General features: G+C 45.3%; 1 protein-coding gene across 1 annotated transcript; it reads left to right on the top strand.

Moving 5' to 3' along the window:
- The first annotated feature begins 173940 nt into the window (after positions 1-173940).
- Positions 173941-513147, top strand: GMPR (guanosine monophosphate reductase). The gene is made up of 9 exons (XM_069218779.1): positions 173941-174559; positions 292801-292920; positions 339177-339260; positions 361012-361185; positions 392507-392588; positions 420154-420260; positions 423655-423697; positions 495363-495522; positions 512221-513147. Exons 1-9 carry the CDS (start codon positions 174473-174475, stop codon positions 512399-512401), a joined length of 1038 nt encoding a protein of 345 aa, XP_069074880.1. The 5' UTR covers positions 173941-174472; the 3' UTR covers positions 512402-513147.
- The last annotated feature ends 63569 nt before the right edge of the window (positions 513148-576716 follow it).

The raw sequence follows: 576716 nt of genomic DNA, 5'->3' as shown, positions 1-576716 counted from the left end.
CACCGATAAAAGAAAAGGGTAAAGAAAGTTTGAACGAAGGAGGAAGGCCGAAAGTGAAAGAGAAAAGAAAGGGAGTGACTGTTGTGGAACAATCGTCAAGTGAAGAAAAGGACTTGGCGAAGGAGGAGAGTACCAGAGAAGCAAAATTGAAAAGGAAAAGGATACCAAACAAGAGGTATTCCGGTCCTGAATGGGCATATGCAGTCAATGATGATTGGACTGATGAGTTTGTATCTCTAAGCATCGAGAACGAAGAAGAAGGAGAGATACAAATAGAAAAGAAAAGTTTCATAGACTCTGTTGATTGAAACGGAAGTAAATGGCATTGCCTGCTGCAATCTAACGTGAGATAAACAACCAGCTGAGACATTGCTAAAACCGAATTGAGACAGATGCTGCTAACCGAAAAGTGACTGGCCTTTTGAAGAAAACGGTGTGAACATTGTGCTCGTTCAGCTTTGTAACTGAATTGCTAAGTAGCTTCATTTATAGGTGCTTCTAGCTCTCTGATTCTATACAGATCATGCCTGGGTACGCTATGCAAAACAATAGAAAGAAGTATTGTAAATACGTGTGTATAGGTTTAGTACTAACATGTGTACTAATAATAATGGCAATTGTGTTTGGAATGCATGGGAAAGGTGAGAATGAGACTATTACTGCTTCTACTATTGTTCCTGTTACTGTCACTGAACTAACACCATTGAAAAGACTAGCAATGGATGAGAGGCTCTTGCATGATAAGAAAGAGCTTTCGTATAACGTTTTCTATCGCTTACTAACAGAGTATGTTGAGACTATCGATGCGAAAGATTGTTATGTGTGTACCCAGATACCGACATCAGTAAAGGAAGGGGTGACTTATCACCACATGCCTCTTACATATGGGATTACATGTAGTTTAGTAATGTCTAGGTTTTATGGTCAATCTAACATACAGTATTTTTTCTCAAATTATGATGTTACCTTTGCTTATGTTCCTATAATAGCTCAGCTAAGCGAGACTGCAAAATATTGGGATTACAAAATTATGAGGGATTTTTTCGAGCCAATGCAACCTTTTGAAACGGCTCATGCTCATAGGGAGAACCTTACATGCTCCGTCTCTGCTGTAGAAATAAGTTTTTTAGATCGCACAGATGATAGAAGGGCTCAAATGAAGGCGAAATTAGAAAAAGAACTGCATAAGAGGACTTCAGTAGATAATTATGATTTTGCTGCTATAAAGACACAAGGGAAAATAGCTTTAGATGCTTGGCATGTAAGGAAGTTTTGTATATATCGAGGTGAATCTTACTATGACAATATTTTTGTAGGAGCGAGTGAATGCAAACATACGTTTATTTTTAAGGCCAAATGGACATTCATGATGGACGGACTTGACCCTGTCATTCCAGGGGTGTATTACATTTGTGGGCATAATGCCTATTATCGTCTTCCAAAGGGATGGTGGGGAAGATGTTATTTGGGTATAGTGTTTCCGAAGGTTTATCAACTGGATGACATATCGATGATTAAAAAGACACCTGGATCACACCGTATCCAGAAAAGAGAGACCGCAGCTGCTGTGGTAGGTGATATATTTGGAGCCATGATTCCTTCATTGGGAGTTGTGCTGAATTCCATCAAAATAAGGAAGTTGTCTACTATAGTGGATAACATGCTGACAAAGTTTTCAGGTGCTATAATCCTGATGGATGCTGAACTTGCAGCGGAAAGAGCTATGACTCTTCAAAATAGGCTTGCTTTAGACATTCTTTTAGCAAAGGATGGAGGCGTTTGCAAAATGATTGGTGCACGTCACTGCTGCACCTACATACCGGATAATAGTGTGAAAATTAAAACTATGCTTGCTAATCTAACAAAAGAAAGTGCAGATTTGAAGGAACTGAAAGAACCAGGAGTGTGGGAGAAGGTTGGAAAGGGACTTGCTTCAGTGGGAAATTGGATTGGGGGAATTTGGAATGGAATATTATTGAAAATAATAGAAGGGATATTAATAGTGATAATTTGTGTATTTGGAATTTGGGGAATAAAAAGGGGAATAATAATGATTATGGAGAGAATTAAAAGAAGAAAGGAGGAGAAAATAATGAAAAGAATGGCAGAAGAATACAAAGAGCAAACTAGGGGAACTAAAAGGAAAAGGGAGCTGACAGAATTTTAATGAGATAAAATTTGTGGGCTAAATTTGTGTGATGACAAGTAGTCATCAGAGGAGGGATTGATGAAGCAGAAAATGAAGGTTTTGATTTTAATGCATAAACGTAGTGCCGAAATAATCATGTGTGACATTAACCGAATTAATAAAGATTGTACGGGGACAAAATGTGCCCTCAGAGTAGTTTGCCATCATTTATACGCGTGCTTTATATAACGTGGTGTATTAGAAATGCACTAATTCGACATAATCATAAACGTGTGCTACGATTTTGCTTATTTGAAATACCTTAGCTTAGCATTACTTTAGCGGAGGCTTTGGCCTAGTTGCCTGGTCTCACGGTTTAAACGTTCGTATTTTTCCACTGTGCTATTAAACGTGTATTTCTGCTTGAAGCTGTACTTTTCCACAGAGACTGCTCGCATGCTTATCTTAAAGTTGGTGCCAGCATGGCATATTTTCTCTTAAATTCAAGGTCGGCTTGCAGGTGCGGACAATGGAGCCTCTGAGAGTAAGCTAATCGAGAAACAATGTTGCAAATTGCGTACCCATCTCCAAGGATAATGTATGCTTAAGTAAAAGCTTGAGAACTGTCGTTTTTGATTGGTCAATTTGAAGCTAACCTATGAACCCACCAATGGAGACCCTACAGGACTTGAACTGTTGCCTATAAAACCCAGGTGCACGAGAGGGAAGCTCTCTCTATCTTCGGACATCCTGCCATTTTTGATTTCGTAGCTACTATGACCCATTTTGCTGCAACGCCATTTTGAGAGACTTTGATGCTTTCTCTAGTCGAGAGAAAGAGACTTTAATGATTCTTGCCCTAGAGACTTTAACTTTGATTTGTCCCTTTGCATGAAGTAGTAGCCTTAACTTGCCGCCGTGAGGCAATTGCCCCGTTCACCCCTGCCCCTTTGTCCCGTCCCATGCTGATCGAGAAACGGTACCTGTGAGACGAAGACTTCATTGATTGCTGATTGGAATTGGTAAATATGAAAAGGAAATTGTAAAATTGCATTGTGTTTCCTTTAGGTAACCAACTGCTGATTTTTGATAAGGGCCCTAGCTAGGAGTTTTCTAAATTGATGTTGCCAAATTGTTTGCATGAAGCCCCACATGCGGATGCTAATTTGAGGTTAGACGAGGATTCCATATGTCACACGATGCAATTGGAGATCTTGTTATGCTGACTAGATGTACGCAATTAGCCCATTACAGATTATCGTATTAGTGCTTTGCATTGCCACTATCGAATGTCTTGTGATTCAAATGCTACATAGATTACACTTGTTTCGACGATATGGACAGCTATTAATGTTCATTTATGTTTATCATTTGGTGTTGAGACACATTTATATTGTGCTAGCTTTGTTAATATAGGGAAATAAATTCACTAACTTTGCAATAAACTGGTGTGGTTATTCCTGGCTGAAAGGTCAGGGTTCGCCGAAATGTATTCTGGATTAATTGTTAAGTGTTATGTTGTTCAAGGTGTTGCTTACGTTCGTTATTGATTACCGATAAGGTGATTGATCAATTAAGGGTACAGAGAGTTCCCACTTAGCCAAAAGATTCATCGACCTAAAGAGCATCCGAACGCAGGTAAATTGTTACCACGTTCCGCTCTATCAGGGACAGTGCTTGGTCCTTCCTCTATGTCGGATCGCCTCCTGACGTCACGGCCAATCCGGATCGAGGATGGTCGTGACGTCGGGGGGCGGCGCGAGGGGGAAAGGAGCGGAGCGCGAAGACGCGACCGGGTCGTGTTCTTGCCGGCTCCTCGTGGGCCTTATTGTTTGTGGCATGAAGAATAAAGAATGATTCAAACGCAACGCGGCTGCTTCGCATCCTTCATTCTTGCCACTACAGTGTGTCAGAAATACATAGCTTAGTACTCAATTTAAAAAATGTTCCTGAAAGCGAAATATCAATAATAATAAAAATACAATAAATGTACTATGCACTTCAAAATCGTATTGTATTATGCTGCGAGATCTTCAAATTCTTCCTTCCTGCATCAGTCACCCCCTTTGTAGTGTCACGCCAGTGACGTAACTGGTTGTGGGCACTACCATCTGAAAAGTGTGTAATTAAGGGGCAGCTAGTCAGTCTCATCCTTTTGTACATTGCGCAATGTTATGGACCTGAGTTACGCGGGGTAAAGTTATAAAACAAAGGCGGCCAGCAGGCGGAGTCAAGATGGGACTCACGACTGGAGCAAGAAGGTTGACGTAAGTGAACAACAATCTACCGTGTCCGGTGTGTTAATTGAGTACCCCCAGCCCCCGGGATTAGGCGACAACATTACACCCCTTATTCATTTTTGTCATTTAAGCTGGGCATGTCCCTCAAAACATATATTTCTTGCTAAGGGAGACTCACCAGCCAAAGCCTTCACACTGCAATATACCGTTAACTCCAAAACCCTTCAGTCCAAGAACACCTATTTGTATATTATCAAAGGCCAACTTTAGTCTATGAAATCTTAATATAACTCTACGCTCAGTAGGAAGATATTTATTCAGCATTTCTTATGGGATAACAATTGTTTTTGACAATGCCTAACTAAATTGCGTTCGGTTTTAGTTTTGCGGGTGATGTGAGTAAATACATAACCATGGAGCACACTGCCATCTAGTGAACCTTTAAAGAAATTAGCCATAGCATAGTTAACGTTCTGTAATTGAATACTTCCCAACCACTAACTGTAGCGTCGGTATAACCCGGTGATAGTAAAATGTTCTAAAATAGAATATACCCAAACTGACAAAAGATAAGACAATAAAATAAAAATTACAAACAGTATTTAAATCCTCCCAACACCGTAAGGTACTTTCAAATGACAAAATCCTGAGAATATCTCAGCAGAGTCTTTTTCACAAGGCCCCGAGTAAAGGCGAAGCATTCTGTTTTGTTAACAGTCCGCTATGCCCACCTTTGAACTACATTGAAAACAAACATTTGCAATGCAACGGGTCTCGCGTTTGCTCGAGTTGAAGCTATTAGCGTTGTAAACTCCTAACCTGACTTTTCGTGCCACATAAACTGAAAAGTAAAGCAGTTTCTCTTAAGCTAGCAGACGGCCGCCATAAGCGCAAAGCAAACACACAAAAAGAAACAGAAGTTTGCTCACAGCGAAACGTATTTGCAAAAGTGCAATTATCCATGTAACAGGGTCGATGTCATGCAAAGTGCTCTACTACTGCCCAGCGATATTGCAATGCCTATGAAGAGAAAAAGTAGTGCAGAAACCATATGGAAAACATGGAGCCTCGTATGTTTTCAGTAGTTGGCCAGTGTGCTCGAGGCAGCCTAAACAACGGAAAAAGGCATGACGTATGCATGCCTTTCACTAATTATATCAAGCTAATTTTAAAAGGCAAGCCAACGAACAAAGCAAACTGATGGGCTTGACATGGGCTTAGTTAAGAGCCCACAGATAGATTACAACAGGGACAGAGCGCTTTGCGCTCGATCCTAAAAAACTGAGGAAGAAAGAGGGGAATCTGTGCACCCACATACAACATATGTGTGTGTGAAAAAAAGAAGACATTAATCCTTAATTTTCACATAAAAGGTTTTCGACTATGCACCTTTTACATAGCATTTAGTGTGGGAATATATATGTTTCCATGAAAGAGCCAGAAGTGTGGCTGCGGAAAGGCAAGTTGTATTTACACCCTGAAAAATAGTTTCCGAGTACAGAAAAAAAGGTTTTACATGTAAATGCACTTTTCATTCACACTGTTGCCTGTAGTGTCCTTCTGGACACATTCTAGTGTTTCCTCCAGCCACTCTGCTGCGGGCTGGCTTCCACACTCAACCCACACTCATCCATCACAGGGGTCACCAGTCAGGTGACCCTGCTAATAAAAAGGCCGAGCGCACATGCCCTGGGCCAGTTGTACGAAGCATAACCATGTGTCTGTGTTATGCATTTAGCAGCATAAGGACCTAGGGCCTCCAAAACTACAGACCTCAGATTTACTTACCTTTGATACATTGCAACACAGCAAGGCAACTTGGTGTACTACATTGAATGAAAGGAGGAGAGCAGAAATGCACCATGGGGCATATTTACTATTGTTCCTCACAAGGCAGCGCAGCAAGGGAACCTGCTGCACTGCGTTGCATGAAAGGAAGACAGCAGAAATGCAACATATCTACTAAGATATTGTGCATTTCGGCTCCCTTTTAGCACTGCACACTGTGTGCTGCCTAACGCGAGCGCAGGTGGCCTTCCACCATAGTACAAGGGTGCCTGCGGTATAGGCAGGATTGTTTTTGTGCAGAAAGAAATATCCTGCACAAAACAATCCAAGGAGACAGTTTTCTAATTTATTAGTGAGACTGTGGTTGATTTCTTGTCACGATGCAGAGGCAAAATAGAAAGAGGAAATAACAAGGAGAAAAAAAAGGTTTTTTCTCCTTGTTACATCATCATCTGACAGGCATACCAATTTGACGCAATCCGTTTCATTGTGTGAAGCACAGTAGCAGCTCGAGGGCTGCAGAAGGGGTGGGCGGGGAGGTACGGCTGGGGAGATGAGAGGGATTAAACATTTAATTTAATTTAAGAAAAACACTTACCTCCTCCGCTGCTCCTCTTTTCCTCGACACGCCTCTGCAGGCACAGGCTCCCAGCCTGCTTTGCACAAATCCTGACGCTGCTCAGAGCAGCGTCAAGATTGACTGGGAGTACCCAGCCAGGGCGGTCCCAGGCAGACTTGGAGCCTGTGCAGGCTCTCCGGCTGGAGAGAGCCTACAGTGCACGTGTGTTTGGCCAGCCCAAGACGGCTGGCCAAACACACATGAGCTGTGAAGGGGGAGTGCTGGACACTCCCCCTCAATGCATGTCCCCCGTGGCCCTGCCCCTTTTAAAAAAAACAATGTATTCTTTTTTTCTTTAAAAGGTTTTGCAGCTGCTGGTGGGGGGGCAATACTCCTCTGCCAAAACGGAGGAGCCGCCCTGGAGATGCAAGGGCAAAGCAAAGGCATAGTAAATTTGGGTCCATATCTACTAAGATATGAATTGCTTCTGCTCTCTCATTGCCCTGACACACTTTAAGCAGCCTGGTGCCAACACAGGCACCCTTGTGCATTGATACAAGGGTGATTGCATTACAGCCAAGATTGTTTTTGTGCAGAAATCAAAACCTTCCTGCACAAAGTCAATCCTTAGAGACATATTCCTCTTTCTATGTGTGCTGTAGAATGCAGCATACTTGAAAAGAGGAAGTAATGAGGAAAAGTGAAGATATTTCTCCTCAGTAGGCCTCTCTTGGGTACATTCACCAATTTGGCAAAATCCCATTTTACTACCTTTAATAAATCTGTAATTGTGTAAAATTCCATGGGTGAATGCATGGGAACGTCCATGCATTAAGGAATGGAATGTCTGCCACAATGAAATATAATACAACACAACACAAGCCACTGAGGTGTATTACATTTCTTTACAAAGTCACACAAGGCAGCTCAAATGGGCCATTGCACAGCTTTGTAATTTCCACTTGAGGACTTGCGTTATCTTGCAACAACATGTTTCACACAAGGATAAAGCAAGTCCTTATTGAATCTGGTCCTATATGTATTGCCAAGGTTCATTTGGGCATATTGTTTTTTTGTTTTGTTTCCCCTACAAATATGACGGTTTCCTTCACTGTTACTTCTCCTAGACCAGACGTGTGAAAAGGGTTGAAATAATTACACAATAGTTGCACTGTAAATACTACAGGAAAGAGCTTGCCTGTCTCTCTAAAAGTAGTTGACTAGATGGCAGTGTCTCTCTTCTTTTCAAAGTTATAAACATTCATCTCTCAATGCAAAACTTGAAATTAACATTGCCAAAGCAGCCAGCCTTTTTGCCAATTCGTGTTTTGTCATAGTTTTTCAAAATCTTTAATCCCTTGTACTGAAGGAAACGACTTTATGTGTGGATGTATTCCACTTCGAAGGCGGATTGTCATAATACAATGGGAAGTGGGCTGATGGATTGCCCTTTGATGCATGCTTGAGTGGGTGGAAGAAAAATGTGAACAACACAATCACAAACTAATGGATAAAGCCTCACTGAAAAACTCTTTAAGTAACTGTGTTACCTACACTTTAAGTAAAATCTTTGGCTAACAGACCTTAAAAGACGGTCTGTATGGTATTGGCTGCCAGCCTTTAGGCATTGAAAGAAAAGGAAATGAAGGAAAAAGGTGGAAAAAAGGGAAACATTAAAGAATGGGAGGAAGGCATGAAAAGGGGAAGGAATAAAAACAAAAAGTAAGGAAGTTAGCCAGACAGACAAAGAAGAAAGAAAGACAGAAAAGACTGGGCGAAAGGTAGGATGGAAAACAGTGAAGGAAGAAAGTAAAAAAAAGGAAGGAAGTCAGGAACAATGGAAGAAAGAAAGAAGGGAAGAAGGGAAGAAGGAAAGAACTGAGGACAGAAAGAAGGAAAAAAGAGGCGAAGAAGGCAACAAAAAAGAATGACGCAAAGGGCAAAGGAAAGCCAACAAAAAGAAACAGAGAAGGAAAGAAAAAAGTAAAGAGGGGCAAACAAGAAAGAAAAAAAGAAAGCAAAAAGAAACAGATGGAAAGAAGGAAAAAGATGCAAGAAATATTTCAAAAAAGAAAGAAGAAAAGAAAGAAAAAGAATACAAAAACAAAGAGAGAAGGCAAGAAGAAAAGAAAAAAGGTAAGGACGGAGGAAGGAAGGAAAAGGAAGGAAAGAAGGCAAAAAATGAAGGTAAGAAAGAAAGAGAAGGAAAGACATAAATGAAAGGAAGGGAAGTGAAAAGGAAAAAATTGAAAGAATGCAAAAAAGAAAGAAGGAAAGAATGTAAAAGGGAAGAAGGAAAGAAAGAAGGCAACTAAGAAAGATAGAAAGAAGGCAAACACTAAGAAGAAAAGAAGGCAAACAAGAAAGAAAAAAGGAAAGAATGCAAAAGGAGAGAAGGCAAAAAAAGAAAAGAGAAAAGGAATGAAATAGGCAAGGAAGAAAGAAGGATAGAAAGAAGGTTAAAAAGGGGAAGAAAGAAGACAAATGGAAGGAAGCAAAGAAGGAAAGAAGTAAGGCAAAAAAGAAAGAAATAAGGAAACAAGGCAAAACAGAAGGAAGGTAAGCAAAAAGGAAAGAAGGCAAGAAAGAAAGAAAGAACAAAGGAATGAATGAAAGAAAGATGGTAAGAAAAAATAAAGGAAGAGAAAAGAAAGAAAGTAAGAAGTCAAGTAAGAAAGAAAGAGAAAGAATGAAAAAGAAAGAACACAAAAAGAAAGAAGGAAAGATACAAGGAAGGAAGGCAAAAAGAAAGAAGGAAATAAAGTATGCAGCAATGGAAAGAATCAAGGAAAGAAAGATCACAAGGAAGGAAAGAAAAAAGGAAAGAAGGCAAAACAGACAGAAGGAGAGAAAAATGCAGAAAAGAAAGAAGGAAAAGGAAGAAGTACGGAAGGACAAAATAAAGGAAAGACAGAAAGAAAGAGAAGGAAAGAAAGAAAATGAAAAGAAGGAAGAAAAGAGGGTTCATAATAAAAAATATTGGAACCAAGGGGCCTATTTACAAGGGAAGTGGTGCACGGCAGCACTGCGCTGCGCCACATGGAAAGGGCAGGGATCCACCATATCTACAAGATATAGCACATTCCTCTCCTCTATCCCTGCGCTGGTGAACAATGGGGTGCTAGCGCCGAAGCAGGCAGCCTTGCACCATAGTGCAAGGATGCCTGCGTCACACACAATATTGTTTGTGGGCAGGAAGGGACACCTTCATGCACAATAAAAGTCCATGGAGATTTTTTCCTTTATTGCAACCACTGAAAGAAGAAAAACAAGAAGAAATACAAATATTTCTCCTCATTATGCCACCCCCCCCCCCCCAAACACCCCCCAGGGAGGCATAAGATTTTGAAGCATTTCCATGTTCACAGATTCTTGTAAATCTGGGAATGTGCTGAAATCCATAGATGTTGCATGGGAAAACCCACTGCAACACCCATGGAACACCCTCCAACGCAGAGTGAGGCAACACAACAGCTTGTGTTGTGTTGCCTTTTTCCATATCTACAAGCCCAAGAAAAGTCATGCAAAGTGACTTTGTTTGGGCTTGTAGATATGAGTCTGAACTATGTACCGCCAGTGCGTCATGAAAAGTGATGCGGCACAAGCCACTTGTAAACATGCCCCTAAAACCCAAATTACACCACCTCCATTTAAATGAAAGTGTACTGCACATTAAATACTATGAAGTTTGATTTTCTTTCTAATCAAAGTTTATTAAAGAACCAATGGCGAAACAGAGTCCAGGAACACATTATGTCATGCTCTGAAATAACAGCAGTCTGATACACAAAGGCCACTTCCACAGGAATTTACAAGAGCATTGGCAGGAGGCAAGAACTGATAAAGTTAGAATGTGCCAAGTGTTCACATGAAGAGTTGGCAGAAATCATCCTGATTTCAGATGCAACATTCAGAGCCATATGAATAGCACACCTCCACTGAACCACAAAGGAGGCCGTAATGCACGGATAGACTGCTGCAGTTTGGTTGCAATGAACCCAGGAGATGGCTAATTAAAGTTATAATATGGCGACTGGGGTCACAGTGTTTGGAGTATCAGCAGGCGTTATAATGTAGTGATATGAACCAAGCAGTAAAATTGTATTAGAAAACAAATCGCACCATCCAGTGGGCCAAAAAACAGGTCTCTTGCAATTATCAACTGTCCACAGTTTCTTTGCGGAGCATACGTTTAGTGGTAGCTGGTGTCTAACAGACTGCATTACTCGCATTTTTAACATGTTTTGGAGGACGTCGTGAACATCCTACCACATCACCCCAGCAAGGCAATTTACCAGAGGTAAACCAGGGCTCAATGCCCAACTAGGAAAGCATAACCACTGTACCATAGCCAATCACCTTCACGTCACAGGTGACAGCTCTATACGTATGTGACATTTGTACCACCAACTTACAATGAACACATTTACAGGAATGTAAAACATACACATTCCATCAGTAACCAAGCCATGTGTGATAGCAATGCTTCACATGTTACAGCCTGGCTCTCAGGCAATATACACAATTCTTACAATTTTAGTCAGAGTACTGTCAATCAACAGCATAAAAATAGTGCGTATGGACAAAGCCTGCTTGTACGTATGTATTATACATATGTGCACATTAAGGGCACTATTAAGCTCTTTAGCGTACGCCATATATAGTAATTTGTAATGGAATTCACTTCAAAATGTAACTCACAAACTTTCGGCCAGAGATCTTTGCCTCTCCTGTCTTTTCTGTATGAAGATCTCTATCCTGGTAGCGGAGATCTCATTACATGTAAGTACATGATTTTGTTGTAAATCTTGGAGCGACAGGGGAGAGTGGTCAGAAAATGGGGAATAATGACTACAAAATGAGTGAGGTTTAGGGAAATATAAGGAGGGTCCTATGGAAGGTCAAACTAATACAAAACACATACCCACAAAATAGTAAGACAGTTTCTATTCACAAAATAGACTCTACTACAGCTCTATTACAGACAAAACAGGCTTAAATATACTCCTGTCAAACCTTTAAGTAAGTCAAGCATCACATATAGCCAGTCATTGGTACTACAATACAGTCTCATAGAAATCATTGGAGCCAGGGAAAGACTGCCAATGCATAGGGAAAAATAGGAAAACAAGTTAAAACAATGAAATGTTTTTATTTTTTATCTTAGTAAATTTCTAACATTTAAATATAATTATTTATGATAAGTGTACTTTGTATTGAACTTTAAAAATAAATATTACAACAAGGTTCTCACAGCTTGTAACAGCCCTATTAATATACGGGCGGGAGGTAGTGAGTAGTCATCCCCCCACCCCCATTGCAAGTGAAATACATTGTAACTGCAACCAATCATATACAGGCTGAAGGAACACTTAGAAAATTAGCTTACACACTATGGAGGTCATTACGAGTTTGGCAGTACCAGGACTGCCATGTCGGCGGTATCAGTCGTACCCTCAACGGGATAGTGTAGAAGACCACCAAATTAGGACCATGGCGGTCTTCCCAACAGAATATAGGCAAACTACCGCCAGTACTGCCAGTGCGGTCATGCCGCCTCGGATGGTGGCTGCCACCTTCAGGCCAGTGGACACCATGTTCCGCCGGGCATATTACGAGGCTGCACAAAGCCAAGGTTTCTGCCGCGGTCACACCACCAAGAAAACCCTGGCAGAAACAAACTCTATAAAGGGGAACACTGATGTTCTGGAACACATAGCTGTCTGGAGCCTCCATGGAACCCAAACTAGAAGTCCTTCCATTGCTCCTGGTCGCATAATGACTCCGGAACCAGTGACAGCCACAAAGACAACAACCGGGAGTACACACACCTACCTGACACAGTAGGGAAAACCCAAAGTACACATGCACACATAACATACACATCCGGGACGGCTTGCAACAGCAACACACATATGTAACTACACACCCACACACACACACACACCTATATACATACAGGCACACCCATGCTACATACACACAACCTCATATTATTCACACCCCGGGCAACACATACGTGAAATAGAAATACCAACCAGCAGACATACAGCACCAGCACAATCTAACACAACAATACACAACAGCACTGATTCACACAACAACACCACTATCGCAACTACACAAACATTTCGGCACGCAATTTCATTACACACCTCAACATGACACTACATACATACAACAGGTAACAACACCTGACACCCAATACACACAATCAAACACCCATAAATGAAGCATTTGACATACCACGCTTACATAATGCACAACGCATCTGACATATCCATCACTACACACACGGATGCATACACAACAACCACACAAGGGCACACAACACCTCCATTACTCATGTCAACATAAACAAAACACAATTTATCTACATACATGCATGTACCAAACACAAACATATCCTATACACAATCCACTGCCATCACAGTAGGACAAATGGTAGGGACACACCCATACATGCATCCCAGACCCAACAACTAGCACAACCAACACACACATCACACACACACAAACCAATGCTGCCAAATACAAAACAGCCATGCGGAAAGAAAGAAAGGACAAGTATGTTACCATCGAAATAAGGGGACAGGCAGGCACCTCAGGGCTTGGGGGGTGAGGGTGAGTTGGGCTTGGGTTTGGGAGGGGGGTCTTTGGGCTTGGGCTTGGGCTTGAGAGGGGTCGACTTCTTGCAAGGGGAGGGGCATGGGTACTAGCAGGGGGGCAGGGGAGGACTTGGAGGTGGAAGGGCTGGTCTTGGTGAGGGACACAGACCATTTGTGGGCATCACGGGGTGGGAGAGGAGTAAGGAACAGGAAAAGCACTGAGAGAACATACTTCTTAGACACACAGGGCAGTCATGGCAAAAAGGTTTGAGAGTGGAGGTGGAGGGAGTGGTTGTAGGATGTGTTGGTGTGGATGTCTTGGGTGCAAGTGCATGCGATGAATGCTTGTGGGTGCTGGGTGTCTGTTGGGTGGGTGAGTGTGGGCTTTTATATGTCTTGGGAGGAGGGAGGAGGTGTTGGGAGATGCCATGCTGGATTGGTGACTCTCTGTTGGGGTAATGTCTGCAGGTATGGTAGATGTGCTGCATGGTGGCTGCGGATGTGGTGACTGTGGTGGATGTTTACAGATCTGCTACTGTACTGGCTGTGGGAAAGATAGGAGTTGTGGCTGGGTCAGTGAATGTTGGTGTTGTGGCTGCAGGTGTGTCTTGTGTAGTGTCTGTGAAGGAGGGGGTGGTGGGGGAGTCTGTGCACGTAGTGGATGTTGGTGTGTCTGCAGGTGGGTGTTGTTTGTGTGCATGCCGGTGGTGTTCCTTGCGGTGCTTGTGTTTGTCAGTGGCACCCATGGCTGTTTAGGTGGATTCATGCTTGAGTGCTTTGGCCTGGGTTTGTTAAGAGGGGTTCGGGATTAAGAAGAGGTAGGTGGAGGGGGGACGGTAGACAAAGAGTGACTGGCTGCTGTCAGGGTGGAGGCCAGAGCCTGAACGGATCTCTGTAAGCCAGCCAGTGCACCGTGAATGCCCTCCAGGAATGCATTGCTCTGCTGGACATGAGATGCCAGTTCCTGGAAGGGCTTCACAATGGTCGAATGACCCAGAGGGATTGACCTCAGGAGGTCAATAGCCTCCTCACTGAGGGCAGCAGGGCTGACTGGGGCAGGGATGCCTGCGGCAAAGGAGACACCCACACTACTGGGTGAGTGGGCATGGGCAACTGGGTGGGGAGCTACAGGGAGGGCCACAGTAGTAAGGGGGTGGTGGACAATGATGGTGCTGGGGTGGTCCGTCACCTCCAGAGAGTGTCCACTGGAGGAGGATTCTGAAGATGATGTGGATGATCCGGTCTCCCCTGTGGCACTTACCTCGCCCTCCTTGCCACTGGATCCCTCGCTGATGCTGGTAGCAGCACTCCAGGTCCCGTGGCCTGCAGCATCCCACTCACCTGTGCCCCTTCTCCTTTGCCTGCCAATGCTGATGCACACAACTAGAGAGAGAGAGGAAAGGAGAGAGATAGGGAGAGAGAAGGTTAACATATACCTCACATATGCACATGTAAACATGCACATCTGTAACAATACATATCCTGGCTAGGCTATCTCAGGTGCCAGTATACACTTCCTACATCATGTCACAACAAGTCACCACTACCCACCCCTTTATGCCAACCCTCACACCTACATGTACATCCAGGTAAGTCTACATGACAGGAGTCATCCACATGATCACCACCATAGCCATGTCTGCATGGACACCATGCCCTGGAAGAAGTACACAGGTCTCCCTGAATTCACATCATACCTCTCCATACTTCTGTCACCCATTGGAAGAGCAGCTGAATTAACCAGACGCATCAAGAAAGTACAGTTACAACAGCTGATCAGTCCATGTCCGTGAATATTACTCCACTCACACACCACACAACATCTGCCTGTCACATTACATGGCTGACACAACATTCTGTACGCTATGTTGCACTGTAATTGCTAGGGAATTGGCATACATAGCAGTAACATTACATATGGTCAATGACAAGATCTGCCTAGTCACTTACCACCACTAGTACTATCCCATTGGGTTCAAGGTTTCACCCTCACAAATCTAGCACTTAGAAATGCATCATGATTGCAATCAGACCAAATCAAAGGTCCATTTCAAACTAGCCTACTTGAACAACCTTCACATACCCAATAGATAGCAGATTACCAATATATGGGGATACAACTATGAAGCCATTAGTCCAGTCCATTACAAGCCATATCTGCGGTGGAACTGTAATGGCTGCCTCACATGGAGTCAACACCATACCCAGTACCTGATTTATATAGGCTCAGTGATAAAATATGAGTTACACAGTTGCATATACAGGTGTGCTATACAGATGGGAGTGGACTGACACCTTAGAGCCACAAATGCCCAAATGCAGATGGATGGAGCAGGTCATACTCAATGGGTAGGGTGATACACAAGCTCACATCCATAGTAAAGGCAGGATGGAGTCACACATGTGTCAGTGTGATTAGACCATCTCTATAATGGAGACAAGGAGAATTCTGGATATGGGAGATGTACATCCAGTGACAGCAAACCATCAAAACACATCTACAACTAATACTCAGGCCATTGGTTACTACCCATTCCCCCCAAGTATCTATAGATGTTGCATTGGCTATATTGTAACATAATCTACAGTGAGGCAGCTAATTTCATACAACCTGAGCCATGTCCCAGGATACAGTCACTACTCACCCTTTATGGCTGCTGTGTTGCCCTCAAATGCCCATCCACCTCAGGGTAGGCCACTGCCAAAATGTTGGCCATTCGGGGGATCAGGTTCTGACGGGCACCACTCCCTCATTAGGAGGACATCCCCAGCTGGGCCTCTACGGTCTTCCGGGTCCAGCGTCTCAGGTCCTCCCACCGCTTGCGACAATGGGTGCTCCTACCCCTAGGCTCCGCACTTCCCCGGTGATGGCATGCCAGATCCCTTTCTTTTGATGGGCGTTCACCTGCATGGATGACACAAGCAAAAGGAGAAAGTCATGTACACTGGCACCATACTAACAGGAGTGGCATATACACATCTGACACACCAAGTGCCCACACATACTTATCATCTCAGCTCACATGCCCTCATTTGATGCCCTGTGCATGCATCCATACTCCCTCACCAGTACACTTAACCCATTCACATCATACGCTCCCCTATCACACATGACTATGGCATTGGGCTCACCTGCTCCTCTGGTGCCCCATATACCTTTTCATACTGTGGAAGGACACCTTACACAACTTCTCCAGCTCTTCTGGGGTGAAGGCTGGGCCCTTATCACCTGCAGGAGGTGGCATGAGGGCCCTCAGAGACAGTACACAGCAGCTCAGGCCGTGGAGGTCTTGCTAGCAACAGTGTCAGGAGTCAAGTGAGCAAGGCTGCAGAAAATGGCAGTCACGGCCGCCACGTACAGGACCATCACTGCCGCTGGTCCTCGCCATTGGCCCCAATCCCCCATAGGCAGCAATGTTAACCAATGACAGGTTGCACGGTGGTTGCGACTGCCTACTGCCATGACGACATATGCCAGCTGACTTACATCAGTTCCATCTATCCAGTGCTGCAGCACAGGTGGCTTCCATTTTGTGCACATATCATGCATTGATGTGCCAATATAAGTGCGCCATACACATATTCAGCCAAATTGGGGAGTAACCCTATGTTGTGCCATCACGGTAGTGGTAACACATGTGACACGCATGACAAAGTAAATTTGATTGCCAGTATATCTGTTGATGAGCTTGCTTAGATACTCGTGGTACATAGGTGGTGGCACGATATTGGTATTTCCCATTACTTTTGCAATGATGAGTGCAGGACAGCTCAGACTGGCCATATGGTACATTACACATGTGATATGTGTACTATAGGACTTACAGGTTCTCCAAAGTGCTTCTGCATGCCCTTTATAGTATATGTCAGCAGTGCTACGCATATCCTACAGTGTTAGGTGTATGCTATTTTGACATGTTCTGCTTACATATGTCAAGTGCATTTCTCAATGTACATTCTATCCTCTCTACCTAGATATCCTGCATGAGAAGATTGAGACAGCCGCCAGTGTACCATCCACAAGTTGACCTTGCAACCATGGAGGACAGGCATACCATCCAGACCTATTGTATGAATCGTTAGACTATCATGGATCTATGAACACAGTTGGAGCCTGATCTCTTATCAGCCATACACAATCCCTATGCCATCCCTCCCACAGTATAAGTGCTGTCACTACTACACTTTCTTGCCACAGGCTCCTTTCAGAATACACTGAGCTTGACAGTAGGGGTGTCACAGCCAATAGTCAGTCTTGTGTTGAAGGATGTACTGTGTGCATTGTTGAAGCACCTGAACTACTACATCAGGTTCCCTCAACGTGCAGATTTGAACTATGTGACGGCAGACTTTTAAGATATGGAACACATCCCTCGTGTGATAGGGGCCATTGACGGCTTCCATATAGCCCTGGTCCCTTCTAGTGCCAATGAACAGGTGTATGGAGCAGGAAGAACCACCTCTCCATTAACGTTCAGCTGGAGTGTCTGGCAGACCAGTAACTCTCACAGGTCACAGCCAAGTTTCCTGAATCTGTGCATGACTTCTTCATTTTGAGGAACAGCAATGTCCCACACATGATGGCACGACTACTTGGTATGTATGCATTTGAAGCTAGTTCATTGTTATGGCACCTGTCATCACATTCTTCTCTGTCGCTGTACATGCCATGTCACTGGTCCTACATTTTTTCACACAGATGGCTCTTGATATCCTAACCTTCCCTAGCTGTTGACACCAGTGAGGTACCCTGCCACAGTTGGCGAAGTCCGTATCAATGAGGCCGACAGGAGGATGAGGCGTGTAATCAGAAGAACATTTGGCCTCCTGAAGTCCAGATTCAGGTGCCCCGACTTATCTGGAGGCGTCCTCCTTTACTCACCCCAAAAGGCATGCCAGATAATAGTAACCTGCTGCATGCTCCACACTCTAGCCCTGAGACGTCAGATACAATTGCTAGCTGATGAGGGTGAGGCAGCTGGACCAGTGGCTGGTAATGCTGACATGGCTAGTGATGAGGAGGCAGAGAGGAAGGTGCAGCTGACTTTAGGACTGAGCTCATTAATCAGTACTTCCAATGACATACAGGTATGGTGATTGTGGGTTAGCAAGTGTTGTATCCTCACATGATTTGCTGACAACAGTCCTCTTTAGTTGACTCATCAGTGGGGTCTAATGTGGTCCTATCCCTTTGTGTGTGTTGTGAGAGAAGACTGAATGTTAGGTGCACCGTGAAGGTGTCTCAAATCTAACAAGTGTACCCACTGAAGTTTCCTAGATTCATATCTCCAATGTACAGACCAGTATTGAGCAATGTTTGCTGCATTTTCTTGTGCTCATGTCATTCCACCCGCTGACTGTAGTAATGAAATATGTGCCTGTGCTGCCTATGGCATGAGGCATTCATAGTCACTAGCCATTGCTGAATGATTTGAGATTTGAGGGTTGGAAATGACAGATGGCAGCTACAGTGATTTATGATGAATATTCTGTGACTGGTGTATATGTAATCTCTGAGGTTTCCTGGTTAGAAGGTATTCTACACTGGGCACTACATCTATGTGCTGCATATGTGCTTTGTGTGGCTCCATGCCTTCCATCCTGATAGTACTCTCTGTCATTGTCTTTTGCAGGTTGGAATACTGACTATACTCTTGTGTGGCCCAGGATTTTGGACTGTCTGACATGCGTCCTGGGACATATCTGTTGTACTGCGTCTCCTGCTGAGGATGCCTCTCTCTGCTGTCCAATACACTGCGTGTTGGATGTAGGGATACACAGCAATATCACATTTGGCAATCATGACTTTTGTTGCTGTTGTAACGAAGATACATATACCGTAGCTGTGTTCCATTGGTGTTTATTGTGCATATATTGAATTTGTGTCAAAAATATATGGTGTATAAATTGTCCAAGAGGTGATGAGTGAAGTCATGGTACATGGAATCATGAGAGTAGGTGGTACAGTTATTGGTTGCACATGTCCAGTGTCCAATGGCCAATGGGAAGATGGAGTTATGTTATTGAACAGTCAACAGGGTGTCTCAGTGGCACTCAAGGGAGATAAATCAGGTGAGGGTCACTTCCTGAGAGTGGGTGTGGTCTTGGCAACTTCTCCAGCCAGATGTCTCAATGGACGTCCATGTTTGCGGGGGAGAGGTTCTTCAGCTACAGCGGGAGGGGTGTCTGAGGGCTGTGGTTTCCCTGGCAGGGCCTCCATTTCACTAGCTACTGCTGATGTGGATGGGTCTGATGTTATGTTGCTAGCAGAAGGAGCCTGCTGGTCAATGAAGGAAGCACGCAGGGTGATGTTCATATCCCTCAGCCCCCTTGCAATGGTGGCCCTGGTGGTTTTCCCCCAACATGGTTATTATCTGGCCCATCCTGTCCTGGTATTGCTGATATGCTCCCAGGACTTGGGAGATGGTTTTCTGATCAGGAGAGTCCCTTGGGGGCCCCATTCTCTAGCCTACAGCTTCCCTCCCAAGAGCTTTGCCCCCATGTCCCTGTTCCCCTGGCATGGTGTGCCCACTCCCAGTGTTAGCAGGACCTTCATTGTCTGGGGTGTGAGGGGTTGACTCAGTTCCCTGTACTTTGGGGCACATAATTGTTAAATCTGTCCTTGGGACACCGGTTTGGGATCGAAGGGTTAGGTGTGATGTTAAAGCCACAGGGTTGGGGGTGATTGATGTGGGGAGGGTGAGGAAGGGAGTTGTAGACTGACCAGGTGTCCCAGATAAGCCAGGTAGTTTGTCAGTGTCCATACATCAAGGCATGTTGTCCTCACTGGGGCCTTTTCATGAGGTGGGCTGGCAGTCTCTAGTATCCCTCCCATGGTGGCACTGCAGGGGTACCTGTGGATGGAGTGAGAGAGGGAGTTACATATTGAAGATGTGTTTGGTTATCTTTTTATCATATGTATACAGTGGCCTGACATGATTCTCAGCAATGACAATGACAGATGCTGCACAACATTCCATTGGTGGTAGATAGTGGTCTGTGACATGTGTGCCATAGTCTATTTAGGTTGGTGTCATTCAGGTTTAGTACCTCTGGCTGTGTGGATGGTTACTGGTCCTGACTGATAGTTCATATGACTGTTCAGCACAGTTAGCTAGTGACTATTCAGGCTTGGTAGTTGTGAGTGGAAAACAGCTGGAGATAGAAGCATGGTGTCCCAGTTGGAGGAGGGTATAGGAGTATGAAAGGTTAATTATCCTGTCTGTGCATGTTGTGCATGTGCAAGGAATCTGCCATCTTACATTCCATACCTTGGGGGGGGTCACTTTCTGGGTTGTGGATCCTGATTAGTGGCCAATTGGATTAGTCACAGTGCTGTAGCTGTGGTAGCTGTGTTTAGCCTTGTTTGGCATTGTGTTGTGCCGTTGTATTGTTGTCATTGCCCTGTAGTGGTCCTCGGTCGTACCATATATTTGGTATAGCTAGTCCAATAGTCAAACAAGCAAGGGATGTAATGTAATGTGAACATTTCAGGTATTAACGTAGATGGGCTTGTGCATTGTGTGAGCTGTAGTTTTAGTATTAGCCAATGCCATCTGTGCCTTTGGCAAGGGCAGTGTGGGCAGTTGGGGTGGGTGGAGGTGTGGCATGCAGGAGAGGGGCATTAGGTGGATAGGTGGGATGTGTAGTGAGACATACAGTACATTGGGTGGTGAGGAAGCATGCAGAACACAATAGGTGTGTGACAAGGGAGTTGTGTGCACTTACCAGAGTCCAGTCTACCAGGTATTCTAGTCAGGCCCTCAGGATGCAGTATGTTGAAGACCTTCTCCAAAGATGTGAACAGTGGGGGAGGAGGTGGGGGCCCACCGCCAGTCTTGTGCACGGCGATCTGGTGTTGTGATGCCATGGAATGCACCTTTCCCTGTAGGTCGTTCCACCTCTTCCTGTTGTCCTTCCTTGTGCGTGTATGGCTACCTACAGAGTTGACCCTGTCGACTTTTCTGTGCCACAACCCATTTTCCTGTTATCGAGCTTTGCTGGACCTGTGCTCCAACAGTTGTGGCTGTACCCTGACAATTTCATCCACCATGACCCTCAACTCTTTGTCTGTGAACCATGGGTGCTTTTGTGGGGACATGGTAGTGGTTGTGTTGTGGGTGGGTGGATGTGTGTGTAAGGGTCCAGAGTAGGGTGTTTGATGGGTTGTGGGTGGTGCGTAGTGGGTGATGGATGCTTGTTGTGTGTGTGTGTGTGCTTGTTATGTGTGTTTTGTGTTGGTAGTGCAATCATGTTGTGTGTACTGGATGAGATGTGTATCTATGCCTGTGGTGTAATGGTGCTATATGCATGTAATTGCCTGCTCTCTGTGTATGTGTAACTCAATTTTGTAGCAAAGGATTGTGAGTTGTGTGGGGGTGTGTTATATAGTGCAGTGAGTAGGTGTGTCTGGTGTGTGTATGGATGTCATATTCAATGTCCAATGTGGTGTTGTGTTCTGACAGTGGTGTGTTCTGAGGGCAGCGGTTCGCACTGCCAAAGGTTTTCTGCAGTGATAGAACCACTGTGGTGATTTATGGCTTGTGATCTGGGGGTGAGATTGTGTCGGCGTGGCGGTGCTGGTGGTGGTACTGCCTCTTTTCCGCCCTCCTGTTTCCTTGTGGTGTTAGATTTGTGGCTGTTTTTTGGCGGTCTTCACTGTGTGAGTCCTAATATGGCGGCCGTATTACCACCAACATGGTGGTCGTTTGGCTGCCGCCACCGTGGTGATCTTCCCTTAAAGACCGCCAAAGTCGTAATGAGGCCCTATGTCTTTGAACATCTTTGTAGCTTTGCCAGCCATGTTCAGGAAAAAATATTTTAGGAAGAGAGATGTTTTACTGGCAAATCATCAACATCTTTGGTATATTTAGAGAATCAGTTCAAATTCAAATTTCAAATTCAAAAAACTTTATTCAGTCCAGCGGAAACTAGGTCATAAAAGTGCAATATAATATATTACAGTAGAATGATATCAAAAAATGTTAAAACAATACAAATAGTTAAAAATATTGCAATTAAAACAACATAAATCTTTGTCAGCTCCAAATTTCAGCAATCATAATGATTGAAATAGTTTAATATCTAAAAGTGATGGCTCAAGGCCCTCCTACACCAGTAAACACTTTAACAAAACAACAAGTACAAGGAGAAGAGGAAAAAAACTCAAATAAATAGGCCAACTATCAAAATAAACGTGGTCTTATCACATGGAGTCATACTCAGAAGTGTTCCAGATTTGAATCACAAATCTGAAATAAGTATAAATTGTTTGTATTATTTTATTAGATGCTAGACGCTGAAGGGAATAAAGTGCCAGTGTGCAATGTCATATGGAATGTTTATTTAACAGGGCTTTGAAAGTGCAAGATCTAGGTTTGGAATAAAAACTACAGAAGAACATTATGGCCCTCATTACAACATTGGCGGTAAATCCCGCTTACCGCCGTGCAGAAGACCACCAACACACAGACCCACAGCTCGGAATCCACCAAAATCTAGACACCCACACAAGTCCGCCTCACCAAAGGTCAGTGATAAACTGGCGATACCAAAACCTCCACCGTCATGCCAACAGGAATACGCCCACACTATCACGACCCACGAATCCACGCGGCGGTCTTTCAACCGCGGTATTCCATTGGCAGTACACACCGCCGCGCTCAAAATACACACACATTTACAAAACACTACGACATTGGACAAATCAAAATACACACACCTGATACACATACACACACCCCTCCCACACACCCAATACAATATAAAACACACACCCACATTACCCACAAACCCTTACAATGAAAAATGTGGAAGAAGCAGAGAGACAGAAAAGCAAAGACCACACCAGCATACAGAGGCACACAACACCATCACTCATAAACATCCACGCACAAAACACCACACACCCCTAAACATCACCCCACACATCACAACACACACTACCTCACACATCACCCACACCACTCCATGGCACCGCAAAGACACCCCAGGTTTTCTGAGGAGGAGCTCAGGGTCATGGTGGAGGAAATCATCCGGGTAGAGCCACAGCTATTCGGATCACAGGTGCAGCACACCTCCATAGCTAGGAAGATGGAGCTCTGGCGCAGAATCGTGGACAGGGTCAACGCAGTGGGACAGCACCCAAGAACACGGTATGATATCAGGAAGAGGTGGCACGACCTACGGGGGAAGGTGCGTTCCATGGTCTCAAGACACCACATTGCAGTTCAGAGGACTGGCGGCGGACCCCCACCTCCTCCCCCACAACTAACAACATGGGAGGAGCAGGTCTTGGCTATACTGCATCCTGAGGGCCTCGCAGGAGTAGCTGGAGGAATGGACTCTGGTAAGTCAAATCTTTAACTACCATATACCCCACCCTACCTGCATGCCATCACATACCCCCACTCTCACCCTCACCCCATCACCCCAACTCCTCACATATGTCCCAACATCACAAACCACACATCCTAACACCAAGCCCTGCATGCAACAACAGAGCATGGACACCTATCACCAATGCATGTCCACTACACATACCCACACAGATCCCCAAACCAAATATCACACAAGGTCCTACACAAGAATGTAAGTATTGGGGTACAGGGTCACCCACCCATTGCACACCATGGCACACACAGATGCAATAATCATGCCTTTACACCCCTGCAGGACCCCTACCCAACGTCACAGGACAGGAGCTTCCAGGAATGTCCACTCCCCCACAGAAGAGGCCCACAGTGATGACTCCGGACAGTTGGTTCCCCTGACACAGTCACAGGCCACCACAGAGCCTCCCCTTCAGGACACACCACTACAGCACCCACCCAGCGGGCCCATACCTCTGTCCCCAAGACACGTCAAGCAGCAGTGTGTCCACCACTACAGGGACCCCAGGCAAACCACCACCCCAAGAACAGCAGGGACCTGGGGGCAGTGGGCACACGGTTCAGGGGACAGAGGCCCAGGAAAACCGGGGAACTGGGAGGTCTGCTGTGCGACAGGGGGAGGACAGGCCCAGGGAACCCACTCTCCACAAGGCCCTCTCCAACATCATGGGAGCATACCATCATTCCCAGGAGACGATGGCAACGGTACTGGCCAAGTTTCAGGAGACCCAGCGGCTGCAGGAGGAACAGTATTTGGGGTTCAGGGAGGAACTCAAGTCCATTAACACCACCCTGGGCACCATTGTAGAGGTGCTGAAGGACCTTGTGAACACCAGTAGGGACACTGTGGCACAACAAGGGGACCCTGACACTAGCCTGGACGATGAACTGCCCACCACCTCCGCTGGCGCTAGTGGACAGGAGGTACCGCCACCGGACCACGACACCAGCACCCCACCCCCTGCAGATGGAGAACCACCCTGCAAACGGTCCCTGAGATCCAGGACAAAGGCAGAGAACACTGCCAAGACCCCCGCCAAGAAATGAGACCACCCTGAATGTCATCCTTCTGTCCCACTTTGTCACCTTGTCCATCCTTAGACTGCCCTAGCTTCACTTCCTATGTCCCTTTGGACAATGCACATGTGAGACAAATAGACTGGACTCTGCCATGGACATTCCTCCACCATCACCCCTGCCCATTTTACAACCCCCTCCACTATTTTGCACTTAAATAAACACCCTTGAATCACAAAACAAGCTGGAGTCAGTCTGTCATTTCACAATTGTGTATTTGCAATAACAGAGGAAAAACCCAATGTCCATTCTAATGTCTACATACCTATGTCACACAGCTCTAGTCCATGAGGTAACATAGCAGAGGTCACACAGTGGGACCCACATCTGTAAAATTGAAAAGCAAAGTGACAAATCAGGGTCCATACACTGGGTGAAAGTGACAGACAGATGATAGGTCTAACAATTTTATCAGATGTAGGAGGCAGTGATGACTTCTTACCTGTGTCTCACTGGAAGTATTGCTGGAACACGGTGTTTCTGTTGTCAATGTCCTCTTCTTCTGCCTCATCTTCTTCACTGTCCACAGGTTCCACAGCTGCCACAAGACCTCCTTCTGGACCATCCTCCTGCAGAAAAGGCACCTGTCGTCTCAAAGCCAAGTTGTGCAGCATACAGCAGGCCACGATGATCTGGCACAACTTCTTTGGTGAGTAGTATAGGGAACCACCTGTCATATGGAGGCACATGAACCTGGCCTTCAGGAGGCCGAAGGTTCTTTGAATAATCCTCCTGGTTCGCCCATGTGCCTCATTGTAGCGTTCCTCTGCCCTTGTCCTGGGATTTCTCACTGGAGTCAGTAGCCATGACAGGTTGGGGTACCCAGAGTCACCTGCAAATGTCGAGGAACAACTGTTAGACACACACTAACCCTTAGGGACAACCCCAGACCCACACAACTATTCACAGGGTATAGGGTCCTTGTCCTCACCTAATAGCCACACACGGTGCCTCTGGAGTCGCCCCATCACATAAGGGATGCTGCTATTCCGCAGAATATAAGCGTCATGCACTGAGCCAGGAAACTTGCCGTTCACATGGGAGATGTACTGGTCAGCCAAACACACTATCTGCACATTCATAGAATGGTAGCTCTTCTGGTTTCTATACACCTGTTCACTCCTGCGGGGGGTACCAAGGCCACATGTGTACCATCAATGGCACCTATGATGTTGGGGATATGTCCCAGGGCATAGAAGTCACCTTTCAATGTAGGCAAATCCTCCACCTGAGGGAACACGATGTAGCTGCACATGTGTTTCAGCAGGGTAGACAACACTCTGGACAACACGTTGGAGAACATAGGCTGGGACATCCCTGATGCAAAGGCCACTGTTGTTTGAAAAGACCCACTTGCCAGGAAATGGAGTACTGACAGGACCTGCACTAGAGGGGGGATTCCTGTGGGATGGCGGATAGCTGACATCAGGTCTGGCTCCAACTGGGCACACAGTTCCTGGATTGTGGCACGATCTAGTCTGTAGGTGAATATTACATGTCGCTCTTCCATTGTCAACAGGTCCACCAGTGGTCTGTACACCGGAGGATGCCACCATCTCCTCACCTGCCCCAGCGGACGTGCCCTATGAACGAGAACAGCGAGCAGAGTCAGCCAACACTGAGGTAGGAAAAAAACAGTAGTATTGCACACATTTGTCAAAACGCTATGTGCCTGTCTCTGTGTATAAGCAAGGCCTATATATGTGTGACGCATTAAAAAATAATGCCATGTGGCCACCTGAAATGGCGGCTCCCTGACCTGTAATGTGGGACAAGGGGATATGAGGTAACTGCGCTGGCGTTGTACACCGTCGTGGTAGGCGGTCGAAGACCACGGCGCAATCCTGCATTGGTTAACATTGGGCCCTGTGGGTCCCAGGAGCCAATGACGATGTACGCCGGTGGTGACGGTATGCACCGCCGCAGACGTGACCGCCATTTTCTCTCTGTTCACTTACTTGATACCTGATCTTCGACAGGAGAGGACCTACACTGCAAGTGCTGCTATGACCTCAGTCATATGTCACATGAAGGCTCATGTGTCTGGGGAAAGGGCCCCTGCCTTCACATCGGAGGAGTTAGATAAACTAGTGGATGGGGTCCTTCCCCAGTACACGCTACTCTATGGTCCTCCAGACAAACAGGTGAGTACACTGTGAGCATGCTATATGGGCAATGCCTGTTTGGAGTGGTGTGGATGGAAAATACGGGGGGAGATGAGGCCTGCATGATCGGACGGTGAGTGTATGTGCGTCAGGGCAAGGGTGGGAACGTGGGACAATGACTGTGATGGTCCGGACGGTTAAAGTGTTACATTTTCCCCTGTACTATTCCTGTAGGTCAGCGCCCACCAGAAGAAGGATATTTGGCGTGCCATCGCCAAGGACGTCCGGACCCTGGGCGTCCACCAAAGACAGAGCACCAATTGCCGTAAAAGATGGGAGGACCTTCGCCGCTGGAGCAAGAAGACAGCGGAGGCCCAGCTGGGGATGGCCTCCCAACGTGGGAAGGGTGCCCGTCGCACCATGACCCCCATGATGTTCCGGATCCTGGCGGTGGCGTATCCGGAGTTGGAGGGGCGCTTGAGGGCATCATAGCAGCCACAAGGGGGAGAGTACACTCACATTCAGCTGACTCTGCACGCATTGGAGGTGTCTGGGTGGGGGAGCTGGGCAGTGGGTTCCCCTAGGCTAGGGCGAGCTTTGTAGGCAAGGACTCTCTGTGAGGCAGGCTAAGTGGCACCCATCCCCACCATTGGTAAGAGCCATCTACACCTAGTCAGGCTCCTGTGACTTCCATGTGTGCAGCAATCGGGCATAGGCCATGGTCCCCATGTCCCTGTGATTAATTAGGGAGCTCTAAGTGCATGGCGTAGTGCAGAGGGCTACTGTGTCTGTAGTGTCCGCCGACGGTAGCAGTATTGTATGCACTGAACATGTCTTTCTTCTTTCTCCCCCCCACTTTTTGTGGTCTCCCTGTTATTGTGTGCATTAGCATCATCAGGCAGAGGAGCTGTGCCACCAGAGCAGGAGGGAGCTGCATCCCACATGGCCCTGGAGGGCGAGACAACAGAGTCTGAAGTCACCAGTGGGACGGAGGGCGAGGGGAGCTCCACAGCGAGGACAGGAGCTGAGACCAGCGACACCGACTCCTCCTCTGATGGGAGCTCCCTTGCGGTGGTGGGCCCCTCTGTGCCCACCGCATCTACAGGTACAGCCGCCACCCCCCTACCAGCACAGCCCTCCCAGCAGCCCCTAAGCATGTGTCCGGTGGACGCTCACCCAGGAGGGTGGGCATCTCCTTCGCCCCAGGCACCTCAGGCCCTGCCCCAGTCAGCCCTGCTGCCCTCAGTGATGAGGCTATTGACATCCTGAGATCCCTCACTGTTGGGCAGTCGACCATTCTGAATACCATCCAGGGTTTAGAGAGGCAGTTGCAACAGACAAATGCATACCTGGAGGGCATTCATTCTGGCCAGGCAGCCCAACAGCTAGCATTTCAGGCTCTGATCTCTGCACTGATGGTACCCATTGTCCATGTGTCCAACCTTCCCCCTCCTACTTCCTCCAACCAGACCTAATCCCCAGTACATCTGCCTATCCCAAGCACACACCTCAACACACAAGGGTGGCTCTGGCAAACATAAGCACCACACATCCCACAAGCACACACACAAGCTTCATACCCATGTACACATACCAACATCCACTGCCTCCACTGTGTCCCCCTCTTCCATGTCTCCCTCCTCCCTCCCTGTCACGTCTCCACTCACACCTGCATGCACTACATCTTCAGCCACTACCTCCATCACCAGCACGCCCATCACCACACACCGCTCAGGTGCACTCACCACCCCCACTACCATTCACACATCCCCTGTGTCCTCTCCCAGTGTGTCTGTGAGCCCTCCTCCCAAACTACACAAACGCAGTCACACACCCACCCAACAGCCATCCACCTCACGACAGCCTCCAGTCCATGCACCTTCACCCAAAGTCAGCATCGAACACCTCCTACAACCACTTCCTCTTCCTCCACTCCCAAACCCCCTCCATCTACCCGTCCCAGTATGTCAAAAAGCTTTTCCTCTCAAATGTTGACCTCTTCTCTACACCTCCCCCCGTCTGTCCCCTAGGGCCCGCCTTTCCAGGTCCCAACCCAGCACCTCAACCACCACATCACCGGGGTACAGTGGTGCCAGCAATATCCGGATTCTGGAGTGCGCCAAGCAACAGGGCTGCCAGTGTCCCAAGGAGCGGGTCTAAGGACATTCCCCCACCTACAAAACAGAAGAAGTTGCCCACATCCCAGAGGGAGAAGGCCAAAACACCTGCCACCAAGGACTCAGCCAAGACAATAGTTGGGAGTGGCAAGACAGCTGCGCCAACATCCAAGTTGGGGAAGGGCCTGGAAAAGAAAGGCAAGTCAACGTCACCGCCACCTGCATGGCGGACAAGACCGCCACCGGTATCGCCACATGCACCGCCACCACGTACACTGCCGCCAGAACACAGATACTGAGCCCTTCAACAGCACCGCAGTCAGTGAGCCCGCCACCAGCACAGTGGTAATTCGTACAAGGCTGGTGGTCAGTTCCAGGGGCCAGGGCAGCTTCGATGTTGCCCCACCGTCAGTGGAGTGTCACATCAACTACCTCAGTCCTTGGCAGGATGAAGCACTCTGGGCACAAAGCCCCCTCCGCAACCAGTGGAGAAAGGCATCCACTACCTCAGTCCTTGGCAGGATGAAGCACTCTGGGCACAAAGCCCCCTCCAGAACCAGTGGAGAGATACATCCACTAACTCAGTCCTTGGCAGGATGAAGCACTCTGGGCACAAAGCCCCCTCCAGAACCAGTGGAGAAAGGCATCCTTTACCTCAGTCCTTGGCAGGATGAAGCACTCTGGGCACAAAGCCCCCTCCAGAACCAGTGGAGAGACACATCCACTACCTCAGTCCTTGGCAGGATGAAGCACTCTGGGCACAAAGCCCCCTCCAGAACCAGTGGAGAAAGGCATCCACTACCTCAGTCCTTGGCAGGATGAAGCACTCTGGGCACAAAGCCCCCTCCAGAACCAGTGGAGAAAGGCACCCACTACCTCAGTCCTTGGCAGGATTAAGCACTCTGGGCACAAAGCCCCCTCCAGAACCAGTGGAGAAAGGCATCCACCTGAGAGACCATGGCTTTGCACTCCCCAGGATATAGCAGTGGGCAAACCACCCACTGGAGAGACTTGAGAGACTGTTGCTTTGCACTCCCCAGGATAAAGCAGTGGGCAAACCACCCACTGGAGAGACTTGAGATACTGTGGCTTTGCACTCCCCAGGATTAAGCAGTGGGCATACCACCCACTGGAGAGACTTGAGAGACTGTGGCTTTGCACTCCCCAGGATAAAGAAGTGGGCAAACCACCCATTGGAGAGACTTGAGAGACTGTGGCTTTGCACTCCCCAGGATACATCAATGGGCATGGAGCCCCCTTGTGGAGCTGGCGTCGTGCACTCATCCGGCTGAGGTGCCCCCCTTCCCATTCCCCTGAGGTGCCTGTTTTATTTCGATCTGATGCCCCTGCAGTGTTCTCTCCATTTCGATCGGGTATCGAGTGTGGGCCTCGCCCATGCATTTTGGGCCCAGTGGTCCACGGACTATATAGGTGCAGTACCTGGACTTGAATTCTTGGTGTACATATTTGTTTATAATGTATATACATTTTGGACTAACGGATGTTTATTGATTACAATGGTTACAATCATTTCCTTTAGTCATTGCGTTCTTCCAGGGGAGGTTGGGTGGTGTAACTGTAATGTTTCAGCATGTATTGGTGTGTGTGTTGTTGTGGGTGAGGGTGGGGGTGGGGGTGTTGCGTGTTGCGTGTGTGTGTCACTCTCTTTTCCCTCCCCTGTGTTGTAGGTGCAGTACTCAACGTGGTCGTCGTCGCCGTCGGTCGTGCTCCTGGTAGAGGAGCAGGAAGACTATCGCAGGGAGTATTTGGAGTTCAGGCTCCATGGCGTCCTGATTCCTCGTGGGCTGTGTAGAGGTGGGTGTTTTCCCTTCCAAGTCCTGTTTCTGCCGTGTTTTTGTTTGTGTTGAATCCGCCCAGGAAAAGGTGGCGGATTGGCCTGTCATAATAGTGTGGGTGGTACATTGTCTTCCGCCTGTCTGTTGGTGGTGACCGCCATGCTGTTTGTTTGTACCGCTGTGGCGGTCGGAGTGTTAAAGTGGCTGTCTATGTAGGCGGTTACCGCCATGGTCATAGTTCAATTTTTTTTCCCGTTGGCCTGTTGGCGGTTTTACCGCCGCTTTACCACCAACCGCAAGGGTTGTAATGAGGGTCTATACCTAATAAATTCATGCTCAAATTCTGCCATCAGAGTACTCAAGTTCTCAGTGTTTGAGATATAATCAATAGTAGAGGTGGGATTGATACCCATAAAGGTTGGGGCTAGATCAGCTAATAAAACCTCTACCTTGTTTACCATCACAAGATTGAATGTAACAAATAGTTGTTTAAGACATTTCCATATTCATTATGTCTAAAGTACACCAAAGTCTCCTCCTTGCTGTCTACCAGCCAACACACAAGTTTTGCCAACCTAGGACAATGGTGGCCATTAAAATCCCCTACTCAAAACATCCTCAGGGGTTTAAGGTGATTGTTACATATAGTATGGATAATCAAATCTAAAGCTATCACCAATTATTAACCTTTCTCGTCAAAACACAGTGACTGTAATAATTGATAATAAGCATGTCCCAGTCTTTCGATAAATAACATATCAAGAGATAAAAAATACTGAGTGATTATAAAACTTGTCCACCTCCCCAGGCAGAGTATTTACAATGAAGGTGGGGAATCCCCCCATTGCCCAGCCTGCAGTTTAGGGGCAGGCCGATGTGTAATAAGTGCTGTACCCATCAATGTAACTTGCCTCAACCTCCCAAGTTTCTTGAAGATAAATGACAAGGTATCTCGCAATTATCTCCAGCCAGTCAGGCAATCCCAACTTTTTCCTCAAACCTGTTTTATCTCACGATAAGAACTTAACTGAGTCGGGTTATCAATAGGCAGGCTGTTAATGGCCTTATTGCATTTAGCTGGTATATAAGTCACCAGATGCCCCAGTGACTGTTGGATATTATCAGGGAGAGACAGGGAGCTACTAGTATTGACTTTCCTACTCACAGTCAATGATTTAACATCTAACTCCCTCTGGTATGCTTGAGTTATCTCAATGGTTAGCATAGGTGTAACTAAAAGGGCAGGCTGTGATGGACTAACAATGCGCTGTCCACTAAGAGTTAACAGTCAATCCAGCTCATTCAAATCGCTCAAACAACCGTAACAATTGCCCCTCCTCCTGTCGCTAATAGGTTGTGAGCTCACAGTTTCTATCCTTCTAGGTGGAACATCGTGCCCAAAGTAGGGACCCTCAATATTTTGAGAAGTGGGCTGGCTGTTTGTCAACTAAAATACCCAGCCTTGGTGGTCTATAAAAAACGCCGGGGCAATAGGTTATTGACTTTGATGTAAGTTTACTAGCAGAACAAGCCCAAATAGCCCTTTTGGCATATAGAGGGTCACAAAGATTCATCACAATACAGTCCCCCGTGATAGCCCTTCCACTTTTGCCCACCCAGTTAACTCGCCTTAACCTGACCATAATTTAACATAGGATGTTCGTCAGGCCTGTTGTGGAACCAATCCACTGAACACATTTGTTCTTAAGTTCACTTAACGATTCTAGTTTATTTTCTATGAGGGGGGGTTCCCCTGCCATCAAAACCACATAAGGAGCAGATTCAGGTGGAAGGTCTAAATTAATCAAGGTGGGGTTATTGAAGGCTTCTGGGTAGTGTAACCGGGGAGGAGAATAGCCAAGTCAGAAAAAGTCTGGTCTTCGGCCACCCTTCGAAGTGCCATATCTTCTTCTGATACAATTGGGTGAGCTAGAGGCCCTGCCACATTGTTCCCCTCTCTTTGCATAGTAACAACAGTATCCCCCTCCCCTGGGGCTGCCTCTGTACTAGATGTACAGGCCCCCTCTTCACCAGTTGACCTAAAACTCCTTGACATGACTCCACAAGTGTCTCTATGGATGAGAGTCTAACAGTAATTGTGGTGAGAAGTGTAACCATCCACTGTTCCACCCCCACAAAAAGTTCCTGGCACTTCTTTATAGCCATACTCCCCAGGGCATACAAATCAAACTTAGCAGTAAGCCAGGAAATATTAGAAGCACCTCCCCCTTGATTTCGATTTCTTTTTGGGGGGGTGGCCCAAGTCCTGGATAGGCGAGGTCAAGTTGGCTTGCTCAATGTAACCCATCTTATTTAGTTGTTTCACGCTGGAAGCCTTAGCCTCCTGGGGGCCCTCCACTACTAGAGCCCCTTTCAATGTCCAAAGAATCTGATAAGCATTGGACCAGCATTCTGGCAGGTTTCATGGTTGCCTCCAGCTTGGCATCAATGTTGCTAATCTCTTTGTTCAATGCTCCCATAGAACCGAATTGTTCTAGTGAGCCAATACCCCCTACATCACATGTTGTATGTTTTCTTTTGCCCACAGTCACTCGAGGATTGATTCCACAAACAGGCTTTAAAGTTATTATTACCCAATTTTGTCAGTGTTAGACACTTACAGGCTATTACTATCACCTTCGCCGCCTTTGCGCCTTGTAGGTTTTCCGTACTCATTGTTCTGATGCAGTGCAGCCAAAACCTGGTCAGGTAACATACTGGATACATCTTGTAGGATATCAAACGTGTGAGCACAGACCAAGGGGAGTGGCCCTGCCCTGCCTCTTCCTGGCACTGATTGGCACAGGACGGGCATAAGTTTTTACCCAGGTGCATCCCTCGCAGCGGGTGAAGTGAATGCAATTTATAGTGCAGAGCAACCACGGATGTCAGTGATCTCACAGGCCTCCTCCTCTGGCCCCAAGGAATGCTGGTGCAGGTAGTCCCAGAGCGCTGCAAAGCGGGTCCCAGACTGGGACCTCCTAGCACTAAACATACACTAGTCACTATTGTCCACTGCACCAACCAGGGTCAATTATGAGGCTCTCTGATTATAGACACAGAACTCTGCAGTGCATTAAGTAAAAGAGGTTTTTTAATGTATGATAGTGCTTTCCCTCTGATTTTATATGTGGTTATCTGAAGGTGAAAGACCAAAAAAACCTACAGAATATTATATTTTTAGTCACGCCTTTGACCCTGCCCTCACTCACCCCGCCCCTATTTGCAGGCAGCATCACAGATCCCATGCATTTTTTTGATGCATTTCATCCGCCCCATTATGCTCAGGATCACAGTTTCCATTCTTTAGGTCGAGCCTAGGCAGCACGCATGCGCTGCCTCTCGACATGTTGTAATCTAGTTCTGTGGGCTTTCACCATGCCCATCTTACGCCTATGACTTTCATTCGTTGCTTGGCCTGCCTTTCAAAATTCTCTTGATTTTGCAGGCAAATGTTTCACATCTGTCCCTCCTTGAGGCTGCTTTGTTACCTCCTTGGAGACTGACCCTGTCACATGGATTATTGCACCATACACTATAGTCTGGGCCCACTACTTTTTTCTTTTGCCTCTCTAATTCGTGCTCTGTATCCGAATGTTGTTTCTTCTTCTTCCATGTTTTTGGGCATGCCGCATTTTCTTTGTACTGTCTGAGTCCAAAGGCTGCAAGCTGGAGAGGATTTTTTTTTTTTTTTTTTTACTTTTTGGGAAGTTTCATACAGTGCAAACCTCAACCAGAGGAGTGCTTTATATGAGTCCTACTTACATACATAAAGTGTCATATAGCGCAAAATCGATCGGAGGAGCGCTTTACATGAGTACCACTTACATACAAGTTTAGCAGTTGAAAAAAATACAAACTGGCACATTATAAACAGAAAAAACACAGAAATCCTCCATGGTGCTTTTCAGGCACAGTGGGAGAGCCGACACTACAATATCCATAGCATTCGGGAAACTCACCCCATAATGCTTTGCAGGGTCTTTCTTTTACAAAACATTTTGGCCCATTTTGGTGGTCCTACGACAGTGGGATTATCACCAAACCATTCAGTATGGCACGCTCTTTCTGTCTAGGTCATCTCTCGGTCCCAACATTAGGTTGGGGGGACCCAAAATAGTAACCTCTCCCACCATTCAGTGTCTTTTTAAGCTCTCTTGTGGTTGGAACTTTTGTTTTACAGCTGGGAAAAGTTTGTGTTTTAAGGGCCTTGCTTATAATATTGTTGCAGTAGGCCTGTTGGCCTGAAAATGTGCAAAGCACTACATCCTCTAGGGGCTAAATATAGGGTTGCACTGCATTACTTTTTGCCATTCTCTTTCATGTGATTATGCCCTGTAGGGGCTGACTATATGGTTACATGACCATGTTTTTCCCAATGCTATTTTTATTGTGGTGTTCTCTAGGGGCTGATCTGACCATTACAGTATAGTCAAGATACTACAATATTCGCATCATTCGGAATTCTTCCCATAATGCTTTGCAGGGTATTCCTTTTACAAAACATTTTTGTCCATAACCCACTGTGTGGTGGTCCTAGGACAATGGAACCACCATCAAAACATTCAGCATGATGCACTGCTCCTGTCTATGTCATCTCTGGGTTGCCACACTAGGTTAGGGGGACCCCAAAATATTAACCCCTCCCACCACTCCGTGTCTTTTTAAGCTCTCTCATTGCTGGAACCTTTGTTTCACAGCTGTGAATAGTTTGTGTTTTAAGGGCATTGTTTGTAATATTATTCTACTAGACCTGAAAATGTGTAATGCACTATGCCATCTAGGGGCTAAAGATAAGGTAACATTGCATTACATTCTGCCATTCTCTTTTCGGGTGGCTATGCTCTCTAGGGGATGGCTATCCCATAACTCATCTTGTGGTGTTTCTAGGACAATGGGGCCACCATTAAAATTGTTCTCATCCCCGGGTGGCTCCTTCCAGGATGGTTCCTTCTAGGAACTGCTTGAGGGGTTTCTCATGATATTTCCAGTCCAAATCTAAGCGATCTTCTTCCTTTCCTACTTGTCCTTTTTTGAAGCCTCAGCGTCCTCCTGCTCCCAAGACTGAGAGGCGATCCTGACTATGCCCCCCTTCCGGGTGCCTGGCTGCTTTTCTTCCTACTTGGTGAAATCATGTTTCGGATGCTTGGGTACTGCAAGCCCTCTCCAAAGGGTAATCCCTCAACTTCAAATCCCTTCCTCCTCAAACTGGGCCAGTGGAGTCCCTCTCCAATCCCTCAGACCTCCTTCCTCTTCCCAGGAGATTGCAGACTTGGTCAGCAAGAGAGCTGTGGCTCCTGTCCTGAGGAGCAGTGAGGGAAAGGATTTTACTCTCTGGTCTTTCTGGTCCCGAAGCCTGTGGGGAAGGTCCGGCTCATTTTCAATCTAAAGCTTCTGAACATGTTCCTATGGAAGCCTTGGTTCAAAATGGAGACTTTCCAGCGCATTATCCCTCTTGTTCGCCCAGGAGAATGGCTTGCCTCCCTGGAGTTAAGGGACACCTATCTTCACATTCCAATTGCTTATTCCCATCAGACGTTTCTCCGCTTTTGTGTGAATGGCATCCATTGGTAGTTTTGGGTCCTTTCTTTCAGTTTGGCCACTTCCTCCAGGGTGTTCACTAAAGTGATGGCCCCCCTGGTGGCTTATCTTCATGGTCTTGCTGTCATGATTCATCCATATCTGGATGTTTGGCTCCTGCATCATCCTCTCCTGCCAGTGCTCCAATCGCAGATTGTGCTTTTGTGCAAGACTCTGAAGGATTTTGGCCTGCTGGTGAATTGGGAGAAATCACATCTGATGCTGTCTCAAGATCTGCAGTTTATCGGGGCTCGTTTCCAGACGGATGTGGGCGTGGTCACTCTTCCTTTGTACCAGGCACAGACATTGCAAGACCTACTCTGGGTGCTAGGTCAGATGTCTGTGGCAACAGCTTGAGAATGGCTGCGATTTCAAGGTTACATGGTATGCAGACTTTGGCCCATATTTATACTTGGTTTGGGCTGAATTAGCGTCATTTTTTTACGTTAATTCAGTGCAAACCTAACTCCATATTTATACTTTGGCGCTAGACATGTCTAGCGCCAAAGTTATGGAGTTTACCTTATTTTCTGGACTTGGAAACCTACTTCGATCAATGAGATGCAAGGTAGGTGTTCCCATGCAGAAAATGCCGATTTGGCCTTAGTGCCATAATTATCCCTTGTGCTAGAATCTAGCATGGGGGGATGGGGGCCTTAAATAATGGGGCTAAGCTTGCTTAGCGCCATTATTTAACGCCAGGGTCAGGGCAGGTGTTAGGGGACCTGTGGGCCTTTTTCCACAGTCTGAGACCATGGAAAGAGCCTATAGGTGCCCTTCCCTGGTCCCAGGGACACCCTCACTCACCCCCACCCACACTAGGAACACACCTAAGGATGGGGGATCTAATTTCAGATACGTAGAGGTACGCATGGGTAAGTATTTTTTTTTCAAAGTGCCATACGGGGGCCTAACTTGGGCCTCCCTACATGGCACTGGGCACAATGGCCCAGTGCCATGTAGGGGCCATAAGTCCCCTGGGCATGGCCATTGGGCAGGGGGGCATGACTCCTGTCTTAACTGAGAAAGGAGTCATGTCCATGGGGTTCTAATGTCAGAAAATGATGCTAGTCTGGGAAGAAGCATTTATGTTGCCTCTGCCCGTACTAGCGTCATCCTTTGACGCTAAACCTTCGGTTCCCCCTACGCCTCTCCTACCCGGTTAGCGTCCTTTTCTATGACGCAAGCCGGGCCTTACCACCGGCTAGCGTCATACCATAAATATGACACCCGGCCAGTGTCTTGGTATGACACTAGCGCAGTTATGGGCCTTTGTTTTTTGTTCGCCTTCTTTTGCACAACTGTCTGGTGTGGTGTCTTGACCTTTTCTATTTTTATTTTCTTCCAGGCATTCTGTGTATTTGTTTGGCCTCGTCTGCACCTGGGTCCTCTGGTATGGCATCTGCTCTCTCATTGGACCCTGCATCTTCACTCCCTGGACTCTCTGGTCCCTGTGTCTCCTCACATTTTTACGCTTGCTCCAGTGGTGGCTCGATCCTGCCAATTTGGCCAGGGGCTTCCCTCTTGCTGTTCCCCCTCCACAGGTCATTACTACCAATGCCAGCAGTCAGGGTTTGGGGCCTTCTTTCGGCAATCTGTCCATTCTGGGAAGGTGGTCTCCTCAGGAGAGTAGGTTCTTTTCGAATTTGAGGGAACTGAAAGCAATTTTTGTGGCTCTGTTGCATTTTTCTCTCTTCCTCCACAATCAAGTGGTCCTCGTGAGGACAGACAATACTGTTGCAAAGTCCTACATCAACTGGCAGTCAGGCAAGGGGTCTTGCTGTCTGGCCTCTCTGACATTTCAGATAGGGTGTTGGGCAGAATCTCATCTCCTCTCTCTGTCGGCAACATACATTCGCGGGAAGGACAATATGCAAGTAGACAGACTGAGCTGGGTTTTTCCTTCTTCCCTCAACTTCTGCCTGGCTCCTTGCATTTTAGCCCAGCTGGGTCCCCTGGTGGACCTGTTTGCCTCAACAGAAAATGCACTCCTTCACTGCTTCGTTTCCAGGTCCCACGAACGAAGCTGTTGGGGGGCGGATGCTCTGTACCTACACTGGCCTCCTGTTCTTCTGTACGCCTTCCCCCCATTTCCTCGTCTACCCAAACTCCCGGCCCGCCTTCAGAGGAAGCCAACTTTTCTTGTCCTGGTCGCTCCATTTTGGCCTTGGATGGGTTGGTTTCCTCTGTTGAAGTTGATGGCTGCTGTACTGGAATGGATCCTTCCATTCCATCCGTGTCCCTTCAGGACGCCCATTCTTCCACCTGCCACTTGTCGCGGATCCTTCTGTCAGTTTGAATCTTGAAAGGAGGGGTTTGATGTTACAGGTTTTTTTCTCTCTGGTGGCAACCTCCATTAGACACTCTTGCAAGGGTTCCACTAGGAAGGTTTATGCTCATCATTGGTCTTCGTTTGTTCAGTGGTGCATGGTTAGATCTTGAGATCCTGCTTCTTTCCCAGCTACTAAGGTGTTCCAGTTTCTGCAAAATGGGTTCCAGAAGGGTCTGGCTGTCTCTACTTTGAGGGTCTAATGGGCTGCTATTAGGGCTCTTCGTTCCCCTTTTGGCATACTTAAATTGCTTGCTTTGGGGGTGTCATCTTCTTAAGGCTTTTTCCTTTGATGAAACCTCCCGTTCGCTCACTGGAGCCTGCCTGGGATTTAACCTCAGTGCTTCGGGCCCGTCAGTCTGCTCCCTTTGAACTACTGGATACAGTATGCTTGAAATATCTTTCTTTGAAGGTGTTCTTTTTGGTGGCCATCACTTCTGCCCGTAAATTGGGAGAACTTGGCTCTTTGTCTATCAGACCCCACTCTTTGCAGATTTTTGCTGACAGACTTGTTCTTAGATTGGGTCCTTGCTTTCTTCCCAAAGTTACTACTTCCTTTCACCATTGCCAGAAGATAACCTTGCCCTCTTTTTTTCCCAGAGCCTGCTACTCCTGAGGAGGAGGCCTTACATACCTTGGATGTGGTGAGAGCAGTGTCCATTTATCTGTCACCAATGCATGATTTTCATCTTTGTGAGCACCTTACTGTGAACTTTGGTGTCTTTCGACATAGACTGAAAGCTTCTACACCCACTTTGAGTCGTTGGATTCGTTCCTGGATCTCCCTGGCTTATGATTCGCAACATGTCAGTCTCCCAGGTGGTGTCCAGGGGCGTTCAATGAGAGGCATGGCTGCTTCCTGGGCTTAGGCTAAGGGCATTTCAATTCTTGATATTTGCCAGGCGGCTACGCGAGCCACGCCCTCTAATTTTATTTCACATTACAGGTTGGATGTGCCTGATTCTATGGACTTCGGGTTCACGTATCCTGGCTGCTGTTGTTCAGTGATTGACTGGGTCTCCTATCTGTGGTTCTTCTGGTTTGCAATAAATGTGTTCTGCATTATCCAGAGTTTCACAGATTCTTTTTGTGGGGAGTCCGGTTGTTCTGACTTTGCTTTGGTATATCCTCATGTAAGTAAGCATTGGGACGAGGAATAGGGTTGAGTAGGTAATGAATTCATTACTTACGGGTAATTCTCATTACTCCAAATATCCTGTTTCTTGTAGTATTACGTATGTTCTGCCCCCATTCCTTCCCAGATCATAACCTGACTCCTTTGGTTCTTTCGCTTTGGGACATAGAGGTCGTTTTCTGGCTCCTTGCCCTTTATTACCACATTGATACAGGGTGATTGGAGGTTAGGAAGGGGTGGGGGGGGAGGAGGATTTAGGTGGAACTTTCTGATTGGTTCTGGCTAGGGCACGTGGGTCTGTTTAGAGGTGAAACACCTCATGTACGTAAGTATTGGTACAAGAAACAGGGTATTCAGAATAATGAGAATTACTTGTAAGTAATTAATTTATTATCATCATTGCTCTGGCAGAGCACACGGAGCATCACCACAATAAGTGTTCCATGAAGCAGGCTTTACCACCACTTAGGAAGCTGTATAATTTAAGGCTACATTAATCAGGGTGGCTCTACTACACCGGTTGTTTTGTTGTTGCACCGGAATGCGGTCATGGTTTTGTTCAATTTAGTTTAAAATGTGGGTGCCCTTGAAAGTTCTGCTGTTAGCAGCCGACATGCATCAGGAATCAAAGCATGTAAGCAGCATTCAGCTCTGATGATTCAAGCACTGATGAGGCCAATAGGTCTGGCTTTTCCTATGAATTAAAGTACTTTTTTCATTTATAAGCACGTTTGTGCATGCTAATGGGTGCAAACAAGAATGAGCCAATGGATAGATGAATGGATTTATGATGAGTTCATGGATTATGGATGAAAGGAAAGAGTGAGTAAAGTCATCCGTTCATGTATTGACTCACTCATGAATGAATTAGTGAGTAAGTGCATGCGTAGGTACCAGATGAATGAATGGTTGCATCACTGACTGGATTAGTATGTTAAATTGATGAAAGAGTGCATGGGTGGATGAATACTTATGCATTCAACTTCCTGTCAGTCAGTCAAGTATAACATTATTCCATCAAACAACACAGTCATCCATCTGTTCTTCCTTCCATGTACATCCCCACACCACGCAACTAAGCATCCATTAATCCACCCACTTTCATATGTTGGTTACATCATCCTTTTATTCACTCACACACATTAATCGATTGATTATCCATGCATTACTTATTCACTTGTGTGGTGTGTACATTGATGCACTTAGTGTGTGTAATTGTGTGTTCGCCTGCATGTGTGCTGGATATGATTATTTTTGCAGAGGTATGAGATACTTGTATGTAAATGGGTATCTGTTTGTTTGTCGCCCTATGTGTGTGTGTCAGCATTCTTGTAGGTGTGGTTTGTGTATCCCTGGGTGCCAGTCTGTGCATATATGTGTGTATGCCTTTTCGTCAGAGTGCAATATTTCCTTTGAATAGGATGATCTATGTATGCATGGAGGCCTGTATGTGGTTTGCTCCACCATTAGAGAGGCGCCATGGCTTTCTGTGCTCCTTCGTCGGGATCTCACTAGAATAGTGGCAAAATAGAAGATACCGTTCCTGAGCAGACGCGTATTCCTGTTCCAATGCAATGGCCGTATGCCATTGAACATGAAAAACTCCATAGGTTATGATTGACAGTTGCAATAAAAATGCTAATTAATGTGATCTTATCTCTGTTTGAATTCTGCTTACAATAGCTGAGGAGGACTGACGTTTTGTCCCTAGCTCTGTATGGATTGTACATGCTTTTAGGGAAAAAAAACAAGGCGCTTATTTACAAGTGACTTGCACCTCTGATGCGCTTCAGGCGGCAGGCCATACAAGGCCAGGCAAAGCCCCTTTATGTGGCTTTTCATGGCCTTATACATAGGGAGTAAGGAAACACAGCACAATTCGCTGCATTGCCTTACTTTGCATCAGGGAGGTGTTTTCCATGGGTGTTGCGTGGGTGTTCCCAAACAACAACCATGGATTTTGACATATTCCCAGATTTACAAGGTTTTGTAAACCTGCATATGCATCAAAAGCCTACGCCATCCCAGGGGTGGCATATGGGTGGTGCAACGAAGAGAAATATCTTTATTTCTCCCTGTTTTTCCATCTTTCTATATGTGCTGCATTTTGCTGCTTTACACTACTCCACTCTACGCCACTCCACTTTACTCCACACCACCGTACTCTTCTCCACTCAGCACCACTCCACTTTGCTATACTCCACTCTTCTCTACTCTACGCTACTCCACTTTCCCCACTCCTCTGTTCTACTGTTCTCCACTACACTCTGCAGTACTCCAGTTCACTCCACTCAGCTCCTCTCCATTCCATTCCACTTGACTCCACTCCACTCCACTTCCTTTCACTCTACTCCATTCTACTCCACTGTACACCACTTCACTCCACTCCACAACACTCCACTCTTTCTATGACTCTACTTTAGGCCACTCTACTGCATTTTGTAGAGCGTTTTAGAATGGAGTACAATGTAGAGTGGTGTAGTGTGGATTGTAGTAGAGTGGAGTGCTGTAGAGTGGACTGTAATAGATTGGAGTGCCGTAGAGGAGACTAGAGTGGCATAGAGTGTCATAGACTAGAGTGGAGTGGAGTGTTGTAGAGTGAAGTGAAGTAGGGTGGAGTGGTGTAGAGTGGCATTGAGTAGGGCGGCAGGGAGTAGAGTGGAGTGATGTAGAGTGATGTATAGTGGAGGGGTGCACAGCAGAGGGGAATGCAATGGAGTAGAGTGTCATAGAGTAGAGTGGCATAGTATGTTGTAGAGAGGGGTGGCATAGAGTGACATAGAATGGAGTGGTGTAGAGTCCAACAACAGAGTAGAGTGGAGTAGTATATTGTATAGTGGAGTGGAGTAGAGTGGAGTGAAGTAGAGAGGAGAAAACTGGCTTGAAATGGCATAGAAGGAGTTGTGCACAGTGGAGTAGAGTGGAGTGGCATAGATTGCAGTAGAGTGTCGTAGAGTGGAGGGCTGTAGACTGGAGAAGAGAGACATGGAGTGGAGTGGCATGGAGTGGAGTAGGGTGTTTTATAGAGGAGCAGAGTGGCGTATCATAGAGTGGAAAGCTGTAGAGTGTCGAAGAGTGGAGGGCTGTAGTGCTGTAGAATGGCGTAGAGTAGAGTCAGAGAGTGGATGGAGTGCCATGGAGAGGAGTAGAGTGGCATAGAGTGGCGTAGGGTGGAATGGTATTGAGGCACGTAGAGTGAAGTGGTATAGATTGGCATAGAGTGCAGTAGAGTGGAATAGAGTAGTGTGTCATAGAGTGGAGTGGCAAAGAGTGGATTGGTGGGGAATGGACTGGTGTAGAGGGTTGTAGCGTGTTGTGGCATAGAGTGGAGTGGTGTAGAGTGAAGTGAAGTGACAGAGTGGAGTGGCATAGAGTGGTGTGGCAAGGAGTGACATGGAATGGCTTAGAGAGGAGTGGCATAGAGTGTAGTGGCCTAGAGTGGAGTATGGGTGGTGTGGTAGTGAACTGGCAATATATACAACACATTTTCAATTGAAATGACCATTACATTTGACCATATACACAATTTTACTGATAAAACTATATAGCACAAAACTGATAATATGTGGAAATGGCATTACCTAGTGTATTGATTTGTTTTGATCATATTAAAATATTTGCTTCCAGCGCACTTCAGAATTACAAACATGTGCTTCTTTTGTGCTTTCCTAATTCTTTGAAATATTTGTACAAATCATATGTAGACATTTACATTTCGTTGTGTGCTAGAAAAAAAACCTTCCTTTTCACACACACTGATTGCCAGCTAAATCCTCTCACTTTGACACCAACCTCCCTAAGAAGACAGAGCCTTACATTTGACCTCTGTCTGAATGCACAGCAAATGTTACACTGTAAGTACAAAATGTATAGGGGTGTTTACAGTAAGGGAACACAAATGAAAGAATACAATAAATAGGCCACGCACCAAGGGAGGGACTAACTCAAAATGGACAGCTTAAAACAAATGAAGGCAGCAAATGGAAAGCAAGCGAGTGTGGTTTAAAAATCACAAAGCAAATGGTAAGGAGTGGGCAGAATGCACTCTCTGGGAAGCTTTCAGAAGGTTCCCAAGAAGAATCATTGACCTAAAAAGTGATGGCTGGAGTGCTTGGAATAATCACAGCCACTTTAGATTGCTTGAACACATCGAATCTATCACTTTTTGTCTACTATGCAACTCTAAACAGAGACTGGTCAAATGAAAATCAGTCTTGGTCCTGCTCCAGTTGGAACAGTCCATTCAGAACTGTCACACCAGCTGCCCTCTAGACAGGAACACTAGCAACCTTAGACCAGTATCGACTTACTAATGACTTGTCAGTGGGTACAGTTTGAGTTTGGGGCACAGTGAACATGGGGCCCGCATCTAGGCATACCCATTTCAATTAGGGCACCTATTACAACAACAACAAAGAGATGGATACATTGATAGATATAATCTCAGCCACTCGCAAACACTCAGGTCGTATCCCAGTCCATCATTTCTTTGCCCATATGCTACTCTAGACAGAGACTGGTAACATGCAAACTAGTCTTTGTCCTTCCGCAATAGCAACAGTCCAACCTTATCTATCAGACCAGACCCCCTCCAGACAGGAACACAAGGAACTCCAGACCAGTTTCAACATACTTAGGTGCCATCATTGATGTATTGCCTAAGTCCAATAACACAGTGAGCAAAGGACCCGTGTTTGGGCATACCTGTCATGGTTAGGTAACTACTACAACAATCACAAAGTGATGAATGAAATCCATCTCTGCCATTGGCAAATGCTTGGGCTGCATCTCATTCCATCAACATTGGCCACTATTCCTCTCTAGTCCGAGACAGGTTTCACAGAAATCCGTCTAGGTCCTGCTCCAACAGGAACAGTCCTACTTGCTATGTCAAATAAGGTCGCCCATCCCGGTATCAGGATAGAGCTCCTAGGAATCGCATGTCAGGAACTGGAACTGACATTATTTAGCTCGTCGTTCGTAGGTCATTAAACCTACCCGCCTGACAGCGTCCCCGATAGCAATCGAACGACGAGCTAAATAATGTCAGTTCCAGTTTCTGACATGCGATTCCTAGGAGCTCTATCCTGATACCAGGGATGGGCTACCTTATTTGACATAGCAAGTAGATAAAAGTAAGTGACTGTTTTTGTATTCCTTTCCCTAGTAGGGTCCACATTAATTTATTTTCGGAGAAGTTGTAAAAATTTTTGGTCCTGATGAAGTGTCAATGGATCCAGCTGGACCACCAGACGTGAAACATGTAGACCTGATGACTAGAGGCACCATAATTGGTTTAATCCTCATGTGTAATTGTTGAGAGTACGTGAGCATTATCACTCACCCATTGACTCTCACTCTGTTTTTAATTTTGGTCTCCATCTTATTAGCACTGATTAAATCTATGATTAACATTATTTGATCGATAACCAATTTTATTATTTCATTCTCTCCATTGTTGCTCGGGTACTTGAATTTAGGTACTCCATCTATATGATCTGATTCCATCTGCTACTATTAGAGCAATACGGTTAAGAGCCCCCTCGGGGAGCCCGTTAGGCATTGCAGTACCGGCCTAACGAGGAGCTTTCCCAATGATGAAGCCAGTCATCCAGTTTGATGCTTGAGGGTTCTCGCTCCTGTTGAATTAGGTCTCCCCTTTTTCTTCTTGATTGGAACAGTGTACCCCTTTTTCTTTAGAATTCATGTTGACTGGGAGCCAGTGTAGGTCTCTGAGGTGGGAGGAGATGTGGCTGAGTCTGAGGATATCCAGGATGAGTCTGGCTGCTGCATTCTGGATTCTTTGTAGTATTGATTGTAGTTTCTTGGTGATGCCAGCAAAGAGTGCATTGCCGTAGTCCAGTTTGCTAGTGATGAGTGCCTGGGTGACTCTCTTCCTCTTGCCGGAGGGGATCCACTTGAAGATCTTTGGAAGAAGTCGGAGGGTTGTGGTAGCATGGCCACAAGACGGCACTGACTTGGCGGGTCATGGATAGGGAGGAGTCCAGGATGATACCCTGATTGCCTGCATGGTCTGTGGGAGCGGGGACATTTTCCAGTGCAGTAGGCCACCAGGCAGAAGTGGTGGAGCCAATTAAAAGGATCTCCGCCTTCTCCGACTTGAGTTTGAGGCAGCTGGCTTCCATCCAGACGGCGACTGCTCTCATCCCATTGTGAAAATTTCTCTTGTCCTTTACAGGGTCATCAAACAAGGAGAGGATCAGTTGGGTATTGTTGGCTTAGGAGATTATGTTTAGCCCATATTGTTTGATGATCTTGGCTAGTGCGGCCATGTAGATGTTAAAATGCGTTGGGCTGAGTGATGATCTTTGGGGCAATCCGCAGCATGTGTCTTTGGGTTTCTAACATGAACGCTTGTAGTCTGACAATCTGTGTCCTACAGGTGAGGAAGAATCTGTTCCATTCAGAGCTTCATCTCAGATGTTGACGTTGTGGAGTCTGGTGCAGAGGGTAGAGTGGGAGATGGTGTCGAGGAGGATGAGTGTGACTGTGCCTCTGAGGTCTAGAATGGCGCATATGTCGTCTGTGGCTGCTAGGAGTGCTGTTTCAGTGTTGTGGTTGCTCCTGAATCCGGATTGGGATGGGTCTAGGATTTGGTGTGTCTTGAGGAATTCAGTGAGTTGCTGGTTGATGGCCTTTTCCATTACATTGGCTGGGAAAGGGAGAAGAGAGATGGGTCTGTCATTTTTCAGGTCCCTTGGGTCGGCATTGGGTTTCTTGAGTAGAGGGTTGATCTCGGTGAGCTTCCAGTCTGATGGGAAGGTGGCGGTCTCGAAGGATCGGTTGATAGTTCAGCAGAGCTCGGTTGCTATGGTGGTGCTGGCAGGCTGAAGATGTGATGAGGGCACAGATTCCAAGGGTGCTCCTGAGTGGATGGAGTTCATGACTCTTTGGATGTCCTCTTTGGTGATGGGGGTCCAAGAGTTCAAGATCTGGTATGGTGCTGGGTCCTCGCTGGTATTTGTGGGCGGTGCGGGATGGCTTTGGTTCTTGAAGCCTTCGTAAATGTCTTGGACTTTTTGGTGGAAAAAGATGGCGAGGTTGTCGTAGAGGTCTTGAGAGGGAGAGATGGATGAGGAGTTTGTGAACTCTTTGAAGATGACGAAGAGCTCTTTGCTGTTGTGTGCGCTGGTACAGCACCAGCTAATCACCAGTGTCTGAGAATAATTTGAACATTCCAACAACACTTTTATGAATTTGGCAGTGCAATGCCTTATGTGCGATGGGTATGTCCAGGTCTGGGTCTTGTGCTTACTAAACAAACAGTCAATTCAGGCTATTTGCCTTTTGATTTTCTACACATTTTACATTGGTAAATTGGTACTGGTAACACCTGTATGATTTGCACATGATTTTTAATCATGTTCCTGGCACAACAAGAAGTTTGAAATAGGAGTACTTCCTGTTGGAAATGGCCCTCTCTAGAGGGTCACCCCAAACGGTTTGTCTCTCTTCCTCCATTTTTGCTGGACCTATTTGTGTTGGCCTTAGGACTCTGAGCACTTTGCCACGCTTAACCAGTGCTAAAGTGCATGTGCTCACTCTTTAAAGCATAGTAATATTGGCTTATCCACAAATGGCATATTTAATTTACGTGCAAGTCCCTTGTAGAGTGGTATACCATATACCCAGAGCTTGTAAATTGAATGCTACTAGTGGGCCTGCAACATTGATTGTGCCACCAACTTAAGTAGTCCTTCAAAGATGTTTCAGTCCTGCCTTTGAGGAGCCTGTGTGTGCAGTTTAAACTGCCATGTTGACTTGGCATTTAAAACCCCTTGCCATAAACTCCCCCTTTCCTACATATGAGTCTCACCCAAGTTAGGTCCTAAGTAACCCATAGTGCAGGGTGTGGTGTAATTAAAAGGTAGGGCATGTACTTTTAGTTTTTATATGTCCTAGTAGTAAAAAAACCTCTCAAATTCGTGTTCACTACTGTGAGGCCTACCTTTTTCATAGGATAACATTGGGGATTCCTTGTTATATTCATTAAACTGTAATTCCTGATTGAGAGGAGTTAGATATATTGGCCCTCATTACAACCCTGGCGGTAAATCTCACTTACCGCCGTGCAGAAGACCGCCAACACACCGCTGCGGTGGCAGAATTCCGCTACAGCTATTACAACCCACAGCTTGGAATCTGCCAAAATCCAGACACCCACACAAGTCCGCCACACCAAAGGTCAGTGATAAACTGGCAATAACAAAACCGACACCGTCACGCCAACAGGAATACGCCCACACTATCACGACCCACTAATCCACGCGGCAGTCTTTCAACCGCGGTAATCCATTGGCGGTACACACCGCCGCGCTCAAAATACACACACATTTACAAAACACATCCACATTGGACAAATCAAAATACACACACCTGATACACATACACACACCACTCCCACACACCCAATCCAATATAAAAAACACACCCACATCACCCACAAACCCTTACGACCAGAATTGCGACAGAAGGCCAGAGAGAGACACCACCACAAACAACACTAGCATCCACAGGCACACAACATCGTCACTCACACAACATCCACGCACCTCAGACAACACACACAAACACTTTCCCTCACACATCACAACCGACACCACCTCACACATCACCCACACCACATCATGGCACCTCAACGACACCCCAGGTTCTCTGAGGAGGAGCTCAAGGGCATGGTGGAGGAAATCGTCTGGGTAGAGCCACAGCTGTTCAGATCGCAAGTGCAGCACACCTCCATTGCAAGGAAGATGGAGCTATGGCGCAGAATCGTCGACAGGGTCAACGCAGTGGGACAGCATCCAAGAACACGGGATGACATCAGGAAGAGGTAGAACGACCTACGGAGGAAGGTGCGTTCCGTGGTCTCCAAACACCAGATTGTTGTACAGAGGACTGGCGGTGGACCCCCACAACTAACAACATGGGAGGAGCAGGTCTTGGCAATACTGCATCCTGAGGGCCTCGCAGGAGTAGCAGGAGGAAGGGACTCTGGTAAGTCAACTCTTAACTATTATATCCCCCACCATACCTGCATGCCATCACATACCCCCGCCCTCACCCCATCACTCCAAGACCTCACATATGTCCCCCTATCACAACCCACACATCCCAACACCAAGCCCTGCATGCAACACCAAAGCATGGACACCCATCACCAAAGCATGTCCACTACAGATACCCACAGAGACCCCAAACCAAATGCACACAAGGACCTAGACAAGAATGCAAGCACTGGAGTACAGGGTCACTTACCCATTGCACACAATGGCACACAAATATGCAATGAGCATGCCTTTACACCCCTGCAGGACCCCTACCCAACATCACCGGACAGGAGGTTCCAGACATGTCCAGTCCCCCCACAGAAGAGGCCCACATTGATGACAGAAGCTCTGCACAACTGGATCAAGATGACCAGCCCGGCCCATCTGGGACCTCGGGACAGTCGGTTCCCCTGACACTGTCACAAGCCACCACAGAGCCTCCCCCCTCAGGAAACACCAGCACAGCACCCACCCAGGGGGCCCATCCCTCTGTCCCCAGGACATGTCAGTCAGCAGTGTGTCCACCACTACAGGGAACCCAGGCAAACCCACCAAACCAAGATAATCAGGGACCTGGGGGCAGTGGCAGTGGGCACACGGTTCAGGGGATAGAGGCACAGGATAACAGGGGAACTGGAAGGACTGTTGTGCGACAGGGGAGGACAGGCCCAGGGAACCCACTCTCCACGAGGCCCTCTCCTACATCATGGGAGCGTACCATCATTCCCAGGAGACGATGGCAACGGTACTGGCCAACTTTTAGGAGACCCAGCGTCTGCAGGAGGAACACTATCTGGGGATCAGGGAGGAACACAAGTCCATCAACACCACCCTGGTCACCATTGTAGGGGTGCTGCAGGACCTTGTCAACACTAGGAGGGACTCTATGGCCCAACAAGGGGCCCCTGACACTAGCCTGAATGATGAACAGCCCACCACCTCCGCCGGCGCTAGTGGACAGGAGGCACCACCACAGGACCACGACACCAGCACCCCACCCCCTGCAGATGGAGAGCCACCCCGCAAACGATCCCTGAGATCCAGGAACAAGACAGAGAACATTGCCAAGACCCCCGACATGAAATGTCATCCTTCTGTGCCACTTTGTCACCCTGTCCATCCTTCAACTGCCCTTGCTCTACTTCCGATGCCCCTTTGGACAATGCACCTGTGAAACAAATAGACTGGACTCTGCCATGGACATTCCTCCACCATCACCCCTGACCATTTCACAACCCCGTCCACTTATTTGTACAAAAATAAACACACATCAATCACAAAACAATCTGGAGTCAGTCTGTGTTTTCGCAAATCTGTAATTGCAATAATTATGGAATATAGCAATGTCAATTTAAATGATAACATACTGATGCAACACAGCTCTAGTCCATGAGGTAATATAGCAGAGGTCACAAAGTGGGACCCACATCTGTTAAATGGAAAGGCAAAGTGACAAGTCAGGGTCCATACACTGGGTGAAAATGACTGACTTATGATAGGTCAAACAATAGTATGAGATGTGGTGAGGCAGTGATATTCTCTTACCTGTGTCTCACTGGAAGTATTGCTGGATAACGTTGTTTCTGTTGTCGACATCCTCTTCTTCAGCCTCTTCTTCTTCACTGTCCACAGGCTCCACATCTGCCACAAGACCTCCAGTTGGACCATCCTCCTGCACAAAAGGCACTTGTCATCGCAAAGCCAGGTTCTGCAGCATACAGCAGGCCACGATGATCTTGCACACCTTCTTTGGTGAGTAGTAGAGAGAACCACCTGTCATATGTAGGCACCGGAACCTGGCCTTCAGGAGGCCGAAGGTTCTTTCTATAATCCTCCTAGTTTGCTCATGTGCCTCATTGTAGCGTTCCTCTGCCCTGGTCCTGGGATTTCTCACTGGGGTCAGTAGCCATGACAGGTTGGGGTAACCAGAGTCAACTGAAAATACTGAGGGACAACTGTTAAACACACACTAACCCGTAGGGACAACCCCAGACCCAGACAACTATTCACAGGGTATAGGGTCCTTGTCCTCACCTATTAGCCACACACAGTACCTCTGGACTTGCCCCATCACATAAGGGATGCTGCTATTCCTCAGAATGTAAGCGTCATGCACTGAGCCAGGAAACTTGTCATTCACATGGGAGATGTACAGGTCGACCAAACACACCATCTGCACATTCATCGAATGGTAGCTCTTCCGGTTTCTGTACACCTGTTCACTCCTGCGGGGGTTACCAAGGCCACATGTGTACCATCAATGGCACCTATGATGTTGGGGATATGTCCCAGGACATAGAAGTCACCTTTCACTGTAGGCAAATCCTCCACCTGAGGGAAAACGATGTAGCTGCGCATGTGTTTCAGCAGGGCAGACAACACTCTGGACAACACGTTAGAGAACATTGGCTGGGACATCCCTGAAGCAATGGCCACTGTGGTTTGAAAAGGCCCACTTGCCAGGAAATGGAGTACTGACAGGACCTGCACTAGAGGGGGGATCCCTGTGGGATGGTAGATAGCTGACATCAGGTCTTGCTCCAACTGGGCACAAAGTTCATGGATTGTTGCACGATCAAGTCTGTAGGTGACTATTACGTGTCTCTCTTCCATTGTTTACAGGTCCACCAGCGGTGCCCTATGGACGAGAACAGTGAGCAGAGAGTCAGCCAACACTGAGGTATTACAAAATGTCATTTGCACACATTTATTAATCCCCAATGTGCCTGTTACTGTGTGTATGCAAGGCCTAGATAGGTGTGACACAGTTATAATTAATGCCATGTGGCCCCCAAGGGGATATAATGTAACTGCGCTGGCGTTCAACACCGTGGCGGTAGGCGGTCGAAGACCGCAGCGCTATCCTGCGTTGATTAACATGGGGCCCTTTGGGTCCCAGGAGCCAATGACAATGTACGCCTGACCATCGACAGGAGAGGACCTACACTGCAAGTGCTGCTGTGACCTGCGCCTGGAAGCGACGATGGCTCATGTGTCTGGGGAAAGGGCCCCTGCCTTCACTTCGGAGGAGTTGGAGAAGTTAGGCCCTCATTCTGACCTTGGCGGTCGGCGGAGAGGCGGCGGTCGGACCGCGAACAGACCGGCGGTCAGAAAAATGGCATTCTGACCGCGGCGGTCACCGCCGCGATCGCCCGCCACTTCCCCACTCCGACCGCCACGGCGGTCATGACCGCCGGGCTGGAGTTTGCGCACTCCGGCCCGGCGGTCGTCCCAAGACCGCCAACGGTATCATGACCCTGCCTACCGCCGCGGTTTCTTGCGGTCGGGAACCGCCATGCGAACCATGGCGGTAAGCACTATCGGGGCCAGGGAATTCCTTCCCTGGCACTGATAGGGGTCTCCCCCACCCCCCACTACCCACCCGAGTCCTCCCCCCACACCCTCCACCCCCCTGCCACCCCCCAGAGGTGGTACGAACCCCCTCCCCACCCCCACCCCGACATGCACATACATGCACCCCGACATGCACACACCCCCAACATGCACATATACACACCCCCTACACACACATACACAACGGGGACACATACCCGCACACATACATGCAGACATGCGCACCTGCCGAACAGCACACATTACCCATAGACACAGCAGCACCCCCCGCCCGCATACACGCACTCACACACCCCCTCTACACACTCACACGCACACCCCCACACACGCCCACATCACACAACACCCCCCCTCCCCTCACGGACGGTCAACTTACCTTGTGCGTTGGTCCTCCGGGAGGCGACGGGAGCCATGGGGAGGTGACCGCCAACAGAACACCGCCAACAGAAGACCGCCACACAGATATGTGGGTCGTAATTCTGTGGGCGGTGTTCTGCTGGCGTGGCGGTGGAGGTTGACCAGTCTCCACTTTTCCACCGACCGCCAGTGTGGCTGCTTGCGGTTTCCCGGCGGAACGCTCCCAGCGGTCGGAATGCGCACAGCGGCATACCGCCGCGGTCGACGGTCTTCACCGCGGCGGTAACTCGGCGGTCTCGCGAAAAGACCGCCAAGGTCAGAATGAGGGCCTTAGTGTGTCGCGTGGGCTCTCATTATTCTAAATGAGACTACTGGATTTCTAGGTAGCAGGATCTATAACGGTGTGGGGGACTGAGTCTGACCCACGTGTAAAGAACTCTGTCACCCTCAATCCGGTGTTTGCTCCGGCTAACTAGCAGTGCCTCATTTCTCCCACGTGGAAGGAATGATTGGGCAGCCGAGCGCATGACATCTTTGGAACTTCTCAGGGAAGTCGTGGTTGCTCAGATCCAAACCAACTCTCTTATTTCCAATATGATCTCATATACAAATGACAAAGACAGTATAAGTTTTATATTATGCTTTAATAAAACGACTGTATTTTAGATATTAAGGCGTGAGCCGCAATAACCAGAACGATACAACACAGTAGGATTGAAATAGTCACCAGGAGAGTAAAACATAAGAACAAAGCTATCATATTGTCTAACAGTTTCTACTCTCCCTCTGCTTGTTCTATTTAGAGCACAGCATGTTAAGCTTCTAGCTTGCCTACTAGAATCACTGTGGAGACATCAGCCTTCCTACCTGAGCAAAGACCTGTGATCTTGGTTCAGCATCTGCAACGAGGCAGTCAGCGTCTAGTTTTGGTTCCCTGGTCGGAATCTCCCTCTTGCGTGTATTGGGACAAGGAAGTGATTTTATAACTAACATGTCATCGTGATCACAAAATGTCCCTACGCAGGAATGCCAAGTCTAAACTCTTACCACGTCTATCGGCAATGTACCAGACTGTATCCTTGACTGAAGCACAGAGTAAATATGTTATGGAGAACTCCAGTGCTGAAGTAGGCAAAACAGTGTGATATGAATAAAAAAACAACACCGTAGAACTGGCTATTTGAAAAATAACAGTACGAAGCCTAATAAAAAGCCTGTAGAGCAAAGTGCACAGAGGCTCTAAGCTGTCAGCAAATGAATAAAATATATTCAGGGCAAAGTGCACAAAGGCCTAAAGCCTGAAGCTAAAGCGCAATGAATACATAAAACTAACCACACTACAAGTGGATGGGGTCCTCCCCCAGTACACGCTACTCTACGGTCCTCCAGACAAACAGGTGAGTACACTGTGAACATGCTGCATGGGCAAGCTTGTTTGGAGTGTTGTGGCTGGAAGATACATGGGGGGAGGGGGGACTGAGGCCTGCTTTGTGCGGACGGTGAGTGCATGTGCGTCAGGGCAAGGGTGGGAACGTGGGCCAATGAGTATGACAGTCCGGACAGGTAAAGATTATCCTTTTCCCCTGTACTATTCCTCTAGGTCAGCGCCCACCAGAAGAAGGATATTTGGCGTGCCATCGCCAAGGACGTCCGGACCCTGGGGGTCCACCACAGACGGAGCACACACTGCAGGAAAAGATGGGAGGACATTCTCCGCTGGAGCAAGAAGACGGCAGAGGCCCAGCTGGGGATGGCCTCCCAACGTGGGAGGGGTGCCTGCCGCACCATGACTCCCCTGATGTTCCTGATCCTGGCGGTGGTGTATCCGGAGTTGGATGGGCACTTGAGGGCATCACAGCAGCCACAAGGGGGTAAGTACAGTCACAATCATCTGACTCTGCGCGCAGTACGAGGTGACTGGTTAGGGGAGGTGGGCAGTGGGTTCCCCTAGGCTAGGGCGAGCTTGGTAGGCACGGTCCCTTGTGAGGCAGGCTCAGTGGCACCCCAACCCCACTAGTGGTTAGTGCCATCTACACCTAGTCAGGCTCCTGTGACTTCCATGTGTGCAGCAATCGGGCATAGGCCTTGTATTCCATTGCCCTGTGAATAATCTAGGTACTATAAGTGCATGGCGTAGTGCAGAGGTCTGCTGTGTCTGTATTGTCCACCAACGGTAGTGGTGTTGGATGCACTGAACATGTCTTTCTTCTGTCTCCCCCCCTTTTTGTGGTCTCCCTGTTCTTGTGTGCAATAGCATCATCAGGCGGAGGAGCAGTGACACCAGAGCAGGAGGGAGCTGCATCCCAATTGGCCCTGGAGGGTGAAACAACGGAGTCTGAAGCCACCAGTGGGACAGAGGGCGAGGGGAGCTCCACGGCGGGGACAGGAACAGTGACTCCTCCTCTGATGGGAGCTCCCTGGCGGTGGCGGGCACCTCTGTGCCCACCGCATCAACAGGTACAGCCGCCACTCCCCCTACCAGCACCTCCCTCCCAGCAGCCCCTCAGCGTGTGTCCTGTGCCCACTCACCCAGGAGGGTGGGCATCTCCTTCGCCCCAGGCACCTCAGGCCCTGCCCCAGTCAGCCCTGCTGCCCTCAGTGAGGAGGCTATTGACCTCCTGAGATCCCTCACTGTTGGGCAGTCTACCATTCTGAATGCCATCCAGGGTGTTGAGAGGCATTTGCAACAAACAAATGCATACTTGGAGGGCATTCATTCTGGCCAGGCAGCCCAACAGAGAGCATTTCAGGCTGTGGCCTCAGCACTGATGGCAGCCATTGTCCCTGTGTCTACCCTCCTCCCTCCAACCTCCTCCACCCAGACCCAATCACCTGTACCACAGCCTATCCCAAGCACACCATCAGACGAGCATGCACACACAACAACACACAAGGGTGGCTCAGGCAAACATAAGCACCACACATGCCACAGGCACTCACACAAGCATCATACCCATGCAGACATACCAACATCCACTTCCTCCACTGTGTCCCCCTCCTCCACGTCTCCCTCCTCCCTCCCAGTCTCGTCTACACTCACACCTGCATGCACTACATCTTCAGCCACTACCTCCATCACCAGCACGCCCATCACCACACACCGCTCACATGCACTCACCACCCCCACTACCATTCACACATCCCCAGTGTCCTCTACCAGTGTGTCAGTAAGACCTCCTCCCAAAGTACACAAACGCAGGCACACACCCACCCAACAGCCATCCACCTCAGAACAGCCTCCAGCCCATGCACCATCACCCAAATCCAGCAGACATAGACTTCCTACAACCACTACCTCTTCCTCCACTCCCAAACCCCCTCCATCTGCCAGTGTGTCTAAAAAACTTTTCCTGGCTAATATTGACCTCTTCCCTACACCTCCCCCACCCCCGTCCGTCCCCTAGGGCCAGGCTTTCATAGTCCCAACCCAGCACCTCAGCCACCACATCCCCAGGTACAGTGGTGCCAGCAACTGTGGGCTATTGGAGTGCGCCAACCATCAGGGCTGCCAGTGTGCCACGGAGCGAGGGCAAGGACATTCCGCCACCTGCAAAACTAAAAAAGTTGCCCACATCCCGGAGGGAGAAGCAGAAAACACCTGGCACCAAGGGCTCAGGGAAAACTAAAGGCGATAGTGGCAAGACAGCTGCGCCACCATCCAGGGTGGGGAAGGGCCAGAAAGTCAAGTGCAGGTCAGGAGAGGGCATGGTGGCACCGACTGAGGGACCAGTGTCACACCTTCTGTCCACGTCAACGCCAACCTGTACGGCGGAGAAGACCGCCACCTGCACCGTCACCTGCACCGCTGCCACAGAGCCCGCAGCCAGCACCCCCCACCACTGAGCCCGCAGCCAGCACTGCTGCCACAGAGCCCGCCACCAGCACCGCTGCCACAGAGCCCGCCGTCAGCACCGCTTCCACTGACACCGCTGCAAGCACCGCCAGCGGCCCCGCGACATCCTGAGCCAGTGGCACCACTGCAGACATGGCTGCCATCCCCCAGTGGTCATTCGTCCGATGAAGCACTCTGGGCACCAAGCCCCCTCCAGAACTCCAGAACCAGTGGAGAAAGGTATCCACTACCTCAGTCCTTGGCAGGATGAAGCACTCTGGGCACCAAGCCCCCTCCAGAACCAGTGGAGAAAGTCATCCACTACCTCAGTCCTTGGCAGGATGAAGCACTCTGGGCACAAAGCCCCCTCCAGAACCAGTGGAGAAAGGCATCCACTTGTGATACTGTGGCTTGGCACTCCCCAGGATGCAGCAGTGGGCAAACCACCCACTGGAGAGACTTGAGAGACTGTGGCTTTGCACTCCACAGGATGCAGCAATGGGCAAACCACCCACTGGAGAGACTTGAGAGACTGTGGCTTTGTACTCCCCAGGATGCAGCAATGGGCAAACCACCCACTGGAAAGACTTGAGAGACTGTGGCTTTCCACTCTCCAGGATACATCATGGGGCAGTGGCATTGTGTGTTCTTCAGGCTGAGGTGCCTCCCCTCCCCCTCCCCCTGAGGTGCCTGTTTATTTTCCATCTGATGCCCCTCCAATGTTCTCTCCATTTGGAGTCAGGTATCGAGTGTGGGCCTTGCCCATGCATTTTGGGCACAGTGGTCCACGGACAATGATTTGTGCACTATCCGGACTTGTGTAGTTGGTGTACATAATTGTATATACTGTATTTATAGTTTTGACTACAGGATTTTTATTGATTACAATCGTTCAACTCAATTCCTTTTGTCCTTGCGTTATTGAAGGGGATGTGGGGGGGGGGTGCACATGTAATGTTGCAGCATGTATTTGTGTGTCTGGTGTTGTGGGTGAGGGTGGGGGTGGGGGTGTTGCGTGTGTGTCACTCCCCTGCGTTGTAGGTGCAGTACTCACCGTGGTCGTCACCGCCGTCTCTGGATAGAGGAGCAGGAAGACGATCGCCGGAAGGATCTGCAGTTCTGGCTCCATGGCGTCCTGGTTCCTCGTGGGGTTTGGAGAGGTGAGTGATTTCCCCTTCTGTGTACTGTTTCCGCCGTGTTTTTGATGGCATTGGTTCCGCCCTGGAAAAGGTGGCGGATTGGCATCTTGTGATAGGGTGGGTGGTACATTGTCTTCCGCCTGTCTGTTGGCGGTTACCACCGTGCTGTTTGTTTGTACTGCTGTGGCGGTCGGAGTGTTAAAGTGGCTGTCTATGTTGGCGGTTTCCGCCGTGGTCGTAATTCCATTTTTTTTCTGCCGACCTGTTGGCAGAGTTACCGCCGCCTTAACACCGACCGCCAGGGTTGTAATGAGGGCCATTATGTTTAGTACCTATGGAATTGTAATGATAAAAAATCTTGAATGGTAAAGTCAGATTCTGAAATATTGAGAATGCCACTTTTAGAAAGTTTACATTTTCCTCCTCTTACCCCTGTGTGCCTGCCGGCTGTCTCCAATACACATCTGGTGCGGGGTGACAGCCGGGCATTGTATATTCTCTCTAGATTGCCACACACAAAGGGAGCTTAGGGGTGTTTGGTGGACTGACCATATCCTGATGGTCCGTCCTGGGCGCGAGGGGAGGGAGGAGCTGGCCACAGGCACAAACACCTGACTAACTGTGCCCTGTACACAGACAAAGGGTTTAACAACCCTCTATTGACACTCCATCCAGCTTAGAGCCAGGGCACGGGAGGTAGTGAATTCCTTGCACTTCGAAGTCATTGTCTAGAAGCTTCTCCCTTCTACAAGATCCCGGGCATCAAAGTATATATACTAGACCACAGACACCACCACTTCAATTCACTACTGGACCTGAGGAAGGACTCTCACAGGACAGCCTGCTGCTGTGACCTGTTGTGCACTCTCCAAGACTGTTGATGTTTCTGGAAGAACTGCCTTGCTGCCTGGAACCTGCTTTTAACCCTCAAAGGCTCTGCTGTTGATCCCTACAACTACATCTGCACACAGGACTTCCAGAAGTGACTCCAGGGGCTAGTTAGTTGGCCTCCTGTTCAGAGCCACAAGGACATAAAAGGCTCTCACCATCTTGAACCCGCACTTGGACTCAGCCTGAGTGAGTCCTGAACCCCCAAGAGGTCTCCATACACTCCAGCACCCTTGGTTATGGTGCTAAATGTGGTCAGATGTCCGCAGTTGGCATTTTTATCTATATGGGTGCTAATTTCAAACTTAAACTTTAAAAATTCATAACTCTGGTTCTGTTTTGGTGTCAAATAATTTATTAGAATTTACACTATTTTTCTAAATTGGTTTGGGATTTTGTGGTGTTGTATTTTCACATTATTACTATTTGTGTGCTGCATAAATACATTACACGTTGCCTCTAAGTTAAGCCTGACTGATTTTTGTGCCAGGCTACCCAGGGTTAAGCACAGGTTAATTTACTGACTTTTGTGGTTCACTCTGCAAGTGATTGTGGCTGTTGCTTGACCAAGGCTCTCACCCCAGTGAACCAACAACCTAATTTCTCAAACTTCCTGAGTCATAATCATGGTCTAAGGATTAGGGGGGCCGAGTTTGTGTTAATGTACACGTTAAGAGGAGAGTCAAATTATTGCAGCAATAAAACACATGCAAGGTCATAGATAATTCTGTAAACTGAGGGCCACATTTAAAAGAAAATGATAGTGCGCTGTGCTGCGCCAAATTTGGCAGCGTTGTGCACCATCATTTTAAAAACACAGGAATGCGCTTTATTTTCTTGAATACGGCGCACCCCTGTGTTTCCCCCTGCACTGGCGCTAAATTTGCTGCAGTGCACCAATGCAGTAACCCTTGCACCATAGTTCAAGGATGGCTGCATTGAGGGAGAGATTATTTTTGCAAAATGCAGCACACATAGAAAGAGCAAAAAACTCATTGTTGCGCTCTGCTAATGCCACCCCTGGGGTGGTGTTAGATTTTGATGCTGCCTCAGGTTTACGAAAACTCGTAAATCTGAGGCAGCATCAAAATTCAATGGGTGTCGCTGTGGCACGCACCCAGCAACACCCACTGCACGTCCCTTCGACGCAAAGTGCTGTATGTGAAGAGATCCGTATTTACAAGGTGGATTAAAGCCACCTTGTAAACATGGTGCAGGGCATAGCACCACTGGAGTGTCACGAAAAGTGACATTCCGGTGGCGCTGGGTGCTCTTAAATGTGCCCCATAGTATTTAAAATGGTATGCATTACAAAATCATAGAGTCAATAACAGTGTGAATGCACTAATATTGTGAAAAGCCATTGTCAGGGAACCAACTAACTTTAGAGCTCAGTTGATTTCAGGAGTTTGCAGACTATTCTGAAGAATTGGCAGAGGAAACTAATAAAATTTGAAACTACTAGAACGGAATGTAAAAGAGGTACACCTAAAAAACAATGACAGGCTAACCGTATGGTCCCATTGGGGTATCCTTGTGATTTCTGTCACATATAGGCTTGTCAATAAAAAGAAACAGTAGGATGTTCTTTGGTGCCTTGAAACAATTTTCATTCCAAATACAACTTTAGGTACGAGTGACAAACCAGAAAGCAATAACGTGCACAGAGTTGGAACCCTGGCCCTAGGTATTATGAGTGTCTGTCTTAGAAGAAATTGTTCATAGTTATGGGATACCAATGACTCGAACTAGGGGGCCTAATTTCGAGCTTGTTTGAGCCGCTCTTGCACCACACAGTGTGGTGCAAGAGCGATGCAAACCTTAAATCAGATTTATGAAGCTATACAAGGTAAGTGGCTCAATAAATCTGGAGGAAGGCAACGGAGCGCAAATCGCTGCTTTGCCTTACTCGGTCCTGGGAATATGTTCCATTGGCATTGCATAGGTGTTCCCACTCAACACCCATGGTTTTTGACACATGCCCATTTTTATCAGAATTGGTAAACCTGGCAATGCACCAAAAAGATAAGATATGCCCTCCCAGGATGGGCGCAACGAGGAGAAATATCTTTATTTCTTCTTGTTACTTCCTCTTTCTATTTGTGGTGCATTCTGCAGCAAACACAGAAATAGGAATATGCCTCTCAGGATTGTTTTTGTGCAGGAAGGCATCCCTTCCTGCACAAAAGCAATCCTGCAATCAACGCAGACACCCTTGAACCATGGTGCAAGGGTGCCTGTATTGGCGCGAGGCTGCCAAAAGGGCGCCAACACAGAGAAAAAGGCAGAAATTCGCCATATTGCCTTAAATACAGTGCATTCCTGCCCGGTCCCTATCACACATTGCTGCGCAGCAAGGTAACTTGGTGCTCTGCGCTGCATGACTTTTTCATACATAGGCCCATAGGTGTTTAAAAGTGAGCCTGCTGTTTTGTGAATTGATAAGAGATTGAGTTCATCCTTTGCATTCTGTCTCGGTCTGAGGGCGGGTGCTTAAAGGCAAGAGATGTTTTGCCCCTTGGTCATATAGTGAGGATTGGTAGACCCTATTTTCATACTTTTATTGACGTTGAATTTGTTACTGCGCTTTTTTCCATTTTAGCATCATACTATCCGCTGCTTAGAAGGGTGCATCCAAATTCTGTCCTGATGAAGACCCTGGTTTAATTACCCTATGGGGTCGAAACGTTGACGGTCATATGTGGTTGCAGTTGGTGTAACTTAGATAAATATATGATCCCATTAGATTCAGTTTATGCATCGAGTCTCCTTTTTTCAATCTGTTTGTCGTTTCTTGAGCATCACTCAGTTGCACTTTGCCATTTCACGCGTTACTTTTTGGAGCATCAAAAGTGTACATGTTTGACTTTATATATATGAACGATTGTAAACATTGACGATTTTCTGTTGTGTGTGTGGTTTAGCTGTATTTTACTGTTGAGTAGCACTATTCAGGCTCTCACTGATGCTTAAAATGTGTATTTCCAAATGAACCATTGTCTAATTACACTGCTTGCAATTCGCAGGTTCTTCGGAGTACATGTTGGTTTCTGCTAGTACTCCTGATGTTCGGTAGTAAGTTTAATCGTTTGTGAACGTTATCTCCAAACAGATGTAGTAATGTGGACCGGTCTACTTCGTCATCCTCTTTTTTGTTAGACTTCAAGTAGTTTTCCAAACAGGCAATCACGTCTCCATTTAGGGCCTAGAGCGGTATGCTCACTAGACTCGTCAAGCTGTTTGACCCGAGGCTGATCTGCCTTTGTTTGCGCTTTTGTGGTTTACTCTTGTGAGTGCTGTGCATAAAAAGACTTTTCTGTGGCACAGCCTTTCCTTTATAATTGTTGTCATTTGCGCATGCCCCGGGTTTCTGATATTTCTTGGCCGCACATGCTTTTGGAAATCACTCAATCAAGCCTCATTTCTGGCCTTTGTCTGAAAAGTTGAAAAGAAAATAATGCAAAGAAAAATATTTAAATCGTAATTATGAAACGATAATTATGTAGGACTGGTCCTTTAAAAAGGTACAGCTGAGATGATCATTAGAAATCACGCCAACACCTCTTGGCGTTACCTCTTGCCAGTAAGACTATTGATTCTTAAAATAGAGCTCATTCCAGGCGGCAGCAGTTTATCTAAGGTAAGTGCTGCCTGTCAGTCTGGTTTCACTTAGAAATAAATAATCAAGCTGAACGGTATTCAAATTACAAGCAATTTGGAATGCATACTTGACAGCAGAATGTGCGCTGATTATTGCGAACTGAAGTAAAGGTGTGATGAAGGCTGTCATGATATGCTAAATGAGCACTGAGATTTTTCCCCCCAAATTTTTTGCTGAGACTTTAAGGGGTTTTATATGTTGTGTGTTTCTTTTAACTGCTGCACCTCAATAGTGCAAGGGGTCGTCACAGTGGAAAGGTGGCTACAAGCAATGATTTCTGCACATTATTATCATGGTGGGCTTCTATTAACAAACTCAGATTTAGGTTTGGGCATGCACTGATCCACCTTTTTCAACTTTCTGGTTCCGGAGATGTTGCGTTTGCCCTTTTGAAATTCCACCCAGGGCATGAAAGCTGCTAGCCCTGGGCTCCATTTTCCAACCTGTTGTGGGACTTAGAGCTAAGTATGAGTTGGTGTAGGCCCGGGGAGCTCTCCTCTGCTTGGCCTGGTGAAGGAGCTCTGAATCGGCCCCAGGTCAAATCTCTGGTTGGCTCTGAGTGGGAGTAGGAGGGTGGGGAGACAGGTGGTCTGATGTCAATGGTGGTGTAAATCCAAAGCCCTGGGGTCCATCCCTGGCCTGCCATGACACAAAGTGCATGGGACGGGGCTCAGCAGGTATTGGAAGGACTTCCCTTCTGGGCCATGTTAAGAGGCTCCATTCTCCGGTCCGCCATGTCACAAAGTACCTCAGACAGGGCCCAGCAGGTAGTGGAAGGGCTCCTCTGCTTGGTCAATTTAAGATCCTCTAATTGCATCAGGGTCAGAGCTTAGCTGTCCTAGGTGTGAAAGCCTCCACCCCTCTGACCCATACTCCACCAACTATAACACTTAGAGCCCATGAAGGAGGCCACAGACCCAGAGAGAGAGCCACCTGCTTGGCTTGGTTTAGAAGCTCTGTTTGGACCCGAGACAGAGATTCATTTGGCACTTGGTGGAAGTCGTGGATCTAGGGTTCCATTACCCAGCCTGCAGTTTTGAAAAGTGCCAGGGATGGGGTCTGCAGGCCCAAGGAGATCAACCCTGCTTGGCCAGGCTAAGAAGTTTTAACTGGGCTGTGGATAAGAGCTCTGGCTGTCCCGGGGGTGGGCTCCTTTCTCTAGCCAACCATGTTGCAAAGTACCCTGGACAGGGTTCTGTGTGCACCAGGTTTTCTGTCCTGCTTTACCAAAGTGAAATGGTGCATCTGGGATCCAGGTCAGAGATCCATGAGGCTGCCAAACAGGGATACATGAGGCTGCCAAACAGCCCAGTGCCTAATGCCAAGCTTGGGCTCTGAGAATCCAGCCTGTGGAGTTCCCCCACAGTGGACTGGCCACTCAAGGGGGAGGAAAACCTTTTTTCTAGGGCATATTGCAACTAGATGGCCACCCTTCAAGCCTGGTCATCTGGTCGCTCTGAGCCCAGACTTCTCCTCATGCATGCCATAGAAACATAGGAAAACATCCTGTGTCCATATGGCTGGGCTGCACAGGAAGTACTAAAGTGGGCTCATTTGGCACTTCAACCCCAGCCAGGGCTCCAGGAGGTTGGATGTTATCACTAAAATGGCTCAGTCCTTCACTTGGTGTGCACAGATTAAAAGGAAGGCAGATGGACTTCCTTTGGATTAGTAGGGACAAGATACTAAGGAATAGTTTGCTGTCCGGTTGTTCTCCCCACATGCAGGGTGGGGCATGCTCTATAGCTGGATGACCAGATGGGTAGAGCAAGCACCAACGGGTTTTTTTTCACCCCCATCAGACAAATCTAACATTTTCCTTCTCACAGCTGCAGTCACGTGGTCCTCTGGACCATTTCCTGTCTTCAGTCCTGCATTCTCAAGTCATCCCTGACCTGCCCCTAACACTACCAGCTTATCAATGCCTGTACCAACAGCCCCTAAAGCTTTTATTTGTCTTTTGCCTACCTGGCCCCCTGTCTGACCCGATGTGTCTGCACACTCCCTGTTCCAAGGGTCACACCAGACCCTTCCTCCTCATCTACATAGTCCACAAAATATTAATCATCCTGTACCCACTACCACACCCCTACCTTCTTAACTGACCTTAGGTTCCACACATCCCACCCACTCACCTACATCTCAATTCCTTGTGCATCGATCCTACAGTCCTGCTCATGCCCTAGAGAAACTTTGGCCAACCCGTCATGATGTGATTCTTTCCTCTGGGACAGCCAGACCTCACAAACTTCTCATGCCATCTTGACTCCTTCCCACTCACCCTTTCATTCCACCCACTGTGTCCCTTACAATGCCACCTTGCTTTAAAACCCTGTTACGAGTTCCCCCCTCAGTCTCCACATGCTGTCTCAGCATCTCTCCATGCAGAGCCTTACGCAGCTTCTGCATCCATGCTCCAGGTACCACACTCACATCCAGCATTCATGTTCACTCCACCTCATGTACCTCATTCTAATTACTATGAATGACATGGAAATACATTGCAAGCCTCCACAAACCTCCACCCCTCAAAACATACCTAACACTGTCATCATACCAGCTGTATGCGTCTCACTTCAGGGCTCGTAGATGATATTTGCCACAGGCCCCTACATTACACAGGTTTATAACTGCCAGCCACACAGCACAACCCAATCTGTCTTAATGGTGCCAGGGCTGTAGCCTACACCCTTGCTGCTATGGCCTACCATTCCTGGCCAGTTGCTTTCTTTTCCCATTGTATCCCTGAGTGTGTGCAAGCACTGCTGCTGAAAAGTGATCTCCTCATAAGCCTCCCTCAGCTCCTCTATCTTTGTCTCTGATGCCATGCGGTCAGCATGACTGGGCTCCTTAACAATGTCCAATTGTCACTCACCTCCTCCAACAAATAGGTTGATATGCCACCAGTCCAGCAACCTAACAATTCAAAATAGCACTAATACAGCTACCCTTAACTATACCTTGCTTGAATTCTCAAACAAAGCCTAATATGGCCATATAAGACAATAACCCTCTGGGTGTGTGAGGAAAGGCAGAGAAGGGAAGTTTTCCCCTGTTCACTCCAGCTATATTCTCACCTACACTTTTCCCCTTGTCTCCATTGTCCAATTGCTCCCTCATTTTTGTTCACTGCCCCACTCACCTGAACAGTCCAAGGTAAGAACGCAGTTACATCACCTCCCCATAAATTAGAATACACATGAGAATGGTGCCAAATTTTTAGGATTGTGCCTGCCAGTCTCGGTGTACTGAGACGGCAGCCATTTTCCGACCTCTTCAGAAGCACACTTAGGGACGCCATCTTGAGGAGGTCAGTGGTCTAGCCGTCTGATTCTCCTGTTCTATGAGGACTTAAAAACCTTCAATGCTGCAGCCGCGCAGCGGACGCGTGCAGCAGGCGCGCCACATGCGCGCCAAAGGCAAGCCTGTCTGTACCCGTCTGTGTCAGACCGGGTCCAGGGGCCAGCAACTATGGTCATCTTAACATAGGTAGGCTTACATATGATGCTGAATTTCTCCATTCACTTACATTTAATATAGGAGCCAAAGGTAATTAACAAATGGTTGCCCAGGAAGTTACCTGGCCCTATAGTAGAGTGATAGACCCCTCCAACCTCAGATACAGAACATACCTGTATCACATAAACGCAACATAGCTTGTTTCTCCTGGCAAATTGTAGATCTTTAACTGCCCACAAACTGGATTTCAATCTTCTATTTAATGAATTAACACCTACAGCCCTGTTCCTAACGGAAACATGGCTCCATAAGGGCTCAGCTCCTGATATTTCCCTGGCTTTACCTAATAAATACTCAATCATAAGGCATGACAGAGTCTCTGGGAAAGGAGGGGGCATTGTCAAGGATTTATTTAAGGTCATCACCCATCCACTTAAGTTATTAGATTGTGAGTATGTATTTTTCCTTCTCTTTAAAACCTCAATATAGTTTCTCCGGGCCTTAGTGTATCGCCCCCTGGCTCTTCATTTCATTTTCTTCAAGCCTTTCCAGAGCAAATGGCAAACTTAATTTGTAACAAGCCTAATCTCACAATTCTTGGCGATTTTAATATTCACGCAGGGAATTTAGAGAATGCAGCTGCTTAGAGACTTCTGTTAGATATGGAGGCCTTAGGTCTCACACAACTGATCAGGAGCCCTACACACATCAAGGGTCATACCATTGACTTAGTTTTCAGCAATACAGCCGACTTAACTGCCCTGCCCCCACCCCCTTAGCCTGGTCCGATCATTATCTCATATCTCTCTCTCCCTTCCCCTTCTAGTATTGAAAACAGCCTCCCAAAGCATTATCCAACCTTATAGGCGCTGGCATATGCTTAAGACTAAAGAATGGATTGACATCTTAGAGAGTTCAAAACCCACACTGAATGGGAATATGGCTACATCTTTAGACTCATTTAATAATTGGATTAGCAAAAGCTTAGACACAGTCCTTCCATATACGTTAAGGCCGAGTGGACATAAGAAAAAAGTGCCCCCTGGTTCTCCAAACATCTTAGCCTAATAGAGAGGGAATGTAGGTGGCTGGAGCGAAAATGGAGAAAATCATATGAGGCTTCCTCTAAAGATGAGTATAGGAAGGCTATCAGAAGGTTTCATGCTGAAATTGAAGCAGCCCAAAGCGCATATTATGGAGATAAAATCGAACAGAGCTCTAACTCCCCGAAGGAAATCTTTCTCCTGTTAAAATAATTTACCTCTCCTCAGGCACACACAGAACCTGTAGAAGCCTTGCATAAACATAGTAATGACTTAGCTGGATCTTTTCAGGAAAAAATTGCAGAGATCTATTCAACCTTTCCAATAGATACCCATAGTCCCCAAGCGGAAGATGTTCCAAGGGTGCAGCAAGGTTTACATACATTCCTCCCCTCTCTCCTTAAGGGGTCTCTATATTATTGACCACCCTTAAATCAGGGTCTCCCCAGGATCCAGCCTGCCTTCAATTTTAGGACAAGGGGCTTCATTAATAGTCCCTGTGGTAACTGAGCTGCTGAACATATCACTATCAGTCTGCACCATTCCTCCACAATGGAAACATGCAATTGTGAAGCTGTTGCTTAAGAAGCAGAGCCTGGATCCACTTATCCCTGGCAACTATAGACCAATTTCTATGCTGCCAGCCCTTGCCAAAGTACTTGAAAAATATGTCAATACCCAATTTTCTAGTTCTAGTTTTGTCTCAGATGGGCTTTAGACCATTACATAGTACGGAATCTGCATTAATCGCATTCTCTGAAGAAGTCAGGAAACGTGTAGATCAGGGCTTGGTCTCGGCAATCGTGCATCTCGATCTTAGAGCCACCTTTGACACGGTGGAGCACAATATTTTACTCCAGAGAATGAGGGAAAATGGAGTCTCAAGCAATGAGTTGGTTTGCCTCATTCTTGGTAGCAAGATCATTTCAAGATTTGGCCCGTTCCTTTTATTCGAGCTGTTTTAAGAGTAAGTGGGAGGTGCCGCAGGGCTCCTCTTTGAGACCTACGTTATTTAATATCTATATTGCCCCTCTGGCAAAAGTAGTGGAGCCCTATGGACTCTCTCTAGTGTCATATGCAGATGACACCCAGCTTGTGGTATCCTTTTCTACCGATCAGAACTCAACCAATTCTCGGCTCATTCCTTGTCTACAGGCAATCTCCAAATGGATATCCAGCTGTAGACTTAAGTTGAACGGAGAAAAGACAGAGGTTATGTTTCTGGGTCACCAGGCAAAACCAAACTTAATCTCCCCAGTATTACAGCCATTAGAAGATTTTCCACTGCCCAAGGAAAGCATTAAGAGTCTGGGAGTATGGTATGATCCATCGTTGACCATGGATCATCAAGCGAAAAAAAATATCCTCCTCCTGTTTTGGCATACTCAGACTTCTTGGAAAGATTTGCAAAATACTTCCCTTCATTGCAAAGAGGCTCATCATACAGGCCTTAATAATCTCTCGGCTGGATTATGGGAATGCCCTGTATCTTGGTGCCCCCAAATATGTTATGAAGAAATTGCAGGTGGTGCAGAACACTGCTCTTCGCCTTCTCTTCAATCTACCCAGGCATGAATTGGCCAGATCAGCTTTATCAATGTTGCACTGGCTTCGTTTAGAGCAACAGATAAAATTAAAATCTTTATGTTACATTCATAGAGCTCTATATGACAAAGGCCCACCAATATTGCGAACCCTGTCTTCTTTTTACAAACCTACCAGACATCTTAGATCATCCTCCACGGCCCTAGCTGTGATTCCCCCAATAAAAAAGGCCAAATGGGGAGGAAGATCAATATTGTGTCTTGGAGCTAGACTGTGGAATTCATTACCACTGAATCTACGTCAAACCAGCCATGAACTGTCGTTACGGCGGCTATTAAAAACTTGGTTATTTTAGTTTGTGTCCCAAAGCCATATATTCAAATGTTTTTCTGTATAGCGCTGGGAGTCCTTCGGGTAGCTATGTGCTCTATAAATTTACATAACATAACATAACATAACATAACATATCACCTACATAGCCTTGTGCTGATTGTTTGGAGATCTTTTGTTTTCTGTTATTGGGCTTAGTATCGTCCATGACTTACCATTGGTTGGCTTCATAGTTACTCTCATTCGCTAGCTTACAAGTGGTGAGCTGCCGTAGGCTTCCTTCCTCTTCACATGCTTGTCCCTCCACTGGAGCATGAACATATTATCTGTGACCTCCGACTGCTCATATTGTAAGCACAACTTTTTTCTTTTTGTATTCAAGCACTCTACTATAGTTTGTCTTTTTGAGCAGGCTCCCTCATGTTTTTCGATCATCTCCACTGCCCATCTTCTTTCAACCTCCTACCCTCCCTCTGTGTTGTCCAGGTTGCTTTCCATCCTCCCACTCCATTATTGTCCATGCCTCTTGCCCCGCCCTTTATTCTTCCTTCTGTTGTTCTCTGTGCTCCTTGCCTCAATCCACCCTCCCTACTTCCATTGTTGCAGGTGTTGCATTTCACACCCACCAGTCCAACCTCTGTTATTCTTGTTGCCACTCTGCTTACTATAACAAAAAAGTGCTAATGTGAGGTCACCACTGGCTTAGTCATAGCAACTTCTGTGTTGCCTCCAACACCACCAAGAAAAACCTACTAGCAATAAAAAAGGCGCTTTGAAGTGGCAAGCGCTGGAAGCATCATAGAACTTTTTTTTTACTTTCAGACATGCTGCACAGAAATAGTCCTAGGGAACGTTCTGATGACTAAACTATTTACTATTTAATTTTAATTTAAAAGGGGCTTCAATAATAGTCCCTGTGGTAACTGAGCTGCTGAACATGTTACTATCAGTCTGCACCGTTCCTCCACAATGGAAATATTATACAGCAATTCTCTCTATATGCATGTGTGTATGTGATGTTTCTATAGTGCAGACCTAGATGAAAGGCAGCAGAGTGCTCTACATGATATATGGTCTCTACCCAAGGGGTGTCAGTGTGGTATATAGGCCTGGGTCTGAGGATACTCGTGTGTACATATAACCATTTGGAAAAATATTCATTTATTACAACAATGATCATTTGAGCAAGAAAGGTGCATGAAGAGGTAAGTAGAAGGAATGTAAATGGGAGAAAAAAGGTGAAGAAAGGATGGAAAAACAGGGAATATTCAGATTGGAGGTTATTCAAGGGGAGTAATTAAGCATCCGAGTGATGTTTTTTCAACTATTGACTATCAACAATTGACAGCGATAGTAGCCTTGCATCAGTTGCAATATCTGCAAATATTGACTTATCTGATGGCTAGTATTCCAGATTATGCACCGGTGCACTAATTTTCTTCTCTAGACATTGAAAACATATTTGACACTCTGGGATGAGGCTACCTGTATGCAGTATAAGATGCTATGAGACTTGGGGATGAAAATGTCACCTGTATACGATAATAGTCCTCCGCGTCTCCTTCATTATTTTATCAGTATACCAGTAATCCTAATACAAACATTCTTTAAAGACTTAGGTGGTCATTACAGTCCTGGCGGTCAGTGTTAAAGCGGCGGTAAAACCGCCAACAGGCCGGCGGTAAAAAAAATGGAATTACGAACGTGGCGGAAACCGCCAACATAGACAGCCACTTTAACACTCCGACCGCCACAGCGGTACAAACAAACACCGCAGCGGTAACCGCCAACAGACAGATGGAGTACAATGTACCGCCCACAGAATTACGACCCACCAATCTGCCACCTTTTCCGGGGCAGATTCACCGTGAACAAAAACACGGCGGAAACAGGACTTCGAAGGGAATACGCTTACCTCTACACACCTCACGAGGAACCAGGACGCCATGGAACCGGAGCTCCAAATTCTGCCAGCCTTTATCTTCCTGCTCCTCTACCAGGAGCACGAATGCCGGCGGCGAAAACCACGGTGAGTACTGCACCTACAACACAGGGGAGGGGGAGGGAAAAAACAGTGACACATACACGCAACACGCAAAACGCCCACCCTCACCCACTACAACACACACACAAGTACATGTTGATACATCACAGTTACACCCCAACCCCCCCGGAAGAATGCAAGGACAAAAGGAAATGAGTCGAATGATTGTAATATATTCAAAGACAGTAATAAAACATATTTACATATATACACATTTACACTATGAACAATTATATACACCAAGAACACAAGTCCAAGGGATTCCACCATCATAGTCCGTGGATCACTGGGCCCAAAAGGCATGGGCGAGGCCCACACTCAATACCCGATCAAAACGGAGAGAACACTGCAGGGGCATCAGATAGAAATAAAACAGGCACCTCAGGGGGAAGGGAAGAGGGGGCACCTCAGCCGGTTGAGTGCACGACACCAGATCCACGAGGGGGCTCCATGCCCATTGATGTATCCTGGGGAGTGCAAAGCCACAGTCTCACAAGTCTCTACAGTGGGTGATTTGACCGCTGTTCAATCCTGGGGAGTGCAAAGCCACAGTCTCTCAAGTCTGTACAGTGGGTGGTTTGCCCACTGTTCAATCCTGGGGAGTGCAAAGCCACAGTCTCTCAAGTCTCTACAGTGGGTGGTTTGCCCACTGTTCAATACTGGGGAGCGCAAAGCCACAGTCTCTCAAGTCTCTACAGTGGGTGGTTTGCCCACTGTTCAATCCTGGGGAGTGCAAAGCCACAGTCTCTCAAGTGGATAACAGTCTCCACTGGTTCTGGAGGGGGCCTTGTGCCCAGAGTGCTTCATCCTGCCAAGGACAGAGGTAGTTGATGTATCTCTCCACTGGTTCTGAAGGGGGCCTTGTGCCCAGAGTGCTTCATCCTGCCAAGGACAGAAGCAGTGGATGTAACACTCCACCGGTTCTGGAGGGGGCCTTGTGTCCAGAGTGCTTCAACCTGCCCGTGGTGGTAGCATCGGAATCATTTGCGCTGACTGGCCTGCAGGGCTGCTGGCCGCGGTGTCCTGGGCAGTGGTGCTTGTGGCGGTGTCCTTGGCAGCGCTGCTTGTGGCGGCGGTGTCCTGGGCATCAGTGCTTGTGGCGGTGTCCGTGGCAGCGCTGCCTGTGGCGGCGGTGTCCTGGGCAGCAGTGCTTGTGGCGGTGTCCCTGGCAGTGCTGCTTGTGGCGGCGGTGTCCTTTGGCAGCGGTGTCCTTGGCAGCGCTGCTTGTGGCGGCGGTGTCCTGGGCAGCGGTTCAGCTGCTCGCGGTCTTGTTCTGCCCTGCGGGGCTGCTGGGGGTGGTGTCCTGGGCAGCGGTTCAGCTGCTGGCGGTCTTGTTCTGCCCTGTGGGGCTGCTGGCGGCGGTGTCCTGGGCAGCGGTTCAGCTGATGGCGGTCCTGTCAGTGGCTGCGGGGCTGCTGCTGGCGGTCGCTTCCTGGGTAGCGGGCTGCTGGCAGTCCTGTCTGTGGCAGCGGGGCTGCTGCTGGTGGTCGCTTCCTGGGCAGCGGGGCTGCTGGCGGTCCTGTCTGTGGCAGAGGGGCTGCTGCTGGCGGTCGCTTCCTGGTCAGCAGGGCTGCTGGCGGTCCTGTCTTTGGCAGCGGGGCTGCTGCTGGCGGTCACTTCCTGGGCACCGGTGCTGCTGGCTGTCCTGTCTGTGGCTGCGGGGCTGCTGCTGGCGGTCACTTCCTGGGCAGCGGGGCTGCTGGCGGTTCTCTCTGTGGCAGCGGGGCTGCTGCTGGCGGTCGCTTCCTGGGCAGCGGGGCTGCTGGCGGTCTTGTCCACCGTGCTGATCTTCCCAGACTTGCCACTTTTCCTGTGCCCATTTCCCCCCTTGGATAGTGTCGCAGCTGTCTCCGCACTCCCAACTGGACCCCTGGGAGCGGGTTTGGTGGCTGGTTTCTTTCCCCTCTCCCGCCGGGCACTGTCCAACTTTTTATGCTTGATAGGTGGGGGACTGCCTGTGCTCTGGCTCCTTGCCACACTGCCTGCCCTGCTGCCTGGTGCACTCCATAATCCGATGACTACTGGCACCACTGGTCCTGCCAATGCTGTGGCTGAGGTGCTAGTTTGGGACCTGGAGAGTCGGGCCCTAGGAGACTGACGGGGTGGGGAAGGTGAGGGAAAGAGGTCAAGGCTGGACAGGAAAAGTTTCTTACGAACACTGGGACGGGTAGCTGGAGGGGGTTTGGGAGTGGAGGAAGAGGTAGTGGTTGTAGGCAGTGTACGTTTGGTGATTTTGAGTGAAGGTGCATGGGCTGGAGGCTGTCGTGAGGTGGATGGCTGTTGGGTGGGTGTGTGGCTGCGTTTGTGTACCTTGGGAGATGGCCTCACAGACACACTGGGAGAGGACACAGGGGATGTGTGAATGGTAGTGGGGGTGGTGAGTGCACTTGAGCGGGGTGTGGTGGTGGGTGTGCTGGTGATAGATGTAGTGGCTGAGGATGTAGTGCATGCAGGTGTGAGTGGAGACGAGACAGAGAGGGAGGAGGGAGACGAGGAGGAGGGGGACCCAGTGGAGGCAGTAGATGTTGGTGTGTCTGCATGTGTGTGATGCTTGCGTGAGTACCTGTGGGATGTGTGGTGCTTATGTTTGCCAGAGCTTCCCTTGTGTGTTGAGGTGTGTGCATGCTGGTCTGATGGTATGCTTGGGATAGGCTGAGGTGCAGGGGTGTGGGTCTGGGTGGAGGAAGTTGGAGGGGGGAGGCTAGAGACAGGGACAATGGCTGCCATCAGTGCTGAGGCCAGAGTCTGAAAAGCTCGCTGAAGGGCTGCCTGACCAGAGTGAATGCCCTCCAGGAATGCATTGGTTTGTTGCAACTGCCTCTCTACACCCTGGATGGCATTCAAAATGGTAGACTGCCCAACAGTGAGGGACCTGAGGAGGTCAATGGCCTCCTCACTGAGGGCAGCAGGGGTGACAGGGGCAAAGGCCTGAGGTGCCTGGGGCAAAGGTACTGCCCACCCTCCTGGGTGAGCGGGCACGGGGCAAAGGCTGAGGGGCTGCTGGGAGGGCAGTGATGGTAGGGGGGGGTGGCGGCTGTACCTGTAGATGCGGGGGGCACAGATGGGGGCGCCACCGCAAGGGAGGTCCCATCAGAAGAGGAGTCCGTCTCGCTGGTGTCAGCTCCTGTCCCCGCTGTGGAGCTCCCCTCGCCCTCCGGCCCAGTTGTGAATTCGGAGTCCGTAGTCTCGCCCTCCAGGGCCATGTGGGATGCAGCTCCCTCCTGCTCCGGTGCCACTGCTCCTCCACCTGATGATGCTAATGCACACAAGTACAGGGAGACCACAAAAAGGGGGGGGACAGAAGAAAGACATGGTCAGTGCATGCAATACCGCTACCGTTGGCGGACACGACAGACACAGAAGCCCCCTGCACTACGCTGCGCACTTGGGGTCCACTATTCAATCCCTGGGACATGGCTTACAAGGCTATGGCCGATTTCTGCACACATGGATGTCACAGGAGCCTGACTAAGTGTAGTTGGCACTGTACACAGGTTGGATGCCACAAGGCCTGCCTGAAGTAGGGAACTTAACTACCAAACTCGCCCTGGCCTAGGGGAACCCACAGCCCAACTCCCCCACCCAGACACCTAAAATGCGAGCTGAATCAGCAGAATGAGAGTGTACTCACCCCCTTGTGTCTGCTGTGATGATCTCAAGCGCCCATCCAACTCCGGATAGGCCACCGCCAGGATCCTGAACATCAGGGGGGTCATGGTGCGACGGGCACCCCTCCCACATTGGGAGGCTATCCCCAGCTGGGCCTCGGCCATCTTTTTGCTGCAGCGGCGAATGTCCTCCCATCTTTTCTGGCAGTGGGTGCTCCGTCTGTGGTAGAGCCCCAGGATCCGGAAACCTTGGCGATCGCACGCCAGATGTCCTTCTTCTGGTGGGCGTTGACCTACAGGAATTGTACAGGAGAAAAGAGAAGTAATTACCAACTGCACCGTCACAGTCATTGGCCTGCATCCCTACCCTTGCCATGACACACATGCACTCACCGTCGTTTCATGCACGCCTCATTCTCACCCCCCCTATCTTTCATCCACCCCACTCCACACAGGCATTGCCCATACAGCATGCTCACAGTTTACTTACCTGTTAGTCTGGAGGACCGTAGAGTATTGTGTACTGGGGGAGGACCCCATTCACGAGTTTCTCCAACTCCCCCGAAGTGAAGGCAGGGGCCCTTTCCCCAGACACACGAGCCATTGTCTCTTCCAGACTGAGGTCACAGCAGCACTTGCAGTGTAGGTCTTCTCCTGTCGAAGATCAGGTATCGAGTGATTAAACAGAGAGAAAATGGCGGTCACGTCCGCGGTGGTGCGTACCGTCACCGCCGGCGTACATCGTCATTGGCTCCTGGGACCCATAGGGCCCAATGTTAACCAATGCAGAATTGCGCCGCGGTCTTCGACCGCCGACCGCAACATTGTACAACGCCAGCGCAGTTACCTCATATCCCGCCTGTCCCACTTTACAGGTCAGGCAGCCACCATTTCAGGGGCCCACATGGCATTATTTTTGACTGCGTCACACAAACCTAGGCCTTGCCTAACCACTCATACAGGCAAATTTAGATTTATGAATATTTTCAGAGTAAGCTGTGTTTACGTACCTCAGAGTTGGTTGACTCTCTGCACGCTGTTCTCCTCCATAGACACCGTCCGCTGGGGCATGTGAGGAGATGGCGGCATCCTCTGGTGTACAGACCGCTGGTGGACCTATCGACAATGGAGGAAAGACATGTGATCATCACCTACAGGCTTGATCGTGCCACAATCCAGGAACTGTGTGCCCAGTTGGAGCCAGACCTGATGTCAGCTATCCGCCATCCCACAGGAATCCCCCCTCAAGTGCAGGTGCTGTCAGTACTCCATTTCCTAGCAAGTGGGTCTTTTCAAACAACAGTGGCCATAGCATCAGGGATGTCCCAGCCCATGCTTTCCAACGTGTTGTCCAGAGTGTTGCCTGCCCTGCTGAAACATATGCGGAGCTACATCGTTTTCCCTCAGGTGGAGGATTTGCCTACAGTGAAAGGTGACTTCTATGCCCTGGGACATATCCCCAACATCATAGGTGCCATTGATGGGACACGTGTGGCCTTGGTACCCCCACGCAGGAGTGAACAGGTGTACAGAAACCGGAAGAGTTACCATTCGATTAATGTGCAGATGGTGTGTTTGGCAGACCAGTACATCTCCCATGTTAATGCCAAATTCCCTGGCTCAGTGCATGACGCTTACATCCTGCGGAATAGCAGCATCCCTTATGTGATAGGGCAACTCCGGAGGCACCGGTTGTGGCTATTAGGTGAGCACCTGGACCCAAATCAGTGGGAATAGTTGTGTGGGTCTGTGGATGTTCCTATGAGTCAGTGTGTGTCTAACAGTTGTCCCTCACCATTTGCAGGTGACTCTGGTTACCCCAACCTGTCATGGCTACTGACCCAAGTGAGGAATCCCAGGACAAGGGCAGAGGAACGCTACAATGAGGCCCATGGGCGAACTAGGAGGATTATAGAGCGGACCTTCGGCCTCCTGAAGGCCAGATTCCGGTGCCTCCATATGACAGGTGGTTCCTTATTCTACTCACCAAAGAAGGTGTGCCAGATCATCGTGGCCTGCTGTATGCTTTACAACCTGGCTTTGCGACGGCAGGTGCCTTTTCTGCAGGATGATGGTCCAGATGGAGGCAGCTGTGGACCCTGTGGACAGTGAAGATGAGGAAGCAGAAGAAGAGGACATTGACAACAGAAACACGATGATCATGCAATACTTCCAGTGAGACACAGGTAAGAAGACAACACTGCCTGCTACATCTGATTTTAATCCACTACCTCTACTGAGGTGTCACTTTCCCTTACGTTTTCACAGATGTGGGTCCCACTGTGTGACATCTGCTTTGTTTCCTCATGGACTAGAGCTGTGTGACATAGGTATGTTGACATTACATTTGAAAGAGCATTTTGCCACTGTAATTGCTAATACACTATTTCGAAATCACAGACATACTCCTGATTGTTTTGTGCTTTAAGGGTGTTTGTTTAAGTGCTCAATGTTGGAGTGGGTTGTAAAATTGTGAGGGGTGATGGTGGAGGATTGACCATGGCAGGGTCCAGTCTATGAGTCTCACATGTGCATTGTCCAAAGGGGCATAGGAAGTGGAGCTGGGGCAGTTTAAGGATGGACAGGGTGACAAGGTGGGACAAAAGGATGACAATCAGGGTGGTCTCATTTCTTGGCGGGGGTCTTGGCATTATTCTCTGTCTTTGTCCTGGATCTCAGGGACCGCTTGCGGGTGGCTCTCCATCTGCAGGGGATGGGGTGCTGGTGTGGTGGTCCTGTGGCAGTGCCTCCTGTCCACTAGCGCCGGCGGAGGTGGGGGGCAGTTCATCATCCAGGCTAGTGTCGGGGGCCCCTTGTTGTGCCACAGTTTCCCTCCTGGTGTTGACAAGTTCCTTCAGCACCCCTACAATGGTGCCCAGGAGGGAATTGATGGATCTGAGTTCCTCCGCTGAAGCCCAAATACGGTTCCTCCTGCAGCCGCTGGGTCTCCTGAAACTTGGCCAGTACCGTTGCCATCGTCTCCTGGGAATGGTGGTAGGCTTCAATAATGTTGTATAGGGCCTCGTGGAGAGTGGGTTCCCTGGGCCTATCCTCCCCCTGTCGCACAGCAGCCCTCCCAGTTCCCCTGTGTTCCTGGACCTCTGTCCCCTAGACCGTGTGCCCATTACCACTGGCCCCAGGTCCCTGGTGTTGTTGGGGTGGTGGGTTATCCTGGGTTCCCTGTAGTGGTGGACACACTGCTGCTTGACGTGTCCTGGGGACAGAGGTATGGGCCCGCTGGGTGGGTGCTGTGCTGGTGTTTTCAGAGGGGCAAGCTCTGTAGTGGCCTTGTCAGTGTGAGTGGAACCAACTGTCCTGAGGTCCCAGATGGGCCGGGCTGGTCATCTAGATCCAGTTGGATAGAGCTGCTGTCATCACTGTGGGCCTCTTCTGTGGGTAGAGTAGACATGTCTGGACCCTCCTGTCCGGTGACGCTGGGTAGGGGTCCTGCAGGGGTGTAAAGGCATGATTATTGCATCTGTATGTGCCATGGTGTGCAATGTGTGGGTGACCGTGTACCCCAGTGCTTGCATTCCTATGTAGGACCTTGTGTGATGATGGTATAGGGGGGTGTATGGGTATGTGCAGTGGCCATGCATTGGTGATGGGTGTCCATGCTTTGGTGTTGCATGCAAGGCTTGGTGTTGGGATGGGTGGTTTGTGATATTGGGACATGTGTGAGGAGTAAGAGTGATAGGGTGTGAGGATGAGGGTGGGGGTATGTGATGGCATGCAGGTAGGGTGGGGGATGTAATAGTTAAGATTTGACTTACCAGAGTCCATTCCTCCAGCTACTCCTGCGAGGCCCTCAGGATGCAGAATAGCCAAGACCTGCTCCTCCCATGTTGTTAGTTGTGGGGGAGGAGGTGGGGGTCCGCCGCCAGTCCTCTGTACCGCGATGTGGTGTCTTGAGACCACGGAACGCATCTTCCCCCGAAGGTCGTTCCACTTCATCCCTATTTCTTGGGTGCTGTCCCACTGCGTTGACCCTGAACATGATTCTTCGCCATAGCTCCATCTTCCTAGCTATGGAGGTGTGCTGCACCTGTGATCCGAATAGCTGTGGCTCTACCCGGATGATTTCCTCCACCATGACCCTGAGCTCCTCCTCAGAGAACCTGGGGTGTCTTTGCTGTGCCATGGGGTGGTGTGGGTGATGTGTGGGGTGGTGTGTGTTGTGATGTGAGGGGTGATTTTAGAGGTGTGTTGTGTGGATGCTATGTAGGTGATGGTGTTGAGTGCCTGTGGATGCTCGTTTGTAGATGGCGGTGTCTCTCTGTGGCCTTCAGTCGCAATTGTGGTCGTAAGGGTTTGTGGGTGATGTGGGTGTGTGTTTTATATTGTATTGGGTGTGTGGGAGTGGTGTGTGTATGTGTATCAGGTGTGTGTATTTCGAATTGTCCAATGTGGATGTGTTTTGTATATGTGTGTGTATTTTGAGTGTGGCAGTGTGTACCGCCAATGGAATACCGCGGTTGAAAGACCACGCGTGGATTCGTGGGTCGTGATAGTGTGGGCGTATTCCTGTTGGCGTGATGGTGGAGGATTTGTTATTGCCAGTTTATCACTGACCTTTGGTGTGGCAGACTTGTGTGGGTGTCTAGATTTTGGCAGATTCCGGCCTTTAGGTCATAATGACCGTGGTGGAATTCCGCAGCCGCGGCGGTGTGTTGGCGGTGTTCCGCACGGCGGTATGCGGCTTTTACCGCCAAAGTTGTAATGATCCCCTTATTCTCCTTCTTAACTGACTTGATGTAGATTGCGAAGGAGGGATGAGAGAACAAGCTTTGGCTGTCATATGGAGGGAGTGATAGGAGAGTTAGACTAGGAACTATTTTACTTGGCTACACAACTTTAGTGGTCTGTACAAACAGATAGCCAATGTCAATCCTGAAGCAGCATGTGGAGTTCACCAAGTGGGAGACCTACACAACTCAGGCACCATACACAGCTTTGCTTTTTGGACAAATATTCACTACCCTGTAGGCCAGGTTTTAACTTAAGGATCTCATAGAGACAACCTGCTTAATGTGGAGGTGTGAGGTGATTAAAGCTATTTGGTGGTACAAACCTTTTAAATATTAAGGCACAGCTGGAAAATAATCCACATTTACCAGCTCTGTTTGCCTCTGGGGCCAACGTAGAGGACATTTGTGCTGGACGGGAAACAGATTTTACTATGGGCATTACACCCTGAGACTGCCACAGGACAGTGACCTTTATCACACATTTTTCCCAAATGCAAACTTTAAACCTATTCACTTTAATGTTTAGGTTTCACCTCCAGACAGCTTAGCTGTCTGTATCATTGGTTGGCTTTCTTTTCAATCTTATTTGCTTGCTTCTAATTTGATTACTTTTGTTCCTTCACTTGGGTTTGTTCCTCTGGAGAATAGCTTCTTTAGCATTCTTTTGTTTGGATAGCTTGTACACTTTCATATCTTTCAGGAAAATAATTTTCTCCTTTTCGTTTACACTTCATGATAATGCATTTGCTTTCTTGCTTTGTCCTGTGTGCTGCTTCCCTCTTTCACGCCTCCTCCATGCCTTCTGTGTCACTCTCCCACTACCAACTCCTCAACTCACCAATTGGTTTCCCTGCAGTTACTCATCCCACTTGGCTTTTTTTTTTTTTTTAAATAATGCCTCCTCCATTGCTTCTACCCAGTAAGTGGAATCTTTTAGTTGCTCACCCAACCCCTGGATCCAGGGGTTGGGTGAGCATCTCCCACACAGCATCTAAGTGAATCCCACACATACACCATAGCTTGAAAGGGTGAAATTTGTTGGTGAGGTAATACTAATACCTCCAACAACTGTCCATAACATGTCAAATTATGCAGGACAAATCTAGCAAGGGAAACACTTGGTTTAAGGGTAGATTTGAAAGGACAACATTACACAAATTGAGACAACAGCACTACACATCTTGTCTCCTTATAAAATGAACAGAAATAAGGAAATGAGGGCTACAAACAAGGCATGGTCAGTATAAATACAATCAAAAACTTGCATTGGGTTAGAGAAACATGACAATTGGTGACGGGTATGACTAACCGAGCAATTACACTAAAAATAAATCAGACATACAAACAGAATGAATTGCCAAAACGCTATTCACACAGAAAATCTTCTAAATTCTTAGAAAGTCTAACCTTTCTCTTTGAACTCCTACACATAAATGCTTGACTATCAATGGGCACATTGCAGGTGGAGGAACTGGCAGCAGATGATAGTCAATCCCCACACTCAAGTTCAGTGGTATCGTACATGGCATTCTGGTCTGTTTCTCTGATCAGAACACTGGAACAAGGTACACCTAGGGCAAAAGAAAAAGAACCTTCTACCTCTGGCTCAGAGAAATAGAGGTTGATGTTAGAATCTTGAATCACAGATGACAAAAGGTGTTCATGCTCCAGACACATCCCATCCTTGAGCAAGCTAATTTGATCTTCATCATCCAAAACATTTTCAGGGTACAGAATACTTGTCACTAATTTTAGGAGGATCTCAGAAGACAGCTCACTTTCAATGCCAGCACTTTCATTCAAACAGGTAGAGTTCCTCATAACTTTCACAATTATGCAAGTTTCATAGACCCACTCTCTCCATTGAACACCTTTCCTGTTTTATCCACACCAATCCACTGTTTCACTACCAATTTTTGAAGTTTCTTCCCAAGTTGATTGGTTTAGTAGTCCTTGTATCCCTCGTACATTCTTGTATTTGACCCCTCACTACATCAGTGGAGCATTTACCATACTTTTGAGTCCCTTAACCACCATGAGTTACACTTGGACCTTGGTTTGCCACCTCTCACGATTTGAAATGAACAAAAACCAGTAGCTTTGACCATTCTGCAAGCCCCCACAGTCCTTATAATTTGCTGCTCCCAGTCATAAATATTTCTCTTGGCTAACTGGATAGCACCCTTCAACACTCTATTGCAGTATTCCACTATACCGTTACCACTAGGATTAGGATTCTGTGCATGATCCCTACATTACTCATTCACATCTTTCTCTCAATAAAGGTAAACTGTATTCTGTTGTCATGCAGTAAATATGCAAGGACACCACCCCTTTGAAGAACTTCCTCCAAATACAATAATACAGTATCACCATCTACTTCATCCACAATATGGCCATCAGGATAAAACATCTATCTGAAGGATTAAATATTTAGGTGGCACTCCAATAGGTCCCTCGCTGTCAATGGCATCAAACTCCCATGCAACATTCAGCTATTTTTAAGGAGGTCTTCAAGGACTTGCCAAAATCATCACAACCAAAACTTACTCCATTTCACTTCCCATGCCAGGTCACCTGTAAACACGTTTGATACGTCTCTTGGTTTTGACATTACTGAGATGACCCTCAAAGCACTGGGATATGACTTTATGTCTTAGCAATTCCAGTGACCGAATCCTATCTCTTCTAATGAATGCCATATTCAAGCAAGGTATTCAGACTTAAATGCTCTGTCTTTCTGCCATCCATGTAACATATATTTTCTAAACCTAGGTCCCTCTTCCACCGTTTAACCAAGAACTCCTTCTAGAAGGCACACAATATGGAATCACAAACAAGTGCCACATGACATTTCTCATGTTTCTCCTCTTCATTTTCCATAGTAGTGGTGAGCATTACTGACTTGAAGTCTATCACATTTTTGTCCAGGTAAGTATCATACCATGTATACAAAATCTGATTAATAATCAAACCATTAGGAGAGAACCATTCATCACACCACCCATGGTCAGATCTCTAGTAATAGGTCATGGTCACACCTCACAATAAACTAATTTTCTGAAATGAACAGCATGAAATGCTCAGGAGCCCATATGCAGCCTAGAGCTTTGTGCTCTATCACAGTACACATTTCTTAAGTAGGAGATAAGGTTCTGGAAGCAAAAGAGACCACAACATCCTTTACTGTATAATCATGTTGGGTCAAAACAGCACACATACCTTTAAAAATAGCATCCTTTGTGACAATACTATTATATTGGTGGCATATTTACGAATCTTTCATGCAAGGCAGGGCAGCAAGCAAAGTTGCTGTGCTGCATGAAAATGCTCATATTTACCAAGCTATGGAACATTTCTGCTCCCTTCTTGTGCTGGTTCACTGTGTGCTGCCTAGGACCAATGCAGGCACCTTTGCATAATAGTGCAAGGGTGCCTGAGTTACGGGCAGGATTGCTTTTGTGCAGGAAGTGACACCTTTATGCACAAAAGCAACTTTTAGACGCGTTTTCCTTTTTCTGTGTGTGATGCGGAATGCATCATGCATACAAAGAGCAAGTAACACTAAAGATAATTTCAGCTCATTCTTCCTCACTGTGGAAGGTGTAACATTTTTACGCATTCCCAGGTTTACTAGCTCTAGTAAATCTGGGAATGTACTGAAACCCATTGGTGGATACATGGGAGCCTCCATGCTCCAGTCATGGAATGCCTCCCAGCTTAAATGTAATGTAACGCAGCACAAGCAGCAGCAGTGTTGTGTTACATTTCTTTAAAAAGGCAAGTACTGCAGTGCAAATCATCCCTTGCGGAGCTTTGTAAATATTCCTGAAGCTGTTGTGTTGTCCAGTGGCATAACAAAACTTAATCCCCCCCAGCAAAGTACATAGAGGGGCCCGCCTCTGGACTTACCTAGGAGATCTCAGGCCTGGGTACTCTGCCGAGCGGGGCCCCTGGAGCTCGGGGGCCCCCAGCCACGTGAGGGTTGCAGGGCCTTTGTTACCCCACTGAGTTGTCCTTGCAGCACTTTGCATGTCTCAAAGAGAACACAAAGGCTTGATAAACCTGGGCCTGGGTTTCATATTCTTGCAATCCAGGTGTATTATATACAGCACTCTTTCTTGCTTCTAAAATCTCTTGACCTTCCGCAATCACCAAAAGTTTAGATTTTAACTTCAACAATTGCCCAATACGGTAAGTTTGTTTGTGAAGTTACAAACTAACTTGCCAAAACATTCCACCATGTTCACAAAGGTTTTAATGTCCTCTTTGCCTTTGGGAGCAGAAGCTTGAGTGGGTGCCTTCAGTAGCTTTGCCTTAGGGCTTATGCCAGCCCCAGTAACCTTACTTCACAAGTATGTTACGCTCTCCTCTGCCAATTTAAATATGAATACTCCACAGTCAACCCATAATTAAAATGTCATCCTCGACAAATATGGCTACCTTCTTTTTCCCCAAAATATTACTTATGAGCCAGTCTCTGATAAAACAGTATTACCAAGGCCAAAGGGCATCATGGACGTCAATTCGCCAAATTGCTAGGGGTAGCAGAAGTGACATCATATACCTTTTGACGTTGATGATGTCACAGGAAGTGATATCATATGACCAGGAAGTGATATCATATAACCTTTGACTTTAAATCTTCCTAGAAACTGATGTAACATGGTCTTAATCCCGATAACATCACAATAATTAAAACCAATGAAGTTCCATATTAATTGCATGATTTATTTAACACAAGCAAATATCTATTTTTCAATATCATCTATGAGGTGTGAATATAAAATGCTATGAGAATAGTTACCTGAATTGTAGTAAGCAAGCAAAGTGAGTATGATGTCTTCTAGTGGAGACTGGAGGGAGGCGGTTTCTCTCCTGTGGCATTACATACAATATGCCAGTGCTAGAATTTTGCTAATACTAATCAAATGCCATGTACTGTGGGGGGCCCTTATGTAAAAAAATATGTCTAGTATGCTGAGGACCGCATTTTGTCGTGGATGGCCCCCTGACATATGCCACATTGTCCTCCCATATGCCAAGAATTTCCTCCAGGGCGCCAGAGTCAGCAAATTGCCACAGGTGTCAATTATGCCGAGAATTTTCTCCAGTATGTCAGCGCTGACATTTTTCTGTGGGTGCCCTATGCCAGAATTGACTAGTAGCACAGCCAGCACTAGCATTTTGTCGTGGGTATAACATATGTAAGTATTGCCTCCAGTATGCCAGTGACAGCATTTTAACAATGATGTTTGTATAAGCCAAGAAGCATGCCAGGTTCAACTTCAGACTTGCCAGCATTACACATTCTCACTTATGCTTACTTACATTCACTTACACTCACTCAATGTCTTGCTCACTCATTAGCAGTCACTTGCACTCCTTTATTTTCACTCTGTGTCTTGCATCACTCTTGCCCTGACTCACTCATTCACATTCTCTCAATCATTCTTTCTCACTTATATTTACTCTCCCTCACACACACACACATAGTCCCACATACAAATGTAAATACTCACACATAAACACACTCTCGCAGACAAATTCACTCTCACCCACATGTCACACAACCAACATTTAAACAATTTTATTTTTCTTACCTTAAACACCAGTGAAGGTCAGCTCCAGGTCCAGCTGCTCCTCTTTTTAAGGCACTAATAGTGAATAATACACTATTATCCACTATTAGTGTAATAAAAATGATAAGTAAACAGGTTTGGAGTCAGACCCTGGATATAAGAGAAACTCCTGTGCTCTTGGCAGTGAATTTGCCACCTCTGAGGTCAGTGGTCGCAAAGGCAGTGACAGGGGTTGCAAGGAGCAAGCTAGTAGTCAGAGCTGCAATCCCTGGCAACCCTTAAAGGACACCCAGGAAGGGCATTCTATCAAACTGAAACAATTAAAAGGGCTGATGAAAAAAAAACATTCTGTTAATTTTGGGTTATGGTAAACTGTTGATTAACATACTGTTATTTAATTTACTAAGGTCTACAGAAGGCCTGATCCTTACATTGGCCAAGGGTGCTACAACGAGAGGGGCCAACAAATCTGAGGACTCAATTGTCTCGATAATAATGTCTGCCTCTACCAACCTTTACATTCTATTGGAAGCTTCTCCATTGATCAGGATAGGAATATATCTAGCCTTATGGACTTTTGGGCAGGCAGTTTCCTTCACACAATTTTGTGTTCAAAGCCTTGCAACTTGCCCGATTTGCCATTGAACACATCAGCAAATGCAACTGTCATGGCATTTGCCATAGTCTAATCTTCCTCATCAACAAAAACCTGCTCCGGGGTGGGCGGGTGTCATCGAGAATGGACGCGTCCTGCTAGAGCTCTCCAGTCCGTGGGACCCTGGGCATTCATAATAGAGTGACCTCCTGACAGGGAGGCACATACTGGACAGGGCTGTAAAAAATGTCAGGACAAAGGGTAAAAATTCAGGCCATGCCACACTACGTTATCAGTGCATGTATTTACTATTTTCTATATAGCACTATTTATTCACTATGGTCTTTTTTGTGATTGCCTCCTAGTATGCTAGCTTCAGGTGTCCCATTACATCCTTGTTCAGTATTAAATGAATGCCCTTCAGCACTATGTGTCAAGGCCATCACCCGTACCCAAATCTGCTCAGTCTTTCGTGGAGAAAAAGCAACAGCAAAATTCTGATTATGTTTCTAAACATGTTAAAACCCCTGGTAAACAGTTGGGAAACATTACGGTAAGTAACCTTATGCTAGTTCAAACAAGCTGAACAAAAACATCTGGCTCACCTCAGCCTCCAGTGGACTTTAAACTTTAAACAAATTAATGAGGCAGAGCAGATGGTGTGGGCGACAGTCTCACACCTAATGGATGTTAGGTACCTACAACTTGTATGTAGTCTCACAGCACTACAGTGTACATCCAGGACTCTACATTTATCTCAGAACTGGGAGCCCAGATTACCGATCAAAGAGATTAAAAGAGGAGGATGAAATCGAGATCAGAGGGGCGATCCAAAGAAATTTTTCAAAGGGTTGTTACTAAGAACTGGATAAATAAGGAAGAGAAGAACAAGGTGGGACAATACCTAAAATCAGAAAAGATGGGTCCAACAAGAGTATCAGAGGGTATTGCATACCTAGGGAGTAGTCTTAACAGACAGAGGAGAAAGAGAATAGGCACCGTCAAGTGGTTGATCATGCAGCGCCCACTCACCATGGCAAACTCTTCAGGTGCAATGGTCCGCTGTTCGTGCTTGTGAAGGGTGAGTAGGGGCCAGATCCCTTGCAAGGTTGTACTAGGCAATTGCCCACTCTGCCCAAGTCTTAAAACGGTTTTTCAAATGATTAAAAGAAAAAACAGTGATCTGGCCCATCCCTAAGTGTCAGAGTACACAGCATTTCTTCAAAATATTTGGGATGTAAATTGCACAAACAAAATTTAAGAACATGAGAAATATTTTAAAAAGTAAATAGTGTTTTTTGAACATATGGAACTGTATATACAATTAGACCTCAGATTGAACTGGGAACCAGTTATCTTTCGATATCTAGAGATTTATATCTACTATTCCAACACTGATCCGCACAATGGACATCTGGGCAGAGCAACATGGTCCCAGTTTACTTTTTGGTCTCCTCTTCTTCTTTCAGTAATGGACCACATGGCACTAATGAAGATGGTGTGCTACCTGTTTATTGTATTACTCTGCAAACCTTACCCCACTCATCTCTCATTCCTTCTTAAGACATGCCACACATCAAATGTGGTCGTTGGGGCACCATCGAATAGCTCTTCCCACTCTAAAGCAACCTGTGACTGCGTTTGGATTAGGCTTTATGGACTTAGAATGTTATTATTTAGCTGCACAACTTCAACAAGAGACTTGCTGGCTATCTTGCAGCCCCCCTGCTTGATATGGGATTTATCCATAAAAACTTTAAGGAGAGTTTACTACACTACTCATGGTTTCCTACTGACCATTCTACGGAATACCCTCTGGGGTTATCCTGCCCAGCTTTCTTTTGTCTTGCTAGAACCTATAAACTCACTGACTCAAAGAAACCCTACTCTCCTGCACCACCTCTGCTAGGCCTTCCCACTCCCATAGGATGGCTGCTCTCAGGGCAACTCCATCATTGGCATGCTGCTGGTGTCTCAAAATTGGGGAATTTGTTTGTGGAAGATGAGCTACTAGATTTCCAAACCCTAGTGGCAGACACCCATCTTCACCTGGGTCAACTTATTACTTACAAACACCTTAAACAATAACGTGACAATCTTGCTGGATGTTGGGGGTAGGAAAGATTTTTTTTCTATCAAGTTGACAACATTTAGATGAACTATGCAAGGATTTCAGAATATATCAAAATTAGGAACACAAATGAAGCACATTTTTATCAATTCTGAACTGTGCTGGAAACAAATACATTAATATGATTAACACAAATCATTACACTGGATGATGCAATTTCCACACATCATCGTCTGTGCTGAAAATATGGACTGCCCTTTTTTTTTAACTCTTGTGGGTGCTCACAGGTACACCAGATCACCTCTAGATAAGTAAACACTTCTGACTTTATGTGTCCTGGCAAAAGGTTCCTAAGTTTGAAGTTGAATGGCTGCTACTGGCAGGAACAAAAGACATATTCCCATATTTTCGACGGCTCAACTCTTTAATCCAATAAGGACAAATGGAACACCTAGCAAAACTCTTGTATGAAAACACAAATGGGTACACTCCACTGCTGCTATGTGGTGTTACTAAATAAGATCAAACCTTTCATTTAACCCCTTTGGTGCCGTGGACGAGCTGGTCTCGTTCTCGGCTGCAGCGCTGCTGTGCTGAAGGCAAGACCAGCTTGTCCTGCACCTGGCCCACGGGGGGAAGCACTACCGCTCCCCCCATGGGCCACCCACCCACAACCCTGGTCAGGGATGGCAGGGGAAGCACTTACCCTGCCACCCATTACCCACCCCGTCGGCGATTTGACGTCATCAGATGCTGCTGAGGATGCTCTGGAAGCCATTTGGTTCCAACGCGGCGAACGGAGAGGATGCAAACTGGTGAGTCCTTCTCCTGGGGGAAGGTTTTTTTGGGGGGAAAACAGACACAGGGGGAAAGGAATGAGTTTTTCCTTTCTCCCTGTGCCTGTTTTGAATGGAGTCCTGCTCCACGATCGCGGACGAGGCCCGCGATCGTGGCGCAGGAATCCATCCACTAGACAACAGGGATGTTTTTCTCTTTATATTGAGGAGTGACCCCTTAGGCAAGGGTAATAATCGTTTAGTGTTTCGCCCCCCCACCCCCGGAGGCTAGATTGGCTGTTTTTTCAACCGATCTGCCCCTGGGGGGGCAGTCAAAACCTGCTAGGCACCAGGGGTTCGTAAAAATGTATGTTTAGGGCAGCAACCCCTTAGGCAAGTGTCTCTGCCCTGAGGGCAATATATTTTTCAATGTTTTGCCCCTCCCATTTTTTCAGCCGATCCGGCCCCCGGTGGGGTCGAAACTGACTAGGCACCAGGGATTGATGTGTGTGTGTGTTTTTTGTTGGTTGGGGGGAGCCCTTGGGCAAGGGTCGCCCCCCTGAAGGGGGCACATGACTGGTGTCCATTTCTACCCCCATTGGGGGCAGATCAGCCCATTATTTTCAGGCCCATCTGCCCCCCAGGGGGGGCAGAATCCACTAAGGCACCAGGGACTGTTTTTGTTTCTGTTTTTTTTGTGTGGGGGGGCAGCCCCTGGGCAAGGGTCGTCCCCAAAGGCAGAACATAATTGTTGGCCATTATTTTTAGGCTCATCAGCCCCAAGGGGGGCAGAAACCACTAGACACCAGGGAAAATGTCTAAATGTTTGGTGGCGGGGTGTTTGTCAACTGGCGAAGTATTTGCATTTGTGATTATAACGGTTTATTTCTCCTTTTTGTTCTAGTTCAAAGCTTTTGCCTCTGTTCCTGTGACTCCTTGTGGTTTTGGCAGTGCTTGACCTGCAGTTTGCGTAGTTGCATGTTTTGGGTAAGAAAAAGCTATTTACTTCAAATGAGTATTGTTGCCATGCATGAATGGTGTACTGAATGCTGGATTGTGTGTTAAAATGTCACTAGATTTGTGCACAATTTTTTGTGTGATATCTTTGGTGATTGCTGTGTCTGTGCAGAGTAGTTCTGGTGAGTCTAGCTTTTTCAGCCAAGTGTGTGGTATCATTTTTGAGTACATAACTCTTTGTGATAAAGCCACATTTTATTTCTTATTTTACACAGTGCTGGTTGTTGGTTGCGCACTTGTCAAGTTACTTTTCATAGGAAGGATCATGGCTAGCTGCAGGGTGACTGCTCAGCAGGTTGTTGGTATGCTTTTTGAGTCATCTTCTGACCATGATTATGAGACTGAATCTGCATCTGAGGCAGAGGAGGAAGTGCCAGATTCTGTCACATGAAGTGCCTGGTGTAGAGGAGGACACTAATGTGCCAATCGTGCAGCAGCCTGGGGCAGAAAGGCTTCCCTTTGGAAGACCTGACCTCTGGGTTGCCCCAAGCATGGAGGAGTCAGAGTTGCCTGGCTTTACTGGTCTCTCAGGGTGTAGAGTGAATACGGAAAACTTTTTGCCTATTAATTTCTTTCAGTTGTTTACAGATGATGTACTTTTGAAAGAGATTGTAGAGCAGAATAATTTGTATGCTGAACAGTACTCGAGGGACAATAGTGCTAGACTTTGGCCACACTCTAGAGCTACCCAATAGATTTCCACAAATCTGGAAGAGTTGAAAAAGTTCTTGGGTTTAACTTTTTTGATGGGGTTGATAAGGAAGCCATCCCTGTCTTTGCATTGGTTTATTAGTCCCTTGATGGCAACAGCTATATTTCCTGCAACCATGAGTCGTAATTAGTATATGCTTCTTCTTCGGATGCTGCATTTTGTGGATAATGCTTTAGCCTTGCACGAGATCACCCTGATTCTGATTGTCTTTTTAAGATTAGGCCTGTCCTTGATCATTTTGTAGATCATTTTTCATAGGTCCATCTTCCAGGGAAAGAAATAGCTTTGGACGAGTCTTTGGTCCTGTTTAAGGACCGTTTGTTTTTTTAGGCAGTACATTCCTAGCAAGAGGGCACTGTATGGAATTAAGATGTATATGCTAACTGAGAGTAGTACAGGATATGCTTATAATTTCCGAGTCTACACTGGTAGGGATTCCAGAAATGCCCCCGTCCCCCCCCACCCCCGGCTGGCTGCCCACTTTTGGAGTTGGTGAGAAAATTGTGTGGGAACTTGGTAGATGACTGTTTAAGAAAGGTCACCATTTGTACCTAGATGACTCCAACACTGGAGTGCAATTGCTCAGGGAATTGTTCAAAGTGGACACTATTGCTTGTGGCACAACCCGCTCTAACTGGAAAGGCTATCCAAGGGAGCTTGTCTGTAAATAACTTGAGAGGGGACAGTGCAGTGCCTTGCGTAATGATGAGCTACTAACTCTGACATTTGCAGACAGGAGCGATGTGTACATGCTGACTACCATCCATGATGAGCATACTTCCCCTGTGACTGTTTGGGGTCAGGTTGCCGAATTGTGCAAACCTGTGTGCATTTTAGATTATAATAAGCACATTTGTGGTATAGAGTTGACCAGAGGTTGGAACCTTGCACTGCTGTTCATAAGGCTTACGTTTAGTATAAAAAGTTGTCTGTACACCTCTTCCATTTAGCATCTTTTATTGCTTTTATTGTGTTCAAGGATTGTTCCCCTGAGTCAAAGATGGCATTTTTTAAATTTCAGGAGTCAGTGATGGAGGATGTGGCTAGATTGAAAGCAGTGGTGGAGGATGTGGCTAGATTGAAAGATCACCACTTTCCTGATCACATTCCTCCCACTCCCCAAAAAAACTTCCCCACTAAGAAATGTAGAGTCTGTGCTCAAAGAGGCATCAGGAGGGAGACTCATATGTACCTCCACAAGTGTCCTTCTAAGCCTGGGCTGTGGTTGGCTGGCTGTTTCAGAAGTTACCATAACCAAAAGAATTATTGGGAACTACTGTGAGCGTAATCTGCCTGTTCTGTATTGTTTTATATTTTCTGTTTAGTTTCACAGTTGGCATTACTGTCCTGTATTTAGTTACAGCTTTTGTGTTTGTAGTTTTGTACTTACTTATCATTAGTTAGTGTTGTGCGTGGAGTGGTGCTTGGATGGCGGTATGTGTGGAGTGGAGCTTGGCTGGCGGTGTGCGTGGAGTGAGGCGTGGCTGGCGGTTTGAGTACAGTGGTGCTTGGCTGGCGGTGTGCGTGCAGTGGCGCATGGCTTGTAGTGTGCGTGGAGTTGCATGCAGCTGGCTATGTAAATAGTGACTTGCTGTTGGCCACAACAACACACTGCTATCCAAATACCAGTCCACAGACTCCGTCAGCTGTTGTGATTGCTGTGTCAGGCATGTGGGCATCTGACAGTGATGGGCCCTTGAATGCCGCTGTCTGTTGATGTGAGTGTTCAAATGATCTGGGCCCACGGCTGGCTGCGTGAATGGTCTTGAGCATGTCACGTATGAAAGGTGTGTGAATGGACTGTAAAGCGGTTGGTGCCTTGATGTGGCTTTACAGCTCATGAGCTGTGAGTCATTGGTTCAGTTTTTTGGGCCTCTCAGTTACACATTAGTACATTACGTAAAGTTTTATCGGTTTTCAAAGCACATGGGATTACCTTAAGGTGTGATAAGTGTAAAATTTGACAGGTGAAATTGATTATTCAGGGCATAAAGTAACTTCAGAAGGTATTAAACCTATTAGCAGTCTTATTAAAGCGATTAAAGAGGCACCTGTTCCAAAAGATAAGGATTCTCTTAGGTCCTTTTTAGGACTTAGCGAATATTATTCACGATTTGTAAAAGGTTACTGCTTTTGCAGTTCAACTCCTTAGAGCCCTACTTAAAAAAAGTGCAACATTCATTTGGAACACAGAAGAGTTAGAAGCATTCAACAGAATTAAAGAAATGATAATTTCAGCACCGGCATTGACACCTTTTAGTGCTGGAGAACAATGTTTACTTACGGTTGATGCTAGCCAAATAGGTCTTGGTGCAGTATTAGCTCAATAGATTCATGGAAAGGAAGTTACTGTAGGGTTTTCTTCTAGATGTTTAAAGGGTTCAGAGTGCAATTACAGTACCATTGAGAAAGAAACTCTTGCTTGTGTTTGGGCTGTGGAGAAATTTAAAACGTTTTTGTGGGGTGATAGATTCACTTTATACACTGATCACAAACCTCTAGTATATCTTCTCAATGGTACTGGGGCTGGTAAAGCTTCTATACGTCTTGTGAGGTTGTTATCACGATTACAGGAATTTAATTTTGATGTTAAGCACATTTCAGGGATAGAAAATGTACGTGCTGACTGTTTGTCAAGAATACCAATTCCAGACAATGATGAAAAAGAATATGTTGAAGAAGTTGAAAGTGTTATAGCTATGGTAGAATATTTAGCAGAAAGTAATAGCAGTGTGTCGTACAAAAAGTGGGTGGAAGCTCATAACGAAGATAAAATATTACAAGAAGTGATACAATGCCTAAATGTTGGATGGCCCAAGGACAAAAACTTAAGCAAGAAGTTAGAAAATATTCTCAAGTTTCACACGAGTTGTACGTCATGAAAGGAGTACTCATGCGTAATGATAAGTGCATTCCTCAATATAAAATCAGAAACATTTTAATTGAGTTGGCTCATAAAGGTCATTTAGGGGTTAATAGTACTGCTAAATACTTGAAACAGTTTTACTGGTGGCCAGGTTTAGATTCTCAGGTAGCTGAATGCATAAGTTCCTGTACTACATGCCTGCTTTCAGATAAGCATTGGAGAACTTCGGAAACACCTCTTAATGTGGTACCAATGCCAGAAGCTGTATGGGACAAAGTGGCACTTGATTTTGCCGGTCCGTTTGAATGTTTAAACTTGAAAAAGAGGTACATGATTGTACTGGTAGATTACTTTACTAAATGGGTGTGTATGGATTTTGTACCAGATCCAACCACTGACAATGTGATTAGATTCTTAAAGAAGATATTTGGGATTGAGGGTCCACCAAAAATTCTGGTCACGGATAATGGCACACATTTTACATCTAAGAGTATGAAACTTTTTGTAGAATCTTTAGACAGTAAGCATTTTCAAGTGGCTCTATATTCACCATCCTCAAATGTTTTAGTAGAAAGAGTTAATAGAGTTCTGAAAGAAGGTGTTCAAACTGCAGTAGCTAATAATTTTGATGTAGAAAGTTTTGTCAGGCAAAAATTATGGAACTATCCTACAACTCCACATGCCACCACAGGGGTTTCAACACTTGAACTGATCCGGTGCAGAACCCCTAAGATGCTAGTGAATCCTGATTGGGTACAGGTGTTGAGAATGCCAAAAACAAACACTAAAAAAAATTAATGTAATCTTGGATAGAGTTGTCAAATCTCAAAGTAAAACAAAAGCATATTTTGATCAGAAATTTAAGGTGTAGGATGTAATCTATAATATGGGGGATTGGGGTTTAATTAAAAAAACATATAGAGTTAAAAAAGGAGATTCAAAATGTATGGGTCCTGCACAAATTGTGAAGGTATCTAAAAGTTCAGTGTTTCTTTTTGATAAAGGCTGGTGGAGTAAAAGGGATTTAATAAAATTGACGGATTTACAAGCAGGAAAAATTCTTCAAGTTAAAAAAAAATATGATAACTATATGTGGATTACTGATTCTGCTTTTCATGATGTAGTAAGGCATGATGAGGATGGTATTGCTAGTCAAACTTCTTCAGTTGTTTCTTTTCTTCCAGAGTCATCTGTAAATGAGGAAACTACAGATGAAGACTCTACTGTTTTTTACACAAACTCACATTTGAATTTAGATACTTGTACTAGACATGTTAGTCCTAGGTTTGACAGTACCTTCAAAATGTAAAGACTTTTATTTGTATTAAGTGCTTTGTTATATAGGAACCTGTGCATAAGAATATTAATTTTTGTTGTTCAAAAAGGGGAAGGTGTGTTATGTGCTGAATGTATTCATGGGTGCGTGCTATGACAAGCTTTAATGGGCGCGTGCTATCACAAGCTCATGGGTACATTAGAATGTTTTTATGTACGGGATTCTGAGCAATGGATCAAGAGCACAGTTGCTCTGAGGGTGTCTGTAAGGAAATGCCTCCTTGGCATGGTTGCCCCCTGACTTTTTGCCTTTGCTGATGCTATGTTTACAATTGAAAGTGTGCTGAGGCCTGCTAACCAGGCCCCAGCACCAGTGTTCTTTCCCTAACCTGTACTTTTGTATCCACAATTGGCAGACCCTGGCATCCAGATAAGTCCCTTGTAACTGGTACTTCTAGTACCAAGGGCCCTGATGCCAAGGAAGGTCTCTAAGGGCTGCAGCATGTCTTATGCCACCCTGGAGACCTCTCACTCAGCACAGACACACTGCTTGCCAGCTTGTGTGTGCTAGTGAGGACAAAACGAGTAGGTCGACATGGCACTCCCCTCAGGGTGCCATGCCAGCCTCTCACTGCCTATGCAGTATAGGTAAGACACCCCTCTAGCAGGCCTTACAGCCCTAAGGCAGGGTGCACTATACCATAGGTGAGGGTACCACTGCATGAGCACTGTACCCCTACAGTGTCTAAGCAAAACCTTAGACATTGTAAGTGCAGGGTAGCCATAAGAGTATATGGTCTGGGAGTCTGTCGAACACGAACTCCACAGCACCATAATGGCTACACTGAAAACTGGGAAGTTTGGTATCAAACTTCTCAGCACAATAAATGCACACTGATGCCAGTGTACATTTTATTGCAAAATACACCCCAGAGGGCACCTTAGAGGTGCCCCCTGAAACTTAACCGACTGTCTGTGTAGGCTGACTAGTTCCAGCAGCCTGCCACACTAGAGACATGTTGCTGGCCCCATGGGGAGAGTGCCTTTGTCACTCTGAGGCCAGTAACAAAGCCTGCACTGGGTGGAGATGCTAACACCTCCCCCAGGCAGGAGCTGTAACACCTGGCGGTGAGCCTCAAAGGCTCACCCCTTTGTCACAGCCCAGCAGGGCACTCCAGCTTAGTGGAGTTGCCCGCCCCCTCCGGCCACGGCCCCCACTTTTGGCGGCAAGGCTGGAGGGAACAAAGAAAGCAACAAGGAGGAGTCACTGGCCAGTCAGGACAGCCCCTAAGGTGTCCTGAGCTGAGGTGACTCTAACTTTTAGAAATCCTCCATCTTGCAGATGGAGGATTCCCCCAATAGGGTTAGGATTGTGACCCCCTCCCCTTGGGAGGAGGCACAAAGAGGGTGTACCCACCCTCAGGGCTAGTAGCCATTGGCTACTAACCCCCCAGACCTAAACACGCCCTTAAATTTAGTATTTAAGGGCTACCCTGAACCCTAGAAAATTAGATTCCTGCAACAACAAGAAGAAGGACTGCCCAGCTGAAAACCCCTGCAGAGGAAGACCAGAAGACAACAACTGCCTTGGCTCCAGAAACTCACCGGCCTGTCTCCTGCCTTCCAAAGAACTCTGCTCCAACGACGCCTTCCAAAGGGACCAGCGACCTCTGAATCCTCTGAGGACTGCCCTGCTTCGACGACGACAAGAAACTCCCGAGGACAGCGGACCTGCTCCAAAAAGACTGCAACTTTGTTTCAAGGAGCAGCTTTAAAGACCCCTGCAACTCCCCGCAAGAAGCGTGAGACTTGCAACACTGCACCCGGCGACCCCGACTCGGCTGGTGGAGAATCAACACCTCAGGGAGGACCCCCGGACTACTCTACGACTGTGAGTACCAAAACCTGTCCCCCCTGAGCCCCCACAGCGCCGCCTGCAGAGGGAATCCCGAGGCTTCCCCTGACCGCGACTCTCTGAAACCTAAGTCCCGACGCCTGGAAAAGACCCTGCACCCGCAGCCCCCAGGACCTGAAGGACCGGACTTTCACTGCAGAAGTGACCCCCAGGAGTCCCTCTCCCTTGTCCAAGTGGAGGTTTCCCCGAGGAAGCCCCCCCTTGCCTGCCTGCAGCGCTAAAGAGATCCCTTGATCTCTCATTGACTAACATTGCGAACCCGACGCTTGTTTCTACACTGCACCCGGCTGCCCCCACGCTGCTGAGGGTGAAATTTCTGTGTGGGCTTGTGTCCCCCCCGGTGCCCTACAAAACCCCCCTGGTCTGCCCTCCGAAGACGCGGGTACTTACCTGCAAGCAGACCGGAACCGGGGCACCCCCTTCTCTCCATTCTAGCCTATGCGTTTTGGGCACCACTTTGAACTCTGCACCTGACCGGCCCTGAGCTGCTGGTGTGATAACTTTGGGGTTGCTCTGAACCCCCAACGGTGGGCTACCTTGGACCAAGAACTGAACCCTGTAAGTGTCTTACTTACCTGGTAAAACTAACAAAAACTTACCTCCCCCAGGAACTGTGAAAATTGCACTGTGTCCACTTTTAAAGTAGCTATTTGTGAATAACTTGAAAAGTATACATGCAATTGAAATGATTCAAAGTTCCTAATGTACTTACCTGCAATACCTTTCAAACAAGATATTACATGTTAAATTTGAACCTGTGGTTCTTAAAATAAACTAAGAAAATATATTTTTCTATAACAAAACCTATTGGCTGGATTTGTCTCTGAGTGTGTGTACCTCATTTATTGTCTATGTGTATGTACAACAAATGCTTAACACTACTCCTTGGATAAGCCTACTGCTCGACCACACTACCACAAAATAGAGCATTAGTATTATCTATTTTTACCACTATTTTACCTCTAAGGGGAACCCTTGGACTCTGTGCATGCTATTCCTTACTTTGAAATAGCACATACAGAGCCAACTTCCTACATTGGTGGATCAGCGGTGGGGTACAAGACTTTGCATTTGCTGGACTACTCAGCCAATACCTGATCACACGACAAATTCCAAAATTGTCATTTAGAAATTGATTTTTGCAATTTGAAAAGTTTTCTAAATTCTTAAAAGACCTGCTAGGGCCTTGTGTTAGATCCTGTTTAGCATTTCTTTTAGAGTTTAAAAGTTTGTAAAAGTTTGAAATTAGATTCTAGAACCAGTTTTAGATTCTTAAAAAGCATTCCAACTTTTAGAAGCAAAATGTCTAGCACAGATGTGACTGTGGTGGAACTCGACACCACACCTTACCTCCATCTACAGATGAGAGAGCTAAGGTCACTCTGTAAACTAAAGAAAATAACCATAGGCCCCAAACCTACCAAAATACAGCTCCAGGAGCTTTTGGCAGAGTTTGAAATGGCCAACCCCTCTGAGGGTGGCAACTCAGAGGAAGAGGATAGTGAATTGGAGGAAGATTCCCCCCTACCAGTCCTATGTAGGGAGGACAGGGCCTCTCAAGCCCTGACTCCAAAAATACTAGTCAGAGATGCTGGCTCCCTCACAGGAGGGACCAGCACCTCTGAAATCACTGAGGATAACTCCAGTGAAGAGGACATCCAGTTAGCCAGGATGGCCAAAAGATTGGCTTTGGAAAGACAGATCCTAGCCATAGAGAGGGAAAGACAAGAGATGGGCCTAGGACCCATCAATGGTGGCAGCAACATAAATAGGGTCAGAGATTCTCCTGACATGTTGAAAATCCCTAAAGGGATTGTAACTAAATATGAAGATGGTGATGACATCACCAAATGGTTCACAGCTTTTGAGAGGGCTTGTGTAACCAGAAAAGTGAACAAATCTCACTGGGGTGCTCTCCTTTGGGAAATGTTCACAGGAAAGTGTAGGGATAGACTCCTCACACTCTCTGGAAAAGATGCAGAATCTTATGACCTCATGAAGGGTACCCTGATTGAGGGCTTTGGATTCTCCACTGAGGAGTATAGGATTAGATTCAGGGGGGCTCAAAAATCCTCGAGCCAGACCTGGGTTGACTTTGTAGACTACTCAGTAAAAACACTAGATGGTTGGATTCAAGGCAGTGGTGTAAGTAATTATGATGGGCTGTACAATTTATTTGTGAAAGAACACCTGTTAAGTAATTGTTTCAATGATAAACTGCATCAGCATCTGGTAGACCTAGGACCAATTTCTCCCCAAGAATTGGGAAAGAAGGCGGACCATTGGGTCAAGACTAGGGTGTCCAAAACGTCCACAGGGGGTGACCAAAAGAAAGGGGTCACAAAACCTCCCCAGGGGAAAGGTGGTGAGACAGCCAAAAATAAAAATAGTCAAGAGTCTTCTACAGGCCCCCAAAAACCTGCACAGGAGGGTGGGCCCAGAGCCTCTTCACAAAACAATCCTGGGTACAAGGGTAAAAACTTTGATCCCAAAAAGGCCTGGTGTCGAAACTGTAGTCAGTCTGGACACCAAACTGGAGACAAGGCCTGTCCCAAGAAAAGTTCCACTCCAAACTCCAATCCAGGTAACACTGGAATGGCTAGTCTCCAAGTGGGATCAACAGTGTGCCCAGAGCAAATCAGGGTCCACACTGAAGCTACTCTAGTCTCTGAGGGTGGGGTGGATTTAGCCACACTAGCTGCCTGGCCTCCTAACATGCAAAAATACAGGCAGCAGCTCTTTATTAATGGGACAAGTGTAGAGGGCCTGAGGGATACAGGTGCCAGTGTCACCATGGTGACAGAGAAACTGGTTTCCCCTGGCCAATACCTGACTGGAAAAACGTATACAGTCACCAATGCTGACAATCAAACTAAAGCACATCCCATGGCAATGGTAACTTTAGAATGGGGAGGGGTCAATGGCCTGAAACAGGTGGTGGTCTCCTCAAACATCCCAGTAGACTGTCTGCTTGGAAATGACCTGGAGTCCTCAGCATGGGCTGAGGTAGAACTAAAAACCCATGCAGCCATGCTGGGTATCCCTGAACTGGTGTGTGTAAAAACAAGAGCACAGTGCAAGGCACAGGGTGAAAAAGTAGAGCTGGAGTCTGGAAAAATGGCCCAGCCTACCAAGAGAAAAGGAAAGTCAGTTGGGAAACCAACTGCAACACAGTCAGAAAAAGAGAACCTCTCTTCTCAGGAAGAAGTTCTGCCCTCTGAGGGAACTGAGCCTTTGGAGCTTGAACCTTATCAGGTTGAGCTCTTAGGCCCAGGGGGACCCTCAAGGGAGGAGCTGTGTAAGGGACAAGAAACCTGTCCCTCTCTTGAAGGCCTTAGGCAGCAAGCTGCTGAAGAGTCCAAGGGCAAGAAAAATGGAACACATAGGGTCTATTGGGAAGATGGACTCCTGTACACTGAGGCCAGAGACCCCAAACCTGGTGCCACTAGGAGAGTGGTAGTGCCTCAGTCGTTCAGAGAGTTTATTCTGACCTTAGCCCATGATATTCCCCTTGCTGGGCATTTGGGACAAACCAAGACGTGGGAGAGGTTAGTCAACCACTTCTACTGGCCCAATATGTCCCAGAAGGTTAAGGAGTTTTGCCTCTCCTGCCCCACCTGTCAATCCAGTGGTAAGACAGGTGGGCACCCAAAGGCCCCCCTCATTCCACTTCCAGTGGTGGGGGTCCCCTTTGAAAGAGTGGGTGTGGACATAGTTGGTCCACTGGAACCTCCCACAGCCTCAGGAAATATGTACATCCTAGTAGTAGTGGATCATGCTACTAGGTATCCTGAAGCTATTCCCCTTAGGTCGACTACTGCCCCTGCAGTAGCCAAGGCCCTCATTGGTATCTTTACCAGAGTGGGTTTCCCTAAGGAGGTGGTGTCTGACAGAGGTACCAACTTCATGTCAGCATACCTAAAACACATGTGGAATGAGTGTGGGGTGACTTACAAATTCACTACACCATACCATCCACAAACTAATGGCTTAGTTGAGAGATTCAACAAGACATTAAAAGGCATGATCATGGGGCTCCCAGAAAAACTCAAAAGGAGATGGGATGTCCTCTTGCCATGTCTGCTTTTTGCTTACAGAGAGGTGCCACAGAAGGGAGTAGGATTCTCACCCTTTGAACTTCTGTTTGGTCACCCTGTAAGGGGACCACTTGCTCTTGTTAAAGAAGGCTGGGAGAGACCTCTTCATGAGCCTAAACAAGACATAGTGGACTATGTACTTGGCCTTCGCTCTAGAATGGCAGAGTACATGGAAAAGGCAACCAAAAACCTTGAGGCCAGCCAACAGCTCCAGAAGTTTTGGTATGACCAAAAGGCTGCACTGGTTGAGTTCCAACCAGGGCAGAAAGTCTGGGTTCTGGAGCCTGTGGCTCCCAGGGCACTCCAGGACAAATGGAGTGGCCCTTACCCAGTGCTAGAAAGGAAGAGTCAGGTCACCTACCTGGTGGACCTGGGCACAAGCAGGAGCCCCAAGAGGGTGATCCATGTGAACCGCCTTAAGCTCTTCCATGACAGGGCTGATGTGAATCTGTTGATGGTAACAGATGAGGATCAGGAGGCAGAGAGTGAACCTCTCCCTGATCTTCTGTCATCAGACCCAAAAGATGGCTCAGTAGATGGAGTGATCTACTCAGACACCCTCTCTGGCCAACAGCAAGCTGATTGTAGGAGAGTCCTACAACAGTTTCCTGAACTCTTCTCCTTAACCCCTGGTCAGACACACCTGTGTACCCATGATGTGGACACAGGAGACAGCATGCCTGTCAAAAACAAAATTTTTAGACAGTCTGACCATGTTAAGGAAAGCATCAAGGTGGAAGTCCACAAGATGCTGGAATTGGGAGTGATTGAGCGCTCTGACAGCCCCTGGGCTAGCCCAGTGGTCTTAGTCCCCAAACCTCACACCAAAGATGGAAAGAAAGAGAAGAGGTTTTGTGTGGACTACAGAGGGCTCAATTCTGTCACCAAGACAGATGCTAATCCAATTCCTAGAGCTGATGAGCTCATAGATAAATTAGGTGCTGCCAAATTCTTAAGTACCTTTGACTTGACAGCAGGGTACTGGCAAATAAAAATGGCACCTGGAGCAAAAGAGAAAACAGCATTCTCCACACCTGATGGGCATTATCAGTTTACTGTTATGCCCTTTGGTTTAAAGAATGCCCCTGCCACCTTCCAAAGGTTGGTGAATCAAGTCCTTGCTGGCTTGGAGTCCTTTAGCACAGCTTATCTTGATGATATTGCTGTCTTTAGCTCCACCTGGCGGGATCACCTGGTCCACCTGAAGAAGGTTTTGAAGGCTCTGCAATCTGCAGGCCTCTCTATCAAGGCATCCAAATGCCAGATAGGGCAGGGAACTGTGGTTTACTTGGGCCACCTTGTAGGTGGAGGCCAAGTCCAGCCACTCCAACCCAAGATCCAGACTATTCTGGACTGGGTAGCTCCAAAAACCCAGACTCAAGTCAGGGCATTCCTTGGCTTGACTGGGTATTACAGGAGGTTTGTGAAGGGATATGGATCCATTGTGACAGCCCTCACTGAACTCACCTCCAAGAAAATGACCAAGAAAGTGAACTGGACTGTGGAATGCCAACAGGCCTTTGACACCCTGAAACAAGCAATGTGCTCAGCACCAGTTCTAAAAGCTCCAGATTATTCTAAGCAGTTCATTGTGCAGACAGATGCCTCTGAACATGGGATAGGGGCAGTTTTGTCCCAAACAAATGATGATGGCCTTGACCAGCCTGTTGCTTTCATTAGCAGGAGGTTACTCCCCAGGGAGCAGCGTTGGAGTGCCATTGAGAGGGAGGCCTTTGCTGTGGTTTGGTCCCTGAAGAAGCTGAGACCATACCTCTTTGGGACTCACTTCCTAGTTCAAACTGACCACAGACCTCTCAAATGGCTGATGCAAATGAAAGGTGAAAATCCTAAACTGTTGAGGTGGTCCATCTCCCTACAGGGAATGGACTTTATAGTGGAACACAGACCTGGGACTGCCCATGCCAATGCAGATGGCCTTTCCAGGTTCTTCCACTTAGAAAAGGAAGACTCTCTTGGGAAAGGTTAGTCTCATCCTCTTTCGTTTGGGGGGGGGGTTGTGTAAGGAAATGCCTCCTTGGCATGGTTGCCCCCTGACTTTTTGCCTTTGCTGATGCTATGTTTACAATTGAAAGTGTGCTGAGGCCTGCTAACCAGGCCCCAGCACCAGTGTTCTTTCCCTAACCTGTACTTTTGTATCCACAATTGGCAGACCCTGGCATCCAGATAAGTCCCTTGTAACTGGTACTTCTAGTACCAAGGGCCCTGATGCCAAGGAAGGTCTCTAAGGGCTGCAGCATGTCTTATGCCACCCTGGAGACCTCTCACTCAGCACAGACACACTGCTTGCCAGCTTGTGTGTGCTAGTGAGGACAAAACGAGTAAGTCGACATGGCACTCCCCTCAGGGTGCCATGCCAGCCTCTCACTGCCTATGCAGTATAGGTAAGACACCCCTCTAGCAGGCCTTACAGCCCTAAGGCAGGGTGCACTATACCATAGGTGAGGGTACCACTGCATGAGCACTGTACCCCTACAGTGTCTAAGCAAAACCTTAGACATTGTAAGTGCAGGGTAGCCATAAGAGTATATGGTCTGGGAGTCTGTCGAACACGAACTCCACAGCACCATAATGGCTACACTGAAAACTGGGAAGTTTGGTATCAAACTTCTCAGCACAATAAATGCACACTGATGCCAGTGTACATTTTATTGCAAAATACACCCCAGAGTGCACCTTAGAGGTGCCCCCTGAAACTTAACCGACTGTCTGTGTAGGCTGACTAGTTCCAGCAGCCTGCCACACTAGAGACATGTTGCTGGCCCCATGGGGAGAGTGCCTTTGTCACTCTGAGGCCAGTAACAAAGCCTGCACTGGGTGGAGATGCTAACACCTCCCCCAGGCAGGAGCTGTAACACCTGGCGGTGAGCCTCAAAGGCTCACCCCTTTGTCACAGCCCAGCAGGGCACTCCAGCTTAGTGGAGTTGCCCGCCCCCTCCGGCCACGGCCCCCACTTTTGGCGGCAAGGCTGGAGGGAACAAAGAAAGCAACAAGGAGGAGTCACTGGCCAGTCAGGACAGCCCCTAAGGTGTCCTGAGCTGAGGTGACTCTAACTTTTAGAAATCCTCCATCTTGCAGATGGAGGATTCCCCCAATAGGGTTAGGATTGTGACCCCCTCCCCTTGGGAGGAGGCACAAAGAGGGTGTACCCACCCTCAGGGCTAGTAGCCATTGGCTACTAACCCCCCAGACCTAAACACGCCCTTAAATTTAGTATTTAAGGGCTACCCTGAACCCTAGAAAATTAGATTCCTGCAACAACAAGAAGAAGGACTGCCCAGCTGAAAACCCCTGCAGAGGAAGACCAGAAGACAACAACTGCCTTGGCTCCAGAAACTCACCGGCCTGTCTCCTGCCTTCCAAAGAACTCTGCTCCAACGACGCCTTCCAAAGGGACCAGCGACCTCTGAATCCTCTGAGGACTGCCCTGCTTCGACGACGACAAGAAACTCCCGAGGACAGCGGACCTGCTCCAAAAAGACTGCAACTTTGTTTCAAGGAGCAGCTTTAAAGACCCCTGCAACTCCCCGCAAGAAGCGTGAGACTTGCAACACTGCACCCGGCGACCCCGACTCGGCTGGTGGAGAATCAACACCTCAGGGAGGACCCCCGGACTACTCTACGACTGTGAGTACCAAAACCTGTCCCCCCTGAGCCCCCACAGCGCCGCCTGCAGAGGGAATCCCGAGGCTTCCCCTGACCGCGACTCTCTGAAACCTAAGTCCCGACGCCTGGAAAAGACCCTGCACCCGCAGCCCCCAGGACCTGAAGGACCGGACTTTCACTGCAGAAGTGACCCCCAGGAGTCCCTCTCCCTTGTCCAAGTGGAGGTTTCCCCGAGGAAGCCCCCCCTTGCCTGCCTGCAGCGCTAAAGAGATCCCTTGATCTCTCATTGACTAACATTGCGAACCCGACGCTTGTTTCTACACTGCACCCGGCCGCCCCCGCGCTGCTGAGGGTGAAATTTCTGTGTGGGCTTGTGTCCCCCCCGGTGCCCTACAAAACCCCCCTGGTCTGCCCTCCGAAGACGCGGGTACTTACCTGCAAGCAGACCGGAACCGGGGCACCCCCTTCTCTCCATTCTAGCCTATGCGTTTTGGGCACCACTTTGAACTCTGCACCTGACCGGCCCTGAGCTGCTGGTGTGATAACTTTGGGGTTGCTCTGAACCCCCAACGGTGGGCTACCTTGGACCAAGAACTGAACCCTGTAAGTGTCTTACTTACCTGGTAAAACTAACAAAAACTTACCTCCCCCAGGAACTGTGAAAATTGCACTGTGTCCACTTTTAAAGTAGCTATTTGTGAATAACTTGAAAAGTATACATGCAATTGAAATGATTCAAAGTTCCTAATGTACTTACCTGCAATACCTTTCAAACAAGATATTACATGTTAAATGTGAACCTGTGGTTCTTAAAATAAACTAAGAAAAGATATTTTTCTATAACAAAACCTATTGGCTGGATTTGTCTCTGAGTGTGTGTACCTCATTTATTGTCTATGTGTATGTACAACAAATGCTTAACACTACTCCTTGGATAAGCCTACTGCTCGACCACACTACCACAAAATAGAGCATTAGTATTATCTATTTTTACCACTATTTTACCTCTAAGGGGAACCCTTGGACTCTGTGCATGCTATTCCTTACTTTGAAATAGCACATACAGAGCCAACTTCCTACAGTGTCACTTAAGGAGATGTGTCTGATGGGCTCTGTTACTTGGAATAGAATAAATACTTCGTGAACATATCCACCGTTTCGGAATCATACTTTACAAGGAGGCACAAAATGTCACAGATTTCAGCTGTCAGAAATTCGTGATCAGTCGATGTGTGTCTCTTATGCATCTCAACAAGGTCTGAAAGTACAATCTTAATACCATGTCAGGTATTACTTTGTGTAGCTCGTTCTACACGTAGAAGTGCGAGATCGGTCCCACTTCACCCCATAAGAGCGTAGCTGGGGGGCATGAGCAGATCGATCATACAGGATCATAGCAGTGTAGCATCACAAGTAGGGTGGCGGAGGGGCAGTGATCCCCGCAATAGGCTGCCAGCGTATTGGGACCTCCCACAGATTGCCATGAAACAGCAGCAACTCATAAATCAATTGTAGCGTAACATAGGTAGAGCAGAGAGCATTAATTGGTCGGAAGTATATTGGTACATCAAGCGGAGCTGCTTTAGTGGCAATGCAGAGGCCACCGGGGGCACTGCCATCAATGCACAGTGAAAGTGGCCTCCCAAACCCAGCAGCGCCCCAAGCCCCTGTGCTATTTCAGCAGAGCGGTCTCCAACCTCACTCACTGCATACCACGGCAGCCACACTTGTCTTCACTTGAGCTCGAAGTAGGTACGCAAGGGATGGGTGTCAGAGCTGTGATCTCATTCAGGCCCGACCACCGCACTCTTGGTAGCGCCACGACTTACCTCCACAAATACACGATCTCGCAGCTTGTAATGTAGGTCTCTTGGTGATCTGCTGCACAGCTCGAAGAAAAAACCTCAGGGCAATAGGTCCCTCCTGCATTTCGTTTGGGACAGAGACCGTCAGCAGAGCCCACCTCAGGTGACGCCGAGCTCCGGTCGCAAAGCACCTGGCATTTTAGGACAATCTCCAGTCACTCAATCCCACAATATTTCTCTACGATTTCGCAATTATCTGTGCTGCAGGTCCCTGCAACTTTCGGCGTGTCTATTGAGATCAGCAGGCAACCGTCTGTTACGAGCAATGTGCTCAAGATGCTGGCAATTATGTCGGATTTCACCCCCAGACCGCAGGAGCCTCACTAATGTGCAGCCATCTTGCGCACAGCCTCTCTGGTGCCCCTTTTGTTACTGAGTTTACAATCAAACACATTAAAGTGGCACTTTACTCTCCCTCAACAAATGGTCTTGTGTAGCACATGAACGCATTTTTGAAAGAAGGTGTGCAAAATGCATTGGTGATGGGCCATGATGCGAAAAGTTCCTTAACCCCTTCGCTGCCAGGCCTTTTCCCCCTCCTCTGCCGAGCCTTTTTTGGGCTATTTTGGGTAGTTCGCGCTTAGGCCCTCATAACTTTTTGTTCACACAAGCTATCCATGCCAAATTTGTGTCCCTTTTTTCCAACATCCAAGGGATTCTAAAGGCACCTAGAGTTTGTGGGCTCCCCTGGTGGAGACCAATAAATTAGCCAAAATACATCTAAAATTTGGTTTTTTTGGAAAACTGGGAAAAGAAGGCTGCAGAAGAAAGCATGTGCAAGGGTTTGCAGTGCTAAAATCACCATCCTCCCAGCTTTCAGGAACAGGCAGACTTGAATCAGAAAACTACATTTTTCAACACGATTTTGACATTTTACTGGGTCATACCCCATTTTTACTATTTTTTTGTGCTTTCAGCCTCCTTCCAGTTAGTGACAGAAATGGGTGTGAAACCAATGGTGGACCCGGACAGATAAGCATTTCTGCAAAGTAGACAAAATTCTGAGCTCAGCAAGGGGTAAGATCCTGCAAGGTTTTCCTACAGAAAATAACAGCTGAAATAAAAAAAAAAATTGAAATTGAGGTGAAAAAAACTGGCATTTCTGTCCACGTTTTACGCTGTAACGTTTTTCTGCTATGTCAGATTTTCAAAAGCAATATACCGTTAAGTCTGCTGGACTCTTCTGGTTGCAAGGTTATTTACGGCTTGTAGGATCATCAAGAACCCTAGGTACCCAAAGCCAATAAATGAGCTGCACCTTGCAATGGGTTTTCATTGTATACTGGGTATACAGAAATTCATTTTGTAAAATATAAAGAGTCAAAAATAGGTATCAAGGAAGCCTTTGCATTTCCGAAATCTGCACCAGATAAGTTGTTGAGAAGCAGTGGTTATTTGCACATCTCTGAATTCAGGGGTCCCCACACCAGCATATAAATTACAGGACATTTCTCAAATACACATCTTTCTTAGACACTGCCTTACACTTGGAAGGAATAAATGTAGAGAAAGACAAGGGGAAATAACACTTTGTTCTTCTATTCTGTGTTCCTCCAAGTCTCCTGATAAAAATGTTACCTCACTTGTGCGACAGGAAACCCAACATGGACACATCACATTTTTACATTGAAATCTGACGTTTTTTTTGGAAAGTGCCTAACTGTGGATTTTGGCCTCTAGCTCAGCTGGCAACTAGGAAAACCTAGCAAACCTATACACTTTTTAAAACTAGATACCTAGAGGAATCCAGAATGGGGTGACTTGTGTGCTCTCACCAGGTTCTCGTACCCTGAACCATTAGCAAACCTAAAGATTTGTCAAACAAACACTTTTTCCTCACATTTCAGTGCTGCAAAGTTCTGCAATCTGAGAGGAGCCACAAACTTCCTTCCAGCCAGCATTTCCCCAAGTCTCCTGATAAAATGGTACCTCACTTGTGTGGGTAGGGCTGGTGCCTGTGACAGGAAATGCCCCAAAACACAACATGGGCAAATCACATTTTCCCAAAGAAAACGTACCTGTTATTGCAAAGCGTATAGCTGTGGATTTTGGCCTCTAGCTCAGCCAGCACCAGGGAAACCTACAAACATTTTTTGTAAACTAGACACCTAGAGGAATCCAGAATGGGGTGACTTGTGGAGCTCTCATCAGGTTCTGGCACCCAGAATCCTTTGCAAACCACTGGGTGGTAGGAAATTTGTGCCGGCGCAGTGATCCTACAAAGAAAAGTGAGGAAAATTTGATTTTTTTGTTGCTAAATTTTAGGTTTGCAAGGGATTCTGGGTAAGAAAATGTTGGGGGATCCACGCAAGCCACACCACCCTGGACTCCACCAGGTGTCTAGTTTTGAAAACTGTCTGGGTTTGGAAGGTTTTCCTAGAAGACCGCCGCATACGCGACCAAAAACGCAGGTGCCCCCCCTGCAAAAACAGGTAGTTCTGTGAAAAGTCATTTTGATGTGTCCATGTCCTTCTGTGATGTTCCAAACATTCAAGTTGTGAAAAGAAACGCCCTTAGGTTATGTTAAAAAGACCTCTCACCCACCAAAACAGTGGATATGGTCACAAAGTATTTATTTTATTCCAAGTAACTGAGCCCATCAGACACATCTCCTTAAGTGACACCCTCAGAGTAACTGTCCTCTTAATCCGTTGCTCAGAATCCTGTACATAGAAACATTTGAATGTACCAATGAGCTCGTGATAGCACGTGTCCATGAATACATTCAGCACATAACACTCCTGGAGTGCAATATATGGTGCTACTACCATGGGCAAAACTAATGGCAGGCATTCCAAACTCCAGTTTGATTCACGGCGCCCTGCAAAGCTGCCTAACGACGATGCTGGCTCACCTGAAACTGCAGAGCAACTATCAGACAGTTCACAGGATGATATGGAAATGAAGGCATTTCTAGTGGCCACGAAACACAACCTGACATCTATAGACACTAAAAAGGACACCATGTGCACAAGACTTGACTCCATGGCACACAAGCTGGAGGGCCTCGATAGGCAAATTCAGGAGGCGGAACAAAGGCTCTCTAATGTAGAAGACATTGTGATTTAACGTGGTGAACAACATTTGAATATGGAAAAAGTACTGAAAATATTAGCAGCTTAAACAAAGATTTGGATTCGCACTCGTTCCGTAATAACCTGTGTATCCTGGGGGTGCCTGAGACAATCAACACAGGAAGGACGGAGGAATATGTGGAGAGGCTACTCATCACATTATTTGGTGCAGACTCTTTCTTTAAAGTGCTTATCGTGGAGAGGGCTCATAGATCTCTCATGATTTGACCGCCACCGGGCACCCCTGCATGCCCGATTATAGCCCGGTCCCTGAACTATAAAGATCGCAACACAGCCCTTAGACTAGCTAGAAAGCAGATGACTCTGACATTTGGTGGTAACACTGTGTCTATTTACCCCAATTTTACTATATCAGTTCAAGAGGCCTGGAAAAAATGTCTTGCTGTCATGCAGAGGCTGTGCCAAGCGGCAGTCTCCTACACAATGCTACATCCAGCCATATTGAAGATTACTTATAAGGGGAAGGTCCATATATTTGGGAAACCCGCAACAGACACAAGACTTCATGCAGAAGAATACTATTGGTCAGCCGAGAAAGGACTCTAGAGTGGCTCCGTCCAAATCCAACTCTCCAACATCTGACGTTGAGTAACACTAAGGGGGTTATTACAACTTTGGAGGAGGTGTTAATCCGTCCCAAAAGTGACGGTAAAGTGACAAATATACCACCAGCCGTATTACGAGTCCATTATATCCTATGGAACTCGTAATACGGCTGGTGGTATATCCGTCACATTTGGGACGGATTAACACCTCCTCCAAAGTTGTAATAACCCCCTAAATCTCTATTGTCATGGATGGTCACAGCCATAATCTGCTGCATTGAGCTGCCACCTTGAACGTTTCCCTTTGGAATTTCCATATAGAGTTATTTGCTTTACGATTGTAATGCTTTGCTTTACTCAAACTCCAAATCTTTGAAAATGCTGATGTTATTGCATTACCCCCAGACACCCTTGTACCATCGAGGAGGAAAACGCCTGGCTCCTGGGGCGACCCCGACAGATTAACCCTACTATACCTGTTCCCTCAGTTGATGTGAGGTTGTTGTATGGGAAAGTTCATTCTTTGTGGGAGGGTCTGTCAATTGCCACCAGTGTGGGAGGTGGGAGAATTTTGGGGCTACTTTTCTGTTATGCTCTTTCCAATACGAGGTGCCATGGTCACAATGGGATACAGGAGCTCTAATGATACACTGCCTTATCATCTATAATGCAAACTATTCACCTCATGATCGGCCAGGGAAACCACCACCACCCTGAATCGTGTGCGCTCACCACCCAGGTAACATGCGATGCCTGATATAGAATGTACAGGGAGTGGGTGACCCGCATAATCGTAGACACATACTGGCTTATTTGGATAGACATGATAGTCACATCGCATTATTACAAGAGAAACACTGCAGGAGTGACATTTGCTGCTAAGTGGGCCACCTTCAGCAAGTACTCCACCTATTCTTAATATACGATTGGGACAATCACAATAGTATGCAGAGGAGTGCCTTTTCAGTCACAGGGATCTCTTAATGATGACCAAGGACACTACACTCTCTTATGGGGCAGGCTCGGTTCCCACACCCTTGTTATAGGCAATTGTTGTAGCCCAAACACAGACAACCATGTCTTTTTTGATAGGTTATAGGGTTGGATTGGGGATATTGGCCCAAACCTTATACTTTGGGGCGGAGACTTCAATCTAGCACTGAATGCCAAGATTGATAGATTGGGTCATGTCCACACCTCACACAGTGTAGCCACCAGACATGTTACTGATATCATGGAGGGGAACTATTTGATTGATCCTTGGTGACAGGCCAATCACACTACCCGGGAGGGGACATAGTACACAGGAGTACGTAATGGCTGGTCTCAAATAGAATATTGGCTTATTTCCGGAGGGATGTGCCCTTGGGTACCTGAAGTGCAACCTGGCAAGAACGTATACAGATCACTCACCCATTCTACTGATACTGCACTTACCGGCCAAAGCTGGGTCTTTGAATACCTGGTGACATACCCCTACAATACTCCTAGACACATCCTTTAGGGATAAATTGAAAAAAAAATTGCAGACTTCCTATGCAGAAATGTTGACTTGGTTCCCTCAGTCGGCAGTGTATGGGAAGCACTAAAAGGCACAATAAGAGGAATATGTATTGCAAAGAGCTGCGGAGTGCAACTTGCTGTACAACCCAACCTGTACAACATGCAGGCATAACTTAAATTACCTGAACACCTTCAGAGCACCCTTGCTGACCCCATAACACTGACGGCCATTAGGGAAACTCTAGGAACTCTTGGAATATCAGGAAGTTGCTGAGAGAGAATGCCTATACCGTGGCAAATATGCCACAGCTCGTGCCTATGGAGAAGGGAAAAGGAAGGGTCACACCCTAGGCAAACTGATGCACAAGTCATTGGCAGCCAATGCAATCTTAGAAGTGAAGATGCCAGTGAGCCATATCTGTAGAGAGACAGTAGATATCTTGCATACCTTTGCACAATTTTATGAGAGCCTTTATGACTCTCGCAGGAAGATGTAAGTAGACTTCACTAGGGGCCAGATGTATCAAGGTTTTTTGCATTTGCAAACGGTGCAAATGCCCGTTTGCGAATGCAAAAAGGCAGTTCAGAATGTATGAAAGACATTCTGAACGCAATTTTAAGGAATCGCAAAAATAGCGATTCCTTAAAATTGTGACCCTGTTTAGAGAGTCGCAAATTGCGACTCTCTAAATAAGAAATCGCAAATAAGGATTCCTTATTTGCAATTTCTTAGCACATGTATGAAGCCATTCCTAAATGCGATTTGGGCATTTAGGAATCGCTATTTACCACCAGGTTGAACCTGGTGGTAACCATGTGCAAAATTTAAAAATGCATTTAAAATGCATTTTTAAAATGTACATGTAAAGCACACATGCCCTTTTGGCATGTGTGCACCTTACATGTCCCAAAAAAGTGTTTGGGGTGCAGCAGAGGGGGCCTTAGGCCCCCAGCACCCTGGAGTTTTGCATTTCCAAAATTGTGATTTCTGGTTAAGAAATCGCAATTTTGGAAATGCTAAATATTCGCAGATATGGGCCAACAGGTCCATATGTGCGAATGGGGACAGATTCTCTATTTGCGATTTGGTAATAGCATTTGCGATTGTTTAGAAATCGCTATTACTGAATCGCAAAAATCATACATAACTTTTTGCATTTCTGAAATAGCGATTTCTTAAAAATCGCTATTTGAGAATCGCAAATCGGTTGTATGATACATCTGGCCCTAGATTCCTAAATGAGGTAGTACTAGGCTGGATCAGTGACACACAGCATGCATTTTTAGCTGAGGCCTTTATGAAGGATAAGATCTGTGAAGCAATCAGGGTTTGATGGCCTTCCAGCAGACTTTTATAGAATGTATGTCAAGTTATTGATACCTATTTTGAAACAGGTCTATCAGGAATCAAAGGAAGTAGGCTCACTGCCCCCCAATATGTGCAAAGCTATGATCCTGGCCCTCCTCAAACCTAGCAAACCTTCTGATAAATATGATTTGTATCGATTTTTATGTCCCTAATTGCAACATTAAGATATTGGCTAAAATTCTTGCCAAGCGCCTCTCAGTGCTCTTACCATTTCTGGTGCAGCCCGATCAATCTGGATTCAAAACGGGGAGATCGACTTCTTCTAACCTAAGAACTTTGTTCGCAGTGATGCAAGATATAGATCCAGCTCATGCTGCGGTGCATATCTTTTTAGGTGCCACCAAAGCCTTTGACTCCCTTCAATGGGATTTTTTAATGGCAGTGCTGCATTGTATGGGGCTCCCTGAAAACGTTTTAGCCTGGCTAGCCCTCTTACACTCATAGTCCACAGCGAGAGTGTGAATAAATGGCTTGGTCTCTGATCCAATATAAATATCTACGGGCACTAGGCAGGTACGCCCGATGTTGCCGCTTCTTTTTATGTTGGCAGTTGAGCATCTGGCTGCCAAACTATGGCAACAACACCGTGGTTTTGCTATCTGCTACCCTTGGAGGCACCTTTTTGTGTAACTATATGCTGACAATATTACTTTATACCTGAAAGATCCACAGACCAGCTTGAACAGGATACTACGAGAGTTTGTGTATTTTGGGAAATTGTCTGGTATACAGATAAATTGGAGGAGATCCCACATTTTCCAGTTGACACCCAGCATGCAACCCCTTCACTCCAGACTATCCGCTGCAGCGGTGCTTTACTGATTTTAAATATTTAGGGGTGGTGATTGCTCTCAGTAAGGAGGAAACGCTGAGGGACTATTACGGCACAGCACTCTCAACTATCACTGATAACATTACCAGATGGATGGCCTTATCTTTGTCTTTGGCAGGCTGCATTGGGTTTATGAAAATGATCATACTCCCTAAACTTTTATATCTCTTTTTTAAACATACCATACCCATCCAGTCGTTCCTGTTATTTCCGTCCTTCTACTGAGATAACCCGACTGACATGGGTGGGTAAACAACTTCCTTTACATTGGGATATTCTTACCCTCCCCTTTCCTCAAGGTGAGTTTGAGGTATCAAATTTAGAATTATATTATTATGTGCACAGGCCCACTACGCCATTCGTTGGTACAAACCCACCCCATATTTGTCCACATCTGGCTGTGGATGAGGGTTACATCAGCCTGTGGCCACCGACATCTTATTTAGGTGCTGCCCTGCAATTTTCAGATTCAATGGACTCTACAGTGGCGTGCCCCACTGTGGCATGGCGTAACCTGGCGCTTTACTGTACTCTCCACGTGTCCTGCTTCCATACCACCCTCTGTTACCTTTAACACATGAAGCAGCTTGTCGGATGCTTCTCAGACGACTTGACTACCCCTGCCGGAGTGATCTGTATGTAGATGGTCTGTTTAAAAGGAAAGAATAATTATTTGCGGGAATGGTGCCATCCCCATTAGATGCATTTACATACGTCATGATTAGACACAATGTAAAGGCGGCAACGCCTGCCTTTCCCACAGATCCACAGATACTGAACACCTTGCATACACTACTTCAGGTGAAGATGCCACAGCGCCTAGTTTCCACCCTGTACTACACTATACAATTGGAGGTGGCCTCTGGAGAAACCATGCATGGACAAATTGGCAAACAGAAGTAGCTTCAGACTTGGCGGACGGCATCTGGGTCGTGTGCTGTACGCATACTAGGAAAGTTGCTTTCAGTAGTCCCCTCCACATCATGCACTATTAATTTGTCCACAGAGTCTATTACACTCTGCATAGACTATAAAGATATGGGCGGCACACAGCTGACAAATGTCAACGCTGCAGCATGGAGGGTGCTGACTTCTTACATTTAGCACGGGACCAGGGCTCTTTTCGAGTGTATTGGTATGAGATAGAGAGTGAGCTGTAAGATATGATGGATTCCACCCTCACACTCACCCCCAATAGCTTTATTATGATACACACAACAAATTGAACCCTGCTATAGGAAATTTGTGGAATTGGCATTATTGCTTGCAAAGCGTAGAATTGCTTGCCGATAGGGAAGGGGGAGAGCACCCAAATACAAAGTCTGGCTAACTGACCTCATTTATTGTAATGACCAGCTGACCTTCTATGCAGTATCTTTACCTCTCGGCTCTAGACCCAAAGATATATGGGAACTGCTGCGCTTCTAATTGCTGACTCACCTGGATGCTCTCCCAGTTATGGAGCCCACAGGACATTAAATAGTGAACTGACTAGGTGAGGTCATTTTATATCAGCAAGATGTCGAGTGAACGAAAGGCGTTGGGAGCTATCCTCTATATGTGCACTCAGGAAATAACGAGGCATAGTGGTGAGCCATTATTGGAAAATAGCTGTGATACTCTACTAAGGTGTATTGATTGATAATTCTCATTTGTGCTTTATGATTGATATCCATGTTGGGATGTACGCAATGAGGGACAGGCTGGTTGGTGAACTGATGAACTATGTAATGTGCATTCTGTGCACTGTGACCAATTGATAAGTAACATCTCCTTATTTTCTGATTGTGGCCCCTTCGGGCTAGTGGTTCTAAAGTTATTGAAATTTTATAAATAAAATAATTTTAAAAAACAACTCGATAACAAAATTCTTCATACGACTGGTCGTGAAATGAGTTCCATTATCAGTGTCAATTTCCTTGTGGGCCCTTCAGTAGCAAAAACTTCTTGTAAAAGCTTTGTTAAGGGAATCCATGTTTGGAATTGTTGTGAACTCAAAATAGACCCATTTAGAAAAATAGTCCACAAGTACCATCATGTAGCTTTGTGACATTGGTAACAATTCAAAGGTCTCGCAAAGTCTGTCACCTCGTGCCAAGGTTCTTCAGGGTATGGCATGGTGTAAAGAGGAAACTCATGCAACCTCCAGTGTTTGTCTGACATCAAACACGTGGTACAATCCCCAACAAATTTGCTAACTTGGAATCCATGGATGGCCACCAATATAATTGTTTAAGAGCTTTACTAATTCTGCTGATACCCAAGTGGCCTTTGTGTGCCTCTTCAATAAGAACATTTCTCAGTGATGCAGGTGGCACAGAGACTTCAACATGCAACAACACACCATCAACTAAAGAAAGATCCTCAGATACTTGCACAAAAAGGCCTTAAAGAGGCTCAACATTCCTTTCATTGGGCCAACCATTCTTTACGTACAAATAAACAGTTAACAGTGTAGGATCCTTACTCACAGCTTCCAACCAATTCTTATGTGTAATGGTACCAGAATCCCCCAGCTTGTAATATACTAATGTACCCACATACTCATCCTCACCAGCATTGTTGTCAACCTCATCAGATACAGGTAGATAGACAGTCTGCCTGTACATTCCTCCCACCAGGAATATATTTTAAAGTGAAGTGAAACTCTTGCAACTTGGAAAGCAACCTAACAAGGCATGCAGGTTTTTCCCGAGCCATTACTATCAAGCAAATGCAACAATGGTTTGTGGTCTTTATGCACATCGAAATGAGTGCCCCAAATGGAACATTTAAACCTTTCAACAGCCCACGATCAAGCCAATGTCTCACGTTCAATTGTGTTATATTGTGATCCAGCAGAGGTGAAAGCATGTAAGGCAAAGGCAATAGTGTGCTCCTTGTCCTAGGCTAATTGGGAAAACACAGCTCCTAAACCAATCTGACTGGCATCCACAATAACTGCACTTTTTCTGCCAGCCACAAAGGGGGATAGCGCAGGACCTGAGATAACCCGTTTCTTAACAGCTTGAAAAGCCTGCTGAACATTATCTGCCCAAATGTATTTAACTCTTTTCTTCAGGAGATTTCTCAAAGGTTGCACCACAAACGCGTAACCTTTAACAACACATGAGTAATATTCACTTACATCCAGGAAAGACTGAAGCGTGTTTTTGTCCCTGGGTGACTGAGCTTCCTCGATGGCTTTGATAGGTGAAAACTTTGGCAAAATCCCACTGGGACAAATGGCAGGCCCCTGATAATCAAAATTCTGTGCAAGTCAGTTTTCAGTGTGCAGTGTGATGCCAAATTCCTTAAACTTTGCAAAAACTGTGAACAAAATTTTGTTATGCTCAGACAGGATCTTTGCAAAGATGAGGACATCATCTTAGAAGGCCTGCACACGTAAAACACCCACCAAAATGGTATCCATTAACAATTGAAAGACGCTGGCCACAGCGGTTAATCCAAACGGTAATCTTGTAAATTTAAAAGTACCAAAAGGGGTAACAAAAGTCATGAGCATAGAGAAATGAACTTTGTCTCACCAATGTTAGCTAACAAGTCTTGAATTTTGGGCTGTGGATGGCACTCTACCACAATGTTTTTGCTCAAACTCGGACGAAGCTGCATTTTTGATGATGCCATCCTTAACCATCTTTTCAAGTAGAATTTTCAACTCACCTCTTACACTCAAAGGTACCAGCCGCACTTGTGAGCAATCAGCAAAGTATTTTTTTACTTAATGGAATGCATGTAGTTCTTCACACATCCAACAGTGGTCTTGAAACTTTTAGGGAAAACTTTGACAATCTCTTCTGAAAATGGCTGCCCAATAACCAGAACCAAAGACACAGGTGAGGGCATTCATTGTGTTCAATCAAATGATCCAATCAATCTCCCGCAACAGAACTAGGGGCAATCTCAAAGAAGGCATGCCAAAGATATGGTTGAATATTGGCATGATGACATGATGTTCACTTTTGTGGCCTGCATGAGCTTGATGAATGCCCTCACCTGGAAAGAGTCACCCAATGGTGGTCATTGGGAGGAAAAAACATACTGCTAAGACAAGGTCCGTATAGGGTCAAATCGCGTTCATCACTGAACACTTAATGACAGCCTTGACTATACACCGCACTGATGCCTTTGTCACCTGATTGCCTTTCAAGTTGTTAAACAAATGAGAAGAAACGACCCAGAGCTAGCACCTATGGGAATATCGGCCATGGAATCCCTTGTGGCTTGGATGTGGCTTATGGCTGGGTAATAGAATTCAGAGACTTACCAGATGAAGACTGCTTACAGCCATTGCCCTCCTTTGTATTATACTTCATCAAACCTGTATACATGCACCTTCCCTTAAGCCCTCATTTAGACAAATTTGGGACTCTTGAAACCAGACAATCTAAAGACAGACACATTCTGTCCAACATCCTCGCTGTCCATGATTTGCTAGAACCCTGGTGCTCCCATCCGTGAGAAAGGATTTACGTCTTGCGTACATGCCACCCGATCATGCATAGACTTTTTTCTACTGCCCGCAGGCCTGTATTTTAGTGATGGGCTCCATAATTCCTAATGGCACATCAGACCATGATCTAATTTATATGGACTTGGATCTCAGCCTTATGAAACCTCCCATGGCAGGCGGTGCATCAGTTCTGCTCAATACAGGGACTCTAATTATAAAAAAACACCTATGTATCTATTTGTGACAATACCTGCTGGATAATGCGGACACAGTTCCCTCCACTCAATTACTATGGGCAATGGGGAAGGCTTGCCTTAGGCGTAACCTGATGAGGGGCTCAGCAATCTTTATTTAAGAGGTGAAGGAGACAGACACAGATTAACCACCCTCACACAGCAGTTGACTTGGCCACAGGCATATCACATGGCGCTGAGTTCCACTCACCACAGAGAACTCTTTCAGGTCATTTATGACTTAGTTTCGCTCTACACAACACAGGCAGAAGTAGCATTCCTCTGGTGAAAGTAACATTGGTGAAAAGGTGGGAATAATGTCGGCAGCACAACTGAAATAAATCACCTCGAATTGCACTATCCCCACTTTTAGAAATATGCACAATGTGCTCTTCATTGATCCTCTTAAAATCCTAGGGAATTACCTGACTTTTACGAAGACTTATGGTCGTTGGATTCAACTGATACTTCATTGGATGAACTAGAGTACATGGGACAGGACAATGGCTGATGCTCACAAGAGATCAGGCTACTACATTTGGGGGTGATATTAGTGACAAGGAAGGAACAAGCTATTGAAACCATAGCTGCTGCTAAGGCAGTGGGTGGGGACAGAGTCCCAGAGGAGTTCTACAAAGTCACTAAACCACTCATTGTGCCACTACTGGGAAAGTTATTCCTAGAAATATTAACTGATGTTACTCTCTTGCCTGAAATTAGCAGGGACAGTATCTCAAAGATACTTAAGCCCGGCAGGGATCCACTTTACGATGCCAACTAAGGATGATTTCCTTCCATCCTGACCACATGACTCAAAATGTATATCCCGCTCGTGATACATCCCTCCCGGGTAGTGTTTTTACCCAGGCTCTCATTGATGAACCACTTGAGAGCACTCTCCCCATTAGTGTAGCAGGGATGAAAAACTCTCATGTCCTTTAATGCCGAAAAGGCTTTCAACCAGGTGGAATGACCATTCTTCTTTAGAGTAATTGTTGATTATATAGTTCCAGCACTGCTTCTGTGACCTTTGTGTGCTTCTCGTCCTCCTTCTTTATCATAAATGAGGGAACGAGGCAGGGCTGCCTGCTCTCCCTTTTGTTGTTCCTACTAGCATCTGAACCCCTACCTGTGACCATATCTGACAAACCAGCTATCAGGGATATAGAAATGGTGACTGGTGAACAGAAAGCATTTTATTATGTGAACAACTTATTGGTGACCTTCTCCGACCCACCAAAATCTATACCAACTCTGATGAAAGTGGTTGATTCCTTCTCTACATTCTCTTGCTATAAATAAATTGTTCCAAATGCAAAGCAATGCCAATGACACCTGTCATGACAAACATATCCCTGCAAGCCTCACCATTCTCCTCACAAACCAGTCACCTTAAATACCTTAGCAACTATTTAAATAAGGGCCAGTGGATGATGAGAGAAATAACCTTACCCACATTATCAAGAAAGTTAAAATAGAATTTGTCACATTGTCCAAACTGCAACTGTCTCAAAGGGACAAGGTTCAGGCCACAAAAGTGAACATCATGCCAAGATTCAATCATATCTTTGGCATGTTCCCTCTGAGATTGCCTGCAGTTATGTTGTGGGAGATTTATCTGATCATTTGAAACTTCAAATAGAGAGAACGCAAACCATGTCTCAAGGTCTCCAAGCTCTATCCCAAAACTACAACAGAAGAACTGTGCCACCTATATGTTGGATCCTACTGGTTGGCACTCCAATTGCCACATGCTGTTAGTTGCAGAAGACCAACAGAAAAACTCCCTAGAGGGCACCTATGGAAATATGTATACTATACATCGGGGGAATCTCACGGTCTTTTATACAGGTCATCCAATCCCACCCAAACGTTAACCCTATTTTATATTCTTCTCGATTTACCTGGCAATGGACTCACACACTGCTTTGGTCATTGGGCACCATCCACTTACATGTCCTCATTTGACAGCAAATTAATCTTCTTCGACTCCCTAACACATAAATATGGGCTTCCATCCACACTACAATGGGATATAGTCAGCTTACTCACAGTCTACGGAAAACTCAGGGCACCCCACTTTGCACATCAGAAGCCGCCCATTACTGCAATATATTGTAACATGGATGGACTGCACAGGGACTGTATCAGGACTCTACACTACATTAACAAACATCTTTACTCACAGACGACTGCTCTCAGTCTTTACCGATGGTGGGAAGACAGGTTAGGTTTTTCTATTTACAATGGTGTCTGGCTCACTATTTCGAGTATCATGATAAAACATTGAGAGAAGCCAGACTGAAATTTAATTATTTTAAGATCTTCCATCAATAGCATTGGACTCCAGCAATGCTCCACGGGGCATATATGCAAGCCGATTTTAGGTGTTCATGATGCTCTGCCTCATACTGTGACATCATGCACATCTTATGGGATTGTATGACCCTTTTACAATGGTGTCATTAAAAACATTTCTATCTCCTATTTTTCCCTCTTGTGGAATTTATCTATATATATTTTTTAACTTTTGGGCCTAATATATATGATGTACTTTTCTTTTAAGAGGCTAAGAATTGGTTGAATTTATTTTTTTCAATATATTTAAAAAAGTACCCTTTTCACTTGCGCCATTGCACAGGTAGTTCATCAGCTACATCGAAGAATTCCCTGGGGGAGTTATTTGTGATGGCCTAAGTTGCCAGTATGACATTAGAGTGAATTTGTCCAAGGTCCTCTCTTCACCTTACACAACAAGGATTTGCCTTTGGCCCCAGCTTCACTACTCATAGAGAAAAAATGTGAAGAAAGCAGACTCTGCCCAAATAAATTGTGTAACAGCAAGCTGGGCAATGGTATTACAAATGAGGGTCCAGTGAGTCTCATCATTATAGCAATATTACGGAAAATTCCCCAAACAATGACAGAACAATATCCAGTTGGTTTTAGGTGTGCTGTACAATAAATGGAAAATACTTTGCCTCCCACAAAAGTTTTAACAACCTTCAAGATTCCTGTTTTTTCCAGCAATATCCCATACAGCGGGACTCGCTTCTATTCCAGTACACAAAGGTGATTCAGGGTGTCTCTTTGCTCGGTAAACACTTGCAGATTGATGCACCATGACTTAAACTCACCTCCACACTGACCTGTGACTCAATATGTAATCACATCTCAGTGAGCATTGTTGGAACCCTAGTTTTGTGCCGTACTCTCAATAGTTGTGAAGAGGCAGTGCATTCAAATGCGATGTTAGTCACAATTGTCAAAGACAACACAGTCTTCTACTTCTCAGTAAATTTCAGGAGCCTTCTGGTATCATTATGAAGCATTTAATGCAAAGCAATGATAATTAGAAACATCCAGTAACAAAGTTCCAACTCCAAGAAGCTCTCTCGATTATTCTAATGATTACATTGGTATGCACTGTCAATGGAATACAAGTGATCATTACACAGTCAATCAGTGGCAATTCTGCACCACTGTTTTGCATGACAAGTATTAATGTAACAAGTGCTCTCCATTTGCTGAACACAAGTTATATTGATTGTCACTGGTGCACGGAGAATGAGGCAGTTTCCATATTCATGGCAACAAACCATCCTTTTCACAACAGGGTAACATTTTGGATATTATGGTGGTGTCATCTAATTGACCAAGTTTCAGCAATGCCCACCTAACCCCATGTCCCAAGTCACTGCTTTCTGTTAAATCACAAGCACCCCTTCCTTAATTTCACAGGAACGTTGTTCTAGTACCAACCTCAACTTCTGCTCAACCTTGCATAATGCTATCTCGCAAGCATGTGAAGATACTGTTTGGATTCTTCCTTAAACCACATCCTCTCCCTTTGCATGTTCTACTGCTCTGCTGCTCTAACTGAAACTGCAAAGGAAACACTGCATGCAGTTATGTAATTCTCTTCTTCCACATCCCCCTCTTTGATCCCTTGGAAAGGATCACTCATTAAGAATCCAAATTAATCACTGCATCCTTCGCCTTTTGTTCTGTTCTTTCTTTCTACAGGATCCTTGTGTGACACCTGCAGTCTTGTGACATACATGCAGCTTCTGGACTGGAGACAGCGATGTATGAAGCTCGGAATGCTTGCACCACTCAGTGCGGTAACAGCTGAAGTAAGTATGCTCAATTTGCTCTTTAAGTAAATTCACTTACTGCCTTCATGGGTCCGTAATCCAGTGATGTCCTTGGGGTACTTCTTTATACAATAGAAGGCATAATTGGTACAAGTTGAGTACAACATGCAGTAGCCCTTCACCCCATTGTGTTGAACCAAGGGGGTGAAGTCGCTAATTAAGCTTGTCACAATTTCAAGGTCCCACTCTCAACATTTAGGAAACCAAATAATCAACACAAACAGCCGGCTTCTGAGTGTCTGCAGCAGGACTTTCAGGATGCTGGTTTGGAGTATCACCTAAGTGAAAATGGAATGGTTTCCATATACTCATCCACCTACACATTCCTCTCACTGAGTTAAGGATCTACTTTAGAGATCTCTCTGTAACCCTTATTTCACTCAAGCCTTAGTTGTACACATTCTGTGAGCACTGAAAGCTTGCACTACTCTGCCCTGCTGAATCTGTTCTGCAGGGAGGCAAAGATTGCAGTGGCTGCAATCTGTGAGAAAGGGAAGCTTGCTTTGCTACTTATGTGCTGAACTGTTCTGTGAGGAGTCAAACTTGCACTGCTGGTTCCCCATTCTATGTGTCAGAACATTCAGAAAGCTAATACTGCAGGCTCCCCAGCTCTACCTGTCCTCTGAAGAAGGGAATCTTAAATAGTTTCTGCCCATGATGTACCTGCTCTATAAAGAAGTGGTGCTTCCAATGCTTTTGCACCATCTTGTGACAAAGGATACAAAGATGCACTTAAAGAATATGTCTTAAGTGCCAGTGCATGTTTCTTAATATTTGATATGAGACACAAAGGCCCTTAGTATGAACACGGCGGTCCCTACCACGCCGCCGGCGGTGGCAGTAAAAAACCGCCAACAGAGTAGCGGTCCGGACTGCCAAATAATGAACCAATCGAAACACAGGCATCCAGAAAACCACCCACCGCCAGTAGAGGAGTGCCACCGCCGACGGCAGAGACCGCCCCCATGCCGACGGAAAGGCCTAACCTGCCCATCAAATAATGAACCACTAGTCCGCCACCAGTTCCAGGGCGGGAACCACCACCATGCAAGTCCAGGCGGAAATTAACCAAATCTAAAGAAACACTCACTGGAGGCCCACACAACGTGCCGAAGAAGACATGGATAGAGAGCTGCAGATCATGCCAGCCCTGCTCCTTGCCGTATACCTCCACGACCGAGACTACCGACGAAGACGATGGTAAGTACTGCAACCTACGACACAAGGGAGGAAAGGGCACAGTTACATACCCACCCACTCCACCCACCCAGCAACGCCCCCAACCCTTCACAGAAGCACAACCCATACACCCCACAGCAAGAGGGACTTACCCGACACAAGGCAAATCCAACTTGACCATAGTACATGCAAATGCCCCACACCCACAAACAATTAAACGAAACACCAGGGTTCACCAGTGTGCCGCCAAAACACAGGCCACACATAAATATTTATTACAGCTCACAGAGTCAACTATTTCCAACAAGGCCAATGGTCAGTCCGTATCGTAAGAAGTCCCATGGGCCACAACCAATGTTCCCTGTAAGGTGTGCGCGCGGGCACGCGCACCCTTTCTTCCCAACCGCGCAGGCCCCTTTGTGAAGCGCGCACGTTTTTGCAACGTCACGTCGCTGCCTGCATCATGCGGGAGAGAGGAAGTCAGCGCTGCATTTAAATAATGGAAGCAGCGCGAAAACGGGGTCACTCTTCGCAGCCGAGCAGGACGAAAAACAACAGTGCAGCCATCCAAGGACAGATCACTGCACAAAGGGAGCACCAGATATAAGCAGGTATGTGTATTTGCATTCGTGGTCGCCCTGGCAGTAAAGGTGCCCAGCAGAAACTTGGTATAGGACACTTTCCCACCCTCGTTCTTTCACACATGCCCTCCTCTCTTGCCGCTTTCTTAAGCCGCGGTTGAACCACTGCCAATATAACAGGGAGAGGTGAAATGTCAGTAGATTAACTCTCCTGACTTGAAAAGGGCCGGATTTGCAAAAGCTTCTGTACAACAAGAAAGACGTTTTCCTTGCTTTCCTGTAAAATTCCCCAGACAAACATTCCAAACACGGCTCTCAAGCGTGTAAAAAGTAAAAAGATGTGTTTTAACAAAAACGATGCACTGAAGTCGATTTTGCCGTGGCCTCATTGACTTGTACAGGGTAGCAATGTAAACACTTGGGAATTGGGGTAAATACAATTAACCGAAAAAATGAGGTGTTTCCACGGTTTCTTCCTCTCAAGACAGATTTCTTTTTATTACAAATGTGTTTTTATTTGCAAGCATTGGAAAAAATAAGTATATTCTCAGTTGTAAACAAATTGATTCACATTGATCTTCTTCGTCTTAAAACTGGCTATACCATCATAATCACAATTTTTTAGAGAAGCCCCTTGAGCCTTAGAGACAACACCTAAATATTATTCAGATACGTGTTCATGAAGATGGTTCAGTGCCTTGTGCTTAAAATAAAGTGTATCTTTGCAGCAGCCCGGACTTGGTAAAATCATTAATTATATAATTAATATTTTGTTTTGAAAAAGGCAAGCATTTAAAATAATCTTTACTTTGCGCTCCAGTGCAAGAGGTGCTAAGGTGTGCATTTTCTGCCATCTTCAGCCCAGCCTCTAGTCTTGACTCATCAGATTTACCCATGGAATGGTCCCCAGATTCTATGAACTTTTTCATTCAGGCCTGCCTCCTCACGGTCGATGGCTAATAAATTGCCAACTTGTTCAAATTCCAAGAGCGTGTTTTCACTTTTTGGGCTATTTGTGACAGCCTCATATCCTCCCGACCCTTAATCCTTGGCCCCGTCTTCATTGCAGAAGCAATACATTGTAAAATGGCTAACACATTATTATCCCAATGTTTTCCCAAGCTGAAGGACACTTTAACATCCTTCGTTTTTCACTGCGTTCTGACAATAGTACTTTTAGACAGCATTTGTTTCCATGATGACTATATAATGCAGTCTGGAGTGAAGAAGTTTCCCTGGAAAGATGTTACGAGTAGAAAATAATCAAATCGAAGGTGTGCATTTTCCCGAAATGTCCCATAAAAGCTATTAGTCGATATCGCCAACATGCTTGTCTTCCAAAAAATACAAATGAGACCTATTCGCAATGAAAATTTCAGGTGTCCTGTGATTCTTATATACGGCAGTGGCGGCCAGCAGCTTTAGGAGGGAGGGGGGCGGGCGGGGCACACACACACACTCATTCTTTCACGCACAGACACTCATGCACGCACCCACATCCATTAACAACACTCATACCATTCAAAGATGCACGCACGCACCAAACATTCATTTTAAAACATCACACACACTCATTCTTTCACACACGCATGCACGCCCATCCATTAACAACATTCATACCATTCAAACACGAACGCACGCACCAAACATTCAATTTGAAACATAACACACAGACACATACACACACTTACCTTCGGCCTCCAGGTCCCAGGAGGGTTGGGACTGCTGCCTTCCCTTGGCTGACCTTAGGTCAGCCAATGAGGGAAGGCAGCAGTCCCAGCCTCGTCAGCTTAAACTGAAGCGCCCAGGGAGAGTGTCAATAGGTGACGCTTTCCTCGTCACCCAGGGCAGGGTCTCGAGGCACCTTTGCTGGGATGAGGAGATCACGCTCATAGGAGCTGTGATCTCCTCAGCTCAAGTAGCCAGGAGTCTGCGCAAATCGCGCATGTCTGCTCCTGGCTGCCTGACCTGAACATGAAGAGTGTCTGTCAGGCTGACCTTTGTTCAGCCTGACAGACACTCTTCATGGGGTGCAAAGGTCGGTGGGGCGTTGCCCCTCCGCCCTAAAGGACGGGCCGCCACTGATATACGGTAAATGTGGACTTGTGCTTTCTACACCAGGTCTTACACAAATAACTTTTTCCAGAAGGAAGCCATTTACATACCATGTATTTAGACACCTGAATATCATATGGGAAGGAGTTATAGAAATGGTTATTTGGAGACTTTCAGAAATCAGTTTTTTTGTTTGTTAAAATAAGTATAGATTGCATAGGCTCGTAAAGCATAATGTTCACGTGAAAGCACACTGCAAATTAATATTTTCCTCATATGAATTAGGCGTAGCCAGGGCGTTGATGCAAAATGCATTGTCATTAGGTAACGAAGGCCACTACAACATCATAACACCCACACAGAAAGCTGTAAAGCACCCATAATTATGTTTATCAAATGTTCGAACTGCGTGTTCAATAAAAGGGAGCAATAGCTGACATCTCAATTAGAAAATAAATTCTTGGTGCAGTGGATGATAACATTCAGCCTGGTTTTGGAGATGGATTCAATAAGTAAGTATTAGCAATATTTAAATGTACTGGTTGTTTAAAAGTTTACTTACATATTTGTTGGTCAGTCTAAAAACAAGTGGGTTTTTATATTTGAACTTGACAAACAGCCCTAAATGTAATAATATTAACATTTGCAGGAACACAACATTAAACACTCAGGCCAAGGCTTGCTAATGTTTCATGCAATGCAGTGCAGCATCCACATTTGCTGTGTTGTGCAAAGGCAAAGACACAATGAAGCTCCATATCTACAAAGAACGTTTATCTGCTCATATTTCTGCACAGATTTCCCCTTCTTTGCTCCTACTTCAAAAAAACCTTCGCTTTTTTGTTTGGAAAATCCTGCTATCTTAGTAGATCATGATTTGCATCTAACCTATTGGTGTTAATGGTAATCTGCCTCAGTATCATCTCAGTAAGTACTCCCTTGACAAACAGCAAAACAAAATGTTTTTTTTCTGTTATGAAAAGTTCACCGTGAATTCATCTATAAGCAGATCATTACTGACTTTCACCTATGACAACCTGTCAGGCAAACAGGTCCATCAGTGCTCATTCACTATGCTTTTACATGACACATTTTAAAACTGGCTCTCAAAACATGGCTCATTCACCTAAGCAACAATTTATCCTAGCTCCATAATGTCAAAATCAGGTGACAAGAAGTCCATATCTAACATCCTCTTGGTGCATCCAGCAACCCTAATCGTGGTTATAGATCGAATTTTCTATGCACCTAACATAGACGCATGGCTAACAACTGTACAACATACATAACTCCCATCCCCATGTTTATAATTCCTGGTGGGAGTACAATTGCTTCTCTCCCACTAAATGCCTCACTCTTACCATATTACTTAAACAATGGAAAAGTAATGATCAAATTAACCAACCTAATCAACCAGATTCTTCCGCCTTAGTGATGAGAGCTCCCAGGGGGCTGGGTAGCTCTCCCCACTCTCAGCTGGGGGAGGGGGGAGACACATGTTAGACCTGACAGCCTTAGGGTGGTCATCCCACAACATTTTGCCTGCCTCCCTCCACTTTTTTGACACTGTTTTTGCTGGTTTTAGTACTCTGTGCACAGTACCACTGCTAACCAGTGCTAAAGTTCATATGCTCTCTTCCTTAATCAGAGTATCTTTGGTTCATTCCCAATTCTCATATTTTATTTACCTATAAGTCCCTAGTGAAGTGCACTACATGTGCCCAGGGCCTGTAAATTAAAAAAGTAAAAGGCAGGACTCTGCTTGCACCGAATTAGCGTGTTTCTTTTTACACTAATTTGTCACAAACTGAACCCCACAGCACACTTTAATAAATCCTCTAACTTTGTAGTCAGAGCAGAAAAGTAACCATTAATCTCCAGGATAAAATAAGCAGCAAATTGTAAGAAGACATAAGCTGGCACTGGACTTCTGTCGTTGAACCCACAGCAAATGTGACAAGACAATAACAAGACTTAAAGGCACCGTAATTGCTCATTCACTGTCTAAATGAACAGTACACTTTTTTTTGTCAGCTTGCCAGAACGAGCCAGTAGGCCTAAAAATGGCTCACCCTTATAAATCCGATCAGTCTTAGCAAGTGGCCGAGCAGATAACTTGAGGCCTGTAAAGGCTGAATCATCGAATGTCTAACTCGTGATGTAGGTTTCCAAACGGATAATGATATGGAACTAGAGTTCATCTAAGCTGAAAGCCCAGGTAGCTACTCAATTGCTCTGGAACTGTCATGCATAATGTTTTTGTAACTCCTATAACCTATGCTAAATATCTTATTTCCAATTACAGCCGGTCAACATTTGGATTTGAACGGCCAGGCGTGAGTACCAAGGAAGACCAGGTAATTCTGTAGACGTTCCAGGTGGGATTAAGGGACTCTACATAAATCACGTTCCTGATCCACACCTTTGCTTTTATTACAGGTTTGTTGGACCGAGCAAGTTATAGATTTGAATGGACCGACATGTGTAGAAGCATAAGGACCAGGTAATTATTTGGTAGGTGCCCCATCTTCGTCACCTGGCACATTATAATATGACAACATGCTGTAACCAACTGTTAACCATCTTTTCTTTTGCTGCAGGCATCTCAGACAGTACTGGTCATAGATGAGGACGGGCAGACCGGAGTAGCAGCAGAAAGAGCAGGTTTTTATTTGCTAGTTTTTCCTTATGGTGCAACTGAGACATTGAAATATTCAGGTGCTTTAATCATTTTTTCCTCTTGTACAGGCATCTTAGACCCTGCTACACACATTTGAACAGTAACACGTGAGTAGAAGCAGAAAGACAAGGTAATAATGTAGCAGATTTTCATTGTGGTGCACCTAGTACAGTGGAATATGACAACCTACTTTAACCACCTTGCCCACCTTTTCTTCTGTTGCAGGCATCTCCGACAGCACTACTCATATATTAAAAAAAGGTGCATGTGAGTAGAAGCAGAAAAACAAGGTAATTATTTGGTAGATTTCACTTGTGATGCACCTAGTACATTATAAAATTACAACCTTCTTCAACCCTTTTTTTTTTCTTTTGCAGGCTTCTTAGACAGTGCTATCATTGGTTAGGAAAGGCAGACGTGACTACAAGCAGAAAGACCAGGTAATTATTTAGTAGTTTTTCCTTGTAGTACATCTGAAATACTAAACACAAGCATGTGCTGCAACCATTTTGTTTTCTATTGCAGAGATCTTAGACAGTGTTACATATACAGGCAGGTGTGAGATCAAATAGAAAGGCCCAGGTAATTAGTCGCTACATTTTCCAAGAGATAGCTCAGTCTTGTCTGGAAGATTGCATTCAATAGCATAAAAAACAACTTTAAATAATGTTCCTCACTTTAAATAATGTCCCTCTTTTTTTTGCAGGCTTTGCAGCACAGTAGGCTCAGACTGATTGCCACCAAAATGTTCAAGCGCAAAGCTGTGACTTCTGCAGAGAGCAGTGCTTCACCACAAAGGAAGAAATGCTGTCGTGTGTTCAAAGAAGAATGGCTGAAAGAAATTGTGGAGACTGAGACACAAAAGTCGGGGATCATGGTTTACGTACAACTGGGAGAGCTATTTCTATACAATCCAGAAGTAGGCCTGATTTGCAAAGTATGTGCAGAAGCAAAGATCGCAGGGGACTTTTCTACTGGGAAGAAATGGAGTGATGGCTGGAAGCTGGACTACTTGAAACGCCATCTATGTAGCAAAGTTCATGAATCTGCTTTGGTGACACTGAGAAATAAAAGTGCTACTGCCAGGCTGGGTTTTGGAGTGCGCACCATGCTAACAGAAACCGCCAGCGACAGAGCAAACAGACTAGAAGTGGTTGAACGGCAAAGATCCCTGCCTGAGGAGATAAAGATTCTCATCAACAATGTGTTGCTATCAGTCAAAATGAACACGTCAATGTTATCTGTTCAAGACATCCATGACCACGTCGCATTGTATGTGAAGATACCAGACAGCTGGAGGAGCAAGAACTATGCCTTAGAGTTTTTGGAGGCCATCACCAGCTTGATACGCTCTGACTTCATGGCAAAACTTTGCAGTGCTCGGTATCACACATTGATAATTGATGAGAGCACAGATATTTCAGTTACAAAAATGCTCATCCTCTACTTCAAGGTCCGATCTGTAACATCAACAGAGCACCAAACAGTGTATGGGGGAATTGGTACTCTGAGTGCATGCAATGCGGAGGCTATCAATATAGCTGTAAAAGACTTCTACACTGCCAATAAACTGGATCTTATGAACATGGTCATGTTCATATCAGATGGTGCATCAGTGATGTTGGGAAAGAACAATGGTGTTTCTACCCGCCTCAAACAAACCATTCCCAATCTAGTTGAGCAGCACTGTGTTGCGCAGAGAAGAATTGGGAGTTGATGATGCCTGGAAAAAAGTGCTGATGATCAGGGAAATGGAGACATTACTGAGGACTGTCTACACTGTGTTCTCCCGCTCACCATTAAGTCCAAACTGGATGAAAATGCTTTGGTCACTGAATGTGAAGCGGTCTCCTTTTGGCCACTCAATGAGGTGCGGTGGCTTTCAAGGCATTTTTCTGTTGGTGCCCTCTTGTGTAATTACGAGGATGCTCTCAAATACTTTGATCATGAAAGAATTGAGGAGAATGACCCAATTGCTAAATATTGCTACAAAAAACTATCTGACTCAAACTACCACATTTCCTTTGCAATACTAAATGACATTCTGGGTGAACTTGCATCTTTGTGCATGTTGTTTCAGAAAAGCTCTTTGACCACCGTTGAAAATGTACAGTATGCAAGAGCAAAAATTACCCAAATAAAGGAACAGTACTTGGGCGACACTGTCTTTTGGAGCAACACCGTAAGAGATCTGATGGCTTTGTGCAGAAAGGACCGAGAGTATGATAGTGAGCCGATGTTATCTTTCATTAAACTTCTTCGTGAGCACATGGAAAGAAGGTTCCCAGAACAGGGGCGGTTGGTGTTCAAGGGCTAAGGGGCTGCCCCACTAGCCTTTTTTGGCCTCTCTAGTGAAGCATGTATTTAATTACATGATGAAAGTAAAACATTTTCTGCACAACATTTTCCGAGTGAAAGTTGTGCACTTTGAAAAGCCCCACTGTGCCTGCGTCAGTATGTGGCTGAAAGCTGCACAGTAGGGCTGACAGGGCTTGCCCATGCAAAGCCCTTACGTTTTCTCAGAACGCAGTGACGTCCCTGGCTTATCTCCTCCTCCACCAGAAGCCCTGATAGTAAACAGCCTGGAGCGTTTTTTGTTCAGCCCGGGTTTCTGAAAACTTCATGTCACTCCGATATTATTCTCCACCCTTTCCTATTTACTCAAATGGTGGGGTGTGATTAGAAGGGTCTACGTACCAGAGGTCACATTTTATTAAAAGAATGTGGCATTGCGCAAAGAAAATCCCCTTTTCCTGCATTACAAGCAGTCTGTGGCAGAGAAATGGAATAAATACAATAAATAACTCCATCCAGGGCTCTCTGGGAGACAGGAGTGTGACCTGAAGAACTCAAGTCATAAATATGCCAAAGACAATCCTGCACAGAAGTAAGTTGGAGCTCTATCTTTTTTACAGACAATAAGAAAAAAATCTGTTCTCTAAGCTCTCCTCTCCTTTCACTGCCTCTGTAGGTAATTTCGTCTCTCAAAGGCAGTAATGGTTCCAGTAATTTATCATGGCTAGTTATTGTTTTATTTCTTCTGCAGACTAATGACGTGATATGTCATATTAAACATGTAATCTGCAGCTCAAATAAACGTGTACCTTTTATCACTGAAACTGCTGGATACTGGATGGATGAGGCTATGTGTGTTCGTTTGAATGTGTTTGCAGGGCTTGACAGAGTGGCTGAGAAAATTTGGGTGTCTGTGTATGAGAGTTGTGTGAATGGCAGTGGATGACAATGTGGATGAGTAAATTGGTAGGTGACCAAAGGCAGTGGGTGAGTAGATGAATGGAAATACGTGGGTAGTGAGGCTCTCTCACAAGGTGCAATTCCATCTTGTATTTGTGCCCCACCACTGCTTTCAGTCACCAGCCACCACTGTCCCAGAAGATGAATTGAAGGAATGGACAAGCTTTGATTTCCATACAGTAACAACACAATCACAGTTTGATTTTGGGACTGTGAATGTACAAAGACTTGTTGAAAAGTATAATAAGGTCTTGGTCCTGGGCGATGTTGTTCGTCAGTACAGAGATTATAAGTATGTGGTGGCAGCGCATATAAAAAACTGATTGTTTAGGACCTTTCAAGACATGGTGAATTGCACTCTGAGGAATGCTGCACAGTATAGTGTTGTATCTCATCTTGTTGATGTCTGTGCACCTTTCCAGGCTTCAAGTGCAGACTGCGAATGAGGATTCAGCCTCATGAACTCAATCTATTCCAAATTCAGAAACAGACTAGAGGAGAGTCACCTAGATATGCTGATGAGGACAAAGGCGTATCTCTCAAATGGGAAAGTTGACTTAAACCGAGTTTATCAGCACTGGAAGAATGGCAAGGACCGGCGAGAAAAACAAACATGTCACACATCTGATGGTGGCACCTGAATTGTCTAAAGCATGATGCGGCTCCTCCTACAGTCCATGTGTGGGTGGGGTAGGAACATTTCTCAGCCTGTATCTTGGCAGGGGCATCATGGCATTTATCAGCAGTGTGTTCATCAAATTGTAAATGTTAACTAATTATACAACTGGCTGTATTTGATGTGCAGGGCCCTCTCCAGTACTCTGAGAGTATTCATTAAAGTTTCATAATGTTTCAACCTCCTGATTTCTGTTTTCTCTAACTGGGGTGTAGGTGGCACTTAACAGGTCATGTCCTTGGGGTGTGCAACCAGGTCACAAAACTGCCTTAATGCCCTATTACATGGAGCAATGTTTATACAAATATCCCTTTTTTGCTTTAGTGGTATGGAGAGGCAAATGCCAAAGATCTTGGTAGTTATGCGCTGCATTCGCGTGAATGGTTAATTTCTTGGCGTACGTATCCTTGGCTGCAGCGCACAGAGACCTCACACTGCTGCACCCAGTGGGAAAAAATTAGAGGGAACATTGGCCACAACGGCCCCAACCTGACTCCCAAAAGTGCACTGTACTCCACCTAATGGGCAACAATGGGGCATCCAGGCACATCACGGAACGGGGGCAATCGGTGATGGGGATTTGCAATGGTGGTGGGGCTTGGACTTGCGCTTGGAAGGAGGAGGGGGTGTGGGTTTGGCTTTGGAAGGTGGGGGGGTTTCGAGGGGGTGGAGCCAGATGGACTTTGCTCTGCGCTGGGCTTCTTCTTCTCTGGGGAAGGGGCACAGGAATGTGAAGGGCAGACAGGTGTGGCCTGTGAAGTGGAAGGAGTGGAAAGGGCAAGGAGGTGTGCACGCTTAGGGACAAGACGGGGTGGGCCAGTGGGTTGGAAGAGGTCAGCACGGGAGAGGAAATGTTTTTTCGGAGCAATTGGGGTGGCCCTAGATGAGGGCGTGGGAGTGGAGGCAGAGGGTGTGGATGTATGTGGTGTAGGGGTGCGTGTAGTGGGTGCAGGTGACTGGACAGTATGCTGAGGTGTGGTGGATGTGTGATGGGTGGGTGTCTTTGTGCGTTTGTGTGTTTTTTGAGGAGGAGGGTGGACACAGTGGGAGAAGACAGGCTGCCAATGTGGATGTATGTTGTGTGGGTGTCTACAAGTCTGGTGAGTGTGCTGCATGTGTCAACTACAGTAGTTGTGATGAGTGCAGGTGTGGTGTCTGGGGTGCATGTATGGATGTCTGCTATTGTGGTGACAGCAGTAAGAAGAGCAGCAACAGTGACTGAAGGTGCAGTGCATGAGGGTGTGCATGTAGAGGGGACAGGCAGGGAGGCGGAAGAGGTGGGCAACTGGGGGAAGAGGATGTTGCAGTGTGTGCATGTGTATGTTGGCTGTCTGAATGCTTGTGGTGGGAGGTGTGGTGCTTGTGTTTAGAAGTGTGTTTCTTGTGTGTTGAGGTGCATGACTGCGTGTCAGATTGTGTGCTTTGGACGCGTGAAGGAAGTGGGATCCTGGAAGGAGTAGAGGAGGTTGTAGTGGGGACGGAATGACCAGGGAAACTGGCTGCCATCCAAGAGGAGGCCATAGCCTGAAAAGATCTCTGTAGGCCAGACACGGCACCATATGCCATCCAGATAGGCATTGGTCTGCTGCATCTCTGATGCTAGCCCCTGGATGGCATTGACGATGGTTGTCTGCCCTACAGAAATGGTTCTCAGGAGGTCAATAGCCTCCTCTGTGAGGGCAGCAGGGCTGACTGGGGCATGGGAGGAGGTGCCTGGGGCGTAGGAGACGCCCACCTTTCTGGGTGAGTGGGAACGGGCAACTCAGTGGGAGCACAAGGGAGGGCGGTGATGGAATGGGGGTGGCGGAAGATGTCACTGTAGTGGTGTGGCCACTAGGGTCCGCCGGGGAGCCCCCATCGGAGGAGGTATCAGTGTCACTACCTCCAGTGGTAGTTGCCTCCCCCGTGGTACTCCCCTCACCCTCCAACCCACTGGTCCCCTTGGCGTCGGATGACTCTGCCTCTGAGGATCCGTGGGCCGCTGCTCCCCCACTTGCCGGTGCCTCAGCTCCCTCGCCAGATGTTGCTGATGTACAAAAACAACACAAAAGAACAGGGATGGGGAGACAAAACAGGAGAGACACTTGTAAATAGCTGATTGGAGGTACATAGTGGCCAGACATACACCCACCCAGAAGACACCCCCAACAGGCAGCACCGTTCACTATGCCCATGGCCATGCCCCTGACTACTGACCAGAACCCTGCTCTACACCCATCCCCTGAACTACCTAAGGACCCGACATGTAAGAGACCTGCCCAAGACACCCCTACACTCTACGGGGGCCATCATGTAGATGGACAACAGTCAGAGTCTCTGCCTCTAAGCAGCATGAACCCTAATGCACACACAGACATCCATCAAGGCTTAAGATTGTGACATGAGTACTCACCCCCTTGTGACTGCTGTGCAGCCTTCAAGCGCCGATCCAGGTCTGGGTACGCCACTGCCAGAATACATAGCTTAGGGCAGTCAGTGCCCGACGGGCACTCCTTCCACGTTGGGAGGACTTCTCCAGCTGGGCCTCACAGATTTTCTGCGCCCAGCGCCGCAGGTCCTCACACCTCTTCCTGCAGTGGGTGCTCCGTCGGTTATAGACCCCCAGCATCCGCACGTCCTTGGCGATGGCATGCCAAAGTGCCCTCTTCTGGTGGGCGCTGACCTAAAACGGTGACACAGAAATGGAACACAGAGGTCAGGCACTTGCAAAATAGGTACAGCTGGCTATTCGTCCACTATGGGACGGACAGTTCTGTCAGACTTACAGGACATACGCACGCAGAATGCCATGAACCATGGCCCATGCAGGCTCAGAGGTGCACACATATGTCCGTACAACACCATCCATTACACTGAAACAGTGCACGACAAACCCTGACTCACCTGTACCTCTGGCAGTCCGTAGAGCTTGGGGTACAGGGGCAGGACCCCATTCACTAGTCTTTCCAGTTCCTCCTGGGTGAAGGCCGGGGCCCTTTCCCCTGCAACACGAGCCACTTCCATGACCAGACGCAGGACACAGCAGTACACACAGTGGAGTACCTGTTCGCACGAGATCAGGGAGTCAAGTGAAGTATAGATGACGAATTTGCATATGTACCACGGCAGTGTGCACCGTCACCGCCGGCGGCGATCATGATATGCCAGGATTCCCCACTGGCATCCATGTTAACCAATGACGGTGCGAATGGCGGTAAACACCGCCTTATGCTGTTACAACAACCGCTAGCGGTATGAGGTAACTTCCACAACGACAGTCCTGGATTACAGGGGGCAGACATTTTGGCATTAACTATGCATCTTTAAATAATAATTGAGCACAATGCAGGCCCTATTTTCCACATCAAGCATCTATGCATGTGACCATTTAAAAACAACACACATGACAAACACTGCTCCCAGTGTAGATGAAGATCTGTCAAGAACATGTTTCTGTTGAGTCCCTACAATCAAGTATGCAGTGCACAATTGCCGACCCTTGTGGCGAGGAAGGGCACCATCGGTGTACAGACCACTTGTGGATATGCGGACCATGATGAAGCGTCAGATCATAATCAATTACAGACTCACCGGTGCAACAATACTTGAACTTTGTGCATAACTGGATCCTGCACTAACTCCAGGAAATCGTAATCAGCATGCCATCCCTACTGAAGTGCAGGTGCTCTCCGCACTCCATTTCCTGGCCACAGGCTCATTACAAGTGACAGTGGGCATGGGTGCTGGATTTTCACAGCCAATGTTCAGCATGATACTGACAAGATTTCTAAATGCATTTGACCGACACCTGCAGTCCTATGTGAGGTTTCCCCAAAGTACTGACCTCCGTGCCATCAAGTCAGACTTCTATGCGTTTGCAAACATTCCCCATGGGATCAGTGCCATAGATGGCACCCACATTCCGATCATACCCACCCCCAAGATTCAGTGAACAGGTGTACAGAAACAGAAAGAACTTTCATTCCACGAACATCCAATTGGTATGTACTGCAGACCAGTACATCTCACATGAGAATGCCATGTTCCCAGGTTCAGTCCATGATTCCTTTGTGCTGAGGAACAGTAGCGTGCCACACAAGATGGAACATCTAGAAGAGGACAGAGGGTGGATCATAGGTAAGTGTTTCTGTCACTAACTGACACCTAGCAGACAGCCAGGCTGTCTGACTCAGAAACTTGACAATGACTACTCTGTATTGCACCTTTTTCTAGATGATTCTGGCCATCCAAACTTGCGTTGGCTCCTGACACCAGTGAGGAATCCTAGGACGGATGCAGAGAGGAATTACAATGAGGCCCATGGACATACTAGGGCCCATGGACGTAATAGAGCGAACAATAGGTCTCCTGAAGGTTAGATTTCGTTGTCTACACATCTCTGGGGGTTCCCTGGGTTATGGGTCTGAAAAGGTGTGTAGAAAAGTGGTGACCTGCTGCATGCTGCACAACGTGGCAGTGAGAAATTCTATCCCCCTCTTGGAGGTGGAGGGTGATGTATGTCCTGACCAGCTACCTAAGAGAGGTGAGGAGAGTGATGGTGATGGTGAGGAAGGGGAAGATGTCAATTCCAGGACCCAACTGATACAACTCTACTTCCAGTAACTATGTGGGACTAAGGGCTGACATTGGGGTTTGTGACACATACTGTCAGTGTGGTTTGTCATCTAGGGGGGTTTTGAATCTTCTATGTGAAACTGGGTCCAGGTCTGCATGGTACTGAATACAATTTAGTGCATTTAGTCTGGAGCCACATTTAGTCACACAGGAGTCCTTTCAATGTACGCATTGCCAATAAAGGGGTTAACATCCATTTGCATCCATACTTCACTTTGTCCACATTTTATGATGGGGACAGTGTTACAGGTGTGATACGTGTTTCATTGGTGGAAGGGAGTGAATAGTGCAATTTACAGTGATGGCAAGTGGTCATGGGTGGTTGTCCTCAAGGCAGCCTTGTTGGTAGTATTGATGGGTCAATCACTGCTTCCATTAGTTCATAATGCCTCTTCGCACTGTGTGGTGGTTGACTGAGTGGGATGGTTGCTGTGCAGATTGTTGCAGAGTTACTTCTTGAAGGGGGCCTTGTTTTTTGCAGGGGCTTCAGTACCATATCTTGGCCTGAGGGTCCATTTGGGCACCTGCTGTTGACCCTGAGGGGATGACATGGATGGCCCTTGGGTTTCCTCTGAGGGCAGTACCTGGGATGTTGCTGATGATGGTGTAATTGTCCGGTCTGTGTCCGATGCTGTAGTGGGGGCCTCCTGTCCTGTGTGGTTCTCAGACTGGGTTTGTACCAGCTGCAGCAGTGCTCCTGCTGTGCTGGCCATAGTGGCATTGTGCTGTTTCCACTGCTCCATGGCCTGTTGGTGGTGTTCCTGCTGCATCCTCTGACTGTGCTCCAGGGCGGATACTATCTATGCCAACCTGTCATGGGTATGCTGGTAGGCCCCCAGTACCTTAGAAATCACATCCTGGGCTGCTGCATCCATCCTGTGCCCCCCCGGCCCACTGAGGCCCTAGCACTTGCCCTAGCCCCTTGTACCTGTGTCCCCTGCACAGGTCTGGCGGTACCACTTGTACTGGGGCCCTCGCCTTCTTGCAGGTTGGGAGGGGGAGACTGTGGCCTCTATACCTGTGTTCCACCTGTCTGTGGCCTGGATATACTGGTGTGGGGACGCTTGCCCTGGGCTGCTGTTCTTGACTGGGTGGTAGGGGTGTCAGTGGTATCCTGGGTGGGGCTGCTGCATGGTGACAGTCCTGGACTGTGTGAGGGGCCTGCCTGCTAATCTTTGTCCAGGGATCCTTCCCCAGTGTCCTGTTAGGTGCCTCTGTCTCTATGGGGGGCACTGGCACTCCTTGTCCCGTCCGTGAGGGTGGCATGGGTGGTGGTGCCTGTTGGGGGACATAGACATGCCTGTTACATATGCATGAATGGTTGGGGTGCACAGGACCGGGCTATTTTGTGCTGGTGTAACTTTCTGTGGCCACCCAGGGTGCCTTTGTGAGGTTTTCACTGCATTTTGCTTAGGGTGTGGAGTTGCATTGGTGGGGTGTAGTTCCATTGTGAATCCTTGCAGGGGTAGGTGGCTGTGCACAGGGGGAGGGATGTGGGCCTGTTAGTGGGTTTGTGGTCATGCAGGGGGGGTGGATTCAGTGGCTGTTGCCTGGGTGTGGTGTGTCCTGGTGGGTGTCGGTGGGTTGGGGTGGTGCATGCATTACAGGTTTGGTGTATATGGGGTAAATGTAGACGACCTACCCGAATCCATTCCTCCAGAGAGTCCAGTGAGTCTATCAGGGTGCAAGATGGCCAGTACCTTTTCCTCCAAGTCGGTGTATTCAGGTGGTGTTGGTGGCGGTCCTCCCCCAGTCTTCTGGACTGCAATGTGGTGCCTGGATGCCATGGCCCTGACCTTCTCCCGCAAGTCGTTCCAGCTCTTGCGGATGTCGTCCCTGGTGCGTGGATGGTGTCCCACTGCATTGACCCTGTTGACAATGGTCTGCCATAGCTCCATCTTCCTTGCGAGGGCTGTATGGTGCACCTGAGCCCCGAATATTTGTGGCTCAACCTTCAGGATCTCATCCACCATGGTCCTTAGCTCCCTTTCTGTAAAGCGTGGATGTTTGGGGGGTGACATGTGAGTGTGGTGAATGGTGTCGGGGCTGGAAACGCGGTGAGGGTGCTCTTCTGTGGGTCGGTGTGCGTCTTGTGTATAGGGGCGTTCGGTGTCTGCTTCTGGTGCTCTCTGTCTTCTTTGGGCTGGTTTCATTGCAAAGGATTGTGGGGTGTGTCTATGAGTGTTTTATGGGGTTATGGATGTGTGTCAGGTGTGTGTGTTTCAAGCTTATCCAATGTGTGCACTTCTTGCTGTTAAGTCCACTTGCCGTCCGTGGCGGTCAGCACCGCCAATGGTCGTCCGGCCTCCGCTGTCTGCCAAGGTGATTTGTGCATCATTATTTGGAGGGCGGGATATGGGTGTGCTCAGCGGTGGTGGGGTGGAAGGTCCAGCATTTCCGCCGACAAGGTCATGGCGGTGACTGGTGGTCTGGTGATATTTGGCGGGTTGGGATTTTGGATCATTATATGGTTTCTATTCACCGCCAAAGGTGGTCTTCTGTTCACTGCTGCCACGGCGGTCGGCAGAGTTTACCGCCGTTTTCATAATGACCGCCCAAATCTCATAGTCATGAGAAAGACCCTACAGGGACAATATTTGTGTGCCGCAACCTGTAGATTGAAATAGTGCAGCACTTGGTCCTCCTGTTTCAATTTGTGATACAGAAACACTCAGGGCCATGTTTATACTTTTTGACGCAAAACTGCGCTGATGCAGTTTTGCGTCAAAAATATTTACGCCGGCTAACGCCATTTCTTAGCACTGCTCGGGCATCAAATTTATACTTTGATATACAGCGGCGCAAACCACTGGTGTGAGTCATTTGTTTTACTCAAACCAATGCGTCACATCGTAAAGAAAAACAACGTTAACGTGGCAAAAATGACTTTGGTCCAGTTGACGACGTCGCAAACCGGATACGCGCCTTTTTTTGCCACAATTAGGTCAAAAATCGGTGCAAACACTGCAAAATGTGCAAAGGAGAGCCAAAATGGATCCCAGAAGCTTTGAGAGACCCCAGGAAGATGACAACCGACCAGGAACCAGCCAGGAGGACCCACACAAGACCCAGGAGAGGGAGAAGAAGAAAAGGAAGTGTTGTTTCAGTGCAGAGGAGCAGGAAATACTGGGGAAAGAGGTGACGGAAAACCAGCACCAACTTTGTGTCACCTCTAAATTGCCAATTGGGCGGAGAGTGGCAATTTGGCAACAAATTGTGGACAAGATAAACAGTGTGGCTGAAGTACGGAGAACAGTCATCGAGTGCAAGAAACACTGGCATGACTGCAAGCACAGGACCAAGGAAAAGATGGCCAGGAACAGGAAGGCAGCACTGCAGACTGGAGGTGGGAGTCCAGCACTGCAGGAGGCCCTGGACCACATGGAGGAGATGGTGGCAGCCGTCATCCCTGAGGAGATCGTCCCAGGGATTCAAGGACAGGACAGCGCAGACTACCAGGAGACAACACAGATGCAGGGTAAGTCGCATGGGGAACAAAAATGGCCATTTGTAAACGGTAAACGGGGGGATCTACCTACTACACAATGCATGGAAGTCATGATATTCAGGGAGTGGAATGGGCAAAGGGGCACCACACAGGGGCATGGGCTGTTCAGAGGAAACCTGGGGCACAATACTACACTACATCAACAACATTTGCATTGGGGTATGCTGCCATGCCAAGGATGATGGAAAGGTAAAGCTAGTCCAGGAGGGCAGGATACAACGTAAAACTGGCCTGCTGTCACATGACAGCTGGTATTGTCGCTACATGAGCTAGGGCTCAATTAACAGTCTCAGGCCATATCTGCAAGTGAAATTTAGCATTGACAACAGTTGCCACTACCACCCCTGCTGTGTGTGCAGGTCAAGTAGCTAATGGCAGTTACGTGCCCATGGATCAAACACACCCAAATTAGAGGGTTCAGGATGACAGCGTTATCAAGCCCCTGAAATCAATCAAAATGTGCCAAACCAGTCAAATGTGATTGTCCATAGTCTCTACAAACATCAGCCATTGTCATAAACATTATGAGGTACACAGCAGTAATGTTATACCCATGCTGCATATGTCAGGGTCCACCCTGTGACTGGGTCACAATAGCTGCAATGACACCATGCAACATCCCAACTGTTATACTGCTCAGACAACAGCATTGAGGGGGAGGACATATGTAACTGGCTAGTGAAATACACCCGCACAGTCAGAAGAGGAAATAGAACACTGCTAGGACCATCAGTGCAATCCAATGTAGCACACATTCCCCAACATCAACATTACACACTACCAATGCTGACATCTGTAGTGTGCCATGCTAATGCTATACATAGTATATGCTAGGTCTCAGCAACATATAACTGGATGTGAAATATCTGAGACTGGGGCAGTTCCACATTGTTAAGTGTGATGGAAGTGCCATCAGAAGACCCACAGTCAGTGCAAGATCACAACATGAGAATGGAAGTAGATGGAGGGTTGAGTAGGACAAGAAGGTGGCAACATACAATTTGGCCAGAACCTACACCTAGAGGATATGACGCTGACATTGCCCCAAACTGCCCACACTACATGTGACATGCAGATGGGGCATAGACCTGGGAGAATGCTAATATTATTGACAGGAACAATGAACAGGAACCAATATCACAATGTGCAACTAATAGGAAGTCAGGCACGTCACATTACAAGTGCCACAACACAGACACACTAATTGTACTATATCTCATTGCAGAGGACGATGGCTCTCCTGGGGATATGCCTGTCCTGGACTTCCCTGATGACATGGATGACGAGCTGACAAACATCAGCCAGCAGCCCCTCCAAGATGTCCTCGGAACCCTCTAGACCCCACCTTCAGTCGCAAGGAGGAGCACAGATACAGCAGCCACCACAGACGACCCACCCACCACCCCAATAATACGACCTGCCAGCTCCAACCCAGCTGAGGACTCTGACGACACTGGCACCAGCTTTGAGAGGACTGTAGTTGGAGTACAGCGGGAGCTGGCAAAGGAGGTGCGAGTGGGGATGGAAAATATGGCAGCCAGCCTAGAGGGGGTGCGTTTGTGCATGATGTCAACTGCAGAACAGGCAGCAGCCATGCAAGGGCGAACATCAATCTTGCAAGAACTTCAACAAAGTGTGAAGGAAATCAGCACAGCAGTAAGGAAGTTGACACAACACCTCCAACAACAAACCTTTCAATGCATACACAAATGCAATATTGACCCCCTCAGGGCTGACCTGGCTGCCTACCACAGTGATGTAGCTGCTATCCTTAAGAACCAGCAGCTCCTCCTTGCTGAAGTACTGCCCTTAATAGCCCCACAGTTGGCAGCTACCGGGATTTCTGACTCCACGTCTTAAAACACTGAAGTGTGTGTTGCCCCTTCAAACCCACCACCACCAAGGGCAGAGGAGACGACACACACATCAGAAGATGATGACTATGTAAAATAGCACTACAGCACTTTAAAATAAGTAGCACTTACACAACCACTTTGTCTCCGTGTAATGTGACACATCAAATGTGAGGGAGATTAGTGATGTTTGCCTCATGTCAATGCCCATAAAATGTCAATACAACTGGCCTGAAAGAATGTGGGCTGATAACTATGCACTGTGGTCTGGATTGTACCATCATTAACCTGATGGTTAATTCTGAGGTAAATAGAAACTATACAGTATAATGCTGTGTTGGACAGAATAAGTCTTCTTCAAGGGATGTCCAAGCAGAAAAATATTGTCTTCTAATTTTTCTTCCAGACAATCTTTACGTATGTGACATTTGACTCAAATTTTTCCTCACACACACCATACAGCAGGAATGGATGTGTATGAGTGTACGTACAAATAAGTAACCTGGCTGTAAAATGTAACAAATGATAGGTGTGAGTTATGTATACTATACTACATGAGATTATACCACCACTCACCTTATCAGGGTTCACATGAACATCAGGCTGCAGGCAGACGTAACACAGTGTCCTCAATACCAAATCTGGTCTCAAAGTATGTCAGATTGAAAACATACATCCAAACTTAACAACACATTGGGATCCATAGTAACCTTGAGTGGTGGGTGCAATGGATGGCAGATGCATAGAGAAGTAGCTTTGGTGTAGCTGCCAATGTGACAGCTCAATTTGGATTTGGATGCAGGATGGAACACACATGTAAATACTAAATTGACACTGTTCACCCATGCCAAGGCCCTGATCCCCAAGCATATGACACATACTGTAAAGGAGTACCTAAATATTTATTTAACAGTAAAAAATGATACTAAAACTAGGGAAAACACTTTAACTAACCTAACCTATCCTAACTACACATTACCCACAACTGGCCCTAACTACCCTAACCTAAGCTTACTTGTAATCACATTTAACCAAACACTCTAAACATCAACCCTCCCACCCTTATATGAAGGGACACATGGAGGTCAACATATACTAACCTAAACACATACTATCTTATACTAAACAAATGTACATGTTTTTGTATTTTTTTTAAATATTTTTTTTATTTATTTTTGTTGTTTTTATTCAATACACAAAAACCCCAACATCATCCCCCACCCACCCACACACATAAAAAATAAACATGTAAAAATATCATACCCCCACCCACCAACCTACTACTACTAACTAAACTAACAGCCTATACTAACCTAACACTAAGCCCCCTAAACCCACTAATTAAAAGAACCAGGAAAGAGGAGGGAGGGGAGGGAATCATGGGTGAGGGTATCAGATTTCCAAGTTCACCCTCCGCAGGGTCTTCTTAATGGCACGCACCCACTTATTTATTTGCGACACCTCCTGCTGCAGCCTGTCCAGTCTGCGCAACATCCATTGCATGTCACGTTACATAGCACAAAAATCACCAGTGTCAATGACTGTAGCAGGGGTGGTCTGAGTGCCAGTTGTTGACGGTTGTCCAGTTGGTGGTGCCATGCTTGGAGGGGGAGGTGCAGGTGCTGCTATCAGTGGTCCTGGAGCTGAGGAAGTTGATGGTCCTGCAGTGGTGGCTGGCATCCTTGGTGCCACCTGGGTCGTAGTGGTGGTGCTGGTGGTGGCGGCTGTTATGGACACAGAAGGGCCCCCTTAGGCAAATGCCCTCCACACCCCTGAGGCTCATTCAGGGCGATAACGCTGTGCCATGTGGCGGAACCCAGACTCCACATCCGGAATGTGGCGGTAACGCATCGTCTGCCATTGAAATTCACGGATCTGGCTGGCATCCATATTGGCTGCTGTTAAAAAAGATAAAGCCAAACATTAGGTACTTCATTGTGTGATACAGTTACTGATGAGAATCAGACAATACATCTAATGTAACTGAAACAGGATATATCACCATACAGATCACAGATTCTCCCTGAGGCAGTACATGCCAATGCAGCCTCCACATGTCCTATCTAACAGCACAGCAATGCTCTGAAAGATGTGTACCAACTTAAATGATCTAAGCATCATTGTTCAGCAATCAGTCACGTAACAAATGCTGCAAGTCCTCCACCTGTGACAGGCCAACTAATGACTATCTTCTGGATGACAATCAAGGGCCACAAGATCTGTGATTTGTAAATTGATTTGCCAGGATGGTATGCAGTTGCTAATCAAGAGTGGGTATCCTAGGTTTGGACATGTGATTTACAAATTTACATGTCTGTGTACTAAACTTGGATCATCACACCTAGGTACACGTTTCATAACCCTAAGCCTGTGCCTCAGGGGGGATGGACAAGCAACACATACTTTCAAACATCAAGGACACCCAGGAAGCTTTTGACACCTGTACATGGGTTTAGGCAGTCCACCACAGGTAAGGAGGGTGTCCAACTAGGATAGACACAAACCTTGGAGAATCCCATCCACATTTATATTTGTAATTGCAGACAATTGTCAACATCATTTGATACCACTAATACCTGTCCTACAACAAGCAGATAGATGCAAGCACACATCTGGGCATGAGCTACATGCACACCTATGACATTGTACTCAAGTGCCACATACACGTTGCACAACATGTGGAGCTACATGCTGCTAGGAAGTCAAACATACAGTCGAACATGTTCATTAGTGAACAGGGAGGCTCAAGTCTGTGGGTAAGACTATTCTGTGAGATTCAGAGTCTGACTTGCTGACTAAATCATGAATATGGCCCTCTGCTAAATTTTCTTTACAAACAATTTAACAACAAATGTCACCCTATTCACATGGCCATGCCTACAGGGCTGCCCTACAATCCCAAAATGTAACTATACGATACTGATTGTCCAACTCAAATATGGAAAAAAAGTGAAACTACAGTCAAGTTACATATCAGATCATGTGCCAGCACGTCATACCTTGCTATGTGTCCAACACACAGGAGTCAATCACACAACAGCTGCAAACACAACACAGAGCAGAAACATCAACACTTACTGGATATGTCTGGGTCTGCAAATCGAGCCACTTCGCCAATTGTGTAAGGGGCAGTAAAGCATGGAAGGGTGAAATGTGCTCAATGTCTGTGCACTGTACAACACTTTCAAATAAAATTACTGTGTGTGACATTATATCAGAAAGTCCAGCCTCTCAGGCATGATGATACTCCAACATATATAGCACTGCAAACATGTATAGACCCTTTCACTCCAGTGAGTGATACACACACATCTGCACACATGCAGTGGCCCTAACTATCATGTGTTGACAAACATGATCCATCAATTGGTTGCAGACTCATTTATGGAGTGTACTCCTTTCATCATTTGTAGTAATGAGAGACATGCAAAGCCACATTCCTGGAACACTGCGATACCAGTCACTCAGGTATTGTGGCTTATGCATCAAGGGACAATCAGTTACTGTGTGATGCTCATGACGGTTGATTGAAGGTCATGATTTATTATGCTATCTATGGTCCCTTAAATGTAGGGCCTGTGTTGTGTGTAGGTTACATATGCTACATTAACAGTGTACCCTGAGCCACATATGCCCCCTATGACACCATAATGGCAGGGATCCTGTGCGTTACTTGGTGACAATTTGAGGCAAGACATGGATTGGCCATTTTTAATATTTTAATACAACAAAGAAATATAAGCTGACATTGTATATTGGGGTCATCCATGACAGAATGCATGGGCACAGGTGTAGTCTTTGCACCTGAAATGTGTCACTCATTGCCCTGTGTACCCATAATGGGTTTTGGAAATCACAGTTAGCCACATTCATCATCTTACATTTGCCAAGTTGGGAGATCACCGGGTATACAGCAAACTGACACTGTATCATTATTGAAACATGGTTTAGCAAATGTACCACTGTGTCAATCATGATGATGTAGGTTTCAATTTGTATGTACCTTTGGAATGGCAGCAGTCACAGTCTTCTGATCTTAGCATACACCCATGTCTGTTATAGCCTCCATACTGGGAAGTTAGTTATTGTACATATGCTGCACTAGATCAGCAGGGGTGTGCCAAACGTAAACTAGCAAAGTATTAGGGAACTTTATATGTATGGTGGAATTGGTCAGGGGTCTCTCGCATGACATCATGCAGGTAATACGTTGTGACCATGCATTCCCCAACGTCAGTTCCAGCTATTGTGCCCAAGACCAATTTAAAACACACAGGTACAATGAACAGAGGGCCAGGGATAGTTGTTATCCCTCAATTTGTATCATTTGCTTCATGTTATATGCAATAGCTATGGAAAATAGCACCAAACATTTAGATATGAACCAGTGTGCATTACTTTGGCATCCATTCCTAATTTAATTACAGCACAACCAAGTCAAACTATCAGCCTAAGATATTACCAGAGGTTAGAAAGAAATTGGTCCGTATGGGCCAGAATACAGTTCAGACATGTATTCAAAATAATTGGGGAACACATTAATTCTTTGAATTAGCTTGTGAAAAACATCTCTTTCCTGGTACACTCACAGACCATGGAAACAACATATGTTTGAGCCGCATTAGCATCATCTAGTGACGTGAAGGCAGCACTAATTTAAAAGATCCAGTTGTGTTTTGTAAGTTAGTGCAACTGTTGCATCAACAAATGATGGTAATGTGTAGCAATTATTGCATAAGTCACGGCCACTGTATGTTTAACTTGCAATCCACATGTCCAAACACATTGCCTGCAGCATATCAACAAATCTGCTACTGTCACTACAGAGCATTTAAATGTGCACATTACTCTGAATTGTACTCACCAACAGGGCCACCAATCACAATACCCAGGTGGTCCAGCAGGTCTTGCTCTCTGGCAACTGGTCAGCCCAGCGGTGGTTTAGTTTGTGGTCCTTGCGCGGTGTGTTGAAGATGTGATGCAGATGGTACAACACCTTTGACCACTGGAGCCTCCTTGCATCTGTGTGATACCCCTGTATCACCCTGCCACCTGTTTCGATCATCAAGGGGAGGAAGTGGCACACCAGCCAAATGAATGCCCCCAGCTCCTCCTCACCCATTCTCCCCAGACGTGGCCTAACCAACATGACAGAAATAATAGGAAAAATAAAGGGTACAGATGATAATAAAGGGAAAGGAGGGAGGAAAATGAAATAAAAGTAACCCTAAAACAGCCCAACTATCCCCAAACTAACAATACCCACAACAGACTCCCAACAGTACAAAGACAAAATTAGACACCAAATATGACAAATAAACACTTACAATGAACAACTGAGACAATTACAAATAACACAGATGACAAATAGGATGGCACACAGGAGACAAAAGCACAATTGGGAAAGACAAAACTCTAAGCACAGCCACACAGTCTAGACAAAATCACAGACTGCAAAGTGAAAGTGAAAGTACACCCACTGTACCAATTCTGTGAACAGGATATCCTATTACATCACTTCCTGCCTCAGATACGGTGCATTTTTATTATGATGCCTCAAAATATTATGACCCTTACAGTCTATGCGTCAATTTGTTTTTACGCAAATGCTTAAAAATTACCCTGCATCCATAGTTCAAAATATTTAGCATTGGTAACCAATTTCATGGGGTACAGTGTAGGAATTGCCGCTCAGGGCCAATGGATGTTCCATGGCTGTGAGTGTCATTTTTCTACTCATATGTGGTGATTTTTTATGCACATGCGTCTTTTATGACGCGGATGCACCAAAATGTATGTCTTTTACTGGGTTTGGGTCATTTCTCACATTTTTATAGTACATGACAGCTGTAACTATACAGAGATAGGCTGTTTGCACCTGCATTGTGCATTCCAGTGTGTTTGGGCACATGTGGCAGATCACACTACTGCGGACCATGATCCTCTAGTTGTTGTACCGGATTAGCACTCTTCACTGACGCAAGAGATACCCAAACTTTTGGAATACAAATTAGTATTACCCAGTTTGAGCAGGTTGTGTGTCAATAGAGGATAGCAAGGCTATGCAACTTAATACATTAACTCATTGCCTGTGTGTCAATGTCTGTGAATTGGCTATTTCAATTTTAGTTGGCCCTCTGTGTGAACATCACAAGATGTGTTTTCATAAATGTGCTTGTATGCATGTGTTGTAAATGTGGATAACCATCAGATGCTATTCAGTGTGGAAGTGAGTCAGCAAATGTGTTTGTCATACACGTAGCAACTAATGCTGTATGAACTTCCCTTACTTTTGGGACAAAAGCATCTCCCATGACAAACTATGCACAGGATAGATAGAGGACGGTTGAAAATGGCAATGTTACAAGACTAAGCCATCACATGTACTGGAATGTTGGATACCACTTCCTGGTCAATTGTTTGTATACTACCCATGAGTCAGGCATTTGAAAATGCTATGTATGTACAGTGTTTGTGACACAGAGTCCCAAAACCAATCCAAATATGTAATGTCACTCCACAGTTTGAGTCATATAAATGACCTATGTTTCTCTTGTGGCAGTGGAGGACCAGCAGACCAAGCAGCATGTGTTCACATATTTCCAGTGGTTAATTGCACAAAGGTGTCCAGTTCAAGTGTGTGGCCATGTGTACCCTGTGTCATTATTGGGCTCCATGTTGTCACAGTTACGTGCAGGTCTAGTCATGAGTCTGTAGAGCCATTCCCTGCATTAACAGAGTATCCTTCAAAGCAGAACTAAATGAAAGCCAAAGAGGAATCGAAAACACACATGGGGATAGTCCAGCTATGGCACTGCAGAAGTTTTATGAGACTGACAGCAGGGCAACCTTGGTGTGCTCACAAAGTTTATGGATCAGTAAATTAAAACCGTCAGGTTTCATTACAACATTTGTACACAGGGTGGCCTCTAAAATTCCTACTGCAACCAGGAACATCAGTGCCTCTGTGCTGATTAATCTCACAGCTAGTCATCACGCAAGCACCATCATTCGGTTGCAGCCAATGTGAATCTGTGTGTGGACCGTCAGGGCACAAACATGTTTTGTCCTTTCATGCACATTAGCAAACATTGTTTGTTGTGCTGGGGGCACCATACCCATGCATACAGCCATAGTACACTGTCACTGTTTGTCACTCATGCATACATGAAACCCAGACAAGGGATGGGCCGGGATTAGGCTATTTGAAGGCATGTTCCAGACCATGATACGATAATTAAACTGATTACGCTCTACAATCTATTTGAGGATTCATCGTAGACCTACCAGACACAATACCCCAGGACGAAAGTGAGGGCATGGAAAGCAACTATGAGACAAATGTTGCCACAGGGAACCTTTATGGTAACACAAAGACAGGAACCAATCAGGCTAATAGGATGGAGGCTCTGTCAGGAACTGACATGAACAAGGCAAATACACAGTGAGCAGACTGTGACTGGGAAAAGCTAGAACAACACTGTGGAAAATGAAAACTGTATTTGTGCTGTGGGCTGCAACGTTACATAATCACCCAAAGCCTGTGTTACAGAAGTGATTTATACGGCAATGCACAACAAGGACATACATAAAATGGCAGCTTCTAAGCTGTTCCAGGCAGCAGCAAGGGCAGTGCAGGTTCAAATGGCTGGTCTGCATGGAAGTGCTCACAGGTGTGTGCAGCTTCAGTCTCGCACAAGTCCTGTAGGTGAGAATCAAGTTCAAAGGGCCAACAGTACCTTTCACATGGGAAGCAATGGACAAGTGAGTCCAGGTCCTACAGACTACCAGGCAGTGCATTATCGGACCTGACGTCCATGCAGACAGATGAACTATGACTATGGCATGCCATACTAAAGAGGGAAGCACACTGGAGTCAGAATGTGAGTCTGAGTGTGTGTAGATGAAGGATTATCAGGGTACAAATAGTCCATTTCCAGGTCCCCCTATAGAAGGGTGGGGAGAGACTGAAAACATGGCAGGACTTATAACCTGGGATTGCATGCGCAGGGCATGTCTTGTGAGCAATGCTTGTCATACCTGGGGCACTCATGCTATCCATTTGCAGCTTACATGGACTTCTTGTCACACATACTCCTTGCAAAGATAGCTGATGTCACACTTACTGTTGTCAAGGGACTGGTCCTACATTCCTGTTACCAATGCAATAGCACATCCACTGTCTCATGTATGAAGCAGTTTTTTATCTTATGATTGATGGTGTCTTAGTTGTGTGCCATATGCTGCAATGAACCATGCTGCCAACATGGATGTGTGCCGTAGCTGTGGTCCTCTGATATTGACCTTCAAATGTGAAATGGACAGGATATATGTCATTTACACTGTGTGTGAAGTTGGGTGTACATTCATACCCATCAAATGTGATGTGGCTTTTTCAGTATCCTAATCTGTATATCTGCAATGCTCCACAAGGCTAAACTCTGATTTTGAATCCTAGGGATCATGTGATGCATAAGTAATTACCCAGACCATGATTTAGTAATTAGATGAGGTGTTTAATGACATATGGTAAGACAGTGGTGATGGTGAGTAGAGTTAAAAGAAGTTTTGTACAATGTGTTGTCTCCGACGCAATCCTGCAGCAGTATTTGGATGGTCCCCCTCATGTTGATGGACAACATCTTCCTCTTCCTCTTCTTCAGGCATTTGTGGATCTGATTCATAGAGGGGAATGTTCCTCCTTACACAAATGTTGTGCAGGATGGCACAGGTCAAACAGATCTTGCACACCATTTCAAGGTAGTATAGGTGGCTCTCTCCGATGATGTCGAGGCACCTGAATCTTGACTTCAGTACGCCAAAGGTCCTCTCTACTATGGTGCGTGTCCTCCGATGTGCCTCATTATAGGCACTCTCTGATGCTGTGCTTGGGTTTGCAAATGGGGTCATGATCCATGTCTGGATCCCATACCCCTGATCAGCTGAAAGAGAAAATGAGTGAAAAATTGTGATGGAGCTTGCACCATGATTATCACTTTGCATGGCAGTTGTTCTCTTGTGTTGTCTGTGACTCATCTGTGTTTGTGTTATTGTGTGGAATCCTAGGCTTCTAGGATGTACCATCAGCATTGAGATGTTTCATTATCTGTACTGGTGTTTGGCTGATTGACCGGATGTCAACTGTATTTTTGTAGACTTGCAGTACATTGTGTACTCTCATGCATTATGTCATGTGAAAGAGGTGTCTATGGGTCTTAACTGGGGGTGACATGATATTTCTATACACAGAATCAATTCCACAGTGGTGGTAACACAGTTGCATCTATATGGCCTGGACATCCCATCCAATTTAACATATGCAATAGAATTTGTTAAACATCAGTGAGGCCCTTAGATTTGGCTAAGTGACAATGTACAACACATCTCCATAAGTTGGTAACACTGACATGTTGACAATGCACAAATATCCCATGTGTGACAAGTTCTATGCAGACCGATTTATCTGCCCTCACCGAGTTGACTCCTGTTCAAACGTGTACCTATACTACTGAACCTGGTCCAGTTAAGCTGGCTAACTTGGTTATAGGGTTGAAGGTTTAAGTGTCACAAGGTCCATGTGCCTGTACATCTGTTGTGTATATGTGTAATTGTCTCAAACCGTATGTGTAGGAAAGTGCCCTTTGCAATATTGTCACATCAATGTGTGTTCTTAGCACAGTCCACTTGCTTATTGGTAGTGGCCAATTTCAGACCAGGAGTGATGTGAGATGTTGGTACAGCCTCAATGATTCCATGTCCCATTCATTGGAGTCATCATAATCATGCTATGTGTGTCATGGTGTTAAACCTGCAGCAAAACACATTGCATACCCCTTACACAGTACATATTGTTTGGAAGGGTGTGTGATTGAGTGTTAATGATGTGATATTTTAAGATTAATCATCCAAGTTGTACTGGCAGTTAAGGGCATGTCATTGTCACTGTGTGGTTTTAAATTGTTCCCTTGTGTCTGTGGACTGGCATCTGTTGTTATTTGCATCTGTCATTTGTCCCTAGGTGTGTATCCCATTTGGTGAGGATATCAAACATGACTAGCAGTGTCACAACCTCAGTGTCTTCCTGGGCACGTGTCAATGTAGTGGTGTATGTGTTGTGTGTCTCACAGGGTTGCTGTGCTGTGTGTATATAACTGGGTTTCTGTACTTACCAACAAGTAGGCCATTTCCATATCGTCCATCCTGGAAGTGTTGATTGATGGTGCAGTGGCGGAAGATGAATGAATCATGTACACTCCCAGGATACTTTGCCACGATGTTGGTGATCAAACCCCGGTGATCGACAGTGGCCTGCACATTGATGGAGTGTTTGTGCTTCCTGTTGCGGTATAGATGCTCGGTTGCAGGAGGTGGCACAATCCGTACATGTGTGCAGTCAATGGCACCAAGCACGTGTGGGAAGCCATTGATTTGGTAGAAGCCCTGTTTGGTCTCCTGCTGCTTCTGCTGTGTGTTGGGGAAGCTGATGTGGCGGGGTGTGAGGGAGATGATGGCATCCAATACCTTGGGTAGGAAGGCAGAGAATGAGGGCTGTGAGATCCCGGCAACCAGGGCACAAGTGGTTTGAAATGAGCCACTTGCCAACATGTGGAGGACAGCTAGCAGCTTGGTCTCTGGTGGAATGATGTGGGGTGTCTGAAAGCTGGGTGCCAACTGTGGCTCAATGTGGCGCAGCAGCTGCTGAATGGCTTGCCAGTTGAGTCTGTACCTCTGGATGATGTCATGTTGCCTGAGTCCCAGAAGGGTTGTCCTGGTCCTGAATAACCTCTCCTGCCTTCTGCATTCCCTTTGGGGTCCCTGCTGATGTGGTGGAAGCTGCTGGTGTTGGTCCTGTGCTCTGCGTCTTCGTGCATGCTGGATGAATAGCACCTCCATGTCTTTATTTTGGAGCTCTGCTGTTGCTTCTGTGTGTTTTCCTTAAGTACTGGTGTGTTTGCCCCATTTTAACGCCTGCCATGACGCAGGAGTTATTTTTTTACGCAAATTGGGCTGTGCGCCATTTTCCCGCCTCCGCCTCCCAGCCGTGCAGGATTTTTGCGCAGTAGGATAAATATGGCGCACGGGTGTTTAAGTCATTTTTTGGACGGGAACGCCTACCTTGCATGTCATTAACGCAAGGCGATTTCACGCATCCAGAAAATGACACACACAGTGGAATCTTGGCGTTCGCGGGCTCGGGCGTCAAAATTTAAATATGGTGTAAGGTTTGTGCCCAATTTGCGTCAAAATGTTTGATGCAAATTCAGAGCAGGCAGGGTATAAATATGCCCCTAAATCCATTTTAGTTCACCCATCCAGAAATTTAAACTATGTTTGTAATTTCACTCTAACCAGAGAACCATTAAGTATAAGATTGCACAACCAGTAAACAGTGTACTCTTGGATGCTTCTCGATGTTATATGGGCAGCCAACTGATAAAGCATACATCATTAGGTCAGTGAGGGTTTTAGCGCCATAAGAGTTTTATCTGCTTCTTCCAGGACGTTTGTGCTTCTGGTATGTTTATCAAAAAAAGACTTGTTTAACAGAACAATGCAAGCAAAAGCAGCTCGACCTGTCTGAAGAGACACCGAGAAAGTCAAAACAATGTCCTGGCACCACTTTTCCTGACACCATTCTGGGCCTAGAGGTTAGTCTGACCAGTGTTAGCACGTCAGACCTTAATAAGTAGAGGTACAATGGAAACGCGAATAGGTCGATGAACCTTTTGACTCGCTTAGAGGTTTTCCCACAATATATCTCCTACGTGCAGATCAATAATCAATAATCATCAATAACATTAGTAATCAATAGGAGTCAGCAATTGTCACACACCATGACCTTGCAGTCATGAATAACCACACCTTTATGTAAAAGTTTGAATATTTATTTCCCTATATTAACAATGTTAGTGTAACGAAAGTCAATCTCAAAATCAATTGATAAATATAGAGAAACAACACTGGCTTACCGAAACGGCGAAAGAATCACAATCTAATCAAAGCTTGAGCTACTACACATTCCAAAGTTACAGTGCAAATGAATAACAGGATTAACTGCACAAACAATATTACATACATTTAGTTTCAGCAAAGAAAAGACATCCTAATTTGTTCAAGAATCGCATGTTCACACTTTGTTAAATAAAACTAAAACTTCAAATATACATTTCTACTAGTACATGGTTCACATGTCGATGATTGGCTCCTCTTGTCCCACTCCCGTCATTCGGCTTGTCAGGTAACAATATTGTTGCAGCTGATTCTCCAGTCAGTATGGTCTTTGTTTTCTCCTGGGAAAGTTAGACTCACACACATTACATTAAACACTGTTGAATTAGCTAGTACAGCATCTTCTAGCAAGCAGTTCTCATGAGAAAAGATTTCAGTTACAAGCACTTCGTCAGCACAGTGGAAAATCACTATTTAATTCTCTAGACACACATTTTATTAAGCTAAGAAATACAGCTTGACATGAGGCCGTGCAACTAGGCTAAGAACTCCGCTAAGTTAAGGCCTACAATTAATAAGCTAATACATAATGCATAACCTTTAATATTATATATTACTACATTAATCAAACATAAACTCAACATTTCATATTAATAAGCCATTAGTAAGTACAGTTCATGAACATTGGCGGCCACTCACGTAGTCGCACCTTCAAATGCGTGCATTATTTTTCCCTACGTTATTTTATTTTCTACGCAAATTCAACACTCAAAATACATGAATGATCAATAATAATTTAATTAAAAGCTCAGCGTTAACAGTCCCTCTTCTGATGACTAAATCTGTCATCACACTAAACCTTCTCTAACAAATTTTTGCTTCTGCTAAAATTCTGCCATCTCTATCCCTTCAGATTTTCGTTTCTTTTTCAAATTTTCCCTAAACAAATTTTCCTGTTTCTTTTCTTCTCTCCTCTGATTATTTGTCTTTTTCAATTTGATCCTTTTACACAATTTATACATTCCCCATTTTCCAATTAAGCAAATCACAATAATTAATATCCCTTGTATTATTTTCAATAATATCCCTTTCCCAATGTTGCAGAGCCAATTTCCCACTGAAGCAAATCCTTTGCCGACTTTCTCCCAAATACATGGTTCCTTCAATTCTGTCAAATCATCACTCTCATTAGTCAGATTAGTAAGTAAGCTTCTAATTTCTTTACTATTATCAGGAATAAATGAACTTTTGTTAATGACGATACCAGGACCATACTTGACAACTGCGAGACTACAGCCCTCATCCTCCTGGACCTCTCGGCCGCGTTCGACACCGTCTACCACCACACCCTATGCACACGCCTCAACGACGCAGGGATCCGCGACAGAGCCCTGGACTGGATCACCTCCTTCCTCACCGGCAGAACTCAGAGAGTCCGCCTCCCTCCATTCCGCTCTGAAGTCACCAAAATCATCTGCAGCGTACCCCAGGGATCGTCTCTCAGCTAACCCTCTTCAACATCCACATGGCGCCGCTCGCAAACATCGCCTGATCCCACAACCTCAACATCATCTCATACGCCAATAATACCCAGCTGATCCACTTCCTCACCAAGATCCCCACCACCACCAAAACCAGCCTTCACGAAGAAATGAAGACCATCGCCGAATGGATGAACAACAGCTGCCTGAAACTGAATTCTGACAAAACTGAGGTCATCATCCTCGCCTCCACCCCCTCTGCTTGGGACGACTCCTGGTGGCCTGCCACACTGGGAACCGCACAGACACCCACCGACACTCACGCAACCTGGGATTCATCCTGGACTCATCACTATCAATGACCCAGCAAATCAACGCGTCTCTTCCTCCTGCTTCAACACCCTCTGCATGCTTTGGAAGATCTACAAATGGATCCCCACTGAAATCAGAAGGACGGTCACCCAAGCCCCTGTAAGCAACAAACTGGACTATGGCAACGCCCTCTACGCAGGAACCACGCCCAAGCTCCAGAAAAGACTGCAACGCATACAGAACACCTCTGCAAGCCTCATCCTGGACATCCCCCGCCACAGCCAAATCACAGCCCTACCTGAGAGACCTGCACTGGCTCCCCGCTAACAAGAGAATCACTTTCAAACTCCTCACCCAGGATCACAAGGCACTACACAACACCCGACCAGAATACCTCAACAGACGGCTCTCCTTCTACACCCTGACCCACCAGCTTCACTCTGCTTACCTTGCCCTTGCCACCGTCCCAACATCCAAAGAACGACCGCCAGTGGCACATCGTTCTCCCACCTCGCCGTCAAGACTTGGAATATTCTTTCCACCCACCTGCGACAGACACAGGACCTACATACCTTCAGGAGACACCTCAAGACCTGGCTGTTCGATCAGTAGCAGCCCCCCCAACAGCACCTTGAGACCCTCACGGGTGAGTAGTGCGCTTTACAAATGCTTTGATTGATTGATTGAACAGCAATGCCTGGAATTAAGCATTTTGCAAACGCCGCCATCCTTTGCTAAAATAATGTCTAACGCAAGGAGTTTCTGAAGAGTCATAGCTCTTTCAGCTGCTAATTCAGTATCTATCAGGAGTATGGCTCCTGAAAAATTATCCACAATAGTAGACAACTTTCAAATCTTAATCGAATTCAGAACAACTCCTACTGAAGGTATCATTGCTCCAAATATATCACCCACTATACCAGAAGAAGACTCTTTCCTTTCTCTAATGTGATGCAATTCAGTCATTTTCAGAAATTTCTTTAAGTCGTCTAGTTGAAATATCTTTGGGAAAACTATCCCCAAGTAAAATGTGCCATACCATCTTCTTGGAAGACAGTAATAAGCATTAGGCCCACAGATGTAATATATGCCAGGATTTGCTGGATCCTGACCACATAAATGTCCATTTACTCCGAAACAAAAGCACATGTCTACATTCACTTGTTCCCACAAATAAAGTGTCAGTGCGAGATTTAGGCCTATATACATAAAGCTTCCCTATGTGTTGCTCATCTAAAGCTACTTTCCCTTGTGTTTGGATTGCACTATAAGCATAATCATTTGTGTAGGTCCTTTTCTCTAAATCTTTTCTAGTTTCTCCTTCAATGCCTTTCTCCTATCATCTGTGTGATCTAAAAAGCTCTTCTCTAAAGTGGTAAGCAAGCTTGTCAGATTGTTACGGTGTGCATAAGCTGTGCAAAAAGTTAATGTAGGCTCAAAGAAACCTCTAACTAATACTATGTCATTATCCTTAGCTACTCTACTCAGATACCTAATTATAGGGACAAACGGAAACACCACATTGTGGTTGGAGTAGAAATACTGAATGTACTCCTGGTTATAGAATCTTGTTAGTAACAGACTACAACTTATCCCATAAGTAAGAGGCAAACCATGATAGGTAACTCCTTCTTCGACTGCTGAAGGAATCTGCGTACACGCAAAACAATTCTTCGCATCCATCGTCTCAACATACTCCCTCAATAAACAATAGAAGACATTAGAATAAAATTACCCTTGGGAATTATCTACATGCAGATACTTCTCATCTAACCTAAACTTCTCTATTGCTGTTAATGCAGTAGTTGTCTCTAAAGCAGAAGTATGGTTGGCTTTACTCTTGTCAAGAACAGTCATACCCACAACCAATATCACGAACAATATCACACATACAATTGCCAAACCAATAATCATGTATTTACAGCAACTGTTTTTCCTACTCTGCTAGCTAATGTTGCTCATGATTTGTAAAGAATCAGAAAGCAGAAGAGAAAATTTAGAAACTATACAGAAAAAATCTAAAAAAAAAATATTCAATCTTCTTTAAGCAGTTATTTACAGCTTTCAGTCTCACTTCCAGGATTCTTTTCCTCAAAAATCGGTCAGCTTGTCAAAAATCGGTTTAGCAGCTTGTCAAATCAGGTTTCAAGAAGGTCAAATCAGGTTATCAATAGTCTTTTCCAGTTACTTTCAACAGTCTCTTTTCTCTTTGTACTTTTTCTCAATTTGTCTCAACAGTTCAGTTCATTAGTTTCCTTCAAGTGGCAAAATATTGACCTGGAATGTGTCGATCAAAACAAAAAGACAAACAATCTTTCTGCCATTCACTTGTAGAGGCATACACCCATTCAGGCCCTGCGTACCTTCGACTTGCTAGCCTCTTTCTTTTCGACTTTCGATCTCCATTCAATTGTCCTTCACTCAGAGCTTCTCTGCTTGTTGTATCGACTTCTTCCTCGATTGTTGTCTTGAGGTTTACTTCCTTTCTCTTTGCTTGTGATTCCGGCCGCTTATCTCCTTTCAGTGGACCCTTTGTCAATGCTCCTTTCAGTGTTGAACTTGAAACTTCTTCTTGCTCTGCAGGATTTTCTCTTGACGGACCTGCAACTGGGTCAGAATGAGTCAGATCACATTGGCTTTGATCTGCCTCAACTCCTTTCCCCTCGGGGTCTGGCGTTTGCTCTGTTTGTCTCTCAAATTGGTCTACTTCTGGGAAAGCCCTCCTCTGACTAGGTCTTCTCCTTCACCTCTCACAGGAGTGACTGAACCGTCCTCAATGTGCTCAGATCTGGTCTCAGTTCCTCTTTCTTCCCCTTCTGGTTCTGAGACTTGTTTGGTCATTGTTGGCACTCTCAACAACTCTTCTTTATCATCCAAAGGACATGCCACCTTTTTTGTGTGGCTGGTGTGGATCTAGTTCGCAACTCCAGTGCACTTCACAGCTGTGCTAGTAACCAGAACTATCTGAAACAAGCCTTTCCAGCGAGGCTCCAAACACATCTTCCGCACGTGTTTCAGGACCACAACCCAGTCACCGGCTCTCAGGTTGTGCCCTGGGTCATGGATTGGTGGCAGTGTGGTGGCTTCCACCTGCTGAGAGAAAGAGCAAACCACATCAGCCAGACCTTTGCAGCAGTCCATCACCATATCATCTGTGATGCTCATAAGTGCATTTGCAAACACCGCTGGCAACCTCATAGCTCGGCCCATGAGGATTTCGTGCAGTGACAATTCTGTCTTCCTGTCGGGTTTGTTTCTCATTGTCATCAGAACTAAAGGCAGTGCGTCAGGCCATTTCAGATTTGTGGATGCACACATCTTTGCCACTCTTGATTTCAAAGTACCATTCATCTGTTCCAATAGTCCTGATGCTTCAGGGGGGTAACTACAATGCAACTTCTGCTCAATGTTCAAGAGTATACACAGTAATTTAATTACTTCATTGTTGAAGTGACTTCCTCTATCTGATTCTAAAGAGATCAGAAACCCAAAACGTGGTATCAGTTTCCTAAGCAGGAATTTAGCTACTGTGAGGCTGTCATTTCTTGGTGTAGAGTACGCCTCGATCCAGTGACTAAAGATGCAGACAATCACCAACAAGTATCTCAAACCTCCACACACAGGAATCTCAATAAAGTTCAACTGCATTCTGCGGAATGGACCTCCTGCTCTACCAATGTGGCTCAAGTTAACCACTGTCCCTTTTCCCGCATTCATTTGCTGGCAAATGACGCAACAAAAAACTGCTTCAGCCATTTGTCTAAACTTTGGATTGAACCAATTATGCTTCAACAAATGAATCATGGCGTCCCTCCCAATATGTGGTTGACCATGATAATACCTAGCCATTTGTGACAACAGACTATTTGGCAAAACTAATTGACCCTCTTCTGAAACCCACAATTCATGCTGTCTCTGTACACATTTCATTTTTCTCCATGATCGTTTTTCCTGCCTGTCGACACTATTCTGCAATGTTTTCAACTCTTCCAATGTATCTATCACATGTAATGCAAAACTTGGACATGTTTCATCTTCTTCAGGTAACAATTCCCAATTATCTTTGAACGATATACAGTTCATTGCACAAAACCTTGCTACTTGATCCACATATCCATTTCCCATTGGCACAAAATCTTGCTATTTCAGATGTGCACTGCATTTCATCACAGCAACCTTTTCAGGCATTTGGATAGCTTGCAACAATACTTTAATTCCCTCACCATTTCTCACTGGTGAACCATAAGAGGTCATAAAACCTCTCTGTGACCACAACTGACCAAAATCATGGACTATTCCAAATCCATACGGGCTATCTGTATAGATGGTAGCTTTTAGCTGGGCAGAAACATAGCACACTCTAGTAAGGGCTACCAGTTCCGCTACTTATGCAGAATATACTAATATACTCCTTGATGCCAAGACACTTCCAGGATACCAGCAATAGTGCATACAGCATACCCTGCTCTCAGTGTCCTTGAGATCTCCGGCAAAGAGCCCCCCTACGGGGGGTGCCCGTCAGACATTGCAGCGCCGGTCTGACGAGGAGCACGTCCGATGATGAAGCATGACACCCAACAGGGTGTGTGAGGACTCTCGCTCCTAAAAATTAGGACTCCCGAGGGTTCACCCTGTCTTTCTTTCTTTTTTTTGGAACAGTGTATTTCATTATAAAGTAACTTCCATTGGAGGGTATACACTGGACCATTAATCCTCCGAATCCCCCTTTCTTCTTGAACTATCTCTTTTCCTGTCAGATCCCACACTTTCTCTTTAACCGTTCCCTGTAAATCAGAAAGAAGCTCCCGTCACTGTGAACACTGGAAAGAAATTGATCAGGGGGTACTCCTCATTTATTGTTTCATACTCTGTCTCTGAAGTTGGGTCATCTTCATCATCACTGTTCGTCTGTATCTCGATTCCATCATTTCATCAAGTAATCGAGCACCTGGTTTTGCACAGCAAGTCTCTTCCCAGTAGGGATACCGGACTTGAATCACAGACTACGAATTTGTGCAATCCTTTAAAGTTGCCAATTTTATCCTGAACTGGTTCTGTAATTGGGTTGGTCAAATACTAATTCGCCACTCCTACAATCTGGACTGTCTTTCCTCAAAGGGGCAAATTTGGAACTTCTGCACTTCTTACTGTAGAGCGTGTAGCTCCTGTGTTGACCAAGAATTAAACTCTGTGACTCATGACTTTTCCCCCTCACATAGGGACCGTTCTGATCTACTTCCAAAGAAGCTGCAAGCACACATTCCTCCTCATCCAAACTCTCACTCACCCAATCATTGTTTATTCCAATCTCACTGTGTAATGGGAATAGGTGTACTGTGTTATTACATTGGTTGGACCTCTGAACTGTGACCTGTTGAGGAAGCATCACCTGCAGCTGTTTCATTGTAGCTTGAGGTATTTGGATTTGCTGTCTAGGTGCCATGGGAACCTGCTGTTGCATTGGCTGCAACTGTGTCATTGTACATGTGGCATTTGCACCTGTTGCATAGATTGAAAATCTTGCATTTGATTTGCATTATTTTGAAAATTCCGATTATGACCTCTCATTCTCGGTCCTCTCATGTTTTGAAACAAATTGATGTAATTAGTTTGCTGAACAACACCTTCCCGCACCATCATCGAACACTCCTGTTTCCAATGTCTGACCGCTCCACAAGCGTGGCAAGGTAACAACTTCTTCATTCCCTGCACACCATTTGGAACCACCACAGTACCCACGTCTGGACCATGGTTTACATTACCTCTGCGACCTCTACCTCATCTGATTTCGAAATACCATGTTTCCCTGCTGCTGCTGTTGCTGTGGAAAGTTTCCCTGCATCCCTGTTTGTGCAGCTTTAATCTGCATCACCATTGCCTTTTCCTTCAACTTTCTCTGCTGCAATTCAATCTCATCACTACAGTACTTAGTCATCAATCGGCTTTGCTTGCCAGCAAATCAAATGACTCTTAATCATCTGGCTAATTTCAGGTCTCAATCCTTCCACGAACCTGGACGCAAAATGAATCATGTCTTTTGGCTCAATTATTTCTGTACCACTGTAATGCTTGAAAGCCTGCAACAGTCTCTCATAGTACGCGTGTATCGACTCCTTTGCTTCCTGAGCTGTCCTGTCTATTCTCTGCCAGTCAATGTTTTTAGGTGACATTCTCGTCTTCAAAAATTCAATCATCTTGTAATAATATTGCATTACTTCAAGAGACAGCGCACCTGTAACTTGATCTCTCTCTGGTTCTTTTGTCGGCCAGTCTATACTCCTTTTACATTCAATCCACAAATCAGCTGGAACTACTATCTCTAAAAGAGTGTTTAAGTCTCCCCGAAGGCATTTGGCAAGTTTCACAAACCTGTCTCTTTGTTGATACCATTCCACTGGCCTCTCTCTCAACCTGGGATAATCATTTGTAAAGGATAAAATGTTACTGCTGCTCCAAGGGACATGTACAAAATTCCCTCCCGGAATCTCTCTCATTGGCAAAATTTTCACCAGATCCTTGCCCTGCTGCACATTGGCAGTCATCTCTGCAGAATCCCTTTTCCTTTTATCTCTTTTCTTTGCCCATCTGCCTCCCCATTTGTCTAATGCTCCCCATGTCTGGACACTTTGGAGTAACTCCCTACAATGTGCCTTTATCCCTGCAGATCTCATGTGCTCAAAGTCTTTTGCATCAAAATCTAACCTATAACTCCTTTTCAAAAGTTTTGTTTTCTCTATCTCTATGCTGTATTTTTCTGCCACGTCTGCTAACCGTTGGTGCACGTTGCTCACGTCCCTTGTTATTTTCAGGTACAGATATCTCAATTCTGCTTCTGTGTAGGACTCTAACCTGTTCACACCCATAGTTCCCTCAATGAGCTCACCCGCTTCCATTCCTAGTCTTGTGTAGTTCAAGTACCCCTCTCCCTTAGGAGCACTCTGTGGGGTATTCAGTTTATTCAACCGTTCAGTCAATTGCTGGGCAGTTAAACCTTGCAACAAAATGTTATTAGCCTGGGCATGTGGCACTTGTTGCACAACTGTATTCGGGGACTGTGGTGTCAGTAATTCAAGGCTCTGACTAACGTTCAACCCTATCACAGTATCCGGAGAAACTCCGAATGGACTAATGTCTAGCAATGATCTCGATCCGTCGAAGATCTGTCCTACAGGAGAGACTACTCGGATATTCTCGTTAAGTCCTCCCCTCTTTGAATTCTGACTTAGGAATCCCTGTCCATCTGCACTGGGTTTCTCTTGTACAAACAAAGGTACAAATGGACCTATGGTAACAGGTACAGATACAGCATCTGGGCTTGGTCTAATATTCAAGTTCTGTGGTTGCGTAATTCCCACATTCTGGTTTATCAGTACAGAAATATCTGACTGAGTCCCTATTATCGGAGTGTACTTCGGCACTGTTTGTGACTGCACTGGAGGCAGTAAAGGTGGAGTTGGCTCCATCTGAACCAATGCCGGTTTTGGGAAAACCTATTAGATTTGTGGCAGTTTCCACAATAGGTACATCAGGGTAAATTATTGGGACACTGAACGGTGCACCTAATTCAGTGCTACCCGAGTAATAGGTGCATTAAGACTGCTATGCATCGGGCTCTGTGTCGTAGTCGGATTAACCTGTATTGGACTCATTGTTGCGTTAACCTGAGTCGGAGCTGTGGGGTTCATACTAGTGCTCGGACCACTCTCTTGTGCTGCATATGGTGGTGGACGATTTCTCAATAACTGCAAAAAAACTCATCATCGTCTGACTCTTCCTCATATGTCAATGGTCCCTTGGACTCCTGTGGCCTTCGCTCCCTACTCTCAGGAGGGCTCCTGTTTGTTTTCCTGGGAGCTTTCCTTCCTTCTCTCTCACTGTCCTGTGTAATCACAGGAAACAACTTAAATACCTGTAAAGTTTTGTTTCTCCAAAGCCTTGGGTCATGACTCTACCTTGCCTCTGCTAGTGTCTTTTCTGCCTTTCTCATTCTCTTCTCAAATTTCTGTTGCTGTTGCTGTCTGGCTACTAATTCCCAGATTGCCAATGCCTCCAACTGTGCTGGTCTTGGAGGGGGTTTCAGATAATACAGCACCCTCCTCAGATTCTCAAAACTTCACAAATTAAATGTTACATTGCAGGAAACGCTAAACTCTCATCTTTCTCTGTCACCTTGCACCATTGCTTTAACCAAACACATGGCGCGATACTCTTTTCTTCGATTACTATGTCAGCTGGTGAACCTTCTAGGGGTGCAATATCCCTTATACTCGTTGTAATGTATGTATCTCCCCTTAAAGCACTCTTTAATGCTTTGAAAAAATGTCAGCTTTTCGACCTTTATGTTATTCAAAAATCAAATCAGGAAGTGACTTTTACTCCCAGAATTCTCTTCAACCACCTTCTCAACCAATTGCGCTTCACGGACGGCTGCCAACCTGTGCGCAACCCTTCTCACTAACCAACCTATCCCAGCGCGGCTCCAACTCACACGTACTGTGGCTGACAAAGTCTTGCGGCTTGTCCTCCTAAACTCAGATTCACCCAAAACCAATGCACATTATTGCGAGCACTAAACAAAATCAAAACCAATTTGTCCATTTACTACAGGTAAGGTATCCCAATCTCTTCAGAAACTTTACTGATTTTTTACAGACGGCTTTCGGTCTAGCAACTACTCCTTCTTTCTTGGTTTCCCTGATTCGTAAACAGAATTCAACCCCCAAATTTCACTCTCAACTGATCAATGGGTCTGTCCTGGTGCACATAGGACTCGCCAGATCTCAGTCGAAAAATGCTTTCACTCACTTTGACTCACACTTTGACTTGTCGACCATGCCCAATTGGCCTATTAAACCTGACAAATTACAACAAAAAACAAGTGTCTCATACACTTTTCAATATATGCCGGAGTCTTAGACCACGCAGGGTCCGTATACCAACAACCATGTGGACAATTTTTTAGCAAAAACCACCACACACATGTGAAGTTCAACGACTTCCCTACTTTCACACTTCGGAGTACACACACTCCTTCTACAACATAATTTGGAGTATGCAAACTCCCTAAACCCTCACAAATGTCACAATTCACCTGCAATTTGCATAAGCTATGCAAGTACAAAACCTACTCCATTCACACTGTCACTAGAATGCCAAGAACATCCTCAGACAACCATTGGCAAGCTCCAAGATTCTGGGAAAGTAATTTCAAGTACTTAGGGGCACATCCTCTCTCCAATTTGCATCATTGAAAAAAATAAATCCAAATCTCAGTGATGATAAGCTTTTGAAAGACAAATCTGTACCGGACTCTTAAGGAGACAAACCATCAGTCTGCTAACACATCTGTTAGCATGTCAGACCTTAATAAGTAAATTTACAAGGGAGACGCAAATAGGTCAATGAACCTTTTGACTCGCATCAAGGTTTTACCACCATATATCCTGTACATGCAGATCAATAATGAATAACCATCAATAACATTAGTAATCAATAGGAGTCAGCAATTGTCACACACCATGACCTTGCAGTCATGAATACCCACACCTTTTTGTAAAAGTTAGAATATTTATTTCCCAATATTAACAATGCTACTGTAACATAAGTCAATCGCAAAATCAATTGATAAACATAGAGAAACAACACTGGCTGACCGAAAAAGTGAAAGAATTGCAATCTAATCAAAGCTTGAGCTACTATACATTCAAAGTTACAGTGCAAATTAATAACAAGATTAACTATGCAAACAATATTACATACATTTAGTTTCAGTAAAGAAAAGACATCAACTGTTAGTATATGTAGCGAAATTCATCAGTGAGAACCCTAACTAACATCAGATTAGAATAGCATGTTTGGACATCATGCAAAACAATTTAGTCAACACAAATTTGGAAAAAACACTAACTATGGCTCTATCAAAATAGCGGTTGGTACCCAGAAACGAAAGCGAATAGACATAGCAAACAATATCATAGTCAATATACCTATCCTCAGTTTGGATCAGCAAGCTATGACAGTCTTCGTCATCAGGACATCAGTTCGGTCAGCTAGACATCAGGATTCAGCATCAAAGTTCAGAAAAAGCAAAGTCTCTTTAAGCAATAAAGTTAAGCATGTCTCTTCTTAAGACGGTCAAGAAATAATGGCAGTATATCCTCTATGTGCAGTCTGGCTAAGTTAGATTTCCTAAAACTACTTCCCACATCCTAATTGGTTCATGAATCGCACGCTCGCACTTTGTCAGATAAAACTAAAACTATAAATCTACATTTCTACTTGTACATGCTTCACGTGTCGATGATTTGCTCCTCTTGTCCCGCTACAGTCATTCGGCTTGTCAGGTAAAAATATTATTGCAGCTTATACTCCAGTCAGTATTGTCTTTGTCTTCTCCTGGGAAAGTTAGCCTCACACACATTACATTAAACATTGTTGCATTAGCTGGTACATCATCTTCTAGCAAGCAGTTCTCATGAGAAAAGATTTCAGCTATGAGCATTTGGTCAGCACAGTAGAAAATCACAATTTAATTCTCTAGACAGTCATTTTATTAAACTCCTAAGAAATGCAGCTTGATATGAGGCCGTGCAACTAGGCCAAGACCTCCGCTAAGTTATGCCTACAATTAATAAGCTAATACATAATGCATAACCTTTAATATGACATATAACATAAGCTCAACGTTTCATATTAATAACCCATTAATAAGTACACTTCATTAACATTGGCGGCCACTCAGGTAGTCTCACCTTCAAATGCGTGCATTATTTTTCTCTACATTATTTCATTTTCTACCCAAATTCAACACTCAAAATCATGAATAATCATTAATAATGTCATTAAAAACTCACCGTGAACACCATGGGCATAGGAAGTGTGGGGGACGCAGGGGATATGTCCCCCCAGATGTTGGAGTGGGGGGGACACAGGAGACAAGGGTGGCGGGGACGAGGGGACAGAAGAATTTTCCCTTCTCTTCTGTAATTAGCAGGGCCATTAGCACATGAAAGCGCTACCTATACTGGCCCTGCACTTGACCTGTGACCTGCCTCCAGGACACTTGCCTTCCTCCCTTTTGTTGTGCTGCAGCACACAAGGGATTATTTCTCACCTTGCCTCCACAGCTGCCTGCAGTCTGCACTTCTGAGAACAAAGGGAGATGAGAGGCCCTTTGTTGATTGCTGTCTGCATCCCGTCCCTCCTGAGCCCTACCCTTCCCTTCCCTTGAAAATCGAACCCTGAAGACAGCAGCAAGATTTGGGAAGATAAGGAGGTTTGGGTAATTAAATAAAGCATTGCCAAGTAACTCCCTTTCTTTTTAAATACAGTGCTGTGTTGCAGAGTATCTCCCTTTCTAAAAACAGTATTGTTGTGTTACTGTGAGATATGAGAAGGGCAGGCTTTAGCGTGCTAGTGGCACCCTGTGCGCTGATGTTTGTTAGGGCCCCCCTTTCTGTCGCCTCTCTCTCACTCTCTTCTCTCCTCTGTCTCCAGCTTGCCTGCCCCAGTGCTAATTATTGTCCCCTAAGTTGACATTCTGCCCCCCCAACATTTCGGTACCCTGTCTCTCCCTCTGCCTTCCTGGTATTTGTGAAAGCCCGCTCTAAAGGCCAAGGGCTGTCTGTAAATCTAATTTCCTGCCAATGGCCTGTGGATGCGAAGCCCGCACTGTGGCAGCTCACAGGCTTTAGAGGACTTCACAGGCTGTGGTGGAACAGAGTCTGGCACTGCTGGATAGACGGCGGAGAAACTAGCACACAGCATGGGTCCCAGGAAGAACCAGATGGCCTGCGACATGAACAGGGCTAGGTAAGGCAGCAGGGCCGGCTGTAGGGCGATGCAACCAGTGCTACTGCACTGGGTGCTGACTTAGGATGGGGGTGCTGTGTTTGCAAGTATATTGTTACTTTAAAAGCACCTGCTGGGTGTTCCTTGCCACCAACAGTTTTCAGGCAACAATAAAAATCTCAAGATAATTCCTGTGATAAATGGCCTTCCTGGAGAGAGATTGAAGATTTGTCTAGTCAGAGTTTTGACTCATCATAACGTACAGGGTTACTATGCCTGCTACAAAGAACGTCTACATGCAGATCACAAAGTGTATATAATGTGAATAGGTCAGTGGGTTACTGCTTTTTGTCAGATGCAGGAAAGTACCCTCTTTTTGGCATGGTTACCCCACTTTTTGCCTGTTGTCGGTATGTTTTGACTGTGTTGACTAGGATCTTGTTAACCAGGACCCCAGTGCTCTCTCCCATTAAATTTGGTTGCTTGGACCACATACACCCCACATTTGGCGTACTGGTGCCTCTTATATGTCCCTAGAATATGGTATTCAGGTACCCAGGGCATTGGGGGATCCGGGGTTCCCCATGGGCTGCAGCATGTATTATGTATTATGCGACCCATAGGAGCCCATGTAAACTGTGTCTGCAGGCCTGCCATTGCAGCCTGCGTGAAAAGGTGCTTGCACCCTTTCACTTCAGGTTACTGCACCAGGTCACTGTAAGTCACCCCTATGGTAGGCCCTCCTAGCCCAGAAGGCAGGGTGAAAGTACCTGTGTGTGAGGGCACCTCTGCAGGAGCAGAGGTGCCCCCATGAACTCCAGCTCCATTTTCCTGGACCTCGTGAGTGCGGGGACGCCATTTTACGCGTGTACTGGACATAGGTCACCACCTATGTCCAGCTACACAATGGCAACTCCGAACCCGGGCATTTTTGGTAACAAACATGTCAGAATCATACCCCAATCCTATTGTCAGTATTGATTGTATGATTCCATGCACTTTCTAGGGTTTTCCGGGCAGCCCAAGCTGCTGCCACCCCTCAGACAGATTTCTGCCCTCCTTCTTCAGCTTGAGCAGCTCATGCCCAGGAAGGCAGAACAAAGGATTTCCTTTGGAAGAGGGAGGTAACACCCTCTCCCTTTGGAAATAGGTGTTACAAGGGTTGGGAGGGGTAGCCTCGCCTAGCTACTGGTATGCTCTGAAGGGCACATTTGGTGCCGTCCTTGCTTAAACCAGTCTGTACCAGTTCAGGGACCTCAGCCCCTACTCTGGTGCGAAACTGGACAATGGAAATGGGCGTAACCACTCCCCTGTCCATCACCACCCCAGGGGTGGTGCCTGGAGCTCCTCCAGCTGGTCACTTAATTCTGCCATCTTGAATCCAAGGTGGGCAGAGGCCTCTGTGAGCATCTGAGTGGCCAGGTCAGGCAGGTGACGTCACAGCCCCCTCCTAGGCGGTCACCCTGCTAGGTGACCAATCCCCCTTTCTGGGCTAATTAGGGTTTCCCTCTCGGGTGGGCCCTCAGATTCAATGTGCAAGATTCCAGCAGGACTCCTCTGCAACGTTTACTTTGACTTCTGGCCACTGGAACTGCAACTGGACTTCAAAGGAACCACTGGAACTGCAACTGGACTTCAAAGGAACCTACAATCTGCAGCTCCAGCAACGACTTTGCCCTGCAACATTGTATCTCCGGCTCCTTCCACCAACTGCAACATTTGCCCGGCTGTGCTTCCTCTGAGGGCAGCAAGTCTTCAGTCTGCATGAGAAGAAAGAAGGAAAATTCCTTGGAGTGAAGGAGTCACTTACCAGCATCTGCAGGCACAAACTGCAACAACGACCGGCTGCGTGGATCTCCTCTCCTCCTGAGCTGCGTGGATCCTGCATCAGGGGTGGTAGTCTGGAGTGGTCTCCTTGGTCGTCTCTATCAGCTGTCCAACTTTGGATTAGGTAGGTCCTTGCTTTCCCATGCAGGACAGTACCCCCATGCACTGCGTCTCTTGCAGCTACCAAGGCCTGTTGTTATCTCCTCCAAGGAATCTTCAGGCTCCATGTATCCCCAGCCCCCAGCACTCTTCTCTGTGAAGCACAGCCCTCAATGTGCTTCGCCTGCGACGTGGGACCTCTCTTCAGGTGTGCTGCGTGGGCCTCTCTGCAGCTCCTGGGCTCCTTGCCTGTAGGTCTTCTGTGGGGGCTGCCTCTCCTTCTCCAGACTCTCTGCCTTGCTGAGGGTCACCTGGGACTCCCCTCCATGGGGTGAGTCCCCCTGGACCTTGCTGGTTCCCGGCAGCTCCACTTTTGTCCTACTGCGACATTTGCCTTTGCCAAGGCTTGCTGGTGGGTTTTCCACACCACAGACTGACTGCAATTCTTCATCCGGCGTGGGACGTCGACTGCATCACCTAGGAACTCTTCATCTGCTCTAGTGCTGCATTGCTGACCGTCTTCGTCTCCCCGTCGACCAACTCCTGCATCCACAGATGGGTGGGTAGTGGCTCATGCCACGACCGGACACTCCTACGTAAACTGGATTTGGTCCCCTTCTTTTCCAGGTCTTTCTCTTCCAGGATCCACCTCTAATTTTGTGCAGTCTTGCCTACGTTTTGCAATACCCTTCTCTGAAATCCTTTTGGTGGGTGGGTTTGTCGGAAAACGTTCTTCAATGCAATTATGTATATATATATAATATCTTGTAAGAGATTATTTTGCTAGAAGTGTAAATATCACTTCTCTTTTCTCCTGTTCGCTGGGGGGCATTCTGGTACTTACCTTTGGGGTTTCCTAGTTCCTGCAGCTCCCCCCTACTGATTCCACTTCCTTGTGTGGGGACCCGGCTTTCGCATTCCACTTTTTAAGTATATGGTCTGGTCCCCTCTAGGCCTTCAGTATTGCCTATTGCTTTTCACTGTTTTCTATACCTTTTTATGCAAATTTCTGATTGCTACTGTACATATAATAGTGTGCTACTTACATCCTATTGGAGTATTGCTTATCTAGTGTTTTAGTGTTTGTGTCACTGTAATAAGGAACCTTTATTTTTGTAATGCGTGTTTCTTTCATGTCTGTAAGTGCTTTGTGACTACAGTGGTATTGCATGATCTTTGCATGTGTCCTAGATAAGTCTTGGCTGCTCATCGACAGCTACAGACACTGTCTACACTACACTAACAAGGGGATGCTTGGACCTGGTATAAGGTGATAATACGATAGGTAGTCACCACACACCAGGCCAGCTTCCTACATCAGAGAGCTCCTTTTTTGTCCCCTGCAGTTTATAAATTAAAACTGAATATGGAACAGTGAGCAATGAATTCATCAAAGAGCTGCATGCAAACATCAAGGTATAGATTAGAGCGTTATGATTTCCCCCCACTTTTTCATTAACTTAATGTTGCAAAACAAGTTATTTGAGCGCATATCAATTCTTATTATTAAAGAGAGCCCCCAAACATGGTGTTATGTTTTAAATTCTGAGTTTGTGCTTCTCCAGATAAAGCACACTTAAACTATACCTGCTACCGGTATGGATGACCTATGACACCTACACCTTGTAGTCCTCTGTCTTATGTAAAATTTCATATACACTGATTTACACATATATGATGATTGTCTCTGCGCAATGTCTGTGTGATGTAAAGTGCTTTGACACCCTAGACTGGTATGAGGGCTGAATGATGGAACAACACATTTATATATCATGCATGCCTTAACAATGCGGTCTCAACAACGACCGTGTCGTTACTACTCATGCCTTTACAACAAATTTCGCTGTAAAAGAATGTTTGATAAAGGAACATGCGTGGTAAATTCTCCCCGCCCTGCCCCCTTACACCTGATACCATACTCCACCATGCCCAATCACTTAAAACTGCCCCTGCCCTGAGCCCTAAACCTCCCCCCCCCCACTCTGAGCCCTAAAACCTACCCTGAACTGCCCTAAAAACTACCTTGATGCCCCTGCCCCCCTGAACCCTAAAATCTACCCCGCTCTGTCCTAAATACTAAATGACCCCCACCCTGTACCCTAAAACCTACCCCACCCTGTCCTAAAAACTACCCCAACCCTACCCTGTCCTAAAATTGACCCCAACCTCCCACCCTAAACCCAGCCACAGCCCTACTTACCTCTCTCTCCTCTGCTTCTTCCTGTTCCACCCGGACAGCTAGACCGCTCTCTATGCTGTAACCACGCATATGCGTTGTAAAGACATGTGTGATAAAGGCATCCATGCTAGCCCCGTATTTGTGGAATTTTCAGCGTGGACAATGCATTGCATTGCATTGATTGCGTTGTAAGGGATATTTCCCGGTATGAATGATGCTATAAAACTAATGAAATGCATCTGAGAGAGAGTGGTGATGGATAGTAGTGAGGGAATCCGTGGCGGAGGTGGTCACTGGGGGGCACCAACAAACAATGTCGCACAGGGCGCAACCAGCACTAAGGCCGGCCCTGTCAGACAGCACAGCAGTTCACAGGAAGGCGGCAGCACAGAGACTGCCACTTGACAGTCAGACAAGGACCTAACAGCAATCATACGCCTTGCTGGCCTCACAGGCAGGCATGGTGCCAGAGACTGACACAGCCTGACTAGAAAGAAAGCTCCCAACAGGCAGCACAGTGCATGGCAGGCAGCACAGGAATCGACAGGAAGAACTGCGCCCAGCAGGCAGTGCAGGCCTCTTAGGACTTCACACAGGCGAACAGCAGCACAGAGCTTGTCGCTGCCTAATAGGCAGCCAAGGGCCCAGCAGACAGGAAATTGCAGGCCCCACAGGACTCAACTGGAAGCGACCGCCTCCCCCCATCACCCCCCACCCCCTACGGCAACCCTTCTGGGTGCAAACTTTGTGCAGGTGGCCAACCTCAAGGTTGTCGCTGTCCCCCCCAGAAATGTTGTGTCTCCTATGCCCCTGGTTAACACCAGACATGCCCTGAACAGGTGCAGCACGTGTTTCCGGTGCTGCCTCGCGAGAGAAGGCCCACAGTGATAAATGCCACACCTCAGGCTCTTCGCCTGGAAACACTAAAGCTCACACTAACAGCTTTAGGAATCGAATATGGACTAACAAAATCAAGCAGGTAACTTGCAACTGACTGAAGATTTTAAAATATCGTGAGAGTGATATACAGTTGAAAATCATCTAAATACGGATCTCTTGAAGATGTTAAAATGAACTTTCTATGTGTAAACTAGAACATAGTATCTCAAACACCAACTGTAAAATAGCTTCTTGGGCTAAGTGCCCCCTGCAGACGTCTGAGCGGTACATCCAGTTCTTTATTCTGATGTCAATTAAAGCACCTTTTTGTTTAAGCATAAAGCCAGCAAGCAGTGTGCTGAGCACTGCCCAGAGGCCTGCAGGTCTCGGGTTAGAGCGATGCTGAACAGTTTTAATCCGGCCGCCTTGCCTTTCATTTTTCCAAGGTTGATGAAATAAAGTACTCTTGAATTACGTAACAGTATCAGTTGTTAACGCATAAAACGTAAAATAGGGCCAGATGTAGGAACGGATTTGACCCATTCTGTGTCTATGGGAATAAGCTTTCGCACATATGGCCCATAGGGCCAGATGTAGCAAGAAAACATTTTGCGAGTTGCAAATTGCGAGTACTAGCGACTCGCAATTTGCAACTCGCAATATGTAATGCAGAAAGGTGTCTCAGACACCTTCTGCGACTCGCTATGGGGTCGCAAAGACCCACCTCATGAATATTCATGAGGTGGGTCACAGTTTGCGACCCCATAGCGAGTCTAGGCACTCACAGGGATGGTGGCCTGCTGGAGACCACCATGTCCGTGACTGCTTTTTGAATAAAGCAGTTTTTTTTTTCTTTTTGCAGCCCGTTTTCCTTAAAGGAAAACGAGCTGCATAAAGAAAAAATTGCGAAACCATTTGGTTTCGTTTTTTTCAGAGTAGGCAGTGGTCCATAGGACGACTGCCTGCTCTGAAAAAATATTTTTATTGGCATTCACAAAGGGGAAGGGGTCCCATGGGGACGCCTTCCCTTTTGCGAATGAGTTACCATCCACTTCAAGTGGATGGTAACTGCGAGTTGGTTTGCGACCGCATTCGCAGTCCCAAAGCAACTCTGCATGGGAACACCCCTTCCTATTTGCGAGTCGCAGCCTCAAATTGCGAGTCGGTACCGACTCGCAATTTGCAGTTGTGCATCGCGTTTGGCCTTTTGCGCCTCGCAAACTGCGTTTTTCGCAGTTTGCGAGGTGCAAAAGGCTTGCTACATCTGGCCAATAGTTCGGTAGTCTGAGCACCCACTAGGCCTGCAGGACACAACCTGGGAGCACGACTTTGCTGTCTGAGACTTTTATCTCCCAAGCTGTTTCAAGAAATGGTACCGTTGAGGAGGACAACAGTTTTCACGCAACTAGAGGTATCCACTTGTAGTGTGCTCTTCATATATAATAAACATTATTAGATGGATGAAGTGACCTCTATAAATGTTAATTATAAAGCGATCGTTGGGACTTTGTTGTTGTATAACGCTGTAATGTTCAGCTGCCGTGCACGTGGTGGAAAGCACCACATAGTAGTTCACCAGTACCCCACCCTTCTGGATGGGAAGCAGTCGATCATCGCACTGCAGTGCCTTGGCTCTGGCACAGGGAACTGCGGCGGGAGCTCCTGGTCCGGCTCATTAGCATACACGTCCACGCAGGCGCAGAGCACAGGGGAGGGCAGCGGTGCGCAGCACGGGAGGACCCAGGGCTGCTTCTGCAGCCGCTACCGCGGGACCGTGAAGAGGCGCAGACTAAAAACAGCCCTCTCCTAATAAAGCGATGGGGCTTGCACTCTCGAGTCCCCCTCCCCGGGCGCTATAAATACCCGCGCGGCGGAAAAGGAAGGCTTTGGCTGTCGCATATCTGGATCCTAATACGCGCCAGCCAAAGTAGAAGAGAGGAAAGGGGACAGGAAAAAAAGAAAAAGAAGGATTAAAAAAAGAAATAAGAAAAGAAAAAAAGAAAATAAAACATAGACGTGTAGAGGGGCTTATACGTCTAACAAAATGCCGCGAGTGGACGCAGACCTCAAACTGGACTTTAAAGATGTGCTCTTCCGGCCCAAAAGAAGCAGTCTTAGAAGCAGATCGGAGGTGAGCGCTTTCATTCTTACACTTATTTTCTGTTTTACGAACCCAGTTCAACTGGAAATTATTATTAAGTAGAGTGATTATACCGAGCTTTTATTATAGCGCTTCACAAATTTCAGAAGACGGTGCAAAAACGTAATCAGTTGTGACGTAGACTTGTGTTTGTTTTGATTTATGTGACGGGACCTAAGCGGCGGTGGTGGATGCGAGAGGGGGGTAGTGCGATATTCAGGCTGTTTCTTTTGTACATTTGTCAAGAAGCCACTGTGCCCTGAGGTTGACGATAAAGGTCCCCCAAAGCGCGGTCTTTTACATGTTGCTGTGTCAACCATCAAGGAAACATTGCTGACTAGGAACAGGTGCATCGGAGGAAACAAGTTGCTGAAGGTACGCTAACCAGCACTTAGCCTCGAGTTTTTTGCCTAATGTTTCCCCTCAAATTGCATGTAAAATACAATATATTGCAAAAAGGAACGCACTTCTAAATAATTTACTGAATATATTCAGCGACATAACACGGAAACGTGATTTTTCTATAATTCTTTGTGCAGGCTCCTATTGTGCACTTTGTAAACTGACAAACAAAAGAACTGTACCGATTTTTGAGCATGAAGAGGATGAAAGGATAAAACAACTCTAGTCGGTTTTCAGCCAGTGAGCTGTAGAGTATATACTCTGGTTGTGCAGGGTGAGCATTGACCTCCTGAGCTATATATCCAGCTTTGTTGTATCGAAGAGGGGTGGCCTCTTGTAGCCTCTGCGCGGAAAAGGTTTCCAACAACCTGGGGGTCCTCATTTGCCTGTCGCTTTCCAAGTCACCAGACTGGGCTAGGCACCTATTGTTTTAAGTAATGAGAGCCTCGGGCTAAGCCCAAACTGTGAAAAAAAACGTAGGGCATAGGAGTCGGGGTGGCCCTCTTATGTTCGAGTAATATCAGGGCCCTAAATACATTTTTCATGGGGGGCATTATACCACTGACAGCTCTATATGTGCCTTACGATGACCTCTCTGTGACCCCCCTCCCTCTGATGTCCGAGTCCAGACTGGATGACCTTGACGTACAGCGTGAGCCAGGGCTGCAGAATGTTCTCCGTGGAGTAAGTTTCCTCAGTCCACATCTCTTACTCTCGCCAGCGGGATTTATAACAAACGCGTCCTGTGGGAACCCAGGGCTGGGAACATGATTGTTGTCCCACCACCACTTTCAAAAATATTTGACATCTGAACTAAAAGAACTGAACCGAGGACTGCTTACACGAAGAGATAACTGGATTTGGCTGCGGCGAATGACTAAAACTCTGAAATTACAGTCATCGAAAGGCCAGATGTTGGGATGCAAAGGCCTAAGTAACTGTAAAGGGAAGGAGGATAATGAAAGCCTCGGGGACCTGCTCTTAAAAAATTAGAGAGTTGCCAACTAGTCCCACGTTTTCAAAGTCACTGGCAACCGGTCCATTTTAGAACTGGCCTGTAGATAGCTTTTTGTGCCACATAATTTGGCTTTTCTTGCCAAATTATTTAGCCAGCCCTGCCTCATAATTTGCAAACTCTGCAGGCCTTCCTCATGCTAACACAAAAAAACTATAATACTGCATTTAATTAATACGCTTTAATAAAACAAATGTAATATGCAACTTATAAGTTCAGCATTAATAATATCTCATTAATATGAGCAATACATTTCATTTCAACAAAAAGCTTTGTCAATGCATTTCATCAAATGCAACAGAGAACTGCATTTTCTCATTTATACACCCATTTTTAAACTCATTAACCACTCATTAATCCTTTAAAATTCAATATTGTTACTATATGCACTCAGGGCCATATTTATACTTTTCGACGCACAACTGCGCCAACGCAGTTGTGCGTCAAAAAATCTAACGCCGGCTAACGCCATTCTGAAGCGCCATGCGGGCGCCGTATTTATTCAATGATGTTAGCCGGCGTTAGCCGGCGGAGCTGCCTGGTGTGCGTGAAAAAAAATGACGTACACCAGGCAGCGCCGGCGTAGGGGAATATGGAGCTTGGGCGCCAAAAAATGGGGCAAGTCAGGCTGAGGCAAAATTTTCACCTCAACCCGATTTGCCCCATTTTTTTTAACTCCCAACCCCCACTGAAATGACTCCTGTCTTAGCAAAGACAGGAGTCATGCCCCCTTGCCCAATGGCCATGCCCAGGGGACTTCTGTCCCCTGGGCATGGTCCTTGGGCATAGTGGCATGTAGGGGGGCACAAATCAGGCCCCCCTATGCCACAATAAAAAATAAAAAAATTACTTACCTGAACTTACCTTATGTTCCCTGGGATGGGTCCCTCCATCCTTAGGCGTCCTCCTGGGGTGGGCAAGGGTGACAGGGGGGGTCCCTGGGGGCATGGGAGGGCACCTCTGGGCTCCTTCCGAGCCCACAGGTCCCTTAAAGCCTGCCCTGACCAGGCGCTAAAAAACAGCGCAAAAGCGGCTGGACGTCATTTTTTTTGACCCTCCCACTCCCGGGCGTGATTTTTGCCCGGGAGTGTAAATACGGCGCACATGCCTCGGAGTCAATTTTTTAGACGGGAACGCCTACCTTGCATATCATTAACGCAAAGTAGGTGTCCACGCTAAAAAGTGACACAAACTTCATGGACTTTGGAGCTAGGTGCGTCTAACGCCGAGTATAAATATGGAGTTAGTTTTGCGTCGAATTTGCGTAAAAAAAAACGACGCAAATCCGGCACAAACGGAGTATAAATATGCCCCTCAGTTCAAAGTCTAAATTATACTTTAACTTCACTTTTATCCTGCTAACATGTAATTAAATGCAAATACCACCTAAGTCGTGCTCTGAAATTCAAGCAAATGCACATTTAAAATGCATGTCAGTGCAGCCTCTACATTAAGTTGTTAATCATAAAATGGAAACTGTCACATTTTGATGACTTTTGTGACAGAAAGGACAGCAGAAAATGTAAAGCTCTATCACTACCGGTGCCTAGTGGCAGTCGTGTGCACAGCGCTAGGTAGTGGTGCAAATGGTGGTGAGTAGGTTAAGGCATCTGTGAGCAGCTCTCTCAAATCTATTCATGTCTTGTGTCACAATGCAATGCCAAGTCCCGTCACTGCGTTGGATGCAGCAGAAGGCACACAGGTGAAACTATTCTGTGGACCGAAAAATTTGTGTTGTGGCAACACTCCAGCAAACCAGCATCAGTGAGTTTGGGTGGGTATCTTGACTTAGTATACCCTTTCTCTCTGCTTGGCCTTTCGTTCCATGTAGGCCTTGTAGCCGCGTATTTCACTGATCTCCTGCTACGTCACAAAAGCATACATTCTCATGCACCAATTGGAAATGCAAATTAATTACTACAATGACTATATTGCATTCGAAAGTGATAATTTGTGCTTTAGAAACCTGTATTTAAAAGATGATCTATGAAATACACAACTGCAAGTTACAAGGTGCAATGACAAGCAAGAAAGAGAGGAGGGACTATTAAAACCAGTAAAAAAGCCTGATAGTAATTGATGGTTTGTTGAAGTGTGGCTATTCAGTTCCTTATTTCATAGGGTTTTGTGGGTGTGCGCTGGGGAGGGAAAACAGCATCATGCATGCTATGCATTGAATCGAATCAAAATGTCAGACAGCGTTTTGCTTCCCAGTTGGCTAGCTAGCTACAATTACTATAATGTTTTAGGACATGAGAGACTGTGCTATTGAAACCTGAAATTGTGTTATGGGAGATGAGCTATCCGCAGCTGGAAGCTGACACAACCGCAAGAACCACAGTGATTGAATTAGGAAGTCAGCAGACAAGGGCAATTAAAGCCAAGATGCTCACCGAATGGTCACTGAAGTTGGCTTCTTTGAGAGCACCTACAAGACATGTTTCTTATTAAAAATTATTTTCTAGCCAACTTACCAACTGATTAAAAGCAGGCAGAAAAATTATTTTCTGGGCATTTTCCATTCTGGTTTTAGGACAGGTCACAGTAGTGAATCAGCAATATCTGTCAAACAGTTGATGAAGCCCAACTCCGCTTTCTCATCTTATTGGATGTAACCTTAAAATTCAGTACCGTAGATACTCAGATTCTACTGGACACTATGAAAACTAAATTGGGGCATATTTACAAAAAAGTGGCACTTCGGTCCTGATGTGCCACTTTTTTGATGTCTATCGACATCATGTTTGGGCCGTATTTACAAAACGGCGCACCATGGCTGTCTATAGGACAATAACGCCAAAACTTTTGGCGCCTTTGTGGCACTTTGCTGCATTAGCATCAAAAATGTTGACGCTAATTCAGCGAATCACAGGGAAGCCCATTGATTAAAATGGGTGCGTCATTTTAACACCTCTGAGCGGGTGTTAAAAATGATGGAAAAATGGTGCAGTGAATTGTAAATGTTTTGGGCCTCCTAGCGTCGGAACGCCCCCCTTGCATACATTAAGCCTGGTGCAGGCATAATGTGGTGCAAGGGTTTACTAAGAGGTGCAATGCGAGCATTGCTCCATTTTGTAAATACAACGCAGGAGAAAGGCCTCTTTGACGCTGCCTTAGAGTAAAAAAAAATGATGCTAGGGTGGTGCAAGGTTGTGCTAGGGCCTTGTTAATATACTCCATTGTATGTGAAGGGAACCATCTTGAAATGGTTTCACTCTTATCTCTAAGAACCCCCACCGTTCCCCCTCTGTTCAGAAGTGGCAACTCCTATGCTGGCCCCATCCTCATCCTGTGTCTTTATGTTGAACCTGTGCATGTACTTCTTGAAGATCTTGAAAGCTTGTTGCATCAATATGCACAACAAATAGTTTTTTTCCTCAAAACCAACCCTCCTGAACCCATCTCCAACATAAAAACCTCTTTTCACAGGAGACGTGAATGGAGCAACACCATCTAAAATGCAGTGCTTTTAGGGCTGATTTCCCTTTTCTTATCCCAGCAATCAAACTGCTTGGACTTCAATCCTTAAAACCAGCTAGAAGATGTATTTTCCATACTGGCTGCCATTGCTAAAACCACATGTTTCCTATTGAAAGCTCATGAGGCACGCCTCAGCTATGGCTAAATTTGCCAGATTCAGTCTTCATAAGCTCAGAAAGTTAAAACATATCTGTTTTAATTTATACAGTTCATATAACATAGTAGTAGTGAATTAATAGGGCCACAATATATGGTGTATAAGTTAAAATGTGATGATTTGGTATATCCCTTTTTTAATTTCCTAACCCTTATTCATGGTTCGTTCCCTCCTCCCACAACCACCCTACCAATGGATTGTCTGGGCGTCTGGCTTAGAATGTTGAGAGTAGAACTGTCATGTGGTAGTGAGGTGACATGGAGGTGTTATGTGATGGAATAAACTTATTATACCAGAAGCCACAGTCTTCCTCTTCTTAATTATAACACTGGAGGCAAGGATAGGATCCAGCTGTGCAGGAGGCAGCGTAACACTTCTACCCCGGTGATTATTGGTCACTCATGAGTTCTTGGAGAACTGCTACAAAAAAGAGGTACACCTGACAGACTGGACTAGAGAGGACCTGGCACTAGATTTATTGTTATAAGGTCAGTGACTTCTCATGAAATTTTATGTGCAAGGCTTCATCACGAAATGTTACCTTAATTCAAGAATTACCACGAAAGGAACTAAGCGCCTACTGTGAGGAGGAGCTACAAACCATCTGTGTAAGCGCACATCGTTGAACTTAAAATAACATTATAGACACTTCGTAAACCAAGCGATCACTACCAGAAAATACATGTTGTCAGTTCTCCTGATTGATTTAGATCTGGTTTGTCGCCCTAGCATACTGTGCGGACTAGCAAAAGATATAGGCACCATTTTCGAGACAAGTAAACACATTGGGAACCTGCTCATTATCAAGCATAGTATTGGAACTGTGTGGCATACTCTATAAAAGGAAATAGAATAAAGGAATAAAGAGAGAAGAACAATATATACAAAAGAGAGGCTACTCTTCATACTGCTGTCTTCACCGGTGTCCGCATTGCCTCTTGTACTGAGGGGCACAGTTTCCACCGGATAGTGCTTCATTTTAAAGACTGTCACATCGCTGACAGGCACAGCATAAACAGAGTGGATGGCACGATAGAGCCTTTCGTTACTGTGAAACTTTTTCGGGGGTGGGCTGTCAGTCTGACAGGCACAGCTTTCGAAGAGTAAACAAATTATTTTGGGGCCGTTACGTCGCTGACAGGCACAGTGAGTGCTGAACTGACAGTGCAATCGATCCTTCACTGTGCGGAATCCTTCGGAGCCTGTCACGCTGACAGGCACATCTTTCGGCGAGTAAACCTCTCATTTTGGAGCCATAGCCAGTGGCGTAGCGTGGGTTGTCAGCACCCGGGGCAAGGCAAGTAATTTGCGCCCCCTAACCCGGGGCAAGGCAAGTAATTTGCGCCCCCTAACCCGTGGATTTAGGGCCAGATGTTCCAAAGGATTTTACCCATTCTGTGTCTATGGGAAAATGCTTTAGTACATATGGCCCTTAGTCTCTTCCAAGATGTTGCGCCCAGTGCGGCCGGCCCCCCCTGCACCCCCCACGCTACGCCATTGGCCATAGCATCACGTACAGGCAAGGTGTGTGCTGAACTGGCTGCGCAATCGAGCCTTTCAGAGGAGCCACGTCATACCTTCTGTCTTCACAGGTGTCGGCATTGCCCTTTGTACTGAGGGGCACAGCTTTCATCGGCTAGTGCTTCATTTTAAAGTCTGAATCCTATTTAGTGGCTATCAGGGGAGAAACGTTTTCACCTTTTTAGGAAACAACATATACTGTTACATAACCTAGGAGAGCAAGGAAAGAAAATATGTGAAAACTTGGGAGAACCTACAATAAGTAATGAAGAATTAGACATGCCCCAAATAACTTAAAAAAAACTAGAGGAGCATTTTTGTAGTAAAGTTAATGTAGTACTAGAAAGACACGCATTTTTTTGCAGAGTCCAGGACAAAAATGAAAAAGTAGCTAGTTATATCGCAGTACTCGGGGTACTTGCTAATACATGTGATTTTGGATCATTGAGTGATTCATTGATTTGCGACCAGTTAGTGAGGTGTACGAATAGTTACTCACCCTGAATCCGTACCTAAAAGAAGCTATAGACATAGCTAAAGGCATTGAACACATGCATAAAGGAAATAAAGCTACCTAACCACAATGAGGAAGTGCATGTGTTACAGGATAGCATCGGAAATAATTTAATGTACTAGAAATTAATTAATTAGTATCTGAATTAAGGCTATGACTAATTGATAAGGCTCACCTTCTGACCGGTTTCCTGAAAATAGACTCACCCAACTAATAGCTGTTTTTACACTGCTGCTGGTTTCTCAAAAAGTCTAAAAATGGGACCACATCACTCTGCTCCTTCCTACCACACATGACTCCTGATAGAGGCACACTGCTCACTAAGAACTACCTTCCTTAGCCAAAGTTCTGAGCTTCAGAACCCCCAAGTACCTTATAGAAGCTGTCCATGTCTGTCGGCTCTTGCACCATGTTCTGCAAAGATATTAGATTTCTCTCCACATTTTGGGAATTTCAGTCTTCTCGGTTCCTTTTCCACTAATGCTCCCAGAGTCTGTAACACCCTCACTCTTCATATCAGGAATGCTCCAGTGGGAAACATCTGCACTTAACTCTTTTGTCTCACAAATAGTGTGAACCATTTCAGAGCGAGTCCTTACTGTCTCTTTTCTAACTCTTGGACATGCCCGGTCTCCTGACACTGCCCTCTTTCTTGACCCCTTCCTCACCTTGTACATATTAACATCGTATTTGCCTTTCTAATGTTCTTACGAAAAGATTGGAAAACCATGTGCCCATCGATGAAGCATATCTGAAACCATATCCAGTCATGAGACAAGGAGGTCCCCACCAGAGCCTGGGGTGGGGGAGAGAAGAAGCAGACGTAACAGTAGTGGCTAATAGTAAACACTTGTGTTGGATTACCATATAGGAGACCAGGCACGTGTTGACTGGGGCTAGCATTCTGGCATTCATGCAAGTTCTGGGTGCCTTTTCTTATCTGTCGTATTGTGGGGACTCTGAGACCACGTGGATGGGATGCAAGCTGATTAGCTGGACTGTAGACACTACTTGATGGGGAAAGGCAAGAAGTTAAGGGAACTAAACACAATACAGTGCAGGACAGAGTAGGGATTGTATGAGAGAGACAAAGTTCCACCAGAAGTAGAAAACATATCAGAGAGGGCCTTCGTGACATAGGAATAGGTTTAGCGCCGTACCTTTGCCTGTGGCCGTTTCATCCTAAAACGGAGACGCAGCAAACTGCTAAACTGCCAAAGAAGTGGCAATAAAAACAATAAATGGCCTGCATTTTTTATCCTGGAAAGGTGGCAACCATAGATTGTGGTACCAACTATGTGTACCCTACAAATATTCAAGCTATTTCCCATTTGGGGCAAAGCTTTAAATAAACGTGTTTTTGTGTGGAGCCAAGGCTGCCTGGAAAAAGGCGAGTAGCTGCCCCGTCCAGGTCTGTTCAGTGTGCCACTGGAAGGAGAGAGCGTGAACAGGTTCCGCCCGGCGTGCCCCGCTCTTGAAAGAACGGCTGGTGCGCGGCTGGAAAGGCAGCCAAGGTTAAGGAACACCCCGCCGTCATTGGACTGCACCAGAAGAAAAGAAATAAGGGAGGGACGGGACACCGGGCGGCCGACAGTTTGGCATTTGATCGTCGCTTAGCAACCCCTCGGGCGGGAGAAAGGCGCTGACTTAGGCTCTTATTGCCTGCTCTCCTTTCCAGTGTTCTGGGCGAACTTTCCAACACCTCGGCAGCGGCCGCAGTGCGGGCTTTAACGAGGTGGCAGGCAGAGGAGCAGGGCACGGAGAGAACTTTACAGAAACAGGGAGAGTGTGGGACCAGACCAAGACGGGGAGAGCGAGAGTGGCTGATACAGTCAGAGAAAGACTGAAGGGAGTGGCAGGTAGAGAGGGACAAGGGCGAGCGAAAGACAAAAACATAAAAACATACACAGAGTCAGAGAGAGCCGGTGAGAAACAAAAAAGAGGGAGAGTGAAGAGTGTTGAACGAGAAAGAGCGAGCGCAACAGCAGATTTTTTGACCCCGTCTCCTTGAGAATGCAGCAGAAACACATCCTTTATATGCAGCTAGGTGGCGAAACTGGGCGTGCGTGTACAAGGACTGAAAGATTTTCACTTCACTGAATGATACCACGTTTAACATTTTAAATGTGAGATACATTTACAGTCTACAGAGCCAGGCTAATGCTGCTCCTGTTAGCAAATGAATGTATGTATATTTTGTTCTATGCGCAAAGCAAGCCACAATGCATCAGTGCGCTGTACGTGGTCAGAGGCAAGCTTAAAGTCAGCAAGTCATAGGGGGAGTTGAGTTTTGACCTCAAAGTACTGGACTATGGCTGCAGTGCTTAGGGGAGGGCTGCTCCTGGGCCTGGCAGTGCTGGATCATGGGTGCAGGCCCCATGGGGTTGGGTCCACTGGCATGGTGCAAACAAGGACAGTGCCCACCCCCCAACCCCCACAAACTGTCCACTGGCTTCACACTAAAATACAGCATCATTTGGATACATTGGACACATAACGCCCCTGGGGCCAGGTGGCACTGCATCTGCTGCTTTGTTTATAGCTAAACCTTTGTAAGGGACTCTTTACAGCCATACCCAGTACTGCGAGGCCCAACAGAAGATGTGAGACCAGGTGAGGCATGCCTCTCCTGGACCTTAGAGTGACGGCTCTGGGTCTTGCAGCACCCCTCAAAAATCCTACCATGGCCTGCTGTTGTGTGATGTCAGAGACCGAAGGATGCAGAGCCATAGGAGCAGTGTAGCAAGAGATCATTGTTAATGGGATGTATGAGGTTGGAGCGAGGCCCTGTGCAGATGCCTCTCGCTGAAGACTAGCACTGGTCCTGACCACATGCTTTGCACGCTGGAATAGAGAACCATCGGTTACATGTTACCCAGTGGTTGACGTTTCTATGAACACAGACAAGGATGTACCAAGGACTAAATGGAGACTTAGTGGCTCAGACATAGGGGACGACAGGACATGAATCAGGGCACCAATATGGGCAGGGTGATAAGAGGGCAAAGAGACATGGAATTAGGGAGATATGATGAGGCTTGAGTACAGAGAGAGACACTGAAGCGTTGAGAGACAAGCTCTTGAGACATGGGTGGAGTTAAACAGGGGCAGGGCGACACAAATACAGAGACATTGGTTGGGGAGAGACAGGTACGGGGTGACATACGTTATAATACTACAGCCAGTGATTTAAATGGGCAGGTACTCTCTGGTATTGGGTACCTGCACTTCTTTAAGCACTGGTGCAATACATTTAACAGGGAGTACCAGTACTTCTCGTGAGCAAACAGGTGCTCTAAAAAGAGAGCGCATGCACCTCTTTATTTCCATTTAAAGCACTGACTACAGCCACTGGGGTATGGGCAAACCTAGGGTAGGGAGGCACGGAGTACATTGATGATAGGGAAAAGGATACACAGAGAACAAGATCCTGAACAATCTGACAGACACAGGCTTTGTGGAAGGTCACAAGTCCCAACAAACCTACCCTAACTCCAAGAAACCTACTAAACAGAAGATCTACAATAAATTAGTGTACTGTTTAGTCACATTTAGAGTGTTGCAAGCTTACCACAGGAAAAGCCCATATCCCACAATTGTTATTCTCAACGATCAATTGAGTAGGATGATAGCTTGTAAGACCAGGGACACCCTAAGGATTTGTGTGGCCCTGTTCAATGTATATTTTGGAGTCAACTGTTTCAGTCAATCAATCAATCAGAGATTTGCAAAGCACGGCCAATCACACATAGGGTCTTAAGGCGCTGTTTGTGGGTGGGATGCTCAGTCGATGAGCCAGGTCTTGAGGTCCTTCCTGAACTGCTTCAGTGATGCGGGCTGCCTGAGCTTGAGAGGTAGCGTGTTCCATGTCCGGGCTGCTAGGTAAGAGAAGGATCTTGCTCCTGCTGTGCTTTTCCTGATCTTGGGGATGGCTGCAAGGGCCAGCTGGGAAGAATGGAGATGTCTGTTGGGTACGTATAAGGCGAGGCAGTGGTTGAGGTATACTGGTCCTATGTTGTGCAGTTCCTTGTAGGTGTGGATCAGGAGTTTGTATGTTATGCGCTTGTTGACTGGGAGCCAGAGTAGGTCTCTGAGGTTGGAGGAGATGTGGCTGTATCGGGGGATGTCCAGGATAAGTCTGGCTGCTGCATTCTGGATTCTTTATAGTCTTGATTAAAGTTTCTTGGTGATGCAGGCATAGAGTGCATTGCGGTAGTCCAGTTTGCTAGTGAGGAGTGCATGGGTGACTGTCCTCCTCTTGTCGTAGGGAATCCCCTTGAAAATCTTCCGCACGAGTCAGAGGGTGTGAAAGCATGATGAAGAGAGGGCGTTAACTTGGCGGGTCATGGATAGAGAGGACTCTAGGATGATGCACAGGTTGTGTGCGTGGTCGGTGGGGGTATTTCCCAGTGTGGTGGGCCACCAGGAGTTATTCCAGGTGACAGGGGTGGAGCCGATTACAAGGATCTCTGTCTTATCTGAGTTGAGTTTGATGCAGCTGGCTTCCATCCAGGCGGTGACTGCTCTCATCCTGTTGTGGAAATTCCTCTTGGCCTTTGCAGAGTCCTCGGACAGGGAGAGGATCAGTTGGGTATTGTCGGCATAGAAGACTGTGTTTTGCCCATGTTGTTTGATGATCTTGGCAAGTGAGGCCATGTAGATGTTGAAGAGTGTCCGGCTGAGTGAAGATCCTTGGGGCACTCCGCAGCATGACTTTGGGTTCTAATGTGAACCATGGTAGTCTGACACTCTGTGTTCTTCTGGTGAGGAAGGACCTGATCCAATCCAGTGCTTTATCTTGGATGCAGGCATCGTGTATTCTGGAACAGAGGGTGGAGTGGGAGACGGTGTCACATGCAGCAGAGAGGTCGAGGAGGATGAGTGCGGCCGTGCTTCCGTGGTCTAGTATGATGCGTATAGCGTCGGTGGCTGCTAGGAGTGCGGTTTCAGTGCTGTGGCTGCTTCTGAATCCGGATTGGAATGGGTCTAGGATTTGGTGTGTTTTGAGGAATTCGGTGAGTTGCTGATTGATGGCCTTCTCCGTTACCTTGGCTGGAAAAGGGAGCAGAGAGATGGGACTGTTGTTTTCAGCTCCCTTGGGTCGGCTGTGGGTTTCTTGAGCAGCAGGTTGATCTTGGCGTGCTTCCAGTCTGATGGGAAGGGGTTGGCCTCAAAGGATCAGTTGATAGTTCGGCAGAGCTCCAGTGCTAGGGTGGCGCTGGCAAGGTTGAAGGTAAGATGAAGGCACGGATCCGAGAGTGCTCCTGAGTGGATGGAGTTCATGAGTCTTTAAGTGTTCTCTTTGGTGATAGCGTCCAGGAGTTCAGGATCTGGTGAGGTGCTGGGCCAGTGGTGGTGAGCGATGCAGGCGTGTTTTGGTTCTTGAAACCTTCGTAACTGTTCTGGATTTTTTCGGTGAAAGAAGGTGCCAAGATCATTGCAGAGGTTTTTGAGTGAGGGTCGGATGAGGTGTCTGTCCCGGGGTTTGTGAACTCTTTGACAATGGCTTCTGTAACTTTGCCCCAGCATCTGTTGAGGGGGTGGGGGGCATAGTGGCATGCAGTGTTCTTTGTAAAGGTAAAGTGGATGCACTTGTGGTTGGTCCAGTGGTGTTCAGAGTTGTGAGAGATGATGATATTGTTCCCTGCTGAGAAAACAGGATCGAGAATGTATCCAGCTCTGTGAATGGGGACGTTGACAAGTTATTTGAGGCCTAGTGTTGTGAGGTTGTCCAGGAGGTGTGTGGTGTTCGGGTCATCGAGAGTATCAAGGTGGAAGTTGAGATCGCTGAGTAGGATGCAGTTGGAGGAGATGAGCGCTTGGGGGGGGGAAGAGGTCTGCAATGTCTTCTCAGAATTGGGGCGGGGTCCAGGTGGCCTGTAGGTGAGGATGCCACGGAGGGAGGCGTTGGGGTTGGTCTGTATCTGGGAGTGTAGCTGTTCATGGGTTGACTGAGACTGTGACTCGTTGGTGGTTGTCAGGTGGAGGTAGGTCTTCTGATCCATGTCTCGGTGAAGAAGGCTGTCGAGTCGAGGAGGTCCCAGACATCTACCACATGCTTGATGAAGGAGCGTGTGTTGAGGAGTATGCACTTGAGGTGGTCATCCGTGCTTGGTGCGGGTTCATGAGGTGGTCCTTGGAGGGTGCAGGAGCAAGCACAGCATGAAAAAGATTAATGAGTGTTCCTGGGGTTTGCTAGGTGGCAGGCTGGGGATCTTCCCGGGATGAGGGCGCGTAGAGTGCTGGTGTCGAACCAGCGGATGAGGCGAGAACCAGGGTCCGTGGCACTTGGCGCGGTCCAGGCGCAGATGGGCTCCTTTGGATCACTAGAGGCGCACCCGCTGCACCCCTCTGCTGCCCGGCCACACAGCAGCCGCCATTTAGAAGGGAGGGTGGGTCCGGTCAGTTGGGAGGTGGGAGGAAGGGAATAATGCTTCGCGGGGAGGGGGACGGGGCCGCAGAGGCAGCATCGGCACTGGGAAAACGTGGGACAGTGTAGGGAGAAAAACTAAAGACAAGAGGGACAAAAAAGGAATACAAGACAGACAATGAGTATAGAAGTAAAATACAGAAGTAAAGGCAGAAGTAAAAGGCAAGAGTAAAGAGAGACAGAAGATGCTTACTTGCAGATGACCACTAGGCCATCAGGGATGAGGCTCAGGCAGGAGCCTGCGGGTGGAGGTGGGCCTCGAACTGAGAGTCAGGCAGGCTCTCAGTTCACTCAAGGCAGAGGCAGCAGCAACAGGTGGAGCTGCACAGGGGAGGGCAGCAGACTCTGGAGTCGCCGTTACACTGTTTGTAACATCTGTAACATCTGTTACACTGTTTGTAACATCTTTACAATTACTACCCCCTTTCGGCTCATTCAAGCCCTCATAATGCCAAACAGCATTTAAGCCCTTGTGATACAGAACAACTTTGCATTATATGTTAGATCTTCAGAAATGGGGGTACCCAAAAACAGCCGAAAGCTTGAGCTGCCTGGCATCCACTGACTAAAAAGTAATAAATAAAAGCTGTGACAAGCAATGATAAAGCAATTTTTTTTCATTTGGATCTAGATTTCTTTTATTCGCAAAAACATTTATGTGAATTCAGTGACTAACCATGCTAACAGTGACTTGTTAGATATTTCGTTGACTAGCACATAATATTAAAATAAGACAAACACACATTGCTTGAAACTGTAGCTTGAGCTGTCAAATATTTCTGCTCACAAAATCATCCCCCTTCACTACTGATATTATTGCTGCAGCAATGAAAATCTAAGCATTGCTCTGAGGAGTGTGGCCATTCCAATGGTAAAAATTCAATCACTTCCCTCTAGTTTCTCTTCCCAGGTCTTGCCCCTTTCTCCTCCTTATGTGTGTGCACTTTTCTGGCTAGACAGTTACCTGTAGCCTTGATGAGTGAAAGAAAGGGGATGGGGCAGGCTAGAGGAAATGGGACAAAGGCATAAACAGAACAGTATAGCAAGAGAGGTGAAATAGAGGGAGAAGGGAGTAGCGATAGAGATGATGTAGAAAGGTTTATGAGGTAGGAAGATATCTAAAGTAAAAAGGGAAAGTTGAGGTAGCCAGAAAGGAAGACAAAGAGAGCTAGAAAGAGGAAGGTTTGAGAAGGTGTCAGGGAGGTAGAGGGAGAGAGCTAGAGATAGGGAGAAGAAAATGTAGGTTGGGGCAGAGGAGTGCAGTACTCCAAGAACTGAGATAGAGAGATATGTATAGTAGAAAAAAGTGAATCACAGAGAGAGGTAAACCCAGAAAAAGAGATAGATAGTGGAAAAATAAAGAGATGCAAGGTGGAGAGAGAGCAAAATGTCAAGAGGAAAAATGGGGTTACATAAGAAAAAGTACAGAGAAGAGTGAAGGATGGAAATAGGAATATGGTGTAGAGCAAAAAAAGAGGTTGAGAGACATACGTGAAATAGAGAAAGAAAGGTGGAATCTTTACACAGGTAGAGATTTCTGAGAGGAAGAGATGGTGAGGAATAGAGAGCAATAAAGAAAGAAGTTAAGAGAGATTGTTGAGATGGAGGTCCAGAGAGATATATGTTTGTGTGTGTGTCTTTCTGAGAAAGAGAGAGAGAGAGAGAGAGAGACAGAGAGCAAGAGAAATCGAGAGAGATAAATTGATGTTAGAGTAAATGGTGTAGAGGTTGAGAAATAGATCTAGCCAGATAGGAGTAAGATACTTAGAGATGTGAAGAACATGGGACAGAGGTAAATCGAGAGAAAGAGGAGGTAAAAAGGTGAGGTAGTAAACTAATGGTGAGCTAAATTGAGAGGTAAGGTAGCAAGAGATAGAGACAGAAAGAGATTAGTGTGATAAAAAGAGGTAAAATAGTGAGGGAGAGGTGCGGTAGAGAGAGAAATGACGTGGCGAGATGAGGGATAGTGGTGAGGTAGAGAAAGGCCTGAAAGAGAGATAGAGAGAGGTAAGGTAGTAGAGACATTAATAGAGGGATGGAGAGGTACAGTAAACATAACAATGAGGTTGTGTGATAAGTGAAGTAGATGGAGGAAAAAATACAAGGTGGTCAAATGGAAAAAGAGCAATGAGGAACAGAAACGAGGATGAGTTAGAAGGACCGGAGGTAGAGAGAGAGGATCGAGAGTGATAGATGCAGTCCAGGCACCGAGAGTGATAGAGGGGCAAGGTCATGAGAGTGAGGTTGAAGGAGATGAAGGTGAGTGAGGTATATTGGGTATATTGAGAGAGAGAGAGAGAGAGCTTGGACTCATAGAGATGTAGAGATAGAGATAGGGGTAAGGTACAGGAGGTGATGTAAAGTTAGGTGAGAGAATTCACACAGAAAGATATTTTCTCTTTAACTGTCACAACTGCCTAACAGTGTGGGAGTGAAGGCTAAAGCATACTTTTCCAGTAAGAAGTCCTATCTCTAGACACTTCTTAAACATTCCACACATTGTATGTGTGGTGTGTAATACACATGCAATGTGTGAAATGTTTTGAGAAATGAAAACACTTTTGAGGTTAGCACCTGGTTCATGGAGGATGTAGTTTGTTATGCAAAGCCCAGTCTTGCAATCTTAGTAAATCAGGCTTTGATTTAAAAACTATGGGTGCTTGCACTAATCTGCCCGAGTTACAACCAAGTAATGCCCCCTTGAACTAAAGTGGTTCAAAGCAGGGGAAGGAGCTATTTTGCTGAGGAAAATACAGCTTTCCAGTGTAAAGCACTGGTTGCACTGGAAAGTAAATACCCTTGCAAGAGTTTGCACTACTTAGCATTAATTTACATTGTTTTCCCCTGGCGGACACTATTAGTAAAGCTGGCTTTTAGTTTCTACTAAGGATGTTCAGCTGTAAAAGTTGAAAACAAATCTGTTTTTTATGAGTAAAACTATTATGGCAGGGATTACAACAACTTCATTTAATTTACAAGGGATCCCCTTGGAAAGTGGGAACCATAGGCAGTTGCCCATTTTGCCCATACCTTAAAACATTTTTGTGTCAGACTCTTCTTCCCTTCCAATTGTGAAGCCCCCCCATTACTAAAGCGCACACCAGCAGAATATAATGTAATGTAATATAATTCTGAAAATCCCAGCCCATGAAAGAGGCAATTCAGTTTGCAAATGATACACCTTGCAAACTTCCCAGGTACCTAGACTATGTGACTCAACTGTCACAACCACACTCTTGGTGACGGTCGGACCCCAGCAACTGTGGCGGTCCGACCACCACATTACGACTCTAGTGGTCCAACCTGCCAGGCTCTGAACTCAGCGCCACCTGGCTGATTACAACTCACCTTACCGTCAGCCTTTCTATAGTTGTCACCCTGCCATGGAAAGGCTGGCGGTAAGGGTGTGCCGGGGGCTATGTGGGCCCCGCACTGCCCATGCCCAGGTCATGGGCAAGGCAGGGCCCCCGCCCAGTACTGTCAGAATGCGCACTATCTGCTTTGCAGACACTGCGCATTTTGAGACGCTGACAGTGCGCATTCTGAAGGTCCCCCTCAGAGGCCCCCTGAGTGACGGCTTTGGACTTGGCTCCGTGTGGAGCCAAGTCCAATGCTGCTGCCCAGTTTCCATTGGGCTGACCGGCAGGAACCTCCTAATACGGACCCCAGTGGAAACATTATAATGGTCCAGGTGGGGAGACCGCCAGCACTAGGGCGGTCTCCTCACCACGAGTCTGGCAGTCGGGTTTTCTGACTGCCTGACTTATAATCATGTCCTAAGTCCTCATTAATTTACTGTTACATTAACACCTATAATTTCAGACAAAGCCGTTACTATCTTTTCTCAATATTGTACAGGAAGCATAACGTACATGTGCCCTTTGATTGCTGTTGCATCAAAGGATGTGACATGGCACAACGATCAGCCCCTGAAATATGGCCCTTCCATTTTTTGGAATATCTAAGACTGTTGCATGTTAATAAACAGCGATAGGCAACAGGCAAAATATGCAGCTAATAACCTTAACAAAAGCTTAAGGCAAGCTTACTTTTAAAATGTTAGCAGAATAGCCGCCCAGTGAAGGAGCCACTGTCACACAACAAACTGAAAACCCTTGTTACGAATAGCTGTCTATCTCAGGCGTGTATGCTCAGCAAAGCTGGAATGCACTTAAAACCTCAATAGATGAGTTTATTTTTGCTGTGATGGAGAATGAGTGTCACTGTTTGAACAGTGCAAGTGGGGGGTGTAAAGCCTCTCTCTGCATAGCCCCACCCCTTCTCCAAGGCCTCACCCCTTCTCACTGTGTGATCACACACTGAAAATTATTCTAAGGTATGCAGGTCGGAAGTGTTGTAAGGTAGCTGAGGAATTTGAATGAGAATGTAGTTGGAAACCATACTTTGACAACTTCAAGACTTGGGAGATATGATCCTATGGTCCTCAGAGCTACAGGTGCTCCAAATGGGCATACCCATTACACTTGCAGTGATTTTCCACCCTCAAAGCAAACTTTGCATCGATTTCTGCAGGTGTTGCAGTGAGTTTCGACCCATGAGGATTTTCTGGAAGAGGTGAAGTTTTTGTTGGCCCTGAGACTTCAGAATCAGGAGGCAAGCTGAATCCAACTCCTTGGGGAGCACTTCAGGAGGAAGGCATAGTCCTTCCAGCAGAGTCAAAGGCCAGCAGGGCAGCAGTCTTTCTCAGCAAAGCAGTCCAGATGAGTCGTTTGGGCAGCCAGGCAATTCCTCTGAAAGAGTCTTGCAGGGTTAAATGTGAGTTCATTCGAAGACAATCATGTATTAATAACATCTAATTCCTACAAACAAAATATTCGACTCTGGAAGCGATTCATAGACAACATCTTGATTATCTAGAGAGGCTCCACAGTCATAGTAACAGAATTTTTAAGTTGGCTGAATATTCAAGACCAATTTTTGAAATTCATGTGCACTATTCATATTTTGACATTGAACTTTCTAGATGTCACTATTTTTGCAGATGAGATGACATTGAAAACTAAAACGTTTTACAAACTTATAGCAAAGAACAGTTTGTTGGTATTTAACAGTTTCCATCCACCTTCCCTGAGAGAAAATTTGCCTTATAGTAAATTCTTAAGGATTCTTTGGAATGGCAGCAACATAGAAGATCTTAAGATCATGGTGAAGGAACTTATCGCCAAACCGAAGGAGAGAAATTACCCAACAAGCATTGTGGATGGACAAGTGCCGAAAATATGCAAGATACCAGCATCAAGAATGTCTCCTAGAACCATCATTGAGGAACACAGGTGAAAACATACTCACATGTGTTACCACGTATTGTGCAGCCTCACACCATGTCAAAAAGATAATAAATAAACACTGGAGCATTGTAACATCAGGAAATTTAAAATGGCCAAAACCAAGATTTACTTTCAAAAGAAGTAAGAACCTATGGGATCATTTGGTACACACACACCAAAGAGAGCACATAGGGAAACAACCGCAGTTCTGTCTAATTGGGGCCTGCAACCCATGATTGGTCACTATCCATGTGGCTCATGCAGTGTTTGCTACTTAACGAAAGTCAGCAAAACTATCAGGTTGGCTGAGAATCTGGAATGAATATTGAGGAAACACACCGATTGTAATTCCACACATGCAATATTCATGATTACATGCACATGCCAACAAAAATACATTGGTATGAGGAGTAGAAAAATAAAAGTGTGCATAGGGGAGCATCACAGCAATATTAGATGACATAAATGCACAACAAAAATGAGCAGTCATTATATGGCAGCAAAACACACGGAGCAAGAGATGGAGTGGATTGTAATTGAAATGCTAGAAGGACAGTGTAGACCAAGTTCTGTTTCAGAAAGAACAGTGGTGGGTATACCGATTGAGGACCTTTGACGAAGGTCCCAATGACCACATCCTATGGCTTTCATTTGTCCAATGATACACATACACGAGACGGGCCAGATTGACAAGAGCAGCTCTCTAGGACCCCACAGTGATACTGTAAGCCTTCCTTAGCGATCTTACTAGTTCAGTTATTTCAGCAACACTCTTGTAGTGATCACCTAGACCCGAGTCTTTTATCAGAGAACAGCCCAAGAACACAATTTTTTTTTCTTCTGAGTAGGGAGCACTTCCTCAGACTGGTACGTCAGAAATGTTATATACAATGACTTTAAAATCATATTTAGTCTCAAGAATGTTAAAGTATCAGCATTTACAATATGAAATATTAAATTTGACACATTAGTTTTAAGCTTAGGAAAATATAGAATCAGGGGTGTGGAATTTAATAAAATATCTTCTTATCCATGGGACAGGTTGCTTGGTAAATCTCCTTGTCCTGTGAAAAAATCTACTTGTTCCTTTGGTGCCATGTACTGCGGCAACAAATTATGACAGCAATCTCATTATCTAAGAGCTCTGAGAATAGCGTCTTTGATTATGCCAGGACAACTACTATAGTAGGGCTTGAATACTTGCAATTTCAATCCCTACTATAGCAATTTCCTTATTTTGCCACCTTACCCCAGATCTACATAATGGGCCTGGAGGAAGCAGTAAGCAACAGTTCTAGGGCTGGAATGCCTTTGAGTCTGCAAACCTACTAACTTGCATGTTTTACAGATTTTCACCAGCTCTTCTCTAATCTTTTGCCATGAGAAAGGTTGGAAATTGACTCCTGATAGCAGCAGAAGTAGTTCTTCCAGGGTTGGGAAAAAAGTGGTTGGAGGGAAAGTGAACTTGTAAACGCTCAACAGATTTTCACATGAGTAAATCTACACATGCATATTTGCTCGTGCTAAAATACAGTTCACAAATATTTTCTAGGAGTACGATTTTCTGGTCTACTTCTGTAAGTTCTTATGAATTCATGAAAGCCACTAATTCAAAGACATATATCATAGGTGCATTTTTGTTACTTAAAGAATTGGGTCCCTAATTAGGTCTGGCGTTAATAAAGACATTTTGTTTTTATTAAACTTCTATTTCTCTCTCTATCTTTGGATGACTTTGAGTGATCACATTCTGGTCTTCCACAAGGAGCATATTGGCACACAAAGTAGTTCTGTTCAGTGCCAGGAACTACTGTGGCAATCAGTGGCATAACAAAACTGGAAGCCTCCCCCCTGCAAAGATAATGGAGGCCCCCAGGGCAGGTGCTATGCTGAGGGGGGCTTCGGGCCTTTGTTATGCCACTGACTGCAGTGTGTGGTTTTTGAGACTAAAAACTATTTTTTATTTTTGCCAGTGTTTGTTACAATGGCGAGGACCTGGCAACTCAGACAACAATAAAGTGTTACAAAAGCCATGTCAAAACAAGACACACATTGACAAAACCAAAAGACTCACAAAAAAATAGCAGATCGGTTGGCTGTGCAAGTGCTTGTTTATTTTCATGCTTCCTATAATCTTGTTGAAAATGGTTACACTTGTTTTCTATTAGGGATATTTTTTTGAAATACTAGCATTTTACTAAATGACGCTTCAAAGAAATAGCACCTAAAAATTCATAGTAGCGAAATGTTTTTTTACTACTTGCATTTTTCCTGACCAGTTTATTTTGAAAGCAAAGAATCATCCCTCTTGGTTACAAGCTTCTGCAAACATTTGCATCTAATCAGAGAGCATTCTGGGAGCATTATACTTATCCTCGTATTGTAAAACCTTTCAAACGTGTGTACACTTTTTTTTTTTTTACTGGAACCACTGTCAGTAGTGCATCCTGACTTTAAAAAGTTTATTTACAGTGCTCTCTCTAATAATGAAGGCTTTTTATTAATGAAACATAAATGCAAGTTTGAACAGCATTGACATAAGAGCACACATAATACCTCAACAACAGACAGTTCCCTTACCTGTAAATTGTTAGCCAAAGGGTTTGTGCTGCAGGGGGATGGGCTTGCTTGTCCCAAGGACAAAATAAACATGAAAACTTGTTTCCCTTGACCCCAAACAATATGTCCTAGATGTCAGGCAATACAAATTCCACATCCCTGAATATACTGCTGAAGTTTAAGAACCAGCCTTTTTCAAGAGTCTGTTGTCACTGTTTTTCTTTTTCTAAGCCAACATGTGGAAAACTCAACTCTATTTTGACAACATCTGGCTAGTTTTCATTAGGATATCTAGGCCACTTTCCCAATGCTGAGTGATCAGATGGGAAGTCCTTTTTCACTGTCTGACATTCCCCAATAGAGCTGCAGGATGCTTGTTGTCATTTTGCAAACATTTGGCTGTTTTTCTTTTGTTCGGCTAAATGTGTCTGTACACACCTGAAAGTGTACTTAAGATAATTTTTAGTCTCAAGAATGTTAAAGCATCAGCACTTATGATATGAAATATTAATGTTGAACACATTTGTTCAAGCTTAGGAAAATTCAGATGTTGATTATATTGTTGAAGCTTAAGAACCAGTCTTGTTTAAGAGTCTGTTGTCACTGATTTTTATTTTCAAAGCAGACATGTAGAACACTAAACACTATTTTGACAACATTTGGCTAGTTTTCATTAGGATGTATAGGCCACTTTTCCAATGCTGAGTGCTCGGACAGGAAGTCCCTTTTCACTGTCTGACATTTCCCAATAGAGCTGCAGGAAGCTTATCATTGTTGTGCAAACATTAGGCTGTTTTTCTTTTGTTTGGCTAAATATACCTGTACACACCAGCTTTGCATTTTTTACTAATTGGTTCAAGCTGTCTGTATTTAAGCACATCCACCTTTGCCATCCTTCTCACTTGGATCGGGACGGCATTACAGATCTTGGAAAGACTTTGATCGCTTCATCAAAAGTAAGCCTTCTCCTTACATCTGGACTTTTTTAAGGCTTCATTTTAAGTCCAGACATCTATCTTGACATATAACTATTTTGTGTATATATATGTATATTTCTACAGATAGAGGCTTTTTCCTGTGGTGGGATAGAGGGAGAGCTCTCATTGAGCTATTTGAACCTTGAGTTCTTCTTTTTTGTATATCTTTTTTGTATATAGTTTCTCTGTCTATATTTTCCATTTTGACTGCTGCAGATCATCATCAGATTGCTTAGTTTATCTGTGGACTACTTAATTAAGTTGACATCCTAACTGTCACTTATTCCTAGAAAAAGCTTTTTTTTGTTGATTACGTCAAAAAATGAACATAAAAAATGGGCAATGACACCATTTTGTCACCTAGAACTAAGTTATGTTGTTTTTAAAGCTCTCAAAATGTAGCTTTCACGGAGTGGGAAAGGGGGATTTATGAGAATATAATTAATAATATTGATTTTTCTTTCCTCCTTGTCTGTTGATTATTTCAGATTCCCCTCCATGCTCCCAATGTTGCAGCACTAGTTTAACCACAAATTATAACTATATTTGGTGATTATGTAAATGTTGCAGGTAATCTAATCAACAATAGGTCTTGATGAAAGCCATGGACCCTGAGTGGCCGTGTCAGGCTCAAACACGTCAACCTTAATTTTAGTTGTTCAGGATTCATTGCTGATCCTCACAACTTCCCCTGTTTTTAATCTTACCCTTATCCTTTTTATGGACAGTAATAAATAGGAATTTAATATATGAAGTAAATTTAACTCACATTCTTTCACTGACCTTCTCACTGAGATATCCTTCAGTTCATTTGGATAACGGGATACTGGAGTAAATGGAGACCCTGTGATGATGCTACCCAAGAAATCACCCCACAGTGGTAATATTCACAGTTGAAGGTAGACTACCTGGTTGATGGTCTGTTAAAAAAGATCTCAGAGGGCCTGGAATTATATGGTATGAAGGTTCACTTCTTTGGTTATTAGTGTGGGTCCAGTAGTGTCTAATTTGGTGTGGTCAGAGACCCAGTTTATCTACCCAAAAATTTATTTGAAGTGGGGGAAACTTCAAAGAGTGGTTTTGAAGTGCAGAAGTTCCCCTTTCAGCCCAGTCCTGTCTGCCAGGATCCCTGTGGGGGGTTATCAGTCCTTTGTGTGAGGGCAGGTCACTGGCCTCTGAAATATAAGTATGAGCCCCTCCATCCTTCCTGCCTAGGAAGACCCATTCAGTATGCACATTAATGCAGATGTGACTGAATGTCTTGTGTTTATGGCTGTCTGGGTGGAATGCACAAGGGGAGGTGTCAACCAGCACAGACCAGATGTGGAATGGAGACAGGCTGTAAGGCACAGATGGCAGTAAGTGCAGAGAAATGCCTACTTTCAAGAAGTGACATTTCTAAAATAGCAATATTAAATCCAACATTACCAGTAATCAGGATTTTCTATTACCATTCTGGCAATACTAAACATGACAGGGCCACTCCTTCTGGATCAGAATCTACCACTCAAAGGTATATGGGGGCAGTTCTAAAGCTAGTCTATGAGAGGAGCAGGCCTCACAGTAGTGGAAAACAAATTAATGTGTTTTTCACTACCAGGACAAGTAAAACACATAAGAACATGTCCTGCCTTTTACCTACATCGCGCCATGCCCTATGGGTTACCTGGGGCCTACCTTAGGGGTGATTGATATGTAGAAAAAGTGGAGTTTAAGGCTTGGCAGGTAATTGTAAATGCCAAGTCGAAGTGGGAGTGAAACTGCAGACACAGGCCTTGCAATGGCAGGCCTGAAGCAAGGTTAAAGGGATACCTATTTGCGTGGCACAATCAGTGCTGCAGGCCCACTAGTAGCATTTAATTTACAGGCCATGGGCACATATAGTCCACTTTACTAGGGACGTGCAGGTAAATTAAATATGCCAATTAGGTAGGAACCAATGTTATCAGGTTTAGGGGAGGGAGCATATGCACTTTAGCACAGGATAGTAGTGGTAAAGTGCACAGAGTCCTAAAACCATCAGAAAAATGGAGGGAGGAAGGCAAAATGTTGGGGATGACCACCCTAAGGCTCCCAGGTCTAACACAAGGCTTTTCTGTGATACTCCCAAACATCACATTCACTGAGCTAAAGTGGGATCTGCGACCCTACAGTCCAGCGCACATGTGCAAACATGGTTCTGGATAGAAGCAGCTCAGAGGCCAAATGGCTACTTCAGAGGAGATTTTATCTGTGTGTTACACTACAAGAGATGAGGGAAATACTGGGAGGATTACACACCATCAAAAAGTCTTGGAGATGTTACCAGACTCTTGCATGGCCTCACAGGAGTCTCTCAGGCTCAAACCATCTGAAATGCCCAGAAGAGCCCAGCCATAGTGTGAAAACTGGTTACATCACACAAGCGGGAAAACAAACTGCCAATGGTATGTGCACTATTACAAAAGTCTGCAGTTGTTGAGGAAATAAAAAAGTTGACCCCAGCACCCATATTCTGGGGTCCGTTTACTTTTAAGGTTATTTTTCAAGAGCAAAACAACTGTGCAACCACAAACCGCTTTCAACAGTTTCAAGCACACTAGGATGATAAGTTATATTATAGTGGTCAGACGTTTTCCATGCTGACAGATGCCCAGAGCTCTGGGGATGTCGGTGGGAGGAACAAAACAATGTCGTGAGCTGTGGCATTCGAATGCTAATATCTCAAGATCCTTGCAATGGCTTTCCATGAAGTTTGCCTTGCTAAACTCAGCAGAGTGGCAATTAACTACCTCTCTGAAAATCTCCTGGTTGGGAGATGAGAGTAGTCCAATCACAAAGGTCTAAGGAATCCAACAAAGGGAACACAAATGGGTTGAAGGCAATGGGGAATCACAAGTCAGTGAAGGCAATGATCTTTCGTCTTGGCTCAAAGAAATGTAGATGGTTGATGAACTTGCACTACAGCACCACAGCTGGGCAACCTCCTGTTCTAGGTAACGATACAGAGTTCCTGACTGCTCCCAAAGGCCCTCAGTCAGATGGGCAAGATTAATTCCTTTCAGACAGTCTCTCCTGTGTGGGGTGAAGTCCAGCAGCCCCTTTTTCCAGCAGACAAGACTCTTCTCCTTACTGCTGACTGTCTTACATTGTCGCCAGCAGGAACACTGAGGTAGGCTCATCCCATAGGCTCGTAGGAATGCAGCAATCAGTCATACTCTACCTCTGAGCCATAGTATTTTCCCATCTGCACTGCTGTGTAGTTCATTCTTCCACCAAGCCAATGCATGGCATCCTCCTGGAACCCCCACTAGTTAGTTAGAGTGCAAATTCAGAGACCTGGACCAAGACAAAGCAATCCCCAGACAGGCTCTAATAATAAACTCTGTAGTCTACAGCCAGTTTGTGTTTAGAACAATGAGAAGGGAGTACGACAAAAATACAGAGCAACACACCATTTATCAATTATAAGGGGTAAGAGAGGGGAATGTATATTTGTATTTTGTATACATATTGAGTAGAGCTGGTTACATGGCCATTTTACTTAGTTGTGTGATCAAAAAGTCTAGATGCTAGAAATGTATTGACCCCAGTATTTACTCAAATGTTTAAAACCGAATATTTATGAGAAACGTGCTATAGTAGACATTCTGGACTATTTCAGTTGAATCAGATATTATGTGAGTGCTTTACCAATCCCCAAGGCAATGTCATAGCACTTCAAATGAGGGAATCAAGACATTGTCTGCCTTTTTATAACATATTTATAGGGCTAGCATAAGCCAAAACCTTATGTTTTTATTAAAACTCTACACACTATACATACATTCATGGGCTTTCAGTCTGCCCTCTTCATCTATTGTTCTGCTATAGTATAATTCTCATTTTGCCTCCACCCGCCACTGCATTCCGTGTGGAAGACAGAAACAGCCCACTTCAGCCATTGGCTTATTGAACTATGAGTAACAACATTTAGCTCTTGCACAATGTGCACAAGAAGTAGTCCCTTTCAGTGCTGAGGACCACTGGCGCATTGTGTGCTTTTATATGAACAAAATATTTGTCATTTTAACCGTTCTTATTTTACTTATGTGTAGGCCTAGTAGCTGTCCCACCACAGCTGTCGCTCGTGTGTCACATGCCTTCATACAAAAAACTTTTGAAAACAAAATAAGTATTGGAGAAGCCAAAAGGTCAGCCGGCAAAGCCAGACCTATTAGATGTGCAAATGAAAGTTTTTTTCTTATTATAGTTGTACATTGCTAGTATATTACAGAAATCTCATGGTCACTGTTTAGCTGACTTCATCTGAGTTTAATTGCCAGCTGGTGGATTTGCTAGATTCAGTGAGCTGGAAGACAGTGCCCTGCATGATTTGCACGTGCAAAGAGAAGTAGGGAGGGGTACAAATTTACCCCATCTCTGGCACTAAAATACCTGACACTGTCCTGGCTTTTACCCCTTCCCAACCTCTCCGAAACTTTATTCACCTTTGCAGATGAAGAGTGAGGCCCTCATTAGGAGAACCTGGCTGGGCAGGGGACTGTTAACACACCTTTTAAGAGTTGGTCATACGGTATAAGTTTAGTCAGTTGGGATCTATAAATACTGCTGTCAGCCGTGCTGGTTACAGATGCCAGTCATGTTGAGAGAGGTGGTGTTGAAAGACTAGGAGAGCATACAGCTTAGAGTCCCTGTCCTGTGGCAGGAAACTAGTCTGCACTCTCAGGAACAGGTTTACTTATAAAATGGATATCATTATTTGGCTTGCAGATCCCTTGCTTTCTTCACTGCAGTCGTGTTTAAGCATGTCTCTAGTAAGCACACACCTCGTGCCTGCACTCATCAGTGCCGTAAAGCAGGGCCCTGTGGCCCCAACCGTGATGGGTGCCCACAGGGACTGGAGGGGCACAACAAGCACTCATGACATGCCTGTAGAGTATGGCAAAGAAAATAACAGCAGCTGCTGCTGCCTGGCTAAAGCCTGCTCCGTGAGATGTGCTTGGCAGTTTGCTGAAAGAAGCAGTCGCAACATTTATTCTCTGTGTCACTTCACATTGTAGGAAGAGTAAGAACAGACTGAAACAGAATGAATGAACCACCAGGGAAAGAGGAATTACCATGAGAGAGGTCACTGTGAAAAGCTCAGAAAGATTAAGAAAGAAGCAAACATTAAAGAGCTAAGAGGGTCATTACGACTTAGGCGGTCTTACCACAGGACCTCCAAAGGCGCGGGGAGGACGCTACCATCATGCCGGTGGCGCCCCCCATCGTATTACAGCGTTCCCGCTGGGCTGACCGGCTTGAACAGTGCTACGGTATTGGCCTCGGCTCCCTTAAAGGAAGCGAGGCCAATACCGTAGCACAATAGCCCCCTTGTAATGTGCACTATCTGCACAGCAGATTGCGCATTCCAGTAGGTGCTGGGCATCCATGTCCCCCAGAACTGTGTTTCCCTCAGCCTTTCATGGTGGGGTCCCAGCCATGGAAAAGCTGCCAGAAACAGGAGTTGTGATCAGCTGAACTCAGCGGCGCCGTGTCTGACCACAAGTTCGACCGCTGTCAGCCTGTCGAGAACCTTGTTCCTCTGACGGACAGCAGTGCCCTGGTGGTCTGACCGCCAGGGTCGTAATGTGGCATTTGGACCGCCTGGAGTGCGGCAGTCCGACTGTCACCGCGAGTCTGGCTGCCTTTGGACCGCCAGACTCGTAATGAGGCCCTAAGGGGCATATTTATACTCTGTTTGTGCCGGAATTGCGTCGTTTTTTTTAACGCAAATCCGACGCAAAGCTAACTCCATATTTATACTTTGGCGTTAGACCCGTCTAGCGCCAAAGATCTTGGAGATTGCATCATTTTTTAGCGTGGACACCTACCTTGCGTTAATGATATGCAAGGTAGGCGTTCCCGTCTAAAAAATGACTCCAAGGCATGTGCGCCTTATTTAAGCTCCCGTGCAAAAATGAGGCACGGGAGTGGGCGGGTCAAAAAAAATTACGTTCAGCCGCTTTTGCGTCATTTTTTAACGCCTGGTCAGGGCAGGCGTTAAGGGACCTGTGGGCTCGGAAGGAGCCCAGAGGTGCCCTCCCATGGCCCCAGGAACACCCCCTGCCACCCTTGCCCACCCCAGGAGGACGCCCAAGGATGGAGGGACCCATCCCAGGGAACTTAAGGTAAGTTCAGGTAAGTATTTTTTATTTTTTTTGTGGCATAGGGGGGCCTGATTTGTGCCCCCCTACATACCACTATGCCCAATGACCATGCCCAGGGGACATAAGTCCCCTGGGCATGGCCATTGGGCAAGGGGGCATGACTCCTGTCTGTGCTAAGACAGGAGTCATTTCAATGGGGGTTGGGAGTAAAAAAAAATGGCGCAAATCGGGTTGAGGCCAATATTTTGCCTCAGACCTGACTTGCCCCATTTTTTGACGCCCAAGCTCCATTTTCCCCTACGCCGGCGCTGCCTGGTGTGGGTCATTTCTTTTGACGCACACCAGTCAGCTGCGCCGGCTAACGTCATTCCATAAATAAGGCGCCCGCATGGCGCTTTGGAATGGCGTTAGCCGGCGTTAAAATTTTTGACGCACAACTGCGTTGGCGCAGTTGTGCGTCAAAAAGTATAAATATGGCCCTAAGTGTTTAAGAGATGGCTAAGTATGTGTGAATTTGAGTGCAGGAAAGAGAATGGAGAGAGAATAGAAAAGATGGATAGAAAATGGAGAGGAAAAAAGAGAGACTCCGGAGAGACACTAGTGAGAGAAGAGAGAGCCGGATAAGAGAGTCAAGCAGGCTACAAAAAATACAGATGAATAACACCTTAGAGAGAGATAGAGACAGGAGAAAGCGATAGAGAGAAAGTGCGACAGAGACGTTATAAACAGACAGATGAAAAGAAGAGCAGAAAGAGGAAGTGAAAAAGGAGAAAATAAAAAGAAAATACAGCACTTAGGCCCTGGTCGTGCTCCAGGGGAGTATTCAGAATTTAGTCCAACTTCTCTGGGTTTAAAACTTGCAAGTGCAATAAAAAGCCGCTGAATAGCACCTATTACCCAATGATGGGACATAACATACATCGAAATCTCCTTGTCCCGGTAAAAATTGTCTCTTTTTCCCACCGTTAAACGAGTCTGTGAGGCTTTGTGAAGGTAGGCCGTGGGTGACAATACTGATTTGAATATGGTAGGGGGCACCTTAATCGTACTTTGCACAAGGGCCCCTTAAGGTTTTGCTACACTTCTGGTGCACACGCTTGTTCGTACACGTACGTATTGACGGAGAAAGATTCTAATGTGTTGATGTGTCTGCTGGAGGAATTTGAGCTCTAGCTGAACACCCCCGGTTCAAATCCTTGTGGGCTATCGTAACCTTTTATATTTCTATGTCTACAAAACCAGTATCACTGAGATGTTTAAAGAGGTTTACCTGTCAGCTGCTTGAAGACAACCCAGACAGTAGATTACACTTTGCAAACATCTGTTATTAATATTTCATGAATGGCCTTCCTGAATTCACAGAGGATATCAGCGATTTATTAGTATAAATGTATTAACTGGGTGTTTTTTTGTTCTTTGCCTTCGTTCTGGCAGACTTTGTTTTATTAAGAACCATTCTTCTGTCATTGTGATGAAAATCCAATAAAGCACAATTAAAAAAAACATTGGCATTGACAGGTAAATGGAGTTAATCTGAGTGTAATGGTGAAATAAAAAAAAGAGCGAATGGACAGGCGTGGTTTTCTTATCAACTGTCACTTTGCATGTGTTTTATGTAACAATGCTGGAATGTTAGTTATTAGGCCCGTATTTCTCTCAGAGATACACACCTGGATGATGGTTAATAAGTACCTGCCAAGCTGCAGAGAAAAGAAGCTGCGTTTAGGGAGGTCGAGCCAGGTCCTAGCAAATGCAAAATCAATGAAAATAAAGAAGATGGAGTCGTCCTCCTGCACATTGCCATAAAAAACCCTGGGGCCTATTTGCAAACTGCATTTTTGTAGTACTACAGGGGTAGCACTCAATTACAAGAAAATACTATTCACGAACATACAGCCAAAGACCTTGTCTTCCATCTTTTCTGTGCGGAGCTCTCTGCCATGGCGGAGGAGTTCTACGCACACAAATATTCGTTTCAATAGGAAATGCAGGAGGTACAAGGAAGAGTGGCTGGAAAATAGGAATATTAAATGAGAGGGGTTGAGAGAAATGTATGGAGGAGTTTAGGGTAGGACATGCTGATACAGACACACACCGCAAGAGTAAGACGATTGTTTTTCACAAAATACACTTCTAAAGATAGTACAACCCTAAAGGTCACAAAACATCAGGGTTGGACTGGCCAATAGATCAATCAGGCAGTGAGATGGGCTATTCTAAAAAGTCAGTGTGTGGTCTGTTTTTTTGGCTGTTTGTTAGCCTTTTTTATGGTCAAATATTGACAACAGCAAGCTCAACTCTATAAAGTCTCTCTTATCTTACATTAGCTATACAGCGTTGCCTTACTAGATCCAAACTGTAGCAATTTCCAAATGAGGACCTTTTTCTTAGCTATCTGATTCGCTAATAGGGGCCACTTTTATTTTGGTGCCCAGGCCTATTTTGTTGTCCCAGTCAGATTCTGCAAAACATGTGTTAATTTTGTCTCTCGCAGCCTTGCAGTAAGTTTAGCACAATTACACATGGCCTCTTGCCAGTACTGCAGCATGCTTCCATAGAAAATAAAGGAAGCAGCAGGGACCTACACTAACACCCCCTGGGAAATCATTCAGAAATATTTACTCTGATACTCCCAGTAAGACCATGGTCCCTAACTTAGAGTTTGATGGACAGGTTGCTCCATCAAAAACATGACCCATATCCCATGCACCTTAGTGAAAGTGCATTATATTCTATGGTACTTGTAATTAAGTGGACGGGACAACAGTTAGGTTTTTGTTGGGGTACCAGTCCACCAAACTGTAAACCAGGCCCTTAGTTACCAATCATGTAGGAAGGACTTTTCTCAACTCTAAAAAAGGCTTTCGCAGATGCAATAATTGTCAAAAGCGTAAGAGTAGTAATAAGAGATACACTTACAAGAGACACACTGAGAATCACCAACACATTATCACCAAGTTTTTGTCCAGTAATTCAGATTTTGTTGTGTATCACTTGGTCTCTCCATGTCACAATATGTATATTGGCAGCTCAATCCATTCTGTTAAAAAACAAATATTAGAACACATGCTGGTAGTCAGTCATCATGATGGACATTACCCTGCAGCCAGGCACTTCAATGAGATGCATGCAAGTAATAGTGCAATTGCCAATTTTATTGCCATAGTCAGGATCACCTATGCTATCAGAGACGGTAACAAAATCCTCAATTTCAGGAGAATGGAAGTGAGATACATTATTGCATTTATACATAAAAATACCTCTGGATTGAACTCTGATGAAGAGTGTAGTGTACATCTAGGCTAAATCAACAGGTCATAGCTTGTTTCTGTTTTAGCATCTTCTCTTTGTTGGAGTTTATTTTGTTTTGCATTTCTTTATTTAAGTTTCATGTAAATGAAACAAGATACAACAAGGATGGGGACAGACACATAGGGCGTACATTCGAGTAAATAAATGCAACATGTTGCTAAAAGCATCTCTGTGTCAGGGAAGGGATGGGGAAGGTGGGGGAGTGCGTGGTGGTGTTGCTGCTTCATCAGGGAGGGGCAAGGCGGTCTGGGACCGGTCAGCAGGGCCAGGATCGCTGCATTTGAACTCTTACATAGAGCTGTGTACCAACAGGAGAAAGATTGTGATTAGTTGCTGTGAGGGGGGGGGAATGAAGAGCACCCCCGTGAGGGGGTTTGGGAGCGAGGTCAGTGGAGTGAAGGCAGAAGTTAGAAATAGTGTCATCATAAATAATGCACTTGTGGGAAGCAGCCAGAAACATTGCTGACAGCCATTCGGCACGAGTGAGCAGTGTTGGGGAGCGCAGTGGCGTAGTATACATATTTGTGCTCTGGCAAGGGCTGTGTGCAAAAGCTTGCTTTGGCAATGGGAAAAGTCAGTGATGTCTCCTGTGTTGTGCAGAGGGATCAGTGTACAGGGAAGGATGGGGGGGCAAAGCATTAGAGTCTCCCCGAGTGCAGAACCCACTGCCGTCCTGAAGGTCTGGATCAATGGGCCGTCACATATGATGTGTAGCATGTTACACCGGTGTGCAGGGCAGCACCAGCAGTTTGTATGGGGCAAGAGGCCCGCCACATGCAGTTTCACAGGTGTCCAGTGCCAGTCAATGCAGCAGCTTGCAAAAGCAGAACTTCAAACACGCTTCCCTCACTCCGTGATAGAGCACCTCCAAGAGCTCACCTCAGTGCTCTGGCTCATAGTCCGTCTGCAATCTTGCCTGCCATTTGGTGCAAAGGTTGCTGAGGAGAGGGAAAGGAAACAGGCGGCGATTCAAGAGACTATAGAAACCGGACATCACTCCACAGCAATGACCCCACAACCTGAGGTATGCTACTAACGGTGAGGAATGTAAGATCCTATACAAAGACTGGTATTACCACATATGGGTGCATGCTCATGAAGGTAGGGATCCACTCTGAGCAGGCGGTGGGCCCTTCTCCAGGACTGCAACATAGCCTGCAGGACAGGGTTGGAGTAATGAGAGGTGGTCCTTTCCCCGGTGTAAAGTGGAGATAGTCTTTGTTGTGAGTTTTGCTTTGTGTTTTCCATTGTCGTCTATGGTGGAGGGTCAGGCGTCCCGGATAGCATATAGGCCATTTGGGAAAGGTGAAGGACTAGGGCATAGTGTTCAACCGAGAGGAGGCCCAGTCCCCCACTCATACTACATGCCAGGAGCTTGGCCCTGGCGAGGCAGGAGCGAGCCGTGACCTGGGCAAAAGAGTGGATGTAGTGATCCACCAATCGGATTGTGGATAACGGGGTCAGCAGGGGAAGCATGCCAAGAACATAGGTAAATCTAGACAGAGTGACCATCTGTACGACTTGGACCCTGCCCCACAAGGACAATCCCAGATGTGACCATTTTTCAAAGTCTAACATCATGCCGGCGATCAAGGGTTCCAGATTGTCGGCCACTGTGCGGCCCAGGACCTGATTGACAAGAATTCCTAGATAATTGTGATGGGAAGGTTTCCACTGAAAAGGATATCCAGATATTGCTACTGCAGTGGTCAAGCGTGACATAGCAGTGCCTCACTTTTGTATCAGTCACTTTATAGCCTGAAAGTGCTGCAAAGTCATTAATGATGTCCAGTAACACTGGGAGGGTGAGGAGTATATCGTCCGCATACAAGTACACCCTGGATTCTCCTCTCATGATTTGGACCCCGGAGAGGAGGAGAGATTGGTCAGGGGCTCTAAGGCCAAGAGGAATAGCATGGGTGATAGTGGGCATCCCTGCTGGATTCCGCTGTGGATTGGGAAGGGGTTTGATAGAAAGCCGCCACAATTCACCTGAGAGGTTAGGGAGTCATACAGTAAGCACATTTTAGCAATGAAGCTGCCTCCAACCCCAAAAGGCACAGTGTAGCAAATAGGTATTCCCAGCCAATCCAGTCAAATGCCTTCTCAGCGTCCAGCGAGAAGGCAAAAGCTTCGGACTGCAGGTCATTGGCCGTCCACAGAGCATCTGCAAGGGTACAGAGGTGGTTTCTCGAGGAGCGGATGGGCACAAAGCCTACCTGGCTATGATGGATTAAGGACCTATGTACCTTACAGAGGTGGGACGCTAGAACAGTTGCAAGGATCTTAATGTCCCTGTTGAGGAGGAAGATTGGCTGGTAGCTCCCGCAGAGCAGGGGATTCTTCTTCGGCTTGGGTAGGACTGCTATCACTGCTCCTTTGGAGATTGAACCTAGGGTGCGTGACTGTCCTGTTTGCGGAAGGAGGCATGTAAGGAATCAACAACTTATGCAGCCGCCCACTTGTAGAATTCTGCGGGTAAACCGTCTTCCCCTGGAGCCTTGTGGTAGGGCAGGCCGTTGATGGCTTGTGCGATTTCTGCTTGCTGATCTCCCCCTCAAGCAGGTCCCTGCCAGATTTGCCGAGGCTGGGTCGGTGAATCCCAGGAAAAAGGCCTCCACTCGAGCTGGGTCGACCGTTTGATCTGGGGTGTAGAGGGCTCAGTAGAAACCTGCAAATTAGTTCACAATTTCCTGCAGGCGGGTGAGGACTGCGCCGTCTGTTGACTGGCTAGCAGGGATGGCAAGTGCCACCACTTTTTGGCAGAGTTGGGCCACAGGTAGGCATCCGCCTTCTCACCCTGCTCATAGTGGCGTCCTCGGAGTCTCTGGAGGGCGTATTCAGCCTTGGAAGTAAACAGGGCATTGAGGTCCATCAGGGCTTTTTCCGGATGATGGCAGGTTGAGGTAGAGGGGTGCACAGTGTATAAGTTGGTGAGAGTATGAATACCACCTTCCAGGCTCTTCTGGCGCGCCGTCCTTTGGGCATTGGCCACTGCAGCGTCCCTCATAAAATGGCCCGGGTGGTTGCTTTCGCCGTTGCCCACAGTACTCTGTGGGAAGACACGGACCCTCTATTGGCCTCTGGGTAATTAGAAACGTGCGTCCCAATTTGGACTTGCCCTAGGGTATACAGTAACGGGACACATTCAGGCACAGTGGCTTATGGCCTGGCGAGACGAGGTTAAAATCTAGGTAGAGCAGCATAGGAAAATGATCAGAGAGAGCCGCCTCTAATATCTGAGAGTTTTGGACCTGAGCCACTGAGCAATAAGTAATTAGGAAGTAGTCCAACCCAGACTGGGTGCCATGTACCGGGGATAAAAAAGTAGATTCACAGTCTTCCAGGCGAGCAAGGTGCCAGTGGTCCACCAGGTCATGATTGTGTAGCACGCCCGCCAGGATAGTTCTGTCTGCATTGTTGGCCACATCTAGGGTACCACTGCAGTCTATTACCGCCTCCCTCTCCAGGTACCAATCATCGCCTAGTATGAGGCAGAAGACCCCAATTCCAGTGAGAAGATGGCTGAGCTGGAGCCAGAAAGGGTGTTTTCCACCTGTGTGGGCATACAGCGAGCCCACGCAAATTGTCTGTTCTCCCACTTTCAACCTGGCCAGAACGTACCGGCCAAGTGGATCGGACCAAGACTTAAGAAAAGTGGCAGGAAAAGGCTTTAGCAGTAATAATTGCCACACCGCATTTCCTGGTGGGACTATGGTCTGCCTCCTCTGATGGCAGGCAGCTGCTATTGATAACCCTACCCACCCAGTCACAGCAGAGTTTGTCGACTCCAATTGGGAAAGGTGGGTCTCCTGGAGCAGGGCCATGTCTGCTCGCTTCGAGAGCAGGTAGGAGAGCACCTTCTGATGTTTGACGTAGTGTCAGGCCATGGACATTCTAGGAGAAGACACACATAGAGGAAGAGGAACTGTGCACAGGGGAGATCATCTGTGTATGCAGGAGAGCACCTGACGGGAGTGAGGGTAGAAGTTGAGGGGGAGGGATAGTGTGTGGAGGGAATAGGGAGAACAGTGGGGAAAAACAGAGTGAGGCAGCAGTGGGGCAAGTGGAAAAGGGGGGAGAAGCGCAAGGTGAGGTTGGTCCACGAAGGGGAGGGGTGAGAGAAGGAGGGAGATAAGGGAATGAAAGAACACCAACCCTGGCCTGAGGGAATACCCCAGGGAGGACCAGAAACCATGAACTGTGGGTTTAAGTTTGTAAAGCCAGTACGCCGGGGGCCCTTGAGTGAGGGGTGGCAGGGAGTGTAGCTGTCAAAAGAACCATATGACAATGGGGATGCCAGATGAAGGGGGGAAGTATCTTCTCTGGGAGGCTGCATGGCCATTGAGCCAAAGGGGCTGAGCCGTGCCTGTACAGTATAGGTGAGAAGGGATAATAGAAGGGGGGGGAACCCTGCTGTCAAAAGACGGATGGGTAAGAGGGGCAGGGTGGTGCAGGGTAGCCCCATGCAAACATGAAGTGAAGCAGTGCGGAGCAGGGAGGGGTGAGAGCAAGCAGGGTAAGAAACATTACAGACAAGAAAAGCAGCTAAACATTGGACAAGAACCAGCATGAGATCGAATGGGGTAACAGTAATATGCGATCTTTAAACAGTTCAAAGATATACGCACTCAAAGTCAGAAAAAGCATTCTACAACAACAAGAAATATGATAAGGCAGAGGCCGCAGAAGGCATATGGTAAACATGTGGCTGAATACGTTGGTACATAGGAAAAATGTGTAGATGCAAAGTTCAATCGAAATACTCACCATTCTGAGACAAGGGAATTGTGGCTCGTGTAGCAAAGGGTGCAAGTCAGCCATCAGGTTCCTGGGGCTATAGCCAGGATTGGGATTTGTCCCGATTATGAATGCTTGTGATGTCCACCACCGCTTTGAGGGCCATGTTTCTATCTGGCTGGTCTCTCAATATCCCTACCCCTGTGGTGTGCTCTGTGCGCCATTGGTCGCCACGCACAGACCCAGGTGGCGGGCTAGAGGCAGGGTGAGGAACAGGCTCTGAATCCAGTGAGGTGAGGTCCATGTCTCGTTTGGTCATACCATCCAAGAAGAGACCCAGGGCATCCAGGTCGTAGAAGTCATCTTTAATTATCCACATCCGGCCTGGCTCAAACAGCCCAAATTTTATGTATATTTTGCAGAGCTGAAGTTGAAGAGCTAGGAACGCCTTCCTCTGGTCATTGGCTTCTTTGGAAAGATCTGCAGTTATGTGGATGATGTGGCCCTCATGGTCATAGGGCCCATGCGACCGGGCCGTAGACAACAGTTGCCGTACTTGTTGTTGGTGGAAGAAGCAGGCTATTATAGTAAGAGGGTGTTCCAGCGTGGCGAGGCATGCTGGGCCTAGGTGATGCGCTCTCTGAAGCTCCGGTAGGGGAGTGAAGTCAAGTTTTGTAAGTAAGGGGATGAAGCCCTTGACATCTGCTCCCTCTGCATGTTCCGGTAAGCCAAAGAAACGTACATTGTCTCTGGGGCCCTTATCTTCCAGGTCCATGATTTTATCCCGCAAGTAGAGAAGTTCTCTGTCCCTGTCCGAGACTTTGTTGCGATGGTCCTCCACTGCCATGAGACTCCCTCCACCCTATCCTGGAAGTTGGCGATGTTGGTGCAGATGGATTTGGTCTAATCCGTAAGAGCAGATATCTTAGTGTCCATGCATTCCAGTCGCTGTGAATTCTACTAGCAAGATGCGTTCCATGGTGGATTCCTGGGAAAGACATATAGTTGCCGGCATGGTATCCGCAGCAGGTGACGGCTGAGCAGTAGCCATAGGTCAGAGCTGTGCGACAGCTTCTGAGAAAAGCAACTGATGAGAGGACTTCATGGATGACTTCCCAGAGGGCATTGCCGGAACCAGTTCACAGGAAAGGGTGTACCCTAAGCCCTCAGAGGATGACATTACTAGAACGAGTTCTCAAGAAAGGGCATACCCTGACCCCTCAGTTGATGATGGGAGAGATGAAGAGGCTGCTGATGCAACGCCCAGTCCATCGACCTGCGCCAAACACGTGTGGAGCGAGTAGCAGTGTGCCTGGGTGAGCAGGTGAAAGCTTATCTGTGAGGTTAATTGTCTTGTGAGGGCATGTACACCCCACAAAAGGGTGATCATCACCTGGGGGGTCTTGTCTGTAGTATTGCGAAGGGGGGCCGCGTCCCAGTAGATGGCAGGGCGGGAGTCCATCTGGGTATGTGGGGCACCCAGAAGCTGATGCAGAGCAAAGGTGGACTAGAACCTAGTAGGCCACGGGTCCCTCCTGGTCAAGTGAGGATTTTGTGCCTCAAACGGCAGAGCACTATTGGCACGCTGTGCCGGGGCTCAAAAAAGACAAGAAGGGCTGAGCTAGGGTGAGCACAGCCCTCCTAGCGTGAGAGAGGCATGAGAGCCTCGGATGAAGAGGACATACTGTAGAGGGGGTCATACAGTACAGAAGGATGTGCTCTCACAGTGTTGGGTGGGGTGAGTGGGTAACCCCAGAGATGTATTACGTAGTGCAGTAGGGCATCTGATAATGCTGCGCTGCTGCCTTTAGCATTTGTCCCAAAGTGCAACATGTGTGGGTAGTGATGTTCGTGGCCCAAAGCAGGAGTGGGTGGGTCCCATTCCCCTGCCCCTGCCCCTGAGAACATAGATTTGGTGTCGCCAGAAGGAGAGGGCTGAGGCACCCCACAACAGCGCAGTCTGCTGGTGTTACCCAGGCATCGCGAGTGACGCAGTGATTATTGCCAGATGTGCGGGGTAGCAAATTATGGGCAGTCTGGTACCCTCTCCTTTGGAGACAGAGATGCCAGGCCCCAGTGCGGGAGGTATTTTGCAAGCAGGCCCCTAAAGTAATGAGCTTTAAGCAGCCCAACAGCTCACACAGGGCATGGTGGCCCCCCTGTCGGTGAGGCAATGGGGGGGGTGCAGCAAGTCCACCAGTCTACATGCTCACCACTGTGGGAGCTGAGTGCAGGCAGAGGCACGCAGCAGCAGGCAATTTCAGGCCTCCCAACCCCCTCCACTACTGAGCAGAGCGTGATGAACTCGGCTTTGGCAGGTGCGGCTGATGCAGCACAAGCCGTTACTCAAGGCTGCGGCCGCAAATGTGTTCATGGGCTCAGAGCCGCTGCTGCCGCCAAGGCCGGTGCATGCAGGGTGAGCTCCCAGGGTCTGTGGCAGGAGATCGGGTGGCTCTTCGCAGGTTGGCAGCAAGGGGGGCACTCACTGGCCCCCGCTCTGGTCTCATTTACCCCGTTACCGCCTCCCAAAGGCCCCCGCCGCGCAGAGCTTAGTGCTCAAGTGGCCATCGTCGATTGTGGTGAAACCATGCCCCCTTTGTTGGAGTTTTAATTGTAAATTATTCTTCATGCAGGTGTATGTGGTCTTGTGTCTGCATGCCAATTTAGTGGTCCATTGAAGTTATGACATGTAGTCTTTGCCTGGATTCTTTTCGCCTCTCATTGCTGATTCCGATTTTCAATAGATTCATGCTAAATTAGGATCACTTTTCCATTTCTAATACTGATGTGGGTTATTTCAGTTTTGTCACTCTTGGCTGGGATCGTGGTTATCTTTAGCCCTAGGAAGGATTGTATTCTTTGGCTGTCTTTGAGATAATGCCTATTGTGGGGATTGTGCATCGGCACATGGACTTCCAATAGGAGGGTCAGCATTCAACTTCTCACAGAGGGTTATCGTTTTACTTGTCCATCGACCATGTCTACTTATGCATGATGGAGTGGGGGAGACCTTCCTATGGTAGAGTATTTAACAATATGTTATTTCGTTTGGTGCCTTGATTTCAATGTATTGTATGTCATATTTGTTGTACTTTTATTACATATATTTCACACAGTATGAGTTCCACTCCATGATACGTATGATCACATGTAATATACAGTACTAATATTACATTATTATGGTATGACTCCTGGAGATAACCTGATAATACCTATACTGTAAGTTTATATTAATTAAGTGTGTAAAATGTATATACTTGGCATCACTAATGAACTGTTTCTTATGTTGAATATTTTGTAAGGAGTGTTCAAAGATGGCTCCCATGCTGAATATTCTAACTGATACTACATACTCCTCTTTCTGTGTTTGATCACCTAGCACTGAGCACGTTATGTGGATGTGGTGGGGAATGATGATTCTCCAGTTAACATACAAAGAGAATCTTGATTTCATTAAAGACAGCGGAGGCTAACATTATGCAATAACGTTTTATTGCTGCCCCAACATGCAGCCCTTTAAAGAACATCAAATATATCATAAACAAAATATTCCAGATTGGAACTTTAAAGCAATATGAGTCTATAACACACAAGCACATTCCTCTTTAGACTGCGGCGAAACACAAGATATTCTTCTGGCTTGATAGGGAAATGTTCTTACTACAGGGAAATATCTGAAAGAAAAGGAGACAAGGTGATACCAAAAACACATTGAAACAAATAATAATTTCGATCAGTAAAAGAAAAAATATCAAATTAATGAACTAGTTAAACTTGAGGTAAATAACAAAAACAATAATGTATACTTATTGATCATAACGAAATTAGATGTGGTAAGAGGGATAATGTTAGCCTCCACTGTCTTTAATCAAATCAAGATTCTCTTTATATGTTAATTGAAGAATCGTCATTTCATTACAGGACTGGAGGCTACCAATATGCATATTTAAAGCTCTCTAGCGCTAGACTGCTCACATGCTCCACTGATTTAAGGTAGAATTATGCAAAAGTGCTAGCGCTCAACCAGTCTGCCTCCTTTAAAATGTCAGCAATTGTACCACCACCCAAAAAACCTTACTAGCTATTGCACCCCTTAAAGAATGAGCTCCAAATTTGTACAGATCAGTTCCAGCTCCAGACGTCACTGCCAAGAATAGTAGCAGTTGACACTGCCTTTTAAGGTTTCACATATGAAATTAACACTTGATCTTCACCATCTGCTCTGAGCTCTAGCATCCTTTGTTCATAAACTTTGAAACAATTCACGACACACACCTTCTTGCAATAATTGAAAACAGGATAGAAATGTTTCTCAGACATAGTCTTGGTCCTTTCCCAAATATCAAAATGAACTCCATCAGGGAAGTAGAACTTGTTGCGTATTTCTAAAGCCTTAACATCTGAAACTCTTCTAAAAGAAATGAGACAAAGCAAAGTTGCCAATTTCCAAGATATTTTCCTCCACGAAAGATAAACATTATCTGGCCAAGAAATAAAGAGGTTAAAAAAACGGATTGACATTCCATAAAGAATCAAAACGAGGCTTAGGAGTCCATTTAAGCCTTATTCCCTTCATTACTCTGCGGACCAAAGGGTCACTGCCAATAGCAAAGTTATTTACCAAGGAATGCCCTGCTGAATTTCCTGATCTATAACATTTGAGCATCCTGACTTGAACAGTGTAGGAGCCTCCATAGGATCCAAATTCCTTTTCATGCACCAAAAACAGCACGTCCTTCATACTCCTTTGTATAATTTCCTGGTAGCTGGTGCCCAAGACTCATCCAATAGGTTCTGAGCCTCTCCTGTAAGGCCTGAGTATCTATTGGATCCCATGATATCCTCCAAAAAACAAGGTTCATGTTCCCTTCTAGCACTAAATAATGTTCCATCCTGACCTTCTAAAAAGCCTGGTCTCACTGGTATCAAACAGGAGGTTTCCACTGCTAGTTCCATTACCTTAGGAAACCACATCTGAGAAGTCCAAAAAGGAGTTACCAGGACAGTTTTGCAATGTTCCCTTCAAATCTTTAACAACACTCTCTGAATCAGAGCAAACAGAGGGAATGAATAACAATCCTCTTCCTTCCAAGTCTGCACAAGTGCGTCCACTGCTAATGTGCGGACGTCTGGTCTCCAACTGTAGTACCTTGTTACCTGACATGTCAGTCTGCTGGCGGATAGATCTACCTGAAAAGGACCCAATAGGTTCTGAATCTGTTTGAAATACACTGGGTTCAATTTCCATTCACTGGTATCCCTCAAAAACCTCAAGTCCCAGTCTGCCCTCTGGTTCTAATGACCTGGGATGAATTCTGCTTTCAGTAGAATTTTCTATTTCCAACAAAAGTACCAAATATCCTTGCCAGGATCTGACAGTTGTTTTGACCTTGTTCCCCCTAAACAATTGATGTAAGATACAGCAGTGAAATTGTCCATCCGGATCAGCACTACAGTGTTTGTTAAGATAAATTTGAACCTCATCAAAGCGCTCAGGCCTGCTAAAATCTCTTCAACAGTTTATGTGTAAGGACCATTCTTTCCTGGACAAGTTCCCACCAGCTACAATCTCTCCTAATCTTGCACCCCAACCAAGGTTGCTTGTATCTGATTCTACAGTAAATTCTGGAATGTTTAAAAATATTGATTTGCCATCCACCTCTCCAGGTTGTTAATCTACCTCGCTAAGTCTTTTTGAGCCTCTTGGGACAATGGAATCACACCTGCATACCAAAGACCTTTCCTCAGACTGTTTTTAGTCTCTGGAGAGCCTACAATGTAATGGGCCCGGCAAAATAGCCTTAATGGAGGATGACAAAAGTCCTACCATCCTTGGTAGATCCATCAAGGTCACCACTTCCTTTGTTAGAACATGACCTACTTCTTTTTCTATTTTTAGTTTTTCTGCAGGAGACAAAGCTGGGCCAGATTGGTATCTACTTGAAATCCCAGAAATTCCAAAACTTGTGAAGGGCTCAAGACTGACTTCTCTATATTGATAATGAACCCTAAACATTCCAGGAGCTCTCTTGTCCACCTCATGTGTTTCAACAACTTCCCCTGATCTTGAGACATCAGTGATATATCATCTAGGTAGATTATTAAGTGCACACCTCTCTTTCTAAAAAAAAACAACACCTGGGCGCATCACCTTGGTAAAACACCGAGGGGCTGATGATAGACTGAAGGGAAGGCAGAAGAACTGGTACAAAATGCCTCTCCATCTGAATTGTAAAAACCTTTGGGAACTTGCATCCATATGGATTCTGAAGTGTGCATCTTTCACATTCAACTTCACCACCCAGTCTCTCTGTTGTAACACGTCTTTTAAAAGATTGATTCCCTCCATCTTGAAATGCCTGTACACTGAGAATTTGTTTAATTCCTTTAGATTTAATACTTTTCACCAGCCTTTGTCCTTTTTCTTGACCTGAAAAACCATGCTTATAAAACCCATCTCGGACTCTACAACTGCGGTAATTGCCCCTTTTTGTAACATTAGAGCAACCTCTGTATCTACTAATGTCATTTGCTCCTGGTCCAAAGATAACTCTCTTGATTGACAACTTTGGTAAGGAGTATCCCAAAATTCTATTCTGAAACCTTTTACGGTCTGCAACACCCATGAGTCTTTTGTTATGGCTAGCTAATTTTGAGTGAAGGATCGTAGTCTTCCCCCGACCTTTGTACGGGAAGAACCAATTAAAGGGTTGACCCTTTCCTTAATCCCCAGCCCTGAGATTTTCCTCTGCTGCCACAGGAGCGAGAGGCTGAGCCTCTCTGAGGGAAGAAGCCAAAGTTGGACTGGGAAGTTCTTCCGTAGCCTTGCTGATCCTGGTAATAATATTGGGACCTTTGCATCCCACGGCTGACAGCAGTCTCCTGTTAGCCCTTCCAAAAACTCTATTGTTAAACTTGTGACGCATATTATACTGGGCTTTACTAAAGGCGGTAAATGTTGAAACATACTTCCCTAATGTCTTAACAAAACGTTTCCCAAAAAGTAGGCCATTCAGATCTCCCGAAGTTTCTTTGTTCACTATGTCCCCTACCTTTGGATTTATCCTCATATGGATGGCCCTTCTTCTTACGGCTGTGAGAACAGCATTAGCATTAGCAAGCAGGCATAAAGCCCGTTGGCTCCAACCCCTGAGTAACTCAAAATCCCCAGGGACTTGCTTGAAGGTGGCTTCTTCAGCCATATCCAAAATCCTGGAGAGTGGGCCATGGGTGTCCAAAATTCTATCCTGGAATTGCTTAAAGCAAAATTCAATCCCTTTTCTCAGATCTTTTTCTGATTTACACAGGAAGGTCAATAATTCATGATCCAGGTTAGGAATAATTCCTGATTTGTTATCCAGGAAAGGTCTTGGACACTCTGTCCTCATCAAATATGAGTCTCCCTGTCAAGAGACTTATGAATCTAAAATTTTAAAAAGGAGTTAACGTAGTCCATAGGCCACCAGTTTGATCCCCTTGAATGAGTAATGAGGGTAGGGTTGAACATATTTGCACCCAATGTGTCTTTGATAACCTTTGATGTCGAAGGCTTTTCCAAATCCTCATCAAGGAATATTTCCTGTCGATATATATATTTGCCCACTTGTTCGAAAATACTGTCATACAACAAATTATCGCTACCTGTATTGTGGGAGTAATAGCCATCTTTTTTGCCATTAAGGTAATTCATTTCACTTGTGCCGTGAGGGGCACCTAGATCCGTTGTGCCAGCGTGGTCGCTCCTTATAATTGTGCTGGGTTGGGCACCATGGTCTTTTGTAGCGCTTAATCTACCCTGTCTCAGGTCTTTATCGAGGCTAGGCACCTCCTTTCTTAGTGACAAAAGAAGATTCCTCCTAAGAAAAGGAGAAATATTCCTCCTCAGAGGGAGGACCTCTCTTTCTTTTTGTTAAAATAGCCCTTACAGCTTCCTTTAGGGTAGATTTGAGCTTCTTATCAAGATAATTTTTAATAATATCCTCATTGAGGGAAGGGACAAAGGATACCTGAGAAAAGGATTCCCTAGCCATAATCTACACAAGCTCTTTCAAAATCTTTATCAACAATACTTTAAAGTTTGTCCCTTTCTTTCTCCCTTCCTTTTAAAAAAAAATAGGTACTATCCAGAAATATATCTGTTGCCTGTCGTGTCACTGAAGAAAAAAACAGCAACTGTTTGAAGTTGTGTTACCATGGTAACACTCACAAGATACCAAAGGAGGAAAGAAAGGGCTAAAGCCCAAAGAAGAATGTCCACCAAAATAGCATGTTTACAAAAAAACACAGAGTCATTTTTCTGTTTCTAATAAGGACTCGGGCGTGGGCAGAAAATGAATTAACACGCTCCTAAAAACAGAAGCCCTCATTACAACCCTGGCGGTCCGAGCCCGCCAGGGCTGTTTTGGCTGAAGCACCGCCAACAGGCTGGCGGTGCTTCAGAGGGGATTACGACCGCGGCGGTAGCGCCGCGGTCGCACCGCCGGGGCCGCCGGTTTCCCGCCACATTTGCCCCAGCGGTGATAATCCGCCAGGGCAGTGCTGCCCAGGGGATTACGAGTCCCCGTACCGGCAGCCTTTTCCTGGCGGTTTGAACTGCCAGGAAAAGGCTGGCGGTACCGGGAGTTGCGGGGCCCCTGGGGGCCCCTGCACTGCCCATACCACTGGCATGGGCAGTGCGGGGGCCCCCTGACAGGGCCCTGTGCAGCTTTTCACTGTCTGCATAGCAGACAGTGAAAAGCGCGACGGGTGCAACTGCACCCGTCGCACGGCCGCTATACCGCCGGCTCTATTTGGAGCCGGCCAGAGTGTCTAATCCTGTGTATCGGGCATTCGTTACAGGTGGATGCGCTCTCCTCAGAGGCTGAGCCTTTGCCTTAGACGTACTCCCCCGAGGAGGGAAGAAGCGCAGCTGAAAATCCTGGGTACTGCAGCAGGCGGAAGGAGAGCGTGGAAGGAGCATGTCCAGGAGAGCGCTGCCGCAATCAGAGAAAGAGAGCAGTAAAAGCTGCTAGGCCAATGTGACCATGCAGAGCGGAGGTTTTTCAAAAGACGCTGCTGTTGCTTTAAACATATTTGAACAACTTTGAACATTCACCTGACATGCATGAAATACTATTTTCTACATTGACCTACCTTATAATTATTTAGAAATATAAAACACTCAGAAAAGGAATACCTACCAAGAAACGTTTGTTGGAAATTAAGAAACCCTACCATACATTGGAGGGGTGAGAGCATGTGCCAACCCATAAAAGTGAGTAGTGTCAATAAATACTGAAAAATAACATTTAAGCACAAAGGTCCTCAATACAACATTGGCGGGCGGCAACCGCCGCCCTCCAAGTTGTAACCGATGTGCGGCCGCCAATGCGGCCGCACTGCTGCGGTGCCCATTATGACATCCCCGCTGGGCCGGCGGGTGGAAACAGTTTGCGCCCGCCGGCCCAGCGTGGATGTAGGCCGCAACATGGGAGCCGGCTCCAAATGGAGCCGGCGGTGTTGCGGGCGTGCAGCGCTTTTCACTGTCTGCCCCGCGACTCCCCGTACCGACAGCCTTTTACTGGCGGTTTGAACCGCCAGGAAAAGGCTGCCGGTACGGGGACTCGTAATCCCCTGGGCAGCGCTGCCCTGGCGGATTATCACCTCCGGGGCAAATGTGGCGGGAAACCGCCAGCCCCGGCGGTGTGACCGCGGCGCTACCACCGCGGTCGTAATCCCCTCTGAAGCACCGCTAGCCTGTTAGCGGTGCTTGAGCCAAAACAGCCCTGGCGGTCTCGGACCGCCAGGGTTGTAATGAGGGCCAAAGTCAGTTATAGAGAAGTTATATAGTACTTATCTTGTTCGGGAGCAGCCAATAAAAGAGGAATGTTATAGACTCATATTGCCTTTAAAGTTCCAATCTGGAATGTTCTGTTTATGATGTATTTGATATTCTTTAAAGGGCTGCATGTTGGGGCAGCAATAAATAAAAGGTTATTGCATAATGGTAGCCTCCGGTCTTGTAATGAAATTGCTTTCTTATTTGTGGTTAAGGCATCAGCAGAAACGCGTCATGAGTTCATGCCATGTCTGCCTTTATACAAACATTGCTACACAGCAACTTATGGAAGTGTATGTGTTCTCTTCATTTGGAACGTGTGGAGAATAAAAACAGTTCTTGCCAGTGTCGTCATTCATGGGTGAAAGCACCTGTCACAATTTTCCTCAGCATTGCTTCTCCCTACTTTTGGGAAACACAAAGACATATTCCAGATCTCTTGATGCTTCATCATTTATTGTTGCCTTGAATATGACATGTGACGCTTTAGGCAACACTAATTGGTTAGGCACCAGTTGATTTGGAGTGTGTGTTTTTTGTTTCTCGTAAGTGTGGAGAAGAGATAGTGTTAGAAATACAAAACTTACAATTTACTAGTTTCTTACTGAAAATAAGTAATTGTTAACATATTTAATAAAAACATTTAATTGTATTTTTTAAACATTTATTAAAAATTAATAAATAATTTACTCTAAAGAGAATATTTCAAATGAAATGTCCTTGAGGGTGGGATTTGTTTTTATTTTGTTGAATATTGAGATAAAGTGAACTATTAGTTGAAGTGGATGGTAGTCCTGTTCAAGTAATAATGGCAGAAACCTCTACTAGGTACAGTTAGATTTCAGTAATTCAAACCTGAACTTAACCCTTGATAGCTATAGAACAGAGCAGACCGGCTTAACTTAGGAGAAACATGTGTAAGGCATCTGTCAGTACCAAAACAGGTATTAAGTAGAAAACAAAACACAAAAAAACTCCCACTTCCATTTATAACAATAGAGAAAATTTTAATCCTCTAAAAGATACCAAAAGAACAAACATTAGATGTAGGGAACTGGAGACATGATTTTTCAAAATTCTAGTCCTTTCTAGCTGTAAAAAGAGCAAAGTACTAACTTTGGGTCACGCTAGACCAGGTCAAAGTCAAAAGTTAAGGCCAACCGCAATGGAGCTCTGGTTAGATACATGGATCAGGTTCATCCTGCTTGAAATTGTATCTTCCTACTTAGTAATTTTCCTGGAGAAAAATCTCACTGACTAGATCTTTGGAGGATTGGACTTCTGACTGGGTCTGATGTAGGGATTGTTGTCCTCATCTAGCTAGAGTGCAGGTCTTCGGTGAGAGCCTCAACTTTGGTGGGAAGTTTGAGGTTCTTGCTGTTGACAGCAGTAACTGTGCGAGAGGGCAAAATCCGGTCTGTGTCCGGGGAGATCTCACCAGCTGTCGGCTGCTTCTCGATGTCATCCTTAATGGAATCCCTCTACTTCTGATGTAGGGCTCGTCCTCTTTATCTACCTGTAGTGCATGACTTTGATGAGAGCCTCAGTTTTGGTGGGAAATTCAAAACCCTTGGTGTTGCTGCAATAACTGTGGGAGCAGGCGAAATCTGAAGTGTCTGCTGATGGAGGTCTTGCCGGTGGTTGGTTGCTTCTCGATGTCAGCTTTGGTGGAATCCCGCTATATTCTAAATTTTTATGAAAGTCAAACATCTTTCAGGAATTTAAATCCCACTGGACTGGTGGTAACCTTAAGTTCATTTGGCAAAAGGTTGGAAAAAAAGTTTCTAATTGACTAGTCTTGCAATCTTGATGGGAGAGAAAAGTCTACTCGAACATCAGCCCAGGGTCCAGGTAATTTTGGCCACCACTTTAGGGTTAGTATAAAATTGTCCAGAAGCTACCAGATGAGTCGAGGGAAAACTTGAGTTTAAATTGGTCAGCTGGGCTCAGCAGTTCATGGGCTTCTTACAGCTTTTGCATTCCTGAAGCTTAACAGGAAGCTACACAACTAGCCCTTAGAGTCCATTCCTGTCTCCTGGGTTCAGTTGAGAGCAGGCCTGGCCCTTGGTGTATCTCCGCAGGGTACAGCAGGCGCAGCCCTCTTTTGAAGTCAGGATTCAGCAGTTGCAGTCCATCTTCTGCCTTCCCTATGCCCAGCAGTATTCTGAGTAGGTTTTCCAGGGGTGCCACCTTTATTCCAGGCACTGGCCTTTAGGCAGTGGTGACTCACTGACCTCTAGGGAAAGACGTTCTTGTGGGCAACCCTACACACATTAACATCACTTTTGGGGGGTTGGCCCTAAACTATCCCACAGTGCACTGATCTGCCAAAATCCAATACCGCAAATCATCTCTTCTCCTGGCCAGCGGTCTGGCCAGAGGTCTGGGACTGGTGACACTCTGGCTACTTGGACAGTGGCAGGAACAGGCTACTTGGACAGTGGCAGGAGCAGGCTAAGGGTGAGTTACAGATGCCTGTGACAGAAGACGACCATTGAAAGTTTGAGCAGTTGGTGGTCACATCCCCCAGGCCATCCTGCCAGGAGGAGACCACGCGAAGGCCTTTTTTGTTCCCTTTCCTGAGAGCAATTCACACCTCCCAGCAGGCTGCCAGGAGACAGTTAGGGGTTCTGAAAAGGCTACCAGAGGCTTTAGGCAGCAGATGTCAACTTACTAGAAGTGGAGTTTTCAAAATAGTCATTTAAAATCTGTTACCGCTTCTACCAGGATCACGGCTGTGGAGCCAGGCAGGAGCCACAGGCTGCATTGAGAGGCAGCCCTGGGCCACGTTGAAAAGGCAGCAAGCGGCAGTGACTGCAGTGAGTGCGGGCAGCCCGGTGACCTGGGCAGTGTTGCTGGCCCCATAGGAGCTTGTGGATGGAGAGGGGCAGTGAGGAGCAGGCGGGGAGAAAAGCTGAAGTGCTGTGGCTTGTTCCACCACCATCAGTTGCACCAGCCTCAGTTGTGCATCCTCCTCTACACCTGGGCTGCTTGACCTCTGCTCCTGGATGCCACTGACTAGGGGAGGGGGCGAGTGCGGCAGCTTTAATCAGTTGCAGCGAGCCCGTGACCCAGGACCCTGCAGGTGCCACTCGCTTAGTACTGTGTGCAGCTTGCAGGGGGCCTGGTGTGCCCCACTCGCACCCTGCGCCCGTTCCCTCTCCTTGTGTACCGCATTAATCAACCACGGCAGCCCGGCACTGTCAAATTTAACTTCTACGAGTTTGTCCGCTTTCTTGGGCTATTTTCTGCAGCTGTTACAGCTCCATGCTGCGAAAAGTCTTATCAGAGACTGTAACCTTAATGCAACTGAAGTGCAATAGAAAGCATCTTAAACAGTCCCAGATGCAAATAGAGTCAACCTTGCCTGCAGCAGATTATAGCAGGCACTCGTAGGCCCAGGCTTATAGGCTGCAGTGAACAGTAAAGTCGAACCCCTCTGATAGCAGCAAACCACACCACCCACACCACCCACAACATCCAAACCACTAAAGTGACATTAGCAAGCAATAGACTTGGATTTGGTCTTGGACATTGCCCAATATTCCTTCAAACTTTTTAACTCTTAAACTGCGTGCTCGTGCCCTTCTGCTCCCCTGTCATTCCAGGGCCGCAACTTAAGAGGAGAGACAGTGCAGGGGAGTGTTGAGTAGAGCAAAGCAGACGGTCTACGAACCAGACTATGGGGGTCATTCTGACCCTGGCGGCCGGTGACCGCCAGGGTCACCGACCACGGGAGCACCGCCAACAGGCTGGCGGTGCTCCCGAGGGCATTCTGACCGCGGCGGTTCAGCCGCGGTCAGAAAGGGTAAACCGGCGGTCTCCCGCCGGTTTACCACTGCCCTACAGAATCCTCCATGGCTGCGGAGCGCGCTCCGCAGCCATGGGGATTCTGACACCCCCTACCGCCATCCTGTTCCTGGCGGGTCTCCCGCCAGGAACAGGATGGCGGTAGGGGGTGCCGCGGGGCCCCTGGGGGCCCCTGCAGTGCCCATGCCCATGCCATGGCATGGGCACTGCAGGGGCCCCCGTAAGAGGGCCCCGCAAAGTATTTCAGTGTCTGCAAAGCAGACACTGAAATACGCGACGGGTGCAACTGCACCCGTCGCACCCCTGCAACTACGCTGGCTCAATTCTGAGCCGGCGTCCTCGTTGCAGGGGCATTTCCTCTGGGCCGGCGGTCGCTCTTATGGAGAGCGCCCGCCGGCCCAGAGGAAATGTCTGAATGGCCGCCGCGGTCTTCTGACCGTGGTGCGGTCATTTGGCGGCGGTACCTTGGCGGACGGCCTCCGCCGTCCGCCAAGGTCATAATCAGGGCCTATGAGCCAAGCTCATTCTCAAGGCTGCATGCTCGTGCCCCTCTGTCTATTAATATAGTGTGAGCAGCAGGTCTGGAGATGTGGCGATGCAGTTAATTAACCAGGACTAGGCGCATACAGCTACTAAATTAACAGGAACCCACTGTGAAACAACTTGTGCGGAACTTAGCCCCTATGAAGCACTTCCTGGTAAGAAATGACAAAAAGGAAATATGACACGCACCGGCAAGGGCAGGGAGTCGGCTTAACCCTGCAACGTACGAACGAGGAGGCAAGTCCTTCATTGCCACTGAAAGTCTAGGTGGTTGATGGTTATAAGGAGACAAGTCAGAGTGGAGACCGTTTAGTCACTCAGGACTGCCTGAAGCAAAGAGTTCTATAAGATGACTATTTTTAGCAAAACTACAGCACTGGGAACAGAGTGTGTCCAAGAAGGGTCACAAGAAGTGGGGGGCCTAGAAAATCAGATAGAAAACCAAGCGCCAAGTACATTGAATGATGTTGCACCAGTAGTGGTAACTCCGGGGGACTTTAGAGTGCAGAAATTCTTTTCATGCCCCGCCTTCAAAGCAATCCATCATGATGCTGACATTACTAGTGAAATTATAACTCAAGCATGGTCGGCAACTCCTATGCTTAAGATCAGTGATGTCAGCATAACTGAAGCTAAAATGAACGAGTAACCAGCTTCACTTGTGGCTCACTCGCCTATATTGGGGTTTGAAAATAGAACAGACCAGATGACGATTACTGCCAAGTCGTTCGTGAACTTGAGTGGATCCCAAAACAAGGGCCTTTGTCGATGGAAAGAAACTATTTGCATCCATGAAACTACCCCGTGCTAGAAACAAGAGCTTTGTCCAGCAACTCGAGAAGGGCGAGTTTCATGGACCAGGAACCTGGGGTGTTGTCGTAACATTTCCTCAACAATATAGAGGCACAGATAGACGAAACACTCGGTCAAACCTCAATAGTGGGGAGGCCTGCAGGTTGAAAGGGAGATAGGAGATTGCCAGAAATGCAAGAGCTGGCAGTGATCAGAGCCTCGCTCAAATAAGATGGAGTTGAAACTCCACCTGATTCAATCCCTGGCTATGCATCTACTCTACATCGGAGTAAAGGTAACTCTGTTGTAGAGTCACTTTACTGTGATAAAGAAGGGTACCCAGTGCACATGCTCCCCAATAATTGATAAAATAAGTTTCTTACTCAAGATATTGAGTGGACTAGTAAGAGCGGTCAGGGCAACTGTAAAGATGGGAGACCCCTACTCAGTGACAACCACCTTCCTTCTCCAAGTAGGCCATGCAGGCCAAGGCTCAAATATCGCAGACTCACTTGTAACATCAGGTAACCCTTTTCAGTTACCTCCGAGGCCAAGGGTTTAACAGCTTTGGAAATTCCCTGAATGGTGGCACGCCCGTTACAAACAAATGGGTCTGGACAAGGGCACTCCTCAGTCTGGGAAGCTGATAGAGACTTAGCTGGTATAGCTTAAGGCAAGGAAAGAGATGCTCCTAAGAGTGGAAGGTCAGAACTAAATACTGAAGATTATCCAGAAAATCAAGGAGGCACAGCAAATGCTGGCAACTTGTCCATGGAGTGCTCCCAAACTTTGAACACAGGCCTCCCAAGGAGAGCGAAAAAAAGGCAAACTAGGATCAGAGATGCCAAAGTAGAATGGCCATTAGATACAAAGTGAAAAATGCATCCGAAGCCCAGGAAGGCATTAGCCCAGTTAGGTTGTTCCCCATTTTCTTGCCACGGATAACTAAAAGAGCCCAGTCTCAAGAACATGCAGCAGTGTCACTGTCAGCTTCCTCAAGGGGGACAGAGGCAGATGAACTCACCTGGCAAGTCCCACTATCTGAAATAGCTTAGATAATCCAAAAAGCCTAGTCTCAAGAACATGCAGCACTGTCACTGTCAGGTTCCTCAAGGGGGACAGTGGCAGCTGAACTCACCAGGCAAGCCTCACCATTTGAAATAGCTACCAGGGAAGTTGTAATTACACCTGGGAGCCCAGGCGACCGGAGTATCCTTCTTGAGCAGGTCTCCCAAGCTAACGGGAACCGCTCAGAAGCAAATCCAGCTACAATGGCAGTAGCCTTATTAACGGGTGGAGGCTTAATGGAGTACTCTAGCCCCGGTAGTGGCCAAGCACATCAGCCCGCACTGCAAGAGGGCTTAAGTATAGAGCAAACCCAACAGCCCCACAGACCACAGGGATATCTATCAACACGAGCAGAAGAGAGCTGGTCAGTGGCTCAGTGTCAAATATAATCCATAGCAACCCCCCTAGAATGGATGCCCCTTTACTGAGCAGAGGTCCCAGCAACCTGCTGGGGGCTTGACAGGCATTGCTGCCCACCAGACATGCTATACGTGAAACAGCAGGACAGGAACACCTGGAATTAATTTTTATTCCACGCTCTACTCCAAAATGTCTTTTAGACACCTTAAACGGGGAACTTAGTACGGCTCTTTAGTCACGTTCCAACACTCAGGCACATATTCTTGGAGGATATGGACTGGGCCAGGTTTGAGCTACCCTTCCTAAACGCAACTGGAGCAGTCAGAAAAACAATTTGGAAAAGGGCAACTCAGAGAGCTGCAGTATGGGCTGAAAGAGCATCTTTCGCAGAATGGGGCATCAACCTACATATTCCCCTATCTGTTAAATACCCGTTTATTTTATTAAATACCGGCACTAGGAAAATGCTAAAAAGTGTCTTAAGGGGTTCAAGTGTTAGTAAGAATGGCTGGACCTCCATCCCAGAGGCCTCGCAAGCCTTAACCACTATTTGTACACAACTGAAGAGAGGTGCACCCGGACACACACTAAGGCCCATATTTATACTTTTTTTGCACTGCATCTGAGTCATTTTTTGATGCAAGAGCAGCGCAAACTTACAAAATACAATTATATTTTGTATGTTTGCGCTGCATTTGCATAAAACAATTACGCAAATGCGGCCCTAAAAAAGTATAAATATGGGCCTCAGTTTCACATTGCGTATGGAGGGAGCAGAAGCTCACGTGCTGGACGAACTGAGGCATAGGTCCTAGCACTGAGGGGGGCTCAGTTTATCACTCCTTGCGCTCAGCTAAATCCTTGTCAATTTTGTTGTGGAATGTGGCAGGCCTCAGGAGCGTTGCCAGGTCCGGTGAAGCATGGCCCTACCTAAATTCAAATTACATTATCTGCTTTCAGGAAACCTCGGAGCTTGTTCCATCCTATTTTTCAGGATATTATGAAATCTTCCAGCCAGCAACTCGACCAAGCATTTTCGGCCACCGCTCTGGTGGTCTATCCATTTTTATTAAGCACTCAGCTAATCTGGTGGCCACTGATCTTTCAGTTAATAGCAGAATGGTCCAAGTAGTTTCCATTAGAGGCCTGAACAACAATCGGGAAAATGTAGACTTGATACTGGTCACTTGTTATATAAACACTACAAAAAAACTAAAGCCAGCGATAACCCAAGGACTTCTGGATAATTTGGGATCTGTCATCTTTGATCACTCAGGTCATGAAATAGTTATGACTTTAATGTTAGTGGGTTAGGCGGCCCACCAGATAACACCCCTCCAGATAGAGGGCACCAACTAATACAGAACATCTTAGCCTTCTTTAAATTAACATCCTCTCACCAGGAGTTCTTGTTAAAACAGAAGGCCAGTACATTTCCCCCTACTTTTAAAGGAGATTCAACAATTGACTATGTGTTTCTGCCAGAAAGCTGACCCCGCGGCTCGCTCACCTTGAAGTAATTGAAAGGGTAGAGTGTGATCACAACCCATTAAAATGCATCATAGACCTACATGTTCAACTCCCAGAAACAATTACTTTGGTGGGGGCAGCTACTGGTTCAGAGAAGGTCCATTTAGTGAGAAGAATCAAATGGAGACCAGAATATTCTTCTCATATAGCTTCCTGGTTAAATACCCAGCTCCTGGAAACACACTTGAATTTCAAATGGTGGGAGAAGTCTGTAGATGACTTCATAACCCTTCTACAAGGGAAACCGCCCAGTGCACACCCAATTAGATCTGAATTGTCACAAAGTACAGCGCCTCAACTTGACAAAGCTGTTGTCAGGGCAAGATGGACACTTTGTAGAGCACAGCGTGTGCATAAACAAAAGCCTACAAATGGCACAGCGGTTCAGATAAAAAATAATTAAGAAAAAAATATGGGAGAGCAAGGTGGCAAAAAATCAAAAAGAGTGGGAAAGTTTATTTTAACTACTAAAGGATTCAAATCACACCCACTTCTGGGAGCATGTAAATAAGTGAAAGAATCACAATGTCCCAAGGGAGAATGGCGTATCAGAGGCTTCATGGGTCATCCATGTCACAAATCTATACATGGCCAGCTTGATGGTGCCTGGCATGACTGGCAATAGGTCTGAGATGATCCTGAATTCCCCTTCTCCCGACCCTGAAGCGCTCTCTGCAGAAGTAGAAGAAGACCAGAGAACAATGCAGCCCTTGGGTTAGAGCAATCAATTGCATTAGACGAGATAAAATGTGTAGGTCCAGATCACATCTCCTCTAGAAAGATAGAAAACGCTATCAAGTGTAAAAGGAAGAATGGCGCCCCAGATCCCAATGGTCTGCCAGCTTCTTTGTTCAAATGTTCCCCGGCAGACTGGGCAAAGAGTTTGTCCCTGCTCTTTAACTACATTCCAGTCGGCTGCAGTCCCGCACTCCTGGAGAGGGTCCATACTCTGTCCCATTTACAAAAAGGGGGATCGCACAGTTGCCTCAAATTATCATTTAATGGCTCTCTTGGACGTGGAGGCTAAAATCTGTGCCCTCGTATTGTTGGACCAACTGGAGGCTTGGGTCCAGGAGTGCCAAATTCTGCAGTTTTTTCAATCTGGCTTCAGACCCGGGGTCTCGACAGTGGATAACATTCTGGAACTTTCATATTTGAGACAGCAAGCGGCTAAAAAACAATCATCTTCCGTTATTCTGCTGCTTTGTGGATTAAAGTGCAGCTTTCAGTAGGACTGATCTAGCAACCCTATGGAGGAAGCTGGTGGAATGAGGCACCCGTACACAGCTCCTGAGTGCCATTATCTCATTGTACATAGTTAGAGTAACTACTGGTCCTGGTCCAATGACTCAGCGAATAGAAACTAACAGCGGCCTAAAGCAGGGCTGTGTCCTGTCCCCACTGTTGTTTAACTTGTATACAGCAGACCTAGGGAAATGTTTGGAGGCTGGTCCCGCCAAAGATTGATCCCATAAAGCTTCAAAATATTCAGTATGCAGATGACATTGTGATAATGGACTGTACAAGAACAAGCTTACAGTGGGCACTAAACACTCTGAACACATTTAATTTAGCCAACCAGCTTAAAGTAAATCAACAAAAAACAAAATTCCTCTTCTTTGGAAAGTACAAAAACAAAAAGATCATAACCTGACAACTCAGAAGTCAGGAAATTGGCACAACCAGGAAGTCTAACTACCTTGGCATGTGGTTTAGTGAAAATAATCTTGCAGAGATACGGAAAAGCACAATTAGGAACAAATCTGCCACAATTACATACGGGATTGCCCAACTGAATAATCAACTAAGAAGTGAATCGGCAGTCCCAATACTGAGGGTAACAAAGGTGACTCTCCTTCCTGCCCTGCAGTATCGCAACTTGCCATATTCTGGATCTCTAGAAGCCACTGTGGAACAAGTACACTGTAGGGCATACAAAAAAAAATGTACAACAGCCAAAACACGTCCGTCACTCCAGGCCAAAATTAGAGTTGAGGCTTGCGTCTAGGAAACTAGATTTCCAGGCATCTATCTTCATGTACTACATTAGGCTTAGGAATAGGAAGCTAAACATGCTGTCACTAAAATACCACTTGAGATTAATTTTTGAAACTCCTCGTAACCCTTGGTATACACATGTAGGCCACGTACTGAAGACTTTCGAAATGGGAAATTCTATTCAGATGGCAGAAACTGTTCCATTTAAAACTTGGAAATTAACAATAGAAGATTAAAGGAAATGTCAAGGGAACATGATTTATTGACTGATAAATCTCCATCAGCAGTGCCAGTTTTAAATGACTCCTATCTGGTTGGGGCCCCATAGCCATATCTTTTAGAGACAATGAATGCGGAAACACAGTGGCAGAATTTTTTATATGCACACATTAGCTCTGCCAATCAAGGATTTTAATCCTATTTGGCCCTTTCATAAAGATAAAAGAGACTGCTGGCTCTGTTCTTACCAATATGAAACCCAGTCACACCTTCTTTGTTGCTGCCCCTGTTTACTCTCTCAGAGGAGACAGCTAATTAAACCAGTAGCCTTGGCGCGCACATTTCTGGAAGCATCTAATATCTGCTTCTGACATTCGGTGGCCTGGGCCTTGGCTAGATAGACAACTTATGTTGCAGCATTAAGGTGGCTGTTCTCCCAGCCAGCGGGCAGCTAGCATGGAGCATAAATTAGGAGGTGAGGCAGTATTGTCCAAAAAATGGCAGAGTGATAGATATAGGAGCAGAGGCACTGATAAGTACTGCAACTGTATGTCTTTTGCACCGACAGTTTAGTTTTCGTACAGAGGGTCGCTAGTGGACAACCCAGAAGGCGGAGCAAAGCATAGAAGCTAGGAACTGTCTGAGAAAACAGATCCGCAGTAGTATGTTTTATTTGCACAAGCACTTTAGTTCCTTTTTTATAGAGGGATGACAGTAGATAACTTAGAAGGCGGAGCAGCCCAACTCATATAGTCGTTGAAAGGGTGAGGACAGTGTAGGCAATTGCACAAGCGGTACAACATGCGTGCATGCACAAAACATTATAGTGCCTTGCCCATCTGGCAATACATCTTGACTGTTAACAGCAACCGGGTCCGTTAGGAAAATCGATGTATTACTGATATAATAGTATTTGATGTGTTTGCATTTTAATTCATTGCTATTTAAGATATTGTTTTATTGGTGTTTTTAATGAAATCGTTTTAATTAACAATAAAGCTGATCATGATAATTTTAAATCCGACTTTACCACCAGATTGGATTTGAAATGACTATCAGTTTAATTCAATGCACCATGGTTGTGGTTATTCACAAACTGAATTTAAGCATTATAAGCTGTTATAATGTAATCCAATGCTTGTGTTTGGCAGAGCCAGCCTACCTTGTCATAGTGAAAAACAATTTTTGAGATTTTTCACTGCCAGGGCATGTAGTGCATAAGCACACATGGGCTACTTTGTAAATATCATGCACTCTGCCCTGTGGGCATTCAGAGTCTACCCTAGGATTAGCTTATAATTATCAAGAAAGAACGTTTAGGCATGTTAAAAGGGTGATTTTAACAGGTCGAAGTGGCAGTTTAAAAAAAAAAATCTATATAATTAAAATATTTTCTGGTTATTAATGTGCAGTAACTTTTTATTTTATTTTTATTTTATTAGTCAAAAACATTATTTCACTTTATTTTATAATTTGGATTTTAAATGTAAATATGTTTTGTATTTTTTAATTAAGAAACTTTATTGATTTACCCCATCCTTTCCCATTGGGAGATCTCTGGCACAGCAGTGGAGATCACCACCTATAGCTGAAAAAACACTAGTCATAACTTTACACTAGTACATTCAATATTAGATGTCTCTAACCCTGAACCGATGAGGTGGAGGCACATAAGTCACTTAGGTGTAAAACTACACCCAGAAGTAGTAAATAGCACAAAAGTGTAGCGGTGCAGGAATAGAATTGCACATGACTAAATTTACATACATAAACTTACCATTGTGAGTAGCCCCTCCCCTTTGTTCACCACTGGAAACAAATGCACAGGTTAGGCATACAACTATCACAGGATTTCTCTGCCCAGGATCTCTCTGTAATGCATGGCGATCCTAAGCAGGGTAAAATAAAAATGACCCAAGTCGCAGGGAGAATACCCAGTGTGCATCAGGCCAATTTTTTTTTGTTTTTTCTGAAGTAAAGCTCCACTTTGAATGTTTGTTTCTGAAAAATAAAAAGCATAGACAAAAAAACAGCACCTACTCACTATTTTCATCTGCCGCAGGACATCTACTCCCCCATGTGGATGCACTGAAGGCGTAGGGTTCCCCTTTAGGCAGGTGAGCATCTCTCGATACGGCAGATGGCCCTCTGCTAAGGGGTTTGGAGGTTAGGATATTCACTGACTTGATGGGCCAACCACCAATTTATACATAACTCTCCAAGCAGGTGTGGGCGGAATTTTTCATTCTGCCAGCGGAAATGGCGGAATTTGGCGACTCTGCATTACTTTTGTATTGTGCAGTTCGAGACAAATTCCGCCAGTTGCCGCATGGCGGATTATTTTTCCCACGAGGCTCCAGAGATGCGAGCTGGCGAGCATGAGCACGATTTGGCACTAACATCGAAAGTGTATAAGCTCGATTGACACGAACATCATGAAAAATCTAAATTGCACCAAAAATATCAACAAAAAACCCACAATGTGATTCACAATGAAAACGAAAACCACATCCACGATATGGCTCAAAATATAACTTTTATTGGGAGTAAAGCAAACAAAAAAAGCTGAAATACTGAAAAAAATGTCTTGCATCAAAAAAGCACAATCAGTGGCAAACACTCCAGTAAATGGGTACACCTGAAATATACAGTAAATGCAGAACAATGATCACCAGATCAGTTTATGACATGCACCTAGGGACAGCAACCACAAAATAACATGAGATTGCTTGATGCTCATTCACACGCAGCTCCGCTTGGTACGCCAAGTGCCCCTAAGAAGTGGAGTAGGAAGGGAGCAAAGAGTAAAAGGAGGTTCAGGACAGCAACTGATAGAGCGGTCCATATTAATAATTTACCTGTGTTCGGACGCTCTTTAGGCCGATGAATCTTTTGACTTAGTGGGAACTCTCTGTACTCTTAGTCGATCAATTCTCATCAAAATCAATAATCAATAACGAACATAAGCAACTCCTTGAACAACATAACACTTAACAATTAATCCAGAATACATTTCGGCGAACCCTGACCTTTCAGTCAGGAAGAACCACACCAGTTTATTGCGAAGTTAGTGAATTTATTTCCCTATATTAACAAAGCTAGCACAATGTAAATGTTTCTCAACACCAAATGATAAACATATATGAACATTAATAGCTGTCCATAACGTCGAAACAAGTGTAATCTATGTAGCATTTGAATCACAAGGCATTCGATAATGACAATGCAAATTACTAATACGATAATCTGTAATGAGCTAATTGCGTACATTTAGTCAGCATAACAAGATCTCAAATTGCATCGTGCGACACATGGAATCCTCGTCTAACCTCAAATTAGCATCAGCATGTGGGACTTCATGCAAAAACAATTTAGCAACATTAATTTAGAAAAACTCCTAACTAGGGACCTTATCAAAATCAGCAGTTGGTTACCTAAAAGAACCACAATGCAATTTTACAATTTCCTTTCATATTTACCAATTACGATCAGCATACAAGGAAGTCTTCGTCTCACAGGTACCGTTCTTCGGTCATCATGGGTACCGTTTCGATCGGCATAGGACTGGGCAAAGGGGCAGGGGTGAACGGGGCAATTGCCTCACGGCGGCAAGGTAAAACTATTACTTCATGCAAAGGGATCAAATCAATGTTACAGTCTCTAGGGCAAGAATCATTAAAGTCTCTTTCTCTCGACTAGAGAAAGCATTAAAGTCCCTCAAAATGGCGTCGCAGCAAAGTGGGCCATAATAGCTACGAAGTCAAAATGGCGTAGTGTCCGGGTAATGGCCGTAATGATCTGATTTCTTCTCGTGCACCTGGGTTTTATAGACAACAGTTCAAGTCCAGTAGGGTCTCCATTGGAGGGTTCAGAGGTTAGCTTCAATTTGACCAATCAAAAACGACAGTTCTCAAGCCTTTACTTAAGCATACATTATCCTTGGAGATGGGTACGCAAGTTGCAACATTGTTTCCCAATTAGCTTACTCTCAGAGCCTCCATTGTCCGCACCTGCAAGTCGACCTTGAATTAAAGAGAAAATATGCCAGGCTGGCACTAACTTTAAGATAAGCATGTGAACAGTTTCTGTGGAAAAGTACAGCTTCAAGCAAGAATACACGTTTAATAGCACAGTGGAAAAATACGAGCATCTAAACCGTGAGACCAGGCAACTAGGCCAAAGCCTCCGCTAAAGTAATGCTAAGCTAAAACATTTCAAATAAGCAAATCGTAGCACACGTTTATGATTATGTCGGATTAGTGCAATTCTAATTCACCACGTTATATAAAGCACGCGTATAAATGATGGCAAACTACTCTGAGGGCACATTTTGTCCCCGTACAATCTTTATTAGTTCGGTTAATGTCACACATGATTATTCCAGCACTACGTTTAAGCGTTAATAAATCAAAACCTTCATTTTCTGCTTCATCAATCCCTCCTCTGATGACTACTTGTCATCACACAAATCATCCCCACAAATTTTATTCCATTAAAATTCTGTCAGTTCCCTCTTCCTTTTAGTTCCCCTAGTTTGCGCTTTGTATTCTTCTGCCATTCTTTTCATTATTTTCTCTTCTTTTCTTCTTTTAATTCTTTCCATAATCATTATTATTCCCCTTTTTATTCCCCAAATTCCAAATACACAAATTATTACTATTAATATTCCTTCTATTATTTTCAATAGTATTCCATTCCAAATTCCCCCAAGCCAATGACCCACTGAAACTATTCCCTTTCCAACCTTCTCCCACACTCCTGGTTCTTTCAGTTCTTTCAAATCTGCACTTTCTTTTGTTAGATTAGCAAGCATAGTTTTAATCTTCACACTATTATCCGGTATATAGGTGCAACAGTGACGTGCACCAATCATTTTGCAAACGCCTCCATCCTTTGCTAAAAGAATGTCTAAAGCAAGCCTATTTTGAAGAGTCATAGCTCTTTCCGCTGCAAGCTCAGCATCTATCAGGATTATAGCACCTGAAAACTTTGTCAACATGTTATCCACTATAGTAGACAACTTTCGTATCTTGATGGAATTCAGCACAACTCCCAATGAAGGAATCATGGCTCCAAATATATCACCTACCACAGCAGCTGCGGTCTCTCTTTTCTGGATACTATGAGATCCAGATGTCTTTTGAATCATCGATACGTCATCCAGTTGATAAACCTTTGGAAACACTATACCCAAATAACATCTCCCCCACCATCCCTTTGGAAGACGATAATAGGCGTTATGCCCACAAATGTAATATACACCTGGAATGACAGGGTCAAGTCCGTCCATCATGAATGTCCATTTGGCCTTAAAAATAAACGTATGTTTGCATTCACTCGCTCCTACAAAAATATTGTCATAATAAGATTCTCCTCGATATATACAAAACTTTCCTACATGCCAAGCATCTAAAGCTATTTTCCCTTGTGTCTTTATAGCAGCAAAATCATAATTATCTACTGAAGTCCTCTTATGCAGCTCTTTTTCTAATTTCGCCTTCATTTGTGCCCTTCTATCATCAGTGCGATCCAAAAAGCTTATTTCTACAGCAGAGACTGAACAAGTAAGGTTTTCCCTATGAGCATGAGCCGTTTCAAAAGGTTGCATTGGCTCGAAAAATTCCCCCATAATTTTATAATCCCAATATTTTGCGATCTCGCTTAGCTGCGCTATTATAGGAACATAAGCAAAGGTAACATCATAATTCGAGTAAAAATACTGTATGTTAGGTAGACCATAAAACCTAGACATTACTATACTACACGTAATCCCATATGTAAGAGGCATGTGGTGATAAGTTACCCCTTCCTTGACTGATGTCGGTATCTGGGTACACACATAACAATCCTTCGCATCCATAGTCTCAACATATTCCGTTAACAAGCGATAGAAAACGTTATACGAAAGCTCTTTCTTATCATGCAAGAGTCTCTCATCCAGCGCTAGTCTTTTCAGCGGGGTTAGTTCAGTGGCAGTAACAGGAGCAATAGTAGAAGCAGCAATAGTCTCATTCTCACCCTTTCCATGCATTCCAAACACAATTGCCATTATTATTATTACACATGTTAATACCAAGCCTATACACACATATTTACAATATTTCCTTCTATTGTTTTGCGTCATGATCTGTATAGAATCAGAGAGCTAGAAGCACTTATAAATGAAACTATTTAGCAATTCAGTTACAAAGCTGAACAAGCGCAATGTTCACACCGTCTTCTTCAAAAGGCCAGTCACTTATCGGTTAGCAGCATTTGTCTCGATTCGGTAATAACTCAGTCTTTATCAGTTTAGCAAATGTCTCATCCGGTTTAACAATGTCTCAGCTGGTTGTTTTCTTTCACGTTATATTGTAGCAAGCAATATCATTTATTCTTTCAATCGACAGAGTCTATGAAACTTTTCTTTTCTATTGGTATCTCTTCTTCTTCTTCGTTCTCGATGCTTAGAGATACAAACTCGTCTGTCCAATCATCATTGACTGCATATGCCCATTCAGGACCGGAATACCTCCTATTTGGTATCCTTTTCCTTTTCAATTTTGCTTCTCTTTTCGACTCTGCTTCGCTGGTACTTTCCTCTTTTGTCAAGTCTTTTTCTTCACTTGACGATTGATCCACAACAGTCACTTCTTTTCTTTTCTCCTTCACTTTCGGCCTTCCTCCTTCGTTCAAACTTTCTTTACCCTTTTCTTTTATTGGTGAGATACTTAGTCTTCTCTTTGCACCATGTCCATTTGATGGACCTGCGATCTTTTCTGTGGAAGCTTGAACTCTTTCGTTCCGATCTGCCTTATCCCCCTCTTCCGGGGAATCGATCACGTTCTCCTTTTCTTTCTCGGTATCGTCTGCTTCTGGGAAAGCCCTCCTCTGATCAGGCTCTCCTGCCTTTTCACCTTTGTCGAGCCCTTCGTCACCGTTACTTTCTTCAGGCTCCTTATCACTTTCAGCTGCTTCAGGCTCCTTGTCACCTTCAGCTGCTTCAGGCTTTTTGTCACCTACAGCTTCTTCGTCGCTGTCTGAACTTTCTCCTTGGTCTCCCCCAAGCGAGTTGGCGTCTTCGTTGTCGGAGAATATTTCCTTTTCTCCTGCTTCTGCCTGTTCACTTTCAGTTCGCTTTTGTTCCGTATCAGCACTCGGCACTGCTTTATCAGGCACTGGTACTTTCAGCGCTTCAACTTCCTCATCTGTGGGACACAACACCTTCTTTGTGTGACTGGCGTGAATCCAGTTGGGAACCCCCGCACACTTCACAGCGGTAGTTGTCGTCAGGATCACTTGAAAAGGGCCTTTCCAACGGGGTTCCAGACACGACTTTCTCACGTGCTTCTTTACCACGACCCAGTCACCTGCTTTCAGTGCGTGTCCTGGACCTTGGATCGGTGGCAAGGTGGTCGCTTCCACCTGGTGAGAGAAAGAGCGGACCACGTCAGCCAGACCTTTGCAGTAGTCTAACACCATATCATCTGTAATATTCAAAAGCATGTTTGCGGGAACTGCAGGAAGTCTCATAGCTCTGCCCATGAGTATTTCATGCGGAGACAATCCAGTTTTTCTATCAGGAGTGTTTCTCATTGACATTAGCACTAAGGGCAATGCGTCAGGCCATTTCAAATTTGTCGATGCACATATTTTTGCCATTCTTGACTTCAGCGTACCATTCATCTGCTCCACCAGTCCTGATGCTTCAGGGCGATAGCTACAGTGCAGCTTTTGCTCAATGTTCAGTGCTTCGCAGAGTAACTTTATCACCTCGTTGTTGAAGTGACTTCCCCTATCTGATTCTAAAGAGATCGGGAATCCGAAACGTGGTATCAACTCCCTCAACAATAGCTTGGCAACTGTAAGGCTGTCGTTTCTACGTGTGGGGTATGCCTCAATCCAGTGACTAAAAATGCACACAATCACCAACACATATTTCAGACCCCCATGCACAGGCATCTCAATGAAGTCCATCTGCATTCGGCTAAAAGGACCGCTTGCCCTACCAATGTGACTCGCGCTCACAACTGTTCCCTTTCCTGGGTTCATCTGCTGGCAAGTGACACATCGATGGCAAACTGCTTCTGCAGCTTGGCGAAATCTGGGGTTAAACCAATCAGTTTTGAACAATCTTATCATGGCATCTCTCCCTAGGTGAGCTTGCCCATGATAGAACCGCGCAAGCTGTGATAAGAGACTATTTGGCAAAACAAATCTTCCCTCATGTGAAACCCATAACTCATCTTGTCTCTTTATGCATTGTGATTTGATCCAGGAATCTCTTTCATCCTCCCTGACATTATTCTGTAGTGCTTTCAGTTCCTCTATTGTATCTACAACCTTCAAGGCAAATGCTTCAGCTGGTTCGAGTTCTGGTTCACTTATTGTATTCCAATCATCCCTTAGTAATATACAGTTCAAAGCACAAAATCTTGCGACTTGATCTGCATATGCATTTCCCAGAGACACATAGTCCTGTCCTTTCGTATGAACACTGCACTTTACCACTGCAACTTCAGCTGGCACTTGAATGGCATGTAACAATTCCCTTATTCTCTCCCCGTTCTTTACTGGGGATCCTGAAGAAGTCAGGAAACCTCTCTGCGACCATAATTGTCCAAAGTCATGCACAATCCCAAACCCGTATTGACTATCAGTGTAAATGGTGACTTTCATCAATGCAGACAGTTGACATGCTCTGGTAAGGGCAACGAGTTCTGCTACTTGTGCAGAATAGACTCCTTGAAGCCATCCCGCTTCCAAGACCCCTGTTACAGTACATACAGCATATCCTGCTTTCAAAATTCCCATCCCATCTCTTAGACATGAACCATCAACAAAGAGGATTTGGTCATTTTCATCAAGCTTGGTATCCTTGATGTCCGGTCGAGGTTTTGTGCAAAATTCAGTCACCTGAAGGCAGTCATGCTCGACGTCTTCAGCATTCTCAATTTCGACATTTTCTCCAGGAAGCAAAGTTGCTGGATTCAACGTAGTGCACCTTTTCAGCTGCACATTCGGTGAGCCCAGAATTATCGTTTCATACCTTGTGAGTCTTGCTCCAGTCATGTGTTGCGTTCGGGAGCGGGTCAAAAGTATCTCAACTGAGTGAGGGACCATGACTGTTACTGGGTGTCCCATCACTATTCCTTCACTCTGAGTGAGGCTGATACCAACTGCTGCTACGGCGCGCAAACACCCTGGGAGTGCTGCTGCAACCGGATCCAAAGTAGCTGAAAAATACGCTACTGGTCTGTTCACGCCACCATGGGCTTGAGTCAAGACAGACAAAGAACATGCATCACGTTCATGGCAAAACAATGTGAAAGGCTTCGTGTAATCAGGCATACCTAAAGCTGGAGCCCTGCACATGCATTCCTTTAGTTCAACAAAAGCATCCATCTCGTCTCCTCTCAGCTCAATTTCATCCAAGGCATCCTTCTGGGTCAATTTCAGTAAAGGCTTTGCTAGAGACGAAAAGTTGGGAATCCACTGGCGACAATAGCCCACCATTCCCAAAAACTTCCTCACCTCCTTCCTTGTCTTTGGTGGACTCATTTGGAGTATACTTGTAATTCTTTCCTTCATTATTTTCCGTGACCCTTTCTCTATTTGGTGACCCAAGTATTTCACTTTCTTCTGACAGAACTGTAATTTGGAAGGAGACACCTTATGTCCATTCCTTCCCAAATGGTTCAACAGAGCAATGGTATCGGCTGTGCAGCCACTTTCTGTGTTTGATGCAATCAGTAAGTCATCAATGTACTGTACTAGAGTTGACTCGAATGGCAGTTCTAATGCTTCCAGATCTTTCTTTAGAATCTGATTGAAGATTGACGGTGACTCAGAAAACCCTTGAGGAATTCGACACCAACTATACACTCTGTCTAGGAATTTGAAACAAAAGAGGAATTGACTGTCCTCATGAAGAGGCACAGAAAAGAATGCCTGTGACAAATCGATGACTGAGAACCATTCAGCATCGCAAGGGACTTGAAACATTATCACGGCTGGATTCGGTACTACTGGGCAGCACTTTATTATGATGTCATTTATTTTCCTCAAATCCTGCACGAGTCGGACTTTCCCACTTGGCTTTATTAGTCCCATTATCGGTGAATTGCATGGGCTGCTTAACACTTCTTTCAGTACTCCCTGCTTTACAAATTCATCAATGAGTTGAGCAACTTTCATGAGGGTATCTTGTGGCATGTGGTATTGTGGGGTCTGGGGAAAGATTGCATTGGGCTTTACCATCACTTTCACTGGTTCCACTCCTTTCATCAATCCCACCTCTTTCCCTGTCATGTCCCACACTTCCTTTCCGACTGTCTCCCGTAGTCCGGCTGGGATATCTTCTTCAGTTATCATCGGGAAGAGACAAATCAGAGGATACTCTTCATCGACTGTTTCTATCTCATCCCCCTCTACACTGTCCTCGTCTTCCCCATCATTGCTCGTCTCTATTGTTATTCCTTCGTTTGAACACATTATCGAACAACCCAATTTACACAATAGGTCTCTACCTAACAGGGCTATCGGGCTTGAGTCACACACCACAAACTGATGTACCCCTTGATAGTTACCGATGCTGACTGGAACCGGATCTGTGATTGGGTTCGTCAGGTGTCTGTTTGCTACTCCCACCACTTGAACTGTCCTCCCTGAGAGTGGCAAATTTGGAACTTCACTGCTCTTAACAGTTGAACGTGTGGCTCCCGTGTCAACCAAGAATGAAACACGATGACCCATTACTCTTCCCTCTACGTACGGACCCCTTTGATCGACTTCCAAGGATGCCGCAAGCACACAATCTCCTTCCTCTCCTGAACTCTCACTCTCCCATACGTTGTTTATTCCACTCTCACTGTGTAATGGGAACTGTTGTACGGTGCCATTTGTACTCATTACCTGACCTGTTACCTGTGGAGGAACCATCACTTGCTGCTGACTCATTGGTGCCAAGGGTATTTGCATTTGCTGATTAGGTACCATAGGTAACTGCTGTTGCATTGGCTGCATTTGCGTCATCTGCATACGAGGCATCTGCATCTGCTGCGGCTGCATAGGTTGTAATCCCTGCAATTGATTTATGGTCTGAAAATTTGGGTTCGGACCTCTCATTTTCGGTCCCCTCATTGTCTGAAATGCATTGACATCATTGTTTTGCTGACCAACACCTGCACCTGCACCTACACCTGCACCTGCACCTGCACCTACACCTTCCTGCACCACCATCGGGCACTCGCGTTTCCAATGACCGACGATTCCGCACACGTGACACGGCATCACCTTCTTCATTGCCTGCACACCCGTCACAACAGTGTTCAAATCCGGACCATTATTCACAAAACCTCCTCTGCCTCTGGCCTGTGGCTGAAACGCCATGTTTCCCTGCAATTGTAACTGCGGCTGTGGTACCTGCTGTTGGAACCCTTGCATCCCTTGCAAGCCTTGCAGACCCTGCAGACCTTGCAAACCTGTTTGAGCTGCCTTGAGCTGCATCATCATCATCTTCTCCTTCAACCTTTTCTGTTTTACCTCAATTTCGTCGCTACAGTATTTCGCATAAGTCAAGACTTCGTCAATCGGTTTAGACTGCCAACAAATCAAATGCGACTTTATCATCTGACTTATCTCTGGCCTCAGCCCTTCCACAAATCTGAAGACAAAATGGAGCATGTCCTTCGCCTCTATGGTTTCCGTGCCACTGTAATTCTTGAACGCCTTCAACAACCTCTCATAGTAACTATGAATCGATTCTTTAGTTTCTTGGGCAGTTCGGTCAATCTTCTGCCAATCCACGTTTTTCGCGGGTACCTTCGTTTTCAAATGCTCAATCACCTTGTAGTACAAGCTCATCACCAAAGGCGATGGTGCACCTGTCTCCCTGTTCCTCTCTGGTTCACTTGTCGGCCAACCTACAGCTCTTTTGCAATCCTCCCACAAATCTGCCGGAACCACAATCTCAAACAGAGTATTCAGGTCTTCCCAGAGACATTTTGCAAGCTTCACAAATCTATCAGTCTGTTGGTACCATTCAATTGGTTTCTCTCTCAGTTTGTGAAAATCGTCCGTAAAAGACTGAATGTCACTCCTGTGCCATGGTACATGTACTAATTTTCCTCCTGCTGTCTCCCTCATTGGTAACATTGTTACTGTATCACTACTCTGCGGTCTTTTCTCATTGTTCTCTGTAGCACTGTCCCTCCTCTTATCCTTCCTCTTTACCCACCTGCTTTCCCATTTGTCTAAGCACCTCCACACTTGTGCACTCTGCAGCAATTCTCTAAGGTGCGTCTTCATGCCTGCTGACCTCATGTGTTCAAAATCTGTGGTCCCAAAATCTAACCTGTAGCTCCTGCTCAAGTGTTTCGTCTTGTCTATGTCAACCCCGTTTCTGTCAGCTGCTTCCTGCAAGCTCTTATGTATCTTGTTCACTTCCTTCGTAATCCTGGGACATAGATACCTCAGCTCTTCTTCCGTGTAGGACTCTAACCTGTTCACACCCATAGTCCCTTCCACCAATTCTTGTGCTTCCATGTTCAACCTGACCCTATTCATGTAGTCTTCTCCTTTTCCACTAGCTGGACTTTGTGTGGAATTCAGACTGTTGAACCACTGGGTCAACTGTTGCGCATTCACCCCCATCAAGGTAGCGTTTACATCAACTGCCATCGATGGCTGCGGCAGCTTTTCAGTGTTCGATGTGAGAGGTATTATCAGTGGGGGGCTCGACCTCACCAGTGTTGACTGAGCACATATGGGGCTAAACTCCATCAAAGACCCAGATCCAGTTGGCTGAGCCGCTATCGGAGTTATCCCTGGAATGTTTTCTATGCACCTTCTTTCTGTCCCATTCTGCAGCATTGATCCCTGACTGTTCAGACCCAAATTAGGCTGACTATACAGAGGTACCGCTGGACCTACAGTAATGGGCAAGGATATCGCGTCTGGGTTCTGTCCATTCCCCATGTTCTGAGGCATGTTCATTCCCACACCATGGGTCATCATTGTTGGCATGCCCATCTGGCTCCCCATCATTTGGGCATGTGCATTTCCTCCCTGCACCTGCTTCTGAGGCATCAAAAACTGAGTTGATTCCGCTTGTGCCATTGTTGGGTTGTAACCATTCTGTACTCCCATTGCGGCTGGGTCTAAAATCCTTCCTGCACTGTTATCGTTACTGTAGTACCCTGGCATCTGCGGCTGATAACTTTCTGCTGGTTTCAACACGGGCACATCTGGATATATTCTCCTAACCTGCGGTATCTGCGGGGTGAACAGCAGACTCGGGTCCTTAGATCCCGATGACGCTCCTGAACTCTGGGTTTCACTGTTCTGTACCGGTGCTGGAGGGGCAGAACTAGTACTTGGACCTTGTCCATTCTCTGCATAAGGCGGTGGACGGTCGTTCAGCAATTGCATTATCAACTCCTCATCCTCTAACTCCTCTTCTCTTCTCAACTTTTCCTCGTCCTCTCTATCCTTGGAACACTTTCTGTCCGTCTTACAGGTAGCATGGAATCCTCGTCTAACCTCAAATTAGCATCAGCATGTGGGACTTCATGCAAAAACAATTTAGCAACAGTAATTTAGAAAAACTCCTAACTAGGGACCTTATCAAAATCAGCAGTTGGTTACCTAAAAGAACCACAATGCAATTTTACAATTTCCTTTCATATTTACCAATTACGATCAGCATACAAGGAAGTCTTCGTCTCACAGGTACCGTTCTTCGGTCATCATGGGTACCGTTTCGATCGGCATAGGACTGGGCAAAGGGGCAGGGGTGAACGGGGCAATTGCCTCACGGCGGCAAGGTAAAACTATTACTTCATGCAAAGAGATCAAATCAAAGTTACAGTCTCTAGGGCAAGAATCATTAAAGTCTCTTTCTCTCGACTAGAGAAAGCATTAAAGTCCCTCAAAATGGCGTCGCAGCAAAGTGGGCCATAATAGCTACGAAGTCAAAATGGCGTAGTGTCCGGGTAATGGCCGTAATGATCTGATTTCTTCTCGTGTACCTGGGTTTTATAGACAACAGTTCAAGTCCAGTAGGGTCTCCATTGGAGGGTTCATAGGTTAGCTTCAATTTGACCAATCAAAAACGACAGTTCTCAAGCCTTTACTTAAGCATACATTATCCTTGGAGATGGGTACGCAAGTTGCAACATTGTTTCCCAATTAGCTTACTCTCAGAGCCTCCATTGTCCGCACCTGCAAGTCGACCTTGAATTAAAGAGAAAATATGCCAGGCTGGCACTAACTTTAAGATAAGCATGTGAACAGTTTCTGTGGAAAAGTACAGCTTCAAGCAAGAATACACGTTTAATAGCACAGTGGAAAAATACGAGCATCTAAACCGTGAGACCAGGCAACTAGGCCAAAGCCTCCGCTAAAGTAATGCTAAGCTAAAACATTTCAAATAAGCAAATCGTAGCACACGTTTATGATTATGTCGGATTAGTGCAATTCTAATTCACCACGTTATATAAAGCACGCGTATAAATGATGGCAAACTACTCTGAGGGCACATTTTGTCCCCGTACAATCTTTATTAGTTCGGTTAATGTCACACATGATTATTCCAGCACTACGTTTAAGCGTTAATAAATCAAAACCTTCATTTTCTGCTTCATCACATCTCATCCAAAAATATGAATGCATCCAGGGATTCATATTCTACAAGGATACCATCAAAATCAAGGAAACAGAGTAAAAGGAGGTTCACGTATAGTACAGCATCTCATTTAAGTGTATGAATGCATTCAGGGATTCATATTTTACAAAGATAACATGAATATCACTCTGGGGGCAATAGACACTATATCAATGTTATCATTCATTCACTCAATAAATTTCTACTCATTACCCTCTATATCACATCTATTTAAACCAGGGTTTGTGCCATATCTTCAGAGACAATATGTCTCTGAGCACTCAGATACTGTGTCATTGGGCCTTTACAGCAAAGCCCCAGATACACAGATAGCATCTCAAAGATGCCTATATGATAAACGGTACTGACACACTTGAGCTCTACATGACACATCACTTCACATTTCCAGTCACACCACAGCAGACACAGTAAGCATAGAGGCACATGTACAGCAGCAGTGGCCATCCTCTCAGCACAAGGAGGATTGAGAGCAACCATACAAAGACAGAGCTATCAAGAAGCCCAACAAGCATACTTTTGTCTACTTGAACTACAAAGGATACACTACTTTCAGCACAAAGATGGAATCTGCTCACTCAGACTTTATGGCATATTGAAAATGCACTCTGGGTTCATGGCATAAGGCACCCAGCCTAAATGTCTGTCACATCTCAACAAGAATGCAAGGACACCGGAACATGTTGTGGGAAGTGAGCTACCCATAAGTCAGACACCACACAAAAGCTCTGCATAGAACTCACTTTGGACCTACGCTTCCATCTTTTTGTTTGGGTACTACTATGGCTGTCTCTTTCACACACAACATGACTCATTAGTGTTGTCTGCTGAATGTACCCATTTCCACCAACCAGCTGCTCTTTGTAGGGAACCGAAGCGCTGTGTTGCAGACACAGTGTCAGAGGTGCCACTTGAGCCTGAGACTGAGGAGGTCAGGGTGCCCCAATTTTTCTGCATAACCTACAAAGAAAGAAGCAATTGGAGATGCAGGCACACTGGGACAATAAGGAAGTAAAGGGAGCCTCTAAAGGTTGAAGAGAAGCAATGAAGGAAGAAGTGCCATGACCAACAGCAAACAGAAGGTTTTTGCTCAAATACAGATGAAAACCAGATCTCCTGATTTCTATTATATCATATTAGCCACAGAACTACATCTGCCACAGTGATATGCTTTGAGCTGTATCCTTGGTCTTGTGCATATTATCATTACTCATTTACTTTAAAAAATGTAACCCATCTGACTTCTGGGGCCCAACGTGGGTAGTATGAGTAATATGAATGGCATAAACCTGCGAACAGAAGTGGGTGCGCTCTGTTTTATCCTCATAAAACGTGCCAGAGTTTGGACAAAAATGATCCCCCCCCAGGCCACCCAACTACCCCCCTGTTAAACCATCGTACATGCTGCAGCACTTCTTTTTAAAGGTTTAATTATTTATTTATTTTAAACACTATGGCACTCATTAAAACCCTGGTGGTCGGTGATAAAGTGGCGGTAATCTGCCAACAGGCCCGCGGTAAAGAAAATGGAATTATGACCACGGCGGAAACCGCCCACACAGACAGCCACTTTAAGACTCCGACCTCCACGGCGGTAGCAACAAGCACTGCGGCAGTAACCGCCAACTGCCAGACCGAAGACAATGTTCCGCCCACAGTAATATGACACACCTCTCCGCCACCTTTTCCGGGGCAGTACCAACAACATCAAAAGCACGGCGGAAACAGTACACAGAAGGCTAAGGACTCACCTCTGGAGACTCAAGGAAGAACCACGACGCCATGGAGCCCAAGTTGCACATCTTCCCCATGCTTCTATACCTCTTCATGCATTCCGAACATCAACGCTGGTGAAGACGACCACGGTGTGTACTGCCGCCGAGCATACAAGGGAGGGGGGGAGGAAAAAGAAAATGACACATACACGCAACACGCAACATGCAACACCCCCAACACCATACACACAAACAGATGCAATAAAATCACATATCTACCCCTCAGGAATACTGCAAGGACAAAAGGAATTGATTAAAGTGAGTGTAATAAGATAAATAAGTAGAAATACGTGCTTCAAAATCAAAACAGTATATATATATATACAAATGGAGGGACACTGCCCAGTCCTCAATGTCTGTGGCCACAGGGCCACATCACATAGGCCAAGGCCCCACCTCACTCCTGCAACAACACCGAGAGAACACTGCAAGGGCATCAGGTTGAAAATACACAGGCACCTCAGGGGGACGGGATTGGGGGCACCTCAGCCGGAAGATGGTACAACGCCACTGGTCCTGGAGGGGGCTACATGCCCTGTGCGATGTCCTGGGGAGTGCAAGGCCACAGTCTCTCAAGTGGGTGGTTTGCCCACTGCTTGGTCCTGGGGAGTGCAAAGCCACAGTCTCTCAAGTGGGTGGTTTGCCCACTGCTTGGTCCTGGGGAGTGCAAGGCCACAGACTCACAAATGGATGGTTTGCCCACTGCTTGGTCCTGGGGAGTACAAAGCCACAGTCTCTCTAGTGGGTGGTTTGCCCACTGGTTGGTGCAGAGCCACAGTCTCTTAAGTGGGTGGTTTGCACGGATAGGACTTGCACAAGAGGGGGGATCCCAGTTGGATGACGGATAGCAGATATCAGGTCTAGCTCCAATTGGGCACACAGCTCTGTGATTGTGGCCCTGTCCTGTCTATAGGTGAGGATAATGTGCCTGTACTCCATTGTTGCCACGTCCACGAGGGGGTCTGTAAACGGGGGGATGACTCTATCTCAGATTCATTCGCAGCGGTTGTATTCTAGGGGGCAAAACGGTGAGCAGCAGGTCAGTATTCCACATTTCTAAATACAACACTGCATTGCATGTTGTGACTTTAACAGTATATTGTTGGATAGGCCCAAATGGTGCCTAGGTGTACTGTGACGCAGATAGGTGCCATGGCCTGCAACACCCCCCCTCCCGAAAATGGCGTCCGCCTTTCCTGTGTGTATGGAGATGTGGAAATGAGGTAATGCCGCTGACGTTATGCGCTGTTGCGGGAGGCAGTCGAGTACCGCCGGGCAACTCCTCATTGGTTATCATTGGGCCCTATGGGTTACAGTGGCCAATGGTGATGTACGCCGGCGTTGACAGTACGCACTGCCGCGGACGTGACAGCAATTTTCTATCTGTTCTCTCACTTGCTATCTGACCTTCAACAGGAGAGGACCTACACTGCAAGTGCTGCTGTGACCTGTGTCTGGAACCGACCATGGCTTGTGTCACTGGGGAAAGGGCCCCTGCCTTCACCGCTGCGGAGTTGGAGAGACTGGTGGATGGGGTCCTACCCCAGTACTGATTGCTGTAGAGGCCTCCAGACCAACAGGTGAGTACACGTGAGCACGATGCAAGGGGCATGAATGCATGGAGTGCTGTGTGTGAAGGCCTCCTGTGGGGGGATTGGTGGAAGGGTTCTGGGCAGCGTGCTGCATGTAGGGTGGGCACTGTCTGTGCGTAAGGGGATGTGAGGACTATGGTGGCAATGATGTAACAGGCTGGACGGTATGACTGATACCTTTTTCTATGTTTCTTTTCCTGCAGGTCAGCCCCCATCAGAAAAAGGGTATATGGCGTGCCATCGCCAAGAACATGCGGACCCTGGGGGTCTACGGCAGGGGGAGCACCCACTGTCGCAAACGGTGGGAGGACCTGAGACGCTGGTCAAGGAAGACGGCTGAGGTCGAGCTGGGGATGGCGTCCCAACGAGGAAGGGGTGCCCGTCGAACCCTGACCCCCCTGATGGCCTGTATATTGGCAGTGGCCTATCCGGAGCTAGATGGGCATCACAGCAGCCACAAGGGGGTGAGTACAGTTTCCCAATATACTACTTGCGAGTGGTGGGGTGGCATCCGGGTGGGGGATGTGGGCCTGTGGGTGCCCCTAGGCCAGGCTGGACATTGCAGGGTAGGTCCCATGTTGGGCAGAGGCTGATGAACACCACCTCCTACCAACCTAGTAGGCATCCACTACTGGGTAGGGGTCTGTGGGTGTCAGGTATGCTGCTATTGGCATTAGGTATTCCTGTTCACGGCTTGGTGACTAGCATTGTGACTAGTAGTGCTTTGCCTAGTGCGTAGGGCTGTTCCCTGTGTGTGTGTGTGTTGTGTACACCAACGGTAGTGTTGTTGCTGCCATTGACCAAGTGTATCCTTTGTCTCTCCCCCCCTTTTTGTTTTGTAACCCTGCCCTTATGTGCATTAGCACTATCTGGCGGAGGAGGGGAGGCACCGGTGACAGAGAGAGCTGCATCCCTCAGGGCCCATGAGGCCGAATCCACCGATGGTGAAGGCACCAGAGGGACGGAGGGCGAGGGGAGCACCACGGTGGACACTGGAAGGGACAGTTCGGACAGTGATACCTCCTCCGATGGAAGCTCCCTGGTGGTGGCAGACACCTCTGTGCCCACCCCAAAACAGGTACAGCCGCCACCACCCGTACCAGCACCGTTCTCCCAACAGCCCCTCAGCGTTTTTCCCGTGCCCGCTCACGTAGGAGGGTGGGCATCACCTTCTCCCCAGGCACCTCAGGCCCTGCCCCAGTCAGCCCTGCTGCTCTGAGTGAGGAGGCTATTGACCTCCTGCGATCCATCTCTGTTGGGAAGTCAACCATAGGGAATGCCATCCAGGGTCTGGCAGCCCATTTGCAACAAACAAATGCATTCCTGGAGGGCATTCACTCTGGCATGGCGGCCCAACAGAGATCAATCCAGGGGCTGGCCTCTTCCCGGATGGCAGCCATTGTCCCTGTTTCTTGCCTTCCCCCTCCAGCTTCCTCTACCCTGTCCCATTCCCCTCAACCCCAACCTATCCCAAGCACACATTCTGACCAGCATGCACCCAAGACAACACACAGGAGTGGCTCAGGCAAACACAAGCACCACACATCATTCCACAGGCACTCACACAAACACCATCCAGATGCAGACATACCAACATCCACTGCCTCCACTATGTCCCCTTCCTCCTCCTCGTCCACCACCCTCCCAGTAGCATCTCCACTCACACCTGCATGCACTACATCCTTATCCACTACCACCACCACCAGCACGCCTATTACTACACACCCCTCACTGGCAGTCACCACCCCCACATCCATGCACACGTCCCCTGTGTCCTCTCCCACTGTGTCTGAGCCCCCTCCTCCCAAAGTACACAAACGCAAGCACTCAGACACCCAACAGCCATCCACCTCACAACAGCATCCAACCCATGCACCTGCACCTAAACATAGCAGACAGACACCTCCTACAACCACTTCCTCTTCCTCAAATTCCAAACCTTCTCCCTCTTCCCACCCCAGTGTCCCTAAGAAGCTTTTCCTCTCCGCCGTTGACCTCTTTCCTACCCCTCCCCCCCGTCCTTCACGTCGGGCCACGGTGGTCAGAACCCAGGCGAGCACCTCAGCCACCCAGTCCACGGCCACAGTAGTGTCGGCAGCTATTGCAGGTGGGAGAGCCTCCAGGGAACCAGCCATCAGCACTGAAAGTGTGCCTGCACCACCTGCCAAAGGGAAGGGCAAGGAGGCACCACCAGCTGCCAAGGGGAAGGGCAAGGAGGCACCACCAGCTGTCAAGGGGAAGGGCAAGGAGGCACCACCAGCTGCCAAGGGGAAGGGCAAGAGGCCTGCACCTGCAGGCAGGAAGGACAGGAGGCCTGGTGCTGGGACATATTCTGAGCCCCCACCACCAACCATGGCGGTTCAGTCATCCGAGGCTGCAGGGGATGGGCTGGAGCCTCCCACCACCATCACCAGCAGCAGCAGCCCCAGTGGGCAGCTGTCCGAGGCTGCAGGGGAACGGCTGGAGACCCCTCCCCACCACTGCCTGCACCGCCACCAGTAGGAGCAGCCCCAGTGGGCAGCCGTCCGAATCTGCAGGGGAAGGGCTGGGGCCTCCCCCCACCACTGCCTGTACCGCCACCAGCACCACTGCCAGCACCGCCACCAGCACCGCCACCAGGAAAACTGCCAGCAGCAGCAGCCCCAGTGGGCAGTCGCCCGAGGCTGCAGGGGAAGGGCTGGATCCTCCCCCACCATTGCCAGGTCTGCCACCAGCATTACTGCCAGCACCACTGCCAGCAGCAGCAGCCCCAGTAGGCAGCCGTCTGAGGCTGCAGGGGAAGGGCTGGAGCCTCCACCCACCACTGGCATCCCCCACACCAGCACCGCCACTGCCACCACTGAGTAGCCGTCACCGCTGGCGGGCAGTGTGTAGTCCTGCCTCCATGGGCTGTAGTGTGTCCTGGACCCTGCAAATCCTGTAAGTGTGACACCCAGGTGAGAGACTGTGACATTGCACTCCCCAAGTGCTGCAACACAGGGCACAAGGCCCCCTCCAGAACCAGTTGAAGAAGCCATCCACTCACCCCCTCCTTGCCAGGATGAAGCACACTGGGCACAAGGCACCCTCCAGAAACAGTGGAAGAAGCCATCCACTCACCCCCTCCATGCCAGGATGAAGCACACTGGGAACAAGCCCCCCTCCAGAACCAGTGGAAGAAGCCATCCACTCACCCCTCCTTGCCAGGACGAAGCACACTGGGCACAAGGCCCCCTCCAGAACCAGTGGGCAAATCAGCCACTTGAGTGACAGTGGGCTTGGCAGCAGGAATGTCTCAGCCGTTGTTCTCAGTAGTGCTGACCAGAATGTTGGCTGCCCTGATTAAACACATGTGCAGCTACATTGTTTTCCCCCAGGTGGAGGATTTGGCCACAGTGAAAGCTGACTTCTATGCAATGGGACATATCCCCAACATTATTGGGGCTATTGATGGTACACATATTTCATCCCCCCCCCTGAGAAATGAACAGGTGTTCAGAAATCGGAAGAGCCTTCACTCCATGAATGTGCATATAGTGTGCCTGGCAAACCAGTACATCTCCCATGTCAATGCTAAGTATCCTGGGTCTGTGCATGATGCCTATATCCTGAGGAATAGCAGCATCCCATATGTGATTGCTCAACTCCAGAGGCACTGGGTGTGGCTAATAGGGGAGCCCATGGTTCCCACCCAGTTGGTGTTGGTGTATGGGTATGGTGTTGGCCATAAGGGTTAGTGTTTGGCTAACAGGTATCCCTCGATATTTGCAGGTGACTCTGGTTACCCCAACCTCTCATGGCTACTGACCCCTGTGAGGAATCCCAGGACAAGGGCAGAGGAACGTTACAATGAGGCACATGGGCAAACAAGAAGAATCATAGAAAGGACATTCGGCCTCCTGAAGGCCAGGTTTTGTTGCCTCCATCTAACTGGTGGATCCCTGTACTACTCACCCAAGAAGGTCTGCCAGATAATCATGGCATGCTGCATGTTGCATAACCTTGCCTTGAGACGCCAGGTGCCTTTTCTGCAGGAGAATGAGGCTGGAGATGGGCGTGTGGCAGCAGTGGGCCCTGTGGACAGTGAAGATGAGGCAGAGGATGAGGATGAGGACAACAGAATAGCTATTATACAACAATACCTCCAGTGACACACAGGTAAGACACTGTAACTTCGCTTTGCATTGATAGTTTTGTATTTGACATTGTACATTGCAGGCAGATTCTCCCAATACAGTGACCACTACCTGTACCCTTTACAATCTCTATTTTCAGATATCTGTGCCCCACTCTGGCACCTGGTGTGTTGACTGCAGCCAACTACAGGCCATTCCTATGCATACATTACTGTACAGTTGTATTGCAGTGTTTAAGGCTTGTTAAACAAATACATAGTTAAATCATTTGACATACTCCATACTTGTATTTTTATAAAGGGTGTTTATTTAAGTGCTAATAAGTAGAGGGGTATGTGCAATGGGCCGGGGAGATGGTGGAGGTAAGTCCAGACTAGAGTCCAGTCTATATGTATCACAGGTGCATTGTCCAAGGGGGCATAGGATGGGGAGCAATGGCAGTTCAAGGTGGACAGGGTGACAGAGTGGGACACAAGGGTGACAATCATGAAAGTCCTATTTCCTGGCAGGGGTCTTGGCAATGTTCTCTGGCTTCTGCCTAGATCGCAGGGACCGTTTGTGTGGTCCTTCTCCTTCTGCACGGGGAGGGGTGCTGGTGGCCTGTTGTTCCTGTGGCGGGGCCCCTGTACACTAGCTGCAGCGCGAAGTGGAGGGCTGTTCATCAGTGTGGCCAGTGTCAGGGGCCCGGTGGTGTGCCACTGCCTCCCTCATGGTGTTGGCCATGTCTGCCAGCACCCATGCAGTGGTGACCAGGGTGGTGTGGATGTCCTTCAGGTCCTACCTGATCCTCAGGTACTGTCCCTCCTGCAGCCACAGGGTCTCCTGCAACTTGTCCAGTATCTGGCCCATCGTCTCCTGGGAATAGTGGCATGCTCCCAGGATGTTGGTGAGTGCCTCCTGGAGAGTCGGTTCCCTGGGCCTGTCCTCCCCCTGTCGCACAGCAGTCCTCCCAGCTTCCCTGTTGTCCTGCGCCTCTGTCCCCTGAACTGTGTGCCCACTGCCACTGGCCCCAGGTCCCTGATCGTCCTGTGTTTGTGGGGTTGCCTGGGGTCCCTGTAGTGGTGGACACACTACTGATTGATGTGTCCTGGGGACAGAAGTATGGGGGCTAGGTGGGTGCTGTGCTGGTATTTCCTGAGGGGGGAGGCTCTGTTGTGGTCTGGGACTGTGCCTGGTTAACCGACTGTCCAGAGATCCCTGATGGGCCAGGTTGGTCATCCAGATCCAGGTGTCCAGAGCTGCTGTCATCACTGTGGGCCTCTTCTGTGGGGGGACTGGATGTTTCTGGCACCTCCTCACCGGAGGCGTTGGGTGGGGGGACTGGTGGGGATGTGAATGAAGTGTTATTGTTTCTGCGTGCGACATCTTGTGCATGGGTGTGTTGCCCTGTATGGTTGTGATTACCCTGTCAGCTTTGCCTTGTGTGAGTAGTGAATTTGTGGGCTAGGTGATTCTCTCTCATGTGCATGCTTTAGTGATGGGCGTCCATGCAGGGCTGTGAGTGATGTCCATGCATTGGTGGTGCATGCAGGGCTTGGTATTGGGATGGGTGGGTTGTGATGGTGGGGTGTATGTGAGGTGGTGGGGTGATGGGGGTGAGGGTAGGGGTGGGGGCATGTGATGGCATGCAGGTAGGGGGGGGTGAAAGTAGTAAAGAGTTGACTTACCAGCGTCCAGTCCTCCTGCTACTCCTGCCAGGCCCTCAGGATGCAGTATTGCCAGGACTTGCTCCTCCCATGTTGTTAGTTGTGGGGGAGGAGGTGGGGGTCCACTGCCAGTCCTCTGTACAGCTATCTGGTGTCTTGCTACCACAGAACGCACCTTCCCCCGTAGGTCGTTCCACCTCTTCCTGATGTCATCCCTTATTCTGCGGTGCTGTCCCACGGGGTTGACCCTGTCCACGATTCTCTTACATAACTCCATCTTCCTAGCAATGGATGTCTGCTGCACCTGTGCTCCGAATAGCTGTGGCTCTACCCAGATGATTTCCTCCACCATGACCCTTAGCTCTTCCTCAGAGAACCTAGGGTGTCTTAGTGGTGCCATGGGTGTAGTGTGTGTGATGTGTGTGAGGGTGTGTGGGGTGATGTGTTGGGGTGTGTGCTGTAAGGTGCGTGGATGGTGTATGGGTGACGGTGTTCTGTGGCTCTGGCTCTATGGGTGCTCTAGGTGTCTCAGTTGTCAATTTTTTTTGAGTCACTACGGGATGTGGGTAGTGTGTGTGTGTGTGTGCTTTATAGTGGTGTGGGTGTGCGGGTGTGGTGTGTGTAGTTTGAATTGTCCAATGTGGTGTAGTTTTGTATGTGTGTGTGTGTATTTTGAGCGCGGCGGTATGTACCGCCAATGGTTTACCACAGTGGAATGTCCACTGCGGTGATTCGTGGGTCATAATGCTGTGGGTGTAGTTCTGTTGGCGTAACGGGGTGGGTTTTGCTACCGCCAGTTTATCACTGACCTTTGGGCTGGCGGACTTGTGTGTGTGTGGCTGTATAGTGACGGATTGCTATGTGTGGGTCATAATATGGGTAGTGGTAAATCGCCGCCGCAGAGTTATGTTGACAGCAGTCGGCATGGCAGTAAGCGGAACTTACTGCCAATGTCATAATGAGAGCCTATATTTCTTCACTTCTGAGAGAGCAGCATTGCTTCCCTCTGGAAGCAAAAGTCATCTTTAAAGTACCCAGCTTCATCACAAATCATTACACCATGTATAACATAGTTCTCTAAAGAATAAACTACAGATCACAGCAGGTGTAAAAAATCTTTTTAACTTCTGGAGATTCGAAAAAGCATTATGCTTGAAAGTGTTTCGATGTTCAAAGTAGCCCACCTCTAGGCACCACCAACTCTGATCTCAATGATGACAGAGAATTGATGTGGCCAGATTCGAGGAAAGGTTTTGGAGTTGGGTTCAGCTGGGGGGAGACCCGAAAAGACAAGCAAAACTATTATTAATAACTTCTCCAACAATTTAATTCATTACTCTTGCAAACCTGTATCAACAATACTTTCCATTACCTGATTTTCATCACTTTTACTCTCCTTGCCACTTCATTAGTTTGTCATTTCCAGGGACCAAGAGTTAGTGTGAATGTGAATAAACAAACATTATCTGGGTTTTAACACACAATGTCTCTCATACTCTCCAAGATTTTCTAAACTTACTTCGGACGACTTTAGATTTCTGTTTAATTCAGAGTCTAGACTCTTTCATCAACCACCAAGAATTAGTTCAATAGTTCTTTTGGGTTCTTTGACTTTCTTACTTTACAGCTATCAATTCTGAACTACTTCTACTGATTCGCAGCACTCCTTCCGCGTTATCTACAAATCACTCCTCAGTAGTATTGTTTTTGCTGCTTGGCATGCACAACTTTGATTAGAGAAAGTCATTTTCAGACCAGACTGTATACATCCACAACCTAATCAATCCCAGCAGTTAAAAACCTTTATTGAGGAACCTTTTGCTCTCATTGGAAAAACATGTCTTTTAGCATTGTGCAGCTACTGGAATCCCCATTGGGCAAGGAACTGCTCCTCAGGTCAATCTGTAAAAAGAACTTCATTGTAATACTACAACAGAATCACTCTCCTCTCCTGAAAACAAAGGAAGAAATGCACCAGGAAGATGCAGTCATTACAGAACTCCACTTTGCTCTCTTCACAACTAGGGTAACTAAAACTAAGTGCATACCTTTGGGTGTGGCCTTCCTTTATACTGGGACCTACCCAAAATGGCTGCTGTTCAAAACATTCTGGGAATTGATGTCCTGCACCAAGGGTTGTCAGGTTTCTTTGAATCCAGGAACTTTTTCCACTGCTAAATTATTTTGGAAGTTTATCTAACGCCTGATTCAATGCAACATAAAGCAGTCTTTTTTTCAAACATAAAAACAACAAATGTTCCTCAGATTCCTCTGTCAAACAGCATGAAGGGCACAATTTGGACTTAGTAACATAAGATGACCAAAAAAATGTGAAATTAGTTAATGGTAAAACACCGTATCTAAATTTCAAATACAGACATCTTGAGAATGGTGGATTAATATATTCTAATAATTAATCATACTTAAAAACTTGTTTGGTGCATAAATGCTTGCAACAAGGTATCTAATGAAGTACAGGATCCCCTTTTTTCCATAAACAATTCCAAGAACCCGGCCTTCACTCTAGCGATTGATGCTGGAGGAATAGGTGATGAACTGTACCAACTATCTCTCAGTCCTATAATAATAGAGACTTCTTGACACAGTTTAGCAAAGGAATTCTCAAGGCTTGTGATCTGGTTCTGTTGATGATGTTGCTAAGCGCGTCTCTACAGGGTTTTAACTCTTCAACGCACCATCATCATAACCAATACAGTGTGGGCCTCAATTGTCTGAGCTCTAGGAGGACAGGTTTCATTCAAGATCTAATCATAAGGGCAATAAAGGAGTGTTCTGACCCAGATTTAATGGACATTTTGTGAATTTGCTGTCCTCAGTCCCTTAGCTGCCATGTCACAATGTCCTCTCAGTTCTGTGGCATAAAGAGCAGCAATACCAGCTTAGGCTTAGTAGATTTCAATGGTGGGGGAAATTGGGTAAGATGATGTACACAGCAAATCTAAGAACGGCCAAAGCACTATGATTAATGAGTAGTAAACTCATTGTAATTTGTGGCACCTATGAGTTGGAATCCTGATTCCCAAATAATGGAATTATCTAACTTTCTAAGGTGATTCTCCCCCAACCTTATCCTCCACCCTAAAGTTCTTACGTTGATTGAAAGCCATAAATCTGTTTTTCTGGGCATTGACTTCCAACTCATGTTTGTCACATAATAGGGAAAACATATGTAGCAGAATTTGTAATCTCTTTGGAGGTGAGGGGTTCATTGCAAGGGATTCTTTTTCTCTTCCTGACAGACTAAAACCCTCAACCAAGCTTCTGCCTACTTATGATCAACACTATGAGATTGCCTACCTGAAATATCACACTCACTCCTCACCTTCCCCACCTGTCATCATTCAGAAAAGATCTCAAAACCTACCTCTTTGCAAATCACCTTCAATCGTAGCTTCTTCAGTTCGGCATCTATATTCCCTTTTATTTGCAGTTTTACTCCAGACAGCATGGTATACAAAACTACTTAAAATGTGCATTGGGTCAGCCCCTTGCTTATGGTTGGACGCTTTCTTGTCTGTTTCAATATCTGCTTTCTTCCCTATATTTGTACCTGTCCCGAACATGAAGAATTTAGTTTTCACCTATGTTTTTGATTGGTTGAATGTATCCTTCTAGAGAACTATGTATTCCTTTTTAGCACTCTGTGGGAGTGTATTTCATATTTCTATCTCTGTCTCTCCCACTCTCACTCACTCTCTCTCAGTCTTACGCTCTCTCATTGTCTCTCTGTCTCTTTCTATTAATGGTGTGCATGAGTGCACTCCTTCAATTGCACCCCTACCTCTCTCTCCTTACCCCAGTTCTTTTTTTCCTTTCCCTTTAACACAGAGCACTGAAGCTGTTCGGTCTCATGCTCTCTCTCTCTTTCTCTCTCTCTGTTTGCCATTGCTTTGCCTTTTCCTACATTCTCTCCCACCCATGCTGCTCATCTCCCACCAATCTTGGCCAGTGATGGATATTTTTAAAATTACACATGTACTAGCAAAGCTAATAGTGGCCATTTTGGAATTGTATTTTTTATCCTTCCACAAGCCACCATGTTGTGTGAGGCAACATTGCGTGATGTAACACGTTTGGAAGTTTTAAAAATAATGTTTTAAAATGGCCAAAACATTATTTTCCATGCTTTCAAGATGTTCTCCATGTTGCGTCTAGGTGCAACATGAGAGCCATCTTGAAAGTATAGAAAATGCACTTCCTAGATAGTTGGGCATACCCACTGGCAGCTGGCAACTATAGCGAGTGGAGAGGCGGGCAAATGGGTGGTGGGTGGGTGCAGTAAAAACAAATACTTACAAAAAGAAAAGAAAAGTTACTTACTTTGTTTCAGCAGGCAAGTCCTCCTTGCTCTTGTCCTGTTCTTCTACTCCTCCTCACATCACTTCCAGGGCCCCAGCTAACTCACTTAACCAATCCTGGTGCTGCTGTCATGCTGTTAACCTGCGTGGGAGAAGCGCAATGATTGGAGGCAGTGGCCTCTCTCGGTGCTCCCGAGGACACAGGAGCCATACAGCCGGGATGAGAGATTAAAATTGCGCATATCAGCCCGGCCATCGCAAGGCTGCCGTCCAATGTGACATGCACACTTTTAAATTTGTGCACAGGCAGTCTACCACTGCTGCCACTCAGCAGGTCCCACCCTGTCCTGGCACTCAGTTCAAGACAGGTTGACGAAAAATACAATGGTAATGTATTAACTTCATTACCCATTCATTTTTCGTCTCGGTGCATTTCTGGGGGCATTTTAGCGGGCTGATGCTCCTCTGCTCTAATAAAAGAGCCGCCCCTGGACACACCTGTTGGCTTTGGCAATGCTAATGCAATTGAAAGTGCTTTGGAAAAGCTAGTCGTGGCACACTGACATAATTGGAAACGTGAGACCAATTGTCTTTGCCATTGCTGGCTCAGCTTTCAGTTGAGAATGTGAATTCCCCTTCCCCGTTCTTTCTCCCCTGTCATGTGTGTCTGCTGCTGTCTTGTTTTCTCTGCCTTTGGTTATCTTTTCTCTCTACAGTTCCTTTTGGTACCTGTAAAGCGCTCCTGTTGCCAAAGTGGCTAGGTCAGTGCTATATAAATACCTTTAATAAATAAATATAAATCAGGTAAATCTTGCGACCCTGAACATTGCAGTCCACCCCAACCACGGGTGTTACCCTCCCAGTGGTGGGCATAGCGCGCACTGCATAAGATCAGTTATACTCTCCGTGGATCCTTGTCAGTAACATTTGCAGTGCCTGAGTGGGCCGGGACTTTCACATGCACTGCACATCTAACTGTAATGATATGAAGACAAGTGACTAAATCTGCATTTCAATCATGAAACAGAGCGTTACTTCATGGAAAAATAGCATGTCGAATCAGTAGCAGTAGGATAAACTTACTCACAAAATATACGAAATTAATCCTCTCCTCCAAAATGCACAAAAACAATTCCTGAGAAATAACTGTCGACCCAGTATCTAACACAGTATTCAACAATGTAGAGATGTCCGCCTCATGTTTCTGAAATCCTTGTAAATAAAACACTTTTCTGAGAGAGTTCAGATCCTTTTGATGGAAACAGTGTTTATGCTAATTCAGAAATATATTTCACAAATCCAAATTATATATACAGTGCTCTTTCGTTTTCAGTCAAAATTATCTTGCAGAGCACTCGGTTCATTTCGGCATTTCCACAATATCCTAGAGTTTTGGTGCAGCCGCATCAGTAAAAGTGTTTTTCTATTCCGTCTTTAATATTTTCCCAAAGCAGCTGCTTAACAAACTCAGTGGCATTTCCTTATCTGTAGCTTCAGTGGTGAATGGGCAATGTCTCTCAGGCAGCTGAGACAGGTCTGGGCTTTTCCGTTCTCCTTAGATGAGAGAGCACCATCCATCACCCTTTTAATTCGACCTGACAGGTTAATATGATTTTAATTTCTGTCTCTCTGTTCATAAAAGGAGCACACGGCCCTGGCTTCAATGCAGGGAGCTGGGAAGTGAAGGACCGCTTTAGAACTAAGCAGAGCATTTTCTCTCATATGATGTCCATTATGCATATTCTTTCACCTGATGGGACTACGGAATATTGAACATAGAAATATCGTGTTATAAACATTTTGTGGACACAAAAACGAGGGCTAAAATATTGAAAGGTAAGTGCATGTTGAGGAAGTATAGATTTACTATTCCTAATTCCACTACTACACATCTTGAATATATGTATTGTCAAAGTACATATATGTGAAGTTTGAAATAGAAAATCTATACTTACCTTTCGATATTTATTTCAATATTTTGTCTTCAATATTTCCATTCGAAGATACTCGACAGCCCTAAATCCCTCAGTCTTTTGATATTGTCCCAGGCTATCAGTTCTGTGTCCCAAGAGGTTCCAATCACTTCAGAGTGGAAAGGGGCGCATCTTCTGAGAGCTGCTGAAGAGGAATGATTGGCTAGAATGCTTAGAGGCGCCTATATGACTTACTTGGGAATCCCATCATCGATTTATTCCGTTCCTGTCTTCAAGCACTTTCTGCATACAAAACTGTTAAGCTGATCACAGCGTTTCTGATGTAACTGAGTATAGTTTTCATGGCATAAGAGAAGCAGAGTCCGGTTCAACAATGTCTGGCATGACCCAGGGATTGTTATCGGAGATTTCCCAGGTACAGGTTATAGATCTCCTTGGGTTCACGTTGGACTCGGTAGTGGTTGTGCCAACGTTACCTTTAAAAAAAATGGAGATCTGCAGGGCTTATAAGGGAAAAACAGTTTGCGAAAGAATTGGGCCCCGCTGATGGTTTTCTTGTCTCCTTGACTCAGGTGACATTTTTGGGTTTCTTACATTTTTGAGACCTTCAGAGAAAGAAATCAACAATTTACAGTGGGGTTTATGCAACTTTTCATGTGTTCCATGCTCAACAGAAGACAGGAAAAAGCTGCTATGGTGGTTTATTCACATGGACACCTTGAACGGCATGCCATTTTTGGAACAGCCCTGGATGTGGTTATTGAAGGCTAGGCTAGTAGACTGGACTAGAATGCACATTGCAGCCAGCATTGACAGATAGGAGATGTTCAAGACTGGACTTCGACATCAACTACCTGGAGCGACTGGGGAGGCCTCACAGTAAAAACCCTCATAAAAAGCTAGGTAGACTGTTGCATCCTGCTGAAGATGGACAAGGTGTCTGCAGTGCAGTATATCGGCCCAGTGGGGACCCACAGGTCCTGACTGGTGTCTGAGCCACCAAAAGGTTTTGGAAGTTTTATCTTGAACACCAGGTAGTGACTTGAAATATGAGTTGAAAGACTGGAATCCAAGACATTTAATAGATTTAAGCAATTGAAGCCCATACCAGAGAATAGTGGTGATCATTTAGGAGACATAACAGTGTTACTTTTGCCGATTAAGGAGCTAAATGAGGCAGCTATGTGGTTGAAGTCCTGCTCCTGGAGCAGCACACAAGGAAGTGTTTTTTCAAGGGCAGAGGCAGGGTTTGAACCATGCCTTACCTCCAATCTTTATAATCACTCAGATCGTGGCGTAGGTCAGGAGACATGGAGTCTGGTAGGACTGCTGAAGGAAGGGTGAAGACAGGTTTGTGTTACAGAGGATTTCAGGGTATAGTGGGCTATCGGGGCTTTCAGATCAGTAGTACCAGACTCCAGATACCCCTAACAGATGTTAGGGAGACCTGATCTTGTTGGTGTGTGGGACGTTTGGGCTTTCCACCTCAGCAGCTTCAGTGTACATTTTGAATGTCAGGGTACCAGAGCCTATGCACATTTAAATAGAGCTCCAGTGGGGGAGCATCAGTTTGTGATGAAGCTGTTGAAAGGAGTAAAACCTTTCCTCCTCAGCCTCTGTACTCATTTCTTTGGGAGGTTCACTGGGTGCTGTTCTGGTTAATCTTGGATTAACTTAACAGTTATCAGCTGTTACTGAAAGAGCTGTCAGGGAAGTTAGTGATGTTATTTTGTATGAGTTTGTGTCACAGAAATGTGCATGTCGTGGCATTGGATGATTCCAGCTTATCTATTTCCCCAAAGGATGAATACTACATTAGCTTCATGCTCCACTTTTTGGTCAGAAATGAAATAATGTATGGTTATATGCTTTAACAAACACGAAGGGTCAACAATATAGTAAGGGTGAACAACAAAGTTAAGGCCCAAGGAATCAGGCAGTTGTTTATTTCTATAAAGCCTCTTCCTCAGTCAGTGACCTCTCCCACACTGCCAAGGTAGTTGAATGACGTTTGGCACCTATACATCATCGGCGTGAAGGCTTGCAAGATGTGGGAGATAGGTGCATGTTTAGATGACAATGTGATAGCTGCAGAGTGATCATTTACACCCTGTCAGTGGTCTCCAGTCCACCTCGATGTTGGAGCCACAAGCTTCACTGTCCTGACAGTGGACAATCCACCCTGTTTATAGATTCCTGCCTACCCGGTGGGGATCTCAGTGCTTGGAAGAGAGCTGCTGTCATAGTGGCTCCATTCACAGCACTGAATGTTTGCTGAGTGGGTACTATGTTTAAAGAACCTGCTTGCCATACATATTGGTTTAGAGAAAACAAACTCCCAAACCAAGAGCTTGTTTTATACATACAAAACACAAGAATTACCCCACCACACAGGGACTCTTCGCCCAGCCCTGGGGGCCATCTTACCCTGCCCATGTCTGCCATGCTTCACATAGCAGACATGGGCAGGGAAAATGAATAACTACCCTGCTCACAAATAGGCAGAGCGGCCATCGCGGTGACTTGGAATTCTCATGATGGGTCGGCCATCAATTTTATTTTAAATCAATTGAAATTATGGCTGCAGAAGTACTGGCAAAGGTTTGAAGTAGCATAATAGACACCTATGTGCCTTGGTGTAAAATAACAGTTTCCTGAACCACTTTCATAAAAGTATACATTGCATTAAGACTCAGAGGCTAGTATTATCTCTCCCTGCAGTAAAGGAGGGAAGATACTTGAGTAAAGGAAATACCATTCTTGCTGTGTGCATTGGGTTCCACTGTATAACTTGTAATGATTTGTTTTAAACAAGGAGGCAAAGAATGAGTAGGTGGAGGGGTATATAAGGATACAATAGGGATGATGTACCACACACAATCTGGTTTCAGCCATGGCTCTTAGTTGTGCTTCACATCAAAGAAAAGAATACTTTCTACAGATAGAAGGCGATGTTAATAAATGCTGAAGATATTCTATTGTTTAAAATGGATTGTTTGTGTCTACAACAGATGTTAATGGAGGCTGTAGTTGTTTTATGTCATTGTGCTGCGACTGAGTAGTAAAGAATGGAGGATTCATAATACTCACCTCTGTGTCTTCAATGGAAATAGACCACGTTTTGAATGGTTCAGAAATGTATTGTTCATCCAACCCTCTCTTAACATATTCTCATCTCTTAGTAGTAAAGCAGTGTCTATGTGAATAGTCCCAACTCATCACCTAGTCATTATATTCAGCATTCCAGACTTGCATGAAAAAGGGTTTGTGTTGATTTTTTTTTTTTTTGTCAAACCTGTTTATGACACCCAACTCTGGGAGCAGATTTACTGATGTTTCATACAATGCAATGCAGCAAGGCAAGCCGCTGATTTTGTGTGAAGGGGAGAGAATAGAACAGTGCCATATTTACAAAGCCGTGCCACTGTTCAGCTCTCATCTCACCCAGTTCTAGCACACTCTTGTGGATGTGGCTGCCTAGCACCAACACAGGCACCCTTGTGCTGTGGTGGAAGGGTGCCTTCATTGTTGGCAGGATTGTTTTTGTGCAGGAAGGGATACTTTCCTGAAGAGAAACAATCCTTAGTGGCTTATTCCTTTCTGTCTGTGTTCTGCATAATGGAGCACACTTAGAAAGATGAAGTAACAAGGAGAGATAACAATACTTCTACTTGTTACACCAAGGTCAGGTAGGGTAGATGCACCATTTTGGCAGAAACCCACGTTTACAGACTTCAGTAAATCTGGGTTTGTGTCAAAATCCAAGGGTGGGTGTACAAGAATGCCCATGCTCCACCAATTGTGCACTTCCGCGACACAAAGTAATATGCTGCCTTCTGTTACTTTCTTTCACTTAGCCATGCAAATAAGGTTTTGTCTGCCTTAGTAAATCCTTAAATGCATTTTGCATTTGGGCTGTGTCAAAAAAGCGACACAACCCCAATGCTAAATCCTAGTAAATGTTGGCACTGGTGGCTTGCTACTTTCAGAGGAATATTGGTGGTGCAAAGTTTGCATGTTGTCTTGGAGAATCCCAGTATACTACAGAGAGATACAATGAGGAAAGGTACATCCGACCTATGTCCCACACCTAGGCAGGGAATCATTTTTGAAATTGCAAAGATATGTCAGGAGGATAGTCACACAGGGGATTGGCACACTAAAAATACCACACTATGACGTATATTTATGAGAAAGTGGCTCACCGGTCCCCATGAGCCACTTCTCTTGCATCACCCTTCCCCCACCTAACGACAACATGGTTGCGCAGTATTTACAGTATGGCACACTATTGCGGTCATTACTACAACAGTGTCAGAATTTTAGACGCTGTTGTGGTGCTTTGCTGCACTAGTGTAAAACTTTTTGACACTAGTGCAGCAATGCACAGAGAGGCCCATTGATTTTAATAGGTGCAGCCTTTTATGCCTGTCTTGAGCATGCGTTAAAAACGACGGCAAAAAATGGCAGCGTGAAATCTAGTGAATTTCACTCCACCATTTTTTGGGGCCTGTGTGCGTCGGAACGCCCCCCCCTTGCATACATTATGCCTGGCGCAGACATAATGTGGCACAAAGGGTTTCAAAGTGGCACAATGCATGCATTGCACCACTTTGTAAATCTGGGGCTGGTGAAAGGCCTTCTTAGTGTCAAAAAAATGATGCTTTGGCAGCACTATGGCGGGGGAAGGGGCATGTAAATATGCCCCTATATCTGTAAAGCTAAGGAAATCTGATTGGATCTACTTGTTTTACTAGCCATGGTATGTTTACATTTATTTACTGTGGCTTGTTGGCCCCAAAGATTGATATTGTTAAAATTGTATATAGACACTAGAAAATTTGCAAGGAGTTAACTTAATTGCAGAATCAACACACTCCTATCTAATTAAAACAGTATAGTATGTTCCCACAGTCTATGGATTGTGACATGTACTTCCTGATTCAGTCTCTATGGAGAGATGAAGCAATGTGCCTTTATACAAGAACGAGTTGTAACACATTTAAAACCAAAAGAAATTTTAGCATGTAATGAAAATTAGAAAAGGAAGACATAGATGTTCATAGAGAAATAAATGTAACCCTTCTCCCTTGTTTATTCAGGTGAGGATTTCATACCAAGTAGAATACATTTTGATTTAAGTTAACTGGGACTTCTGCACGAACTAGACATGTTAGTTTGCAATTGCATGTTGAACCTTTTATTTTTGTACAAAGTAGCAGTATGTATCTGAATGGCAGAAATATGTTTGGAAGAACCTCTCAGAAGAACCGGAGCACCAGAAGCCACAACATATGTCGGCCTTTTGGGGAACTGCTGCTTGCACCGGTGGGTGATCCACTGCGCAGAGGAGAATTTCTTGCCGAACGTGTCTCTTCCAACGTGCGGGAGTATTTTTGACAAAAAATCATTGTTGTGCTAACCGTCATGTCATGTCCTGACTGCCTGCTATGCAATGTGTTTGTTTCTCATAAACGATCCCTCAAAGAGAGGCAGTTGTTTCTGATGAACAAAGAATCAATGGCCTCGATGTGCAGGAGATGTCCTTCTACACAGGGGGGATTTGAGTATTTTTCGGGCGGGGACTGCCTTGCCACATGTGGTGGTCCAAGGCAGAAAAATTGTATGCTGGAAACTTTAGCCTGACACAGTGGAGACCTGGCGGACCTGTGGTGAATAGCCACTAATTCATAGGTTTGCAACGCAGGCAGATGAAGCTGTCAGTGGAAACGTTGTGGTTCCTCCATCTCTAAATGAGACGAGGAATTCACAAACTTTGTGGTGTGGGAACTCTGCCAATTTATAACTGGGCCCATTGCTTCAACAAACACTAAATTACCACATTAATGCCAGGTCAGCTGCTTTAGTAGTATGCATAGTCTTAGCCAGACACTACACTGGGTCGCCACTGGTAGAAAGACTCAGTTCAACTGCGACTCATGGGGCTTATTTACAAGCCCCTGTGCACTGCGGGAACATCATTTTTAGTGACGGTCCGTAGGCGCTTACTGCAGGGCCATATGTACAAGGCCACGTAAAGCCTTGTTGCGTGGCTTTTCATGGCCTTGTAGATATGGACTGAAGCACCCCAGCGCAAGTATCTGCAATGCCTCACCCTGCGATAGGGAAGCGTACTATGGGTGTTACGGTGGGTGTTCCCACCGTAACACCCCTGGCATTTGATACATTTCCAGATTTATGAAATTTCATAAATCTGGTAATGTGTCAAAAGCCTACGTCTCCCCAAGGGAGGCCTAAGGGAGGCGCAACGAGCAGAAATACCTTTATTTCTCCTTGTTTCTCCTTTTTTATATTTGCTGCATTCTACAGCACACATAGAATGAGGAAAATGCCTCTTGTGATTGATTTTGTACAGGAAGTTGTCCCGTCCTGCACACATACAATCATTCCTGCACCATAGTGCAAGGGTGCCTGCATTGGCTCAAGGCAGCCCATTGTGTGCCAGCTCAGCAGGAAGGACAGGAATGCGCTGACTCATAGATATGGCGCATGCCTGCCCATTTCTTTTGGTGCACGGCCACAGAGCAAGAATCCTTGTGGCGCTCCCATGCACCAAAGCTTCATAAATGAGGCCCTTAGGTGCATATTTATACTTTTTGATGCAAAACTGCACTTAAACAGTTTTGCGTCAAATTCCTTAGTGCCGGCTAGCGCATTCCATAGCGGCAGCCATGCACAATATCTATGGATTGACTCACACTGGTGCTAAGGAATGGCTAGCATTAAAAAAAAAGACGCTAGCCAGGGTTGGATGGCGGTAGGGTCAAAGACGCTAGTGGGTTAGAAATTATGCTAGGTTGGTTAGCGGCAATAAACATGCACTAGCACCCAAATATGACTCCTGTCTCATTAAAGACAGAAGTCATGCCCACCATCCTAATGGCCAGCACAGTGGACCAGTGTCCCGTGGGCAAGACCATAAGACCCAGTGCCAGGCAGGGGGCCCCATATCAGGGCCCCCAATGGCTCATCACAAAAAAAAACCAAGCATTTGCAATGCAGCGGGTCTTGCGTTTGCTCGTGTTAGAGCTAATAGCGTTGTAAACTCCTAACCGGACTTTTCTTGCCACATAAACCATGGTAATGGTACTTCGTACTGGAGCTTGTGCTGCTATCTCTACAGGGACATCTACAGGCGACCGGTGGCACTGCACCCTCGCACTCTTAGAACTGGATCTAGTCACTGACATTCCCTAAACGAAATGAGTGGAAAAATAAATAATTGCTGCACCTCGAGAGTCCTGGGATGTTAGTTTTTGTTTTTCTCATTCATGACTATTTTAATTGTTGGTAAATATAATATTTGTTTATATTTCGGGGCTCTTAATAAGGAGGCACGATGCGACAGTAAATAAGTGCACGTATTTTTCAGCGGGTGAGAGGAGAGTCTTCTGAAACAGACACAACCCTTTTCTGAAACTACAATGAACAATGCAATCCAATAAGAGCCGCTCCACTAGGGCCCCCCCAAAGCTACAAGAGAGATAGAGGTGCCGCCGTCCACCGGTTGTTAAAACAGTTGACAGAAGCGAGCCGATTCAAAGTGCCACCTCCGCCGTGAGAGTTATTGGCTCCCTGAGTGAATGTCTAAACCGAAACCAGAGACGGGGCCATCACACTCTGTAACAGTTGCATTTATTTTATTCGTGACCAGGAAATAAGCCTTCTATATTCCTGTCCCGATGTGGGGCACTAAGCGTGATAATCATGTTTGGCGCTGAGTTTCTACATACATGCAGATCTGTATATAAGCTGAAAGAAAAAAACAGCGCAATTGCGCTGCTACAGTTCACTCGTAATGAAACCTATAAGCAAAAGTGCAATTATGTACGTAACCGGAAAAAGTGCAATTAAATGTGTAACAGGGTCGATATTATGCAAAGCGCTCGACTTCTGCCAAGCGAGATCGCGCTGCGAAAATAGAGAAAAAGTAGTCCACGAAACAGACGGAAAACAGCGAGCCTCGTATGTTTTCTGTAGTTGGTTGATGCGCTCGAGGAGGGCTAACCACCGCAAAAACATGATATGCGTGCCTTCCACTAATGAAATCAAGCAGATTCTAACAGGAAAGCCCACAAACCAATGAAAGACACTTTCGTGATGTGGACAGGGCTCCGAGCCCTTTTTAATTCCTAAAGCGTCTCGCTAGCGAAACGCATGCGCAAGCGCATTCAACGCAGGCTCGACCCTAAAAAATACTGTGGTATCCCTCTGGTGTGTGGCGGGAGGGGGTTGCTGGTGCTTGGGATAGGCATTTGAGGGCCCATTCCGTGGTGTTTGGCCATGGAAATGGGTCCACAGGTACCCTAATGCCTGATCTGACCCAGTCGTCAAATAATGGCTCTAAGCAGGCCTAGCTCTACTATTTGGGTCCGCCTCCTCCGTGCTTGTCGTTTGTGCCCTGGGGGTTAGTGTCATGTTGTGGACAGGAATGCCTACCTTGAATCTAATTAGCACAAGGTAGTTTGCCACATCCACAACATGACACTAACTCCAATTTTGACGCTAGACGGGACTAGCGTCAAAATAGAAATATGGACTTAGGTCATCGCCGTTTTAGTGTCAAAATAAAAGACGCTAAAATGGCGCAACCCAAGTATAAGTGTGCACCTTAGTGTTTGATCTGAGCTACTCACCTATAGTGCAAAGAACTGCAAACAGTTAATATAATATCTTAAAGTGTTTCCTGCTAAGGCTATTCTCTTATGATGAGACTATAAGAAAACAAAACGCTATAGGACCCATTCTCAAAACACTGAAGGGTGATGCGTATGTCTCTACATTGCTTGTGCGCTATTTTATCCAATGTGTATGTTTTCCTGATTCACGTTTGAAAAAGATTATACATACGTACGTGCAAAAAAAATTCAGTGGATATGTCCATAAGCATTTGCAAATACTGAGAAATACTTTGTATGTATAAAAAACGCCATACATTTGTGGATGGATTATTTGCAAAATGTTTCAGTTTGTAAATGTATACTCATCCGTTGGGTACATCTACATAGGAATAAACTTTCAATTCTATCTTCATTTTTGAGACTTGGGACCAGTGTCAGAACAAGTTTGTAAACTCAAGAACTACATTAACCATAACGTAATAGGAGAAATATATTAAAGAATGGCCGCTGAAGCTGCGGCTGATGCAAGTCATACAGGTACATAATGTTGCATGTTGATTTGTCTCAATGTGGCCACAATTCTGTGGGGCCAACTGGCAAAATTATTTCCAAGTATTAGCAGCAGTTCTTCTGTAGGACCACTTCACATACTAATAAAAGTCTGTTCAGGTTTAACTTTAAACACTGCAGTCGCCTCTCTTACATGAGCGTGCTGCCACACCAGGTGTGGAATTATCTGCACTGGTAAACCTAGTACTGAGGAGTAATTTGGGAGTAGAGAAGTAGGAATTGTCCAATAACTACTCAAAATGTGAGGAGCAAGGGCAGGGGGAAAAGAAGGATGAACACAGGGAGTTAAATAGGAAAACAATGACACCTACAAAAGTGTATATCGGGTATATAAGACAGATGTTACATTCAAATCTAAGTAGTACTATTGGCCAAACAGTCTCAAACGTAGTCAAGTCCCAGTCTGATGTCACACACTACACACACTACTTATGGTCACTTATATAGGATCTGCGAGAGAAACACAGAAAATACAACGGAGGTAGTAATAGCGCTACCAGGACAAAATAAGTGGGACAAATTCCATAACTGAAAAGTGCAGAACCCAAACAGCAAAACGTGTGCACAAAACAGATGCTGAACTGTTTAAATATGACAATTACTTTTAAATGCTTTTAATTATGTAACACAGGACCCACGTTTCATGTGACACCAATCCGATTGTGAGACCCAGAAATACACATAATGACAAATAAAAACTCCTAACAACACACACACCAAGTACATGGGCACACAGGATAAATAACCTCCTTGGCAATCTTGTAGTTCTTGATTGAAGAGGAAGATGAAGGGAGAAAACTCCCCCTAACATATAGGCAGAGGAAAAAGCCAAGTCGGAACATCCAGTAGGCTATGAATAGGAAATTCTCTCTGCCAAGAGCAAAAATCCAGGGCAAAAATAGTAGCAAGTGAATGATGAGGACAGCAAAAAATATGGGGAATTCACAGGTTGTGATGTGTTCATCACTCATTAATCCCGCTTTTATATGTGTTTGAAATGGAAGCTGGCATCACAAGAAAAGATTCAGCCTCCTCTTTAATTAAGAAGCTCACTCAGTAATCTTTGAATAGACGACCATATTGGAAGGGGGATTTCGTTCTAAACACTAATGCCTTTACCACAAATGCGTTTACAACGATTTTACGTTGTATTTGCATTCCTGGTAAAGGCATTACAAATCAGCAGGCACGACCCAGCATGCTTCCACCCCAGACCCCCACCCCACCCCACCCCTTAAACCTAAACCCTGACCCCCACCTAAACTCTAATCACCCCCAGCCCCCCACCCTACCCCAAAAACTAAAAATACCCCAAGTCCCCACCCCGCCCCTAAAACCTAAACCCTGCCCCATAAACCCTAATCCCCCAGCCCTCCCCACCCCCCACCCCCCAAAACAGCCCAGTCCCAGCCCAATTTACCTCCTCCTTCACCGTGTCCACTCCAACTCCCTTCTGTACCTTAACCACGCATGTACGTTGTTCAGACATGCGTGGTGAAGGTACCGAAACCAGGGAGTCGTAGAAAACAAAAGCGTTGTTTCGCTTTCGTTTTTCACAACCTCGTGGTTCCGGACTCATTCTTCCGGGTGTTTCCCACATGAAGATGACCAAGATTGACTTACTTTCTCCAACAAAGAGCTCCACAGTCCAGCTACTTCGTTTCCCCACCAGCGCTATTTGAATGCGACTTCAGAAATGCTAAGATGCAAGTACATCTGGCTATGCTCTAAGCATGGAATCCTGCCACACATCAGGGCATACTTACAAGGAACTGGTGCATCGGCTCCAATGCACCAGTTTCCTTGTGTTACCTTGCTCCCCCCTTACAATGCAGTGCACCATGGCTCATGTTAGCACAATAGCATCAAAGGTTTTGACGCTATTGTGATGCTTTGCTGGACTAGCGCACAAAATTTGGACACTAGTCCAGCAAAGCACAGGGAAACCCATATGAAATAGCCAAGTGTCACTTTAATGCCTGCCCTGGGCAGGCAATAAAAAATTATACTAGAATGGCGCAGTGAAATCTTGTAAATTTCACTGCACCATTTTTGTAGGCCTCCGCACAGGGGAATTTCCCCTTTGTATACATTACACCTGGTGCAGGTATAATGTGCGCAAGGGTTTACAAAATTCACTTTGTAAATATGGCGCAGATTGTTGGGCTGGTGACCTCCACCGTAGCGTAAAAATAAAAACGAATCTACAGTGGCGCTAAGGTGCGCAAGGGGCTTGTAAATATGCACCTTATTCAGGCTGCACGTTAAGCGCATCATCTTTAATTACATGCTTGCACTTTCAGGTAACTGATATCTGGCACCATAAGGGACCCCCTTCAGGACTTCAGCCCTTTTTCCTGTTTCTCCTCTTTAGTGTCCATTTTTTTAAAATCTATGTAGCGTATTTTAACATAGTACAAGTGGAAATTTCTGCCTTCTATACGTAGTCTGGTGTTAGGTGGTAGAATTGTATTATCAGTCGTTGCTAACCATCCTTCACTGCAAACACAATTCCCCTCTATCCTGCTACTAAATTTGGATTAAAGTGCCCAAAGTAGCTGAGGAACAATCAGAGAACCTCTGCCCCCAACCTTGTTCCTGAACAAATAGATTTCATTGGATGGGGTCTTCCAAAACTATTGTCAGCTGTATGGGGTATGAGGTACCCAGCTATCCAAGAAGGAATGTCTGGCAGTTGGGACAGAGATTGCCAGGAAGTGTACTGCGGTGGGTGTCACCACCTTTGAGCCATGGAGAGCAACAAGAACTGGGAAGCCCTCTGGTGCAGGGTCCATATTAAGGGCCAGGATATCTTAGGATTTGTCCTGTAGCCCCTTGCCAGCTCATTCCACTGCAAAGGAGGATCCTACTGAAGGCTTGCTACATCTCCATGACCTGTTGGTGGCATTTCAGACACATCACAGCAGCAAATGCTGTTTATTCATTTTCCACCTCTACTCCTGTATATATTGACTTTTGGTTTCTCGTTCCTTGAACAGTTTTTATGTGTTGTTATTAAGCTAGGGTGTAATGCATTATGTGTAAAAATACCTACTTACCTAACATATGATGCCAAATTTACATATTTTTCCAAACTCTTATAACAAGCAACTCTATTGCATTTGCAAATAGGAAGCTAATTATTATTGAAGAGATCTTGCAGGGACAGATTAACTGCATAATAGTGAAACTTGTGTCTTAAAATAGTCTACTGTTACGATCATATGTACATTTTACATGGGAAATATGCCCAAGCAGTAATAAGCAATGTAAGATTGTGCTATAACCTCTTTTGCTTATAATGTCCATTTCCCATAAAAAATGCTGAAAAATTACACATGTAATTTTCTATGATAAATGAGCAGCTCTACTTATCTCTTACATACCATTTAAACAGACAGGGTTACCACACATATCTTTCCCTTCATAAAGCCTCCTGTTGCTTCATTGTTGCTCATAGTGATCCACTAGGCAATAGAGCATGTAAAAACTTTAGAGGGTAGTAATGATGATGTTTTGTATGGAAGTCTGCCTGCCAGTCTAACAAATACAGCGGACAAAGCTAACATTGATGCCCTTGAAAGGGTAACAGCTGGACTCGAGCTTTCCTCTCTGACCTTCTTCCTTGACAACTGGCAGCCAGGAAGCACGCAGAGAGCAGAGGGATCTGGAATAAAGAGAGGATCTTGGCTGCAGGGTGAGCTTTTACAAAGGTCTGCTACCAAGGAGGATGAAGGGCACATAAAATAGAGGCTGCCCAACCAGATCCAGAAATGAAACCGGACTAAACAGCTTTGATTGGTGTCCTCAGCTACAGAAGAGTTCGACAACCTGGGTACCACATGCCAGGAGTGTGATGATGGGGTGTCCAGGTTCCTCCACCTTTAGTGCCTGAGGCTGCCTTTCCCATCGGTCCTCCATCGACAGAGTGTCTGTCGACCTGAACAACAGCATTTAAGGGTAAGATTTGCCCCAGAAACCTTTGAGCACTTTTGTGGTCCTCTTCCCTTCCTCTACATGTGTGTCCTTGAGGCTTACCAGACGGGCATTAACTGGGTTGAGGCAGGATAGCTGGCAACCAGGCATGTCTTTGAGTGAGGTTTTATAACAATAGAAAGGGTTATCAAGAATTTGCAAGATACCCAAACTGTATGCCACTAGGAGATGACCTGCTTGTTGTTCTTTCAGATAGGCGCTATGTCTGTGTCCTCACCAACCCTTTCCACATCACCTGCTGTCTTACTCAGCCGCTCATCCTCTGGTACGACTGCCCCTGGATTTCACTCTGTGTCTCAAATTACTCTATAGGTGTCTGGTCCTGTCTCACCTACCAATATGCTATACCTAAGGAGGTGGTGGAGTGCCTGTGCAGCAAATCACCTTGCTGTGCTGTGTCACAGGAAAAGGGCAGGCATGTGCTAATTTAAAATAATATGGCACATTTCTGCCTTTGTCCCTCCGCTGGCACCGTTTTGGGAGCCAAGCGCCAGCTCAGGCTCCCTTGCACTGCAGTGCAAGGGTGCCTCAGTTGTAAGGAGGATTGCATTTGTGCGGGACGGACACCTTCCTGCACAAAAACAATCACCAGAGGCAGATTCCTCTTTCTGTGAAAGAGGAAGTAACGAGGAGAAATACAGGTATTTCTTCTGGCTATGTCTCACCTGGCGAGGCATAGGTTTTTGATAATTTCCCAGGTCTACCACTTCTGGTAAATCTGGGAATGCGTCAAAATCTCATTTTGGGCTTGTGTCTCTCCAAGAGCGTCGCAATAGGCCTTATAAATATGCCTGCAGTTTTGTTGGTAAAATAAGTAGTGCAAAAACAAATGTGTTGAAGCCGGGTTTCAGTGAATACTTATCAGTTGTGCTTCACCAAGTGAAGTGTCTGGATTTCTTTTGCTTCTATTAACATGTTCATTTCCATCACACTTCAGTATTACAAGAAAGTGCCTTATTTGTGCTTTCCTAATTGCTGATATAATTTGAAATATGTGTATAGTTAATTTCCAGATAGTTAAATATGTGCATTAAAAAGACAGTCAATATGCTACACCTTTTCCTTTTGTTTTTGGTACGCCAGAAGGGTTGTGCGTAGATCAGTTTTACATAATCCTCTCACTTTGAAGTCAGAGAAATGAAAGAACAGTCCAGTTTCCGAATAAACAGCCATTTGTCAGATATTTGACCTTTGTCTTTGAACACCCAGAAATGAGACAGGATACTCACAAAATATAAAGGCATCCGTATTGCTCATTCACCTTCTGAACTCAGAATCAGAATACATTATTGTATGATTAGTTAAAATCTTCACAATTTTAAGAACATGAAGGGTAGTAGACCAGTAAAACACAATATTCATAAAACCATTGATACCATGATTCGTCTTGGGTTAGAATAGCATTGCCAAAGCCCATTAGGGAAGGATTGGAATCGAGGGCCTAGGTAAATGACTCTGATAAAAATTAGCTTTAGGTAAAGTAAATGTCAGAAAGGAGTTCAAAGTAAACAATAGGGAATGTTATCCCAGGCTTGTACAAGCCGAAGTGGTCCGATGCTTGCAGTCCTCAGTATAGAAAGTTCTTCAATGGAGTAAACTCCCGAGTGGCAGGAGGGGGTTGTCGGAGCTTTTATCGGCCAGTTCCAGGATGGTGTCACCCCCTGAACGACTCCTTCAAGCATCATTGCATGTGGCTGATGTATCTGCCAAATTTCGCCAGTCCCATAGGGTCCGTGAGGGTGAGTACCAGCATTGTGGCCTTGTTGCAATTTCTTATTCCATGCACAAGAAAGAGTGGCTTTAATAATGTAAGATAAAGGTTGAGGAGTGCTGGACACCAACATAATAGGTGGTTATAAGATTTGTTCTTATAGCCGCAAAGTCTGCCGTTGGAAGTGCTAGTGAGTGACTGCCACTTGGGGTTTACCTATCTTGTTTGTAGACCATTAGCCTTGCAGACATTGTTTGTTTCCGACAAGCTTTCCGAAAGGTGAAACTCTGGTAGGTCTGGGATCTGAGGCAATCCGGTTGACCGTTAATGCGTGATTGCACCATCGCTACCAGTAATAATGATTTGCAAATTTATCCATGTCACTAGCCTTCAGCAGTGCTTTTGTCTGCTTTTTCCACGTTGCTTTGATGGCAACACACGAGAGCTGCAAACTGTCCAATACTGATTGGTCGATTTGAAAGGTGGCTATAGACTTCTGAAGATAAAACAACCAGGTGTTCCCTTCTTTGGCAAAAATACTCTGGAGAACAGCTTTCAAGGTATGTGGAGGGGCCTTTTTGATCCTATAGTAGTAATTGACAAAGGATGCCATACTTGCCCATTTTGGGCCTCCAGACCTAATTATAGCCTCATTAGGCAGCTCCAGATATATTTTGGTTGTCTGAAAACCAGTTTAAATTCTTTAAGTTGATACTTTTCCATGGTGTTGATTAGTTGGCCCGAATAGGCTTTGTGGCCATACCTGATCGTCTGTAGGAGAGTTGCTGCTAAGGCTCGCCTTATTGGGACAGAGGAAGGGGTTTCCAGGGCATTATTTAATTTGCACATTCCAATTATAATTGCTTCTGCCTTCGTTGCAGTTTGTTTTAAACACTTTTTGGCTCCACCTTGAGTTGAACCAAACACTTGTGTTGTAACTGTCAGCTGTTTTGTTTCTTAGTGAGCCCAGGCTCCAAGAGAGATTTGCTTTTTTAACTGAGTTACCAAAGACTAATACTTTGGTCTTGGAACCCCGGGTCACCTTTTTATTGTCCTGGTTAGACTTATGCAAGGCTATAAGAGCTCTCTATAGGCCAACTTTGGTATGGTCCAGAAGGACGATGTCATTGACATATTGAAGTAGTGGGATCTAAGGGCCAGATGTATAAAAAACAAATTGCACTCGCAAACGGCAAAATCGACCGTTTGCAAGTGCAAAATAGTGGTCTGCAATGCATTAAAGGCATTCGCAAACCACAAAATAGAAATCGCAAAAATTTCGATTTTTTGCGTTGCGACCTGGATTTTGCAAATCGCAATTTGCGATTTGCAAAATCCAGGTCGCAAGGCAATTCTGCAAAAAATCGCAAATTTCGATTTTTCGCAGAATGGTATTTTGCACATGCAAAATACCATGGTCTGCAACCAGGTGGTAACCTGGTGCAAAAATTAAAAATGCAGTAAGACTGCATTTTTAAATGTAACATGTAAAGCACACATGCCCTTTTGGCATGTGTGTACTTTACATGTTAAAAAAAAAAAAATTGGGGTGCAGGAGAGGGGACCTTAGGCCCCCAGCACCCTGCCCTTTTGCATTTCCAAAATTGCGATTTCTGGTTCAGAAATCGCAATTTTGGAAATGCAAAAAATTTGCAGCTATGGGCCAACAGGCCCATAGCTGCGAATGGGGCCAGTATCGCAATTTGCGATTCGGTAATTGCATTTGCGATTTTTAAGAAATCGCTATTACCGATTCGCAAATGTGATACATGGCCCTTTGCGATTCGGTAATAGCGATTTCTTAAAAATCGCAATTACCGAATTGCAATGGGCCAGAATCATACATCTGGCCCTTTGTGTTTCCAATTTTAGCCAGTAATACGTTTGCTTGTTTTAGAGTGGCCCCCATGTCTGCAGTGTGGAGGTTCAATAGCATGGGTGCTAACATGCAGCCTTGCTTGAGTTGAGGCCATCTGTTTGGATTTTTCCACTGACTGCTGTCGGGTAACTTAATGCAGACCAAAGTTGAGATGTATAGAGATATAATGGTCTGGAGCAGATTGTTTGGAAAAGCCCCAGTCTCTGAGTTTTTTCCATGGTCTATTCCTGTCAATCAAGTTGAAGGCAGATGAATAGTCCACAAAACAAACAAAGAGCTGGAGTTTTTTCTTGCAAGTTGACTTGTGGAATAAATAAAATAGGGGCACTGCATTGTCCAGTGAAGGTGAGTTAGCTCTAAATCCAGTTTGCTGAGTGGTATTATGTTATATACTTCGGTCTACTGTTACAGGTCTTTCAGCAGAACTGAGGCATAGGCCTTGTCTTCGAAGTCTAGGTGGGCGATGAGCCAATAATTGGTTGGATGGCTCCTGTCACCATTCTTGTAAATAGGATTTAGGATAGCGCCCCTCCAGCTGTCCGGGATATGTGTAGATTCAAAGAAAGATGTTAAAATGACAGACCACAGATCTGAATCTCCCTTAAAGACCTTAGCAGGTGTGTTGTTTGGGCCTGGTGCTCCATTCCCTTTGGCCTTCTTCAAGATATTTGTGACAGTATTATTTGTGATCACATCCTGGCAAGTACTTGGAACATCCTATTCGAGCTTAGTGTAGATATCTGATCCATATAGTTTTTGTAAGTGCAGGGTCCGTTGCTGTTCAGTGATGACTTTGATTCTGACCACTGGGGGGCTCTGTTGTTCTTGAGGTACCGCCTTGGCTCTGCCTGCCCACGTTTGCCCAGTAATGGGTGCACAAGCATCCGTTCTGTTTCCACCTGTTCACGTTTTACTTCCCATACCATTTTACTGCCCATACCATCTGTTTGTGCTGCTTGTTTATGATTTGCAGTTGGGCCTTTAGTTCTGCCTTGAATGATTCTTCCCTCTCCTTTTGGCATGCTTTTTGGAGGCTGTGCATCATAAGTTTGGTGGCAGTTAAGTGTGGTCTTATTATTTTCTGTGAGAAATTGGCAGGCACTCTGTGGGAGTGGGGATTATTTCCAAGCACTTGCTGGATCTCATTTAGAATTAGGACCCACTCACCCATAAGAAGTTCTACATTCATGGTCCTAATACAAGGGCCTCTGGCGGATTCCATATTTTGAGTTTTCGCAAGTTCGGTTGACCCCATTTTATCCTTCTCAGTAGGTGCCTGTTTGTTTTTTTACCTGTTGAGTAGGCAACTATCTTATGTTTTCCAAACTTTATGGTACTAATCCTTAAAGATGTGACTAGAGGGAAGTGATCACTCCCAGAGCGAGTCAGGATCTCAAAATTCACCAGGGCATGTAGAATTGTTGCCGTGGTGAATAAGTAGTCCTAGATGTTTATTCCCTTTAATGACTTCTGGAATTTTAACACTGAAGGGGCACTTTCCATGTGGTGCTGGACCGATTTCAGACCATGGTTGTTAAGGAGGGTGACAAGGGGATTAACTGAGCCGCTTGCTTCCCCCAGATGTGAGTGAAGAGCACCGAGGTGGCGTTGATTGAAATACCCACATATGATGACTTCAGAAGGTGTATTCCACAGAGCACGAATTCAAGACTCCCAAAATTGATGTAGACGAACTGCACGATTTGCACCTAAGCTAGTGAAGTATACGTCAACCTGCTGGGTCTTCAGGAGCTGGCCATTTCGACACATACCTTCCAGCACAACTAACTGGATCCCTTCGTCTTGAATTTTGAGGGGTTTAACTATCAGATCCACTCCCAGGGGTGCACACATCGAAATATCGTCTGAGGGTCTTCCAAAGATGTTCAGTTGTGTGGCAACTTGGTGCAGTCTGTGAAATCCGGGGATCGTGATAGAATTCATTGCCCAAGTTTCCTGAAGGTAAAGGAGACCTGCAAACTGAATGAATGACATGGGGCCTGGTGATTCAAGTAGTTTTGTTGACCCCGCCACATTCCATGATATCAGGGTTATTGTTGGGTTCTTCTTGCGGTTTACCTGACATGGATCACTGTTTAGGCTAGAAGTGATTTTTAATATTGCTAGACAGAGTAGCAAATAGCCAGCTCCAGTCATTTCTTAGTTTAAATCTGTTCTCCTTGCTGGCCCTTTGTTATTGGAGTAGGAGCATAATATTTGCAATTTATTGTAAAACAGATTAAGTTGGGAGTTTCCAGCCCCTTTGAGAATACTGAATGAGTGTGCATGCAGCCTTGACTGTTCTTCTGGGGACCTCAGTGCGTATGGTTATTTAAGGGCTACTAGTTTTGTGAGCTCTCTCCCCCACTCTTGAAAGAACAGCTTGATTGTCAGAATTTCAGCCACTAGTGAGGGGAATTTGAGCGTTTATATTGTCGATTCTCTCCCACACATTGTTGTGACTAGGGTTTCAAATTCAACTCCTAGAATGTTTTCTGAGGTTACATTAGATAAATTCAGGAAGTTTTTGAACAACCTCAGCAGATCTGATCTATTTAAGGTGTTATGTGGGCCCTCAGACTGCAGGGTCAAACTCCAGTTTTGTTGGAATTTGCTCACGTCTGATCTCCATGTGAGTGCCATTACTGTTATCATATTTGGAAACACGATTGCCCGCGGTATGTCTTGCACAGGTCAGTCCAGGCTGGTGTTGGATTTGGCAAGAGAAGGAGGCACCTGAGTATTGTGTACGACTACAGAGATCAGTGGCTCTTTTACAGGGCCCAGCCTGATTTGAGGCTGTGATGAGTGAGTGGCACTAAGGTGAATTTGGGTTGTAGTTAGAGGCTGTGACAGTGTTTCAGATTCTGGCCCACAATGGGCATTTGTGGATTGACACCCACAGAACTGGGTTTGCGAAGCATTGGGGGCTTCAGAAGACTTTATTATAGGCTAGAAGGAACTAATTTGGGAGCTAACCAAGGGCAAACGCCTCCAGTGTGTGTTGCACATCTCCTGAAGACTGTAACTGAGTTGACAGGATCCTTGAGCCTTGCCTGGTTTGGGGCTTTGTTGGAGGAGAGGCACTAGGCACTTTTGCGACACAGTTGGCATCCCACAGTGAGCAGTGGGGAGTGGAGCGCCCCTGAGTTGGGTTTGCGATGTTGAGGGGGACTTCTGCTGTCTCGACGAATAGGAAGGTTGTTTCTGACCCCATAGGAAGCTGTGAGCTGGTTGCTGAGGAATTGTTTGATTCCTGCTCGCCTATTTCCCTTTTGGGGCGTTGTTCCCCTTGAAGATGGGATACAGGATGGACGACTTGTCCCGCAGTGCGTTAGCCTGGAGTTGCACTGCAGGGTGTTGTAGGACTTGTTGTCGTTGTTTGGTGGCTTTGTTTTGAGCTTTCAGTCTTTTTCTTCTTCTTTTAGAAAGAGTTTGAGACAATTCCTGTTCCTGTTGGGCACCGCTTGAGGATTTGCTGCAATTAGTTACCAGTGCATCGTGGTGGGGATAATTTAAATGCCCTATCAAAGAGCATTCCTTGTTTAGTTGGTCATCCTGAATCGATGAAATTGGAATTGGACCGTATTGGTCCGGATTGTCAGGTGGATTAGGTAGCTCTTTAACAGTACTTTGTATGCCGCTCCAGGGTTGACTACCGGTGGTTGCCATTGCGGGGTTGTTGGTGTTCAAGGGCCGGTGTGCAGGGGGATGAACCTGGACAATCTGACTGGTTGAGTTGCCCTCTAGTGATAGATTTGCGTTGTCTAGGTAACATGGATGTGTCCATCATGGTTGCAGAGACTTCACTGGATGTTAAGACTTCCAAGACTGGTATGCATTGGGGATGAACCAGGATGATCAGACTGGTTGAGATGCTCGACTAGTAATAGATTTGCGTTGTCTAGGTAGCATGGACGTGTCCATCGTGGTTGAAGAAGCAGACAGTACTGGGTGCAAAGCTTCCATACTAGACTTGACCGGCCAGTGGGAGGCGTGTTTCCATTTTGTTATCATGGAGATAAGGACCTCAGGTAGTGTGTCCAGTTTTTCTACTATTGGGCTGGAAGAGCAAATGGATTTGCCCTTTCCTGTTGGTCTGACACTTTGATCACTTTGGGCCAGTGAGTCCAGTATGCACCACAATTTGGTTGTGGACAAGGCGAAAGTGTTAATCAAGTCCAGTGGAATCTCCAATTTGTCTGATTGCCAGGTGAGAGCATTTATTGTAGTAATCAGGCTAGAGATGATTGAGTTCAGTAGATTACCCTGCTCATGGTAGCACGGGGAAGCAGGTCAGTCTTTTCTCTTGGGACTATTTTGGGCATCTGCATGCTTGAGATTCCGCTTGGTTGTCAGCTAGTTGTTTTGTAGCATTGGGAATTTGGGGCTTGCACTGTGATTAGATGTAAGAGCGACACCACCAAGTGAATTGTGGTTGTCTAGGTTCACCCCCAGTCAGGCCAGGACCTCTCCAGATCTAGGCTCCCCTCAGTGGAGCAGCCCGTTGCCCCACTGAGCCCTGGGTTTTCTTCAGAGATCTGAAAATCTGTGTGGTATGCAGCGGTGACAAGGGTGGTGAGCTAGTGTGACTGAGGGGTTGCGGAGGTGACTGAATTTCTACAGGACCCAGTACTGCTGGTTGTTGGGGTACTGGATTCTCCTTTTTGACTGGAAGGGATGCTAGCCTCAGTTACTGAGCTGGAGATCACTTCCACTGAAATGCTTAAGTTGCTTCCAGAGGGCAGCTCTATTATCATATCATCCCATCTGGGTTGGGTGCAGGAGGAGTTGCAACTGCGTGGTGAAGTTAGGGTCCCGCAACAGTTGAATGTCTGGCATGCTCAATGGCTGCAACTGTCACTGTTGCTGCCGATTGTGATACAGGGAGCAGATCATGAAGATTTGTGGGCAGCGATCTCTCCAGAAAAAGTAATCCATTAGCAGACTCTTGTTTTGGTGGGTAGACTTTCTCACAGGTGGCGGCTTGTGGCTTGCCACCGAACATGAGCCTTGTGGGTTAATAGTCAATTTGCAAAGGGGCTGGTTTCTGGACGTTCCACTAAGGTTGGTCAGTGGAGTTTCTATATTTGAACCTCGAACTTGTTTGCTCTTACGGGGGCTACCCCTTTCCAGGGTCCTCCTTAAGGAGGACACCCCAGTCCAAGTGACTTTGGACACTGCGGGTGGGGTCTTGCCAGTGCTTCCGAACTCCAGCATGATTATTTGCAGCGCCCCCCAGCATCCCCCTTCTAGCACCTATGGACACACTCAAGGATCACGAGAAACGGAATATGGATTTTAAAATGTTTATTTTAAAATCCTGTTTAGAGCATATGATATGAATTTTACCAACAGAATAAAAATTAAAGCAGCAAAGCAAATTACGAACGGTGAAAGTACCAGGAAACATTTTAACATGGTTATTGACTTATATAGCCCTAACACCCTCATTGTGCTACTTGTAGGTGCGTCGCTAGTTCTAGCAGATTAGTAAATAATAAGCCTATTCTTGAGTTTCAAAGGTGGTGTGCATACCTGGTTTGGGACAACAGGCTCTGCTGTTCCGTCTGAAATAGCAAGCGTGCTGCTCCTATCACAAGGGCAAGGGCAAAGACAGCGCCGACACCAGCCAAAGTCTTACGCCTTGCAGTAGCCTTCGGTAAAGGTGGATGCTGATGTGCCCAGCCCGTCTTGATGGCCTGGGTGAAATCCCCTCTGATCTCCGGCCAGATACGTGTATTTTTTGTAAGGCTTAGTTAAAGTGCTTCGTGAAATATGTAAAAATAAACAATAAGCAAGTTTTAGCCAGATAACTTGTTGAACACTTCTAGAATAAACATTAAACAAGGCTTAGCCTGAGAGTTTGTCGCACAGTGTCAGAATAAACATTGGACACAGCTTAGCTCAGAAGTTTGTTGCACAGTGTCAGAATAAACATTAAACAAGGCTTAGCCTGAGAGTTTGTCGCACACTGTCAGAATAGACCCAAAACAAGGCTAGGCTAGAGAGCATGTTGAACACTTGTTAGAGTAAATTATACACGTCTGGGGACAAATCGTGCTTGCAGTCACCAACTTTCCCGCAACACTAATAGCATCTAATAAATGTATTTTCAAATAGAAATGTTTAAGTATCAGGAATGTGTCTGCATAAGCTCAATTCCCGCCATTTCACGTTACATTTGCAGAATAGATGAAAACTCCAGGAATGTTAATTTGATCGACTCACAGTTATTCGATTGTTGCATGTTTACTAACAGACGTTATCAGAATGAAATGAATAAGTCTTTCTCCTGGAAAACCATGTTGTTCACAACAAGTGAGTTTAGAATGGGCCTTTTGACATCAGTCAGCAAGGGGCCTTAACTGCCAGGGCACAGATGCTTCTTGTGTTTATGGACCATTAGATCCCATCTGCTGTTTAAAGCTACTTTCCAAGTGTTGTTGATTTGTAGATGTCCACTGTGCAGCTATGAGGCAGCAAAAGGAGAAACAGAAGAGTCATGGTGCACACTGTGAGGGCTGTCAACCATCATTGTGGTGGTGAGGATGTGTGTTTAAAGAGAAGGGAACTGTTCAAGTACCAAATAATGACCATTGTAGATGCACTCACGTGGCAGGGAGGTTTGGAGAAATATGGGAATAACTGACTTATAGGTGATAAGCCACTGCTTGCGGAGCATCCCCTGGCAAATTTATACTCTGGTTGCACCAAATTAGCATATATATTTTTTTTTACTCGGTGCAAAACGAACTCCATATTTATACTTTGGCGCTAGACTCGTCTAGCACCAAATTTATGGAGTTATAGTCATTTTTTGGACGGGGAAACCCACCTTGCCTTAATGAGATGCAAGGTAGGCGTTCCCGTGCAAAAAATGACTCTATGGCCTTAATGCCATATTTATACTCCTGGGCAAAGATGGTGCACAGAAGGAAAGAGGGGTCAAAATATTGTGCAAAGCTTGCTTTGCTCCATTTTGTTAACACCTGGGTCAGGGCAGACGTTAGGGGACCTGTGGGCCTATTTCCAAGATGGAATAAGTCCACAGGTGCCCTCCCCAGGCCCCAGGGACACCCCGACCCACACCAGACAGACAGCAGAGGATGGGGGACCCCATCCCAGGTAAGCACAGGTAGGTGCAGGTAAGTATTTTATTTCATTTTTTAAAGTGCCATAGGGGGCCCTGAAATGGGACACCATACATGGCACAGGGTGCAATGGCCATGCCCAGGGGACTCTGGTCCCCTTTGCTGGCCATTGGGGTGGTGGGCATGACTTCTGTCTTTTCTAAGACAGGAATCATGTTGTATGCATGGTTTTGCATCAGAAAATACTCTAGGCAGGTTAGAGTCATTTTTGTTTACTCTAACCAGCCTAGTGTCATTTTTTGTTGCAAAACCCCCTTCTTCCATACCGCCAGCCCCACCCGACTAATGCCATTTTTTTGACACTAGCCTACCCTTTGCACCAGCTTGCACCATTCCATAAATATGGTGCCTGGCTGGTGCACATAAATGGTGCAAGACGGTGCTAAACTTTTTGGTGCAAAACTTTGTTAGTTCAGTTTTGCCCCAAAAAGTATAAATCAGGGCCTTGGTCTACACAATTTGATGTATGAGCAAAGAGAGGAACTGGATAGCCCTATAACATTGCAATGGAAAAAGTATAGAATACTGATAATGAACATAATGTAGTCAAGACCCTAAGTGGGGGTGGGTACCCAGTAGAGTTGGACCAGACCTGTGCTGATGTAGTAGCAAATCACTTGCTACAAGTTTATCAAGATCTTTTGGAAAGGATTATACTGCCATGATCAATCAGAGAGACCTTTCTAGTAGAGTTAATCAACCCAAATTAAAACCCTTTGGACTGTAAAGCATTCAGGCCTTTATTCATGGTTAATATGGACAACAAAGTCCTTTGCAAAATACTAGTGATCAGGCTTAATAAAATATTCAAACAAATTGTACAGACCAGTAGGGTTAGGAACCAGTGTGGATTCATGGTAGGTAGAAGGACCTCTCTTAACATTAGATTTTTAGTTCGTGCTCTATGGGAATCCATAAGTGCAAGTCAAAACATGGCACCTCTGTCTATAGACACAGAAAGGGTCTTATGCACAGTGTCTTGGTTGTGTTTGTTTGTATTACTGAAAGTAATTAATTTTGAACCATTGTTCAGAACAATTACGTCACTTCTGCAGCAAACCTTTGGAAAGGGTCAAGACTAACATTGCCATATCAGAAAATGTGAGGTGGAAATAGGCACCAGACAAATGTACCCTTTGTCACCGTTGCTATTTGCCTTAGTGCTAGAACCCCAAGCCTGTCAACTGCATGACGATCTTGATGACTGAACAATAAATATACATGTTCGTAAACGTATGTCGGTCAAAATCCTCTGAAACAATTACAGTGTTGATACAGGCATTGCAGTATTTTGGGCGCCAGACTTGTTTACAAAGTGTTTTTACTGTGTTCCCTGCTGTCATCGACAGAGGAATAATTGCCAGCTTCTAAAATACTTAGGGTGTATGACTCTTTTCTGTACCCTGCGATTTTTGTTGCACATTCAGAAAATCAATGACGTAAACTGAAAACTAAGGGGCATATTTACAAGCCCCTTGTGCCGCCGGTGCATCACTTTTTTGACGCCCTGGTGGTGCATAGTGCAGACCCACATCTACGAGGCCACAGAAAGCCACATTGTGGGGGTCATTCTGACCCTGGCGGTCCAAGACCGCCAGGGCCACGAATGACGGAAGCACCGCCAACAGGCTGGCGGTGCTTCCAAGCCCATTCTGACCGCGGCGGTAAAGCAGCGGTCAGAAAACCGGGGCCGGCGGTTTCCCTCCGTTTTTGCCCCGGCTGGGCGAATCCACCAGGGCAGCGCTGCAAGCAGCGCTGCCCTGGGGATTCTGACCCCCTTACCGCCAGCCTGTTTCTGGCGGTTTTCACCGCCAGGAAGAGGCTAGCGGTAAGGGGTGTCCTGGGGCCCCTGGGGGCCCCTGCAGTGCCCATGCCACTGGCATGGGCAGTGCAGGGGCCCCCTAACAGGGCCCCATGAAGCTTTTCACTGTCTGCCTAGCAGACAGTGAAAAGTGCGACGGGTGCAAGTGCACCCGTTGCACCGCCGCAACACCGCCGGCTCCATTCGGAGCCGGCTCCTGTGTTGCGGCCCTCATTCCCACTGGGCCGGCGGGCGCTAACTTGGTTAGTGCCCGCCGGCCCAGCGGGAATGTCAGAATGAGGGAAGCGGTATTTTGGCCGCATGGCGGCCAAATGCCGGTTCCCGCCTGGCGGACGGCTACCGCCGCCCGCCAGGGTTGGAATCAGGCCCTGTGTGTCTTTTCATGGCCTCGTAGATATGGTGTAAGGCAACGCAGCGCAGGTTACCGCATTGCCTCACACTGCGTCACGGAGGGTTCCATGGGTGTTGTGGTGGGTTTCCCAAGCAACACCCATGGGATTTGATGCATTCCCAGATTTACAAGGATCTGTAAACCTTTGAATGTGTCAAAATCTTACGACCCACTCTCGTTTTTGCCTCTTTCTATGTGTGCAATACACACAGAAAGAAGAAAATGCCTCCCAGGATTGTTTTTGTGCAGGAAGGTGTTCCTTCCTGCACAAAAACAATCCTGCATGCAACACAGGCAGCCTTGCACCATGGTGCAAGGGTGCCTGCGTTGGCGCTAGGCAGCAAATTGTGTCCCAGCGCAGGGAGAAAGGGAAGAAATGCACTGTATCTTGTAAATACGGTGCATTTCTGCCCTTTCAAGTCAGCGTAGGCCAGCGCAGCAAAAATACTTGCAGCTCTGCTCTACGCCAATGTGTTGAACCCATGAGCCTAATAGGCAGGGAGCGTTGCTGTAGCTACGATGTTGGTGCTCCTCTGGCTTTTATACCTTTTTCAATGCAGCATGTTTCCAGTACCACTCGAGCCATGCTAACAGAATTATTATGGGGCAAAAACTGAGGACGGTAAGGAAAAATACACTGCTGTGTAACTATAGAAGGATTGACTCCATGTCCCTGACTTCGAGGATTATGTGGCAGCACAGTTTCATTTTACCACAGGCTGGTTTGAAGGAGAGGGCGGTATAGACAGAGAGTTGCTAGGTGGTTCACTGTCTGATGAAGAAGTAGACATTTCGGTCCATAAATATCATAAATATTACCAATTACCAATTTGGATGTTATCTGACACTGGGCAAAAGTACTCAACAACTCCACTTTGCATCCTACTACAGTTTGTCCATTTGGATAAGAAAGTAAGGCCCAGATTTATGAAAAGTGGTGCTGCACCTAGTGCAGCGCCACTTTTCTTCCACCCCTTAGTGCCCCTCTTACACCACCATGTGTGCGCCACATTTAAAATAGGGCACTCCATGGTGGTAGTCAGGGAGACTAGCGTCATCATTTTTTTACCCTAGTCCGGCGCTTTGCAGGACTAGCATCAAAAATATTTACGCTAATCCTGCAAAGCACCCAGAGGTCCGTTGAACACAATAGGGGCCTCTTAACACCTGCACTTAGCTGGCGTTAAAAAATTCAGATAACAATTACGCAAAGGAATCTCATAGATTCCTTTGTGCCATTTTTAGGACCCCCCTAGCGCTGGAACACCCCCCTTCCATACATTATGTGTGGCGCAAGGGGTTACAAAGTGGCGTAATGCAAGCATTGCATCACTTTGTAAATATGGTGCAGCGTTTTTGCCCTTCCAACGCCACATTAGCATAAAAAAAGTACGCCAATGTGGCATTATAATGGCACTAGGCCACCATAAATCTGGGCCTAAATGTGATGAGATGCAAGTTAAGGGATTGCATGACAGTGGGAGTTTTATAGTACATCAGTGCACTGTTACCATTAGAAGATCTGTCACAGTTTTTCTTTTGCGAAGTGGCTGTTTATGCACTGCTATAGTATACATAGAAAGGCTAGTTGGGTACAGTGCACCATACATGACCCTCCCCAGATCTCACATTTATTAGAGCTGGTAGAGCAGACCAAGGCAGCGGGATAATTACTAGACTCTATCCAGCTATCCGACTTGACACACCAAAACGCCAATTGTCAGTATGACAAAATTGGGAGACTGGGGGGGTCTTTTCACAGAAAAGGGTAGAATGATTCTTGCATTACTATAACTTCAGGTTGCTACATATGCATGGTTTCTTCATCTACATTTTAGTGTCTTGGATCAAACATGTATTATCCAAGCAATGTTTCGAAAGTTAGATCCTAATATTGGTCGGGGTCATTTTCTATCACCTATACTCGACTGATGCACTCTTATAGATCACTGGAGGGTGGTAGGGGGGCTACATAAAAAGAATGCTCAGATGAATATTAGACTGCAAACCCAGGTCTGTTTATTGTGTGTTTAAACTAGCCTCTTCAAGGGCAGCACTTTATAAGAAAGTTTATACAACTCACACTTTTAATTGCTAGGAGGCAAATAGTAATACATTGGAGGGCCTACAAGGTTGCTTGGGTGAATGACTCGATAAAAGATGTCAAAGAATGAACACTTGCTAAAGAAGTACACATGAAATTGTCCAAGACTGATTGTAAACTACTAAAAGACTTAGAGGTTTGGCACAAACTCTCTAGAAATTTTGTGAAACAACCTGATCCTAGAAGTTCCAGAGCGCAATGTGGACAACTTTATAAGATGGGATTGATAGATATACTTTTGAATGAGTATGTTGGGGTGCACTTTTTCTACTGTACAAATCCCTATGGATTTTGTAATCTCCTGGATTCTGCCTGTCAAATACTGACACCAAAATTGTAGTTTTACTGGGTGTTGATCCAATTGTAAAAGTATAAAATAAATTACAGAAAAAGAAACTTGAGTGAATGTCTTCTGGTGGAAGTGGTATGATCATGATAGTATGCATCATGAAATAGAGAACTGTCGTAGTCCTATATCAACAATTCCTCAATTTAGACAGAAACAGCACCTATATGATGTAGGCCAGGAATATCGAATCCAAAATATTGATGGGTCACAATATCTTGACCACAATATTGAGGGATAAAAATCAAAAGGTAGGCTTGTATACGTTTTCTGTACCTAACACCACATATTTGTACCATGGTAATATCTATATATAAATATATATCTTCAAGGTACGTAGATGTGGTGTTAGGAAACGTTTTGTCCCTCCATATTGTGGTCATGCTGTCGTGACCCGTCATTATTTCGGATTTGATATTCCCTTTTACAATCCAGCTTTGTGAAGTCATGCACCTGATGATCAAAATGAATCATGAAAACAAAATATTCTCTCAAATTTCTTTGAATCTTACAGAATTCGCAATGAGTTTATTAAAATCTCACATATGCATAGGCGGTATAAAGACCTACATTGTTACGTGAGTCTTCATAATGCAAATGCACATATTACAGAATTATTTTATTAAGGGGACTGAACATGGACACATAAACACATATGCAGCCCTTTGCACATTTTCTAGAATGATTTAATATATGCTTTTCTGTTTCAGTTAAAGAACAATATTATTTAATTAATTTCTAAAATACAGAATATTTGTCACATGTATAGAAATCTTTGGGAAGGGCTAAGGATCTGGGTTTTCACAAGAAGTCTATTGTTCCAGTTAGTTTAGACTTGCCTTCATCATGTGGGTACTTTAGAAAATATAAGAAATTGTAATGCTCAGTAAGAAAGTGTTTAGAGGAAATACTGTTTTTTAGGAATATCCATGACATTATTGAAATTACTATAGGCCACACTGCCTCACAATGAATGCAAAATGCTGTACAACTGGAGAAAATTATAAGATATCGTGAAGGTCTCCTGCCATATACTTTGATTGTTTTCTAGATATGTTTTTATGATTACAAGTTAAAGGAGTCTCTTTGCCACTTAGGGTCTATTATAAGTTGCAAGTTACTGTGGATACAAGAATCAAATACTAGATCTGGAATTACTGTTTCTGACCATTATTCTCACACCTATGCCACACAATTAACGTGTTTCAGACCTGAATAGGGAATAACATTTGAGTCACAAAATTATCAAACCCTTTCCTGCATGGGATTCCTGGATTTCAGGGCAGTGGAGTTCCCAAGTAGAGTCTCCTTAGAGCTATCGGATGTAAGTCCTCACCTAGTAAGCTTGTATTCATATTCAGTGGTATCATTTGCGGAGAGGCCACTGCGTATGGTTCTTAGTTGGGTCGTTATTCCGGATTTGTATGTCATATAATCTACTGTGTACGTCATATTTAATTTCTTTTAAATAAATTAACCTTTTGATATAAGTTTGCTGTGTGTTTTTTCATTTTTTGCCACTTAGGAATATTCTATTATATTTACATATTGTTAGCTGAAAGCCCATTCATCATTGTTACACAATGAAGACTAGTAATAGTTTCTTCTTTATGTTTTAAACTGTGGCATCAATTCTATGTGTACTGATCTACTAAGTAAACATATTGTGAACCCTGAAGTAAAGTTTGACGCATCTTTAAAAGAAGCCTATTCTGTTCTAGAAGTTTGACCACTATTTACCTAATCACAATTCTTTTTCTTTGTTCCTAATCTACAATGTATGCTTGGATGCAAACCATAATGAACATTCATTATTTTAGGGTTTTATTTAGAGTAAGGCAGACGGGTTATCCACCGCATTTGTGAGAGGGTAATGCAAAGATGGCATCCTGATCCAGCTTTCCTCTTTACAGGCATACTTAAGACTTACATTGCTGTCATAGGGCTGTTCTGCTTGTGAGCAGCATTTGGAGGAGAGGAGCACAATTCCTTGCTCTAGAATGTTGATCGGATTTGAGCTGCTGAAACAACTTCTAGTGACAGTGCTTAGTTTATCCTAAAAAGAGACAGGGATCAAAAGCTTTTCCATGGACTATGCCACCAGTAATGCCACAAGCCAAGGTAGCTGCATACAGAGTCTTCCTAGTCTTGATTCCACCTTCTGCTTCCGACTTCCTCAATCCAGTAGATCAAAGGTTCTTAACATTTTGACTTCCGTCGTTGCCCATGGAATACTTACTGGAATCTGGTGACCCGCCTGTGACGCATTATTGGAAGCTGGGGGCACAGGGCAAAAGCAAATTCTATGACTTGCAACTCAAAACAATACACAAAAATACAAAAACAAGTATACACCTAACAGATGTTCAAATATTGAAATATTAAATTTAATTCACAATCAAATATAAAAAAGGTTTTCAATGCTGCTCCTTTATTTGTATACACTTTATTAATTGTAATGTAATAATTTTAATATTCAATTTTGCAAAACAGTCACAGGTCCCCTGAGTAGGCCTACTAGACACCCAGGAGCCCTCCGGCCACAGTTTAAGAACCACAGCGATCGTTCACGTCCCTTTTTCTCAGTCTAGTACGTTCTTTTTATCCCTGCTTTCTCCCTTTGTCATTTTTGCCTATTTTTATCTTCCTTCCTTCCTTTTCTGCCTCTCTTACGATTCAAAAACTTAAAAAAAAGACCCTAAAAGTGAGTACCAGTTCCCACATCTGAAAACACGGCCAAAAATTAAGCACTGGCTACAGCCTCTGAAATAAAAGAATGGTGGCATGTATGAAAATGACAGGTGGTACCAGCTTTTTAATTTATCGTAACACATCTTATATTGTGAGCCTTCATGCTGCACAAGTATCTACTCCGTAATATTGAAAATGAAAACATGTTCCTTTTTCACAGGTGGATCTTGTGCGCACCTTCACATTCCGTAACTCCAAGCAAACGTACACTGGGATTCCTATCATTGCTGCAAATATGGACACAGTGGGCACCTTTGAAATGGCAGTAGCTTTGAGTAAAGTAAGTCATGAAAAGGGAAGTGGTATAATTTTCCACATTTTAAAGTGTAATGTAATGTGAGAGGTTTTTAGCAAATACAAATCATTCTTAACTTTTTCAGAGTTTGTATCTTATAATGCTATAAAATGGTTGTTATCACTTATCCACATGTTTTTTCCATAATCATTTTGTATTGGCTGTGGGGCATTTATCAAAGAGAGATAATAAAAAAAAGACAATTTGCAGCTTGCATATGTTAAGATCTTTTAATCAGTACCTTTCTTCAAATTACTACTTAGTGGGAGCATCTCGACCCCATGGACTGACCAAGTACAAACGACATAGGAAAGATTGCTCATCTACACCCTTACTATCTCTATCACTCTCTGCCTACCTATAGCCCTTCATGTTGGCACTGTAAAAAATACAGAATATATGACATGCTCTAATATACAACAGCAGTTAACTTTATTGGGAAAGACTATTTTCAGTTTTTTCCCCCCAAAAATATACATTTAATATATTGAGTATACTCAGGTAAGGTTCCTCCTATCACTGGATCACTCTTCAGAACATTCCAGTTCCTCCTCAGAATTAGTTTAATTATGAAATCATCTGCTGAAGCGGTAATGAAACATATGGGAGTTTGGGCATATGTCATGCTTTTTTTAATTGTATCAGAGTTTAGTACTTTGCTTGGTTTTATTATTGCACATGCGCTTTAAATAACTATGTATTACCACTGTTGAAGTCAGGCCGATCTGAAACCTCAAAATGTCACCAATTAGGTAATTTGAGACTTCATCAGTGATGTCATTTAGCATTTAATGAATTGTAATACGTGAGGTCGTAAGCAGTGCATGACAGGGGTTCAAGTTATTTTAGTGAACCATAAATGGCAAATTTCAGTGTCTTTTTAGGTTTTGTTGTTTAACCATAACTGCACTTTAATTGTGTTTTTTCTGTGAATACCAAATGGTCTTTCAGAGGTCAAACTAAACCATAACATCACTGTAAACTTGGTGTTTCTTTTGGTAAATTTCCTTTTATTAATCATGCTCACTGTGGAAGTGTTTTCTGCACCTCAGCCTTAATGAAATTCTAATCACTGCTGGAGACACATTTTGGCTGTGACTAGTAGGGAATAGCTGCAGTCTCTGTAGAAAACTTTCACATAGACAGCCTAACCATTAAAGGATATGTCTTGTAGACATTTGGAGGAGGAGTTGACTTCATATCATGTTGTTATGGTAAGCCCCTGTATCCTAACTATACCGGGGATTGTGTGGACAGAAGCTATTCTCTAACCTTGTGCCAACTGAAGAGAGAAGGGCCTTGCAGGCCAGGGCCCGAGCACCAATGTCAACAGGCAGCCTTTTTTTCCGTATGCAGCATTTAGTGCAGGATGTAGCCTCTGGGCAGTCCTTGAAACCCATCCTTCGCGGGCATCTAACATTCACAATGGACAGCCTTTGACTGTCTGCAGTGGGGGTGAGACCACCTGTCTCAAGGTTGTGCACTGCATGGGCTGGGCGCAGGGCCTGGGCTCTGGCCAGGGACTGTGCTCCACCACCTTTATCTGTTCAGTCCCTTGTCAGGCAGTTTTCAGCCATAGGCACCGGAAGTGGCCTGCAGGATCCAGCATCTTATCTGGCCCTGTACCCACCCTCTGTAGGCGTATGACCTCTATTATTCATGGCCGGCGACCATACACAGTGAGGACCTGCTACAGGGCCCTAAGCCCCCAGATCCCTTTAGCCCCTGAAGCTTGTCCTGGTGTCAGTATTCAAGGTAGCTTGGTGGTACCACCATATACTGTGCCTGCAGACCTTGCACAGCTATGAAGCTGACACCAGGCAGTGGCGGTGTACCAGCTAGACAGTACTACCACCTCCATAGTGTCTCTGAAGCTTGAACCTCATGTTGGTGTACCAGCAGATGTTAATAGCCCCTCCACATCCCAGCCCCTTCAGCCTGTAAAGCTGGCTACGGTGGCGGTGTACTGGGTATGCAGTGCTAACCCCTCCGCAGCCTCAGCCCTTCAATCCCTGAAGCTTGCACATGGTGGTGGTGTAGTTGGTGGGCAGTACTAGGACCTTCACAGCGGGGACCCTCAAGTTTCTGAAGATTGCATTCGTTGTTGGTGTACTAGGTAGGGGGTATTAACGCCTCTGTAGGCTGGTCCCTTAAGTTTCTGTAGCTTTCACTTAATGATGCTGTACCTGGCTGGTGGTACATGTGCCACTGCAGCCAAGCTTCTTGAGTCTGTGAAGCATGCATCTAGTGGTAGGGTGCGACCAACAACATTACTAAACATGCACAGTGGCATTTGGCCTCAGGATCTGGTCTATGACCAGACCATTCATAAAAAAAAAATGTGTTGGCGATTCACAGATCCAAAACAAGATTCTCAAATCAACAATGGAGAATCTCCCTAGGGTCCACAAATTCACTAGATCTGTGGATCTTGCAACACAATGTATTTTTTTCTTTTAATTTTAAACATCAGTTGACACCCCCCGACACACATACGTTCTTGGGGATCAATGTGTACTGGCCCTGCCCCCCTTCATGCCATTTAATGTTTTTTTCAGGACTCAGGTCTTGTAATGGCTGCTACATTTTCTTTCAATATTAGTCAAGATAATCAGATCCTTTCAGAGCTATAGCTTCTTCTTTGGGTACCCAGAGCGAAACTGGCTGATGGGAGAAAAGCCCCCTTGGCCAATAGGTTTTGGGTTTTATGGGGGGAAATCAAGAATACCCATAAACCCTCAACTGCCAATATAGCTCTGACGTTTTCTGAGGATTAACCCAAAACCCCTATTTAAACACTAGTTCTACCTTCAGGCCAAATTTGGTGTAAGTCCATTTAGAGCAGAGAATCATATGGAAATAAAATGGAAAATGCCACTTTGAGACCCCTGTCCGCCATTTTCTTAGCCCCTGCTCTATAGATCTGTGTGAAACTTTCCTTGAAAGACCCAAACCGAATTAACCTTTTTGGGAAAGTTTGTGCAGATTTGTTAAACGGTACCAAAGTTATTCAGAAAACAAAAAACACCTTTCCTATGGAAACTCAGACCTAACTATAGCTACATTGGCACTATCGCTGCCAGTGTTTTGTGTGTGTGTGTGTGTGTGTGTGAGTCAAAGTTTACCCCCAATACTCCAAGTTAGCCGTATTAAGCCCCCATTACAGGTGGCTTCATTACAGATGGCCCCTAACTTGGAGTGGGGCTAGTAATGGGCATTACCATCCCCTTCAGGAATCAAAGGTGGTGCTCTGTTACTGCACCATGTATGCTGTGCAGCAGTACTGCATACCTGGTGGACTTTGTCCCCGGTAAATGCAATAGAATTACAAGTTAAGATGGCACTGATTTCTGCATCATATTTTTTATTGTTTAGGGGTCGATAATTGATCAAATTGCAATCACCAGGTAATAGTGGGAACCCCTGTGCTCCTATAATATTGCCTTCTTATTATTCACATAATGTTCTACATTTATTCTCCCAAAATGGAGTTAGCGTATTCCTCTCCTAATGTTGTGCATTTAGCCTCCATAGTGAAGCTCAATCATTCCACTGCATTATGATGTTAATGTGTTCCACTACAGTGCTGCTTGTTTATTCCCCCTAAAGAGATCTAGCTCAGAGAGTTAATGTTCCCTCTACTAAGTTATTTTCATTACCTGCAAACCAAAAGACATACATTTTAGAAGGACTGGCTCAGCCTTTGGTCCTTGTGAGTGCATAAACTCTTATAGCAAGCAACGTCAGCCCTCCCATAATACAGTCAGGCTGGGTAGGTGGTGTCCTACCAGATTGTAGCAACATATCAGATTGTAATGTCTGGTACTCCATCTACCATTTTGGCTTCCCATCCAAAGTCAGGGCAGTGTGCAGCACAATTTGTAGAGCCGCAGATTAACTAATTTGGTTATAGTCCACACAGTGACAGTGAGTGCTTGTGCTGCTTATTCTATGGTACACGGTACAGACTTATTTTTTAAAACAAATATTTTCATTGCATTTTTATGATCACTATAAGAATGTAATAGAAACTAATAAGAACAGTCGAACAGCTGTCATTACCTCAATAAATAGACCCATAAGCAATGAGAGTTTGACAGGACAAGTCAATCTTGCACTTGACGGTTGGAAATTTTAAGCCTGATTAAATCAAGTGACTCTCTTAATTATTCCCTTATATCTCCTCAGTGTTACAGAATAGGAGATTATATTTAGACAAAGTCTGCTCTCTCCATACCATCACTAGTTCCACCTGTACTGTTAACTCTATTGCAGTCTCTAATGCTCTTGAGAGGCGTTTTGCAGCACTGCCCCAAAACGGCCTTACCCATAAGCAGTCCCATAGAGTGTGCCTCAGAGATCCTATCCTGGGCACAGTTCCTTATACACCTCTCATTAGCAATCCATCCAATTTTATGTAATCTAGGTGTAGTAAAGTAGGTTCTATCAAGGATTTTGAATTGGACTAGAGGGAAGACCATTTGAATTGCAGCTTCTTAAGGATATTTACATGCCTCAGGTCAGTCATCATCGTTTAGAACCCAAATATCTTTTTCTCATTGTTGCAGGAGGACTATCAACGGTTCTTGTTTAGTAATGTCCTATAAATATGAGAGATGGCATGCTTATTAAACAGGGCCACAACGATTCTGTTTTCCAGCAGAGATTCCAGCACTGATTGATCAAGATGTGTCTTTTATTTTGACAAATCATGTATCAGTTGAGCATATTGGAAGTGTTGTGTGGTAGACAATTTGTATTTTGTCCAGTGGCCTGTGAGGACATCAGTACCTTGGGGTTCCACACATCCCTAATCTTGGACAAACCCAGCAGATCCGATTTCTGGAATCCCAGTGGGACTTCTCAAGTGTGAGCCTATTCCACCAGCCCCTGCCTCTGTGTTCTGAACTAGACTGTCAGTGCCATTAGAACTGCAGATTCCTGAAGGGTCCACTGCCATGTGATGGCACAATATATGCAGCGGAGATTGTGGCAGGTGGGTCTGAACAGCATACACCCAGATTCATCAGGAATGAATCAGATGGTCTATTACCTTGTAAAGAGGATTGGCCAAGACATGGACAATAATTTCACCTCAGTATTAAGCAGCGATATTGGTCTGTAAGAAGAACAGACTTCCTGGGCCTCGCCCTGTTTGTGAATAAGCACAACATTGGCGGTTGTCAGGTAGAGGGAGAGCATACCTTTCTTCTTCTCCTCAAGAAACATAAGTGAGTGGATCTTTTACCCGCTGCACCAGACATTTGAAAAATTCTTTGTGGAGGCCATTGGACCCTGGATGTCCACCCACCATGTATCTGTCTGGTTTCTTCTGTTATATCCCAAATCTCCAGTTTTCTTTATAGGTGCACGATGTCCTCCTAGAATAGCCTTGGTGTGGTGCTATCTCAGACAAATTCCTCCAGAACTGCTCTGGTGCCATTTGCCCTGGCCTGTAAATTTGCTCAAAATGTGTTGCAAAGCATTGTGCTACATCTATGGCAGAGTTCACCTTGACCCCTTGCTTGTTCCCGACTCCCCTAACCCACTTCTGGTTCTCATCTCTCTGAGCCATTCAGGCGAGTATTTTACCAGCCTTGTTGCCCACGTCATATATCTTGTGTTGCTTGGCCTGAAACAAGGCTGTGCCTCCCTCTCCTATGTCAGCCTATATTCCTCTCTGATAAGCACTATTTTGTGCATCCTGTCTGTCCCTGGGCTCTTATGTAGCCTGCCTTTCTAAGAGTTAGTCGCTCCTCTACATTTTGTAATATCTGAATCGTTTTGTTATGATGACCAGAAGCAGTATGAAAAATTTGGCTGCACACTACTGTTGTATAGGCTTCCTATATTGTTTCCTCTGTGTCCACCAGTCTTATGTAAGTCAGTGGTATGTGTTATCTGCTTTTTGTTCTCCCAGTCACACCAGTACCATGGGTCGAGTCTTGACTCAAGGTTCCGACCTTGGCCCTTGACCCCTCAGCACATGTATAGGAGAGTGCTCGGCAGGGATTGTCAAAAATTCCCCATGTTGAGCATTATGTATTCCCAAATCCCCTTTCCTGGGACCTTGGCATGAAGAATTATCCAGGATAGAGATAGAGTGTAATTTCCCAGTGACATTAAGGTATTGGTTTGTATTATAGGGTTCTCTCCGAAGGTCAAACAGACCAAGAGCCTTTATGAAACTGTACAGTCAGTTATCACCCCTCCCAAGATGACCTATTACAGTGGTCATATCCAGCTGCATGCAGTGTAAGATTTAGGTCCCCCATGACTATTTTGAAATAGCAGGGCCTGGGCTATCTAGTTCTTTTGTGTTTCCTGTCTCACGGATGTCAGGCCCGTGGGGAAGTATACTGACATAAGTACAATCTTTTTTCTTTTTCACACCCCACTGATTGCTGCATAGTAGCCTCCTGGATTACCCTATCCGGGAGTCACAATTAGTGTGAGCGGCCTATGTAGCAGAATGCCAGTCACCCATGAGCCAGACGTAAACCTTGAGTGGACCTGAACCCTGTATGAAGCCCTGTCAAGAAACCCACACTTAGCCCACACCAAATAGGACTCTTGAAGCGGACCATGTCGGCATTGTGTCTCAAAAAGAACTTGCTCACTATTAATCTTTTCAGCTTACTTCCCAGACCATTAAAAGTCCACAGGAGTATTTTTAGTCTAAGCCAAAGTGATCTATCGGCCTTGTGATTCTTATGGTAATGGTTTCCTATGCTGTGACGACTTTGTCATCTTCTCTGAATAGCTTCTGTGTCACCACTGTGATTCCAGAACTACTTACCCTCCCAGCTCTTTCCCCAACACCCTACAGCCTCATTCTGCAGCCTTAACATTGATCTCCACCCCAGTGTCTGACACGTCTGTTACCCCCATATCAATTTCATCAAGCCTTAAACCTGGATTGTGCCCACAACAAGTCATCATCATTTGGAGACCTCACCTGTTGGTGAGAGTGGAGCTGTGGTGGTGCATCAAAGAGCATTGTGTTCCTTTTCCGTGCACTCTCTGGTTGAACAAGCTCAGAGTATTGTTGCAGCAGTTCCATGTCAGGATAATCAGCTCTTTCTTTCCAGGCCAGTGTGTCACGTTAATCTCCCTGTCTACCATGGTCATGTCCTCCACCTGGTCATCCAGCCTCTGTGTTTCATCTACTCATCTGGGCACCACTCTTCAAGCCATTTCACTTCTGATGTTGGGAAAAAAACACAACTGTTCCTCAGAAATAATCTGCAGCTTTACAGAGAACAGCATCATGTCCTGTATTTCATGCTTTCTCAGGTCCATCTATGCTCTATCTAAAGCTTGCTGCCACATCTCCACCTCTTACTTGTAATCCAGGAACACTTGTACCATCTGGTTTTCATTCAATAGTGTACCATTTTTCCACGCTGCCCTAGGAATCGCCTTGCAGTCACAGTAATCTATAATTTTAGCTACAAAGGATCTAAGACTGGTTCCTGGTTTAGGCAGTGCCCCAGGCAGCCTGAGGACCCTCTCAACTACAAAATGGGCAGAGAGATACTCTGGTTGCACCATATTCCTAACAAAGTAATCTAGAAAAGCATTGCAGTTAATCACCACACAGCGCTGTGGTAGACCCACAAGACAGATGCTATTGTGACAAGACGTTCCTTCCACATCTTCAGCCCTAGCTTGCAGTCTTTAACAGGTCTCTTGGAGATGATGAACCTCTTTGTGAAGGTTTTTCAATTAATCTGAATGATTCGTCAGTATTTGTTTTGAGGCAGACACCGGACAGAGATCTTTTTGAAATCGGCACATATCAGGGTTACATCTAGGTCCCTATGTCAATTTTGCCTTCTAGAACAGATCTCATGTGTGACTGATTGCATTAGGTCCTTCAGGGAGAGTTTGGGGTGATCCTCATCTGCAGGATCCTAGGCCGGCGGTACAGTGGTTCTACTTATGTTCCTTTCAAAGGAATACTTCATCAAGCCTCGCCGCTGGTGGGTCGTGTATGCCCTGGCTATATACTATTGCCGTTTAGGGGGTCAAGAAAGGGCCAGGGTGCATCATCTGTTTCTGGTGTGAGTAGTCTGTTGATTTACTCATGTGTGGCAATCTGGATCCAATTCAGGCCCTCTGGCGACTTACCACATTACAGGCTTCTTATGACCAATTTAACATGATATCAGTCACATCTGGTGCCAAGTTTACTCTTGGGTGGGTATGCTGAAGGGAAAAGGGGGATCATCATGCACATAGACTCCCCACTTGGTAGTCCTAGACTTGTGCAGGTGAAGGTTCAGGTCGTACCTAATTCTAAGGGTCACTACACTAAGATATAGGGGAAGAAGAGGAGGAGAAGGGGGTATTGCAGGAAGGGTAGTTGAGGCGGTGTGGCTGAGTTAGGAGCAGGTAGAGCAGGTAGAATAGCTAGTCAGCATAAACTTAACTGTCTTCAGCTTTATCTGAAGAAACAATGATTTGAGTGATCTAGACAGGTGCTTCCCAGACTTTTTAAAACTGCAATCTAGTTTCTAGAATGACAAACCCTTATGATCCACCTAGCCATAATGGACATGGGGCAGACAACTTTTTAATGTAACTAAAGCATCTATCATGTGGAAGCCACCTGTCATTTACAACTAGAGCATTTTCCTGTGAAATTGGCACTAAATTTCCACAGACAGTGTTTCTGATAAAACTATATTACACACAAATATGTGGAAATTGGGTTTCAATAAATATTTACCATTTGTACACCACCAAGTAAAGTGTCTTGATTTGTTTTTATCATACTAAAATCTTTGTTTTCGTCGCACTTCGGAATTACCAATTAAATGTGCTTCATTATTGCTTTCGTAACTGCTAAGTACATACAGTTCATTGGGTATAACCAAACCAAAAGAAACATCAGACTCCTACACCCCATGTAGTGCACCTTCAATTGTGAAATTCATTTCCATAGGTCCAACTGCTGTATATAACAAGGGTCTAAGGGGTCCCAGTGTTGTAGTAAAAACAAGTAGCGGCGGTTAGGGATCCCATCTGGTTAGGAGACACCTCACGTAAGCAACTATACCTGCCAATTGGTTGGTACATCCAAAAGGCAGGGCGTCTCATCCTGGATGTGCTCCAGTGTGTGTAGGGATGCTTGCCATGCCACACAGCCAAGTGGCAAAAGAGGACCTAGTGCTATCCTTACCTATACTTGTGTATCAGGACCTCTATATTGGAGTACACAATATTCCGGAGAGTTAGGTCTCATGACCACGGCACTAAAAATGTGTCTATCTTTTATTTGCATTGATCCTTGACACATGATTAAAATCACACAGACTTGCTTAGGCCAAGATTTTAAGAAAGGCAAACATGTTTCAATTGCACAACAATTTTCAGCATATTCATCAGGGCAAGAGGACCTAACTTTCACCCATTGATTCACCACACTTTTATAATGAAAAAGAAAAAGGAGAAAAGAATAAGTCCCTGGTGAGATCAATGGAATACCAAAATCACATAGCAATGCACTGAGGTCTGGCATAAATAATGGTATTATACATAGCATATTTACCAAGAGTCACCAGGTGACTATCAGTTGACAAATGAAATAATTAAATCTGCACCCGTCACCAAGCGCTGGCTAACCTCTAGGGTTTTTAAAGGAATATCAGCGGAAACACATAAACTCTTTCTCGTACAGGGGTGAAATCCTTCAAATCTGTATAACCCAGGTTCCTATGTGGCGATTTCCTTGCTCTTGGGTTCAGTTCAATCCTAAGCATTTTAGCAGGCCTCCTGACCTTAAGTGGGCACACCCTGCAGGTAGCTGTTTCATTGTCTCCCTGAGCCAGCCTTCTCCTCTGCTGTACTCTCCAAAGACACATTGACACCGGGACAGTCTTGCAGGGGTTCTGGGTGGACAGTGGAATCCAAGTTTTTCCCTAACTGGTACTCGGGGCATGAGAGATCCAGCAGCCCTGGAGAGATTTATCTGGTCCTGGGGGTCAGCTGCATTCAAAGTCCTTAGTCCATCAGAGGTATCAATTGGCTTTTCCTTCCAGCTGGTCATGGTGCTGATGTACTCGTCCGGGCTCTCTGTCTCTCCCTTCTACAGATGTTTATAAATGTAGGCAGAAAGTTCTAGATGCCAGGCACCCTTGGCCAATCTTTGGATGCTACATCATCCCTCCAGGCCTGTCCCAACCTCCTGCACAGCATTCAGGGACAGTCAAATATGGCAGAAACGTGCTTCCCCAGTCAGAGCTCCTGTGCCCTCTCAGGGATGGGCATAGTCTTTCATTTGGTCTCTCCGAACTAATTATCAATCAATCAGTCAATCAATCAGTGTATTTGTAGAGCGCACTCCCACCTGTGAGGGTGGAGGGGTGCTGCTACTGCTCAAATAGCCAGGTTTTGAGCTGCTTCCTGAAAGTCAGCAGGTCTTCGGTCTGTCGTAGGGGCAAGGGAAGGGTGTTCCAGGTCTTGGCGGCGAGGTGGGAGAAGGATTTGCCTCCGGTAGTCGCTCTTTGGATGCAGGGGGCGGTGGTGAGGTCGGCTGAGTGGTGTTGGCGGGAAGGGGTGTAGAAGGTGAGTCGTCTGTTGAGGTAGGCTGGACCGGTGTTGTGGAGCGCCTTGTGTGCGTGGGTGAGGAGCTTGAAGGTTATCTTTTTCTTGACGGGGAGCCAGTGTAGGTCTCTCAGAAGGGGAGTGATTTGGCTGTGGCGGTGGGCATCAAGGATCAGGTGTGCGGAGGCGTTTTGTATGCGTTGCAGTCGTTTGAGGAGTTTGGCCAGGGCTCCTGCGTAGGGGTGTTTCCGTAGTCAAGTTTGCTGCTGGCGAGGGCTTAGGTGACTGTTCATCTTGTATATGTGGGGATCCATCTGTAGATCTTGTGGAGCATGTGGAGAGTGTTGAAGCAGGATGAGGAGACGGTGCTGACTTGCTTGGTCATGGAGAGTGTTGAGTCGAGGGTGATGCCCAGGTTGCGTGCGTGGTTGGTGGGTGTTGGGGCTTCTCCCAGAGCGGTCGGCCACCAGTAGTCATCCCGGGCTGAGGGGTTGGCGCTGAGGATGAGGACCTCCGTCTTATCTGAGTTCAACTTCAGTTTCCTGTTCCTCATCCATTCGGCAACGGCCTTCATTCCTTCGTGGAGGTTGGATTTGGCAGTGAGGGGGTCCTTTGTGAGTGAGAGGATCAGTTGGGTGTCGTCGGCGTAGGAGATGATGTTGAGGATGTGCAGCCAGGCGACGCGGGTGAGCGGGGCCATGTAGACGTTGAAAAGTGTAGGGCTGAGGGATGAACCTTGGGGAACGCCGCAGATGATCTTGGAGGCTTCGGAGCAGAAAGATGGGAGGTGGATGCTCTGGGTTCTGCCGGAGAGGAAGGAGGTGGTCCACTCCAGTGCTTTGTCCCGGATCCCTGCGCTGTGGAGGTGTGTGCGTAGGATACAGTGGCAGACGGTGTCGAAGGCAGCCGAGAGGTCCAGGAGGATGAGGGCCGCGGTTTCGCCGTTGTCAAGCAGGGCCCTGATGTCGTCGGTGGTGGTGATGAGGGCGGTTTCAGTACTGTGGTTGCTGCGGAACCCTGACTGGGATGGGTCCAGGATGTTGTTTTCTTCGAGGTAGTGGGTCAGTTGTCTGTTGACGATCTTCTCGATTACCTTGGCCGGGAATGGGAGCAGGGAGACGGGATGGAAGTTCTTGAGGTCTCTCGGGTCCGCCATGGGTTTCTTGAGTAGGGGTTTGATCTCTGCATGCTTCCAGCTCTCGGGGTAGGTTGCGGTCTCGAAGGAGATGTTAATGACTTTGCAGAGGGTGGGGTGCGATGGTGGCGCTTGCTTTGTTAAAGATGTGGTGCGGGCATGGGTCTGACGGAGATACAGAGTGGGTGGTGCCCATGGTTTTGAATGTGTCGTCTTCGTTCACGTTGGCCCAGACGAGCAGGGGGTCTTAGTTGAAAGTGGGTGGAGAGTCTGAGGAGTCGGTGATTGGCAGGGTGGTCTGGCTGTTAAAGCTGTCATGGATGTCTGTGATCTTGTGGTGGAAGAAGGTGGCGAGGGAGTGGCACAGGTCTTGTGAAGATGGGATATTGTTTGTGCTGGAGCTGGGGTTGGAGAGTTCATTCACGATGTTGAAGAGCTCCTTGCTGTTGTGTGCGTTGTTGTCCAGGCAGTCTTTGAAGGAGGTTTTCTTGGTAGATCTGATGAGATGATGGTGATTGCGGATGGTGTTCTTGACGGCGGCATAGTTGTCCGGTGTCTGTTCGAGGAGCCACTTTCTCTCCAGTTTCTGGCAGGTTTGCTTGGAGGCTTGAAGGTCCGAGGTGAACCAGCTGGCTCTCTTGTTGGCACCTCTGTTGGAAGGTTTATTGAGTGGTGCGAGAGTGTTGGCACAGTCGTCGATCCAGCGCCAGAGGTTGAAGGCTGCGAGTTCGAGATTGGTGGGTGGTTTTCAGGCAAGGCTGGTGTTCAGCTGGTCTTGGCGGATTTTGTTCCAGTTGTGGCGGGGGATCTGTTGGGTGCGGTGGTGCGTGGTGGGTTTCTGGAAGGTGAAGTGGATGCAGCGGTGGGAGTTCGGTGGTGTGGCTGAAGGTGAAGTGGGGGCTAGCGGAGAAGACGGGGTCCAGCGTGTGGAAAGCGGAGTGTGTTGGGGTAGTGACGAGTTGTCTGAGTCCGAGGGTGGCGAGGTTGTCGATTAGGGTGGTGGAGTTGGGGTCGTTATTATTCTCCAGGTGAAAGTTCAGGTCACCGAGGAGGACGTAGTTGGCGGAGGCTAGGGCGTGCCTGCTGACAAGGTCGGCGATGGAGTCGCAGAACTGAGGCCGTGGGGTCCCTTCCACTCCCTCTAGGTTTGGAGCCACCTTGGCTAGAGGCACAAAGACAGAGGGCAGGCCTGGTGTCAGGTTATCGGCTTGTGAGTGGGGATGCCCCTTTGAAATGTAACTAGTCCTGGAGCACAGCCCTAGGCCATCCTGTCAAGGGAAGGCTAGCACCTGCCTACACCCAAACCCATTGGTGTCTGTCTGGGAGCAATACACATCTTACCACAGGGGTGCCATGTAGTTACTAGGTGGCAGTTGAAGGTTTAGAAGCTTTAGGCACAGGACAGGTAACTTTTCAAAAATACCATTTGCCTAATAGTAAAACAAAAATAGATTTCAAAATTAAATTGTATTTTAAATTAGGATTAAAATGAGTACTTGAGCTGCTGCCAAACCGAATTTAGCATTTAATAAGTGTAACAATATACTCCATGTTTCCCTATCGAAGCAGACAGCTTTGCTACAGTGAAATTCGATTTTGGGGATATTTCACTGTAAGAACCTGTTCAACATCAACTTCCACCTGTCCTACTTTCAAATATCATGCATCTTGCCTTGATGGGCAAAAGGGCCTACTTAGGGGTGACTTACATATATATTCAAAAGGAAGGTTTAGGCCTGTCAAAGGGGCATTGTGACTGTTCGAATTTGCAGTTTAAAATTGCCACAGGCAGGTTACCTGTGTGCATCTACCAGGCTCCACACAATTGGAATCTCTAATGTGTCTAGTCTTCATTTTGGAACCATTATATGCCAAATTCATGTCCTTTTGAGGCCTACATGATCTTTGATACCTCATCCATAATGCACTTCTTTTCCATAATGCTTTAGAAGACAGTGATTTGATGTGGCTATATTTTGTTGTTAGCCTACATTGTTTATGCCATTGTGCCTACTTTCTATGTACAAACTGGCAAACACAGCATGACACCTTGCTGAGATGCTGTGCATGAAAGGGAGAAGGCAGGAATCCGTCGTATCTATCAAGGTATGATACATTCCAGCTTTCTGTCTGTGCTAGTGCACAAACCGCTGCCTAGCACCAATGCAGGCACCCTTGCACCACAGTGCAAGGGTGCCTGCATTGCAGGCAGGATTGTTTTTGTGCAGGAAGAGACACCTCCCTGCTCAAAAACAATCATCTGAGGCTTTTGCCTTTTTCTATGTAGAATGCAGCATATTTTTCCTTGTTACAACTCCCCTGAGGAGGCGTAGCATTCTGGCGCATTCCCAGGTCTATCAATATTAATAAATCTGGACATGCTTCTGAATCAATGAGTGGACGTGTGGAAACACCCACGCTCCACCTGTGGGTCACCTTCCTGGGGCAGAGTAACACAAGTACGTGAATTGTGTTGCCTTACGTTTCTTCAGATTTACTGGAAGGCAGCCTTACATGACTTGGTAAATCTCATCTAGCTTTTGCGTTGGCCTTGCTTTACCTTGCTTGGTGCAGGGTGACGCAAAATGTTGATAAATATACCCCTATGTATTTTGATTATTACTGGTAGAGAAATCTTCACTACATACCACAAGATACATGAGACAAAGGCAATAAACCAGAATACCCTGTATGGGACTATGTAGACGTGCACTTGCAATATGCTGCTTCTCATTTTGGCTCATTATGAACTGCTTGAAAATAGAGTGCTAAGTTATGTCGGGAATTTGATCTCTCTCGCTATATATATGTACCTTTCTCTCTCTCTCTGACACACACACATACACACACACACACACACACAGACACTCTGTACAGTGGTGTTGTATATTAATTAAGTGTATAAATATGTCTTGTGGGTGTGCTAACATAATGGTTTGGCTAAGGGGAACTCACCAGTAACCTACTGGGTGGCAGGAATGATTACACGTTAGTATATGGACCCCCCTCCTGGTGTGGTCCACAGAAAAACTGTTCATGTCCTCTCCTTGGCAGGCCACATGAGGTACACCCTTTCATCCTTCATGCCAGTGGGAATTTATCCGGTGTCACCAAAACTCTTGATAAAAGAGCACAGTACTCCACTCAGAAGAAAGTTACTATCTCCACTATGATATTACCTTCCTTCTACACAATTTTGATGACTACCAGAGTGAGGATCAAGTAGATATATCTTGTATGCAATCCTGTGATGCAGAAATGTTCAAGGTATTGGGCCAGTAAACTCTTTAGAGAGGCCTTTGACATTTGCCAATTAAAACTGACCTGTATAGCTCTCCCTGTGTTTTCTACCTTCTACCTTCTCTTTCTGTTTTCATAACTATATCACATTTACTTCAAATGGTAATCCCCACTCAAAATGCATTATATTGAAAAATACATTTTATAGAATACTCATAAAATTAACAAATAACAATCGTGCAATCCGTGGTGCAGAGATTAAACCTGTTTGCAGGATGTTACCGGTAATAGGTGGGGGGCCTCTAAGGTAAAAACAACAACATGGAATTCTCTTTAGAATACATTGGTCATTGTGCTAGACACGGGTTGAACTGGCTAAGATACCTCCATGCTTGACTTGCAGGGTAAAAGAGCTGTTGCTAAACATTTTCAGACATATGCTTTGAAATGGTTATCCTGCCTAAACAGTTTAAAATGTTTGTATGCCTGGCCCAAAAAGCCTGGGCCCAGATTTATCATAGGATTGCATGGCCCTTGCATCATGCAATGTGACATAAGGACAACGCAGTCCTTAAGTCAGATTTACCAAGCCCCTGAAGGCCACCTTGTGCGGCCCTGTGTTCCTAGGTAAATCTGGAGTAACAATTGTTAATGCTTGATAAATCTGGAGTAATACAGGGCATCGCAAGTCGCTGTCTTGCGTTACTCTGCATCGGGAAGGCATTACATGGGTGGATAGTGAGTGCTCCCACACAGCCAGCCATGTAATTTGGTGCATTCCCAGATTTACCAAGACAGCTAAACCTGGGAATGTGTCAAAATGCTATGCTATTTCTCCTGTCTTACTTTCTTTCGCAGCATATGTAGAAAGAGGAAAATGCCTTTAAGGATTGTTTGTTTGCAGGAAGGTGTTCAGGTCTCAATACATTACTAGTCACATGACCTCTCTTCAGGCGGACGTGGATTCAGTGGGGACCCGCACGTTAGACCTTGAAACACAAGTCCAAGAAATAAAACAACAAGTAAGTCCCTTGGAGAAAGAGTCTCACAGCTCAAGTCAAAATTCCAACTTTCGATAATTAAATGCGAGGACTTGGAAAAGCGCTCCCAAAGAGATAACATTAGAGTGCGGGGCTGGAGGAGGGCAGTGAAGGTCCGATCTGGAGGCGTTTGTGGTGGACCTCTTCTCCGCTCTCTTGGGCGACGATCATCCAGAAGTAAAGATTGAAAGGGTGCATAGGGTGGGGAGTCGCCCCGCCATTGAGAATAAGAGACCCCGCAATATCTTGGTGAAATTGAGCTTATTCAAGGTTAAAGAGCACATACTTCAGAAGGCGAGGCGACAGGACTTGGTGTCCTTTCAAGGTGCTCAGTGCACGCTTTTCCAGGACATTGCTCCAGCTACACTATTCCGGCGGCAGAGATTCCGTCCGATCACGGATGAGTTGAAAGCTCAGAATATTAGGTACAGATGGACATTCCCATTTGGCATTGCTTTTGAACTTAACAACAAGCCCTACCACTTAGTGGAGTATGGGGAGGCGGCGGCCGCACTGGGTCTGCAGGAGAGGAGTGTGGACATCGGACTCGCTGTGCCGGGGGAGTCGCGGCGTCTGGAGGAACCTGCTGTGTCTTCTGTTGGGGATCACTGGAGGCTGCCGCGGAAGGGGAGGAAAGCCCCCAAGTCGTATTAGTGTGCACTTGACTCGCATCAGCTGGAGGTTCACCTAGGAGCGGAAGAGGAGGTTTTGGATGGGGGCCGTGTGGGGGCCCTCTCCCCGGGGAGAGTTTGGAGACTTTGGACTAGCTGGCGGCGTGAGCGCTCCCGGGGTGGTTCTCTATCATCCCTCCAACAAGCAGCAAAGGAGGTTCCTACGCCGGACACTGTCTGTGCTTTTGTAAGGGGTCTGTCGGGTGGAGGCGGATGAATACCCCTTCCTGATCATGAGGACCACACAGAGTTTCCCGTTTCAATGTCAGCGACTTATAGTTTCTATGTTGTTACTTTTTTTGTTGTTATTCTTGATGTTTGATTACTGTTTGGTGTCTCTATTTCATGTGGATGAACAGTCTGGGGGGCAGGAGCGGTCAGGGGTCATGGGATGGAGGGGGAGCACGGGGACCCAGGGTAACACATTAGGTCAGACGTACTCACGGGCGAGGCCTTCTTAGTCACACCAGCATGACGCTACATTTTCTAACATGGAATGTTAAGGGGCTGAACTCACCTAACAAGCGGTCACAGTTGCGGAAATCCTTTGATGACCAACAATACGATATAGTGGCATTGCAGGAAACACATCTCAAGAAGTGCGACGGTCATAGACTACAGCACAAACATTACCCGCAGATATATACTGCCTCCGCAGCAACAAAGCATTGTGGGGTAGCCTTGCTGTTTCATAGATCCACGCACTTTCAGTTTTCGGGGTCGCAACTAGACAAGGAGGGTCCATTCTTGTTGGTCAAGGGCTCCCTGGGGGGGCATGTTTGTACGATAGCCACACTCTATGCGCCTAATAGTGGCCAAACACAATTCCTATTGCATTTCCTGGATGTGCTGGGGGGCTTTGCGGAGGGTGAGATAGTGTTTATGGGAGACTTCAACCTGATTTGGGATACCTCTCAGGACACAACACATCCCCAGAGACCGCTTACCAGTGCCTTTGCAAAATCCGTTAAGACAGCACTTCACAGATTGGGGCTTCTTGACTCTTGGCACGCGCTTCGCCCCACAGTAGAAGACTATACATTTTTCTCCCATTCGCACAGGTCCCATTCCATGATCGATTATATATTTTTAAGCAAGCCCCTTCAACAGTTTCTCAGAAAGGCAACTATCCACCCGATAATCATATCAGATCACGCACCGGTGGAGATGGGTTTGTAGTGGTCCCTCCCGAGGTCACGGAGTGGGCGTTGGTATTTTCCACACGTGTTAATTAGAGACCCAACTACTCGAGACGAGTTGCTAAGAGCTGTCAAGGACTTTTTTCAGAGTAAAGAACCTGGGGACACCACTCTCCCCACCATCTGGAATGCATTTAAAGCTGTCCTCCGGGGCACATGCATCTCTTTAGCGACCTCACTTTATTGACTGAAAACTGAAGAGAGACGAGGTTTGGCAAGTGCATTGAAGGAGGCTGAACAGGCCCACAAACTTTCCCCTATTTGGCAGAATCAGAGGAAAGTAACCTCCATTAAAGGTAAACTGCAATCTATTTACACGAACAGGGCAGAGGTGGCATTGTTATGGCTCCAGAGGTCTTATTACGTCAGTGGAAACAAAATCGGCACTCTCCTGGCCAGGCAATTGCGGGTTAAGCAATTTAAGGGCTACATAGTGCAAGTGCAGGACGAATATAGGGAGCACTATTCGGAAGTGGAGAAAGCTCTTGTATAAATCAAATAATCCGAGTGCTACCGCCCAGGAGAGTTATTTGTGCCACACTCAGCTTCCGCAGGTTTCTCATGATACCAACGAGTTTCTAGAGACCCCATTCACCTTACACGAAGTGCGGGATGCTATCAACTCCCTTCCACTGCACAAAGCGCCGGGCCTGATGGTTTCAATGCGCATTTTTACAAGACTTTTGGGGCCGAGCTAATTCCCCACCTAGCTGCACTGTTCAATTTCATAAGAACTGGGCACACACTTTCCCCCACTATGGGGGACCCCCAGCTCTGTGCCTCCTATAGGCCCATCGCCCTGCTTAACCTTGATGCAAAACTTTATACCAAAATACTTTCCCGGAGACTTGAAGGGGTATTACCTGATCTGGTTCATCTGGACCAATCAGGTTTCATTAAGGGTCGGAAAACACATGATAACCTTAGAAGGGTCATCCACCTGAAGGAAAAGGTGACGAAGAAGCAGGTCCCGGCTATGCTATTAGCACAGTACGCTGAAAAAGCTTTCGATTGGGTGGAATGGTCCTTTTTGGTGGCAACCCTGCGGCGTTTTGGGTTTGGAGAGCAGTTCATAGCGATGGTAATGAGCAACTACTCGGGCCTCAGGTCACGAAGATGCGCCAATGGGGTGACCTCGGATTTCTTTGATCTGTCCAGGGGAAGCAGACAAGGGTGCCCTCTTTCCCCGCTGCTTTTTGCACTTAGCGTGGAGCCACTGGCTGCCCGGATAAGGGCCGATCCGAACTTTCATGGCATTCAATTTGGCTCTGATCAACATACAATTTCACTATTTGCTGATGACATCCTGCTTTTTGTTACTCAACCACATACGACCCTTATGGCCATTGAGGAGGTAGTAGGCTTCAAAGTGAATAGGGAGAAATCCTATATCCTAAACTTAACAGTTCCTTCCTCAGAGATGAGTGTGTTGGCCGCCACTTCCCCATTTGTCTGGGCAAAGAAAGAAATTCTAAATCTGGGAGTACGGCTCACACCTAGGGTGGATGACCTATTTAAGAAGAATTTTCCACCCCTCCTTAGGACATTGCGAGCAGATTTTAAGAGGTGGTCAACACTCTGGCACTGCTGGTTAGGTCGCATCAACACCATTAAGATGACGGTTCTCCCAAGGTTGTTATATCTGTTCCAAAGCCTGCCCATTGACATTCCTCCTTTTTTTTTGTACTGAGCTTCGTAGGTTGTTCACTCAGTTTTTTGTGGCAAAACACAAGAGCCCGGCTCTCCAACAGATTGCTTAAGAGCCCCAGAGACAGGGGAGGGTTGGCCCTCCCAGGCCCTCTTATACATTATAGAGCGGCACAGCTCTGCGTTATGCCTGAGTGGTCCCTTCGAAAATTGGACAAGTTGTGGCTGCACATGGATAGGGCAGTGACGGGGTGGACATTGTGGGATGTGCTGTGGAAACCCAAGGGTGACCACCCAAAAATGCTTACCTCAGCACCCTCATGGCTACTAACCTCAAGGTGTGTGACTCGGTGACAAGCGCCTACAGACTTACGACCTTTCCTTCACCCCATACTCCAATCCACTACAATACGGCCTTTCCCCCTGGAGCTACTCCAGGACCTTTTGAGAAGTGGAGGGAGGGGGTTGTCTGACGATCGCTGATCTTTTTCATGGGGAACATGTACGTATCCAATACTGTACATCTTTTTAATATTACATTTGGAGCACCTAAAATGCTCATCTCATACCTTGTCAGTCTGGCACCAGTCAAATATTGTGTTTTCGTCCTTGTCAGTAAAATCTCAACCGAGTGAGGGACCATTACCGTTAGAAGATATCCCATCACTACTCACTCACATTGTGAAAGGCTTTGACCAACTGCGGCAACTGCATGCAAACAACCTGGTAAGTCTGCTGCAACTGGGTCCAAGGTAGCTGAAAAATAGGCTACTGGGCGATAAGCACCTCCATGGACCTGTGTCAAGACAAAGAACAAGCACCACGTTCATGACAAAACAATGTGAATGGCTTTGTGTAGTCAGGCAAACCCAACACTGGAGCTCTGCACAAACTCTCTCTCAGCTCAGTGAACACTTTCATCTGTTCATGGTCTAATGTTATGGGATCAGTGACATCCTTATGCGTCAGTTGTAGCAATGGCTTTGAAATCTCAGCAAAATTTGGGATCCATTGACAACAATAGCCTCCCATTCCCAGAAACATCCTGACATCTCTCTGTGAAGTCGGGATACTTCTCTGCAATATCATTGTAATCCTTTCTCTGGAAATTCTCCTTGACCCTTTCTCAATTTGGTGACCCAGATATTTCATCGACTTCTGACAGTACTGTAATGTCAATGGTGACACTTCATGACCAAATTTTCCCAAATAATTCAATAGGGCAATCGAGTCGTACTTACACTCGTCCCTTGTTTTGGAGGCAATGAGCAAATCATCAATGTATTGTACCAGAGTCGATTGATATGGCAATACCAATTACTCCAGGTTCTTTTTCTGGATCTGATTAAAGAAGGATGGTGACTCTGTGTACCCTTGAGGAAGCCTGCACCAGCTGTAGACTCTGTCTAGGAATTTTAAACTAAAGAGAAACTGACTATCTTCATGAAGAGGCACAGAAAAGAAAGCTTGTGACAAGTCAACCACTGTGAACCATTCTACCTCACATGGAATCTGGAACATTATTACTGCCGGATTTGGCACCACGGGACAACATTTGACCACTATTTACCTCCTCAGATCATGCACAATTCGCACCTTTCCACACAGCGTTTTCAAACCCATTGTCGGTGAATTACAAGGGCTGCTTAGCACTTCTTTCAAAACTCCCTGCTTCACAAAATCTCAAATTATCTGCGCTACTTTCATCAAGACGTCTTGTGGCATGTTGTACTGTGTAAGCTGTGGAAACTCTACATTCGGCTTCAAGGTAACCTTAATGGGCTACACTCCCTTGATCAGACCTGCTTCTCTTTGCCTGTTAGATCCCACACATTTTCCTGTACTGTTCCCTGCAAATCTGAATGAAGCTCTCTTACTGTAAACATTGGAAAAAGCTCAATCAGTGGGTAATCTTCAGTGGTACTGTTATTTTCTGGAGTTAGTTCTTCTTCATCATCACTATTTGTCTGAATCTCTATCCCAGCAGGTGAGCAAGAGATCGAACATTTAGTCTTGCACAATAAGTCCCTTCCCAGTAGGGGTACTGGACTGGAATTGCAGATAACAAACCTATGCAGTCCCTCGAAGTGCCAATCTCAACTTGTACTGGATCTGTGATCAGATTTGTCAAATGCTTATTTGCCACCCCAACAACCTGAACTGTTCTTCCTGAAGGAGGTAAATTCAGAACATCTATACTCCTCACTGTGGAGCGTGGAGCTCTTTTGTCCACCAGTAATGATACCTTATGACCCATCACTCTTCCCTTCACAAAAGGTCCTCTCTGATTTACCTCTAGGGACATTGCAAGCATGTATGGCTCCTCATCCAAACTATCATTCATCCAATCACCATTTATTTCATTCTCACTGTGTAATGGAAATTGGTGCACAGGGTTATTACTTCTGTCTTGTCTCTGACCCGTGACCAGTTGAGTAAACATCACCTGTTGCTGCTCCATCGGGGCTTGAGGTATTTGCATTTGCTGTCTAAGTACCATAGGAACCTGCTGCTGCACTGGTTGTAACTGTGTCAACAGTGCACATGGCATTTGCACTTGCTGCATGGGTTGAAAATTCTGCATCTGATTCACATTATTCTGAAAATTTGGATTAAGACCCCTCATTTTTGGAATTCGTACATTTTTAAATGTATTGACATCACCATTTTGCTAAACAACGCCTTCCTGCACCATTGTCGGACACTCTTGCTTCCAGTGTCCCACAGCCCCGCAAATGTGACACGGTGACATCTTCTTCATCCCTTGCACATCATATTGAACTACTACAGTACTCAGAACCGGACCACAATTCATATTGACTCCACGACCCCTACCTCTCATCTGTGGCTGGAACATTACAGTTCCCTGCTGCTGTGGTATCTGCTGAACAAAAGTCCCTTGCGCTCCTGTTTGTGCTGCCTTCATTTGCATCACCATTGCCTTCTCCTTCAGCCTTTTCTGCTTCAACTCAGTCTTATCACTGCAGTATTTTGCATACTGCAACACCTCATTAATCGGCTTCGCTTGTCAGCAAATTAAATGACTCTTAATCATCTGACCTATTTCAGGTCTGAATCCCTCCACAAACCTGAACACAAAATGCAACATGTCTTTTGGGTCGATCGCTTCCTTGCCACTGTACTCTTTGAATGCTTTTAACAATCTCTCATAATATGCATGTATTGACTCCCTAATCTCCTGTACTGTCCTGTTAATCCTTTGCCAATCAATATTTTTAGGCGAAATTCTCGTCTTCAGGAATTCAATCACCTTATAATAATGCTTCATTACCTCAAGAGATGGTGCACCTGTAGTCCTATCCCTTTCTGGTTTGCTCGTCAGCCAATCTACAGCTCTTTTCCATTCCACCCACAAATCAGCTGGAACCACTATTTCTAGTAAAGTATTCAGGTCTTCCCACAAACATTTTGAGAGCTTCACAAATCTATCTGTTTGCTGGTACCATTCAAGTGGTTTCTCCCTCAATTTTGGATAATCATTTGTGAATGACAGAATATCACTCCTGTGCCAAGGAACGTGAACGAACTGCCCTCCTGGATTCTCCCTCATTGGTAAAATTTTAACTGGATCCTTATCTTTCTGTACACTTTCAGACCCTTCTTGTGAATCTAATTTCCGTTTGACCTTCTCCTTTGCCCATCTGCCTTTCCACTTTTCCAATGCTCCCCATATCTGAGCACTCTGCAGTAATTCTTTAAGATGCTCTTTCATCCCAGCTGACCTCATGTGTTCAAAATCTTTTTCCTCAAATCTAACCTGTAACTTCTTTTCAAATGTTTTGTCTTTCCAACTTCAATATCGTGCTTTTCTGCTAAGTCTGCCAATCCCTGATGTATCCTGCCCACCTCTCTCGTGATTCTCGGGCATAAGTATCTCAACTCTTCTTCTGTATAGGATTCCAACCTATTCATCCCCATTGTCCCTTCGACTAGTTCCGTTATTTCTGTACTCAACCTAACACGATCAATCTGCTCTTCACTCTTGGGCATATTCTGTGGAATGTTCAAACTATCTAACCACTCATTCAGCTGCTGTGCTGTTAATCCTTGTAACGTAATGTTACTCGTATTTGGTGACGGCACCTGCTGTGCCACTGCACCTGGAGGTTGCCGTATCAGGAGCTTCAAGCTGTGACTTGCACTCAGGCCATTTACCGTATTGGGAATCGCAACCAGTGGACTGAGATCCATCAGTGGCCTGGATCCATCAAAAGTCTGACCCATGGAAGAAATTACCTGCACATGTTCTCTCACCCCCCTCCTCACGAGGCTCTGTGACATTTCACCCTATTCTCCAGTGGTTGATTTCTGCTGTGCAAACAATGGTACCTCTGGACCAACAGGACTCGGCAGCGATATTGCATCTGGGGCTGCTCTAGCTCCTGCATTCTGTGGAAGAGTTACTCCCATACTCTGATTCATTACCGGAGTCAAATCCGACTGTGTCCCTGTTAATGCTGTAAACCTCCACATACCCTGTGGCTGTGCCTGGGGCATCAGTTACGGAGTTGGCTCAGGCTGGACCAGTAATGGTCTTGGAATCACTTGTTCCGTAGGTACCACTAAGTTTGAAGTTGTCTCAAGAATTGGTACTTCAGGATACATTTTCTCTATCGGTGGCTGATGCATCTGTGCTTGGACCACAGAGGCAGACAATGCATTAGGAGTACTCTGCACTACCCCTTGTACCTGTCCATCATCTGTCTGCACTGGTCCCGCTGTCCCCGACACTTGTGCTGGGGCAGTTGGATCAGAACTAGTACTCGGACCCCCCCCCCCCCATGCAAGGCATATGGTGGAGGTCGGTCTCTCAGCATCTGTGTAATAAGATCCTCGACATCCGGGTCTTCTTTTGCTTTGTAAGCCTTTTTCTTCTTTTTAATCCCAGACAAACTCTTATCACTTTTGCTAGTCTCCTCTTTCCCTTCTGCCTCATCTTCCTCTGTGATAGCAGAAAATAACTTAATATCCTGTAAAGTCTCTGTCTTCCTCTTCTTCTGTTCCCAATCCCATCTCACTTCTGCCAGAGACTTCTCTACTCTCCTTATTCTCCTCTGAAACTTTATTTCTTGCTGCTGTCTCGCTATCAGTTCCCAAACTGCTAACACCTTGAACTGTGATGGTCTCGGAAGGGGTTTTGTTTCATACAACCTCATCCGTAACTGATCTAATATCCTCAAATTAAATGTTCCATGCTCAGGAAATGCTAAAGCTCCTTGTTTCTCTGTCAGTTTGCACCACTGCTTTAACCAAAGACATGGCGCAACACCTCACTCCTCCATCACAATGTAAGCCAGAGAATTTTACGGTGGGGTAGGCTACCCCACAGTTGCCTTAATGTATGTATCTCCCTTCAGGGCACTCTTGAACGCCTTGAAAAACGTCATCTTCTCTACTTTTTAGATATTCGAGTCAAATCAGGAAATGTCTTTAACTCCCAAGATTCCCTTCACCCGTGTTTTCAACCAATTGCCTCTCACGGACGGCTGCCAGTCCATGCATGACCCCTCTCACTAACCAACCTATCCCAGCGCAGCTCCAATGACGTCACACTCACACACACTGCGGCTGACAAAGTCTTGCGGCTCGTCCTCCTAAATTTCAACTCACACAAAACCAATGCAAATTATTGTGAGCACTAACCAAACCAATAACCAAAACAAATCTGCTGGTTTACTACTGGAAGGTAACACAATCACTTCAGAGACCTTACGGATTTCTACTGATGGCCCTTTCGCTCATACAGCTATTCCTCTTTCTCAGTCTCCCACATTCGCAAGTAAAATTCGACCCGTGAGTTTTACTCTCAACTGATCAATGGGTCTGTCCTGGTGCACATAGGACTCGCCAGATCTCAGTCGGAAATTTCTCCTCTCCACTTTAACTCTCACACCGACTTGTTGACCATGCCCAATCAACCTACTAAACCAGCCAGATTGCAACATTTCTTTAGCACAAAGCACCACACACCTATGAAGTTTGACGACTTCCCTTCTCTCATACTGCAGAGTACGCACACTCCTACTAAAACCTCATCTGGAGAATGCAGACTCCCTAATTTCCCTCACATACATCACAATTCACCTGCCTTTTGCATAAGCTGTGCAAGCGCAATTGATCCCTTTCACTCCTATCACTAGAACGCCAAGAACATACCCAACTCCACTTGCAGGATCCAGGATCTGGGAAAGTCATTTCTGGGCTTAATGGGACATCATCTTTGCTACAATTGCCATTTCAGAAAACAAAATCCAAATCTCAATAATGAATAACTAATTAACCTTAAACTACCACCATAACCACCTAACTAGTTCTCCAAGGAACTAATCATCAAGCTGCTACCAAAAACTGTTATCGCGCATGGTCCTTAATAAGTAAACTTACAAGGGGACGCACATAGGTCAATGAACCTTTTAATTCACATGGAGTATCCTAGTTAGGGTATGGCTGGTGCTCTAATAATCAATACACAACTCAATTAAACATTAGTAATCATCAACAACGAATCAAAAGAACACAGCACCCCATGACCTTCCAGTCATGAATAACCACAACTTGTTATACGTTTAGTGATTTTTATTTCCGTATTTGTTACAATACTAAGTCATAAGATTAATTCAAATCAAATCAAAATAATTTCATATTAGTTTATTATAAGGTGCCAAAACATAATCTAACCAAAACTTGCATCAAAACATATTCTAATGCATTAGTAAGATTCAATAGAAAGATCAAAGGTAACAAGTTTTCCCAGTTCATTGAGTTCAGCAAAACAGTCTGTCAATATTATGTCTCTTTAGTCAGTAAGGTTGTCATGTAAGGGGAACCTCATCTAGTCCAGATTAGAATCCGCATATGGGACTTCATGCAAACAATTTAGAAACAAAAATTTGGAAAAACCATCTAGCTAAGAGAAATAATTTGACAGCGCAGTTGGTACCTAGAAAAAAAAGGCACAACGTTATATTCAGTCACATTATCATATCTACCTATCCTTGGTATGGATCAGCAACAGAGTCAGTCTTCGTCTTCAGGTCATCAATCGGTCAGAATCAGACTCACAAAAGTATGAGCCCAATGACAGAATCTCGAGCCGTCTTAGCAACACCTAGCATCTGCGTATGGCATTTGACATCTCTCTCCATCCGTCTAATCTCCCTCCCCTCTGTCAGGTTGTTATATCGAAGTTACCCAGACTGTCCCTCAATTTCTAATTGGTCAATTAATCACCAGTTATGACTCTACCCAATAGTTATTTTATTCCAAATCTATGAATTCTAATATTGTACAGTTCTCATGTAGTTGATTGGTCCGCTTTACGATGTCCTCATCATCCGGCTCGTCAGGTATCGAAAATGTTGCATCTTCTTCTCCAGTCAGTGTCTTCATTGTTCAAGTCCTGGGAAAGTACACTCAGTGAGCTTTACACTCTCAATCGTTACAATTCTAGTTTTATCATCTCCGGTCCGTCGGTTCACGTGACGGTTTCAGCTAAGCAAATTTTATCAAACAATGAGCTTTTCACGGTTAGTTCAGCCTGTCAGCATTTTCCATGAAACGCAAAGAATATAGCTCCTGCATGTGGCCTGGCAAAACTAAGTCAAGACATTAGCTAAGTTAAGGTCTACCATCATTGCAAAACATAGGTTATATAGCTCAATACAACATATTACTACATTAATTTTATATGTTTCATATCTGCTAGTCATTTAATTAGTACATTCGTAAATGCTGGTGGACAATCTCCGAGGTCACAATTTCAAATGTGCACATTAATTTTCTACATTAACCATTTTCTACAAATGTATTATTTGAACACATAAACACCCATAATAATTTTTACTTAAATAATTTTGCGTTAACAATGGTATGGTTAAAAAAGGGGCTATGGAAGATGGGTATGCCATGGACGTGTCTTCCTGGTCTACATGTTTCGGAGCCATAACCATAGGCTCCTCTTCAGGACCAAGGATGACTCCCTGGTTCCACTCCTTATATATAACTACCACTAGTGTGAGCACAAATAATGCATGCTACGCAATAAAAATGCATTTCACCTGTCTAATGTGGTGTGCTCAAATTATACCTATCTTATGTGATGTCCTTGAATGATACTTATGGAGATATAAAGATATAAAGGGATATAGTTATCATGGCCCTATAGAATATTGGGCCACTATACATATTTTTCTGCTTGTGGATATGGTGCCACACATTAGGAAACTCCACCCCACTCTTGAAAAGGCACATGTGACAATCAATGGTCAAACAATGAGCGCCAATAAATCCTCATAATGGACATTACAAGATAAACTACACATAAAAAAACGTAAAGCACACAAAATAGCACACTTGGTACATGCGTGACCTACTCGGTAGTATGCTGGCTACGGTGTCATAGATCTGCTGTCAGGGGTGTGCGCCGTAGTGGAATGGGAAGAACCCAGTGATGAAGCATGCCACCAAGAGGTAACCCTGGTGGGTGAGGGTCTTTCTGAAAGGAAAATCCTTTTTTTCCTCGACCATCCTGTGGGGTTTTCACTTCTGCTGGGCCTTTTTTGTAACGTTACTTGGTCTATAAGGAGGACAGACCCAGTAAGACGACCTCCTTTTCCCTCTTTGTCTTTGATCAAATGTATCCTCCTTAATAATAATTTCAGAGAAGACACAAGACCTTATTTACAAGCCCTTTGGGCCACTACTGCACCATTTTGTTTTGATTCAGAAGTGGAGCCAGCAGTGCACTGCACTGCTCCATATTTACAAACTGCACCAGGTATATTGTTTAAAGTGTAGGCATTCCCAGACAAAAAGCCACGCATAACTGATGCAAGTCATTATAAGCCCTTTGCGTCACCGCTGCATCATTTTTTTGGACACAGCAGTGGCACTAGTAGTGCACTGCACTGCTCCAGATTTACGAACTGTGCCAGGTATAATGTTTGCAGGGTAGGCGTTCCCAGGCAAAAAGCCAAGCATTACTGACACAGTGAAATTTACATTTCACTGTGTCATTCTGCAAATTCACTGCGTCAGAAGTTTACTGCCTGCTCAGCGCAGGCGTAAAATTGGTGAAAGGCTTTTTCCAATGGAAGCCTCCTTGCATTGCTGGAGTAGCATCATTTTACTACGCTACTCCAACAATGCGTGAGTTTAGCGCCAACAAATGCTTCAGAATTTCAGACGTATCTGTAAAAACGTGCACCATGGAACTCTGTATTGTAAATACAGCGTGTCCATGGCGTTGTTAGGGGATCTTAGGGATGTGCAAAATGTTTGATGTTTATTTTGTTTGATACTGATGTATTATTTCCCAGTTTTACTTTGGCCCATGTCAGCATAAAGTAATTGAATGCCATGTTCTATTGGAATGATTTTTTCCTGTTTCATCAGCACCTTTGAAAGCTGCTTGGTAGGGAGGTTGCTTTCCCTTATGTCTTACGTTTCCAGCCACTAAATTGCCTCTTGTAAACAGGTGTTCTAGGGAACCTTAGCTTTTTTGAGACTTTCCTATCAACAATGGTCCAAGGTGGGGGGGCGTGGCCTGACGCCGATGGCAGAGGAAGCCTCTCCGTGAGGCTCCTGCTAGCGATCCCCACTCCGGTCCAGCCTGAAATACAGGGGACCCCCAACCCGCCCCATTGCCTGGCTGAAAGTGCGAGGGGGTCCCGAGGCTCATTTTGAGGGGACCGATCCCGAAAGGAAGAGAGTTTTGGGGCCGAATTTGCGGCCGACGGAGTGCCGCGAAAAGAAAAAAAAAAAGATGGCGGCCGCAATCTGACCGGTGCTCCCGGCGGCAGACGATCCACTACAGCAACTCACTGCTCCTATCCAGCTCACCCCTCTGTGAGACAAGAATTACAAGAGGACCTGGCGGTTCCCACTGTGGACCCAGCGCCGACGAACAGTGGGGCCCAGCACTGTGATTGTGCTCGGCTGGGGACTACGGAGCACACACAACATGGCGGCCGGCACCCGAGGGAAGGATCCAGTGGACCACGGTTTGAGGCGATAAATCCGGGGTTCCCCCGGAGCTCCTTTGACAACTCCCCTCTGAGGGCGACTGATTGCAGACTGCACGGCAACGCCGGGGGGCACTTCTGGGGAGGCTTGACTCCATGGACCTCCTGAGGTGAGCTGGAACACGGGGAACGAAGTCGGTGGCTTGATAGGGCGAACCTGGCCTGCACTGAGGCACGGCGCATACGACCCTCTTCTACAGGAGTCCGCCTAGTTGCGCAGTGCTACCTACAGGAGAGTGCAAGGGACCCCCAGACACTGGATGGGAGTTGTGCATGCTCGAAGGCGCCCTCCACGAACGGCGAGGCTGCTTGGCTCGACAGGTCCACACCCTGACTGGGAGGAGAGAGAGAGTCCTGACTAACTGGCGTGTGGTGTCACCAGGGGTTCTTGGCGGCCTAGGGTGCGGAGTGCGGCTGGCACGGGAAGACGATAAACCTCTTACACGAGTACCGAGCACCGGAAACAGCAATTCTCTAATAACAGTTCGGCGATCCCTCTGGCAGTGCAGTATACAGCGCTGAGGTGGGAGAGTCGATGTCCAGAGCCCACCGACCAGACGGAGTTGGAGCCATACCCCAGAAAATGGGTAAAGTCGGTCGCCGGAGGGACATGGAACAAAAAGGTGGGTCCTCAGCTGAGGCACAGACAGACCCGTCTGACCCCAGGAATGGCGCTTCAGGAGAGGGGCGCGACGACCCCACACTTCAAGATGTCCTACAAGCTATAACGGCTTCCCGTGTAGCACTGGAGGGGAAAATCGACGCTTTGGCCACGGATCTCACAGTACTGCGAGATGATCACCGTCGCCTGGCCGAAAAGGTGTCCACCTACCGACAGACAACTTAAAGAGCTTCTTCCGGAGGTCAAGGATGCCACCAAGTCTACACAACAGCTGGAGTCCCGGATCAGGGCCCTGGAATTAAGGGCCGAAGATGCGGAAAATAGATCACGACGCAATAACATACGGGTGATTGGTATGCCTGAAAGTGTTCCACAAACCGGCCTGGCGGAGTTCCTCGAGCGGTGGCTCCGAGAGGACTTAGCGGACGGTGGACTTTCTCCTTTTTTTTGCGATTGAGAGGGCGCATAGAGTTCCGTCGCGTCTTCCCCCTCCGGGAGCCCCCCCGCGACCTATAATAGCCAGGCTTCTTCATTACCGAGATAGGGATTACCTGTTGCATCAAAGCAGGACCAAAGGGGATCGCACAATGGACAATCACACGGTACGTATCTTCCCAGATTTCTCCCGGGAAGTACAGAAACAACGGGCCACCTTCAGGGATGCAAAACAGAAACTGCGCCAATTGGGTCTACAATATGGCATGCTGTTCCCGGCGAAGCTTAGGGTAGTGTCCAAAGACAGTACACAGTTTTTCACTACGGCGGAGGAGGTATGGCAATGGCTTGATCTACTACCACATGAGGGGAATGGCCCTCCGACACAGGGCCCTGAGCATGGACGGAGGAGAGGGACTAAACGCAACACGGCCCGTATAGTAAATAGTCCTTCCCCTGTGGAGATACAAACTGAGAGGCAAAAAGCCATGGAGGCAGCAGCTTCATTGAGCGGCTCTGATCGCGGATCCCAAGTACAGACCGCTGCGGACTGTGAACTATCTGATTCGGACCATGAATCCGAGACTTCCCATATATCCGACAGATCGGGCCCGGCCATAACACCGGGCACTTCTGACTGTATCATATGAGAGTCCTCCCATCGAACTACAATTGCGCCAATTGCCCTGGTCATGAAAGCCTCCTCTGGCAGACACCGTAGTGGCCGGTGAGATGGGCGCACTGGCTGTCACTCTGGCGGTCGTACCCGCCAGATGGATGAGATCTGGGTCCACAAGTACTACTATATCTTGCAATCCGGTAGTGGGGATTAGAGCGATGGCCCACTCCTTTTGTGATCTAGGAGTATCTTTGTGGTATCTGCTAGCCCTGCAAGGGGCGTGTCACAGATGGGGATTGAAACACAGTTATGGCGACATTAGGCACTTATAAATTTCTCTCATGGAATGTACGGGGCATGCACACAATGTCTAAGAGATATAAGGTGTTCTCACATTTACAGTGGAGGGGGATTCAGATTGCGATGCTCCAAGAAACACATTTAACCCAGGCTGAAGGGCTAGCACTGCAGAAAAGGTGGAGGGGCCAGGCATACTATACCTCTTATTCCGCATTCGCCAGAGGTGCCTTGATATGGATCAGAGCCGGGGTCCCATTCCAGATATTGGACACGCTCATAGACCCTGAGTGACGATTTGTAGCAATCCGGGGTCGACTGGAGGGAAGGGATCTAGCGTTGATCAATGTCTATGCCCCGAACTGGAACCAGGGTGAGTTCTTTGCACGCTTATCGGGCCTCCTGGCCACCTATTTGCAGTTCCACCTAGTGATGGGGGGCGACTTTAATTGTGTGGCCGATCCCTCCAGGGATCGCTCTCACCCTCCATTACATGATTCCCCTCTGATGAGAGTAGCAGGGCTATTCTCCTCCTGGCAGGCGAGTTGGGGACTGGTGGATGTCTGGAGACGGCTACACCCTGAGTCCAGAGACTATTCCTACTTCTCTCCCTGGCACGAGCTCCATGTCCGCTTAGATGTGTTTTTCTGCTCCCCAGACATTTTCCCTCAGGTGCATAATGTTGAAAACCTGACCGGCACAATCTCTGATCATAACCCTCTGTTACAAGAGTTACGCTGGGGTTCACCCCCTTCCCGCATCCCCACCTGGCGGCTGAAGACTGAGTCCCTAGAAGACGCACCCTTTCGGGAGGAGCTGAGACAACATATTACCCACTACTTTGTAGATAACGAGGCTTCGACCAATAACCCCTTGATTGAATGGGACGCTTTTAAAGTGGTGGTGAGGGGGCCCTGTATTGCGGGAGCAGTGGGGGTCCGAAGGACTCTACTTAGGGACACTGAACAAGCGGAGAGTGAGCTGCGAGAGGTGGAGAAAAAAAGGCCTGAAAATCCGCTCCTACAACCTACTATCTTAGAGCTTAGAGCAACAGTTGCTGAATGTGTACAGCGTCTTCGATGCTTCGACTACCAAAACTATATCACATGAGCACACGGGGAGAGAGACAAAGCGGGTCAGATGTTAGCATGGGTAGTGTCGCAAACGCATAAGTCATCACCTATCCTGGAAATGATATTGGAGGGGGGGAATCCCCTTCACGGGCAGGAGCAAATTAACTCTCACCTCATGACCTTTTACGAACGATTATATAAAAGCACTCTTCGTCCTGACGGTAACTCCACCGATAGTTATGTATCTGGACTGCAGTTGCAGACACTACCACCGGACGCTGCGACACAACTTGAGGGCACCATTACACAACCAGAGATTCGGAGGGCCATTAGTGAACTGTCGAGGGGAAAGACTCCGGGGACAGATGGTCTCCCTATCGAATTCTATACCATGTATATAGATTTGTTAGCTCCTAGGCTCGAGATTCTATATCAATCCGCCAGAGACCGGGGAATTTTGCCGGCTACAGCGAGGGAGGCGGTAATAGTGCCCTTACTTAAACCTGGGAAAAATCCTGCGGAAGCCGGGGCATACAGACCTTTATCCATGCTGAACCTGGATTACAAGATCCTCAGCAAGGTACTGGCCTCTAGGCTACTCCCGCACATGGCAACACTAATACATACTGACCAGGCAGGGTTCATCCCGGGGCGCAACACAGCGGATAACATACGCAGATTTATAGCGGTCATGAACGATCGGAATTCGACTAGCCCAGCCCCTGGAGTGCTTGCAGTCGATATAGAAAAGGCCTTTGATAGCTTGGAGTGGGCTTTCCTTTATACAGTGATGTCCCACCTTCGTTTCGGACCTGAATACATTGCCTTGGTCAGATTGTTGTACACTGAGCCCACTGCTAGGGTGCGGACAGGACGGACTATATCCAGTCCTTATGTCATTGAGCGGGGTACCAGACAGGGGTGTCCCCTATGACCGCTGCTGTTCGCACTGGCTATGGAGCCATTGGCAGCCGCAGCGCGCGGTGGTGGTGGGGGCCCCGGCATAGTGGCGGGGGGGCAAGAGACATCAGATAGCGTTGTATGCGGATGACCTGTTGATCTTCTTAGACGATGTACACAGAGACCTTCCCCGAACCCAACAGATGCTCTCGCAGTTTGGTGAGCATTCTGGACTTCGGGTGAATTGGGGCAAGACCGGCCTGTTTCCTTTGAACGCTGCTGTAACCCCACCACTGGAGTTGGGAAATGTCCAGTGGGTTCCAAGATGCCTCTCATACTTGGGGGTCAAGATTTTCCATGACCCACAGGATATAATAGACAGCAATATCGGAGGCTCATTGCGGTCCCTCCGTTCCAACATGGCTTTCTGGTAAACCTTACCTCTATCTGTAGCGGGGAGGGTAGCCATCCTTAAAATGGTGGTGTTGCCTCGCCTCCTATATCACTTCACGGTCCTGCCAGTATGGATTCCTAAGGCCATGTTTGCAGAACTGGAATCCATGGTCTTAGCCTTTATCTGGGGGAGTGGACGGAAGCGAGTGGCTCTGGCCAAACTTCAGAGGCGGTCCCCAGATGGAGGCCTAGCAGTCCCGGATTTTGAGGCTTACTACTTGGCAGCGCAGCTCCAGTGGTTGGCGCAATGGATAGCCAACAGAGCAGCGACAGGGTCGGAGGTAAAGGCATTTACTCCCCCAGAGACTAGATTATACGAACTGTTGTTGGGGTGTCCGGGTACTAGGACGCATGAGTCCCTTGAATTTAAAGTCCTTGCGCGCTGTTGGAGGAGCTTCTTACGTAAACTTAAAGTAAAGGCCCCTTACTCCCCTGACCTGCCCCTCTTGTCCCTAAGAGCTTTGCCCCATCGGGGTGACTGGGGTGGACTCCAGTCCTGGGTGGAGGCCGGGATACAGACGGTAGGAGCACTATTTAAGGAGGGGACGCTGATGCCGTTTGAAGTCCTTCGGACACAATTCGGACTACAGAGAGGGAACTTCTTATTATATGGCTCAGTAGTGGCTAGTATCAGGAAACATTGGCTGAGACGGACCGGAGAGCTCACTGCACAAACAACCTGTACATATTTGGTGACTTCTTCTGGCACCTTTAAGGCAGTTTCTAATCTCTACAGCAGGGTTCAGGCGGATAGGACCATACCTTTGACTCAGCTCAAATCGTCCTGGGAAGTAGACCTGGACACGACTATATCCGATGTGGACTGGGAGCGTATTCTGGGGGGCTTCCCCAAAATGACTCGCAATGCCAGATTTAAGCTGATTAATTTTTATGTACTACATAGGGCATATCTCACCCCTGAACGGATCAGCAGGTACTTTGGAGTGGAAGGAGTACATTGCCCGAGATGCGGGCTAGAGAAGGCGGAATTTAGGCATATGTTCTGGAGCTGCCCTACGGCGGAGGTGTATTGGGCGGAGGTGAGCCGACTGGTGGCTGGAGCGATAGGAAGGGAAGTCCCCTGCACAATAGGTCATTGCCTGCTTGGCTGGTTTCCACGCACGGCTAAGTACAAAATAACCAACAGGTTCCGGGACTTGGCCTACGTACTGGCCAAGAGGGAAATAGCGATGACCTGGAAGAATCCAGTTGGGCCGAGACTGTCCCAATGGATTAGAGAACTAACTAGGTGGGCTGGGTGCGAGAGCGCTGTTCTACATGGTGAGGCCAGAAGGGGTTGGCGGCCCCTGGAGGCGGCGCAAGGTTGGGATGCGATATTAGACTCCTTTAAGGAGGAATGTCGATTGGATCCAATCCCCTGATTGCATGATGACTGGATGCTTTGTGAAGTGGCCAATAGACCCAATCCATTGGTGCCATTACGGATGACCCCAGGGCAGGATTCTACGGTTGGATTAGACGGGGGAAACACTCTCACATTGTGAGCGGAGGGTTGGCTCTTTCATAGCACACCTACATACAATACAAATGTCCAAATATGCTACCAATATCATCACTGGGGCACTGTTTGGGAGGTTGAGGGAGGGGGTGGTAGGGTAGATGTTGCAATATTAGATGGCTGATAATGCAGAGATGTGTAGATTGAAAAAGCTCTTGCCCTCAGAGTCTATGTAGATCACTGTATGTTTCTTATACTATGTTTACCTGCTCACTGGTTGATTGAAATTGCAATAAACTTTGTTTACAAAAAAAACAATGGTCCAAGGTACCTTCAACGGCTACTTTGAGCTTTGTACAGTACACACTGAGTCTAGCTTGTAGCATTAAATCTTTGTTTCTTAAATTAATTTGAGGTTAATTTGACATGTCGCTGTACAATATGGGAGGTGCAGGTGGTGATAGCATCTACTTTGAGTTCTGTCTAGCCAGCTTCTAGCTAATTTCTAAAAAACAGAGCTCAAATCTTAATGGCAGCAGAAATCTGCTTCTTATTACCTTGCATAGGGCTGACAGCTCTGGACTGGCTAAATGGTTTAAAAGCTTCCTGAATATCAATGCTGCAGCAGTACTTTTCTGCATGTTTAGGTTGGTTTTGTAGAAACCTCTTTTCTTTATCCAGACATATTTATATGATTTAACGCTTACCAATTTCTAGTTTCCCAAATGCTAAGTATCTTTTTTAATGCACGTCTGACCACAGACCATTATTGTTATTCATCTTGCAGAATTTGTATGGATCTTTGCAGACCAGTGGGTGTTAAATCTAAAAAGATGCTATTGTCTGTAAAGTTCCTGATAACACTGGGGGAAACGTTCTTGCAGTGGATAACACTGCCTGAATATTTACCTTCTATGTAGAGAGTGAATAACAGAGGTGCCAAACTGCAACCCTGGTTGAGCTCTATATTTGTATAAATGTTTTCAGTTGTAACTCAGTTAGTGGAGACCTTTACTCATGTATCCATATTGAAGGCAATAATCACCTTAGGATGAACACTCCTATTGAGTAGCTTTTTCCAGAGTTGACCTTTGTCCACACTATCGAAGGCCATGATAAAGAAGATCAAGGCGGCATAGAGTTGCATGACTTGCCTAGACATTGATTGCTCTGTCAATGACGTCAAACAGAATATATTGTCTTCTATGGAGCATCCCTTTCTAAAACCATTTTGGGGGGCTGGAATGAGCTGTTTTCTTATCGCCTACTGTTCCAATTCCTGGCTTACACTTTTGGCAAATCCCTTGCCTTCTACGTCTAGCATCCCAATTAGGTGAAAATGTTTTGGCTTATTTCAGGGCCCCTTTTTATGAATGGACAACAACAAAGAGCCCCTCCAGCTGTTGGGAATGGTATTATTGAGTAAACAGTTCAGAGAAGGTCTGCCATTCTTGCATACCCACTGTAAAAATCACTGAAGGAGTGCTATTGGGCAAAGATCACCTAGTGCATGGATCATCTTGATGATATCAATTAACTTTTTTTTAGGTGATATAAACAATTTGGTGGGTCTGCTTGGTGGTCCTTATAACAGGTGCTTTGTTTCTTCTTCTTCAATAGGAACTTTGGGCCTAATTACATATAATTCTTAGATATAATTTGGTCATGTTGCAGCAGAGATGATTATGGTTAATGACTGAAAGTTGCTGTTATCTAAATCGTGTATCATAGACCACAATTTCCTGAAATTGATTGGCTTAACTGTCTCATGGAGCCTTGCCCATTGTTTTTTTCATATTAGATTTTCTGTTCCCACAGAGCTTTCTGATGTCTTCTCCTGGTTATCTTTTATTCACTTTGTTAAAGTATTGTCAGAATTGTAAGCCATTCATTGTATCAGGAAGCTATTCAGGTCCCGTTTCAGGGACTGGATTTTGTTCCCACAGGCATTTTGGTCATTGTAATTTGCTTCCTTGGAACATGATTTATCTTCTTTGGCTAACAGAAGCAATAAAACTTTAAGGACAGTAGACCAGTCACCTTTGGGGCGACACTTATCCATCTTTGCACAATCACCCAAACATTCTTTTATTATTAGTCTCTTTAGTTGATCACATTCGTGATGGACCACTTGACTCCTTAAACAGGCTCTATGTCTTCCTGAGTTCTGAGGAATTTCACCTGTTCCAGCTGGCACCCCTTTGAGGACAATGAGCTTAAAAGCATGGCATGATTCCTAGCTGGGTTTGGGACTACTTTAATACCTGCAATCAGATGGAAAAGGGAAGAGAAAACCCATGTGCAGTCTAAAGGGGCTAATCTCTGATGTGACATATGGGTGTAGGCCACTAGTTGATCATTTTCCGTCCTGCCATTGAGGACTCTCAGGCCCATGTTGGGTGGTGCATTGGCCAGAGGTTTGCCTTGGGAATCTTTAATCTGGGAATTGGACCTAATTGCCAACATGTTTCAAAAGGCATCATCAAGGTTAAGCCACTCAGCGTTTTTATTCTTTTGGAGAAGATATAGATTAAAATCTCCCATTAGTAACCAAACGGTGTCCATGTGTAGAAGTCTCTGACGGCAGAGAATGGGTAGTAGAGTTGAAATTTAACTTTCAGCCGTTTTGGGGGTTTTAATATTTCCAATAATTAGTGGAAAATATTTCTCTCTCATCCCCAAGGAGAGGCCAGCTTAAGAATGAGAAAGTGCCCTTTCCCTTCAGCTCCTACCAAAACTTCAACTGCAGCTGGTTGTGTTTATAAATGGACACTCCTCCTGAGGGATGACCTCCTTGGTTTGGCTTTGTAGCCAAGGAGAGGAACTCTATATTATCATGCTTGAATTGGATGTAATTAACCGAGTCTCTGGGAGCCATAGCATATTGTACTTTCCTAAGGCTTTTATCACGTCTGTATTGGAAAAGGACTTGTTGGAGCTCCTTATATTCCATGAGCAAGTAGTGATTGGATTATAATCTGATGTGCATTGTTATCAGGAGTGGTGATGAAGTGTGCCAGGGAGCCAAGACCAGTATGAATGCATTTACTCAGGTAGGTAACACAGCCTTTTGGTATTTCCCATTGTCTCTCTTACCACTGAGAGCAGCAATTTTCAGAACTTCATTTGCTACTATTTTGTTCTTTTTAAATAGAGGCCTGCTTTTTGGCACCTCTAATGAAGCCTTCTTTTCTGATTGCAGGATGGACGATTGGTCAAAGATGGGTGGCTATTCATATCTATCAGGGACATTAACATTATGACCCAACTCGCTAGTAGTTCCATGTACATTTTGATTGATCTGCATAGCTGATTGTTAGTGAAGGTAACCTTTGCTCATTATTTCAGTTCCCCCTCCACTTTTGGCTTAAAAGCTATAGATACTATGGCCCTCATTATGACTTTGGCGGTCTTTCTGAAAGACCGCCAAAGCCGCAGGCGTCAGGAGACCGCCAGTGCTGGCGCTTTTCCGTCCACCTTATTACGAGTACTGCAGGATTTCTGACACATTTTGGCTGAAATCCTGCAGTAGTCGTGCTGGCGGGTGGAGGCGCATGGGCAGTCCCACCACTGGCCCCGCCAGAAGGACTCCACCAGCCGTATTACGAGCAGTAATAAGGCCTGGCGGTGTCCTGATGGCGGGGTGCTGCCGGCGGTGGAAGCGCCTGTTCCCTGCCGGACAACCTCCCCGTTGGATAAGGTAAGTCAGGCGTCTGAAAGGGAAGGGGGTGGGAGGGTGGGGAGTGTTGTGTGTGTGCATTTGTGAGTGGGTGTATGTCTGCATGTGTGTATGCTTGTGTGTATGGATGTGTGTGTGTGTATGGGGGTGTGCATGTTTGTGTGATTGGGTGTGTGCTTGTGTGTGTGCATGTGTGGTTAAATGCGTGTATGAATGTTGAAGCGAAGGTGTATATGGATGCATGTGAGTGAGTGAATGCCTGTATGTCAGTGTTGGTGAATGAGTGTATGTGGGGTGCATGTGGGTGTCTGTGTGCATGTGCATGTATGCAGTGAGGGGGGTGAGGGTTCAGGGGAGGGGGCGCTGTACCTTAAGGGGGTGGAGGTGCTGTACCTGAAGGGGGTAGGGGATCTGGTATGGACGGGTGGTGGGGGCTATTGTGCATGCTGGGGGGGGGAGGGGAGTCATCTGCTGGTGACAGGGAAGAATTTCCCTGTCACTGGTAGCCTTTCCACCAGGGCTTTCGCAGCGGTGCTACCGCTGCGGAAACCCTGGTGGAAAGCCTGCTCATAATACCGCCGGAGGACTTCATTGGACCGCTGGGTTGGAGATGCTCATCTCTGGCCCGGCTGGTCCAACCGCCCTGGCGGTCTAATCGGGGATGTGGCAGGTTGGCAGAGGCCAACCCACCACACTCATAATGTTGTGGTTTTCACCGCCAGCCCATCGGTGGTGAGACTGCCACCGTGGCCCTGCCGGCATAATGAGGGCCAATGTCTTTGAAGGATATTGTCCTTGCATCTAGCAATGCATTTCAAAGCTTGATAATATTATGCAGATTCAAAATATCTGCATTGCTACAATATTTGTATTTTGGATAGAATAGGAACATTCTATTTTCATCATATGTTGGTCGTAAGTTTTCTCATACTTTGGCATGTTTACTTTCATTTACTTTTGTTCACCTATTGTGTGGGCAGGTTGGCTCCACTGTCCCATGCACTTTCTTTTTCTGAATCCGAAGTATGGACTTGGATTACATTTTTTGCACTATCTGCTCCTTGAAGTGTCATCCCCCTTAGTATACAGACTTATGGCCAACAGATTCTGGTTTGGACTGGCACCAGGCACTGGTCGTTCTACTTTAGAAATTATGGTCAGGGAGAGTGACATAGTACTCTGGGATATTGTCTTTATTGTTTCTGTTGCTTCCCCCCTCTATCACAGGGTGAACTCTGTGCAACTCCAGTGAAAGAATGTAATTTATAGGTCCCAGGGTTTATGGTTGTAATCCTTTATTTTCATGCAAGCTTCCTTCAAATTGTGCTACTTTGGACACCCTCAATAGGCATTTGGAATTGGGCACCATTTCCAAGATCCTGTGATCCTGCCATCAGGTGGTATTACAGGAGGACCTTCTACATGTCTGGTGTCATTGTGAATACTAGTTTGGAAACTGTGCTGAACTTCAGTATTCAAAACATCTCAGAAGTCATATCCACTATAGATTCCATGCCAGGGTTTATTTGTCATGCATTATGGAACATGTATGTCTTACCCGATCATGAGCACTGAAGAGGAGAATTTGGGTGAATCTTATATATACTAGGAACTCTAGTTTACCACTTCCAGCATGCCCATGTGCTCCCTTGCATGAATCTCTGTAATATTACAAAATAAGATCTGATCCATGTTCCACTCCGGATTTTCGTTCTGCCCACTGGCTGCTTCCTGCAACCTCCGTTCACACCTTCGGGCAGACAGCCGGCAGAGGGACTTTGACTGCTCTCACCTGTACTGTGCTAGCCTGCTCACACCTTTTCTGAATTCCAGTCACCCTGCTTTGCTTTGAGCTGGGAGGAGGGATTTAAGCCGGGCTTCTCCTTTAAGAACTGGTGCTTCAACTGCTGTTCCCGGATGTTTCTGCTTTTCACTCCAGTTGCCTGCAGTCCTGAGAGGAGTTTCAGATTCCTGCTGCTGCTGTTTACAGTATCCTGTTTTCTTGTGGCTGCCCTGAGCAGCATTGTTTTTCTTGTATCCTTCCTTTCTAGCCTGATATCCTGATTTTTCAGTTTTCCTTGTTGGGCTTCTGACCACATATTTGCTGAGTTGGCAGAGATTCCCTTTATTTCCTTGTTCTGAATTTCTGTTCTGTTCTTGTTCTGAATACCTGTGATTATTTCATGTACCAGCAGGGCATTACTTGTCCAGTGCCTGTTGGGTACAGCCTTGAGTTCCTTGCTCTGAATCATAGTTCCAATTCCCTGTACCAATGAGGCATTACTTGTTCCAGTGCCTGTTTGGTACAGTCTGCCCTTGATTCCTGTTTTCCTGTTCTTTACTTCTAAATCCCTGTTCATAACTCCTTGTCCCGTTGTCCTTCTTGTCAGATTTCGGTCTTGTCTGTCCTGTATTCTGGTTTTTCTTCCACTCTAGTTTTCTGTGACATTCCTAATTCAGTCCACTGTCTGTTGCAGTCCCTATCCGTTTACAGTGTAACCTCTGGCTGTGTCTCCTTTCCAATCAGGTAGGTGAAAGATTTCAGTTGTTGCGCCCAGGTCCTTTGGAGCCTTATCTGTCTCAGCGTTGTTCTCAGTCTCGGTCAACTCGCACTGAGTACAACAATTTCCATACAGCAGGCCGCACTGTGAGTTCTCTGTATGACGATTCCTACGAGTACTCTGCTGGTGTGAGTCCAAAGGGCTTTCTCCAAGCTACCAAGAGACCTTTTTTTCAAATACCAGTACACACCTTACTTTGATCATATTTTGTTCTTGTCTAGCTCCTGTCCTGTTTTGTTTAATGGCCCCCGTTATACATTGAGTAGCCTGGTATTACCCTGTCTTCTCTCCTTGCTAAGTGTTACCTCTGGAATCACCTGGCCCTGTCTACTTTTCCTGACACTATTACACTTCTAGGAGGATTCTCTGTTTTTGTGTCTTTTTCTCTCATTTCAGAGCCTTCTCTGCTCTTCTTCTTCACTACTAAATTAGGTAGTGGGTACATTTGGTTCTTCACCTCTAATGGGAGAAAAAGATGCTTTCATGACCTATTTGCTAGATGTATATCAACATTTTATAATTCTTTAGCTGTATCTTATTTTTTTTTGTAGATAATGAGTTGCCCCTTAAGGGTGGTTGGGCCACTCTCATTTCTGTGCCAATCTGTATTATATTTCTTACTGTGTAAAGAGCTTTTTTGGTCTTATCGTTATCATTCCACTCTTCCCTGATTGTGGGCCTTGGTGCTTCGGTTTGTACCATTTAAAAGGATAATGTTACAACATCTTGGAACATGAAAGGGTTAGGATTGGGCATTTTATTGGAAAGGTTTTGTTCAAACAGACCACAGACACCATGCGTATTGTTGTGATTTACTCATTCTCCCTTCAGATTTTAGATCAGTGTTGTCATTATTTCCAGAAGGGATTAGGACTTCTGCATAAGACAAACGCAGAAGCACCTCTCATTGGGGTTTTTAAAGGATTTCTTCCCTTGCTAATCAGATGATTAAGCGTTTCCCATTTCAAGTCAATGGCGGTCAGAATTTGCTAAAATCTGAATGTCTAATTTGCCTGCGTGCAATAACACAGCTCGGCCTTTTGCTGTTAATGCATTCTCAATTACAAGCCATACATTGTCCTGCATTTCTTCCTTTTTCTACAGATGCAGACTGCTAAGACTTAGGGCCAGATGTAGCAACCGTTTTGCATGGCGCAAACTGCGAAATTCGTAGTTTGCGCCATGCAAAACGGGCATCACGATGCACATTCCCATTTTGTGAGTCGGTACCAACTCGCAAAATGGGAATGCGACTCGCAAATAGGAAGGGGTGTTCCCTTCCTATTTGCGATTAGCACCGCGATGCAGAATTGCTTTGTGACCGCGAACGCGGTCGCAAAGCAATTTGCAGTTAGCACCCATTTGAAGTGGGTGCTAACTCATTCGCAAAAGGGAAGGGGTCCCGATGGGACCCCTTCCCCTTTGTGAATGTCGCCAAAAATATTTTTTCAGAGCCTACTCTGAAAAAATGAAACCAAATGGTTTCATTTATTTTTTTTGTATTGCAACTCGTTTTCCTTTAAGGAAAACGGGCTGCAATACAAAAAAAAAAAACTGCTTTATTAAAAAAGCAGTCACAGACATGGAGGTCGGCTGTCTCCAGCATGCCACCATCCCTGTGAGTGCAGGGAATCGCAAGGGGGGCGCAAATTGCGAGCCACCTCATTAATAATAATGAGGTGGGTCTTTGCGACCCCCTTGCGATTCGCAGATGGTGTCATGGACACAATTCTGCATATGATTTTGCGACTCGCAATTTGCGAGTCGCAAAATCATATCTACCTACATCTGGCCCTTAGAGTCTTACAGAGGGTTATGGCAGGGTCGACGGAAACGGCGTTCTGGTTGTACCGGCTGTCAGTGAATCAGTAGATCCAGTTTAATTGTTGGTATTCCTAAAATTGTTTCCTCTGCCAAATATCCTCCTGCCTGAACAATAATTTGAGTGGATTTCCCGGGGCTTGTTTGATTGTGAATCATTCTTCTGGTGCCACCTCGAACAAGAGGGCGCTCCAGATATCATCTCTGTGCAGTCTACTGCTGTGCGGTGTCATGATTGTGGGGGCCTTCACTTCCTCATCTTTTTCTTTTGTTTCCTTGGTCTCCAGTGGGGTGATGGAGAAGTCCTTGCTATGTTGTTCTATATGCCATGTGTGATGTCGTGTGCTAACAGGACAGCAGTTGGTTGGTGGTGTGTGAAACATTTGCTTACAAGGAGGTCACTATTGGGCACGTGGTGGTAGTCACTTGGGTCATATACAGGAATGTTATGTGTTCTCAGAATCGTTCTAGTTCCCCAGGGGGTGAGCCCCTTTGCCTTCAGATTAAGAGGTTCCTTCAGCTCGTGACCAAAAATGGGGTTCACTGTTAACGTGGACAAACTCAGTTTCTCTCACATCAAAATTACTTTTAGGCTGCTCGGTGGCCTCAGATGCTTGTCCCTGTGCAACAGTGGTATTATAGAATTTCTTAATACCATATTTGCACTGTGTCTTTGGATCGAGATGGCTCTTTCCAAAGCCCCCGTTTTCCTTTTCTCGTCCTTTGGGTGTTCTTTTGTGTGCTCAGTCTGACAGGGGCCTGTAGCAGGAGGGAGCATAGAGTCTGCATTATTACATATTTTATTTCCCTTACAGTACGATACAGCCCTCCGTGTTATTTTTTTCCCCTTGGGAATAGATTTGGTAACCTTGGCTAGCAAGCACATGGGGGCAAGGTAAGGCCAAAATTGTATATTGTAGCATATTAATCCAACATAGGAAAGTTGTAGAGTTTTATGCTACGTTGTGCTTCCTGGCAGAAGGATTTTAAAAGACGTGGGTCAATCTTCACCAAAGGGCATGAGGTATATGGACGCAAACCACACCTGGGGCATCAGCCAATGGAACTTACACCCCTAGTGACCCAAGCAACCCATGCCAGCCCCCCACACCCAGCACCTCCCTGACTCCTCTCCCTCAGCCAGCAGGACTCACCAGTGGTCTCCACTGCTGGACATCACCTGCAAGCTAGTGGGAGGCCGGGGGGCTAAATAGCTGTGCATTGCAATCTGGGTAAGTAGGGAACTAGCTGAGTCCAACCAGGTGAGAGCCGTTCACTGCACGAGTCCCCCCCAGCCACCTCTGCAAGCCTCTGCGGGCTTTGCCTCTGCCTACACCACTCCCTGCCTGTTCAGGGCTGCCAGAGCTTTTGCTGAGGTTTTACAGGTCAAGCGGTAAGTCATTTTTACTTGCTAAATCTCCTCCAATAAGGCTTGGTTCCAAAAAGTAAGGCACACATTCTTAAAGTACTAATTGCATAGGCCAAAGTAATTTAGTGGGCTCTTTATATATCAACATGAAAAAACAGAATGGGCCCCATGACCTAGTTAAAACAATTCCATCACAAATTAACAGTTTGGTGTACTACCATCTTGTTGATAAAAGAACAATTGCAGTGTTGGTAGAATGATAAACAACTGGCCGTTGTTAAGTCTATTTGTATAAGAACAACATTGTTGACAAGTGTCAGGCCCCACATGTTACTGGATCAGCCTTATTAAACGTTAGATAGCAACTATTATCTTTGTCCAAATGTTGACTATCAGCAGTCTTGTTGTGATTAAAATACAGTTAGTCATCGTATTGTGTTGCGACCATCTTTCATTTGGGTGAGAGCTACTGGCAAAGTGCTTTCCTTGCATTAGCCTTAAATATCCACAGAGTCAAGCAAGGAAATTTTCAATCTTTGGTGGTGGTATATAGACATGGAGTACGGCAGAGTTCTTCCCTCTGGACCTCCTGCATTTTAACAGCTGTTAGAGCTGTCTAATAGGAATCAGCAGAAATGTAGCAGGAGTTTTGAGGTGTACACAGGCTTCACCTGACAATTGCTTTCTTAGAAAGAGGTTCTGCCGGGACTGCTAGCATCAATGACAGTCGATTCCAAACTATCTATAATCTCATTGGTTTTTTTTTTAGTTGAAGCAAGAGTTTGCTTCCCAGAACTGGACTAAAGAAAGGCAAGATTCCTAGTTGCAAGACTTGACTGGCCCAAGGGGAAAAGCTCCCATCAATGGTCTCATTTGAGATGTCATCAGTGATGTTATAAATGATGTAGTAGAACATGTCGTGAGTGATGTCATATGTGAGGTCATCAGCCGTGCATGGCCGGGGCAAGTGACCTTGTTCACAGCGAGTGCGGTTTTCTCTTGCTAAAACAGAAAGAGAATCTTGTTTTCTGAAAATGTGGTTGTCCTGCCTCAAACCAGCACCACCGGAGAATTAAGTGTGCCGTAACACACAGATCAGGACATCTTTTCTTTCATATATATATATATATATATATATATATATATATATATATATATATGTAATGTTTTTTATGTTTATTTTTTATTAATTCAAATATATATTTTCCCTGCATAAAGTGAAAATTTAGCTTGCAGACAGCAAATAGAAAAAATATGAAGTTAAACTGCAATACTGCATGCACAGAATACAAATACAGAATTACCCTAACTGTTGCCACTACGGTTTCATTGTTATGCGGTACTTTTCCTTTGAACCTCGGCCATCAGAACGTCTAAAAATAAAGTGCATAAACTGCATAATTGATTTGACTTTGTTTTTGTTCCAGCACTCAATGTTCACCGCTATTCACAAGCATTATCCTTTGGAGGACTGGAAACAGTTTGCCGCCAATCACCCAGAATGCCTTGAGGTACGGTAGAACTCTGGACATGATTAGGGACAAGTGTAATCAAGCAAAGCCTTAATCTGTTCCGTTCAAAATGTGCTAGGCAGCCTGCAGCGTTGTTCAAATCAATCATTTGAAGAAAGGGAGATAGCAAGTGGTTTTTAGAGGCTCACATGCCTGCAAATCGCCCTAAATGTTATATCATTTTAGGAATCTGGTGTAGGGTAGACTTTAGATCGCAGGAGTAAGGGTAGGCAGAATCACAAATTATTTTCCTCTCATAAAACACATAAAATTACACTTAATATATGAACTATACTGTGTCTGTCGCAACACAAAATGTTAATAAGGGCAGCAGTTCTTGCATGCATTAATCACACAAGATACTCTGAAGAGACTCATTTCAGCTGAAAATGCCTTGCTCTGTGGGACACATTAGATTCACAGTGACCACAAGACATTTTCAACTCGTGTCAGTCTCCCATTGTCAAAAATTACTTGAAAAAAACATATCCGGGAGGAAAATAATTAAGGTGGATCCCATCAATCGGGTATTACGCAACATTTTGCTAGCATAAAAAAATCGCTGGTGCTTTCCAAAGTACAGTAAAACTGTTTATTCAGCCAATTGTATTCCTGAAGAAATATATCAAACCCGATGGACTGTATACAGAAGACGGTGGTTAGTGATTTCAATGGAAACGTAGATGTGTTTCTAAAGATTTGCAAAACAATAGACATTTGTGGTTGTTGCTTTATTGTTTGGCAAAGCCTAAGAAGTATGCAAATACTTAGCTTTCGAAAGGCAAATATACCTCAGTAGGCAAGTCAACCAGCACCACCCATGCCAGCAACCCAGTCAGTACAGCACCATGACAAATAATCATATTCATACCACCCCAGCGGGCTTCACATGTCTCGTATTTGCCGCATGGCCCTTACTGTTTCATATGTACAACAAGGGCCACCCTCTCTTCAGATTTATTGGACAGCACCAGCAGTAAGTGAGAGTTGGAAACTTTAAATGACAGCCACTGTAAAAACGATTGTAAAATGTTAATCAGTGTGGGTCATTTGAGAGGCTTGGCCAAAAACACCACAGTGCAACCTGCCTACATATCATCCTTTTTAGACGCACCCACCTATAGCAGCGGAGGGATGCTGCTTCCTTGCATTCCCATCTAACTAAATTTGAGGAGATGCCACTGAGAGTGTCAGCCATGAGATGTGCATATGTGTATTTGTTTGTGCTTCTGTGTGTGGATTTGTGGAGTCAGTAGGCCAACATTTCATCCTTGTGTATTTCCTATGAGTGGAAACGTTATGCTGCAACATTATCTTTCCTATATTAAAACCATGCCCACTGATTTGATAATTTAGAGGTTGGGATCTTTGTCTTGACACAACATGAAGTATCCTGAGGCCAGACACAGCACACACTGAAGATTGGCCTGCTACTAAACACTAGTAAATTTGTAGAAGGTAGCATTGTCAGGGATTCAAAATTGATATGTCCAAGATCAAGTGGGAAAGCCAGGTTTCAAACACAGGTTTGTGATCTTCAGAGCAGGTAGATCACCCTGCCACTGGTCAAGGAGAATTATGACTATCACCATTCAATTGGTAGTTTGAGGCCCCTTAAAAAATTCACACTATTTTGAACGAGTACATCTGTTTTTTGCAAATTGTATATGCCTCTCTATTGATGTTTATCTTATGTGAAGCACAGACTGAATGGAGAATTTTGAGTATTTCTCTAAGAATTGTAGACTTTTCAGTAACGTATTGCAGCATTTTCAGCAGATCATTGTGTGAACATCAGGCTAATTATGTGCACCCAGAATATTGAAATGCTAGTAGAAAACTTGTTAAATCACTAAATGTCATTGTTGGAAAGATTCAAAATTAGTGTTGGATGTTCTTTTTTTCCAAAAGGGTCGAACATTAACATCACTTTGGATAAGGAATTATGAAATAAGTGCCCACTCTCATCTGTTTGTGATATTACATTTGATAATATCTGTAATGTAATCAAAGAATCTCTGTTATGCTGTAATGGTTGGACTTGAGGTCAAATCATGACTAGCTGTCCTCCTTGGTTCATTCTCCTGAAGTATGAGTCTGCCAGGGACCACAAAGCCAGGTACATTTAGTCCTTCTCCATATTCCTGAAGGGCCTTCGCTCACGAAGGAGCGTGAACTCCTAAGTGGGGAGTTTAACTGACACAAGGTTATTTAATCGAGGATGTGATGGGCAGCAGGAGAGTCAACCATGTCATTTTGACTTCTTTTTCTAACTGAACACATATTTATAATTTATTTATCAAGGAGTTTTGTATAGCACTGTGTGTCTCCATGCTGACAAGAATAGGAAGTGCAGCTTGATGACTGGAAGGGGTCATTAGTGTCATTTCGGGTAGATTAGATAACTGATTATGATATTCTCCATTGACTACGCTTTCTGCTGTGTTGAATTCAGCCAAAGGCAACTTTGACAAGTTCATTTTCCAGGACTTTTTCCAGACTTCCTGTAGTTGGGTTCAGCGCACAGGTTAGGGAACCACAGCTTTATCCCTTGAACCTTCGACTTCTGCAACAGTGTATTATATTCTCGAAACAACGTTGGTTGATCATGTGGGTGGACAAGGAGTGAACTTCTCAGATTGGGGCAAAATGATGTGTAATTAAGCTTTGTGCATAGTGTATAAGATTTCCAATGTAACCCCGGCTTTCAATGGATTGCTTATACTGAAGCGGTAGAAACAATGAAACATAGAACTGCCTGCACTGACAACTCATCTGCAAGCTCTTGCCTCTGACGCTGCCAGCCTGCATGAACTCCTGGAATCCTTATAAGTATACAGCTCACAAGGCACCCTTTCCCCTGCAGGAGGACACACAATCATCCTACCACAGGCACTCTCTGGACATGACCCAAGCCTTCCTGAATACTTCATTCCTCTTGCTGACAGGAGATGCAAAGTTTCATCACACACACTCACTCTTTAGGCAAAATAGCTGCACTACTGAGGGTGATGCATATGGACATTTCGAAGTATGTGTGAATTGCAGTTTACTGAATATATAAGAATATTACAAATCATGTGCTATTCAAGCCTTGGCACACAAATGCATCATCACATTGTAGAAAAAGGTAAACTAGAAAAAAACAGAGTTCTGCTGCCCTCCCTGTGCTGATGTTTCCAACTCTCCAGGTGTTGATGCCTTTTTATAGACTGAGTGAAAACAAAATGCAGTGGTAAAATAATTCATTTTCTGAGTTCCGAAGACCCCCCTTTGTTAGATGGCTTTAGTACAATGGCCAGGTTGAAAGGCTGCCTTGAAAATTTTCTCGCATACACAGAAACGTATGTTTTCGGGTTGGGCTTGCATATCTAAAGCACATCTTTGAAGCTGAACTATAAATGGCATTTTCCCAGAAGCTAAGACCTTTTCTCAACATCATTATTTTTTAAGAACATTGCGCTTGTGTAGTCACGGTGGGTAAGACAAATAATCAGCCTTTTGCAGCCTTTAATTGAAGATAGGACTACTTGGAGAAATGCTTGCATGTTTTCCGTTGCAGTACGTATACAGCAGTTAAACGTGCAATGTGCACACTTTTTAAATAAACCGTGTCTTATCACAGAACTTTCAGTAGACTCATGGCCTCATTTAGAATTTGGAGGGAACTTCAAGTACTCCAATTTATGAAGGCTAAAACAAAACACACCATTCCAAGATAGCTCATAGAAGTCTAACATGTCTTTATTGCAAATATAGCCTGGAAACATTCCATAAAAGCAAGGCATTGCCCTTTCAAACAGTGTTGCCTTGATCAGTCGGAGTATGTAATGCCGACATCCATACATTTTTGTGACAGTTATGCACTTCTTCTCAATTCAAGTAAATGGAAGTGAGGACATCTGGCAGAAAAGAAGCCTACAACTATGCACCAATGAGCAGGTACTACGATCTTCTAGGGGGAAGAATGCAAGAAGACCTTGGCTTTCTAAATCTTTGCTTTGTTGTGCCAATCTCAGAATGATCAGAATGCGGCCACGCTTTGCTAGAACGGTTCAGTAAATTGTGCAGTGGACTACAGAGGATAACATGATGGGGAGTCATTTAAAACGTGTGTAAGTGTGCAAAAATAGTTTTTGTTGTCTTCATGCTGGTACAAAACAAAAAAGCAATATTAAAATCTGTTAGAACATTGGATTGTTGGGAGCTACATTGAAAAGAATGGAGTGCTCCAGGCTTCGAATGGCCGATAGAAGCCCGGAGTTCCAACATCCAGTGTTGTCGGTCATAGCTGTTGCTGTGAACAAAGACCTCACGGAGCCTGAGGGGTTTTCAATCCCCCTGGGCTCCGGGAGTATGCTGTTTTATTCATTAGAACATTCTGCCTTCTAGCGGCAGAATGTTCTAATAGCCCTCCATAGCTGAGCTATACCTACATTAAAGTCGTGCTCCCTTGTTAAAAGCCCTCACCTTCGTACTTTAACGCTAGAGTGGGGCTTTAATGGCCGGTATAGCATGCTACGGTGGCCTATCAGGCTATAATACCACATGTTAAAGCACAAATGGGCATTAGCTTTTTCATAGTCAACATGTAAGCTTTAAGGCACATATGTGAGGTTGCTTTCACATAAGGGAACTCTAATTATGGAGTGCAGTCCATGAGATGAACATCCTCTGCAGTATTATTCTTAAGATGAAGGAATTTCAGCAAGATTTTACTGCTCAATTATAGTTTCCTCCAGAAAGTGGTAGATTTTAATTTTTTCCAAACTGTAAATGAGGACCTTAGTCATTGTGTTCCCAAGCAAGGCAACTGTTTTGAAAATATTCAAAATGCAGTCTTAAAATAAACCAGAATGAACAGACATATCCTATTAGTGTTATTTCCCCTATGCATTAAAATAAGGAGATCCTGGCACCTCAGGTTGAGCTCTCCCTATAGTATAAGAAACTTTTTTCTACACTTTACCAGACAGAGATCTCCTCATCAACTGCAGAGTCTTTCTATGGTAAAGTGTAGGGAAAAGTAAAACAGTTTATTATACATGAAAAAATAGTAAAAGTATTTTTTGTTAAATATTAATGTAGATACATTTTATATGTTTATTTTAAATGTAGAGCAAAGGAAAAAAGCTACAGCTCTATTAGCTTAATTGTGAATGAAAAATTACATTTATTCAAATAAATGAAATTAATATTATTTTTCTCAATTTTAAATTAAAAAATGAATTCTCAGCTAAAGTAAAAATATTAGATATTTATATTATGCATTACTAATTATTAGAACATTGGAATGCTTGAAGCTCCATTGAAGACAATGGAGTGCTTCAGGCTTCTAATGGCTGGTAGAAGCCCGGAGCTCCAACATTCCAAATTTTTTGTTCATAGCTCTTGCTGTGAACATAGGTCTCACAGAAATCCTCTCGAGCTCTATGAGGACTTTATTTTATTTATTAGAACATTCTGCGCTTTAGTGGCAGAATGTTCTAATAGCCCTACGTAGCTGGGCTATACAGGCATTTAAGTCCCTCTCCTTTGTTAAAGGCCCTTACCTGCGGCTCGGACCTTTTTACACTGGAGCGGGACTTTAATGGCTGGTATAGCCCGCTACTGTGGGCTATAAGGCTATAATAAAAGTGGTGTGCAGGATTGATTGAAAGCAATTTAATTATATTTTATTAAAGTATAATTTTGCATTCGTTTTTAAATTAAAAACAAGATGTTAAGATATTTTATAATAAATTATAAATCTGTATTATTGTTTTCAAAATTACATTAAATATATTTCTTTATAATTCTAACTATTTTAAACTAATATAATATTATTTCTTCCTGGGATTTATTTTATTTCCCTTCCTTCATTGATTTCTGTAGGATGGTGTTGCAGTACCAGTGAGTGGCCATGCATAATGCTGGACTTACTTCAGCTCTGATCTGGAGTAATAATTTACTACCATTTTCCATCTCTTTGGCTGTAGAAACTTTAGGAGGGCACTTGGTGAATAGCAGTGGCTTGCTCATTCATAGTTGGGGGCATCTACCGTACGACTCTTTTTGAAAAAACAAAGCTGGAAACTCCTTGTATGAACCTGAGGTACCCAACGGTGAATGTACTCGTTCAACAGCCTAATGTTAATTTAGAATTTAGATTGTACAACAAAACAGGCACTGAGATGGGAAAACTTTCTTTTGCTGTTGTATATTCCCAAACAGTAAATATGCAAATGACAATGTGACTCATATAAGGTGAGGATGATGCAGTGCCCAGGGGTGTGCTCAAACATTAAAATATATACAAAAGGAAGCACCATCAGTCATCCTTAGTTCTACAAGTCAGTTGTATAAGCAAACATGTACATGCAACCTACCACAATGTTGATCTATCAATCATCAAGGGACCAAAGGAGATGTGTTTGTATTTTTTTTATTTTAATACTTCTAAAGCACATTCAGATCGCAGGCATCAAAGCTCTAAGCGGGAAGAGAAAAGCAAATGTAATCCAGGCAGAAACTACTGTGAAAACATCCAAGTCTTTAGTTATTTACGAAACAATGAAAGAGGAGTAATTCCTCTTATCTTGGCTGGAAAAGAGTCCCATAGCTGAGCAGCAGCCACCATTTACTTGTACCATGGTACCCATGCTAGCCTAAGGTCCGTGGATCTTAAAGGGCGACAAGGGAGTACCATTTAAGAACATCTTGCAGATATCCTGAGCCCTGAGAGTGGAGGGCTTAATGGGTCAAGCACAAAGCTTTAAAGGAGATACGCTTCCTAAAAGGCAGCCAATGCAGCTCTCTCAGGTCCTCCTTGGCAGATGCAAACATAGGCAGCCCGAGCACCAAATGGGCAGCTGCATTCAAAATGAGTTGAAGCTTGTTCAGGGAAGACTGATTTTCATTTAAATATAAAACATTGCAATATCTAATCTGGATGACATAAGTGCCACAACCACTGTCACTCTCAGTTCTAGTGGTAAGAAAGGCAGAACCTTTTTTAAGATTTTGACCAACCAGAAACATGCACTCGTAACCCTGTTGACCTGCATGTCAAAGATCAAGGCGGAGTGGAATATGACCTTGAGATTCTTAGCAGTTGTAATGGGGGTGGGTAAAGTCCCACAGGACATGGGCCACCAGTGGTGACTCTAGATAGTGATATTTGCCCCAAAAATAAGAATTGCAGTTTTATCCACATTCACTTTCAGCTTACTCTGATCCATCCAATTACTAACTTCCCTCGTGCAGGTTTGCAATCTGTCTGCCACTGTTTCCCAGTCGTCTCTAATGGAAACTATAATCTGGGTGTTGTCAGCGTAACAAGACACCTGGAAGCCACAACAGTAGCCAATTTAGAGGGAGGGGGGGCACATACAGATTAAATAGGTTCTGGCTGAGGGATGACCCCTGGGTAACTTCACAGAGGAGCTGAAACTGAGCTGATCTAAAGTCACTGGAACTGACTGCGATTGTTTTGCCATGAAGGAATGTTTTCAGAATCTCTAGAGCAATAACCCTCAGTCCTGACTGATGCAGTCATTGTACCAATAACCAGGGCGAGAGGGTGTCAAAAGCCGCTGATAAATCCAGTAATACTAAAATAGCAGCACCCCCATGATCTACCTGCTTCGGAATGGTATCCGTAGTGGCAATAAGTGCGGACTCTGTGCTATGGTTTTTTCAGAACCCATGTTGAGGAGGGTCCAAACAGCCATGCGCGAGCAGAAAGCTGGCTAGCTCTTGATTGATGTATTTCTCACGAACCTTGGCAAGAGGGAGATGGGACGTAGATTTTTGAGGTCACCAGGATCCCCTCCCATTTTTTTTTTCCTATGGTATAACAATTGTCTCTTTCTAGGTAGGCGGAAACACCCCTGAATCCATCATCTCAGCATACACCATTTCCAATGCCTCCGCAATAGGTTCCATCGCCATGTACAACACCCTTGGCTGACATAGATCATCCGGTGAGCCCGAACTAATCCTGATTAAAAGGGACTTGATCTTATCGGCAGTCAGAGGTGCAAACTTCCCCAGAGTCACCCCCTAGCTTCCTCACCATCTGTCCCAACTTCAAGCTCCGCAGCTTCTGTGCGTAGGGCAGAAAACTCTGAATGAATCTTAAGAATTTTATCTCTAAAGAATCATGAAACCTTGTTGCAGAAAATCTGCAAATTCTCAATCTCCTGAGATGGGGGGGCCTGCTAAGGAATTTACTACTTTAAACAATTCTTTAGGGACATTGCCCGTGGTCCTAATCTTCTGTGTATAAAAGTTTATTTTAGCATCTTTGATAGCCGTTTATATCTTCCCCATGCTTCCCTAAGCTTTGCTTTCTCTACCAGTCCAGGATCTAGTTTTCATTTCTGTTCCTGCCTCCTGCTTAATCTTAAGCTCTTCTGTATGCCACTGAGCGGAGACTCTTTTGTTGGTGCTGGTTCTCACTTCCCTCAACGGGGCCACTTCTTCAACAGCTTCCCTGACTTAGTAGTCAAATTTCTCCACCAGTGGTCCTTAACCCCCCGTAACCTACTCCAGTGTTTATCAAGTGCTAGTGGAAGGTCCTCCCGGTCAATTCTGCCCCAATTCCTGCTTTGCTTGGAGGTGTTCTGCCTAGATTCCTTCCTCCCATCACACCTATCTTCAAAGGGGATACGGCTGTGATGAGTCCAGTCTAACTGCAGGCATCCACCAAAGGTAATGAGCCCTTTTTTAGAGAAGATTCCATCAAGAGCATTCCTTGCAGTGTGAGTGCTGGATTTAACCCATTGGCTTCAGCCAAAACAAGCCATGAAGTCCAAGAGGGTGTAGGTGTCACTATCCCTCTAATCCTCCAAGTGAAAGTTAAAGTCCCCTAAAATTAAGCAATGGTCACTAGCTGTCAGAGGTTCAATTATTTGATGCCAAGCCAGACGGGCTTGTCTTAGGCACGCCCTCAGCTCACTAGCGCTCCACCCGCTGCACGCGTCCGCTCCTGTTTAAATTCAGGTTGTTGGTACACGAGGTAAGAGGGGGGCGTGGCCCAGAAAAAGACTGGTCCACCTCCTCCCTCAGTAGAATGGCACACCAAATATGGCTGACCAACTATCCCTGGGCTCTAACAGTCCCTTCTTCCCCCACAGCGCGATCAAACAGAGCAAAGTGGCCCCCCGCTGTCCTACTCTCACCAGATGTAAATAGCTAATTATGTGGCTGTAGGAAGCTGGCTCTGTATATACTATCTCAAAGTGAGAGATAGTGTGCACAGAGTCCAAGGGTTCCCCTTAGAGGTTGATAGTGGCAAAATTAGATAATACTAATGCTCTATTTTCTGGTAGTGTGGTTGAGCAGTATGCTTATAAGAGGATAGTGTTAAGCATTTGTTGTACACACAGGCAATAAATGAGGAACACACACTCAAAGGCTTACCTCCAGGCCAATAGTTTTTAAATAGAAAAATATATTTTCTTAATTTATTTTAGAACCACAAGATTCAAGATATGAGGTAAGTACATAAAATGCAAGGTACTTCACACAGGTAAGTATAGAACTTTGATTTAAAACAGTAGTACACACAGTTTCGATTAAAATGGCAATAAGCTACTTTAAAAGTCGACACTGCAAAAATCAACAGTTCCTGGGGGGAGATAAGTTTGGTTAGGTTTCTCAGGTAAGTAAAGCACTTACACAGGCAGTCTCCTGGGCATAGGCAGCCCACCGTTGGGGGTTCAAGGCAACCCCCAAACCAGAGCACAAGCAACACAGGGCCGGTCAGGTGCAGAGGTCAAAGGAGTGCCCAAAACACATAGGTGCCTATGAAGAACAGGGGTGTTCCGGTCTTAGTCTGCTTACAGGTAAGTACCTGCGTCCTCAGGGAGCAGACCAGGGGGGTTTGTAGAGCACTGTGGGGGACACACACAAGCCCACAAAACACCCTCAGCGCACCTGGGCGGCCGGGTGCAGTGGACAAAGTAGGCGTCAGGTTTGCTATTGAAAGCAATGGAGGGACCCCGGGGTCACTTAGGCGATGCAGGCAGGGCACAGGGGGGCTTCTCGGGCCAGCCACTGACTGGGCTACGATGAGGGCCGCCTGCTGGTCACTCGTGCACTGGTAGGTGGTTCCTCTCGGTCCTGGGGGCTGCGGGTGCAGTGCTTGGTCCAGGCGTCATGTTCCTTTGTTACCAGGCAGTCGCAGTCAGGGGGAGCCCCTGGATCCTCTCTGCAGGTATCGCTGTGGGGGTGAAGGGGCGTGGTCTCAGGGTGTCCACTACATTGGAGTCACCTGGGAGTCCTCTCTGCAGTGTTGGTTTCTCCAAACTCGAGCCGGGGGCGTCGGGTGCAGAGTATGAAGACTCACGCTTCTGGCCGGAAGTGGAGTTTCTTTAAAAGTTGCTTTGAAGTTGCAAAGTTGTTGCAGTTTCTGAACAGTGCCACTGTTCTCTGGAGTTTCTTGGTCTTTTAGGTGCAGGGCAGTCCTCAGAAGTCTCTGGTCCCGTCAGATGGGTCGTTGTGCAGGTTCTTTGAGTCTGGAGACAGGCCGGTAGGGCTGGGGCCAAGTCAGTTGGTGTCTCCGTAGTCTCTGCTGGGCTTTTAGGTCAGCAGTCCTTCTTCTTTCTTCAGGTTGCAGGAATCTGATTTCCTGGGTTCAGGGTCGCCTCTAAATACTGTATTTAGGGGTGTGTTTAGGTCTGGGGGGCAGTAGCCAAAGGCTGCTGTACTTGAGGGTGGCTACACCCTCCTGTGTCTCCTCCTTGAGGTGAGGTGGGCACATCCCTATTCCTATTGGGGTAATCCTCCAAAACCAAGATGAAGTATTTCTAAAGGCAGGGGTCACCTCAGCTCAGGGCACCTTAGGGGCTGTCCTGACTGGTGGGTGATTCCTCCTTGTTTTTATCATTATCTCCTCTGGACTTGCTGCCAAAAGTGGGGGCTGTGTCTAGGGGGAGGGCATCTCTACTAGCTGGAGTGCCCTGGGGCATTGTAACACGAATCCTGAGCCATTGAGGCTCACTGCTAGGTGTTACAGTTCCTGCAGGGGGTAGATGTTAAGCACCTCCACCCAGTGCAGGCTTTGTTTCCGGCCTCAGAGAGCACAAAGGCTCTCACCCCAGGGGGTCAGAAACTCGTCTCAGTGGCAGGCTGGCACAGACCAGTCAGTCCTGCACTGAAGGATTGGGTAAAATACAGGGGGCATCTCTAAAATGCCCCCTGTGTGCAATTTCTTTTATAAATCCAGCTCTTGCATCAGTGTGGGTGTATTATTCTGAGAAGTTTCATACCAAACTTCCCAGTATTCAGTGTAGCCATTATGGAGCTGTGAAGTTTGTTTTGACAAACTCCCAGACCATATACTTAATATGGCCACACTGTTCTTGCAATGTCTAAGAATAGACTGAGACTGTAGGGGCATATTGCTCATGCAGATATGCGCTCACCTGTGATATAGTGCACCCTGCCTTAGGGCTGTAAGGCCTGATATAGGGGTGACTTACCTATGCCACAGGCAGTATTTTGTGTGCATGGCATCCTGAGGATGATGCCATGCCGACTTTGCCTTTTTCTCCCCAGCAACACACACAATCTGTAATGGCAGGGAGTATGTGTTAGGTGAGGGGTCTCTTTGGGTGGCAAAACACTTGCTGCAGCCCTTAGGGACCTTCCCTGGTCACAGGGCCCGTGGTACCACTGGTACCTTTTACAAGGGACTACTCCGTATGCCAGGGATGTGCCAATTGTGGAACAGTGGTACATTTTTAAGTGAAAGAACACTGGTGCTGGGGCCTGGTTAGCAGGGTCCCAGCACACTTCTCAGTCAAGTCAGCATCAGTATCAGGCAAAAAGTGGGGGGTAACTGCAACAGGGAGCCATTTTCCTACAGTGGCCTAGTAGAGTTAAAAAACACAGTCCATAGCCTATAATCACAAATGTGTTCAGCAAAAATTAAATCAAAGAAACAAATTTAAAAATGAGTATGACAATAGGAAAATATCATAAAACACGATAAAAGCAGTCTCACGTCAGCGATTTTACCCACTGTATGCAGCGTTTTGACCCCTTATTAGTGAAAGGGTCTCTTCAGGACAAGGTCATGTAGCCCCACATCCCTACTTGCTGAACACGATTAATGCAGTTGCTATTATTCCTGACTGTATTCTGTATGACAGCTGTGAGTCTTCTACTCCAGAAAGCACTTCCACCAAATGCTGTTCTAGTCCATTGAAACCATCTGGACCGTCGATGCAGATATAAATTATATCAAGCTTGCCCTAACTGTCACAAGTTGCTCCATTACTGAAGAACATTTTCAGTGGATAATGTTGCTGGCTTCATCACAAAACCTCAAGTCTTTTGTGGGAATTGCAAGGATGATTGATGGTGCCTTTTTTTGTATATATTTTAATGTTTGAGCACTGCGCCGTCTGCACCTTATATGACTCACATTATCATTCGTATATTTACTGTTTGAGAATATACGGCAGCAACACAGACTTTTCCAATCTCAGTGCCTGTTTTGTTGTACAACCTGAATGTGAAATTAACATTGGGCTGGGGAATAAGTACATTCACTGTTGGGTACCTGAGATTCATACAAAGGGCTTCCCGCATTGGTTTTTCAAAGAGACCTACAGTGGATGCTGTTTTTGTAACTTATTCTGACCCTGGTACCGGTGGCCATAGAGGGTTCTCTTAGCAACATTATACACTTGTAGATGGGTGCATGTCACTCCCTAAACTTCTCCCTAACTTTCGCTAAACCCCTCTGTAGGAAGTTGGCTCTGTATGTGCTATTTCAAAGTGAGGAATAGCATGCACAGAGTCCAAGGGTTCCCCTTAGAGGTAAAATAGTGGTAAAAATAGATAATACTAATGCTCTATTTTGTGGTAGTGTGGTCGAGCAGTAGGCTTATCCAAGGAGTAGTGTTAAGCATTTGTTGTACATACACATAGACAATAAATGAGGTACACACACTCAGAGACAAATCCAGCCAATAGGTTTTTATATGGAAAAATATCTTTTCTTAGTTTATTTTAAGAACCACAGGTTCAAATTCTACATGTAATATCTCATTCGAAAGGTATTGCAGGTAAGTACTTTAGGAACTTCAAATCATCAAAATTGCAGGTATACTTTTCAAGTTATTGACAAATAGCTGTTTTAAAAGTGGACACAGTGCAATTTTCACAGTTCCTAGGGGAGGTAAGTATTTGTTAGGTTAACCAGGTAAGTAAGACACTTACAGGGCTTAGTTCTTGGTCCAAGGTAGCCCACCGTTGGGGGTTCAGAGCAACCCCAAAGTCACCACACCAGCAGCTCAGGGCCGGTCAGGTGCAGAGTTCAAAGTGGTGCCCAAAACGCATAGGCTAGAATGGAGAGAAGGGGGTGCCCCGGTTCCGGTCTGCTTGCAGGTGAGTACCCGCGTCTTCGGAGGGCAGACCAGGGGGGTTTTGTAGGGCACCGGGGGGGACACAAGTCCACACAGAAATTTCACCCTCAGCGGCGCGGGGGCGGCCGGGTGCAGTGTAGAAACAAGCGTCGGGTTCGCAATGTTAGTCTATGAGAGATCTCGGGATCTCTTCAGCGCTGCAGGCAGGCAAGGGGGGGATTCCTCGGGGAAACCTCCACTTGGACAAGGGAGAGGGACTCCTGGGGGTCACTTCTCCAGTGAAAGTCCGGTCCTTCAGGTCCTGGGGGCTGCGGGTGCAGGGTCTCTCCCAGGTGTCGGGACTTTAGGTTCGAAAGAGTCGCGGTCAGGGGAAGCCTCGGGATTCCCTCTGCCGGCGGCGCTGTGGGGGCTCAGGGGGGACAGGTTTTGGTACTCACAGTATCAGAGTAGTCCTGGGGTCCCTCCTGAGGTGTTGGATCGCCACCAGTCGAGTCGGGGTCGCCGGGTGCAGTGTTGCAAGTCTCACGCTTCTTGCGGGGAGCTTGCAGGGATCTTTAAAGTTGCTGGAAACAAAGTTGCAGCTTTTCTTGGAGCAGGTCCGCTGTCCTCGGGAGTTTCTTGTCTTTTCGAAGCAGGGGCAGTCCTCAGAGGATGTCGAGGTCGCTGGTCCCTTCGGAAGGCGTCGCTGGAGCAGGATCTTTGGAAGGCAGGAGACAGGCCGGTGAGTTTCTGGAGCCAAGGCAGTTGTCGTCTTCTGGTCTTCCGCTGCAGGGGTTTTCAGCTGGGCAGTCCTTCTTCTTGTTGCAGGAATCTAATTTTCTAGGGTTCAGGGTAGCCCTTAAATACTAAATTTAAGGGCGTGTTTAGGTCTGGGGGGTTAGTAGCCAATGGCTACTAGCCCTGAGGGTGGGTACACCCTCTTTGTGCCTCCTCCCAAGGGGAGGGGGTCACAATCCTAACCCTATTGGGGGAATCCTCCATCTGCAAGATGGAGGATTTCTAAAAGTTAGAGTCACCTCAGCTCAGGACACCTTAGGGGCTGTCCTGACTGGCCAGTGACTCCTCCTTGTTGCTTTCTTTGTTCCCTCCAGCCTTGCCGCCAAAAGTGGGGGCCGTGGCCGGAGGGGGCGGGCAACTCCACTAAGCTGGAGTGCCCTGCTGGGCTGTGACAAAGGGGTGAGCCTTTGAGGCTCACCGCCAGGTGTTACAGCTCCTGCCTGGGGGAGGTGTTAGCATCTCCACCCAGTGCAGGCTTTGTTACTGGCCTCAGAGTGACAAAGGCACTCTCCCCATGGGGCCAGCAACATGTCTCTAGTGTGGCAGGCTGCTGGAACTAGTCAGCCTACACAGACAGTCGGTTAGGTTTCAGGGGGCACCTCTAAGGTGCCCTCTGTGGTGTATTTTACAATAAAATGTACACTGGCATCAGTGTGCATTTATTGTGCTGAGAAGTTTGATACCAAACTTCCCAGTTTTCAGTGTAGCCATTATGGTGCTGTGGAGTTCGTGTAAAACAGACTCCCAGACCATATACTCTTATGGCTACCCTGCACTTACAATGTCTAAGGTTTTGCTTAGACACTGTAGGGGCACAGTGCTCATGCACTGGTACCCTCACCTATGGTATAGTGCACCCTGCCTTAGGGCTGTAAGGCCTGCTAGAGGGGTGTCTTACCTATACTGCATAGGCAGTGAGAGGCTGGCATGGCACCCTGAGGGGAGTGCCATGTCGACTTACTCATTTTGTTCTCACCAGCACACACAGGCTTGTAAGCAGTGTGTCTGTGCTGAGTGAGGGGTCTCTAGGGTGGCATAATACATGCTACAGCCCTTAGAGACCTTCCCTGGCATCAGGGCCCTTGGTACCAGAGGTACCAGTTACAAGGGACTTATCTGGATGCCAGGGTGTGCCAATTGTGGAAACAATGGTACATTTTAGGTGAAAGAACACTGGTGCTGGGGCCTGGTTAGCAGGGTCCCAGCACACTTCTCAGTCAAGTCAGCATCAGTATCAGGCAAAAAGTGGGGGGTAACTGCAACAGGGAGCCATTTCTTTACACAAGCCCCCCCCAGCCTACAGGCCAGGAGACTCAGCCCAAGCTGGGAGAGTCTTCCTAGTCTGTCAGGCGAGGAAGAGTAGGAGAAATAGGCTGGTTAGTTGCAGGGCCTACTCTGCCTTACATCCTTCTGTTCAGGTCATTCCCTTTGGGGAACTGACCCACTTCCACAGTGATAGGACCTAGTCTGAATTGCCTCTTGTCTGCATCTTCAATGTCTCCACCCATTCTTTCTATTCTGGTTTTAGAGGTATCCACCTCTGCTAACCTTATCTTGGCCAGGGTTACCCCTAGCTTACCCAAAGAGGTTACCCAGAGCTGGAGTAACCCCACCATGACCAATAGGGTCAGGGGGCCTAACTTGCTATTTGGCATGGGGTCAGACCACCATGCTAAGGATAGTGCAGCCATAAAGGCTAACACCCAGCAGAGGCCACTGACAGCTGTCAGTGCCCAGAACCACACCTTTAGCTCTTCACCTAAAAGGGAAGGGGCTAAGTTACAGGCCTCTTTGGGTTCAGGTTGCCTGTCTGCTGTATTAGAGTGGGGGGTTACCACATCTTGTAGTAAACACCCTTCTTCCACTCTTTCTTCTGTTAGCTGAGGAGCCACCCACTCAGGTTTAACAGTTGCCTGACTAGCCAGGACTTCTTGTGGGTCAGGTTGGACTTTATCAGGGCCATTTTTGGAGTTCTCCCCTACTGGAGCAGAATCTCCCTGGCTTGCTGTAACCTTGGCTAAAGGTTGTCCACCCTTCCTACTCTGTTTTCTTTTCTTCTTCTTCTGGGGCCTGCTTGCATTCACTGCAGAGGCAGGACTTCCAGAATCCTTGGGAGAGGACTGGCACTGGACCAGTTCCTCTCTTGGGCTCTGACTAACCTCTGGGTAGTCATTTCCAAGGAGACAATCAAGGGGGAGGTCTGTACTGACTACTACCCTTCTCCAGCTAAGAGTGCCACCCACTTCTATGGGTACTAAAGCCATAGGCCTCTTAGTGACCCTGTCTAGGCTAACTCTTACCCTGGCAGTCTCACCTGGGATGTACTGGTTTGAGAGCACCAGCCTGTCATGCACAATAGTGTGACTGGCACAAGTGTCTCTCAGGGCAGTGGTTGGGATTCCATTCACCAGTAGGTGGTGGAAGTGTCTGCTTCCCTCTGGAATCTCCAACTCACCTGTTGGGCCCTGTTTCCAGTTGAAGGCTAGGAAGACCTCCTCATCTGAGGAGTCATCTCCCATGGCTACACTGGTTACCCCTGGAATTTTGTGCTGGGGTTTGTTTTTGGGACAAGAAGTGTCCTTGGTGTGGTGCCCAGACTGTTTACAGTTGTGGCACCATGCCTTAGTGGCATCCCAGTTCTTACCCTGGTACCCACCTTTGTTTTGGGTTGGGTCTTGGGGCCCACCCACCTGTTCTGGTTTTTGGGGGCCTACAGAGGACTCTTTTTCTTTGTTTCTAGTGTCACCCACTTTCTCCTGGGGAGTTTTTGTAACCCCTTTCTTTTGGTCACCCCCAGTGGAAGTTTTGGTTACCCTAGTCTTGACCCAGTGGTCTGCCTTCTTTCCCAATTCTTGGGGAGAAATTGGACCTAGGTCTACCAGATACTGATGCAACTTTTCATTGAAGCAGTTACTTAAAATGTGTTCTTTCATAAACAAATTATAAAGCCCAACATAGTCACACACTTCATTTCCAGTTAACCAACCATCTAGTGTTTTTACTGAGTAGTCTACAAAATCAACCCAGGTCTGGCTCGAGGATTTTTGAGCCCCCCTGAATCTAATTCTATACTCCTCAGTGGAGAATCCAAAGCCCTCAATCAGGGTACCCTTCATGAGGTCATAAGATTCTGCATCTTTTCCAGAGAGTGTGAGGAGTCTATCCCTACACTTTCCAGTGAACATTTCCCAAAGGAGAGCACCCCAGTGAGATCTGTTTACTTTTCTGGTTACACAAGCCCTCTCAAAAGCTGTGAACCATTTGGTGATGTCATCACCATCTTCATATTTTGTTACAATCCCTTTGGGGATTTTTAGGATGTCAGGAGAATCTCTGACCCTATTTAAGTTGCTGCCACCATCGATGGGACCTAGGCCCATCTCTTTTCTTTCCCTTTCTATGGCTAGGAGCTGCTTTTCCAAAGCCAATCTTTTGACCATCCTGGCTAACAGGGGGTCATCTTCACTGGAGTTATCCTCAGTGATTTCAGAGGTGTTGGTCTCTCCTGTGAGGGAACCAGCATCTCTGACTATTATTTTTGGAGTCAGGGTTTGAGGGACCCTGTTCTCCCTAGATAGGACTGGTAGGGGGGAATTTTCCTCCAAGTCACTATCCTCTTCCTCTGAGTTGCCACCCTCAGAGGGGTTGGCCTTTTCAAACTCTGCCAAAAGCTCCTGGAGCTGTATTTTGGTAGGTTTGGGGCCCATTGTTATTTTCTTTATTTTACAGAGTGACCTTAGCTCCCTCATCTTAAGATGGAGGTAAGGTGTGGTGTCGAGTTCCACCACAGTCACATCTGTGCTAGACATTTTGCTTCTAAAAGTTGGAATACTTTTTAAGAATCTACAACTGGTTCTAGAATCTAATTCAAACTTTTACAAACTTTTAAACTCTAAAAGAAATGCTAAACAGGATCTAACACAAGGCCCTAGCAGGTCTTTTAAGAATTTAGAAAACTTTTCAAATTGCAAAAATCAATTTCTAATGACAATTTTGGAATTTGTCGTGTGATCAGGTATTGGCTGAGTAGTCCAGCAAATGCAAAGTCTTGTACCCCACCGCTGATCCACCAATGTAGGAAGTTGGCTCTGTATGTGCTATTTCAAAGTGAGGAATAGCATGCACAGAGTCCAAGGGTTCCCCTTAGAGGTAAAATAGTGGTAAAAATAGATAATACTAATGCTCTATTTTGTGGTAGTGTGGTCGAGCAGTAGGCTTATCCAAGGAGTAGTGTTAAGCATTTGTTGTACATACACATAGACAATAAATGAGGTACACACACTCAGAGACAAATCCAGCCAATAGGTTTTTATATGGAAAAATATCTTTTCTTAGTTTATTTTAAGAACCACAGGTTCAAATTCTACATGTAATATCTCATTCGAAAGGTATTGCAGGTAAGTACTTTAGGAACTTCAAATCATCAAAATTGCAGGTATACTTTTCAAGTTATTGACAAATAGCTGTTTTAAAAGTGGACACAGTGCAATTTTCACAGTTCCTAGGGGAGGTAAGTATTTGTTAGGTTAACCAGGTAAGTAAGACACTTACAGGGCTTAGTTCTTGGTCCAAGGTAGCCCACCGTTGGGGGTTCAGAGCAACCCCAAAGTCACCACACCAGCAGCTCAGGGCCGGTCAGGTGCAGAGTTCAAAGTGGTGCCCAAAACGCATAGGCTAGAATGGAGAGAAGGGGGTGCCCCGGTTCCGGTCTGCTTGCAGGTGAGTACCCGCGTCTTCGGAGGGCAGACCAGGGGGGTTTTGTAGGGCACCGGGGGGGACACAAGTCCACACAGAAATTTCACCCTCAGCGGCGCGGGGGCGGCCGGGTGCAGTGTAGAAACAAGCGTCGGGTTCGCAATGTTAGTCTATGAGAGATCTCGGGATCTCTTCAGCGCTGCAGGCAGGCAAGGGGGGGATTCCTCGGGGAAACCTCCACTTGGACAAGGGAGAGGGACTCCTGGGGGTCACTTCTCCAGTGAAAGTCCGGTCCTTCAGGTCCTGGGGGCTGCGGGTGCAGGGTCTCTCCCAGGTGTCGGGACTTTAGGTTCGAAAGAGTCGCGGTCAGGGGAAGCCTCGGGATTCCCTCTGCCGGCGGCGCTGTGGGGGCTCAGGGGGGACAGGTTTTGGTACTCACAGTATCAGAGTAGTCCTGGGGTCCCTCCTGAGGTGTTGGATCGCCACCAGTCGAGTCGGGGTCGCCGGGTGCAGTGTTGCAAGTCTCACGCTTCTTGCGGGGAGCTTGCAGGGATCTTTAAAGTTGCTGGAAACAAAGTTGCAGCTTTTCTTGGAGCAGGTCCGCTGTCCTCGGGAGTTTCTTGTCTTTTCGAAGCAGGGGCAGTCCTCAGAGGATGTCGAGGTCGCTGGTCCCTTCGGAAGGCGTCGCTGGAGCAGGATCTTTGGAAGGCAGGAGACAGGCCGGTGAGTTTCTGGAGCCAAGGCAGTTGTCGTCTTCTGGTCTTCCGCTGCAGGGGTTTTCAGCTGGGCAGTCCTTCTTCTTGTTGCAGGAATCTAATTTTCTAGGGTTCAGGGTAGCCCTTAAATACTAAATTTAAGGGCGTGTTTAGGTCTGGGGGGTTAGTAGCCAATGGCTACTAGCCCTGAGGGTGGGTACACCCTCTTTGTGCCTCCTCCCAAGGGGAGGGGGTCACAATCCTAACCCTATTGGGGGAATCCTCCATCTGCAAGATGGAGGATTTCTAAAAGTTAGAGTCACCTCAGCTCAGGACACCTTAGGGGCTGTCCTGACTGGCCAGTGACTCCTCCTTGTTGCTTTCTTTGTTCCCTCCAGCCTTGCCGCCAAAAGTGGGGGCCGTGGCCGGAGGGGGCGGGCAACTCCACTAAGCTGGAGTGCCCTGCTGGGCTGTGACAAAGGGGTGAGCCTTTGAGGCTCACCGCCAGGTGTTACAGCTCCTGCCTGGGGGAGGTGTTAGCATCTCCACCCAGTGCAGGCTTTGTTACTGGCCTCAGAGTGACAAAGGCACTCTCCCCATGGGGCCAGCAACATGTCTCTAGTGTGGCAGGCTGCTGGAACTAGTCAGCCTACACAGACAGTCGGTTAGGTTTCAGGGGGCACCTCTAAGGTGCCCTCTGTGGTGTATTTTACAATAAAATGTACACTGGCATCAGTGTGCATTTATTGTGCTGAGAAGTTTGATACCAAACTTCCCAGTTTTCAGTGTAGCCATTATGGTGCTGTGGAGTTCGTGTAAAACAGACTCCCAGACCATATACTCTTATGGCTACCCTGCACTTACAATGTCTAAGGTTTTGCTTAGACACTGTAGGGGCACAGTGCTCATGCACTGGTACCCTCACCTATGGTATAGTGCACCCTGCCTTAGGGCTGTAAGGCCTGCTAGAGGGGTGTCTTACCTATACTGCATAGGCAGTGAGAGGCTGGCATGGCACCCTGAGGGGAGTGCCATGTCGACTTACTCATTTTGTTCTCACCAGCACACACAGGCTTGTAAGCAGTGTGTCTGTGCTGAGTGAGGGGTCTCTAGGGTGGCATAATACATGCTACAGCCCTTAGAGACCTTCCCTGGCATCAGGGCCCTTGGTACCAGAGGTACCAGTTACAAGGGACTTATCTGGATGCCAGGGTGTGCCAATTGTGGAAACAATGGTACATTTTAGGTGAAAGAACACTGGTGCTGGGGCCTGGTTAGCAGGGTCCCAGCACACTTCTCAGTCAAGTCAGCATCAGTATCAGGCAAAAAGTGGGGGGTAACTGCAACAGGGAGCCATTTCTTTACACCCTCCTTCCCCCTCCCTTAAGCCCCTCCCTTTTAGTAGTAATTATTCTCCGTTTTCCAGCCATTCCCCCTGTTTCTTCTACATTTAGCACTAAAATGTATACTTAGGTGTGGAATCTTCATAGTCTGGGGACGTTGCCACACAGAAAACATAAAAGGGGCTGAGGTGAAAACTCTCATGTAGGTTTATGAATTGCATTTTGTAGTATGTTTGCAGTACTATTACAGGAAGCATCAGAGAGAATGCAACTCTGAGTGGTGTGCTTAAAGCATGTAGTTACCTATCTCTTAGCTCATCAAATAAGGCGCTATTAAATGGCTAGAGGTGAAGCACAGTGCTGGGAAACCCTGCCCTTTTCCCCTCCCCACGCCTGGCCATATTGTCAGTTTTGATTAAGTTTTCCTGTTGTGCTGCAGGGGCAATTTTGGCAAAACAATGCCTGCCGGCACAGCCAGGGATTGTAAATATGACAGTGGCCCTTGGTTTCTTGCCATAGCCGAAATTAGCCATATACTAATAGTGTGGGATTTTGAAGCTACTTAAAACTATCAGACGTGTAAAATTACAGGTAGTTTGGTATCACAATGGAAAGCCTGTTACATTTTTTTAATTTCTTTTCATGGAGACTAGTTAAAGGTACCCACATTGATGTCACACGATAGTTCAATTGTGTGCTGAATCATGGAACTCAAAACAAATATGTAGATGCCAGTACTGCAGCATAGTGGCTATGCTTTGTTTTTACGAAGCTTTCACCAACAATGGAAGTAGCAACAACATGACATGTATTTTGAGTAGATGCATTTATCACCTGGTATAATGAACAACCGCTTCACTGTGTGTGTCTCCTCCTCCAGCACATAGCAGCAAGCTCAGGGAGTGGGCAAGGTGACCTCGACAGACTGACCTGTATCCTGGAGGCCATTCCACTCATCAAATACATATGCCTTGATGTGGCAAATGGATATTCTGAACACTTTGTGGAATTTGTTAAAAGTGTACATGCCAAATTTCCAAATCATACAATTATGGTAAGTACTGTTATATTATATATTATTGTTGTATGCACTTATAGTATGTTTTATGGTGCAAAATCATACGTTCAGTTTTAGTTTGTTAATTTGTTGTGTCTTTGTATTTTGTACTCTGTTATAAATATATTATTCTGTGGTACCTAGTATACAGTGTGCTATGTTTCATGTTGCATTATGTCATGTTACAATACATTATGTTATTTTAAGCAATTTTGTTCAACTATGTTATGCATTTTTGTTATTGGTCATTTTTGATATGCACTTGATGTTGCTCTCTGTTACAACCTATGCAATGCTGCTACTGATTATGTTACTCTTTATTAAACATAATGTACTTTGAATTACTGTTTTACAATATTTATTCTACATTTGTGTAGCACTGCTCTGTCTGCAGTGTGGTTTAGTGTGCTCTACAATAAACAAAGTACAGATCAGGAAACATGTTAGAGAAATAGGAGAAGGGCAATAAACTTTAGAAACGACATTATTCAACCCACCATACTAATTAAAGAAGAGCAAAGCATAGGGAGGTAGGAGGAGAGGTAAGAAGGCAGTTAGTTTGGGAAAATGGGAGGAGGTAATACGAGTTGAGAAGTTAAAAGGTTTGTCACTAGTTAGTAGGTATGTTTTACTACTTTCTGGCCTGGAAAATATCTTCTTGGCAACTTATGTGTTCAGAAATGAGGAGGCCGAGCCTGCAATGAGTAGTACTAGGTGCTGCTGTAACACCATCTAATTGAATTAGTTTGGTTGTTTACGATTGAGGTAAAATCAACAAGAACACTTCCCATGAAGCACATGTCTGAATCGATGATGTGGCTCAGCTTTGTTTCTGTTAAGCACTTGCATTGGATGTCACTGAGAGGTCACAAAGGATGAGGAGACAAGTGTTACCATTATCTAATATATGCAGTGGATGACGTCATGTATACTGCTAGCCTGCTAAGAGATCGTTTATTTCAACAAATGTGTCAGGTTGCATAGAATCCTACTTTTTCAATAAATGTAAAAAAGCATGGGTGACAAGTGAAAAGTCAGTTATGGTTCAATTGATATGGATCAGCATCAGTAATCATTTAGATGTGTTACCATCACTTAAAGTAAAGTAGAAAGTAGTTCCTGATTATTGGTAAGAAAGGAAGTGTAATGGATTATGCCTTATTTTTTAGATCTTGAGTGAGTAGACTTTGGTGATAAAGAGCTTTTGAAAGTCCTGACATTTGTTATTGGATGTTAGCATGCTTTGCTGTTGATGCGGTTTGAGGTTTGGTGTTTGGTGAGCTGTTTAGGCTTCTTTGCTTTCTGAATGTTTTCTTGCAGCAAACAAAATATGGCTCATATAACATCATTTTTGCATTTTTTCCTCATAGCTTTTAGGGCTGATAGATACTTAGGAGATTAATCAGGCCTTCACATTCTATCAGGTTTGCAGAGGTCTTTCCTTTTCTGGAGTAGCTCAGTTGTGAACCACGGGCTATAGGTTCTAATTGTAGATTTTTTTGATTTAAGAGGACTGATTTTAGAAATGGTGTCTAGTATCACTTTTTTGTATCTGTCAAATGTGAGGTAACCATCCAGATAGCCTTGAAATTCAATTGAAACAGTCTTAAGTGTCTTAGCTAGTTCAGAGTCCTGAAGATGTCTGGATACTGTTTTTAAAGTTTTCTGGGTGTCAGGTTAGTAAGTCTTGGGATTCTTCTATAATTTGATTTTGAACAGAATGACAAAATAGAACAACTATTCCACTTCACTAGGCTCGACACTATCTAGTTTTGGTAGATCTTGGCTTACCAGGATAACATGTTGCTTTTAATATGAGTGGGATGATTTGAGAGCTGCTTGAGGTTGTTTTAAGTGGTCATTTTCGAGAAGTCAAAGGCGAAAAGGCAGTAGTGTTCCCCCAATTAATGTTGAAATCCCATACATATAAACTTTGAGCAGAGATGGCTTGCTATGAAGGTATGTAATGAGATTGTTTCGCAATTACAGTTTGTCAAACTTGGGAAGCAGTGGCATAAGTTATTAAAACAAATTGTTTCATACAATTTTTAAGAATTCTAATGAGGAACAAGTTTTGGGTGGATTTTTTTTACAGGGGAATGAGTTATGGTGCATAAATGCAATTCCTTTTCCATTATCTTTTCCACTATAAGTCCTGCAGATGGAAGACAATTGAGAAACTAAGCATCAATTATGGCTTGTGAGCAGTGGTGTTGCAAGGGCTCCAAAATCCATTATGCAAGCAAGGAACAGTTAGTGCATAGTATAAGCAATCATAATTGGGACGCAGAGATGCATTAAAATCCCTAAGGCCACAGTACCACTAATAGTTCATTATTCAGCCATGTTTCAGTTAGCAAAAAGAAGTGCAATTTGTGATTATCAATAGTGTCAACTATGGAGCTGTGATGTGAATTTGCTGATCTGTATAGAACCAGGCCTAGATTTACTAGGCCTTTGCTAAGCCCTTGAATCGCAGTGCAAGTCAACAACCAAAAGCTTATTTGTAATATTCCAAGCCATGCAAGTCCTGATTTGCGTGGCTTGCATGGCTTTGTAAAGAAATGTAACATAGCTGCTTGTGCTGCATTTTGTTACATTTCAATTTAGGAGGGTTCCATGGGTGGAGCATGGCGTTCCCATGCATCCACCCATGGATTTTGTTGGTTGCATTCCCAGATTTACTAAAGCTAATAAACCTGGTAATGCATGAAAATATTATGCCATCCCCAGTCAAGCGTAAAGAGGAGAAATATCTTTATTTCTCCTTGTTATATTCTCTTTCCAAGTGTGCTGCACTATGCAGCTCACTTGGAAAGAGGACAACGCCTCTGAGGATTATTTCTTTTGCAGGAAGTTATCCCTTCCTGCACAAAAACAATCCTGCCTGTGACGCAGGCATCCTTGCTCTATGTTGGGAGGGTGCCTGCGTTGGCTCTAGGCTGCAGACAGTGTGAGGAGAGAGCAGGAATGCTTCATATCTTTGTCTAATGGAGCACTTTTACCATCGCCGCTTCACGCAACGCAGCAACTTTGCTTGGTGTCCTGCATGAAAGAGCAGTAAATATGCCCTCAAATGTTTTTTGTGGGAGGTGGTATGTTTCGTTGGGTTGTATTTTCTGTCTTGGGAGATATATTGTATTTAGTTTGCAGCCCAGTTTTTCCTTTGGGGATAGTATTTGTGGTTTGTGGGCTGGTATTGTTGCAAGAAAATGCTGTTTGTGAAGGCACATTTTTAAGCACCTAGCATAATCCACGAAAAAACTGAACAGCCTCCTTTTTAAGGAGCCCTACCCGAACTAGACTGAACCAACCACATCCCATAAATTTAGGGAAAAGGCCTCAAGGTACCCAGGAGGTCTAACCAATTTACCCATTATAGATTCCTAACCCTTCTTTGCCACGAATCCCGGGTCTTCCAAAATGGACACTGGTTCTCCATCATGATGCCTCTTTTTGCTATACTAGCGCTACGAAGTGATTTACGTCACAAGCCAGCAATTTACACAGTAACTAAATACATACATAAATAGTAAGTGTTCAGTTGGCAGTGCTGAAAAATGTGGATCTTTAAGGTTGTAGAATTTTACACAAAAGGGCTCTGGTGATAAATAGTTTGCAGTTTGGCTCATTTCCATACTTTAGGGCTCAATATTTCTTAATGTAGTTGGTTTTCTAAATGTTTCATTTTGGGAGGGACAGCACTGTAAGTTAGCTGCTTTCAATGAGACAGCGTTTGGTTGTTATGCAGAAAAAAACGGGTTCTGTGACTTGGACTGCAATCTAAAGCTGTTTACTGCGTTTACACTGCAACCTCTCTGTTCCCGACCAAAAACGCTGGTATTGTGCTGCACTATCAATCTGTGCTGTACCTCGAGACACGCTGTTAGGTGTTATTTCATGCTGTGGTATTTAAGGGTTTTATTTCGGGATTTCACGTGTTAGGGTAGTTGGTGTTATGTCTTTATCGCTGCTTTGCCATTATGAAATGATATGCCTCGTGGTTTTTTTATTGTACCTTGAATATTTCGTGTTACACTTCTTATTTGACTTTGACCTCACAAGTTATTATTTCTTCTTTCAGATATTTTATTGTGCCACCCATATTGTGTGTTGTTGTTAATTAATAAGCATTATGATAGTATGTTGGACATGTTATGCGATGTCTTTAGTTTATTATGTTGTGATTTGCAATAAGGAAATACAGCCGCGACTATCTGTGGGTTGCTTGCCGGCTATTTTAATATCTAGAATGTGCCAACAGAAGGAAGAAAAGGATGTGAAAATGTTCTTTGCTTGGTATGTTTACATCCCTAGGACATTCTTGCCATCTGCGACTTACCCGCATATTTGAATCTTCAAGAACAAAATTCCCAAGCATTACTTTTTTCTTGCAAAAAGCACACATTGGCAATATGATCACCAGCGCTTGAACATATAGGACATGACAAGTGGGTAAAACAATGAAGTGGCCAAAATCACATTGAGAAACTGCCGTTCTGGTACCAGGCTTCGGGGCCCGGCAGGGAGGGACCAGACTTAAGGCTTTGCCCCAGCGCAAGGTGAGGTGTGGTGCTCACTATGCAGCCCACAAGGTGTTTTGACTGGAAAGGTGCCTTTATCTCAGCACACAAACTGCTTTGTACTCCTCTGTGTTGCTTTGTGTCAAGCTGGTGTAACAGGGATGGATAAGTGAAAACCTTCATAGGTTTTGATGCAAAGCTCAATCTGCTAAGATAGTAAGAGCAGGCTTTTTTTTGGTCAAAATCTAATGCTTACTTGAAGCAGGCATTAACAAGGGTAAATATGCTTCTTTCTAAAAAAAAAAAAACTAAAAAAAAACACACACACTACCTGTGTGCCGCAGTGACCTTCAGTCATCCAGTGTGAGTAATCCTTCTGAGTTTGTCTATGCTTAGGGCAGCAGCGGCTGCCGCAAATATCAAGGTGGGGGAACAGGGGGAGCGGGGGAAACAAATTTACAAAAAAATAAGACTTAAAGTTCGTCGCTGTCGCCGTCCTCTCCGCTGCCTCGCTCCTCCTCCTTTCCTGTTCTGGTGTCCCAGCAATTGCTGGGACACCATAACAGGCTCCCCAGCTATCCTGGTGCTGCTTTCATGCTCAAGCTAGAATGAAAGCAGCGTCAGGATTGGTCTGAGCGACTCGGACTGCTGCTCAGACACAACCCTGGGGCCTGTGAAGTTTCTACAGTCCGGCTGTGTACACAGCGGGGCTGGAGAAACCTAACTGTGCATGTGTGGTTTGGACGGCCTTAGGCCCTGCAAACACACATGCGCACTTAGTGCACTCTCTCCTCATCCTCCCTCCCACCTAATGAGGCCCGGACCCATCCCGCCCCTCTCTTCACATGCTGGCTAAGCCAGCCTCAGAAAAATAAAACGATATAGAAGTATTGTTTTTTTTTCTGCTGCTGGCTCTTAGCCAGTGGGGCGACGCTCCTCCGCCATTGCGGAGGAGCTGCCCCTGCTTAGGGATTTGGATATGCCTCCAATACAAAATATATGCCACACAGCACACTCAGCTGAGCCATGGTGCAAAGCTATGCATTGGCAAAGTCAGCCTTGTCAGGATTCCAGGGCAAGGGATGACAGCAGCAGATCAAATTTAGTAGATGGCTCTGCTCTGTGTTTTATCCTTTGTGCATTGGAGCACACACAGCAAATCGGGTTGCATTGCTGCACTGCATTGTGGGAAAAGTTAGAAGGGGTGGGTTGTTTGGCAGAAGTGGATGCTAAACTTTCCTCTGGATATGTGTGGTTGGTCTGCTTGGGAATTATGTACGTTAATCTCTGTGTCCTACCACCGCAACAGTGTGCCTTTTTTGTAATTCAATTCAAGTTAATTTGATGATGTTATAGTATGTTGTACACAATTATTACAATATAAATAGCACACGTCATACAAGATAATACTAGTAGTTTGTGTGATACTTTTAACATTTGTCTAAGAAATTTCTGTGCAGTGCCGACTTGCTCATTTTAATTTAAAAAGACTACTTACAATACAGCCTTTTAAGCAGTGGCGGCCCGTCCTTTAGGGCGGAGGGGCCACGCCCCCCCACCCCATGAAGAGTGTCTGTCAGGCTGAACAAAGGTCAGCCTGACAGACACTCTTCATGTTCAGGTCATGCAGCCAGGAGCAGACATGTGCGATTTGTGCAGACTCCTGGCTGCCTGAGCTGAACTTTGCTGGGCTGAGGAGATCACAGCTCCTATGGGCGTGACCTCCTCGGCCCAGCAAAGGTGCCTTGAGGCCCTCCCCTGGGTGACGAGGAAAGCGTCACCCATTGACACTCTCCCTGGGCGCTTCAGGTTTAAGCCCTGAAGTGCCCAGGGCGAGTGTCAATCAGTGACACTTCGTCACAGAGTGGGGTGGGGTCAGCAGTCTCACTGACCCCATCCCACTCTGTGACTAGGCTGGGACTGCTGCCTTCCCTCATTGGCTGACCTTAGAGGCAGCAGTCCCAACCCTCCTGGGACCTGGAGGCTAAAGGTAAGTGTGTGTGTGTGTGTATGTATGTGTTATGTTTTACATTGAATGTTTGGTGCGCGCGTGCATGTTTGAGTGTTGTTAATGGATGGGAGTGCGTGCGTGCGTGTGTGTGTGAAAGAATGAATGTGTGTGATCTTGTAAAATGAATGTTTGGTGCGTGCGTGCATGTTTGAATGGAAAGAGTGTTGTTAATGGATGAGCGTGCGTGTCTGTGTGTGAAAGAATGAGTCTGTGTGTGTGTGTGTGTGTGTGTGCCCCGCCCGCCCCCATCCCAAAGCTGCCGGCCGCCACTGCTTTTGAGGGCTCTCTGTGATGTTAACTACGGTTATGGTGTGCAGTGTGAGAAGCAGGAGCTACTCTTGGTGCCGGGTTCACCTGCTTAATTTACCTACTACTGAGATGATAACAGGCGTCTGAAGGTTGCGCGCACTCCTCTGCATGTTCAGCTGTGGTGTGGCTACGTTATGAATATTGGACCAGATTGTCCCCGGCCCTTTGCCTACTATTGTGCATGGTCACTTCAGCTGAAATGCAGAGACAGGGAACACGGATGAGCAAGAGAGAGGGAGAATTAATCGCACTAATGTTATAATATGTTCATTTCGTTTCAAGGGGCACACTAGCACCTCAGGCGGTTCATTAGTGCTTCTGAAAGGCACAGACACAGGTGAGCGTGGCAGTGTTGGGTTACAAAGGAAATAAATATATTTTTTAACATCTAAATTGCTTACAGTTTTTCCTACTGCTAAATGTTTATTGTTCAAGAGTTTTCCGGCAACATTACAGATGGCCATTCCGAAAGGGAATTTCTTTTGGTTTCCTTAAGCAGGATAAACAGCTGATCCATATCCTATTTTTGGCTGATAATGAGGCAATTAGTACTTAGCTCGTACCAGACTTAGGGGAATATTTGTACTCCATTTGTGTCGAATTTGCGTAATTTTTTTAATGCAGATTCGGCACAAACCTAACTCCATATTTGTATTTTGACATTAGAAACGTCTAACTCAAAATATTGTAGTTTGCATCATTTTTTAGATGCAGGAACCTATCTTCCGTTAATGAGATGCAAGGTAGGCGTTCTCATCTGAAAAATGGTGCTATCCCCATAACCCCATATTTATCCCCCCATACTAAAATGACGCACGGGTGGGAGGAGGGCCCAAACAATGGTGCAAAGCTTTCTTTGCACCATTATTCAATGCCTTGGTCATCCCAGGCGTTAATGGACCCGTGCACCCATTTCCATGGTCAAACACCATGGAATGGGTCCACAGGTGCCCTCCTGAAGCCCCAGGAACACCCCTACCCAGCCTAGAGGGACACAGGAGGATGCAGGACCCCATCCCAGCTAAGTAGGGTAAGTATCAGTAAGTATGTTTTAATTTTTAATTAAAGTGCCATTGGGGGCCCTAACTTGGGGCTCCCTGCATGGCACAGGGTGCAATGGCCATGCCCAGGGGACACTTTTTCCCTGTGCTGGCCATTGGGCTGGTGGGCATGACTCCTGTCTTTCCTAAGAAAAGGAGACATGTATTTGGTGGTTGTGTGCCAGGAAATGGCGCTAGTCAGCTTAGAGGCATTTTTTTTGCTTCAAACCAGGCTAGGGCCATCATCTGACGCACAACTCCCTCCTTCCCTACCTCCACCTCCACCAGGCTCGCGTCTTTTTTGTAGGCGCTAGCCCAAGCTTAGCGCTGGCTTGCGCCATTCAATTCAATAAATACAGCGCCCGGCTGGCGATGTGGATTGGCGCAAGCCAGTGCTATACTTTATGCCGCAGAACTGAGGGAAAAAAGTATAAATATGGGCCTTATTTTTTGAGCCAGGGCACTTTTGCTTCCGCTTGGTGGTAGTATACTGAAGTGAGGCTTGGCACTAGGCTTTGCATAGACCATCACACATGACTCACTGGCACTGGGATGTCTATGTAGCAGCTCACTGTCCCACACCATATCCAAGGGAGAGTATAGAGTGACAGCCTGTGGAGCTATTGTTCAAATAATATAACAAAGCTGAATAAAATATATCTAGGCCTAGTTTTGCTAAAATTACGTGTATAATACTACAGTTAAAGTGGCTACACAACAGCCCCACTCGCAGTTGCCTCTCATTGGCTGACTATCCTCAGTGGACAAGCTCAGCTTGGGTGAACCATTCGCAGAAAGTCCTACTTCTTCACATTATGTCCCAAACCTCTTAATGGTCTTAATGCTGCCCAAAACCAATTTGTCCAGATGCCTCACGTAGCCCCCTTGAATCAGGGCATCACAGTGCAAAGGTGGCATATGGTGTGTAGGAGCCACACCCAGCTCTCAAGATGCATGCTCTGGATAGCACCTAGTCTGAGCATGGGGGACAAGTTAGGACACCAGCAGGAGTTGGTACTCCAATGGCTGTGCAAGTTAAGTATTTTTAAAAAATGTTTTGAACAATGCATGTGCATGCTTGTTTGTGTGTGTGTCTCTGCATCCATGTGTGTGAGAGGGCGTGTATCTGTGCACATGAGTGTTTATTGTTGTTGTGCCCACTTCCCAGTGCTGGACTCCGTTAAAATGCTGACATTCACATAATGGTATAATTACTGGTAAATTATGGGCACTCATGGTATAATGCCCAAACTGGTAAAATGCTAGCCTTTGCGTAATGGTGGTAATGTTTGGCAAATTGTGTGCATCCATGGCATTATGCCTAACCATGGTAAGAAAAACTGACCCTGGCATAATGGTAGCAGTGGATCGGTAATAGGGGACCTCCGCAGCATGATGGACAGCCTGGTAGAATGCTTGCCCTGCCTAAGCATTGTGGTGGTTGTTGTTGCCGAATTGATGCATTCATTGCAGGATGCCCATCATTAGCAAAATACTTCTCCGCTTACAATGATGGTAATTGCTGGCAAACTCTAGGCACCCATGTTATATCCTTCTATGGTAAAAGGCTGGCACTGACATAGCACTTGCCAAGTTGCTTGACATGATGAAAATACTGAAAATTTTCATGAGTGCCTAGTTAGAACCTATGGCGTTTTCATAAATGAATTAAAATGGACTGTTTGGCCCTATTTTTTACATCTTTTCTTGTTGAAAGAGCCCTCATCCTCGGGGAGTTGGACTTTCCCCTTCACTGACTGTGGGCGGGGAAGTAGTAAAGCTGCCCACCGCTACTGAGGCCCATTGTAACAGCGCATCTTGGGGAGTGTCCTTCTTACAGGCAAGGTCGGTACCCAGTTGTAGTTGGCCCGCGATAGAGAAGGATTCAATCAAAGAAAGAGATGCCACTGCGGTTAGAAATATTAGGAATAAAGGATCAGTTGCAGCCTGACGTTCGATAGACCACTAGATAAGTCTTCTAGGAAGTTCATGACATGGCAGAAGCCAAATATAAGCTTTAAGTAACGTTGATCATATTTTTAATTCATTCCCAAAATGTGGTATTAGCCATCACATGCACCCTGCCACGTTTGAAGATGCAGTTATTGTCAATAACTTGATATTCATCTTGGAGAGCTGAGACCAGCCCAGGGACAGAGTTATCTCCCAGCCAAGCCTCTCACATGAGCCAGTATTCAGGTAATTGTGTTTGCAGCAGACATAATTATCCAGTTCATGGGCAGTTAAACAACACAAAATGTTAATGACAAATTTGCAATCAAGAACAAACCACCTTTACACACAGACTGTGATGACTCTGAGAATTCAGTGTGATTCTATTTGAATTTCCAATGGTCTTTCCCAACAACATCCTAAAAACATATATCGATAATAAGGTTCAAAATTGTGAATTATCAATTAACAGTGATAGCGTAAAGGTACAGTGCAGCCCTATAAAATGCAGCCACACAGCAGCATGGCTCATAGGAATGGCTCTTGGAGTGTACTGTCCAATAGACATTCTATACTCATGCCTGGAGTGATTTTTTATATGGGTATTCAGTGATTTAACACATAACCCCACAGTCCCAACACAAAAGTGCTATAGGTGCCAGATCAAGGATGCCCATCACACTAGCTGTGATGATAATGACCAGTGTGCAGAGAAGCAACTCCAAAGTTGGCCATTACAAGTTTGCAGATTATTCATTACCCAGGATGTGTACTTAAGGACCTTTATGGTTATTATTATTATTAGAACATTGGAATGCTGGAGGCTCCATTGAAAACAATGGCGTGCTGCGGGCTTTTACTGGCCGGTAAAAGCCCGCAGCGCCAACATTCCAATGTTCGCTTTGTTCACAGCAACAGCTGTGAACAAAGCCTCACGGAGCCCGAGGGGATTTAAATCCCCTCGGGCTCCGTGAACATTTCTTTTTTTAATAGAACATTCTGCCCTGTGTGGCAGAATGTTCTAATAGCCTTAGAACCCGCTGTAGCGGGATCTACCGGCTATTAAAGTCCCTCTCCCTTGTTAAATGCCCTCGCATTCGGCTCAGGCATTTAACGCGGGGAGCGGGCCTTTAATAGCCGGTAGAGCCCACTACGGCGGGTTCTAAGGCTATATTAGATATTTGTAGAGTGCATCGGAGCCCTAACAGGTTTTCCCAGCTCTAAGTACTTCAAGGTAAATCAACCCACACTAATGCCATGCAGAAACTCAGAAAAGCCAATTTTTTAAAACTTTCGAAAAGCTGAGAAAGATTGACAAGATCTCATAAAAGTATTCTTAGCATTCGACAGCCTCGGACCCAGGCAGGAGAAGGACTGGCCCCCTTGACAGGTTCTCCTCATTCTGGGGACTGTGGAGCAATTTGTATTGCAAGAGCTCAAAGAGTGGTTCTGCTTGTAAGGTGACACCAAAGATCTGACATATTGGGGACCTGAATTTGACATGTTTGTGCATATAGCACAAAGTTTTAAAATGGATTCGCTATTTGATTAGAAGCCAATGGAGAACTTGAAGTAGTCTGGCAGTAGAAGTACATTTAGAGGGTGGAGTAGTAATCTTGTGTCCGTGTTCTGAACTACCTAAAGACACTTAAGTGTAGCCTTGGGGACCGCTAAATAAAGAATATTGCCATAGTCCAACCTGGAAATAATCAGTGCTTGAATCACTGTTCTCTGAGCAGAGATGGGAAGGCAGCTGAGGATTTTCTTTAGCCATCTCAGACCTCCAAAACAGGTGGAGGCTACCTTAGTAATCTGATGGGTTACTGAGAGCGTATTATCCAGCCAAGAATCAAGATTCTTAACTACGCGGCCTGGGGTAGGAGATGCGCCAAGAGCCTCTGGCCACAAGTGGGGCCCGCAGAGGTGAGGTTGGTTGCTCAACAGGGGAATCTCGGTCTTCTCCCCTTTCAGCTTGGGGGACTTGTTATTCATTCTGGCAGCCACTTTAATGATGCAGATATTTAGAGCATCAGCATTGCGATTCTCCTTGGATGACAGCGAGATAACAATCTGGGTGTCATCTGCGTATGAGAAGAATGAGAGGCTGAACCTCTCCATAATATCCATCAATGGCAGTACTTAAATATTAAACAAGGTCGGACTAAGTGTATAACCCTGCGTTACACAGATGAAAGCGGAAAAGGCTTTGAGCAGTGCTGAAAAGAGAGGTACTGCAGAAACTAACTTAACCAGGTCAATGCCTGGCCATGTACACCCATCTCTTTCAATCTTTGGAGCAGTAAGTTGTAGCGTACCTTGTCAAATGTGGCATGAAGGTCCAGCAAAATCTGGGCAGCAGTACTGTCATTATCTAGCTGTAACATTAGTTGTTCAAAGACACCAAGTAGGGCTGACTTCGTACTATAGCTGGCCCTAAAAGCTTATTGAAAGGGATGGGAAGACCATTTGATTCAATAAATGATAGGAGTTAGTGATTTAAGTGTTTTTTGAGAATTTTGGCAAGAGCAAAATTGCCGTGTAGTTGGACCAAGAGTGGGTTTATTAAGCAGTGGCCTTCCCATTTCTTGTTCCATGCTTTGGAAACCCAACCTTCTATAAGTGAGGAGTTCAGATGTTGAGTTGTTAGTTCCAAAATGTGTGGCATAATTTGCCAAGCAAAGGCGAAAGGGGGGCTAGTGGTGATCCTGATTTGATGGAATTAAGAAGCATAGTGAAAGTCAAAAGGTCCATGGATAAGAAAATGTGTAAAGAGCAAAGGTGAGGTGGAGCTGAGGATACTTTTCTCTTGAGATCCATTGAGAGCAGGCAGTATCAACACTGATAGTATTTATCTCAGTCAGTGACTGAGCGCTATCAGTTGTGCGTAGAAGAAAAGGAGACCTGAATATCGGCCACTCTTTTAGAAAGAAGTCTGCTTATTTGTCACACTGAAGCTGAGATTGAGGTACAGAAGGCGAGACATTGGTGGGATCTGGTAAAGCTTTTGCCACTTGAAAGTGAGTTTTGGGGCAGTTTTGTGTCATGGTGATATTTTACAAATAGTAGGACTTTCTGACATTGCAGCACTTTTTATGATAAGTTTGTAAGGCTGATCTATACATCTGCCTATCGTGTTCATAATAGGATTTGTGCCAAACTCTTTGTAAGTGCTTACAATTATTTTTATTTTTGTGTTTGGCAACATTAAACCATGGAGCAGGGGGAAGGGATCTCTGATGAGTAACATGTTTGTAAGTTAATAAAGAGTCACAAGAAGACTGAAACCATTTTTATCAGTGGTGGAGGAATCTGTATCCAATGAGTGACTCAGAACCAGAAGATGTGTCTGCAATGTAGAATTCAAAGTAAAAATGTTAAGTTCCAGACAGTTCATAGAAAAGGAAACTGGGCTGTGAACCTGTGCTCCAGGCATGGTGGGAATTGGACTAGAGCAAAGGAACGCCTAGATGGTCTGATCATAATAAAGGGATTCTGCAATCTGTCTGAAGATCCATCAAATTGGAGATCAGTGGACTGAGCAAGTGTCTATGTAGGGACAATATCTATAAGATGAATGTCTAGAGTTCTAAAATCTCCCACCAGAGAGGAGGCTATTTTGCAAGATGCACTGTCAGGATGAATGTTAAAATCACTTAAAAAATAAAATTGGCATACTTGAAAATAAGAGGGGAGAGGACCTCTGGAATATGGGAGAAACAGCCACCTGAAGATCCTGGAGGGCAAAATATCAGTGCAGCAGACAAAGTGAATTTATTGGTTAAGGACAGGGAGAACATGATGGAATCACAGTCAGGGATAAGAAAATTGTTCATTTTACGCTGGTACTGAGGTTCAAAGATAATCGCAATCCCACTGCTTTTCCTGTTCTGGTGATCCAATTTAACTGTGCGATACTCTGAGGGTAACATAGCAATAATATCTGGCACCGAGGTATTGTTGAGCCAAGTTTCATGTAAGAAAGGGGCGTCCAGCGCATTATCCATTAAACAACTAAACATTTCTACCTGCTGTTTAGCTAGGGAGCAATAGTTAATATAAAAAAAACTGATAGAAGGTGTTTTTAGGTTCAGACAGGGCAGAGGCTTTGAGTGGCTGAGAATGACAGATATCTGAGGGAGGGGGTATACATCTTACTCTAGGCTTCAAGCATTGAAAATTTAGAGAAAAACGTATAATTACAGTGGGGTCATCTCAAATTCTCCATAGCCAAATTCACAGTGGAGAGACATACCTCTGGGGTTTCTGGACGTAGGGCTAGTAGATCGGCAGCAGAGTAACTAAACAAGTCTGGTGTAAAAGGTTCAGACGGGTGTAGACCGTCTTGCCTTTGGCTTGCCTTCGGCACACCAGCAGTGCTCCCGCTGCACGCATTGCTGCACGTCTGAGCCCACCAACGGTAAAATAGTCCTGTCCTGGAGCAGGAGCAAAAACTCCAGAGCGCTAACCACTCTATCAAAACACCCTGGGCAAAATGGCCGCTGTGCTAACCCGATGTGCCAACATGGGTGGCAGCACAAGAATCAAAAGCAACTTTTTTGCACTTTTGAAACTTTGATGTAGGTTGCCGTCCACATGGTCTGCTACTATTCTTATAACACCATGATGGTTTTATCCTCAATCTAGGGGTCTACTCTTGCTATTTAATTGATGCAGACTGCTATGTTTTACCCTGTGCAATATTAGCGAGGGAAGTTAGCACTACATTTGTGCATCCGTTCCACTTTAGGCCTAATACACACATTATTCCTTATTCTATAACTTTTATTGTGTTCCCTGTAAAGACAATTGTTAGACCTGACAGCCTTAGGGTGGTCACCTCTAAATTTTTGCCTGCCTCCCTCCACTTTTTGGACACTGTTTTTGCTGGCTTTTAGACTCTGCGCACTATACCACTGCTAACCAGTGCTAAAGTACATATGCTCTCTCCCTTTAAACATGGTTATCTTGGATCATACCTGATTGGACTATTTAATTTACTTATAAGTCCCTAGTAATGTGCACTATATGTGCCTAGGGCCAGTAGATTAAATGCTACTAGTGGGCCTGCAGCACTGGTTGTGCCACTCACTTAAGTAGCCCATTTTCCTTGTCTCAGGCCTGCCATTGCATGGCCTGTGTGTGCAGTTTCACTGACACCTCTACTTGGCATTTGAAAGTACTTGCCAAGCCTAAACCTCCCCTTTCTCCACATATAAGTCACCTCTAATGTGTGCCCTAGGTAACCCCTATAGCAGGGTGCTGTGTGGGGGAAAGGTAGGACATGTACCTGTGTAGTTTACATGTCCTGGTAGTGTAAAACTCCTAAATTCGTTTTGCACTACTGTGAGGCCTGCTCCCTTCATAGGCTACCATTGAGGCTGCCCTCATACAGTATTGAAGTGGTAGCTGCTGATCTGAAAGGAGTAGGAAGGTCATATTTAGTATGGCCAGAATAGTAATACCAAGTCCTGCTGACTGGTGAAGTTGGATTTAATATTACTATTCTAGAAATGCCACTTTTAGAAAGTGAGCATTTCTTTGCACTTAAATATTTCTGTGCCTTACAATCCACGTCTGGCTGGGCTTGGTTGACAGCTCCTTGTGCATTCACTCAGACGCACCCCAAACACAGGGTACTCAGCCTCACTTCCATACATCAGCATTTTGAATGGGTCTTCCTGGGCTGGGAGGGTGGAGGGCCTGCTCTCACACAAAGGACTGCCACACCCCCTACTGGGACCCTGGCAGACAGGATTGGACTGAAAGGGGACCTGGTGCACTTCTTAGCCACTCTTTGAAGTCTCCCCCACTTCAAAGGCACATTTGGGTATAAAACAGGGCCTCTGCCCTACCTCATCAGACACTTGCTGGAGAAGAAACCTGAACCAGAAACTACATCCTGCCAAGAAGAACTGCCTGGCTGCTCAAAGGACTCACCTGTCTGCTTTCTACAAAGGACTGCTGCCTTGCTGTTGGCCTGCTGCCTTGCTGAACTCTTGTCTGGCTGTGAAAGTGCTCTCCAAGGGCTTGGATAGAGCTTGCCTCCTGTTCCCTGAAGTCTCAGGACCAAAATGACTTCTCTTTTTCACTTGGACGCTTCGTGCGCCGAAATTTCCGACGCGCAGCTTGTTCCGCGGCGAGAAAAACGCTGCACACCGACACTGATCGACGCGACGCCTTCGGGACGACCGGAACTTCGACGCACGGCCTCGCAAGGACAACGCCACCCGACCTCCAGAGGAGAAATCGACGCGACGCCTGCCGTGAGAGTGAAACTTCGCGCGCAGCGCCGCAGAACAACGCACAGCCGGAAAACAAGCAGGAGAATCCACGCACAGACCCGGGACATCTGGTAATCTCCGCGATCCACAGAAAGAGACTGTCCGCGCGCCGGAAAACGATGCACGACTTCCCCGCGTGAAAAATAACGACGCAAGTCTGTGTGTGCTGGGGAGAAATTGACACACACACCATGTTTCCACGTATCTCTTCTTCTGTGGCCCTCTGGGGAGATTTTCCACTGCGAAACCACCCTCATCGCCGCCACCGACGACATCAGAACCATACTGGACAGCGGCAAACTGTGGCCCTCATCCTCCTGGACCTCTCGTCTGTGTTCGACACCGTCTGCCACCACTCCCTAGGCACACACCTCAGCAATGCTGGAATCCGCGACAGAACCCTGGACTGGGTCACCTCCTTTCTCACCGGCAGAACCCAGAGAGTCCCCTTCCCCCATTCCGCTCGGGGGCCACTGAAATCATCTGCGGCGTACGCCAAGGTTCCTCCCTCAGCCTGACCCTCTTCAATGTCTACATGGCCCCACTCACTAATATCACCCGATCCCACAACCTCAAAATCATCTCATACGCAGATGACACCCAGCCGATCCTCTCCCTCACCAAGGACTCCCCCAAGACCTACCTCCACAAAGGAAAGAAGGCCATCGCCAAATGGATAAAGAGCAGCTGCCTCAAACTCAATTCCGACTTCGGCTCCACCCCCTCCGCATGGGATGACTCCTGGTGGCCTGCCACTCTCGGAACCGATCCGACTCCCACCGACCATGCACGCAACCTAGGATTCATCTTGGACCCCTCACTATCCGTGACCCAGCAAGTCAACGCCATCTCCTCCTCGTGCTTCAACACCCTTTGTATGCTCTGAAAGATCTACAAATGGATACCCACCGAAACCAGAAGAACAGTCACCCAAGCCCTCATAAGAAGCAAGCTGGACTACTGCAATGCCCTCTATGCAGGAACCACGGCCAAACTCCAGAAGAGGCTGCAACGCATCCAGAACGCCTCTTCACCCCTCATCCTGGACATCCCCCACCACTGCCACAACACAGACCACTTGAAAAACCTACACTGGCTCCCAGTCAACAAGAGAATCACCTTCAAACTCCTCACCCACGCTCACATAGCACTGCACAACACCGGACCAGAATACCTCAACAGACGACTCTCCTTCTACACCTCAACCTGGCATCTCTGCTCCGCCGACCTTGCCCTTGCAACCGTCCTATGCATCCACAGAACCACAACCAGCGGTAGAGCATTCTGCACCTCGCCGCCAAAATGTGGAACAGTCTTCCCACCCACCTGCGCCAGACCAAAGACATCCTTACCTTCAAGAAACTTCTCAGGACCTGGCCGTTCGAGCAGTAGCCGCACCTCCCCCCCCACACCCACCTTCTCCCCCCTCCCTCCTCAGCGCCTCAAGGCCCTCCCGGTGAGTAGTGCGCTTTACAAATCCCTGATTGATTGATTGATTGATTGATTGTTGTGTTACATTTCTTTACAAAGCCACGCAAGGCGTTGCAAATTGCCCATTGCGTGGCTTTGTAAATATCTACTAGTATTTTGGGCAACCATGACCCAGAATGTTACTAAAAAAGGCTCCAAGTGCTTACGTTATTAAAAAAAGAAGTGCAGGGATCCCAGGCTGTTCTAACAAGCCTGATGCAGGTACTTGTGAATGCCAAAGCTGCCTACCCTCAAATACTGCTACTGCTTCTTTACTCCACCACCCCACTTGTCGGTCTGGGTTTATTAATCTTTCATGCAACGAAGGGCAGCAAGGCAACTTGCTGCACTGGGTTGTGCAGTGGCGGCCCGTCCTTTAGTGCGGAGGGTCCATGCCCCCCCACCTTTTACCCCCCATGAAGAGTGTCTGTCAGGCTGAACAAAGGTCAGCCTGACAGACACTCTTCATCTTGAGGTCAGGCAGCCAGGAGCAGACATGCGCGATTTGCGCAGACTCCTGGCTGCCTAAGCTGAACTTTGCTGGGCTGAGGAGATCACAGCTCCTATGGGCGTGACCTCCTCGGCCCAGCAAAGGTGCCTCAAGGCCCTCCCCTGGGTGGCGAGGAAAGCGTCACCAATTGACACTCTCCCTGGGCGCTTCAGCTTAAGCCCTGAAGTGCCCAGGGCGAGTGTCAATCTGTGACACTTCACAGAGTGGGGTGGGGTCAGCAGTCTCACTGACCCCATCCCTCTCTGTGACGAGGCTGGGACTGCTGCCCCCCATTCCACTCTGTGACGAGGCTGGGACTGCTGCCTTCCCTCATTGGCTGACCCAAGGTCAGCCAATGAGGGAAGGCAGCAGTCCCCACCCTCCTGGGACCTGGAGGCCGAAGGTAAGTGTGTGTGGTTTGAATGTTGTTAATGGATGTGAGTGTGTGTGTGTGTGAAAGAATGAGTGTGTGTGATGTTTTAACAAGAATGTTTGGTGCGTGTGTGCATGCTTGAATGGTATGAGTGTTGTTAATGGATGTGCGTGCGTGCGTGCGTGTCTGAAAGAATGAGTGTGTGTGTGTGTGTGCCCCGCCCGCCACCCTCCCTCCTAAAGCTGCCGGCCGCCACTGGGGTTGTGTGAAAGAGAGAGTGCTGAATTGCACCATATCTTCCAAGGTATGGTGCCATTCTTCTCTTTCACAGCACCAGAACACTTCAGGCAGCCTAGCTCCAATACAGGCACCCTTGTACCCGGGTGCAAGGGTGCCTGCATTACAAGCAGAATTGTTTTTGTGCAGGAAGGAGTATCTTCCTGCGCAAAAACAATCCCACAAGGCATTTTCCTCTTGCATGAAATCCACTGGTGGATGCACAGCAACACCCATGCTCCACTCATGGAACGCCTCCCAGAATCTAATGTAAGGCATACAGTGAAAGGCACTGCATTTCAGTACATGTATTTACAACGCCACGCAAGGCGGCGAAAATAGCCTTTCTGTGGCTTTGAAAATATCTACTAGAATTTTGCATCACTGCTGCGCCATAAAAATGGTGCAACCATGACGTAAAATATTACTAAATATGGCCATTCCTGTTTTATAGGTTCCTTTTCTCTGCTTTCTTCTCTTGTCACTGTTTACCTATCTTTCTCTTCCTCCTCCTTTCTGCCTTTTCTACCTTTCTCAGTCTTATTCTGAGTCAAAGTCTGATAATAAAAAATAAGTTCCGCCACTAAAACTGAGTGTTTGTGCAAGCCACCGGCAACCTCCTCGCCCAATTAAGCCCTGAGAACAGAGGTGTCATCCAAAATGATTAGCATCAAAAAGATATCTAAACCCGCATTTATTTAAATATCCACTAGATGGCAGCAGAGATCCAAAGTACTGGTTTAGCCTTAAAAACCGGAGCAGTCCAGTGCAGGCTCGCAGAGTGGTGGCGTGTGGTAAATCCTTCATGTGCCCTTACTCTAGACTAGAGTGTACACTCATACGCAGGGGCGTAGGAGACACTAAATTTCTGGGGGGGACAGGGACAACCTTGAGGTGGGCCCCCTGCACAAAGTTTTCACCCAGAAGGGTTGCCATGGTGGGGGGAGATGGGGAAGGCGGTCGCTTCCAGTCGAGTCCTGTGTGGCCTGCAATTCCCTGTCTGCTGGGCCCTTTGCTGCCTGTTAGGCAGCGACAGGCTCTGTGATGCTGTTCGCCTGTGTGAAGTCCTAAGAGGCCTGTACTGCCTGCTGGGCGCAGTGCTTCCTGTCGATTCCTGTGCTGCCTGCCAGGCACTGTGCTGCCTGTTGGGAGCTTTCTTACTAGTCAGGCTGTATAAGTCTCTGGGCCTCCGCCTGCCTATGAAGGCCAGTAAGGCTTATGATTGCTGCTAGGTCCTTGTCTGACTGTCAAGTGGCAGTCTCTGTGCTGCCGCGTTCCTGTGAACTGCTGTGCTGTCTGATAGGGCCGTCCTTAGTGCTGGTGGCGCCCTGTGCGACATTGTTTGTTGGTGCCCCCCAGTGACCACCTCTGCCACGGATTCCCTCACTACTATCCATCACCACTCTCTCTCAGATGCATTTCATTCGTTTTATAGCACCACTCATACCGGGAAATATCCCTTACAACGCAATCAATGCAATGCAATGCATTGACCATGCTGCCATTACCACAAATATGGGTCTAGCACACATACCTTTGCCACACATATCTTTACCACACCTATGCGTGGTTACAGCATAGATAGCGGTCTAGCTGTCCGGGTGGAACAGGAAGAAGCAGAGGAGAGAGAGGTAAGTAGGGCTGTGGCCGGGTTTAGAGTGGGAGGTTGGGGTCATTTTTAGGGCAGGGTAGGGTCGGGGTAGTTTTTAGGACAGGGTGGGGTAGGTTTTAGGGGTCAGGAGGAGTGCATGGAGTTCAAGTAGTTTTAGGACAGTGTGGGATAGGTTTTAGGGTACAGGGTGGGGGTCATGTAGTATTTAGAACAGAGCGGGGTAGGTTTTAGGGTTCAGGGTGGGGGCAGGGGCATCAAGGTAGTTTTTAGAGCAGTTCAGGGTAGGTTTTAGGCTTCAGAGTGGGGGTCGGGGTAGTTTTTAGGACAGGGCAGGGTTACTTTTAGGGCTCAGGGCAGGGGGGTTTAGGGCTCAGGGCAGGGGCAGTTTTAAGTGCTTGGATGGGTGGAGTATGGTATCAGGTGTAAGGGGGCAGGGTAGGGAGAATTTACCACGCATGTTCCTTTACCAAACATGCTTTTACAATGAAATTCGTTGTAAAGGCATGCGTAGTAAAGACACGGTCATTGTTGAGACCGCGATGTTAAGGCATATACGATATACGCATGTGTTGTTCTATCATTCATCCCTCATACCAGTCTAGGGTGTCTAGGGTGTCAAAGCACTTTACATCACACAGACATTACGCAGAGACAATCATCATATATGTGTAAATCAGTGTATATGAAATGTTACATAAGACAGAGGACTACAAGGTGTAGGTGTCACAGGTCATCCATACTGGTAGCAGGTATAGTTTCAGAGTGCTTTATCTGGAGAAGCGCAAACTCAGAATTTAAAACATAACACCATGGTTGGGGGCTCTCTTTAATAATAAGAACTGCACTCAAATCAACTTGTTTTGCAACATTAAGTTAATCAAAAAGTGGGGGGAAATCATGACGCTCTAATCTATACCTTGATGTTTGCATGCAGCTCTTTGATGAGTTCATTGCTCACTGTTCTATATTCAGTTTTCATTTATAAATTGCAGGGGACAAAAAAGGAGCTCTCTGATGTAGGAAGCTGGCCTTGTGTGTGGTGAGTACCTATGGTATTATCACCTTATACCAGGTCCAGGTATCACCTTATTAGTGAAGTGTAGGCAGTGTCTAGAAGCCAGGCTCTCTAGAGTTAGCTGTGGATGAGCAGCCAAGACTTATCTAGGACACATGCAAAGATCATGCAATACCACTGTAGTCACACAGCACTTACACACATGAAAGAAACACGTGTTACGAAAATAAAGGTTCCTTATTACAGTAACACAAACACTAAAACACTAGATAGGCAATACTCCAATAGGATGTAAGTAACACACTATTATATGTACAGCAGCAATCACAAATTGGCATAAAAAGCAATAGAAAACAGTGAAAAGCAAGAGGCAATACTGAAGGCGTAGAGGGGACCAGACCATATACTAAGAAAGTGAAATGCGAAAGCCGGGTCCCCACCCAAGGAAGTGGAATTGGTAGAGGGGAGCTGGAGGAACTAGGAAACCCCAAAGGTAAGTACCAGAGTGCCCCCCAGCGACCAGGAGAAAAGAGGTAAGTTACAGTTTTTTTCCCTGACCCACCAAAAGGACTTCAGAGAAGGATATTGCAAAACGCAGACAAGACTGCAAGAAACTAGAGGTGGATCCTGGAAGAGTAAGAACTGGAAAAGAAGGGCACCAAGTCCAGTTTACGTAGGATGGTCCGGTCGTGGCAGGAGCCACTACCCACCCATCTGTGGATGCAGGAGTTGGTCGACGGGGAGACGAAGATGGTCAGCAATGCAGCACTGGAGCAGATGAAGAGTTCCTAGGTGATGCAGTCGACGTCCCACGCCAGATGAAGAATTGCAGTCAGTCTGTGGTGTGGACAACCCACCAACAAGCCTTGGCAAAAGCAAATGTCGCAGTAGGAGAAAAGTGGAGCTACCGGGGACCAGCAAGGTCCAGGGGGACTCAACCCATGGAGGGGAGTCTCAGGTGACCATCAGCAAGGCAGAGAGTCTGGAGGAGGAGAGGCAGCCCCCACAGAAGACCTACAGGCAAGGAGCCCAGGAGCTGTAGAGAGGCCCACAGCACACCTGAAGAGAGGTCCCACTTCACAGGCGAAGCACATTGAGGGCTGTGCTTCACAGAGAAGAGTTCCGGGGGTAGCTGCAAGAGATGCGGTGCATGGGGGTACTGTCCTGCATGGGAAGGCAAGGACCTACCTACTCCAAAGTTGGGCAGCTGGTAGAGAGGACCAAGGAAACCACTCCGGACTACCACCCCTGATGCAGGATCCACGCAGCTCAGGAGGAGAGGAGATCCACGCAGCCGGTTGTTGTTGCAGTTGGTGCCTGCGGATGCAGATAAGTGACTCCTTCACTTCAAGGAATTTTCCTTCTTTCTTCTCATGCAGACTGAAGACTTGCTGCCCTCAGAGGAAGCACAGCTGGGCAAATGTTGCAGTTGCTGGAAGGAGCCGGAGAAACAATGTTGCGTGGCAAAGTCGTCGCTGGAGCTGCAGATTGTAGGTTCCTGTGAAGTCCAGTTGCGGTTCCAGTGGCCAGAAGTCAAAGTAAACGTTGCAGAGGAGTCCTGCTGGAATCTTGCACGTCAAATCTGAGGACCCACCCAAGAGGGAAACCCAAAATAGCCCAGAAAGGGGGATTGGTCACCTAGCCGGGTGACCACCTAGGAGGGGGCTGTGATGTCACCTCCCTGACCTGGCCACTCAGATTCTCACAGAGGCCTCTGCCAATCTTAGATTCAAGATGGAAGAATCAAGTGGCCACCTGGAGGAGCTCTGGGCACCACCCCTGGGGTGGTGATGGACAGGGGAGTGGTTACGCCATTTCCATTGTCCAGTTTCACGCCAGAGTAGGGGCTGAGGTCCCTGAACTGGTACAGACTGGTTTATGCAAGGAGGGCACCAAATGTGCCATTCAGAGCATACTAGTAGCTTGGCGAGGCTACCCCTCCCAAGCCTTGTAACGGAGAGGGTGTTGCCTCCCTCTTCCAAAGGAAATCCTTTGTTCTGCCTTCCTGGGCATGAGCTGCTCAAGCAGCAGAAGGAGGGCAGAAATCTGTCTGAGGGGTGGCAGCAGCGTGAGCTGTTCGGAAGACCCCATAAAGCTGGTAGGAGCAATGCTGGGGATCCTCTAAGGAGCCCCCAAAGTGCATGGAATCATACAATCAATACTGACAATAGTATTGGGGTATGATTCTGACATGTTTGTTACCAAACATGCCCAGGTTCGGAGTTACCATTATGTAGCTGGACATAGGTAGTGACCTATGTCCAGTACAAGCGTAAAATGGCGTCCCCGCACTCACGAGGTCCAGGAAAATGGAGCTGGAGTTCGTGGGGGCACCTCTGCTCCTGCAGAGGTGCCCTCACACACAGGTACTTGCACCCTACCCTCTGGGCTAGGAGGGCCTACCATAGGGGTGACTTACAGTGACCTGGTGCAGTGGCCTGAAGTGAAAGGGTGCAAGCACCTTTTCACACAGGCTGCAATGGCAGGCCTGCAGACACAGTTTACATGGGCTCCTATGGGTGGCATAATACATAATAAATGCTGTAGCCCATGGGAACCCCTGATCCCCCAATGCCCTGGGTACCTGGGTACCATATACTAGGGACTTATAAGGGGCACCAGTATGCCAAGTGGGGGGGTGGGGGGTCCAAGCAACCAAATTTAATGGGAGAGAGCACTGGGGTCCTGGTTAGCAGGATCCCAGTGAACACAGTCAAAACATACTGACAACAGGCAAAAAGTGGGGTAACCATGCCAAAAAGAGGGTACTTTTCTGCATCTGACAAAAGCAGAAACCCACTGACCTATTCACATTATATACACTTTGTGATCTGCATGTAGACGGCCTTTGTAGCAGGCATAGTAACCCTGTACGTTATGATGAGTCAAAACTTCCACTAGACAAAACTTCAGTCTCTCTCCAGAATGACCATTAATCACCAGAATTATCTTAAGATTTTTATTGTTGCCTGAAAACTGTTGGTGGCAAGGAACATTTAGCAGGTGCTTTTAAAGTCATAATATACTTGCAAACATAGCACCCCCATCCTAAGTCAGCACCCAGTGCGGCAGCACCGGTTGCATCGCCCTAGCTGCCTTACCTTGCCCTGTCCATCTCTTAGGCCATCTGGTTCTTCCTGGGAACCATGCTGTGTGCTGGTCTCTCCGCTGTCTATCCAGCAGTGTCAGGCTCTGTTCCACCATAGCCTGTGAAGTCCTGTAAAGCCTGTTAGCTGCCACAGTGCTGGCTTCGCATCCACAGGCAGGAAATGAGATTTACAGACAGCCCTTGCCATTCAGAGCGGGCTTTCACAAATACCAGGAAGGCTGAGGGAGAGACAGGGGACAGAAATGTTGGGGGGGGCAGGATGTCAACTTAGGGGACAATAATTAGCACTGGGGCAGGCAAGCTGGAGACAGAGGAGAGAAGAGAGTGAGAGAGAGGCGACAGAAAGGGGGGCCCTAACAAACACTGGCGCACAGGGTGCCACTAGCGCGCTAAAGCCTGCCCTGCTCATATCTAACAGTAACTCAACAATACTGTTTTTAGAAAGGGAGATACTCTGCAACACAGCACTGTATTTAAAAAGAACGGGAGTTACTTAGCAATAGTTTATTTAATTACCCAAACCTCCTTACCTTCTCAAATCTTGCTGCTGTCTTCAGGGTTCGATCTTCAAGGGACAGGAAGGGTCGGGCTCAGGAGGGACTGGATGCACACAGCAATCAACAAAGGGCCTCTACTCTCCCTTTGTTCTCAGAAGTGCAGACTGCAGGCAGCTGTGGCAGCAAGGTGAGAAAGAATCCCTTGTGTGCTGCAGCACAACAAAAGGGCAGAGGGCGAGTGTCCTGGAGCCAGGTCACAGGTCAAGTGCAGGGCCATATAGGTAGCGCTTTCATGCGCTAATGGCCCTGCGAATTACAGGAGAAGGGAAAATTCTTCTGTCCCCTCGTCCCCCCCACCCTTGTCCCCCGTGTCCCCCCCACTCCAAAATCTGGGGGGGACATATCCCCCGCGTCCCCCACACTTCCTACGCCCATGCTCATACGTGCAGTAGAACAGAGGGGCGGAGTCCCTCATAGCCCGATTCGCGACTAGAAGGCAGATGACGATGTCTTAACCTCTGCTTTTCGTTCGGACCGCCTGTTCATTCCTTATCTCTGGTGCTCTAATACTGGCGTTCGAGTCCTGGCAGTAACATGAAGGCTCCACATAGGTCATGTAACTGGGGGCACAGCCTCAGAGGTCACAGCTTCACATTTGTGTTATTAATCATGTGTCTTCGAGTTTGTTGCTAATCGGGACATTTAAAATCCGACTCCTTCATTCTGACCTCGATATGAGATTAAAAGCCGTGCCTTCCCCGTCTAGCACGGCTTTACTTACATTATCACAAGATGCCAAAAGTCATGTCTGTATCAAATCGAAGAGGAATGTATTTGTTTATAGTTATTTATCAAGCACCGGGCCCAGAAATGATGTTCAGGCAGAGACTTAAGTGGATTGATAATTGTAGGAAGTCTCAAAAGAGTGCGTGACCAAAGAAGCATTAAAGAATTAAGAACAATTCCCAATAGCAGAGGTCTGTGCGATTAGGGGCGTACTGGAAACACATGAAATAGAAATCCGTGCTCCACACAGCCTGCAACCCAACTAGTATTTTGGTGCATCTGAATTTTTAGGTCGAGCGCACAAGCTCTCTGACCTGTTGTGATCTATCTGTGGGCGTTTAACCACGCCCACCGCACGCCCATCACGTTCAAGGGCTTGCCTTTCAAAAATACATTGTTATCATTGGTAAATGCTTTACGTTTGTCCCTCTTTAGTGTGGTTTTGTTACCACCTTGGCCATCGACCCTGTTACATGGATAATTGCAAATTTGCCGATGAGTTTAACTGCGAGCGAGCTTTTTTTCCTTTTCTGTCTCTTCTTGTCGCTATGCTCATGGCGGCCATGGCACTTTGAATCGGGATGCTTACATTGTTTTACTTTTCATTTTCAACTTATGTGGCAACAAAACTCTAGTTAGGAATTTACAACATTAACAGCACTAACTCATGCAAACGCGAGACTCATCGCATTGCAAATGCTCGTTTTCTTATTGCATCTAGACGTATCACACTACAAGGAAAGTACACCCAAACCAAACAAAGCAGACCTATTGGCTTTATCATTATTGTTACTCATGTACAAGCACTGGCAATGTTGGAATTAAATAGACTTGAAAATGTTTCAATTCTGAGAATATTAGGTGTGAAGTAAATATTCCTATCCTCAGTTCACACCACTTTCCTTTGCATTCTCCCACCCTGTTAAATACCTACACCTCTTTATGTCCCCACATCTGTCCTTCATCTCCATATCTCTCGTCATGTCCTTCCCCTTTATCACTCTCTTTTCACTCTGTCCTACTGCATGTCATTCTTTGTGACACTGCCCCTTCACAATTCCTCTGTACCATGGCATTGTTCTCTCTCACACACCTAGGGGCATATCAAAGTTTTGCGTCGCCCTTGGTGACGTGAGGGCAATGCAAAATCTAGACAAGATTTACGAAGTCACACAAGGCCACCTTTCATGGCCCAGTGGTGCTTGGTAAATCCGGAGAAGCGCAAGGCTCTTCCCACGCATACACCCATGGATTTTGGCACATTCCCAGATTTACCATGAGTGGTTGACCTGTGAATGCCTCAAATGCTCCGCCTTCCCTGGGGTAATGTTAACAAAGAGAAATATCTTTATTGCTCCTTGTTTTTCCCTCTTTCTACATGCTGCATTGTCTTTATGCAAAACCCTGTCTAGTAACAATAGTAGACAAGGTTTGCATTGTTGGATTCCGCCAACAAGCCTTGGTTCAAGCAAGTATGCGGTTTGCATCCTAGAGGAGCCTGCCTGGACCCAGGAGGGACCTGGGGGTCTCAACTCAGCATGAGGAGACAGAGGGGGCTCTCAGCACTTCAGAGAGCCCTCGAAGACCAGGCAGCCCCCTTGGGAGTCCCAGAACACAGGGACAAAGAAGATGCAAAGTGCGGTCATCGCAGCACAACACTGGAGGATCCCATGCTGCCGGAGAACAACTCAGAGAGCTGTGCGTCGCAGGATGGAGTGCTGGGGGCGTGGGCTACGCTGTGCACAAAGAACTTTTGGAAGAAGTGCACAGAAGCCCAAGGAGCTGCAGAAGACGCGGTGCAAAGGAGTACTGTTGCAGCAAGGGGAGGCAAGCTCTTACCTCCACCAAATTTGGACAGATGGAACTTTGGACAGTCTGGGTCACTTTGGTCCACCACCTGTGTTCCAGGGATCACGCTCGTCGACAGGAGAGGAGTCTCACAGTACCGGTTGTCGTGGCAGAGAGGTGCCTGCTGAAGCAGGGAAGTGACTCCGTCACTCCACAAGAGATTCCTTCGGTTCTTCTGGTGCAGGGTGAAGACAGGCAGTCCTCAGAGAGTGCTCACCTTGGAAACTGTTGAAAATGCTGGCTGGAACTGAAGTTGCAGGTCACAGGAGTCATTTTGGTTACTTTGTTGCAGTTACAGCTGTTCCTGGAGCAGTCTGCAATTGATCCGACGGTCAGAAGCTGAAGCAGAGCATGCAGAGGAGTCTTGGAGGAATCTTTCAAACCGAATCTGAGGAAACACCCTGAGGAGAGACCCTAAATAGCCCTGAGAGGGGGATTGGCTACCTACCTAGGTGTGCACCTATCAGGAGTGGCCGCTGACGTCACCTGCCGGCACTGGCCAATCAGAGGTCTCCAGAGGGTCCCCACACCTTGGAATCCAAGATGGCTAACTCCAGGGACACTCTGGAGGAGCTCTGGGCACCACCCTGGGGGTGGTGATGGACAAGGGAGTGGTCACTCCCCTTTCCTTTGTCCAGTTTCGCACCAGAGCAGGGACTGGTGGACCCTGAACCGGTGTAGACTGGATTATGCAAGGAGGGCACAGTTTGTGCAGTTAAAAGCATTTCCAGAGGCTCTGGGAGGATACCCCTCCCATGCCTGTAACACCTATTTCCAATGGGAGAGGGTGTAACACCCCTTTCCTAAACGAAATGCATTGTTCTGCCTTCCTGGGATTGAGCAATCTGTAAACACGAAGTGGTACGATAGTAGGGGCAAATCTAAGTACTAATTTACACACAATGAGCTTCTGAATTGGTCATTGGAAGTGTATTTAATTACAACATAATTATTTGCTCCATTTTTTGGACATAAAGACCAAAATGACACACAAAAAACAATAGGTCTGACAATGAATATACATCAAAATTACTTACAATAACATATATAAAGTTATATACACAACTGTCTCCATCATTCTCCAGAATATTTTGAAAGAATGTTGTTGTCTAAAAAACATTAAAACTTCAATCCACATCACAGGGATGGGTGCCTCAGCTAACACATCATAAGTTTCAATTTTCCTTAACTTCTTATCAGAGAAAAGGATGTGTGCTCTAATCCAAGTTCATAAACTTGATATTTTGTGCAACCTCCATATCAGAATGTTGACGCATTTCGGTCCCTTCACATATGGGCCTCTTCAGGACTCATGGAGAGATAAAGACCCAAATGCCATCATCTTGGTTGACCCACATTATAAATTGCCTTACAGAATGAATCCGAGGCCATCCAGACCTGCAACCTTTATATATTTGTTTCCTTATTTATAAAAAGGTCTGCAAGGTGCCAAACAAATCGGCCTTCCTGCACGCTACACGTGTTCTCGTTGCTCTAAATCTTGGCTGTAAACTGGGATTGAGCTGCACAATCCCCAGGAGGACAGAAACCTGTCTGTGAGGTGGCAGTAGCTGGGGCTGCAGTGGAAACCTCAGAGAGCTGGTTTGGCCGTACTTGGGTCCATGGTGGAGCCGCTAGGATGCATGGGATTGGCCCCCCAATACCAGATTTGGATTAGGGGGTCAATTCCAAGATCTTAGACACCTCACATGGCCATATTTGAAGTTACCATTGTGAAGCTACATATATGTATTCACATATATGTAGAGCACGCTTATAAGGGTATCCCCACACTCACGAAGTCCGGGGAGTTGGCCCTGGATGATGTGGGGGGACCTTTGCTAGTGCCAGGGTGCCCTCATACACAGTAACTTTGCACCTTTGCACCCTTCAGTAAATGAAGCATAGACATATAGGTGACTTATAAATTACTTAGTGCAGTGAAAAATGGCTGTGACATAGTGTGTGCACTATTTCACTCAGGCTGCAGTGGCAGTCCTGAAGAAAGGCTTGTATGAGCTCCTTATGGGTGGCAAAAGATATTCTGCAGCCCATAAGAATCTCCTGGAACCCCAATGCCCTGGGTATCTAGGTACCATATACTAATGACTTATAAGGGGATTCCAGTGTAAATCATTTATCAACGCACTTACCCTTTCATCTATCCACCCACTCACTCGCTCAGTAATTTTCCTTACACTCAGTCACTCCCTCATTCTTCTGTTCATTCACTCATTCGTCCATCCAAATGTTAATTCCCTCTCACATTGATTCTCACTTCTATTTGCACAAACACCAACTAGAAAATCAGTAAAGAAGCACTGTCCTTTATAAAATATACAGACTTATTGTCTTTGCAAAACCCACTGGGGTAGACAAAGGTAGCCTTCTTCACCCTGGATCCCAAATCGCATGCATGACAGTGGCACCTAGTCCTGATTGTTTACCCACCTGCACTGTGCGTGCTGAGACCTAAGTGTGTGCCCCATATGCAGTACCGGTACCTGAGTTATTAGGACATACTATCCTTTCTGGACCACCATGCACCAAGCATCCTTCATTGTGCTTTGCAGGGAAGACTGTCCCACCTGCCACCACATAGTACAGCTTTGTATTAGTTTGCTGGAGGAAGATTTCCCTGATGCATTATGCAAAATCCAGGACGCTATCGGTTGAGCGCACACACACAGGGGACTCTGCCACACTCAGATTTCTACAGGGTTGTGGTTGATTGCCGCACCAAAATGGACCTATCATAATCACATGGGTAATGTGAGCCTTAACTCAAAGCAGCACCTTCCTCATCCCTATGCATCCACTCCCAGTGGAAGAGGCATGACTAGTTCAGACCTTAGGCGGGTGTCCTCTGAGAACAAAAGGAATCCCGAGCGCCATCTTTGCAGCCTATAGCAGTGCATATGTCCCCTTGATGCAAATTAGTGCAAAGTAGTGCATCGCCCTACTTTGTGTTATGTTTAGGCAGCTCTCCAATGGAAAACACGTTTTACACTGGAAAGTAAATCCCAAATCATCCCTTTGTGCTGGTTTGCATGACCTTTTGTGACTTTGCCCCAGCTTAAGGTTTTGATGAATCTGCCCTGAGTGTTGACTGCCTCAAGGCAGGGGTGGTGCTTCCCAGAGGTCAGGCTAAGTAGCAGTGTTATGGTACTACCACTGAGTGACGCCAAATTACAAGAAAAGACAGAAAGTTTTTTTTTTATTAGTGGGCAGTAGACCTTCTAGACACAAAGTACTACTTTGCATGAGGCACTGAACATCCTTGCACTATTTCTTTCTCCAGACCTATTTTGCTTTCTGTCGATCAGCTGGTGCTTGATGTTAGCCTCTTATATCCATGATCAACTGAAATGTTAAAAGCCCTCAATAGTTGCTTATGTGCTAAAATATTGCACCAGACTGTTTATTGATATTTGTTCCTTCCTGGCCCTCCATTGAGCATGGGACATAAGTATTAAGTGCGCGATTTTATAGTATGTCTCTCATTGCCCATGTGAAGTCAGCCGGAGATCATAGGTACATAGGTCAAAGAAATGAATAGAGATGTTCAATTTTTTAAATGGTCAATATATCTATTGAGCTTACGCAAGACTTTACTATCGTGATTTCACTCAACATGTGTTGTTCTACACAAATGTAGTGAAGTAAAATCCATGCCTTTATCCTAATTTATATCACATCTTGTCTTCCTCTCTTTATGACCCCAGGCAGGTAACGTGGTGACTGGAGAGATGGTAGAGGAGCTGATTCTTGCTGGAGCAGACATCATTAAAGTGGGCATTGGACCAGGTAAATCGAAGATGTATTAATGATCACAATTAACCCACTGTATAAGCATTCATGCATTCTGCCGGCTGTGTTACTTACAGATGTAAACTGAGGCAAAATGGAGCAAATCCATTTTGTACTATATTTGCTGGATACTAAATAGGAAAATGTGACTTTTTTTACCAATGGCTTTTATTAAAGATTTTACACGTGGGGCGTATCCTGGCATGATGGCTGATAGGGCGTAGAGCTTGCCGCTCCTGGCGAGCCGCTCCTTAATCCTACCAAATTCTGAGGCATGGAGCTTGGTGACTGGCAGAGGAGGAGGAGGGGTGAGCAGTGGTGCGGTCCACCATCTTGGATCCGACTGAGGCATGCGAGGGCTGCAAAAGGCGTGCTGCTGTTTGCTGGATCCTGGTGGCAGCTAGCAAGAAGGCCATCTTGGGCACAGCTGAGCCTCAGTGGTGGCTGCGAGATGATCGCACAGGAGGTCAGGAGCCCTGCAGTCCAACACAAGAAAGGGGAATGTTGATGCGAGTCCACCTTAGGTGGCAGGAGCGGGAGTGCAGCAGGATACCTGCTTTTGCTCTGGCTGCTCAGTTGGAAGTGGTATGAGAGGGGCCGAGAGAGACGAGCTTGAGAGTGTGGCTGTTTCCTGAGACTGAGGGGTAGAGTTGCGCTCTGAGGGCGGTTTTTTTTGAGCTGATTGCCAGATGCCTTCTGAAGCTGGGAGATCAAGCCTATGAACTGGATTGTTGTTGATTGGAGGCAACAGGAGATGCTGGACTGCAGTGGGTGGTCCTGTTGGAAGTAGTTATGGGAAAAGACAAGCCCCCTTAAGACTTCTGCACCTATAACAAAGTATGCCACTCTCTGGCAGCTGTTGCAGCGGCTGATTGATTGAGGGAGGCTCCCAAAGTGTCTCCCCCGAGCTTGGGGGGGAGCCATCACGAGTCGAATTATTGGCTGCTATTCAGTGTTCGTGCTCCACTTTGGAACACAAGATTGAGACAGTATCTGTTGATGTGAATCTAAAAAGGGCTGATCTGCGGAAGGTCACTGAGAAAGTAACAGCTGCTGAAAACAATATAGAGGGGCATATTTATGTGCCCCTTGCACCATCGTCGCATCACTTGTTGTGATGCCACGGTGGTGCAAACCTTCAACTCATATCTTTGAGGCCAAGCATGCAACTTTGCATGGCTTTGATTGGCCTAATACATATGGAGTATGGCAAGGTAGTGCAAACCACTGCGTTGCCTTACTGTGTGCAAGGGAGGTGTTCCACGGGCATTGCAGTGGGTGTTTCCATGCAACACCCATGGATTTTGATGCATCTCCAGTTTTACAAGAGCTTGTACACCTGGGGATGTGACAAAACCTTATATCTCCCCAGGAGAAGTGCAACAAGGAGAAATTCATTTATTTTCATTGTTTTTTCCTCTTTCTATGTGTGCTGCATTTTGCAGCACACATAGAAAGAGGAAAAAGCCTCCCAGGATTGTTTATGTGCAGGAAGGTGTCCCTTCCTGCACAAAAACGATCGAAGAGAAATGTCTTTATTTTCATTATTTTTTCCTCCCAGGACTGTTTATGTGCAACAATCCTGTTGGCAACACAGGCACCCTTGCACCATGGTGCAAAGGTGCCTGCATTATTGCTAGGCTGTCAAAACGACACCAGCATAGTGGGAAAAGACAGGAAAGAGCTGTATGGCTTAAATACAGTGCATTCCTGCCCTTTACCTTTGACGCAGTGCAACACAGCAAGGTGAGCTGCTCTTGCTGCCTTGTGCCAAAAGCCCATAAATATTGGCCTGAGCCTCTACAGGGTGAGGTCTCAACGTTAAAGAAGCAGATGGCTAAGATGGTGATGGTCACTAGAGAGTTGGAAGCCCGGGTGGAGATCCCGGAGGAGCGTGCCCGTTGCTGTAACCTGCTGTTTCTAGTGTTTCCGGAAAGAATAGAGGGCTCATCTGTGGTAAACTTTCTGGAGAGCTGGGTTAAACAGAAGTTGCGACACAATGGGCTGTCTGAGCTGTTTGTGGTTGAGAATACACACCGGCTTTTGGTGCCGACTCCACCACCTGGGAGTCACCCGGGGACTATTATAGCAAAAATACTGAATTATAGGGATAGAGACTGCATCCTAAGAGTGGCACAGAAACAGGAAATCCAGAGGGTCGACAATGATGCCATTGTCATTTTTTTCAGATTATACTAGAAAAATGCAGGATCACCACAAGTTGTTTGTTGGTGTCAAACAGAAGTTGTGGGCTATGAGCGTAAAGTACATGTTGCTCTACTCCCCCCCCCAAGGTGAAGGTCATAGCTAAGGGGAGAGAGCACTTCTTCAAGAAGCCCTGGGATGTGTGGAACTGGCTGCAGATAGAGCATCGACCGGTGGCCTGGGTGTTCAATGACATTTTTGGGGTTAGAGGGGCCTGGGAGATTGGAGAGGCCGTACTAAGGGCTTGCTGAGTGGAGAGTCCCAAGACTCGCATAGAGTTACAATTCAAGCCGATCGCACAATGCAGATGGCTACTATGGCTACACTGCAGACTGAATTGGCAGTGTCACTGGCTGGGGAACTGGCCTCTGCTTTGAATGATTCCCAACCCATATAACTCACATTGTGCCAGAGACCTATCTTTCTGATGTGAAACACTGTGATTTCTTATGTTTTGGTTGCAGGTGAAATGATCCAGTGCTCCGTTGTGAGCAGGAGGAAGGCTGGGTGGATTAATGGCACTGGTGTTTATTTTTACTGGTTAGGTCTGATTGTTCATGTGATTGGGCAGATTGCAGCGTGCTGCAGGGTATCTATTGAGTTTACTGATGATGATGTGTTTCATTGCACTGTACTTTGATCTTAGGTTTACTGTTGTTCGTGTGCTCCAGGGCTCAGTGTTTAATCCCTGGAGTTCAGTGTCGTGTTGCTGTATGCTGCACAGGAAACCTGTGGGGCGCTTAGGATGGGATCTGAGAGTGGGTTTGGGTAGCAGGGGTTCTTATCCCAGTGGGAGATAGTGTGTTGTCCTAGCACAAGGTATGAGTGGGCTTACATAGCATGACTGTTCTACTGTGCTTGTCCTGGGGTGGGGAAAGTTAGTATGATTTTGTTTGTTTGTTTATTTGTTTTTTGTTTGAAAATATGCTTATTATTTTCAAATAACAACACACACAGTACAAACATATCATAACATAACCCCAAAACACCACAGTCACACCCATTATCCGGATACATTGTAAAGAAAGAATCTAGATTCACCCTGTCCAAGTTCAATTTTAAATTTTTCAGTCCCCCACCCAACACCCAGCACCCCTCAGAAGAGCCTGAAAGCCCTCTATCTAGCCCTTCACGCCCCACAATAAATTCAGCGGCCCTTGTTGCCCCTGCCATATTGGGTGGCTCTTCCCTCTGAACCTCCCCAGATCCTGTCAAATTTCTTCTGGCACCCTCTGCCTTTGTAGGCCTCCTCCATCATTCTGCAGTGCTCCATACCTGCCTCCCAGTCCAGATGTTGAGGGGGGGAGACTCCCCTGTTTGTTTATGTTTTGGTTGCACAGTTTTTCCTGCAGCATTTTTGACCGGCTATTAAGGACCAGACAGAATGGGATGGGGGGACGCTGTGCACTCGCACATATGGAAGGTACATTTTGGATGCTCACTTGAAATGTCCGGCGTCCGGGTACACATGTTAATTGGTTCAGAGTCTTCTCTTTTCTGAAACGGCTTAGAGTCGACATAGCCTGTCTGTAGGAAACTCACCTCATGGATGGGGAGATCGACAAGGTGACTAAGAAGGGGAAAGACCCACTGTTCCATTCCTTATTTTTCTTATGCCAGGGGTTCTGGTATAGGTGGTCCCTGGGATCCCGTTTGTGCCCAGTTATGTGGAGGCTGATGTACAGGGGAGGTGTGTTTTGATGCAGGATAGACTTGATGGGAGGGCCCTCTGAGTCCTCAATATTTATGCACCCAATATTGTTGATCTTCAATTTTACTTTAGACAGCAGGATTCCATGGGTTTGGAGGTGGATGGCCCTTTTATATGGTTGGGAGACTTCAGTTGTGTCCTAGAGGGTGATTAGGACAGGTGTCTTCCCGGGGCTGATACAAAACCACGTATGACTGAGTCACTACGTAAAATCATGTCGAATTTGGGGTTGCTGGATGCATGGAGAGTTTGTAACCCAGTAGAGTGTATTTATCTGCCATTCACTTACCCACCATACCTACAGGTAACTGGATAGGATATTGATGGCTGTGTTCCCAGTGGAGGGAGTTCCAAGGGTGCAGCACTGGCCCATTTTTTGTCAATTCATACGCCCTGTACTTTTGCATATAGACTGGGGAGAAGTTGGGGTACAACTCAGAACTGGCATTTTCCGGTAAATGTTTTGGCTGTTGCGATGCACAGCGATACATTGTCACAGTCTGCGGCAGACTATTTGCAGTCCAGTTGGGGCTCCACCGGTTCCTGTTCGGTTGAGTGAGATGCCATTAAGACCATGATCCATAGGCAATGCTTGGGTTGGTGTGTGGTGTGTGTAGGCAGTTGCTGCATGAGCTGCACGTGGAAGACGGTGGGACGGCAGATTTGCAGAATTTAGACTTGACTGATCCTGAGACCCAAAGGTAAGATCTAAGGGTAAGCAGGAGTATAGTGGATAAATGGGACAGGCTAGATGCATATACGCTCACACAGCATAAGCAGCGACTGCACCAGGAGGGAAACAAGTTGAGCAGGATACTTGCTTAGCTACTCTGGAGAGAGGAAGGCCTTCCCATGAAAGATTTGGTAAAGCTGGATGGTGGGAATTACGTCCTCGATGGAAAATGTTGTGGGTCTTTCAGTGGTACCTTGAGGGGGTGTATGCGGGGACCCCTAGCTCTATGACACAGATTCGAGCTTTTCTGGTCCCACTGGAGCTTTTCCAGGTGGGAGCAGCTGGGGGCAGTGGCCATTGAGTAATTGGGTGCGGAAGTTACATTGGAGGATGTCAGGGCTGTCCAGCGACTGCCCCCGAGGAACAGGGCTCAGGGTGGGGATGGCTTCGCAGTGGAGTTTTATCAGGGTTTTACTGCACGCTTGATGCAACCATTACTGTATTTCTTCCTGGAAGCTAAGGAGGAAGGGGAGTTCCCGCCTGTGGGGGCCTTATCTGTATGCTGCAGAAGCCAAGGGGTGGCACTTCTAATGCTGTGGCATACCAGCTTTTTATGATGATAAACACTGATATTAGAATACTCTGCAAGTTATTGGCTTCTCGTCTGAGCCCGGTGGTGTCGGGCCTGGTACACATAGACCAGTGTTAGTTTATACTGGGTCGTAGTACAACAAAGAATTTGAAGCACCTAGCACACCTAGCACATGTCATGAATGAGGTTGACGGTAGAGAGTAGGACGTGGTGTTGGCATCCATTGATATTGAGAAGACGTTTGATATGGTGGATTGTGGGGTACCTGCTGGATATTATGAGAACCATGGGGTTTGGACCACAGCTTAGAGCATGGATTCAGTTGTTGCACACTGGCCCTGGAGCACTGATGAGGGTGGGTCAGCACAGGTCTACACAATGGGATATTGAACGCAGCACTTGACAGAGGCACCCGCTGTCACCCTCGCTGTTTGCACTGGCTGTGAAGCCATTGGCGATGAAGGTCTGAATGGTGTTGAATGAATGAGGGAGAGGTTGGGCATACACAGCATATCATATCTCTTTATGCGAACAATGCATTGTTTTATCTCAGTGAGCTTGACGGTGGTGGAATTGCTGGCGCTGCTCAGGGAGTTTGGTGAAATACCACGCCTCCAAATAAATGGAAGTCCCTGGTTTTTCCGCTGGCAGCTCTGACTTGGGTGTCCAGGGATCGGTTGGCAGTTCTGGGATGTAAGTGGGAGACAGTGAAGTTTTGCTACCTTGGTATGACAGTTGCACATACGTTCAAGAAACACCTACAATACAACATTGAGAGGGTTATCTACTCCCTCTGGGCCTCTGTCCATTTGTGGAACACTTTGCCGTTATCATTGATGGTCTGAGTTGTGGTTTCCAGAATGGTGTTCTTGCCTTGCTGCCTGTACATGATACAAAATTCCCTGTGTGCTTTGCCCACAGGAGTGTAATTCTCTTCCCACCTTGCTTATCTGGGCAGGAAAACTGGTTAGGTTAGCGCGTATGACTCTGATGAGGCATTATGAGAACGGGGGACTTTGGGTCCTGAATTAGAGATAATATTATTATACGTCACACCTGCAACATGCATCAAAATGGCTGAATGAGGGAGATAATTGGGAGAAGAAGCTCCTTGCTGGTTTGGTGGAGGGGAATGAGCTCCCTCTTTATTTGATAGCAGGTACTGGCACAGGGTGGTGTCGGTGGTGATTCAGAGGGGTCCCTTTCATAGAAAGCTTCTGATATGGATTTTGGCTACATTTCGCCAGAAAGAAAAGACTATGGGCCTCATTTACAAGAATCTGACGCATCTCCATTGATGCGTCAGATTGCTTGAGCTTCCTGCACATCCCCTAATGATGCCATGGATGCGCTGTATTTACAATACAGAGGTCCGTGGTGAACATTTTCACAGATGCATCAGAATTTCTGGTGCATCTGTTGGTGCTAAACTCACGCATTGCTGGAGTAGCATCGTTAAAATGACGCAACTTCAGCAATGCAAGGACTCTCCTCTAGGAAAAAGCCCTGCATCATATTAACGCCTGCTCTGATCAGGCAGTAAAGTTTTGATGCAGTGAAGTCGCACAATAGTGCAGTGAAATGAAAATGTCACTGCACCAGTTCTGCGTGACTTTTCCCATGGGAATGCCTACCCTGCAAACATTATACCTGCCATAGGTATAATGTGATGCAGGGCTTTACAAACTGATGCAGTGGTCCCAGGACATCTGTTTGTAAGTATTGAGCAGTGTAGTGCACTGCTAGCGCCACTGCTGCGTTAAACAAAAATAATGATGCAGCTGTGGTACAAAAGGCTTGTAACTGAGGCCCTCTGTCTTTCCATGCTTGATATATGGGTGGCTGTGATTTAGTGGGGAATTTGTATCCTGTTGAAGTTTTTGCCCTTTGAAGAAGCGCAGGCTTGGTTGGCGCTAGGCCGTAGGCAGTTCCTTCATTATGCTGCTGTGACTGACACAGTGAGGGGTCTTTGGACATCATACCTGATGAATACACTGGGGGTGATATTGACACTGGGAGTGGGGCGAAGCCTAATTTCTTTGATTTACAAGGCATTGCAGACTGATCCATTTGGGGACTGCTGAGGGTGAGGACTAATTGGGAGGTGGAGCTAGGGTCCCCTAACTTGGATTTGGATTGGGCTTGGACGTGTGAATTGTTGAAGACAGTGTCCAGTAATGCCTGGTTTAGGTAAATTCACTTTAACTTTATGCATTGCACCTATGTCACGCAGGTGAGTCCAAAATTAATGCTGAGTGTGCTTTGAGAAGGCCCCGGTGTGCGGTGGGTGGTGGGGGGGGGATCGCATATTTCATGCATTTAACGTGGAGTTGCAGACAGGTGAGAGACTTCTTGGAGGTGGTACTTGCACAATTGAACCAGGCCACTGCCCTGAATTGTGAGATCATGCCACAACTGTGCCTACTGGTTTTATTGGTGCTCCCCACAAACCGAAGAATGATGGTCAGGTTTATGCAGCTTGCACTTGTGCTGGCCAGAAGATGCATTGCCATCACTTGGATGGGGGTTAGGGTTCCATCTGAGCTTCTTTGGATCAGAGATGTTTCAGAATGGGCTGTGGCTGAGGAGATGCAAATGCTTTGAGTTAGAAGCTATGACAAACCTCCAGTAGATATAGGCCTTAGGGGGATACTATGTCAAAGGTTTTCTGGATCAGGAAGGCTTAGGAGGGAAGGGTGGCTCCTCATATAATGAGGGTTGAGCATGGTAGTGAAGAGCAAAGGTGGGTCGGGAGATTTGGGGCCAGATACATATATGCCCTGTGCTAGTACTCATGATGTTACAATGGGCTGTTGGTCCCTCCACAGTATCTTTTTCTTGTAGCCTGGCAATTGATGTGAGGTCTGTTGCCCCTGTGGTGTGTGTATCTGCCTTGCTAAGCTGCTGCTGTATTTCTTGTTGTGTTTTTTTTACATGTGTTTATAAAATGACAAAGATGTTAAAAAATGGTTTTTACACTCAGGCAAAATGTAGGCTGATTTAGTATTTTTTCTGTAAGAAATAAAGTAAGAAGGGACAGGAAAACAAATGGTTTGTGAATATATATTCTTTTTCTGATTTGGTTGAATCTTACATTTGTAAAGTACATTTATGAATACAGTAAATCCAGCAGTATAGTGGAGTTCTTATATTCGTCAATTTGGAAGTGCCATAGCAGACGCCAGACATTCTCCTGGCCAGCCAATCAGGAGCAATGAGAAGTGCTACCCGTCCATAAATTCCATTTGGTGTGTCCAAACTGAAACTATAAGGTTATGCTATGTTTCTTGAGAGTCCTGGTCATATGAAAGTATAGTAATGTTTATCACAGGGTGAAACCTGTTGTTACATAATGTGGTCCATTTAGCGAGGTAGGTATCTGTAGAATTCCTTGTGGGAAGTGGAACAGTATTCTGTAAAGGGATGAATCTTCAGCTTCTTTCTAAATTGCTGGAGAATATTAGAGACGCTGGTGTCATAGGGTGCATATTCGTTATCCTGGGAGCTTAGACCAAGAAGTCCTGCCAACTTGTTTGTCTTCCTTTTACATTTGGTCTCCAGTTTGACAATATTTGGCTCTGTTGTGGCACTGTTGACCTCAGGTGGCTAGATTTCTAGCTGTTGATGTTGGCCTTGTAGGTGATGCATTTGATCTGGAAGATGATGGAGGCTTGGTTGGCCAATGTCATTCCTTTATTGGTAGGTTGATGTAGTTGAATTTCTTCAAGCCATTCATATAGTGTTAGAACTAGAATGTGTTTTAGGTGTCTCAGGGTGGTGTTGGGTATGTCTTTGAGAAAATTGTTGCCTCTAGGTATGAGAGGACAAGGTAATGCACTATTGTTCTGAGATTATATTCTGGTAAGAATGGTTTTACTTTTTTCAGGAGGGAGAACTGGTACATGATGCCTAGGTTTTCTGGGTGGTCTGTAATTTGTAGGTGAGCCTTGTGTCATAGGTGAATCCAAGTGATTTTGCATTATACTTCAGCTGAGAGGTGAAGCCATGCAGATTCAAGTTTTGAGTTACTGGATTTCATTGGCTGAAGAAATGTTAAGGTAAAGTGGAGCGTCATTGGCATATTGATGGGTCTCAGACATCAGGGATTCACTATCACTTGGAAATTTGTTAATTGACATAGTTTATCACACTTCCCCCCTGGAGAAGATACATATCTTCACTGAGGCATTCACACAAGAAGCTTGTCTTATGGTTAGCTGCCAGGGCACCTGCTGCAGTCACATAGTTGCCATATGTACAATCACACATGTCTGTAGGAAAAGCGGGTCTCCATATCCCCAACTCCAGACTTGGGGGTCCTGGCATTACAAGCAAACTATAGTGTGTGTCCTGGTTTCAAGTGACCAGACTGGTGATTCTCCACTTGAAAAGTCTTTGTTATTGGTGCTGAACAACAAACAATCCAGAAGTTTGTTCTTGAGCTCCAGTCTGACACTGGCAGGTGCAAAAGTTACTTCTGAGGCATCCCCAGCTTATGAGGTAGAAATCACCCGTCCCTGTATCCAATTGGACCAAGACGTTGGCAGTCACAAAGTCAGCTCCTTTGCAAGGTACCATATTAACAAGTGCTTTTTGCAATTTTTGCTACTAAAAGCACCACCATTTTTAGGGTTGAGCCTGTGAATGCATGTGCTAGCGCATGCGTCTCACTTGCAAGACTCTGTTGTGTACAGTAAAGGGCTTGGAGCCTGCCTGTCACTTACCATTTGTTGGCTTCCATGGCACTTTGCTTTACAGCCTTGTATTTTGTCATGCAGGCCTGCCACCATTTCTGTTCCTCTCTGTGATGCAGGTGCCAAGCACTGATTGATTCAACTTAATCAATGCCCATCAACTGCTCCTGACTTAATTGAGATACTATTTTGTTCCTTATAACTTCCAGTGCCCTGCAAACAGGAGGCGTGTGACTGTCAAAAATGTGCTCAGCATGAGTAACAAAATTGCAAACTTTTATTTTTTATAGCTAACTTTATTTTATTTTGCAAAAGTCGTCTTTTCTCACATTGCACTCATGTTTTCTTTTGTTTTTGCTCATGGGTGCTCTTCTCAAAAGATGTTAATTATCTTGTTCTAAATATTGCAAAGTGACATTTTTTCTTTATTATGTCTAATTTCTGAAATGGTGCTTTAATACACATTTGTGCTGTACACCCCAATACATCACACTACAATCCACCTCAATCCCCCAGCTCACCCCACCCCCACCCCAATGGTTGTATGACAGAACCACGCAGGCCTTTTTAACACATGCTTTTACAACATGGTTTAAACAACTAATGTGTCTTTACCACGCGTTCCTGAACCACACAGATCTTTACAACTCCAGTCTGTGCTACAGTAGGGAAGGTGTTAGACTTAAAATCCAAATCCAGTTCAACAACGCGTTCCCTAAAACAAGTCATTGTAAAGTCCTGCCTAATTTAGGAATGCACGGTAAAGACACATTTGGTGTTGAGACTGCGTTGTTAAGGAACTGCGTGGTTCCCATTGCGTAGTAAAGGTTGTTTCCCCACCCCAATCCACTCCAGTTCACTTTAACCCACCTCAATCTAATATGCCCCACTCCAGTTCGCCCCACTCCAATCTAAAACAATCTACACCACTCCAAAACAATTTGCCCCACTCCAATCCAGTTTGCCCCACTCCAATCTGCCCCATTCCGATCCAAAACAATATTCCCCACTCCAATCCAAAACAATAGGTCCCACTCCAATCCAAAATAGTCTGCCACACTCCAATCTGCCCAGTCCAAAACAATCTGCCCTGCTGCAATCTGCTGCACTCCAATCCAAAACAATCTGCCTCACTCCAATCCAAAGCAATATGCCCCACTCCAATTCAAGACCATCTGCCCCACTACAGTCAGCCTCACTACAACCTTCCCCACTTTAATCCAAAACAATCTCTCCCACTCCAGTCTGTCTCCTCAATCCAAAACAATATGCCCCACTCCAATCCAGTCCAACTCACCCCAATCCAATCTAAACCACCCCACTTCATTCCAATTCACCCCACTCCAGTCCTTCTCACCCCCACCCAATCCACCGTACTTCCATCCGGTCCACCCCATTTCTATCCAATCTACCCCACACCAATCCCATCCACCTCACTCCAATCCACCCCACTCCAATCTACCCTAATGCAGTCTGCCCCACTCCAATCTACCCTGTTCCAATTTGCCCCTCTCTATTCCAAAACAATCTGCCCCACTCTAGTCTGCCCCACTCCAATCCAAAACAGTCTGTCCCACTCCAGACCACCCCACTCCAATTTGCCCCACTCCAATCCATTTCAATCTGCCCCACTCATATCTGCCCCAGTTTAATCCAAACCAATCTGCCCCACTCCAACCTGCCGCACTCCAATTTAATCCGCCCCACTCCAATCGACCCCAATTCATCTAAATTCACCCCATTCCAATCCACCACAATCCAACCCACTACAGTCTAGTCCACCTCACACTAATCTACCCAAATTTAGCCAAGTCCAATATACCCCACTCCAGTACAGTACACCTCACTCCAATCCACCCCACACCAACCCAGTCTAGTCTAGTTGAGTCTACCCACTCCAGTCCGATCCAACCCACTCCAATACAACGCATCCCACTGCAGTCCAACCCACTGCTATTCAACCCACCTCACTCCACTCCAGTTCATCTCACCACAGTCCAGTCCAGTCCAGCCCATCCTACTCCAGTACAACCCACACTACTTCAGTTCACCCCAATCATACCCACCCACACCAGCCCAGTCTGCCCCACTCCAATACAATCCACTTTAATTAACCCCACTGCAGTCCATTAATGTGGACCTCATTAATCCACCCTACTCCTGTCCAAACTGCCTTAATCTACCCCAATTCAAACCAGTCCGCCCCACACCATTCCAGTCCACTCCACTCCAATCTACCCCAATCTAATCCACCCCACTCCACTCCAATTCACCCCAATTCACCCCACCTCAATCCATCCCACCACAATGCACTCCACCCTACTCCAATCCATTTCAACACACCCCACTACAACCTACCCTAATCCTCTGCAATCCAGTCCATCCCGCTGCAGCTCACCGCACCCTAATTCAGTCCTCCCCACCCCAGTTCAGTCCACCGCATTCCAGTCCACCCTACCCCATTCCAATCAACCCCACTCACTCCAATCCGCCACACTCTACTCCAGTCCTGTCAATCTATCTCCATCCAATCCACTCCCAGTTCAGTCCACACCAGTCCAATCCTTTCAGCCCACCCCACCTCAATCCAATCCACCCTACTCCAATCCAGTGAATCCAAACCACACCACTCCAATCCAATTCACCCCACTAAAATCCAGTGAATCCAGTCCACCCCACTCCAATCCAATCCACCCCACTCCAATCTAGTGAATTCAATCCACTCCACTACAATCCACCCCAATCCAGTACACCCCACCCCACTCCAATCCAGTGAATCCTATCCAGTCCACTCCAATCTAATCCACCCTGCTCCAGTCCAACCTAATCCACCCAATCCAATCTACCTCACACATTTCAGTCCACCCCACTCCAGTCCAATCCACCCCACTCCATTCAATCCACCACACTCTACCCCAATCCAGTACACCCCACACTACTCCAATCAAATCCACCCCGCTCCTCAATCCACTCCAAACCACTCCACCCTTTTCAACTCCACTCCACTCTGCAAAACTCTCTGCCACTGAACCACTGAACTCTACTCCCCTCTACTCAACTCTACAACACTCTACTCCCCCAATCCACTCTGACACTCCACGCCACTAACTGTTAGATATGCTGGACAGCAGCCACACTGGTGTATAGCATAGCAAAACACATTGCTAAAGCCAATAGGTCTTGTATAAGCGAGATCTGTTGGCTTTGTCAATGCTTGTTTTACTATATTACTGTGAATTAAGTTGCAAGTTGCTAGTGATCCAGTACGGAAAAGCCATGGTTCCCGCTGAATTAATCTTTTTCTTTCTGGTCCTCCATAGACCAGAGGTCTTCAGACAGAGGGGCACAGAGGCATTTTAAATGGAGAGCTACATCTTTGAGAACTATTTGATAATAGAAGATGTGTTTGCCTTTGTTTGCCTTGCATGTTGTGAATCCCCACTGCACATACTGTTCATTTTTCCCACTGTGCAAGAATTAGCATTACTGCATTAAAATATTAATTTGATCAGTTTAGACAATGTTTCATTAATTTATTTTAAATTGAAATTGAATTGTATATGTTCATTTAATTTGTGTCATCTGTACGTGTTGATTTGTAGCACGTGTTTCAACTTTACTTGAATTGTATACATTTTATGTGTTGATCTGCTTTTCGAAGTATGGGACCCTCAGTACAAAGCGGCTGGAAATTGAAGTTTGCCGCTGAATCGGGATTATGGGGGTCATTACGAACATGGCGGTCGGAGACCGCCAGGGGTAATGTAGCATCCGTACCGCCAACAGGATGGCGGTACGGAGGCCCTTATTGCGACCGCAGCGGTAGCGCCGCGGTCGCACCGCCGGGGCCGGCGGTTTCCCGCGTTTTAGCCCCGGCGGGGATAATCCGCCAGGGCAGCGCTGCCCTGGGGATTATGACATCCCTACCGCCAGCCTGTTTCTGGCGGTTTGCACCGCCAGGAAGAGGCTGGCGGTAAGGGGTGTCCTGGAGCCCCTGGGGGCCCCTGCACTGCCCATGCCACTGGCATGGGCAGTGCAGGGGCCCCCTAACAGGGCCCCGGCCAGCTTTTCACTGTCTGCTTAGCAGACAGTGAAAAGCGCAACGGGTGCAACTGCACCCGTCGCACGGCCGCAACACCGCCGGCTCCATTAGGAGCCGGCTCCTATGTTGCGGCCTCATCCCCGCTGGGCTGGCGGGCGCAAACTTGGTTTGCGCCCGCCGGCCCAGCGGGAATGTCGTGATGGGGGCCGTGGGAGTGCGGCCGCATTGGCGGCCGCATGGCGGTTACCGCTTCGCCGCCCGCCAATGCCGTAATGACCCCTTATGTGTCTTGCAGAAAACCAGCACATTCGTGTTTTTTTCCATATACATTTTCGCAGTGAAAAGCAGGCCGAATCTACATGGGGAGATGTCTTTGGAATGGGTGAAAATGTACAGAAATTAATTTAGAGGAACCAATTTCAGCTGTTATTGGAATAATATGTGGTTTTGGTGATTACTGTTCCAACCTCTGCATGGCATGGTTTTAAATACCGTACACTTTTTCTTTGTTAAATTTTGGCAGCTTTGGCTGGTTGAAATTTAGTAAAGGCTACGAATTGTAACACCGCTGGTGATTAGCATATGCGGTAAATACCATTCAACTCGTAATTCTGACGCCTGCACAAAAGTTAAGCAGGTTTGGAAAAAACAGACCCACTCCTAATCAGATCCTTAATCGTATGGAAGTAATGCACCTAGAAACTACCATACCCCGCAGTATAAATAATGCAATCCTGTTTTACCAGACAACTCGTAATAAGGCCCACAACTGGTTAAAAACCAGCTCGTTCTGTCATTGATACTGAGCTCGTTCAGGGTCGGACTCTCCTACAGGGCACTCGGGCAGTATCCAAGGGGCTTGTCTGATGGACAGTGTGTGGGCCGGTTCTTCGACTATTTGTGGGCCTGTTTTATTGTCTGGTGGCCCGGGTTTTACTGTTGATTTTCCCGATAGTGAAACCAACTTTACCTGCAGCAAGCTCAAGTCCATGCAGTCTTCTGTGCCTTGTAAAACACCTTTACAGCTTGCCTTTACGAGTTAAAAACTGCCCTAGTTGGCACACATGGACCACTTTCCACGTTTTAGCAATCTAATTCAATAATAGAGTTATTGCGCTGGGAGAGCACCAGAAACACTTGTGGCAGCCTGTCAAACTGTTGTTCTGTGTATCTCTGCAGGTGGTAAATCCCTGAGCCTTATATGCACCCTGAAGACAGCCAGCAGGGCCAGAAGGTCACTACTTTGGTTCTAATTAAATAAGTGGCAGTGCGTCCTGACCAATGTCGGACTGGCCTATAGAGTAATTAGGCAGTGGTCCAAGGGCTGGACTGACAGGTCAGTGTGTGGACGGTTTCTTGCCTGTTCGTGGGCCTGCTTTATGACCAGGTATTACCACAGACAAATGCACGAAGTTACCCATGTATTTGGAAAACCCCTGAACAATTTATCTTTGCAAGTCCAAAAATGCCCCTATTTCCAAATGAGGGCCAATTTTTAGCTATGTGATTCGCTAATAGGGACACTTATTATGGTGTCCTGGTCTATTTCCTGTACCTGCGCTAAGGTTGGCGGTGTTAGCGCCCCATCACACAAGGGGCTTTTATTGGTGTATGTCACCATCTCCCTGACACCTGCCACACAGATGAACACACCGAATCCCCCTCTGCTCTGCACACATTTCTGCTCATCTCCTGGTGGCCACCCATACAGGAAAATATCCTTCTCTGCCCTTTTTCCAGTTGCTCAAACGGAGACGGATGTCTGTCTAGAATCCTTTGCTATACTGGCATTCCTGAATCGAGTAAAACATATATCTATATAGAGAGATGTATTTCTTTTATAATGAGGGGATATATTTATTATGTGCAGTTTTCCAAGTGCTGTACTGATACAACACCCAATGTAATGTCTTGTTGATTGGTCCAGACCTTCTGTTCGAGCTTTGTAGAATGGAAGGCTGGGGCATAACATGCCAAATTGAAAATTAATGCGTCGAATTGGCATTTTTTTTTTTTTTTTTTTACTTTTGTTTTCTCTCAAAAGATTTCGCCATGTTTTCCTTGTGTAGTCTCTCAGGGGAAATTTGTGGTGAGATTGAGTGATTCCTGAATGCTGTAAATTAGCCACAGAAGTGTAAATATACCATGACAGACATTACCACAAAACTTGAAATGCCGATCCCTGCGCAATCTTTGTTTGTAGAGGGATCATATTTTTCCAAACTATTCATAACCGAGAACTAAGTGTGATTGTATGTGATTTTTATGACCTGTATTGTCAACAAAGAGAGGCATTCTCTTTCTCAGTATCTTCATCACCTCTAAGTGTTTGAATCATAACTTCAGACTGCACTGTATTTTATGGATGTAGCAAGAGGGGCCACTGACCATTAAATCACTGTGGTTAATGCTGGAGTATCGGGGACTGCACTAAAGGCTTCTGGTCTTTAGGCCTGTTTCACTGCTGTTTTCACAGTCCATTGGTAGTACTGTCTTCATAGGTAAACATGTGTATGAAATTGTGCTGTATATTATTCCATGTGTGCTGCAGGCCTTTCTTTCCATACATCTCATGGGCAGGGCCACTGGAATTATGCGATTTTACGGCCACTGCGTTTTCCACTTAATTATACATTTGCAACATTATCCACCACCTGTAATATAATCTGCAGATTTCAGCAAAAATGTTTCTAGTTCAAACTGATCAAAAGTTATGAAAAACACAGCAACATGTGTTGCCATGCAGTGAAGGTTCTTCATAAATGTTGACTGGTCATGTTGCTTATTTCTGTATTTGGGTGTCAAAGTGGTACTAATGAGGTGAAATATTTGTCCAGATAGTGTTAACATGTATAACAAGCATTTACAATGCAACGGATCTCCCATTTGCTTGAGTTTGAGCTATTAGCGTTGTAAACTCCTAACCAGACTTTTCTTGCCACATAAATTGAAAATTAAAAGTAAAACGGTTTGACATAAGCGAGCTGATTCACAGCGTCATGGGCGCCATGAGCCTCAGTGTGAAGGTACACACAAAAAGAAAAAGAAGTTCGCTCGCAGTCAAACTTACCGGCAAAAGTGCAATTATCCATGTAACAAGGGCGATATCCAAGGCGGTAACAAAACCTCTCCAAGGAGGGACAAACGTAAGCCATTTACCAATGCCATCAAAGGATTTTTGAAGGGCAAGCCCACCAACGAGTGGTAGTGATGGGCGTAAGGTGGGCGTTGTTAAAAGCCCAGATACATACCAACACGTCAGAAAAGCAGTGCTTGCGCGCTGCTATGCTCAAGCTAAAAAAAAAACACAAATGGAAAGGAGGCAAACAGCTGTGCCACAGAAAGAGCAGGTATTATCTAATATAGTGTCCATACTGGGAAAAAAAATCAGAAATCTTTACTGTGTCAGGGAATAACACCGGTTTTAAATAGTGTATAAGTAAATAAAGAACTTCAACTTAGCTATCCCAGGTAACAATCTATTTTATTTTTACCAGATATTGAAGCAATTGCCATCATATAAGGATACTTCCGAAACACATCTTTGAGTGTCGCTCATATTTTCCAGCGTGTTCCTACCAATTTTATTAGGGTCTTTTAAAAATATATCAGTTTGCTGTTAATAATCTGACATTCATACTTGCTGCTCGATACGTTAGGAGTATGCTTAGTATGCTTAGTATGCTCAAATAGGCAAAACCCACTCATTTTACCCGAAGGAGGTTAAATGTGCCAAGGGCCTGCATAATGTGCCAGGTTTCTAGGATTGGTGAAAGGTGTTTATTTACCCAGAGGTCGCTGAACTGACAGGATCTCAGATCTTAGTGTCAAGTGATTAACAGTTGCCACCAGCATGTATATCTCACAGTGCTATGCACATGTGCATATGGCATTGGTCTGTATAGCACACGCTGGAATATAAGGGCATTGCCATGCCAGTTGCCATTCTTCCTGTAGGTGAAACACCACTGATATGCCACACTGCTCCCTAATAAGTAAAACATATTGACCACGTTAGTTTACTATCTTGTCCCCAAATGTAAAGCTCTATTGCCACTCCTCCACTAAGCTAAGTTTGCACTGTCCATGCCGGTTTCTACGTTGCTTCTGGGATGTAAAACACCATTGAAATGGCAGTAGCTATACTGTCCCAAGTACGTAAAGCACAATGCCAACATCAGTTCCCACACAAAAATAACGAGTAAGTTGCCATTACGAGCTAGAAAACATATTTCCTTTAAGGATGTAAAACATACATTGCTAATGTCAGTTTTCACACTGTCCCAGTATATTAAACATTTTGGAATATCATTTCAACATCACGCCAGCATTTAACGTTCCATTTCCATGTTAGTAGCCAAACTGACCCCAGTAATACAAAGCACACATTGCTCATGCCAGTTTCAACATTGTCACAATATGCAAAGAACCATTAAATCCAAGTAACCAACCAGTCAGAACAATGTAAATAATGCACTGCTCATGGCGATTTCTACATTGTCCCAGCTTGCAAAAGAAACATGCATGCCAGTTTCTATATGCAACCCACCCACCACACAGTCTCCCACATTCAACTGGTTCACCATCTTGCCTTGTCGTGTAAATACTCTTCTGGGAGATTGAGGGGCAGTGCCACCTTCCTTGCGGAAGAGAGGGGCCCAGCCCATTCACCTCCAAGTAACTGTCCCAAATCCACTGCATTTTGTGCTGTTGAAACTCCAGTGGCAATCGTTCCCTAGCTGCCACCAATAGTGCACTACACTATAGTGCACAGCTAAGCATGAGCTAAACAGCCAGCAGCACCAACCCATAAGTATCCTATAATGCACGCTGCATCATTTCCCATGCCTCTAATAGATTCAGAGCCTTGTTGAGGCTTGGAAACCTGAGGGTACACCAGAGCACTGACTTTGGCAGCCTAAAAAATCTAGAACTCCGACAGCATAGGCCAGGCTACCATGGAAATTGACAGCGCTGTCCCCAGCAACCATAGTGGAATTGTCCTTTGATCCCCGAAGTTTCTGCCCTTCGACAAGCTCTGATTACTCAGAAGAAAATAGAACAGTCTGTGAAGTTGTAATTTTGCCCGTGAAATTGGGCAGCATACTGAGCATTCACTCTTCACAGAGTTGCGAATTTTGCCAAACTTTTCCCTGTACTGTTTTCTGGCTGAAAGAGTAAATGTCAAGCAAAATCATTTTCTTTTGGTGTGCAAAGTCTCCCTCTACAAGTAGGCATTGATTGATTGTTTTCCTGCAAAATAGTATTTCTAGAAGATATGTTTACCACTTTTTTAAATACAAATTTGCAAACTTAAGGTTTATGAAATATGTGGAATGTTGAAAAAATAATAGTTTATGAATTTTAGGCAAAAACATTATAGACCAGCACAACCGTTCAACATGCATTAGCCTTACGGAGAATAGTAAGGCTCTCGTTCCAACACATGTGCAATATCAGTTAGTAGTTGCATATCAGTTAACTAACTATAGTGCTGCGTGGAATACTTCCGGGTGAGGAATGAATGGGGCATTCTGAGTTTCGGACAATAGAATGGTTGTTAACAAGTAATTAACGTTGTAAACTCCAAAATTGACTTTTCTTGCCACATAAACTGAAAATGAAAAGATAAACAGTTTCACATAAGCTAGCTGGTGGCCGCAAAGCAAACATAAAAAAAGAAACAGAAGTTAGCCCGCAGTGAAACGTATCGACAAAAGTGCAATTATCCATGTAACCGTCAAAATGTAGCAGGATAGATGTCATGCAAAGCGCACAACTACTGCCCAGCAAGATCGCGCTACCTACGAAACAAGATGAAAAAGTAGTCCAGAAACCATACGGAAAACATGGAGCCTTGTATGTTTTCAGTAGTTGGCCGGTGCACTCAAGAAGGGCTAAACACCGGAAATGGCATGACGAATGCCTGCCTTTCACTAATCAAGTCAAGTGAATTTTAAAAGGCAAGCCCACAAACCAACCAAACTGATGGGCATGGTTACAAGCCCATAGAGAGATAACAACTGGGACAGAGGGCTTTGCGTGCTCGACCCTAAAAATTGCAAAATTATGAGGGAATATTAACACAAAGTGGGCAGCATAATTTGCCTGTTCTTGCTGCGTGATTTAGTTCACCTTGCTGCATAATTTACTCCCTCTGGCTGCATATTTCAGGTGGCCTTCATTTTCAAAAGTCACACAGTCATCATTCCTATCATGATGCATGCAGAAGCTACACACTTTTCACAGTTAACAAAGATGTTTTCCCTCAAAGCAGTTCTCCAACAAGTGAAAACTATCTGGTGAGTATAAACATAAAGACAACAGAAATCAAGTGTGATATTTATAGCTCAATAATTGTGGCTTACAACAGGACTTCAGTTTCCGCAGGCAAAGTTTGTAGCAAACATTAATCATCTGGAGCGACTACCTCATTTGCCGTATTTTCTCCTAATTGCATTCACAAGATGAAACCTACACACAGCAACAACAAGAGCAGACATTGTGGTGCTTATTGTGAGTTTGGTGGTCCCAACGCAGGACCGCCAAACTTGCAGGGAGGACCCCACCTCTGTGGCAGTGGCAGTGGCATCCCCCCAACCCTGTTACAAGATTTCCACCAGCCTGACCTTGCTGACCAGCGAAAACCTTGAAATAGAGCATTCCTTCCAGTCAGACAGGCGGGAACAGTGGTACGAGATAGCACTCAGCTCTCTTAAAGGAGCCGAGTGCTACCGTAGTACAGAGGGGGACAACCAGCACCCTTGGAATGCTCATTCCAATGGTGCAGGGCAGGGCGACCCCCTGCACTTGTTCTCCGCCAGCCTGTTCATGGTGGGGAAACCACCTCTAGAGTAGGCAGTATGATAAAAGAAAGTAAGGTCTAGGTTTGCTGAGCTTTTGTGCTGCCTTTGCATCATGCAAGATGACACAAGTATAACGCAAAGACTTCAGTAATATATACAAAGCCACACAAGGGGTAATTTGTGCTGCCTTGCGTGGCTGTGTAAAGAGACATAGCACAATGCTGTGGTTTGCATTGTTTTATGTCTTTCAAGCTGGGGGGCATTCCGTGGGGCGATCATGGGTGTTCTTCTTCAACCACTCGTGGATTTGATGCAACTCCAGATTTAGAAAGGTTTGTAAACCTGGGATTGCATCTAATCGGTGCGTCTCCCAGAGGATGGCGTAACAAGGAGAAAAATATTTTTTCACATCATTATTACCTCTTTCTATGCCTGATGACTTCTGCATCACACTTAGAAAGAAGGAAATGCCTCTTTGCATTGTTTTTAAGCAGGAAGGTATCCCTTCCTGCACAAAAACAAATTTGCGCATAGTACAGGTATCTTTGCACTGTGGTACAAGGGTGCTTGTGCTGGCGCTAAGCAGCACACAATGAGCCAGCGCAAGAAAAGTGCAGAAATGCTTCATATCTTTGTAATGTGAACCATTTCTTTTTTTTTTTAAAGAAACATTTTATTGCCATTTTCAACATTACACCATACATTGCACCACAGGCAATGGCCCCAAAGTTCTTGTACCCACCAAGTGTGATACTCTGCCCGCCTGCATATTTTTACCTAATATTTCAGAATATCCACCTTTGGTGTACATCAGCATGCAACCAATGAACCAGAAAGGAAACAAGCATTTAAAAGGAAAAGAAAAGTGAAGAGAGTCTGACTTACTCACAGCAGATGTTGAAACACTGAAGGCATGATCAATTTCACCATAGAAAGTGATTGGTCCACACCAGCGCAGTGCACTCTTTTATAAGGAATTTGTCATCTCACGTGGAAATATTCATAATGAAGAAGAGGGTTACTAGTTTAACAAACAGAGAAATAGGGAAATGCTTTTATATGCCGCAAGAGGTTTTGGATCATGTAATTGGCTCCTAAAACTATTCAATTTTAATATCAGAATTTGTTGTCGATTGCAAGATTGCTTTAGCAGACCAAAATACATCTTACTTTTCGCATGGTTGACAGAGAAGCTTACTGAAAGGAGAAAGACATTTATTGATGGATGGACAGGAGGGTTGACAATGAGACACTTGTGGAAACACATGATCAGGGTATCTGAAATAAAACGAAGTATCCTACAGATCGGCTGATGGAACCTAAGCTTGAGGTCAGGAAGTGGTACTCACAACACTGGCTGGAGGGAACAATAGGGTAGACCCAAACACAGACAATTATCAAATCATTCTTAAGGAAACCAGAAATTACAAGCATAATCCCAATGGTATAGAAGCAGTAATATGCCAACTTGAGAAACCGGACAATGAGAGAAAAGTGGTGTTTGTCCAGAGGAAGACCATTCAGACTAGTGTCCCCCATATGAGGTTGAAACCCATCAAAAAGGGATATGAGGAGCAGAAATAAGGAATATGAACAGCTTGGCTAGAAGAAGAATCATTCACTGATTTCTTATAATCATTCCCCAAAGACAGCTTCTTCATCTGAGATACCATTTTTGCTGTTTTGGAAAGCCCCTAAAATAGTGCCCTCTGAGACTGTATTAGCCATAGATAAATCAGATGAATGATGGTGAGGGCCCAGCATGGGTAATTAGTGAAGGTATGTTTTGTTACTACTATAGCTGAGGGCTTCCACCATCTGAAAAGGAGAACATTTCCTAAACGTAGGAGATGCTAAAGACTAAAGTCTTATTTCGATATTAAGAAAGATTTAGGTCTGGGAACCTGCTTCCTCTTGAACCAAACAGTCTAAAATGTGTTTTCAAAGGGTCTGCAATATTCCCCTTCTGTACGTACGTTATGTAAAATCACTTATTTTGTTTTAGAGAAGTGTTGCACATATTGCATAAACAATTCTTCCTAGATACTTGCTGGACTGGTTCAAGCAGAAAATACCTCTTTGTAAAAATAATTCTTCTGCTTGCAAAAAAGTTAATTGCTTAATGTGACATTTCATAAGTTTTGCATAACATGAAATTCAGAATGTACACAAATTTTACTAGCATAATTAACCTTTCTCCTAGACCTAGTTCTGTAGCCCTTCAAGAAACACCCTTGGAATCTGCAAGTCCAGTGAGACTCTGCATTTGAATGTGGCCCTAGAGATGCTGGGGTAGAAAAGTATACCCTGACCCTTTGATCTGTGTTTTGTGTCTCCAAGAAAACCTCCTCATAGTTTGGGAGCATTTAAAGCATTCATCTCATGGAGAAGTTGGACAATTATCAGTCTGTGAAGTACTGTAACAAATTGCTAAGACTATTTTACAAAAGCTAGACATTGGTGGGCAGGCTTTTCTAATTTGTCCTGCTTTGAGATGTTTTCAGTGAAATTCAAGACTCCAATGAGGATTAAAAAAACATCTAAACCTGTAGAGGCCTGCCCGCATGCCTCTCAGCCTTGCATTATTAGACAATGTTAAGGTCTAGAAAACTGACAGGAGCATTATTTTGAGCTTGGTGGACGAGATACTCCATTACAAATGTTGTGGATATCACATCTGCTGTATTACAAGTGTATTATAGTCTATTGTACTGGTAATATGATGGACGGGATATCTGCCACATTTTGCAAAGTATCTCGTCCGCCAAACTCAAAGTAAAGCCAGACGTTTTAATGTAAAGCATGAAAAAGGTGAATGTTACCTGAGTGGCAAGAGAACAGTGGCGCTACAGTTTTCAGTTGTTCACCAATCTGACAATTTGGAGCCAATCCTCCAGGCTTCAGTGAAACCCCAAATCCCATCTACCGAATCTTGAGGAAGCCTTGGTAGCCATAATGTACCTCATTGCCCTGCTGGAGAATGTCGACCTTCAACAAAATGACTATGACAGAAGTAAAAACTGTTCACAGGTTGACCTGCTAGCCTTGATCTGACATGTGACCCAGCATGGTTGACCTGTTAGTGCAATTATGGCACAGTCACCCATGCCCCAGTACTCATTATTCATCACATAATATTCCTTTTTACTAAATTGTTCAGTTTTCTGATAAGCATAGGATGCTTCTGTGAAGAGCCCTCCTTTCCGGGGATTTGGTGTAGGGCAGCACAGCAGGTTACCTAGCTGCGCTACTCTACGCCAAAGTTGAAGGGCAGGAATGAGCCATATTTATGCAATACAGTGCATTCCTGTCCTTTCATCCTGCACTGGTGCCGTTTCAGGAGTGTTGTAGACAGGATTGTTTTTGTGCAGGAAGGGGCACCATCCTTACTAAGAGAGCTCTGAGAGTCCTGCGAGCCAAAATGCAGCACTTAATGAAAGAGGAAAAAACAAGGGGAAATAAAATATTTCTCCTCGTTACGTCTTACCTCGGAAGGCGTAAGGTTTTGGCACATCGCCAGGTTTACATGGTTTTGTAAATCTAGGGAAGCGTCCAACTCCATGGGCGCTGCGTGGAAATATCGACCGTAACGCCCAAGGATTGCCTCCCGAGCGCAGAGTAAGACAGCACAACGATTTGCGCTGCCTTACTCCATATCCATGAGGCCATTCAAAGCCATGCAAAGTGGCTTTGTGTGCCCTCATAGATATGATTTTGTAGTCTGCACTTCCGGGTCATCACAAAAAATTCCGCTATGGCGGTGCACGGGACACCTAAATATGCCACTAGGTCATTTAACCTTGTGGGAGTTCATTCATCGCTTAGTAATTAAGGGCCTCATTATGACTTTGTTGGTTTCTTCATGGGACTGCCAAAGCTCCGGGGAGGACGCTACCATCATACTTGCGACGTCTCCCCCAGTCGTAACACAATAGGCATTATGAGTGTATGTCATTAGTCAAATAAATGTGGAAATGTACCATTTTACGGCTTCATTTATTCTAAAATCACAAAAATAAATATGGAGAAATACCAGTAAGATGGACAAAAGATAAATATAGATAATCACAGACAGAAATGTTTAAAAAATAAACACCATAAAACCTGGAGCCTTATTAACCCCTTCCCCGCCAAGGACGCAATGGTTACGTCCGTTGGCGCATCTCTCAGGTGCCACAGACGTAACCATTATGTCCTGCTACCGACCCTCTGGGGAATCGCTTCCCCTTCCACCCTCTCACCCGTACCCTGTGACGTCTGATGATGTCAGCACGCGATCGCACTCCCACCTCATCAGAGGCCGCCCCTATCGCAAGAGAAACACTTTGGTTTCTCTTCCAATCGGGGGTGGGGACAAGCAGAGAGACATGAATGGAAAGGAAAGGCCTTTCCTTTCCTTGCATGTCTTTCTGAGCATTACTGCAGCCCAATCGTAAAGCGATCAGGCTGCAGAAATGCCCACTAGACACCAGGGATTTTGTTTGTGTTGATATAAACAATGAAGGGGAGCCGCCAATGACAAGGGTCGCTCCCCTGGGGGGGTTGTTTCTTTAATGCCCCCCCCCCACCACCACCGAGGGCAGATTGGCCTATTTCAATTAGGCTGATCTGACCCAGGGGGGGGGGGGGGGGGGGGGGCAGAAGCTACTAGACACCTGGGATCATATTTATTTTTTAGATGTGGGGAGCGACCCCTTAGGCAAGGGTCGCACCCCTGGGGGACAAATTGTTTTTAGGCCATTTGTGGCTATCTTTTTTAGGCCAGTCTGCCCCCTGGGTGGGGGGCAGAAACCACTAGACACCAGGGATTTTTTTTCATGACAATTTCACACAAGAGGAGTGACCCTTTAGGCAAGGGTCTCTCCCCTGAGTGGCAAATTTATTTTAGCCCATTTTCAGGCCATTTCTGTTCCTGAAAGCTGGGAAGATGGTAATTTTAGCACCGGAAACCCTTTGTTGATGCCCTTTTCAGGGAAAAATCCACAAGCTTTCTTCTGCAGCCATTTTATCCCATTTTGTTTTTTTTTAAATGACATTTTAGCTGTATTTTGGCTAATGTCTTAGTCTCCAGGGGAAGCCACAAACTCTGGGTACCTCTAGAATCCCGAGGATGTTGGAAAAAAAAGAATGCAAATTTGACGTTGGTAGCTTATGTGGACAAAAAGTTATGAAGGCCTAAGCGCGAACTACCCCAAATAGCAAAAAAAGGCTTGGCACAGGAGGGGGAAAGGCCTGGCAACGAAGGGGTTAATAATGCACTTCCCCCCATTATATAATCAAAGAATTGCTGGAGCAAATTATCGCATATTGTCCTTGTTCTTCGTGTATTTATATTGAAGAGTTAGGTGGCACACAAATTTAGCTATAAAACAGTGCAACACTGAAATGGAGGGGTAAATTTCACCTAGTTGCAGAAGGGGTTGCAGGAGGAGTAGGAAGGAGGCGGACAATAGGGAGCAAAAGTAAATACAATTTCAAAAATTGAAGAAGAACATAAAACATTTGTGGTAGGGTCACTAGTAGTGTGGTCAGGATGCTTGGAAAATCGCTATTTTAATGTATGAATCTCATGGAGTTTCAATTTGAGTTTCCTAATGGATCGCAAAGCGACCTACCTCTTTAATATTCATGAGGTTGGTCGCAATTTGCAACCCATTAGGAAATGCTAACACCACAGGGATGGTGGCCTGCTGGGCTCAGCAGACCACTATGTCTGTGATTGCTTTTAAAAATAAAGCAATCTATTTTTTTTAATTTAAATGCAGCCCGTTTTCGTTAAAGGAAAATGGGATGTGTTTAAAAAAAAAATGAAAAATTTATTTTTATTTTTTAAGAGTACGGAGTTCTGTGGGACCACTGCCTGCTTTAAAAAACGTTATTGCTACCATTCACAAAGAGGCAGGGGGCCTCGGGGACCCCTTCCCGTTTGCGAGTGGGTTACCACCTACTTGATGTAGGTGGTAAAATGTGAATGTTTTACAACCACATTTCGGTCACAAAACATTCCGACGTACTATGATTCCATATTGGGAATAGACGCCCTGAACACGTCCCTTCCTACTACCGAATCGGTATTTATGTGCAATTCTAAATTACGATTCGGTAACATGTTACAGAACCAAAGATTGGAATTAATACATACCAAAATGCATTGTTGCAGTCGCAAACGGCCTGACCGCAAAAATGCATGATACATATGGCCCCAAGTGTTTTTTACATTACGGTGAAAGTGGACATATGGCCAAAAATAGTAGGCTATACAAGATAGAATGACAAGGGCAGCAGAGAGCGTTCTCACTTACTGTATTATCTTTTGTTCATTTTTTTCAAAACAAGGTACATGGATGTCTACCAGTTGTGCAAGAATGCAAGTGGAAAAATTATTTCGAAGAGGGCATCTTATCTATAATTAAAAAGCATTTGCTCCAAAGGCAAAAAAGAAAAAAACACAAACTTTAAAAAAGGTTTAAAAAGTAGTGAAATGTTTTGACAGTAAAAGTGATGGAAACCTGTATCCATTAGTCACTGCGCCCTTCGAATTCTGTACAGTGCCCACTTTCAGAGAGTGTATTGTGCTCAAAATACTAAAAAGCTGTCTTCAGGAGTTAATATTGTCCTGAAGCTGCATTGTGTCCCTGCCAGAAATCCTTTATATTTCATGATTAAAGAAGTAATGGGACATTGGCAAGCATTTATTTAGAATGTCGAGGGTCGAGTGGAACAGCAAGTTAAGACATAACGTTGTGTGTTGTAAGCTTCACTACATCCTTGTAATCATGCTAGCACATGAATAGTAATGGTGGCCTAGTACAATCTAACCTCTCCCCTTCTTATTTCAGGATCCGTGTGCACTACTAGAATCAAGACGGGTGTAGGTTACCCTCAGCTAAGTGCAGTCATCGAGTGTGCTGACTCTGCCCATGGTCTAAAAGGACATATAATTTCTGTAAGTCAAAATGGCATCGTTTTAGTAATTGGTTTATGGGGTGGCATTAGCAGACACTCTTGTGCCTGTAGATCCATTTTCTAACAACCGGATCAGAATTTAGTTCCCTTTTTCAATATAGGATCATTTGGGTTGTGAGTCCCAGTATCAAAGTCAAGAATACTGACATGCACATATATTGACTCATGATGTCAATTGTCAACATTTTGGTAATTATACATAGGCTAGTATATATTTAGTATTTTTACTCTCCAAATTCTTAAATTGATAATATGTTGGTGGTTAGTTTTGTGCAGGTCAGTATTTAAAATTCAGTAATTCAGAGAAGATCAATTACCGACAATATCCGGCAAGAGATTGCCAGTTGTGCACAGCAAAGAATCTGAGAAGTATCTTGTTGGTTTCCTGGCAGATGTATCAAGCCTGGTTCACAAAGGTAAATGTACATATGTACGGTCATTTAAATGCAAGTCTAGACGTCTTTGCAATTCACCATTTCTGAGCAAACATTTACATGTAGGTGTAGACTTCACCACCTCATGTTAGGGTTTGGAACATCTGCAACAGGACTTATAAGTCTAAAGTTATTACTAGTAACTTTTCACACAGAGGTGGTTTTCTCCCCACTGAAGATTATATCTCCCTATTGGAAAATATAATGTAAATTATTACAGTTTATTATTCTTAAAAAATAAATAGTAAAATAATCTTAATGTAATGTTTTCTGTATATGCACATTAATTTAAAGCTTTATTATTAACCTGGAACTATTAAAGTAAAATGGTGCAGCACATTCACTCATCTAATTAAATGTGTAATAAATAATTAACTTAAATATGTTACTTTAATTTATTTATATTCTGTTTAAACAATAGTTAAAATAATCCCACTCACCCTAACATTTGTATTTTTATGTACTATGTATTAAAATGTATTTTAAATTGTTTGTTGAAGTACTTAAATTCATTTTTAATGTTTAATAAAAGTTTTACATTTTATTTTTTTGAATAAAATATTATATTATTAAACAAGACAGTAATCATTAAACAGATATATGTAATATTTAACATTAAATATATATGTGTATATATCTATATATAGATATATCTATATATATAGATATATCTATGTATATCTATATATATATATATATATATATAGATATATATGTATCTATATATATATCTATCTATCTCTCTCTCTCTCTCTCTCTCTCTCTATATATATATATATATATATATATATATATATATATATATATATATACCAAGTGAAAGGCGCCATTGGGTAGTCATTGTTAGGTCTGTGTTTCCATAGTAAAAGCATTTGTGTTTTCCTTATAACTTTCGTGCCGGTTTGTTGAATCTTCATTAAACTTTCCTCAAAAAAGTCTCATCCACCTCAGCATCTTCGTGGGCAGTTTCAGCGTGATCTGTCAAGCAGGGGCCAAGAAAAGGAGGGGTGCCAAAACACAATTTCCCGATTCATTTGCCCATAGGAAAACTGAACAGCAACACCACAAAATCTGCTGAACATAATTACACCACATTTCGCAGAAACCTAGTTCTTGGTCCAGAAAGTGTGCCTTTTGTAATTTGGTGTTCAGTAGTTTTTGAGCAATTAAGGCAAAAACCTTTGTTTATTTCATGCGGCAAAGGATCTGTGGGGCTGACAGATCACAAAATGATTGGCTGCCACCATGTCAACAACGATGTGGCAGCAGACATGGTAGGACTCAAGGCTGATCCAGAAAATAAGGTAAAAAAAATACATTTGAGGGAGAGTAAAGACACCCTGACCTCCTAGACCTGCTGGGGGTACCCAAAGAACCTAAAGCCAAAAAGATTGCTACAAATTAATAGAGGATCCGGCAACCCGTAGCAAATTAAAAACAAATGTAGGCTCTTGTGCAACTGAAATAAATACCTCCTGGGGGTTGGGGGTGGGGGGTGGGGGTGATCCAGGGGTGCGATTGTGTGGAAAATCTAACTTAGGGGAGGTGGCATGTGGTCCCCCTCCTCGAGCCACGGGTAGACCCCAGGGAACCCATGCCCCCATGGCTGTTTTAAAAAAGGAGAAGGGGTGAGCCCCGCCTAAGCCTCAAGAAGCTCCAGGGACCCCACCCCTTAGCCCAAAAAACATTGAAAAGGAGAGCAGGACACACAGCACCCTTTTCTGACCATCCATGCACCCTAAGAATACCTTCCCCCATGGCCGTCATCATTTAAAGGAGCAGAGGGGTGCACAGCCCACTTCCTGCCCCATCCCAAGGGTCCCCTGTAAATTTAAATACGGGGTGTCACATAGCTCCCCTCCCCCAGCATGTAAAGGCCCCAGGGGCACCATTTGCTGGGGTCGGCTCAATTAATGTGTCCCAGGGAGCCTACCCCCAAGACATAGTAGATTCCCTGTTTACGGTAGTGCAGGCAGGGAAACATAGGTCTGGTCCCACCTGGCAAGAACATTTTCAAAACTCAAACAGTTTGGAAATAAACTTGCCTTCCCGGCCTGCATGAACATGGGCAGGTAAGGCATGTCTGCTCCCACTAGGAAGGAGCTTTAAAAATGCTCCTGCCGGTAGGAGCAGACTTGTGTTTCCTGCCCAGCTTCTTGCGGGCAGAGAAACTCACGTTGCTCCCGCCCAGTGGGAGCAAACAAAAAAAAGCTGCTCACCCAGTGTAGGTGCAATGGCAGCTCCAACAACACCCATAATGGGTGCGTACGGGGAGCAGAATGGTGGCATGGGCTTTGGGGCTCCCCCCACAGTACTGTAGGTTGGTGTCCTGGGTGGGCATTGGGGCACTCACGCACATCCATTGAGGCTTAGTGGGATGTCATCCCCGGGGCCAGTATAGGATTGGGGAGGGTGTGTGCCAGTATAGGATTGGGGAGGGTGTGTGCCCCCTTCCCTTAAATGTTCTAGGGATGGGGTCCGCTGGGAGGGAAGCCACGCAGCCCTCCCCTTAGCAAATATGTTTTTGCCCCGGGAGATGGGATCCTCAGCACTCTTAGTGGCTTGGGAAGAGTGACAATTATGTTGACATTCATTAAATTGACCGTTAAAGCAACCCCTTTTTATGAACATTCTGTGACAGCATATCTAATTTCATACATCTGTTCGCAAAAATTCAGAGCCACTAGCATGTTGCTTTCTTGTCTTGCGTATTCATATTTAAAGGCTTAGTCAACATGGCAGTGATGTATTTTTAGTTTATAATACTGTTTTAGACATTGGCATTTGTTCTATGATCTTTCCATAATAAACAATCAAATGCTTCTTTATAAAATAAAACTTTATAAAAATTGGATGAAGTGGTCACTCTGACAAGTGCATATTGAAGAATATTTCCTACTTTTAATGTCTACTTTCTTTTTTATTTCTTCTTTTCTTTAGGATGGTGGTTGCAGTTGTCCAGGAGATGTTGCTAAAGCTTTTGGTACGTTTCTATTGATACAGTCACAAGCGTACATGCATATGCAGAATTTCTTTGGTAATCACGTTGCTCCATTGTGTGAAATTTCATTTGATTTGTTTGAAAACTACACAATTGTTTTAAACTTCCGCATGAGGCGCAAGTATCTTCAAAGTATAATCTATGTATAAGGAGGTTTTCAAATAATTAAAGGGTGTATTGTTTAATGATAGCCAGTAATCATAATGTTAACTCATGCTGCAATAATGTTCTCATAATCAGAATCCACGAAGGTACTAAGGATTACAGATAAGAAAAAATATTTATGGAGAAATTGTTCAAAACTAGATTAAATAACAATTAAGTGGTAGTTGTAGACAGTAGAAAATGACACTCTTTGACACAAGCAATAGTTTTATTGGCAAGAGGTTTTTAGAGACAACAATTTTTGTATTTGATAAATTGTAGCACATATCAGAGTAGCATTTCTTGAAATCCTTAACAGACACAATTTGAATATTTGAAATACATACCCCACTGCCCCTAAGATCACACAACAGTGTGCTAGACAGGGCTGTTTTTGTCCCAGAACACAGTGTAAAATTAGTTGCCTGGTACAGTAAATGATTGTATCATATATAAAGCACCATTATCACTCTCATTGTCTTTTACTTTTAAGTGACACCTCACTCTCAGCAAAGATAGCATCACAACAACTCTGCAGATGGCAACAAATAAAATATTATAACTATTTTTGTATATACTTCACAGATACGTACCTACATGCCATGTAAATAAAGGGATTCTTATATAACACAAAAAATGTGGTGCTGGCTCTAGTGTCAGACTTCAAACTTTGGGCAGTGCTCAAGAATGTCTGAGCCAGCAGAGACTGCTCCATGGGTCTTAATGCATATAGTTCCACTTTGTTAGTAGCTAATGCTTATTACAAGTCCCATTGAAGAAAGCCATTTTTACATATTAACTAACTACAATTACAAGTACCCGTGAGCATAGCCAGCTTTGGTTGATGTGTCCTGTTGTGTGAACATGTATTAAATCTGCAGCTGAAAGTATCATCCTTAAAGCGGGAATCTCAATTTAGCATCCAATCACAAAAAATATTAATCAAAGTGGGGTATTAAGCCCTCATTAAGAGTGTCCTCCTAATTCCAATAGGGTTGGTAACAGCAGTTACTGGCCCCATCTGAATTATTAGACCAGTAGACCTGTTTATTTTCACACAGAGTTTTCTGCTATCGAATGCAACCAGAATCGTTTTGTGACTCTCTGGGTGAAATCAGGAATACCAGTGAAATCAGACCCAGAATTGATGATTCCCTTGGTAATTCCTAATTTCTAAGGTGATCCGGAGAAACCAACATGTAAAGGCACGAAGTTTCCCCACCCTCAGAGTTAGTTATTGATACCATCAGTTTCCGTTGATCTGAGGGTGGGGAAATATGTGTTATATTCCAGCTCACTCGTAGAGAGGGCCTTAGTGGTACATCCAGGGGTCTAAATGTATATAGTTCCACTTTCTTATTAACTAATTATAATTACTACAGGAGAAAAGGTAATACTCTGGATCAGACATGCAGTTGGTGACCAACTACGTTCGTCCTTGAAAACATTATATAAGGAGATTACACGTTAAGCCCAAAAGGTTAAAGTGGCGGTGTACCTAGTGCTGGCCAAGCAGTACACCACCATGCATTATTTACAGCAGGCAGGCCCCTTGGCTAAAAACTAAGGTGTGGTGATGTGAGGGATCGGGCAAAACAAACACCTTTGGTTGACTAAATGGATGAGGATCTGTAGGAGTGGTATCATATGCTGGTGGTATGGTTTACTTCTACACAGCTGTCTGTTCATAGGGCTGCATGTCTATCTTCATTTCTACGTGGCCTCCATTTGGGAAAATAATTTGACTTCTTTACCTTAATGCTGTTCTTAATGGAATTAAACTCCTATGTTCGTGATGTGACTTATGGCAGATATTGCATATTTCTGTAATCATCCTTTGTTAATAGTGTTTTAAGTTGACTGTACATTATATGTTCGTATTGCTGTTTCCTTTGTAATTTTGTGAAAATCAAAAAATAAAAACTAGTTCTGATTACAAGTGCCAGTGAACATAACCAGGCGCAGCTGCATTGATCATAACACCCAACATGAACTGGATCTAGATACACAATGAGTGAGGGCCATAGCAGATCAGTGAGGCTGAAAGTGTTATCCCTAAAGTGGGCAAAGCATCTAGGCATCTAAGATGAGCGATTCTGAATTTACTGGAGTCTTAGACGAAGTATATCTCTGTACATTGGGTGTTCCTGTACTCATGTAGTGTTTACACAAGCATGTGGATCAGTTAATCAATGTGCAGCAATGTATTCAGAATGTTCATATATTTAATAATATTTCATATTAGATCTCATATTTGTGGGTCCAAACATATTTTCAGTCCTGTCAGGTTAGCACAGAACGGTTCAAATTTACCCTTGATATTTCTGAGACAATTTTTTTTTAATTTTTTCGAAAAGTGATAAAATGAGCATCTTTCAAAAACACTAAATATTAAAAATGCCAAGAGACAAGTCAGGTGCGAGATAGGAATTCAGGTCTGTCACCAGCAGGTTACCCAGAGATCTCTCAACCCACTTGGCTACCACGTAGGTTCTAATGTTTACTGCTAAGAAGAGCAGCTTGCGAACAGTGTTGGAAAGGTATACAGGGAGTGCAGAATTATTAGGCAAGTTGTATTTTTGAGGATTAATTTTATTATTGAACAACAACCATGTTCTCAATGAACCCAACAAACTCATTAATATCAAAGCTGAATATTTTTGGAAGTAGTTTTTAGTTTGTTTTTAGTTTTAGCTATGTTAGGGGGATATCTGTGTGTGCAGGTGACTATTACTGTGCATAATTATTAGGCAACTTAACAAAAAATATATATATACCCATTTCAATTATTTATTATTACCAGTGAAACCAATATAACATCTCAACATTCACAAATATACATTTCTGACATTCAAAAACAAAACAAAAACAATTCAGTGACCAATATAGCCACCTTTCTTTGCAAGGACACTCAAAAGCCTGCCATCCATGGATTCTGTCAGTGTTTTGATCTGTTCACCATCAACATTGCGTGCAGCAGCAACCACAGCCTCCCAGACACTGTTCAGAGAGGTGTACTGTTTTCCCTCCTTGTAAATCTCACATTTGATGATGGACCACAGGTTCTCAATGGGGTTCAGATCAAGTGAACAAGGAGGCCATGTCATTAGATTTCCTTCTTTTATACCCTTTCTTGCCAGCCACGCTGTGGAGTACTTGGACGCGTGTGATGGAGCATTGTCCTGCATGAAAATCATGTTTTTCTTGAAGGATGCAGACTTCTTCCTGTACCACTGCTTGAAGAAGGTGTCTTCCAGGAACTGGCAGTAGGACTGGGAGTTGAGCTAGACTCCATCCTCAACCCGAAAAGGCCCCACAAGCTCATCTTTGATGATACTAGCCCAAACCAGTACTCCACCTCCACCTTGCTGGCGTCTGAGTCGGACTGGAGCTCTCTGCCCTTTACCAATCCAGCCACGGGCCCATCCATCTGGCCCATCAAGACTCACTCTCATTTCATCAGTCCATAAAACCTTAGAAAAATCAGTCTTGAGATATTTATTGGCCCAGTCTTGACGTTTCAGCTTGTGTGTCTTGTTCAGTGGTGGTCGTCTTTCAGCCTTTCTTACCTTGGCCATGTCTCTGAGTATTGCACACCTTGTGCTTTTGGGCACTCCAGTGATGTTGCAGCTCTGAAATATGGCCAAACTGGTGGCAAGTGGCATCGTGGCAGCTGCACGCTTGACTTTTCTCAGTTCATGGGCAGTTATTTTGCGCCTTGGTTTTTCCACACGCTTCTTGCGACCCTGTTGACTATTTTGAATGAAACGCTTGATTGTTCGATGATCACGCTTCAGAAGCTTTGCAATTTTAAGAGTGCTGCATCCCTCTGCAAGATATCTCACTATTTTTGACTTTTCTGAGCCTGTCAAGTGCTTCTTTTGACCCATGTTGCCAAAGGAAAGGAAGTTGCCTAATAATTATGCACACCTGATATAGGGTGTTGATGTCATTAGACCACACCCCTTCTCATTACAGAGATGCACATCACCTAATATGCTTCATTGGTAGTAGGCTTTCGAGCCTATACAGCTTGGAGTAAGACAACATGCATAAAGAGGATGATGTGGTCAAAATACTCATTTGCCTAATAATTCTGCACTCCCTGTATGTCAGACTTACTTAGAGTTTGGCGGAGAGGTTATTCCATCACAAACGTGACGGATATCCTGTCCGCTGTGTTACAAGTTCCATAGGCTATAATGGGATTGTAATACAGCAAACAGGATATCCGTCACATTTGTGATGGAGTAACCCTCTGCGCCAAACTCTAAATCAGGCCCTTAGTTTGCAAGCTTGTGAAATTGATATATTTTTATCAGTTCACTGACAAAATATTGTGATAGAAAATATTGTTGACAAAAATATTATGTCAAAAATGTTGATCGCCACAATATTGTGGTCCTATGATAGTAAGTACAAAAATAGCAACATTCTAATTGCTGCGCAGAGAATATAAGTGCCAGGAGACCTGCTGAGATCACTGAGCATGCTGAGAGAAGGAGGCGGGCCTCCACCAACATTGCACTTTTTAGTGCTGTCAGCTCCCTGCTGTGCGGGACGCTCCCAGGCGCGTACCCGGGCAAAGACAGGCCAAGAGTGAACCTGTCTGCACCCGTCAGTGCTTTGAAGAGTCTGGGCTGGCCACCCCTCTGATGCTCCTTTCTTCTTCGGTCCAAGTTTGAACCATTGATTTTTCAACTTTTACACGTGCTAGGTATTATTATTACTATCATTATGGCCAGAAAGAAGCCTACAGTTGGCAAGGGAATCCCTCTGACAGGGTCTATAGTGACTTATCTCACCAATGCCATGGGTGCAATAGAGCTGGAAATTAGCTATGTAGAAGAACGACTTAGCTCTGTTATAAATCCAATTAGTGGGAACAGTCACAGAAGGGAGGCTAGTCCACCTCCCCATCTTCTTGACTCAAAAGTCTAGTTCCACCACATGAACAAAAAAGAATAATCCATACGTTGTAGACTTCTCCGATGCAATAGTTTGTCTGGCTGCTGATCTCACACACTTACCTGTGTCAGACTCGTTCAGCTCCCCACCACCTGCAAAAAAGAAGTGCCTCCACCCTAGGAAGAGTGAGTCTTCCATGCATGCCAGTTCAGCTGAAGAGGGAATTGATTTGCCCTGGGAGGGAAATGTGATACCAGAATTGGAACTGAGCTAAAAAGTTGCCTGTCTGGAAAATAAAGTTTCTGATTTTATTGAAATTGTCCTTGGCAGGCTGGACTTGCTTGAAGATCTTGGCTCACGTGTACAACCTCCGTGGCCTTTGACAAGCAATGCTACATACAGGAACTCATTTGGACTAGGAAGCCACCAAAAGGGGCAGAAGGATCCCAGCTTCAACTCAAGCATTATCAGGAGCCGATTTCGATTTTAACCCTGAGGATTCCTCCCAACCACCTGTGAAATGCCAAAGACTAATAGTTGAACAAGACAGGACATTTAGAGAACATTATCACTTCTTTGTGTGAGGGGAGCGGGCACACGATAAAAGGGCTCACACTGTGGATTTTTGGACTATCCAGTTATCCCCAGAGGCCACTTCCTAAGGGAGTCAATCCACTTAGGCCAGGCTTATTTGAGAGTCATGATCAGCTAGCAAACAAGGTGGTGTATTGGATCAATGTTAGGGTGGGTGGTCTGGGACACCTCCATAATCAGATAGATCACATCCAAAGAGTTTCATGGTTAGTAAACCATCCCAAACTTGATAACAGAGATTGTATTTTTGTAAACTTTAAGAACAGTTTGGTTGGACAGGATAGCTTGACTAGGCTTAGACATCCAGTGAACATCCTAACTTTGAATGAGATGCTCCTATTAGGCTTTTTCTATAAACCAGAATGCAATGCCACCCTGCTATCCCTCAGGTGCATCACCTAATAACTACCACTAACAGATTTTGCCTATCCCACAACTAGATCAGCTGGATTGCCCTGAAAAGGGGGTTAAGGCTTGCAGTCAAGCATAAAAATCAGCTGAGGGCCACCTGACTAATACTCATCCAGATGCTGTGGTGAACCCAGCACACCCCAGAAGGCCTGATCAGTAAAGACCTTCTAGGGGAGACTACCCCTAGGAAGTATTGTCATAGTCAGGCTGATAGATCTATAAGTGTAGCTTCATGGAATGTGGCAGGAATGGCTGCAAAACTGACAAATGCAAATTGGCTAAGGTTTATTAGATGTCATGAAATGTTATGCATGAGGAATACTCGGTTGACAGAAAATGTATTTAAAATAGCTTTGTTCTCATATCACTTTTGCCACTCCTGGGTCTATGGGAAGGTCTAAGGAAGGTTTAATTGCACTAATTTCCCTTGCTTTCCCTGGGCAAGTTAAATGGGCAAATCTTGATTTGCCCCATTGCCAACTCATTCTAATAAGCTGCCAGTCACACCATTTACTATTGATAAATCTTTACAATAATATTTTTGACAGCAGCGATACTGTGATAGTCAAATCGCAGTAGTTATGAAAAAATTTGTTATAAAGCACGTGAAATGCTCACAGTCACTAATTGCAGATCTTAAAAGAAAGCAAAATACTTTCATTCTAACTGCTCAAAGGCTCACAATCAGCTATTGGTAGCACTTAAAGTTGTCCCTAGAGATCCTGATCAAGTGTGCAGCTGTAGGAAGGCGTACAGGGAGGTGCTAACGGCCTAGAAAAAGCATTAAAAGAGGAAGCGTATTAGTCCTTATTTATGACCAGTGAACGCAAAGAGAGCAAACTTTTCCAGCAGACTGTAAATCGTAATTGTTTTCAGAACACTCATAAAACTGGCCTTGAAACAGTGATACCTTTGAATGAATGGGTCAGACATTTCACAAAAGTATATTCAGGGCCAGCTACTACAGGGAGTTCCCTGTCTATTGAGACAGGATGATTTTCCCATATTATCCTCAACCTCCATTTTGCCTTTCTCTGGACTAGAAATAAGCTGAATAATTTCATAGATGCTACGAATAGATGTCCGGCACAGAAAGTTCCCAGCCCGAATGGGATACCAACGGATCTTTTTACAGCTAGCTTGCCCCTCTAGACTCCTCTTTTGAAAGTTTCTTTAACTATGGGCCCTCCTAAAGCTTGGTCACGTGCAGTTATTGTGCCAATCTTTAAGAGAGGCCTATGGGTAATCCACAGTGCTATCGGCCAATATCATTAATCAACTCTACTACCAAATTAATGGGTAGGATTCTGTTGGAATGATTACAGACATAGGTGGACGAGAATAATATTCTCTCAGAGCTACAGTTTGGCTTTCTTACTGGTCTCGGATAATTGAGCAATGTCTCAATTTATATCTATTAATACATAAGTATACAGTGGCCAGGGAGGGGAAGATATATTTAGCATTTATGGATCTGAGTTTGGCATTCTTCATGGCAAACTTGGACCTTAAGGCGAACCAAGAGAAAACACATATAATGGTATGGAACAAAAAAAAAGGTAGATGCTGCCTGCACAGTGAATAACATGGAATTCAGCACAGTTCCATCATACTCTTACTTGGGAATCTTGTTTGATGAGAAATTGACCTGGGGCCCTTTGAAAACAGCTTGAACAGCCACTGTAGCAAGAAGTTTGGAGGGGGTCCTTAGCTTTCCATCAAGTTTAGACAATAAGCCCATCATAGAACTGACGATAATTTATAAGGCTAAGTGCTGCTCAAATTATATGAATGGGGCTGGTTTTGGTGAACCAGTGACCAACTAGGTCTGGGGAAGGTTGAAAACCGCTTCAGCAAAATACTTCTGGCAATACCGAAAAATACCAGTACTGATATGTACCACACTGAAGTGGGGCTGAGCTGTATTAATGACCTTGTGAAGCTACAGCCACTGTTGCTATGGCTACTTTAGTTAGTGCAACAGTAGGAAAAGCGTTTGACTTTGGAAGAGTGAAATTACTATTCCCACTCCAGACTAAACAACAGTAGGTAAAGTGTTGGACTTTGGAGGGGTTAAATATACTATTCGCACTCCAAGCAGCGCAAAAGTAAGCGACAGTGTTTAACTGCGAAGATATTAATTTTACAATTCCTACTGCAGTCCAAGCAAGAGTAAGGAAAGTATTTCACTTCAAACACATCACATATATGAGTAACCCCATGAATGTAGGAAAATGATGAAACTTTTAATACAAAAAATATTTAACATAAAAATATATATGTATTAAAAAACTAAAAACAATCAATTTACATAATTGCCATTCAATAAAAATAATTTTTTATCAATTAATAAATGGTATTCAATTATTAATTAACTTCCCACCCTAGATCCCTACAAATCTAGTATCCTGCAACTAAAATGAAATTAAAATCAATAGCTTTCCATGATTTACCTATTTAAGATTCAATTAACTAATTAACTTACAAATAATAATTAACAGTTAATGAATTATTACTTAATTTCCCATCCTATACCCCTACAACCTTGGCATCCGGCAACTAAAATATAAGTAAAATAACTCAGTATTCTATATTTTACATAATTAAAAAACAATTAAATAATCAATTAGCAATAATAATTAATTGATAATTATTAATTAACTTCCCACCCTATACCCTTACAAACCCAACATCCTGTTAATAACATATTATGAAAAGAAATCAGCATTACATGATTTACGTGATATCAATCATATAATTAAATAATGTTTGTTAACTAATCCTAACTTAATTATTACTTCATTAACTTTCCACCGTATCCCTCTACAGCCCAACAACCCACTATGACACTTTACATTACCATTAAAAATTAAATAAAAAATTCTAAATCACAAGCTGTGTTTTAAAAACAGTTAATAAAGTTTATATAAACAATAGTAACACATAAAAATAATACATAAATTAAAACACATTAAAATAATGAAAAACAATATTTTAACCACTATATACGTGAAAATTATATTTAAAAACGATATTACTTACCTCAGAAAAACATATTCTTGTCAACGATACCTGTGCATCACAATATATGTGTATCATAATATTTAATTTCCAAAATGTCTGTCTCACGGTGTTTTTCAATCAATCTCATGTCAAAACACCTTTCTATCTTAGCTACAAGTAAAATGTATTTTGACACAACCAATCATTTGAGCCTTATTTAGAGATTGGCCGACAGGATACTCCATTTCAAAGCATATTCCATCACAAATATGGCAGATTTACAGTAAATCATACTCTCAGTCTCCCCCACTCTGTTTAGCGTCAGGGGAACTGACATGCTTCTAATGGCAAAGCCTCCACAAGCTCTGCTGATAGAATCCTATGTAGGCCGCTGTAACTCAAACTGTCAATAATGTTCCAACATATTTTTTTCATCTTCAACACTTCCAGAAAAATTCTGGTGTTCCCTAACAAGCAACCAAGGAAATGATTCCCATGTGTGCAGAAACAAAACAGTGTATCAAACATTTCTTTTTTTGGTTTTCAACAATTCACAAACACATTGCTGAGGGGGTATATTTGGTTTTATCAGCAGAAATGCCTTGGCAGTGGCACTGCTGAGGGCACAGTTATCTCCGCCTTCCTGGAAGAGATCTTCAAGTATGGTTGGACGTTTTCACCATGTCAGTGGAATAGAACCCCCAGCTGCTGTGACAGGCAGGTAGACCCATCTGCTATAATCCAAATGAGGCTTTAATCCTTCCAGCAGTGAATCTATCAAATATTTAAAACCAAAGACCAGAACATTCACGAGTCTCTGGGAATCACAAATTCCCAGAAAAAGGTTTGAGGTTTTAAAAATTGACATTCACACAGAGCAGGCAAATTATTGCATTTAACAGGGGTAGTGGGCATGCAGAACATCACCACCAAGATTGAAAGACATTCAGATGTCATACACTTTCATAGTTAAATTACAGGAATGTCATGTTAATAAAATGTACATTGAAAGATCCAGGGAGCATAAAGGTGTTGCATGGAGAGGACATCAGAACATTATGTTTTAGTGACTGGAGTAGGGATAGTGTGGAAACTCTATCACTTCATGATGTTAAGGAGAAAAAAAGAAAAACACCTCCCTCTGCTACTGTACGCCATGGGCATAATGGTTACGGCCAGTGACGCAGCTCTGAAGCGCCACTGACTTAACCATTACATCCTGGTACCAGCCCTCAAGGCAAGAGCTAGCTCTCCCCCAAGGGCCTCCCCCCCCCCCCCAGGCAGGGATGGAAGGGGAATCGCCGCTTCCCCTTCCACCCCCGATTATCCCCCCAAGTCCCTGTGACGTCTGATGATGTCAGCGTGCGATTGCCAATTTCACGTAAGGAAAGTGACCCCTTAGGCATATGTCGCTCCTCTAGGGGTGCAAATTTATTTTAGGCCATTTCGATCGGCCTGTTTTAATTAGCCAATTAGGCCAATGTGTCTCCAAGTGGGGCAGACACCACTAGGCCCCAGGGATTTTTTATTTTTTTTACAGATGGGGAGCGACCCCTTAGCCAAGGGTCACTCACCTGGGGGGCGAATTTATTTTAGGCAGATGGGCCTATTTCTATGAGGCCGATCTGCCCCCAGGGGGGCAGAAACCACTTAGGCACCAGGGATTGATGTGTGTGTGTTTTGTTTGGTGGGGCAGCCCCTTGGACAAGTGTCGCTCCCCATGGGGCACATTACTGTTGGCCATTTCTGCACCCCTTGGGGCAGATCGGCCTGTTTTTGCCTGGCCCATCTGCCCCCAAGGGGAGCAGAAAGCCCACCAGACGCCAGGGAAGATTTTTTGCCAAAACAAGAGGGTGGGGGTATAGACATACCCTCACCCCAAATAATTGGGGACAAAGTTGTTTTGCCCACCAGTGGGCAGATGGGGCAGTTACCCCTAATCCACTCCCGGGGGGAGGAGGGGGGCAGAAAACATACTAGAAGCCAGGGAATTTAAAAAAAAGAAAAATAGTGGGGTGGTGGCTACCAACCAGTATGGGCATGGTTATGCCCCCACCCCAACTGAAGTGGGTAACAGTCTTTCAGCTTTTCCCCGCACACAAAAAGATCTTATCCCAAAGGCAAGCAAGATGACATTTGATTAATTTGGGTTTTGGTTTTACATTTGGGCCATGAGAGCTTGTCTAACTCTCAAAATCGTCCCACTTGGAATGGTGAGGGATGCACTTAGTGGACTTTGGTACGCTGCCATTTAGAAAAATCTACGAGACCTAGACACATCTGAAAACTAAACATCTGGGTGAGTCCAGGGTGGTGTGCTTCACATGCACCCTGCACCATTTTCTTACCCACGATGTCCTGCAAACCTCCAACTTTGTTTGAAATCACAAATTTTTCTCACATTTTTGTGATGGAAACTTTCGGAGTCTGCAGGAATCCACACAATTCCTACCACCCAGCATTGTTGCATCTATATCTATAAAAATGCTGCCCCACTTGTCAGCCTAAAAACGTTTTTTTCCAATCTGCCATTTTGGACCCGCTTTGGTTCCCCCTCAATTTCAACATGTTTGTGTCTCTTCCCTGCCACAGGCACTTGGCCCACCTACACAAGTGAGGTATCATTTTTACTGAGACTGAGGGGAACGTTGGGCAGTAGGACATTTATGCTGGTGATCACACACAGAAATGTGGGGAAATGTGATTTTTTGGCTAAATCACACCTCCCTGGACATCCTCGGGTGTCTAGTTTTCAGAAATGTCTGGGTTTGGTAGGCTTCCCTAGATGGCTGCTGAGCCCAGGACTAAAAATGCAGGTGAACTCCCGCCCCCAACCACACCCAACCTCCCTTCTTCCCTCCCTCCCCTCCCCCCGGCAAAAACAGGTTGTTTTGTGTTTGATCATTTTGATGGGTCCACATACTGTTTTGGGACATTTCCTGTTGTGGACACTAGGCTTACCCACACAAGTGAGGTACCATTTTTATCTGGAGACTTGGGGGAACGCTGGGTAGAAGGACGTCTGTGGCTCCCCTCAGATTTCAGAAGTTTGCAGCACCGAAATGTGAGGAAAAGTGTTTTTTTTTTGCCAAATGTTGAGCTTTGATAAGGATTCTGGGTAATAGAACCTGGTGAGAGCGCCACAAGTTACCCCATCCTGGGTTCCTCTAGGTGTCTAGTTTTAAGAAATGTCCAGTTTCGCTAGTTTTTCTTAGGTGCCGGATGAGCTAGAGGCCAAAATCCACAACTAGGCACTTTCCAAAAAACACGTCAGTTGTCTATGTAAAAATGTGATGTGTCTATGTTGTGTTTGCTGTCGCGGGCATTAGGCCTAACCACACAAGTGAGGGTCTATTTGAGAAATGCTCTGTAATTCACATGCTAGTATGGGGACCCCAGAATTCAGAGATGTGCAAATAGCTACTGCTTCTCAACATCTTATCTTCTGCCCATTTTGGAAATACAAAGGTTTGATTGATACCTATTTTTCACTCTTTATATTTCACCAAATGAATTGCTGAATCCCCGGTGTGCAATGAAAACCCATTGCAAGGTGCAGCTCCTTTATTAGCTCTGGGTACCTAGGGTTCTTGATGAACCTACAAGCACTATATATCCGTGCAACCAGAAGAGTCCAACAGACATAACAGTATATTGCTTTAAATAATCTGCCCTAGCTGGAAAAAGTTATAGAAGAACACGTGGACAGAAATGGCTCTTTTTTTCACCTCAATTTCAATATTTTCTTATTTTAGCTGCTACTTTCTGTAGGAAAACCTTGAAGGATCTACACAAATGACCCCTTGCTGAATTCAGAAGTTTATCTACTTTTCAGAAATGTTTAGCTGTCCTGGATTGAGCATTGGTTTTACACCTATTTCTGTCACTAACTGGGAGGAGGCGGAATGCACAAGAAAATAGTAAAAATGGGGTATGTCCCAGTAAAATGCCACAGTTGTGTTGAAAAATCTGGTTTTCTGATTCAAGTCTGCCTGTTCCTGAAAGCTGAGAAGATGGTGATTTTAGCATCGCAAACCCTTTGTTCTTTGGTAATGCCATTGTCTGGGGAAAAAACACAAGCTTTCTTCTGCAGCCCTTTTTCCCCTTTTTGTTTTTTAAAAAAAATGACATTTTAGCTGTATTTTCGCTAATTTCTTGGTATCCTCCAGGGTAACCCACAAAATCTGTGCCCCTCTGGAATCCCTAGGATGTTGGCAAAAAAGGACGCAAATTTGGCATGGGTAGCTTATGTGGACAAAAAGTTATGAAGGCCTAAGTGCAAACTACCCCAAATAGCCAAAAAAAAGCTTGGCCCAGGAGGGGAAAAGGCCTGGCAGCAAAGGGGTTAAAGTCGTGTTGGATTTTACCCTTTTACAGGGTCAACCCCAATGTTTTTGCCTCCTGCCTCCTATTTTTTTCTGACCTGTTTCTGTTGGCTTTTGAACTCTGAGCACTTTACCACTGGTAACCAGTGTTAAAGTGCCTATGCTCACCATGTAAATTGTATGGTTGATTAGTTTATCCATGATTGGCATATTTATTTTACTAGTAAGTCCCTAGTAAAGTGCACTAGAGGTGTCAGGGCATGTAAATCAAATGCTACTAGTGGGCCTGCAGCACTGGTTGTGCCACCCACATAAGTAGCTCTGTAATCATGTCTCAGACCTGCCACTGCAGTGTCTGTGTGTGCACTTTTAACTGTAAATTCGACTTGGCAAGTGTACCCACTTGCCAGTCCTAAACCTTCCCTTTTCTTATATATAAGACACCCCTAAGGTAGGCCTTTGGTAGCCCCGAGGGCAGGGTGCAGTGTATGGTTAAGGTAGGACATATAGTAATGTGTTTTAAATGTCCTAACAGTCACATACTGCTAAATGCGTTTTTCACTGCTCATTGGCCTGTCCCTCTCATAGGTTAACATGGGGGCTACCTTTAAATATGATTAAAGTGTAGGTTCCCTTTGAGGGCGGATAGACATGTGGAGTTTGGGGTCTCTGAGCTCACAATTTAAAAATACATCTTTTAGTAAAGATGATTTTAAGATTGTGTGTTTGAAAATGCCACTTTTAAAAATAGGGCATTTTCTTGCTTAAACCATTTCTGTGGCTCTGCCTGTTTGTGGATTCCTTTCTGGGTCAGTTTGACAGTTGGGCTGGTTGAACCTCATACTAGACAGTGACACAAAGGGAGCTGGGGTGTAGTCTGCATTTCCTGATGAGCCATCTGTGCTAGGAGGATGGGCAGGAATGGTCACTCACACCTGAAAGGGCTCTGCCTGCCGTCACACAATGCAGTCTCCAACCCCCGGGTGAGTGTCTGGGGCCTGGCCTGGGAAAGGCAGGATTTCACATTCAAGGGAGTCTTTGCTTTGAAGTAGGCCTACGTCAAAGGAGAAATTGGGTATATGAAGGGCACCCAAAACCACAGACGTTAGAACACTTCTGGAAACCAAGAGGAACCTCTGCCTGGAGAAGAGCTGAAGAAGAAGAGCTGCCCTGCCTGTGACTGTGCTTTGTGGAGCTATCTTGCAGTTGCTGCTTCTGCCAGACTAAGAGGGCAAAGACTGGACTTTGTGTGCCTTCCATCTTGTGAAGATCTCCAAGGGCTTGATTTAGAGCTTTCCTCCTGTTTTTTGAAGTCTCAAGAACAGCAAAGACTTCTCTCTGCCAACACCTGGAGTCTCTGTAGAGAATCCTACTCTGCCAAATGGTGCCCAGCCAGTTCCTGGGACCCTGAAAGGAGAAGCTGGCAGCCTAAGAGGAAGGAATCCACGCACTGACCGCCGTGCGGGGAAAGATCGATGCAATTCCAATCTGTGGCTGAAAAATCGACGCAGCGCCGGCTTTGTGGCTGAAAATCGACGCTCGCCTGCAACGCGGCCCAAAGATCGACACCTGGGGCTGGAAAAACGACACACAGCATCGGTGACGGAGGCTGGGGAGATCGCAACCCGCACTGCGTGGTTTTCGGATCATTGTGCGGCTGGATTTCTGACGCAAGTACCTCTGGGCATGTAAAAACGACGCAAGTTCTGCCATGACCCGAGAGTGCTGACCGGATCATCACTCTCCTGCGGCAGGAAGATATGACGCACCTGACCCGATGAAAGGAGAAACGACGCAAGGTCTCGTTCGTTAGTTAAATCGACGCTTCGCAAGCCCTTTCTGAAGCACACTCGCCCGTGCAGGTTTTTTTTTGACGCACCCAAGGTACATTTTCACTCTAACATTGTTAGTGTGTGTTTAAAATTACATGAAGACTCTTTTGCATTTTAAGTGATAACTTGACTTGTGTATTGTGGATTTTTGTCATTTTGGTCTTGTTCTGTTTAGATAAATATTCCCTATTTTTCTAAACATGTGTTGTGTCATTTTGTAGTTTTTTCATTAAGTTACTGTGTGTGTTGGTACAAATACTTTACACCTAGCACTCTGAAGTTAAGCCTAATGCTTGTGCCAAGCTACCAAGGGGGTAAGCAGGGGTTAGCTGAGGGTGATTCACTCTTACCCTGACTAGAGTGAGGGTCCTTGCTTGGACAGGGGGTAACTTGACTGCCAACCAAAGACCCCATTTCTAACAAAGACCTATTGCATTTGGGTTGTAAAAATTCAATGGAATTTCTTTCAAATTTATCGAAAGGAGTTTCTGGAACAAAGTTCAAATCCAGGGAAAAAGTGCAAACAAATCGCTAAGTAAAGATCCCCCTTTTTATGCAAGGCTGCTTAATTTGTACTATTACACAGCTGTTTATGTTTAATAATAGTGTACATAATATTGAAATGTGATAACACCTGACTGTATTTTTTTTAGTTGAGCAATGATAAATTGCCATTGCTTTGTAGAGTTTTGATGTCTTGTGTACTTGTATGGCTTTTCAGATTAATTATTGGAGTGAGGGTTCATAGTTCATCTCTAAGTCTGATTTGAAACCGAAATATGATGGCTGTGTTTCAAAGCAAGTTAGGCTACATTGTCAGGCACTCGATGAAAAATACAGTTTTGCTATATAGCCTCTTGGTTTCAGCCTCGCTTTATATAAAGTCAAAAGAGGATGTTCAGGCTGTTAGACTACACAGGTGCCCATATGTAGAAGCAGTCGGTGGTGTTGGCTAGAAGAACTTGTGGTATGGAACACTACAGTAACACACATGGTTCCAAAACATAGTTAATATTCTTCATTAAGCTAACACTACTACATCCTTCTGGGCACAATTATTAAATCACAAGAGATTAAGGGGGTCATTCCGACCCCGGCGGGCGGCGGAAGCCGCCCATCTGGCGCGAACCGCCAGAAGACCGTACCGCGGTCAAATGACCGCGGCGGTCATTCTGACTTTCCCGCTGGGCCGGCGGGCGACCGCCAGAAGGCCGCCCGCCGGCCCAGCGGGAAAGCCCCTTCAACAATGAAGCCGGCTCCGAATGGAGCCGGCGGAGTTGAATGGGTGCGACGGGCGCAGTGGCACCCGTCGCGATTTTCAGTGTCTACTAGGCAGACACTGAAAATCATTATGGGGCCCTGTTAGGGGGCCCCTGCACTGCCCATTCTTGTGGCATGGGCAGTGCAGGGGCCCCCAGGGGCCCCATGACACCCGTTCCCGCCATCCTGTTCCTGGCGGTTTTTACCGCCAGGACCAGGATGGCAGGAAGGGGGTCGGAATCCCCATGGCGATGCTGCGAGCAGCGCCGCCATGGAGGATTCTTTGGGGCAGGGGTAAACCGGCGGGAAACCGCCGGTTGCCCTTTTCTGACCGCGGCTTTACCGCCGCGGTCAGAATTGCCCATGAAGCACCGCCAGCCTGTTGGCGGTGCTTCCGCGGCACTCTGCCCTGGCGGTTTTCAACCGCCAGGGTCAGAATGACCGCCTAAGTGTGCTAAAAAGATACTGTTTAGGAAAGTGCAGAGAGAGAGCTTTCTAATGGCTGGGTGCATAAGAAATGTGGATATTTCTCTTTGTGACATCAAGGTACAAGTGGGAACCTATCTTTAATATAAACTAACTGATCAGTTGACATAGAATTAATTGTGGTGCAGGACATTAATTAAATTAAATAAGAAAAGCAATCTGAGGCCCCACTGGTTACTTCCACAGATTTTTTAAGGGATATGGCACCATGGTGGACCACCTTAACTGAGCTGACTTCCAAAAAGCAGCCCAAGATGGTGATCTGGACAGAGGCTTGTCAGAAAGCCTTTGATTCTCTCAAGGAAGCCATATGGACAGCCCCTGTGCTCAGGGCCCCTGATTACTCCAAGGAATTCATAGTGCAGATGAATGCTTCAGAGCATGGCTTGGGGCAGACTTAGCACAGCTGAATGTGGAGGGCCTAGACTAACCAGTAGCCTTCATCTGTAGGAATTTACTTCCACGGGAACAGAGGTGGAGTGCCATTGAAAGAGAAGCATTTGCTGTGGTCTGGGCACTGAAGAAGCTGATACCATACTTGTTTGGGACTCACTTCCGGGTTCAGACAGACCACAGGCCCCTCAAATGGCTCATGCAGATGAGGGGTGCAAATCCCAAACTCTTGAGGTGGTCTGTCTCCCTACACGGAATGGACTTTAGGGTGGAGCATTGCCCGGGGACTGACCAAGCCAATGCTGATGGTCTCTCCAGATTCTTCCACCTTAGTGATGAGAGCTCCCGGGGAGGGGATAGCTCTCCCCACTTTCAGCTGTGGGGGACACATGTTAGGCCTGACAGCCTTAGGGTGGTCATCCCCTCACGTTTTGCCTACCTTCCTCCACTTTTCTGACACTGTTTTTGCTGGTTTTGGGACGCTGCACACTTTACCACTGCTTACCAGTGGTAAAGTGCATGTGCTCTCTCCCCTAAACATGATAACATTGGTTTCTATCCAATTGGCATATTTAATGTACTTGTAAGTACCTAGTAAAGTGCACTACATGTGCCCAGGACCTGTAAATTAAATGGTACTAGTGGGCCTGCAGCAGTGATTGTGCCACCCACATAAGTAGCCCCTTAACCATGTCCCAGTCCTGCCATTGGAAGGCCTGTGTGTGCAGTTTCACTGCCACTTTGACTTGGCATTAAACATTTAAAACTAATTGCCACGCCCTAACCTCCCCTTTTTCTACATAAACGTCACCCCTAAGGTAGGCCCTAGGTAACCCATAGGGCACGGTGCTGTGTAAGTAAAAGGCAGGACACTTACCTATGTGTTTTACATGTCCTGGTAGTGGAAAACTCACAAAGCCGTTTTCCACTACTGTGAGGCCTGCTCCTCTCAAAGACTAGCATTAGAACTGCCCTCATACTTTTGAGTGGTACATTCTGATCTGTAAGGAGTACCCAGGTCATATTTAGTATGGCCAGAATGGTAACAGAAAATCCTGCTTACTGGTGAGGTTGGATTTAATATTATTGTTTTAGAAATGCCACTTCCAGAAAATTGGCAAATCTCTGCACTTACTGCCATCTGTGCCTTACAGTCTGTCTCCAATCCACGTCTGATCTGTGCTGGTTGACAGCTCCCCTTGTGCATTCGACCCAGACAACCACAAACACAGGACACTCTGTCACATCTGCATTCTGAATGGGTCTTCCTGGGCTGGAAGGGTGGAGGGGGTCACACTTACATTTCAAAGGCCTATGGCCTGCCCTCACACAAAGGACTGCTAAACCCCATGGGAACACTGGCAGACAGGACTGGGCTGAAAGGGGAACTTATGCACTTCAGAACCATGCTTTGAAGTTTCCCTCACTTCAAAGGCATTTTTGGGTATACAAACTGGGTCTCTGATCCCATCAGATCAAACACTTCTGGACCTACACCTGCACCCTGTCAGAGGAACTGCCTGGTTTCCCAAAGGACTAATCTGGACTACTTTGCTGATAAGGATTGCTGCCCTGCTTGTTGCCCTGCTGACTTCTGACTCTGCTGGAAGGACTCTGCTTTCCTCCTGAAGTGCTCTCCAAGGACTTGGATTGAGCTTGCCTCCTATTTCTGAAGTCTCAGGGCCAACAAAGACTTCACCTCTTCAAGAGTCGACATCAACGCAACATATGCAGAAATCAAAACAAAGCCTGCATCGCGGCTGGGAAATCGTCGCACCGCTGACCACAATGACTCAGCACCGACTGGAAATTTGACGCAGTGCATGCCTTGCGACGGAAAATTTTGTGCATCGCCTACCGGATCGTCGCATCGCCTACCTCCTTCTACCAGTGCGTCAAGGATTTTCAACGCATCGTCCTGGGCATCAAAATATCCCCGAATCGCAGTGAGGCACCAAGACTGTGTGCCTGAAAAACGATGCAAACCCTTCCAGCGTGAGGAGAAACAACGCATTGTCTGTGCTGCACTGGAAAATCCAACGCAACACCTTATTTTTCCACGCATCTCCTCCTCTGCGGTCTCTGTGCATTGTTATTTTTTAAGCATCCCAGATACTTTGTGTAACAGAGAAACAACCGTTAATTTCTAAGGATTGAGACTCTTAAACCTTTTAAAAATGATATTTCAACTTGTGCTTATTGGATTTTTGTCGTTTTTACCTTATTTTATTCAGATAAATATTATCTATTTTTCTAAAACTGTGTTATGTATTTTTGTGGTGTTTTCACTGTGTTACTCTATGATTGATTGCACAAATACTTTACACATTGCCTTCTAAGTTAAGCCTGACTGTTCAGTGACAAGCTACCAGAGTGTGGGCACAGGATCATTTGGATTGTGTTGTGACTTATCCTAACTAGGATAGGGGTCCCTCCTTGGACAAGGGTGTGTAATTCTGCCAATTAGAGACCCCATTTGTAACACAATCCAATTGTTTATCACCCATAGTTAACAAATACTGCTTCAAGAAAACCAAAGGTGAACTTTGCATTAATGAATTGTGATATGTTATGGAATACATTAGCATGCTGAAAGGTGTATGTCCTAGTCGAAGATGGATAGATGATTGTATCATCACCCTGAGAGGGAAATCACCTTGTCTGTACATCAAAAGGCAAAAAAAGTTCCTACAAAGTGAAAGTTTGTGGCCAAACCCTGTTTCGACTGACTGTCTCTCTCTCTTTTTCTCTCTCTCTCTTGCACTGTTTCTCTGATTCGTTACTTTGTACCTGCTCTCTGTCTTTCTCTGTCTCTCTGTCTCTCTCTCTCTGTTTCCCTCCCTCCTCCTCTTTCTCTCTGCCATTTTGAAGTGTATGTAATACTTATCTGACGTAGTGATTTGTAGGAGAGCTTTGTTCTTGTTTCCCGCTCATGGGGTTTCAATGTGCCCCTCTTTGAGTTGTGGGCCAATTTGGATGCTGGCCATCTTCTCACTAGCTACTTCCTCCTGTTTAAGTGTTTACCTTATATGGTACTTAGCATGCTTTTCCTGTGGGAAGGCTATTTGAAGAAAAATAAACCTTTTTGTCCTGTAGAGTCTTTGTCTTAATGGAGAATGGGACTTTTGCGCTTCATTTGTAAGGTAGGAGCCCCAACCTTTTCTTCTTTGGCCTAGATTTGTGAAGGCGGAGGTATTTTAAAGTGTAAAATAGTGTCAATAGTAAGAGAAACCACAGTCTCCCTCATCCATTTCCATTTTCTACAAATGAGTACTTCAGTATTCCTTAGTCATTATACTTTTACAATCCTGTTAGCTACTGCTGATCCCAAATGCATACTCGTGTCTTTTCAATGATTAAGCATATTAATGCCTCGCCACTAATGTTCAGTGATACATTTTTATTTGTTTACATTTTGTATTATATTGTTTTAAACTGCAAAATTATCAAAGTATTCTGTCATGTTGTGGGGTTGCTTTGAGGGCTGAAATCATGTTAGTTATTTAAAGTCAAATAACCATTCCTGAGTAGTTTTCTGAATGTAACAGGAGTGACACCCATTTGTTTGAATCCTGTAACAGTGAATTTACTGCTCTCTGGTGGTTTTCTTGAATCTCATCCTTTGAGGCACGTTTAAGTATTCATCTTTACCTGCAAGTAGGTACTTTAGAGCTGATTTCAGCTGGATGTTTCCATCAGTAGGTATGACTTACTTTTGACTTACGACCCCCTAGTAATAGATAAATATTTGGTGAAAATGCAGCCTTTTTAAAGGTGCAGTGGCATCTATACAGGGAGTGCAGAATTATTAGGCAAATTAGTATTTTGACCACATCATCCTCTTTATGCATGTTGTCTTACTCCAAGCTGTATAGGCTCGAAAGCCTACTACCAATTAAGCATATTAGGTGATGTGCATCTCTGTAATGAGAAGGGGTGTGGTCTAATGACATCAACACCCTATATCAGGTGTGCATAATTATTAGGCAACTTCCTTTCCTTTGGCAAAATGGGTCAAAAGAAGGACTTGACAGGCTCAGAAAAGTAAAAAATAGTGAGATATCTTGCAGAGGGATGCAGCACTCTTAAAATTGCAAAGCTTCTGAAGCGTGATCATCGAACAATCAAGTGTTTCATTCAAAATAGTCAACAGGGTCGCAAGAAGCGTGTGGAAAAACCAAGGCGCAAAATAACTGCCCATGAACTGAGAAAAGTCAAGCGTGCAGCTGTCACGATGCCACTTGCCACCAGTTTGGCCATATTTCAGAGCTGCAACATCACTGGAGTGCCCAAAAGCACAAGGTGTGCAATACTCAGAGACATGGCCAAGGTAAGAAAGGCTGAAAGACGACCACCACTGAACAAGACACACAAGCTGAAACGTCAAGACTGGGCCAAGAAATATCTCAAGACTGATTTTTATAAGGTTTTATGGACTGATGAAATGAGAGTGAGTCTTGATGGGCCAGATGGATGGGCCCGTGGCTGGATTGGTAAAGGGCAGAGAGCTCCAGTCCGACTCAGACGCCAGCAAGGTGGAGGTGGAGTACTGGTTTGGGCTGGTATCATCAAAGATGAGCTTGTGGGGCCTTTTCGGGTTGAGGATGGAGTCAAGCTCAACTCCCAGTCCTACTGCCAGTTCCTGGAAGACACCTTCTTCAAGCAGTGGTACAGGAAGAAGTCTGCATCCTTCAAGAAAAACATGATTTTCATGCAGGACAATGCTCCATCACACGCGTCCAAGTACTCCACAGCGTGGCTGGCAAGAAAGGGTATAAAAGAAGGAAATCTAATGACATGGCCTCCTTGTTCACCTGATCTGAACCCCATTGAGAACCTGTGGTCCATCATCAAATGTGAGATTTACAAGGAGGGAAAACAGTACACCTCTCTGAACAGTGTCTGGGAGGCTGTGGTTGCTGCTGCACGCAATGTTGATGGTGAACAGATCAAAACACTGACAGAATCCATGGATGGCAGGCTTTTGAGTGTCCTTGCAAAGAAAGGTGGCTATATTGGTCACTGATTTGTTTTTGTTTTGTTTTTGAATGTCAGAAATGTATATTTGTAAATGTTGAGATGTTATATTGGTTTCACTGGTAATAATAAATAATTGAAATGGGTATATATTTTTTTTTGTTAAGTTGCCTAATAATTATGCACAGTGATAGTCACCTGCACACACAGATATCCCCCTAACATAGCTAAAACTAAAAACAAACTAAAAACTACTTCCAAAAATATTCAGCTTTGATATTAATGAGTTTTTTGGGTTCATTGAGAACATGGTTGTTGTTCAATAATAAAATTAATCCTCAAAAATACAACTTGCCTAATAATTCTGCACTCCCTGTACACTGTTTTTGATAGGTTATTGTTGGTTTTGCATTTGATTCTTTTTTCCACCTTAACCCATATAGCTAATGGAGGATGGAGCTGATGGGTGCAAATTTGATGTATTAACGATAATATTTGCTAAAATACTTAAATATTATTATTCTTCATTAGGCTAGGTGTCTTTTTGGGCGAGCCCAGTGTCTAAGACTCGTGCTAAAGCAATAGCTTTGTATGAACCTAGACATCCGGTCTTTGCACTGTAGCTGTCACTTGGCTGTGAGGCTCTTTCAGTGGCTGTCTGGTCTTTCACGATAAACATGAGCATGGTAGAAGCCTAGTTTCTCTGGAAGGATGTTTTTTCAAAATGTCACATAGAATGGCTGTCCTTCACTCACCTGATGGGAGAAAGAGCTGTTAAGAAAAGCCTTGAAAAAAACTGTATACAGTTGTACCTGTGAAACCAGTACCAACAAACGATAGTAGGAATGATTGGAATAGGATAAATGTCATGAACAGAAACTACCTTGCAGCGAGGCAGATGAATTGATGCCTAGTGAAGGATTAAATGAATGGGGAAGTTTTTAATTTGTAACTCACACACTGCAGTCCTTAACCAGAAATTTGAAATTAATGTGCCCAATTAAACAACTGACAATAAAGAAGTTTAGCAGACGTTGGGTTTTTTCTTCTCAAGACAAGTCACATGCACTTGCACCTCAACAGTTTTATAAACAAGATGACCTGGTCCTAAAGGCTGTGCCTTGTGTTTTTGCAATTGACAGTGAACAGTGAACTCATCTTTGCACAGATTACACTAAAGTTCCACAAAATCCATACAGCTGTCATCCTGTGGCAGTGGTGCGGCTTTGCATTTGCTCGTGGAGATGGAGCATGATGTACAAGCTGTGGGGCTGCCTAGCAACGGCACCGTTTGATCACAGGATGGTAGTCTTCGGGGTGGGAGTGGGCAGACTTTTTGTGTCCTCTCAGTGGGCATGGTGAGGAAGAAATTCCCTTGGGTTACAGTACTGGGAATGGACTAGTACTCCGTACTGACATCTTTCTTACTGCTCCATCAGCAAAAACCGTCTGACTCATGGAAACTTGTTTGAACCCATCACTGCGTGCCCTCCTTCTAGTTAGTTACACCTCTCAATGGCACTTTGGCTCTCCTGAGTCTTTCCACAGTTACTCCTAGAGTGGGAAATGATTGACCAGAGCAGCATTCATCAATACAGGTGACCCCCCCGAGTATCGAAGGTAGGAGCAAGGTATGTGAGCTTTGTATGTCCTAAACACGTATACCAATATGGAATTGGTCCAAGATGACTTCATATGTTTAAAAATAAAAGGAATGCTAATAATAATATATAATAATATAATGCTTGCAGCTTATCATTTGCCTCAACGCCACGCTCTAAAGACAGTTACTTGTTTTACTGAATAGAATGGTGGAAGAGTGAAAGACAGAAATGGCCTCTGACTTGCAGTTCATGCCCGGCTGAGAAGCTAGTGCTCTCCACACTCCGAACTTACTGGCTTTATAGTGAGGTCGCCTGTGGTACAACATGTTTTCTATCATCTGGACCACCGTTAGAGAAATGTCCAGATTCTTTAGTAGCTGAAGGAAGTTGGGCTTAGTCCACATTAAACCTTACAGCAACCAAATATAATAGGTAAAATATTTCCATTTTGGTAAAATTCTTCAGGGATGAAGCAAAATAGTTTTCCAAACTCGGAAAGAACATTTAGAATGCCAGTGAATGGGGCAGACATAACCCTTTCAAGTACAAGTGTGTCATTCAACAACTTGTTGTGAGCTGGGATCAATACGCCAATGTCTAAGGGAACATATTTGGATAAATCTCTACATTTCTAAAGTAGCACCACTAAAAAAGGCCTTCATCTCAAGTTCAAAGTAACTGATCATTACTTGTGCTAACACATGCGTAACTACATTACCAGCTGAGAAGAGCAACATTGTTCCCAAAGTGTTGATGGTCACTCCTACGGCAACAGAGAAGTACCTGAGTGAAGATAGATGCTGACTTTGCCACTATCAGAAGGAGTAGCCTGTGAAAATGGGAGGTGGATCTCTCACTGTACGCCCTGAACCCCATCTTTACCTGATTAGAAGCAGTGTGCCAAAACCGTGCAAAAAGCTGAATTGGTGTAGGTAGTATCACCCTCCCGCCATCTTGCGCCGCCCGCTCTCACCAACCTTGATCTCGTTCTCGCCTCTTCACTCTGTTTGCTGTCGTCAGACCCATTCTTGTACTACAAACATCTGCCTTTGTTCCTATGGCAACAGCTTCTCACCCACGCAGTCTGCAAAAGGCAAAGAGAAAATCAGTAGCGCCCCTTGCACCATATTTAGGTGAACGGTAGTGGCCAAGAAGTAGGAGAGGTGATGTCATAACCAAGTTCTTTCCCCTCAAACATCTTCACTGAAAAGAGAAGGCAAGTAATGCTCTCCCAGCTTTTCATGAGCAAATATAAAGTGGAGCTCTCTTGAGCTCTCTCTTATTTTTAGCACAGTGTTGTGTTCTAACCGTAACACCTACATAGAACAGCTAGGGATTTATAAGCTCACAGTATATGTTTATTCTCAGCCCTGCACTCCTTCAGATCTTTCAAAATGTGTCCTTTTTTTCCATAATTTTACCATGCTATATTTGGCCACGGAAAGCTTCTTTGAACATCTCTATGGGAGTAAACAGGAATTAACATGCCAGCGCGCCTTAATTACATTCCTTTATGTCTTCTGCAACCCCTTCCAGCCTGTGACAAACTGTGCTTAGCACTGTCACACACGGGATGTCTACATTGTATTTCACCATCAGCAGCAGATGGCTCAGTCCTGCAGCTGCTTTCGGTGACAAGGAGCAATGATACTCCGCAACTTCTGTTTTCGGATTTTGGAAATCTGGCTCCCAAAAACTACGGACCTGAGTGTCGAATACTGCACTAGGTAATGGGGATTGCTCCACGTACTCTTTCATTTAACAAACAAAAGCAAAACCTCTCTAACATACTTGCAAACTTAACAAGTCAGCATAACGTCTGTCATAAGCTCACATTTTCAGTTGCTATACTTTGAATAAAGACAGTAAAAAAAAATCATCTCTTGAAATATGTCCGTAGTATTTACCATGCTTATTGACGGCGAACAATTTAATAGCAAGAGTATCCCAGGTGCAGTCGTTTCTGAGCCAGGGGTGGCCCCGCCCTTGTAGCAGAGAGCGTCGCCCCGCTGCTTTCAGCAGAAGAAAAATAAAATGATAACAATGGATAAATATTATCATTTTATTTTTGCTCAGCGAGCATAGGGCGGGCGGGGTGGGGCTGGAGGGGACTTGCGGGGAGGAGTGGTGGTATGTGCACCTTAAGTGCGCATGTCTGTTTGGGCCGGCCAGACATGTGCACTTTGCATTTCTCCACCCAACTATATTTCACAGCCGGAAGGAGAAAGTGCACAGGCTGCCACTCCCTCTGTGAGCACCGAACCAGGCTGCTCACACCAATCACGGCACTGCTGTCACATGAGTGACAGCAGCAGCGTAATTGGCTGAGGGGAACCTGGGAGCCTGTATGCTTCTGGACGAAGAGGAGGATGGAGGAGACGAATATGTCTCCTGACCTGACCGAGAAAGTGTTTAAAAAAAAAAAAAAAATGATCCCTGCCCTACCACCCCTGTTCAGTTGGCAGCTGCCATTGTTCTCTGTTCAAGGGAATCCCACAAACTTTATATAGTTGCGATTAGCACATATCGCTCAACGTTTTTATGCCAAAAGTCTCTCTCTCTAGGCTCTAGTGCTGATGACTTGCAAAACCTGAGCTCTGCATTCAAAAGATGGTGCACAAGATCATGCACAAAATAGTGGAAACGTTGCCTTACCATATCAAAGATGGCACCACCAGTGCGGAGCTCTGTAGACTGGAAAGGTAGGAGTAAATGACCCCTTTTTAAAAAGTGGATTACAAACATTGGTTTTGCTGAAATACTTAGGGCCAGATGTACGATGCGCTTTTGCGGTCGCAAAAGGCGAAAATCGCTGTTTGCGACCACAAAATGTCCTTGTACAATGTATCATCCCTATTTTGCGAGTTGGTATCCAGTTACCAACTCGCAAACTAGGGATTGCGACTCACAATTAGGAAGGGGTGTCCCCAAGGCGTCCTTTCCTAATTGCAACTCCAAGGGGTTTTAATGATTGTTTTGTGACTGAATGTGGTTACAAAACAATCACATTTAACACCAATTTCGAATTGGTGTTAACTCGCAAAAGGGAAGGGGTTGCCACAGGACCATTTCCCCTTTGTGAATGGTAGCAAAAAAAAATTAAGAGCAGGCAGTGGTCTGAAAAAATGAAAAGAAAACTTTTTATTTTTGTTTTTGAAACGCATCCCGTTTTTCTTAAAAGAAAACGTGCTGCATTAAATAAAAAAACTGCTTTATTAAAAAAGCAGTCACAGACATGGTGGTCTGCTGACCCAAGCAGTCCACCATTCCTGTGAGTGCGGCCATTCCTAAATGGGTCACAAATTGCGACCTGACTCATGAATAATAATTAGGCAGGTCCCTTGCGACCCATTTGGGAATCGCAAACAGTGTGGTTAACACTGTTGTACATTTTGTTTTGCGGCTCGCAATTTGCGATTGGCAAATGGATCACAATTTGCGAGTGGCAAAACAAAAAGTAGTAGTGATGTTAATAACCTTGGATCAGCAAACTGGCATGATTTCTACTTATTTCTCTGAAACAATCAAAATGCCGTGGCCAAACTTTCAACAAAAATCATCCAGTTCTTCACTAGTTGTCCATCGGGAATAAAATATAATTTAAGTTAGTCTGTGTGCTATAAAGGGGGTGTCACACCTTAAAAATCTCATTCTTCATTCATAAATATGGAAAGTGCAATCCAAAGACTACGCATAGATCAGCGACTTCTGGCCTTCCAGCAGTCACATCATTCCATTCCCATGTATAGTGACTGAGGCCAGAACATTCTTGCTTCAGGTGGCATACTTCTGAAAAAGTTCAACTATTTTGTCATAATTAACATTCATACAAATTCTTCAAGTTGAGGTGAAAGCAATGGTTTAGATACTGCATTTACAGATAAAAAGCAGCACCACAGAAAATAAATATTTAATGGATGAATTAATAAACAAATCTAGAAAATCCTAGATTTTAATCATATAAATTACACACTTAACAATATCCAGAGCAATGGCAATAACACCCAGATTGGTTGCACTACTTACACACTGGTAAATTGCTATTGATCGTTGCCAAAGGGATCAGTGAGAGGATAAAATCAGAGCAAGAGGTTGTGGAGGCCAACAGGAAGACAGTGATATTGCATTAGCTATGACAACTACTGAACTTTCTGCGTTGGATATTAGTTCACTTTTTGTCTAGGATGAACAGAAATCGCTTGTCACATATTTAAAGGTTTAACAATACCTGAGTGGAAAAAAAGTGAAACAACAATTTACTATTTTTATATGTGAAGAGAAAGGTTGTGGGTTGTCGAAAGTGTGACCAACTACTGAACTACAATAGAGATTGTCGTGTTTAAACATGGTTGATTATCTGGAACTCTGCTGCCTCCTGTGACATTAAGAGCAAGATTTGAAAGGCTTCCCTCTGGGTCCTATCTATGCTACCTCTATCACTCTGTCACCTGTCAGCGAATGGAGGCCAGCCTCTGGAACCTCTACCTCCCATTCGAATGCTGTTTTCATAATGTTTGTAACTTTCTAAAATAATCCCCCTACCCATTAGTATTAGTTTTGCTAACACATTATGGCCCTCATTCTGACCCTGGCGGTCGGCGGAGAGACGGCGGTCGGACCGCGAACAGACCGGCGGTATTAAAAATGGCATTCTGACCGCGGCGGTCCCCGCCGCGACCGACCGCTACTTCTCCACTCCGACCGCCACGGCGGTCATGACCGCGGGGCTGGAGTTTGCGCACTCCGGCCCGGCGGTCGTCCCAAGACCGCCAAGGGTATTATGACCCTGCCTACCGCCGCGGTTTCTTGCGGGCGGGAACCGCCGTGCGAACCATGGCGGTAAGCACTATCGGGGCCAGGGAATTCCTTCCCTGGCACTGATAGGGGTCTCCCCCACCCCCCACTACCCACCCGAGTCCTCCCCCCACACCCTCCACCCCCCTGCCACCCCCCAGAGGTGGTACGAACCCCCTCCCCACCCCCACCCCGACATGCACATACATGTACCCCGACATGCACACACCCCCAACATGCACATATACACACCCCCTACACACACATACACAACGGGGACACATACCCGCACACATACATGCCGACATGCGCACCTGCCGAACAGCACACATTACCCATAGACACAGCAGCACCCCCCGCCCGCATACACGCACTCACACACCCCCTCTACACACTCACACGCACACCCCCATGCACGCCCACATCACACAACACCCCCCCACCCCCTCCCCTCACGGACGATCAACTTACCTTGTGCGTTGGTCCTCCGGGAGGCGACGGGAGCCATAGGGACGTGACCGCCAACAGAAGACCGCCAACAGAAGACCGCCACACAGAAATGTGGGTCGTAATTCTGTGGGCGGTGTTCTGCTGGCGTGGCGGTGGAGGTTGACCAGTCTCCACTTTCCCGCCGACCGCCAGTGTGGCTGCTGGCGGTTTTCCGGCGGAACGCTCCCAGCGGTCAGAATGCGCACAGCGGCACACCGCCGCGGTCGGCGGTCTTCACCGCGGCGGTAACTCAGCGGTCTTGCGAAAAGACCGCCAAGGTCAGAATGAGGGCCTATGTGGCTTGCAACTGGTTCTTCATAGATCTGTATTTAATGCACAACTGAAATTATGGATTACCGTTCTGGAGATTCTTCAAAATCCCTGGCCTCTAATTGTGACAAATGTTTTGTAGGCCGCTCTTAGAGGCCCCAGAGCACATGGGCTGCGTATGCAATTGCTCTTTTGTTATCCTAGTGTGAGGACAAAAATATTTGATCAAGATGACTACAGCAGTTAGGGCCCAACCAAGAAACATGACACTTTTCATTCACTGCATCGGTCACTCCTCAAACATCTGGGTACTTACCTCTTGCGAATGACAAACATGCTGCCATGGATTCACAGCAGAAAATCAAATGTCACCTAACTGCAAATCACAAATAATTTGAAAGTGCACCCTAGTGGGGAATGTAATAATGTAACAATGTCAATTATGGTTACACTCCAAATATTGATCCAAGAGGGCATTTTATGTGGGAGGGCCAACTAGAATGTAAATGCCAGGGATATTCCAATTTGGTTGTAATATTAAGCCTTAATGTACGATTCTGCATACCATATCGCTTTGTATTTTTGGAGTAACTCCATATTGTTGGAAAAGTAACCACTCCATAATATGGGTTAAATGATGTATTGGTGAAGGAGAACAGCAATCCAACTAGGACTTCTCCTTCCTGCCCCTATACAATGTTGGAAGCATCCCCATCATACATACTTTGCAAGGTTGAATACAAAATTACCACTGACAAGTCTTTCTGTGGAAGTACCTTGTAAACATGTTCATGTCAGACCCAACGCTACAATGAAATGGGGTGGACCCCACTCCAAAAAAAGTCCGAAAATCACAATAAATTAGATTCTACACCATAATTTTGGAAATTTGCGTGCTTGAATCTTTAGGTTCTTTGAGCAGCCCTAAAAGGGAACTCATGAAGCATTCCAAAACTTTAGGATCTGTCAAACACCTCAGCAATAATATTTATTTGTAGTAGCGAATTGTGCATGTATGAGAAACGTTTATATGTCAAGGCTAGTTGACAAGAACAAAATATTTGCACCATAGAACAAGCCTTGGATATTTTACAGCGAGTTCCTCATTGAAAAGAATGGGCATTAAAAAACATATGTTGCAAAAATGTAACCCAATTGTCATTGTTGTGCCAGGACATAATGCCATCACTATATCTGGACTAGTTACTAGGTCGCCAAACTTTGTATACTAGGAAGAATATTGAAAATTATATTGTTATATGCCAGAGCACTGCCACTATTGCAATGCAACTATACATATGTGACAAGGGGCCAGATGTGCGTAGATTTGCAGAACCAGGCAGTTTGCAACATGAAAATAGCATTTTGGCGTGCACCAATGCTATTTTGCGATTCAGTAATCTGTTTACTGAATTGCAAAATACATTTGTGAGTTGCTATGTTGAAGGGGCGTGCCAAGGGCGTCCCTTCCAAATAGCGAGTCGCAGTAGTATGTAAGATTGTTTTGCAACCGTGAATGCGGTCGCACAACAATCACAGCTACCAACAACTTCAAGTTACTGGTAACCCATACGCAAATGGGAAGGGGTCCCCACAAGACCCCTTCATCTCTGTGAATGGAAGCGAAAATATTTTTTCAGAGCATGTAGTGGTCCCACAGGCAGCTGACTACTATGAAAAAAAGCAAACCAATTTTTTTTTTTTTTTTTTTTTTTAAATGCATCCAGTTTTCCTTTAAGGAAAATGGGCTGCATTTTATAAAAAATAACTACTTTATTTAAAAACAGTCACAGACATGGTGGTCTGCTGGCCCCAGCAGGCCACCTTCCTTGTGAGTGCATCCATTAACAATGGGGTCACAAATTGAGACTTACCCCATGAATACTGATGAGGTAGGTCATTTGCGACCCCATTGTGAATAGCTAAAAGTGTCTAAGACACATTAGTACACTTCATTTTAGGAGTTTCTAATTGCGAGTCGCAAAAAAACGCAATTAGAGACTCGCAAAATAAAATGGTCATACGTCTGGCCCAAGGATTGTAGTCCAGAATATCAAATGGGAATTTTGAATTTTTATTTGTAAGAAAGTGAATTATTTATTCAGGTGGATGGTAGCCCACAGCAAGTAACAAAGTCACTAATCTGTTATGCCCAGACTAAGGTTTCAGTAATTTAAAGTCAAGCCCAACCCCTGGTAGCTATGACACAGAGCAGGTAGGCTTAATTTAGAAAAAATGTATAATTAGCAGTACCAAAACAGCTGAAAAGTCAAAGACACAACACAATAAAATGGCAATCAAGTTTATTAAAATAGAGCAAAATATAATAAATAAAATGACACCAGAATGAGAAATATCCAACAGGGTGACCGGAGCAATGAATTTCATAAGATTAAAGATAAAAAGCACCAATAAAGAGTAAAGTGCTAACAGAAAGCAATATTTGCATGTGACTGGCACTTCTGTGCCTTTTCAGGACAACTGCAATGGAGTGTGGGCAAGACACGTCAAGCAGACATGGCAACTTATAATTTCCACAACTTTCTGCCACTTTTAAATACAACACACCCTACCATGTAGGATACCAGGCCTACGTAGTTATGAGCTATTCATATTACAATGGGAGGTTTTCCCTTGTCTGTCAAAAAGTGTTATTTTGACAGGTCAGACAGTAGATTTAAACTACAGCAAACAGGCTACACTGGTAGACTCGAAGTCATGTTTTCTCTGTCACACTACTGGATGGAACAATAATTGCTGCAGTCCATGGAAAACTTTCCATGCCATGGATGTGTTTCTGCACCACACACTATAGCCTAATAGGAAAGTTAAATATTCCTATTAGGAGTTAGACTGTTTTACTATATATAAGGGGCCAGAGCAGATGCACTGGGGCCTGATTAGCAGTATCCCAGTGCATAGTCAAAAAAAGCAAACAAAAAATTGGGTTGACCACAAAAAAAGGGACATTTTCTCACACAAGAGCACTGAAGGCAAAATATAGAAGACTAAAATATGGAAGAGATAAGTGAATATAGGTAAGTATAATATTCTCAACTCCACATCTGCGTATCTTTATCATATATACATATATCGTTAAAATGTGTATGTGTGTGTGGTTAAGTACAGTAAACCGATAGTCACCTATATATACTTACCTGTCAACATTTTGGTCCTCAGTATTTTGGCTACAATATTCTGGTAATTCGATATTCCCTAGTCAATATTTTGTTCCTCCACTATGTATAAGAGTGTCAATCAAATCTTGCCTGGTGGAGCACAACTATCAATAGTGGATACTGGCCCAGTGGGACTAGAGTTCAAGGGGATGAAAGGCCCATTGTATCGCATTTATAGATGATTTTACTGCAAAACCAGGGAATGGTGTGCCTATTATATTTATGTCTGCAGTGCACCCATACTAAACCACTGTGGCAGCTAATTATAGTGGTTAGTTGCTCAAGGGTTTCAGTGTGCCACTAATTATTATAGGTCTTTATGTATTAATAGTTATTCAGATAGCGCTGACATATTGACTTCCTGCCACTTGGGAACCCTTTTCTTTAGTGGTACTATTACCAAGGCATCTGGACAGGTATCCCATATGTAGGAGTCCTCAGTCAATCTCTTGTTACTCAGAATGTTGAGGGCATTGTTGCCTGAAGTAGAGAGCAGTTAGTAGAAGAATAGAAGGAGGGGAAAGTTAAAGCCACGTGTAATTGCCAGTTAGGAGTCTGATCTGAAGTGGTTCTGAAGACAGACCTTAGATTGTCTGTTGCGAGCAGTCACTAGATATCCTGTTCTTTGTGTTCAGAGGCTGATCAACATGTTCCATTTTCAGGAGTTTTCTGATGCCATTGTGTTTAGACACAAGTAGTTCATTCTAGTCCAGAGCAGCCTTTTGTCGTGACAATAGTAATGTTGTGCATGTTTCCTGATCCAGTTTCCATGCAGATATAAATAGGAATGTCAACAACATACACTGGTAACTAGTGATGGAGAAGTTTGGCTACCACGTCTAATCAGCAAATGCAGGAATTGACCAAAAGTAGTGGCAGTTCTAAATTGATGAGTCTGGCCATGAAGAAATGATTAGACCCAGTCCTAGGTCACTGAGAGGTAAAGGAGTGTCAGTGTTGCCAGGTTGTGTTCATTAACAGTGAAGATCGAAGGGGATGGAGGGACATAATTTACGCTGTTGAGTGCTGTTGCTGTTTTCCTTTTCCTTTTTAAACCGGACTGGTGACTGTACATTGGATCACTCCAGGTTAGACTGTCCCTTCGCTTTCCATGAGCTTACGTGGGTACAGGAGGTTTAGCACGGGCCTGTAAGTTCACTGAACCTCTGGGACTACACTCAGGTTTTCATGATGAGAATGTTGATGTTTTATGGGACATGGGTTCTGCTCTTGTTATTGGATTGGTTCACCAAGGGCCTCATTAGGAGTTTGGTGTTCCTACCGCAGGACTGCCAATCTCACGGGGAGGACACCACTGCCATGGCTGACCGTCGGGAACATTGTTAGGCTATTGGCCCTGGCTCTTTTAAGGAACCCAAGGCCAGTATCCTAACACTCCAGCACCTTCAGAATGATCACTGTCTGCAGTGTAGACAGTGCTCATTCCGATGGTGCTGGGCAGTGCACTGGCCTGTGGTCCCCAGCACTGGCTTTCTGCCAACCTTTTCATGGTAGAGTCCCCTCCAGTGGGGTTGGAATCAGCCAGGCAGTGCTCAGTTCAGCACCGCTATGGCTGGTTACAAGGCCTACTGCCGTCACCCTGTCGGGATCTATGATCCTGGCGGGAACGGCAGTCTTTAGGCTGGTCCGCACGCCAAACTTGTAATGTGGCAGTCGGACTGCTACAATGGTCTGACCACCACCACCAGCTGGCGGTCCTATGACTGCCAGCCTCGTGATCAGGCCCTAAGTCTGTAATATCAGGAGTAAATGAGTAAATGTTGGAATGTCTTCCTCCATGGTACAAGGCAAGGCTCAACCAGTAATTTAGACACTTTGGCCTGGTGAACGATTCTGGTGCATCATGACTCCTCCAACTGATATAAACAATTATGATTAAATCAATGGGGTTTAGGGGCTGGATTATAGTGTTGCCACCTGGCCAGTATTTTACTTGCATAAGGTGGTATTTTTAAGTGTAGGCCAGTAAAAAATCGGAGAAAATCAGCAACATTTGTTATTTTATCCCCCTTTGAAATGGAAACATAAAGCATCAACTATAAGAAGAAATCTGTTCAAAAGTTTTTAGACCACACAGGGGCAACATGGCTATGTTCAACAGAGCACACTGACTGTTCTATAAAAAAATATAGGATTACCAACTCCTCACTCTTTTAACATTTGAAAACATTAACAAATAGTCAATATTTTTCCCTGAAAAAGATGGCAAACCAGTTGGGAAGCTGTACAGATTGGTAAGATGCTATGTCTATATATATATTTATCCCTATGGCTTTTTTTATTCATGTTATTTTGGGATTAAGGAATGTTGATCTTCGCATGGCATATTTGTTTAGTATTTCCAAATCAGTTGAAATCTACAGGGAGGTTTCTTAAGATTACACCCTCAACCACCTCTTTGAGTTAAGCAGTTTGCATATATGTTCTAAACACTACTATGCTCTTCAATTTAGAAGGTTATGCATGAATATTTTTGTTTTTTGAGGTTATCGCTATGAAATAAGCCCCATATTTATGCAGGGGTGTCTGGTGTTCATAGGCAAATGGGACGTTGCCCTGCCACCCTCCGGGAGAGGCAAAAAAAGGGAAATAAACACAGAGCAGCTGAAAATGAATCATTGCTCCCAGACAAGGTGCTGAATCGCCTGGGTGAACTCTAGTGAACTTTGCAGATGTCCTACTGTGCAAGCGACAGCCGGGCGAGGTTTTCTACAAGTTACAGCAGTGACAGCATCGGAGAGGGAGTGCTGAATTAGAAAGCAAATTATCCGGTTGCTTTTGGGGCACATAAACAGTGGCCCTGGGAGGAGGTGGCAAAGATCCATTCACTTCAATGGCTAGGAGTGACCCCAATGAGACGAGGAGGGAGTTGGTGGCAACAATTTGTTGAGCGTCACAGAGGGTTATACTGTAGGTGTCAGGAGGCTGCTCTCCTGGTAGTAACACATGTTTAGTACTGCATGTGGTTTCGCCTTGGAAAAAACGTTATGGAGCTGAGCACAGAGTTCTCCTTACCTCAACCATAGAGGCCCAAGAAAAGGAAGAAACTAGCTGCCGACAACAATTGCACTAGTGGACTATAAGTATACAGTTAAGCTTCTGCCTTCATCAGGGGCATCGTCAAACCCCACTCCCCCTTTAGCAGCTACATGGGAGTGGGGCTCTTGATGGGCCTCTGCTGTCTGCAGCTCGGCAGACAAAGACTCATAATTAACTTATGAGGGTGAGTGAGTGAAAAGAACGATGGGTGGACGGATAGATGAAATGGTGGATGGATAGATGCATGGATGAAGAAGTGAAAGTGAAAGGCACGGAAGGTGTATGAGTCAAAAGAAGGGTGGATGGATGGATTGATGGATGGATGATGAGAAAAGCTGGATGGTAGAATGAGCGAAAGGATGGATGGAATGAAAGTATGGATGGATGAGCGAAAGGATGGATGAGTGAAAGGTAGTGTACATGGATGTCTGGATGAAAGGATGGATGGATGAGTGAAAGGGTGGATGGCCGAGTAAAGAGGTAAATGGAGGGATGGATTGGTTGGTGGATGGATGGATGGAATAATGAGTGAAAGGATGGATGGTTGAGTGGAAGGGTAAATGATGGATAAGTTGATGGATGGATCGAGTTAAGATATGGATGGATGAACGAAAGGATGGATGAGTGAAAGGATGTATGTAAAAATGGATGAGTAAAACAATAGCTGGATTAGTGAAAAGCAGGGTAGATGGACCTCTGGATGAAGGGATGGATGGATGAGTGAAAGAGTGAATTGATGATGGATGGATGAATAGATGGATAGATGGATGAGAGTGAAAAGATGGATGGCTGAGCAAAACGGTAACTAGAGAGATGGATGGGTTGGTGGATGGATGGATGGAATAATGAGTGAAAGGATGTATGGTTAAGTGGAAGGGTAAATGATGGATGAGTGGCTGGATGGATTGAGTTAAAATATGGATTGATGAGCGAAAGGATGGATGAGTGAAAGGATGTATGTAAAAATGGATGAGTAAAACGACAGCTGGATTAGTAAAAAGCAAGGTAGATGGACGTCTCGATGAAAGGATGATGGATGAGTGAAAGAATGAATTGATGGAAGGATGGATGAATAGATGAATAGATGGATGAGAGTGAAAAGATGCATGGCTGAGCAAAACGGTAACTAGAGAGATGGATGGGTTGATGGATGGATGGATGGAATAATGAGTTAAAGGATGGATGGTTGAGTGGAAGGGTAAATGATGGATGAGTGGATGATCGATTGAGTTAAAATATGGATGGATGAGCGAAAAGATGGATGAGTGAAAGATGTATGTAAAGATGGATGAGTAAAACAATAGATGGATTAGTGAAAAGCAGGGTTGATGGACATCTGGATGAAAAGATGGATGGATGAGTGAAAGGGTGAATTGATGGATGGATGAATGGATGGATAGATTGATGAGTGAGTAAAAAGATGGATGGCTGAATGAAAGGGTAAATGGAGGTACGTATGGATGGATGGGATGAAGGATGGATGGAGGGAGGGGTGTAAGGATAGATGGCTGAGTGAAAGTGAGGGCAGATGGATGAGCCAAAGGGAGGATGATGGATGGGTCGAGCTAAAGGATGGATAGATGGAGCAAAAGGTGGATGGATGAAAAAAAAGACGGATGAATGATTGAATGCATGGATGGATGAAAAGGGGGGTGGGTAAGTGATGGGATGGTTGATTGATTGGATGGATTGGTTTGATGGATAGACGCCCCTGGACCAGTGGCGGCTCTTCTTTATGGGTTCCACAGCTACACTACACCCTCCTTGTTTTACTTATTCACTCTTGATATCATAAAAATAAATTGCAGACCCTCTTCGGGTCCAGCAACAAACTGATGCAGCTAGTGACATTGATTGATGACGCAGGTGCATGAAGGTGCCTGCACCAGCAATCAGAGATGCTGTTCCCAGCAATGTGGGGATGTCTGTGTGACTAGGTCTGTGAGTTAATGTGAGAGAGAATCAGCGAAGGAATGAGTCAGAGTGAGTGAGAATGAGTGATAGTAAGGACCAGTATGTGTGAGAATGCATGTGAGCGAGTGAGGGAGAATGACAGTGAGTGTTACTGTGTGTGAGACCGAGTCACAGTAACACTGAGTAATTCAGAATGAGTGAGAATGAGTGGGACTGAGTGAGATAGGTTGGGCCAGAGTAGAATGAGTGAGACCACGTGAATTAGTGAGACCGAGTGAGACTCAGTGAGTCAAAGTGAGACGGTAAACTTTCTGCAAGAAAGTGTGAAAGAGAACCATTCAAGAAAAATCTGTTTGGAATTTGGGGCGAAGATTACGTCCCACCACCTTTAAAGGTAACCAGCCACCACTGTATTTATGAAGCCTTTGTATTGTCCTTGTGGCACGTAAGGTGACGCAAAGGGTTCAGTAAAATATACAAAGACACACAGGGCCTGATTTGTGGGCCTTGCATGGCTTTGTAAAGAAATGTAACACAAGGCAGCTGCTTGAGCTGTGTTACTTTACATTTCAGCTTGAAAGGTATTCTGTGGTGGACCATTGGCATCTTCACACATCCACCCCTGGGTTTTGGTGCATTCCCAGATTTCCAAAGATTTGTGAAACCTGGGAATGCGGCAAAAAGCTACGCCTTCCCAAGTGAGGCATAGCAAGGAAAAATATATTTATATCTCCTTGTTATTTCTTCTTAGCATGTGTGCTACATTCTGCAGCACACATTAAGAGAGTAAAATGCCTCCCAAGATTGTTTTTGTGCCGGAAGGTGTTGCTTCCTGCACGAAAACAATCCTGCCTTTAATACAGGCACCCTTTCACTATGGAGAGAGCAGAAACGCTCCATAGTTTTGTAGATATGGATAATTTCTGCTCTCTTCCTTTCACACTGCCCTGTGTGAAAGTTCAGTAAACATGCCCCTTAGACTCTTGGTGCAAACTTTGGGCCAGATTTACTAGGCCCTAGTGCCTCTTAGCACCACACTAGCGTCATTTCTTTTTATGCTAATGTGACGTTAAAGAGGCCATTCTCCTTCGCCATATTTATAAAGTGGCGCAAAGCATGCATGGTGCCACTTTGTAACCCCTTACGCAACATTATACCTGCACCAGGCATAATGTATGCAAGGGTGGCATTCCCACACAGGGAGGCCCGTAAAAATGGCACAGTAAAGTTTTCAACATTTCAATGCCCCATTTTTTGCATAATATTTAATGCCTGCCTAAGGCAGGCATTAAAACAATGCTCCTATTACTTTCAGTGGCCCTCCCTTTACTTTGCTGGATTAGCACCACAATATGTGGCGCTGATCTTACAAAGTACCACAATAGCATCAAAAATCTTTGATGCTACAGTCCTAACATGCGCCATAGTGCGCTGTATTGTAAATATGGCCAGTGCTTAATTTGAGCTAGTGGTATTGTAAATATGGCCAGTGCTTAATTTGAGCTAGTGGTTTATGGTGCGGAGCACCACCACTTATTTTTTAGGGCTGGCACTTAGTTTTCTGCATCAGGCATTTATTGCGAGAAAAAAACACATATGGGAAAAGTGGAGGAAAAGGAAAACGAAAAAGTGTCAGAAAGGGAGAAAACAGAAAGCTGGAAGAGTGAGCTGACGGGGCAGGGAGTGGCTGTAAATGGATTAAAGAGGTGAGAGCTGTCTTTAGGACTGTGCTTCCTCAGTATTCTGTGCTGGCACATTTAAATGCAGCAGCCGCGAGTTTCAAAGAAGAGCTTTGGGCACCGGCACCTTTTTATTTTCAAAATAAGCACTGAATAGGCGTTCACATGGTGTCGTTGGGGGGCGCAGCGGGGTGCAAGAAAAGTGGCGTATAAAAAGCTGATGCGCCTCTTTCTTGTAAATATGGCCCTTTGTTTTCTAGCATTTCTACTAGTATGGCAGTTCATAAGTGTGGATTAGCAGTTCAGATGAGAAACGCATACCCTTAGCTAATTAGCATTAAGTGCAGCACACCTTTTTCAGCATGGTTGTTCAATCTATGCAAATCAGTGATCTGCTAGTTTTCCATAAACAGTTTTATGGTGGCCCACCATAATATTTACCAATACCAGGTGGTATTACCATGCTTTTTCCGCAAAATTTCGAGTTGTGACATCCGGAATGGGGAATAACGTGTTGAATTTGGTGTCACTGCACTGATTTACATACGTATTTTCCACACATATTTTCTTTTTAAAAAAAACTGGGTCGCTAGCGGTTCTGTTTTGATCGAAAACTGGATTTTTCTGCCGAAAGCCAAATTACCGGTCCACTTGTAATGGGGAGCTGAGTTGTTCGAAGCAGGTTCTCTTACTACCATGGCTGAGTGAATTGTCTGCATTAACTCTAAGGCGCTGTAAACACTGCATCACAATAGTAAAGACTGTGTAACGATATTCACTGCCTTGGTAATGAAGCAAAGTAAAACTACAAAATGGTAAACTGTTGTGACGAACTTTGAAGAAAATGCAATTGTAAGATCAAGTGATTCAGCCAAAGAAAGAGGAGCTCTGAAGGACTCGAAGCAGCTCAAGTTTGTTAAAATCCTACAATCGCAGCCGGATTTCTTTGGGCTGCTAAAATCATTGTGTCAGGGGCTTCCGAACAAGGAACTAATGATGTGTTACTGAAAAGACAAAATGGCGCTTTCTAGTGAGGTTTTAGAGGGCTTTTCAAGTTGAGAAATACATGAATGATGGTTTCAGAGGGCAGCAGCTGTCCTCCGGGGTAACAAGCAAGCTCCGAACTATTTCAGGCGAACCAGCAGGATAGTGCTGGAAAATACAAAAGAATATTTCGTTTTCAGACCGTTCTTAGATGTACTACTGACTTGAACAATGATAACCCATTTTATTTAGTGCCTAATACAATAGTTTTTGTTGTTTAAGCTGCTCACTCGCAAAGCTGTCTTGCCAGACATTTAGCAGCCTGTGATTCAGAAGATACGACACAGATCTTTAACTGTGTATAAAAGGACCAGGTTGGTACCAGAAAATCATTGTCGGCCTATTGTATTTTAAAATTGCTTTAAAACATATCCGCGGATTGGAGACCATCATATAAAATCTACATGCAGTTAACGATAGTTTGCTAAAACGTTTATGTCAGATGATATAACCTACCAGCGTAACAAAACTTGAGGGGCCCCGCTATAAAATACGCAGAGGATGCCCCCACGCTCCGGTGTGCCACCACGCACTGCAGAGGGTGCGTGGGCCTATGCTACGCCCGTGTGACCCACCCCAGCTGGGCGACCTTTCTTCTCAGCTCTCGAGTCGTCCAGTATTAGACACAAAGGGAACGACAGACCTTCCTTGATGTGAGAACTTCCGCAGTTTATTACATTCTTTACGAGCTGGGACATACAGCGTCAGAAAAGCACTGGTCAATAATATGTTCCGAGGATGCAGACAAAGCGATTATCTGCATAAAAGATTATTCAGTAGTCATAAATCCACTTACAGTTGTGAGGTAGTAGCATCATTACATCTAGTAAATCATCTTACATTGACAAATCATTCCTTTGTTGGTCATAAATCACTTTTGCCCGTCACCATAACTCATCTTATGACAGCACTTTTCTCTGAGACTCAGTACTGAGCGCCACGGCTCGGCGCTTTTCCTTGCTTCCGATGTGTGGTGTTCGCGACCCTGTGGCTGTGCCTGGGCTGCAAGTGCTGGGTTCGCCCTGCGCTTGCCACCACTTGTCCCTTTGTTTGCCCTCCAGTGCCCCTGCCGTGACGCATCCCAAGGACCCTGTTTGGGAATTTGCTCTTTCTGGCCTCCTGCCTTGTCATTGGCATTCATTGTAGCTTTCCCCTTCACCCCCGCGGTCATTGCCAACTTTTTTTGCGGCTGCGACGACCACGATTTGCAGGTGGGTTGGTTGATGATCGTGGCAAAACTGGTGAACAGCACCACGCCCTCTCTTTTGGCCGCATGTTGGCTATATCCAGCAGCCTTGATTGGGCACCTTGAAACACGCCAGCCAACCAACGCACGTTTCTGCGAGCCTCCCGGCAGCCTGCCTCTTGCATGTGGTGCTCCCAGGGTCCATTAGCAGCAGTCCCCCGTAGAGACCTACTTTGCCTCAGGGGCCCTTCTACCCACCCCAATGGATCGAGCTAGAGGGCCCTGAAGGGCTCCAGTTGGTTCCGTAACCAATAAACGTACACACAACTGACACCACAGAACTTCCTTGGTATGAGAACAGCCACAGTTTATTCAAGTTTATTACATTCATTATGAACAGTGATATACATTGTCATGAAAGCACTGGCCATTAATATGTTCCAAGCATGCAGACATCTTGTACATAAAGTGATTACCATCAGAACAGATCAGATCAGTAGTCATAAATCCACTTACAGTTGTAAACTAGTAGCATCATTACGTTTTGTAAATCATCTTACAGTCAAAATCATTGGTTGGTTGGTCATAAATCACTTTTGTCCATCATCATAACTTATCTTATGACAGCACTTTTCTCTGAGGCCCACTTAGTACTGACCACCACAGTTTTAAGGCTCCCCTTGCTACTGATGTCTAGCGTTTGCCACCTTGTGGCCCTGCCTGGGCTGCAAGTTGTGTCCGCCCTGCGCTGGCCATCTCTTGGCCCTTTGTTTGCCCTCCAGCCTCCCTGCCGTGAGGAATGCCAAGGATCCTGTTTAGGCATTTTCTCTTTCTAGCCTCCTGTGTTGTCATTTGGCATTTATTGTAGATGTCGCCACCAGGCTGCTGTCAGTTCCAAGACCGCAGTCAACTCCCCCAATCCAGTCAGAACACCCTCTGCGCATAAGAAAACCCTAGCACCTTCAGTGACCCTACCATGTTTAGTAAGAACATATCCATCACCACTCTGGATAGGCGAACCATGTCATCTACGTAGTATCCTGACATCTTGAGGTGATTGAGGCCATGCCTGATGAACTCCCATCCATCCCCCTAAAAAATGTATTAATTGAGATGTTAAGCTTCCTCCTCGATCTATCAACTGCGCTATGGTTCACAGCCGCTCTCCATTTAAAGCTAGCTATAACCTCAGACCACAGATTTTCGGTGGGACAGAGCAATTGTGAGACGTTTGTCAAATCTGCCTTCATCATCTCCAGAAGCTTCCGGAGCCCTAGCTCCATGAACTCATTGATGTCCAGGTGTACCACGATGATGGATGGGTTTACCCAATGTTTGCAGTGCCTCCTGCACTCTTGGCAGTAGTTGAGCCCACTTCATACCAGGCCTCCCCATCCAAACCACTGTGGTGTTGCACAGCTATACACCAATATAATGCCCCCATGCATGCTGGACCTTTGCGATGTGGGAGTGGCCTACTATCCAGCCTGTCCGTCTTCTGGCTCAGACCACTGCAGTGAGAAAAATAGCCAAGATTAGTCACTTTCTGGTCGGAGGTAGGCCTTGAAGGCTTGAGATTTCCATATGCTGAGCAGCTTGATCTCTTCCACCCCCAAGATGCATACTACTGCAGTCGCAGCTGCACTAATACAGAAGGAATGGCTTGTGACGCATCATGACCGTAAAACTTGCTGAGATACATTTCTTCGAGTTGCATAAACAAATGGGGGCCCCCTTGCGGTCTGTCTCACAGGTAAACCAGTGTGAGGTAGACAGGGCAGCACTCAGGGTATGCAAGGCAATCCAGCCAAGTGAGCTTGCCCTTTCCTTCCTAGTCGGTCTCTGACTGCCTCCGGTTCAGCATAATGCCCCCCATGTCTACGTCTTCTGGAAAAAGACATATACTCCCTGGGCTGCCCATGGGGGAAGCCACCAGTTTGCTGACACTGTAGCCCCCAAAAATTGCTAAAGAAAAGGCAGCCTTGAACAGGCCAGTTTCCCGGGAAGTAATGTATATGTCAGGTAGTGTGTGCAACAGTGGCCTCAGTCTGGTGAAATCAATGGGCTGTCTTTGATCGTTTTTGTTTTCTCCGGATGCCACCTCACCTCCAAATTACACTTCAGCAGTTAAGAGTTGATCAGGTCCTCTCCTCTGGAGAGCCTGAAAAAATAAGCCACAGCGCTTAGGTGGGTCTGAGCCCATGTCTTAGATTTAACACTGGAAAATTACCAGTTTATAACTCCACCCTGCGGCTGTTGCACTCCCCATGCATGGCGATTCCACCCATCTCTCCCTGGAAGCGCGCCCAGTACTTACAGTATGTGGCAGTAGTTTTGGGTGCGAGTTCCTTATCAACAAGGATGTCTGCGTTAAGGGGTTTGATTGTTTATGTGAGGGACGGTGTCCCTTCCTGCACATAAACAATCTTTTCAAAATTACGCTTTGGCACTTCTGTGTGTGCTGCATTCTGCAGCACACACAGTGCCAAATCACAATTAGTGATTGTTTATGTGCAGGAAGGGACACTGTCCTGCACATAAACAATCAAACCCCTCAACGCAGACATTCTTGCATGATAGTGCAAGGATGCCTGCGTTAGAGCTAGGCAGCTCAATTTAGCACCAGCACAGGGGGAAACGCAAGGGTGCATGTATTCTAGTAAATACGGTGCATCCCTGCATTTCTAAAGTGGCACAGCGCTGCCAAGTTTGGCGCAGCACCACACTGTGCCACGTTTAGTAAATCTGGCCCAGATTGTCGTAATAGACCCAAGACCATAGGGTAAATAGCTGTGCTCAGGTTTAGCAATTGCAGTACTATGTGGTTGTCCGACTACAGTGTCACCTGATTGTTAGCCTGTTTTTTATTCCATAGTACGAATGCTACCATGAGGGGGTTCAGCTCCAATAGTGCTATATTTTTTGTCAGGGCTTTTCTAATGCCATTTGCCTGCACACCCGTATGCTTAGCTCCTTGCAGAGAAAATATAAAATTTGTCAATTAACTTTTTTCACCAGATCACCTTCAGCTGGGGGACAAGGCTTGCTAGTGCAGTCTCGCGTGCCATTTTGTGCAGATCCCCTGGCGATAGCCTAATGTAGTTGCTGGCTGGCTTGCCATCTGCAGCGCCCTACAAGGTTTTGGCCCCCCAAGCTGCTGCCAGGTCCACTATTGCTATCTGAGTGCTGTGGGTCCCCACTGTGTGGCTATTTTTACTGGGCTTTTGCTGCTGTTAAGCAGCTGTAGTCTCCTTGCTGCCTGCTCCTTGCCCTAACTGTGCCTGCCCTGCCTCACCTGTGTCGGCTACCTTGCCCTGTGTGCTGACAGCCATAGCTTTAGCTAAGGGGGTGCCCTGTTCTTTGGTTCCTAAACCCACTGTGTCTCCCTGCACTTGGTCCTTTGTTGGCCACTGTCTAGGCCAGTAGTTGGGCCACATCCAGGTGTATGGTGGGATACTGGGAGCCCCGGGGCCCTCAATGCCCTGCCATGCTTACTACAAGGGAACCCATTTGGGGCAGCAGTGCCTAGTTTGGAATGCTGAATTGTGTAGTGGGGGTGAGCAGTTGAGTTGACCGCCCCTACTTGCATGCCATAATTAGTTATCCCAGGATTTGTGCACCTGTGTGCTGCTGCCCCATCATGACCCTGTAGCTCTTTGTTTGACAAACCCGATGCCCCTCACGTTGTTTGTTGTGTGTCTCACCATTCGTAGTCGGATTCCGCACCCCCATTAGACACCACAGTGACACCCCCATGCACCTCCTGATTGCAGGTGTCATCCAGCTCTTTGTCATCGTCACTCCCTTAGTTTCTTGACGAGTTTGTGAGCACATGCCTCCTCTTGTAGGGGGTCTTTATTCTGGATGAATGACCCAGTGCCAGTACGCTACTCTCCCTAAAATCCTCACTGCTACTGGAGTTCCAGTGGTCCTGTCGTCTGCACCTCACTTTGCCCTTCCTGCCTGTGGCGTGTCTCTCTATCAAGCTCCAATTGCTGCTAGGTTCCAGTTTGCCTCTTACCTTGGCCACCTTGCAGTCTTGTGTTCGTTGATGTGCCTCCTCCATTCCCTCAAGCTGCTGCTGCCAGCCAGGCACTTGTGTCTTTCTCATCTGGGCCACCTCCTGTTTGTGTGACCCTGGCACCCGGTCTGCCTGCTCTCAGAGCAGGGCTGGGGCCCCAGGACATGCTCCAGTAGCCAACTGTGTCCATCCTGGCCAGCTGGTTCCTTTACCTGCTCGATCAGTAGGTTCAAGTCCTCCTCACTTTGTTCCCGCTGGCTGCTTCTTTGGCCCTTTGCTCCTATGGCCTTTAAGTTCTGTGGGTTTTCCCATGCAACACCGATGGACTTTGACACATCCCTAAATTTACCATAAGTAGTAGACTTGGGAATGCGCCAAAACTGCTGTGCCTCCCCAGGTGAGACATAACAAGGAGGAATATGTTTATTTCTCCTCATTTTTTCCTCTTTATATGTTTTCTGGATTTTGGAGTATTCCCAGATTTACCAATGCTGGTAAACCAGAGAATGCATCAAAATGCCACGCCTTCCTAGGGGAGGTGCAACAAAGAGAAATATCTTTATTCCTTCTCATTCTTTCCTCTTTCTAAGTGTGCTGCATTCTTCCCAGAAAAAGGAAAATGGTTCTGAAGATTATGTGTGTGTTTTTGTGCACAAAAGGTGCCCGTCCCTGCACAAAATCAATCCTTTCTGCAACACCAGCATACTTGTACCATGGTGCAAGAGTGTCTGCATTGGCGCAAGACATCACATTTTGTGCGCCGGTGCACAGAAAGGACTGTAGTGTGACGTATCATGTTAAATATGACGCATTCCTACCTTTTCCCTTACACGCAGCGCAGCAAGATGTCTTGCTGCGCTGCAGGAAATAATGATAAATCTGCCCCAGAATGTTTTTTTAATGTATAATGTTAGTTAATAATGTTAACCCATTTTGCAGAACTGAGCTTTACACATTTGTAGTGAAAGTATATTCCAAAAGGATATTCAGACAAATGGTAGGAGAATCAGTGTGAGTTTACATTGGTTTAAATAATGTGGAACAAAATGGGAAAGAACCCATTGAGAAGCAAGTATAAAAACTTGTGTTCCTTAAAAATAAGGTTCACAAATTTATGAGCAATTGTGGAGTTTTCTTCACTGATTAAATCATTTTGGCCATCGACTCGAGTGATACCATCTTCAGTAATTTATAATTTGATATGTCCACGTTAGGATTTGACGCACAGCATAAGCATAGTTCTTTTTGGTAATGGTAGATGAAGTATTATATAATGATAGAGTAAATCTGCCGAGTTACAAACGGAATTGCAGCTGCCTAATTCAGCAAGCTTAATAATTTGGAACAGCCCTCTTAATTATTGGATGCTTAAAGCTGTCTATCCTGCAGGTAATAGCTGAAAGAAACATTGAGGAAACAAAAGTAACTTGTTGACAACCTCTCATACGTGGGAGCAAGGTTAAGAAATGTCTTTGTTTAGGTACGTATAAAAACTTAGGCTCAGATTATCAAAATGGTCACGACAGGTGGCAAAGTTGCTGAGCTGTTTTGCATTGCGTTGTATGACAGGAGGAAAGCAGGAAAGTGCCATATCTACAGAGATTTGGTGCTATTCTGCTCTCTTCTTAGTGCTGGCATACAATCAGGCAACGGAATGCTACACACACACACCTTTACACCATAGCGCAAGAGTGTCTGCATTATGCTTGCATAGGGTTTGTACTGGAACGGTACCCTTCCAGTACAAAATGTTATACTTAGACTAACATTAAAGATTTTCCCACTTTGGATGTGTGCTGTATAGTGCAGCACTCAAGCAAAGTAGAAAAAAATAGGAGGAGTAAAAGCATTTTCCCTTTTTTAATCCCTGCTTCAACTGGTGTTATATGTTTTACGGCACTTTCAACGCCTGCTTAAGAGGAGGCGTTAAAAGCGGGCTTCCATTCTTTAGAATGGGCCCCTATGTACTCTGCAAGAGTAGCACCATTATCATGAGAAATTATGCTATTGCCCCATACTCTGTGCCTTGACGTGCTGTATTTTAAATATGGTCCACACATAGTGGTGGTAGTGGGGTGCTAAGGGGCACAGGGAAAGTGGCGCTGCATTCGGTGCAGTGCCACTTTCCATAAATCTGCCCCTCAGTGTTTCATGCTGCGTTGCCTTACTCCAGATTTTTGGAGCAACCCAAAGTGGTTTTGCGTGCCTTCAAACATCTGACTTAGAGGTTTGCGTTACGCATGTACCTTGTTGCGTGGTGCAAACATGACACAACCCTCTCATATACAGGGAGTGCAGAATTATTAGGCAAATGAGTATTTTGACCACATCATCCTCTTTATGCATGTTGTCTTACTCCAAGCTGTATAGGCTCGAAAGCCTACTACCAATTAAGCATATTAGGTGATGTGCATCTCTGTAATGAGAAGGGGTGTGGTCTAATGACATCAACACCCTATATCAGGTGTGCATAATTATTAGGCAACTTCCTTTCCTTTGGCAAAATGGGTCAAAAGAAGGACTTGAGAGGCTCAGAAAAGTCAAAAATAGTGAGATATCTTGCAGAGGGATGCAGCACTCTTAAAATTGCAAAGCTTCTGAAGCGTGATCATCGAACAATCAAGCGTTTCATTCAAAATAGTCAACAGGGTCGCAAGAAGCGTGTGGAAAAACCAAAGCGCAAAATAACTGCCCATGAACTGAGAAAAGTCAAGCGTGCAGCTGCCACGATGCCACTTGCCACCAGTTTGGCCATATTTCAGAGCTGCAACATCACTGGAGTGCCCAAAAGCACAAGGTGTGCAATACTCAGAGACATGGCCAAGGTAAGAAAGGCTGAAAGACGACCACCACTGAACAAGACACACAAGCTGAAACGTCAAGACTGGGCCAAGAAATATCTCAAGACTGATTTTTCTAAGGTTTTATGGACTGATGAAATGAGAGTGAGTCTTGATGGGCCAGATGGATGGGCCCGTGGCTGGATTGGTAAAGGGCAGAGAGCTCCAGTCCGACTCAGACGCCAGCAAGGTGGAGGTGGAGTACTGGTTTGGGCTGGTATCATCAAAGATGAGCTTGTGGGGCCTTTTCGGGTTGAGGATGGAGTCAAGCTCAACTCCCAGTCCTACTGCCAGTTCCTGGAAGACACCTTCTTCAAGCAGTGGTACAGGAAGAAGTCTGCATCCTTCAAGAAAAACATGATTTTCATGCAGGACAATGCTCCATCACACGCGTCCAAGTACTCCACAGCGTGGCTGGCAAGAAAGGGTATAAAAGAAGGAAATCTAATGACATGGCCTCCTTGTTCACCTGATCTGAACCCCATTGAGAACCTGTGGTCCATCATCAAATGTGAGATTTACAAGGAGGGAAAACAGTACACCTCTCTGAACAGTGTCTGGGAGGCTGTGGTTGCTGCTGCACGCAATGTTGATGGTGAACAGATCAAAACACTGACAGAATCCATGGATGGCAGGCTTTTGAGTGTCCTTGCAAAGAAAGGTGGCTATATTGGTCACTGATTTTTTTTTGTTTTGTTTTTGAATGTCAGAAATGTATATTTGTGAATGTTGAGATGTTATATTGGTTTCACTGGTAATAATAAATAATTGAAATGGGTATATATTTTTTTTGTTGAGTTGCCTAATAATTATGCACAGTAATAGTCACCTGCACACACAGATATCCCCCTAACATAGCTAAAACTAAAAACAAACTAAAAACTACTTCCAAAAATATTCACCTTTGATATTAATGAGTTTTTTGGGTTCATTGAGAACATGGTTGTTGTTCAATAATAAAATTAATCCTCAAAAATACAACTTGCCTAATAATTCTGCACTCCCTGTATATGCTTCAAAAGGTTTTGTGTTAAAAACCATGGGTGGGTAGTTACAAGGGAACGCCCATGCACCACCCTTGGAATGTGCTAAAAAAACTCATGTTGTGCAGGTTTGTGTCATATTTGTGACATAAAGCCAGCGCAAAATATTTGGTAACCTGGGCCGTGAAGTGAGGTCTTGGACTTGGATTTTTCTACTCAGAGCGATAGAGGTAGTGACACACTGCATTAGAACACGCCTTTCTATCATATTTATAACTGAAATTAAGCAGACCCCATATAAAATAAAACATTCTTTATTATATCATATCAGTTGATTTCAGAAACAATAGTTACTCGTATTGTGCCTGTCTTTGTTTTCATGACCATTATCCTTTACTAATTGTGCAGATGTACATCCATAAAAAATAAGGGTTGGTAGAAGTGCATCGTTTTATACCATGATGTTGCTATTGTTTGTTTTACTCCTGAGATAAATTCCTTTTTATTTTGCTCACTGTCAAAAATGTTTAAAGTAATTTAGTATCTTCAATGATTTTTAACAACCAATAGTATATAAGCATTTGTATTTCCTGTTTTCAACCACCCTACAATGTGAAATATGTTGTAATGCAGATGATAAATACAACAAATATCCATTTTGTTGTCTATTTGCCATATATCCTCGGCCTTTTATCTCTACGTTATTATTTGTTCTTATTGAATTCCATGAGGAATTTGTGACTTAATTTTCAAGACTTTTTTTATTTGTACTTTTTCAGCTGATATATTTTTCAGTTCTTGTTGGGGAGATGTTGCCTCCTTTTCATGACTATGTTTTTTGCTATGTTTAGTAAAATGTAATTTAATTTAATTTATTCCTATCATTAGATATACCTCATTCAAGGTCTAGCATTAGAGCAATATCACCTTCATTTATATAGTCGTTATCTAGTATAACTTGAATAATATTATTTATTTCATCTGGGCTGTGTAGCTTACAACTTTTCTTTTGTCTTTTCTTCTTTCACACTTACTTTTCATTCTTTGTTTATTTGATATGCTTCTCTTGCGTTTGAGGCTTTAATGTTTTGGTTCAATCTATTTTTAGTCTAATAGTTCATCTTTTTATTATTGAACACAACTGTATGTGCCTGATTAACAAAGAATTTTAAAAATCTTCATCTGTGAGTTTATATCACATATTGTTGTATATTGATGGATTTGTGGAATCTGTAAAGGTTGCTTGGAGTAGTCCTGTGGAGTTCTAACCTTTACAGGTTTCCCTGAGTGCTTCTGGAAAACTTTTGAGAATTCCCTTTTACATCACAGATGTCTTATTTTACAGATTATAGAATTATACTTGGTAGAATGTTTTGTATGAGTGTAGCTGTGCAGTTGTATTTTCCCAGTAGATAAACCACCAGGCACATTTTGGGTTATTTTTTTCCTGTTCTTCTCTTAAAACAAACGTAGTCCTGTCTTTGATAGTAGTAAACCGCCAGTCATTTCAGGGGTGGGGATGGGCCATGAAAATGTTTGTGAATAAAAAACATAATCACAGGTTTGTGGTGCGCATGAACATAAAATCATACCCACTCAAGGGAGCTGAGTTACTCTGAGGTAGTAATACACCATATTAGGGGGATGTTCTGCTGCAGCTCCTTTATATGAGCGTCGGACATTGCCCTCCTATATAGGGTCCCCCCAGCCCCTGAATCTAATGTAAATAAAAAAAAATTAAAAAAATTCCGGCAGCGGGCACTGCATTTTTTTTATTGTAAACAAGCCGCTGGAGCCAGGTTGCTTGGTGATGAGTTGGTGGGGCTTAATAATACAATACAGGCCCACCTCGACACACACTTGCACTTCAGAGTGCGCATGTCACTTCCGCGACCAACTTGTCATGCGCACTAGAGGCCTTTCACTATCTGTGTATTGTGAGGGGCGGGGTGGGCAGCTGCAGCTCCCTCCACTCACAATGAGTGCTGTATTCACCTGCCCGATCCAATCCTGGTGCTGCTCTCAGCAAGGGACCAGCATCTAGAGTGGCCAGGCCTTGCTGCACTAATCATTTTGGGAAGAGGGAACAACACCATTGCTGTGTGGAAAAGGCTGCTTTATTGAGAACAGGTGCACTTACAATTAATCAAACCTTGGCCTTTGCCTTACAAAAATTAAAACCTCACTAAACATCGAAATCACCTATCCAAAAAACTCCCCCTACCCTACCTTGTCCTCCCCCTCCCTTTAACCTTATCCTGCCTTCTCTTTCTCCACTCATGTTTTTAAACTATTTTCCCTGTCACACCCACTTGTTCTCTTTACCCAGTTCCTAATGCAGCCTGCCAATCGACTTTGCAAAGTATCATAACCGCTAATGCCAATCTTCCTTCCTGTCTGTCGTGTCCTGCTGTCCCCCCCCTTTAATATCTGAAATTGTCCTGCCAGATTCGCTATCCGTACGTATTTCGGTTGTCATGTAAACTCTCTCCGCCTCCGCTAGCTCTTGCTCCAAGCGACAACAAACATAACTTAAACCCTATGCACCCGTTCTCCTTCCGCGCTCTGTCCAACTCAATAAAACCCCTTACAAATTCCTCCGTACCAAAGACGGGGTGGGCGGGTAGGGGCAAACTTTCTCACCTAACCAAAGACTGGCCACTGTGTCACCTAATGACAAAATGGTGTCCGGCACCCAAAATGTCTCCTTAATATACCCCCACCCGAAGCCCAACCACATAGCCAAAAAACAGCCCAACTTCGTCCTGGGCCGTACTACCTTCCACAAAAATCCCAGGGAGGGGGAGACATCTCCTTGCTCGGCAGTCCCCACGAGGCCCCATTGGGGAAGAGGGAACAACACCACAACACCATTGCTGTGTGGAAAAGGCTGCTTTATTGGAAACAGGTGCACTTACAATAAATCAAACCTTGGCCTTTGCCTTACAAAGCTAAAACCTCACTGTACATCGAAATCACCTATCCAAAAACCTCCCTCTTCCCCTACCTTGTCCTCCCCCCTCCCTTTAACCTTATCCTGCCTTCTCTTTCTCCACTCATGTTTAACTATTTTCCATGTCAGACCCGCTTGTTCTCTTTACCCAGTTCCTAATGCAACCTGCTAATCGACTTTGCAAAGTATCATAACCGTTAACGCTAATCTTCCTTCCTGTCCGTCGTGTCCTGCTGTTGTCCTCCCCTTAATATCTGAAATTGTCCTGCCAGATTCAGTATCCGTACATCTGCCCCCCCCCCCTCATGTCACTCATCCGGCATATCTAGACCTCCCGCAACAGCTCCTTCAAAGTTTCTTTCATATGTAAAAGATAGCCCAACCACATTGCCCAAAAACAGCCCAACTTCGTCCTGGGCCATACCACTTTTCCCAAAAATCCCAGCGGGGAGACCTCTCCTCGCTCTGCAGCCCCCCCCCCGTAGCCCCATTTTGCATGCTAGGTTGTTGCGTTTTATCACGGGCTTCGGCGGTTACTTTTCCTGACCAGCAGTGCAGTGGTCTGGACACCTACAGGAAGTTCACCTACTTTCACTTTGTTATATCTGTAACCCGTAAGGTATGAACTCAACTTCTACTCCTATGAATAATACAAACCTATTTCATGGCGGAACCACTCCCTCTGTGTCGAAGGAAAACAATGCTGCTTTTAAACTGAACAGCAAGCATGCCTTACTCAAAACATCCCTATGCACTTTCTATATCTGATATTCCCCAATTTTCTTAATCCCTCGCTCCCTCATTGTTTTGCAGAATGGTGCAGTCGTACCTTTCCTAATTAAGGAGGAAGGAAATTATTTGCCTACCTCGAAGATCTTAAATGTCCGTCCCTGTCATGACGTAATTCAAGGAGAACTAAAACGTAATACCAAACCGGCTTTCTCGAACGTAACTCCAAGGCAATAACAATATGGTGGATACTACAAGGGGATCACACCTTTGTGTACATCATTTTATAGCTACTCAGAATTGAACAAGGCCTCCTACGTGAAAGCACCTTCAAGGTATCCTAGTAAGCTAGTCAGCCCAAAATAGTGCTTAATGCAACAAACCCCATGTGGCCATTTTTAGGAGGGGGTCAAGGATCATCTCACAACCGGTGTTTACTCAGCTGCCATCACTGACTGATCTAATTATATTGGAAAACAATACAATAATAAAGAGGTTCAATCTCAAACTGCTTTTCCTATGTGAACAAATAAAGACAAACACGAGGATTTCCAAATTACAAGGAAATTATCATTGCTATGTTACCGGGTGCACAATAATCCTAAATAAAATGAAACTAGAGAGCCTTAGCTCATGTGACCGATAGAAATAATAGAACAGGGCACAGTAATGTGACTGAATGGGTACATATCTACCAAAAGACAAAAAAAGTATACCATGCTAGCTGTTCTTCAGTTAGTCATATGCCTAAGTGTTATATGTGTACCCAAGTAGTTAATATTATTAGTGGTTAATGCTTTATTCGAGGCATGGCAGTGTCCATAGCGGCGGTTATCAATCACTATGACATCACCCGTGATGAATTTTTGTACAAAGGTGGTACCATCCACGCTTCTAGATTTGACTAATTTGTCTCTCAAATTTCGATTTCTGTGAAAGGCAAAAATGGTTCTTCATCGCATAGAAAATGTGCTGTGCTGCTTGATCTGTAGCAAACAGTGATAGAAGACATTGTCTGTATAACTTGTAGGCTATACAGGTAATATATAGGATGCTGAAACCTTTTAATTCTGTATGATATGGAACATTTTCATGTGTTTCAATATTTTAAGTCTACACCTTCACAAATATTAAAATGTTCTTGCTTTCTCCAGTTTGCTTGAAAATGCACTGTTTGCCCACTTCTTTTTCAAAATGTGTCTGGGGGAGAACCCCCCACAGCCCCCTTATGACTGTCAGGCTCGCTCTCTATGCTCACTCACCACAGGGCACTCATCCCGAACTTTTACGCCCTACCACTTTCAATTGTCACCAGCCACCACTGGTGGTGTTACGTATGAATGAATAGATTTACATGTATAAATACAGAGTATGCATTTATGCCATTCACACAGATAAAATGAGCTTACACGTGCAAATAGTTTTGTGAATTGGGTCATGTTTTAGTTTTCTCGATACAGCACTACATAATGTAATTTCACATGATTCCTCGACCAATTAGATTCCAGCAAGTAATCATAATCTCCATGTACCATGTCATTTTTGCTTTGCTTTCATGTTGAGGACTCAATCTTTCAAAGGTATCTGCATAGTTGTCAGGATATTGCAGACATGAAAATGTTTTTCATCTCTCATCACCTTTAACAATAGTACACTTTTCGCTCTCACCTGGCCACACTTCATTCTGCCAAGCAAATGGAACATACTCCCATATTGGAAACCCCTTATATGTCTCATTTACCAAGCATTATACATCACCCAGAATCGCTGATGCTGTTAGGCATTATAATTACGAAGTAAAATATTAACAACCATAATGAGTTTTAACCATTTGATTTGAGGATTTAGGATGGGAATTAGTGTTTGTGCTGCAGTTTCCACAAATAAATTTCACCTATTTTCAACAGTCTATAGGGCAGATTTACTAAATGCTGCGCTGTATTGCTTGACAGGAAGGGAGCAGGAGAGCGCCATATCTACCGTGATATGGCTCTCTCCTCCCCTCTCCCCAGCGCCAGTGCAGATTTTTGCTGCTGTGCGCCATGCACACACCTTTGCACCATTGTGCAAGGGTGTGTGTGAGAATCTAGCGTAACTTTTTTACTGAAAGGGTTCCCTTCCGGTATAAAATGCCATGCCTAGAAAACATTTAAAAGTATTCCCACTTTGTATGTGTGCTGCACAATGCAGCACGCATGCAAAGTAGAAAAAGAAAGGAGAAATTACCAAAATTCATCTTTTAATGCCTGATTTTAAAAGGCGTTATTTTTTTATGCAAAACCCTGTCTCACATTTTTGGTAGATAAGGTTTTGTGTCAAAAAGGGTGGGTAGTTACATGGGAACACCCATGTAACGCTCCTATGATGCTATGTAATGCAAAGCAGCTTTATGCTCTGCTTTGTGTTACTTTTTGTTAATTTCCAGTGCAATGCAATTTTTGTGCTGGAAAGCAAATACATTTTTAAAAATTGCGCTTTTTCGCATCACTTTTATAACGCAAAGCCAGTGCAGAATGTTAGTAAATCACCCCCTATATGTTCAAGGAAAAGGCTGAAAGTGCAGGATTCGCTGTAAAATTTGAAATCTTGATTTGGCTGGAAAGTTGTTTGTTCCCGAATCAGGATTATTGGGGAAACACTTAATTTGGGGGTTATAGCATTTTCATACCTTGCTTACCAAAGAATGGCAGTCCATCTTCCTACCAAAAAAGTGCAACCATATCAATCTGGAAGTTATCCATGTAATGTTCCTTTCGTCCTGATTGTGATATATGCTCAAAAATGTTTTTGGATACAATTTTCATCTTCATTCTACTGTCTTTACTTTGTCTTTTAACTCATTTTTTCAATTTCTGGATATGACTTACAGAGAAAGAGGTGATATTTTGAGACTGGCTTGACAGCGCAACCATTCCTTACGTGATCAACAGAAAAATAGCTTTAAGAAGAACTACAGAGGGACTTTGGCCTCACACAAATATTCGTTTTACTGAGTACACGATTGGGCAGATGCTGTGTTCTTTTATTGAAAAACAGTGCACAGTACGTTTTGCACTGCGGGAAGGCTTAGCCTTTCTGAGGACAGAATTGGTTATGGAGAAGTGATTGATCAAGACTTTAGGCATGATCTCTTTATTATGAGAAGATACAACAAAAGTGGCAGGCCTGATTTATTTATTGTGAAAATCATCTTTTAAAGCCAATAGGCATGCTGGGCCTTATTGTGGATTGTAATTAAACTATATTGAAACTTGTAGATAGGTATTTTGTCATGTGGGTCTCACGGATTATCAAAGTAGGCAAGGGTTTTGGTGTTAGTTACCCGATGACATACCTAGAGGTAGATGATTGTCAGTCAGAGAGTCCTTTTTATGCCATATTTAAGAAGAGCTGTACCTTGTTTTGTCAACCACAACTATGTGCGTATTTGTGATTTTATGTCCGTATCATGATTGTTGCTTTGAGACAAAGCTTGTACTCAGTACAATAGGCCTGACCTTTTTTTATCGCGACAAGCCATGATAAAAGCTACAGGTCTAATTGGTTTATTATGAAATGATGTATCACGTTGCATTGATCTGATATGTTGACTATGAAAATGTAAGACAAATACAGTAGGCCTGACTTGTTTTTTGTGCAAAGCATATGTTAAAGTCATTAAGCCTTTATTGGCAGATAATCATTACATTATGTTAAATCCTGTAGACAGGTTTAGCGTTTCATTGATTCTAAGAGATTACTATAATAGACAAGGGTCAGATGTTGGTTACCTCTCTAACATAAATCTGGGGATAGAAGATTTGTACTGTGAGAATCCTTGTTAATCTCTCTTCGGTTTAGCCATCTCTAAATTGGTACAATTTTTTTATTGTATGAATCTATTGGCCAGATGTATGAAGCCTTTTACCAGTCTCAAATGGCCCATTGGGACGTTTGCGACTAGTAAAATGCTTTTTGGCATGTACCAACCCTATTTTACAAGTCTACTGACTAGCAAAATAGAGTTTGCGACTCGCTAGTAGAATGGGGCATGTTAAGAGCCTCCCATCCTAATAGCAAGTTGCATTGGTTTGGAGGAATGTTTTGCGACCAGGAATGCAGTCACAAAACATTTACAGATGACCAGCAACTTCTAGTTGGTGGTAAGTCATTCACAAACGGGAAGGGGTCCCTAAGGGTCCCCTTTATGAATGTGAGTGATCAATCGCTGTGCCCGCCACGCCGACACCATTCCGACCCTAATATTATGAATCATCTTCCAGTACAGCGGAGCATGCACGGCAGACACAGTAGGCGGTTCTCACCGTGGCGGAACAAAAAGGCACTGTGGAAAGTAGCTAACACCACATTGGGCTAGTTCAGATATCCATACACACACCACGCACACCTGACCACGCCACCATATAACCTTCTCCCCCGACAATCAATAGCAACAAACATGAGCACCCACAGCCACACCCGAGACCAAGACCACACGAAACACATTAAATAAAAATCACACAGCACACATTGCACAAAGCAACACCGCATCTCACCAGCACACACAGCCATACACCCCCACATCACCACACCCCCGTACTCCACCCGACATGCACAACACATTCCCACCCTACAACATGTCACGCCAGAAGCACCCACGGTTCACAGACAATGAGTTGCAGGTCGTGGTGGACGAGATCACGAGAGGAGAGCCACAGCTCATGGGATTCCAGGTTCAAAAGACATCAATAGCCAAAAAGACAGAGTTATGGCAGAGGATCATTGACAGGGTCATCACAGTCACCACCTACCCACGCACAATGGAAGACATCAGAAAGAGATCGAACGACCTCAGAGGGAAGGTCCGGTCCATGGACTCCAGGTAGAGGATAGCCAGTAACAAGACCGGCGGTGGACCCCCAACACCTTCCCTCCAGCTGACAACCTGGGAGGAGATTGTCCTGAACATCATGTATCCCAAAGGGCCTGACTGGCATCAGTGGAGGTCTCAACATTGGTAAGTCAGCATTACTCCCCAAGCACCAACCACACATGCCCAGCATGCCACCCCACCACTTACCAACCCACTTCAGCCCACTCCACCTACCCTGTCCCAAACACCCAATGCCCCTCCTCTGCATGCCACACCACCCCACTCCCACCATCCCTACTCACACACCCGAATGCACGGATTCCAGGCTCAGACAGCCCTCCCCAGGATGAAGGCCCCACAGGATGTCTGGATGAGGACTCCTTGCCTCGTCCATATGGGGCCACTGGGCAGTCCACCAACAGCACACCCACCCTGGACAGAGGGAAAGACCCTACCCATGTGGCAACAACACCACAGCCAGACCCTGAACCCCAAATCTGTGCCCCAGGGACCCAACAATCAGAGGTGTGCCACGTAGTACAGCGGCCAGGGTCAAGTGCACCCACCCCAGACAATGGGATTTGGCACACTGTGCCAGGGGCACAGGCACAGAGGGCCAGGGCTAGTGGGAGGGGAGCCGTGACGCAAGGGTCGGGACAGCCACACAAACTAACTGCCCAGGAGGGCCTCAACCAATTCCTGGGTGTGTACCAGCACACCCAGGACACAGTGGCCCAGATCCTCACCACCGTGCAGGAGACCCAGCAGCTGCAGGGCCAATACCATCAGGAGGCCATGCAATAGTGGCAGGCCCACAATGCCACCATGGCCTTCATTGTAGGGGTGCTCAAGGACCTGACCACTGTCATGAGTGAATCCACCACCCACCAGCAGGCCCCTACCACTGGCCACATCCCATCACAGCCCTCCACGTCAGCGGCAGCCAGTGGCATGGAGGTCCCGCCACAGGTCTCACAGGACACCAGCATCCCTACCCCTGTAAATGAGGAACCCCCACGCAAGCAAAGACGTCCAAGTAGAACCCAGCTGGACATGATGCGCAGACCATGACCACCGCCAGGAAGTGACCCTCTCCTGCACATTCTCCTTTGTGTATGACATCCTGTCGACTGTCCACTCCCATATCTCTGTCTACCCATGGGTGGACCTAGACTACCTACAGTTGGCCTTAACATTCTGATGATCACTGCCACCATGTCCCCAATCATCACCCCTCCCAATTGTACATCACAGATAAACTACAACTGAGCACAGTCCATGTCTTCGTGTTTATTTGCCATGAGTGTGTATAGAACTGCCAATACATGTTCATGTGGCAACCCATCGTCCAGCACATACATGGGAGGGTGACAGCGGGGGCAGCAAAATGCAGAGAGGCTGATCGTGGAGCAGGCAGTGGCTGGACATATGTGTCAATGAAAGGTACAGCCCAGGCAAGGAGCACAGAACACCACAACATTGTTCTGAAAGGAGAGCAAGACAGGGACAACAATCATTGTAGGAGTCACAGATGCCAACTCCACACAAATGCACTGTAGGAACAGGTATCCAGGGCAGATATGCCAGGCAGGTCCAAAACCATATGGCCAGTACCAACACACATACACAACACATACCAACCCAATGGTCCCACCATCACAACGCCCAGCGTCAGACCTGGCTCCATTTCCACTGCCACCAACCACAATGTTGCACTGCCACCCAATGTCGACTCCCAGTATGGATGCTGCACACATGCAACAACCCTCAGTGGCACACACATAGCACCTGCAGTGGCAACTCAGGAAACTTTACACTTACACATTGATGGCACTAGTGCACCACCACAACACCTGCCTGACCATGGGCCTGACCTGTACACTGTGACTACCTCAGGCAGGCATAATGTGGCGCCAGGGGTTATAAATGGCTTAATGCTTGCATTGTGCCTCTTTGTAAATCTGGCGCCAGAAAATGCCTCCTTAACGTTAAAAAAATTGTGCTAGGACACGGCAAGGAGGCGCTAGTGGCTTGTAAATATGCCCCTTAATTTGTCATTTTTTACATTGCATAGTCCTGTGCTAGCTGCACTAAACATGAACGGGCTAATTGTCTGTGAGAAAAAAGGCAGTTTTAGCAGTAGTCACAAGGTGAAATATAAAGCATCCCATGTATAAAAGTGGGCCCCACAGAGCACTCAGAACAAGTTATTTTTCAAGAAGAATATGTACTAGAATTGTACATAATATTTTGTTGCTCTGTACATCTGCCATGGTTTACCACAATTTATATACAGAACAATATTTTTTAAATCCCACATTTGCACTGAAATTGTTCAGATGATGTCTGTGTGTTGTGACAAAGTCTGCAAGAGCTAAATGTGGATAAATGGATGAAAGCTGGCACGTGCGCTCCCAGTGAAATCTTTGGTTGCTGTTCTTAAGTTGCACCTGCAGGCTGGGGCTCGTATTGTTGTAAAAGAGAAGTGCACGTGGATTGTTTCCTGTGTGGTTAGCTTGTCATTGAAATACAGTGTTGGGAACAGCTTCTTTTTGTAAACACTACATTTGTCGATCTATCTACGAAATCGTCTACTTGATTGTCAACCAGTAGTTCAGTTCTCTGAGTTTTTCCTGAACACATGAATTTCTCTTAATAATCATTGAGGCTTGTATGTAATGTCTCATGTCAATCAGTGAAGAAACAGTCAAGTCAATTTGTTATCATTAAAATGGATATCTTGTGCATGCAAGTTACAACTAAAGATTATTATGTTGCGGGCATATTTCAACGGCAATTACTTTGGCCAAAATGAAAACGTTGTGAAAACGGATGCCTGGGCCCTTTCTCTAATTTTGGGGTCTAATGAATCCTTTCTTTTCAGTTCTGAGGGGTGAAGAGTGACAAATTTCAATTTATAATTTTATCAAACAGTTTCTTTATAACCCAAATGTCAAATAATAACATTCAGAGTCAATTCATAGGGTTTAAGGGTTTTATTACAGACTCGAAGTCAACGTTATATAAATGAGTCTCCAAACCATAGTATTATTATATAATATCACTAAAGGAGAATTAAAGCATCACATAATGTTAAACCTAGTTAGCACATACAAAACAAAAACTTCTATTGCAACGATACAAAAGATCAGGAAAAGCAAATGATGCATGGTCACGAGAACTAAACTCTCCTGCCTAATCATTGAAACTAAACTCTAACCATCCTAATACTAAAATTATTTTAGAAAGGTCTGCAAACAGCAATTCAGTAGTATATTCTGGTGAGAGTTGTGATGGCATGAAGCCACACAAAGTTTGAGGTCTATACATCAAAAGGGTCCGTTCAGCTATAAAGAGAGGAAAGGGCCTGAATCTTCATTAACTAAACCCTTCTTAAATCACAATTCCCCAGGACGAAGACATCACAGTCAAAGCTTCTCGAATGCAACCCTAATTAAAATTAAGTGGAAGTTCCAATTTCCAACCCCTGACGCATCCCATCTTTATACTTTACGGTCTCGGCAAATTCAAAAGAGTTATGACCTCCAGGCTTCCAGAACACTTCTCTCTTCATCTTTGCATAGTTCATCCCAGTCTTCCTTATCTTTCATGCACAATGAGCTTCTGGTTGACTCCATCTCTGCTTCTAACACCTGCATCTCGAAAGGAACATTTAGGAAAAAACAACTCCACCATGAATGTTAAATGGAAAAAGGAAATTATATGTGTAGGCCTTCAATCCAACCAAGTTAATAAAACATGAATATATATTCAAATTACATAAATTCTAAAAACGACATATAAGAACATACAAGAAAGGTTTGTAAAATAATACTATTAAAACGTTAGTCGCAAAAAGATAACCATAAAATGTAGATTATATACCATAAATAAAGATGCACCCCACTCACATGTTTTGCAGTGCAGGAATTAAATGAATCGTATTAAGTGTTACACAGAATGTAGCTACCATCTTGTGACCACCATAAAATTATCACCCCTTGGTGTTCTTTTTCCTAGAGACATAAGAGCACAGCCAAGCTACACTCTTTCAGCCCCTTGGTATTTAATCATCATGGGATGGCAAGGTCTGGCACAGCAGCTCTCATAAGAAGGAGACCTTCTCATAGAACCATTTTCCCCCTCATTTAAGCCCAAAATCTTCCATTTAGTCCATCCATTTTTTCAGACCATTTCCCTCACCCAGCAAGAGATCCGAAAGAAATTATGATTCACTTCTAGTTCTTGATTTTTTGTCTTGTGCAAGTGCTTATTGAGATACACTAACTCAGAAACTCTTTTGGTGACAACATCCAGGACCCAGATCCCAAATCCCAAATCCCAAATCCCAAATCCCAAATCCCAAATCCTTAGATATTACCCAAGAATCTCGAGGATGGAATATCGAGAGACAAAATATCAAAAAGTAAATGCATATAGGGAAGCATAGATTTATTATTCCTAAATCCACATCTACATACCTTGAGGAAATATATAAATATCGTGTAGGTACATATATGTGGCCCAATAAACATTGAGGAAAGCACATATATTCAGGGACAAATACTTACTATTCTAATTCCTGTCTGCCAAACATTGGAGAAAGTGTAAACATGGAGGGGGGCAGGGGGTTGGTTCTAACTCTAATCCAACAAATTTGGGTAAAGTGTATCCACAGGAGTCAGATTTAGGGGCATATTTATACCCTGTTTGCACTGAATTGGCGTAATTGTTTTTACGCTAATTCAGCGCAAACCTTACTCCATATTTATACTTTGGCCCTAGACCCGTCCAGCAGCAAAGTAATGGAGTTAAGGTCGTTTTCTGGATGTGAAAACCCACCTTGCATCAATGAGATGCAAGGGAGCCGTTCTTGTCCAGAAAATGACGATATGGCCTTATCTCTTGGGCTAAATTCATGCAGGGGGGTGGGGGCCTAAAATAATGGCACTAAGCTTGCTTAATGCCATTATTTAACGCCTGGGTACAGGCAGGCATTAGGGGACCTTTGGGCCTTTAGCCCACAGGTGCCCTTCCCTGGCCCCAGGGACACCTCCACCCACACCAGACGGACACCACAGGATGGGGGACCCATCCCAGATAAGTCCAAGTATGTATTTGATTTTTTCCCACTCAGGCCCTGACTTAGGGCCCCCTGCATGGCCATTGAGGTGGTGGGCATGGCTCCTGCCTTTACTAAGACAGGAGCCATGTCCATGGAGGTTGTGCGCCAGGAAATGGCCTTACACTGCTTAGAGGCATTTTTTTGCCTCTAAACAGTGTAGCGCCATAATTCGGCACACAACCTCTGGTTCCCCTATGCCTTCCCAACCCGGTTAGCGTCCTTTACAAGGACACTAACAGGGTATCAGCACCGACTAGCGGCATTCCATAAATATGGTGCCCGGCGTCCAGGAATGGCACTATACTTTTACACACGAAACTGTGATAACACAGTTTTGCATGTAAAAGTATAAATATGGCCCCAACTGTTTTAGCTCGTGTCTAAAAACATTATGGAAAGTTCATACATTGGGGAGACGAGAAGGTAAAAGCTACTAATTTAACTCCAGACCAACAATCTTTGGAGAAATCATACATTTGGGAGGGCTTGGCTAGGTATAGTGGTAGATTTACTAAACATTCACACAGAGCAGCAACCAAAGTGGCTGCACTGCATACAGTGAGAGGGAGAGAGCAAGACAGCACTATATCTACTAAGAAATTACACTGCCCTTCTCTCTCCCTAGCAGTGGCACTCAGGCTACCTAGAGCCGCACACACACACATCATAGTTTAAAGGTGTCTGTGTGATATCAAGCATACATTTTACACTTTAAAGGTACGCTTCTAGCACAAGATATTATGCCTAAGCAAACTTTAAAACTTTTACTACTTTGGGTGTGTGCTGTACAGTGCAGCACACATGTGCAAAGTCCTGTCTACCATGGCCAGTTAATAGCATTTTGTGCCAAAACTATGGGTGGTTGTGTGGGAACTCCCATGTACCACAAATGAAATAGCCCTTGGACTCAATGTAATGAAAAGCTGTGCTTTCATGCATGTTTCTAGGTCAGAACAAGTTTTTTGTTCTAACTCTAGTGGAACAAACCTTGTGGAAAATACGTACACTAAGTGGGGAATAGGGGGTATTCACTGTTCTAGCTCCAGACCAACAAACACTAACAAATAAATGCTTACATATGGGAGTTGGACAAAATTATGGCCTCATTTATGGCGCCCATGGTGCAGGGGCTGCACTGCCCTGCGCCACGGGGAAAAGGCAGAAATGCACTGTAGCTACAAGATACGGGGCATTTCTGTCATCCCCCACTGTGGTGGTGTACAGATTGCTGCCTGGTGCCAACACAGGCACCCTGGCACCCTGGTGCAAGGGTGCCTGTGTTGCGGGGATGATTAATTTAGTGTCTGAATGCAGCACGCTTAGAAAGAGGAAAAAAAAAGGGAGAAATAAAGACATTTCCCTCCCATTGGGTCATTCTTACGCCACCCCTACGGTGGCATAGCAATCTGAAGCATTTCCAGACTTGTAAATCTGCGAATGCGTCAGATTCCTTCTCGTTCCATGGATTTTGCGTCGCAACACCCATGGAACCCCCCTTTCATGCAGTGTTATGTGTGAAAGTGGTCCTTATTTACAAGGCCATGAAAAGCCACGCAAGGTGGCTTTGCTTGGCCTTGTATAAATGGGCTGGCACACTGCACCACTGGAGCATTAAAAAAAATGGTTCACCAGTGGAGCAGTGTGCCATTAGGGCCTCTTAAATGAGGTCGTTAGGGGCATATTTACAAGTTCCTTATGCTTCTTAGCGTCGCCATAGCATCATTTTGTTACGCTACGGTGGCGCTAAACAGGCCCTCACGCTGCGCCATATTTACAAAGTGGTGCAATGCTAGCATTGTGCCACTTTGTAAACCCTTGTGCCACATTATACCTACACCAGGTATAATGTGTGTAAGGGGGCATTTCCCTGCAGGGAGAAATAAAAATATGGCGCAGTGACATTTACAGGATTTTACTGTGCTACCCTATCATCATTTTTTAACACCTTCCTACGGCAGGCGTTAAAATGACCCTAGGATATTTCCTATGGTCCAGCGAGGCACCACATTAACATAAAAAAAATTTACGCTGTTATGCTAACTTGCACCATTGTGCACTGAAGTTTAAATACAGCACTACCATGGTGCCGTTAGGTGGGTGCAGGGGTACGCAGGGAAACTGGTGCATCCGAGCCGATGCGCTAGTTCCTTGCAAATATGCCCCTCAGTATTCTAACTCTAGTCTGTTGGGGAAAGAGCATACATTGTGGCAGAGGGGATATTATATTAACTATTCTAACTCCAATCCTACAAATGTTGGGGAAAGTACATACATTGGAGGGGTCAAAGTTACTATTCTAAATGCAGTCTATCAAACATTGGGGTAAAGGACATTTTTGTGTACGGTGGAGGGTCACATTCACTACACCCATGTAAATAAATGAATTACCCATTACAATATTTTAAAAGAATTATAAAAATTTAAATAACACATGTTTTAAAAATTAATTTACAAGACGACTGAGGCAATATTTATCGCACTTATCATCATAGTAGGTATTGGTCCTATACCAAATACTCCTTGAGAAGCCAACTTTCGCTAAACGTGGCCTCTGCCAGGTCCTTCAACAACAGGCAGCTGAAGGTTTCCGCACAACTAAATCTCTCTATAGGTGAGACATGGAAATAGCCAAGGGCGTGGCCATCCTCTCTTTCCTGAATAAAAGGATGAGTTCCATACCCATTGACTCACATCTTGCATCCAGCTCTGAAAAGATAGCTGAAGTCCAGTCTCGAATGGTTGCGCATTGCCTGATTTCATGATTCGGGGTTTTCCATTACCACAGAACCAGAGAGGTATGCAGTGCCTACATGACTTCCACCTTACTGCATACACATATACTGTTGTCCCCCCACCCTGTGCACTCTCGGTTGCTTAGATAAATCAACTGGGAATCTCCCCATATTTGGGTAATAATACACTTACCTATGGATTTTTGCTTGAAGCTATGCTATTGAACAAGGTATTTTTGAAAGATACAATACTTGCTGGACAATGGCATTATTTATTGAGCTATACTTTGTTTTTGTCTGTATCTGAACCAACACCATCGTCCAAAAATAAGGCTTTACTCTGATTTTTTTACTGCATCAAAATCAAATTCGAAAAAGGTGCCTGACAGTTAATGAACCTGCAGAAGTCAGTGCTTAATTTGAATCCTTGGTTTACGGTGTGGGGCACTGGCACTTATCTTTTAGAGACAGCACTTATTTTTCTGCAACAGGCATTTACTGCGAGCAAGAGACCCATATGGGAAAGATGGAGGAAGAGAAAAAACAATAAGCGTCACAAAGGTAGAAAGCAGAAAGCTGCAAGAGTGAGCTGAAGAGCAGTGAGTGGCTGTAAATGTATTAAAGAGGCTCGGGACGGCTTTAGGATTACACTGCCTCAGTATTCTGTGCTCGAACTTTTAATTGCAGCAGCTGTATGTTTCAGAGGAGAGCTTTGGGCTCCAGCACGTTTTGATTTACAAATTAAGCACTGGCAGCAGTACTAGGCTACAGTGGTTCCAGAGGCAACAGGTAATACTTTGTACAAGGACTTCTGTGTTGCCGGTCCCTGAAGAACTAGTCTGACCATGAGAAATGCAGTGAGCAACAGTGATTTCTGATTGCTTTTACGGTCCCCTTCTTTAACTCCTTGGGTGCCACGGACGAGCTGGTCTCGCCCTCGGCCATGGTCACTCCCCTGCGGGGCAAATTTATTTTAGGCCACTGGGGCAGAAACCACTAGGCACCAGGGATTCGTTTTTTAAAATATTTTTACAGATGGGAAGTGACCCCTTGGGCAAGGGTCGCTCCCATGAGGGCATTTTTATTTTAGGCCATATCTGCACTCCTTGGGGGCAGATCGGCCTGTTTATATTAGGCTGATCTGCCCCCAGGGGGTAGAAATCACTTAGGCACCAGGGATTGGTGTGTGTTTTGTTTGGTGGGGGCAGCCCCTTGGGCAAGGTTTGCTACCCAAGGGGCACATTACTGTTGCCCATTTCTGCCCCTGGGGGGCAGAAAGCCCATCAGACACCAGGGAAGAATGTTTGTCAAAAAAAGAGGGTGGAGGTATGGCCATACCCCCACCCCAAATAAATGGGGACAAAGATGTTCTGCCCACCGGTTTGCAGATGGGGCAATTACCCCTGATACACTCCCCGGGTGGGCAGAAAGCCTACTAGATGCCAAGGAATAAAAATCCAAAAAATTGTGGGGTGGGGGCTACCAACCAGTATGGGCACGGTTGTGCCCCCACCCCAACTGAAGGGAGTAACAGTCTTTCAGCTCTCTTCCCGCACACTAAAAGATCTTATCCCAATGGCAAGCAGGAGGAAATTTGATTATTCTGGGTTTTGGTTTTACATTTGGGCCATGAGAGCTTGGCTAACTCTCAAAATATGTCCCACTTGGAATGGTGAGGGCTGTACTTTTTGGACTTTGGGACGCTGCCATGTAGAAAAATCTATGAGACCTAGACACATCTGAAAACAAAGCTTTAAATTGACAACAGATGTGTTTTTTGGAAAGTGCCTAGCTGTGGATTTTGGTCTCTAGCTCAGCCAGCACCTAGGAAAACCTACCAAACCTGGGCCTGTGCATTTCTGAAAACTAGACACCTAGGGGAAACCAGGATGGGGTAACTTGTGGTGCTCTCACCAGGTTCTGTTACCCAGAATCCTAAGCAAACCTCAAAATATGGCAAAAAAACCCACTTTCCTCACATATCCATGTTGCGTTTTGGGGCATTTCCTGTTGCGGGCACTAGGCCTACCAACACTAGTGAGGTACCATTTTTATCGGGAGACATGGGGGAATGCTGAGTGGATGGAAATGTGTTGCTTCTCTCAGATTCCAGAACTTTCTATCACCTAAATGTGAGGAAAAAGTGTTGTTTTTTTGGCCAAATTTTGAGGTTTGCAAATGATTTTGGGTAATAGAACCTGGTGAGAGCCCCACAAGACACCCCATTCTGAATTCCCCTAGGTGTCTAGTTTTACAAAATGTATAGGTTTACTAGGTTTCCCTAGGTGCCGGCTGAGCTAGAGGCCAAAATCCACAGCTAGGCACTTTGCAAAAAACACGTCAGATTTCAATGTAAAAAATGTGATGTGTCCATGTTGCGTTTCCTGATGCGCGCATTAGGCCTACCCACACATGTGAGGTACCATTTTTATTGGGAGACTTGGGAAAACATAGAATAGCAGAACAAGTGTTATTGCCCGTTGCCATTCTCTACATTGTTTCCTTCCAAATGTAAGACAGTGTGTAAAAAAGACATATATTTGAGAAATGCCCTGTAATTCACATGCTAGTATGGGGACCCCGGGATTCAGAGATGTGCAAATACCCACTGCTTTTCAACACCTTACCTTGTGTCCATTTTGGAAATACAAAGATTTCCTTGATACCTATTTTTCACTGTTTATATTTCCCCAAGTAAATTGCTGTGTACCCGGTATACGATGAAAACCCATTGCAAGGAGCAGCTCCTTTATTGGCTTTGGGTTCCTAGGGTTCTTGATGAACCTACAAGCCCTATATATCCCCGCAAACAGAAGAAGTCCAGCAGACATAAGGGTATATTGCTTTAAAAAATATGCCATAGCTGGAAAAAGTTATAGAAGAAAACGTGGACAGAAATGGCTCTTTTTGTTTACCTCAATTTCAATTTTTTTTTTATTTTAGCTGTTACTTTCTGTAGGAAAACCTTAAAGGATCTACACAAATGACCACTTGCTGAATTCTGAATTTTGTCTGCTTTTCAGAAATGTTTAGGTGTCCAGGATCCAGCATTGGTTTCACACCCATTTCTGTCACTAACTGGAAGGGGACTGAAAGCACAAAAAATAGTAAAAATGGGGTATGTCCCAGTACAATGCCACAATTGTGCTGAAAAATGTGGTTTTCTGATTCAAGTCTGCCTGTTCCTGGAAGCTGGGAACATGGTGATTTTAGCACTGGAAACCCTTTGTAGATGCAATTTTCAGGGAAACAAACCACAAGCTTTCTTCTGCAGCCCTTTTTTCCCATTTTCTCTTTTAAATGAAAGTTTTGCTGTATTTTGTCTAATTGCTTGGTCTCCTCTGGAGGAACCCATAATCTCTGGGTACCTCTAGAATCCCTAGGATGTTGGAAAAAAGGCAAATTTGGCAAGGGTAGCTTATGTGGCCAAAAAGTTATGAGGGCCTGAACGCAAACTGCCCCAAATAGCCAAAAAAAGGCTCAGCAGAGGAGGGGAAAAGGCCTGGCAGCGAATGGGCAAAAGGGGCTATTTAGTGAAAAAAAGAAATGTGGTTTTCTCTCCTAACCCTTCATCACTAAGATACACCAACTGGATAGCCCAAGGACTCATTGCTTTAAGCTGTCTAGTTGCATTTTTTAATTACTGTAATATTCACTTGACGAGACCCTTTCTTTTTTTGTTTCTTTTTGATGTCTCTGTCAGATTCACACCCATCTGTGTAATATCTAGAAGTGAGAAACTAATCTATTTCCCCAGTTGCTTTTTTCCTTTTTTTGTTGCAGTGCATTTACTTCGCAAAATCGTGTTTCACGCTACATGGTTGAATGTAGTTGTGGATTATATTTGAATTTTTCCATGACTTAAACAATTGTTTTGGAAAGCAATGAGCTTAAGGGGCATATTTATACTCTGTTTGCGCCGGAATTGCGTCGTTTTTTTTTTACGCAATTCTGACGCAAAACTAACTCCATATTTATACTTTGGCGTTAGACGCGTCTAGCGCCAAAGTCCATGGAGTTTGCGTCATTTTTTAGCGTGGACACCTACTTTGCGTTAATGATATGCAAGGTAGGCGTTCCCGTCTAAAAAATTGACTCCGAGGCATGTGCGCCGTATTTACACTCCCGGGCAAAATTCACGCCCGGGAGTGGGCGGGTCAAAAAAAATGACGTACGGCCGCTTTTGCGCCGTTTTTTAGCGCCTGCTCAGGGCAGGCGTTAAGGGACCTGTGGGCTCGGAAGGAGCCCAGAGGTGCACTCCCATGCCCCCAGGGACCCCCCCTGTCACCCTTGCCCACCCCAGGAGGACGCCTAAGGATGGAGGGACCCATCCCAGGGACATTAAGGTAAGTTCAGGTAAGTGTTTTTTAAATAATTTTTTTGTGGCATAGGGGGGCCTGATTTGTGCCCCCCTACATGCCACTATGCCCAATGACCATGCCCAGGGGACAGAAGTCCCCTGGGCATGGCCATTGGGCAAGGGGGCATGACTCCTGTCTTTGCTAAGACAGGAGTCATTTCTATGGGGGTTGGGAGTCTAAATAAATGGCGCATATCGGGTTGAGGCGAAAAATTTGCCTCAGCCTGACTTGCCCCATTTTTTGGCGCCCAAGCTCCATATCCCCCTACGCCGGCGCTGCCTGGTGTACGTCGTTTTTTTTCACGCACACCAGACAGCGCCGGCGGCTAACGCCGGCTAACGTCATTGAATAAATACGGCGCCCGCATGGCGCTTCAGAATGGCGTTAGCCGGCGCTAATTTTTTTGACGCAAAACTGCGTTAACGCAGTTTTGCGTCAAAAAGTATAAATATGGCCCTAAGTCTTTTAAATGGAATCAAAAGTCAATACACAACAATATATGTGTGGTCTCACCAGCCAAAGGACTCTTGCGCCACTGGTGTAACAAGGACCCCCGCAGCCCCTGCAGAGTGGTGGGGGGGGAGATGAGCTCCAGCGAGTCCTCTCACCACAGTACACTGTGCACGGGCAGCAGGCCCCTGACAGGTTCCGGGGTGGGGCCTTTCAACTACTTTGTAGGGGGAGGGGTTCAAGTTTCGTTACACCACTGTCTAGCTCCTCAGCGTACAGTGCATTCTGTGGTCATTCAGTATGCCATGCCGCATTGGTGGTGCCCTGGCTATCACCTAGTGTGACTTTTCCCCAGAACCGTTCTTCAATTAATCAGTCTCTCTACCCTTGGAACATAGCACAAGAATTGGCTTCGAACCTTGTCACTTCAAATCAGTTCTCTGCCAAACTGTGGAGAAATGGCCCCTTCGGAGAACTAGTAATGACAGCCACATTGTAATTAAACAAACAGCCTCCGTGTCCAGTAATGAACCACAGACAATCTTAGCTCCTGTATTCTGCTTGTTGGTGAAAAACAGGGCATTATTGGGTAAATATTTACTAGGCCCTTTCAGTACAGAAATGCTTCTAACAAAGTTGGGCAAAGTACTGAGGCTTCCAAAGACTGCTGAATTTACAAACAGCCACGACTTCACTTCTAAGTGAAATTTGAAATAAAACGGTTTTTGTGAAGGGATTTTATCGCAAAAAAGGTTTTTCCAAGAGAATTTGTAACTGAACTTGTTTTATGTATTTCACTAGGCTTTTTTTAGACGCTCACTATTAGTTGAATTTGTCTTCAACAACATAAAAAAAAAAAAAAAAAAATTCAGCTAGCCCAAGAAATATGACTTCTTTCTCAAAAAAGGAATTAATGAGATAGAGGAGGATAAACGTTGGTAACTTTGCGCACCCCTTCTTTTAAAATTGCGATAGTTGCAGAAAATGTGTAAGGCAATGGAAATTTGGTAGAGCCCTGCTTTAACCTTTTGATACTTTCCTTCATGCAGGAGCTGGGGCCGACTTCGTCATGCTTGGGGGAATGTTTGCTGGCCATGACCAGTGTGCCGGGGAGTTGACTGAAAAAAATGGCAAGAAGATGATGCTGTTCTATGGGATGAGCTCTGATACTGCAATGAAGAAGCACGCAGGAAAAGTGGCAGAGTACAGGTAAACTCAGTAAATATGTTTTAAGGTATGGCTAAAGTGGGTGATCCCCCAGGGTCCCCCACTTCCAAAGGCCCTCCCTCTCATAAAGTGATCTTTCTGTCACTGTCTCACCTCAGTCTGTTTCTCAGTCTCATCCTCTCTCTGCTTAGCTTTATCTCCTATCCTACTATCTCTACCCATCCCAAACTCAGCACTGTTTACTTTTCTATTTCTTTATCTCCTTACCTAGTTCTTGCTCTGTCATCTCTGTCTACCTACCTGACCTTACCTTTCGTTACCCTCTCTCTCTCTCTACTTATCTGTCTTCCTCCCTCTAACTTGCAGTTCACTCCACCTTTGTCTCTCTGCCCTGCGTTGCCCACTGCCCTCGCCTACTACCAGGCACTTCCTTATATCACCTCTACCTCTCTACTTCTTTATGTTTTTCTGGCTAATCTCTCTATGCCCCCAAATCACTAAACCCCTTCTCTCTACTTAATGCCTCTAACTCCTCCTCTCGCCAGCTACCTCTACTTCACTTCAGTATCCAACCAGACACCGCTCTTTCTCTAACACACTCATCTTGTCTTATATTTCTCTTCACAATTTTGTTCACCTCTTCTATCTTACCTCTCTTTATTTCTATTTCTACTAACCCCTTTACCTCTATATACCTACCTCCTCCACATCTCAGCTCTTTCTGCCCACCTCGCTGATTACTTCACTGCTCACTCTACTATTTGGTACCTGAGCCTACATCATTACCTCTCCACAACTGTTCCATTCACTTTTGTCTTTACCGCTCTCACAACACCTTACTACTCTGTTTCCATCTCAAAACTCTCTATCTCTCTCCCATCTAATATAGCCTTAGATCCCGCCGTAGAGGGCTATACCAGCCACTAAAGGCCCGCTCCAGTGTTGAAGGCCCTCGCCAAAAATTTAACAAGGGAGCTGACTTTAATGCTGGTATAGCCCAGCTATAAAGGGCTATAAGGTTATTAGAACATCCTTCCACTAGAGGGCAGAATGTTCTAAGAAATAAAACAAAGGCCCCACGGAGCCTTAGGGGATTGAAATCCCCATGGGCTCGGTGAGGCGTTTGTTCACAGCAGCAGCTGTGAACAAAAACATTGAAATGTTGCAGCTCCGGGCTTCTACCCGCCATTAGAAGCCCGGAGCACTCCATTGTTTTCAGTGAAACTTCCAGCATTCCAATATTATAAATCACATTTCTCTCATCTCTCTATACTGTGCCCCTCTTTTATCTTTTTGTTTCAGCCCACTCTTTTTCAATCCTCTTTCAACCTAATTTTTCACTCACTCCCTTATCTACGTCTTCCCCATTTCTCTCTCTTTTACACCTTCCCCCTACCTAATCTCTAATTTTACTTCAACATTCATTCACTAACTCACCTCTCAACCTGCTCTGCCTTTTTAATTTTGTTCCCTCTTCCTCACCTCTGTCTCGCAACTTCATCTCTTTTCCTTCTATTACTCATCTCTTTCCACCCTTGACCTCTCTTGCTTTACCATTCCCACTTCCTCGACATTCATTACCTCACCTCTCTTTCCATACCTCTCTTTTATTCTGTGCCTCTAACATTCTTCTCCCTTTTTTTCACCTCTCTTGCCCTGCCATTCTCATTCACTCTGTCCTTATGCCTTTATGTCCCATCCCATTTATCTTACTCAGCAGGGCCCAAGTTCATTGTCTACCCATAGACGTTTGCAGATAGAAAGAGAAGAGGGGGCAAGACTGGAGAAGAGAATTAAGAGGATCATAATCAGATTTCACTGAGTGAATGGTGAAAATCCTCAGGGCAGTATTTTGACTTCCAGTGTTATAGTGAGATTGATAGTTTGTATGGGAATTTATTTATGATTGTCATTGTCCATTATTAAAAAATACAGTGCCACATACTAGGAGTATATATCCATAGCTGCCAAGTTTTCGGACGGCTTATGTGTGACATTTCCATTTTTCCAGTGCATTTATGTGTGACATTTCAATGCTTATGTCTGACACTTTGAGTGACACTTTATCTTTAATTCCTTTGTGTGTCCTTTTGTCCGCCCCTCTCATCCATTTCCTTTGTTTTTCAATTTCTTATCACTACACTGCATATTCCCAATGTATTCAGTACATACTTGGTGCCATATTTATACTTTTTGACGCAAAACAGCGCTAACGCAGTTTTGCGCCAAAAAAATTAGCGCCGGCTAACGCCATTCTGAAGCGCCATGCGGGCGCCGTATTTATTCAATGACGTTAGCCGGCGTTAGCCGCCGGCGCTGTCTGGTGTGCATTGAAAAAAACGACGTACACCAGGCAGCGCCGGCGTAGGGGGAAAATGGCGTATGGGCGTCCACAAATGGTGCAAGTCAGGCTGAGGCAAAAAAATCGCCACAACCCTATTTGCGCCATTTTTTTACGACTCCCATCCCCCATTGAAATGACTCCTGTCTTAGCAAAGACAGGAGTCATGCCCCCTTGCCCAATGGCCATGCCCAGGGGACTTGTGTCCCCTGGGCATGGTCATTGGGCATAGTGGCATGTAGGGGGGCACAAATCAGGCCCCCCTATGCCACAATTTTTTTAAAAAAAAAATACTTACCTGGACTTACCTTAATGTCCCTGGGGTGGGTCCCTCCATCCTTGGGTGTCCTCCTGGGGTGGGCAAGGGTGGCAGGGGGTGTCCCTGGGGGCAGGAGAGGGCACCTCTGGGCTCATTCTGAGCCCACAGGTCCCTTAACGCCTGCCCTGACCCAGGCGCTAAAATCCGGCGCTAATGCGGGTTTTTTAGACCCGCCCACTCCCGGGCGTCATTTTTGCCCGGGAGTATAAATACGACGCAGATGCATCGGAGTCATTTTTTAAGATGGGAACGCCTACCTTGCATATCATTAACGCAAGGAAGATGATCACGCAAAAAAATGACGCTAACTCCATGTACTTTGGCGCTACGCGCGTCTAACGCCAAAGTATAAATATGGAGTTAGTTTTGCGTCGAATTTGCGTCGAAAAAAACGACGCAAATTCGGCGCAAACGGAGTATAAATATGCCCCTTGGTGCTAATGCCTCTTCAAGTGTAAAAGGCATTCGGTTTTATATTTATCTATCACATGATTCATGTGAGGTGTTCTGCAGGGTTCTAACTTAAACCAACATCACGCTGCATTCAACTACTTTTAGGCCCATATTTATACTTTTTGACGCAAACCTGCGTTAGCGCAGGTTTGCATCAAAACATAAAGCGCCGGCTAGCGGCATTCCTGAACGCCAGCCGGACGTCATATTTAAGCTGTGACGCTAGCCGGCACTAACGCCTGGTTAGCGTCAAAAATGTTTATGCTGACCGGGTAGGGGAGGTGTAGGGAAAACTGGAGGTTGTGCGGGAAAGAATGCCACTAGTCAGGTTAGAGTCAAAAAAATTACTCTAACCTGACTAGCGTCATTATTTTGACACACAACCCCCATGGACATGACTCCTGCCTAAGTAAAGACAGGAGTCATGCCCCCCAGCCCAATGGCCATGCCCAGGGGACTTATGTCCCCTGTGCATGGGCATTGGGCACAGTGCCATGAAGGGTGGCCCAAGTTAGGCCCCCCCCCCCCTATTGTGCCCTCCAGATGTGGGTGCGGGTGGGTGGGGGTGTCCCTGGGGGCAGGGAAGGGCACCTGTGGGCTGTTTCCATGGTCTCTGATCATGGAAAAGAGCCCACAGGACCCCTAACGCCTGCCCTGACCCAGGCGTTAACTAAGCTTAGCGCCATTATTTAAAGCCCTCCTTCTCCCGCATGGGAGGATAAATAAGGCACTAGGGCCTTTGAGTCATTTTTTGCCCGGGAAAGCCTACCTTGCATCTCATTGCCGCAAGGTAGGTTTTCACGGTAAAAAAAATTACGCTAACTCCATAACTTTGGTGCTAGACGCGTCTTGCGCCTAAGTATAAATATGGAGTTAGGTTTGCGTCGAATTAGCGTAAAAAAAATGCAGCTAATTCAACACAAACGTAGTATAAATATGGGCCTTAGTTTCAATTGAAAGTTTGCTTTTACACTCCAATGTGAAAAATCATGCCAATTTTAAAAACAAACATGCTTCAGACCGGCAGAATCTGCGCCAGTCACATACAATACACAGTAATAAGTCTGGACACTTCTGCTTGTGTTGACTACTCGTGTTTCAGCGAGTGTGCGCCTCGCACGTGTTCTGCCCTGCTACATTTTCCAAAATGATTCACTTTGTGACCATTGAAATCAGGGAAGATGTTCCATCCTCCAGATGCATCTGGGCCCTCTGGCGTCCCGTACTTCTAGTTACAATGAAAAGTTTAAGGGCCAGATTTACAAGGCCTTAGCGCCTCCTTGTGCCACATTAGTGTAATTTTTTATGCTAATGTGGCTCAAGGAGGCAATTTTCCCCGCGCCATATTTACAACTTTGTGACCCCTTGTGCCACATTATGCCTGCGTCAGAAATAATGTATGCAAAAGAGCGTTCCAGCGTTAGGAGGCCTGCAAAAATGTCACAGTGAAGTCTACAGGATTTCACCGCACCATTATTGGTATCATTTTTAACACCTGCTCAGAGTAGGCGTTAAAATGACGCACCCATTTAAATCAATGGGCCTCGTTGCACTTTGCTTCACTAGCGTAAACATTTTTGACGCTAGTGTAGCAAAGCGTTACAATAGCGTCAAAAATTTTGATGCAAATATATAAACCGCTATGGACTTGCAGAATGTGTTTGGTAGGTGTGATATGCGGGTACTTTGCCATATACTGGCGTAGTGTTCATAGGCTCTTTCTTAGACGCAGACAGTGACAGCTCCCATCTACCAATTTGGAAGTGATAATGCTGCCAGGGCTGGTGAGTGCTACGTGCACAGGCGGGGGAATGTGCGAGCAGGAGACGGGCATTTACCAGTTATAACCCATTTACCTCTAACACTACTTGGAGGGGCTTGGTCCAGCCAGAATACAGTGCGGTGCTGTTAATTACTTCTGTAGCGCCTGGATTGCTAGTGACTTCTCCGGGTCACTCTGAATACAGCCTTCCTGCACACTGTGACACACATAAACTTAGAGGGCTGCAGAGAGCTGTTATTTTTAAATACCACTTCCTACCACAATGTGTCGAAGTGCTGTAGAAAACAGACTTCATCTTAATTGAATGCTAATGAATTTACTTAACGGGAAATATGGGAGGCTGATTCAGTGTTGCCAAGGTTCAAACTTGCGGCCTGCAGATCAGAGCATATTTTAGCAGTGAGCTTTTAATCCAGCTTTCTATGGAGTGCATCATCTCGTGTTCTGCAAAGGGAGAGCAGCCAGGGAACATTACCTCCTGTAATCCAAATCTAAACATTACGCAGAAAATACAAATATCAAAAGATGGCAATATCTAACATACCAAGATCTGTGGTATGTATTTTTGGCAGAAGTGTTTTTCCCTACAGGGCATGTAAACAAGTAACTCAACACAAAGTAAACTTGGCATTTTAGGGAGTAGTTAAGCACCAATTCATCTGCTCTGGATCTACCAAACCTCGCACGAGAATCAGGAGGCCTCAAATAGGAGCCAACCTTTGGATAGTAACTTACTTTGGATATACTGTTTCCAGGCGTGGCTCCTCCGCTAGGGCGGAAGTGTGTCCCCATACACAGTTGCCGGGCTGGAGAGAGCATCCACAGGCTCCAAGTCTGCCTGGGAGCACCCTGGTTGGGTGTTTCCAGCCAATCCTGGCACGGCTCTGAGCTGCGTCTGTATTGGCCACAGGGCAGGCTGGGAGCCTGTGCCTGCAGCCTGTCTGCATTAGAGGAGCAGCACAACGGTGACGGCGGCTACTATGAAGGTAAGTTATTTTTTTATTTTTATTAATTTCATCCCCCCCTTTTCACTTTCTAGCGCTATAAATAAACAATGCTACTATTACTCAACTTTATGACCCTCAATATACTGTTCTCAGAAGGACTGGGGATTCAGTGTTCCTAGATGTGAACCCCTGACACGTTGATCAATATATATCTTAACAGCCAGTTTTTAACTTGCTGAGCCATAATTCTGAAAACCAGTGCATGGACATCACGATAAGAAACAAATACACTCCATATGTGAAAACATAGAATACCAGTCGGGCATTATGCGTTCGTCCCTTGCATCAAGAACAACCGCACACTGATTTAAAAATACTTCCATGTTTTATGTGTTATCCACAGAGCTCTCTAGTTTTCCAGGTTTGTGCACAAGTAGTTAATCTAGGTTTTGTATTTTGCCCAGAGAGCTTGTGAGGCCGGGGAGTGGGCTTGATTGATGGCAAAGTGAGCCAGTCCAGGCCTTACATTACAGTTAAAAAGAAAAAAGAAACAACATGAACTGCCAGTGCTCACCCCTCGCAGCCGGGTTAGCTCAAACGTTTGATAACATTCGTCACAGATGCTGCAGCCGCACCGCATGGAGCAGAATGCTCTGCTACCACTGCAAGCTGAAAGTGTGGTGGCTCTTTTTTGTGAAGTGCAGCCTTGCTTGTTTAGCGTCTTGTAACCACTGGTTCCAGGGACATTGTTAGGTGTGACTAATACATTGTGGGCCGTATTTATACTTTTTGGCGCACAACTGCGCCAACGCAGTTGTGCGTCAAAAAATTTAACGCCGGCTAACGCCATTCCAAAGCGCCATGCGGATGCCTTATTTATGGAATGACGTTAGCCGGCGGAGCTGACTGGTGTGCGTCAAAAAAAATGACTTACACCAGGCAGCGCCGGCGTAGGGGAAAATGGAGCTTGGGCGTCAAAAAATGGGGCAAGTCAGGCTGAGGCAAAATTTTGGCCTCAACCCGATTTGCGCCATTTTTTTTTACTCCCAACCCCCATTGAAATGACTCCTGTCTTAGCACAGACAGGAGTCATGCCCCCTTGCCCAATGGCCATGCCCAGGGGACTTATGTCCCCTGGGCATGGTCATTGGGCATAGTGGCATGTAGGGGGGCACAAATCAGGCCCCCCTATGCCACAAAAACAAAATATATATACTTACCTGAACTTACCTTAAGTTCCCTGGGATGGGTCCCTCCATCCTTTGGCGTCCTCCTGGGGTGGGCAAGGGTGGCAGGGAGTGTCCCTGGGGGCATGGGAGGGCACCTCTGGGCTCCTTCCGAGCCCACAGGTCCCTTAACGCCTGCCCTGACCAGGCGTTAAGAAATGACGCAAAAGCGGCTGGACGTCATTTTTTTTGACCCGCCCACTCCCGGGCGTCATTTTTGCCCAGGAGTGTAAATAGGGCGCACATGCCTCGGAGTCATTTTTTAGAAGGGAACGCCTACCTTGCATATCATTAACGCAAGGAAGGTGTCCACGCTAAAAAATGACGCAAACTCCAAGATCTTTGGCGCTAGACGGGTCTAACGCCAAAGTATAAATATGGAGTTAGTTTTGCGTCGGATTTGCGTAAAAAAAAACGACGCAAATCCGGCGCAAACAGAGTATAAATATGCCCCTTAGTGCGTGGATGAGCATACCAGCGCTAAAATGCGTTAGTCTAACCACTGATGCGTGGTACTTGGCAGGGCTGTGTGTCTTATTTTAATATTAAGCAGTAGACCACTAAATATTCACTAAGTCAAACTTACCTTGCTTTCCTACAATGAGAGGATGAGGCTGGGTAGACTGTGAATGACACGTAAAATATTCTTAAAGATCAAAAATGTAGATACATGTGTGAAAAAGAAATGGTTTCATCAATGAGTGTTCAATCTTTCTTTCATTGCTATTTCGTAGGAGCATGCTGGACAGCTTGAGCTTTCTTCTTTTTTTGTGTGCTCCTGTTTCTATAAGCCTAACCTATAATTCAGTATTGTTTGGCAACATGTGGGCTTGAGTTAGGAGAACTCAAAAGTTTGTCCTGCCCAGAGCCCTAAAAATTCTTAAGATGACACTGGTAGGTGGAGTGTTCGAATAAAGTGTTTCTTAACTTTTTGACTTCTATGGACCCCGACAGAATCATTACTGGAATCCAGGGACCCCTGTGTCATTAGTGGAAGCTGAGGATCTCAGCTCAGGCCTAAGCAGTTTCTGTGATATGAAACTCAAAAGAATACACAAAATAAACAAATGTTCAGATATTGAAATATTTTGTATTTCGTTCATAACCAAATATAGAAAAAAGTTTTCCCATTTTCAGTTTTGCTTCTTTATTTGTACATATACACGTACACCCAGGGGTCCTTGGACCACAGGTTAAGAACCATTGTTCTAAAAGCAGTGTCACCCTTCTGCCTCAGGGTATACCTGTTGGTAAAGACTTTCTCCTTAGCTACAGGCCGATGCCTGCTACTCAGACTTGTACCTCGGGCATCTGGCCTTAAACAACCAGTTAAGCTCTTGGCTGTGGGATAAAATACTTATTTAATGCACATATATTTGTTCTTGTATTCTATTGGATGCAGTGTGTTTAGTAGGTGTGGACTACATGCTCCTGTCAGGAAGCCTTTTTCCTCCTGATTTATTTTACTCTTATTGCCCAAAACGGAATAATGCAGTCATAGGAAACCCAGAACTCCTGTCTCATTTGTCTCAGACTTCACTTTGAGTTTATTTCTCAGTGCCTGTCCTGAGCATAACTGCCATCATTACAAATTGCATGGTATCGGCAGTGTGCATACTCTGCAACTGTGAGTACTGGTACCATGCAGTAATAGACCTTCAGTATCATGCAATTATCGATTAAACCCCATGTAAATGGGAAGTAACTGTGTGGACTAAGGGGCATATTTACAAGAAAGTGGCGCATCAGCTGTGATGCGTCCCTTTTCTTGCGACTTCCCCCTATCGTCACCATGGTAGCCCCGTATTTACAATACGGTGCACGATGGCGCACGTTAGCGTCAACATTTTTAATGCTAATTTGGCGCACTGGTCGACTAGTGCCAAAAAATGATGCCGCTAGTCCAGCAATGCAAGGGAAGGCCCATTGGAAACAATGGGAGCGTCAACAGGCATTAAAAATGACAGGACAAATGGCGCAGTGAAATCTCATAAATTTCACTGAGCCATTTTTCTGGGCCTCCTAACGGGGGAACGCCCTGCTTGCATACATTATGCCTGGCGCAGGCATAATGTAGCGCAAGGGGTTACAAAGTGGCGCATTGCACCACTTGAAAATACCTCCTTGACGCCACCTTAGCATAACAAAATGATGCTAGGAGGCGCTAGGGGCTTGTAAATATGCCCCCACGTTTTATTCCCAATTCCAATGAGTTTAAGACACCCATTTATCATCTGCTCAAAGTAGATGATAAATGGGAGCAATGACTTTTGTGCAGGTGGGGGCGGGGATGATAGGGTACAGAAGGGAAAGAAGAGTCCTGGCATGAAGGGGGGAACCCATGCTGCCCTGTTGCAAGAGAAGGAGGACAGAAGGTCTGGGCCCCAAGGCCTACCTGCTGTAGCAGTGAAGCCCAAAGCCTTTTCACTGAAATTGTTTCCAGCAGCTAAAACCAGGTCTGGTGTTTTCGTACCCCAAAAACTTGTTGAGAAAACACCACATCATTCATGATTGGAAAGAGTGGATGTCTTTAAGGGAATTCTGCTTTGCCTGACACTAATACGTGCCTAAATAGAAACATGTGTGCTAGACTAGTTACCAACAAAACAGTCATGCCTCATTTCCCTTTCTCCTCACCATTCTTACCTATGTGCTGTCCTCACGAAGAGGCTACATCTGATACACTACATCTGTCGAAATTACTTGCGCAAGGCCTGTTTCATTTCTCGTCTTTGGATACTAAGGTATGGCCGCCTCTGCGTCCATTCATCTGGTTTGTGGAGGTTTTTCTGATGTTTGGATACATGAAGTATATGGTATCGCCATTCATACTATCATGACCATGTGCCATTGTCCAGCATTGTTGTGTGTGTCTGTATGAGTGTGTCAGTGTCTATTTACATTTGTGTGTAATGCAACAAGGTCAGAGGATACAGTTAAGAACTGCCAGAATTCAGTTTCATTGATTACACGTTTACACAAGCCTTACAATGCACTGACTCCGAACAAAACACCTGGTAAAGTTTTAGACTGAGATCTTTAATTTGACTTGACTGAAATCTTTGAAAATGTAAATATCTAAATAAGTGCCAGTAACAACAGTTTTCATCAGAGAGTGTGCAAACATTTTCATCACAGTCTGATAGATACCATTGTGATAACATGAGGTGAATCCTGCTAAGTAAACTGAGAAATAGCCTTGTTGTAAGATACGGCTGTCACTTAATTACATGTGGATCTGCAGTCGCTCAATTCAGGAAAATATTGGAAAACTATAATTGAGACAATATCAGCAGCCTTCACTGTAATAAGTCAGCAGAGATCGAAGTGAGATCTCCATCAGGCTGCAGTAAATGACTCGCACAAATAAATGTATAAAACAGTGTATTGATTCCCTGGAGAGGCATGGAGGGATTAGAAATAAAATTGAAACAAGGATGAGATATTGAAGCTCCCTTCTGTTTGCAGTGCCACGTGGCTGCAGCGTGGTTTTGTACAACATCAAAAGACATCTCCTTATTAAAGTACCTGTTTCGTCTATGAAAGAGGAGTGGTGTCCTAACCATAATCCACACAGTTTTCCCATTACTCTCTTACATACATGTATTTTTAAGAAAACATGGACTTCTTCATGGAGTTTGGAGCTATTTCTTGCTACTTGTACCCTTTTTAGATGTCACTGGTGGAACCTTGGTCTGTCAGTCCTTTTCAGTATATGCACATGTATCAGGATGGGGCTGAGGCTAGGATTCCTTTTACAGTACATAACGGATTGGCTTGGAAACATCAATGTATTTTCCTATCAAATGTTTTAAAGGTGCGCAGGTGGGACTGTACACCAAAATTATTACTTTCTAGCTTTAATTCACAAATTTCTTTTTGACAAGTTGTAGAAAACATATATTACTACTCTTTCCAAATGCACTACTTGACAGTGTCAGGCACAACCTAATACTGATGCCTTTGACCATTCATACATGAAATAGATGCTATAACCCTAATTTTCTAGTGGGATAAATCATAACTGGGCTTTTCCTCCGCATAGGTTATTAATGACACAGTCAGCATTTCATATTAGGCAGATTAGGGTTTCAATGAATTCCCAGTTCAGCAATGTAATTACAGGAGATCATCATCAACTTGGTTTAAAAATTGTTTCACAAAATATTGCATTTGAAGACAATGATTAGTTTAGTAACTGGGACAAACAGACCAACATTTCGAGATACACTAGCAGCATCACTTGTTGAGGTGGAGAATGGTATTTGCCCCACAGGTCCCACAGTTGAAGGAGATGGCCTCACTATACCCATTCCATACTCTTCCTCTGAAAACTGACTCTGTAAATGTACCATAGCATTTCATGTCAAACAACATATTTCAACACTTCAGGAGAAGAATTAAATGGTGGAAATATAACATGCAAATAAATAAGTGAAAGACGGCATGACTTGATGTAGTGCACTCGAACAACAATTGTTTGTAAATGCCCCAACCCTGACAGCACCCTTCAATCTGCGTTTTTGGACTGTGGCTAAGATATTGATCTGCCCATAAAAGTGGCAGTTGGTGAACAGCACTGGAGCTAGAACACTCTTAAGAGAGGGGTGGTGGCCTTTTGCATCTGCTCATTAAAATCACGATGTTTCCTAAAAATCCTAAGCCAAAATTTATCATAGTAGGGCGCAAGGTGGTGCGACGCAACACTAAAACCAGATTTATCAAGCCAACAGGGCCACCTTGCATGGCCCTGCATGGGTTGCTAAATCTTGATTAAGGGAGCACGATTCACTGCATTGCCTTACCCTGCCCCTGGGAGGCGTTCCGTGGGTGCTCCCACACATCCCCCATTAATTCTGAAGGATTCCCAGATTTATCAATACTGGTAGACCTGGGACAGCATCAGAATGCTACGCCTCCCCAGGGGAGGCGTAACAAGGAGAAATATATATTTTTCTCCTCGTTTTTTCCTCTTTCTATGTGTGCTGCAGCCTGCAGCACATAGAAAGAGGAAAATGTCTCTCAGGTTTGTTTTTGTGCAGGAAGGTGTCCCTTCCTGCACAAAACAACCCTGCCTACATTACAGGCACCATTGTTCCATGGTGCAAGGGTGCCTGCGTTGGTGCTAGGCAGCCAAAAGTGTGCCAGTTCAAGAAAAAGACAGTAATTTGCCGTATGATGTTATATACAGTCATTCCTGTCCTTTCCCTTTTCACACAGCGCAGCAAGGTGGCTTGCTGCGTTGCGCTGTGTGAAATTGTGGTAAATATGCCCCTTGGTGTTGATACCAGTTATTTTATTAAATTTGAAAAACCCTTTCTCCAGCTGATTATGGGGTAAAGTCTCATCCATTTTTGTGTTGAAATGTTAAAACCAGGCCAATGGGTACTTTCTGGACTCACCATATATATATTGTAGTTTTATGTGGCACGAACACTGCCCAAAGACATTGTAGCGCTTTACATGAGCACCATTATATAAAGTCAGATTCATTTTTACTTTAAGCAAAGGATATTAAGAGATTTGCTGAGAGTCAGTGTTGTGGCTCAGATCTGGTTCCCCAGATCCAAACTAGACAGCCATACCCATATTTTTCAATTGATGTGTGAAAGTTATACACAAGTGGGATAATTATATAGGATCTCATATACTTAGCACAATTTTTGTTGAAATAACTTTGTGAAGTAAAAAACAGCAGCAAGAACGCTGAAGTGTCCATCCGGAGTCTTGCTTGGTAGTACTTGCAAGGGTTTGTTTTAAAACTGGACTTAGGGACATAGTTCAACACTCTCCCCATGTACCAGTGGTGTCGGAACAACTTTCAGAGTTTTAGGACAGGATGGGTTTCAGGATTTAAGGTGAAGGCGGAGTTGGGGTAGCTTTTAGGACAGGGTGAGGTAGGTTTTAGGACAGGGTTGGTTTTAGGGTTTAGAGCAGGGGTTGGGTAGTTTTTAGGACAGAATGGGATAGGTATTAGGACAAGGCAGGTTGGGTTTTAGGGTTTAGGGTGAAGGTGGGGGTCGGGGTAGTTTTTAGGACTGTGGGTTTGGTGTTAGAGTGAAGGCGGGGTCGGAGTAGTTTTTAGAACAGGGTGGAGTAGGTTTTAGGACCGGGTAGGTTTTAGGGTTTAGTGCAGGGGTCGGGTAGTTTTTAGGACAGAGCGGGGTAGGTTTTAGGACAGGGTAGGTTGTAGGGCTTAGGGTGGGGCGAGGGGTTTTCTTGCACTCCTTAACTCCCCCCTAACGCCACCATGTGTGCGCAGTAGTCAGAGGTAGTAGCGTCATCATTTTTTACTCTAGACCAGCACTTTGCAGGATTAGCATAAAAAATGTTGATGCTAATCCTGCAAATCACCCAGAGGCCCATCGAAACCAATGGAAGCCTCCTTTTCACGCCTGCTCTGAGCAGGCGTTAAAAGTGGCAAAGAAAATGGCACAAGGAAATCTCTTAGATATCCTTGCACCATTTTGGGGGGGGGAAACAGCACTAATATCACGGTCAGTGCAACGATATGCATTGACCACGCTGCCATTACCACGCCTTTGCATTTACTATGCATATGTGTAGTAACAGTAGAGAGAGCAGTCGGGCGGAAGAAAGGAAACAAGCAGGAAGGAGCAGCGACCAGAGGAGAGAGGTAAGTGGGGCCTGGGTTGGGGAGGTAGGGTTGTGGTAGTTCTTAGGACAGAGTGGGGGGTCAGGGTGGTTTTAGGACAGGGAAGGGTAGTTTGTAGGGTTTAGGGTGAAGGCAGGGGTCGGAGTAGTTCTTAATTCAAGGGACGGTAGGTTTTAGGACAGGGTAGGTTTTAAAGTTCAGAGCAGGGTCAGGTAGTTTTTAGGACAGAGCGGGGTAGGTTTTTGGACAAGGCAGGGTAGGTTTTCGGGTTTAGGGTGAAGGCAGGGGTCGGAGTAGTTTTTAATTCAGGGTACGGTAGGTTTTAGGACAGGGTAGGTTTTAGGGTTCAGAGCAGGGTCAGGTAGTTTTTAGGACAGAGCGGGGTAGGTTTTTGGACAAGGCAGGGTAGGTTTTCGGGTTTAGGGTGAAGGCAGGGGTCGGAGTAGTTTTTAATTCAGGGTACGGTAGGTTTTAGGACAGGGTAGGTTTTAGGGTTCAGAGCAGGGTCAGGTAGTTTTTAGGACAGAGCGGGGTAGGTTTTTGGACAAGGCAGGCTAGGTTTTAGGGTGGGGCGGGGGTCAGGATAGTTTTTAAGACAGGACAGTGTAGGTTTTAGGGTTTAGGGTAGGGGGTCGGGTAGTTTTTAGGGCAGGGCGGGGTAGGTTTTAGGACAGGATAGGTTTTAGGGTTTAGGGCTGGGTCGGGTAGTTTTTGGGACAGAGCGGGGTAGGTTTTAGGACAGGGCAAGGTAGCTTTTAGGGTTTAGGGCGAAGGCAGTGTGTTGGGGTAGTTTTTAGGACAGGGCAGGGTAGCTTTTAGGGTTCAGAATGGGGGCTTGGATAGTTTTTAGGAAAGGGTGGGGTAGTTTTCAGGACAGGGTAGGTTTTAGAGCTTAGGGCGTGGGTGGCAGGGGCCGGGTAGTTTTTAGGACAGGGCAGAGTAGGTTTTAGGGCAGGGTAGCTTTTAGAGTTTGGGACGGGGAGATGTAGTTTTTAGGACAGGACAGGGCAGGTTAGGTTTTAGAGTTTTTAGGAAAGGTTGGAACAGGTTTTAGGACAGGGAATTGTAGGCGGGGTTTAGGGCATTTTTAAGGGCTTGGGCAGGTGGAGTATGATGTAAGGTTTAGGGGGCAGGGCGGCAGAGAATTTGCAATGCATGTTACTTTACCAAACGTATTTTTACAACTAAATTTGTTGTAAAGGCATGCGTGGTAAAGGCATGCATGGTAAAGATGAGGTCTTTGTAAAGACAGCGCTGTTAAGGCTTGCGTTGTAAATGCATTCGTTATTCCATCATACATCCTTTTTGTGCCCCCCCCCTAACAGGGAATGCCCCCTTTGCATACATGATGCCTGGCGCAGACATAATGTTGCGCAAAGGGTTACTAAATGGTGCCATGCATGCATTGCGCCACTTTATAAATATGGTGCAGCATTTTTGGCCTAATTAAATAAAAAAAATACACTAATGTGGTGTTAGAATGGCGCTTGGCCCTTTGAAATCGGGGATATTGTACCTAAATGTAAGTTGCATATTTTAAAACTACTTTTGCAATTCACATTTGGCAGTGTAACTTGCATGAGCAGCACAGGCAGTAAAGACTGCAAGTAGTTAACGCATCCTACTGTTACAAAACAATCCTCTATACCAGGCACCTTGGCGTCAGTCCGATATTTATAGTGCAGCTTTAATATGCTAAAAAATAATTAATCTGTGATAAGGAGATCTGAGAAGTGAGATCTTAAATAGAATCAATATTTTTCAACATTATGGTCCAGTAATGGTGAATGCAATATATTTTAACATGTTTAGTTAATTGTTCAAAACAAAACATGGTTAATAAATTCACCAAGTGCCCAGCGGCAGCTCCTCCGTTAAGGCAGAGGAGAGTCGACCACCCTGACAACAGATGCAGACTTGAAAAATAAAATGATAATAAAACAGTTTTATTATCACTTTATTTTTCTTCTGGGAGCCGAGTCATAGGGGAGGGGCCTTCCTCACATCAGCACTGCAGCAAGCACAGAAGGGGAGGGGTGGGCACTGCCGCAAGTGTGCATATTGGTTTGGCTGGCTATTTTAGGATGGCTAAACTGACATGCGCACTGATATCTCTCCAACCCGAGCTGCATTGCCGGGTGGAGAACAGCTGGCACAGGCTCTCAGTCCCCAGGGGAGTACAAAGCCAGCCCACTCAGGCCAGCAGTGGCGCTTGAGAGCAGCGTCTGGTGGCCATAGGGGAGTCTGGGAGCCTCAGTCTGAGCGTGTGCAGAGGAGCAGAGGGGGCCAGCAGCAGGTAAGTTATTTTTGTTTTCTTTGCTATTGTCTCCCTGCAATGCCCTAACACTTTTCTCTGATACCAGCTACTACTGCAAATGCCTCCCGACACAGGATGAAAATCCTCAGTCTCAAATTATCACCTCTTTGTGTTCAAAATAATATTACCCAAATATTTTCCCTGCTAGACTAATCATTACCTTAAATCAACATACAGTGCATTTCTTTACGTGCCCTAAGACAGGTAAGGAAACAACCTCAAATGAGTCCCTCCTTTAGCAGCCTGAATTACAATTAAATGGATTACTATAAATGGTAAACATTGCTTTGTGGGCCTGGTGGAGTGAGTGAATGAATTGTTAGTAAACAATGACCTTTGAGGATATTTTTCCACAGGTGATGTGTTCAGTGCACACTGTCATGTCTATAACTGTCATAGCAAGATGTAAAAAATGTTTAAATAATGTTCCAATAATTTGAAACCTGCTACAAAATAGCTATTTTTAATGTTTATTGAGTGCTAGCCAGGCAGGTAAAAACCAGAACACCACTGAATCAAAATTATTTATTTCTGAGTATGAAAAAATAATAACAAAATAGACCTGGCCTATAACTTGTTTACCAGTCATATTGCAGTTATAACATAAAACATTAATAAATCTGAATTTTATTTCCTAATGTATTAATCATTGAAGCCCTGGAGAGTGAATCAGAGAATTACACTGCCACTTCCACTGTGCCCAACATCATATAATTCTCTTCTTGTCTTTGTGTGCAGGGCTTCTGAGGGCAGAACGGTGGAAGTGCCTTACAAGGGTGATGTGACCAATACCATCCAGGACATACTTGGTGGGTTGCGATCCACCTGCACATATGTCGGGGCAGCCAAACTAAAGGAGCTGAGCCGAAGGACAACCTTTATCCGGGTGACTCAACAGTTCAACCAGATGTTTTCATAAAAGAGTCAAAATCAACAAAAGTACTGCACCAAATCCCTCTCCTTTTTGGTTGGATACCACCAAGGCTGTCAACTTGTTCTTGGCGAAGCAAGCGGGCTAAATTACTCTGTCCTACCTCGTTTTATCATAGGCTGAGCATGACATGGCCAAGCCATCGAGGAAAATGTAAACATGCACGCTGCCTGTTCCTGGGTGGGCTGTTCTCATTTTATTTTATTTTGCCCATTCACTTGGAGCCCAGGTCTACGGCATGATTCCAGGATTACATGGAGCTAGGTAGCAATTCTAAATAAAAGTGGCTGCCAAGTATTGGCTAAGTGCACTACAGACAGCCAGACATCTTGAGTTCCCAGTAGTGTTCTATATCTATATCCAAACCTATTTTTTAAGAAGAGGGCATGATTGGTCTCAGAAACAAAATAAACTTCTGGGGCTGTATTTTTTTCTTGGATTATGTCTTTTGAGTTAAGGTTTGTAACAAATATATGCCTTGATTCCACAGACACCATGTAGAAAAGACAGCAGCATTAGAATGATTGTGTTAGTGGTCAAATATAATCAGGTTGGTATACTACAATGATGCTAGGTGGATCAGTGCCAAATGTAATCTGTGAGGTAACTTATGCCTGTCTATTTAATTTAATGTCTTGACATGCTATACTTGATATCTTTGTGGCTGTTGAAATACTTAACTGCACTGAAAGAAATGAATGATGCATCATTAAAAAGAACGTTTTACGTCCTGAGACTGGATTTCTCTGTTTACACTTAACCTATATATAGTGGGAGGCTGTAATATGAATTTTGTGATTAAAAGAAATGTACTATGTAGACAAGCATGGATCTAGATTGATGATCTGCACTATCAAATAGAGACACAGTGGGGCATATTTATACTCCATTTGCGCCGAATTTGCGTCGTTTTTTTCGACGCAAATTCGGCGCAAAACTAACGCCATATTTATACTTTGGCGTTAGACGCGTCTAGCGCCAAAGTATGAGGAATGAGCGTCATTTTTTTGAGTGAACGCCTTCCTTGCGTTAATGAGATGCAAGGTAGGCGTTCCCGTCTAAAAAAATGACTGCGACGCAAATGCGTCGTATTTATACTCCCGGGCAAAAATCACGCCCGGGAGTGGGCGGGGCAAAAAAACCCGCATTTGCGCCTCTTTTTAACACCTGGGTCAGGGCAGGCGTTAAGGGACCTGTGGGCTCAAAATGAGCCCACAGCTGCCCTCCCATGCCCCCAGGGACCCTCCCTGCCACCCTTGCCCACCCCAGGAGGACACCCAAGAATGGAGGGACCCATCCCAGGGACATTCAGGTAAGTTCAGGTAAGTATAATTTTTATTTTTTATTTTTTTTGTTGGCATAGGGGGGCCTGATTTGTGCCCCCCTACATGCCACAATGCCCAATGACCATGCCCAGGGGACATAAGTCCCCTGGGCATGGCCATTGGGCAAGGGGGCATGACTCCTGTCTTTACTAAGACAGGAGTCATGTAAATGGCGTCTGGGCGTCGTTAAAAATGGCGCAAATCGGGTGGAGGCGATTTTTTTGCCTCAACCTGACTTGCCCCATTTTAAGACGCCCTAACGCCATTTTCCCCAACGCCGGCGCTGCCTGGTGTACGTGTTTTTTTTCCACGCACACCAGGCAGCGCCGGTCTGCTAGCGCCGGCTAACGCCATTCAATAAATACGGCGCCCGCATGGCGCTTCAGAATGGCGTTAGCCGGCGCTAATCTTTTTGGCGCAAAACTGCGATAGCGCAGTTTTGCGTCAAAAAGTATAAATATGGCCCAGTATTTTTTGGGTGTTGCAGTCACACTCATTAATTTCAATATAAACTACAGGTTGCACCCCTTCAATTAAAGCTAATTTTCCTAGAAGTAATCAAAAGACATTTTGTATGGAGTAAATATTTGTGAGATCTGTCAGCTTTAGGGTGGTCTTCCCTCAGACCGTTTACCTTACTCGTCCATTTTTGTTGATCTCATTTTTGTTGACCTTAGGACTCCAGGTACGTAGCCACTGCTAAACAGTGTTAAATTGTGTGTGCTCTCTCCTTTATATATGGTGAAAGTGACGTACACCCAATTGTCACTTTTAATGTACTTATAACTCCCTAGTAAAGTGGTACTACATGTACCCAGGGCCTGCAAATTAAATGCTACTAATGCACCTGCAGCACTTATTCCACCAACGTGAGCCATCTTTTAAACATGTCTCAGGCCTGCCAGTGCAGCCTGTGTGTGCAATTTTAAACAGCCATTTTGACCTGGCAAAATAAACCTTGTGCCAGGACTAAACCTTCTAGAGTAGTCCCTCCACAGCCCAGAGTGCAGGTGCAGTGTATTTGAAAATGTGGACATGTACTTTTACCTTTTACATATTCCGGGAGTGAAAAACACTTTTATTCATTTTTCACTATTGCTAGGCCTGCGTCTTACACACAATAACAGTGGGTTAACTCATTTCATTTAATAAGTGATAACTTTCAATTGGGAGCAGGTAGGAATGCCGAGTTTGGCATCTAAAGAATTGTCATTTAAAGCCTTCTTTAATGGTAAAGTCGGATTTTAAGTCTCAAGCCTGAAAATGCCACTTATAGAAAGTTGTAATGTTCTTGTCCCAATCATTTGCAGCTGGCAGTTAGTCTGTTTGTATTGCCCCCAGACAGTGAGACAAAGGGGAACAGTAGCCAGCAGGATAGGCCATCTTCAACCTGATGAGGGGGAGAAGCTGTCACCTTCCACAATTGCACATCACAAAGGCTCTACCAGCATACTCACAAAGGGTGTTGATACTCGTTTGTGACCCCTGACAAGCTGGGGCCAAGGCAGGGAATTCCAAACACCTTTGGGGGTAGAGACTTCCAGAACCTTCTCCTACCTCAAAGTGGGCACCAGCTATAAATAATGTGCCCTCAGGCCTATCTCTTCAGTACACCACTGAGCCTGTGGATACTACAGAAGCAAGGCTGCTGTGCTGCTTTGTTGCCAGAAGGACTGCTACCTTGTTGCCCTGACACTCTGCTTAGGAGCATAACAAGGTTGAGAACTCCCTGCATCTTCCCAGCTGACCCACTGCTTGGACCTGCAACTGGACCTGCTTGAGCCCTGCTGGACTCTTTTTAAATTAGTCCCTGATTCCAAAGAGGTAGATCCCAGGTCCTGGACCCTTGATGTGGCATCATTGGAGCTCCTCCTCAAAGAAAAGGAGAAATCCTGAAGTTTTGGGCTCTTTGAGACCATGAACAGGATTGTTCGCACCAAGATCTTGCCACCCATGTCACCTGCCAATGAAACTAGACCGCAACAGAAAGGCACTTCACGCTATAGCATTGACAGTCTATGATGACCCCAAATGTGAATCTCCAGCAACGACCATCCACGACTGCCATCAGGATCTTGGCGCTACAGCAATGGCCATCCATGACACCAGGCCTGCTCTTTGCACCACATTGATGACCATCTAAGACGCTCTCACCGTCCCCCTCCACTGCAAATGTAACTCTTCATGCTGACTTTTGAAGGTAACACTTTCAGTGGGACTAACCTGGTCCCTGTATCTGGCCTGTGCTCCATCAGCGTTGGCCTGAACCTGTAATTTTTACCAGGTATTACACAACCCGATAACCATGAGTGGCACATTATGGCCCGTATTTATACTTTTTTTTGCGCCGCTTTTTTGACGCAAAGCGGCGCAAACCTACAAAATACAATGGTATTTTGCACGTTTGCGCCGTTTTTGCGTCAAAAAACGACGCAAATGCGGCACTAAAAAAGTATAAATACGGGCCTATGTTTTTAGGTGCTATACTTACCTGAAATCTTTAAAATTCCATATCTCAGGTTCTGCTGATTGGATTTTTGTTGTGTTGATCTCAAATATTTTTTTACACTTGTTTCTATTTTTCTAAATTAGATTGAGATTTTTCTTGTGTTGTGTTTTCACTTGATTACTCTGTCTGTGCTGCCTAAAGTCTTTAGAAATTGCCTCTAAATTAAGCTTAATTGCTCTTGTGCCAAGCTATCAGAGGGTGGACCACAGATTAATTTGGGTTTTGCCACTCACCCAATTTTTAAACAATATTAATTTCTCATTTTTTGATCAATCTCTTTGAAATGTTCTTGCAGTGGACTACTGCATCAAGAGGATATGTGTTTCGTCCTCTGTTGGACTTTATCAAGGGTTTCTTCTACAGGTTGAGAATCAAAATCAAACAACCCTTAGTCCCTTGTAACAAGTATGATTGTTATTGCCTCTCTTTTAAGAAATTCAGTTATAGCGGGCTCACAGGTCATCTGTGTTAGACGGTGTCTCATACACATAAAGGTGTAAACCACTACAAAATCCCCATGAACTACAAGCACATTCGGAGTCTATTTCCCTAGATACTATATTGCTGGTTGTATGTGAGAATATTGGTGATATTAAGATGGCCTGCAAGAGCATTCTATGCACTGAAGAAAATATTTTTGTCTAAAAATGACAAAATGCTCTTGGTGTTCTCTTTTTCACCTTTTTCTCTTTATTATCCTTTCCAGATTGACACATGAGTGCAGTTATTATATTTTTCTACTTCTCATTTCTTAATTTATTTATTATATTGGTTGCTCAAAATATTGTGGAAGGCATTTACTTGTTTTCTATTTCTGTTGAATAAATTTTACCTTTAAACAAAAAAAAATGTCCTGCAAGAGTATCGCAACCAAAATATTGACTGTAATTTTAATTGTATTTACATAGCGCTTATTACCCTTAATGAGCAGTTGAAGTACTTTTCAGCAAGTATCACGCTCCTACAGAACCCAAAGTGGATTAGTGGTTGGTTAGAATAGGGAAATCTAAGTTGCTCATTTGAGTGGTGAGTTATTTGGATAGTAGCAAAATAAGGTTGAGTGGGTCAAAGGAGGGATAGAGGAGGTAAGAGTCTACAAAGGGGCATTAGGGAGATCATGGTAGTAAAATGAGGTTTGGGATGAGTCCAAGGGGGGGTAGAGGGTGCAAGAGTCTAGAAAATATTGTTTCGTAGATTGTAGTAGTAAAATGAGGTTTGGGATGAGTCAAGGGAGGAATAGGTTTGATTACCGAAATATGAGGAGTATGTTTGATTATCAAAATATGAGGTATTGGCAGTGGTATGGGGAGGGTTTAGGGGTTGGCAGTGTTAAAGGGAGATAAAGGTAATTTTAGGGATTGGAGTGGACAGTGGTAACAGGAGTCAAGGGTAAATTTAGGGTTTAAGGTTGGGTAGGGGTAACAGGAAGTAAGGGTTAATTCAGGGTTTAGGGATTGGTGGTGACAAAGGGTAATGGGTAATTTTAGGGTTTAGAGGAGCATAGTGGTAAAGGGAGGTTAAGCGTAAATTAAAAACAAGGGAGGTTATAAAAAAAATATTATATAAAATTATATAGGGGTTTACTTACCATAAAGGCATCTGCAGGGTGAAGGCTGTGTGAAAAAGACATACATGGTAAAGGAAAGCGTAGTAATGTCATACATTCCTCTTCTTGTTTAATGACCGTATCAATAATCAATTACATATGTAAATAGAGAGTTAACTTTTATAAATCCAATATGTGGGGAAACTATAGGGTAAGCTTTATGAAACAAATCATATTCTGTATGTTGGCAATCTCCACTGATTAAAGAGTCTCTAACGATATTAACCTTTGATCAAAATTATATCTTTAGATCCTGGTACAAAATGCTCTGTGCACTCACATAGATGCATAGATGCATAGAAATTGCTATTCACACGAGTAGAATAAATGGAAGCGATTAAGAATACACTTGAATATGGGACCAGTGATCCTCAGCACAATGATAAGTCTCTGGATATAAGGCATGGATACTTATCTGAGTGAAAACTTTGGAATTCGCGTAACAGTGGCTTCTTTTACAAGTGTAAGGTATTCACAAAAGTTGGCCTTAAGTCTTTTAGTCAAGTGCAATATTACCAGAAAATAGACTAATAGTGTGAGTGTGGAAATCCCACTGAAGCAACCAGGAATGGGTGTTTCAGGACGGTGTTCCCCTGGAAATTTTGGAACACCCACAAACTTAAGTTGCCAGGTGTTCCCACAGTTTTATCCATTTACTCCCCATTACATGCAACAGTTCGAGAAGTACTCCTACCACCGGTAGGAGTAAATGCCTTTCCGGGGAAGGAAGTGGAAAGGGAAAAACAATTCCCCACAGCAAAAAATAATTTCCCATGAAGATCAAAATAAAGTTGTGTCAGTGCACAAAGGATATTGCATTTCATCATGGGTAATTGTAATACCTGTATAGTTAGAACTGTGAAAATTCATCAGCGATGTCACAAACAGAAATTCACAAATATTTCCTGGGGAAAACATTTTAAAAAATCCAGGATTTGTAAAGCGTGACAAAGCACCTATGAGGGTCTCAAGGTACTGAATTGTAGGGCACGGGGAACTTAAGGCCCATATTTATACATTTTTTCGCAAAATTGCGCAAACGCAGTTTTGTGGCAAAAAGTATAGCACCGGCTTGCGTCATTCCAAAGTGCCATTCGGACAACAAATTTATGGAATCCCGCAAGCCTGCGCTAAGGGTGGGCTAGCGTCAAGAAAAATTACTTTAGCTGGGTGGGGGTGGCGGTACGGGGGAAGGAGGTTTTGCCTGAAAAAATGACGCTAGGCTGGTTAGAGGCAATAAAATACTGTTAACCAGCCTAGCGTCATTTCCTGACGCAAAACCATCCATACCACATGACTCCTGTCTTACAAAAGACAGGAATCATGTCCAGCACAGGGGACCAGTGTCCCCTGGGCATGGCCATTGCACCCATTGTCATGCAAGGGTGCCCATATTAGGGCCCCCAATGGCACAGGAATTTATTTTAAAAAATACTTACCAATACTTACCCAACTTACCTGGGATGGGGTCTAGAGTGGGTGGGGGTGTTCCTGGGGCTTGAGGTGGGCACCTATGGGCCCTTTCCAAGACAAGATGGAAAGGGCCCATAGGTGCCCACCTCATATATGGAAATGGGTCCACAGGTCCCATAATGCCTGCTCTGACCCAGGCGTTAAATAAAGGCACTAAGTGGGCTTAGCGCCATTATTTAGGCCCGCCTCCCACCCATGCATGTTTTCTGAATGGGAGGATAAATAAGGTGCTAGGGGCTTAGAGTCATTTTTTGGACGGGAATGCCTACCTTGCACCTCATTGACGCAAGGTGGGTTCACACATCCAAAAAATGACGTTAACTCCAATATTTTGACGCTAGACGGGTCTAGTGTGAAAATATAAATATGGACTAAAGTTTGCGCCGAATTTGTGTAAAACAAAATGACACAAATTCAGCGCAAACAGTATAAATATGCTCCTAAGTGGTTTTCCCAAAATCACAGGATGTTGAGCCACTGTCGAGCCGCGGACTGGTTCTCCCAGCTGCAAATTTGGCAACTAAGGCCGTTTCCCCTGCATCCTCTACTTTCTGAAGGCTTGAAAGTAGAAATATCCGAACATGTGTGAGGCTGTAATCATGACAGTACAGAGTTAAAACTTCCTTTGTAAAGTGGGGGGCTTATTCAGAAGCCCTGTGGTACAGGGCGGCACAACATGGAACCTTGCTGCACTGTCCTGCTCCACAGGGGAAGGGCAGAAATGGGTTGTATCCACATTTCTGTCCTCTCCCCTTGAGCTGGCGCACAATGGGGGGGCCTAGCGGCGATGCAGACACCCTTGCACCATGGATGCCTAGCTCACAGACAGGATTGTTTCTGTGCATGAAGGGCCAACTTCCTGCACAAAACAATCCATGGAGGTTTTTTCCTCTTTCTATGTGTGCAGCACACATAAAAGGAAAAACAAGAAGAACTAAAGATATTTCACCTTTTCGCAACCCTCCTGGGGAGGTGTAAGATTTTAATGCATTCCAAGGTCTACAGATTTTTGTAACCCTGGGAATGCGTCAAAACCCATGGGTGTTGTGTGGGAAAACTCACCTCAACTCCCACAGAATGCCTCCCTGATGCAGTGTAAGGCAACGTAGTGACTTGTGCTGCGTTGCCTTACACCAGATCTGCGAGGCCATGAAAAGCCCCACAATATGGCCTTGTCAATATGGGACTGCACTATGGGCTGCTGGTGCGTCACAAAAAGTAATGCACCAGTGGCACACCGGTCTTGCAAATAGACTGCTGGGTCCTCTGTATTTTCACTGCATTCAGATTTAGCCATCAAATCTTCCAGGTCAACCTGCACTGTAAGGGAAATAAATAAATATTTGCCTAATCAGTTCAGACTAACAGTATCAAAGGCAAATTCATGGTGGGGACTGAATAAATCAAACACATGAAAACGTATGAAGTAAAGCAATCTGAACCATGTGCATCCCCGATTCCCAGTCCTTGCTTGCCCTTCTTGTACTGCTGCTTCACATTACAATGAAAGGCACAAGCAACACCAGCAGTTAGACCCAGAGGTGTTGGAACAATTTTCAGAGTGGGGGTGCAGCCATCAGTGTTACACCACTGAGTTATAGGGATTATGAAGGATAGTACAGGACCCCAATTAATTCAAGAAGAAAATAAAGGCTCCAACCAGTGGGGCAGGGAAACTCTATAAATGTTCCTTCTGACTGCCTAGTCATCCAATAAACAGTGGAACAGAAATGGAACATCACTTTGGCCTTTTTACCACCTTTCCCGGTGCTACAATTCTTTGACAGCAATATATCACTGTCCAGTGGTAAACTTTACTGCCCTGCCATGTGGTAATTTTATATAATGAGTGTGTTTAGGACCATGGATGATGCATTGAATTAAAACGTGCAGAGGAGAAAAAGTGCGCTCGAGTTCAGTCAAATCTGTACACCCTATTGTATGTATTCAACAAGTGGGCATATTTAGAAGCCCCATAGCGCCACCTTAGCATCATTTTGTTTTACGCTAAGGCAGTGTTAAGGAGGCCTTTCTCCTACGCCATGTTTACAAAGTGGTGCAATGCTTGCATTGCACCACTTTGTAAATTCTTCAGGCACATTATGCCTACGCCAGGCATAATGTATGCAATGGGGGCATTCCGACACGACACAAGGAGGGCAGAAAAAATGTGCAGTGAAATTTCCAACATTTTACGGCACCATTTTTTCTGTCATTTTTACGCAGGCTCAGAGCAGGTGTTAAAATGGCGCATTCATTTTGATCAGTGGGCCTCCCTGTGCTTTGCTGCACTAGCATCTAAATTTGTGACACTAGTGCAGCAAAGTGCCACAATAGCATCAAAAATGTTGACACTATTGTCCCAACAACCACCATGGTGCAACCATGGTGCCGTTAGGTAGGGCCGGGGAGACAGAAGAAAAGTGGCGCATCGGGAAATAAAAGGTCCAAGATTGTAAGTTAGAACTATTGGTCAGTGACAAAGTTGATTCCCCAGCTTGTCCTCCATGAATGCCCTGCAGGACAATGACTCTTACTCCCTCTCACCAGTGGAAGCGTTATATGATTGTGGAACTTTATTGGCTGCACCGGAGTCTCAGAGAGCCTATGTTGCAGTTCCCTCTGCAGAGCCTCCTCAGTAAAAATGAAGGACTGTGGCATAAACAATGTAGAGGGGACAACGACCCGTCTGACGGCTGGGCTTTTGTTTGGTGTCTGGAAGGAATGTTATAGCCATTGAACATATTATTCTTAAAACCTAAAAATATTATTCTTAAAACCTAAAAAATGGTGTACATAGAGAAACAGAAGCATACTTATTTATGAGAAGACATCCAACAGTGAGGATGAAATTGGTAACAGCGTAGTAGATGTCTTTTCTATCCTTCAATCTAGGAAGGAGCACAGGAACCTTATTTTCAAGGAGAACGTCTTCAGTGATTGAAAATTTGTGATCAGCAAATACCGCAGGTAAAGCTGCAGCAACTTAGAGCAAATCGCACTCCGATAGTCCACTACACTCTTTTGAACCTCACAGTTCACCTCCAGCTAGCCACACCTATCAACCCATCCTTATATATCTATTAACTTTCTCCAAGCTGAACTGTGTTCCTTTGCTTTCTGATGCTAGGTATGTGTTTAATGAGCATCCACAACATATACAAATATAATAATTCTTAATTGATAAAGAGGAAAAGATTGACGTGTCTCTACCCGAACCATACACTCTAAGTAGATTAAGGTTAGGATGTAGTAAATCTAGTCCCCCCTGCTTCAACTTCAAATTTTTGTGATTTGGAGATTATGATCTTAATGTATTATTAAAAGGTGGGCAGTTAAAGGGCAGGTGCAAATTTGAGTATGTGGATGGTGGTTTCTGCCATGCCGTTCCCTGTCTGGATCCTCCATCTGAACCATTAAAGTGCCAGATAGGAAAAGTCCCCAAATACTCCCAGGGCAGCACAGCAAGTCATGTTGCTGTGCTGTGCAGTCCTGTGTCGAAAGGAAAGGGCAGGAATACAGCCATCTATGCAATACATTGAATTCCTGTCACTTCCGACTGCGCTGGCTCAGTTTTGGTTGCCTAGTGCCAAAGCAGGAACCATGGTGCAAGGGTGTCTGCGTTGTCAGCAGGATTGGTTTTATGGTGGAACGGGCACTTTCCTGCACAAAAGCAATCGACAGGCTTTTTCCTTTTTTTATGTGTGCTGCAGAATGCAGCACACATAGAGGAAACAAGCATTTGCAATGCAATAGGTCTCGCATTAGCGGGAGTTAGAGCTGTCAGCGTTGTAAATGATAATGACTATCTCGCCTTCGGGACCTTACAAATATTTAGCCATGCAGCACATTAAACCTTTATCAGAAATAAACTGTGTTTGTGCAATCCCTCATACACTTGGCATTAGACTGTAATGGTCTGAACAGCCCCTACAGAGCACCATAGTAAAAATAGCATTTAGAACAAACATGGTCATGTAACTATATAGTCAGCCCCTAGAGGGCATAATCATATGAAAAGGAATGACAAAGAACATTGTAGTGTAATCATAAAATCAGTCCTTTGAGGGAATTATGTGTTACACATTTTCAGGCCTAGCAGGCCTTTCAAATATAATTTAACTGTGAAGTCAGCTGCACAAGGGTGCAGTGCCGCAGGTCGTTACTAGATGTCCCTATAGAGTCAAAAGCAGAAGGTGCAGTACCCGTGGTAGTGGCTAGGGGTCCCTGTAGAGTCAACAGCAGAAGGTGCAGTCCTACTGGTCATGGCTGGATGTCCCTGTAGAGTCAACAGAAGAAGGTGCTGTACCACTGGAAGTGGCAACATGTCCCTGTAGAGTCAAAAGCAGAAGGTGCAGTACCACTGGTCGTGGCTAGATGTCCATGTGGATCCAAAAGTACTTAAGAGTACATTGTCACAGAACACTGCCAGAAGTTCTTCTGACATCAGAAGCTCAGAATGTCCCCCAAACTCAGAAACGGCTGGAGAAGTACCGGGTCCTCAGTGAAATGGCTGAAATAGTTATCCAAGCCAAAGGGCAAAAATGTGTTTTAAAAGGAATGCTTGCAAAGCATTATTGGGTCAGTTTCCCCGACTGCAGTGAATATTGTAGTATCGGCTCTCCGGCTATTCAGGGAGAGCTGTTGTTGAGGATTCAATACCTGGGTCGATTTCATGCTATATAAAGCCACAAAAAATGTACAAAACACACACACGACACAACTACATTTATTTACTGATTAAAGTAAGGACCAAAACTCATAACGTTCTTGTACTAATTTCTCCACACTGATATTCTCCACAGGCCATCAATATTGATCTTTCAACCACAATTTTGCTTATTGATACAATGGCGACCCTCATAATTTATCCTCAAAACCATTTTCTCATAGCCATTGAAGGTACTATCTCCCCATCTCCAATACAAAACTATCCTCGATAGACAATTTGTGCCTGATCCCTCTGTAGTGCTTAACATACTCATCAATTTCTTCTTCTCAGCCCATCCATTCTTCAAAAAATCTTCACCACACCCAAAGTAGTGTACTTATCGTATTCTTCCTTCCACTCTTTCTTAAAAATTGCTTCACAACCCTCAAGATTCACACTTGCTACCCCACTATTGTAAACAATAACCAAACTTCACAGGCAAAGGAGCCCTACTTAAAAAGTCAGCCACCTTAGTTTTCACCTCAAGTATACATTCTACACTGTAATTATATTGAAAACTCCTCACAGACATTATGAAAAAGTGGGGTGAGGCATTGTGAAGTCCATAGTGGTCAAGAACTTCCTAAGGGGCTTGTGATATTCTGTAGGAGTCAGAGTTCAGGAAGCAAAGGTCACTGTGACCTCCTTCGCATTTGATTCCAACTGGGAAAGCACAGAACCAAGCTCGCTATGCTTGCATTACTAGTTATTGCACTTCTTGTCTGAGGGTCAAAACCTTGCAGAGGTGTAAGTTTGTAAATGTCATTTTTGATGGAAAACACTGTTAGAGACAGTCCTTCTATTCAAATTGTTGCTTTGCTTCAAGTAGTTGTCTAAAGGGGTGTGTGAGAAATTGGGTTGCTGGTTGACTGTGGTGTGAGCCCTAGTCAAACAACAGCCACAAATCCTGGCAGGGTGAATCCCAAAAAGTCATTAAATTAACCTGTGCTTAACCCTGGGTAGCTTGATACAAAAACAGCCAGGCTTAATTTAGAGGCAATGAGTGAAGTATTTATGCAGCACACAAATGGTAATAACTGAAACCAAACACAAGAAAAATCATACACCAATTTAGAAACATAGAGTGCATTTTAATAAATTATTTGACACCAAAACGACAAAAATCCAATCATTAAGAACCAGAGTTATTCATTTTTTTATCTTTTAATAAAAACTAGCGCCTGAAAAATCAAAGCACCAACCACAGGCGTCTAGTTGTATGATACAGAGTCAAAGTATAGAAATATGACTGGCTGCGATAGAGCGTGGTCCGGCTACAAGAAGCATATTTGACCCAGTGATTACCTTCGGACTTTCAAGAAAAGTGTTCTGAGAAGGTAAAGTTTAGCTGGTCAAGGCTGCAGGTAGTGTCCAAAAAAGGAGGGCTGTCATCTGGTAGCTGCTGGATTAAGTCAGCGTGAACATTTCTACATTCAGACTAAGGCGGTCATTCTGACCGCGGCGGGTGGCGGTCGCCGCCCGCCATGCAGTTACCGCCGAATGACCGCCCCGCGGTCAAAAGACCGCGGCGGTCATTCCAACTTTCCCGCTGGGCCGGCGGGCGACCGCCAAAAGGCCGCCCGCCGGCCCAGCGGGAAAGCCCCTACAACGAGGAAGCCGGCTCCGAATGGAGCCGGGGGAGTTGCAGGGGTGTGACGGGTGCAGTGGCACCCGTCACGATTTTCACTGTCTGCTAAGCAGACAGTGAAAATCTGTATGGGGCCCTGTGAGGGGGCCCCTGCAATGCCCATGCCAGTGCAGGGGTCCCCAGGGGCCCCACGACACCCGTTCCCGCCATCCTGGTTCTGGCGGTGACAACCGCCAGAAACAGGCTGGCAGGAAGGGGGTCGGAATCCCCGTGGCGGTGCTGCAAGCAGCGCCGCCATGGCGGATTCCCTGGGCCAGGGTAAAACCGGCGGGAAACCGCCGGTTCCCCTTTTCTGACCGCGGCTTTAACCGCCGCGGTCAAAATAGCCCAGGAAGCACCGCCAGCCTGTTGGCGGTGCTTCCGCTGCCCTCCGCCATGGCGGTCATGGACCGCCAGGGTCGGAATGACCCCCTAAGTCAATTTTATGGAAGTCGAAAATGTTGGGAAGGACGAGGCAGGAGGCTGTAGCCGAAGACAATTCCAGGAGGTCGGATATCACATTGGTGAAGGTCAAATGAAGATAAATATAAAGATGGTTAATGCCAAAGAGGTTTGCACATCCGATCCTGGTGGGGAAGTGTGTTTGTTGTAAAAGATTGCAAGTCCTTGAGAATGATGTCGAATGGGTGCTAAGCCTGGGGTGACAGCCAACCACCAAGGATGTCAGAATATCGCTGAACGGAGACCAGTCAGAGAAGGGTATAAATTTAAATACCAGGGCACACCAAAATTGTTCACATAGGCCCATATTTGTACTTTTTTTAGCGCCGCATTTGTGTCATTTTTTTACGCAAATGCGGCCCAAACTTGCAAAATACAATTGTATTTTGTAAGTTTGTGCCGTTTTTGCATCAAAAAGCGGCACAAATGCGGCGCTAAAAAAGTATAAATATGGGCCATGTTGTTTATCCTAGTGGAACAGTACAAGCAGAGTCCAGAGACACAATCTTTTCAGTTGGTGACGGTTTTATTCTTGTCAAAAGATGACAATTCCAAAATAGAGCCGACACATGTTTCGTCACAGGGACTTTATCAAGGCTGTAGATCTGAAAATAAGCAAGAAAGAGTAAGAGTTAGAAAAAGGCAAAGAAAATAACAGGAAATTCTAATCTTTTAGTATCACAAATGTTTAGAGAAAGAAAAGATCAAAAAGTGAGTGGGCCATCTAGAAAGATGGCTGACGAACCTGTGCCAAGTGAATAGGTAATACAAAAATATGCTACCTTCGGTGAAAGCACATGCAGGAGTAGACATGCAACATCCTTATTTAATGTAATAAGTTAGTTTGATTCACATGTGTTGCGACTAGGGCAGGTATTTGAAATGACCGTATAAAGTGAAAATTCCAAAAGGATGGTGTGAGCAATAGCAAAGGTGTAGGGACATGCCCAAAGTAACGCTGGACAGTAATATCCAAAGTAAATGGAAAAAATAAGTGCTGACAGTTGTGAGTGGGCAAGACGTCTCACCAGCTATGGGATTCAAAGATCAAAGACATTTTTTGAATGGAGTTAGTCCTCGGAGACTTCTGGGAAGGTATCCATGAGGGTGAAGGCCATGATAAGCCTGAGAGGAAAAAATGAAAAGATCTCGGGAAATCAAGCAATCTGTTATCAACGATATTGGTACACTGCCTAAATGTATCAAAATTAGAATTAAGACTGGGGACTGAGGAAAAAAGCTGACTGGACCCGTGATATTGAGTCAGTCAGTCAGTCAGTCAAAGAACTTTATTCAGCAATTGCCATAAAAGTACAAATTAAGATCAGATTTCCGAAAGAACAAGCAAACAGAAAAAAAGTAAAACACATCTTACATATGTTACCAAAAAAAGAGGGCAGAGTAATCTAATCCAAGGTCCTCTTTCACAGATATTCCAATGTTCTTATCAAAGCGTTTACTAGTTTTGTGCAATATAATACAAAAAACTGTTTAAATACCCTAAGCTATGATAAAAACATTTCTTCCTTTGGAATAAAACTATCCTAAACCACATATATAAGGTATAAAATTTTGAACATAAAAATAGGATTTAAAAATCAGCATGAAATAAGATTAATAAGTTACAGGATATTAATACCGGTTCCTAATAGCAATAGATGATCTAATAAAATTTAAAACCTGAAAACAAATTTTGTCATTTAGTAATTTCTGAAAATATATCAAAGCTTCCTTATAGTGGATTGGTCTTAATGTGCGTAAAATAGGTAAAATGAAAGTATTTCTAGGGGAGGCATAAAGAGAGCAAAAGAGAAAAAAATTAGAAGTGCTTTGCTTTGAGCTGGCATCGCAAGGGCAGGGTGGTAAATCTTTTTGCCAAATACACTGCTTGGGAAAGGCCACCTTAAAATGAATCAAATTTAGTCTAAAAAAAAGTTAAAAGAGAATATATTTTTGGGCATGAAAACAAAGTCAAATAAGGTTCAATATGTAAGGCCGCAGCAACCTGGGTATAAGAATCTAAAGATTTCAAGTTAAAACAGCTATGAAGTCTTATGTGCAAAGTATGCTCAGAGTAACGTGCTTTCAACAGGGGCCTTGCAGTTGTAGTTAGCAGTTGCGGTTCTTCATACATATACCTAAGCCCCAGCTTATCAAAAGATGATCGCAAGTACGAAAGCCAGGGGATCCTGTTCGAGTTAGCCAACTGTGTGCATTCAGTAATACATTCCTGCACAAGACTTGCCGCCGCTGGGTTCGTCCAATATCTAATCCACAGCAAAAGGGGGGCAATAGAGACCGTGTCCTCTAAAAAGCATTGGCCCAACTCTTCGTGGATAATGATGTTTGCTATACACTTAGGTACCATCAATAGTCTGCGCATACATTTATTCTCAGTACGTTGGAGAGTGGGTATTTTAATGTAGCCCCAGACTCCGGCCCCATATAGGGCTGCTGAGACACACTTGGAGTTATTTAGCGTCATAATCTGAGAAGACGGTCTATGGCCCAGTTTACGGGTAAAACGAAAGATCACTTCCGTATTCCTTGACATTTGCTGAGTCTTAAATTTAAGGTGAGTATTCCAAAGCATAGAAGAGCTTATATGCATACCTAGATAACAGAAATCCCTCACCTTATTAATGATGTTGCCCCCCCATAGTAAATGTTTTAGATTTGTATTTCGGGGGCCACATGTCATAACAAATGTCTTAGAATAATTAACTTTTAGATCTAAGTCCAACATGAAGTCCAAAAAAAGATCCAACAGGCCTTGTAAACCATTTGCAGTGCGTGCAATAAGTACAGCATCACCTGCATATAGTAAAACAGGGAGCAATCTCTGACCCATCTTTGGCACATCCTTCCCATTTTTTATCAAAAAATCATAAAGCCCATTAATATATATAAAAAAAAAGAAAGGGGCCAAAATACATCCCTGTCGCACTCCCCTAAAAGAGGAAATGGGGACGGTTCTCTGTCCCGATGGGCCAAACTGAACTGACACCTTTAAATCCATATGAAGGTGCTTTATGAGATCCAGTAGAGTCGCATCCCAGAGTTTCCATGATTTGCCACAACTTCTCCCTGTTTACCAAGTCAAAGGCGCTGGATAAATCAATAAAAGCCATATGAATTGGCTCCCTTTTGGCAATTACATATTTGTTAAGAATGAGATGCAAGTTTAATACTTGCTCAACTGTACCCAAACCGGGTTGAAAACCAAATTGAATTGGGGATAAAATCTGTGTCTGTAGCACCCAATCCTCCAGGCGAGATAAAATCAGACTACCCGGAATCTTAGCTGTGGAGTCAATCAAAGATATTGGTCTGTAACAGGAATGGTCTTGCCTATTACCCTTTTTAAAAATAGGGATAATAATTGCCAGTTTCCAAGAAGGGAGTATATTAGTTTTAACAGCACTTCTTAGAACGTTTGTTACTAGAGGGCCCCAAAGATTAGGCATAGATTTAAAAATATCAATGGGGACACCATCAGGGGCTTTCCCTTGTTTTGAGCGATTTATGGCTCCAAGGATCTCATGTCGATCAAATGAAATATCTAAGGCGTTTATATTGGGGTCTATATTAGTCCGATTATTGTTGTTATCCTCCCTGATCTGGGGATCATTATCTGGATCAAATACTTTCCTAAAGTGGTTCAACCACACTTCTTCTACAATAAAACAATCATCAACCTTAGTATTACTCTCCGTGAAATAGGAATGATTGACCACCTTCCAGAATTTTGAGGAATCCTTCAGATCGGACGCGGCCTGAAGCTCTTCCCATGCCTTAGACCTGATCTCTGATTTCCTTTTTTCCAAGGTGGCCTTACACTCGGCCCTGACTGATTTAATTAAGTGACGGGAAGAAGAAACTGATTTGAGGGTATCTTTTAATTTTTTGTGAGCAATAGAACATGCAGAGTCAAACCATTTATGTCCGGGCAAACCCATAGTAGGCCTGTCCACCACAAGAGCATGTGAAATGGCATTACTTAGTATTTCAAATTCTTGAACTATATGGTCATGGTCAGGCTGCTGAGATAAACATATATTAATGGAGTTGAGCCTAGATCTTAGGATTTCTTGATTAAAAATGTTGGGTTTATTTTATCCCACTTCAAATGTAAGCCAGAGTTTATATGAAAAGTAGTACTTCTTCTCAATCCCTTATCCCTAGGTACCTGATCTATAATTAAGTCAAGGTTGATACACCGAGGATTGTGGTCACTGGCGCAGTGAGGGATTATCTTGAAATCACAGATTAAATGATAATCTGGGGAGCCAATAAGAATAAAATTAATGGTACTCCCCTTCACATTCCCTGTAAACGTTGGAACATTTAGAGAATCTAGTGCCATTTTCTCCCTGACATGAACCAGACCAAAATTACATAAGAGGGAGTTCAGAGCTTCTCCTTCAAGTGAATGAGTAAAATGAATTAACGATTCCATGCCTTCAGTAGGAATAGCGCACAATTCTAAATTTTCCTGACAACATAAGGAAGTATTAAAATCGCCGACCCATAAGCCTAATAAATCTTCGTCCTGCAATTCAATAGAGGAATCAATAAAATCCACAGCGTTCTCTAACGTTCCTTTAAGGAGACCGCGTGAGACATTGTTATAAAAATTTAAGATCAAAATACCTTTACACCCCCTAATAGATAATAAAACAATCATAAAATTAGGAGAGGACCAATTTAAGGAAGCCTTCAGTGATGGTAATCGTAAAGATATGAACATTAAAAGACCTCCACGTGCTCTTCCCATTGTAGAAGTTTCTGCCGGCTGGTAAAGAGTTGTATACCCATCCAGAAAAAACATATCTTGGGTCCAAGTTTCCTGTAGGCAGATTATGTCAAAGGATGATATAAAACTCACCCAGTCCGGATTATTTATTTTAGATCAGAGCCCCGCAATATTCCAACTAATCAAGGACAGAGGGTTTGATCCCGAGTTTGGCACCAATCTATCAATATTGTTTAAATGGGAGCTATCAGGAATCTTCACTCTTACTTCCTGTACAAGTTCGTCATGGTCATCATCAGTCGTTAATCTCAACAGCTTTTTGTGACCCAGACTAGCGATTAACCTTAAGTCAATCATTCTCGTCAAGAGAGTCAAAGGGCAGAGGACAGTTGCTAGTGGGAACATTTACCAGCGCGTAAGGCCTAACAAGAGCTAAGCTATGATAGCTAAAGACAAAACTGGTACATTGAGGAAAAAGGGAATGGTCGTAAAAATGACATAACAAGTGGATTTGTATCCCTTTATCTGGGAAATAAGAACAATCTGAATTTGCCAAAAGGTGATCAACTGAACACAGGTTAGCAAAATTAATTACAACACAATCTCCGTCGTCCATATTTCTTCGGTGGCCCACCTGCTTCACTCTACGTGCCATAAGGATCTTATTATTCGGATGATATTTAGCCTTAAATTTAGATTTCAGCCAGTGAACAGACTTCCTAATCAAAACTTGGGTGTCTTCTTTTTTGTTACTGTCTAGAGGAGGTACATTTGATAACACCAGAACATATGGAATACAATCAGGAGGTAGGTGCAAGACATCTGCTTGATTAATAGAATTATTTGATAATGGACAATTTGGGCCAGGAGGGGTGGCTTCTTTAGGAGTTACTTGCGGCAAACTAGTCACGGCATTACCTAGGCCAGGTATAGCCAAAGGTCTGGCCATAAGTGTACCGGCATCGTGGGATGTCAATATGGGTAAATGGTTTACCTTTGTTGCCACATCCCGGCTCAGTGCCATCCCCTTGCTTAGTGCTCCTGAATTTGGTAACTGAGCAAAAGTACTAAGCAATTACAGAAACAATCTAGTTTTTTAGTAATCATGATAGTAAGTTTCTCCTCTAGAGTAGTGGAAAAAGATCTAAGTATGGAGCCTATTACATCAAAAGGGTCGCTATAAGCATCATTGCTTTTAGGATGTTCATTTGTTGAAACCAAATCAAGTGATTCATTGGGACTAATTGCCGGTGAAATATGTGTTCTCTTTTTCGAGCCTAACGTCTTTTTTATATTCCTGGTCTTTTTATCCACCCTCCTCTTCTTCAATGGTGGGGAAAGCGCTGGGGAGCGTTCCAGGGACGAATTAATACTTTGGACCGAAAGTTTAGGTAAAACTGGTGGGGGGCATATTACGTTGAGCAGATTGTATTATGTTGCTAGGCGAAGCCAATGAAGGTGACCCCTCCTTTGAATTAGTGGTTATATGGACAATAGGTTCCAATGGGGGCTGCTGAGCAGTGTTTCGAAAAGCCCCAACCCTATCTTCAACTTGCTCTAGTTCGGATTCAATAGCCCCAATCACAGAAGATAAATAGCTGGTAATAGAAGACTGCCATAAAGAGCTGGGCCCACCTTCCCCCTTTTGCAGATTAATCTTTCTTTTCCCCATTTTATATATCGATCTTCCACACCTCCTTTAACAACTTCCAAGAGAATTTACCACCAAATGGGAAAAAGAAATCTTAGAGGGGGGGCCCAGCCCAGCCGATTCCAGTCGATGGCGGGCGAAGGACGGACCCGATATTGAGTCACAAAAAGAACGCAGACAGACCAACTTGTAAGAGTTGTGAGGTAGTGGTCATAAGGTGTGGGTTGGTCTGTTATGAGTAATAACGTCAGTACGTATGATGACGATAAAAAGTTAGAGAGACTATGGGGGTTATTCTAACTTTGGAGGAGTGTTAATCCGTCCCAAAAGTGACGGTAAAGTGACGGATATACCACCAGCCGTATTACGAGTTCCATAGGATATAATGGACTCGTAATACGGCTGGTGGTAAATCCGTCACTTTTCCGTCACTTTTGGGACGGATTAACACCTCCTCCAAAGTTAGAATAACCCCCTATATAAGTAATTGCAACCAGGTGATCGCATGAAAAAAGGCTTACAAAGGCATTTAGCCAGAGGGAGGTAAAACATGAGAAACGCTTGTATCTCGCGACGTAAATTAACTGTACACTATCAATAGCCCATGACGACTTGTCAATAATGGTTAAGGAGGAGGCAAAAGTTCTCATCATATCCTAATCTCATTAGTCCATGAGAACAAAAGTGGTCCCTTACCTGGAACAAGAGTTCCGTGCAGCGAAGCATCGGAAAGTTGTGCCCCGTGATGTGTGTAAGTGGTGTTCTATTTGTAATGTGGGCGTGAAGAAATAGAGAGAGGAATATCCGATGAAAGGGTGGAGCATGCATTTATACATTGGTGAAGGTCCACTGACCAGAATTTGCTGCTGTGCAGAGGAATGAAGTGGGAGTAGCCCAGAAGTAAGGCTGACCGGTGATGCATCTTGGGCGGATCGAGGAGCAGGTTAGTTCCAGTCTTCCCTTGATTCTCAGAGCAGCTTTTAGCAAAAAAAAATCAAAGTTCCAAGTTTTTGATTTTGGCTATCAGGGCACCTTCAGAACTGCAACCAAGGGACCAGGACTGGTGGCACACTACTAGGGGATTCAAGAATCATTGAGGCTGGATCCAGGTGCATGTTCAAGATGGCAGGAGCCTTTTATTTAACTGTGATTCTAAATAGGAGACCAGCAAATTAGCCCTTAAAGTCTCTCATATTCCTGGGTTTAGGTCAAGATGGAGGACTCAAATAACAGGGCTGGCCTCTGAAGGTTCAAAGCAGGCTACATGCAGCAAAGCAATCCTTCCAAGTGCAGAAAAGCAGTCTTGTGGAATACACAGCAGGTCTCAGTAGAAGGCAGCCCTCTGAGAGTCCTTCCGCAGGCCCAGAAAGTGAATTAAAGAATGGGTCTGAGGGTCCTATTTTTATTCCTGTACCTTTTTTGAAGTTGGGAAATGTTTCTATAGATTTCTCTTTGCAGCTAGCTTAGAGCCAGGGGAGTCAGGAAAATCCAAGAACTTCAGAGACGATGTGGAGGTGAGAAGCCCTTTGTGTGAATGCAGAGCACTGCCCATTCGGTTACAAGTGGGGCTGTGACCAGTTCTGCCCCCAATCCTGCCAGCATATGTCCCATTCAGGCACACCTAACCCCTCCATTGTGTGACTGCCTAGGAGGAACTCACAAAGTCTAACTGCCAGTTACACCCAGTTATGTGGCCCAGGAGTGGCTGCAGGCATCAAAAAGCAGGAACATTCCAACTTTCTAAAAGTGGCATTTTCAGAATTGTAATCTTAAATCTGACTTTACCATTAAAGAGGATTTGTAATTACAATTTCATAGATACCAAACATGAAATGGTTATCTGTCCATAATCAGAAGTTATCACTTAATAAATATGATAGGGCAACCCAATCTTATTCTATAGGACAGGTAAGCTTCACATTAGTGCAAAACAAATTCAGTATTATTTCACTACCAGGACATGTAAAACCTAACGGTACATGTCTAACCTTTTAATCAAAATGCACCCTGCCCTATGTGCTACATAGGGTCTACCTTATGGGTGACTTATATGCAACAAAAGGGGGAGTTTAAGACTTTTCAAGGGTTTAGATTGCCAGTCTGCAATGGCAGGCCTGGGGCATGAATTAAGGGCTATGTATGTAGGTGGCACAATAGGTGCTGCAGGCCAACTAGTAGTATTTAATTTACAGGCCCTGCGTTTATGGTATACCAGTTTACAAGGGACTTATAAGTAAATTAAATATCCCAATCAGGTGTAAACCAATTTTACCATATTTAATGGTGTGAGCACAAGCAGCTTAGCACTGGTTAGCAGTGATAAAGTGCACAGACTCCTAAGTCCAACAAAAATAAATTCAGCAAAAATAGGAGGAGGGAATGCAAAACGTATGGGAGTGACCCTGCAGAGAGGGCCATCTTCAACAGGTTGCATTTTTCTAGAAAAGTTCTGAAAACATTTGGAAGAAACCTCAGATCCAGGAAAGTCCTAACATCATCTCTGTTTTTGCACTTAATGATCTCTACCAAATCTTTCTTAGTTAACGCACTCATCTCACAAACTTCATGCCCCAGATATGACACAGTCTTCAAAGCATCCTGACCACTCTTCAGTTTTGCCATTAACCCACTGTTCTCAAGATCGTACAGTAACGTTCATTGCACTCCAACCTATCCATCAAACTATCATCTTGGAAGATCGCTATCTCCTTGCAGAGCTTAAAAAAGACACTACAATAAATGTTGGAACACTGGGACAGCAGACACCAACCCAAAGAGAATTCTGATGAACTGGTAGCAGCCAACCACAGCCAACCACATGAAGTAATCAAAGCAGTGAAGTTTTTGCTGCATTGATGCAAGGGCACCTGGTGACAGGTCAAAGCTAAGACTATTGAAGAAAACTGCTTCATTCACTTAGTCATTGTCAGCAATTCCCCAGTGTTGAGCAAGGAAACTTTTTAATTGATGTTTTTATTCAGATATTCTTAGTACAAGCTGATCCTGATTTAACCAGTGGCTTGCCTGGCCACAACAACAGGGATCAAACACTCAGTGGATTCAGGGCCATCTATTATACAGAGATTTTCTAACTTTGTTAATTCCACTCCCACCCCTTCTTTATAAGAATGCTTCTAGCCTTGTGGCAGAAAAGTGTGGCACCATTATTGAGTACCATCCTTTGGGAGATCTCTCCATTATTCCCAACCTGCCTGAAAATACTTTGGGAAACTTCTCACTTAAGGTTTCTGCTAAAGATAACTGGTGTCATCTACTAACAGCGCCAGCACTGGGCTGTTGGGATCTAAAATAATTCCCAGGGTGCACTTGTTTGACCACCCAAGGACAGCGGGACCATTTTCTACAACATAAAGTTTACACACAGCTTTTCTTCAAAATTCAGAAGATGCGTGCTAAAGCCTTGCATAGATTTGAGATCACCAGTAAAGGTTTTTAAACAAATATCTGGTGTGTCAGTTTCACAAACCAGACTGTTCACAAATATATTCTTCCTCACTTCCTGGTTAACAGTGGTGACCTGAGTCAGCCACAATGTCCAAAGCCACTCCTCCCAACCTTATATACTAAATACCAGTTTGCTCTTAAATTTAACAACCACCCCCAAAACACTTGGCATTCTGAAGACTCACACTCAACTGGTTCTGAAACACACTTCACTCTAGGGCAGAAGTCTTTAAGTTTTTTTTAGCTCTGAGCCCTCTAAGCAAAATATTTTGAAGTTGGCTGACCTTCAAAACTTGATGACAATGACTGGGGACTGGGATGGGCTGATCTGAGCATAGGTGGCAGATTTAATGACCTTATTTCAGTAGTACTTTTTCTGTAGCTCAGAATCCACAGTAAATATGAGACTTATAAAAAAGCAAATATATCTAACAAAAACACCAATTGACCAAAAACACTACTTCTCATAATGTGTCTGTTGTGGGCCTCTTACACTCCTGGGCCGCAATGCAACTTTATCTGTTGCAGTAATTATAGCTGCACCACTGAGTAGCTTGCTGCCTCCTCTTGCTCGAAAAAAGGGATTCTATGCCACTCCTCCCACCTTGAGTAGGAGCCCAAATAATAAACAGGAACCATAGTCACTGAGAAGCTGCTTATTGATTCGAGGAAGTTCCTTCAGTCACAGAGCGATTGACAAGGAGGGTGCGGTATCTACCACAGTTCAGTTTAAGGATTATGAATGTTGCATTATTGCGCTTATTTTGTTCCTTCACTCTGCAGAAAAGGTCACGTGAATGATGACAAGTACAATAACATAATGAAAGCAAGGGAGACAATAGAGAAATCAAACGTGTAAGAAAAATATAATGTGCCATAACAACTCACTGAAGAAAAAAGAAAAAGAAAGCTGCTGAAAAATAACAAGTACAGTAAGACGATTTGGGATACTATTTGAAAAAGGTATAACAAAAATAATAATAATGCAGCAATGAGAGAGCAGTGGGTCAAAAGAGCTGCAATGTGACAAGAAACAAAACATAAGGAAAAACAAATTGCTATAAAAATATCAATGGAAAAAGAAAGGATAGGCAATTCAGCGAGAAAAAAATATATAGCAAGAATTGCAAAAATGATAATAATAATAATAGATCAATGGATAGGCAATAGGACAAAACAATGGACAATTATAATAAACGTTTGGAGTAGGAAAAAGAAGATAAAAATGATACAGGAGGATATTTACCGGATTTAGAATGGATCTGCTGCTCTTTTTGTTAGCTGTTCTTCGGAGCTGCTCAAGGCGACTCGACTGGGGTGCTGCTGTTGCGATAGTTTGTCTCTGCAGGATACTCTGTATTTTATAATGTTCTGTAGTTTTTATGTGATTCCCAGGAAAATGTTTATTCTTCCAATTTTGAAGCAAGTGTATTTTAATCAACTCTGCACTACTCTCATGTATCTCCATATGCTCCCAGTTTACATCATTCTGAACAGGGTTAGAGGCATATTTATACTTGTTTTGCGCCGAATTTGCATATTTTTTAACGTAAATTCTGTGCAAAACTAACTCCATATTTCTACTTTGGCGCTAGACCCATCTAGAGTCAAATTTATGGAGTTAAAGTCCTTCTTTGGAAGTGGAAACCTAGTTTGCATCAATGAGATGCAAAGTAGGCGTTCCTGTGCAAAAAATGACTCCATGGCCTTAGCACCATATTTATCCCCCGTGCTAAAATCACGCACGGGGAGGAAGGGTCAAATAATGGCGCAAAGCTTGCTTTGAACCATTATTTAACGCCTGGGTCAGGGCAGGCATTAGGGGACCTGTGGGCCTATTTCCATGGTGGAACGCCATGGAATAAGCCCACAGGTGCCCTCCCAGACCCCAGGGACACCCCCGCGCACACCAGAGGGACAGTGGGGGATGAGGGACCCCATCCCAGGTAAGTATAGGCAAGTACAGGTAAGTATTTTCAAGTGCCATTGAGGGCTCTGAAACTGGCCTCCCTACATGCCACTGGGTGCAATGGCCACTCCCAGGAGACCCTGGTACCCTGTGCTGGCCACTGGGGGTAGGCATGACTTCTGTCTTTTCTAAGACAGGAATCAAGTGGTATGGATGGTTTTGCATCAGAAAATGATGCTAGGCTGGTTAGAGTCATTTTTTCACTGTAACTTGCCTAACATTTTTTGGTACAAAACTCCCTTCTTCCATCCCACCCGGCTAACGTAAGTTTTTTTTATGCTAGCCTACCCTTTGCACCAGCTTGGACCATTCTATAAATATGGTGCCCGGCTGCTGCCCAGAAATGGTGCAAGCTGGTACTAAACTTTTTGGTGCAAAACTGCATTAGTGCAGTTTTGCACCAAAAGGTATAAATCAGGGTCTTAGCTTTTTAAAAGTTGTTTTGAGATTGAGGAATAGTCGTGAAAATTAATATATTATCTCTATGCAATATATATAATTATGGTTTTTAGGTGTGCTTTATAATGAATTGCTTCTCTGTTTTTAGCTTAATATTTTTGTATGTATTCAAGTCTGCACAAGGAGTACGCTGCTAATTCGTGTATGTATAGTAATTTATTGCTATGCTTTCATAGCTTGTTCACAAGTCTAATAAAGTTTATTTGATGATGATACAGGAGAATAAACATAAAGGAAAAATAGTTGACAAATTAAACACATGGACTAAATTCAACTAGTGGTTCTGCATGATTTAACTGTTTTCCTTGTAATGCTCACTTACAGTTTTATCTCTATTAGTGGATTTCTTTGAAGGGAGCATTGGCAGTCGAGTCACAAAACAATTTTGACTGGCACTGTTTCAAGTCTTTGGCTGTAGGTTAAGTCCTTGTTTGCTCCAAAGACTTTTTACCATCCTATTATGGTAATTCTGGAGGTGGTAATGTGTGACAAGAATGTTTATGCACATTTGTTGCATAGTATTTTATGTAGTGGCGGTGTGTTCTGTTTTTTTGTGGTATTGTATTTTTCTGCTGTGCCAATGTAATGTGATTTTGTTGTAAAATACTGCAGTTTTGTTATGTTTTGCTGTGACTAGTTTGTTGTGATGTGCCCTGGTATGTTGCTGTTGCGTTGTGCTGTTATTTTGCTTTGTTCGATTATTTACTTTAGATATGTGCAACAAGTGATGTTGCATGTCCAACCAAAATCTGCGCATGCCGTAATTGTTCATGTGACAAGCAATCATTTACCATTGTCTGAGATGGCAAAATAGTGCTGCTCAAGTTATTCAGCTGCTTAAGACAACAGTAAACCCAAAATTGCGACAAAGACAGTGTTCACTCTACATGATAAGGCCCTCTCTCCAGATAAACTTGATGCAACTAGGAACTCGGTAATCCAGACACATTCTGTTGACTTTTACATGTTTTTTAATGAGCTGCTTCATTAAAAATAAAAAAGAAATATAGAAAAGTAATACAGGAAAATCCAAGTTAAAAGATTAATTGATTTACCTATATGCACTGCATGAAAAAACACATCATAATGTTGCAGGAAAAGGCAGTATTTAAGAAATGCCTGACTACTTCTTTTATTCTTGATTACACTTAATCCTATTTTCCCTTGTCATCGACTTTACATTTGAGATGCGTCCCACTTCAAAGATAGGAGAGCTCCATTGTGATGTGCTGAGAAAGCCCTACCTGCTATAGCTGTGTGTCATAAAAGAGACCGGCATTCCCAGTATCCTCCTGAACTAGCTAAACTAACTCCAAAGCCAGACAGAACAGAGTGGGTTGGCAGGTCATGAGGACTGTGCCAAGGAAAAGTGAAACTGAGAGTTATGAAGACTACTGGAAGGAATCTGGACACTTTCTATGTTCCTCTTCCGTGTCATAGTCCTTACTTATGAGGTATGCCAAAGCATTAAGACAGACTTGAGTGGGTCCTAAACAAAACCAGAGCCACATACACTGAGGACCTCATGTACGAAATATGCATTTGCAAAAAGTGTTCACAAATTGTTCACCAACTTTTTGGGAACAGAAAGTAATCTTGTGAACCCACTTATATACTAATAGGTCAGTTCCCAAAATCCCAAATCATACTCCCAAAGGGACCACTTCCCATTTGCAAATGGGTTAAAACCTTCTTGAAGTGTCAATTACATGTCAATGTTTAGCAACTGGATTTCAGACAGAAAACATTGATACATACCTTAACTAATCAATATTTGGAAGGGGTAACCTAAACACACCCCTCCCCTTTGTTATGATTTTTTTAACCCATTTTGGGAGCCAGTCGCATGTTACAGAATCCAAAATGGATTTACTACATAACAAAACACAATTTTATGGGTGCAGACACTGTGGGCCTCATTACGTCTTTGACGGTCTCTTCGGAAGACAGCTGTGGTGGCGGCTGCCAGAAGACCGCCATGTTGGCGACAATCCAACCACCACATTACGACTCACACTGTGAAGACCGCCAAAAAACACCCACAAATCTGACACTGGCAGGACATTGGAGGGCAGAAAAGAGGCGGTTGCACCACCAGCACCTTCACACTGACACTATTCCACCCACCAGATTACGAGCCACAAATCAGCATAGCAGTTCTTTCATGGCGGAAAACCATTGTCGGTGTAAACCACTGCTCTCAGAACCCACCAATGTCAGAACACAACACCACATTGGATAGTTTGAATATCCCACACCTGACACACATACACACACAAGAAACACCTACTCACTGCACTATATAACACACCCCAACACAACCCACAATCCTTAGCGACAAAATTGATGCACACATACACAGATAGTAGCCAATTACACACAGATAGCACAGTTAAACCACAGGCACAGATACACATCCCACGCAGCACACACAACACAACTGCACTACCAACACAAAACAGACATAACGACCACACACACACCACAAGCCCCGATCACCCACTAAGCACCACTCACACGCCATCAATCACCACACACTGCACTGTTACACACACAATAACACCCTCCCCCCACAACACAACCACCACCATGTCCCCACAAAAGCACGCACGGTTCACAGACGACGAGTTGAGGGTCATGGTGGATGAAATCGTCAGGGTAGAGCCACAACTGTTTGGAGCACAGGTCCAGCAAACCTCGATTGCCAGGAAAATGGAGTTGTGGCAATGAATAGTCGACAGGCTCAACTCAGTAGGCAACCATCCACACACAATGGAGGACATAAGGAAGAGGTGGAACGACCTTAGGAGGAAGTGCGTTCCATGGCATCACAACATCAGACCGCCGTGCATAAGACTGGCAGTGGGCCCCCACCTCCTCCCTCACAATTCACATCATGGGAGGAGAAGGTCTTGAACATCCTACATCCCAAGGGCTTGACTGGACTCTGGTAGGTAAACACAACCTTCATGTCACACAACTGTCTCGTACTGCAAGCCTCCTCACCACCCAAATACTCCCCAATGTACTGCATGTCTCACTACACATCCCACCTAATGCCCCTCTCCTGCATGCCACACCTCCACTGAGCCCAAATGCCCACACATCCATTGGCAAAGGCATGCCTAGCATGGGCTAAAACTAACACTACCACTCCTACAATGTACAAGCACATCTACCTGATTACCTGGAATGTGCACATCACATCCCTTGCATGAAAGCCTATTGGTCTAGCCATTCTAACTAGATGTTATGACAGAGGACCACTACATGGCAATGACAGCAATGCAATGGAACAACGCAATGCCAAACAAGGCTAAACACAGCTGCAGCACTGTGACTAATCCAATTGACCACCAATCGATCCACAACCCAGAAAGTCAGCCACCATGGTTTGGTATGGCAGATGGCGTACTCCATGCACATCATGCACAGACAGCTGAGTAAACCTTGCAGACTACCATATCCTTCACCCACTGGGACACCATGCTTCTATGTCCAGCCTTCTACCACTCACAACTACCAGTGAGGAATAGTCACTAAGTGCAGAACAGTCATGTGAACTATCAGTCTGTACCAGTATCCATCCACACAGCCAGATGTACTAAACCTGAATGACACCTTCAAAAATGGAGTATGGAACACATGTCACACACCATTACCCAACACCGATGGTATGCTGGGCAGCATCTGTCATTGTTAGTTCTGGGAATCATGTCAAGCCACTGGATGCATATAACAAAGAGTGAATCAAATACATCTTCTATATGTAACTCCCTCTCTCACTCCATCCACAGATACCCCTGCCAGTGCCACCATGGAGAGGATACCAGAGTCTGCCAGCCCACCACAGGATGAAGGTCCCATTGAGGACAACATGCCTGGATGTCTGGACACTGATAACCTACCTGGCCCATCTGGAACACCTGGTCAGTCTACTACTCCCTTCCCCACCCTTCCCACACCAATCCCCTCAAATCTCCTGTGGCCTCAACATCACAGCCTTCCCTTTGTCCCCAAATCTGTGTCTCAAGGACAGATCAATCTATTGTGTGCCCCACAGTAAGGGACCTGAGTCGTCCCCTCACACCCCAGACAATGAAGGTCCTGTGAACACTGGGAATGGGCACACCATGCCAGGGGCACAGGCACATGGGGGTAGGGGGTGTGGAAGGGAAGCTGTGGGGAAGAGGATGGGCCCCCCAAGACACTCTAATGACCAGGCTACCATCTCCCAAGTCCTGGGAGCATACCAACAATCTCAGGACAGGATGGGCCAGATCATAGCCATGTTGGGGGAAAACCAAAGGCTGCAGAGGCAATACCACCAGGAGGTCATGCAGCAGTGGTAGGCCCACAATGCCACCATGGCCTGCATTGCAGGGGTGCTGAGGGATATCAACACCACCCTGTGTGCTTCCTCCACCCACCAGCAGGCCCCTTCTACTAGCAACATAACATCTGACCCTTCAACATCAGCAGTAGCCAGCGGAATGGAGGCCCTGCCACGGGAACCACAGCCCTCAGACACTTCTCCCTCCATCACTGATGAACCCCCCACAAACGTGGATGTCCACCCAGAAATCCGTCTGGAGCAGATGGCAAAACCACACCCACTGGCAGGAAGTGACCCTCACCTGCTTTGTCTCCCTTGCGGGCCACTGAGACACCCTGTTGACTGTTTAACTGTAACTCCATCCTCCCATTGGCAATGAAAACTGGACCTGTGCACCCAACAGCTATATCACCTACTCCGATGATTTCATCTGCCATGACCCCACTCATCACCCCTTGGACAAGTTGTGCACCATATATGTTTGTCAGACAGTCCACAATCCTGAGCCACAAATGAGAATAGTCAGCATGCAATCCTGCAAAAAGAAAGTTACAGAGTGTACCATCAGGATGGAAGGCATGGAGCGACACAAAGCAAATAAGCAGCATATAGAGGTCGTCCTCAGTGTATATTACCACCTAAACAGGGTCCTCCAGAGATTACCTATACAACACCAGTCGCAGGATATTCATCATGTAGCACAGTAGCTTACATCTGTCAAGGACAACTCTCTAGTCTGTAATCATTCAGCAATGGTAAGTGACCATAAAAGCCCAAGCCATAGGTTGCAGAGTCACAGGTATCCTTAACACAGTCAATAGGTGGAATGGCATGACTACAGGAGAATGCAGTACACATTGCACATAACTGGTCTGTACAATGGAGATTAAAATCAAGGACACTTCAGCGGGTACACTTGTTATATATGAGAAAATGTTACTGTGCATTTGATATACAAGATGTTTGCTCCCCCAAAACACACAGGGATCGGAACACATCACTCCACCACTGATGAGTTAACTCTGGAGGACTTATGTCAACATTTAATTCAACATTTGCCAAACCAAAATCACCATATCTGTATACCACTGGAAGTACTGACTGATGAGCTCAGTCCTTGTGTCAGCTGCACCTTCCTCCTCTGCCTCCTCATCACTTCCCATGTCAGCATTACCAGCCACTGGTCCTGCTGCCTCACCCTCAACAGCTAACAATGGTATCTGGCATCTCAGGGCTAGATTGTGGAGCATGCAGCAGGCGACTACTATCTGGCATACCTTTTGGGGTGAATAGAGGAGGGCACCTCCAGATAGGTCCAGACACCAGAATCTGGCTTTCTATTACATGCTTCATCCTCCCGTGGCCTCATTGAAACAGACTTCCCCATCCGTGGTAGGGTACCTCACTGGTTTCAGCAGCCAGGGAAGGTTAGGATAGCCAGAGTCACCTGTGTTAACAAATGTAGAACCTTTGACATAACAGGTACAGCGACAGGGAAAAATATGATGACAGATGCAACTACTATAAACCACATTCACACGGATACACACCAAGGAGCCAGGCCCTCTCTGAATGTAGTTGTGCCATCAATTGTGACATTGCTGTTCCTCAAAATGAAGGAGTCATGGACAGATCCAGGAAACTTGTCTGTGAGATGTACTGGTCTGCAAGACACACCAGCTGAACATTAAGGGAGTGGTAGTTCTCATTGGCACTGGGAGGCATCAGAGCTATATGGGTGCCATCAATGGATCCTATCACATGAGGGTTGTGTCCCATATCATAAAAGTCTGCCTTCAAATGGCCTAAATCCACACCTTGGAGAAATCTGATGTAGATGACATATTTTTCAACAATGCACACAGTACATCTTTCAACACTAGACTGAACATTAGCTGTTACATCCTTGCCACCAAACCCACTGTATTCTGAAAGGAGCCTGTGGCAAGAAGGTGAAGCACTGACAGGACTTGTACTGTGGGAGGGATGGAATAGGGATTCCCTAAGGCTGCTAACAGATCAGGCTTCAACTGTGTACATAGATCCGTTATAGTCTGACAATTCAGACAATAGGTTAGTATGATATGCCTGTCCTCCAGGGTTGCCAGGTCAACTAGTGGACGGTACACTGGGGGTTGCGTCATTCTCCTCATGGCATCAAATCTAGGTAGAGAGGAGAGAATGTACATTGAGAAAAGTACTTCACACATGCCAGCTAAACATTCCTAAATTAGCACACACTTAACACTGTCGAACATGCGTAGCACTGCAGACATACAAAAATGGGCATTCAGATGCACTTTGGACACCAGCCTTGCAGCACAATGCTGAACGTGTAAGTCGTTTGGGACACATGTCACATGTGTCAGCACTACCATGATGGCACAACATGGGCTAACTCGCCAATTTGTCCAAATATGTTTATGGCACACATTAATTTGCACATCACTGCATGAGATGTACACAAAATGCAGCCGCCTGTCCTACAGCACTGGACAGATGGAAGTGACTTAACTCCGCCGGCGTATGTCGTCATGGTGGTAGGTGATCGCTACTGCAGTGCAACTTGTTATAGGTTAGCATTGCAGCCTCTGGGGGATTGAGGCCAATTGTGATGACCGCGGAGGTGATGGTCCTGTACGCAGCAGCCTTGACCGCCATTTTCTGCAGCCTTACTCGCTTGACTCCTGACACTGTTGTCAGGAAGACCGTGACGACCTGAGGTGCTGAGTACTGTCTCTGGGAGCCATCATGCCACGTCCTGCTGGTGATAGGGCCTCAGCCTTCACAGCAGAAGAGTTTGGCAAGCTTGTGGACGGGATCCTACACCTGTATGGACAGCTATATGGGGCACCAGAAGAACATGTGAGCCCAATGCCATAGTTATGTGTGATTGGGGTGTGAGTGATGGTGAGGGAGTACAGAAGTCAGCAGAGGGCATGATGTGAAGGCGTGTGGGTAGTGAGGATGGGTATGTGTGGGCACTTGGTGAGTCTGAAGTGTCTAGGCTTCTCCTGTTAGAATGGTACCAGCGTACATGACTTTCTTCTATTGTATGTGTCATCCATGCAGATGAACACCCATCAGAAGAAAGGGATCTGGCATGCCATCGCCAAGGAAGTACAGACCCTGGGGGTCCATAGCCAGCAGAGCACCCATTGTCGCAAGCGGTGGTAGGACCTGAGACGCTGGGACCAGAAGACCGCAGAGCCCAGCAGGGTCCCATGGGCCTCCCTCCCAATGAGGGAGGGTGGCCCGTCGGACCCTGACCCCCAATGGCCCACATATTGGCGGTGGCCTACCCTGAGGTGGATGTGCATTTGAGGGCAGTACAGCAGCCACAAGGGGGTAAGTATTGACTGTAACCTAGGACTTGCACAGAATTTGTGAGATTAGCTGCCTCAGGGTAGCTATGGTGAAAATGTAGTCAATACTGCATAGAAATAGACTTAGGGGAAATGGGTAGTTACCACCCGGCCTGATGTGTGATTGTAGATGTGTCTTGATGGTTTGCTGTCAGTGGATGCACTTGTCCCATATTCTGTATTCTCTATGTCTGCATTGTGGAGATGGTCTAATCAGATTGTCAAATGTGTGACTCCATCCTGCCTTTGCTATGGATGTGAGCTTGTGTACCACCCTAGCCATTGAGTATTATTACCTCCTCCATCCCTAGGCATTTGGGCATTTGTGGTTCAAGGTGTCAGTTCACTCCCATCTGTATGGCCCAGCTGTATATTCAACAGTGTGACTCTGCCTTCACATGTGCATTGGCACCTGAGATTGCCTACGCAGTAAACGTTACAAGTGTGTACATGAGGTATGTGTTAAGCTTCTCGCCCTATCTCTCTCCCTCCCTCCTTTTCTCTCTCTATTTGGGTGCATCAGCATTGGCAGGCAAAGGAGAAGGGGCACAGGCAAGTGTGGATGCTGCAGGCCACAGGACCCAGAGTGCTCCTACCAGCTACAGTGAGGGACCCAGTGGCAGGGAGGGCGAGGGTAGTGCCACAGGGGAGACTGGATCTTCACCATCATACTCAAAATACTCCTCCAGTGGACACTCCCTGGCAGTGGCAGATCCTTCTGGGACCATCCCAGCACCATCATTGTCTGCCACCCCCTTACTACCACCGCCCTCCCTGTATCTTCCCACGCAGGTGCCCATACCTGCTCACCCTATAGGGTGGGAGTCTCCCTCACTGCAGGCACCTCTGCCCCTGCCCCAGTCATCCTTGCTGCCCTCAGTGAGGAGACTATTGACCTCCTGAGGTCGATCTCTGTGGGTCAGTCGACCATTGTGAATGCCATCCAGGGACTGGCAGCTCAAGTCCAGCAGAGCAATGCATTCCTGGAGGGCATTCAGGGTGCACTGGTGGGCTTACACAGATCCTTTCCCTGATGGCAGCCAGTCACCCTTTGTCTTCCGTCCCCCCTCCACCTACTTCTAACCAAACCCCTCTGCCCAAACTCAGCCAAAGCACACAGACACACAAGCATGCATCCACCTTAACAGCCAAAAGTGCCACTGCCAAACACAAGCACCACAAGATCCACCACCAGCATGCACACAAACAACACCCACCTGCAGATACACCAACATCCACTACCTGCACCGACTCCCCCACCACCCTCTACTTGACAGCGACTACAGAAGACACCTGCAGCCACTACACCAACTTTGACAGATCCAGCCACAACTCCTAGCTTACCAACAGTCAGCACAATAGCAGACCATCAGACATCCACCCCAGTCACCACATCCACAGCCACCACAACCTCCGACACACCCACATGCAGAACATCTATCATATCTGTAGTCACCACCCCAACAGACAGTCACCCATCCAGCATGGCATCTCCCAGCACCTCCTCCCCCCTCCCAAAACAAATAAAAGCCAACACTCACCCACCCAACAGACACCCACCACCCACAAGCATTCATTGCATGCACTTGCACCCAAGACACCCACACCTTCACCTCCTAAAACCACTCCCTCTACCTCCACTCCCAAACCCTTTTGCCATGACCACCCCTGTGTGTATGAAAAGTATTTCCTCACAGTTTTCCCTTTTCCCTACTTCTCTCCTACCCCGTGATACCCCAAATGATCTGTGTCTCTCCCCAAGTCCAACATTTACACCTCCAAGTCCTCCCCTTCCCCCTGCTAGTACCCATGCCCCTCCCCCTGCCAAGAAGTCAACACCTCCCAAGCCCAAGGACCCAACTCCTAAGTCCAAACCCAAAGACCCCCCCGCCCAAACCCAAACCCCCCTCTATCCCTCTAACCCCTGAAGTGCCTGCCTGCCCTCTTGATGCCCCTACTCTGTTGAGGTCATTTGGCAGTCAGGAATCAAGTTGGGGAACACAGAGGTGCCTTTGTGCCTTTTCGTACATTGGACTGCCCAATGGGCTGAGATATGTATATAATTATTTATTATATTCACAATTTGGACATTCTTTTTAATACATCTGGCCCAACCTGTTGTTGGCTTCGAGGGTAACATACTTGTCTTGCCTTTATTTCAACATGGCTGTATGGAATGTGCCACCTTTGGTTTGTTTGTGTGTGACATGTGTGTGGGTTGTGCTAGCTGTAGTGTCTGGTCTGCATATGTGTGTGGCCTTAGCTTTTGTGCTGCTGTGATGGCTGTGTATTGTGTGTAGGACATGGTTGTGTTGGGTACACGCATGTGTGTTATTTGTGTCCTTGTGTGGATGTAATGTGTGCATCTGTGTGTGTGGTGATGGATATGTTAGCCGCGTTGTGTGTTGTGTTAGGGTAGTATATTTTGTTGTATAGCTGTGTGATTGTGTATATTGTATGCCAGGGGTTGTTATGTGTTCTAATATGTATGTGGTGTCATGTGGAGGTGTGTACTGACATCGCTTCATGAAACGTTTGTGTAGTTATGGTTGTGGTGTTGTGGTGTGTATCAGTGCTGTTGTGTATTGTTGTGTTCGACTGTGCCAGTGCTAGGTACCTGCGAGTTGGTGTGTGGCTTCCACTTGTGTGTTGGCCGTGGTGTGTGTAAAATGGGTGTGCATGTGTGTATGTGGGGGGGTGTGTGTATGTGTGTATGGGTGTATGGATATGTGAGTGTTGTCGTCGCCTGCCGCACCGGATGTATATGTTATGTATGTATGTGTGTGTACTTTGGGTTTTCCCTACAGTGTCAGGTAGGTGTGTATACTCATGGTTGTTGTCTTTGTTCGGAGTCGTTGGGCGAGCAGGAGCAGTGGGAGGACTCCATGGCGGCTCCAGTCTGGTATGTGTTCCTGAAGGTAAGTGTCTCCTTTTATAGAGTTGATTTCCGCCAGTGTTTTCGTGGTGGTTCAACCGCAGTAATGTGTCTGGCGGAAACATGGTCCCCACTGGCCTGAAGGTGTCTACCGGCGTCCTAGGGCGGTATGACCGCACTGGCTGACCTGGTGGTAGTTTGGCTATGTTCTGTTGGGAAGACCGCCATGTTCATAATTTGGCAGTCTTCTCCACCAGCTCTTTGATGGTATGACCACTGCTGCCGACATGACTGTCCTGGAACCGCCAGACTCGTAATGACCCTCTGTGATTTTGTGAATCACATTCTTTGCAACCGCAAAGTGGCTAACACTTTATTAATATGTGTTTTTTTTATTTTTTCTAACCTCTCTTTTCTTCATTTCTTCTTACTACCCATTAGTTTTTCAACTTGTGGTCAATAGCTATAAGAATTGTCTTTATGTGGATTTGTGCAGCGCGCTTATCACCTGTGGCTAAAAAGAAAGATCTTTGTCAATTTTGATGCCCAGATTCTTAACTATTTCCCTTGTGTACAGCCTAACCAGGTCTTCAGCTTCTTGTGAAATTCAAGAAGCAAGAAGGATCTTCTGATGTGTAGAGGGAGATCGTTCCAGATTTAGGGTGCGATGTAGGAAAATGAGCGACCATTCTACTTTGGTGGATGCAGGCTGTGAGTGCAAGTGAGAGTGAGGCTGAAAATATAGGTGTCTTGTTGAGTGGTGAAAGTGTATTCAGTTCTTCAGGTATGCTGGTCTGATGTTGTGCAATGCCTTGTATGCCACTGTGAAACACTTGAATTGACCTTGGTGGTGTACAGGGAGTCGGTGGAGCTCTCTGATGTGTGGTGGGACGTGGGTGCAATGAGGGAGGTCGAGGATGGGTCTTGCTGCGGCATTCTGGATTGTCTGACATAGAGTGAGTTGCCATAGTCAAGTCGTCTTGTGGTGAGTGCTTGTCTGACAGTACATCTGATGTTCTGGGGCATCTTGCCTAGCATGCTTAAGATGTGGAAGCAGGATGAACTAACTGCATTTACTTGTGCTGCCATGTTGAGTTTATCATCCAAGATAATTCCTTGGCTTCTGGCGTGGTCAGTGGGTTTAATGTGTGTCCTAGCTCTGTCAGCCAACAGGCAGAGCCCCAGGAGGCTTCTTGTTTCTGCAGGCTAGCCCTTCCATCTTGTTGAAGCTGAGCTTCAGGCAGTTGGTTCTCATCTATTCTGCTACCCTCATTACACAGTTGGTGACGTTGGTTCTGGTGGTGGCTGTCTTGTTGGTCAGAGATAGGATGAGTTGGGTATCATTGGTGTAGGATATGATGCTTGTGCTTTGGGATCCGATGATGTATTGAGCAGTGTCGTAAAGATGTTGAACAGGGTGAGACAGAGGAATGAGTCCTAGGGTGTGAGTCTGTTGCTTTGTGTTCTTCCTGTGAGGAAGGAGCCTATCAAGTTCAAGGCCGGTCCTTGGTTGACGATGTCTTGGAGTCTTCTGAGGAGCGTGTGATGAGAGACTGTGTAGAAGGCTGTGGAGAGGGCTGTGGTCTCTCCTTGTTCCAGTGTGGTCGGCAGCCACAATGACTGCTGTTTCAGTGCTATTGTTACTTCTGAATCCTGCTTGGGAGTGGTCCAGAAGGTGGTGTATTTTGAGGTGGCTGGTGAGTTGTTTTTTTACTTTGGTTGGATAAGCTTGTTAGGGTTGGCCGATGGATTTTTGAGGACGGCATTGACTGCAGAGTATTTCTAGGCTTCCCAAAGGTGGTGATCTGATAGTGATGGTAATAATGGGTTTGAGGATGTTGCTTATTCTAGATCCTCTCATGTTTTAGATGTAGTGGGTGCAGGGATCTGTAGGGGCTCTGGAGTTGAAACCTCTGCATGATCACTGCTGCATCTTCTCTGGTAAGTGTTTTCAATTCATCAAGTGTTAGTCTTGTTTAGTGGTGAGGAGATTGGAGATGAGGACTTTGGGGTCCGGTTGTTGATTGAAGTTAATGTAGATGTTTTGCAGCGTTACTATGGAAGAAGTTTGTTAAGTTGTTGCAGAGTTCCTGTGAAGGGATGATGCTATTAACTGCGACTTCTGGGGTGGTCAATTCCAAAATAATAGAGAAGATTTGCTTGCAGTTGTTGGGGCTCACTTCAAAGCCTTCCGCTAGTGATCTTTTTTTGGTGTTTCGTAGTTGCTGGCGGTAACATCTGAGTGCTGCCTTGTATGGGGTTCTGCTGGTGGTCTCATTGTTGAATCTTCATTTCATTTCTAGCTGTTTGCAGTGACGTTTGGATTTTTGGCGGTCGTCTATGTATCAGCCTGCTGGTTTGATGGTTCTTTTTTGCCTGTTGGTTTTAATTTGTGCGAGGGACTCTGCACAATTCTTCTTAGCCACTCTTTGAATTTGGTGATGCCTTCATTGTGCTTGGTGATGTTGGGTTGTTGAGCCAGTCTCCTTCTGAGATTTATTTCCACAGCTGTGGCATTGGTAGGCTGATGCTGGTGGGTTCATTGACTTGTGGTGTGGTGATTTGAAAGTGTAAGATTGAGTGGTCTATCCAAGTGAGCAATGAGTTAGAGTTCTATATGTATGTGATCCTGTCACTAGTGGCGAATATTGTGTCAAGTGTGTGTCCGGAGGTGTGAGTTAGGTCTGTGACAAACTGGGTGATTCATATATTTTTCAGGTTTCCGAGGAGGGCCGTGGAGAAGTGATCCATTCTGTCTTCTAGGTCGAAATTGAGATTGCCGAGTAGAATGAAGTACCTGAAGTTGATAGTGAAGAGGGTGATGAAGTCCGTGATGAGACTGCTGAACATGGTCCTGGGTCCTGGTGGCCAGTAGGCAAGGGTTTCTTTTAAGGTGAAGCTGCCGCTGATTTGCAGTCTGAAGTGTATATTTTCCATGAAGGAGGTGTTTTCTATGAATGTAGAACATTTGATGGTTTCCCTGTGAATGATGGTGAACCCTCCTCCTGTCTTGTGAAGCCGATCTTGTCATGCAATCTTGTAGCACGTTGGTATAGCCATTGCAATGTCAGGTGTCAATGTGGGGTTGAGCTGTGTTTCCATGATGAACAGGAGGTATGGCACATAGTTGCTGAGGAGGTCCCAAATCTTGGTGGCATATTTGCTGAGAGATTATGGCCCTCATTATGACTTTGGCGGTCTTTTTGCAAGACCGTCAAATCCACGGGCACCAGAACACCACCAGTGTTTGGCCCACCATATTACGAGTACTGCTGGATTTCCTCCACATTTTGGGTGAAAATCCAGCAGTAGTCATGCTGGAGGGCAGAGACGCTGGTGCGGTACCAGCACTGGCACCGCTCTGCTAAAAGGACTTGGGCCACCGTATTATGGGCAGTAATACAGCGTGGCGGTGTCCTGATGGCGGGGTGCTGTTGGCGGTGGAAGCGCCCATTTCCATTCCCTGCCGGACGACCTCCTTCCCAGACCAGGTAAGTCGATCATCCGACAGGGCCACTATATCTGGAGGGGGAATGGGAGAGGGGTGGTGGTGTGGTATTGTGCTTGCGGGGAGTCGTCTGGCGGTGACAGGGAAGAAATTCCCTGTCACCGGTAGCCTTTCTGCCAGGGTTTTCATGGCGGTGCTACCGCAGCGGAAACCCTGGTGGAAAGCCGGCTCCTAATACCGCCGCCAGTCTTCTGTGGACCGCCGGGTCAGAGATGCTCATCTCTGGCCCAGCGGGTCCAACCGCCCTGGCGGTATGAGCAGAGATGTAGCGGGTTGGCAGAGGCCAACCCGACACACTCATAATGTGGCGGTCTTCACCCCCAGCCTGTTGGTGGTCATAACGCCACCGTGGCCCTGGCGTTCAGTGGACCGCCACGGTCATAATGAGGGCCTTTGGGTTTAGAAGCATGTATGTGCGTGGCTCTTGGTGTGCAGGCATGGCATGTTTGATGGGCTGGTGGTGTTGGTGGTAAAAGGGTGTCTGGGAGAGTGCTGCTGCATCAGAATTGGCAGTGGGTGCATGTGAAAGTTCCTACTGTTGTGTGAGGTGCAGCACAGCAGCAACAGGACAAGGGACATCCCAGGTTAAGTGACAGAAGATGTTCTGCGGAGTATTGCTGCGGGCTGACCAGACCAGGGTTCCTGGTCCTGCGCACGGTCCAGGCGCAGACGGGCTCAGAATGGGGTTGCCATTGGTGTGCTTTTGGCATGCCAGTGGTGCACCCACAGAACCAATGCAATGGGTGAGAGCAGAGAAAGATAGAGAAGACGATACGAAAGCAATGAACAGCGGGAACTGAATTAACCAGAAGAGAGCCTCCAGGCGATGGAGTTGGGTCTAAAAGGGCCTTGAGTGGTCAGAGGACTGGCCCAGGTAAGTGTGGGCTGGGCCTAGGCACCTGCTCAGTGGGGTTGGGCAGCAGCCACAATCAAGTAGGTCCTGGGAGGGGGAGGGATGGGGCAGTGGTCAGTGGGGCAACCACAGCATGGGAAGAAGAGGAGGGAAGGAGAACATGGCAAGAGGTGTAGGTAAGGAGCAGGGGAGTTGGCAGGCATGAAGGACCGTGGGATTGGGGAGGGGGGTTGTTGGGAGTGCAAAAGAGGAGGCAGAAGACCCAAGAACAAGCCCAAGCGAGAATGTGCAAAGTACAAAAGGCACAAAATGCCTGACAGAACAGAAACTGGCAGAAAAGAGGAATGGTTGGCACAAAGAAGCACAGAAGGGCAAATAATATCATAAGGTGGAACTAAAAGTATCTAAAAGAGCACAGAATAGCACAAAGTAGCACAAAAGAGCAAAGTATAGCACACAAGAGCACCAACAAACAACAAATAGCACAAAAGATCACAAAACAGCACAGAAGGGCACAAAGCACCCCAAAAGAGCAGAAAAACAAAAGGTGAGAGCAGAGGAACAGAGAGAAGACCTGGGGAAAACGGTGAGCAGAGGGATTTGTAGGAACGAGGTGGGAGCCTCGAGACAATGGAGCTGGGTTCAAAAGTGGCCTTGACTGGTTTGAGGACCGGTCAAGGCAAGTGTGGGGTTGGGCTAAGGCACCCACCTAATACACTTTTAGGTGGAACCAAAGAACACTTTAATTATTTTTTAAAGAATTGGTAACAGTAGACCCTGCATACAGCTGTACTGTCAATCACACCTAAGAGTGCCATCATCCTCAATTTCTGTGGGTTCCTAACAAATATGGTAGTAAGTCTCAGCAAATATGACCAAATGTGACACTCTAAGCCACAATTATACCAGATTTAAATTTAGATAGCGAATCTCTCAACGCAAATTAAATTATTCTAGACATCAATATTGGCTCTGCATTAGAAAGTGACTCGAATAAATTTTGATGTATGGGATAAAACTAAGGGGCATATTTACAAGAAAGTGGTGCATCATAGATGATGCACCACTTTTCTTGTGCCCCCCCTACCGGCACCTAACGGCATCATGGTTGTGCTGTATTTACAACACAGCGCACCACGGTGGTCGTTAGCACAATAGCGTCAACATTTCTGACGTGATTGTGGCGCTTTGCTACACTAGAGTCAAAAATGTTGACGCTAGTGCAGCAAAGCATAGGGAGGCCTATTGAATCTAATGGGTCCGTTATTTTAATGTGTGCTCTGAGCAGGCATTAAAAATGACGGAAAAAAAGAGGCAGTGAAATGTTGTAAATTTCACTGCACCATTGTTATGGGCCGCCATTCACCGGAATGCACCCCTTGTGGCGTAAGGGGTTGCAAAGTAGGGCAGTGCAACCTTTACGGCATTTTGTAAATATAGCGCTACAGAGAAGCCACCTTAGTGTCAAAAAAGTATACTATGGCGGTGCTAAGTTGGTGCAAGGGGCTTGTAAATATGCCCCTAAGTTTCAAATGAATCAGTAATATGTTCCCATTAATAATAAACTGCTACTACCACCCTATCCAAGATGAATCTCTAGAAATCGATATAAAAGAGTTATTTAGTAGGGAAGTAATAACCACAGAAATAAATTCTCTGCACAAATTAAGGTAATGAGTCCCAAATTTTAGGGAATTAAAACTTCACTTTTTCTCTTATCGATAATGAAAAGGTTTGATCTGTGTGATTATGCATGAAAAATAAAGGCAGACAAGACAGTAATTTCATAATATGGCCTCCCTGGAGACAGAAATGTCACAGAGTAATAATGCATGCTATGATTTTTTTCATGTAGCATGCAGGTTAAGGATAATGTAGTGTATTTACTGACTGAAAGGTGCTAGGCAGATCTTCAAATTCGCAGACACTGCTATTTAAATAAGTATAACATTCACTATCGAAAAGGTCATATGTTTGGCACCTCAAAGTGTTGCTCTCTTTACTCCTTGACAACATTAACAACCGGAATGTTGAAGAAATGGTCATCTTTTAAAAAAATGCTCTTGGCATTTGATTTACAGTTTTTTGCCTTTGCTACTAGTAAGTCGACGGAATTAATTATGAATGATGCAGCGCCCTTCAATATGTGCGGTGACTTCTTTCACTGCACATTTTGGAGTTACAACTAAATCAATCCCCGCCAGCAGCAGAAGCTGCAAACCTTTAACAGCGAAATGATAATAAACTATGGGGCATATTTAATAGCCCCTAGCCCCTCCTTGCGCCACATTTGCGTCATTTTTTTTTACACAAATGTGGTCCAACGAGACCAAAAAGGCTGCGCCATATTTACAAAGTGGCGCAGTGCACTCATTGCACCATTTTGTAACCTGATGCACTACATTATGCCCGCACCATGACTAATGTATGCAAAGGGGGCGTTCCCCCGCTGGGGGTGAGGCAAAAAAATGGCGCAAGGAAATCTAAGAGATTTCCCTGCGCCATTTTGTCAACACTTTTAACGCCTGCTCGGAGCAGGTGTTAAAAAAAGGCTTTCATTGTTTTCAATGGGCCTCTGGGTGCTTTGCAGGAATTCTGCAAAGCGCCGGACTAGCGTAAAAAATTATGATGCTAGTACCCCTGACTACCGCTATGGTGTGCCGTATTTTAAATATGGCACACACATGGTGGCATTAGAGGGGTGCTAAGGGGCGCAAGAAAAGTGGTGCTGCACTATGTGCAGTGCCACTTTTTATAAATCTGGCCCTATGTTTATTATTCTTTTATTGTAAAAGGGGCAGGGCCATGTGGCGTGACAGGGACGGAGGGGGAGGGCACAGCACTCCTCTCAATATGCATGTATGTTTGCCAGCTGTCTCGGGCCAGCCAAACACACAAGCGTACTGGGCTCTATCCAACCTGGCACTGTGTTGCTGGGCTCAAGACTGCAGGCAGAGGCTCCCACTCTGCCTCAGAGCACTAAGCTTGAGCGCCCTAGCCAATCCTAACGCTGCTTTCATGCTGCCAGCAGCATGAATGCAAAAATAACAGATGATGGACGGAATGCTGAAATGCTGAACAAATCAAATATTCACCTCCAGTCACAGATCTGGGTTTGATCCACCAGTTCTTTTGCCATGCCATTCCAGTTTGAAACAAGCCATATGCAAATTAGTCTTGACCCTGTTCCCCAGGGGAACAGTCCAGCCCAAACTGCCAGGCCAGGCCAGGTCAGGTCCTCCTTGGACCAGAAACAAGTGTTCTGGAACTGGTTTCAGCATATCACCCTTCATCAGCCAGGATAGCTTGAATCTGGTGGCATAGCAAGCACAGGACCCACGTCCCACTTGGGGCAACAAATGCAAAAACAACAGATGATGGTTGGAATGCAGAACAAATCAAACATTCATCCCCAGTCACAGATCAGGATTTAATCCATCAGTTTTTTTGCTTGCCATGCCATTCCAGCTTGGACCCGGCCATATGCAAATCAGTCTTGACCCTGTTTCCTATGGGAACAGTCCAGCCCGAACTGCCAGGCCAGGTACTCCCTGGACCAGAAACAAGCATCCTCAGACCGGTTTCCGGACATCACCCTTCATCAGCCAGGGTAGCTTGAGTCTGGTGGCATAGCAAGCACGGGTCCCACGTCTGGGCATACCATTCCCACTTGGGGCAACAAATGCAAAAACAACAGATGATGACGGAATGCAGAACAAATCAAATATTCATCCCCAGTTACAGATCTGGGTTTAATCCATTAGTTCTGTTGCTTGCCATGCCATTCCAGTTTGGAACCAGCCATATGCAAATCAGTCTTGACCCTGTTCCCCATGGGAACAGTCCAGCCTGAACTGCCAGGCCAGGTGCTCCCTAGACCAGAAACAAGCATCCTGGGACCGGTATCAGGGAATCGCCCTTCATCAGCTAGGCTAGTTTGAATCCGGTAGCATCGCAAGCACGGGACCCCTGTCTGGGCATACCCTTCCCACTTAAAGCAACAAATGCGAAAACAACAGATGATGGACGGAATGCAAAACAAATCAAACATTCACCCCTAGTCACAGATCTGGGTTTAATCCATCAGTTTTTTGCTTGCCATGTCATTCCAGTTTGGACTCAGCCATATACACATCAGTCTTCACTCTGTTCCCCATGGAAACAGTTCAGCCCGAATTGCCAGGGCAGGTCCTTCCTAGACCATTCCCACTTGGGGCAACAAATGCAAAAACAACAGATGATGGACGGAATGCAGAACAAATCAAATATTCATCCCCAGTTACAGATCTGGGTTTAATCCATTAGTTCTGTTGCTTGCCATGCCATTCCAGTTTGGAACCAGCCATATGCAAATCAGTCTTGACCCTGTTCCCCATGGGAACAGTCCAGCCTGAACTGCCAGGCCAGGTCCTCCCTAGACCAGAATCAAGCATCCTGTGACAAGTTTCAGGGCATCATCCTTCATTAGCCACACTAGCTTAAATCTGGTGACATAGCAAGCACGGGACCCACGACTGGGCATACCCTTCCCACTAAGGGGGACAAATGCAAAAACAACAGCTGATGGAGGGAATGCAGAACAAATCAAACATTCACCCTAGTCACAGGTCTGGATTTAATCCATCAAAAAACTGATGCCATGCCATTCCAGCTTGGACCCAGCCATATGCAAATCAGTCTTGACCCTGTTCCCCATGGGAACAGTCCAGCCGAAACTGTCAGGTCAGATCCTCCATAGAACAGAAACAAGCATCCTGAGACTGGTTTCCGGGTATCACCCTTCATCAGCCAGGCTAGCTTGAATCTGGTAGCAAAGCAAGCACGGGACCCACGTCTGGGCATACTCTTCCGACTTAGATCAACAAATGCAAAAACAACAGATGATGGACAGAATGCAAAATAAATCAAACATTCACCTCTATTCACAGATCTGGGTTTAATCCATCAGTTTTTTTGCTTATCATGTCATGTCATTCTAGTGTGGACCCAGCCATATTCAAATCAGTCTTGATTCGGTTTCATATAGGACTAGTCCAACCTGAACATCCAGGCCAGGTCTTCCCTAGACCAGAAACAAACATCCTAGAACCTGTATCAGAGTATCACTCTTCATCAGCCAGACTAGCTTGAATTTGGTGGCATAGCAAGCACGAGACCCACGAATGAGCATACCCTTCCCACTTAGGGTGGCACATGCAAAAACAACAGATGATGGACTGAATGCAAAACAAATCAAACATTCACCCCCAGTCACAGATCTGGGTTTAATCCATCAGTTTTGTTGCTTGCCATGCCAATATAGTTTTGACCCAGCCATATGCAAATCAGTCTTGATCCTGTTCCCCATGGTAACAGTCCAGCCCGATCTGCCAGGCCAGGTCCTTGCTAAACCAGAAACAAGCATCCTGGGACCGGTTTCAGGGTATCACCATTCATCAGCCAGGCTAGCTTGAAACTGGTGGCATAGCAAGCACGGGACCCACTAAGGGAGACAAATGCAAAAACAATAGATATGTGAGGTCATGAGCAGTGCATTCCGCGGGCGTAAGTAAAGGTTAGCTCAGGTTACTATAACTCCTGAATTTCTAAGGTTATTTCTATGATTTTGTGCTTGTAAAATCTGAACCTAACTATAATGACCCTGTAACATTTGTTTTTGCATTGAATTTCTGATGTTTGTTTAGTTCTATTTCGTATAACATTCCTGTAACCTTTAGTTGTTTTCAGCGAATTGAATGTTTTTTTAAAATCTATTTCCTAACTATTACGTCCCGGTAACCTTCTGCCAAATTTGGTGTAATTCTGTCCAGTGCTTGAGGCTATATTCCTGTTCAAAATCCCTATGGAAAATGTTTGGAAAAAAGCATTTTGGGACCTCCCCCCCCTTTTTTTCTCTTGGCCCCTGCTTGGCAGCTAGCTCTGAAACTTTCCAGACAGATGCTGAAGTGAGTGTCGTATTTGTTTGGAAAATATTGTGAAGATTCATCAAACGGCGCAAAAGTTATTAGCAAAACAAAAAATGCTTTTTCTATGGAAACTAGGTCGTAACTATAAATATCTAGTGGCGACCGCCACTAGTTAATATATATATATATATATATATATATATATATATATATATATATATATATATATATATATAGATATTTATTAAAAGCCTTTACAGTTAACTACAAATACTTACATTTTTGTTGTAAAGGTATGCGTGCTAAAGGCATATGCATGTGAATTACTTGAGTGACAGAATCCTGCATGGTAAAAGCATATGTGTGGTAATGGATGTGTAGTAAAATCATGCATCCGCACTAATTATTGAAGTTACCGAGGAATTAACTTTGGGACACTGAACTCTTGAACAGTATATTGTGTTTTTCCATAAATGATTTCCTGTTGGAGTCACACGATTTAGTATGTATTCTATAGCCAGCTAGTAAACTGATTAACCAAATATCAGCCTTTTCTGAACCCACTTGTTGTATTTAATTGTTTTCCCCCAATTTTTTTTTGGATGAGGTTTCTAGATTTGTGATCTTTCGCAAACCATCCTAATGTGTACTTTTTGGTATGGGCACTGCAATGGATCCGTGGATCCAGCGTGATTGTTTTAACAACACTTAAAAACATATTTGGACATTGCAAAATTGATGTTGGAAGCAAGCGATTTATTAAAATTACATGGAAACGTATGTTCCAATAAACAATTGTATCTTACAAGGTTGATTTAATAATATTTCTGGATTTGCGGTGATGTCGCAGAGTGTGACATCACCTCAATGGATCCGCAAATTGAGTGTGATTCCTAACAGCACTTAAACACATATTTGAGGATTGTACAGTTGATTTTGGAGGTAAGTGATTTATTAAAATTACAAGGAAACGTAGGGCCATATTTATAAGGAGCTTGCACCACTACTGCGTCATTTATTTTCAGTGCTCCATATTTACAAAGTGAAGCATTCAGTGAAATGATTCCCTTTTCTCTCCTGTGCATCATTTTTTACCTACACTACAATCAGCTGTGTCATATTAATTTAATGTATGCAAGGTAGGCATTCCCTCTTAAAATCCCATGCAGAACGTATGCATCCATATATACAAGTCTTTAGGAAAGTGACACATCGTTGTCCAAAATGTCCAAAATGCATCAAAATGTAACCCAGGTGTAAAAATTATGCGTTTCAATAGTAACCTGACAGCTGAAGTCACTTTTCACACTGGAATATGTCTGTATTTCACTTCCCCTCTACAAGTGGTAGATCCACACGTGTGAGAATCATGTTATAGGACCCCTTGACCAAGCTGGGGCCATGGCACCTATGATTTAATTATCCACTGCAGCAAGGCTATGTGATTCTGTGTGTTGTTTGCAATGGACAGGCCATGATTGTCACTTATCCACAAAGGAAGAGGTCCCCAAGTACAGGTCTGCGTACTGCGAAAGGACAACAGGTAAGTACATACATAAGGTAGGTGATACATGTATTTCCACTTCAGATTCCAACATATACTTGTTTTCACTTACCGTCACACACTATGTCATACATGCTCAGGTCTCTACATACACATAAGTACACTAAGCCCACTGTAATGAGACACATAGACATACTGCATGCATACCCTCTTACATCCCGAACCAATGTAAAAGTGCAGATGGTGATATTTCACACTTTTACAGTCTTTTACATTGGCCCTAAAACGTTAGGCTACTTGTGTCATTTCAAACTGAGCCCAACTTCAGCAATGTGCCATTTATTGGGAAGAATCGTTACTGCAGCATTCCCACAGATGCGTCAGAATTTCTGACTCACCTTGGGTCCTTGTGCCATGGTGTCCCATATCGTAAATATGGCACATCCATGCCATGTTACAGATTCCTGCACATCATAAATCATTTTGACACATCGCTGGCGCAAAGCAGCGATGCATCATTTTTGTAAATATGTCCCTTATTTTACAATAAGGAATTATAGCGTACAAGGTCGATTTAATACATTTTTCGATGATGTCGCAACACCTGGCGTCTCCGCAGCGGATGTGCAAATCCACCAAAACAATTGGATTTGTCTGGGTAAAACACCTGTCAACCTTTTATACATGAAGTTCCTGCTGAATGTTTTGTTCATTGGGTGTGTCTGCTTTAAATTCACACCTTTCTAGCAGAGTTGGAGCCTTTTTATTTTCTTAGTGTTTTTTTGTGCTTTTAGAAAATTGACATCTGGAGAAGACAGAAGAGTAGAGTAGTAGGAAAGACATGTTTCAGAAGAAGAAGAAGAGGAACCCCCACAGAAAAAAGAATCCATCGCTTGGAAATTCTTTTAAATTCCTTCAGGGGAGATGAAGGTAGTTGCAAAGGTTGTAACATGCAACCTTTGCAATAAGGAGTTTTCGAGGGATACAAGTCACAAATATTCACATTGGCACAAGCAGCATACTCAAACGCCTGTGAAGAACCTACCTTTGCCACTTTGCAAGGGAAGAAATTGAAAGAGGCTCACAAGACGCCTTCACATCAGATGCTGTGCATTTAGCTCCAGGGGACCTAGTGACGGCTGCAGTACTATCTAATCTGCCAACTCTGATCCCAGAACTGTTGAAAGCTGGAACATTTTGCACAGTGTGCAAGAATGAACTCAAAGTTGGGGAGCAGTCTGTTCCTGCTCTGATAGAGGCTGTAAAATGCCAATGTAGTTAATTTTTTTTAGAGAAAACATTTGTTGCACAAGTTGTGTGCATTTTGTTTAGGCACTTTATTTTGTACAGTTGCTGTTAAGAAAGAAAACTAAAAATAAAAAAGTTCCAAGTAAAAATATTCTTGTTAAAATTACCTTTTCTGATTTAAAGAAAGAAAAATTATGGGCCTGATTTACAAGAAAGTGGTGCATCAGCTTTGATGTGAAACTTTTCTTCGCCCCTCTGTGCCCCCTAACAACAGCATGTGTACACCGTATTTACAATATGGCACACCAAGGCATGCGTTAGGACAACAGAGTCATAATTAATGATGCTCTTGTGGTGCTATGCAGAATTAGCGCCATTAATTGTGGCACTAAACCTACAAAGTAAAGGGAGTCCCATTGAAAGTAATGGGTGCATCATTTTAACACCTGCCTTTGGGAGGCATTAAAAATTATGCTAAAAATGGTGCAGTGAAATCTCGTAACTTTTCACTGCCTCATTTTTACTGGCCTCCCTGCGTGAGAACGCCCCTTTGTATACATTATGCCTGGTGCAGGCAAAATGCGGCACAAGGGGTTACAAAGTGGCACAATGCCTGTATTACGAAGGAGAATGGCCTCCTTAAAGCCACATAAGCGTAAAAAAATTATGCTAGTGTGGCACTAAGAGGTGCTAGGACCTTGTAAATCTGGCCCTATGTGTTATATGTTTATTTCTGAATGTTGAAATACCTGTTGCTATATGTCTACATATATGGTAGTTTGATTAGGTGCTTTAGTGTTTGAATGGGTGAGTGGGTGGTTTGTCAGTGTCTGTGTGGAACTGGGAGTAGGTTTGTGAGCTGCTGCGTGGTTGTGTGAGTATCTCTGTGGGTGGGTGGCTGAGTATGTTACTGGCTCTACTCGTGTGTGAGTAGTGGCATGAGTTGATGTATCAGTGTAAGTGGATGTCTGACGGTATGTATCAGTGTGTGAGTGGGTGTCTGAGTTGCTGTATCAGTGTGTGTGTATCAGTGTGTGACTGGGTGTATGAGTGTCTGTATCATTGTGGGAGCTGCTGCGTGACTTGAGGTATTGGTGTGTGATTGGCTATGTGTGTCACTGTATTTGTGTGTAGCTAGGTGTGTGAGTGACTGTAGTGTTGTATGTGTGTGTGTGAGTGGTTGTATTAGTGTGTGAATAAGTGTGTCAGTGGCTGCATGAGTGTGTGGATTGGTGTATCAGTTCCTGTATCAGTGTGTCAGTGAGTGTCTGAGTGACTTTATGATTCAGTGAGTGGGTGTGAGAGTGGCTGTATTAGTGTGTGCCTGGGTGTATAAGTGGCTGTATTGGTGTGTGAGTAGGTGTGTGATTGGCTGTATTGGTGTGTGAGTGGGTGTGTCAGTGACTGTATCAGTGTGTGAGTGGCTGTATCAGTGTGTGAGTGGCTGTGTGAGTAGATGTGTGGGTGTTTGACTAGGTGTTTGAGTGGTTTGTATGGGTCAGTAAGTGGGTGTGTAAGTGGCTGTATTGGTGTGTGCCTGGGTGTGTGATTGGCTGTATTAATTTGTGAGTCGCTGTGAGAGTGGCTGTATTGGTGTGTGGGTGTGAGAGTGGCTGTATGGGTGTGTGAGTGGGTGTGTGAATGGCTCTATCTGTGTGAGTGAGTGTGTCAGTGACTGGATGACTGTGTGACTGGGTGTGTGAGTGGCTGTATCAATGTGTGAATCGGTGTGTGATTGTATCGGTGTGTGACTGGGAGTGGCAGAGGCTGTATTGGTTTGTGAGTGGTTGTGAAAGTGTGTGTGTGTGTGTGTGTGTGTGTGAGAGAGAGAGTGACTGTATTAGTGAGTGACTGGGTATGTGAGTGGCTGTGCTGGTGTGTGAGTGGGTGTGTGAGTGACTGTATCAGTATGTGGCTGGGTATGTGAGTGTCTGTGTTGATGTATGGCAGGGTGTGTGAGTGGCTGTGTCAGTGTGTGGCTAGGTTGTGAGTGGCTGTATCAGTGTATGAGTGGGTGCGTGAGTGTCTGTATCAGTATGTGACTGGGTGTGTGATTCGCTTTGCTCATGTGTGGCTGAGTGTGTGAGTGGCTGTATTGGTGTGTGTGAGTAGGTGTGTGAGTGCCTATATCAGTGTGTGACTAGGTGTGTGAAGTGCTGTATGGGTCAGTGAGTGGGTGTGTGAATGACTGTATTGGTGTGTGCTTGGGTGTGTGAGTGGCTGTATTGGTGAGTGAGATGGTGTGTCAGTAGCTGTATCTGTGTGTGGCCATGTGTGTGAGTGGCTGTATCAGTGTGTGGCTGGGTGTGTGATTGGTTTTGTTCATGTGTCGTTGGGTGTGTTAGTGACTGTATTGGTGAGTGCCTGGGTGTGTGAGTGGGTGTATCAGTGTGTTAGTGGGTGTGTCAATGGTTGTATTGGTGTGTGACTGACTGTATGAGTGGATGTTTCAGTCATTGGTTGTATTCATGTGAGTGTGTAAGTAGTTGTCTTAGTAGTGGATGTGTGAGCTGCTGTATCAGTTTATGAGTGGATGTGGGAGTGTGTGCATTGGTGTGTGATTGTGTGCGTGTCTGTATCTGTGTGTGAATGGGTGTGTGATTGGCTGTATTGGTGTGTGTCAGGGTGTGTGAGTGGATGTATCAGTGTGTGAGAGGATGTGTGAGTGGCTGTGTTAGTTTGTAACTAGTGTGTGAGTGGCTAAATCAGTGTGTTACTGGGTTTGTGAGGGGCTCAATTGGTGTGTGAGTGGGTCTGTGACTGACTGCATCAGTGTGTGGCTGGGTGCGTGAGAGGCTGTGTTGGTGTGTGGCAGTGTGTGTGAGTGGCTGTATCAGTGTGTGGCTGTGTATATGAGTGGCTGTATTGCTGTGTGAGTGGGTGTGTGAATATCTGTTTCAGTGTGTGGCTGGGTGTGTCATTACCTGTATCGGTGTGTGACTGGGTGTATGAGTGGCTTTGTCAGTGTGTGCTGTATCGTTGTGTGACTTGGTGTCTCAGTGGCTGTATTGGTGTGCGGCTAGGTATGTGAGGGGCTGTATCAGTGTGTGAGTGGATATATGAGTATGCATATCAGTGTGTGGATTGCTGTGTGAGTTGCTGTATTGATGTATGAGTAGGTGTTCGAGTGGCTGTATCTGTGTGTGTCTGGGTGTGACAGTGGTTGTTTTGGTGTGTCAATGGCTATATGAATATGGGCCTGGATGTTTCAGTAGCTGTATCGGTGCATGGCTAGTTGTGTGAGTGGTTGTATTGATGTGTGAGTGGGAGTGTGAGTGACTGTGTCAGTGTGTGCCTGGGTGTATCAGTGACTGTATCTGTCTGTGGCTGGGTGTAAGAGTGGCTGTATTGATGTGTGACTGGGTGTGTGAGTTGCTATATCAGTGTATGAGTTCATAAATCAGTGCCTGAATGACTGTGTGACTGGGTATGTGAGTGTCTATATTGGTGTGTAAGTGGCTGTATTGGAGTATAAGTGGGTGTCTAATTGTGTAAGTGGGTGTATGTTTTTTTATTTGTACTCTGGAACACCCTGACAATGTAATCTTAATGAAGAACACTGAAATAACTAATTAGTACACTGTATTACTCTAATAAATGGTGTCATTGATCTGTACAAAAAGAAAAAATATCAATTAGTATTTCAATTTCTAAAATTACAAATTAAACCTAAAATTTCAGAAATTTATAACTTCATAATACGAACAAATCATTACACATTTCCCATGCTATAATTGTATTTATAATAAAAATAAGCATTTCGTCTTACCCATTTTTACTGTTCTCAGGTTCTATACTTATACACCATAAAATGATGTACTGTATAAAGAATCATCCTTGCACAATGGGGAAGAAAACAATTGTATAGATTGTAGAAAAAAATCTAGACTGCACACTATGGGGGTCATTTCGACCTCGGCGGTCTTTTCACAATTTCCCCGAGGGACTGCCGTGCTGAGGACCGCCAGTGGTGGCGGTTTTCCGCTCTGCGTATTATTACTGCTAGCAGCCCTCCGTCCTTTTCCGGACGGAGAGCCGCTAGCAGCCATACTGGCGGACGGTGGGGAAGTGGAGGTTGCTCCACCTCCACCGCCCCACATTCGGCATGGCGGTGCTCTGTTGACGGGGTGCTGGCGGCGGAGCAGCCCTCATGGATCCCGTCCCCTCCCGGAAGATCAACAGACAAGGTAAGTTGATCGTCCGTTAGGGGAGGGGGGATGGGGGGGGTGTTGTGTGATGTGTGCGTGCATGGGGGTGTGCATGTGCGTATGTAGAGGGGGTGTGTGAGTGCGTGTATGCATGCGGGGTGTAGTGTGAATGGAAATGTGTGTGTGTCTGTACGTATGTCTGTATGGATGTGTGCATGTATGTCTGAATGTGGGTGTGCGTGTATGACTGTGTGTGTGTCTGTTGGCATGTTTGTCCGTGTATGCGGGAATGTGTGTTGGTGGTGTTTGCATGCGTGTCGGGTGTGTGTCTGTGTTGTGATGTCTGGGGTAGGGGTGGGGAGGGGGGTCCTGCCACCTTTGGGGGGTGGCAGGGGGGTGGGGGGTGTTGGGGACGGACTCGGGGTGGGGGTGGGGGGTGGGGTAGACCCCTATCAGTGCCAGGGAAGGAATTCCCTTACAATGATAGTGCTTACCGCCATGCATTTCATGGCCGTTCCAAACCCCATGAAATCCATGGCGGTGAGCCGGGTCATGATACCGCCAGCGGTCTTGTGACGGCCGCCGGGCTGGAGACCCAAGCCTCCAGCCCAGCGTTCGTCTCCGCCATGGCGGTCTGATCGGAGAAGTGGCGGATGACCATGGCGGTAACCACTGAATATGCATATTGGCATTCCTAATTTTCAGAATGACAGGATTGTAATCATCATTATATTTATAAGTCTCTGTTCTCCTAACGTTTTAGGTGTTTTTCAGTGATTTATGAGTAAGTGTATGTCTCACTGCAGACAAAAAACTGTTGACTCTTTCTTTTTAAATAATAGGTCTTGGAAGTCCAAAATGACATTTTGTGTAAAATGTTCCTTTTGCTTCTCTTTCCACCAACAGTACTTCCCAAATCTATGTGATTGAAAGACTTTGCTGTTTTAGGCCTTTTTTCTCAGTGTCTATTGGGGTACTACATGTAATATACCATTCTATGAAATAAAGTACAGATTCTACTGTATCTGTTTCAAACGTTGATGCACTTTTTATCCACAACAGCATAGGAATATGAGGAGCACCTCTTGCTTGTTACATTTTTTGTCAAATCAGTAACTTCTCCAAGAGGTGGATTTTTTTTTTTAAGATGAAGGAGAGCATGGATTGAAATCTGTGGTTAAAATACTTACAAACATTTGTAGGATCCAAATAGCAAAATTCTCCTGGTGGCTTCAGATTGATGTCCTTAATGTTACAGTTTGCTTCTCTCAAAAAGTTACATCCCATGCATACTCTGCACAACTCAGGGTCTCAAACCAAGTTGGTGCATCAAAATTCTGCAACATGCTCTTCAGTTCACAATGACTGCAATACCAATACTCGTTGGTGCCACATTGGCATGCCATTCAATTTATCAAGTTGTACTAAAAATATTCATCTTTTCCATCAATTTTGTCAACAAAGTATTTTGCAGACATATTTTGTAGATTAACTCCTGTTTTAATAATTTGGTTAACAGCAAATGATAGTCCAGACAAATCACTTTCATATAAGAGATTGAATATAAATGGAATACTTTTTCAAAATCTAGGGTTTCACTCAATATAATCATGTTGACTCATACTCAGCTGCAAGTATTTGCACAGGGTGCTCATCATACCATCCGCCTACACCAGTAGTAAACAGTTGTGGAAAACATTGACCCTCTAAATGTTTCTACCATACATTAATTGGAGCTCCTTTTGCTTCTGATACAGTTCAATGGCACCCGAATAACCTCTTTTGAATTCATTGGATGGATACTGTAGTGCTCATATATTTCTCCATATCTATTTCTATCCATGGTTTCAAATTGTCCACTTAAAAGCAATTTATCTTCCTCCATGCAATCTCCATGTGCAACAACATTTACACCTTTGTAATACACATTATTCTGTTTGAGATAGAAAGTAGCTTCCTTCACCTTATTCACATCCACTAGTTCCTGCCAGATTTATTTCGTGCGCACACCATTGATTAGAATAATAAGTGTTTCATCCACATCTCCCTCTACCTTGTAGTTTCAATATTGTATTTGAAATCTAAATTTAAGTACACAACTTTACCTTCAAAGCTGTTATGTAGCTCAGTCGGTGGTAGTTTTCCACTATCTGGTTCCATACGAACCATTGCTTGAAAAGTATACAGTATAGACTGTATCAGTATTGTTTCATAACCATTTAGATGTCGAAGTTCCTCTGGAATTTGAACCAACTCTAATTTATTATGCATTGCTCTGGCAGGCATTTTGTTGCCCTCTAATTTATCACAGCAGAACTTGCAGATGATCTGCATGTTGGCAAATCAAACAATTTTCCACAAATAAGTAGACTGCACATTTTAGTCACTTTTCTCTGTTTTCTTGTTCAGTTGTTAATAACACATCAACATTTCGAATTTGGCCTTTGTAGTAAGTGTGCTGACAGCAAATACAAACAGACTGGCATATTTACAAGAAATGATACATTGCTGTGTTGCTGCAGCAATGCATCAAAAACACTTGCCCTGGTAAGACAGAATCTTACGCCATGGATGTATTGTATTTACAGTACGGCACACCATGGCGTAAGGATCCTGCTAGCATAAAAAAACTGCTGCATTTGTGTGTGCCATGTTGTAGAAAAATCTGACACTACTGCTGCAAAAGTGACGCAAGGCTGATTTGCGGCACATACAGTGATGCAAATTGGCCCTGCTTCACTTTTGAGTGTAGAATGTGTCAATTGTTTTTTAAATGATGCTTCTTGAATACAAATGGCCCACTTCACAGAAGCCAGCCATAACACCAGGCAGTAGGAGCAGAGACAACAACCCCAGCACCAGCCAGGATGTCCAGACAGACTCACAGGGTCACCTCAAAATTGGCACAAGGAGGAAAGAGGCCATTTTGCAGTCCATTGTGGAGAAAGTTAACAGTGTGGAATAAGTGAAAAGGACCCTTACCGACTGTAAGAAGTGCTGGCACGATTATAAGTGCCAGATAAAGGAGAAACTGGCTAAGAACTTGAAGGCAGCAGTGCAGATTGGAGGAGGGAGCCCTGCTCCCCAGGAGGAGCTGCATGCCTTTGGAGGAGAGGGTGGCTGCTGCCATCCCAGACGGGTTGGTGGCTGGAGTCCCCGGACAAAATTGTGAAACACCCATGGAACTACCACCAGCACAGTGTATCAATAAGGGGCAATAGGGGCAAAAAAGTCACGTTTGCAGTTCTTCTAGCTATGTCCCAGTGCTCTGCTGCTCTGTCTGCAGGGCATGGGGCAGGAATCAGGGTCATGTCCCACCAAATGCTGCTGAAAGGTCACTCACACTGCCCAGTGATATGTTTCACAGCTCAGTCAGGCTCTTTTATATGCATCAATACCACATGTAAGGTGCAGCACCAGTCCATCCCAACCTCTGTATTCTGGCTCATTGAGTGCAATGCACAATATAAGTCGACAGAACTGCAAGTCTCACAATACAATTTAAAAAACATGGGACAAGCATATTTTCTACTTTTGGGTGCAGGACAGTGCCACAAGCCTTCTTGATGCGCTGACCTGTCAAAAGAAAATGACAGGAATGCGCCATATTTATGAGTTACTGCACATTCCTGTCCTTTTCCTCTGTGCTGGCACGCAATGGGCTACCATGCCCAAATGCAGGCACCTTTGCACTGATGCACTAGGTCTGCGTAGCAGGTATGTTTGTTTTTGTACAGGAATGGGACCTGCATGAAAACAACCACAAGAGGCCTTTTCCTCTTTCTCTGTGTGCTGGATGAGGAAATAACAAGGAGAAAGTAAGGAATATCTCCTCCTTGCGCCTCCCTTACTCCTTATGAATCTGGGAATGTTTTCAGTATCTATGGGTGTTGCCTGGGAACACCCAGTGCAACATCCATGGAACGCATCTTTGACACCGAGTAAGGCAACGTAGTGACTTGTGCTGCATTGCCTTACTCCACATATACAAGACCATGTAAATCAATGCAAAGTGGCTTTACGTGGCTTTATAGACATCTGCCAGCAGCCCCCACTGCTGGTGCCTCACAAAAAGTGACACACTGGCAGCGCAAGCACTTGTAAATATGCCCGGGGCTCAATCACAAGCTAAGAGGTGCAGGCCAGCAATGCAAGTCATGTTGCTTTTCCGTCCTTTGCTACATGGAAAGGTTAGGAATGCAATTTGACATGTAGCCCTGTTCACTCCCCCTGCTCTGACACACACTGGGCTGCCGAGGGCCTTGTACAAGCACCCTGGCATAAATGTTGCAAAAATGACTGCATTGTAGACAGAATTGTCCCTTTGCAGGAAGGGACACTTTCCTGCACAAAAGCAATCATGTCAGGTTTTGTCCTCTTCCTCTGTGTATGGTAGAATGCAGCACACATAGAAAAAAGATTACAACTAGGATAATAAAAGATGCCACTCTTTGGTATGGCTCACCTGGGGAGGTGTTATACGTATTGGCAATACCAGAGTCAAAAAATCTTGTAAGTGATGGCTGTTTATGTGGAACTGCCAATTTGTGTGAACAAAGAGAAATTGCATAGCAAGGATATCAGAATGGACATGTGTTATGAAAGGTAACATTTACTATACACATGCACTGCTGCATCTGACAGTGTCACACTTGTGTTGCAGCTGGAAATGGATGACAGAGAATAAGCCATTGGAGTACAATATTCTACATGTTATGTGGTTCTGGGTGAAGAAGAAGCATCAGCAAGAAGGGAGTCTGAAGGGAAATTGTGCCACCTTGCCACATATTTTCCAGTGGGAGCCTCTGAAATATAGATCAGTCAAGGGACATGTAAAAAGAGTCTGCCAAAACAAAGGACAGGAGTCAGTGATGATTGGAGACTAAGGTGGATGCTATCAGTCATGTTGCAAAACCAGTTAGATACATGTCACCATTTCCAGCACTACCACCATGCGGGGTACAGCTTGAGCCATAGCCCATGATAAAAGCCAGACATGTTAGTACATTGGACATGGTCATACATATTGTTGGCATTGTAGGCACAAGAGAGTCAATGTATGACCTGTGTGCCATCACTGTGTGGCTGTAAGTTGTGTCCCTGGGCCAAATAAGGAGTAGCAGAAAAGGCATGTACATATACAAGTGAAGAGAGCTTAGTTGAACGATGTGTCACCCTATACAGATACTCAAATCTGGCAAGTATCAACTTGGGTGAGTGTCAGTGCTAGTAAACTACCTAGTGCCACACTGACCATAGCCTCCGATTTGGTACATAGTGCACACTGTCCACAATGATCGCCCTAAAAAGATATTCAATCATTACAAATGAGGAGACAGAAATAAGTAATACATGTGAAGAACATGCCCACACACATTCCTGTAGTCTAATACTTTTTTATGTGTGTAGGGTTTTGTAGGATAAGTGTAACAAAGTCAACCCATAAACACATGATGTGCATGGTATACAGCACAACAAGGAGGAGTCTCATAGTGTAGAGTATGAAACCCAGGTGGCAGGATCATAACAACATCATGAACAGTGCCTCATCACATGCACAGGTCAGTGGGATAAATACTGGCACAGGGAATTCAGCCACCCTGAAAAATAGGTACAATCAGAACAGTAGTGTGGTCAACATTACACTATCAAATTACTATTACTATTGGCATCACGTGGGCCAATGTATGTCAACTTGACAGATGAAGACAAGATTTCTTTACATACAGCCAGGAATGGTAGGCCCAGTGACCTGTGTAGCAGTGTTGCAATATGGGCCATGTGTCCAAAAGTCTGTCTAGTTACACAATGCTTGCAGTGAAAATGCTGCGAAACTGCCATTTGAAAGGCAATTACAGTGAAAATTGCACTCAAAGACTCTGCGTAACAGACATCCTAGACAAAAATGTTATTTTGAAAGTCATACATTACCAAGTCAGATTGTCAAACAGTTTACCCATGTCAATATCTCACAAAGGGCACCCTTAACATTGCTCTCACTCATTGCAGAGGATGTACCTACACCTCCTGAGCAGCATCAGGATGATGATATGGCTGAGGATGACAGCCTGCCCAGCCTTGACCACAACACCCTCCAGGAAATCCTGGGCTCCCTTGACACACCATCTCCAATTGTGGGAAGGGCCGATAGTGTTGGAGGGTCTCCAAAGGATCCACCCAGCAATCAACAAACACCACCTGTCACACCACCCCCATCTCAGGACCCCCAAGTAGAATTTCAGCATCAGGTGGTAGGATGTGGTGCGGATGGGGATGGAGACCATGGCAGGAACCTTAGAGGTAGTCCATAGGTGCCTCAGTCCAAATAAGGACACCTTGTCTGTTATATGAGGCACATACACTCTGCTCTGTGGACTCCAACAGTCCTTGGCTGAAATCGCTGGTATTATGATGCAGAGGCATGAACAATTGCCCTGCCAAAATGGCACCAGTGAGGCTGCCACACAGCTGTGGGCTGTATGTAAGATCCTGGCATCCATGGAGTGGAAGCAGGATACATACATTGCCTCTATGGGTGCCTATCACCGTGTCCTTAGTGTTGTGCTGGCAAACCAACAGTCCCTTCTCAATACAGTGCTGCCTCTCCTCTGTGAACTGGGGAGCCAGGCCTTCTGCCCGTGATGTATGTGTTTCTCCTTTGCCTTCACCTCCAGCACATACAACACCCCCCCTCATTCGAAGCAATACACACATCAGAGAAGGAAAATGTGGACTTCATTAGTTTCAAATGTAATATTGACCGGTAGCAGTTTTCTGTGCCAAGATGCCATGTCCTCCTTTGCCCAGTGCTTATGACTATGCCAGTAAATGTCACAACTGGTAATGTCCTCAATTTGCTGTTTTACCTGTTGACCTAACCCACGTGTCAACTGTCAATGTGGCCTTCCCTATTGCCAATGTGTTTATTCCACTCATCACTGAAACTCTCCTCCACTCCACATGACATATGCAGTGGTTCACCCATGGACTCTGTCTGGACATTCAGTGGCAATCATGTGTGTTTTTTTGCTGTAAGAACTGTGCCTGTGATCCGAAAAATATTGCACATCTAAATAAATGCACTGAATCAAATCTGTGTGTTGTATGTCTATAGGAGTATGTAGCAAATAGAACCTGGTGGATTGGGTGAGACAAAAAGAAAAAAAACTCACAAAAGAGACACGTATAATGGTGCCATGGACAAAGCTCCACAGGCTGAGGGAAATTGATCATGTGAACCGTATGTGTATGTAGACTGGCATGTAGTTACCCAAGGTTCAAAGCGTGAAGTGCCGCATGTACCATGCAGTCAAAGTTGAGGGTGAATAAAGTGGCAGCACTGGTGGGAGTCTGTCCATGGACACTAGTAAAAACACTACACTGCTGTGACAAGGACTAAGGGCCAAATGTGGCCAAGGTTTTTACCCATTCTGTGTCTATGGGAAAAAGTGTTCGTACATATGGTCCTAAGTGCATAAGGTCCTGTCAATCAGTGTGTGACCACGGATATCCCAGATTCATGTCAATGCTTTTACATTGCCACATCTACAATGCATGAGGCATGACAGACATACAGAGCAATAAATTAAGAAAACATGGTTTGGTTTGTCTCCCCCTTCACATTAAGAATACCACTTAGAGAGCACTACTATGTTTGTCCATCATAATATCATTCTGTGCCCATACAGACAGATTCTTCAGCATAGGCATTTCACCTAGTCAGATTTCAAACATTTTTATGTAAAGATAAACCTTAGACGACATGAAAATACCTAACTACACTACCTTAAAATACTTAAACTAAATTAAACCTAATCTAAGCTATGCTATATGAACTACATTATCTTATCCTAAAAGCATCTAAAACTAACTCAAATTAGCCTACTCTAAACAAATAACACAACAGGTTAAACATGAGTCCCCCGCGCCCCCTTAATATAAATCTACATACAGAAACAACCTGCACTACACCTATACAAAAACTACCTCCACATAAAATCCTGAACAAATATATATTTTATTGTTTCTTTTTTCTAATTTGTAAATATATATAGCTATATATACAACACATGAACCCCACACCCACAAAAACCCTAAACACCCTACACACAACAATTTTACCCACCCCATCTAAAACATTAAAACTACTATTCCTACACTACATCTACACTAACTAAACCTAAACTATAAAACATTATTACCTTAAAAAACTATATACAAAGGGAAGGACATAAATTGTTCCTTTGGCTCATTGGGTGAGGTGGGGTGAATGCAGAACCACCCTGGTCTGCATCGACATCCTGGGCTTGGGTAGGCTTGTTCACTTTTGGTGATCCTTTTGGTGTTAGTTGACATTTCCATGATGCCCCTTCCTCAGCAAATTGCTCCCCCATTGCCTTATAGGCTTTGTCAAGAAGCAAATGTAGTGGTAGTGTTCATTGCAGATGTAGTTTTCCCTCTTCTGCTCTGTGGGCATGTTGTCTGTTTAAGCAGACGTGTCAGACAAAGGTTAACTAGAAACTGGTCCAATCATCATGATACGTAAATTCAGTTTCAAGCATCACATGTGGCATTTCCTAAACCAAAACATTATCTCTAAGGTTAAAGTGAGCATACATCTACCTAACATTTATCATCTCAATATTTACTAAGGGCAAAGATCTAAGGCTTAGCAAATGTTGGCCAATGCAATTGCATAATCTTGGCACATCTAGGTATGATCATATGAGTACAGAGTATGCTTAGAAAAAATGCTGTTGTGTACCCATTGTATGATACACATGCCATAATTACTGATCATTAGTGTCTGTTCTGCATTCTGCAAAGGCCTTGATTCCATTGGCATTAGCCAAAATAATTTGAGCAATATATGCAAAGTACATTTAATGTGGCACAACATTTTTTACCTGATATGTGGACACATTGCTCCCTAGACTTAACATGTGCCAGGTAGTAGATTTAACAATGGAGGGTAGAGAGCAAGAGGGCCTGGGTTTGATATTGGCACAAATTAGGGCACTTGTGAAGACATAAAGCAATGGAATGCCCCATATTTATGACTTCTGACCAATTATGCACTTTCAATTTGATGCTGGCCAGCACAGCCAGAAGCCTTGTTGAACTGACATGCACCATAATCTGTGAATTGCGGTCCCACAGAGTTTTGCTAAACCCTTTGTGTGTCACTTATTTTCTTTAATTCCCCATTGCAACAATACCTGCAAAAATCTTGTGGTGCAAGAAGCACCTCTGTAGATGACCTGCTCTACCTGCGTCAGTATCAGAGAAGTGGCCTGGGGGTGTTACTGGCATGTATGATGCTTCCATGGAACACTTTCATATTACCAAAAGGGCCACAGACACCTGTGCGGGCCTGTCTGTGACACAGATAGCACTGGGGCACATATAGCACCAGCACTATCACCACAGCATGTTCCCTCATTTGCATGGGGGCATGGCCACATGCAAATGAGGGAATCCATTTGCATCTGTGTTTGCGCTGTATATTAGTTGCGGGCACAGAGGCAAATCAAATAAAAGGGGGTGCACTGTCAGTGTGCCCTGTGATGGCTGAACTATGGATGGGTTATATGGTGTATTCTGTACCTTCCAGACATCCACTTGTAGGTGGGTGAAGTCGCTGACTGCACCCACTTACAAAGGGATCTCTAAACACACTTAAAAGTGCAGGTGTCTTAGCGCATGCACAGTGAAACACAGAGCTGCTGCTTTAAGCACGCTCCATTTTCAGGGAACAGCACTGCCTCTAGGGCAGTGTAAGTGTGTGGCTGCCCTGGGTGCAGGTCATTACATGGAATGGTACACATTCTACCTATTTGTGCATAGCACACCTGTTTTATGTGCACAGTGGTGCAAACTGAGTAAGTGTGCACTATATATAATTGTGCCACTGGTCAGTGTGGGATAATGACAGTCCAGAGTTTTAATGCCCCTGTGGCATGCTTTGTCTTTTAAACATATTTTTGTGGGGGCATGACACTTTTGCATAAGCACATATGTGAGCCACAGAATCTATGAACACAAATCATCTATAGACAAATGAGACACAGGGAAGCACTCACAGAATATGTGTACATATCAACTTCTCCACCAACTAGCACTCCAATGTAGCTCAGACGGTCACCCTCCTGGCTGACCATATCCGCCCAGCAGTGTTTGAGTTGGCGGAGCATCATATCGATGTTGTTTAGGCAAAACATATGTTGCGCACCCTCTCCTACCTGGTCTTCCACTCCTGTGTCGGTTTTCCTTGCATCACCCGTCCACCACTAGCTATCATGTTAGACAGATAGTAGGTTGGAAGGGACACCTTCCCACACAAAAACAATCACAAGAGGTGTTTTGCTCTTTCAATGTGTGCTGCAGAATGTACTACATGTAGAAAAAAGAAAAACGAGGAGAAATAAAGGTATTTTACTTCCTTGTACCTCTCTTATAACTCCCCTGGGGAGTAGGCTTTTGACGCATTCCCAGGTTTACAAAATTTCAGAATGTGTCAAATGCCATGGGTGTTACATGGGAATACC

This window comes from Pleurodeles waltl, chromosome 2_1 (genome assembly GCF_031143425.1).
Source record: "Pleurodeles waltl isolate 20211129_DDA chromosome 2_1, aPleWal1.hap1.20221129, whole genome shotgun sequence".
NCBI classification, from domain to species: Eukaryota; Metazoa; Chordata; class Amphibia; order Caudata; family Salamandridae; genus Pleurodeles; species Pleurodeles waltl.
This window is presented reverse-complemented; position numbering and strand designations above follow the sequence as displayed.

Coding starts and splice junctions, on each gene's coding strand:
- GMPR (XM_069218779.1), top strand. CDS start 174,473: ATGCCGCGAGTGGACGCAGACCTCAAACTGGACTTTAAAGATGTGCTC. Junction 292,921..339,176: donor TGGCAGTAGCTTTGAGTAAA/GTAAGTCATGAA, acceptor TTTTTGTTCCAG/CACTCAATGTTCACCGCTAT. Junction 392,589..420,153: donor TAAAGTGGGCATTGGACCAG/GTAAATCGAAGA, acceptor TTCTTATTTCAG/GATCCGTGTGCACTACTAGA.